This window comes from Dromiciops gliroides, chromosome 4 (assembly GCF_019393635.1).
Source record: "Dromiciops gliroides isolate mDroGli1 chromosome 4, mDroGli1.pri, whole genome shotgun sequence".
In the NCBI taxonomy this organism is placed as follows: domain Eukaryota; kingdom Metazoa; phylum Chordata; class Mammalia; order Microbiotheria; family Microbiotheriidae; genus Dromiciops; species Dromiciops gliroides.
This window is the reverse complement of record NC_057864.1, coordinates 67,726,824-68,251,895: the sequence shown is the minus strand read 5'-3', so window position 1 is coordinate 68,251,895 and position 525,072 is coordinate 67,726,824. Positions and strand designations below refer to the sequence as shown.

At 38.2% G+C, this 525,072-nt stretch overlaps 1 protein-coding gene, 2 non-coding genes and 1 pseudogene across 7 annotated transcripts; 3 read left to right on the top strand and 1 right to left on the bottom strand.

Moving 5' to 3' along the window:
- Positions 1-81,566: 81,566 nt before the first annotated feature.
- Positions 81,567-81,673, bottom strand: LOC122726854. Its single transcript, XR_006352848.1, has one exon. It is a non-coding gene; the product is annotated as a U6 spliceosomal RNA (small nuclear RNA).
- Positions 81,674-113,134: 31,461 nt separating this feature from the next.
- Positions 113,135-353,470, top strand: COP1 (COP1 E3 ubiquitin ligase). 5 transcript variants are annotated; one of them, XM_044004924.1, is made up of 21 exons: positions 113,136-113,851; positions 131,626-131,685; positions 142,075-142,172; positions 149,956-150,020; positions 152,514-152,633; positions 162,467-162,535; positions 176,328-176,387; positions 179,880-179,956; positions 196,721-196,778; positions 198,916-198,981; positions 206,673-206,787; positions 223,549-223,684; positions 250,384-250,527; positions 251,277-251,385; positions 251,961-252,042; positions 268,239-268,355; positions 288,448-288,565; positions 299,043-299,167; positions 305,399-305,559; positions 348,493-348,537; positions 351,688-353,470. In XM_044004924.1, the coding sequence occupies exons 1-21, from the start codon at positions 113,430-113,432 to the stop codon at positions 351,703-351,705; spliced, it is 2,265 nt and encodes a 754-aa protein (XP_043860859.1). In that variant the 5' UTR covers positions 113,136-113,429; the 3' UTR covers positions 351,706-353,470. The 5 variants fall into 5 exon arrangements, with proteins under 5 accessions (XP_043860861.1, XP_043860859.1, XP_043860858.1 ...); XM_044004923.1 differs by having other exon boundaries at positions 149,956-150,032; XM_044004926.1 differs by lacking the exon at positions 162,467-162,535 and having other exon boundaries at positions 113,135-113,851; positions 149,956-150,032.
- On the top strand, positions 281,966-283,255 carry LOC122755951 (annotated as a pseudogene).
- LOC122727137 lies at positions 336,083-336,220 on the top strand. The gene has a single exon (XR_006353088.1).
- Positions 353,471-525,072: the final 171,602 nt, after the last annotated feature.

Sequence of the window (525,072 nt, the reverse complement as noted above, 5' to 3'; positions counted from 1 at the left end):
GAGGACCTGAGTTCAAATCCAGCCTCAGACCCTTGACACTTACTAGCTGTGTGACTTTGGGCAAGTCACTTAACCCTCACTGCCCTGCAAAAAAACCAAAAACACAAACAAACCCCACCTAATCTTTCAGTAGTTAAATAGAACTGGGGTATGGGGACCACATTTATACTTGGGGCAATATCATCAGTGGAAGTTGGAGCCATTTGCAGAGAACCTGATTACTCCAAACTCCCTTAAGAGTATTGGAGAACCCTGAAAGAGGAATAAAAATATAACTTATCTGGCCTTCAGACATGGGAGCTAAGATCATCCATATTACATCCAGGGGCTGCCCTTTTTCATGTGGTAGGGATATAGTGGGATCCATGTTAGGAAAACTGGGCATGCCCAGGGAAGCCTGGGTCACATAGGGGGGAGGGGAAAGATGTTACTAAAATGGGAGGTGCTTTGGGGAAGAAACTTTATCTAGTCCAAGCTCATGCCTGCAAGAAAAAGGTTATCTAAAGAGAGTCCATAAGCCTGGGCGAATTGACTGAAGCACCATCATCATTCATAATCAGCTGATGTCATTTGCCTGGATTGGGATCTGGGCTTTGGGGTTCCCATTGGACAGGTCAGTCACATTGCTGAGATGTGGCAATCCAACATCCCATTTTTCCACCCAGGTCTCCCTTAGTCCTGTGCTCAAGTGTTTCTGTTGTCAGGAAATCAATGATTGCTCAAACTTCTAGAACACCTCAAGGTTTACGAAACACTTCCCTCAAAACAACCCCGTTAGTTAACAATGCATTTACTATGTGCCAGGAACTGGGCTAAGCACTGGGGATACAAGAAGGCAAAAAAGTTCCTGACCTCAAGTCTAATGGGGGAGACAACATGCAAAAAACCCTATTTGTATACAAGATACAGGGTAACTAGGTGGCACAGTGAATAGAGTGCAGGGCCTGGAATCAAGAAGACTCATCTTCCTGAGTTCAAATCCAGCCTCATACACTGACTACCTGTGTGACCCTTGGAAAGTCACTTCACCTTGTTTGCCTTAGTTTCCTCATCAGTAAAATGAGATGGAAAAGAAAATGGCAAATCACTCTAGTATATTTGCCAAGAAACCTCCAAAATGGGGTCATGAAGAATCAGACATGACTGAAACAGCTCAACAACATACAAGATATACCCATAATAAATTGGAAGGCATTAGCATTCAAGTGTTTTGGGGAAAGTGGCTTTAGAAGGTAAGAGTTAAGCGTGGACTTGAAGGAAGCCAAGGATTCCAGGAGATGATGATAAGGAAAGAGAGAATTCCAGGCATGGGAGATAGCAAGTGGAAATGCCCAGAGTCAGGAGATGGAGTGTCTAGTTCAAAAAAGAACAAGGAGACCAGAGTCAGTAGATTGTGAGGTATAAGGAGTAAGGAACCTAGAAAGGCAGGAAGGGATCAAATTAAGAAGGGCTTAAAAAGGGAGTTGTGAAAAATTTGGCAACAATAAAAGGTTATATACACCTATTTTATATACCTATAAATCTGGGGTCCTATAAAAATTTCTCCAGTGAAAAGGGGTCACAAATGGAAAAAACTTAAGAAGATTTACCTCAAACACTTACCAGCTGTGTGACCCTGGGCAAGTCATTTAACCTCTGTCTGCCTCAGTTTCCTCAACCATAAATTGGGGATAATAATACCACCTACATCCCATGATTATAATGATGATCAAATGAGATAATTCTTGTTAAGTGTTTTGTAAACCTTAAAGCATTATATAAATGCGATTATCAGACATAAGAAATTTTTTAAAATAGCAAATGAGTAATTTCTGTAATAATAGCATTTGGAGTAAACTGACAGATTGTTGGTAAAATGAAAGCTTCCTGACAGCATGGTTGTGTGTGTGTGTGTGTGTGTGTGTGTGTGTGTGTGTGTGTGTGTGTGTGTGTGTGTGTGTGTGGCAACTGGAGTTAAGTGACTTGCCCAGGGTCACACAGCTAGTAAGTGTTAAGTGTCTGAGGTCGAATTTGAACTCAGGTCCTCCTGACTCCAAGGCCAGTACTCTATCCACTGTGCCACCTAGCTGCCCTGACAGCATGGTCTTTGTAAATCCAGTGTCTTACTCATACAATCTAAAGAGTAGGGAGGGCAGCTAGGTAGTGCAGTGGATAAAGCACCAGTCCTAGATTCAAGAGGACCTGAGTTCAAATTGGCCTCAGACACTTGACACTTACTAGCTGTGTGACTCTGGGCAAGTCACTTAACCCTCATTGCCCTGCCCCCCCCCAAAAAAAAGAGTAACATAAATATTTGTTGTTGAGTTATCAGGGTTTTTTTTAAATAATTATTATTTTAATGAGTCTTGATTCCATTTCTATGTATTCCTAAAAATAAAAAAAATGAGGAGCACAAAAATAGAATAAATATTAAAACAAAAGCCTGATAAATGCTGAGTATGATTAGGGGAATTTGTACTTTCTAGCTCTTATATATCTTATGTCATTTGATATACTCAAAGATGTTAGATTTATATATGTGTGTACCATGTGTGTGCTCACAGTGATCCTGCCTGGAAAATTAGATTAAATTAGATTGTTTCTAAGTTCTTTTCTGGCTCTAAACCCCAGGGGCCTATGGTACACTATGACCATCAAGTCTTCCCATATCTATTCTGGTATTTCTCAACATTTTGTTTGTCATTACTATTTATATTACCTGATACTTCATCAGTTAGAGGTAGTTGAGTAATGAAGCAGACAGAATACTGCCCTGGAAGTCAGAAAACATTCACTTCTTGGCCTTTAACATCTTCTTCTGTGACTTTGGATGAATCACTTGATCTCTGAGTTTATCTCCTTATCCATAAAAAGGATATTAATATCTTGTATCACCTGCCTCACAAATTTATAATGAAAATTATTGGGAACCTTTAAATGCTACAAAAACACAAGCTGTTATTATATTATTAGTAATATTATCATTACACATTTGGGGAAAATTCTACCTTAAATGACACCCTTTTTTCAGCCATCTGCTTCAAATGGCTGCGATATTGAAGAACAGAAGTCTCATTCTGTCATATTCATTTTTAATATAGTTATATCAACATTGACACAGCGCTGGCCATTTGGAAAGGCTTTTGTACTCATCAGCAATTAATTAACACTGTACTAGAGAATGCCACTGAAGCATGTATGTATGTGTGTGTGTGTATGTGTGTGTGTGTGGGTGTCAGTAAGGATATAAGGCTTTCACTTCAGTTCAGGGGTAACCCATGGCCCCATGACACAGACGTGGAGTTTTGTTTTCATCTATTTCATTTGTCATTTTCCATCCTAGGGGCAGGAAGTAGTATCCCCACTATACCCAGAATTGAGCCCTGGCAACCTTGGGACCAAGATTTCAGTCCAGGTGTTGCATCCAGCTCAATCAGGGTACCTAGGACTACAGCCTAAGGAGGAGCTTTGAACTTGGAACCTGTTGGGACTGTTCTATATAGGAACTGAGCTTTGCTGTTAACTTATCCCCTTTCCCTCCCCAGAGGCTGAAAGGGATACAAAGGGAGATTGTACACCGTGTGTTTGAAGGATGATTGGATATTTATTCTGGCTATATCTTTGAAGTAAATATTCCTATTATAAAAAACAAATATGACAGATAAGTGATTAAATGGAACTAGGGTACAAGGAATCCCTAAAATTTGGGGAACTCCATTGGTAGAGGTCAGAGTCAAATGTAAAGAGACTGGATTATCTCCAAATCCTTTTAAGAGTAGCAGAGTACCCTGTGGGAGGAGTGAAATAAAACATACTTGGCCTTCAGGCCATGAGAGCCAGAGTAATCACTATTATATATATTTTTATTAATAATGCTCAAGGCAGCTAGGTGGCACAGTGAATAAAGCACTGGCCCTGGATTCAGGAGGACCTGAGTTCAAATCCAGCCTCAGACACTTGACACTTACTAGCTGTGTGACCCTGGACAAGTCACTTAACCCTCATTACCCTGCAAAAACAACAACAAAAACCAAAAAAACATCATATTAGAGAGAAAACTCAGAAAACTCATAAAGAAGAGTTCAGCTGTAGGGTACATTGAAGGTCCTTGGACAGGAATGGCAAGTCAAATAGTGACTGGGAAGATCACAAAGGCTCCATTCAGGAAGCAGTTTTTAAGGTGTTTGCATTTTTAAAAGGGTGTCAGTTAAATATTCCTGCTGTGGGTCAGTTCCTAATGGAAGAGAAATATGCACATTATCCAGAGACGTTTGTAGATGTCTCCTTTTCTTTGCTCTACAGTAGGTTTTGGGGGGATTTCTTTGATCAATTCAGTCTTGGCCATATCCTTTTATTAAGCAGGTTGGCTTATGCTGGGCAGATACAATTAAACTTTTTTTTTTTGGCAGGGCAATGGGGATTAAATGACTTGCCCAGGGTCACACAGCTAGTAAGTGTCAAGTGTCTGAGGCCAGATTTGAACTCAGGTACTCCTGAATCCAGGGCCAGTGCTTTATCCACTGCGCCACCTAGCTGCCCCACAATTAAACTTTTAACAGTACCATTGGATGTAGAAATCCTTTTCTACCTCTGGGCTAACGTACCATCCACGTACCCTTCAGGATACTTTGTATGCTTTCTAGACACCAGGTGCTCTAAACATCCTCTCTGGGTCATCACCAGTACAATCTGCTTCATGTCCCTGTGATACCCTATTGAACCAGGGCTGCACAGTTGTGCATTACTGGTCCCCAGTGTAAATATCCAGCACCATCTGGAACCAGACTCCAACTGGTCGAGTGACAAATAGCCAACAGCACCATCTGCTGGTATTTGAGAGAAATCACAACTACTATTGTGATCCCTGATTATCTAGATATTGCTAGGTTCTTAGATTCAGAACTGTAAATGATCATAGAAGTAATCTATTCTAATTCCTTGATTGTATAGATGAGAAAACAGAGGCCTGGAGAAATGAAGTGACTTATCATGTTAGGTCTAGTAACATTCATTATATTTTATTCAGAAGGGCTTGGTAATATAGGCCTAAAGTAGCAGGGCTTCTTTTTCTAGGTCTCTCCCATTCCTGGATCCAGATCAACAACATTGATTAATCTGATTGGATTTTCAGTGTACACAAGATCATCTCTCACATAATTTCAGGCCTGATTTGATCCTGGGTCTGGCATATAAATTCTATATACCTCAGACAACTTCCCAGGATTTATATACTAAGTCATAGACTACTTGAATAGAGAGAGGGGAGTTCTCTCATTATATGAAGTTCTTTACACTGAGGAAATCACAGATTCTACTTAATAGCTCAATTCAGACAATATGGTTTTTGTTTGCTAAGAAAAATGACTTGGGGACAGCTAGATGGCGCAGTGGATAGAGCACCGGCCCTGGAGTCAGGAGTACCTGAGTTCAAATCCGGCCTCAGACACTTAACACTTACTGGCTGTGTGACCCTGGGCAAGTCACTTAACCCCAATTGCCTCACAAAAAAAAGGAAAAAAAAAAAAAAAAAGAAAAATGACTTGGAGGAAATGAAATCCCCTGGGCAGAAATGAAGGGTATGGAAGGGGGTGTCAACACCTTTTCCATGGAAAGGAAGAAGGTTTAGAAAAGGAAGATGCTGAAGATCTACTACTTGAAGAACAGGAGGTATTTACTAATGGATATGGGGCAACTTTGTGGCCGAGGGCTATAGTCAAGAAAACCCAAGTTCAAATCTGGCCTTAGACTCTTACTAGCAGCATAACACTGAGAAAGTCACTTAATTCCATTTGCTTCAATTTCCTCATCTGCAAAATGAGCTGGAGAATGAAATGGCAAACCACCCCAATATCTTTGCCAAGAAAACCCCAAATAGAGTCATGAAGAATGAGACATGGCAGAAATGACTAAATAATAACAACACTAATCGCTTGAACCAGTGCCTTCCCTCTATTAATTATCTCAAATGTATCCTGTACATAACATATATCTATGTAGATATATAATCATATAGATATATAAAGAGATATAGATGTGGATATATAGCTTATTTGTATATACTTGTTCACATGTTCCACCTATTAAATGGTGAATTACAGAACAGAAGCTATCTTTTGCCTTCCTTTGTATCTTTAGTATTTGGCACAACTCTTGCCTCATGGTAGGTGCTTAATAACTGTTTCTTGACTGACTGACTGACTAACTTGGCTAAAAGCAATAGAAGCTATCCTCATGTTACTCTTCATTAGTGGGATACAAATTTGAGCTCCCTAAAGTGCTGAAATCCAATTTTCTATCCAACAGAAAACCACCTGAAAGTTGCTTGAAAAGAGTTTTCTTGGGGAAAATCTAAGCATAACATTTTTGTGGTTTATCCTCTGCCAGTAGAGCCTTTTCCAAAACCTGAAGACAGCAATAGCTGATGGTTGGGATAGGAGATGCATTCTCAAAACTGAGCAAGGAGTCAGAATAACTCCTTTGATAAGTGAAGTCCAATGCTTTGTCAAGGTGACCATGCTCTTGTGGTCTAACCTCTAACCTGGAAGCTTTCCTGAACCTGGAATAAGTTGAGACTTATCTCTATTCCTTCTCTTTCTTGTCCTGTTACTATCTCCTACATTAGTCAGGAACTGACCCTCAGCATTTGTGTATTTGTGTGTGTGTGTGTGTGTGTATTGTATTTCAGTTGTACTGACATTTATGATAGAAAATTGTTCAAGCAACTATCCAAGATTCTATCTTTTAGGGAAGAAATCAGTTAATAAGCAGACAGGTCCAATAATTATCTAAAGGGAAATTGATGAAAGGAGATGTTTGAAGTTTTATTTAACAATCATTTTTCATTTACAAATGAGTTTATCTATATTTATTTATGAAGCATATGCTGTAGAAACATGTTCTGGTCAAATCTGAAAAAATCTTGTATTTCTAATACTGGAATTCAACACATGATATTAATTTAGAAAAATAAAATATATATACAACAAAAACAGCTTTGTACTTCATTGCTGTGAGACATCAGAAAAAAGAAGGCATATAGCAAAACTTATTCACATTTTCATATAATGACATGATTAAATTATTTATCAAATATTATTGTTCAATATGTTTTTTCCTTTTAGCAGAGCCAAGATAGCAGAGGAAAGGCAGGGATTCACCTGACTCCTCCTAAATTCTCCTCCAAACAAATTTAAAATAATGCCTCAAAATGAATGATAAAGTGGCAAAACTAGCATAAAGACTAGGTGAAACAATATTCTAGCCCAAGACAACTTAGAAGGTCAGCAGGAAAGATCCATCTCAGTGAGGTAAGAAGGGAGCACAGTCCAATGCACACTGTGCCTGGCAAGCCAGCAGTGAGGCCCCAACCCCCAGTGCAAGCCAACAGCCCTGCACAATCCAGTATCAAGACACCAAGCCCCTCTGAAAGCCAAAAGTGAGGCTCCATGCACCAGGGCAAGCCAGCAGCAAGGTCCTGGGCCCCTGCACAAGGCAGCCAGCAGTGGGTCATGCCTACCTAGTACAAATCAACAGTAGGCCTTGGGGGCAACTGAATCTGTGACAGAGACTTCCAGAATTCACAGCCCACAGATTATAAGGGGGTCAGACAACTGGTCAGAAGAATACAGGGGACCCTTACATGATACTGGGTGCTAAATTCTGTTGCTTAGCCCTTATGGGGATCCTGGTTGCAAGCCCAGAGTGAGGATGAACACTAATACACTAGAGTTCTTGGCCACTGGGGAGCAAGGACCCTGGTCACAGTTCCAGAGAAGAAAAGAGTAGATGTGACTGCTTATAGATAAAAGCACAGGCCAGAAGAGTAGTAAACACACCTCTCCTTAGAATATACTACCTTGGAAGAACTGAAAATCTACAGACCTCCAGAAGTAACTCTGAAAACAACAGAACAAAAACACTGAAGCTTGGGACAGCGCTCCCTCAATGCCAGCAGCAAAGCCAAATTTATTAAAGTTCAAAGTAAAAAAAAAAAAATAGGCAAGCAACAAAAAATTATCCTGATCATAGAAACTTAATATGATGACAAAACACAAGCTCAGAAAAGAGTACAGAGCCTCAAAGAAAAAAGTGAATTGGTCTCAGGCCCCAAAAAATTTACTGTAAGAACTCAAAAAGAATTTTTAAAAATCAAATAAGAAAGGGAGAGGAAGAATTGGGGAAAGAAATGAGAGTGATACAAGAGAATCATGAAGAAAAGGTCAATAGCTTGGTAAAGGAAGCACAAAAAATGGAAAAAGATGTGCAAAAATTCACTGACGAAAACAAATTATTAAAAAGGAGAACTGGCCAAATGGAAGAGGTAAAAAAATTCACTGATAAAAATAACTGCTTAAAAAGTAGAATTGGACAAATGGAAAATTAGGTACAAGAGCTCATTGAAGAAATAATTTGTTAAAAAATAGAATTGAGCAGGTGAAAGCTTAAGAGTCCATGAGGAAAAAAATAAGAGAAGAAATAATAAAACAAAATCAAAATAATGGAAAAAATAGAAGAAAATGTGAAATATTTCATTGGAAAAACAACTGACCTGGAAAATAGATTGAGAAGAGACAATTTAAGAATACTAGGTCTACCTCAAGGGCACAATCAAAAGAAGAGCCTAGACATTTTGTCACAAGAAATTATTAAGGAAAACTGACATGATATCCTAGAACCAAAAATCATGTATGAGAGCATAAAAACTTCACAAACAAATGCAAAAAAGCAAACATATTAACTATCTCCTTTTCATATCATAATGCAATAAAAATGTTCAATAAAGGGCTGTGGAAACATAGATAAAAATTAATTGGAAACTAAATATTCTAATCCTAAAGAATGAATGGGTCAAAGAATGAATCATAAAAACAATAAAATATTTCATTAAAAATAATGACAATGAGACAGCATACCAAAATTTACGGGGTGCATACAAAGCAAAACTTAGGGGAAATATTATATTTCTAAATGTTTACATCAATAAAATAGAGAAAGAGCAGATCAATGAATTGAGCATGCAGTTTAAAAAAAACAACAGAAAAAGAACAGATTTTAAATCTTTCATTTAACATTAAATTGGAAATCCTGAAACTCAAAGGAGAGATTAATAAAATTGAAAGCAAGAAAACCATTGAACTAATTAATAAAACTAGGAGCTGGTTTTATGGGGGGAAATAGTAAAATAGATGAAACATTGGTTAATTTGATTTGATTTTTTTTTTTGCGGGGCAATGGGGGTTAAGTGACTTGCCCAGGGTCACACAGCTAGTAAGTGTCAAGTGTCTGAGGCTGGATTTGAACTCAGGTACTCCTGAATCCAGGGCCGGTGCTTTATCCACTGTGTTACCTAGCCGCCCCCTGCCACCTAGCCGCCCCCTGTTAATTTGATTTTAAAAAATAAAAAAAACAAATTTCCAGTATCAGAAATGAAAAGGATGAATCCACCTCTAAGGAAGAAGGAATTAAAGCAACTATTAGAATTATTTTGCCTAGTTATATGCCAATAAATTTGACAATCTAAGTGAAATGGGTGAATATTTACAAAAATATAAGTTGTCTAGATTGACAGAAAAAATAGCATACTTAAATAACCCTATTTTAGAAAAAAAAAATTAACAAGCCAGGGACAGCTAGGTGGCACAGTAGATAAAGAACCAGCCCTGGTTTCAGTAAGACTTGATTTCAAATCTGACCTCAGACACTTGACACTTACTAACTGTGTGACCCTGAGCAAGTCACTTAACCCTCATTGCCCCACAAAAAACAAACAAAAAACAAAAAATAAACAAGCCATCAATGAACACCTTAAGAAAAAACCCCTAGGAACAGATGGATGCATGAGTGAATTCTACCAAACATTTAATGAACAACTAACTAAAATACAATATAAATTATTTTTAAATATGTAAAGAAGAGTCTTACAAAATTCCTTTCATGACACAAATATGGTGCTGATACCTAAACAAGGAAGAGTGAAAATAGAGAAAGAAAATTATCACAATTTTCCTAAACAATATTGAGGCAAAAATTCTAAATAACATACTACCAAGGAGATTATAGAAATACATCACAAAGATCATGCACTATGCACAGATGGGAATTTTACCAGGAATGCAGGGCTGATTATCAACATAAACTGACCATATCAATAAAAAGTCAACAAAAATTATGATTGTCTCAATAGACGCACAAAAAGCTTTTGACAAAATATTCTCATTCCTATTTAAAACCCTAGAGAGCATAGAAATAAATGGAGCTTGCCTTAAAATGATACACAGTATCTATCTACCAATGAGTATTATCTGTAATGGGGGTAAGTTAGAAGCCTTCCCAATAAGATCACGGATGAAGCAAGGATGCCCATTATCAGCACTATTATTCAATATTATACTAAAAATGCTAACTATAGTAATAAGAAAAGGAAATTGGATAGAACTAGAATATGCAACATAGAAAAAAACTATCACTTTTTGCAGATGATATGATAATATACTTAGAGAATCCCAGAGAATCAATTAAAAAAAAAAACAAGTTGAAATAATGAACAACTTCAACAAAGTCACAGAATATAAAACAAACCCACACGAATCATAAACATTTCTATATATTACCAACAAAGTCCAGCAGGAAGAGGAAAAAGAGAAATTCCATTTAAAATAACTATAAGAAATATAAAAACTTGAGAGTTTACCTGTCAAGACAAACCCAGGAACTATAGGAACACAATTACAAAACACTTTTCACACAAATATAGTCATATCTAAATAATTGGGAAAATACTAATTACTCATGGGTAGGCCCAGCCAATATAATAAAAATGAAATTTTTACCTAAGTTAATATATTTATTCAGCACTGTAGCAATAAAACTATCAAAAAACATTTTCTACAGAGATAGAAAAAATAACAAAATTCATATGGAAGAACAAAAGGTCAAGAATATCAAGGAAATTAGTGGGGAAAAAATGTGAAGGGAGCTGGCCTAACTATAACAGATCTCAAACTATATTACAAAATGTTAATTATCAAAATAATCTGGTACTGGTTAAGAAATAGAATGGTGCATCAGTGGAATAGATTAAGTACACAATACACAGTAGGAAATGACCATAGTAATCTTGTATTTAATAAATACAAAGATCCAAACTTTTGGGAAAAGAACTCATTATTTATCAAAAGCTGCTGGGAAAATTGGAAAGCAGTTTGGCGGAAAGTGGGTATAGACCAACATCTCATACCACATCATAAATCAAGATAAAATCAAATGAGCACAAGGACAAGAAAACCATAAGTGTAATGTGTATGTTTTTGCTTTGGAAGAGTTTATTCACTGGTAAAATTTGGGTAAAATAGAAAAAATGATGATTTTCTCCTGTAACTGAATCATGTTTAAATCCTTATTAAAGGACCATCCAAAGAAGACCATCCTGTTATCAAAGAGTTATAAGGTAAATGAAAATGTAATTCATGGGAGAGGGTTCATCCAAATCTAAATTAGCAAAATGGTATATAGGGTACTGGATGTGGAAGCAAAAGGACCTAGGTTCAAATCCTACCTCTGCCACTTACTAGTTTTATAACTAGGGATGAATTGATTTCTCTGTCTCCATTTCCTCATCTGAAAAATGTGGATAATAATACTTCTGTTAAGTACATCTCCATAGGGTTTATGTGAAGTTCAAATGATATTCAACAATTCCATTCATCAAGTATTTGCTCTGTGTCCAGCACTGTGCTTAGTGCTAAATATAAAACATCAAAAATGAAACAATCCCTCAAAAGCTTACCTTCTACTGGGGGCAAACAATATGAACACAAAGTATAATATGATTGGATACAAAATAATTTGGGGGCAGAGTATTAATAACTGTATGTAACATTATATAAAGTTGATTATTATTACCACCCAAGCCATTTTCTGTGTACATAGACATCTTCAAGTAACTAAACTTTACATATTGATTAAATTTAACTATGCCCCACAAAAAATTTCAATAACTTTTGGAGAGGGATAGAAAATGGAAAATGTCAATGCAAAAGTACTTCTTTTTCCCCCCACAGAAAGTTGTGAGTAAATGAAAATATGATTTGGGAAGAACATTTCTTTGGTCTCTGATGTAGCATTTACCAGAACCTGTGTCACACTTGTTGATGAGGCATTTGGCATAAGGTATCTAAAGGAACCTAGTCATTGGCATTGCTCTTATTTTATTATTATTATTATTATTATTATTATTATTATTATTTATCCATGACATTATTTTGCCAGAGATTTCAGCCTGCCAAAATTATTTTCCAATAAAAAATCTTTCCCAAGAGGGTCATGGTTGCTTTTTGGAAACCTGTGAAGTCTTGGCAATCCCTGTCCTGTTTACCACAGAAACTTGAACTTGGATAGAATTAGAGTATGTGACCTGGTATAAACATGGACAGATATTTGATGCCTGATCTTTTTTTCCATGTTGATTCTGACACTGTAAATCAAAGAATTGGATGAAATGGCTTTGATCTTGCCAAGTCATCAGTGATGGCATTGGGCTGTACCTGCATAAGCTTGAAAATATATCAGCAAAGATTTATTGGTTTGCTTTTGATTAATTTGTATCTGATTACCCTGGTGAGGTTAGAAAAAAAGGAGAAGACTGTAAGCATGGATGATCTAATATCTGCTTATCTGTTGTGTGGGGATTTTTGTAAGTTCTCAAATTTCCTATGGCTCCAAAACAACACTGACATTTTATTAAAAGAAATGGGAGAAAAAATTCCTCTCTCTGTATGAAAACAAGGAGACATTATCCATTTGCCCCTCACTGACTGTTTAAAGCATCTGGTCCATAACTGAGTTATAGGTTAGTGTTTATGTTTTGGGGAAATGGCTAGTGGTCTAATGGAGTGCCTTGAATTTTATGTCACAATCATGCATGCTTCTGGTTAGTTTTAAGAATTGCATATTACATATATTTATCATCTTGAATGTGACTCCATGATGAGGAATAATTCTCTTATCCCTCTACTGAGGATTTTAATGATAATAGAATGGTAACCCACATAATGAGGCAGCTAGATTGGATAGAGTGCTGGGCCTGAAATGAGGAAGACCTGAATTGAAAACCAGCCTCAGATACCTAACAGCTGTGTGATCCTGAGAAAGATGCTTAGCTTCTGTCTGCCTCAACTTCCCTATGTATAAAAATTGAGACAATAATAGTATCTATGTCCCAGGTTTGTTGTGAAAATGAAATTAGATAGCACATGTAGAGCACTTTGCAAATCTTAAGGCAGTTTTCAAATTCTATTACTACTATTGGCTATTATAAGTTTACTTCAGAGAGTATTTAATGAGGAAAGATAAGGATGCTGATTTATTCATTCACCAATCACCATATAAAAGGCTTATGATCATCTGCTAGGTGCCAGAAAAAAAAATGAATTAGAGCAACACAGTCCATGTCCTCTTCTGACATTATTGTTAACTTTCTATTTTTCTAAGGTTTTGAGTTATCTCAATAAGTATTCTGGAAGTCTCAAATAATTAAATAGTAAATAACAAATTAATAATATAAATAACAAATAATAAAACAATAAAATTATGATAATAAAATTATTAAATTAACTAAATGTATTTTTTACTTTTCTATATAAAATCAGGGAGTCAGGAGATAGGGGTTGTCATAAATTCAAATGAATGGGGTATTGCAAATTCAAAAAAGTTAGTAATCTTCCATTTCAGAAGTTATTTATTCACTTGCTAGTTTACAGTCATACCTCTCCAGGGCTTAGCCCAGCCATTAAGTCTAGAAGTCCATTCCCAACTTTTATCCTGGCCTTCAACTTCCAAAAAGCCAATGTCAGTTCCCCTGGACATCAAAGGGTAAGAGTGCCCAGAACCCACTGCACACATGTACAAAGTAGGTAGGTGCTTATACAATACCAGGGAAAAATCCACCTGATTAAGAAAATACCTACTTCACATGATTGCCCCCTAATATCTTTGAAGTCTTTTTAACAGGGGAAAAATCCTTCATTCCACAATCAGAGGACTCCAAATGAAAATAGACCTTGGTGAAGGAAAACATTTATTTAAATTCACACTAAAGTGTAAAGGAGTGATAAAAGATTATTTCATCATCATAAAGTGTTAGAGCTGTAATAAATGGAGTCGATACTGAAAAAAGAGGATGCTAAAAGGGAAGGAAAAGATAATCATGAGAGAAGTTGGATAATAAAGAAGACTAAAATGGTAAAGAGTACAAAATGAATTGGCTGTGGGTACCACAAACACATTATACATTGATTTTGTTCAGGTTCAGCCCTAATGCTAATTCTACTCTTTCTGTTTCTCTGGTTGGCCACCCTCCTTCTTCCTTGTGACTGCTTTCCGGCTCTCTACTTTTCCTTTGCAGCAGCCAGATGTTGCAGCGGATAGATTGTTCTTGTTTTGTACTTCATTCTCAAAGAGTACCATGACATGGGGAAGTGATTTACAATGAATGGGATTTAAGTGATAGAGGGCTATGCAAAGTCACCAGCCTCACTCTCTCTTCTAGAGCCATCTGGGTCCAATGGCAAGATATACATCAGGATGACTAGAGATGGTCCCAGATGTTTGAGACAATTGGGGTTAAGTGACTTGCCCAGGGTCACACAGCTAGTAGAGTCAAGTGTCTGAGACTGAAATTGGGTACTCCTGACTCCAGGGCCAGTTCTCTATCCACTGCAACACCTAGCTTACCACAGTGGTTCGAGCAATGAGCCTGGAGCCAGATATCAAATTTGACACTTTCTAGGTATATGACCCTGGGTAAGTCACTTAACTGCTGCCTGAATAAAACTGGAAAAGAAAAAATGGCAAGCCACTACAATATCTTTGCCAAGAAAACCTCAAAGACAGTTGGTCCACAAGGTCACAAAGAGTTGGACACAACTGAATAATAGCGAACTTTTCCAATTGGGTATTTCCTGGCTGTACTCTGATGCCCCAGAAGCGGCAGCTTCCACATGTACTACCTTAGGCGCATCCTTGGCATATCTTGGTCAGATAGGATCACCAACATGGAAGTGCTCCAACACACGCAACTTCCGAGCATCTACATGTTACTGAAACAAAGACAGCTGAGCTGGCTCGGTCATGTGCACCGCATGCAAAACAGGTGCATTCCTAAAGACCTACTCTATGGTGAGTTATCCCCAGGCCAAAGACCTGCTGGATGCCCCCAGCTTCGCTACGGAGATGTGTGCAAGCCATACTTGAGGGCTTTGGGAATAGATACCAGCAGCTGGGAGGAGATGGCCAAGGACCGAACCTGATGGAGTTCAGTACTCAGGAACAGCTTGCGTGCACCTGAGATGGGCCTCCAAGCTCTGAAGGAACAAAAAACGAATGAGACGCAGGAACCAACGGGTAACAGAGAGCGCAGTTTTCCGATGTCCTCATTGTGGCAGGAGCTGCGGCTCCCGTATTGGACTGCACAGCCACACTGTGGCCTGTGGCTCTTCAAGGCACTGATCCATGGTCATCCTCGACTGGCAGAAGCTTACTACTACACTGATGTCCCTGCCTGATAAGGATCATGAGGGCCCAAATCACATTTTGGGGGGACAAACTAAAAGAGAGAAGGGAAACACCTAAACCAAAGAAATATTTTATACTGAGTTGTCCAGATAAATTACCCATACAAACTTCTGAATGATTGTACGTATTCTCACCATTCAGATGAGCTTTCTACAATCCTAGATCACCCACCACTCCATTCCGCTATGCCTTTTCAGCCCTGCGCTCTCTTGTCAACAAGAGCCCTTAAATCTTTGATCTTTTCAACTAGCATTTCCTTTCATGAAAAGTGGGCCTGTTCTGAGGATATAAACATGCTTTGTAGCATTGTACTCATAGCCTTTCGTTCTCCTCTATAACCCAGCTTACAAGACCAGAAGAAGGACTCAGTATCCTTCTTGACCCCAATTTCCACTCCCTGACCAGGTTTCCACTTCCATCCTACAATGGCATCTTCTTTCTGACTTCAATATAATCTGTTTCTTGCCACACATGTTGCTGTCATATATTGACCTCTAGGCCATTCTCCCAACTGATTCAGTGATTTGAGTGCCTACTTGGTTCACAGTCTTTCTTGGACTCCATCTCCTACCACCATCCTTGGATGATTTAATGCTTAATTTTGACAATCCCTTTGACAACTAAACCAAGCAAACCCATAAATTCCTTAATTCTGTAGAGCTTCACCACCTGATTTTAGACATAGTTACACCTTAAATCTCACCATTTCACAGAATTGCACTGTCTTCAAGTTACAAGACATTGAAAATCCACCATCTGACCCAAAATTAATACCTTTAAATCTCTCCTGCTCTCTCATTCACACTATACCTTGGTGCCCATTGATCCTTTGATTCATTCCTCTTCTTCCAGTCCATCTCACTCACTCTGGTTTCACTTATCATCATTACATGCCTTTCAGTGAGCACCATTTATTCTCCCCAGTCATCTAAATTGGAAAGGAAAATGGAAAAGAAAGGAGAAAAATTCCAAAACCCAGCATATTTGTTATTGGAATGTAGAGTAAGATTAGAAAATAATGTAAATGAAAATGACTTGGCAAAAAAAAAAAAAGCATGTCCTTATTCATTCCTTAAATAGCTTTAAAATGCCCTCGTTCCCTTATTTTTCATTTGTTTTTCTTTTTTCCTCATAAGTATCCATCCTCTTTGCCCCTGCCTCTTCCCTACACCATCCCTTTATTGTTAGCTAAATGTCTCATTCTTCTTTTTTCTTTAGGACTACCGGGATCATTTAGCTTAATTAGTAAGACTTGGTTTATTCTCCTATCATACATCCTATAAGATTCTACAGTCCCTATGTAGGTTGAGATCTTCTAAAGGAAATGCACATTTAGAAAGATTCTAAGGCTAATCTCACTGAATTAATAAATTCATAGCAAATAACTTCTATGGTTAAGGGCATAAAAGAGTTTCCACTGGAGCCCACACGCTTAAAACTTTCTGAAATGTTCTCCTTGTGGGCTGAAATGTTCCATATTTGATGTCAGATGAAAAATGATATTTCTGGAACACTTGATGTAAATCAATTTGGCTGGGCTTTTTGAGGTACATAAGTATGAAAAATGACACTAATCCCTTGAAAACTTTATTTGGTAATTTTTAAAAACCCATTTGAAAATGGCTGAATCTTATAGCTTTGTGTGGGTAGATTTCAATGAAAGAGGCAATTTTAGTTAACTGTAAAAAAAATAATAAGCTGAAGCTAAATGCTATTTGAAAAAACTTCATTGAGTAAATTGGATGAGATTTCCAAGGATTTCTAGGGTGAGTTTGGCAGATTTATTCTTTTGAGTATTTGGAAATTGGTTATGGTCTAACGACTCACAACTATAAGAGATCCCAAACATAAAGTGACTATGTTCACTAAGTTGGAAAGTAGGATGATCTGGGCCAGTTCTCCCAATTCTGGAAGTAGCCATTTATTAGTCAATAGTGTAAGTAGATCTGAAAATTCTATCATGTCAAATCTTCTATGACTAGTGAAACAAAACTATATTAATTAACCAGCAAGTATTTATTAAGCAATACCACATGCCAGGCACTGGGTTATCTTCTAGGGATATAAAGACAAGAGTGAAACAAGTGAAAAAGTTAAACAACAAGCTTACAATCTAATGAAGACAGAAAAATATATGTATTTGTGTGTGTGTGTGTGTGTGTGTGTGTGTGTGTGTGTGTGTGTGTGTGTAAAGAGAAACAGGCAGACAGACAAAAGAGATAAAGACTCAGTGTAGGTACATGGGAAATCAGGAAAGGTTTCACATAGAAAATGTCACATGAGCTGAGCCTTGAAAGATGAAGAAGTGTGTTACAGCCAGGACAAAGTCAAGGAGACAGGAAATAGAATGTTGTGTAGTAGTAGAAGTAGTAGTAGCAGCAGCAGCAACAGCAGTAGCAGTAATAGCAGTAGTAGTAGCATCAGCACCAGCAGTATCATGGAGCCACTTTGGCTGGACCAATGTGGGTATGGAGAAGATAAATTTATAATAGGACTGGAAAGGTAGGTTGGGGTCAAGTTGTGAGTAACTTTTAATGTCAAATTGAGGAATGTAAATTGAATCCTATAGAAAATTGAGAGCCACTAAAACTTATTGAACTGAATGGCAAACCTACATTTTAAAGTGAAAGTCATTTTGGCTTCTGTGTGGGAAATGGGTTGGAGTAGGGAGAAACTTGGGCCTTGGACACCAGTTACGAGGCCATTGCGTTAATTCAGATGCGAGGTGATAAGCACCTGATGTAGGACAGTGTCCTTGGGCATAGAAAGGTAGGGGAAGCTCCAAGAGATGATGTGCAGATAGAAATTATAAGATCTAGCAAATGACTGAATATACTAAGAGAAGGAGAGGGAGAAGGAGGAGTTAAGATGACAGCAAGCTTAGAAACCTGGGTGACTGAAAGAATGATGGGGGGCAGCTAGGTGGAGCAGTGCATAAAGCACTGGCCCTGGATTCAAGAGAATCTGAGTTCAAATCCAGTCTCAGATACTTGACACATACTAGCTGTGTAACCCTGGACAAGTCACTTAACCCTCATTGCCCCACAAAAAAAAAGTTAAATTTTTAAAAAGGATGGTACTCTTAATATTGATAGGGAAGTTTGGAAGAGAGTTGAGTTTAAAAGAGGAAGATAAAATAAAAAATAAAGTATTTTATCCTTCTCTGAATACAAGCCTATTGATATCAGATGAGTCCTTCTTGGTTTTTTGTCCTTCTTCTCCATATCTAGTTCCCTTAAGTTGGACTTTTTCCTTTCTAGCTCGAACTTTTCCAATCTATTCAGAGAAGAGGTGAAATGTTTTTCTAGACTCACAAGAAATTCTCATGATCTTTCCTCTAAAACTATAGAATGGAGATTCAGTCATCAAAGGCGAGTCCTTGTGGTAAGGTTCTTTACCTCAAGTCCCAGTTACGCTGGGGTTATGTAGATGGCGCTCAAAATCGACATGCAATTGTCAAACTACAAGCAGCATGGATTAGTCAAGACAAAATCTCTAAGTAAAAATTGGGGAAGTAAGGCAATTGGAGGTATTAAAGCTGACCAATCAGTTTGTAAATGTTATCTCTGGGCATTATTTGTTGGTCTTGTCTTGAGACTACTGCCCTAATATTGCAATAATTTCATCATTGGTCTTCTAGCATCCAGTCTCTCACCTCTCCAATCCATCCTTCACATAGTTGCACATTGACTAAAATTATTTTCCTAAATAACAGGCATGACTATGTTATTACCCAGGTTAGTCAATAGACTGTTATTAAGCACTTTCTATGTGCCAAGAACTGTGCTAAGTACTGGTGTTACAAAAAGAAACAAAAAAAATAGTCCTGAACTCAAGGAGCTCACAATCTAACAGGGGATAGGGGGAGAGGGAATATAAAAAGATAGATAGATATGAAGATATATATATATATATGCATACATACACACACATATATATATGATAAATAGGAAATAATTTACAGAGGGAAGGCACTAGAATTAAGTCACTGGAAAAGGATTCCCATAGAAGATGGAATTTTAGCTGGTATTTAAATGGAGTCAGGGAAACCTGAAGATGAAGATGAGGAGGAAGAGTATTCTAGGCATGGGAGACAACCAGAAAAAATCATGCAGAGTCAGAGATGGAATATCCTTGTTGTGGAACAAGGAAGCCATTATATCAAAGAGTATGTGGTGCATAGTAAGGTATAAGAATATTGGAAGGGTAGGAGGGGGTTTTGTTATAAAATTATTTGAGCACCAAACAGAACATTTTGTATTTGATCCTGGAGGCACTTGGGAAGCATGGGAGTTTATTGAATATAAGGGTGGCATGGTCAGACCCAAGTTTTAGGAAAGTCACTTTAGTGGCTGAATGGAAGACAGACTAGAGTAGGGAGAAAGGCAAGCAGACCCACCAGCAGGCTATTACAATAGGCCAAGCACTAAAGTGGTAACAGTGTCAGATGAGAGAAGGGGACATATAGGAGAGATATTGCAAAGGTGAAATTGATGGGTTTGGACAACTGTGATGTTTAAAATCTATATTGTGTGATCGCCTTAAATTAGAAGCTTCAGCACCCGTCTTTGGGCATTAAACATTTATTAAAGCATACAGATATTCACAAGGAGTTCAGAAAGTTAAGGAAAAGAAGTCCTACCTAGCCTAGAGTTCCAGCCTGGTTGGGTGCTTCCTCAAGTCCTCCTCCATGAGCCTTCTTTAATCAGGAACTCTCTAGCAAGCTGATTGTGGAAGGTTTTTATAGGTCTGAAACAGAGGTGGTCCTTACACACTGCTTCAAGCTGATTGGTTGGCATCATCCAAATCCATTGGTTTTGAAGGTGTTCTCAAGTTGAGTTCACAGTCTAGCTTCTGAGAACAATACTTTCTTAAGGGATAGCCAGGTGTGATTACAATCCGGTTAACTTGAAGTAGGCTAATTAGCAGTCAATCACTCTCACTTGATTCAATCAGTCTAGATTAATCTCCAGGTGGGTCTTTGAGTATCTGTGAAATCCCATTATTTCATCACACAACAGTTCAGATGGAGTTGATGGTGAGAGATCGTGAGGAGTACAGGATGACCTAGGCTGAGTCTAGAGAATAGGAAAAGGGTGTTGACCTTGAGATTAGTAGGGAAATTAGGAAGCAGGGGAAGAGTTTAAGGGGGAAGATGGGTTCAGGTGAACATGCTGAATTTAAGATGTCCAAGATGTTTCCAAGATGCTGGAAAGACAGAGGAAAATGTGAGATTGGAGGTCAGAATAGATTTTAGGACAGGACAGGAAGAATTATCAGGATAAGATATGGTAATTAAATCCATAGGAACTGATGAGATCATTAAATTAAATCATATAGAGAGGGAAGAAAAGTGGGCCCAGGACAGAACCTGGGTTAGAGGTGAGTAATCTAGAATACAATCCAATGAAAGAAACACAGAAAAAAGGTCAAAAAGGTAGGAGGAGAACCAGGAGAGAATGGTATCCTGAAAACCTAGAGAGAAGAGAGCATCAAGGCAGAGAGTAATCAATAGTGTCAAAGGCATCAGAGAGGTCAAGGAGTATGAGGATTGAGGAAAAGCCATTGGAGTTGGCCTCCAGAATCTTCAGTGGAGTACTTTCCTGCCTCCAGGATAACATATGAACTCCCCAACTTGGCATTTCACTATCTGGGTACTACTTACTTTCCCAGAACTATTTCCCATCACTCCCCTTCATGTACACCATGTACTTGCCAAACTATCATATTTCCTATTGCCCAAACTCAAAATTCCATCTCTTGACTGTCAACCCTCACATGGGCTACCTCCCTTCTCTGGGGCAGGCTCCCTCCTGACCTCTGCCCCTTGAAATTCTTCTGCTCCTTTCAGTGCTCATCTCTGGTTCCAAAGGCCTCACCACTTTGTATTTATTTTGCCTATATGTTATATTTATTTCTCTTACATATCTTTGAAAGTATCATTTTCTGCCCTAGTCAAATGTAAGTTCTTGAGGGCAGGACATATCTCACATACATATTTCTTCCTACTCAGGGTTTGGATAGTATTTGGCACACAATAAGTTCATAATAATTTTTGTTCATTGATTCAGTGCTTAATAAATACTTGTTGTTTTCTTGAATAATTTGAGTAAAAAGCCCCCACACAAATACATCTTTTTAATGAAAATAAATTGAAGTCATCTAACTCCATAATTTCACTGCAAGTGACAGTGAATGAGTGCATTATTCCATGTGGCTTGCACTCGCACACATGTGCACATACACACACTCTCACACACACACACACACACACACACACACACACTCTCTCTCTCTCTCTCTCTCACACACACACACACACACACACACACACACACACACACACACACACTGTCCTTAGGGTTTTGGGAACCCAAATCAATGTTATTATGGTGCTAAGATTTCCTTGTTGTAGGAGAGATACAGCAATAAATTCCAGTCCATTCCTTGGCAGCAAGATTTTGCAGTAGAAACTAGAACTAGAGTCAAGAAGGCCCTAGTTCAAATCTGACCTCAGACACTTAGTGGCTGTGTGACCCTAGGCAAGTCACTTAACCTTTCTTTGCCTCAATATCTTCATCTGTAAAATGGGGATACTAACAGCACCTATCCCATAGGCTTATTGTGAAGAAAAAAGAGATGATATTTGTAAAGTTCTGTGCAAACCTTATCATTATTGTTGTTATTTTTATTGTTATTATTATGATTATTATTAGTTACATACTGCCTTGGGACCCTGGGAAAAGGGACCAGGGTTCAACACATGGACAGGAAGCCAGAAGTCAGAGGACCATATATACTGTATCCCCCTCTGAAGAATATAAGCTTCCTGAAGGGGGCAGCAAGGTGGCAGAGTGGATAAAACACTGGCCTTGGATTCAGGAGGACCTGAGTTCAAATCCAGCCTTAGATACTTGACATTTACTAGCTGTGTGACCCTGGGCAAGTCACTTAATGCTCATTGCCCTGCCCTCCCCCCAAAAAATAAAATAAACTGCCTGAAGGCAAAGATTTATTCTTTTTCTTTTCTTTTCTTTTCTTTTTTTTTTTTGCAGGACAATGAGGGTCAAGTGACTTGCCCAGGGTCACACAGCTAGTAAGTGTCAAGTGTCTGAGACAGGATTTGAACTCAGGTCCTCCTGAATCCAGGACCGGTGCTTTATCCACTGTGCCACCTAGCTGCCCCCTAGGGCAGAGATTTTTTTTTAAATCTCTGTGTCTTCAGTGCCTAGCACACTTCCCAACACATATTCAATTCAACAGACATTTATCAAGCACTATCTGCCAAAGACTGTGTCAATCCTTGGGGATAAAAATAAAACATTGATAAAATGAAGCTATCCTTGACCTCAAGAAGATGACTTTTGGGGCAGCTAGATGGCGCAGTGGATAAGCATTGGCCCTGGATTCAGGAGTACCTGAGTTCAAATCCGGCCTCAGACACTTACTAGCTGTGTGACCCTGGGCAAGTCACTTAACCCCAATTGCCTCACCAAAATAATAAAATAAAATAACACATCAAGAAAATGACTTTTTTGGAGAGCAACAACTTGTACACATTTAAGCAAAATACAAAATGTATACAAAGCACTGGGGAAAAGGGGAAAATATAGGTCTGCTTATGAAAGGCAAATTAAGATGAGCACAGGGATTACAGAGGAATGGAAGGATAGAAAAACATCCTATAAGGAAACCTGGGGGGATGGTACTCACACATGGATAGGTATGAAGGAACAGAGAGTGCCAGTGAGAACAGGGAGCTTTAGCACAAAGAGCCTTGGGATTCCAAATACAGACATAAGATAGTATATTGTCATGCTGTTTATAGGAACAAGGGCAATGTTGATCCATGGGGAAAATGGACTGTTGAGTTGGAAGGAGCCATAGATCAATGTCCAGCCCCTGGTCCCACCAGATGGGCAAGGTTTTGGCTGGAGAAGGAGTCCAAAGGCCAGGCTGGGCCACTTTGGCTCAGATCTTATTCCAATAATGAGTAAATTATCCTGTCTTTCCCCTGACATGAGGAAGTTTAGCTCAGAAGGGATGTAATAAATGCTTGTAGATTGCTTGATTGGTTTTCAGTCCTTCTGGAAGACCTCTGCCACTTTCAAGTCAGTCGATGTACTCTCATGACACAAATGAGTTATGGTGGCTAGCTACATTTAAATGGCAATGTTAAACAATCTTTGTTAGGAAGTTAAAAGTGCCATAATATCTGTTTTAAGCTTCTTTTTGTAGTTGAATAAAAAGTATTAAGATGCAAAGTTCGTCCTCTGCAAGCTCACTGAAAATGTCTTCAAGTCAACTGCTGGAGCAGACAGGACGACAGGGATGATGTGCACATCCCCAGGTTCCCACATGACTTTGATCTCCTCTGCTATGGCTCTATATTTGTAAGACTTTTTGTTCTCTGGAATTTGGAAATTGTAACCATTTGGTATGAAGACATCTGTTAAAGTCATTACTCTTAAGTTTTGTTTTGTTTTGAGTTTTGGGGGTTTTTTGGTTTTTGTTTTTGCGGGACAATGAGGGTTAAGTGACTTGCCCAGGGTCACACAGCTAGTAAGTGTCAAGTATCTGAGGCTGGATTTGAACTCAGGTCCTCCTGAATCCAGGGCCAGTGCTTTATCCACTGTGCCACCTAGCTGCCCCCACTTTAAGTTTTTATGCATCAACATTATGCCCTGGCAATTATGGGCAACAGTTTGGTCTATGATAATGGTCTGGCTCCAGTCCAGTTCATTGGTTGAGTTCTCCAGGAAACTTTGAGGTCTATATTTATAGACCGAGGATTTACCATCTGTTAGTCTATGAAAGATGGCAAGCTTCTGCTACATCATCATTATTATCAATATTATCTTGTTGATATTGGCATGGGATACTTTTTTCAGGTATAGATTGAACTAAATGGCCCTTAGGTCTTCCCTTCCTAACCATTTGTAGTTCTGTGAGTGTAATTTCTACTTGAGAGTTATTCCTGTTGAATTGTATTTAGTAGAGTCATCCCAAAGTTCTGGCTCATCAACATCTCTTTGAATCCTTACTCTGCCACTCAGTATGCTCTCCCTCCCAGTTTTGAGTCATATGCAAATTTAATGATCATTCCATCTCTGCCTTCTTCCAAGTCATTTATAAAGGGTTAAGCAAAACAGGGCCAAGAATACCATCCTGGCGGGGGGGGGGGGGGGGCGGGATGGGATATGGGTTGCTTTATTTGGCCTCATAGTCTTGGTTAAAGCAAAGACCCAGGTTTGAGGATTCATATGAAAGTGGTCCACATGAAACTAGTACAAGCAGCAGATTTATTACTATGAGGTGCAACAATCAGGCAAACACAGAGTACACATGTGCACACATACACACACACACACACACACACACACACACACACACCCCATAGCAATTCAGACAGAGATTTGACCACACACAGGTCTAGGCTTACCTACGTGAGAGACAGAAACATGTACTGTGGCAAAGATCTCTGGGGGACAACATGCTTGGAATAGAATCTGAGCAAGAAAGTTTTATACCTTAAATATAGGCTGAGTTGAGAACAAGTAATTGATACCAGATATGACAGGAGTCATTCCTAATCAAATCCATAAGTGGTAGAGAAATTCCCCTGGGTGACATATCAATACAAGATTTGAGTGAGAGTTTCCCATTTGGAACCAGCAAGGGTTCAAATGGGTAATTAGGATCCCAGGAATGGGTGTTGGCTGCAGCCTCTGCAGTCAGACCAGTAGTCTTTTTTTTTTTTTGGTGAGGCAATTGGGGTTAAGTGACTTGCCCAAGGTCACACAGCTAGTATATATCAAGTGTCTGAGGCTGGATTTGAACTCAGGCCCTTCTGACTCCAGAGTCGGTGCTCTATCCACTGTGCCACCTAGCTGCCCCGCAGACCAGTAGTCTTGTCCAATTAAGAGGTATGATCATTTACATGTTTGACACAGGGTCAGAATGAGTCAGGGCAGTGGAAAAGTATAAGCTGTATGTCATTGCTTAAGTAATTCCATATAGGAGTCTTATCACTTGAAACTCCAACATGAAACTACACACATACACACACACACAGAGTTATATAGTTATAATTGTGGTTATAGTTACAGTGCTATAGTTTTAATTATAAATAATTAAATAACAAATAACATAAATGTTATTGTTCAGTCATTTCAGGTACGTCTGACTTTTTGTGACCCTATCTGAGGATCTTCTTGGCAAAGATATTAGAGTGGTTTGCCATCTCCTTGTCCAGGTCATTTTATAGATGAGGAAACTGAGACAAGCAGGGTTAAGTGATTTGCCCAGGACCACACAGCTACTAAATGTCTGAGGCCAGATTTGAACTCAAGAAGATAAGTCTTCCTGACTCTATCCACTCTGCACTACATAGCTGCCCTAAATATAATTATATTCATGGCAAGTAGGCAGTGCAGTGAATAGAGTGGTGGACCTGTAGTCAGGTATACAGTTGTATGACCCTGGACAAATCTTTTAACCTGTTTGCCTCAGTTTCCTCATCTACAAAATGGGGATAATAATAGTAACTACCTTACAGAATTGTTGTGAGAGTTAAATGAGATATTTGTAAAGTACTTAGCACATAGGAGGCACTACATAAATGTTAGGATACATACATATACACATACACATACATTTATATTTGTATATATACATATTATATATTATATGTAATCATAGTTATCACAATTATTCTACTAGAGACCTTGTTCTAAATATTCATAACTCCTTGTATCCAACCATTCAACCAATTCAGAACCCTCATAGCTATAGCTATACTATCATCTCATCCACTTGTTGATCTCTTCCATAAGATTAGCATGAAACATTCTGCCAAATTCATTGTTCAAATCAAGGTAAACTAGGCCTCCTCTGATCGAGAAGGCTAATGGTCTGGTCAAACAAGGAAATGAGGCTAACATAGAATGATCTTTTCATGATGAAGCCAAGATGGCTCCTTGTGATCAAGTTCTCTTGTCAGAAACTAAAAACTGCTTTTAGGAAATTCAACACAGGTCCATGTTATATTAAATTGTGTCTTAAAACTGTGGGGTTACAGTGAGGTTTTGAAGTATTTGCTGACAATTCTATGAAAGTGCATGAAATACCAAATTGGTTACTGTTTCTACTCTGATGAATTACATCAAAACTTTAAATAAATATTTTCAATAAAGACAGAAATGACAAAGATTTAGTTACTGTATAACTAAAAAATTCCCAGATGGATAAAAATAGAAAGCAATCTATTATATCTCCAAAATTAAAATTCCCCAAATTTCTTCCATAATATGTTTTGAATTATAATGGAAAACATCCTTCAAGAAGTTGTTGAAGAAGATTTTAATTCTAAAATATGGTCCCTTACTGGACCTATTTTAATAATAATTTAATCCCACAACCTGAAACAGCAAGGTTAGAAATATCTTTGATAGGCTCATAAAATATAAGGATATTAAGTAAGAATTCTTTATTTATCAAGATGGACACATGTGTAACTAATTTCTTCTAGGAAGACAACCTCTTTCAATGAGATATCTTTTTTCATCTCCCTTTCCACTTTTTGTGGAATAAGAAAAAAAATCAAAAAGTTTGCTGTGAGAGCACAAGTGTTCTCCAATTTACAAATGGGACATGTTCCAAAACTTCATTTGTGAGTTTGTCCTTTGGAACTTGAAGTGCATTTTCCCATAGAAACAATTCTAAGCATAGTAATCAGGTTGCCAAACCAATCCACAAAAGGTTATTTAACTCAAAATGTACTATATAATAGTCTAATAGAACCCACCTGCCATGTGTAAAAATGTTGGTAGTATACCTGTAGTGTATCTCAACTAGTGAATTATTTCTTCACAATGAAAAATCTCCTAGTGGTCCACACCTCTGGCCTAGAGGTTAACACCAGCAGAATTGCAGAAGTGGTAGAACTCTAAGATGGATAAAGAAGAAAAAAGGTAGAGTGAGATCAGGTCCAGAGGACTATGAACAGGGACAAATCTGGGAATGATAAGGCAGGAGCAGAGGTTGGAGGATTTAAAATGTGAGATGGGCTGGGAGGCTGGGCACCAAGAGGTAAGGTTGGATAGATGGGGAAAAGAGAATAAGGATGAGAATAGAATGATTGAGGAAGGGACTTGCCGGTTCCTATATTGATCAGGGCATCAGGGGCAGAGGGATTAGTGAAAAATGGTGACAGATTTTTTTTCTATCTCCTACTCCTTCCTCCTATTTTTCTTCCATTCATTCCATGTTTGAAATACACTCCCTACTCAATAAATCAAATATTTATTAAGCAGATACTGTGCTAAGCACTGAGGATATAAAGAAAGGTGAAAACAACCCCTGCCATCACATTCTAATGGGGGAAACATGTAAATAACTAGGCATAGACAAGCTATGTATACTCACCTCTCCTTTTCAAAATCATCTTCTTTTAAGGTTGACCTCAGGTGCCACCTCCTCTAAAAACCCTTTCTCATCCACCCAGCTAAAAGTATTCTTTTCTTCCTCAAATCTTCTCAGTAAAGAACTGAAAAATAAATTAGGGTTAAGCACAATACATTATTAGTATGATCTAATATAATAGAATCATTAATTTATAGATGAACAATACCAAGAAAATTACCATTGGGTTATTTTCTAGAATTATAAAAAATTCAATAATAAAAAGACCTAAAGTATTTTTATGGCTTTTTCTTTACCACTACTCTTGTGTTATACAAATCTGTATACATGCAGCATTCATCCAGCCCCTTGAGGGAAGGAACTTTTTTTGTCTTTGTATTTCCAGTATCTAGGATAGTGTGTTACACAAACTAAGTACTAAATATTTGTCAAGCTAAGTTCTCCTTCACCATTATTTCTCTTAGGGTTAGATTGTTATTGAAAGGGGATGGGACAACTGATCAAATAGTATGTGAAGTCCATAGCAATTCTGTCTCTGCTCCAAAGGAAGCCCATTGAAAATCCTTGATTTGTCATCTTTAAATCCACAATTATTGTTTTACTCCTCAAACTTGCTCCTCGTTCTACCATCACCTCCTCTCTCAGTGGCATCTACATTTAAGCCAGCTCCCAGTTTTGAAGCCTAGCTGTTGCTTATACAACACTTTGAGATCCGCTAAGTACTTCATATGGACAGCTAGGTGATACAGTGGGATAGTGCACTGGGCTTGGAATCAGGACGATTTGTCAACATGAATTCAAATCTGGCCTCAGACACTGGCTGTGTCATCTGGGCAAGTCACTTAACCTTGTTTTCCTCAGTTCCTCATCTGTAAAATGGGCTGAAGAAGGAAATAGCAAATCATACCAGTATCCCTGCCAAGAAACCCCCAAATGGGGTCACAAAGAATAAGAACTGTCTGAAAGACTTAACAAGAACAAAAAGTACCCAATATAAAATATCTCCTTTGATCTTCCAAATAACCCTGGGAGGTAGGTACTCAAAGGACTATTATTAAAGATAAAACTTCCCTAGAGAAGTAACGTGATTTGGCTAGAGTCACACAGCAAATGTATACATTTGAAACCAAAGGAAGTCCAGCACTCTTTTCAACGCATTCTGCTGTTCTCTGGTTACCTTTGTCTATTGCTTCTACCTCACTTCTCTTACCTACCCAGTTATCAATATCATATCTTTTCTACATTGGTGTTAAGGACGATTCATCTGTGGTCATGCATACTACAGGTTCAAACTCTACCCACTTCACTATGGGTGAACATTCCTCCCAAGAAGATAGTACACGATGTTCAATTCATGTCCATTCAGTCAATAATAATAATTAATAATAATAACTAGCATGTATGTAACACTTTGAGATTTGCAAAGCATTTTACATACCTCATTTGATCCTCAAAAATCCCTGGATAGTAGCTACTTTTATTATTTTAATTTTGCAGATGAGTAAACTGAAGTTTAGAGGTTATGTGACTTGCCTAGCCTCACAGCACAAGTTAGTGTCTAAGGCAGGATTTGAACTCAGGTTTTCTTGACTTTTAAGCCAAATTGGCCAAATGGAAAAGGAGGTACAAAAGCTCTCTGAAGGAAATAATTGTTTAATAATTAGGATTCAGCAAATGGAGGCTAATGACTATGAGAAATCAAGACACAATAAAGCAAAACCAAAAGAATGGAAAAAAAAATAGAAGGCAACGTGAAATATCTCATTGGAAAAACAACTGACCTGGAAAATAGATCCAGGAGAGATAACTTGAAAATTATTGGACTACCTGAAAGCCATGATCAAAAAAAGAGCTTAGACATTATCTTCCAAGAAATTGTCAGGGAAAACTGCCCTGATATTCTAGAAGCAGAAGGTAAAATAGAAATTGAAAGAATCCACTGATCACCTCCAGAAAGAGATCCCAAAATGAAAACTTCCACAAATATTATAGCCAAATTCCAGAGCTCCCAGGTCAAGGAGAAAATATTATAAGCAGCCAGAAAAAAACAATTCAAGTATTGTAAAGCCACTGTCAGGATAACACAAGATCTACCAAGCTTCTACATTAAGGGATCAAAGGGCTTGGAATGATATTCCAGAGGGCAAAGGAACTGGGATTACAACCAAGAATCACCTACCCAGCAAAACTGAGTATAATCTTTCTGGGGGAAAAAATGGGACTTCAACAAAAGAGAGTACTTTCAGGCACTACAGGTTGTGATGAAAAGACCTCAGCTGAACAGAATATTTGACTTTCAAATACAAGACCCTAGAGAAGCATAAAAAGGTAAACAGGAAAAAGAAATCATAAGGGATATTAAAAGGTTAAACTGTTTAGATTCCTACATGGGAAGAGGATACTTGTAACTCATAAGAACTTTCTCATTATTAGGGCAGCTGAATGGAGTACATTTAAACAGAGCACACAGGTGTGAGTTGAATATGAAAAGATGATATCTTGAAAAAAATAAAATTAAGGGGTGAGAGGAATGTACTGGGAGAAAGGGAAAGGGAGAGGTGGAATGGGGTAAAGTATCTCATATAAAAGAAACGGGAGGGGAGAGGAGGAGAGGAGAGGAGAGGGACTAGGACAACACATTAGGGAACACTTATGGTTAGAGAGCATGACTGGAAGAAAGATTTATCAAAGGAAACTGAAAAAGAATGGCCATGCAGGTAGGAGGAAAACCAGAAAAGAGAAGTGTCATGAAAAAAAATAGAGAGAAAATAACATCAAGGATAAGGGGATATCAACAGTGTCAAAGGCTGAAGAGGGGTTAAGAACAATGAGGTTGAGAGACTTAGATTTTTTTTGGCTCATTGGTAACTTTGGAAAGAGTAGTTTCAGTTGAATTATGAGGTCAGAAGTCAGACTACAGTGAGTTAAGAAGAGAGTGAAAGGAATGAAAATAGAGGTACCTACTGTAGATGAGCTTCTCAAGGAGTTTAGTCACAAAAAGAAGAAGAGATTAAAGAAAATACCAGGAATGAAAAGATCGAGCAAGGGTTTTCTGAGGATGGGGGCCATATGGGCATGTTTGTATGTATGTACAGTAGCCAGAGATTGAAGATTAATGAGAAGTAGGGATGATAGAAAAGACAGAGTAGAATGGGGTCACTTGTGCATGTAGAGGGAATTTTGCCTTTGCAAGAAGGACTACCTCTTCATGTGAAACTGGGGTGAAGGAAGAGATAATGGGATATGGCATCTTAGCAATGTGAGATGAGAAACAGGGGAGAAGAGGAAACTCTCAGCAAATAGTTTCAATTTTTCACTGAAATACAAGGCAAAGTTTGCCGCTAAAAGGGTCAGGGAGTGGAGCCATGGGAGGTTTAAGAAGGAATCAAAAGGTTTGGAAAAACTGCTGAGGCCAGTGGAATAGTAAATCAATTAAGGAAGTATAAAGATGGGAAGATATGGTTCAGACAATAATAAAACCAGTTGTATTTAGAAATGGTTGAATGACTGGACTCAAAGAGTAGTTGTAAATGATTTGATGTCAATGTAGCATTAGGTCTCAAATAGAGTACTCCAGGGATTGGTACTTGGCCTTATGCTGTTTAACATTTTTCTCAATGACTTGGATAAAAAACATAGATGTTATGTTCATCAGATTTACAGAAAACAAAAAGCTGGGAGGGATAGCTAGCACACAATGCTTAGCACAGTGCCTGGCACATAGTCGGTACTTAATGGATGTTTATTAACTATTGGTAAAGTCAGGATCCAATATTCTAGAGCACTAGGCTCAATCTAAGAAGATGAAACTGGGGCATTTAAAAATATATGGGGTGGAGATTTGGTACCTCTGAGCCATGTGCTTTATGCCAAATCTCCCCATGAAAAGTCCAAGGATTTCTTTCATGGTTTCCCTCACCCCACCCTTCCCTTCCCTTGCTCCTAAATAAACTATCACCTTGTTCTAACTACAAATATATATATATATATATATATATATATATATATATCGGGTGCCCTATCTATGTCCCAAGTGTTAGGGAATTTAGCTGGGATTTCTGGTACATTGTTACTTAGAAATTAGAGGCTATTGCACCAGTTTGGGGCATTACGTATTTATTAAAGGATATTACGTATTAGTAAAGATAGAGTACGTGGCTCTGAAAGATCAGAAGGCCTACCTAGGATAGAGGAGAGAGAGAAATGGGCTGCGCTGCTATTCCTTCCACGTCTCAGGGCCCAGAGAGAGGCTGCATGAGTGTAAGCTCACCAAGGTCAGAAAGAGAGCTGGCCCTTTCACACTGTTCAGGGCTAATCGATTAGTATCATTCAAATTTATTGGTTTAATGAACTTAAGGGTGGTTCCGCGCAGTACATGCTGATGTCAGAGTATGGAGGGCAGACTCTCTGAGGGGAAAAGCTTTCAGGTAGGTGTGTTTTTAGGTAAGGTAACTTACTGTAGGTAGTCAGCAAGATCATTCTACGTTTTCCCTTGAAATTCTCCTGACTCTGGGCTGGCCTTAAGAAATGTCAGGCAAGGCTCTCTGGGTTAGACCCTTGAGTGGGGGCCTCTGGGAGTCCCAGAACCCCATTATTTTCTCACAAAGCTTAAAAGTCTAAGTGTAAAGTCTTAAATATGGATACAATAAATTAGTTTCACAAGTGTAAGATGGGGGAGAGATGGATAGAAAATGAACTAGAGTTTTAGTGGACTTAAAGTTCAGTATGAGTGAGAAGTGTGATGTGGCAGAAAAAAAGAGTTAATGAAATTACAGGCTGCATTAAGAGGGGGTGTAGAGGGGCAGGTAGGTGGCACAGTGGATAGAGCACCGGCCCTGGATTCAGGACTACCTGAGTTCAAATCTGGCCTCAGACACTTAACACTTACTAGCTGTGTGACCCTTGGCAAGTCACTTAACCCCAATTGCCTGACTAAAAAAAAAAAAAAAGAGGGGGTGTAGCTTCCACATTTCCCCTATAATATGTTCATTTCTGGACACCATAGTTGAAGAAGGACACTAATGAGCTGAAAACTGTCCAGAGAAGAGCAATCAGACTGATGAAGGGATTATTAGCCCATGTCATGTGAGGACTCTGAAGAAATTGAATATGTTTAGTTGAAAGAACATAAGACTCAGGGAGGACACTATAATGTAGGATAAGCATCCTCCCTACCCTGGGAAATTGTAAAATTGAATCAACAATTTTTTCCTAGGGCTGTGAGTCCCCAACCAAATGTCATAGTTTTAAATCTGTATTTCTCCCCATAGGAGGCTGTCCTTCAGCTGCCTCCCAATATGAACAATCAAGTGCTTAAGAGCTTTTTGTACAATAGCTGGCTTAAGAGACAAATGCAACCGTCTAAATATAAAAATATATGTATATGTTTGTGTGTATATTAACAGAATAGGTTAAGCATCCTATTCTAGGGAAAGACATGGGGCTTAACGGCAAGGGAAAAGAAGAGAGGGAAGGGAAGGATCACTGGCTCCAATACCCCCAACTAGTTTCAAGAACTCAGAATCTTCCCTGTTTCTCATAAAATGCAATCATGAGTAAGGCAGCTGTCTTCTTACCTTCCATCCTCTCGATCTTTCACAGCTCCTTTGCATCTCTTCCTCCGGATCTCAGGATGGGCAGGGTTAGCTTGATAGTCAGAATCAGTCCCTATTAGTCACCAAGTTGGTTGAAATTTCCTTTGAGGATAAAGGAGAAGGCTGGGAGACCTCCAGGGACCAGCAAGCAGCTTTCTCTAGTATCTTGTGACCCTAGTCTTTAGGAGAGAAAATTGGATAAATATTATAGAATCCTAGATCCTCAGCATTGGAAGGGGACTCAGAGGACAACTGGTTCAACTCAGACTTCAACAGAAATGCCCTTTCCAACATCTCTGACTACTGGTTATCCAGTCTCCAGTTGCAAACGTCCAGTTAGTAGAGCACCCCCTACCTATCTGCATCTGGATAGTCACTAGTCAATAAATGTGAAGAGATAATGTTTATGGATACTTCCGATCGCCAGGAGGGTTTTCCTACAACAAACCTAAATCTTTCTTTTTGCTGTTTCCAGCTTTGCTTCTTGCTTGTTCTGCCCTCTGGGGCCAAGCAGGTCACGTTGAATCCCTCTTGCACACAGCAGCCATTCAAATACTTCAAAATAGCTACTGTATCTTCCCTCAGGCTTCTCGTCTCTTCTTTTCTCTTTTTCTTTTCTACACACCAACAGGCTAATGTGTATTCACATTCAGGTAGTAATTCAACTAATGTTTACCGAACATGTTTCTATTTCTTGTAGCTACATTGATAACAAAGATTTTTAGTTAGTAAATATCTTATAGTTGGAGCCCTGTCTAGACGGGGTATTAACACCAAAGGCAAACTGGTTTAAATAATTTCTCAAAGGGTTTTCTTCTTAATCCAAACCCAAATACTCAATGGGTGGTGAGGATTTTTATTGCTTTTCCTCTGAGGTCAAATGTCTCACTTTTAAACTGGCTCTTTTGACTTTGTCTGAACACAACCCAAATGCCCAGAAATCTGTCCTCATGACTTCACCAGTCCATTTTCTATACCTAACCATACCTACCCTGCCCTGTTCTCCCTCTTCCTTTCCCCAATGCACCACAGCCCCTGGGTGAACTAGTCTAACTTGGGCAAGTCAACTTAACCCCTAATATTATCTTTTTTATTTTTTTTAGGCAATGGGGGTTAAGTGACTTGCCCAGGGTCACACAGCTAGTAAGTGTCAAGTGTCTGAGGCCGGATTTGAACTTAGGTACTCCTGAATCTAAGGCCGGCACTTTAACCACTGCACCATATAGCTGCCCCTAATATTATCTTTATAGAGTAAATGAAAAGAGTTAAGTAAAAGCGGTTATTTTTAAAATTCAGGCACCATCCTCTCCAAACTGTTTCTGCCACCAACTCTCACTCTCTTTTCACCAAAATTGACCCCTCTTTTGATCTATTCATAATACCCCAAAAAGAGAATTTTAAAAGAAGTTGGTGATGGAAGGGAATTAGCATTAAAGTGAAAATTTTGGTCTTATATTCTCTATTTTGACAGAGATATTTCTGGCAACACAAAATACCCTCATCAGCCAGAAAATGAGCCATAAAGGCTAGGTCACAACCACAAAGCAAATAAATGAATCATTGGGATCTTTGATGATAGCACTTATTTGGAGAACAGCCATTCTGAAAAAAAGGTCAGCTAGATTATTTTTCTCCTCCCAGAAGACTATACTCCCTAAAATGTCTAGAAGTCAAAATGACACTTGGATCATCTTGTAGAACTTCAAAAGTTTCTAGATGTTGCTAAACTGGTACACAATAGGAACATGTCTAAGCTAAATGTTTTCTCCCCAAAACGGTTCTTCTCAAAGTGAGAGTAAAAGCATTTCTCTTGTCTCTTGTGGCACACATGATGGCCCTAGTGGGATAATGTCAATAACTATTTCTTGGCATGACAATCGTTTATTTAGAAATTCCCTCTTTGGGGGCAACTAGGTGGCACAGTGGATAAAGCACCGGCCCTGGATTCAGGAGGACTTGAATTCAAATGCAGCTTCAGACACTTGACACTTACTAGCTGTGTGACCCTGGGCTAGTCATTTAACTCTCATTGCCCTGCACACACAAAAAAAAATTCCCTCTTTGATAACTCATCAATCAGTGGGGGGTTTACCCCTTATTCTGAGGAATGCACAGAAGAAATGATATGAAGGATGTCATCAAAGAAATGCATGCTAGTGTAAAAGAAGAGAAATCCTCACCCTCATCTATTAATGAAAGCATGGAAGGTCCAAACTCTTCATCAACTGAAAATACAAACTAGAAACTTAGCATTACCTCTATCACCCTGAGAGGAAAAATGGCAGCCAAATACTAATTGAAACAGGAGTTAGGTATGTGATCCAGGAGAGGTCTGGAAAATGGGCTGGTCACTTGGAAAGACCAAGGTAAAATCAATAGTTAACCTGTGGGCTCCTGTAGGGAGCCATCCAATGTATTGTGGGTGTTCTTCAAGTTCTCTTGCCATCTTTTGACAGATAAGAGAACTTGAAGAACACCCACAATACATTGGATGGCTCCCTACACTCCCTGTGTTAAACTTACAGGGTGTTGATAAGAGCATGCATGAATAGTTTGTAAGCTGCATCCTTGGGGAATGGGGGGGGGGGAATCAATGAAATCATCAATTTGCTGGTGTATCAGAGTAATGGAGCATAAACAGGTGCATAAGTCATCTACAGAGATCTATGCCCTGAAAACACTTCAGACCTCTAGATCTAAAGTCACAGAGGAAACAAGATATCTGAACAAAGAGTTCCAAGCAAGAAACAGCCTTCTAGAGTCAGATTATGTATCACTTTCTTGGAGCCTTTATCTGAAACTTAGAAATTGATGCAGGACAAATGATTAGAATAAACCAGCTTTCCTGGGGCAGCTAGGTAGTGCAGTGGATAAAGCACTGGCTTTGGATTTAGGAGGACCTGGGTTCAAATTTTACCTCAGACACTTAACACTCACTAGCTGTGTGACCCTGGGCAAGTCACTTAAAGCTCATTGCCCTGAAAAAAATTTTTTTAAAATAAAATAATAGGGGGGCAGCTAGGTGGTGCAGTGGATAAAGCACTGGCCCTGGATTCAGGAGTACCTGAGTTCAAATCCAGCCTCAGTCACTTGACACTTACTAGCTATGTGACCCTGGGCAAGTCACTTAACCCCCCATTGCCCCACAAAAAACAAAAACTAAAACTAAAATTAAAATAATAAACAAACTTTCCTTAATCATCAAGAAGGGAAGAGGAGAAGAGAGGAGGAAATAAACATTTATATAGCACCAACTATACACCAGGCACTTTGAAAATTTTTATCACGTGTGGGCAACGAATTTAGAGATTCTCTTACTAAAATGTTAAAACTAAAATTGTGGGGTGTTATTATTCAATTGTGCACTGGTAAATGTTTCACAAAAAGTTTGCTGCAAAAAATAATTGTGCCAATAACACACTTTTCATTTTAATCTGTAATATGAACATCTTCTGCATCACTTTCTTAAGCCTGGACAAATAACAAAATGGCAAATCAAGCCCTGATTTACAACATTTAACAGCCTCCAAGGTATGAATTCTCACACATAAGCCTATAGGGCAGCCCTGGTTCCCATCAATATTGATGAGAATGACCATCAACAAACTTCAGGCTTTTTCTTGACGTCTCTCATATTTATAGGCTTGTTAATATATTGTTGAAAGAAGCTTCAGATGCCAGCTGGTCCAATCCCCTCATTTTACCAATGAGGAAACTGGGGCACAGAGAAATTAAGTGACATATACAAGGTCACACAGGCATTGCATGGCAGAACTAAAATTCAAATCCAATGATGTCAAATCTATCGCTCTTTTTAGTATATCACACTTTCAGAAGAAGAAGTCAAAAAGATGAATTGATAGAAAATGTCTAGGTTTAACTAGAACAAGGGAACAACACAACAATACTGCAGTGAATGTTGTGTGTGTATGTGCGCGCAGGTGTGCATGTTTTGTTTTGGGTTGGGGGGGCAAGCAGGGTTAAGTGACTTGCCCAGGGTGACATAGCCAGTAAGTATCTGAGTCTGAATTTGAACTCAGGTCCTCTTGACTCCAGGACCAGTGCTCTAACCACTGCTGCCCCTATTATTTTTTTTAATAGACCTCAGAACTAAAACAGGCTGAAAGAGGTCTCCTGCTTTCAGTTCACTAAAAGAACCCAAGGTCTGGGGTTTTGGTCAACAGGGGACCAGACAGGTAGAACAAAAACAACACAGGGTGCCCTGCTGCTGTGTGAGTTTCCCAAGTGTTCCCTGCTCCCTGTGCAGTATCAGGTGAGGCCCTTCCAAACTTCCCACCCCCAGCTGCATTTCTGCATAAAGTCTGTATAAAAATTTCATCCATGGTAAAATAAACAGAGCCAACCCCACCTGTGCAGGAGGGTGGCAAGGGGAGCCAAAATAGGGAACAAATGAGTCAAAGGTAGAATTAAGTGGTTGTTTTCAGATCAGCAAGCCCTGATAACAGGCATTTGGGGATATTTAAAGCATGGACTGGAATTATCACGCAGAAAATCTTTTTACAGTACAGGGTGGGCTCCTCAGAAATCTGGAAAGGGACATGGAGCCTATCTTTAAAGAGGAAAATAAAAAGATAAGTATAAAATTTACAGCCTGGTCACCTTAACTTCTGTACCTGCAAAGATTATAATCACCTGTCAATTCATTTGTAAACTACTAGAAAGAAGATCACAGGGTCTCGAAGAATAGTCAACATGACTTGGCAAAGTTTAAATCAGGTCAGACCAATCTAATACCTTTCTACAACAGTCTGCTAGGTCTTATTGATGTGAAGGGAAACAAGTGGTCTAATAGATCTTTTCTTCAGTGAGGTTTTGACTCTGCACTTAGAGGACATGCTCATAAATAAAACCAGGAAAACATAATTTTAAAAGTATATTATAAAGTAAATGCTAAACTGGCTTGAAGGTGGGACCTGAAAAGTTGGCTTCTCCTCTTTTTATCCCGTAGTGTTAGACTAGCTACGCATCAGTGGAAGGGGGGGAAAAAAAGCTTCTTTCTCTTAATGACCACCTCCATCATTATCAATGAGAAGGGGAACAAGACCAGCCTGGCTAGAGATAAAGGAACTGAGGGTAATTGGGGGGGGGGGGGTGTAGGTGTGTGTGTGTGTGTGTGTGTGTGTGTGTGTGTGTGTGTGTGTGTGTGACATAGGTCCTGGGGGTTCATTCATAAAGAGGTAGGAAAGAAGCATTGAAGAGACCCAGACAGAATTTAGAGTGCTGATAGTGGGTGAAGGATAGTGGGTGAAGCCACTCAGCAGCATAGAAGTTAGTTATTATAATTAGTTAAAACAGAAGCTAATACATGGCTGGCTTGGGTAGAGATACACACACACACACACACACACACACACACACACACACACACACACACACACACAAAACCTAGTCCCCTCCTGCTTCTCCTTCCACCATCACCCCCCTATACCACTAAGCTGCAACGACCCGCCTAGCACCATCATTTTAGTAGTGTCCCTAGGTTTCTATCTCACCCCATAGGATGGTGTCCTTTCTAAAGAATAGCATTTATATAGTGCCTACTATGTGCCAGGCACTGTGATAAGTGCTTTATAATTATCATCTCCCTTGATCCTCACAACTCTGGTGGGTAGGTGCTATTATTCCCATTTTACAGTTGAGGAAACTATAGACAGGCAGACAGTTTAAGTGACTTGTACAAGGTCATGTGACTAGAAAGTGTCTTCGGTGAGGATATGTTGTGTGCCACTTGCTTCTTATCAGGGTCCTTATGATTTGCCCACGTGGAAAAATTCCATTTATGGCTCTTTTGTCGTTGTTCTGTCATTTCAGTTATGTCCAATGTTTCATGAACTTCTTTGGGGTTTTCTTGGCAGAGATCTAGAATGGTTTGCCATTTCCTTCTCCAGCTCATTTTACAATGAGGAAACTGAGGCAAACAGGATTAAGTCACTTGCCTAGCATCACACAGCTAGTGCGTGTCTGAAGCCAGATTTGAACTCAGGTCTCCCTGATGCTATCCACTGCACCACCTAGCTGCCTCTAAGGGTTTAGGGTCTAAAAATGTTATAGAATGAGAGGCACAACTTAAGGGAATTGTGAATGATTTGGTGTATCTAAAAGGAAAATAGCTGAAGCATGCCTATGGACAGGGTCTAGGCAATGCCAGATACATAAGGACTTCAGAAAATGGTTTTAAGAATAGGTTAATCCTGGAGCCAAGAGGGTATACTTGGAACCCCGAAAGAATGCAAACTTGTTCTTCCAGGGGCTTAAAATGATATCAAAGAAATAGTCCAGCCTTGAACCACAGAAATGAAGTGAGATGAATTAGCAAGAAAGGAAAGCACACCAAGGATCAGATCTAATAATAATAGCTAACTTTTATATGGCACTTTAAGGCTTACAAAGTGCTTTAAAAATATTGTTTTGGGGCAGCTAGGTGGCGCAGTGGATAAAGCACCGGCCCTGGATTCAGGAGTACCTGAGTTCAAATCCAGCCTCAGACACTTAACACTTACTAGCTGTGTGACCCTGGGCAAGTCACTTAACCCCCATTGCCTCACTTAAAAAAACAAACAAAAAAAAATATTGTTTTATTGTTCTCCTCAGAACAACTCTGAGAAGCAGGTGCGATTATTATCATCTCCATTTGACAGATGAAATAACTGAGGCAGGCAGAAGTTAAGTATCTTGCCTACAATCATACAGCTAAGAATGTATCTGAAGCCAAATTTGAACTCAGGTTATCCCGACTTCATTTACAGGTTATGCCTGGCTTGCATAAAATTGGAACTATATATAACTTTTTTTTTTAATTGATAGATTTTGGTTTTCCTGTCACCTTCATTTTCAAATATGTTGTTCCTCCTCCCCTTTGCAGAGAACCATCCCTCCTAACAAAGAATTTTTTAAAAGGAGGAGGGGGCAGCTAGGTGGTGAAGCGGATAAAGCACCGGCCCTGGATTCAGGAGGACCTGAGTTCAAATCCGACCTCAGACACTTGACATGTACTAGCTGTGTGACCCTGGGTAAGTCACTTAACCCCCATTGCCCCTCAAAAAAAAAAAAAGGAGGAGGGAAGGAATTCAGGAAAATTAATCAACAAAATCTAACAGTATTTTTAAATGCTCTATATGTATAGTCCCTCACTCCTGCAAAAGAAAGGGGAGGTACATTTTCTTATATCTCCTTTAGGACCTGGACCCTGATATAGTCCCAGAAACATCATAGTCACTTAATACATGAATGCTGATTGATTGATAATTATACTTACACAATGATCAAATTTATTTTTTTTGGAATGATAATCAAAAGTTTAGAAAATAGGACCTATGAGAAAATATTTAAGGCACTAAGATTATTTAGCATGATAAAGGGAAAACTGATTTAGAAAGAAAAATCTTTCTTTTTAATTCTCATCCTGCACCAGTCTTGTTTCCAAATGCCTGTCAAAAATCTCCATGTCCCATAATTATCTCCACATCAATAGATCTAAAACTGAAATGATCATGGTCCCCCAAAATATGCCCCCTTTCCAACTTTCCCATTTCTGTTGTACATTTAAAAAGTTTAAGGGACATAGTTTCTGGGTAACATAATCATTTTATTAATAAAGCTAGCATGTTATTAATAAGAGTTCAGTGGCACTCTTGAATGCTGAAGACCCTCACAGTGTTGAGCTCACAATCTATACGCCCTTGGAAGATCAAGTGTTCCTGAGGGTGGCAATCAATTCTGATTGGTTAATAATTGAGAATGAATATTACAGTGAGAAGTGAGCTATACTACAATGAGGGTCTTGAGGTACATGACATTAAGTAAATCTTGGTCAAAGCGACATCAATTTCCTTATCACCTGTCAGACCAAAGGGAGAATTCACATTTTCCTAGACCTGTCTGAGTAAGCACAATGAGCAGGAATCCACACATTTGCCTAAATTTTTTTTACTGTCTTTGATTAGATCTTAGCCATCCTGGCTGGGTAAGTCTTTGAGAAAGATCTCCCACACTGGTTGACTTCTGGATGAGGAGATAGAAAAGGGAAAAACACCCAGTCCTTATTCAATAATAAGTTATGATTAAGCCTCAGACACTTGACATTTACTAGCTGTATGACCTTGGACAAGTCACTTAACCCTCATTGACCTGCAAAAAATAAAAATAAAAATTTATGAAATACAATAGAGAAATTATCATTTTTCTCACTGTCACTGACACCAACATGCATGCAGCAACCCAGGATTAAAACTTTTAAGTCATCTTTGTCTTATTTCCTTCCTTTCCCAAATCAAAACTCCGTATATTTTTCCTTCAAAGTATCTTTAGGAGTTGACATCTTTCTTTCTATTCCCTTATTAGTTCATCTCTTCTATCCTTCAATGACGTATAAAGAATTAATTGTTATTTGAGGTTTTTATGACCCCGTATTTTGGCTAGAATTTTTAAAACCCCAGCGCACACTGGCCTGGGGCTCAGACACAGTGTCTCTGCAAAGGCACACCACAGTGCGTAGCACAGCACTGGTTGTAGCCGTTGCCATGGCGCTGGCACCTCATGTTATCCACACTCTCCAACGCCTACATGTGCCTGGAAAATTATAATGACTGGAAGCCCAGTGAGGGTAGTCATGTGACTGTCAGAGCAGCCAGCCAATTGGCTTGGGGCTGTGTGTGGTCAGCCTGGGGTCTGCTGGGAAGAAGGGAGGTTTTTCCGCCATTCTAGCTTGAAGCTGGAAGGCGACAGGACACTGCTGTGTGTTCTCAGCTGATTCCTGGGCTGTGGTGTGATTCAGGTTGTATTATTTCCCTTTCCCCATTTTATTTCCTTTCCCTTAATCCTACTGATCCTGTTTGTGTTTTTTTAAGTTCATTCTTGTTAAATAAATCCTGTTCTGTCTTGAGGGAGGCTGTCAGTCTCCTTCCTTGCCCCAATATTGCGGCAAACTGCCTAGCTAACACTCCCCAATTAAATTTGGTCCCTACAGAGTTTCCTACCAGGTCTTCCTGGTTTTGTTCTCTCTGCCCTCTAATCCATTTCACGAAGATGGTGAATTCATTTTCTAAAACACTGCTCTCAAAGCATTACTTCTTTGGTTAGGAACCTATTATGGCTCATTACATAACACGTGTGAGCTAATAATGCCAATGCCTATTGCATCAAGTCTAAATTCCTCTACCTGGATCCAATGCCCTTTCTAATCTGTCCCTTTCCTACCCATGAAACTTTATTTCCCACTAATTCCCAATATCCATATCCAGTGCTTATTTTTGTTTTGTTTTGTTTCTTTGGGGGGGTGGTTATTTTGCAGGGCAATGAGGGTTAAGTGACTTGCCCAGGGTCACACACCTAGTAAGTGTCAAGTGCCTGAGGCCAGATTTGAACTCAGTTCCTCCTGAATCCAGGGCCAGTGCTTTATCCACTGTGCCACCTAGCTGCCCCCAGTACTTATTTTTAATACTAAAGAATTACAATGATTTTTATTTTTGCGAAGGCTATATTGGAATGCTGATGATCATGACTGCAAGTTGGAGCCACAATCATCACTCCCTAGGCTTTGCCTTAATCATATCCAATTCATAGAATGAATGCAGGGAACAAGTGCCTTTTTTGCTCCTTTAACTACATTCCAATCTAACCAGTCATTCTAACAGAGAAGTGAAATCCAAAGGGGATGAAAATTGATAGGCTATTATTTGCCATTGATACAGAATGTGCAGTCTCTGAAATGAGTTCCATTGATGACTTTAGTAAAACATTAAGTTATGAGATAACTCAGGGGAAATCTGAGACAAGTTCATTATTCCTGAACTCTGAGTGCCAACTGGAATTTCAAATGGGATGAAGAGGGGATAAAACATTTAGAACTCTGCATGTTTATTGGGCTTAGGCTGTGATTTGGCATGAATTTCTACTGTTCCCTGTGGCCATATAGCTCCACAGTTCTCCCAAAGTAAGGATGATCTAGTGTTTTTCTATGTGGAGAAGGTGGAATAACTATACAAGCTGAAAATATCTAACTCTGGAGAAAGAGTGAGTTTAATTCTCACCTTATGATACATTTTAAGGAAATAATTATTATTTCTTTAATTTTACTCAGGAGTTGAATGTAAATTCCTTGATGAGAAGAATCATAGGGTGTGGGTTTTTTTTTTTCATTTTCTATCCTCAATTATGCCTGACAGAGTTAAAGTGAACATAGTGGGTGCTCAATAAATATTTGTTAAATAGATGGAGAAAATTATAATAAAACACACTAATGAGATAGAAAGGTATAGACTTTCCACTGAAGGTTAATTTTGGTCTGCTTTGTATGTGTCACATACATGCCTGTTAATATACACAACTCTTCCCAAAGAATGGAAGTTACCAGAGAGTGATCAATCATTGAGAAACATTATTAAACAACTACTATGTGCCAAATGCTGGGACTACAAATAATAAAAAAGAAAGACAGTCCCTGCCCTCAAGGAGCTTACAATCCAATGGGGGTAGGGAGAGACAATACACATGAGGCAGAAAAGGAAGGGGAGGAGATTAGGGGGGTACCCAACCTATGACTTTTTACCTAGGTTTTAATCACTGAATGGGTATTGCCTCAGACAAACTGAGACCTGAGAAAGCCCTTAACTTTTTTAAGCCAGAGTCTCCCACTGCATCCTGGACCATGCCAGTCATCCTCACCTATGTCTTACCACTGGACATTGATGATTCTGGTGGAGAGTGAGGCTGATGACTTTGCAGAGCCCTGCCTTACTTAAATCCAATTCACTTTCAAGTCAAGACATCACCCTCTTGATGTCATTGGTCCTCTTCAAGAATTAAAGATGAACAACAACAAACCTAGTCTATTGGCTTATCATTCTAAGGAGTTAAAACCAGGCAGAGCAAGGGGGCAGCTAGGTGGAGCAGTGGATAAAGCACTGGCCCTGGATTCAGGAGTTCCTGAGTTCAAATCTGGCTTAAGACACTTGACACTTACTGGCTGTGTGACCCTGGGCAAGTCACTTAACCCCCATTGCCCTGCAAAAAACAAAAAAACCAAAAAAACAGGCAAAGCAGCAGATGACAATACAAATAAAAACAAAGCAGTGATTGTTTTATTTTTGTTTGTATAGTCATTTCCTACTTCAGTGTCTTAGAGATAGCAAGAGTTTGATCAACTGCTTGCCCATTTGTTTGAAAACAGATTCCTCCAAAAATGTAAAGTACCATAATTTTTTTTTGCATTGTGCCTTAGGAGATACAACTCTGTAGATCTTATATTCCTTCAGTCTGCTTTAATCTGAGATGAGATCTTCCCTTTCTATCCAAGGCATAGAAGATTTCCAGGGAGACCTTGAAGGCATTCATCCTTTGGGTGCTAGTAAGAAACAAGGATTGGATAGAAATTGACTGAATAATCTCCCTCAATGACTCAAGAGGGTAAATTTGGAAATAATGTGGGTGTCTTTTTAGCTCTTAGACTACTATGGTGTAATCCATGGAGGGAGCATAACACAAACTTAATTTTTGAAAAGTAGAAAGGAAATTAATGTTGGATCATCCTCCATGGAAGTAAAATGAGCACCTGGGGCTTTCATTTCGTTGGTTGGTTGGTTGGTTGGTTGGTTGGTTGGTTGGTTGGTTGGTTGGTAGAACAAAAGAAAAATCCAATAGAGCAAGAATATAACACCAAGGCTCACCTCACAGATGAGTGCCTATTTGGAAGGGACAAGCTTCAGCAAAGGGATAATATCTCATGATATGGAGAGAAAGACCTCTGCCCTAGGAGTCAATATAGGGGTTAGCAGGATATCAAGAGGAAGATCAGCTAACTATCCCCATGTGCCTCCACAGTATAAAAAACTCAGTGAGCTCCACCTCATAGGCACGACCTACATAGGCACTTGTACATCATTCTAATTAGACCCCTGAAGCTGATTTTGATGCCTTATACTTGATTCTCCACATGCATGATGGCTATCCACTTCCTACATTCTATACCTCTGATCCTTATGTAAAGGTGTGCTATTTAACAACACACTTCAAATGTTTAACAACCAGCTCTTTAAAAATGTAGAATGGACCTGTTTTTAACTTTAAGATGCATTATTAATATTTTCTTCATCACTTTCTTAAGTCTAGACAAACAACAAAACAATAAATCTCTGACCTGTAGCATGGGATGACTTTCAAGGTGTAAATGCTGACACTGAAAATTTAACAATTGACTCTGTGAGCCATTTTGAACTAGCTCTACTCCTCCTCCCCCCAGTTAGAATTTGGAAAGGTTATACACCAAAATGAAAAGCCCTTTTCCCTTTTATTTCTTCTTATATTCTCATCATATGCAGCTTAACTCTAGCCCTCCCCAATGTCTCCTATATTTGATTCCCTTTTCTACTATTTCTTGTGGAACCCACCTTGAGCTTTCACTTAACCACTGAGTGCCATTGGTAGCCACTATCCTTTAAACAGAAGGTTGTTGTTGTTGTTGTTGTTGTTTGTCCTTAATTCTTGTTTTTTGTTTTGTTTTTTGTCTTTTTGCAGGGCAATGAGGGTTAAGTGACTTGCCCAAGGTCACACAGCTAGTACATGTCAAGTGTCTGAGGCCGGATTTGAACTCAGGTCCTCCCGAATCCAGGGCCGGTGCTTTGTCCACTGAGTCACCTAGCTGCCCCCTAAACAGTAAGGTTTTTTTGTTTGTTTGTCCTTAATTCTTGAAGAGGACCATGGCATCATGGTGATGTCATGCCCTGCAGTGAATTAGATTTAAGTGAGGCAGAACTGTGCAAAATAGCCAACCTCACTCTTCCTCTAGAGCCATCTGGATCCAGTGGCAAGATAAATATCAGAACTGGAGATGGCCCTGAACGTTTAAGGCAATTGGGGTTAAGTGACTTGCCCAGAGTCACACAGCTAGTAAATATCTGAGTCACATTTGAACTCAGGTCCTCCCAACTTCAGGGCCACTGCTCTATCCACTGCACCACCTAGCTGCCCCAAACAGAAGATTCAGAAGTTAAATGATTCCCATACCTATTCATTTACTCTGTCAATGTGAGCTCCATTCCATCTGAATGGAAGTGTTGGAGAAATAGTAACCTCTCAAAGTTTCTCAGAATGGAAGAACTTCTATCCTCTAGCTTTGCCTCCGTTAAAGTGGTCACAGTGTCATGAAAGTCTAAGGGATATGATGTATTCATATACTCCTTCAAAGAAATGGCTCTTGAGCCCTCAACTACTGAACAACCCCCCACTTCCTCTCAGACCATGTGATATTTCTACTGAATCCTAGTCATGTGGCCTTGGTATAATGAAATCAGCTTCCCACAAGGAATACCTGAATACTACACACAGTGTTTTATCCTTGGTTTAGAATTATTAAAAGCATCTCACATGACTTCTACATACAACCTATCTCAGCTATTCATAGTGGTGGTCATACTTTACACCTTTCCTGATAAACTATATATTTCCCCCAATTGAGAAATTTCTAGGTATAATTCTGACAGTGGATCTGGCATCTCATTAGCAAAAGATCTGTAGAGATGTGCTATAACATGGAGACTTGGAACACCCAAACCTAAGAGAAGAACTCTGAGACATTCCTGGTCAGCCCCAAGATTCCCCAAGGGAGAAAGGCATTTTAGGAAAGACACAAACAAGCATCCTGAGAAGAATGATGAAGTCTGGAGGGATCAAAAGACACACTATACAGTGAAATATTGAAATAACCTGGGGTGTTTAACCTAGAGAAGGGAAGACTGAAGGGAAATGCAATATCTTTCTTAAGTAACCATGGAGGAGACATGGTTTAGTATAAAAAATACTGAATTTAGGGCCAGAGAAACTGAGTTTAAAACCCATTTTGTAGTTACTATCTATGTGACCATAAACAAGTCTTCAACTGTAAAATGAGGGATATTTTATTAGATGATCCCTAAAGTCATTCTCTACTGTATAGCTATGATTCTGTGATCTTAAATCTGTGCCCTTCCACAGCAAAAAACCATCATACCCTTGATTTTGCTGTTATCCACAAGTATTCCAGATCCATGAACTCTGAATTTTTTTTATCTGATTGTAGCCTATTGTCATTCTACCTATCCCTCTACCTTGGAACTCCAAACTCTATCTACAACCTCAAAACTATTTCTAATTCCTCTAGCTCTCAGTTGTGTCTCAAGAACACCTGCACTGGCCACACTATCTCCCCTTCCCCATCTTGACCCTTTGGGGAACCAATTTAACTCTATATTGTACTTTTCCTCTTCTCTCCAATCCCTTCCTTTTATATCCTACAAAAGATCTTACCCTGCTAAACCCCAGCCTTGGATTGATCCCATGATCTGCTGCCTTCACTCTTTCTCCTGTACTAGTGAACTAAACTGGAGAAAATCACAAAACCATGCTGACTGGGTCCACTACAATTTTGGACATTTAAATTTCATACTAAACTTACTATCTTTCCCCCTAAAACATCCCCCCTTCCTAACTTTCCGATTACTGTTGAAGGTACTACCATCTTCCTAGTCATCTATGTTCATAATCTAGTCATCCTTGTTCCTAGTCATCAGTGTTTACAACCTAGGTGACATCCTTCACTCCTCACTCTCTCTCTCACTCCTTTCTATATCCATTCAGTTATGTCTTGTTATTTCTACCTTTGTAATATTTCTTATATATGCCCCCTTCTGTACTCCGACATTGCATCCACCTGGATAAAGGCCCTTGTCACCTCACACCTGGAATATTTCAATAGCCTTCTGATTGGTCTCACTGCCTTCTCTTTCCCCACCTCAAGCATCCTTCACTTAGCTGTCAAATTGATCTTCCTAAAATGAACATCTAACCATATCACATACCAACACCACCACTGCCACCACCATTCAATAAACTCTAATGGTTCCCAGTGGCACAGTGGACAGAGTACTGGTCCTGAAGTTGGGAGGACTTGAGTTCAAATCTGACCTCACATACTTATGTGAGATTTAAAATTGGATATTAGATCATAAATCTCCCCTCTTTAACCTTTCCCTTAATTTATATCCCAGACTAGTAAATGGAAGAAGCTTCTGGTTTTCTAGTTAGAGCTTTTATTGTATGGTAGTCACAAGGTGATGTTGATTAGAAGGATAGGAAAGTAGAAATTTAAAAAGACATTTATAAGTCACAAAATAGTAAGACAACCATAGTGGTAAAAGACCATCAATCTAGGCCTTTTATTGTATGGTAGTCACAAGGTGATGTTGATTAGAAGGATAGGAAAGTAGAAATACAATACAAATCGTCTTAAGTCTAGGCTTAGTCTATATTCTGTATAAAACTCACCAAAACCCAAGGCCACCTTTGGGGAGAGAGAGAGAGACGGAGTCAAGCGCGTGCTGTTAACCAAGAGCCAGGCCGAGTCGAACTCCAGTCAGCGTCTGTCTGTGCAGCGCAGCCAGGAGACCAGCGGAGCAGGAAAAAAAAACCCACTTCCGTTCTCTCCTTGCCTTTTAAGCTAGCACCCCGGAAGTCGAGTGCTCAGCAGGCAATCTGGCGTGCCTCGCAGGCGGACTGGTGTGCATAGCTCATGCTGTTGGTCTCCTCCCCAAAAGGGTGGTCCTAAAAAAAACTGGCATCTCTCCATTATCTAACCGACTGTTAAAACTTTTTACCACACTTACTAGCTGTGTGACCCTGGGCAAGTTACCTAGCCCCAATTGCTTTAAACATCCAGGGTCATCTCTGGTCATCCCGATATCTATCTTGCCACTGGACCCAGATGGCTCTGGAGGAGAGAGTGAAGTTGGTGACCTCGAAAAGCCTTCCCTCACTTAAATCTATTTCAGTGTAAGTACTGACATCACCCTGATGTCATAGTACTCTTCAGGAATGAAGGACAAACAACAATGGCTCCCTATGATATCTAGCATCAACTATGAAATATTTTGTCTCATTTTTAAGGCACTTCATAACCTGCCCCCTTCCAGTATTCTTATACCTTAGAATTCCACCCAGCCCCTGCAATCCAGTGAAATTGATCTAATTGTTGTTCTTCCAATATGATACTCCACCTCCCAACTCCTACTATTTTCAGTGACAGTTCTCCATGCTTGGAAAGCTTTCCCTCCTTATCTCTAAGTCCTGGGACACCTGGCTTCCTTCAACTAAAGATCCATATTCTACATGAAGCAATCCCAGGGTTCCTTAATCTTAGCCTCTTCCCTGTGACTCTACCTCCAATTTATACCATATACATCTTTGCTATACATAGTTGTTTGCATGTCCTTGAGAGCAGGAATTATCTTTTACTTTTCTTCCTACTCCCAGCTTAACACATGTAGTAGGTGTTTAATAAAGGCTTATCACTGATTAATTAATAATATTCCTAAGTATTTGGCAGGACCTTGTGAGCTGTAGCTTTAAATAGAGAACATGGTATGTCTGTGTGGCAAATGGAATTTATAGGAAGAGAGAGTGTCTCTTTTTTGGCCCCATGTTGAGGGAGAGCCTAAGTTATACTGGACCATTTTAAGAAAGGCATACACCAGCCTCAGAAATATTTAAGCATAAGATATTATACATAGGGGGCAGCTAGTTGGCGCAGTGGATAGAGCACCGGCCCTGGAGTCAGGAGTACCTGAGTTCAAATCCAGCCTCAGACACTTAACACACACTTACTAGCTGTGTGACCCTGGGCAAGTCACTTAACCCCAATTGCCTCACTAAAAAAAGAAAAAACTAAAAAAAAAAAAAGATATTATACATAGGATTTAGGTTAGGGTTGGCTGAATTAGATGACCCTTAAGGTCACTTCCAACTCTCTCTTAAGAATATAATATCTTGTTGTTGCTCTTCAGCCATTTTTTCAGTCATGTTTGACTCTTCATGACCCCATCTGGGGTTTTTTTTGGCAAAGAAAGATACTGGAGTTTGCCTTTTCCTTCTCCAGCTCATTTTACAGAGTGGGGAATGGAGGCAAGCAGGGTAAAATAACTTATTCAGGGTCACACAGTTAGTAACTGTCTGAGGCTGCATTTAAAATCAGGAAGAGTCTTCTGGTTCCAGGCCTGACACTCAATCCATTGCACCACCTAGTCTTCCCAAATAGTATCTTACTTATCTATGATATAGATTAGGACAAGTGGAGATGGCCTGGAATAGGTGGGAGTCATTGGCCTTTTGAAGCTAAGGTCTATCCAAGAGCTTTGTTTGCCTGAGGCAAAGCCCACTCAGTGAGTAAGGGTAGGTAAGATATGAGGCAAAGAATATCCTTCTGTATCTAGTAAAAAATAAATGAATGGGGGCAGCTAGGTGGCCCAGTGAATAAAGCACTAGCCCTGGATTCAGGAGTACCTGAGTTCAAATGCGGCCTCAGACACTTGACACTAGGTGTGACCCTGGGCAAGTCACTTAACCCTCACTGCCCCACCCCCAAAAAAGAAGTGAATAAATGAATGAACAAACAAACAAACAAACAAATAAATTTGTTCTACATTCCTGAAGAGGACCTCGACATCAGGGTGCTGTCATGAATTTAAGTAAGGGAGGGCTGTGCATAATCACCAGCCTCACTTTTCTCTAGAACCATTTGGGTACAGGGGCTATCAGGACGACTGGAAATAGCCCTGGTGTTCAAGGCAATTGGAGTTAAGTGACTTGCCCAGGCTCACACAGCTAGTAAGTATCTGAAATCACATATGAACTCAGGTCCTCCCTACTTCAGGGCCAGGGATCTATCCACTTATGCCTAGCTACCCCTATATAAATAAATAGATAAAGGTAGGTGAGGAAGACCCTCAGGGTTTCTAACCAAAACAGAAACAATTGCTATTTACCCTCCCTCTGAGCCATTAAGAAGCCAAACAATGGCCAATGAGGCTTGGGCCTTTCCCGGGCTTACTCCCAGATCCTCTGAAGCTATGCTAAAGAGTTGAGATAAAACTGAAAACAAGAATAGTTCATGCTAGAGGAGAAAGACTAAGGACTGAACAACACAGGGCATCAGAAGTGAAGGGAATCATATCTCTTTGTGACAACATTATGCCCATGGTCCATAGACCAGAGCAGATAGAGATATAACAATATTACCCTCTGGCATAGAGAGGGATTATACACACTTTAAATGCAATCATCCATAAACATCTGGGGTAAGATTTTTGCCAGGAGTAGAAGTATTATGATTAAATTGGTCCATGTTAACAACCATACCATAGTTAAGAATTTTTTCATATTGATAGCACCCATCAGAGCTTGCAATTCACTGGCATAACCTTTGAGGAACCAAGGTCATCTCTGTTATCAAGATGAAGTATTAGATTAGGACTTTAGTCATTTCAACAAAATATTTATTGAATGCTTACTATGTGTAAGACACTGCTGAGTACCAAGGAGAATGAGTAAGATATTTGAAGACAAGTAAGATACTATTTATGTACTGAAGAGAACCCATAATGTATAACCACAAGATCTGATTTGGAAGTGACCTTAGGGGTCATTTAATTCAACCAACCAAATTTAGAGACTTGCCTGAAGAGGAAAATGGGGAGTCACTGAAGGTATATGGGAGGGGAGAGGTTCAGGTTGCTTATATACCCTTTTTCCTGGGTTTTTTGTCTAGATCCTTGGGACAAAGAAGGGATGCTGGACACCAGGGCAGACTGTTTCCAGTGATAACATGTGTGAAGTTATCTGAAAGTTCTTCCCTATGTAATTGGGCCTGGAGAGGATATAATCAGGAAATAAAAGGATCCGAGTAATCCTCCTTACATATTGCACACCCAGTCTGTGCTGGGGAATTGACATGCTATGTTTGGTCCTTATTTTGACATGCTGGATTTGGTTTTGACAGATCAAATGATATTAATGCACTTGCTTCTTAACCAAAAGTATTGCAAAGGACTTTGATTATGCGTAGTTCTGAAAAAGGCAGATAAATCAGATCCAGACTGCTACTATTCTGGATATTGCCAGAATCACCCCAAGACTTCTTTAAATATAGCAAGCATTATTTATCATGGGGTGTATGGATGGCAGATGGAGATCCCCAGATGTCACTAAGGGAATCAATACAAAACAGAAGCATAAAGATTTTGGCTCTTTATTTTATTCTGATAATAGTACCCTTCATTTGTATACAACTTTATGCCTTTCAAATCACTTACATACAAACAGACACACATTTGTATATGTAGGTGAGTATGTATAGATATGTGTGTGTATATATATCTATATATAGATATATATATACATTCATACATGTATTTCATATATGTATATGTATTATGTATTTTAGCTAATTGATTTCAGGCAGGTGGGGCTCGTTAGCCTTGGCCGGCAACCTGCCTAGGAGAAGGAAACCCTGATTTTAAACCTCCACTGCCTTGTGGCTATACCCATATATGGGAAAGGCTTCGGGAGTTAACCCCGAGGAAAAATCAGGAGTCGGAGTCCCTTAGGCAGTTGGATGTTGGACATCACATCCCTCTGGCAACTCCTGCGGCAGCACTGGTGCCAAACTGTATTGGCTCTGCCTCTCCTTCAGATCCACCAGTGTCTCGGAGGGGGAAAACCTGCTACATGGGCAACAGCTTCTTTTCCAATTGATCCACCCAGGCCAGCACCCTGGAGAGGACACTCCAGCTATTCCTCATGGGGTAGATACAACACAGGATGCGGCAGTTACCAGTTATAAGTCACTCAGGAGCTGTGGCTCCCATATCAGACTGCACAGCCACACTGTGGCCTGTGGCTCTTCAAGGCACTGATCCATGGTCGTCCGTGACTGGTGGAGGCCTACTACTACTACTACTACTACTACTACTACTACTACTACTACTACTACTACTGCTACTACTACTAGCTAATTGATGCCTCACCCCAATCTGGTGAAGTAGGAAGGGCAGGTAGCATTGTCTATCTTTTTTTTTTTAATTTATTATTTTTTTTTTTTTAGTGAAGCAATTGGGGTTAAGTGGCTTGCCCAGGGTCACACAGCTAGTAAGTGTTAAATGTCTGAGGGGGGATTTGAACTCGGGTACTCCTGACTCCAGGGCCGGTGCTCTATCCACTGCATCACCTAGCTGCCCCTAGCATTGTCTATCTTACAAAGAAAATTGAGACAAAAAGTTTAAGTGACTTCCCCTTAACTTTCTGATTAGTGAGGGAGCCAGGCCCAGAGTACCATGCCTTCTTTCCTAACATGATGTTCCCCTTCCCATCCCACCTCTCCTACCACCATCACACTCAACTTTCTTTTAAAGATCTCATTAGAGAATCACATTTTAAATTCATCCTTGTGCAATCCTCCATAATGAATGCCATTTTAAATATAGTGCTTTCCACACAAACAGACCCACACACATCCCTCTCCCTACCTTATTGTTGGCTATACTCACTCCCAACTGCCACCGGCTGCCCTATATCTTCTTATACTTTGCTGCCAAGAACCTGAGAGAGACATAGTCAGTTGTGTTACTGGAGACATCTCATCTAGGCTCATGAAAAATGTTTGTTAAATTTTCAGTATAAGCATCTACAACTCAGGAATCAGCAAATGCTACAAATTATGACTTGACTAATTGTTTTATTGATTATCTAGACTTAAGAAAGTGATGAATGGGGGCAGCTAGGTGGTGCAGTGGATAAAGCACCGGCCCTGGATTCAGGAGGACCTGAGTTCAAATCCGGCCTCAGACACTTGACACTTACTAGCTGTGTGACCCTGGGCAAGTCACTTAACCCCCATTGCCCTGCAAAAAAAAAAAAAAAGAAAAGAAAGTGATGAATAAAATGTTAATAATGCAGATTAAACTTAAAGGTATGCTCCATGTACATTTTTTGAGGGGGAAGTTAGTTGTTAAACATTTACCAGCACACCTTTAGCACATCACCCTTCACCCCCTAATGCAGACTACCATGCAGAGACTGCCATTCCTTCACATTTAATAGCTAGCAGTTATAGAAAACTTTAAGTTGTGCAAAGTGCTTTACTTATTTTACCTATTTGATCTTTACTATAACTGTTGAAGTATGTGATATTATAACCTTCATTTTACAGAAAAGGAAATTGAGGTTAAGAGAAGTTAGGTGACTTGTTCAAAGTAACACACCTAATACATGCCTGAAGAAGGATTTGAATTTAGGTCTTTCTGAGTTCACATATAGCAGTCTTATCTATTACATCACATAACCACCTTCTTGAAATCCAGGTTTGTCAAGAGTGACTATGGCACCAAAGAAATTCACCTCCTGCTAATAGGAAATACCAAAGTTTGAAATTACTTTTCTAAGGATGGAAAGTCAAGTTCTCTTCTTTAACTTATTGATGTTCCAGTGTAACTTTATTATGATTTCCATGTATTTGAGTCTGTATATATATATATATATATATATATATATATATATATATATATATATATATATATTCTCTCAATTCTCTCACATTTTTATTAAATCAATAAAATTATTAAGTATGGAGGCAAAAACAGGACATAAATTTAGTGGGTTCATTGACAGATATCTCTCATTTCTTGGATTGAGTCCTAGCATTAAATCTAAATCTGGGCTGAGGATATAATTCTGATCATATTAAGAGCATTATTAATGGAAGATAGTAACATCAGTGACACTATTAGCTTCTCATGCTAACTACTAATATTTCATATTCATTCTGCTACTATCCATCAGCATAGTGCTGAAAAGAAATGAAAAAAATTAATTATGAGCCAACATCACAGAGTAGAGAAGCAGTCAGCCAAGCTCTCCCAAATTCCCCACCAAACAGATCTGAAATAATGCCTCAAATTGAATTCTGGAGCAGCAGAATCAACAAAGATAAAGTGAAACAATTTCCTAGCTCAAGGCAATTTAGGATGTTATGGGTGGTGGTTTGCAGTCTTGGAACACAGGACAGATCATGCAACATAGGCCAGCCTTCAGCAAGTCAGCAGCATAACTGCAAGGAAGATGCATTGGCTGTCACAGAAGCTGCAGGAGCTCTCAGCCCACAAACAGTGGGCTATTTCAACAACTGGTTGAAAGGAGATTTCAGGGGACCCTTTGATGATTCTGGGTTCAGGACCCTGTTGTATTGCCCATACAAAATTCTAGGTTGTAGCCCCAGGAACAAAAGGAACAATAGCACTTTTGGAAAAAGGGAACAGGGCCTGTGGTCAAGGTTCTTTGGCAGAAAGGATCATTTGTGATTGCTTATGGGGGAAGAGGAACCATGGCCCCAATTTTAATACAGAAGGGAATCTAGAAACTGTCACTGTAGAAGATCAGGGGAGGGGCAGCTAGGTGGCACACTGGATAGAGCACCAGCCCTGGATTCAGGGGGACCTGAGTTCAAATCCAGCCTCAGACACTTAACACTTACTAGTTATGTGACCCTAGGCAAGTCACTTAACCCCAATTGCCTCACTAAAAAAAAAAGAAGATGAAGAAGATCAGGGGACCTGGTCACAGTCCCAGGGCCAAAAGATGTGCTAGCAATAGTGGCTGTAAGGGTAAAGACCAAAACACAGACCAAGAGAGTAGTAACCAAACCTCTCCCTAGATCATACCACCTCAGAAGCACCAAAAAACTACAAACACCCAGAGCTAGCTCTGAAAACAATAGCAAGAAAAACCTGAAGTTTAGGACAGTGCCCCCTCCACACTGGGAGCAGAGTCAAACTTTAACATAAAATTAAAAGGCAAGAAATAAGCTGGAAAAAATGACCAAAGAACATAAAATAAGAACCTGACCATGATAAATTACTAAGGTGATAAAGAAGATCAAAATGCAAACTCAAAAGAAGACAATGATATCAAAACAGATACAATCAAAGCATCAAAGAAAAATATGAATTGGACACAAGTGCAACAAAAACTCCTAGAAAAGTTCAAAAAGTATTTCAAAAATCATATAAGAGTGGGCAGCTAGGTGGTGCAGTGGATAAAGCACTGGCCCTGGATTCAGGAGGACCTGAGTTCAAATCTAGCCTCAGACACTTGACACTTACTAGCTGTGTGACCCTGGGCAAGTCACTTAACCCTCACTGTCCCACAAAAAAAAAAAGAATCAAATACAAAGTGATTGACAAATATTATCTCATTGAATCTTTATTCCAACCCTAGTATAAAAATCATATAAGAAAGTTAGAAGAAAAGTTAGGAAAAGAAATGAGAGTGATATTGATAGATAGATGATAGATAGATAGATGCAGATTATATATATACATGTATAGATAGATAGAAAAAGAGAGAGAGAGTCAAAAGCTTGGTAAAAGAGGCACACAAAAAACACTGGAGAAAATTATATCTTAAAAAATCAAAATTGGCCACATAGTAAAAGAGGCATAAAATCATTTGAAGAAAAGAATGCCATTAAAAAAAAACAGAATGGGCCAAATAGAAAAAGAGATACAAAAACAACTGAAGAAAATAATTACTTGAAAATTAGAATGGGACAAGTAAAAGCTAATGACTCCATGAAACACAAAGAAAAAATAAAAACGAAACCAAAAGAATGGGGAAAATAGGAGAAAATACAAAAAATGTCATAGGAAAAACAACTTGAAAATAGATCCAGGAGAGATAATTTAAGAATAATCGAGCAAAAAAAAAAAAAAAAAGAGCCTAGACAGCATATTCTAAAGAATTATAAAGAACCACTGACTTGATATCCTAAAGGCAGAGGGTAAAATATAGACTGAAAGAATCCACTCATTACCTCCTGAAAGAGATCCCAAAATGAAAACTCCCAGAAATACTAAGCCAAATTCCAGAGCTCTTGAATCAAGGAGAAAACATTGCAAGCAGCCAGGGGAAAAAAATAATAAAATATCATGGAGACACAGGATCACACAAGACCTAGCTGCTTCCTTACTAAAGGAATGGAGGACTTGGAATACAATATTCCAAAGGGCAAAGGAACTAGGATTATAACCAAGAATAATCTATCCAGCAAAATGGAGTATAATCCTGCAAGGGAAAATGGATATTTAGTAAAATAGAAAACTTTAGAGCATTCCTGATGAAAAGACCAGAGCAGAATAGAAATTTTGACTTTCAAATATAAGACTCCAGAGAATTATAAAAAGATAAACATGAAAGAAAAATGATAAGGGGATTAATAAGGTTAAATTATTTATATTTCTATATGGGAAGATTATAATTGTAACTCCTAAAAAATTTGTCATTATGAGGGGAAAATCCATCCTCTTCTCAATAATTCTCAGGAACTCAGCAGCGAAGTGACAAAGGCTTTATTTTCTTCTCATGAGAAGGAGGTACCCTAGTGTGCAACTAGTGGGTGCCCAGAAAGGGGGCTCACAGGCCCTGTTTTATACCCTAGTCCCTAACGCGAATGGACCCTCCCCATTTTCATCACTGGGGGGGTTACAATCTACACACAAAAACTAGCTAATCGGAATGCAGTATTCCCACCTCTCTACCTTGTATGGGTATAACTCAGGAGTGGACCTTATACTTCCTTATATGGATACAACTCCGGAGAGGACCTTATGGAGACCAGGGCTCCTTGAACCATGTGACCTTGCTAACCTGTGGGGGAGGAGGGGATCTGAGACCTTTGTCCTACAAACAGGTCAGGGGGAGTATGACTGACTGTTATATCCACATTGAGAGGAGACAACTACCCATTTCTCACAGTCATTATTAAGGCAGTTACAAGAAGCATACCCAAACAGTGGACATGGGTGTGAAATAACTATAAGGGGATGATTTCCAAAAATAAAATAAATAAAATAAAACAAGATAAGATAAAATAAAATAAAATAGTGAGAAAGACTAAAGCATTGGGAAAAGGGGGAGGAAGAGGAAGAATGGGGAACATTATCTCACATAAAAAGGCACAAAAGAAAGAGCCTTTACAATGGAAGAGAAGATGGGGGAGGAGTGATGGGCAATGCTTGAAACTTACTCTCATTAGAATTATCTCAAAGAGGGAATAACATACACACTCAGGTGGGTATAGAAATCTATTTTACCCTACAGTGAAATAAGATGGAAAGAGAATAAGAGAAGGGAGTGGTGGAGCTGATAGAAGGAAGGGCATATTAAAAGTGGTAGAGGTCAAAAGCAAAACAAACTTTAGAGGAGGGACAGGTTAAAAAGAGAGAGAAAAGGATAAGCAGGCAAAAATAGGATCAAGGGAAATGAACAGTTAATAATCATAACCGTGAATGAGAATGGAATGAACTTACCAATAAAATGGAAGTGGATAGCAGAATAGATTAAAATCAGAATCCAACAACATATTGCTTGTAAGAAACATACTAGAAACAGATAGACACACAAAGTAAAAATAAGGAGCTTGAGCAAAATCTATTATGCTTTAGATGAGGTTCAAAAAAAAAAAAGAATAGCAATCATAATTTCAAACAAAGCAAAAGCAAAAATAGATTTAATTAAAGAGATAAACAGGAAAACTTCATTTTGCTAAAGGTACCGTAGACAATGAAGTAATAACAATACTAAGCATATATGCACTAAATGGCATAGCATACAAATTCTTAAAGGAAAAATTAAATGAGTTAATAGGAATTAATAGATGGTAAAACTATACTAATGCTAGACCTTTCAACTTTTCTCTCTCAGAACTAGATAAATCTAACTATAAAACAAACCAGAAAGAAATTAAGAAGATGAATATAATTTTTAGAAATGTTATATATGATAGACCTCTGGAAAAAAATGAATGGGAATAGAAAAGAACTTTTTCTCAATTGTATATGGTATCTTCACAAAAATTGACCATATTGTAGGGCATAAAAACCTCACAGCCAAATGTAGAAAAGCAGAAATAGTATGTCCTTTCCAGATCATAATGCAATAAAAATTATATTAATGTAGGATGATCAAAACATAGCTTAAAAATTAATTGTAAACTAAATAATCCAATCCTAAAGAATGATTAGGTCAAAGAACAAATCATAGGAACAATAAATGGTTTCATTAAAGAGAATGACAACAATGAGACAACATACCAAAATGTATAGGATGTATCCTATAAAATTTATATCTCTAGATACTTAGATCAATAAAATAGAGAAAAAGCAGATCACTGAATGGGGCATTCAACTAAAAAAAAAACTAGAAAAAGAACAAATTAAAATTTCCAATTACACACCAACTTGGAAATCCTGAAAATCAAAGGAGAGATTAATCTAATTGAAAATTAAAAAAAAAAACACTATTGAATTAATAAATCAAACTAGTAGCTGGTTTTATGGGGAAAAGCAATAAAATAGATAAAGCATTGACTAATTTGACTTTTTACAAAGAACAGAAAAACAAATGACCAGTATCAAAAATAAAAAAGGTGAATTCACAACCAACAAAAAGGAAATTAAAGCAATTATTAAGACTTTTTTGCCCAATTACATGACAATAAATTGGATAATCTAAATGAAATATTTGAATATTTACAGAAATATAAATTTCCCAGATTAAGAAAAGAGGAAATAGAATATTTAAATAATCCTATCTCAGAAAAAAAAATGAACAAGCCATCAATGAACTCTCTAAGAAAAAATCCCTAGGACCAGATGGATTAACAAGTGAATTCTATCAAACAATTAAAGAACAATTGATTCGAATACTATGCAAACTACTGGGGAAAATGGGCAAAGGAGTCCTACCAAATTTTTTAATGACATAAATATGGTGCTGATATCTAAAACAGGAAGAGCAAAACCAAATAAAACTATTGACCAATTTCCCTAATGAATATTGATGCAAAAGTTTAAAATAAAACAATAGCGGGCAGATTATAGCAATATATCACAAAGATATGAGCAGAGAGATTTGGTTTTTTACCAGGAATTCAGGTCTTGTTCAATATTAGGTAAACTATCAGCATAACTGACCATATCAATAACAAAATGAACAAAAAATCACATGATTACCTCAATAGATGCAGAAAAAGCTTTTGATAAAATACAATAGTTATTCCTATTAAAAACACTAGAAACCATAGGAATAAATGAAGCTTTCCTTAAAATAGTAGTATCTATCTCAAATCATCAGAAAGCATTGTTTGAAATGGGGATAATTTAGAAGCCTTTCCAATAAGATCAGGGGTGAAAAATGATGCTCATTATCACTACTATTATTCAATATGGTCCTAGAAATACTAGCTATAGCAGTAAGACAAGAAAAAGAAATTGAAGGAATTAGAATAGGTAATGAGGAAACAAAACTATAACTCTTTGCAGAATACTAAAGAATCAACTAAAAGCTAGTTGAAATCATAACTTTAGCAAAGTTTCAGGTTATAAAGTAAAACCACAATAATCAGCATAGCTATATACTACAAAGTCCATCAGGAAGAGAAAAAGAGAAATTCCATTTAAAATAACTGTAGACAATATAAATATGTGGATATAAATAATTGGGGAAATATGAATTGCTCATGGGTAGACTGAGACAATATAATAAAAATGACAATCCTACCTAAGTTAATTTACTTATGCAGTGCCATAAAAATCAAATTACCAAAACAATGATGTATACAGCTAGAAAAAAAATCATAACAATTTTCCTGTGCCAGAACAAAAGGTCAAGAGTATCAAGGGAATCAATTTAAAAATGTGAAGGAAGGTGGCTCAGCAATGCCAGATCACAAATTGTATTATAAAGTGGTAATCATCAAAAAAAAGTCTGATAGTGACTAAGAGATGGAATAGTGGATCAATGAAGTAGATTCGTTACACCATTGTGGATGACGATGGTAATCTGGTATTTGATGGACCCAAGAATCCAAGATTTGGGGATAGGGACAGGATTGGAGGGGAAGCAGGAAACTGGGAGACTTTTACAGAGGATGTCTCTTATGAGGGCCTCATTTCTTGTGTGTGGAAAACTGAGTCAAATTTATAAGAATACATGTCAAATGACATGAACAGACAGTTTTCAGAAGAAGAAATCAAACCTAACTGTAGTTATATGAAAAAAAAATGTTCTAAATCACTATCAATTAGAGAAATGTAAATTAAAACAACTCTGAAGTATCACCTCACACTTATTCAATTGGCTAATATGACAGAAAAGGAAAATGACAAATGTTGAAAGGCATGTGGGCAAATTGGGACATCTTTGCACTGTTTGTGAACTTGTGAACTGATCAATCCACTCTGGAGACCAATTTGGAACTATGACCAAAGGGCTGTAAAACTATACATACCCTTTTGACCCAGCACTACCATTACCAGGTCTGTACCCCCAAAGAGATCAAAGTAAAGGGGAAAAGACCAATTTATGTAACAATATTTATAGCAGCTCTTTTTGTGTTGGCAAAGAATTAGAAATCGAGGGGATGCCCATCAATTGGGGAATGGCTAAACAAGTTGTGGTATATGATTGTTATTGAATACTATTGGACAATAAGAAATGATGAGCAAGACACTTTCAGTAAAACTTGGGAAAATTTACATAAATTGATGCAAAGTGAAATGAGCAGATTGAGAAGACCACTATATACAGTAATAACAATACTGTACGATGAACAATTATGAATGACTTAGCTATTTTAAGCAACGCAATGATCCAAAACAATTCCAAAGGACTTATAATGAAAAATGCTATCTACCTCCAGAGGAAGAGCCAATGGAGTCTGAATTGTGGATCAAAGCATACTTTTTTAAACTTTCTTTATTATCCTTATGGGTTTATGGATCCATGTTTTCTTTTGCAACATGGCTAATGTGGATATGTTTTGTTTGACTACACCTATATAATCTATCAAATTGCTTGCTTTCTCAAGGAGAAGGGAGGGAAAAGAAGGAGGGAGGGAATTTGGAACTCAAAATTTTAAAAAATGAATGTTTAAAAATTATGCATTTAATTTAGAAAAAATAAAAATAAACAACATTTTTTTAGAAATACATAGTCCCTCAGGGCAGCTAGGTGGCACAGTGGATAGATCACTGGCCCTGGATTCAGGAGTACCTGAGTTCAAATCCAGCCTCAGACATTTGATACTTACTAGCTGTGTGACCCTGGGCAAGTCACTTAACCCCAATTGCCTCACCAAAAAAAAAAAAATACACAATCCCTCACTAGCCCTGTACTTAAAGCCCATCCATTTCAATAGTACCTACCAAAGTTTGTCCTTGAGGGACTGAACCTTCAGGAACCCAGGTTTATTTCCATGGTATAATGAGGTATAATGGAGAACTACACACACACACACACACACACACACACACACACACACACGTGTATACATATGAAGTTTGTGTACGTATATATATATATACATATACATATGTATAGCTAGATAGCCTTATTTTAATTAAATAAAATTTAATTCATTTCCATTTGGAGAATTTCCCAAGAGTGTAAAAGAATTGGAGACATCTTGGGGGCTCATGAAAACAGTTGTGGAAATTGTTTTTGTCGATGGATTCTAGAATGTATAATTCTATTAAAGACCATTTATTTCTTTTTCTTTCTTTTCTTTTTTTTGCAGGGCAATGAGGGTTAAGTGAATTGCCCAGGATCACACAGCTAGTAAGTGTCAAGTGTCTGAGGTCGGATCCGAGCTCAAGTCCTCCTGAATCCAGGGCCGGTGCTCCATCCACTGCGCCACCCAGCTGCCCAAGACCATTTATTTCATTGCTATTAAGAAAAAATAAATTATGATCTCTCTGAAGTGTGTCTTAGGGATCTCTACTCCAATCCATTTGAACAAGCATTTATTAAGTGTCTTCTGTGTGTAAAGTACTGTGCTAGAGATTGGCCCTATAATAGACAAAAAGAAAGACAGTCCCTACTGTCAAGGAGTTTACATTCTTGTATACTTTCCCCCTGAGCATCCCAGTGCTTTCAAACAGAATGTCAATCAGATCACAAAGGCATGTTAGCTATTGATGCCAATAACATGATAGTTTGTATTACTTTAAGATGTCATCAATCTCAAGCATTTCTATTTAAAAGTAGATTGGTAGACTCACCAAAGAAAATCCTTAAGGAGAATAAGGAGAATTGGCATGGAGGGGATGGGGGAGTATTCTTTTGCTCTTCCACTAAAAAAATACTTATAATTTTATCATACCACATAGTGTGTTGTTGACTCTGATTTCCCATCTTTCATGACTCAGCTCAAATGCTATCACCTCCATGAAGCCTTCCCCGATCTCTCCAGTCAGAAGCAATTTCTCATTTGTTTGCCTATGGCCATCTTCCAGCCATGCCTACCTACTGGTGCAGCTGTAGCACCCTCTAAACCAGAACTCCAAAGACCAACCCCTGGAGGAGCTAAGCCACTAGCTATGGAATTCCGACTCTGGGGTTCTCCTGATAGATGAGAACTCATTATATCAAGGAAAAGATCTTTGATCATGCCTCTTTCCAGTCTTCTCCCTTACTACTCTACCTTGCTGCTGCTGCCACCTCTTTTTACCAGGACAGATAGGTGGCACCTTGGATAGAGCACTGGCCCTGAAGTTGGAAGGACCTGAGTTCAAATCTCACCTCAGACACTTACTAGCTCTGTGACTCCCGGCAAGTCACAACCCCCGTTGCCTTAAAACATCTTGGATAATCTCCAGTCATCCTGATATATGTCTTGTCACTGGACCCAGATGACTCTGGAGAAAAGAGTGATGTTGGCGACTTTGCACAGCCCTCCCTTACTTAAATCCAATTCAGTGTAAGTCCTCTTCAAGAATGAAGGATGAGGGGGCAGCTAGGTGGCGCAGTGGATAAAGCACCAGCCCTGGATTCAAGAGGATGTGAATTCAAATCCAGCCTGAAACATTTGACACTTACTAGTTGTGTGACCCTGGGCAAGTCATTTAACCCTCACCGCCCCCCCCCACACACACACACACAAAAGAATGAAGGGCAAACAAGTCTCTTTTACTATAGCTGTGTCTTCCCAACCAGGCCCTCACAGACAAAAAGCTAGAAGACCTAAGCCATTTGCTACTCTGCGATCATACTCTCCTGATTAGTAAATGCCCTCATGACTATATCTAGACAGGCTACAGATGCCTGACCATGCTTCTTTCTAGTCATCTTTCTGCCAGGCCACATATTCTACCATCACCATCCCTCCACCAGTCCCTCTGGAAACAATAATCAAATCAGCATAACATTGTTTCTAGAAAGAACATGTTTATTGATTATTCTGTAGTTCTATTTCTCATCACTGGGACTTTCCAGTCCCAAACACCGTTCTCTAGCTACCATTGCCTTCTATGAGTTGTCTCTAAGCTCTATGAGAAAGTAAACTCCATAAGATCAGGGACCATATTTCTTTTATATTTATATCCCCAATGTTTAGCATAAAGTTTGGAACATAGTAGGTATTTAAGAAATGCATTTTCATTCATTCATCTTAACTGCTATACCACTTTGTTTATACCTCTTAAGACAATTATAATATTTTATCACTTTGAGTTATCTTTATTTGCTTACCTATCTCCCTTTTGGGGCTAGTATTCCCCCCTAGCCCTTCCTATAGGTAAAGTCAGAGCCATGGGCTTAAGATCTCCTTGAGGTGGACACAATAAGATGTGCCATCCATTGCATGGTCAGGTAGGACAGTCTACAGCAATAACAGAAAGAGAGGGTCCAGAGACAAGTGGGGAGTTGTTTGAAGGGACAATGTCAGCATTCTCAAGGTAGCAGCAGGTAGAGTCCAGAGGCAGAAGGCATACATAAGATCACAGGATTTATAGTTGCAAGGGACAATAGCACTCATCTAATATAAGCCCATCATATTACATGAAAAAAGTAAAACCCACAAGGTTAAGTGGCTTTTCAAAGGTCACACAGATAATAAGTAGCAGAGCTGGATCCAGAAATCCAAGTGAAGAAGGAGGCAACATCTTGATCCAAAGGTTAAAGCAGGCAAAGGTTGTCTAAGCCAAAGCTAAGCCCCAAGAAACAAGCACCAAATTTTGTGTTTGACTCAATCAACTCAGCAACTATCCCAGTAGCCTTTTGAGTCCTACTAGTTAGGGTTAACTTCACCCACTTTGATCTTCCAAATGGACTTTAAGGAGGTAGAGTGATGGTAGAATCAGAAAACCTGGGTTTGAGTTCTTCCACTTGCTGGTTGCACAGCTTAGCAAATTGCTTTCACCCCTTCTGGGCCTTAGTTTTTCCCCATCTATAAAACTGGAGTAAAAATATTTGTACTACTTACCTCAAAGGACTATTCTGTACATGTATGAGCCTTAAAGTAAACCATAAATGAAAGCCATGGACAGCTGCCCACAACAATGAGCATTTCCCTGATGAGAAACCGTTGTCTTGGGTAGCAGTGCACGACTAGATTGCAAGCTCCTCGAGGGAAAGAAATGTGTCTCATCTCCACAGAGGCAGGCACTGACAATAACCCCAGGGTTGGGGTTGACAAGAGTTGTGTAGCAGTAGGATAAGGGAGCAAGGGCCTCAAGACCAAAGTATAATGTTTTATCTAAAACAGTTAGCCATGAGTCTGGATGGAAGAATAGTAAAGGCAGAGCAGATGTCATGAACTGAGAGGTGCAGGAGGACTGAAGACCATGGTGAAGATGTAGGACTGGCTTCAGAGAAGTGAGGTAGAGATAGTGATAGATGTTATGATAAGGGAGGTGTTTCAAATTTCTGTATTCTGTTGGTAGTGCAGTTATGGGTAATGGTATCATCACAAAATGTAAACTCCTTGGTAGGGGGCAGGGATTATTTAATTTTTGTCTTTATATTCACAGCAATTAGCATGGTGTCTGACATATAGCAAGTACTTAATAAATACTTGTTACTTGATTGCGTTTTGATCGAAATTTGAGGTGCAAAATTCTGAACATGATTTTCAGAGCACTTTACAGATTACCATTTTATCCTCACAACAACCCTGGGAGGTAGGTGTTAACATAACACAACAGAGATAGATTGAGGTTAAGTAATTTGCTCAAGGTCACACAGTTAGAAAGTGTATGAAAAAAAAAAAAGAAAGTGTTTGAGGCTGAATTTGAATTCAGGTCTTCCTGATTCCAGCTCCATTGGTCTGTCCACTTTTCTACCAACAAAAATACACGTACACAAAAGCACATGTGCGTGCACACACACACACACACACACACACACACACACACTGAATCATACCAATACCACTTCCGCCACTTCCCCTTCCCTCCCCATTTATTTTCTCCCTTCAGGACCTGAGTTCTTGCCCACTTTCTGCCTAGTGGGAAAGTACCTGACAGTCTCAAATTCCCATTCTGTCTCAGTCACTGAGAGTCTCTTACTTCCTACTTTTTATGTCCTCCCCCAAAATTTTCTACCCCAGGAACAGTCAAACTAGATTGGCTAAAAGCTGGTTTCATTCCAGGTGGCCTTTGGAGTCATGAAATTAAATCAATGCCTATGGGAGTGGCTGAAGTCAGCTACTCTGCCTAGTAGAGCAGAGTGAGTCTCCCCAAATACATTCCCCAGGTGGACAGAGAAAGTGCCCGGGTTTCTGACATAGCATAATGTGTTAATGGACCTGGGATCTCCCCTGGCCTCGATGGGGTCATTTTTTTGCACTTCATAGACCATGATAACTTCATCTTGCCAGGTTTTCTACTTGGAAAGTGCATCTCATGGATCTGCCCCAACATCACAAGGCACTCCATTAGACACCATTCTCTAAGCAACAGTTTACTTTGGCTCCTCTATGTTATCTATGTAGACTATCATACATAATTCACTATAGAGACCAATGCATCTAATGTCACAGTGAGGGCCATATCATAACCTTCCCCTGTGACATGGCCCTTCACATAGTTCTCCAGCAAAAAGCATTCTACTATAAGAGAAGCAGCTACTCACAGTAAAGTCTGCATTTAGTTCATTGAGACACAATCTTTTTTTTTGGTCAGGCAATTGGGGTTAAGTGACTTGCCCAGGGTCACACAGCTAGTGAGTGTTAGGTGTCTGAGGCTGGATTTGAACTCAGGTTCTCCTGACTCCAGGGCCAGTGCTCTATCCACTGTGCCACCTAGCTGCCCCAATAGAGACACAATCTTGAGGGAGTGTCACCCTACTGTTATCTACTTCAACCATAAGAATCCAGAATACTCCCAGCTATCCCATTGGCTCACAAAGTCAAAGAGATGGAAGGTTCCTCAGAGATCACCCACCCTAACCTGTACCTGACCAAGGATTCCTTCTACAAAATTGCTACAAAATCACATACAGTCATTTCATCTCTGCTCAAAGATATCCAGGGAGGAGAAACCCACCACCTGGAGAAGTGTTCCTGTTCAGTTTGTAAACTTTATTATTAATAATTTGAGATAGGCTCATTGGATCCAAGGAAAAGAAGGCTTCCATATAATAGCCTTTCAAATACTTAACATTACATATGAGTAGGAAAAAAAACTAGAGGGGAACTATTATTATTCTGGATGAACAGTATGCATCTGTCAATACACCTAAATTACATTACCTTTTTTTGGCACCCATATCATACCCTATTAACAAATCTTGAAGTTGCAATCCATCCACTAAGACCACAGGTTCAAATAACATCACTAGGTATGTTTAATGAGTCTGTTTAACTTCATAATCTATTTCCTGGAACACTGGTCTTCTATGACTCATTGTCACTTCTATGAAGCACATTCGCAGATCTGCACATTTAACCCAAACTTCAGTACCGCATCACCAACTGCCCATTAGACATTTCTAACTGATCGTTTCTGATAGATTTCCATTTCAATATAAACACACCAAAAGATTATTTTCTCCACAAAGCCAGTCCTCTTTAAAACTTCCCTCGTTCTGTCAATGGAACCACCTTTCATCCAGTCTCTCAGGTTTGTAAATTTGGTGTTATTCTCAATCACTCACTCTCCCTCACCCCTCATACCACATAGCTATTGCCATCATGTCTTTCCATTTCTGCCTCTAAATCTCTGGCATCCAGTCCCTTCTCTCTGTTCACCCGGGCACCACCAATTCAAGGCCAACATCACCTCCCACCTAAATTACTGTAACAGCCACCCAACTTTCAGTTCATCCTCCTCAGTGCTGCCAATGATTTTTTTTTTTGATGAGGCAATTGGGGTTAAGTGACTTACCCAGGGTCACACAGCTAGTAAGTTGGCAAGTGTCTGAGTATTATGTGAAAGAAAGGAAGGAAGGAAGGGAGGGAGGGAGGGAGGAAAGAAAGAAGGAAAGAAAGAGAGAAAGAGAGAAAAAGAAAGAGAAAGAAAGAAAGAAAAAAGAAAGAAAGAAAGAAAGAGAAAAAAGAAAAGGAAAAAGCAGGAAATCATGACCCTGCCATAGTTGTAGAGTCTAAAATGCCATTTCTCCACTGTTCCCTGCAGAATTCTGTTACAATAACATGGTTTATTCATCCACCCCAACCATACCTCTTTACACAAAGTATGATTATTTTTTAATTTTGCTGATGCCTCCTATATGTCACCACAGTCATTTTTGAATGTATTCCATTCCATTATACCCTCCCTTGAAATAAAAACACAGTTAAGGAAAACTCACCAACAAAATAAACTGATGTTTTCTCATCCATTCTCCCAGACTAAGGTTCAAGTACCTCTTAGCATTGTTTCCATTTACATTCTGTAGTCATTTTGTATGTTGTCTCCTAGCTCCACTTATTTCACTGTGTCTCAGTTCATAACGAAGCTAGGTGGCACGGTGCCAAGCCTGGAGTCAGGGAGACCCGAGTTCAAATTTGGCTTCAGGGGGCAGCTAGGTGGCGCAGTGGATAGAGCACCGGCCCTGGAGTCAGGAGTACCTGAGTTCAAATCCAGCCTCAGACACTTAACACACACTTAATAGCTGTGTGACCCTGGGCAAGTCACTTAACCCCAATTGCCTCACTAAAAAATAAAAAATAAATAAATAAATTAAAATTTGGCTTCAGATAATTTCTAGCTGTGTGACCCTGAGAAAGTCACTTAACAACCTTGTTTGCCTCAGTTTCCTCCTATAAAGTAAGTTGGAGAAGGAAATGGCAAAGAACTCCAATGTCTTTGACAAGAAAACCCAAAATGGGGTCACAAAGAGTTGGACACAACTGAAATGATTGAACAACAAATGTTTCTCTAAATTCCTATGTTAAAGATAAATTATAATTCACCATCACCGTGTGTTTTTCCCTTTGTGGGGCTTGCCTGATGTTTTTCTGTGAAAATCCTCTTAGAATTGGAGCTGCCAATCCTGACTACTCACGTGTTTTTGTTTTTTTTTTAATTTTCAGTTCCAAATTCTCTCCTTCCCTCCACCCCCTCCACTACCCATTAAGAAGGCAAGAAATATGATACCCATTATACATACATATGAAGTCATGCAAAACATATTTCCACATTAGTTTTGGTATGAAGAAAAAGCAAGAAAAATAAATAAAGAAAAAAATATGCTTCAATCTTCACTGAGACTTCAACAGTTCTCTCTCGAGGTGGATAGCATTTTTCATTATGAGTTCTTTGGAATCGTGGTGGATCATTGTATTTGATCCTATTTCAAAACTCTCTGCCTGGTTCTCTGGACTGGTTACCTCTGTGAACTCTTCCTAGCTTTGAGCTTGGCAAGACACATCTGTTTACTTGTTCCGAGTGAAGCTTAAACAATAATGCTTGTCCCCCTCATCTCTCCCCAGAAATGTTTCTTTCCTTTGGGTCTATGAATTGTTGCTAAACACTAGTCCCTGATGGTCCCCATATCTTTCCCTAATGCTGGCATCCTCTACTCCAACAAGTGATCAGCATACCTTTAGCTACTCCTTACCTGTGTTTTTGGCCATTAGCTCTCCTCTTATCTTATTGGTCTGTATCACAAACCAATCAATACTGTTGATGAATTCCTGGGCAATGAGCAGCATATCCTAAAAACCAATGCCTGTTTTCCTGAAGTTGCAACATGTTTTTATTAGTTCCTCTCCTTCCCAAAATGCCTCTAACCTTACCTCTTCTGAGGTGACTTCCTACATCCCACAGACCATTCATATCCAATTCTGTCCATTCCTCTATTTGGCTCACTGTCAGCTTTTAAGTATTCATGGTCAAGGTTGGAGACTATGTCTTGATGTCTTGACATATCTACATTGAAAGCAGCCTTACCCACAGGTAAGTATACCACCAAGTACCAGAGAATTAAAGAAAAACCCAAAATGTCATGTTGTGCAATAGAATCCTTGTTGAAAGGAACAGCCTGTTACCAGACCGGCATTACTATTTCAGATAAAGCCCTCGAGATGCCCCAAATGGGGAGCCTTTGGGAAAGTTTAGATCCTGAAAATGGTACACATACAGCACAGGTCAGAGGCCACCAAGGTGATGATTTGTTCTCTTGCTTTTGATTTTCCCCTTCTCCAATTCATTTTTAATATAGCTGTCAAAAGAAAGCACAGATTGAAAAATGTTGGTCCTCTGTTCAAAATTCTTTTGTCTCTATTCCCTCTAGGATAAAATGAAGAGTCCTTATCCTGGTGTTTACGGTCTACTAAGTCAACCCTTGCAGCCAGGCATTCTGTCTCCAGCACAAGCAATCCCCCATGTTTGGAATGTACCCCACTCTTTGTCAGGACTCCCAGGAGCCTTATCTTCCTTTAAGGCTCTGCCCATGGGCCACCTCCTTTAGGAAAACTACACTATTCTCATTGTTAGTGTTCCCTCCCACCTCTAATTACCTTGTATTTACTTCTCTGTGGACACATTGCATGTAAACTCCTTGACTTGAGGGGTTTTGCTTTTCTCTTTGTATCCACAGTGCCTAGCACATCCACATAATAGGGGCTTAATTAACATCTATTGTCAAATGGTTGATGATATCTGGCCTGGATAACCAATATAAGAGGGAACGACAGGAATATTTGCTGGTTTAGGGAAGGTCAGAACCCTGGAAGATGATTGATGGGGGTGAAGTCAGGAGGTCCAAGGAAGGTCTGGAAATAATTTAGACTGTCTTCAGGTCTGGAGAGCTTCAAAGCCAGGACAGCCTGGGGTCTATATGGGATCATTTCCAATTCTGTCAGATGTGAGTTCAGGGGATTTGATACTAGGAATGCAGAAAGTATAGAGTACAAGAGATATTGTGGGAGGGAAAGGAATGGTAAGATAGGAAGAAGCTTGATAAAACTGAAAGAGAGAAGGAAAGAGTAGGGACTGAGGCAGAAGAGAGAAGGAAGAGAAATTTAGGATGACAAATAGAAAAAGTTAGGAGAACAGAATCTGTTTTTTAACAAGGTTAGAGGGGGCAGCTAGGTGGCATAGTGGATAGAGCACTGGCCCTGGAGTCAGGAGGACCTGAGTTCAAATCTGACCTCAGACAATACTTACTAGCTGTGTGACCCTAGGCAAGTCACTTAACCCCTATTGCCTCACCAAAAAAAAAAACAAAAAAAAAAACCCAAGGTTAGAAACCTGAGTGGTTGTTGTTTGTTTGTTTGTTTGTTTGTTGTTGTTGTTTTAATTTAAAGGAGCAATGCAATGCCTACTGATACATAATCATTTGAGAGCCACCACATGTACTCACAGGTTCAACTTTCTTTTAGAGAAAGAGCAATATAATATTCTCAAAGTTCTCACCTTTTAAATCAGAATAGGGAAGATGAAGTATTATTGATGATAATTTAAAATATATCCTAGTTCCATTTCTAATTTAAAATTCAATTCAATTAAACCACCATTTATAAAGCTGGGCATCATACATGGTACTAGGTGAGACACAAAGTTAGAATAAGACATAGTCCCTGCTCTTATATAATTTAGAATTATGAGAGGGAATAATATGACATCTACACAAATATCCATAATACAGACAAGATGAGGAAATAGTGCTATAAGGAAATTAGTAAATCTAGGAAAGAAATTAAGACCTTAGGATCAGAGGTAATTTTTCCTCACTGTTTCTGAAGCAAAGGCTTCAAAACAAAAAGATGATTTGGTATACAAACAGATAATTAAACTTATTGCACTAGAGAATGAGATTTAGATCCCTGGAACAAGACTTAAAATATAGGAATTATAATCCAGGGAGAAGAATAGCAGTAGAGATGCCAAGAAGTTCACAGGAAACAAAATCCAAGAAAAGAGACAGTAATAGAACCCAAGGCCTCAAATGTCTACATACAAATGTATGAAGAAGGCTAGTGAGCAGAATGAACTAGAGATTCCAATTTGTATGGGGCATATTTTACCTCATAGAGCAGAATGACAGAATTTTAATTTGAAGGAATTCTATTGATCATCTAGTCTAATCCATATCTAGGAAAGAATCTCCATTCTGTTCAACACATTGGTGATCCAATTTCTGTTTGAAGATCTCCAATGAGAGGAAGCTTATTACCTCCTAAGACAGCCCGTTCTGCTTTGGGACACCTCTAATTGTTAGGAAGTTTTTCCCTGACCTTGAACCTAAATTTGGTTCTTTGCAACTTTTACTTATTACTCCAATATTTACTCATACTCTGACTCCTTTTGCCGTGACACATGTGATCTTGCTAAATATGGGAATAGTGGTTCCTGGATAGTCTTTTGGTCCCCATGGGAGAGGGAGGTGCTCTAAAGATTATATCAAGGAAGATTTATATCTGAACCAGAAAGGTGCCTATTTCAGTAGGATTTAAAAGGTGAGGACAGGTTCATAGTCTATCTATTGCCCCCTCTTTTGACTATGTCATTTGATACTCTGCCAGCTCTCTCTTGGACTTCCTGAAAGAAGATGGAGGGAAAGTTTCTCTCATCCCATCCCACCTCCTAGCAGCAGTTATATTAGCTACAAGGACATGGCACTAAGAATATGTGCTTGTCTAGCTGACCATAGTACAAAACTTCAAGTCCCCTGGATGCCTCTATTTAGCTTTGTGCTTCTTTCTCTGAGCACAGGTCACCAAACCACTATTCTATAAAATATACATGTCTAGGTTTGGCAGCTTTTTCATGAATTTAAGAGGTGGGGGGTTTCTGAATTAAGTACTTCCCTACCTAGTATACCATTGTAAGAATGTTCCTCAAATGGGTCATATTATTCAGAGGATGGCTTTCTGTTGTCACATTGATCGGGACCCTCTTGATCCAGAAATGCAATACTCAAAGGAATTGTATTGAGGCAGAGACTTTAAGATCAGATTTCTATCATTCCAAACTGATTCCTTCAAATTGCAGAGCTTACACAAATAGGCACTATCACACAAGGGTAGACCAAAACCATATCCTTCCATCCCAGAAGTAGGGCATGTGACTGGAAGCAAATAATCTGATCTGACCAGAAGTAGTAGACTTCTGGCTCTTAGCTTCTCTTTCTGTCGCTGTTTTCCCTTCAGCTGCTGACAACAGGAATAGCTGCATCCTGGTGCTAATCCTAAATTTATCTATTTTTCAAGGCTCTTTTCCAGGCTTGCTGCTTGCCCTGGAGTTGTGCTGAGGAGTTTTAGGGAAGTACAGGTATTTTCCCTAGATTGAGCATTTTGCAAGACTCAACAGCTGGGGGAAATTGAGTACTAGATTTAAGGTCAAAGGACCGGAATTCGTCACTTACCTGTATGACCTCAGGGCCTGTCTGATAGTATGATAGTAAAATGAGGAGATTGGATTATATGACCTCTAAGGTGCCTTTCAATAGTAAATCTATTATCCTATCATTCTGGCACACTAGTTAACCAGAGAATATACTACAAAACACCTAGACAGAAAGAGGAAACTGATCAGAAGCCTAGCACAGAGGCATAGAGTAGTAGTAGATGACGTCAATATCTAGACATCTTTCCAAGCTCTCTTTCTGACAAAAGTGGAGCAGCTGATAATTTAGTGTCTTGTCATCCTTCAAGTGGGAGAATCAACATGGGAAAATTTTATTCTGAATCTGATTCTCTATGACAATTGGGAAAATCTCTTTGCTGGAGTGAAAAGGATAGGAACCCCATGGGAAATAAACACTCCATCGTACAATTTGTAACAGAAAAGAGGGAATCCAGGCCTATTCTGTCATTCACCTTAGACTGAGGGGGAGCAGCTTTTAAAGCATTCTGAGGGAGGATTGGTAAGATTTCATGCATTAAACTTCTACAAAGGAAGATAGCCCAGAAGGGTTGGAAAACTTTCAGGAATGAAATTCTGAAGATACAAAGGGAAACAGTTTCTATGCAGAAGAAAAGGGGAAGTTGTCTAACGAAACCAAAGTGGGTATGCAGGGAACTTGTTGACCAGCTTAGCTTTTAAAAATATCTATATATCAAATGTGAGAAATATATATAAAATTAAAGTAAAAATGAGAGGCTGGAACAAAATTTATTTTGTATTAAGTGATTCTACAAAAGCAGGACTTTCAATCATACTATCAGACAAAGCTACAATTAAAACTCATGATATCATAAGTCATAAAGAATACATATTATGTTTAAAGAAACCATAAACAATAAACTAATACTAATAATAAATAGATATGTACCAAAAGGCAATCACAAATTCACAAAGGAAAAGTTAAGTGAGTTGGGAAAAGTACAAATATTAACACAATTGAATACAATTAGTGTTGGATAAATCTAAAGGAAGGATAAACAGAAAATAAAATATAGACCTGGACAAACTGTTGAAGAAGTTAGAGCTAAAAGACTTATGGCAGAGCTATAATATCAAAGGAAATAATGACAGGAGCAAGGACAAAAAGAGGGAATTGTACTTTGAAACCTCAAACTATATTATAAAGCAACAGTCATCAAAACCATCTGGTGTTGGTTAAAAAAGATATATCAATGGAACAGATTAGACAAGGGAGAATCAGAAGAAATAGAACTCAGTAACCCAATATTTAACAAACTGGAAAACATAAATTATTTAGCTAAGTACTCCTTATTTGATTTTTTTTAAAACTCCTGGAAAAACTGGAAAGCAATCTAACAGAAATTAAGCTTAGATCAATACCTTATACCATATTACAAATACATTGTAAATGTTTACATGACCTTAATATTACAGACCATAGCATAAAATTTAGAAGAAAAGCAAATTCTATACCATTCACAGCTATGGGTAGTAGATATATTCTTAATTTTTTTTTTTTTGGTGAGGCAATTGGGGCTAAGTGAGTTGACCAAGGTCACACAGCTAGTAAATGTCAAGTGTCTGAGGTCAGATTTGAACTCAGGTCCTCCTGACTCCAGGGCTGGTGCTCTATCCACTGTGCCACCTAGCTGTCCCTTATATTCTTAATTAAACAAGAGACAGAGGCACTTGCAGAACTGGGGCAATTTTTTATATCAAATTTCTCTGATAAGAGTGGTGTGTATGTATGTATGTATGTATGTATGTATGTATGTATGTATGTGTGTGTGTGTGTTTGTGTGTGTGCAAAAAGCCAGTCCCCAATAGATAGGTGCTCAAAATTCTCAACAATTCACAAAAGAATTGCAAATTATTAACAACCATATGAAATAATGCTCCAAATTATGAATAATAGGGTAAATACAAATCAAATATCTGAGTTTTTAACCTTGCATTTTACAAATTGGCAAAGATGACAGAAGATGAAAATAATGCAATGCCGGAGGAAGTATGGGAAGATAAACACATTAGTGCATTGTTGGTGGGGCTGTAAATCAGTACAACTATTTTAGAAAGAAATTTGAAATTATGTGCTAAAATGTCCATACCCTTTCACCTAAAGTTTCTGCTACTAGGTTTATTCCCCAAGAAAGTCATTGATAAAGAGAACACCTCCATGTTTACTAAAATATTTATAGTAGAACTTTTTGTCATAATAAAGAATTGGAAACACAGTAGAAGCTCAGAGAATTTAATTCCCCTACAATAGGAGAGAAGATTTCATATGGTATTCCATTTTAGCAAGACAATATACATAAATATGTGTATATACAAATGCAGGCATATATGTACATATGTGTGTGTTTGTGTGTGAGTATGTGGTTAAAGAAATATATACCCCCAAATATAACATTATTTGCAATGGGGAAACACTAGAAACTTTCCCAATAGAAAAAAATATATATTTAATATGCCCAATGTTATTTGAAATAGTCATAAAAATGCTAGATATCACAATAAGACAAGAGAAATAAATTGAAGCCATAAACACTGGCAAATAGGAGACAAAATTATCTGTACCTGCAGATAACACAATGGTTTACTTAGATGACTCCAGATAATTAGTAAATTAATTGAGACAATGAATACCTTCAGTAAAGTAAAAATAAATAAATAATTCCATGAAAATCAATAGCATTTCTATATAGCAATAACAAAATTCAACAGAAAAGAGAAAAGGAAATCACGTTAAAAAAACTACAAAAGGTTTAATATATGTCATAATCCTTCTATCAAGACACATTCATGACCTAGGTAATTATAGCTGGTTTTGGTGACACATGCCTATGATCTCCTGCTAGTAGGGAAGTGGGGGCTGGTAGATTGAGCTAGGAAGTTCTAAGCTTCATTAGGGCTAAAGCTAATCAGGCATCCATTCTAAGTCTAGCACCAGTGCAGTGAGCCTCTGAAGTAGTGTGGGCACCAGGCAGTTTGTAGGGAGGGTCAGCTTGGCCTTGGTCAGGAATTTGAATCTATTAAAAGTTCTGTGCCTATTAGCAATAGGATCAGGACCTTTAGGGGCTGGTATATTTCCAGCCTGAGCCTTGAAAATAAATGAATGAGGGGGCAACTAGGTGGCGCAGTTGATAAAGCACTGGCCCTGGATTCAGGAGTACCTGGGTTCAAATCTGGCCTCAGACACTTGACACTTACTAGTTGTGTGACCCTGGGCAAGTCACTTAACCCTCATTGCCCTGCAAAAAAAAAAAAAAAACCCAAACAAATACCCCTGCAGAGAAAATAAATGAATGAATGAATGAGCTGATTAAATAATTAATGCAATTGTAAACACACTTAAAAAAATAAATAACTTGTAAACATGTGCATTGCTCATGATTGGCTGTACCAATGAAAATGACAATAATTCCACAATTTATTTATAGATTTAGTGCTATAATAATCAAACTACCAAGGAAGCCAGGCAAAATAATGTCCAAATTAATTCACAGAAATAAAAGTTCTAAAAGCCCAAAGCAAATAATAGAGGAAAATGTAGGAATGAAGGGGAAACAGTGTTTCCAGACCTCAAATTATATTAGAAAGTTATAATCATCAAAATAATTTTGTGAAAAAAAGATAGAAGAGTAGGAAACTAGAATATACTTGATAAGGACAAATGAGAAAAAATCAATAACTCAATGTTGAATAAAGCTAAGAAAAAAAATTACTGGGGAAAGAACTCCTTATTTGTAAAGATCTTCTGGAAATGATCTATAGAGGCCCACAGAAGGGCCTTGTATTTCTTTTTCCTGACCCCATATTAAAATTAGCCTCTAGTTCTGGCACATTGGGCAGTGACATACACTTCTTGGAATCTGAGTTCACCCCACCCTATAACCTTGTTCCCTGCTCATTAGGCCAACTGCAGATAAAGAAGAAGTCCATGTTCCTGTTGTTCCTTTTCTTTCTGGTCCAGACTTGTTTGCTTATTTTCTTTCCTTTCAAGAAACAAGTTGTCTTTTCCAGAGGATAAAATCTCATTTAGTGGGATTTCTACATCTGGTCCTCCTATCACCACATATTTCAGAATAGAGATTTTTTGACCTGAATCTAGCAACCACTAAATTACAAGCTATGATTCTTGTCAGAAAAGATGCCAGTACCATGACTTTGAGTTGAGTGCACAGACCACAGAAGCAGTAGCTGTGCATTGCTCTCCTCCCTGCCCCATGGCACCACACTGATGAATCAGAATCTGACAAGTGTACATAACTACTACCCATTGTACCTGAAGTGGGGGGTTAGTTCACTTCTGACAGTAAGGATATTTCTTTTTTAAATCTCCATTAAGAGTACTGGACAGGGCAGCTAGGTGGCGCAGTGGATAGAGCACCAGCCCTGGAGTCAGGAGGACCTGAGTTCAAATGCAACCTCAGACACTTAACACTTACTAGCTGTGTGACCCTGGGCAAGTCACTTAACCCCAATTGCCTCACTAGAAAAGAGAGAGAGAGAGAGAGAGAGAGAGAGAGAGAGAGAGAGAGAGAGAGAGAGAGAGAGAGAGAGAGAGTATTGGACAAAGGCTAACTGCAGCTTCTATACTTATCCAAGGTATCTGAATTCCCTTTTTTATAAATGAATCAAAAAGACCTTTTCTCACCCTTCTATTTCTATGCCAACTGATTCCATGAGTAGAACTCTATTGAAAGATACCATGTAAACATACCCATTCAGCAAAAACCACAAGACTGAGGTTTAGGAAAAATGGGTTGTCTGAATTGGTTGTCCCTAAGATCATATTTAAGGGACTGTACAAGAAGTTTGGAAGCCTCTGCAGATTTCAAAACAGGGGCTCCCATCAGACACCCACCTGTCCATCACAAAATTCATCACAGCTGGTGACTGAAGGCTCAAGTAATATGTACATTATTGAATATTGATTGTTTCTGGTGCCTTTCTCTGTCACCACTCCTCTCCCTGAGTACACCTGTGATTATAAACCATTTATCTGTTAGAACTGTAGGATAATAATGGTATGAAATGCCCTGAATTAGTCTCTCCTTTTTCCCCATGCATTTTTTAATAGGACTAGGTCAGTCCAAGAAAGTTGTACATCTCGACCCCCAATGGAACTCCAGCATATTAATTATATGTATGTTCATTAATTTCAAAGATTTTCAAATTTCTGAACAAATGGAACTCACATACTAGGGGATGTCACACTAAGCAGTTCCCTAAGGAAGGAAGTTGGACTAGTTTGTAATAACAAAAAATAATAATAATAAATATACAGAATAGCAAAAAAGGAAAAAATACATATTGACTACGATTGAGTCTTTATTGTACATTTAATGTAGAGTTCCTAAAAGCTGAATAAGATCAAGCTTCAATTTGGGACTGAGTCTGAAAAATCAATCATTACAAAGTCTATTGCTACTGCTGTAATCATGTAAATTGTTCTCCTGGCCCTAGTCACTTCACTCTGCATCAAAGAAAGAAGGAAAGCACTTATATGCACAAAAATCTATTTTTTGGAGCATTCTCTATTATAGCCAAAAACAAAACAAAACAAAACAACTGAAAACAAAGTGGATATCATCCCTCTTCTTGCTTTCTTATATGAACAAAAACAGTAAACAGGAGATAGTACATGACATCATAAAACTATTACATGTAGCTTTTTTTTTCAATTTTTACATTTTTTTGGTGAGGCAATTGGGGTTAAGTGACTTGCCCAGGGTCACACAGCTAGTAAGTGTTAAGTGTCTGAGGTCAGATTTGAACTCAGGTCCTCCTGACTCCAGGGCCAGTGCTCTATCCACTGTGCCACCTAGCTGCCCCCTCCATGTAGCTTTTTAAAGAAAAAGAATATATCAAATTTTACATAGTTGTTAACATACTTGTCTGTCTCCTAAACTTCCTTCTGTTTTCTTCTCTGTATATTCTTTTTTTTTTTTTGCAGGGACAATGAGGGTTAAGTGACTTGCCCAGGGTCACACAGTTAGTAAGTGTCAAGTGTCTGAGGCCAGATTTGAACTCAGGTACTCCTGAATCCAGGGCCAGTGCTTTATCTACTGTGCCACCTAGCTGCCCTGTATATTCTTTTTAATATTTCATAAATGCTTTCTTCTTTTTTCTTTGTTTCTCTGTTGCTATTCCCCACACCCCCCCTTAATCCCATCCCCCAAATAAAAGCCCTTTCTTGTATCAAATAGAGCCAAATAAAAGAAATCCAATCATTGGACATATCTGAGAATGTGTGTCTTATTCTGTACTTCTAGTCCATTACAACTCTGCAAAGAACTGGGAAACATGATTGACCATGGGTCTTTAGAATCATGAGAGAGCATTGCATAGATCAGAGGTTGTTGATAGTTTGTATTTCTTCTATTGAGAATTGTCCATATTCTTTGACCATTTATCTAACTGAGAAATGTGTCATATTCTTTTATATTGGTATCCATTCTTTCTATATATAGCTGGGGTATCAGACCTAATTTAGTAGAAAAATTTATTACAAAGATTTTCTCCAATTAACTACTTCTCTTCTACCTTTAACTGTATTGCTTTCATTTGTGCAAGAATTTTTCAATTTTATATAATCAAAAATCTTCATTTTATTTGTTCATTTTATCTCCTGTGATGTTACCACCCCATTTATATACCTTCATATCTATTTATATGCCTTGTTTCTATACCTCAAACCTTTTTTAGTGCATATGTAAACTTGTGAGAGACACCTTCTTCCCTGCTCTTCCAAACTGTTTAATAGAGGCCCTTATAAAAAATCTAATCATGTATCCACTTTGAGATTGTGATGGTATGTAGTGTCAGATGTTGATCTATACTTAACATTTATTAGACTGTTTTCCAATTTTCCCAATAGTTTTTGTCCTACTCCCTGTAGCTAGAATTTTGGAGGTTTATCAAGTGTGAGTGAGAATTTTCCCAGTCCTAGGTTTCTTAGTGATTTTAGACTTTACTTTAGTAGCCGATAATTCTTTAAGTGATAAACTATTGGAAAAGTCTACTTCTGTTCTATGTATGTAATTTACAAACCATTTTTATAGCTTCATTATATTATATAGTATGCGTTAGAAGTTTCATTAGATGATGAGGAATTAAGCATAGGTCTAGTTTGCTTTAACTAGGGACAAGATGTATAATAACTAATAATGTTAGAAACATACTTATACAAGTTACATCTTATTAGTTAAAAATATGTAATCAAGCTAAAGGTTAACTTACTAAAAATAGATGGAATTAACCAATCAGAATTGTTAAAGGTAATACAGAAGTATATGAAAAGTGGTTATTGTAAATGATGATGTCATGTATGCTGTTGAGGGATGAAATATATGCTATTATGGGTGGAAATGCATGTGATTTCTTCATATTTGAGGTATATTTGAGGCATGTATAATGCAAATGTTTACCCCTTATGCTTTTTTTTTATGTATAAGGTATTTTATTTTTTCCGCTACATGTAAAGATAGTTCTCAACTTTTGTTCATACATGCTTTACAATTTCAGATTTAAAAATATGGAATGCTTCACGAATTTGCGTGTCATCCTTGCGCAGGGGCCATGCTAATCTTCTCTGTATCGTTCAAATTTTAGTATATGTGCTGCCGAAGCGAGCACCCCTTATGCTTTAAAAAAGAGTATGATGATGTAAGAATCTATATGTGGACAAATGCCATTATAGAAAGCATTGTACTTCTTGACTTAGAGTATAAATATTCATAGATCCTGAAGCTTGGGGGTCTTTGGGTCATAGACCTGAGACTGGCTTTATTGTGAGACAGGATGCCTATTTCAATAAACCTATTTTCTTTAGCTTGGAGACTTTTTTTTTCTTCGTCTAACACTGCGACTTAGAAATTTTTGAAACACAAGGCACTAGTCTACTATATTTGATTGTTTTGGGATCTCATCTACCTAATCTGACTCAATGAATGACCTATTTTTTAATCACTACTTTGAAATATATTTTGAGATCCAGTATTGCTAGTCTCCTTCCTTCCCACATATTTTTCATTATTTCCCTTGATAGTCTTAACCATTTGTTTCTCCAGATTAATTTTGTAATTATTTTTCCTAATTTTATAAAGCAATCCTTCATAATTTCACTGGTATAGCACTGAATCTATAAATTAGTTGTGATGTTTAAAAACAACTACCATATACATGTTTTGGATAAGCTTATATTAATTTATCAATATTATACCAGCAAGGGATTGACCACCTGTTTCTCTAATTTCTCATGGCCCCAGGTCACATGGTAGCAGAGGCAGAGAGAGTTTCAGCAAGCAAGTTAGTGCAAGCAAGAGAAAAGCCCCCCGAAAGACCCTGCATGGCGTTTCCCAAGGGTTTTTATCCTTTTTTTGATAGAGGGTTAGGCTTAGGGTAGGGTCAGCTACATTGATCAAAGCTAATTGGTTAGCATTATTCAAATCTAATTGGTTAACAAGACTTAAAGGTGGGCTATATTATAATGAAGTCCAGAGATGACATCACAGAAAGGAATGCAAGACACCCCCCACAGTTGGTCAGGGCAAAACCCATTCATCTAGGGGGCACCTAGGTGGCACAGTGGATAAAGCACTGGCCCTGGATTCAGGAGGACCTGAGTTCAAATCTGGCCTTAGACACTTGATACTTACTAGCTGTGTGACTCTGGGCAAGTCACTTAAGCCCCATTGCCCCCCCAAAAAAACAAAATCCATTCATCTAGGTGTGGTTTAATCTCATTAGTAAATCCTTGGGGTATCTAAAAAGAATGTATCTCTACTCAAAGCTCCTTTTATTCTCTTCCGTTTGTCCCAAATGAAATTTTTTGGAAATCTCTCAAGGATAACTGACTTTTTAGAGTTGGGAAGAAAAAGAACTGATCGCTGGATTCCCCAAGAAATTGATTATTAATAATTATTTTCTGACATAATTTAGGCTATATTGTCATTTTGTTATATTAGTGTGGCCTGTTTATGAACAAATTATATCTCTCTGGCTTCAATTCTATAAAGTGTGTTTGTAAAATTGCAACAAAGGCAGGCTGAAACCCTTTTCTCCAGGGCAAGATAACATTTTATTAATAGTAACATTTAAACTATTAGTTGTTGTTTGTCCTTTGATTTCGAAGAGGACCATGACATCAGGGTGATGTCATGACTTGCATCAAATTGGATTTAAGTGAGGGAGGGCTGTGCAAAGTCACTGACTTTGATTCTCCAGTCACTATCTCCAGATACCTCCAGAGCTATCTGGGTCCAGGGGCAAGATATATATCAGGATGACTGGAAATGGCCCTGGATGTTTTAGGCAATTGGGGTTAAGTGACTTGCCCAGGGTCACAATAGCTAGTAAGTGTCTGAAGTCAATTTGGATTCAGGTACTCACAACTCACTGCACCACCTAGCTGGATCACACTGGTTATCTCAGCCAAAAAGCCAGGGATGTGAAGATGATCAATGCATTAGTTAGACGAACAATAACCAAAATGTAGGGTCAATGACCTCCCTCCCACAAGATCTTTTAAATCCTGGTATGTCTTTTGTCCAAAAGTACATCATTTATTCCTCCCTGGCAAAGTTAAACAATAAAGATTAGAAGACATTTTAAGGAGGAGGTGAGTTAAGAGTTACCTCATCTCCTTATTACTTCCTTGTTGGGATACTGTAAAATCCTCAAGTGATAGGATTAGTCTGCAGCTGGGGAAAGTGGGCTGGCCTTCAGGTGTGCCTGATTAAGCTCCTCTCTGACACTTAAGGAATGCTAATTGCTTTATGAAACCCAGCTGTCTCTAGAAGTCTGTGCTTAGGAGAAAAAAAAATTTCAGATTCCCCCCTGGTTTGGCATCCCCTTGAGAGACCAAGTCACTCCTAACTTTGATGAGGAAAAGCAAGGGAGGGAGAGTTGTCCCCTCAGATGGGCTTAACCCAAGCTGGTTCTCTGTTTACAGCAAATAGAAAGGGGGAGTCCCACTTTAAATGGGTTGTCTCAGGGACTAGGAGTGATCTATTCCTCCACCACGACTTAATTCAGGCTTGGAGAGATCTCCTTTTGAGCTAGGCTAAGAGACAAGGTTAAGACCACATCGGAGAAAGGAAGGATTACAGAGTAATATTAAATTAATTATTATTAATATATGTTCCCCACATAGGGTCAAATCCTCCCAACTGCACCAGGGCAGTTAGTTAGCACAATGAATAGAGTGCTAGGCCTAGAGTCATGAAGACTTGTCTTCCAGATTTCAAATCTGGTCTCTGACACTTACTTACTAGCTAGGTGACCCTGGGCAAATCCCTCAGTTTCCTCATCTGTAAAATGAACTGGGGAAGGTAACAGAAAACCACTCCAGTATTTTTGCAAAGAAAACCCCAAATGGGGTCATGAGGTATTGAAAATGACTAAACAATAAAAACTAACAATCAGATGATATAGCATAATGTTGATTTTCCTCACACCTAAACCTCCTTGCTATATGCTTTCTAAATACTGAAGTGGAGGACTCCTAACAACTCACTGACCATTGGCAATACTGCCTTTTCACTTGGTATTCATAAACTTTGAAGGACTGGCATCAGTCTTTCCGAATCCCTAGGAAATGATATAGTGGGAAATGGGGTACAGTTTGGGTCAGGGGTTGGGGTTCTTAGGAATTCCTCTTTAAAGAATTACACCCTTGGGGGCAGCTAGATGGCGCAGTGGTTAAAGCAGTGGCCCTGGATTCAGGAGTACCTGAGTTCAAATGAGACCTCAGACACTTAACACTTACTAGCTGTGTGACCCTGGGCAAGTCACTTAACCCCCATTGCCTCACTAAAAAAACCCCCCAAAACAAACAAACAAACAAACAGAAAAGAATTACACCCTCTTGCACACAAAAGTAGTTAGAATAAGGTGGTAGTTTATTTAGGAGCAAGGGAAGGGAAGGGTGGGGGGAGGGAAACCATGAAAGAAGTCCTTGGACTTTTCATGGGGAGATTGGCATAAAGCACATGGTTCAGAGGTACCAAATCTCCTCGAACAGGAGACTGGAAGGTACTTTTATAGAGGACTGATGGGGGTGGACCCTGTGGAAAGTTCCTTTAGTGAGGGTGGACCATCCCCCACTCGTGGTAACTGGGTAAATTGGGTGAGGAGTGGAGGACCATCCCCCACTGGTAGTGACTAGAGGAATTGGGTGAGGGGTGGCTATGGATCCCTCTTCAGAACACAAAGGCCGCAGCCACACCCAAATTTATCTCCCCAGGGGAGGGGGAGACCAGAATGAAGGGTAGGAATCCAAAGCTAGCTCAGTCGGATTTGGTTCAGTTTATCTCTCTAGGTGTTATCTGTCCTCTGGTTTAGTTTCTCAAGGAAAAGTTTCCTTGATGTGTCCCAGAGAACTTCTGGGGTGCTCTGCACCCCATGACAAAATGATTGCTGTTGGCACTACCAGCCTTCAAAATTTTGTTGTTGTTGTTGTTGTTGTTGTTCTACCAATTCTCCTTAGATAAGAGTCAATTTAGTTTTCTCCTTCATTTCATTAGGTCTGTCTTAGCCAGCACCTCTTACTGCACCTATATTAACCATTACAAAATTAGAGACAGACTTCTAAACCCAATATTAGGGGTTCTTAACCATTATTGTGCCAAGAATTCACTCTGCAATCAGGTAAAACATATGGCCTGCTTTTCAGAATATTTTGAAATGAACACCCAAATTCAAATCCTGCATCAATTACTAGCTGTGTGACAGGGTAAGTCACTTAACTTCTCTCGGTTTCCTCATATGTAAAAAAGGGTGCTTACCTCATAAAATTGTTGTGTAAATGAAATGAGATGACTTGCAAAGTTATCCGCAGCTGGACACCAAAGGTGGATAAGAAACCCTGGAAAGGGATCAGCAAGCCCTCACACAACCAAAACTGCTAGTCCTTCCTGAACACCCCCATGTACCCCATGGAAGCTAAAGTAAGTCAAATCTTTAGAACATTGGTTCAGGGGGCAGCTAGGTGGCGCAGTGGATAGAGCACCAGCCCTGGAGTCAGGAGGACCTGAGTTCAAATCCAGCCTCAGACACTTAACACTTACTAGCTGTGTGACCCTGGGCAAGTCACTTAACCACAATTGCCTCATCAAAAAAAAAAACAAAAAACCAAAAAACCCCAGAACATTGGTTCATTAAGGCAGGCAGGATAGTGCCTTAGAAAAATGCTGGGTCTGGAACCAAAGAACCTAGTTCAGTCCTAACCCTGTCAGTACCTTTGTAACCTTGAACAAGTTACCTAACTAAGGGAATCAGTTGCTTCATCTGCAAATTGAGAATGTTCGACTCCATGACTCCTAAGGTTAGGATGACTACGAAGGTATCTTCCATCTCCAAATTTTTGATCCTATGACTTCTAGTTAAATAAATACCTTGTGACATAAGCAAAAAGGATATAGAGGTTCCTCTGCAAAGATCTTGTACAAATTCAGGGAAAAGTGAAGTGCTTACTAAATGACATTTAGAAATAGTCCAGAGACTGTCTGTTTTTCAGTAAATTACCTGAATAAGTAGATTATTATAAAACTCTCAGTGAAATATTTGCAGAGTACTTGCAAATCCTCATAAGGTGAGCACTTGCTTGGAGTATGAAACTTTATCGTACAGAAAATTGTGTCTATGTAAAACAAAACAAAACAAAAACAACAACAACAAAAAAACCCTGATTAATAAAAAAGGTATGCTTAGAAAAAGCTCTGTTCTCATTGATGGGGGTGAGTTTAGATATCTCCACAACAAGGGTATCACCAGGATAAAATAAAAACTATCTAAGGAACATATATATATATTCGACTGAAAAGCCTTATAAGATCAGTTTTTTAATTTTTGCAAATTCCAAAGGCTATAAATCCTGAAGTCACTTAAAAGGAATAGTTGCAAAAATTTGGAATTTTGCTATAGAAGTGTAAGGGGCTAAAATTCTAGCTATACTGTCTAAAATATCTAATGAGTGGTCACCAATAAATTATAAGCTTTAGCAAGAGTTAGACTTTTAAGCATTTATTAAGTAGAATAAGAATTTGGTGAAGAGAGAGAGAAAGAGGCCTAGATTGATCTATCTATCAAGGGAAAAGTGCATTTTTAGCTCTACTCTCCACAAGAATCCTGACAAAAGAGAACCACAACTTCTTCATCCCACAAGCCTCCTGTGAAACTTGGAACATCCTGTCCACTCACCCACACACAGCTCCAAGCTAATTGGCTGGTAGCCTTGATTGACAGTACCCACGAGCAAATGTCACTTCCTGATGCCAAGGAAAACCCGCATGGCTTGCCCTCAGATGCCTTCTCCTCATGGCGGAGCTTTCCTACAGTAACTCTCCAGCAGGTGGAGTCACTCCAATCATTACAGTAGATAATGAAGAGGTCCATGTCTGTTACCCCAGAGATTCCACTGCTAGGCATATGCCATAAGGCAGTCAAAGACAGAAAGAAAGGTCATTAAAATATTCATTGCAGCACTTCTTGTATAGCAGCAAAGAACTGAAACAAAGAAGATGGCCATAGATTGGAGGATGGCATAACAGATTGGTACATGAATTGTAACGATTGGAATGACGCCACCTGCTGGATACTTACTGTAGAAGAGTTCTGCCCATGAAGCAAAGGTCTTTGAGGGCAAGACCAGGCTTCAGGAAGTGACGCGGACTAGTGGGAGGAGGAAGGAAGAGACTGGCGCTCAGGCTCGCTCTTCTTTCCTCTGGACTCTGGCGGAGAAGGGAGCTAGAAATGCGCTCTCCCTTTAATAGATAGGAATCTAGGCCTTTCTCTCTCTCTTTACCAAATTCTTATTCTCCTTAATAAATGCTTAAAAGTCTAACTCTTGCTAAAGCTTATAATTTATTGGCGACCACTCATTAGATATTTTAGACAGTTTAGCTAGAATTTTAGCCCTTAACAGATGGCTGACCACGAAGAGGAAAGCTGAACCTCACTTCTGATCTTCCGGTTGGGTAAGAAATTTCTCCTACCCTTTAAACTGCTAAGTACTGGCGCACTGACTGTGTTTTCCCTTTAAATTTTTTCGAATGGACCTTTTAAACTCCCTAATTACCCTATTTTTGATTTTAGTCTGTTTAACCAGACAAATGGGAGATAAGTTCATGTTAATGCTTTGTTTTTGTGGATTTTCTATTTTTCTTTTTATTTTTGTTAAAAGAGCCAGCAACTTACTCACACAAGGAAATATCTCTCCCTCTCCCAAGCATGCTTTTTCAGAAAAACCTGAAGAGATTCCCACAGCTTTTCCCAGTTCTAACAGTAATTGTTGCTTTAATTTTGCATGCCTGGAGGCAATGACCCACCCTCTAGAAGCTTTTAATCCCCTAGCACCTGGAGGCAAAGTGGGGGAAGAGGAATACAGGCCTGAGTTCAAAATCAAGTCTGATTCAAATTGCTCTGGTCCCTCCCCTCCTCTCCAGACCCCACCCTCTACTCCTATGGCCAAGCCCATAGCTTCCCCTGCCTGGGAAGTCCAGAGATCTGATGCACATGCTCAACTTTCTCTAACTACATTTGCAGCTTCATTACGAATATGATGAATACAGAGAAGCTTGGGGAGATGTATATGAACTGATATGAAGTAAAGTAAGTGGAAACAAGGAAACAGTATACACAGTGACTACAACAATGTAAACAGATAGAATAACAAAATCATTGTATTTGAATACTATGAAGTTGTAATAACCAAATTTGGGCCTCAAGATGAAAATGTAACACCTTCCCTTTATTCAGAGTCAGAATACAATGTATATGGAGCTTTGCATGTACTGTTAGACTTGGTCTATGTGTTACTTAGCTCATCCATCTCTCCCTCTCTCTCTCTCTCTTTCCCTTCCTCCTTCCCTCCTTCTCTTTAAATTATTCTTTGTTACAAGTAATGGCTCCCTGAGTTGGGAATAAGATGGGGAGGTGAGAACTATATTTGGAAATAAAAGTGACATAAAAACAAAGGATATCAACAAAGATTCAATTTTTACAAAAATTTAAAAGAAAGGCTTACAAGAACCAGTGGGGCAATTAGGGAGTGGCAAGACACAATGACAAATTTATGCTGAGTTTCTCATCCTTACTTTCCAGCATAAAGGGGAGAAACCCTGTGGTTTTGTGATATACATGAACAAACTACTACAGAAGCTGATAGAAAGAGGAGCATTAAAATTCAAGGAAACAACCGAGGTCAAACAGCACAAGGGGAGGTGAGGAAATAATTGGGTTCTACGAGACCCAGAGAGCCTGGCTGACCTTTCTTAAGGTCAGCCCAGAGTCAAGATAATTTCAAGGGAAATGTAGAATGACCTTGCTGACTACCTACAGGAAGTTACTTCACTCAAAAGCACACCTACCTGAAAGCTTTTCCCCTTTCCATAATCGGACATCAGCACATACTGCACAAAACCACTCTCAAATCCAATAAACCAATAAAACTGAATGATGCCAGCCAATTAGCTTTGAGCAGTGTGGAAGGGACACCTCTCCTCCTGACCTCAGGGAGCTTACACTTGCTCATCTTCCCCTCAGTTTTGGAACTTGAAGGGAGCAGACGAAGTCCACTATCGCTCCCCATTATCTCTCCTTCTTAACTTTCTGAGCCATGTGCTCCATCTTTACTAATATTTAATATGCCTTAATAAATGATTAGTGCCCCAAAACTGGTACAGTAGCCTCTAATTTCTAAGTAGCAATATCTGAGAACCCCAGCTAATTTTCCCTAAAACTTGGGACAATTATAGGGAAAGCCCATATAATTTTAAACACCACAGGGATGAGGGTATAGAGTGCCACAAAGAAATGAAGGTGTGCCTAATTGGAAAGAAAGTAGAACAGAAGAAGCTGGACAGTTGCTTCAAAGTGAGATGCTTCTAGAAGACTGGATCTTCAAAAAGTGAGCTAACACAAGAAAATCCAAGTGAGTTCCGGAGCATCTCCTGAGTGAGTCACAAAATCAAGATGCAGGGGGAAGCTAGGTGGTACAGTGGATAAAGCACCAGCCCTGGATTCAGGAGGACCTGAATTCAAATCTGACCTCAGACACTTGACACTTACTAGCTGTGTGATCCTGGGCAAGTCACTTAACCCTCATTGCCCCACCAAAAAAAAAAAATATCAAGATACAAGGCCATCATCATCGGCCACCCAAACTCATAGGAAAGGCACAATAGACTTGTTACTCAGAGAAGCAAGAGTTAGTGCAGGGGACAAGGAATTACCATGATGTAAAGACACCACCAAAGAAGAGCAGCAGATGTGACAGATCACTATTCTATGAACGGATACACCAAACAGACTTTATTTCTAATTTTCTTAATATTCATTTTCATTAAATGTCATTGCTTTGAAACAATGGTGTTTTCTGTCTGACTAGGGAAAAAAATGCATACATTGGTTAGGGTATGTGAGCTATAGATTTGAATGGATACAGATCCACAAAGTACCTTGAATGTAGAGTAGGCTTGCCTGGGAAAAAAATCACAGTGGGGAATTGGGAGGTTGGGAGAAAACACAGGTGGTACATGGAGTGATCCAACTGTGCAATGTTTTGTCCCAGGTGACAATAGGTTCCCCCTTACTAGAGATTGTTGTGTAAATAACAGGATAGTCATTCATTTGTCATAGCATAGAGGGAATTTTTGTACACTGTGAAGGCCAAATTTAATATATGGAGAGTTAATTGAGTGGCTCACCATAATACTGGGGTGCTGGAAATAATGAGGAATAGGGAGGAATTCAGCAGAATTTAGGAAAGAGGGTGGGAGAGTGGAAGACACTGTGGCTATATGGAATAGTGTAAATAAAATCACACAGAAAGGAAAGTACACAGTATAAACAGTAGAGAACAAAAAGTTGAGCCCAGCTAGAATATAGAGTATGTGATGGGGAATAAGAGAAAATAAGACTGGATATCAGGGTAGGAATAGATTGTGGAAGCCTTTGAATACCATACTAGAGTCTGAACTTTATTTGCAAGGCAATATGAAGCCAGGGAAGTTTGTTGAGCCATGGAGTGACACAATCAGATCCATGTACTAGGAAGATTAATCTGGCAAGAGTGTAATATGGATTGGCAAGGAGATTGGGCAAACTTGTCAGACCTGTTAGGATAGGGCAACAGCAGGGTGGTAGCAGTGAGGATACAAAAGAAGGGAGGGGTATAAGAGGTTTGTAGAGGTGTACTTGGAAGATTATAGTAACTAACTATAGAAGGTAAGAGAGTAGAATGAGTCAGACACCAAAGATGATATCAAGAGAGCCTGAATGGATGATGATGCCAACTAAATGAAATAATCAGGAATAAGAGCAGGTTTGGGGAAAAGATAAAAAGCTTGGTTTGGGATAGAGCAAGTTAAGACTTTACTCTGGTTTTAGATTAGAGAAACATTTGTCAAACTGATAAAACCAATTTGTAAAGGCTTTGAGTATGGGCCCAGACCATAGTCTTGTTATTCAAGGACTAGCCTAGATGAGTATAGAGAAGGTTGTCACCACTCTATGATGAGTTTTGGTGGGGTCAATGAGAGTTAAGTGACTTGCCCAAGGTCACACAGCTAGTAAGTGTCAAGTGTCTGAGGCTGGATTTTAACTCAGATCCTCCTGAATCCAGGGCCAATACTTTATCCACTGTACCACCTAGCTGCCCCCTACAGTAATTCTTGAAGACATTTTCCTAAGCCATAGACACAAGGGTGGTGGATAGAATTAGGAAGCCCTGAGTTTAAATCCTACCTCTGACAAGTACTGACTGCATGGTCATCTGCAAATTATGGCATCTTCTTGAGCTCTGGTTTCCTCCTCTGGAAATTTAGGATAAGAGAGTATACTGAAATAATGGATATAGAACTTTCTTCAGAATGAGAAAGACCTGGGTTCGCATCTTGTCCCTGACACATACTGGTTAATTAACCTCAAACACCTTTCTAAGATTTAAATTGCAGAGAAGAAACCAAGATGAATTAGTAGGGTAAGTTCCTCACAGGAACTATCTCAGACTAATTAAATTATAAGTCTGAAATTATAAGTCATTTTTTTAATGTGCCCAGTTCAAAATTGCATGATTATGTTTAACTCTTGCTTTATTTTTATAGAGTTCAAATATTTTCATGGAGAGAATGATCCTCCAACAGGTTCTTTCATCTTGCCATGTGAGGAAGGAGGATACCATTGAGTATATACACCATTTTATGCTTCTCTTAGTCTTGTATTTTAAAGTCAAATTTTCTATTCAGCTCAGGTCTTTTCATCAATAATGCCTGAAAGTCCTCTCTTTCATTGAATGCCCACTTCTCCCCCCCCTTAAGAATTGATCAGTTTTGCTGCATAGATGATTCTTGGTTGTAATTCCAGTTCCTTTGCCCTCTTGAATATCATATTCCAAGCCCTCTGATCCATTAATATAGAAGCTGCTAAATCTTGTGTTATTCTGACTGTGGCACCACAATACTTGAATTGTTTCTTTCTGGCTGTAGTATTTTCTCCTTGACCTGGGAGCTCTGGAATTTAGCTATAATATTCCTGGGAGTTTCCATTTTGCAATTCTCTTTCAGGAGGTGATCAGTGGATTCTTTTGATTTCTATTTTACCCTCTGGTTCTAGAATATCAGGGCAGTTTTCCCTGACAGTTTCTTGGAAGATGATGTATTAGCTCTTTTTTTGTTCATAGCTTTCAGGTAGTCCTATAATTTTCAGATGATCTCTCCTGGATCCATTTTTCCAGGATTGTTTTTCCAATGAGATATTTCACATTGCCTTCTATTTTTTCATTCTTTTGGTTTTGTTTTATTTGTTTCTTGATTTCTCACAAAGTCATTAGCTTCCATTTGCTCAATCCTAATTTTTAAGGAGTTATTTTCTTCAGTGGGATTTTGTACCTCCTTTTCCATTTGGCCAATTCAGCTTTTAAAGGCATTCTTTTCCTCATTGGCTTTTTGTACCTCTTTTACCATTTGGCCTAGTTTGTTTTTTAAGGTATTATTTTTTTATGTGTGTCTCTGTTACCAAGCTGTTGACTTTTTTCATGATTTTCTTGCATTACTTTTGTTTCTCGTCCCATTTCCCCCCTCTATCTCTCTTACTTTATTTTCAAAGTCCTTTTTAAGAGCTTCTATAGAATGAGATCAATTCATATTTTTCTTGGAAGCTTTGGATGCAGGTACTTTGACTTTGTTATCTTCTTTTGAGAGTGTATTTTGAGTACCATAGTAACTTTCTAGGGTCAGCATTTTTTTCTGTTTGCTCATTTTCCCAGATATTTCTTGAGTCTCAACTCTTTGTTAAAGTGCAGCACTGCTTCAAAGGTGGAGGGTGCACTGTCCCAAGCTTCAGGGGTTTTGTGCAGGTGTTTTCAGAAATCCTTCTAGGGATTTGTAAGTTTTTAGTTCTTCCAAGGTAGTATGATTTAAGGTGTAAAAAAAAAATAATTATTCGCTAGCTAATCTAATCTTATGAAAAATTATAAGCTTAGAGAAATTATAATTGGGCTGTAAGTCCTACCGTGGTCGCCATTCAAATGTAGAACTATTTTAAATTGACTGGGCCTAATTTGGGGGCTAATCTGACTGGAGGACTAATTCCGGGACTTTTGACTAACTGGCTATCTGACTGCTATTAATTTAACATGGGCCATTTATAAAGTTCCACCACACTGCTCCAGTCCCAAAATTGATAAGCAAAGGATTAAGAAGCCTCTTAACTAAATAATCAAAGCAGAGTTTATTTATGAGATACTATTTAAAATTAAGAATACAGGGAAATAAAATGTACAACCTGACGGCCTCTCTTTTCTCTGTTCCTGTTCCTTCTCATCTGCCAGCCTCCCTGAGTCTTCTTGTCCACACCCCTTCTAATCTTGTCAGCCAGCCTCCAGTCCTCCTGTCAGCCCCCCTGAGTCTAACCTCCAGGTCTATATATATCTTTCTTTTCTCCACTCAAATCTCGGGGCTTTTTGCACCCACACACCAAGCTAATCTGCCAGCCAGGGCTGCGGCTGGGGCTGGGGGGATGCTCGAGCATCCCATGCCTCAGCACAGGCTATGCCAGAGCCCCAGCCTAGATGAGCATGGGATCTCTAGGATAGCTCCGCTCAGGGTGGAGGAAGTTGGGGATCCCTCCCCCCAGCTGTCTGACCTTGTGTTTTGTATAGCTTTTTGGCTCAGCTGAAGCAGAGGGGGAGGGGCACCAGCACCTCCCAGACAGAAGAGACCCTGAGGATCTAAGGCTTTCTAATCTCAGCCCCAAGGTAGGGTCCCCAAATCAAAATAAATTTCCACAAAGGAGAGATATGTTTACAACTCTCCTGGCCTGTGCTCTGGTCTATAAGCAGTCACAAGCCTGTTTTTCTGCCCTGGAACTATGAGGAGCATCCAGCTCCACTGTAGCTGCAAGCTCTGGTATGCTCATGCTCCTTCCTGGCCTGGGACCACCACCCAAGACTGCAACCTGGATCTGAGGATGGGCAAAACAGAAGTCCTGCCTCAGTGCTAGCAAAAAGACCCTGTAATCTTCTTCTGGACAATTGTTTGAGACATTTACCCTTTGTGGGCTGAGTTCCAGAAGCAGTTGCTGCTGCTGCTACTGCGGATGATGATTTTCTGGGACTTTTTCTGCATTGAACATCATTCTACTCTCACCCCAGTTCAACAGATCTTTCCTTCTGACCTTCTAAGTTGTCTTTGGCTGGAAAATTATTTCACTCTGTCCTTTTGTGGATTCTGCTGCTCCAGGAATTGTCTTGTGGAATTATTTGAAGGCATTTGGAGAGGGTCTTGGGGTGAGCTCAGGCAAGTCCTGAGGGCAGTGGCCTTTCCTTCACTGTCTTGGCTCCATCCCCCTCTTTATTTATTTATTTATTTATTTGGTTGAGGCAATTGGAGGTTAAGTGACTTGCCCAGGGTCACACCGCTAATAGGTGTTAAGTGTCTGAGGCTGGATTTGAACTCAGGTCCTCCTGAATCCAGGGCCAGTGCTCTATCCACTGTGCCACTTAGCTGCCCCCCCTCCCCCTTTATTTTTAAAGTGAATAGTGAAAGCTTGCTGAGGTTAATTGCTTAACTGATATCAGGGTAGTAATCACTGGCTACTGATATTGGAGAAACAATTCTGGAATGGAAGCTTAAGCCTGTACCATTAGAAAGACCATTTCTGGGATTCTTGGAGTCTGATCGATGAGCTTTTGCCTCATCTAGCCCAGAACCAGGCCTCCATGTCACTTCCTGGACATCTCTCCACCAAAGTGGATGGTTATGAAGACAGCTGAAGCAGGCACTGTGGGACAACTAGAATTTGGTCAGATATTAAAGATGACAAGGTCATTCACTGAAGCCCAGGCCACTGATTCTCCTCTTGGTATTACTACTGGACTTTATCGACTCTGGAAGACTGTGAGGTTGATGACTCTGTTTCACTTCAATTCAATTCATGGTTAAATCAAGACATCACCTGGTCCTCGTAGAAATCAAAGGATATACAACAACAATAACACCACCATACTGTGTGTACTTCTCTCCAGTTTCCAGCTCTTCTTTATCTATAGTTTTCTCTCATTATAATATCTGTTCTCTGAGAGCAGGGGCTGTCATGCTTTCTTATATGTATATCCCCTGCACAAGCACATAGTAAGCACTTACTCAATGTTCAATCTATCATCTATCCATCCATCCATGATCTTTTATCCGTCTACCCATGGATTGATTCATCTACCTATGTCTCCCTTAATTCTTCAATTTAGCAAATATGTATTAAGCTCATATTACTTGTAAGTCTGTGAAATGCTAGGTACATTTAATCTGGAGAACTCTCCAGATGAACCATCCTTAGGTCCTTTAAGCAATATTTGCATAGTATTGAATTAAGTCACCTCATTATTCTGGTTGTCCTGCTCTGGACCTATTTTCACTTGTCAATGTCCTTCCAAACATATATTATTCAGAGTTCAATTCTCCAGATGTGATAGGGTAGGACTATCATCTCTATAGCCTTTTTTTATGTGGTAAGTACTGTTCCTTTCTTTTGTAGCCATTTTGTTTCCTGAAAGAGACAGATAAAAGATATTTGTGTGGGACAATTCTGAAAACTTGAGAGAAAACAGACTCTCAGATAAATATGCTATGAGGAATTGTTGGAAAGCATTTCAGAGGCAATAGCATTGACTGCCAGCCAGTCAACAGGTAATTATTCAGCACATACTGTATGCTAGGTACTATGCTAAGCACTAGGGATACAAAGAAAGTTAAAATTGTCTTTGCCCACTGTGATAAAATGGGTAGTTGTCTCCTCTCAATGAGGATATAATAGTCAATCATACTCCTCTTGACCTGTTTGTAGGACAAAGGTCTCAGAACCCCTCCGCCCCCTCTGGCTAACAAAATCACATGGCTCAAGGAGTCCTGGTCTCAATAAAGTCCACTCTGGAGTTGTGTCCATTTAAGGAAGAATAAGGTCCACTCCTGAGTTATGCCCATATAAGGAAGAGGGATGGAAATACTGCATTCTGATTAGCTAGTTTTGTGTGTAAATTGTAACCCTTGAGTAACTGGACCAATGATGAAAAAGGGGAGGGTCTATTCACCTTAGGGACTAGTGCCTGCAAGTCCCCTTTCTTTGCACCTACTAGCTGCACACTAGGGTACCTCCTCAGGAGAAGGAAATAAAAGAGCCCTTGTCACATCACTGCTGAGTTCCAGAGAATTACTGAGAAGAGGATTGTTTTTCCCTCACACCCACTAGGAATTTACATTCTAATGGAAAATATAGCATGTAAATAATTAGGTACATACAGAAATACATACTGAATATGTTGTTGAAGTGCATTGCTTTCCAGAAGCTAATTTGAATATGACTTTTCAGGACTTTGGAATTAATCACTGAGTAACACTGAATCAAAGAACTATTTTGGGATTACTGTATAATAATTTTTGTATCATATTTGACAGAAATATGTATTGGGGCATTTTTAGCCTAAGGTAGAAATGAGTCACTTCAAATGAAGAGGCACTGCTTTGAAGGAAGAGAAATCAGAGAACAGAAGCCAATCAAGAAGAGAAATATAAGAGAAACCACAGACAGAAGGAAGAAGCACAGAAGTACTACATATGCTTTTATTATTAATGTATCCTAAGACTGAATTAGCTTTTCTGTCTTTTGTGGCACAAAGCAGATCCATGCTGAACTTGCATTCTACTAAAAATTCTAGGTATTTTCCACATTAACTACTATAGTCTAGCCACATTTCATTTCCTGTTTCTGCATCCTGTTCTTGTAAAGTTGATTTCTTAAATCCAAGTATAGAAGTTTAAATTGGTTACTATTGAATCAAATCTTATTAGGTTTAGCTCATCATTGCAATTTGTCAATATATGTGGGGATTCCAAATCTGTCTTCTAAAAATATTAGCTAACTCCTAACTTCCTGGGATTAGCAAATATGACGGGCAAGTGGCTTTTGTGCCTTTATCTGTGTCACTGATAAGAGGTTTGTTTTTTTTTTTTTTTTTTTTTGCAGGGCAGTGGGGGTTAAGTGACTTGCCCAGGGTCACACAGCTAGTAAGTGTCAAGTGTCTGAGGCCAGATTTGAACTCTGGTACTTCTGAATCCAGGGCTGGTGCTTTATCCACTGTACCACCTAGCCACTCCACACTGATAAGAGTTTAACAGAATAGGGAGAAGGGCTAACCCACTAGAATTTGTCCTTCAGGTTCATATCAATCTATTAATCACTATATTCTGATTATTCAGAATCTGTTCTGAATCTACCTAATTATACTATCATCTAGTCTGAATTGCACATCTTATTCCTAGGGATCTTATCAGGGGCTTTGTTAAATATCTTGCTGAAATCCACATATATTATCTCTTTAGCCTAGAGGGAATGTCATACCCCACCTCCCCCCAAACCCAACCTCCTTCTGCACTAAACAGGTCTTCAGAGTCCAGATCTACAATGGGCAATGCATCCAGACAGTTACTGAGAAGAGATGAACAAGACATGTTGAGAAAAGGCAGCTTCAGAGAGTGCTTCCTCTCAGGGCTGAGAAAAGTGCAGCTTTAAGATTCTCCAAGGGTTCAGTCTTCAGTGAGCCACACACCTCTCAGTGAAATTCCATGAGGCTTCCAGGAAAGGGGAAAAGTGTTTCTGTTCCATCAGATGCCATATGTGATTTCTAAGTTTGAACTCATTCTCCCCTGGAATCTCTACGTACTTGAGGGAGAATGTATGACATACTTTTGGTGGTGGGAGATATTTTTTGTACCAACTCATTAAAGGTCTTCTTTAAAAAACTAATTATCAGGGGCAGCTAGTTGGCACAGTGGATAAAGCACCAGCCCTGGAGTCAAGAGGACCTGAGTTCAAATCTGGCCTCAGACATTTAATACTTACTGGCTGTGTGACCCTGGGCAAGTCACTTAACCCCAAGTGCCTCACCAAAAAACCACCCCAAAACCTAATTATCTCTGGATGGCTAAATGATAATCAATTAAATGTATCACTGGTGAATGATAGTTACCTGTAGGTCCCAAGAGGAGGCCACACCCTCTGTTGTGGAATGGAAATTGAGAAAATGAGCCCAGAGCATCATAATGAATAGGAATAATAGCACCTGTAGTACTTAATTCACAGGGTTATTATAAGGAACAAAAGAAAATATATGCAAAACATTAGATGCCGGTATTATTCCTTTTCTCCATATTAGATTCAGTTGTTAACTGTTAGCAGAATTTCGTCCCTGAATCTCTTGAACTGGCTTCTCTTTTCAAGTTAGATATCATATCTGCTCATTCTAAACTTTTTGAACTGTTAACTAGTGCATAGTAAGGGTTTAATAAATGTATGTTGACTTAAATAATCGTCTAAAGTTTAGACTAGATGTCAAACTATGCTTGACCTTCAACTTTTTAATCTAACACTGATTCTAAGATGCCAAAGTTCTTGCTTCCTATTGCGCCTGTCATCTCTACCCCAGGTAAAAATTATTTGTGGTAAAAAATTATTGGAGTTTTAGCTGATTCATTTGGGAGGGGCCACACCTGGCCCACCCTGAAGTTATGTATGCTACTGAGGTCAGAAGGAGAACTCTCCATAGGCAATTTCTGAAGGACCTCCCCTTTTGGGGAAGGAAAGATTGAACGCTCCCTGAGGGGAGACGATGGTACTTCTGGAACACTAGCTCTCTCTCTCTCTCTGGCTTCTGCCCTTCCGGTGGCACGAGCAACTATAGACTTTCCAGGTTTTGGTAAGTGAACACAGAAAACCCTAAATTCCTTTGAATTAGCTTAATTGGAAATGATCTGGGGATTGCATAGGCTAAGTTTAGAGTTAATAGTATTTATCTGTATTTCTTTTTCCTATTTCCTTATCTTTGATTTTTATTAGTTTCACCTTTGTTAATTCCCAAGTAATAAAATCTGATCCTTCTGTGAATTAAAGCTGTAAACCTTCCTTCTTATTGGCCTGGGAGAAATATCTAAAAGGGCAGTTCAGAGGGGAGGGTGAACCTAAAGGTCCCTCATATTTCCGGGACCCCAATATTTTGGTGAGTCTCCCAATTAATGCTCCATATATCAAATTTTGGCCCTCACAAAAGCATTTCTCTCTATCTAAATCACAGTCAGAAAAGTAGCTTTCTTTACTGCCTCTGCTTTGTGAATAAGGAAATTTTGAACAAGGATAGTCAAAGATTTACTGAGTAGAATACTCAAAAGAGATTCTTGTTACATTATGTATTTCTTGAGAAAAGGAAGCATTTATCATATAAAGGGGGAAAAGACAATAATTATTGTTATCAATCAATACAAGTGATTCATGAATACCTTCTCTTTTAGGGACTTGTTTTGTGGCACTGAGCACTAGTGTATGAGGCAGGTAGGTACTCTTACTATATTTTACAATTCAGGAAATTGAGGCAAACAGAGCTTGTCAAGGATCACAAAGGTAGTAATTGTCTGAGGCAATTTGAACTCAGGTCTTCTTGACTCTAGGCCTAGTACTCAATCCACTGTTCTACCTAATTACCTCTAGAGATAAGGATCAGAGATAAAAGCAGGAAGCAAAGACTGACAAATAGGAAACAACTCCTCACTCCAGGGACATAAGTAATAGAAAGGGTCTCCCAGGTTATACTCTAGGCAAAGAGGTAAAAGCCCAGGAGGACAACAGACTAAACTCTAGTCAATTGACAAGCATTCATTAAGTACTTACCATGGTTAGGCATTGTGATAGGTGCTAGAGATACCAATACAAAAAAAGAAACATTTCCTATTCTAGTTCATATTCACTGTAACATACACAAACTCTATAGTCTCCTTGTTATCCCTTCCCCATTTTCACCTCACCTTCTTTTCTTATAATTATAATTATGAATTGTGAGAATTAATTATCCTTTGAAAGTCTGATAAAATTCACTTGCAAATCTATCTGGTTCTGCAACTTTTCATTTGGGAATTCATTTAATGAATTGGTACAAAAAAATATCTCCCACCACTAAAAGTGTTTGATACATTGATTTAAGGCTTGTTCAATTTCTTTTTCTGATAGTGAGTTATTTAATCTAGTTCTTCTTTTGTAAATCTCAGTATTTTATACTTATAAGTATTCATGTATTTCTTTTATAATTTTTAAGCATATAATTGGGCCAACATTGTTTCTAATAATATCCTTTATTTGCTTTTCAATTGTTAAGTTTTACTTTTTCATTTAGGTCTAAAATATTGTTTTCCTCTCTCTCTCTTTTTTTTTTTGGTGAGGCAACTGGGGTTAAGTGACTTGCTCAGGGTCACACAGCTAGTACGTGTCAAGTGTCTGAGGTCACATTTGAACTCAGGTACTCCTGACTCCAGAGCCAGTACTCTAACCACTGTACCACCTAGCTGCCCCCTCCTCTCTTTTTTAATCAAGTTAACTAATTGTATCTATTTTATTAGTCTTTTTAAAAAGTTTCTGTTTTTGTTAATTTAATGATCTTTTTGCTTTCAGTTTTACAAATTTCTTTTTTTCTTCTTCTTCAAAATTTCTACTTCATTCTTTAGCTTGGAATTTTCAATTTGTTGTAGTTCACATTTTTTAAACTACATGACCAATTCAACAATATTTCTCTTTTGTTGATTAAAAAACATTTAGAAATCTAAATTTCCCCTCAGAATTACTTTAACTAAAACGTAAGTTTTAGTATATCATTGTTGCCATTTTCTTTCATGAGTTTTCCATTATTTCTCTAATTTTTTTCTTTGACCTACCACTTTTTTAAAAAAGAATTATACTATATTTTTATTCTCCAATTACTTTTTAACTATTTTTCAAGGGTCCTTTTTTAACATATTTTTTATTGCATTGTAGTTAGTACATGATGTATTACTATTTCCACTTTTCTACATTTTTGTTTTGTTTTGGGTTTTTGTTTTTTCTTTTTGGTTGGGCAATGGGGGTTAAGTGACTTGCCCAGGGTCACACAGCTAGTAAGTGTTAAGTGTCTGAGGCAGGATTTGAACTCAGGTCCTCCTGAATCCAGGGCTGGTGCTCTATCCACTGAGCCACCTAGCTGCCCCACACTTTTCTACATTTTTGATGAGGTATCTATTTCCCAATACATCATCACCTTTTGTAAATGTATCATGTGCAGTTGAGAGGCTTGTAAATTTATTCTTTTTCCCATTCAGCAACTGCCAGCAATCTAGCAATTTTACTTTTTTCCTGAAATTGTATTCAGGTCTTCTTTCTTGTTTATCTTTCAGTTAGTTTTGTGGAGGTTTAGAAGGGGCCACAATATGGCCTTTAACTTTTAGATATATCAATTTACTATCTTTCCCTCTAATTCAATTAACCTTTCCTTTATGTATTTAAATGCTATGTTATTAGGTACATATATATTAAGTAATGATATTATTATCTATAATGTATTTGAACATGTAATTTCTCTCCTTATCTTTTTTATCCTATCTATATTTACTACAGCCTTATCCAAAATGATTGCTATTCCTGCTTTTTAAAAAAAAAGCTGATGCATAATAGATTTTGCTTCAGCCCTTCATTTTAACTCTGTGAATCTGTTTCAAGTGTGTTTCTTGTAAGTAGTATGTCAGATTCTACTTTCTAATCAATTTGGCTATCCTCTTCTGTTTTATAGGTGAGTTCATCCCATCCATATTCAGTATTATATAAGTGAAACAAACTGTTTCCTTTCTGTTGCAATGCTTTTTTTCTTCTTACCCCATCCCTGATCCCAGGTTTTTATTCTTTCTTTCTCTTCTTGCAGTCCTCCATTCACATTCCTCCCTCCAAAATATGAGGGCTTATTGTGGTTTTTTTTAAATTTTTTTTTAAACTTTTTTTTGGGGGGGGGTGAGGCAGTTGGAGTTAAGTGACTTGCCCAGAGTCACACAGCTAGTAAGTGTTAAGTGTCTGAGGCCGGATTTGAATTCAGGTCCTTCTGAATCCAGGGCTGGTGCTCTATCCACTGTGCCACCTAGCTGCCCCTAATTGTTTGTTTTTACTTGTTAATATTTCATTCCTTACCTGTTCTGTTTCCCTTCTTAGCATCCTTCCAATCCCTGTTCCCTCCTATTTTCATTTTGAGTTTGATATATTTCTGTAGAAAACTATTTTCTTGGAGTTTGGGTGTGTAATAAATTGTGTTCCCTCTTTATCCAGTTCAGATGAAATTGAGGTTCATGAGATGTCTTTTGTTGTGTGATAGTGATTTCTTCCACCTTTTTCTTCCTTAATTATAATTCCCCTTTCCTCCCATTTTTGCTTTTTCCTAAAACCATTAAAATAGAAAAAAACCCACCCACTTCGACCTCTCATTTTAAACCTTTTTTTTTTTTTTTGGTGGGGCAATAAGGGTTAAGTGACTTGCCCAAGGTCACATAGCTAGCAAATGTCCAGTTTCTGAGGCCAGATTTGAAGTCAGGTCCTCCTGAATCCAGGGCTGGTGCTTTATCCACTGTGTCACCTAGCCACCCCCTCATTTTAAACTTTTAAAAAACATTTAGAAAAATGAATATCCACATAGTCCCTATCATTTAGACAAATATGTATACCTTTATATGTTTCTCTTGATACCTGAATTTCCATTTCCAAATACCTGTTCAGATTTGGTATTTTTATCAGGAATGCTTGTCTTCCATTGAAGGTACTTTTAATCCTCCCTTCCTGCCCTGCCCCAATCACCACTGGTAGAATTATACTTTCTTTTTGCTGGGTAGGTTATCCTTGGTTGTAAATTTTTATCTTTTGCCTTTTGGAATTACACACCATGTCCTATTTTACTTATCTTTTTAGTGGCAGCCTTTGTGTCTTGGGTGATCTGTATTGGGGCTCCTTGGTAATTGAGCTCCTTTTTGGATGTCTGTAGTATTTTATCTTTGATGTGGAAATTCTGGATTTTGTCTATGATGTTCTTAGGAATTTTGTTTTGGGATTCTTTCCAGAGGTGACCCATAGATGCTTTCTATTTTCACTTTGTCCTCTGGTTCAAAGACTTTAAGGAAGTTTTCAATGATAATTTCTTGAAATATGGTAGCCATGCTTTTTTTTTTTTTCTGATGATGGTTTTTCAGATAGTCTGATAATACCTAGATTGTTTCTTCTTGACCTTTTTTCTAGGTCATTTAAAAATATATTTCTAATATTTTCTTCTGCTTTTTCCCAATATTTTGGTTTTGTTTTAATATTTTTTTTGTCTTACTGAATCATTGCTTTCTGTCTGACCCATTCTAGTTTTTCTGGACATTCAGTTCTTAGATAAGGTTTTTCACCATTTGTTCTGCAGTGTCTGACTCTAATCTCCCTTACTATTCATTTCTCCTTTACCTTTCCATTCTCTATCTCAGTTCAATTCTTCTAGATACTCCTGTAGTCCCTGTGGCCAGGGCATGGTGTTATTGATTTTTTTTCCTTGGCTTTTATTTGGATTCACTGTGGAGTTGCTATTCTCTTCATGTTTACTCCTGGGTATCCCTCAAACCAAGTTGTTTGGAAAAGAGTCTCTCTCCTTTTATAGACTTTAAGAGGGTCTAGAACCTAATGTCTTCTCTCAAGCTGGAAGTTAGAAAACTAGAATCTGTCTTCTCTCCCAAGTTCTTGCTATCCCTCATACTGGCATGGAGCACTGAATAATCATTTTCCATCAGTGAGGAGACTTTCATACAAATAGGCCTTTAAATACTTGTTACATGTATGTATATATGTATGTATACACACACACATATAATATATATATATATATATATATGTATCCTGTATTTAACTTGGTGTTGACATGTACCCTGGCAGTAGGATATAAGCAGGGACTCTCATTTTTAAAAATAATTGCAGTTGTAGTACCTAGCACAATGCCTGACACATCACTGTTTATTGATGGAGGAAGTGATTGAACTTCTAAAAAAAAATTGTGTATGTATAGGGATGCATATAAACACATACACACACATATGTATATATATACACACACACACAAGTGTAGACAGACAGATAGAGGAAGTGGTTTTTAGCCCCTTTGAGGTCAATAGAGGGACAGACCTATGTGTAGGCAGAGTCCAGTGGCCTGGTGCTACTATTCCTCTGTAAAATACCCCATTTAGAAAATTGTGAGTCATTTCAAATTCCTCCAGAAAAATGTCTTGTGAGAAGTCTAGTTTTGGTAACAAATACTTCGGTAGAAACATTGTATATTGCTATATGATCTTCAACAAATTATCAACCTTTCTGAGCCTACATTTTCTTGAAATGAAGCAGCAGGACTAGATCATCTCCAAGGACCCTTCTGGTTCCATATACTATAATCCTGTAGGATTGGTATTCGGCTTCAAGGAATTGGTTCCTCCGGTTCTTCCCCCCACCCCCATATTTTATTCTTTATTATAAAGAATAGCTTTCTGACAAAGGGAAGAGGTAGGATGTATTGGGAAGTATAAGTGATATAAAACCAAAATCCATACATGTTTACAAATTGGTTCCATTCTCAAATACAAACACCAAGTATAAATTGTTTTGAAGTCAAGTTCCACCCCCCCTTCAATTCACACATTTCCCTTTGTTTCACTTTAACAAACATTAGGTGCCTGCCTACTACATGCCAAATACTATTCTAGGTTCTGGGGAAATGGCATGAAGAGAGCTGCCTTTTTTGCATCCAGCCAACATTGTATGATAGCTTGGGTCTTGTGCATTTAGGGGATGGCACACTCCCTGGATGCTTTTTTGCCAGTTAACATGTGACTTAGCACTGTAAAAATATTTTTGCTAACTAGCTGGGACTAATCTGACTGGGGGCCTAATCTGTGGATGTTTGACTGGCTGGCTATCTGACTGCTATTAATTTTGTTTTGTTTTGTTTGTTTTTGCTTTTTTTGGTTGGGCAGTGAGGGTTAAGTGACTTGCCCAAGGTCACACAGCTAGTAAGTGTCAAGTGCCTGAGGCTGGATTTGAACTCAGGTACTCCTGAATCCAGGGCTGGTGCTCTATCCACTGTGCCACCTAGCTGCCCCCAGACTGCTATTAATTTAATATGGGCTATTTATAAAATTCCCCCACACTGCTCCTCCCAAAATCGATAAGCAAATTATTAAGAAGCTTCTTAATTGAATAATCAAAGCAGAATTTATTTATAAAAATAAATGTAAGAGATAAGGGTTAAGAAATGCAAATTATACGACCTGTCTGCTTTTAATATAATAAGGGCTGTTGCTGCCTCTGCTCCTCTCATCTCTTCTGACTCCAAGACCCCTTCATTTTGTCAACCCTAACTCCATCCTGTTGTAAATCCCCTTGCGTTTCTTCTCTCACCAACCTCCTTCCATTCTCCTAGTCCTCTAGCATCCCCTTTCTATCCATCCTCTTTCTTTCTGTCCTCCTTTACTGTCTAACTCCCAGGTATATATCTTCCTTCTCTCCCCTCAAACCTCGGGCTCCCTGAGCCCCCCCCCCCCCCACACCAAGCTAATCCACCAGACGCACTAGGGATACAGCCTGGGGGCTTGAGTCTGCTGTGCACACCACCCCCAGGGCTCTAGGGGACTGTGCCCCCTGCTGCATGTCTGGGACCTCCACATGGGCTGTGCTAAGGCCTGGCAGGACAAGCTCAGGATCTTTGGGACAGCTCCCCTCAGGGTAGAGGGAGCTGGGGCTTTTTCCCCAGCCAGCCTGGCATCCAGTAAGGCTCATGAGGCTTTTCAGCTTGGCTGAAGTGGAGGCGGAGGAGCCCCAGCCCCTCTTACACAGAAAAAACCCCTGAGGGCCCAAGGCTTTTTAATTTTAGCCCAAAAGCAGGGTCCCCAAATCACTATAAATTCCCACAGCACTGAAGGTTCTCTTGAGATGATGAAGTAATTCCTTTATTGGCTACTGAGGAGGAAGGGCCAATGACACAGTGGCTCTTTAAAAAGGGAGTGACTGCTCCTGTTTCTCTCTTCTATTAAACCATCTGGGTGACATTATGGAATTCTGAGCATAGATAGAGGAGGCAGCTATATGGCATGGTGGAAATAGTGCTAGACTTAAAGTTAGGAAGACCTCAATTCACATCTGGCCCTAAGCACTTATTCTCTGTGGGAACCTGGGCAAATTATTTAATGACTGTTAGCCTCAGTTTCCTCATCTGTAAAATGGGGATAATAATAACCCCTCCTTCTCAGGGTTGTTATGAGGTTTAAATGAGATCATATTTGTAAAGCTTTTTGTGAAGTGCTAGATAAATGTTTATTATTATTACTCTTGTGATTGAAGCTACAGCACTTGTCCTAAGTGAGCTTGAGATTGAATCTCAGAGCCCTAAATGCCTTTTCTGTCTTGTGTTTCTTTCCTGATATGAGTATAGGTGAATGAATATTGACATTGAATTGCAAGTGTCTAGGCTTGGAGATGACTTTGTGAATTTAAGAGATCACTTATGAGTTTGACAGATCCTGGATCCATTGTATGGAGCTGATGGTAGGAGAATTTTCTGTCAGTAAAGATGACCACTGACAAGAGGGTAAGCCTAAATCCTGTCTTTGTTGGCAAGTAGAGATAAACTTTGAAGAAACAGTGTGGAGCTGAAGGGAAATATAATGATACTTTTTAAAAAAAACAACACAACTTGCTTTATATGCTGATGAGGTTTAACTATAAATTTCCTAGGAGAATAATTTCAGTGAAATTACTGAATCTTGTTTTAAGTCTTTCTGTCTTTGTATGCTTTATATTTTAGGTTTTGCCTTTTTCCTGTTTGTAGAAAGTAAATACCTGTCCTATACCTGATTCATATATTACATTAATTATCTTTCTACTAATCTCTTTGGGAAAGCCCTAAACATGAGCCAACTATAAGCTTTAAGTAAATCTTCCCTGGGGCATTGATTTGGGAATTTAACTAGCTGAAGAGTATGAGAAAAGGAGCTTCACTCCCTTCATTAGAGGCCAGGGTCCCCCAGAACTGAACCTAGGCCAGACTGCACATGTGGGTCCAGAGAATATTGGGCCCTTTGGTGGAAGGGGTGTAGTAAAGTCCCTGGGGCTCAGCAATGATTTTAATTGTTACAGGAAGAAATAAACATGTGTCCCATACCTGATTTATGTTGAACATTGAATATTTCTCTATTCTCCCCTTTGGGGAGACCCTATAAATGAGTCAAACTTAAGCTTTAAGTAATTGATCCCAGAGAACCAGGGTTGAGATTTAATGAGCCAAAGATTTTGGGGACAGGGACTAACCCTTCTCATTGGTTTAGGATCCCTCAGGATTGAACCCAATCCAACTGAGTACTTGGGTCCAGAGGTGGTGAGGGAAAGGATGAAAGTACGGTTTTAATTGTTAAAACAAAACAAAACAAAAATAAGAAAACCAGCCCTTGTCCTCAAGCACTTACATTCTACTGGCAAGTGAAATGGACTTGAAGTTAGAATACCAGAACTCCCAGTTCAAGAGATTCTGTCACTTACTAGCTATAGGACCTTGAAAAAATTAATCTCCCTAAGCTGGTTTCTTCATCTATAAAATGGGAATGATGCTTATACTGCCCATCTCAGAGTCACTGTAAGAATCAAATGAAGTCATATGTAAAGAGTGCCCCATGTAAAGGGCCTATATATAGTAAGGGGGGTGTTGTGTGGCTTGACGGGAGGCAGAATAAACGTCTCTAGCCCCTTCTCTCCCAACCCTTCTCCAAGGGAGACTTTAATTTCTGACAGGAAAGGAAGGGGGAAGTTGGGGCTAGAGGCCACCATTCTGCTCTCTTCAGAGAGAGTGGGTACCAGAATAACATTTTGTCTGTCTGCTCTCTTAAATACTGCTAGTCTAGGGGATATGATCAGGTTTAATCTAACTTCTGGTTGCTGTTTTATTACTGAGGGGAAGCAGGAGTTCCAAAATGAACATCCATAGCCAATAGCAAAGAAATCTATTTATCTTAATCATAGCAAAACAGAAATCAGAGAAAGTATACAAAAGAGATTATGTTCCAGACTATATGGAGTGATAGTCCTCTCTCTTTGGGAGTGATATAACTCAGCCCAACTAAGAGAAAGAGTTCTGGATCTCACTCAAGGGGAAGTTCCCTGACGTTACTAGTGTAGCAAGCTAGGGATAGGGACATGATGGAGTCTGCAAGCTCTTCTCATGTCTTCCCAGAGTCTTCTTCAGAAACTTTTAGTGGGGGATGGTCCCTTCCATTTTCTCTCTCAAAGTTGGAAGACAAAGCACCCAAAGCAATGTGAAGTTTTGAGTCCCAAAGAAGATTGGATGAGAAAGAGGTCTTAACTTCACCAACTCTACCTTACTCCTCATGTAGAGCTGGGCATTCATCTCTACCAATAAGGAGAGAGTCCCATATTAATGGGCTTTGGGAAAGCATGTATTCATGCTTAGCACTTTGATAACCTTAAAGCACTGAATAGAAGAGGTCTGTTATTAAAAGACTTGTGATTTGTACATACACGGTAGAAGAAAGGGAAAACAGCAAGATTCATTATTGTGTACAATCTTTTGTTTTTGGAACATTTTTTTCATATATTCTTATATTTGTTCTTATCTCATATACCTCTTTTTTTTAACCTCCCCTCCCCCTTTTCTTCCTTTATACTTTTCTATTTAGTGACTCTTTGAGGTTTTCCCTTCTGCTTTCTCACATTTCAAAATCTGGTGTTATGCTGAAAAAACTTTTGTTAAAGGAAATAACAAGAATTACGTAATTCATTACCCACTAAATTCTTTGTACATTTCTCTAGCTAAAAAGGGAGATTGCCTTGTATCCCACTCATCCATTTCCCTTTGAGATTCTAACTAAGAATGAAGATTGCATTTAAACAAGCACTGATAAAAACACTGACAAATTTCCCTAAAGGTTTGCTTGGGTGGGTTCTAGTTGCTTTCTTTCACAATAACTTTACTCCCAAATTTCCAACTATGGGACAGAGAATTTGTTCAAATTTAATGTATCAAATTATGTCCTGTTAATCATGACTTCAAAAGGAGAAGCTTCAAAATTATCTTTAAGGTCTTCCCAGTCTTAAATCTATTACCTTATGAACCTTTCCTAACTCCCCAATCTTCATCTCCAGCACTAGTCTTTTTTTGTTTGTTTTGTTCTGGTTTTGTTTTTAATTTTATCCAATTTCTTTTCTGGACAGGATGACCTGCATCCCCACCCCCACCCCCATATACTGTCACTTTTAATGTCACTCAATATGTGTTTAAAGTTAAATTCATCATTTCCCTACTAACTAGTTCTCTCCTTAGGAACTTCATTTCTGCTTAAGGTACCAAGGTACCATTATTTTCCCAGTTACATGAACCTGAAACCTCAGGAGTCATTCTTTACTTTTCTTTATTTCTACCCTATTATCTAATCAGTCAATAGCTTTTCCTTGATTTTTCTTTTTTTCCATAAAGTCTGTTTAATAGGCCCCCCTTTAATTAGATATTGACTTTCAAGACCTGAGTCCAGGGCTTTAGCATTCAAGCCTGGTCTATTACTGCAGCTGTCTCTGTCTCTAATTCTCTCCAGCTTTCCCCTACCCTCATCTATTCTACATGTGGTTGCCAATTAATATATATTTTTGTTTGTTTGTTTGTTTTTTTTGCAGGGCAATGAGGGTTAAGTGACTTGCCCAGGGTCACACAGCTAGTAAGTGTCAAGGCCGGATTTGAACTCAGGTACTCCTGAATCCAGGGCCGGTGCTTTACCACTGCGCCATCTAGCATATATTTTTAACACATTGTTTTACTTTGCCCTTTTTTGACCCCTTCTCCCCACCCCTGTCGTTGTGCTTGGAAAAGAAATCAAAATTGCTTAGTCTGTCATTCAAGGACTTCCACATGATAACCCCTTTCTGTCTCTTCAGCTTTAAAATGAATCCTCTAGTCCTGTCAAAATTGTCTCACTATTGCTCTTTGAAACACCATGTACGATCTCAACTTTCTACATTTGTTTTTGCTGTTTCCCTCAGCCAGACTTCTCATTTTCCAATTTCTCATTTGTCTAAGTCTTATGCTTTCTTCAAGGTCCAAGTCAAATCTCATCTCTTACCAGTGGTGACTGCCCATATGGATGCCCTTTATGCTTTACACTTGCCTCCAGATACTATGTGATCCAGTGAAACCAGCTTCCCTGCTGTTCCTTGAAGAAGACACTCCATTTTCCTGCTTTTAGTGTTTTCACTCTGTCTCCCATGTCTAGAATTATCTCCTTCATCTCCTCCAGGCTCTCTTCAAGTTTCATCTGAAGTCCCATCTTCTGCAGGAAGCCTTTCCTAAGTCTACATAATGCTTGTGTTTTCAAACCTTGATTGTCTCTAATTTGTCCTTGATATATCTTGTTGCACATAGTTGTCTCCTGGTTAGACATGACATTATAGACTGTCTTTTACCTTTATTTGTATCCCCACTGCTTAGAACATAGAAGGCATTTAATAAATACTAGCTGAATTGACTGATCTATGTCTAATGTGTATGCAATGTTCCATGCATACAGTAGGTAATAAATGCTAGGTGACTGTTCCAGCTACTTGTTTGCAGTACTCATCTTGTGGTTCCTTCTCTTTCTTCTCATGTATCCTTACCTATACTGAATTCCTTGAAGGAATAAAATCCAGCATGTTGTCTTAGGTCTATAACAGCTCTTCCATTAATATTAGCTGAGGATACTTAAGAGTTGAATGGCTTTATATTCAGCTTAATTAGCATTAATTTATATTTGATTTATAAAGAGTCCAGTTTTCTATAAAAATAAAACTTTTTTTTCAAGAAACTATGTTTTTTAGTAATACTAAAGTATCATCTCAAAACTTAAGAATTTTATAAAATTAGATCCATTTGTAATGCTGGTGTCAAAAGACTGAATTAACCAAACCACTTTATAGGTTAGGGACTCTTAACTATGGACCTCCTTTAGCAGTATAGTGAAACCTAGGGGCCCCTTCTCAGAATTTTTTTTAAATGAATGAAATTACAAAGGAAGGCAATTATACTGAAAAAATTATCAGTGTATTAAGAAAACCGAGTATATGGACCTCCTGAAATCTATATATTCACTCCATGTTAAGAATGAATGTAGTTGGCAAAGGTTTCACTTTTTTGAAGTAGATGGGTATGATTGATGAGTGGCATATGTAAATTTGCTGATTATGATAAGTAGTTATATTTTAATTTTATTGTATTTTAAAATTGTATTGTATTATTATTATTCTTTTTTTTAGGAAAGGTGGTTTTTGACAGAATACAGCTGGTATCATTTTGTTGTTCTTCAATGCTGATGTTAATTCTTAATCCTTGGATTTGTTTCAATAAGTAGGTAGTGGGTAAGGCAGGTGTGCCTGAAGATGTTGGGTGTCACCTTTGTAACGATGTACTTTCCCTAAAGGCAGTCCAGGGGAGTGCCTGGATTGCTGGGTCTTCCTATCTAGGCCATACCCAAGTCCTTGCCTCTTCTGAAATTCGCTTCTCATAGGGCAAACACCTAGAGTACTCTTAAGGTCTTCCACTAACTTGGAGTGGGGTTGGTTAAAAACTGAAATCTCTATTTAGAGGATCAAAAAAAGTTGGCCCTGAAAGGGATCTAGTCCAATACCTTTGTCTTGTAGATAAGAAAAATGAAATCCAGAAAAAGGTGGTGAGTGGCTCGGTCTCTAAATATTTATTAAACACCTATCACGTGTCAGGCACTAGGTTAAACTCTGCGGATACAAAGAACGGCAACGGCAGAGCAGTCACTGCTCTCCACAAGTTCATACCGTAATGGGGAGACAACCTGCCAACAGATATATACAAACAAGCAATATAAAGGGCAAACTGGAGATAATCAACAGGAGGAAGGAACTAGAATTGAGGGGGAATCAGGAAAAGCTGGTTTTCAGCTGGGACTTGAAGAAGCCAGGGAAGCCTAGAGGGGCAGATGAGCTAGGAGCGCACTCCAGGTGTGGAAGATTACAGCCAGTGCAGAGTTTTGGCTTAGAATACGGGTCTCCTAATTGCCAGCTGCTCAGTGCATATTTGTGGAACTGAATTGCACCCTCTCCACCACTGCAGACATCGTCTCTGCACTGAAGAGCGCTTTACCCACTGGAACACAACACGCCTGCTGCTTTCAGCAGCTAACTTTCCTTTACTACTCCCGGTCCTTTCCCTCCTCCTCCTCTTCCCCCTCCTTCTTTAGGAATACTTGGGAATCCTGCGCACGCGCAGTGCCAGATATCACCCCAAGCCACCCACCTCCCTTTAGGTCTCCCCACTCTTAGGAATGAGGATATGCACGGTCCATAACGCGCACGCGCAGTCGTTTGAGGACCCGCTTGCCTCGGCTCCTCCACTCTGGACCACTCTCTTCTCTGGGCGCTTCTCCTCTCCCCCGCCCCTAGCTCATCGCCCTCTTTCTCCGCCCCACCTCCAGTTTCTGCTGTGCGTCGTGAATCAATAAAGCTTTCAACAAGGAATTCCTCCGTAGCTAGGCAGTGGTCGCCGTCGCCATGGGTGTGTGTTGTGTGTCTGAGTGCCGCCGCGGCTGCCAATAAAGTTGTGCCTCTCGGGCTTCCTCCGCCCTCTCCATTCTCTCCCGGCCTCCGTCTAGAGTGCGCGCGCGCAGGCGCTGCCCGAGGCTCGCTCGGGGTTGGCTGCCGCGGGAGACTCGGGGTGGTAGCTGCGGCCTCGAGAGCGCATTTTTTCCTCCCTCCCCCTCCCGGTGTTTTAGTTCCCCAGTTCCCTCCCGCCGGCCGCCGTTTGTGTGTTTGGCTTTTTTTTTTTAAAACAACTTTATTGTTCCCTCCCGGGTGGCAGCCCCCGCCCCCTGCGCTGTGCGCGTCCTCAGGATGCACTGAGGCTGCAGGGAGGCGGCGGCGGCGGCGGCGGCAGGTCCCGGTCCCCGGTCCCCGGTCCTCACCCTCTCCTCCGAGTGCCCAACCCGGGGAGGGGGGAGTTATGATGTCCGGCAGCCGCCAGGCTGGTCCCGGCGCTGCTGGGACAGGGCCCGGCTCCTCCACGGCCTCTTCAGTCACTTCCGCCTCGTCGTCGTCCTCGTCGTCGTCGCCGTCGCCCCCGTCCCTAACGGCGGTGGTGGCCGCGGCGGGGTCCAGCGGGGCCGGCGGCTCGGGGGGCCTCGGGGCCACCGTGCGGCCTCTGCTGGTGACCGCCCCCGTGTCGGGCTCTGGCGGCGGGGGCGGGGGCGGCGGGGCGCTGGCCGCGGGCCTCTCCCGGCTCGGGGGCTCGACCAGGCCCGGGAGCGCCGTCAACGGCGGCGGCGGAGCTAGCTCGGGCAGCGGCAGCAGGAAGCGGCCTCTGCTCACCCCGCTCTGCAATGGGCTCATCAACTCGTACGAGGACAAAAGCAACGACTTCGTCTGGTGGGTGGAGAAGCATCCCTTCTCCCTGTCCTCGGCTGGGTGGGATGCTTGGGGAGGGGGGAGGTCTCTGACGGTAGCAGGTGATGGAGGGCGATAGCAGGGTGTGCTAGAAGTTGCGGCTTTGGAGCAAATGGGCCGCGGGTGGGTGGGCGGGAGTCTGGGGGCGCTTTCCATGGGAGGCGTTCCTGGTGGATGGGGGGAGGGAGGGAGGGTTACACTGAGCAGGAGATTGAGGGGGGAGGAGTGCAGAATTGGGGCTGGTTAAAAGCTAGGACTTAGGAAGTTCGAGCTCTAAGTTCAGTGAGTACTATGCGCAGGGGCTCCAGTACTTGTTGAATGGAATTGAGGTGTGGGAGGGCATCTTTGGTGGAGTTATTGAAAGTGAGGATGGAGGCCTTTGGGATGTTGACGAGTGAATTCCTTAGGGATACTCAAGTTTATCTAGAGGATGGTAAATAGAGAGAATGCGTTGGGTTTACTAGAAGTGAAAGGAATATTGAGCACAATTAGACGGAACTTTTTGAAAGCAGACAGTTTTTTGTTTTTATTTCTACCCCCAATGCTTAACAAGTGTGCCTAGAACATACGCGATGCTTAATAAATGGTAGCTGGCTAATTACCTTCAGATGTGCTAAGCCTTGTTTTAAAATACACACAAACATCCACCATATATCACTACTCACTGTTAGCTCATATTCATAGCCTGTGTATAGTGAATCCGGCCAGTGAAACTATTAGGGTATTTGAAGTCAATGAGAAACTATCTTTTAATGTCTTAATCAGGTTTCAGTGTATTCCATATAGTGTACGTCGTGTTAAACATAATTTGTAGCACTCTAAGGTTTATGTGGTAGGGTCTTTGCTAGTCATTGGAGGTGCAGCATAATATAAAACTGAGAAACTCTTCCTGTCCTCATGGGACTTTTGTTCTAATGGGAGAGAGGTGCACTTGCCCATAGTCAAGTATGTATAAAACAAAATGAAAGTTTTTGTCGGGAGGGAACTAGTGGCTAGGGAAAATCAGGAAAGGCATATAGAAAATGGTAGTAAGGTGAGTTTTAAAGAATTCTAGATATTTCAAGAGATTGAAATAAGGAGGGAGTGCATTGAAGGCATTGGGGACAGCCATTGCAAAAGCACAGATAGAAGATGGAGCATTATCATGTGTGAAGAGCAGCAGATAGGCCAGCATGAGTTCTTGAAGAAGAGTGAATGTGTAAGAAGACTGGGAATGTAGGAAGGAACACACTGAAACTTTTGTGGTGGGTAGTGTAAGAAATAGTGTTATCATTTTGCACATGAGGGAACTGAAGCTCAGATGGGTGAAATGATTTACCCAATGTCAGTCAAACAGCCAGTAAACATGAGAATGGGCTCTGATTCTATTGCAGTGTGGCTTGAGGTAGCTGTTGGCACAGTGGGTAGAGGGCTGGCACTGAGTTCAAATCCAGACTCAGACACTAGCTGTGCGACACCCCAACAAATCATTTAACCTGTTTACCTTAGTTTCTTCAACTGTAAAATGGTGATAATAACTGCACCTACATCTCAGATACCTATCTCATTCCTGTCAGAATTGTTGTGAGGAGGATATGAAATAATATTTGTAAAAAGTACTTAGGAGAGGGGGCACCTAGGTTGTGCAGTGGATAAACCACTGGCCTTGGAAGTTCAAATCCGACTTCAGGCCCTTGACACTTACTAGCTGTGTGACCCTGGGCAAGTCACTTAACCCTCATTGCCCCGAAAAAAAAAAGTATTTAGGAGAGTGATCGACACAGAGTAGGTACTTTATAAATGCTTCTCTCTCTCTCCCTCTCCACTGTATATAGGTTACTAGAGCTTGGATGGGATTCAAATTGTCTATGGTCGTGGTTTTTTATCTTTGGTGTGGAGCACTTGGGCTAGGTGATTGTTACATTAAGAGCAGTTTGAAATTTGGGATTATCTTCAGTGGTTTTAGTTTTGATAGAATGATAACTAAAATTGTCAAGCTTAATGACCATAGTGGAATTTGGAAGTTGATATTAATGATTTACATTTGTGTAATAACATATACGAGTGATCCTTCAACTGATGCAGATTGCATTCATTTATATCTTTGTGATCACCTTCTTGAATTGCCTAGCTGACAAGATTCCTTACCTAATAACCAGCCTTCTGGGGATGAGCCTCCCAATTTAGACAGACTGGTCTTTTGTCACCAGACTGGTAGTTGAAGCATTTACAATTTAGTAGGATCTGTTAAAGCTTGTTCTTCATTACCCTAACCTTAAAAAACCCAGAGTCACCTCCATACCATGAAAAGGATAGAGGAGGAAATGAAAGAGGGGGCTGAAATTCAGATGGGTAAGGTGATTTGGTCAATGTCACATGATAAATTAGTTTTGGAGGTGAGTCTTGACTTCTTTCCCTCAACATTTATTAAGCACCTTTTTTGTGTGCTAGGTACTGTGTAGGCTTTTGGTAATACAAAGACAAAAATGAAACAACTTTCAAGAGGACTAAGGGCTTGGAGAAAGTGATACAAAGTTTTCAATAAGATACTGTTTCTCTCCTTATGGAATTTACAACCCAATCCTGCAAGCATTTATTTAGTATCTGTTCTGTGAAAGGAGCTGGGGATACAAAGATAAAATGAAAAATGAGATAAGCCAGAGACGCAGCAGCTTATGACACTCGATCACTCTCTCTTCCTTGATACTCTCTTCTCTCTAGGTTTTCAAGACTACCCCTCTCTCCTGGTCCTCCCTAACCACTCCTTAGTCTCCATTTGTTGGATCCTCCTCCAGATCATGCCCTCTAACTCTAGGTGTTCCTCAGGGTACTCTCTTGGGCCCTGTTCTCTTTTCCCTCTATACTACTTTTCTTGGTGATTTCCTTAGCTTCCACAGATTTAATTACCATCTCTGTGCTGATGATTCTCCCATCAACTTATCCTGCCCCAACCTTCTCTGCTGACCTCCAGTCTCATATCTTCAAATGCCTTTCAGACATCTTGAATTGGATGATTTGCAAACACCTTAAACTCGATATGCCTAAAACAGAACTCATTCTTTTTCTAACACCCTGCTCCCCCACCTCCACCTTCCCTAGAACTGTAGAGGGGAATATGATCTTCCTTCTTCCTAGTTCCTCAGACTCACAGCCTACGAGTCATCCTGGACTCCCCATTCGCTCTTATCCTACCTCCCCCTTTTCCTCCTGCAATATTCAATCCATTGCCAAAGCCTATTGATTTCACCTTTGCAACATCTCTTGAATACAACCCCTTCTCTCCTTTAACGCTGCTGCCATCATTCTAGTGCAGGCCCTAATCACCTTACTTGGATTATTGCAATAGTTTACTGGTGGGTCTGCCTACCTCAGGTCTCTCTCCAATACACTCCAATCCGTCTTCTATTCAGCCACAAAATTGGTTTTCCTAAAGCTTAAGTCAAACCATGTCACCCCACTGTTCAATAAATTCCCTTGGTTCCCTGTCACCTACCTTCAGGATCAAATACAAAATGCTCTGTTTGACATTCAAAGCCTTTCATAACCTAGCCTCCTCTTACCTTTCCAGTTTTATTACATTTTACTCCTTGATACATACTCTTTGATCTAGTGACACTAGCCTACTGCTGTTCAATGAACAAGATGTTCCATTTCTGGGCTCTGGAATTTCTCTGAATATTCCCCATGCCTGGAATGTTCCCCAATTCTGCTGTAATCACTAACCTCTCTGGTTTCCTTTAAGTTTTAAGTAAAATCTCATCTTTTATTGGAAGTCTTCCCCATCCTTTATTAATTCTGGTGCTTTCCAGTCTCTTAAGTATTTCTTATTTATCCTGTATATGGTTTACTTTGTATATATTTATTTGCATGTTGTCTCCATTATATTTTAAGCTCCTTGAGGACAGGGATTGTCTTTTGCTTCTTTTTGTATCCCCAGTGCTTAGCACAGAAATAGTAGGTGCTTAATAAATGTTTATTGATTAATTTGGAACTCTATGATGATCATTATGGATAAATCAAAGTCATGTCATGTCTGACATGACTAATAGAGTTTGGGAAAGGAGAGGGAATCAGGGAAAATTTGGGGCAGGTCTGTCTCTTAAGACATTGAATCATAGAATTAGAGCAAAAAAGGACCCTAGAGAGTATTACAGTAATGATAGCTGACATTTATTTAGTAAAGTTTGCCAATTGCTTTACATATGTTATCATTTGAACCTTATATTAATCTATGAAATAGGTATTGCAGGTAGTATTATTCCCATTTTACAAATGAGAATCATGGGTGTCAGAGAAAGTGATATGGCCATCGTCACATAGCTAATAATTGGAATATAGGTATTCTTTTTTGTTTTTTTTGTTTTGTTTTTTGCTTTTTTTTTGGTGAGGCAGAGAGGGTCAAGTGACTTGCCCAGGGTCACACAGCTAGTTAAGTGTCAAGTGTCTGAGGCTGGATTTGAACTCAGGTCCTCCTGAATCCAGGGCTGGTGCTTTATCCACTGCTCCACCTAGCTGCGCCCTAAAGAATCTAGGTATTCTTTATTCCAAATCCAGCACTTTTTTCCACTATGCCATTTCCATTTTTAAATCTTCTAATGTAATTCCTTCATTATACAGTTAGGAAAATTGTGGCCCAGTGAGACTTAATGATTTCTCCAAGAGGATACAGTTAATAGCAGGATCCAGATTTGAGCCTTGGTCTTTTGATTCCAAATTCATTGCTTTTCCCACTATAATGGGCTGTTTCTAAAATGAAGTCATTTTCCCCTGCCTGGGAATGGAACCCTGGTTGCCTGAGATCATACCATATGAGAGATTGCTTGAAAAAATTAATGGTTTTGCCTGGAGAAGAGAAGGCAATGGAGGCATGATTACTCTCTAGGTATTGGGAGAGATGTGGAAGTTGAGAAGTTGGTCTTAGGCATAAAACAACTCTTCATGTGAGGCAGGGATGAAGGAGGAGATAGTGGTAGAAGGCATGTGAGTGATTTAAGATGTGGAACAGTGGAGAAGAAGGAACTAACTCATGCTGAAAGGCCTCGATTTTTTCTATAAAATATGAGATAAATTTCTCAGCTGAGAGAATGGGGGAAAAGAGAGCCATGGGATATTTAAGGTGGGATGAAAAGGTTTGAAAGAGCCAGTTTAGAAAGTAGAGTAGGGAGTTCAAATTGCAGATGATACTTATGATGAGTCTGGGATGGATAGATGGATGGATGGATGGATGGACGGATGGACAGACGGACGGACCGATGGATGGACAGACAGACGGACTAAGCTTTTATTAAGTGCCTACTCTATGCCATATTGTGCTGAACATTGTAGAAATATCTCATTGGATCACCACAGCAATCCTTTGAGAGAGGTGCTGTTATTATCTCCATTTTACAGTTGAAGAAACTGAGGCAGATAGGGTTGACTTACCCAGGGTCACACAGCTGGTAAATGTGCGAAGCCAAATTTGAACTTAGGTTTTCCTGACTCCAGGGCCAGCACTCTATGCACTGTGTCATCTAACTGCCTCTAGGTGTCTAAGGATTGTAAACTCCTGAGGGCTCTCTATTCAGGAATTTTATGGATTGGAAAATATTGGTTTTGGCTGTGGGAATAAAGGTAGTTCCTGCTGATACTTTCATTCATTTCTGTTTTTATCAACTTTCCCTGATGTGTAAAACCACCTTGAGCCTTAAATTAATTTATATTTTCATTTTGATGTTTTCATTGTACCCTTTTTAAAGGGTACAGTGCTCTTGAATACTAGATTCGTTTTGTTTTAGGTTCTTTTTTTTGTGTGTGTGAGGCAATTAGGGTTAAGTGACTTGCCCAGGGTCACACAGCTAGTAAGTGTTAAGTGTTTGAGGCGGGATTTGAACTCAGGTCCTCCTGAATCCAGGGCCGGTGCTTTATCCACTGCGCCACCTAGCTGCCCTACTAGATTAGTTTTGAATGATGTTAAGTAGGATTTGATTAAGTGGCAGATCTGTTAGCAGCACTCATAGGAAAGAGAGAAAATGCTTCCTAAAGCTGAAGGGAATGTGTACAACACTACTGCATTCCAAAATTGAGACAAGCATTTAAAATAGTTTGTACTTTTCATTTTATTACTTATTTGCATTTTGATTGTGTGCTATAGTGAAAAGAATTCTGGATCTACAGTGAAAAGTTCCGTAGAATTCCTGGGTTTGTCAGTAGCTATGGGCAAATAAATCACTTCATATCTCAGAGCCTTAATTTCCTCTTCTGTAAAATAAGGATAATATTTGTAACCTCTGCCTTATAGAGTTATTGGGAGTCTGTAAATTTTGACTGGTTGTGTTACAATTATTTTCACATTTCATCTAAAGGTCTTAAAATAATGTCAGCAAGTAAATTACATTTTACAGTTATGGCGTGTAAGATACAGAAGAGAGACTTGGTTAATTCAGAATTGTGTTACAATTACTTAGCATAAAAGCAATAAAACAATAACTTACATTTAGAGAGAGGCATGTAGTATAGTGGTTAGAGGGCTGACCTCAGAATCAGGGCCACTTGGGTTCGAGTCCTGCTTTTGACATACTGGTTATGTGAACCTCGGCAAGTAACTTAACCATTCAGTGTCCCCAGGTAACTTTCTAAAACAAGGGCTCTTTACTTGAAGTCAGTAAACTTTATATCTATCTATCTATCTATCTATCTATCTATCTATCTATCTATCTATCTATCTGTCTGTCTGTCTCTCTGTTTATCTGTCTATCTAGCTATATATAGATATATAGATATAACTACTTCAGAATAATTGGTTTCTTTTGTAGTCCTATATATTTTACACATTAGGCCTTGAAAAAACATTATTCTGAGAAGAGTTCTGTCTATAGGATACACCATACTGCCAAAGGGGTCCATGACACAAAAGAGTTTAATAATTCAGACTCGAGGACTGTAAGTTGTGAATATGTGCTGATCTGCATTGTTAGAAGGATTTATCTCACTGGGAGTTTCCTATGCCATTAAAACCACAGGTTTGAGGGAAAAAATACAACTCCTTTCTATAGCACTTTAAAGTTTTTAAAGACTGCTTTCCTCACAATACCATGTATTCTTAGAAGTGGTACAGTTAATAGTATCTCCAGTTTACAGATGAGGAAATGGAGGCTATGAAAGTAGATACATTTCTTGTGATCACAGAGTCTGAAGTGTCTCAGATGGGATTGGAACTCAGACCTCTTAACTCTAAACCCAGTACTTTATCCACAATTCCAGAAATACAGTGTCCTTCGATTTTTCTCAAAATTTTCCCCAAGAGATTCCTTTAACATCTAGTTGAACTGTTTTATTTACATCTGCCATTTCCCTTCTGTTTAAGTTCTCTCCCTATGTTTAGGAGGTGGGATGATGTTATTTCTGATATTTCAAGAGTTCTAAGTTGTATAAGAAAATACTTTGAAGTCTTAGGCTTTTGCTTTAAAAACCATTCTATTTAGAGAGGAGTGGGAAGTAGAAAGGAACATTTTCACATGAAGTGGCTTAAAATTGTTGGGAGATACTGGTTAAATATTAATATTCAGTAACCAGTTTTTTCTGTGATACTATTACTATTTTCTTAGTGATCAAGACTCTTTGGAATTACCTTTGACTTTCTTCCTCACCCTTCCTTTCTTCCTTATGTACAGTCATCTAGTTTTGTTCATCATGTCTTGTGGTCTTTTTTTTGAGTTCCCATTGTAAACGCCCTCTTCCAACTTCCTTACCTTGTGTATGGGCTATTTATTGCAATAGTCTAGTGTTATGTTCAACAAAAACATAGGATAAATGTTTGTTAAATACTGATTGTATGTTCTGCTAACAGCTGAGGGAGTTATAAAATTTATATGAAATAGAGTAGTCCTGTCCTCAGGGAGGTGAGTATCTGTTGGGAAGATAATGTATCAACACAGGCAATACACAATATTAGGATCATAGGATCATAGAATTAGAGCTGGAATGGACCTTAGAGCACAGCTAGTCCAACCTCCTCATTTTATAGTTGAAGAGGCAGGCACAGAGAGGTTGTAACTTGCTCATGGTAGTAACATGGGTACTAGGTATCCAAGGTAGAGTTGGTCCTCAGATTCTGAATCTATTGCTTTTTTTCCTTTGTCCCATGCTGCCTCTGACATGATACCTTAAAAAGGGAATTGCTGTGTTAGCTGGGAGAGGAAGGAGGAGGTCTTTACCAACACTGGGGATTGGGGAACGATTCCTGGAAGAGGTAGCATTTGAGGTGAATTTAGAAAAATGGATAGTAGTGATTCCAGCAGGTGAAGAGGCGTGTGTGTGTGGTGAATAATTTGAGCAAAGACATGAGTGCTGCATATTAGCATGCCTCTATATATTGATACTCTTGGAAACACCCTAACCTCCATGTCCTTCAACTTCCCATGACCTACTTCTCCACCCCAACTCGGCTACATACAGAGGTAATCATCACCCACAAATGCACTACTTCCATATTCGTGAACTGAAATTCCTTTATCTGATCACAGTCTATTTCTGTCTGCCTTACAACCCCAAATGTTCTCATCATGTGCTCCAATTTTCAGTGCAGTTTAATGTTTCCCAGCCCATCACTCCTTCAAAGGCTACACTCTCTTCCTTTCCTCATCTTGACCCCTTATTGAACCAGTTCAACTCTGCACTGTCATTTTCTCTCAATTCCCTTGCTGCCCTTTCATACTGTTGATCTTTCCCTGCCAAACCCCAGCCTTGGACTTCTTCCACCATCTGCTATCTTTGCACCTATGCATATGCTGCTAAACGAAGCTGGAGAAAATCACCAAACTGTGCTGACTGGATCCACTACAAATTTATGTTACATAATCTCAATGGGCCCTCACTACAACAAAGCAATACTTTTACACCTCTTTAATTGACTTACTGTCTTAATCATGGTGGCTTTTCCAAACCTTTTAATTGCTCCTCAGACTTTACATGACTACCCTTCACCTTATTCTCTCAGCTGAGAATCTTGTTTTGTATTCCACTGAAAAAATTGAAGCCATTAATGGAGAACTCCTGCTTCTCCCTTTCTTGTCTCACACTGCTCAAATACTTTCTGGCACTATCTCTTCCCTCACTTCTGTCTCACATGAAGAGTGCCCTTTCTCCTTGCCAAAGCAAACCCCTCTATATACACAAGCTCCATCCCATCTTCTCCAACATATTGACTCCTTTATCATTTCAACTCACTAATTTTCTATCTCCTCCTGTCTCCTGGCGACTTCACTGTTGCCTACAAATATACCTATATATTTTCATTTATCTTTGATATATATATATATTTTAGTGAGGCAGTTGGGGTTAAGTGACTTGCCCATGGTCACACAGCTAGTAAGTGTTAAGTGTCTGAGGCCAGATTGAACTCAGGTCCTCCTGAATCCAGGGCTGGTACTTTATCCACTGCGCCACCTAGCTGCCCCCTTATCTTTGCTATAGTCTTAAATCTGACCTTCCTTTTGTGCCTAAACCTCACAAGAAGTTCATCTATAATTAATACTTCTACTTCCTTTATTCTCATTCTCTTTTTTAACTCTGCAGTGTGACTTTCAGCCTCATCATTCAATTAAACTGCTTTATCCAAAGGTGCCAGTTATCTTTTCATTGCCTAATCTAATCTTTTAGTCTCACATCACATGAACCATGATGTTAGTTATAGGATACTTGTTACTAAATGCCATTGTAAATGACTTTTGGACATCTGAAGTGTGAGATTAAAATTGGATATTAGATCATAAATCTCCCCTACTTAACTTTTCCCTAATTTATCTCCCAGACTAGTAAATGGAAGAAGCTTCTGGTTTTCTAGATAGAGCCTTTATTGTATGGTAGTCACAAGGTGATGTTGATTAGAAGGATAGGAAAATAGAAATACAATACAAATCGTCTTAAGTCTAGGCTTAGTCTATATTCCTTATAAAAACTCACCAAACCGAAAAGGCCACCTTTGGAGAGAGAGAGAGAGACCGTCTGTGCCGCGCCGTCAGGAGTCCCGCCAAGCAGGCAAAAAGGCCTACTCCCGTTCTCTCCACCCCGGAAGTCAAAAACCCGGCAGGCAGTCTGACATGCGCAGCAGGCGGACTGTTCATCTCCTCCCCAAAAGGGTGGTCCTTGAAAAACTGGCGTCTTTCAGTTATCCTAACCGACTGTTAAAAACTTTCATATTTTACCACATTTCCCCCCTTTGCTTCCTCAAGAAACGGAATGTTTCCTTGATGGAACAGTAAAAAGAATATAATAACTTTTGCTGACTAATAATATGCAAACAACAATACAGAAAAGGAAGAGAGGAAAGTTTTGTCCAGAGGGGCGATTTTTTTTTTTCCTCATGAACCGACGCTTTGACATTAGTCTTGCAAAGGGAGAGCCTCTGCAGAGAGTACATGTTACAGATAGTATATATTATAACAGAAAGGAGATAGTAAAAGCTAATAAAGCAAAACAGTTCATATAAAGTCTCTGAGTTCTCTTGTCTTCTTGAAGTGGTAAGATGTCATCAGGAGGAAACTGGATTCTGGTCTGGAAAACTGGATTCTGGACTCTGGTCTGGATTCTGGACTCTGGAATCTGGTCTAGAAGGGAGCTAGAAATGTGCTCTCCCTTTAATAGATAGGAATCTAGGCCTTTCTCTCTCTCTTTACCAAATTCTTATTCTCCTTAATAAATGCTTAAAAGTCTAACTCTTGCTAAAGCTTATAATTTATTGGCGACCACTCATTAGATATTTTAGACAGTTTAGCTAGAATTTTAGCCCTTAACAGAAGAGAATTGTTGTTGTTTTTTTTTCCTATTTGCCTCTAGGTCCTAAATACATTATTCACAAACATAAAGAATTTGAATTGTGTTGGCTTAATTTTTTTTTTTTTTAGTGAGGCAGTTGGGGTTAAGTGACTTGCCCAGGGTCACACAGCTAGTAAGTGTTAAGTGTCTGAGGACGGATTTGAACTCAGGTACTCTTGAATCCAGGGCCGGTGCTCTATCCACTGTGTCATCTAGCTGCCTGTTGGCTTATATTTTCAACATAGCATTATAGTATTTGGAGCTGGGAGAAACCTTAAAAATCAGCTAGACATAAGGATTATAAATTTAGAGCTGCAAGGAACCTTTAAAGTCCACTCCCTCTTTTTTACAGATGAAGAAACTGAGGACCAGAGAAGTCAAATGACTTGATTAGGGTTTATGCAAGTAGTAACAAGTCAGAATTCAAACCTAGATTCTCTGACTTCAGATCCAGGGCATTGTTTAATTGACCATTGCTCTGCTTTTAAAATCCATTACTTATCTCTTTGTCTTTTCTTAGGCTGTCTAATATGTCAGGAATGCTCTCACTTTTCACCTTCCCTTATAATCGGGTTCTTCCTCATATGAAAAGCCTTTCCTTGAGTTCTCCGGTTGTTAGCGCCCTCCCCTCCCCTCTTCACCTTCCTTTCTCCTCCACTTTTCCCCAAGCAAGATATTAAGTTCCTATAGAGTAGGGACTGTTTATTTTTTGTCTTTGTATTTTTCACTTGACATATGGTAGTAGATAATCATATGAATTGAATTAGGTGCATTATTGGTAACATAATACTTTAATTTTTTAAGGGTTATCACCCTAAATTCATGGTTTGACTTCAGATAAGATTTGTTCTCCTCTAAAACAACTTGAGAAAGACATTTTCGCTTAAAGAACAAGTAAGCTCTATCTGTTCAGGAATATTCATAATATTATTTCTAAATTTTCTAAAAAGCCTTTTCAAATATGCCAACTTGTTACTGAGAATTCAGTACATGGGAAACATTTTTATGGTGTACTGTGATTATATCTCTTTAGCTTTCATTTCAGTAATGCTTCCAGTGTCTTGCCTGGATATTTCCACCATGACATCCTACCATTGATTCATGTTCAATGTATGATTTTCTATTGCTGACTATAAATATTTACAGTCATAAAATTGACTCATAGGTACAGAATTACTTGAGAATCCTCACTTATTAGTTTATTTCAAAAAGACTTGCTGGCAGCAAGGTGTATCCTATTCTATCTTAAAGTCATATAAGATTCTTTGATAGATACAGCAAAAAAGTTTCATTGGATCTGGCTGACTTTGGTCATTTAAATTGCAGCCTGTCTCATGATATGACTGCTGGAGAAAAAACAATATGATTAGTATCAACCAGTATTGACAAATTGACAAAATCTATTTTTGGACAGAATCAAGATGGATACAAAACAAGCCTGTGTTCTCATTATGTGCTCAAAACTCAAGCTGTACAATTTTGAAATTGGTCTTTGAATTACTTGACCATAGCATTAAAAAAGAGAAGATGACAAGGCAGATTGGAAACAAAGTGTTATTTGATCATGTGTTAGTAAAATTTAGTTCAGCTGCACCTGTTGATCAAATGAGATTTTAGATTTCACAAAAAGAACTTGCAAGTAATGATCAGAGGAGCAGTTTAGAGTGTGTAGTCTAGTACAGTGGTTTTCAGCAGCTCTTTGTCTTTATATCTAATTAAATATTATTTTCTGTTCACATATCTAATAAAGCCAGAATGATGGTTATTTGGCATCTATTGAGAGCTTTAAAAACTTTTTAAAATTAATAAACATTTCTTTTCTTTCTCTCTCCCCACCTTGGGGGGAAAAAAGAGATACCAAACCCTTGTAACAAATCTGAATAGTCAAGCAAAACAGATTCCTGAATTGGCTATAAGCAAAAGTATACCTTCTACATTTTGAGTTTTCTTCTATCAGGTAAATAGCATGCTATCTCATTGGGCCTCTGAAATTCTGATTGGTCATTATATTGATTAGAGTTCTTAAGTCTTTCAAAATTGTCTTTACAGTGAAATTGCTCTTCTCATTCTGCTCTCTTTTCTCTGTTAGTTTATGAAGTTTATGAAAGTTATCCTAGGTTTATCTGAATCCATCTCTTTTGTCCTTTCTTTTTTTTTGAGGGGGGGGGCGGTGCAGTGAGGATTAAGTGACTTGCCCAGGGTCACACAGCTAGTGTCAAGTGTCTGAGGCTGGATTTGAACTCAGGTCTTCCTGAATCCAAGGTTGGTGCTTTATCCACTGCACCACCTAGCTGCCCCCTCTTCCATCCTTGTGTGTGTGTTTTGTGAGGCAATTGGGGTTAAGTGACTTGCCCAGGGTCACACAGCTAGTAAGTGTCAATGTTCTAAGGCCGGATTTGAACTCAGGTACTCCTGACTCCAGGGCCAGTGCTCTATCCACTGCGCCACCTAGATGCCCCCCCCCATCCTTTTTTAATGGTACAATTGTATTCCATTAATCCCATATACCATAATTTGCTTAGCACTTCTCCAATTGAGTACCCCCTTAGTTTCCAACCCTTTGCCCTTATAAAAAGAGTTGCTGTAAATATTTTTGTATTCATTAATTCTTTTCTTCTTTCTCTGATTATTGGAATACAGGCCTAGTTAGTGGTATCTTTGGATCAGAGGATATAGTCTTAATTTAGTGACTTTTGGGGTATAATTCCAAACTGCTTTCCATAATGGTTAGACCAGTTCATGGCTCCATCAATAATCCATTAGTCTTCCTATTTTCTTACAGTCCCTCCAACATTTACCTTTTTTTTGGGCCTATTTGATGGCTACGAGATCGAACCTCAGAATTGCTTTAAATTTGCATTTCTCTAGTTATTAGTGTTTTGGGGAATTTTTCTATGTGGATATTGATTGCTTAGATTTCTCCCCTTGAGAATTGCTGGTTCCTATCCTTTAGCCATCAATTGGTGAATGACTTTTATTTTCATAAATCTGAATCAGTTCATCCTATATATTAGAAATGAGACCTTTTTAAAATATATAAACATGCAGTTTTCAAAGGAAGAAATTTAAGCTATCCATAGCCATTGGAAAAAAATAACTCCAAATAACTTAGAAAATTTAAAATTGTTTATTTTATCTAATGTGATCTTTTGTACTGTTGTTTCATCATAAGCTATTCCCCTCTCCTAGATCTGAAAAGGAATTTCTTCTTTGCTCCTTTAGTTTTTGATGAGGTTACATTATGTTTCTATTTAGAGATTATCTTGGCTTTTTTTTTTTTTTTGGTAGGGCAGTGAGGGTTAAATGACTTGCCCAGGTTCACACAGCTAGCAAGTGTCAAGTGTCTGAGGTCAGATTTGAACTCAGGTCCTCTTGAATCCAAGGCAGTTGCTTTATCTACTGGGCTACCCACCCAGCTGCTGCCCCCTTGGCATTATTTTAAAATAGTGATATAAACCTAACTTCTGCCACACTACTTCCTAGTTTTCTGAGATTTTGTTGCATTGCATAAATTCTTTCCATAGTAGCTCAGATCTATTTGTCAAAAGCAATGGATGTCATCCTGTCCTAAATTTCCGGTTGCAAATAAACAAACAAACAAACAAACAAGCAAATGAATAAACATAGCATGAATGAGTCTCCATTGTTAAACATTCAACATTTTTATTAAATGCGAGCAGAAGAGGTTGTAGGAAGGTTTAGCATAAAACATCCATCACATATAAGCAAGCGAGCTAAAAACAAGTATTAACCCCTATATTAATATCCAGTTATATGCCAAGTACTGTCCTACATGCTGTGGATACAAAATGAGGCAAAAGACATTCCTTGCCCTAAAAGAGTTCACAATGTACTAGGGGAGACAACACACAAAGGTGTGTGTGTGTGTGTGTGTGTGTATATATACATATATATATATATATATATATATATATATATATATATATATATATATATATATATGGATACACACACATACACAAAGCAAGCTATATACTGAATAAGAAATAACTGAGGGAAGATACTGGAATTTAGAGGGGTTGAGAAAGGCTTCTTGTAGAATATAGGATTATAGTCGGGACTTAAAGGATGTATGGGGTATTCAGGGAGGACTAGCTCATCCACTTTTGGTGCTCACCGAAGAAGATGTTGCATGTGTGGCAGATACAGAGAAGCTAAACTAAGTTAAGGGTGATTGACAGACCTCAAACATGTTGGTGAGAAAGGGGAATGTTTAGCCCATGCATGTGAAAACTTTGTGAAGTTTAAAATCTAACTGTGATGTCTAAAAAATCTATTGTGTGGTCGCCTTAAATTAGAAGCTTTAGCACCAGTCTTTGGGCATTAAGCATGTATTAAAGCATACTAGGTATTAGAAAAAAACCCAAAAAACATTTGGAGTTAAGAAAAGGCCTATCTAGCTTAGAGTTCCAGACTGATCTGGTTTTTCTCAAGTCCTCCACCACGAGCCTGCTTCAACCATAAACTCTCATTCTGAGTGTGGAAGCTTTTTATAAGTCTGGAGCAGAGGCGGTCCTTACACACTGCTTCAGGTTGATTGGTTAGTGTCATCCAAATCCATTGGTTCACTGAACTTGAAGGTGGTCTCATGTTGAGTTCAAAGTTCTTAGCTTCTGAGAACAATACCTTCTTAAGGGCTAGCCAGATGTGGTTACAATCTAATTAACTTGAAGTAGACTAATCAGCAAAGTCAATCAGTCTCACTTAATTCAATCAGTTTAGATTAATCTCCAGGTGGGCCTTTGAGTATCTGCCAAATCCCATTATTTTCTCACAACTTCGATGTTGTAATAAGTGCATGCCTGCAGTTTGTTCCAGTAGCCATGAAGGCAACTGAAAGAAGGAGCTTAGAACTTGGTCATACATCAACGATTCCAAGGTTATTCACACTATCTCAGGCCATCTCTAGTTGTCTTGACTTTTGTCTTGCCATTAAACATTGATAACTCTGGAAGAGAGAGTGAGCCTAATGACTTTGTCCAACTATGCTTCACTTAAATCCAATTCACTTGCAAGTCAAGTCATCATCCTGTGATGTTATTGATCCCCTTCCAAAATGAAGGACCAACAACAGCAACATTAAAGGAAACCAGGGAGTCAGTAGTTGGGATGGAAGAGAGAGAGCATTCTAGGCATAGAGGACAGGCAGACTAAATACTGAATGATGGGGCATCTTGATCATGGAACAGCCAGGAGGCCAGTGTTACTGGATTGAAGAATATTTGTCTGAGGAAGCTTATAAAAAAGACTGGAAAGGTAGGAGGCAGTTAGGTTGTGAAAGACTTTGAATGACAAACAGAATTTTGTATTTGATCTTAGGAGCAATAGGGAAAAAGAAGAAGCAACAGGGAGCCACTGAAGTTTATTGAGTGGTGGGGTGACATGGTTGGACCTGCACTTTAGGTAAATGACTTTAGTAGCTCAGTGAAGGATGGATTGGAGTGAGAAGAGACTTTGAGGCAGGTAAGATCCACCAGTAGTCAGTTACAGTAAACCAAGTGTAAGGTGATTAGGGACTGCACTAAAGTGATCGTAGTGTCAGAGGAGAGTAAGAGGTATATTGGAGAGATGATGTCAAGGTAAAATCATTAGGGCTTAGCAAGATATTGGTTATGGGGGGGGTGTAAAAGATAGTAGGGTATTCAGTATGATCTCTAGGTTGTGATCCTGAGGGAATGGGGCGATGGTGTTGTCCTCTACCATAAAAGGGAAAGTGGAAAGTATGTGTGTGTGGGGGGGGGGTGGGGGGGAGAGTTTTTTGGGAAAAGATAGTTTCACCGTACATCTTCACCTCTAAACCTGTCTCCAGAATTTTCTCCCTAATCTCTTCCGAGATTCCTTGAAGTTCCAGCTGAAATCTTACCTTTTATAAGAAGCCTGTCCCAATTCCCTTTTAAATCTAATTCTTCCCCACTATTGCTTATTTCCAATTTATAGTTAGTTGTTTGGAGTTTTTTTCCCCCCAGTGAACTGTGACCTCCTTGAGAGAAGGGCCTGGTTTTTGTCCTTCCTTATATCCCCAGTAGGTAGCATTTTGCCTGACACCTAGTAGGAACTTTGACCAGCTGACTGACAATAACTTTATAAAGATGTACAGATATTATTTTCCTCATTTTACAGGGGAGGAACCAGGCTTAGGGAGGTCAAGATATAAGTAGTGGAAGTAGGATGGGAACCTAGATTTTCTGACTTCAAATCCAGTTCTTTTCTTATCCACTATTCACACTGCTTCTCAAAAAAATAGTTAAAGGAAGGATAGCATATATATTATGGGTGGCATAAGGGTCAAAGAAATAGAATTCAACTAAAATATAATGCTTTTAAAGATTCATAAAGCACTTAATATATCATTTAATCCTAAGGCAACCCTTTGAGGTAGGTATTATTTTTATCTCCATCTTATAGAGGAGGAAACTGATGTTCTATGAGGTTGAGGTTAAGCGATTGCTCATGGGCAGACAGCAAATATTATCCAGCAGAATTGGAACCCAGGTGTCTCTTGATTACCTTTTTATTGCTTTGCCATTAGACCTCACTGGTTTTTTTATTGTCATAATTTTTCATATGGGAAAGGAGAGAGACACACACACATACGCACACAGATACCTGTTTAAGTATGTGAGGTGGGATTTGAGCCCTTCTTTTCTCATTCCTATTTGCAGTACTGCTTCTGGAATACCACACTGCCTCTCAAAACATATACAAAATATTATTTATTTTATTATAACACAGAAAGGATTTCAAGGTTTTATTCTGCTTTGGGGTCAGCATCATGAACATCAGTTATAATTATAGTGGTGAACTTTGGAAGTTGAAGTTAATTAAAATTGGTAAGAATCCTGAAAATTGTGCTTTTTGTTATTTTTCTGGTATTGTCACTGATTCCTCTTTAAAATTGTGCTGTTTTGTGCTTGCTTTAAAAAAAAACACTTTGTAATGTTAATTTTTTTGCTTTCTTTTAGCCCCATTTGTTTTGATATGATTGAAGAAGCATATATGACGAAGTGTGGCCACAGTTTCTGGTAAGATACTTTTGTTTGAGATAGTTTTAGGGAATTCTAACTAAATTCATTCATTTTTCTCAACTTACGCATTGTTTACATTTCAGCAATTTCAAAGAAAGGTAGAAGTCTAATTAAGTGAGTAGTCTCTCTGAAATAACTAGATTTACCATAACCCTGTAGATTGATTTTAAAAAGTTCCTGTTATATCTTTCTCCTCAATGTAGTGAGTATAGATATCTTGAATATAAGTGCTGGTATTTAATTTTTATTGACATTTAGTGCTTTCAGAATACCTTTTTTATTTTTGGCTGAGTTATTTCTATCAACCTGAACTTTTTACTTTGGAGTTTTTAACCTTTTGTTTCTGTTTTGGATTATTTAAATGAATTTTAATTTTATGCAGATTTAACTTAATTTTGAAAATAGCACTTCCAAATTATTTGTTTCCATAGCAGTATAGGTTGGGATTGTAAATTTCAAGTTGGTAGGATGATAAACTGAAAACTTAAAAGTATTCAAGATGGGAGGTAGGGGAAAGGGAAGAAGCATTTATTTAGTGTCTTCTGTGTACCAGACTCTGTGCTGTGTGCTTTACAAATATTATCTTATTTGATCTTGACCACAACCTTGGGAAGTAGGTGCTGTTATCTCCAAGGCAAACATTAACCTGAGACCAAATTTGAACTCATTTTCCTGATTCAGTGCTTTATCTGCTGTGCCACCTTTTAAACTATAATCAATAAGCAATTAGTAAGCCCTAACTGTGTCAAACACTTGTAGTAGGTACTGGTTATTCTGAAACAAAAAATGACAATCTCTACTTGCCAGGGGCTTAAATTCTAATTTGGGAGGCAACAAGTATATACTAATATATACAGGATTGATATACAGAAAATAATACAAATAAATACAAAGTAGTTATTCAAGGCATTTTGGGAGATAAGGAAAGGCTTATTGTAGAAATTTCCTCTGGATGGGAGGGACTGATTGAAGTGGAAATGAAGAGGGAGTGTATTCCAGGAACTGAATTGTGGATGCAAATACCCAGAGTTTGGCAATTGAGGACCCCACCAAAGGCTGGTTTGCTATATATGGAGTGGGGGAGGTGGGGAATTTAGCCTTTTGTGGCTGAGAAGATGGGTTAAGTACAGGTTAAAGGGTTATAAAAGTGAAACAAGAATTTCTAGTTTATCCTAAAGGTAATTAGAATCTACTGGAGTTTATCAAATAATAGAGTGATAAAATTGGTTCTGTATTTAAGGAAAGTCATTTTGGCATTAATGTATAGGTTGATCTGAAATGGGGAAACATGAGATAGGTAGATCAATTAGGAGATTGTTGCAATTATATGGATGAGTGGTGCTGAGGACTGTGATAGCTGTGTGAGCAGAGTTCAGATACAGGAAATATTATAGAGGAAGAAATGGCAAGATTTGGCAAGTGCTTGATTATGGGAAGTGAGTGAGTGAGTTAGGAGTTAATGTCAAGATTACAGCCCTGGTGGCAAAGAATTAGAGATTGAGGGCATGCCCAACAATTGGGAAATGGCTAAACAAGTTGTGGTATATGAAATGGAATATTATTGTGTTGTAGGAAACGATAAGCAGGCAGATTTCAGAAAAACCTGGAAAGACTTATCATCCTCTTCTCAATAATTCTCAGGAACTTAGCAGTGAGGTGACAAAGGCTTTATTTTCTTCTCATGAGAAGGAGGCACCCTAGTGTGCAGCTATTGGGTGCCCTGAAACGGGGCCCGCAGGCCCTGTTTTATACCCTAGTCCCTAACAAGAATGGACCGTCCCCTTTTTCATCACTGGTCAGGGTTACAATCTACGCGCAAAAACTAGCTAATCAGAACACAGTATTCCCACCCCTCTTCCTTGTATGGGCATAACTCAGGAGTGGACCTTATACTTCCTTATATGGACAGAACTCTGGAGAGGACCTAATTGAGACCAGGGCTCCTTGAACCATGTGACCTTGCTAACCTGAGGGGGAGGAGGGGATCTGAGACCTTTGTCCTACAAACAGGTCAGGGGGAGTATGACTGACTGTTATATCCACATTGAGAGGAGACAACTACCCATTTCTCACACTCTCCACATACTGAAAAAAGAACTGTGAAGTCTGAATGTGATGTGGGATGGGTTTAATTGATCAGATTGAGTGTGAGTTGTCCCAAAGAATTACAGTGACTCAGTTTCCCAAGTTTTATTGCAATACTGTGAGTGACCATGGGAAGAGAACCAAGGAGGTGTCTCTTGAATTGGGAAAGGAAAGACAGTTATATTTATAGTATGGATAAACTGATTATCAGTCTCATTATAATAATCTCCACCTTAGGGAGGTACAGGGGACAGCCCATCCGAATTTGGAGTTCCTAGGGTCCTAAGCCAACCCCCAGGCGGATACCTTTTTTCATGGAGGTGTTTTTGGGGTTTACATGTCATAAGATGAATCTGGGGACAAACTTGGCCTTTTCTGCACATTACCTCAACTTTGCCAAGGTCAGAGTGTCCTTATGTTTTTCATTCCCAGGCCTAGTTTCTGGGTATTAATATTTATCAATTAGGATTTCTATAATCTGTCTGTTTTTGTTGTAGTTAGGGTCTCTGTGTCCTGCCTCTTTATGTTCTTATTATGAGTGGTGATTAATGTGGGTAACAAGAACCTAGGCCCTGACTTGTATTAATGAAGGCCCAAGTCTTAAGTTATCCATTAATCCCTTTCAAAGCTGGGGGTCTGTAAATTATAGCCTCTCTTGGAACTCAGGTCCAAATTAGAGCTCGGGTCTTAGGTTTTTTTGTTAACCCCCTTTTTTACCTCCTACATCAAATGCAGATTGAAGCTGTTAACCTGGAAATTAAGGAAACAATAAATATAGGAGAAATACGTTCTTTAATTGGGTCAGAGGAACTATTAGACCTTTTTCTTTTTCTTTCTTTTTTTTTTTTTTTGTGGGGCAATGGGGGTTAAGTGACTTGCCCAGGGTCACACAGCTAGTAAGTGTCTGAGGCCGGATTTGAACTCAGGCCCTCCTGAATCCAGGGCTGGTGCTTTATCTACTGCACCACCTATTAGACCTTTTTCTGAGGGACAAAATGTCCTATCAGAAATCCTATTTTCCTCCTTAGGGAGGAGGGTTCAGATTCAGATTCTTGCTTATTCAAAATGCCATTGAAAAAGGAGAAAGATAAAAGCAAAGTCCTACTCAGGGCCTTTAGCTTTTGGACTGGCAGAATCAAGACTAAACTCAAAAAGGAGTGACCCCACTGAGGCCATCAGTGTTGTGGGTCAGACTTGAATTCTTCTAGCACTTGTAATCATGTGGTACATGATTTAAAAACAAAACCTGGCAGCCGTCCTTTCCAGGACCTGTTGGAGTGGCCACACATGGTCCTGCAGCCATCCCCTTTTGGGGGGACCTGTCAGAACAGACCTATTACAAAGTCATCCATGGACATAACCAGACCCCCGACCAAAGAGCTTTTTAGAAACTCAAGTGAAAAGGATGCGAGTTCTGAATTTGAGAGACCCTTACCCAGGCCAGGCCTCTGAATTTGAGTCCAGATTGGAACACAAAAGATTCCTGCAGGCACCGAGCATCCAGAGGTCAAAAAACGGTGGCTGGCTGGACAAAGAGTCTTCAAATCCCAGATGAGCCCCCATATGTTAACCTGGAAATTAAGGAAAACACTCAATATAGGAGAAATAAGTTCTTTAATGGTGGGGGGTGGGGGTGGGCAGAGGAACTATAGCTCGCGTATTGCAAAGCTCAGAAGCTAGGAATACCCAAAGATGGGAACCCAGGACAGGGTTTTTATGAGGTAACAGAACAGAGGGAGCTATGAAACTGTCCTTGGGAAAATTAAGTTTCTCACAGACAGAAACTATTTAATGTAAATGAACCTTTTTATATAATAACCTAAAATCCAGGAAGTAAGCTTGGGAATCTTTGGGAGGGGATAGTTTGGAGGAGATCCATAAGCAATCAAGAGTCTGGAAATGACAAAGATTGGTCAGCCCCAGGCAATTCATATGTCTGAGAAAAGGGGACTGGGTGGGGAATCAGTTCTCAGTAAATTTTGTAGTTCTCAAAGCATACTATTTTCACTTTTGTTGTGTGTGTTTTCCTCTTCTGACTCTTACAACTTGACTAATGTGGAAATGTTTAACATGATAATAGTATATAACCTATATATCAGATTGCTAGCTGGCCTTGGGAGGGGGGGAGGGAAGGGAAGGTGGGAGAAAAAATTAGAAGGCAATTTTACAAAAGTGAATGTTGAAAACTATCTTTACATGCAATTTGAAAAAAAATAAAGGTCTGGTAAAATGAAAAAAAAAATTACAGCCCTGGAAGCCTAGAATAAGTATGGTTCCTTTGACAGAAATAGGGAAGTTTGGAACAGGAGTAGATTTGGGAGTGGGAGAAAGATGAGTTCTATTTTGGACATGCTGAGTTTTAGATGATTTCATACTAGCACATCCAGTGTGAAATCTTCAATAGGCAATTCAGTAGCTTAGGGATATTGCTGAGATGAGAATTTAATCATGGTTATTAATGAAATTTCCAAGATAAAGTATATAGAGAGAAGAAAGTAGGGCCTTGGGGAACACCTACATTTGATGACGAGGGGCACAAGATGTCATCCAGAAAAGAAGACTGAGGAGTAGTCAGGCAGGTGAGATGAGAATCTCCCCCAAGTCTACCCCCCCACCTCTACCCTGCCCCTTTCTGCAGATGGTACTGTTGGGAAAACCCAGAAACAAGAAAGTGTCTAGGAGCAGAGTCAAATGAAACATGTAGAAATTAAGTAAGATCAAGACTAAGTAAAGACCATCAAATTTACCATTTTAGAGATTATTTATAACTTTGGAGGAAGCCAGATATGAAAGGGTTGAGTGAATAAGAGAGAGGAAATGGAGGCAGCAGCTCTTTCTAAGAATTTGAGAAGAGGACTGATATTGGGTAATATCTTGAGAATATGCTAGGGTCTAGTGGAGAGTTTTTTCCCCCCTCTAAGGTTAAAGGAGATGAGTATGTTTAAAGTACTGTGCAAGGAAACAGTACATATGAAGAGGTAGAAGATATAAGTGGGGAAAGAGGAGGAGGATAGGAAGAAAACTGGTAGAGAGATGGAGAGGTAGAACGAGAGGGAGAGGGGAAAGAAACAGAAATTGTGATTGTAATCAATCTTGTAGGCAGAAATGGGATCAGAGGCACAGGTAGTAGAATTGAGGTACCTCCTTTTCAGAGACAATGGAAAGGAGAGAGTAATGAAGACAGGGTGCTTAAGTTGAATGGCTTCAACTTTCTCTATTAGAAAACAGTCTTTGGCGTAAGATATATTGCAAAATAGAAGTACATAATTATTTTTAGTTTATATGATAATCTGGTTTACTAATTTGTTGCAATGTTGTATTTGTTTACCTTGCTTCTGCCACTTTTTAGATTATATTTCTTAAAGAACATATGAAATGTGTAAAATACTTTCCAAACTTTAAAGCATTTAAAATTGTAGCCATTATTATTAATATCAATATTACTATTACAATTGTTAAAAGGCAATTGATGCCATATGTTTTAACTTTTTTTTTTTTTTTTTTGTGAGGCAATTGGGGTTAACTGACTTGCCCAGGGTCACACAGCTAGTAAGTGTCAAGTGTCTGAAGCTGTATTTGAACTTAGGTACTCCTGAATCCAGGGCCGGTCCTCTATCCACTGCACCATCTAGCTGCCCCTGTTTTAACTTAATTTAACAAATATTTATTCTGTTTCTTTTTGGTGTAAGGTGCTATGATAGGTTCTGGATTATACAAAGATGCAAAATAATATGAATTCCTCCCTTAAGGAGTTTGAATGAATGAATGAATGAATGATCACTTATTTTATGTACTTATGTCAGAAACTGTGCTAAGCACTAATGATACAGATATAAAAATGAGACAATCCTTGTTTTCAGGGAGCTTATATTCAAATAGGAGCAGGTAATATTGTAAAGTGATTAGCACAGTGCTTGACAAATAGTAAGTCCCATATAAATGTTAGTTGTTGTTGCTGTTATATTACTCCTGTTACATATAGGGTAGTATGATAGTCAGAGAAAGTGTTATGGTCAGATTAAACAATGGGGATTGTGAATGAAAAAATGGAACAGTTGATATGGCATTTGTAGAAAGTTGTAATGTTGAATTACTACTAATACTAATACCAGAGGAAGAAGTAGAAAGTGTGGGGTTGGAGGAGAGCCATAAGATGGCTGAGGTGAAATATAGTAAGGTCTGGGGCTGATTAGTAGGTAAGGTGGGTTCTTGCCAATCAGGATGGTGTAGCCCCAGGGTAGAAGTGCCATTCCTAGTGACTTAGCTCTCCCAGACCATTGATATGGTGGGAAATGGGGTACGGGTTGGGGTTGGGGTTCTTGGGAATTCCTCTTTAAAGAATTACACCCTCTTGCACACAAAACGTAGTTAGAATAAGGTGATAGTTTATTTAGGAGCAAGGGAAGGTAAGGGTGGGGGGAGGGAAACCATGAAAGAAATCCTTAGACATTTCATGGGGAGATTTGGCATAAAGCACATGGCTCAGAGGTACCAAATCTCCTCGAACAGGAGACTGGAAGGTACTTTTATAGAGGCCTGATGGGGGTGGACCATCTGCCTGTGGAAAGTTCCTTTAGTGAAGGTGGACCATCCCCCACTGATGGTAGCTGGGGGAATTGGGTGAGGAGTGGAGGACCATCCCCCACTGGTAGTGACTAGAGGAATTGGGTGAAGGGTGGCTACGGATCCCTCTTCAGGACACAAAGGCCGCAGCCACACCCAAATTTATCTCCCCAGGGTAAGGGAGACCAGAATGAAGGGTAGGATTCCGAAGCTAGCTCAGTCCGATTTGGTTCAGCTTATCTCTCTAGGCGTTATCTGTCCTCTGGTTTAGTTTCTCAAGGAGAAGATTCCTTGGTGTGCCCCAGAGAACTTCTGGGGTGCTCTGCGCCCCATGACACCATGATAGCCTAAGGGAGAAACAAAAATCTGAAATGTATCTGTAGAGATTTCTAGTAAGAATAAAGAGATCTGGATACTAGAATCCATATCTCTAATAATAATTTAGAATCATAGATGTAAAGTTGCAAGGACCTCAGAGGCTACCTAGTTCCATCCCCTCAATATACAAGTGAGTAAACTGAGAGCCAGGAATGGTAAGCATCTTATCCATGCTCATACAGATACTAAGCATCACAGTTAGTTTTTGGAACCTAATTCCTTTGATTTCAGAATTAGTGCTACTTCCCCTAGACACTTTACTTCCTGCAACCTTAGGGGCTAAAAAAGGGGAACTTTTAAAGCTCAGTGCCTGGCACATTGACAGCAGAAGTTGGAGAAGAAAGGCATAGTAGGGCACTTCAACATACATATTCATACTCCCTCAAATATTTGACTTCCCAGCCCTTGAATTTACTCATTTCTCACTACCTACTTCTCCATGTTACCACAACTATACACAATCATATCCTTGATCTTTTCATAACCCATCAATACACCACTTCCATGTTTCCTGAACTTTGAAATTCCCTTATTTGATTACAGTCTATTGTCATTGTACCTCACTCTCAGCTTTACACCCCCATACCCTATTCTTTGTCCTCATTATGCCCTCCAGTCTCTCACCCCCTCAGTTCTTTGCCAGACTTTCACTCCTTTTCTCCTCCTTTCCTCATCTTGACCCCTTGGTGAACCAGCTCCACTTTACACTGTTATTTTCTCTGGAGACCTTTGTTGCTGATCTCTTCCTGTCAAACCCCAACCTTGGATTTTTCCCACCATCTGCTGCCTTTGCTCCTTTGCACGTTCTGTTGAACAAAGCTTGAGAAAATCACCAAATGGCTGATTATCCACTACAGATTTGTTACGTAATCTCAACTGTGAGCCCTCACTATAGCAAGGCAATCTTTTTACATCTTAATTGAATTATTCTCCCACTCATGGTGACTTTTCCAGACTTTTTTGTTGTTCTTCAGACTTTGCATTGACTCCCCCTACATTCATTATCTCAACTGCTTGACTTAACATTTCACTGAAAAAATTGAGTCCATTAACAGAGTTCTCCTTCCTTCCTCATCTCACTTTACTCAAATACTGTTTGCCACTATCTTCTCCTTCACATATCTCACATAGAGACTACTCTTCTTAGGTCTTACTTTCTTCATTTGTCAAATTAGAAGGCTGTGACCAAGTAATTGCAGTGATTTCTTCTAGTTCTTAGATTTGTAATATACCTATAATTAAAAAACAATAAAATAACTTTGGAATGGTGGGTGAGTGGCATGAATATTATTTGAGAATAAGAAAAAATGTAGAATTTCAAAGTGACCTTGTAACAGTTGCTAACAACTTTTGATCTTTTTGCCATAAAGTTTAAAGCTGATCAAAGAGCTGATAGCCATGGGTCTTTGACATTATTTGGGGGGAAGAATATTTTGAAAATTGATGAAGATGCTATATCTGAGCAGTAGATGGGGACTGGAGAGATTTTGTACTAGATGATTCTATTCTATTTTCATCCGAGGAGATTTTTATACCAATTCTTGGTTTCTTCTGTACGTAAATTTGATTAGGGTTTTTGTTGTTGTTTGTTTGTTTGTTTGTTTCATTCTTTCCTCCTTTCCTTTCCAGAAGGAAGTGAAAAGATTGAATCTAGTAGGTTTTGAGGGAAATGCATGTTTTTTGTTTGGAGTTCTTTTTTTTTTTTGTGAGGCAATGAGGGTTAAGTGAATTGCCCAGGGTCACACAGCCAATGTCAAGTGTCTGAGGTCGAATTTGAACTCAGGTCCTCCTGAATCCAGGGCCTTTATCCACTGCGCCACTTAGCTGCCCTGTTTGGGGGTTTTTTTTTAGGGGAGAGAGGTGGAAGACATTATAAAATATAAATATCCGTTATTTGGGTATAGAATAAAATAAGTGTCTCTTTAAGCTTCATTGCTTTATAACATTGCTTCTTTACCTTCTGTCTTCAAGCCAGTTTGTTGCCAAGTCTTACTAATTGTACTTCCCCAGCATTTTAGGCTTCTGTCATTTTTTTTTTTTTGCTCGAATAACTGCCATCCTAATTCAAGTCCTCATCTCCTCTCAGCTGTTAACTTTATAATACAATGGCTTTCTCATTGGTCTCCCTGCTTCTGGTTCCCCTGTCCAATCTATTCTTCACCCAGCTACCAAAATAATTTTCCTAAGGTACAGGTCTGACCATGACACATTCTTGCTCAAGAATGTTCAGTGTTTCTCTTATGTGTTGGTTGACATACAAACTCATCAGCATGACATTAAGGCCTTTTTCATATTCTGATTCCAGCCCCTTTCCTCTGTCTAGATTGACTTCATATTAATTCTTTTATATTTTTTATGTTTTAGCTTAGGTGGGCTGTTTTATGTTATGGATTTGTCAATTGCTCTCCTATCTCTTAGCCTTTGCATCTCTTATTATCCACACCTGGGTACCTGGAATGCATTCCTTCCTTGGCTCTACCTCGGAATTCTTAGCTTAGGATTATTGATTTAGAGAAGATCTTCACATGTCTTATCTGGTTCAACCCCCACCTTTTGCCTCCTGCTTAAAAGTTTTCCATTACTCTGTGGTTCTTAGTGTGCTTATCTTTTAAAAATTATGGTTATTTACTTATCTGCTTCTATGTCATAATCCCCATTAGGATGTAAGGTAAGGTCTTTGAGGGCAGGACTGTTTTTCAATTTTGTCTTTGGACCCTGATATCCTAGCAGTTTGCCTGGCACATGGCAGGTTCTTAACAATATCTGGTGTGAATTAGACTTCATTTTTGTTTATGAGAAAACTTTTTAAAAGTTTGGTTAGTCATAATTCTAATTTAATAACCTTAGAGCTACATGAAAGTGTGCTTTATTTTTTTTTTAGAACTGGAAGGGTCCTTAGAGATCCCTAGACCAACCTCCTAGGATCATAGATCTAGAGCTGGAAGGAACCTTGGAGGCCATCTAGTACAAGCCTCTTAGTTTAAAATGGAGGAAACTGAGCCCCAGGGAAGTTCAGTGAGTTGCCAAAGGTTACACATATGAAATGGCAGAGCTGGGATTTAAACCTGGGCCTTCTACCTTGAAATTCATCACTTTTTTACTGTACATACACCGTTTCCTATACATCTTTTTCCTTTGGGATAACTTATAACCACCTTACTCAATACATAATAGTAATTTTCCAGATTTTTGATTTTAAATGTATTCTTTGTGAGTGAGCATTAAAAATTAGTTATACAAAAACTCATATTGGCTTCTTAAGGATAAAATCATATGACTCATCTAACTGATTATAACTTATTTGAGTGTATAACATCTCATTGATGTAACTTTTTTCTTTTTTTCTATTCTTACTAATAGCTATAAATGTATCCATCAGAGCCTGGAAGACAATAATAGGTGTCCCAAGTGTAACTATGTTGTGGACAATATTGACCATCTTTACCCTAACTTCTTAGGTGAGTATTTGGAAATGAATTTTTTTAGATGCCACTTATTGTGTAGACCTGATAACTAAGATTTTGACTTTCTTAAAGATCCCAGTTTAGAGACAAATCACTCTAGTTTTTCTTTGCTAGACTTAGTCATACCTGTTAGAAAAGCAATACTTTAACTTAAACCTAAAACTATTTTGTGCAATTTCCTGGTTTCTTTTGCTTTTGTGACATATACTTCTGATTAGTGGTTGTTGCTTTTGTAGTAGTTGTTTTCTTTTTGAGGAAAACTAGATGGCATAGCGAATAAAGTACTGGACTTGGTATCAGGAAAACTCAGCAACTTATTAATTCTGTGATCCTGGGCAAGCTATATCCTCTCTTAACCCTCAGTTTCTTTATCTGTAAAATGGGGATAATAATACCTTCATATGTTGTGGGGATCAGTTGAGATAAAATGCAAAACACTTTACAAACCTCAAGGTGTTTTGTTAGGTGAATAATATTATTTTAACCTCATAAGGACACAATTATAAGATCACATAAGTAAATATTCTCAACTTTCATTCTTTTTACTAAACTTTAAAAAGATCTAAAATTAAATTCAGTTCTAGCTTTGATCAGTGAAAGCTGGAAGAAACCTGCTGAGTCTGATGATGTTTAGTCAATTTAGAATCTAGAATCCTTAGCATAATAGCATATTTTAGGGTAAGGTAGAAAATAGAGTGAGCAGTAAAAGCAAATATATACATGTATAGGATGTTAGGTCATGGTTTGGGAAAATTTGTGTAGGACTGATAATCTGTGAATGCAATTGTGAATTTTTGGAAATGAGTCATTTATGTAAGATGTAGTTATGTTTTTTTTAAAGTTTAAATTCCACAGTAAAGATTACTATGTCAGAGTGGATTTGTATCACTAGGAATGCAGTTTAGACAACCTAATTTGTTAAAAGAGTGTTATATCATATATGAATTATAGCTAAAGATTTCCTAGGAATTATAATAAATTCAATATTCCTGCCTTGTTTGGAATCTTGCTCTTGACATTTTTTTCTTTTTTTGCATTTTTATGCTTTTCCTCTCCCCTGAACTCTTTCATATGTATACATACATTTTTTTTATACATCTATATTTTTGAACAAAAGACTTTCCTTAGTAGATAAATGGTCAAAAGATAACATACATAAGTTCCTTAAACATCTTAGATATCAAGCTTTTATTGGAGAAATTTACTGCAAAGATTTTTATCTTGTTAATTATTTCTCTTCTAATTCTAACTGCATTACTTTTGTTTGTGAAAACAATTTTCAATTTTATGATCAGAATTGTCCATTTAGTCTCTTGTAAACTTTCTGTTCCTTGTATAGTCAAGAACTCTTCCTTCATGCATAGTTGTGAAAGGTATGCTCTATCATATCTAAGTGATAGATTTAGATTTCTTAATTTCTATTTAGGTTCCAAAAAGAAATTGAGATTTCTATTCTAGGAATAGATTTATAAGAATCTATTCTAGATTTCTAGAATAAAGAATCTAGAATTCTACATTTCTTTTCAGAGCCTTGACTTCTTGTTTATCATTTTATTAGATTTTTCTAGGTATGAAACGGGGCATGTTTAGGTCCCCAACTATTGTCCTTTTTCTGTCTATTTCTTTCTGTAATTTGATTAACTTTTTCTTTAAGAACTTAAATGCTTTGGGGCACCTAGGTGGCACAGTGGATAAAGCACCAGCCCTGGATTCCGGAGTACCTGAGTTCAAATCTGGCCTCAGACGCTTGACACTTACTAGCTGTGTGACCCTGGGCAAGTCACTTAACCCCCATAGCCCTGCAAAAAACAAAAATGAACTTAGATGCTTTTCCATTCAGTGCATATATGCCAAATATTGATATTATTTAATTATCCATGATACCTTTAGAGGCAGTTAGGTGGTATAGTGGATAGAGTACTGGACTTAGACTCTAGAAGACTTGAGTTCAGATGTGATCTCAAAACAATTGTTGGATTTGTGTCCTTGGGCAAGTCACTTTAACTTCTGTGTGACTCATCCCTCAACTATAAAATGGGAATAATAATAGCACCACTTTCCCAAGGTTTTTATGAGAATCAAATGATATAATATTTGTAAAGCACTTAGTATAGTGCCTGGCACATAGTAGGTTCCTTTTTTGGGGGCAGGGCAATGAGGGTTAAGTGACTTACCCAGGGTCACACAGCTAGTTATCCCTGAGCCACCTACCTGCTCCCCACATAGTAGGTTCTTAATAGATAGTTGTTTCCTTCCTTCTTTCCTTTTGTTAAGCGTAATGGAGTTTTTTCCTCTTCTCTTTTAGTTGTATCTTTTTTTTTTTTTTTTGGCGGGACAATGAGGGTTAAGTGAATTGCCCAGGGTCACACAGCTAGAGTCAAGTGTCTGAGGTCGGATTTGAACTCAGGTTCTCCTGAATCCAGGACCAGTGCTTTATCCACTGCGCCACCTAGTTTCAGATCATGATTACTAGCTCATATTTTTTGAGTTTCCTTGAAGCATAATATATTCTGCTCCAACTTCTTATTTTAATTCTATGTAAATTTTTGTGAGTATGGGTGTGTATTTACTGTAAGCAACATAGTGTTTTCTAATCCATTCTGCTGCCCTTCTCTTTTTTTCTAGGTGAGGTCATCTAATTTACATTTATTGTTATTGCAATTTGTATATTTTCCTTCATCATATCTTTTCTACTTTTCCTTTTTTTTTCTCCTTTGATAGAAAAAGAGAAAGAAGTTGATCAGTAATAGTCTGTAATTTAAATGGTGTGTTCCTACTTCTCTTTCCTTCCTTCTTTTTACCAAGCCAAGACCTCAGTTTCTTTCCTAGCCTCTCTCTTTTTTTAATCCCTTCTTTAGGATAAACTCTCAGAAATGAAAATTACCCATGTGATTATTCCTCTCCTGACTCTATCCCTTTTCCACTCCATTTTCCTTACTCTTTTCCATGCCTATTTGTTGAGTTACACATCAAACCTTATAGTTCTCTGTGTTTGTGTGTGTCTTGTTCAGATAAGAATGGGGTCATGTGATACTGCTTCCCAGGCCCCTTTCTTTATGTTTGTAGACTCTTCTTATGTGCCCCATTTATCTGAAATAGTAAGCTCTTGTCTTCTTCCTCCTTTATTCTATAGTATGTTCTTTCTCTGTCCATTTTTTTCCCCATTAAAACCAGCAAAACCAAAAAGACCTTCACTCACGCCCTATTTTTGTTTTATTTCCTTCTCTCTGTAATCCTTGAAGACATAAGTTTCTGAAAGGATACTTCTTCATTGTCTGGCCCCTTCAATTACTCTATGTATTTGCCTTAATGTTTCTTTAGCCTATTATCTTTTCATTTCATTTTGATATTTTCATCAAGAATGCTTGAAACTTCTTTATTCTATTAAAAGTCCATTTTCCCTCCTGTAGGATTATACACTTTTACAGGATGTTATTCTTGAAGTTAAGTGTTTATATATATCTTATGCCTTTTTGTATATCCCATGATTTTCTCTCCCTTATGTAAGTTGTGGCCAAGATTTGTTTGATCTATTATTGCCTTTTGACAATATTAATATCCTTGCTATGACATTCCTGGGGCTTTTCTGTTTGTGGTTTCTTTCAATAGGTGATTGATAGATTCTCTTTTCACTTTTTATCCCCCTTGGTTTTAGTAGTCTGGGAAATTTTATGATTTCTCAAAAGAGCATTCAAATTTTTTGTTTGGTCTTTGTTTTCAAGGATTTTGATGATTCTTAAATTTTCTTCTCTACCTGTTTTCTAAGTTTCTGATGGTACTTTAAGTTTTCTAATTTTCTTTTAGTTTTAAGAATTTGTTCAGATATTTCTTATTGACACATTGAATAGCATTTTATCCATATTCGTTTTCAGGGAGTCTAGTACCTGAGTGAAGTTTTCTACCTTCTGTAAAAAGCTGCTTATTCTCTTTTCCATTTTTCCCCCTCCAGAGCTCTCTTTTCATTTCTGTTTCATATAGTTTATTTTTTCCCCCAGAAACTCTTGTAGTCCTTGTGGCCAAGGCTTCCCCCATCCCCAAGCCAGGTAATGATTATAGTTTTGAGATTATTCTTTTCCTCCATGATATTCCTTCATTTATGTTTTGGGTATCTTCTTCTCTTTACATATTTATCCTCAGTACCGAGATTGGGGTTTTTCATTTTTACTTGTAGCCTTTAACATTCTTGAATGAAATGGGTGAGTTTTGTTCGGTTCTATCCCTTCTGTAGTCTGGATGCTATTGTTAATCTCTGTGGGGGTGACTGGTATTAAGAACCCCAAGGACTGCCTCAGTCTCTAGCTTCTATTTCACTTATCTGTGAGGTCTCGACTGGTCTCTTTCTTCTTCTCTGCCCAGTCCTCAACTGGGACTTTGTTCCATCCCCTGCTTGTAACTCTGATAGGCTCCTGTGGGATGTTGGATATAATGCTGGTAATGCATCTTTAGAGTACATTCTCTCTCTCCCCTTCCACCGCCCCCCTCTGCCCCCACCCCCAAATGGTTTTATTGCTGTTCTCTGCAGTGACTCCCAGAGCTCAGAAGAGTACGTAGTTAGACCTAGCCTCCCTGCCCCTCCTCCCAGCGGGAAGCAGCCTGTGCAGGGACCTGTAGGGGCTGGCTCTATTTCTTGTAGTTTCCCTTTTCAGAGTGTAATGGGGGAAATGGGGTACGGGTTGTGTTAGGGATTGGGGTTCTTAGGAATTCCTCTTTAAAGAATTACACCCTCTTGCACACAAAACGTAGTTAGAATAAAGTGGTAGTTTATTTAGGGCCAAGGGAAGGGAAGGGTGGGGGGAGGGAAACCATGAAAGAAATCCTTGGATTTCTCATGGGGAGATAGGCACGAAGCACATGGCTCCGAGGTACCAAATCTCCTCGAACAGGAGACTGGAAGGTACTTTTATAGAGGACTGATGAGGGTGGACCATCTGCCCGTGAAAAGTTCCTTTAGTGAGAGAGGACCATCCCCCACTGGTAGTGACTAGAGGAATTCTGTGAGGGGTGGCTCTCTCTTAAGGACCCAAAGGCCGGAGCCACACCCAAGGGAGACCAGAATGAAGGGTAGGAATCCGAAGCTAGTTCAGTCTGATTTGGTTCAGCTTATCTCTCTAGGCATTATCTGTCCTCTGGTTTAGTTTCTCAAGGAGAAGGTTCCTTGATGTGCCCCAGAGAACTTCTGGGGTGCTCTGCACCCCATGACAAGAGGAATAGCATTAAGACCATTTTAAAGGAATTTGTGCTGCTCCTCCTTCCTCTCCTCTTCTGCTTACAGCTAGTGCTGGCTTCTCCTCTAGCAGACTGCCTTGTTATGTTTTTCTTTTTATGCAGTTTTGAACTGGATGGAGAAACTTTACTTTGAATCTTTTCAGATTTCTTAATCATTGGTTTTTGGGGGAAGGGTGCTTTTTAGGATAGTTATTTAGGTTTCTTTGGTAACATCTGGGCTTCTTTATGACTTTTCAAACTGCCATCTCAACTGAAAATGAATTGTAATCTTGTAATTGTTAAGGATCTCTCAACCCGCCCCCCCCCCTTTCCTTGTTCTTCATTTCTTTGTTTTTGACATAGTTATTTACTCCTTCCTTTTCGAGGCCCCACTCCTTTACTTTCAGCCACACTACAGTCTCTGGGTTATCTTCCTACCTTTCTACTTTTCCCCCTTCCCCCTCCCTTTTGTCATGTCTCCCATGACAATCATACTCACTATCCCCAAGCTTCAACTAAAATATGTATTTAAATACTTAAATTAAAAATTAAATTAAATTAAACTTAAATTAAAGCATCTTCTGCCTACATGTATCATAGTATCCAGAATTTAACATGTCCCAAACTGAACTTCTTTCCAAAATTAAGTTTTCCTTCTGTTTGTCACTTCTTACTTGTGTCATTTTCTATTCATTTAGTCTTTTGCATTTGAAATCTAGTCTTTTCCTTTGACTCTCTTATCAATTATTTTCTAAGTTCTCAAGAAAAAATTTATTATTTTGAACTTGCTAAACATGGAAATTTCCATATACAAAGAGCAGAAAAAACTGATTATAAAATCATGGATCTCAAATATTATGTAAAACTTGCTCTTAAAGTATATTTATACATACATATAATAAATTCATTGCATTACTTTCTAAACTGTCTTGCTTGTTGCCTTCTGAATTTCCTTCTCTTCCTAGTCATTTAATGTTGATGAGCCATGATTTCCTTATCTTTAAAATGGGAATGACAACATCTATAATGACATATGCCTCATCATGTTCCAAGTGCAATCTAGGGCTTGCCTGGCAAAAGACAGAAATGAAATAATCCTTGCCTTTCAAAGAGCTTTCATTCCCTAGAAGGGGACACACAAAAGTATATGCAAAATAAACATTTACAAAATAAATACAAGATACTTTTTTGGGGGAAGATATAGCATTTGGGAAGAATCAGAAAAAAACTCATAGGACATAGTGATTGAACTGACCTTTGAAGTGAACTAGGGATCTTACAGTGTAAGTTGAAAGGGGGTACATTCCAGGTATGGAGGACCACCTGTGCAGAGGCAGGAGACAGGAGGAGAGGGAATGTTGTCTGTAAGGAACAGTAAGAAGTCCATTTTAGTTGAAACAGAATGTTGAAAGAGAAATAACATGAAATTCTGGAAAGGCGTGTTAGAGCAAGTTTGAGAGATGGGCTTTAAAATTGAGTAGAGGATTTTGCATTGAAATGTATTGAGTATGTGAGATGGTCAGAATTGTGCCTTTGGAATATCACTTGGACAATTGTGTGGAGGTTGAATTGGAAAGGGATATACTGAAAGCATGGAGACCATTTAGGAGACTATATCTGTCTAGTGAAGAGGTAATGAGGTGTTCTTTGCATGGAGAGGAGGAGATGGGTGTGAATGACATTGTGAAGATAGAATAGACACAGCTTGTACTTGATTGTGTATGTGGGGTGAGGGAGAGTGAGAAATAACACTAAGGTTGTAAACTTGGGAGACTGCAAGGCTAATAGTGCCTTTGACTGAAATAAGCAAGTATAGAGGAGCACTGGGTTTTAGGGGAAAGGTAATGGTTCTGTTTGGGAAATGTTGAATTTGAGAGGCCTATGAACATCCAATTCAAAATGTCCAACATGTAATTGGAGCTAAAGAAAGCGAGACTAAGTCTGGATTAAAAACAAAAACAAAAAAACAAAACAACTAGTTGAATTAATGAGAGCCAATTAGATCAAAAAGAGAGAAGTGCGATCAGGACAAGCCCCATAATTAGGGGGTGAGAAATGGCTGATGATTCTGTAGAGGAGACTGAGTAGTGAATAGTTAGAAGGGTAAGAAGAGAACCAAGAGAAAGCAGTGTCACTAAGACTCAAGAGGAGAGAGAAATGGAAGGGAAAATGGCCAACAATGTCAAGGCACAGAAATAAAGAAGTTATTAGGAATGAGGAAAGGCTATCAGAATTCACTATCAGTATGCTGCTTATTGGATCAAATGACAGTGTATAAAAAGTGTTTTATAAATCTTAAAACCGTGTGTGTGTGTGTGTGTGTGTGTGTGTGTGTGTGTGTGTGTGTGTGTGTGTGTGTGAGAGAGAGAGAGAGAGATATTATGTTTATTTGAGTAGGTTTGTCCATTCTTTAAATTGGTTAATAGCGAGAGAAAAAGTCCATGTTTTCTGCTTTTTACATATTGTTATAAGTTTTTACATATTATAAGTTTTGTGCTTATGAAACTAAAATGATTCAGCTAAAATAGCCAAATCTGATATATAAAAAAATAATAAATTATTTTCTTCCCAGTGAATGAACTTATTCTCAAACAGAAGCAAAGATTTGAGGAAAAGAGGTTCAAGTTGGACCATTCAGTGAGTAGCACCGTATGTTTCAACTCTTTTTACTACATTTTATAACTCACTTTGTTTTTACCTAACAGTTTATCTTAAGGAAAATTAAAATAATTTATTGTTGATCCACCTAAAAAAATGGTCTCTGTAGGATTTTCCAAATAAAATTTTGAGAATTACTTATTTATAGTATTTGTTTTGTTTGTAATTGTCTTGAACAATGAGAGGGTAAAGTTGGGCTCCCTAGACTTTAAAAATCTGTGAAGACAGTGACCATATTTTTAGTTAACCTTTTTTATCTACCTTAGTGCCTAATCAATTGTGCTTTCAGTAGTAGGGACCTAATAAGTATTGAATTTAATTTAAATAAGTCTTTATGGGAATGAAGTGGGGTTTTGAAGAAAAGAATTGGGAAATGAGGAAAAGAAGATGAAATTACTGTGTGAAAGGATTTTTGAAAATTTCTTAAATCTTGTATTTAGGGTTCTTATTTGTATTTTTGTTAAGGAATCTTACCAAATAGGCCCTTGTAAGAATTACTTGAACTCCCATTATCATTAGCAATATTAATAATTGTAATAATAACTCACCCTTTAAACATTCTTTTAAAAGATACAAATATTTCCATTGTGCTGAGTTACCATCTTAGAGTGCTTTTTACTCTTCAGAGTCCTTTCACATATTTTATTCAGATAATCTTGTCTGAAATTAAACTAAAATTAAACCTGTTTAATTCAATACTGTGTAGCCTATAAAACTAAAATATGCTCCTAAAACACTCTTAGATGAGTAAGAATGGAATCAGGGGCATGGAATGTGGTAGCAATGTGTTTTTGAAGGCAGCATAACAAACATAGTGGGATCTTTTAATTCAAAAATGTATTATAGAAGCATCTAGAATGCCCTTTATATGAGTTGGGGTTTTGTATTTCCTCTCTCTTTTCATTTCTTCTATTTCAGAATGGCCACAGGTGGCAAATATTTCAAGATCATCAGTCAATTTGATCAGAAAGTGAAAATGAATTACTATTCCCCTTACTGTAGATTTTTGGCAGTATAAGCAATGGGACTGCTTATATTTAACGTGGCTAATAATTCAAGAGAACAGTATCAGATTTTAAAATAGTAACATTAAAATTTCCAAAAAATTCTTAGCTGTAAGAAAATATTTTCTTTTTCTACAACATAGACTTTGTTCAGATTAGTGCCTAGTCATGCAAAAAACTTCATGATTTTTTTTATTCTTCTATATTCCATTTCACTAGTCTTGCATTAATCACTCTTTAGTTGTGAATTTTATAAATTTGTGGAAATTGTTCCACATTTCTATTGAACAGAAACTTTACAACAAATCTTGTATATATAAATGTATAATTCTTTATGAAATACAATAATTAATACTTAAAACAATCCTCTGGGTCTAGGTCTATGCCTATTTCTTGGGTGAGGATTGGGATCAAGTTTTTGTTTCTTTGCTGCTAGCATCGGTGGTGGTAGTGCCTTAGTACAGGCTTCTTTCTTCAGAGCCTTAAACTCTAGCTGATTGATGTAAGATTTACATTCCATCACTTGCCATAGAGATAGACATACTCAAACTATTACAATGGGCCGTGTCAAGCTTTTACTTAAGCGAATGGGAGACTCTTGGAAAAGAGGTAGAAGGGCATTTTGTTGTTTGGATCAGAACCACAGCCCTCCTTGTCTGGATGGAGGAGAGATGTTCCTCCTAGATGTAGTAGATGAAAGAACCCACATTTTGGAATGTATTTTGAACTTAGGATATTATTTCTACTTTTGCTAATAACATTTCTGATAGTGAAGTGTGCATGTACAAATTAGGAATTTTTTTCTATTAACTCTTTGTAGGTTCTAATGCTGTTAATTATATGTTGATGACATTGGAATGAAGGCAATTTGTGGTTTCTAGCCTATTTAAAACTTAATTCTATTTGTCTAATTCTGACAATCTTTTTTTATTTGAAAACTGAATTATCCCAAATGGAACATGCTTCTTATAGAAAATGCTTAAGTTTAGTTATTGGCTTCAAAGTTTTCTTGTTGACTATAATAGAATACTAAAGGCATTTTATTAAAATATAGAAATCTTAAAATAGCTTAATTTAGAAATTTAATTAATGTGGTTTTCATATGTATATGTTACAGAATAATAATAATTAGCAGTTTATTACTTTATTTAAGAATGAATGACTAGTCTGATTATTTTTGACAGGAAGATGCCAGTGAAAAAGAGTCAGAAAGATTTTTGCTATGAAAGGTAAAAGGACATATTCATGAGAGTGAGGATAGAAAATTTAAATTTCATCCAGAAGGCAGTGTTGAGCAATTGGCATGGAATCAGGGGCATGGAATGTGGTAGTAATGTGCTTTTGAAGGCAGCATAACAAACATAGTGGGATCTTTTAATTTAAAAATGCATTATAGAAGCATCTAGAATGCCCTTTATATGAGTTGGGGTTTTGTATTTCCTCTCTCTTTTCATTTCTTCTATTTCAGAATGGCCACAGGTGGCAAATATTTCAAGATTTATTAGGAACTGATCAAGATAACCTCGATTTACCCAATGTCAACCTGATGCTGGAACTACTTGTACAAAAGAAAAAACAGCTGGAGGCAGTAAGTGGAAGGGGTTTTTGTTTTTTCTTTAATTTTGCTCTGTGTCAGGCAAGTATTTAAACAGGTATGGGAGTGTTTTTAGAAGTAGTAAGATGGTATAAGTCAAATCTACCTTTTTTTTCCCAGTTCAGGCAGGCAAGATCATTTCTCATTTACATCAGTTTCCCCTTCTGCATCAAAGGGCAACTGTTAAAATTTTCTCTCGACAGGCTATGATTTGTAATAGTAGTGGGCTTGAATGCCTGAAGAGTAGTTAACAGCTGTGAACTTTGTTTAGTTAAGTTCTTTTTGATGAAAATAAATGGAATAAGTACACAAGGCAATTGTACTCTGCATCAATTAAACACATCTGAATTATTGGGTCTGCTGCTGATGGCTATCACATTTCAGAAGGGATGTTGACAATCTGCACTTATCCAGAGGTGGTTAACCTTAGTGGTGAAAGGGTTTCAAAACACTGCTAGATGAAGAATTGGTTAAAGGACCTACAGATAGATGTTTACCTTGTAGAAGAGGGGATATGAATTCAGTCTTAAAAAGGTTGATAGGTGAAAGCAGGTTTAAAATGTTTTTTCCATGATCCTAGTGCACAGAACTCAGCTCAGTGGGTAGAAGTTAATAGAGAAACCTCAACCTAAGGAAAAACTTTCTAACATTTGTAACTGTCAAAAAGTTGAATAGGTGGCCTTTGGAGCTAGTGGATTTCTCCTCACTAGAGGTCTTCAAGCCAAGGGTGGATGGCCACCTGCTGGATATATGGTAGTAGGGATTTTTTTTTTTTGAATATGGGTCAGACTAGATGTCCACTGAAGTACCTTTCTACTAGGAAATGTGATTATGTGTCTTAGGAACAAAGTAGTTTTTGGTGGTAACGTCTCAATTGCTTATATCCCATATTAGCCTCTCCCTCCCCGTGCCTAAAATTTGGCCTATATAAAAAATTATATATATATTCCTATATAAAAATTTTATATAGAACTTGAGTGCTACATGTATTCAGTATTATTTTTCAGTATATACATATGTATATATTTTCCTATTCAGTATTTTCATTTTAGTGCCTGCAACAGTATATTTTGAATAATGCAGCAGTTGATATTACTGGGAAAATTAAGATAAAGTTAAATTTGATTTAGAGATAGCTTTTGAGAACTGTATTTTTGTATATATGCTTAATCGTACCCTGGCCATTAGCTGTCCTTCTAGTAGAAAAGCTACCTTTATTGTTAGGTTCAGAATATAAGCAGTCAACAAACATTCATTTTTTTTTATTCATTCTTTTTTTCATCTTTGTACTTTTTAGACTTCACCTTCCTTTGGCTTCTATGACACTTCTGTCTTCTCATTCTCCTTTTAAACCTGTCTGACTATTCCTTTCTAATCTATTTTCCTGGAACATTCTCATCTGCTGCCTCTTATACATGACTGCTCACAAGGCTCTGACATCTCTCCTCTTTTCTCTCCATGTTTTCAAGATTGTTTCCAAATCTATATATTCAGTCTAGATTTCTTTCTGCAATTTCAGTCTTTATTTCTGTGAGCTAATGGAGGCTTGGCAAACCTCCAGATCACGTCTCTTTTATTTCTTTTTTCTACTTGCGTCACTACTACCCTCGATTAGGCCCTTTTCTTGTCTAGACTATTGTAAAAACCTTCTAGTTGGTAACCTTTCCTCGTCTTCTCTCTCCATTCTATCCTCCACTCTGTTTTCAAAATGGACTTTCTTTCTTTTTTTTTTTTGTTTTGTTTTTTTGCAGGGCAATGAGGGTTAAGTGACTTGCCCAGGGTCACGCAGCTAATAAGTGTCAAGTGTCTGAGGCCTGATTTGAAATCAAGTCCTTCTGAATCCAGGGCTGGTGTTTTATCCACTGTGCCACCTAGCTGGCCCCAAATGGACTTTCTAAAGCATAGATAGGAGTGACTGCTTGTCAGTGCCAACTCGAAGCTTTAGTGAATTCCTGTTATCTCTGATTGAGGTGGGTGGGAGAAATATTTTAATAAACTTTAAAAAATGATTTTGATAACTTGATTTCAATATAATTGATTTCCTTTACTTTATGCTTTTGAAAATTTTAAATTATGCTTTTGAAAAATTATTCTGAGATTCATAGGCTTCAACAGACTTCCAAAGGGATCCATCGTACAAAAAAGATTCAAAACCCCTGCTCTACACCAGTGTTTCTTAAACTTTTTCCACTTGTGACCAGTTTTCACCTGACCCCAGGTATATGAGCATATAAAGTAGGCATATATAACATTTTACTCTTGCCAAATTCTTCATGACCCCCACATTCAGTTATGTAACTCCATATGGGGTCTCAATCCACAATTTAAGCTTTGCTCTAGATCAAATACAAACTTGTCTGATATTTAAAGCCCTTTATCCCCCAACATTTGTTTTCAAATGGATTACACTCTCACTCAGGCACTTTGCATTCCATTCAAACTGACTTACTCTTTCCTATTTAAGACATTCTAAACCCCTGCTAGGAATGCCTCCTCTCCTTATCTTCATCCCTTGGAGTTTCTAGCTTTATTGAGAACCCAGTTTGTGTCACTAATTCTATGGTATTTCTGTCTGCCTGTGGTATATATTGTATTGGATGTTCTGAAGCATCCGAAACTCAATATGTCCAAAACTGTACTTATCTCTCCCCTCCCATATTTCCTTATACATGGTTTTCCTAGTCAACCAGGCCTACAACCTAGGTATCAGCCAGGAGGCAGCTAGGTGGCACATTGAATATTACTTTGGGCCTGCAGTCAGGAAAGCCTGACTTCAGATCTATGCCAGCTACTTAGTAGCAGCATGACCTTGGGCAAGTCAGTTGATCTCTGTCTCAGTTTCCTCAAATGTAAAATGGGGATTGCTATCCCACCTCACAGGGTAGTTTTTATTTCCATGAAGTGCTTGGCACAATGCCTAGCACATGTTATTGTTTAGTCATTTCAATCATGTCTTACCCTTTGTGACCCCATTTGGGGTTTTCTTGGCAAAGGTATTGGAGTGGTTTGCTATTTCCTTCTTCAGCTCATTTTATAGATGAACAAACTGAGACAAACAGGGTTAAATGACTTGCCCAGGGTCACAAAGCTAGTGCATGATGCCAGATTTGAACTCAGGAAGAGTCTTCTTGACTTCTGGCCCAGCACTCTCTCCCCTTTGTCATCTAGCTGCCCATACTATGCCATGCAAATAATAGGCACTTACCTTCTTGTTTCTTCCCTTTATTCATTGCCTCCTTACTGTCACCCTGTATATCCAGTCTGTTGCCAAGTACTATTGATTTTGCTTTCATTACGTCTCTTGTATATACCTACTTTTATCCTCTGACATTGTCACCACCCTGGTACAGGCCCTCATCTTTTTACAGTATCTTTCTGGTTGGTCTCCCTAACTTGAATCTCTCTTTCTCTTCCATTCAATCCTCCAATCTGCTATTAAAATTGATTTTCCTAAAATGAAAGTCTGATCATGTCACCCCCTTAACATTAAACTCTGTGGCTCCCTAAGATCTAATAAAAATATAAAATCCTCTGTTTGCCATTTGAAGTCTTTCAAATCTGATAGCCCTTTCTTATCTTTCCAGTCTTTTATATCTTACTCCACCTTTTCTTCCCAGCAAATACTTTGTGATCCAGTGATAACTGATTTCCTTCCAATTCCTTGTGGAAAACTCTGGATCTCCCAATTCCATGAATTTTCACTAGCTGTCCACCTATGCCTGAAAATCTCTCCCTCATTTTCATCTTATGACTTTCCTGTCTTTCTTCAAGTCCCAGCTAAAATCTCACCTTGTGTACAAGGTCTTCCTGTAGGAAGCTTTTTCTGATTGTCCTTAATGTTGGTGCCTTTCCTCTGTTGATTATTTCCAGTTTATCCTGTATTTTTGTTGTTGTTGTTTGTAAATAATTGTTTGTATGCTGTCTCTCCCATTAGGCTTTTAGATCCTTGAGATCTGGGACTACCTTTTGCTTTTGTTTCTATTCCTAGTGCTCCAAATTGTGCCTGGTATATAGTAGGCACTTAAGTACTAGTTAATTGATGAAACCAGTACCTAGATTAAATCTATAAAGTTAAAAAAATTGAACTATTTGATATTGTTATTGAATGAAAAAAATAATTTTTAACAGATATGTGGGAATGAATGAAAAGAGTAGTTTTGGATTATCCAGTAACCCAGATTCTCAAAGCTCCACATAGCCAATCAGTTTGCCAGATTTGGCATACATGAATGAATGAATGAGCACTTATTAAGTCCTTACTATGTACCTGCAACTGTGCTAACTACAGAGTATACAGATACAAGCAATCAAGATTTTTCTTGCTTTCAAGAAATTTGCATTCCTTATAGGGCACTAGAGGCTAGGGAGGAGCATTGACTTATGAAAACGTCTTGATTCTGCATATGTAGTAGCTTTTTCTTTTTCTTGTCATGCAGCCATTACCTTGAATTACCTTGTATTATTTATAGACACACATATACTTTTTTTTGTATAAACTTAAATGAGCATGGTGTGTCCCTCCCCCCCCAAACCCCCGCAAGAATGTGAGCTCTTTGAAGGCAAGGATTTTCATTTTTCTCAGTTTCTCTGGCACCTAGTACATATCGGCTATTTAAAAAAAAATCTATTTTGATTGATCTTTCTTCATCTGTATCAGCTATAAATATTTGATATTTTACATTTTTCTGTGAATAAAAAAGTACATTTTATTTATTATTGCCCACTTCACAGGGTTCTTGTGAGAAATGTGCTTTGTAAACTTTAAAGCACTATATCAGTATAATCTATTATCCTAAAATATTTTGGCTTACAGCTGGCATTATACCAAATCTAGTTCAAAGTGTTTGAGTCTGCAAGTTAAAATTGTCAATGCAATTTTTAGATTCTTAATGTTGTCATGCAATATTGCATAGTCATGTTTGTATTATTGTTACTGAATAAAACTATTAGGTTTTATTTTCTTCCCATGAATCATCCCTTGGTGGTTGTCTCATTGAGTAATGAATTAACTAAATGGTAGTCATTAGCAAAGTGAAAGAGAAGATGTAAAATGCTTAGAAAATACTTAAAGCAAGTTATTCTTTCCTCTGTAATTGAAATTAGATTGTCTCATTTCTTTTGAGACATTTATGCTAATGTCTTTAGGAAATATGTTAGCATAAAGAAAATTTAAAACTAGATATTAACTTATTTCATTAGAAGAAAAAATATCTAGATCTTGTGTTTTATAAGTAGGAACTTTGTATTCATTATTAGCATTAATTGAATATTATTTTTAAATGGGAAGAATTTTATAAATCTGTGGCTTTATAGAGATTTAAATTGTAATTCATTTTAAGTAATATTAATGCTGTCTCTTTGTATAAAGCCATGAACTTTGTGACTATAGAAGTATGTCCATGCATCAGGGTTTAGTAGAAACATAGACTTGCTCATAATTAGGGAACCTGGGTTTTGTCTTCCTCTTCACCTAGCTAGTTGGCATTCTGGAACAAGTTACTTACCCTCTTTTATTTTTCTCATTTATAAAAAAGCAGGTTGTACTAGATGTTCTTTATGACTTCTTCCATCCACAAAATTCTGTAATTATAATAAATATTTGTTAATTGGTTGGTTCCTACCTTTAATGAGGCCAAAAGACCTCACTGGTCTCCATTCTTAAATCTGAAGAATATTATGAAACATAATGTATTACCTCGTATTATTTCCTCAGTATTTTAATATGATTTGCTTTACCCTTAATCAAATTTTTGAAAATCTTTTTCTCTTTATATTTCATACTTGTTTCTTGTGTATCTGCATTTTGTTATGCTAGCCCATACTTTGTCATAGGAACTAATCAATATGAACTGACTTAGATTACTAACCTACAGAAGTAGCTGCATTTTGTGGGGGCTTCCTAGACAAAAGGACAGATGTGTTGGATTCTCTGTAGTCTCTTTATGTCCAGTTTTCCTCTCTCCTTGAATTGGCTCACAGTATTCGCTTTTTTTTTGTAGTCATATTCAAGTCCTGTTTCTGATGAATGGAAATTTAAGTATATAAATGGACCCTTTTGAAGATAACATGATCAGTACTTTGTCAGAGGGCTATCTGATCTTATTGTTCAAGTGAATATTTGTTACCCACATTGTTACAATGGAAGGGTTCTAAATCTTTTTTGTGTCATGGACCTTTTGAGCAGGCTACTGAAGCCTATGAATCCTTTCTCAGAATCATGTTTTTAAATACATAAGTAAAATACACAGAATTACAAAGGATGTCACTCATACACACGCATGTGCGTGCGCACACACACACACACACACACACAGAATCAAAATATAAGAAAACAATTTCTGGAGCCCTATGTTAAGAAATCCTGCTCTGCAGTATGTAATGGAGATAAAGCCTGTGACTGGTGAACATAGCATCTTTAGACATGCAAACAAATCAAAGTACATCTTATGAGAATGGAAATATATTTTAAGTGCCAAGAAAGTTGCAGTGTGTCTGGGTATTTTCTTTTCTTTTATATTTTGTCATCTTTTCTAACTTTCACCCTTTTGGAGAATAATGTTTGTAAACATGCAGTGGTAATTTTAATTACAACTGAGAACATTCATTGGCAAGGCAAATGGATAGTGGAGGGGGAAAAAACCTTTGAAGCATACAAATGGAGACGACTTACAATTTAAACTGGTTGGTTTTAATTTACTTTTAAAAGCACAATACTTTCAACAAAGAAGAAAATCCACTTTGTTTACTCATTTAACTTCAAGGTACCTTGGTTTTTGTTTTTAGTTTTTTAACAGAGTTTATTGTGTTGTATTAATTATTGTAAATATTTTAATGTGATCAGCAGGGTATCACCATCCAGTTGTTGGTGGGTATTGTAGTTTTGTGCATTTAGAAACTTTTATTTATTTTATTTTATTCTTTTTCTGTCACCAAAGAATAAGACTTACTGGATTTCTTTACTTTATCTTTTTTCTTTTTTTTTCTTTTTTGTGGGGCAATAGGGGGTTAAGTGACTTGCCCAGGGTCACACAGCTAGTAAATGTCAAGTGTCTGAGGCCGGATTTGAACTCAGGTACTCCTGAATCCAGGGCCAGTGCTTTATCCATTGTGCCACCTAGCTGCCCCTCTTTACTTTATCTTGATTCAGATTTGCTTATTCTTTTCATTGTCATTTAAGAGAGATTGCTATCTTTTTTTTAAAAATTGTGACACCTGTGCTACTGTGCCTCAGTAAACACCTTAAAAATTTTTATCTTCTCTCTAATGAATTAGTTCATCTATAATGATTTTGTTCCTAGTTCAAATTTAAATAGTTGATTTGTCTGAACTGAGAGGCAATTAATGATAGTTTTTCTTTTTCTGAGTAATATATGCCTATGGTTTATTCTTGTCACTAATTTGTATTGTTTGTGTTTTCTCCTTTGCATTCCTTAAAGTTAATCATGAGAAAAAAACACTTTTTTTCCACTTCTTAAATTTTCCCACAATCATACATTTATTAATTTTTGCAATATTTGTATGGGGATGTAGATTTTAATAGAATTTTCTTGTTGGCTTTATAAAAACAACCCATTTATTATCTTTAATTTTTATTCTTGTGTGATCAAATAAGATCTGTGGAACATGATCATTTTAAGTATTAATACTCCTTCCAGAATATCAGTTATTTTTCTTGAAACTGCATTGATTCAATACTAGTTTTATTCTCTGTAAGAGTAATTGGTTAGCTTGGAGTTGGAAAGGAGAAACAAGTCAGAAAGGATTTGCTATTTTTCATTATGTGTTTCTTATGTAGTAGCATAGTATAGATCAGAGTAGCCGTGTATGGTAGGTAGGTTAGTGGATATTGAGCCAGAAGGACTTGGGTTTGAATCCTTTCTGTGACCCTTACTAGTATATTAATTATATGGCAAAGGGGTAAGCCACTTAATTATGAAATCTAAAGGATTTCATAGAACATCACATCACAATGGATTTAGAGCTGAAAGGAGAGGATATTCAGTTCATCTTCTTTATTTTCTAAATGAGGAAGCTGAGGCAAAGAGATGTTAAGGAACTTAAGATAATTGTCTGATTTTAATCTAAAACTTCCTGACACCAAGCCCAGTACTATATCAACTATATCTTGGTGCCTCCCAAGTCATAGAAAGATTGTCTTCTATCTTGGTATAGGGAAATTTCTAAACTCTACGTTCCCATGTATTTCTTCTACTGATGAAATCATGGATCATTCACTATTTCCTGGATCATTCACTATTTCCTATGATAAAGCTATGCTGTAGTTGTGGTATAATGAAAGTGTAGTGGAGACATGGGAAAAATTTAAATGATACAGAATTAGGAAGGGAATCAATTGATTTGATTTGATTTATATCAAATATTTAAGATAGAGGTTTGCTTTCTCCCTGTGGAAAGCAGTCAAAAGATATGGGCAAACAATTCTCTAAAGAAGAATTGCAAATTCTTGTCCATAAAAAAGATTGTTCCAAATCACTAATAATAAGATAAAGGCAAATAAGAACAACTCTGGGGTCTGTAGCAAATTGTTATGATAACAAAGGATGTCGATGTTGGAGGGGTTGTGAAAAAATAGATATATTAGTATATTTTTAATGGAGCCAAGAATTGGTCTAACATACTAGAAAGTAATTTGAAATTATATTAAGAAATTTACCAAAGTGTCCATATGTACCCTTTGACTCAGAGAGCTCACTGCTAGTCACATACTTCAAAGTGGTCAAAGTCAGAAAGGAAAGTACTATTTCTACTGACTTGTATAGCAAAATGTATATATTCTGTAGTAGCAAAGAACTAGGAACAAAAGTAGATAACCATTGATTAGAGAGTAACTAAACAAACTTTAACACATGCATGTAATAGAATATTAATATGATGTAAGAAATTTAAGAAATGAAAACTATATAAAGCAAAGTGAAGTAAACCAGAAAACAGTTTATACAATGGCTATAATAATGTAAATGGAAAGAACAACTACTAGACAAAAATAGAATATTGTATAATTATTAACCAGTCTTGGTTCTGAAGAGTAGATGAGAAATGCACTTGCATTTTTTACAGAGGTTGGAGATGCCGCACATATTCAGTTGGTGTATTTGTTGATATGGCTGAACTGATTATTTTCTCTCCTTTTATTCATTGTTACAGAAGATGGTTCTCTGGGTAGGGGAAGGATATATTTGGAAGTGAAAGTGATATAAAATAATAGATGTCAAGAAAGTTTTTTTTAAAAGAGAGTACTGAACTTGTAGTACAAAAGATCTGTCTTTGAATTTAATATGACCTTATTCCATTCAAATCTGTTGCAGTAGAGATTTTAATGAATTTAGAGTCTGAGGACCTTGATTCATCTGCTGGCTTAATCTGTGCAATCGTGGGCACTTCAGTTCTTTGGTTCTAGGTTTCTTCATCTTGGGGACTGAACAGATTTAAGCAGATGATATATGAGTTCCCTTTTATCTCTAATTCTTTGATCCTCTGTAGCCACTTTACCATTTCTTAATCTGTTTCTTAATCTAAAATATGAAGGGGTTGGACTCTTTGGGCCCTTTTTGACACTAAATCCTCTGCTTTTGATGATAGACCACTACTCTTTTGTAATCTTAAATAATTTTTTGAAAACAATTTTTAAAACCTTTTGCCAAAAGAAAACCTTTAAATGAGTGCATAAAATTATGAATAGCTTAATATGTAGTAAATAGACTTGAGAATTTATATAAAGCTCTTTTATCCCATTCATACTGAGCTTTTTAAAAACATTAGATTCCTGATAAAAAGTTTTTCTTTTAAAATGTAATTTTCTATTATAGGAGTCACATGCTGCCCAACTACAGATCCTTATGGAATTCCTCAAGGTTGCAAGGAGAAATAAAAGAGAGGTATATCATTTTGTGTTTGATTGACTGAGTGTTTTTTTCTTTTATTATTGCTGCCTTTCTTTTTTGTAATAAAATTTCCATAGTGTTAATATTTAAGCTGGAAAAATTTGAAAAATAAGATCATAAGGTGAGCTTCTTGATAACTTAATTTTTTAATTTCTCAGTTGATACAGTTGATTGATTCGTTGTTGGGGGATGGGGGAGGTTGGAAAATTTGTCAAGGAATGATTCTTAAAACCTGCACTAGAAGTTTGAAGAAAAGATGAGAGTGTAAGGATGGGGTAAATATCTTTTTTCAACTAAGTTTGAAGTGATTGGAATGCTGCAATGAATAGTTTGGGATTTGTTTTGTGATCATATCTGTTATGGATGAAAAGAGAGACAGAGCAGAACATTCAAATTTGTAGTCACTCTGAAGGAGGGTGGAGGGTTAGGAAAGAAACCAGTTAAAGCCTAGGCAAGTTAGGAGGCAAAATGCAAAATAGTATAGGGATTATTCTGTGGGTAAGAATACAGAGTCAGGGGCAGCTAGGTGGCGCAGTGGATAGAGCACCGGCCTTGGAGTCAGGAGGACCCGAGTTCAAATCCGGCCTCAGGCACTTGACACTTACTAGCTGTGTGACCCTGGGCAAGTCACTTAACCCCCCATTGCCCCACAAAAAAGGAAAAAAAAAAGAATAGAGAGTCAGACAACACAGAGTACAGTGAAATGAAATCATAGAAATTCGTTGGAATTTTAACCTTTGGAAGGTTGTGATGTTAATGGTGTTATGGGAAATGATTTTAAAACCCAGAATACTAAATATTTTCCTGTTTAAAGTTTGAAACATTCAGTAAGCTTTTTACGTGTTTAAAAATGTGGTCATATACATTATAATGATGGTGATGATGATGTAACTGATTTAGAAAAAAATTAAATGGAGACCTGCCATTTGAAAATCTTTTTTATTGAAACCCTTAACTTTTTTCAAAACTCAGCCTTTCATACTTTACAATTAGTTTAAGAGGGTTATTTGTTCACTGTCTCTACATTTTGAGTAGGCTATAAAGGTAAGGAATTATTTCTTCTAAAATTATTATTATTAAATTTTATTAAATCTTTACAATTCTTTATTATTATTATTTTTAGACAAGTATGTTATGGCAGAACTTTTAGTGTTCCTTTGTGTAATGGCTTTTCTAGCTGAGATGTTGAATATGTACCTTTTTATTTGTGTTCTGATTTTTTAATATCTGGATTATATGCTACTTTTGCTATCATTTGAGTGGTTTCTTGCCAACGTTGTTTAGTGAATATGCTATGATGATTATGTTTATGTCTCCATATATGGTATGAGTCTTTACTATTCCAACCATAGAACTTTAGTAGCTGGTGGCTTAGTTTTTTGTTTGTTTGTTTGTTTTGTTTTTTGCAAGGCAATTGGAGTTAGGTGACTTGCCCGGGGCCACACAGGTAGTAAGTATCAAGTGTCTGAAGTCACATTTGAACTCATATCCTCCTGACTCCAGGGCCAGTGTTTTATCTACTGCATTACCTCACTACTCTTTTTTTTTTTTTAAAGGATTGGAAAATTTATGAGAGAAAAAGCTGGAGTCCCTTTCGCCTAGTGGGAAGGATTTGTTTTCAAAAGGGACAGGGTGGAGAGGCAGGATCTGTCACTACCTTGGCACAGCCCTTCACTACTCATTAACTTTAGTTAGGTGAAGATTTGTGGGTTTTAAAAAATTATATTTTAGCCCAGCAAGCAAAGGACCAAAGTCTCATTTTTTTCCCCCCAAGTAGTCAGGGAAGAAAGCACTGAATTTTATAGAATGTTTTCTAGACAGTGAAACAAAAAGTTATTAGAGAAAGTAAGTAATCAGCAGTCAAGACTTTGTCATTTTCAGTGAGGATTTCCTTTAGGAAAGACAAAAAACCAAAAACTGCCTATTGCCCCTGCCTTCCCCGCCTTCCCCTGCAAATTACACAGTATATTTTGTATGTACTTATGCAGTATATATGTTATTTTCCATAGTAGACTGAAAGCTCTTTGAGGGTAGGGACTTTTTTTCTTTTTCTTTTTTCTTTTCCTTTTTTTCCTTGGTGTCTAGTATAGTGACTACCATATGTAGTACGTGCTTAATAAATGTTTGTGAATTGATCAGATAGGTGTGCTTTAAGATATTTGTCAGGACTGAGATTTATCAAGTCATCTCATACTTGAGGTAATGGAATGATTGTCACAATGAAACACTTTTTCTTGATGACTCTGATTAGCCCCTTTATTCCCAGATATAGCTACTAATGCTCAACAATGCTCTGCTGGGCTTAGTATCATATATTAAGTAGATATTATGATTATGATTATTATTAGTTGCATATATCTAACATATATGGTACAATATAATAATAAACTTTACTAATATAACCCTACCATGCAGTGTGCCACACAGCTTGAAAGGTCTTTAATCTTTCTATTGATTGACTCATCACTAATCACGTTTTCTTTCGGTAGCCATGCAAATTCTAAGTGTTTCTAGATATTTTTTACCCCTATGAATGTAGAAGTGTAGTAATCTGCGCTTTTGGGGTTGATAGTGATTTTGGGGACTTTATTGTAAATTGCACAAAACACTAGGCAGCCAGATTTAACAAATTTAAAAACTGAAACATTTATTGGTACTTTTATTAACTTTCACACTTTTAACTCTGAATGACAGATGGGACCTAACTAAATATCTCTCAACTTTAGCTCATGAGAGCAGTGGATAAAGCACCAGCCCTGGAGTCAGGAGAACCTAAGTTTAAATTTGTCCTCAGACACTTGGCACTTACTAGCTGTGTGACCCTGGCCAAATTACTTAACCCTCATTGCTCCAGAAAAAAAAAGAAAAAATAATAAACTTTAGCTCATGAGCAATAGATGAATATTCTAGACATTTTTGGGGAAACGTAGATTTCTTTCTTCTTTGGAAGGTACGACATAAAGTATGCTGGTGGATATAATAAAAATTTAATATTGGTTAATTCGTCTCTAATATTGGTGCTGTAACTTCCTAAATTTAACTGTTTTTTCACTTCCTTCAGTTATTATTGTCACATGTAATTCAGTTAATTGTGATATAAATTATATAATTTAGATATTTAAATAAAGAGAAACAGAATGTTCTGAGCCTGAAAAGTCATTTTGAGGTTTACTATGATGAGTTATGAGTTGTTTTCAGTAGTCTGAAAATTTAGTGACCCAAATAGGTTTGATGACCAGCATTTAGACTATTGTAAACAATGTCAATTCTGTCAAATTAGAATTACTTAAATAGTATCTTTACATCATATTTCAAATTTATCCTTTTCAACTGGCTTTCTTACTCTTATGAGAATGAAAAATCCTAATTACTTTTCTTAGTGTTCTTTTTTCAAATGAATAAATGGGGCATTGGATTCTATATGGAAAACTTAAACAGTCCATCAGTATTCAAATATCTACCTTTACATGGGGTTGTCAGTTGAATTTTTATTAATTCATAAAGAATTCTGATGTTATTGTTGGTAAGCCTGTTTTTCTATGCATTTTTATCAAGTTTGTGTTTTAATGTATGACTTGAATTTTAAAGCTTCTATGAATATGTTCCTTCTATGAAATAGGACATGGTTGAAATCTATTAATAACAACGTAAAAGACTTGCTTGAGTTCATTTCTCATGAGGAAATTCATTTTGATGGTGGTTATTCCTCTGAATTAAATTTATTCATTTGAGTGACTTGCTTACCAGTTTTCTTTGAAGAGTTTACAAATAGGATTCTTTTTTTTAGTTTCACATATATCTTTGTGAAATAAGATTTGTAGTCTGGTTTCATAGACTTATTTCACCTAATATACTAAATAGCTGTTAGAAATTTTAAGTTATTTAGAAAAAATATATTCACACAGATAATGCATTCAGAATCTCTGAAATCATACCATTGTTTAAAAATCTGAAAGGTCAAAGAAAAATCTATCAGGAGCATTTAGGTCAAAACTTGTGAACATAGAGGAGGATTTCTTTCCTTTTTATATTCTACCAAGGGGTTTAAATGAGACATTTCAATATTTCAAACTTCAGCAATTTAATTGGTTTGTTGCCTTTACCAGGGCTTATTGCAAGACCACTTACCCTCTGTTCCTTAGACATGAATTCATGAATTACTAGAATAAAAAAAAATCCATAAATTGGAGATTGACCTTTTGGTGATGACCTTCAAACTTAGCTATTTTAGGTCTTGGATGAAAGTCCCTTGCTGGACTCACACTGAAGCCTTTTCAGATTAATAGGGCCTAACAGAATTTATACTCTACTTATACCCCCACATTCACCTCTGTTCTGTGTGAAGCTATTGTAATAAAACTGTCTTTAAACACTAATATTTTAAATTTAGGTTTTTATTTAATTTAGTTTTTTTTCCATTCAGTGGAATCATTTGATGTCTTGATGTGTCATTTGATATGAGTGTAATAGGGTTACCCTCTCTCCAAGATATCTATAATAGATATTGGTTGTTATACACTGTTATTCTTTCTTAGATTCAGAACTCTGATCTTTTGAAGGCAAATTTGATCCAGTGGCTTGTCTGTTGCCTTTGCCAGTTTGTGATTGATTCCTATCCAGGAAATTGGCAATAGAGTTGTATAGTTGTATAGTTCTCGTCTTTTCATTGGGATTGCTTGAAAGTCCTTTATTCCATTAAAGGTCTATTTTCCCCCGTAGGATTATAGTCAGCTTTGCAGGGTAAGTTTTTCTTGTCTCTTTTACCTTTGTAATTATCTTCCAAGATTTTCTCTCATTTATAGTAGAAATGGCATGATTTTGACATGTCTTTTATTACTACTTCTTTTTGAATGCTTATATTTTTCTTTGATATCGGGCCTCTAGATTTTGATTGATATTCCTGGGACTTTTCCTTTTGGGTTTTCTTTCAGGAGGTGTCTGGTGAATGTTTTCTATTTTCATTTTACTTCCTGGTTCTAATAAATCTGGGCAATTTTCATTTATGATCTTGCCCCACCTTTCACTCCCTTTTTTGAGTCATAGTTTTCTAGTAAATCCAGTGTTTTTTAAGTTATCTCTACTTAACCTCTTTTCCAGGTCAGTTGCTTCTTAACACATCTTCTATTTTCTTTGATTTTTCATTCTTTTGATTTTGTTTTAATATTTCTTGCTTTCCTATGCATTCATTGATTTCTGTTTACTGTTTTCTAATTTTTAGCAAGTGTATTACGTGGGTAAAGTTTGTATCTTTTCTTTTCTTTTTTTTTTTGTTTTTTTCGTTTGTCTGTTTGTCTGTTTGTTTTGTGGGGCAATGAGGGTTAAGTGACTTGCCCAGGGTCACACAGCTAGTATGTGTCAAGTGTCTGAGGCCGGATTTGAACTCAGGTCTTCCTGAATCCATGGCCAATGCTTTATTCACTGCACCACCTAGCTGCCCCCTGTATCTTTTCTAAATTGTTTATTCTTCTTCTAGTTCTTTCCTCAAGAGCTTTTATTTCTTTTTCTTTTTCTTTATATTTTTGGTAGGAAAACACCTATTTCCTTTCAAGTCTGCTTGCAGTTATTTTTTGTTTTGTTTTGCGTTTTGTTTTGTGTTTTTTTGGCTTTTTTTTTTTGGGTGGGGCAGTGAGGGTTACGTCACTTGCCCAGAATCACACAGCTAGTAAGTGTCAAGTGTCTGAGGCCAGATTTGAACTCAGGTCCTCCAGAATACAGGGCTGGTGCTTTATCCAGTGTGCCACCTAGCTACCCCCTCTGCTTGCAGTTATTATGGTGTTATTCTCACCTTTCTAGGTATTTCTAGATTTGCAATAAGTTTTTATTTCTCCAGCTTTAAATTCCTCAATTGGAATTTGGCTCCAGAGCTACATTGAGCTCCCTGCTGTATTTGTAGGTAGTGTGGTGAGGCCTTCTTGATCTTTCTCTGGCTCTTCTTCTTTTTTTTTTTTTTTTTTAGTGAGGCAATTGGGGTGAAGTGACTTGCCCCGGGTCACACAGCTAGTTAAGTGTTAAGTGTCTGAGGCCAGATTTGAACTCAGGTACTCCTGAATCCAGGGCCAATGCTTTATCCACTGCGCCACCTAGCCGCCCCAAAGGTTTGTTTTTTTTTTTGTTTTGTTTTTTTTGGTGAGGCATTTGGGGTTAAGTGACTTGCCCAGGGTCACACAGCTAGTAATTTAGTAATTGTTAAGTGTCTGAGGCTGGATTTGAACTCAGGTCCTCCTGAATCCAGGGCCAGTGCTCTATCCACTGCGCCACCTAGCTGCCCCCTCTGGCCCTTCTTCTTAATACCTCCTGGGGTTAAATCTCCCTTTATCTCTGAGGTTCAGAGGGCTGGATATTTAGGGCCCTTTGTGGCATGCCCAGGACTAGGTGCTAGGACCCTTGGGCTCAAGATTTTCCAGTGTGTTTCCAGGCTGCATATTTGTTGGCACTGCCCGTTGCTGTTTCTCTGTACATTGGAGATCCCTACTGTGGCTTGCTTGAGGGAGACTTTTATTATTCCTCTGGACACAGCCTTTTAGTGTGTAGACACGCCCTGCAGTCCCTGCTCATGGAGACTACTTTTCCTTTTCCCCTTGTACTCCCGGCTTACATCTTGTACACTTTGGGAGTGGAAAAAGCCGCTAACTCTGCTTTCTCATTGGGTTTTTGATCAGTGTTCAGACAGTTGCAAATTTTAGGTCTTTATTGGAGGAGGCACTTGAGAGCTGGGCAACCTGCCTTCCATTCGGGCAGACATTTTGTCCAGAAACACATTAAATTGAGTTTTCTTAAATTGTTCAGGGGGTTTTGCTTTGGCAATACTGAGGAGGTATGCAATGGGGTGAGGGGACCAATTAGGAGATCATTGTAATAGGAAGACTTGAAGTGAGGTAGTGGGTTTGGGAATAGAGAGAAGGGCTCATATATGAGAGAGGCATTCAAGGTAAAAATGGCAAGATTTGGCAGATGATTAGATGTATATGGTGAGTAGATGAAGATGACCACAAGGTGACAAACCTGGAACACTGAACCTGGGTTGTGCCCTTAACAAAAAACAAAACAACAATGTTAGATGAGAGGGTGGGGAGGGAGGGAGGAAGGGAAGGAATAATGAGTTCTGTTTTGAACATGGAGAACTTGAGATTGGTTCACCCAATTTTAAATGTATGTTTTAGTGGCTTTTTTCCCCCAGATAGTTTTGCTTTTTGTAATGTTTTAATGAATGTGTGATATCAAGGAATGTTAAGGGGTCCTCCTAATTTGTCTTTTTAAGTTGTCATTTTCTAGAAACACTGGACCCAGAGGATGCAGGAGGCCCTGAGTTTGTTAAGAACACCCCCCCCCCCCCACACACACAATGTGTTATTTTTATCCCAAGCTGGACTATCTGTATGTCTATGGGAGTCAAGACAGATATCATCAGTATATCAGTCAGCACTAGGTTGAAAAACTGTAGGTGTAACCCTGTAAACAAGCCAACCATCATATCTTCATGGTCTAGTAGTTCCCAAGGGAAAACAATGCCACTTTTGCCACACCTTGCCCCCTTCCCTTCAAAAGATTTTTTCCCCCCTCTCCAAACTTTACTGCACCTTTTCCCTTTCCTATGTCACTCCCCTTTAGGAGGATATTTCTGGTTTCTTCTCCTTCCTTTGTTGTACTAACATAAATATGCAAACTTATGTATGGATTGTGAAATATTTGTTCTGACTTTGGGTTTCACTTGCATGTTCATTTCTCTTGTAATAAACCCAATTTCATGAAAGTTTGTGAAGTTGTGATTGCCTGTTAACAGTGAAGACAACTTTTGTTAGCTTTTAACTTCAGTGAATTCTATAGATATTTTTGCCTATTTGTCCAGGTCTGCAAAAGAAGAAGCATTTTAATTTGTGTGAATTAATTTGAGGAGTGGTTTAAAAAATAAAACTGGCCCATTCATAAATATTTAATGTCTCTGCAATTATTTAGGTTGTTTCTCATTTTGATCATTATGATATTAGAGTCAGGTTTATATAGGTTTGTTCCCAAATATTTTAAGATTGAGTTGTTGTTTTTTAATAAATTTCTTTTTTTATTATGTTACTTGATCTTTGTTACTAGTAATAAAATCATTTTTTCCCCTGTTAAACTCATTCTGAAACTTTGTTCAAATTCATTTATTGTCTCCATTAATTTTTTTGGCTGAAACTTTTGGATGTTCTTGTTACATTAATATGTTGTTTGAAAGTAAAATTTTTGATCTCCATTTCTAAAGTAAATCTCCCTTTAATATATTTTCCTTATCTTACTGCAATTAGTAGAATTCATAATACTATTTCAAATAAAAGTAGTTAGTATAGGCATTTTATTTTTAGTGGGAATACTTTAAATGTTTCTCTGTTATTTGTTGGCACTTGGTTTAAGGTAGTATTGATTGTGCTGAAAAAAATTATTCGTTAGCCTTTATTTTAAGTGCTTTTAAAAATCATGAATGATTATTGTATTCTATGAAAAGCTATTTTTTTTATTTACTCATGTAATTGTATGGTTTTTATCCTATGTTGATACTTTTTCTGATGTTCAACCTGTATTGTGTGCCTGGCATAAGCCCAGCTTTGTTGTGATGAATTCTTAATGTGCTGGTATTTTTTAAAATTTTCTATTATTTTTGTGTTTATATACTTTAGTAAAACTGTACAAAAATGTGTTTTAGTATGTATGTGATCATTTGCTGTCTTAAAAGTACACTATATTTACTTCACAAAGGTACATAATGAGCTTATATTTATATTAATGAATGTAACGGTGATTATTTGACTTTAGAAAGATGAAGAAATTCTGCTGCAAGTGGGATTTGTTCCCATCCCTGTTTGATGCTTTGCCTTTTTTGTTGTTGTTGAAGATTTGTCTTCTTATATTACTAATTTCTGCCTTATAATTTAATAATTTATATTTTTATAGGTAATTTTCCACTTCCTTTGGTTTTCTAGTTTCTTAGAAATATGGTATGGCATTTCCCTAATGATATTCTTAATTACAAGTTTTAAATCTGTAATTTTACTGGTTCATGTTTTCTCTTTTTCTCTTATAAAGCTAATATTTTGTGCTTTGTATTTGGTCTTTGTTAAAAAAATTTGAGTTTTATTTATCAATTATTCTTTGATTTTCTATTCTGTTCTTATAATCTCTTTTTAATTTGTTTTAATGCTTTCTTGTGTCTTTTTTAGTGCCATCTTCATTTATTTTCTACTTTTCTTAGACATTTAATATAAATTTGCCTCTAAAAATGGCTTTTTATGCATTATGTAAATTTTATTATTTGGTTTTGTTATTTTATTTTAAATAATTTTTCCAGTTTCTTCTTTTAACCTAGTCCTTGTTTAATAAATTTTCTCAGTTTCCATGTAATTTAGAACTTTTGCACATGTTGTTTAGCATTTTATTCTAATTTATGATATGAAGGTGATGGTGCTGGAGCTGTGTTTTGAAGGAAGAGGGAGATTGTAGGAGGTGGAGGTGAGGAGGGAAAGCATTCCAGGCAAAGGGGACTCTGTTTTTAGCACCACAGTATGTGACTCCTGTTGACATTTTCAGTCTCTTCTTATTATCTTTGCTTGTGATGTCTTCCAGACAAACTGAACAATTGCTTATCCCATGACATTTTGTCTCTTATTTGTCCAGGCTGTCTGGACATGCCTAGAATACTCTCCTTTTCCTGGCCTCCAAGAATTCTTAGTCTTCTTTCCTCAAGACCCAACTCAAGTGCCACTTCCGCCTATTTGAAGCCTTTCCAGTTTTGTTTTTGTTTTTTTACTTATCTGGCTACATGTTATATCATTTTCCTGTCCCTGTCCCTCTCTCACTCCCTAAGTGGAATGTAACAGCCTTGAGGGCAGTCTTTTGTTGTTCTTGTGTATCTAGCCACTCACAGTGCTTTATATATAGTTTTTATTAAATTGTTATTAAGCTCATAGGAGTGTTGCTCCTTTGAAAGTAACTCCAGTAATGTTGCTTTGTCTAAGATCACATTTTTTATGAAAAAAGTTAGAGTATACTGATATTGTCATGGTTAGGACCCTTGTTTAGATAGTTTGTTTTAGGTGAAGTAAATTAATTTAATTCTTTTTCTCATTACAGTACTTTGTTTAATTGACATTGATCTCCAACCTCAAATTATTATCCATATTAGGATTTTCTATGGTCTGCAGAAGGATTGTAAATGATCCTTTTTAAAAATGGTTTTTCAACATGAAGAAAACAATTCATGTAAGGAGAAAAGGTATGAAGACTAATTGGCATCTAGTTGAAGGTCACGTTGTTGGGCGAGGAGTCAAGGGAACCCGTGTTCTAGCTTCATTCTTGCCATTGACTTTATGTGACCTTAGGCAAGTTAATGAACCTTTCTGGAGACTTGGTTTCTTTGATAAGATAAGGTGGTTGGACTAGATGATTTTCTTTAGCTTTAAAATGTTGGTTCATTGAGTGCAACTACTACACACTTAAGATAATTGCCTTTTGTCTTCCTCATACATATTTACATATATGTGTGTGTATTTATGTAGAAATATATTCTTATATCCTGACTCCCTCCCCCCTCCCCACAGTAGCACCCCAGAAGAAATGTGGGAAGGTATTATCACTTCTTTTTCATTGTAAGGCTTTTCAAGATGTACCAGCTGATCAACAAACAGTTCTGCAGAGGTGGAGTTTGTTATGACCATTTTTTTGGTAACAAACTCCTGAAAGCTCTGGGCTGGGAGGTTTGGGACTGAACAGTTTGTAGAATCTAATGGTGAAAGTAATTTTTTGTATTTTAATGATTGTAATATATAAATATAACTGATTTTAAAATAATTGCTATTTCCTAGCTTGGTTTCATTTTAGGCAAAGTATAATTAGTGTCAAATTTAGGTTACAGCAAGAAAAGACTGGGTACCACTGTCTTAGTCCCTATCCCTTGGAATTAGGATTCTTCTGGTTAGTTTATCTGACTTCTCTCTAGTCCACTCTCATATTATTACAATAAAAATCACTCTTTGGGTTTCTAGAAGAATTAAAATTATGTTGACTTTTGGTCATATTAGAGCTTCACAGCCATCCCTCCTCAGCTCAGCTGTTACAACTATGGCTCTGTTCTTGGAAGTTTTTGTTTCTTCTCTCCTTTCTTTGGTCTTTAACATAGCTTCTGCTTTGGGAGCCTTTTTCTGTCTGTGTCAGTACATCCAGAATTGTATTTTTTTCTTTTAACTTTTCTTCGTAACTTTTCTCTAAAAGCACCCTATACCTTTCCATACCTCCTTGCGTCTACTGGCTAGTCATTCTACCCCTATAAAATGCATCTTGTTCTATTATTGATAAGCATTGTGTTTATTTAACTTATATGCACAGCATGTGAAATGCCAGGCTGGATGAATCAAAAACCAGAATTGAGGTTACTGGGAGACATAATCAACAATCTCAGATATACAGATGATACCACTCTAATAGCAGAAGATAAAGTGGAATTAAGGTGAAAGAGGAGAGTGTAAAAGCTGGCTTGAAGCTGAAAAACTATTAGAAAATATATGACTTGGCAACTGGTCCCATCACTTCCTGGAAAATAAGAGGGAAAAGAAATGTAAGGGGCCAGCTAGGTGGCGCAGTGGATAAAGCACCAGCCCTGGATTCAGTAGGACCTGAGTTCAAATCTGGATTCAGACACTTGACACTTACTAGCTGTGTGACCTTGGGCAAGTCACTTAACTCTCATTGCGGGGGGGGGGGGGACGGGGGACGGGGGACGGGGGACGTAAGCAGTCAGGTTTTATATTCTTGTGCTCAAAGATCACTGCAGTGACTACAGCCTTGATATTAAAAGACACTTACAGAGATAGCAATATTGTTTGATGAAGAACTGTGAATGACTTGACTACTTGACTATTCTCAATAGTATAATGATCCAAGGCAATTCCAAAGGACTATTGATGAAACATACTATCTACTTCCAAAGAAAGAACTGATGTTGATGGAACAGACTGAATCATGCTATTTTTCACTTTCATTTTTTCTTTTAATCGTTTTCTTGTACAAAATGACAAATATGGTCATGTTTTACCTTTTATGTTTTACCATATATGATTGCCACCTCAGGGAGGGGGAAGGGGAGTGAGGGAAAGAGGGATAAAAATTGGAACCCAAAACTAGAAATAAAAATGTTTATTATTTAAAAAAAAAGAAATTAAAAGATATTTGCTCCTTGCAAGAAAAGTTGTGGGAAATCTGGTCAGCATACTAAAAAGCAGAGACGTCACCTTGTTGACAAAGGTCCATATAGTCGAAGCTGTGGTTTTTCCAGTAGCAAAATATATCTGTGAGAGCTGGACTATAACAAAATGATGCTTTAGAATTGTGGTACTAGGGGGCAGCTAGGTGGCACAGTGGATAGAGCACCAGCCCTGGAATCAGGAATACCTGAGTTCAAATCCAGCCTCAGACACTTAACACTTACTAGCTCTGTGACCCTAGGCAAGTCACTTAACCCCAATTGCCTCACTGAAAAAAAAAAAGAATTGTGGTACTAGAGAAGACTGGAGAGTTCCTTGGACAGCAAGGAGATTAAATCACTAAATACTTAAAATTAATTTAGGCATTAATTTATTAATTAATTTAAAATGACTTTGACTGGATCGTCAGATGGTGAAGCTGAAGCTTAAATACTTTGACCACATGATGAGAAGACAGGACTCATTGGAAAAGACCCTGATATTGGGAAAGCTTGAATGCAAAAGGAAAAAGGGCATGGCAGAGGATGAGGTGGATAGAAAGTGTCATGGAAACAATGAACAAGAACTTGGACAGACTTCAAGAGATAGTGGAGGGTAGTAGGGCCTGGCTGTGGTCCGTGGGGTAATGAAGTCAGACACAACTGAACAACAAGAAGTAGTCAATAGAGTGTTGGACTCGGAGTCAGGAAGAACTCAATTCAGATGTTGCCCTGGCCTTTTTTTTTTAGCTATATGATCACAAATACAGGACAATCTATTTCCCTTTATAGAAATGCCTAACAGATTATTTTACAAAGAACTCACCCAGGACAAGCAATCACACGGAGGTCAGAAGAAGTGATACAATGATACTCTCAAGTGATACAAGTGATACACTCAAGGTTTCTATGAAGAACTCTGGAATCAGTTGTAAGAAAAGAGAGACTGGCACAGAATGATCCAGCGTAGCATGCCTGCATCAAAGAAGGTTCTGTGCTCCAAGAACAAAGCAGAATTACAGGAGCTCAAAAGAAGTGATATACACAGATTTAGATATCTCTACTCCAAATGTTCATATGGACTATTTGAGCTGGACCTGTGATGGAGCCTTCTGAGATTGTAATGGTCTGATCAGCCACAGTTAGACACACTGTTCCTTGACTCCGACATAGTGATGTATTTAGGTTCTTTTCTAGCTTGAAGGACAACAACTGACTAACTAGAACATTAACCAGTCACCTAACTTATCTGATTTTCCCAAGAAAAAGGAGTTCCTATTCCTTGATACATCTCTATAATTTCTCTGCTGTGATTTTCACAATCCATATTTACATACTAAAATAACTTCTTTCCTTCCTGTGGAAATCTCCCCTTTTAACCTTTTAAAATAACATTTAAAAAAACATAGAAATAACTGAGACCCCCTACCTCACCAGCTCTTTTGAGGAGGGGATTATTTTATAATTTATTACTTTGGTTACCTGAATTGGGCCAGTGTGTAAGAGAGAAGAGTTAATTTGTGGCTGTGGTGATGCCAATTCAAGTTACTTTAGATTTTTCTTTTCTCCTTTTCTCCACAGCAACTGGAACAGATCCAAAAGGAGCTAAGTGTACTGGAGGAAGATATTAAACGAGTGGAGGTGAGGATCTAGACATTGTTAAAACTTTGGAAAGTTTTCACATCCATCAAATTTCCATCTTTATTGAATATGTTACATTTATAGAATTCGTCTCTGTAAAGAAGAAAGTAACAGATGTCACTCTCACTTTAATCAGTACATTTACTGACCAGGATTAATTTTTGTGGGGAAAAAAGGTTGGAACATGTTTTTAGGCTACAGTCTATGTTTGTATTCATGCTACCACATTTTTTGCAGCTGGATAGAGAAAATATAAAATATTAGCCATACAAAACATATGCTTCTAAGGTAGGATGATAGAATCATAGAGCTGTAAGAGCTCTTTGAGGCCTCTGATACCAACCCCCCATTTTACAGAGGAGGCAACTGAGAAGAGAGCTTTATTGATTTACTTAGTCACCCAGCTTTAAGTGCATGGTGAGGCAGGATTTGAGCTTAGGTCTTCCTGTCCATTATGCCTCTACAAATTACCTGTCAAGACTAAAACTCTTGTTACTGTGTAATTAAATGTATTTAGACAGTCTTTTAAATCATATTGCTCCACATATGACAATATAATATATGCAAATCTGATATCAAAATGAATTGCCTAGCAGATGAAGTCCAGGGCTGTCTACCAGAACCACTATTTTCCAATGTATCTTTCTTTTGAATTTGTACAACAGTCTAACTATGAAGGATCCTAATATCAATAACTGTGCACAGGTCCTAGTCTTTGACCCAGGCTCCCATTGCCACTTTAGCACACTCTACCTTTAGCATCACACAGCAATTTCTCTTCCATTGAAGTTCATTCATACTTATTCTAGATTATCATTAACTTCCAATTCCCAGATCATTTTCTCTCCTTTCTCAGAGAGTTCAGCACCTAGCTCACTCTTCTCTTTCTTAGCTCTTGCTCTTGTCCTAGAGCACTTCATGATTCACATTGCTCCTTCAGACTTCTTAATTTACTAATTCTTCACTCTCTTTAAATCCCATGACCAATTTCTTTATTATATTTTAGCCACACACTTAAGGATATTCATGTCCTAGATCTCACCATTATATTCATATATGGTCCACTTTAATGAAAAAATTCTGATATTCCATCTCTTTGTATTCCCCACCCTTCCTAAACCGATTATTTGGAGACCTCTAATCCTTTAGTATTTTAGCATTTTCTTAGTTAGCCCTCCTTGTGACTTTACTTTATTCTCTTTTCAGTCTTGACTTACCAATTCAACTTCATGCTGTCCTCAGCTGTTGAATCCTGTGCCTCCTTTACCCATGTCCACTTACCTCTTTGCAAACCTTAGCCCTGGATTACTCTGAGCATCTACCTCCTCCTCTCATACATGGAAGTCATACAACTGTGCTGATAGGGTATATTACAAATCCATATAATTTTATCTCAGCTGGGCCCTCACTGTAGCAAGACAGTCTTTTTAGTCTTCCTTAATTGAATCCCTATCTCAGCCTCCATAGAATCTATTCTCTCTCCCCCCCACCCCTGGGACAATGAGGGTTAAGTGACTTTCCCAGGGTCACACAGCTAGTAAGTATCAAGTTTCTGAGGCCGGATTTGAACTCAGGTCCTCCTGAATCCAGGGCTGGTGTTTTATCCACTGTGCCACCTAGCTGTCCCAGAATCTGTTCTGAGGTTGGAAGAGACTATTCAAACTTCCACAAATTCCACTCTCCACCACTACTTAGCTTGAGGCCCATACATTTTTGTTGGGGGGAAAAAAAAAAAGATGAGTTCCCTCTTTTCTCATTTTCTTCATCTTAAAACAATTTGACATCATACCTCACTCTTTTTCTTTTTCCTAGTGATAATGAAGTGGCCCATCTCCTTGCCTTGGTCAACTCCTTGATCCCATCTTTATTTTCTAGCATTTGAAACATCAGTCATCCCTTCTCTTTCTAATCTTCTACCTTTCCCTATGTACTGATTCCTTCCTACTGTATTCAAATATGCCTTTGTCCACTTTATCCTTAAATAAACTTCCCTAGTCACTGTCTCCTCAAGATATTGGCTGATAACTCTTTTTCTTTTGCTCAGCCAAACCAATAGGACAAAAAAACCCAAACAACCCCAACTATTTACGATTACTGCTTCTGTATCCTCTTTACTCACTCCCCAGCTCTGTGCAATATGGCTTCTGATTTTATCACTCAGTTGAATAATGTTTAGTTGCTAGATCTGATGGTCCTTTCTTAGTCTATGTCCTGCTCAACCTAAGTTAGAAACTGTTTATCACCCTCTCTGGGTTTTGTGACACGTCTTTGTTCTTGATTTACTTGTCTGACTGTTCTTTTCATTTTTCTTTTGCTGGATCTTCTTTATAGTTTGCTCCATAAATACTGGACATTTCCAAAAACTCTATCTCTGTGCCCCTCTGCTCTTCTCTCTGTTCTCTTTTGGTAACCTTGTGAGCTCACATAGACTGAATAATCTTCTCTATACTGATTTCTATATCCAGGTTTAGTCTTTTCCTTGAGCTATAGTCCTGTATCATTAAGAACCTATTGGATATTTCAAATTGCAATGTCCCAGAGTGTCCCAAAACTGGACACATTACCTCTTCCTACAAATCCATCCAATTTCCATATATCCCAATTTATATTCTTCCTGTCTCCCTGCTTCATAACTTTTACATTATCTTCACCTTCTCTGTTTTCCTTGTGTTCATTATTCATTTACTTGCCATTGTACATCCTACTCTTCTCTTTCAGAGTAATTTCAATGCTACTAATATTAAAAATGTCATTGAGTAATATTAATACTCTACAAGAAGCAAATAATTTTTTAGCTGAAACTGAGAATTTTATTTTTTACAAACAAACAAAAAAACCCATAACTTCAATGGACTGCTTATGCTTTTTTCCCCACTTGGCCCCCCTCTTGTTTACCTCTCAGTTTCTGCCCATTCTTCATGGACAAATTCAAGTACTCTTTTCCCTGACAGAGTTTTCCCTCATATTTCTGGCCAGAAGTAATAATATTCTCTGGTGGAACTATCACAATGCTTTGTACCTCTTGGTTGTGCTTTCATATTAATCATACCTTGATTCCATTTACCTATATACATGTATTACACCCCTTAAGAGACTAAATTCTCTGACAGCAGAGTCTGTATCTTGTTATTCTTGGTATTCCCTCATAATACCTCACACATAGTAAGTAAGCACTCAAATCAACAATATTTTTTATATTAACGCTAATTTTAAAACAACTGTATAAAATTTAATGACAAGCAGAAAATGTTTTTTTAACCAAGTATGTAGTTGCTTTTTTGTTATCAAATTTGTATTACAGTGGGGCTGTGATCTTATTAATATGAGTACTTCTTTGAGTGATACAAATCATAACCACCTATGTCCATATTGCTTGGCTTTTGTCCTACTTCAGGTCTATATCTGGACATTCATCTGACATTTTTAGGGGTCTTACTTGCATTTTCTTGACAGTTTATATTTTATCTGATTTTTTTTTTTTTGTCTTTTTAGGAAATGAGTGGTTTGTATTCCCCTGTCAGTGAGGATAGTACTGTGCCTCAGTTTGAAGCTCCCTCTCCATCACACAGGTAAAGCTTCAAGTTCTCAATGATCTGAGATTTGTATTAGAATACACATATGGTACTAGTGTTTGGAAGCCTTACCATATAGTATATCAAACTTTATAGAAATTACTTTTCAATAAGGTTTAAAAATTAGATTCAAGTAATCCATTCATTTTCTTAAAGTTCTGTATTTCCATGTCAGGAATAATTGGTGAAGAGACTGCTATAATACTGTGTATGTTTTTTTGTATTTTTTTTTGGTGAGGCAGTTGGGGTTAAGTGACTTGCCTAGGGTCACACAGCTAGTAATTGTTAAATGTCTGAGGCTAGATTTGAACTCAGGTCCTCCTGAATCCAGGGCCGGTGCTCTATCCACTGTGCCACCTAGCTGCCCCATTGTGTATGTTTTTACTGAGTATCTTGCAATACTGGTTTCTTCAGCTATTTAGTGAATTAGAATCAGCAAATAAAAACTTAAGTTGCAGCATATTAAATACACACCACCTATATTATCCTTATTATTGATTTCACTTTTATTCTTGGCATGAGTAACAGAGTATACAATCTGTCATGAATTGAATGAATGACTATCTTTTGACAATACTAATCAATTAAAGACCGTGGTGGTTTATTGAAAGACATTTATGGAAGGACCACATTCAGCTGTTAGTATCAGCCTGATAAGTTATCAGGAAAACTGGTGTGAAGCCAAAAGATGCCTATAAGCATTTATGTAAGTTTAAAGGGGAACATCACTTAAGTCCTTGAGCTTTGATTTCCTCATCAACAAAATGGGGACAGTAATATTTGCAATACCTGTCTCAAAAGGTTGTTAGGAAAAATCACTTTGGAGACCTTAAATAAGACACTATTTTAAATAGATAGAGAAGAATGTGAGTTGGTCATGTAGTGAGAAAGAGGGATACATGATGGATAACCTGTATGCTCCATTTGTTTTCACCCACTGTAAAGAAAATAGCCCTAGTTACATTGGTTTGCTAGGTTGCACAGTGTAGAATGCTGGGACTGAAGTCAGGAAGACTCGTTTTCCTGTGTTCAAATCTGGCATCAGACATTTACTAGCTGTGTGACCCTGGGCAAGTCACTTAATCTTTTTTGCCCAGTTCCTCATCTGTAAAATGATGGGGCATGAAGAGTTGGACATGAGTAAAATGACTGAACAACACATTGGGTTAACCTCTTGTGGAAGAATAAGGAGAGGATATAACACAAGAGTCACACAGGTTAAGAAATGGATGGATTGTAATGTTCATTGTTGGATGGAGTTAGACACATCAGATCATAGATCCATCACTGTATACTTTAGAGATTGGGAGATTAAGTTTAATCTTTCATGTACTGTACTCAATTAGCAGATGTTTTCTTCATCTTAGATCTCATTACATTAACATTATATACATAAGGGCAGCTAGGTGGCACAGTGGATAGAGCACTGGCCCTGGATTCAGGAGGACCTGAGTTCAAATCCGGCCTCAGACACTTGAGACTTACTAGCTGTGTGACTCTGGGCAAGTCACTTAACCCCAATCGCCTCACCAAAAACAAAACAAAACAAACAGAAAGAAAACATTATATATATATAAGCTATTATATTAGACAGGCCTTCTCTCATTTCTTTACCATACTATAAATGTACCAGCATATTTGTGATTGAATTATTCACTAATGTTTTAAAGTTTTCAAGCCTACTTCTGATGATTCTAAATCCTAATTTTCCAGCCTTTCATCTTTCCCAAATCCTCATCATAATGATGTTTAGGATGAGATTTCTGAAAGGACATTTGATTTTCTTTTAGATGCTGTAGAAGCAATGCAGTACTTAGATGCTGTGTTAAGTGAATGGGCTGAAGGGTGTAGAAAACTAACTTTTTTGACATAATTGTTAAATGAAATCTATGCTTATAGCTTTTAGGTAAATTTTTAATTAAAGCCATAGACATCCTACTCCCCTCTTCCAGAGTAATATCAGTAGTATTAATATTCATGTTACAGAGTAATATTAATATTCTTTAATAAGTAATTTAACTGGGGGCAGTTAGGTGGTGCAGTGGATAAAGCACTGGCCCTGGATTCAGGAGGACCTGACTTCAAATTCGGCCTCAGATACTTCACACTAGCAGTGTGACCTTGGGCAAGTCACTTAACCCTCATTGCCCTGGCGCCCCCCCCCCCCCCCATTAACTAATAGTTGGGTTTTGTTTTTTTTTTCTGAAACTGGGGAGTTTTATTTTTTAAAAACAAAATTGAAATTACTTTTAGTGGGTTTTCTTTCCTGAAAGTTTGACATGAGCCTGTTTTTTTGTTTGTTTGGTTTTTGGTCTTAATAGAATAAAAAAACCCAATTCTTAGAACTAAACTATACTTGGAAAATGATGTTTTGAGTAAATTAATATATTGCAAGTGGGTGGGACTGTTATACTGGATTGAATTTAATCTATTGAGGTTAACAAAGTTTATTTAGGTTCTTATAATTGTAACTGAATACAGATGCAAATGAATAGCTCTTTGGAAAGTAAAAATTGACAAATTATCATTGGACTAAGAAGTTATTAACTTAGTGTAAACCTGCTTTTGTAGTTCTTTTGATTTAGCATATTATATATGCTTACTTTTTAGATTTGTTACAATAAAAGTACCTTGGTATGTACTTTCTCTTATTTTAGAATCTTTTCCACAATTCTTATTTGTGGCCTTTGTTATCCCTGTGTTCTTGCACTTCTTTCTATTGTTATTTCTAAATGAGATATGATTATCCTATATTTCTTTCTCTTTCATCTTTGTAAGTCAGAAAAATATTCTAGAGTAATCTCAATTATTTCATTAAATCTGTCTTCAGAATTTAAAAGACAATTTGTCTAATTCTTAGTAGAATACCAACCTGGTTGAGAGTTCTGAAGCTTTTCCTATTTATGACAGGGCTATGTTTGGTTTGACATAAATAGGTTTTTTTAAATTACTTGGGTTTTTAATTTTCTTAATACCTTTGTTTCATAAACTGAAATTGGATTTGAATAGGAAGGATAGGTTCTGGTAACTTGTTTTAAATCTGTTAAGACTAGTCTCTCCCTACAGCACACAAAACTGTCTTCTATTTCATTACAAAAATATTTCTAAAATTCATGTAGGCTATAAATGATTTATGTAATATTTTTGTTTTTTTCCTCATTTTCTAAGTTTCTCATTGGAATATAATATGGAAAATTAAATTCTTTTAATTTTTGCTGTATACTTTTAGGAGATACCAATGAGTAGTGGGAGGGGAACATGGTCAAAGGGAAAAGAAGGGGAGAATCCATCTCTGGGTGCTAGAAAACATCAAATACTTAATTTAAAGCCATATTTATTGTATTTAACATATAGTGAATTTAAAAGTTTTATCATTTGTCTTGGTGTTTGGGCGTTTGAACAAGGTATGTTCATATAAGTGTAGTTTAAAAAAGCATATGGGGGCAGCTAGATGGCTCAGTGAATAAGCACCGGCCCTGGATTCAGGAGTACCTGAGTTCAAATCCGGCCTCAGACACTTACTAGCTGTGTGACCCTGGGCAAGTCACTTAACGCCAATTGCCTCATCTCCCCCCCCCCCCAAAGCATATGAAATTGCATCTATATAGTTCAGTCATCTATTGCTAATTCTCCCAGTATCTTTTCTTTGATTTATAGTGTCATTACTATGACCATTAGTTTTCATGATTGTAGTACTTTAGGTAGCAGAGAGATAGTGAGTGGAAATAAACATAGGTGTTAAATAGTATTTATATTTACAGCCTTTATCACCTCTCATCCCACAATAATAAGTTTTAAAAGTTAAACTTATATTCTTTTTTTGCTCTTAGGACAACTCCTTTGAATTAAAAAGTTCTTAAGTCTTTGTGTTACAGGATTTGTTGAATGAATTCTTGTTCAGCCCGTGCAGAATCTTTACTGACAAGGCTTTTCTATTTTTTTTTTGGGGGGGGGGGTGTCTTTCTTAGTTATCTCTTTTTCTATTGTCCCTTCCTTGCCCAAATCCTATTTTTTTGTTGTCGTTGTTTTTTGGGCGGGGTAATGAGGGTTAAGTGACTTACCCAGGGTCACACAGCTAGTAAGTGTCAAGTGTCTGAGGCCAGATTTGAACTGAGGTCCTCCTGAATCCAAAGCTGGTGCTTTATCCACTGCACCACCTAGCTGCCTGCAAATCCTATTTTTTAAATTATTCTTAAAACTTCATTTGAAAGTTAACTCTAACTTTTTCATTCCAGGTTTTAGCTGAGCATATTCAAAATAAATCCTTGAAACAAATCCCATCATACCTAACTTTATGCACATTCTGCATTACTCTTTCACAATATACAAATAACCTATAATGTTAATATTCTATTATAATGGAGTGACAAATAGTAAATGAAGTAGACAAAACATTAAAATTATATACTTCTACATAATGTTCTAGGAATTTCTCAGCTCTGTAATAGTGTTAAAGGCAGCTCAGACTTGCTGTGCTTAATCCTTTGAGATTATTCCCTCTGTGAAAATCTTGCCAATATTGGTCTTTCCAAATGTAGTGGACTAGTAGATTCAAACATCTTTCATTTTCCAGAAATTAGCATATGTTTCTTTTATCGATATATAAAATATCTCATAAATTTTTGTAGAGCCCTTGATATTTTCTGGTTGCCTCCTTTTGGTAATATAAGATCCTTGATTTTTTTTTATTCCTGAATATATGGTATCTGCTTTTTTCATATATCTTGAGTATCCCACAAAATTTTCCTATTGGTATACTCAGTCTACCCATCAGTCTAAATATTTTGTTGTTGTTTTAGTGTCATTTCTACTCCATCATAAAGCACATTTGGGGACCAGTATTAAAATATGCTGGCTCCACTGTCATTGGAAGAGAAAAGAGTAAGAATATTTTTAGACCTTTTCCATGTTTCATTTTCTTGTTACTTCAGTTTTATCCTTTAATGTTCTGGTGATAATCTGAATTAATTGGGTGCCTCGCTAATAAACTTTTTGTAAACTTTTTTTTGCCCTCTGCTATGTCTCATCGTAGAAGTTGATTTTGCCCATAATATTTTGCCATTATCCTCCTTAAAATAATACAACAATTTATTTTCTAAACCTGTTTTGCCCTTGGATTTGAAATCTCTCTGCTTGGCCAAGAGATCAAATACTTGTTGCTTGAGGCAATTTTTCTTTAAATAATATTTAATTTTCCCCCAATTACATGTAAAGAGAATTTTTAACATAAAAAAAAAGTTTTCTTTTTCAATTTCTATCCCTCTTTCCGTCCCCTATTCCCTCCTTGAGACAGTGAGCAAACTGATACAGGTTATATATGTGCAATCATGGAAAAACATTTCCATGTTAGTCATGTTGTGTAAGAAAACTTGAACAATGACTAAAAAAGAAAGTGAAAAATAGTATGCTTCAGTCCATATTCAGACAACATCAGTTCTTTCTCTGGAAGTGGAGAACATTTTTCGTTATGAATCCTTTGGGATTGTCTTGGATCATTGTATTGCTGAGAACAGCTAATTCATCCACAGTTGTTCATCTTACAATATTGTTGTTACTGTGTACAACATTCTCTGGTTCTAGTTACTTCACTTTTTTTTTTTGTTGGGAGGGGGCAATGAGGGTTAAGTGATTTGCCCAGGGTCACATGGCTAGTGTCAAGTGTCTGAGGCTGGATTTGAACTCAGGTCCTCCTGAATCCAGGGCCAGTGCTTTATCCACCATGCCACCTAGCTCCCCTGCCCAATTAATTTTTATTCTACCTTTCCACTGGTCTTTTTTTATTGCATTATGATCTGAAAAGAATGCATTTAATATTTCTACTTTTCTTTGTTTCGTTCTGAAGTTTTTATGTTCTAATGCATGCTCCATTTTTGTATAGTTGCCATATATTGCTGAGAAAAAGGTGCGTTCCTTTTTATTTCCGTTCATTTTACTCCAGAGATTTATTATATTTAACTTTTCCAGAATTCTGTTCATCTCTTTAACTTCTTTCTTGTTTCTGTTTTGAGATTTATCTAGTTCTGAGATGGGAAAGTTGAGGTCCCCCACTACTAGTATATGGGTTTTTTTGGTTTATTTTCTTCTGTAACTCATTTAACTATTTAAAAAATTTAGATGCTATACCATTTGGTGCATATACATTTAATATTGATATTATTTAATTGTTGTTTCCTTCCTTATCTCTTTATTTAGATCTGTCTTTTGTTTTGTCTGAGGTCATGATTACTACCCTGGCTTTTTTTTTTTTTTAAACTTCAGCTGAAGCATAATAGATCCTGTTCCAGGCTCTTACCCCTATTCTTTGTGTTTTTCTGTGCTTAAAATATGTTTCTTCTAAACAACATATTATAGGATTCTAGTTTTTAAATCTATTTTGCTGCCTGCTTCCATTTTTTGAGTGAATTTATCCCATTCACATTTATAGTTATAACTAAGTGTATGTTTCTCTCCATCCTATTTCCTCTTGTTTTCCTTCTATCTTACTTACCTTTCACCCTGTCTTTTCTTTTTGTTTTACTTCTAATCACCACTTCCCCTCATCTGCACTCCCTTCTTTCAGTCATCCCCTTTCACCCTTTCTTTTATCCCCATCCTTTTTTAAACTTTCCTAATGGATAGTAAGATAGGTTTTCTATATCCAACTGAGTGTGTATGTCATTTCCTTTTTGAGCCAATTCTAATGAGAGTAAGGCTCAAATTTTGCCTTCCCCCTTAACTTTACCTCTACTGTTAGAACTTTCTCGTGCCTCTTTTAAGGAAGACAGTGTGACCCATTGTATTTCCCCCTTTCCTTTTCTCCCAGTGCAGTCTTCTTTCTCACCTCTTAATTTTATTTTTTTGGGATATCATCTCATCAGTTTTTTCACACCTGTACCCTCTATGTATACTCATTCTAATTGCACTTATAGTGATAAAGTTCTTGAGAGTTAAAAATACTTGCCATAGGAAAAAAGTTTAACCTTATTGAATCTCTAATATTTGATCTCTCTCTCTCTTTTTTAACTTTTTCATGTTTGTCTTGTGTCTTATATTTGAAAATCACTTGAAATTAAAAAAAAAAATTTTTATTCAGCGCTGGTCTTTTTTATTAGGAATGCTTGAAAGGCCTCTTTCATTAAATGCCCATTTTTTCACCCTGAAGGATTATACTTAGTTTTGCCGGTTAGGTAATTCTTGGTTGTAATACTAACTCCTCCTTTGCCTTCCAGAATATCATGTTTCAAGCCCACTGGTTCTTTAATGTAGAAGCTGCTAAATTCCTTGTAATTCTGGCTGTGGCTCCATATTTAAGTTGTGTCTTTTTGGGTATTTGCAGTTTTTTCTCATTGACTTGGGAGCTCTGGAATTTGGCTATGACACTCTTGGAAGTTTTTATTTTGGGATCTCTCTCAGGTGGTGATGTGTGGAGTCTTTCAGTTTCTATTTTGTCCTCTTGTTCGATATCAGGGCAGTTTTTCTAGATAATTTCTTGACATATGCTGCCCAGCCTTTTGTTTTGATAATGGCTTTCAGATATTCCAATAATCCTTAATTTATTGCTTTTTGATCTATTTTCCACATCAGTTGTTTTTCCAATGAAAAATTTCACATTTTTTCCATTTTTTTCTTCTTTTGCTTTTGTTTTATTGTTTCTTAATGTCTCATGGAGTCATTAGTTTCCACTTGCCCAATTCTAATTTTTAAGGAATTATTTTCATCAGTGAACTTTTGTATCTCTTTTTTCATTTGGCCAATTCTATTTTTTAAGGAGTTTCTTTTTCCCCTTTGGTGAATTTTGGTATATATTTTTCCTTTTTTTTTTCCATTTCTTTTACCAAGTTGTTGATTCTTTTCTTAATGATTCTCTTACATTAATCTCTTTTCTTTTTTTAGTTTTCTTCTTCTCTGATTTGCTTTTTCAAATCTCTTTTAAATTTTTCTTGGAGTTCTTTTTGGGCCTGAGTGAAATTTACCTTTATCTTTGAGGCTTTACATGTAGTCATTTTGATACTGTTATCTTCTTCTAAGTTTGTGCCTTGCTCTTCCCTGTCACCATAGTACCTTTTTTTAGTCAAGTTTTTTTTTTTTTTTGTAGTTGTTGTTCTTTGCTCATTTTTTTCTGACCCCTTGGAGTGAAGTCTGCCACTGTTTATTTACGGGGCTTCCCTCCCACCCCACTGGGACAGGTGTTTCCTGCTGTGTTGCTAATTTGCTTCTGTGTACTTAAATTAGTTCTGAAGTATTTTTCAAGGTTTTTTGGAGCAGAATTTTGGAGGGCTACAGGGAGTTCCTTCCTCACTCTGCCATTCTGGCAATGGAGGTTTTGAGGCATTTTCTATCCTTTTTTCAAGATTTGCTATAGTCTCCACATTGTGGAGAATGATTTACATCACTTTAATTTCCTTGAAAATATTGAAGATTTGTATTTTTGTCTGTTATTTATTTCTCTTCTGTTGTTGTGTTAATAACTTAAGTATTCAGGATTTGCCCTCAATGTGTGCTGTATCTTCTCATTTTTATTGTTATTGATTTTGATTTTTGTTGTAAAAAGTAGTTGGATTGAGTAGATGCTAGAAACAAAATATAAATGACTTCCATGTTGGTCACCATTTGTATATGAAATCCTTTTCCTTTTTTTGTGATATAATTTAGCACTTTCCATATTCATTACCTCCTAACTGTTTTCTTAGCATCACTGTCTTATAGAATTTGAGTTATCAGCCATATAGTCCAACCTACAGATGAGAACAATTCCCTACTAGGACATATTTGACCAGTGGCCATGATTTCTCTTCTTGGAGACATCTATGGAGGGGAGCCCATCACATCTCACAGAGGCTTAGTCTACTTTTATATATCTCTGATTGTTAGGAAGTTTTTCCTGTTCTCATATGACTTAATATGTTTTGTCCAGAACCGCATATGGTATTTTAGGTAAGGTCTTGTCACTATTGATATTTAGCAAAGGTAAAGTGAAGCACATTCTCCCTTAGCAAGATAACTATTTATTACTAGGGTGCTGAACTTGTTAATAAAGGGGTCAGTGGCTTGCTTGGAATTTTTCCAAAGACCCTGAGCTGAAGACTTAATTCTTTTTTATAAGGTTAGAACAAAGAACAGAACAGGATAGGTGACACAATGAGGTTGAGGACAACATGATTGGTTACATAGCTGAGGTGAGGGGAATAATATGATTGGTTAGAAGTTTGAAATTCAAAAGGCTAGCATAACACCCTTCTTTTCTGCTTGTGACTAAGAAGTGTTCATTGTTTGAGTCTACTTGCAAGGTTAAAAGATAGTGGGCCAGACTTTGGATGGCAAACCAGACATCTCTGAAGGACAGCTTGGTAAGGTAAAGGTACTAGATCAGACTTCCTGGTGTCCACTCACATCCCTCAAGGATAGATTTCTTTGAGGCAAGAATAGAACAGTGATTAGCGGTAAAGCTGTATTTCTGAACTTATTACGTGCCAGTTGAATTTCTGTACTAAATTCAGAAACAAAGAACCATGAGTTAGACAGTCACAGGACAAAAATCAATTAATTGAAAAAGGATCAGTAGAAAATGGTACAAAATCAGTTTAATCTTCTCTGTCTGAAGGCATAGAGTGCTGATAGCAACATGACCTCCCTATTCCTGGATGTTATACTTTTCTTAATGTAGCTCAATATTAAGTTATATTCTTTATTGCCATTTTATACTGTTGGCTCACACTGAGTTTGCATTATACTAAGATCCCCAGATCTTTTTTAAAACAGCTTCAATGTCTTGCTTTTATTATACTTGTGGAGTTGACTTTTTTGTACCCAAATATAAGACTTTACATTTATCTCACTTTATTATTATTATGATCAATATTATTAATGATAATTATAGAGAGCATTTACATAGAACTTTATAAGGAAGGCTTACAAAGTTCTTTACATATGGTATTTCATTTGATTTTCATAACAACCCTTTGAGGTAGGTGCTGTTATCCCATTTGACAAATGAAATTGAGCCTGAGAGAAGATAAATTACTTGTCTAAGGTTACACAGCTAGTAAATGTCTGAGACAGGACTTGAATTCATGTCTTCCTGATTTCGAGTCACATAATAAGAAGTATTCACTGTGCTACCTTGTTGCCTTAGCTCACTTAGCTGAATTTCATCTTATTAAATTTAGCCCAGTGCTCTAACCTTTTAGAATCATTTTGGATCCTAATGCTGTCATCCACTGTGTTAGCTATCCCTTCCAGCTTTATGTCACCTGTCAATTTGATGTTTTTATTCAAATCTTTGGTTGAAATGTGAAACACCATAGGGCCAAGAATAGATCCCAAGCACAAATAGATCCAGGAAACCTCCTACCATGTTGACATTGAACCATTAACAACCAGACAACTCAGTGATGTAGTAGGTAGAATGATGGATTTGATGGATTTCAGAGTCAGGAAAACCTGAGTTCAAATATGGCCTTAGACACTTAGTAACTGTGTGACCCTGGACAAGTCACTTAACCCCTGTTTGACTTAGGTTCCTCATCTATCAAATGGGGATCATAATAACACTTACTTCCCAGGGTTGTTGTAAAGATCAGAAAAGATAATAGTCATAAAAGGCTTTGCATTTATAAATGCTTGCTATTTTTGCTAACAGTTACTCTTTTGAATCTAGCCTTCTAAGCCATTCTGAATCCATCTTTTTGCATTATTAGCAACCCATATTTCACCATCTTCTCCATAAGAATGACATAAGATATTTTATCAAATGCTACATGAAGGATGAGGAATGGAATAAACATTTATATAGTGCTTGTTATGTGCTAAGCACTGTACTAAGCACTTACTTTAAAACAAATATTGTTTGATCCTTACAATAATCCTCTGAAGTAGGTGCTATTATCATCCCCTTTTCATGTTTGAGGAAACTGAAGCAGACAGAGGTTGAGTGACTTGCCCAGGGTTACTGAGCTAATAAGTGTCCCAGGCTGGATTTGAATTCAGGTTTTCCTTATTCCAAATCCACTCTCTCTACTAGTTCATCAACTACACCTCAGTGAACTATATCCACAATATTCCCTGCATGTTACTGAAGTAATACTGTTACCAAAAAAAAGAAAAGAAAAGAAAAAAGGAAATGAGGCTATTCTGGAATGATTTGGTACTTACCCTTGTCATTCTAGACATACATCAATCAATTTTCTCCTTAAGATCCATTCTAGAATTTTCCCAGAAATTGAACTTAAGCTCTTTGTCCTGTAATTTACGTCCTCTGTTATCTTCTCTTTTTTGAATATCAGAACAGTATTTTCTCTTTTTTTGTTTTGTTTTGTTTTTGAGGGGCAATGAGGGTTAAGTGACTTGCCCAAGGTCATACAGCTAGTGTCAGGTGTCTGAGGTTGGATTTGAACTCAGGTCCTCCTGAATCCAGAGCCGGTACTTTATCCACTGTGTCACCTAGCTGCCCCCAGTATCTTTTCTAATCTTGTGGTAACACTCCAGTTTTTCTTGCTCTTTTACTTATCACCTACAGTGGCTCAACAATCACATCTGCTAGTTATTTCAGGACTTGTTATACAGTGGTGTGCAATTTAATATGATTTGTTTACTTTAACTTTCCTCATCAGCCTTACTTCATTCTGAGCTATAGCATTTGGGGGGGGGGGCAATGAGGGTCAAGTGACTTGCCCAGGGTCACACAGCTAGTGTCGGATTTGAACTCAGATTCTCCAGAGTCCAGGGCTGGTACTTTATCTTCTGTGCCACCTAGCTATCTAGCTATCACCGTAGCATTTTTGACGTTTTTGTTTGTTTGTTTGTTTGGTTTTTTTGCGGGGCAATGAGGGTTAAGTGACTTGCCCAAGCTCACACAGCTAGTAAGTGTCAAGTGTCTGAGGCTAGATTTGAACTCAGGTCCTCCTGAATCCAGGGCTGGTTTTTTATCCACTGTGCCATCTCTCTCTCTCTTTTTTTCATCTCATTATTTTTTATAGGAACATTCTACACTCTTATTTTGTCATCTGGTCTTACATACTCCATCTTCTGCAATTTCTTTTTTAACCTTAAGTTGGTTAGGTTTCTTCAGGCAAATCTTATTTTACCTCCTCTTTGGAATTGTTTCCCTTTTTGTCTTCAGAATTTTAGTCTTGATAATCTTCAATCCCTGCTGGGATAATTTCCCCATAAGCAGGTATGTTTCAGACTATTTGGATTTCCTTTCCTATTTCACAAAATTTAAGAAGGACTATTCATTTCCAAGTATTCTCATTATTTTTGCTTCAGTAAACAGTTTCTCCCTGTTTAGCTAGAATTTGATCAGGAAACATATTACCCCTTGTTATTTTTTCTACTTTTTGAAGGATGAAATTATCACTAAGGCAAAGCAAGTTGTTAGCAACTTTGCTTTTGGCAAAGAGTGCTCCAGTGGTTTTATGGATATTTGAAGTACACATTCACTGATGTATCATAACTCTGTGCCTAACTCATGACCTTTTTCCTTTAGTAATTTTTCCTCTTTCTGACCTGGTAGTTTATAATGCACTCCCTCCTTTGGAGTAAGTACTATGTCATGTTTCCTCTCCCGTTCCTGGATTTGATCAACGGATATTACGTCTTCATATTCAATGCTACTTCCTTCCTACTTCCTGTTTCTTTCACATAACTTTATAACCCTCCAAAGCCATGACCTAATCATACATTTCATCCCATCAATTCTTGGTCAGTTGGGATTAAGTGACTTGCCCAAGGTCACACAGTTAGTAAGTGTCAAGTGTCTGAGGCCGAATTTGAACTCGGGTCCTCCTGAATCCAGGGCTGATGCTTTATCCACTGTGCCACCTAGCTGCTCCAATTCTCAATGATTTTTGAAGTTAAATTCGTTTCCTTGAATTAGGACTTGTAATACCCCATGTTTTGCTTTTTATTAAAATTCTTGTTATTATTTTGCCTAAACTTTGAGCTTTTGTAAAAAGACATTTTGAGGTCAGTGTTTTGACCTTCAACAAGCACTTATGTGCTATGCACTATACTTTTATTGGGCGTACAACTATAAACAATTCATACTTGTAAGCAGTTTACATTCTAATGGGGAAAAACAAGGGTACATACAGGGATAGGGGCCAGCCCAGTGATTTTGTTGGTATAGAGAACTCCCTGAATGAGGTGAATCACTTTAATTATTAGACAATTACCTAAGTTAACTTATCTGGGGTCACACAAATAATGTGTGTCAGATATGGGACTGGAACCTAAGTCTTCCTGGTTCCAAGGCCAGCTCTGTCAACCATACTATATTCAGTTTATAACTACATATGGAATAAAGGTTAAGATAAATACAAAATAATTAAATAGAATGTCATTTGGGAAGGAGGGTACTAACATCAGGAGATCAGGAAAGGCTTCATGTTGAAGGTGAAGATGCTGATGTAGAACAAAGGATTCATGTTTGCTTCAAGATGATTGAGCTGTATCTTGTAGAGAGAAATTATTATAGGTAGAGGTGATGAGGGAGGGCATTCCAGGCATGGGGTATGGCCAGTAACAAGGCACAGAGATGGGAGATGGAATGTTATGAGGACCAGAGAGAGGAAAAGCCAGTCTTGTTACATTGCAGAGTGCAGGAAGTGATTTCTATTCAGTGAAGTTTAAAGGAGAGGTTGAGGTCAAATTATGAAGGGCTACTATGTACTCTTTCCTTGGATTTTGTCTTTGGAATTTCTGAATGTCTCAACTACTATTCTTGTTGCTTTTTTTGTGGTGGTTTCTTATAATATAACTTGGGATATGGATATAGTATTTTTTTGAGTCTGTGAGAACATGGAGCTATCAGTACTTTAAAATGCAACTTCTTTTTAGATTCTACTTTCATTGACAGAGAAAATGCCAAGATTAATATGACTCGGTATAGTATGTACATGATTATGTCCACTTGGTCACTGTACATGGTCTTAAGTTTTTTTTTGTTTTTGTTTTTGTTTTTTTGGTGAGGCAATTGGGGTTAAGTGACTTGCCCAAGGTCACACAGCTAGTTAAGTGTCAAGGGTCTGAGGCTGGATTTGAACTCAGGTCCTCCTGAATCCAAGGCCAGTGCTCTATCCACTGCGCCACCTAGCTGCCCCCCATGGTCTCAATTTTAGAGTGCCAACAGTGAAGTTTGCATTCAAAGATAGTCCAAAATCTTTGTGAGCAGACTATTCTCTGCCTCCTTCCCCATAAATTTGTGATGATCACTGTAGAAGTAGAGGGTATTACACAGGAATATGGGCCATTTGGTATTTTTCTTTGTTTCATGCCCAAATAATTCATCTCCAAGTGGTCAGCACAATGAAGTGGAAAGAATGCTGGATTTAATGGTTACTTACTTGAAGATTAATAAAGAAGCTTTTCTGTTTGTTTTTCCTATTTCTTAAAGATACTGGCTTAAAACAAAAGTTTCCAAAAATTCAGACCTATGATTTGATTAGTATAGGGAATCCCCTCTTCTGATATAGTCCAGCCTCTCCTCTGCAATTTCTGGTTGTAGTTGCTTGGGGAAACTGAGGTTCAGGTGCTACTTGCTCAGAGTTACAGAGCCAATCTTTTTCTAACTAGCTGTACTGCTGGACTTAATAATGACCTCCAGAAACTCATCATCTTGAAAGATAATAAATGTTCATTGACTGACTGACTCAGTACCCTTTGCCCCTGTGGGCGCTCCCACTCTCTGATTGAAGAAGATAGAGGGTGAACATTTGAGAGCTTCTCCCAGATTCTCCATATAAGGAAGGTATCCAGGGCAGCCATCTCATCTTTTCTCACTCAGCTGCACTCTAGGACTTTATTATATCCTTAACCTCCCTCCCCACCCCCTACCTCCCCAGCTTCTTTTCCTGTGTTGTCTTCTCCCATTATTAGCTTTTGAGCTCTCTGAGAGCAGGGACTTTTGGATTCTTTGGATTTTGAGGGTTTTTTTGGTATGCCTAGTATTTAGCATAGTGCCCGTCACATAGTAGATGCTTGATAAATATTGATAGATTTACTGACCAGTCAGGAATTAAATTAAGTTAGTTCTCCAAGTCTAACTCTATGTCTTCCATGTGACACCATTCATATATATGAGTTAGGAATTAGGGAAACTGTAGGTATAGAGGATGCAGGCTTTTTTATTAACTTCAACTATTCTAAAAGAATTTTCATATAGATTTTCCTAGCCCACATCCATAAAGCAATAAGCATGTCATCTCAATAGATGGCTCCTTTCATTTATCAATCTTTGATCACATATTGGGAAATTTCTTCTATATTTGACTCTTTGACTGAGTAGGAACATATGATGCAGCATTCTTATTTCATGACTGAGTCTGAAAATCGGCTCAGAGAAACATCTTTTTGTCTCCATACATCTTACTGCTCATGTGTACAATTAAGGAAAACTTGTTATCTTGCTAACAGTTAACCTTGTAAGATGCAGATGGACGCCAGAAAGTCTCTTATCTCTGATGCTGTCTGTCCTTAAAGTCTAGACTGTTATTCCTGTAGGTGGATACCACCGATGAGCTTTCCCTAGCAACAAGATGGAAGGAGGGGTTGTTGCTACTCCTGCATTCCAAATTTCCATCCAGTCATACTGTTCTCCTTCATCTATGGCAGAGCTTCTTTCACTCTTTTCACTTATAATCCTCTTTTGCCTGAAAAATGTTTACAGGATCCCAGGTACACAGGGATATAAAATAGGTATACTTAACTTTTTACTGTTGCCAAATTTTTGTGACACCCACATTCAGTTACGTGACCCTACATGGGGTCACCACCCACAGATTAAGAAGCTAAGGTTTATGGTACTTCAGACTGTGTAACCAATCATATTGTTTTTTGCTTCCTGTTCTTTGTTCTCTTGTACTTCCCAAAACTATATTAAGGCTGGCAAACCCTAAATCTTTGGTCATTGAGCGACACCATTGACCAAATTTATTGGTTACTGCAAACCTAACTAATAAATTCATTATGCTTAAATATATTGTCTTTCAGTGTACATTAATTTTCAAATCTAACACTGCCCTAGAGAAGCTTAAGAGTGTCAACTTTTGTTGAGTAGTGTTATACAAAGCATAATATAACAGGAGGTAAGAGCTAGGCAAAAATGCTATGAGAAATTTGGACAGGTTTTTACCTCCTATCTAGAGTGCAGGGAGAAGTCAATGGCAGCTTCATGGAGGAGGTCGCTTTGAGGAGGGGCTCTTTGTGAGAATAATAGCCCTGACTCATAGATTTCTAGAAGCATATGACAGAACAAAATCTTGTCCCCTTTGGGTTTCCTTTTAGTTTTCTTGGAGGATGGTCAGGAGTGAATGCCCCTGGTTTGTTTTGTTTTGTTTGCAGGCAATGACTTGCCCAGGGTCACACAGCTATTAAGTGTCAAGTATCTGAGGCCGGATTTGAACTCAAATCCTTCTGAATCCAGAGCTGGTGCTTTATCCAGTGCACCACCTAGCTGCCCCACCTTGGTTTGTTTTATAAATTAGTGACATCAGTTAGATACTTTTAAATTATTGATATTTGATATTGTTTACTTTTTAATTATTGATATTGGATATTTTAGAACAATGATTTTGATTTTTTAGGACAATGTTCATTATATTTGGGATGGTAGGAAATAAGAGGTTGTAGCATCTTATTACTGTATTTTAGGTAGTGAATTTTTTTTGTAATATAAAATTCAAGTTGTTATGAGATTTTTTTGCTATCTGGATTTCTATTGATAATAACAAGAAAATAATATTAGCATTATTGATGAAGCCAAATTTCTTTCTCTTCATTTTGCAGTAGTATTATTGATTCCACGGAATACAGTCAGCCTCCAGGTTTCAGTGGCAGCTCTCAGGTAAGCAGCTACAGTAATTGTTCCCTTTTTAATAAAGAAAAGACAGAAAGCAATTACTTGAATCTAAAAACTTTGAAATACTGCTTCCAAAGTCTAATTATATTAATGAACCTCCCTTTAAAATGGTAATATTGTTCCTACAACAAATGTCAACGAATCTTTATAAATTACTTACTATGTTGCAGGACATTCTTAGGCATTAGGAATACAAAGTAGTCCTTGCCTTCAGGGCATTTATAGTTGTAGTAAGGGAAATAAGACTTTTACAACAAAATATAATATATAAGGTAGAATGTGACAGGGTCAAAAGACACAGATTAAGACCAAATATTCTAGGATAAGCTGAAAATTTGAACCTTTGTATCCTGAGCAATCGTTATGGATTTTATTTTTCTTTTTTGGGTCAATGAGGGTTAAGTGACTTGCCCAGAGTTATACCGCTAGTAAGTGTCAAGTGTCTGAGGCCAGATTTGAACTCAGGTTCCCCTTAATCCAGGGCTGATGCTTTATCCACTGCACCACCTAGCTGCCCCCACTGTTACGGAATATTGAGGAAAAACGATGAAATTATACTTCTGGTTCCTACCAGTTATATCATTAAACTTTAAAAGTAAAAGCACCTTTTATATCTGTACAGTCTTTACCTTGTTATGTTTAGTTTACATTGACTCTCTAAGAGTGAAAAAGGAATTTTGAACTTGCACAAATGAGAATTGTGTAACCCATCAGGTTGTGTTTTTCTCCATTGAAAGTGAAATTTTAAAGATAGTTATAAAAACTGCTTTTAAAACTGTTGGGATAATCACTCCACTATTTAGATAGTATTTTTCTTTTCCTTTGTCATCTTAAATGGTGAGTTTAAATATGGAAAACATTATGGAAAGTCTTGGGCTGGTGTTTAAAGATCCCTTCGTACTTCTTTATACCACGCTCTCCTCATCTATTTATTATATGGGGATGACAGGACACATATATCTGATTGGATTGTTGTGAAAGTAAATCAGTAGTGAATGTTGAAAAGACTTGAAAGTAATAAATACTTAATATAAGATGTATTGTCTTAGTGATGGTTGCAATTGTTTGCTTTGATCATTTTCTATCTGTCATTCTTATGATTGTTTTGATATGATTTTTACATGTTGATTGGACTGACCATTTTGTTTAGAACATATATAGTTAATTGAATACCACACTGAATCATTTTTATTTCTTTAGGAGTTTGTTTTTCTCTCCTCTTCATTTTAACGTTAATTGACTTAACCATAGATTGTATATTTGAAAAAAAAATTAAATTGGTTGGTGAGTTCCATGTACATACCCATCTTTAGAAAATTCATATTTTATTCTTTAGAATAATAAACTTTTGCATTTTCAAAATATCATTCTTGAGAACTTTTTATTTCTTCTGAACTGATTCCATTTATAATTTTAATCCATGGAATCCTATCTCTCTTTCCTCTGAATCCTTTGGATTCTGCTTTCCCAAAAGGTAAGATGTATATCAGACTATGCGTTTTACCTCTATTACATCTTCTATGGAAAAAATAGTCACATTATTTTCCATCATTTCAATCCCAGCATCTAGTTCCTTCCTAATGCAGCAAATTAGATTCAAAAGAGAATTTGTCATTCATTCCTCCCCCCTCCCACTTTCTTGACTATTTGAATAGGAAACTATCTTGAAGACAAATTAAGAAATTGTTATATATTCTGTTTTTGGCAGAGTTCTGGTAGATATCTTGATAATTGACCTTCTACCCCTTTTATGTAATTTAGTTCATGATAATTAAAAAAATATTTCAGACCTGTATCCATTTAGTGGAACCACTAAATTTATAAAACTAGCCTACTAGGTTGGTTTCTTTTCTTGTTGTGTACCTAATTGACCTCTCTACTTTTTAATAGCCACAAATTTTTTTTTTAAGGCAATCAGGGTTAAATAATTTGCACAGGGGTCACACAGCTAGTAAGGCAGAATTTGAACTCAGGTCTTTCCTGGCTCGAGGCATTGTGCCACCTAGCTGCCCTACCAAATCTTTTTTGATGACTATTGTATTTTGATGATTTGTAGTATAATTTGATATAGGCTACTTCTATATCACTTTCCTTCCTGCTTTTTTCCCTTTATTTCCCTTAGATTTTTGATGTTTTGTCCCTCCAGATGAATTGTCTAACTCTGCAAAAGAAATTCTTTGGAAGTTTGGTATGGCTTGCAAGTTCTTTCAATATCTTGGAATGTAGTTTGTGGGATCTGGTGATTTGTGTTCACTGAAGATAGTGTGGTATTCTCCTGCAATTTGTTTTCAGTTGCTTATTGATTCTTTTTTCCTGTTGGAAGATTGTTTTCTGTGCTACAGAAACCAGGAAGAAAATAAGAATAAAATAGCAGTAATTTGTGAAGAAAACATATTAAATAAACTTGTGTTAACATTGTTTATAAAAACACACAAAAAAACAACCCCATCTCTTTCCTTAAAAAAACTTATATTCTACTAGGTGACCTACATAAGAAGCAAGGTAGTACAGTAGAGAGAGTGCTCACTCTAAAGTCAGTGAACCTAGGTTCAAACCCTTCTTGAAGATTGTTTGTGTGATAACTATGGGCAAATCACTTTACCTCCTTGGCCTTCTCTCTAAATTGAGGGAAATGAAGTAGTTGACCTGAAGCCCTTCCAGCTTGAAATCTTTGCTCCTAAATAAATACACTGTTTATCCACTGTAATCTATAAATTAATTTTAAGAAGTAGGCATTACTAATAACTATGAAAATCAAGCACGTCCTCAAGTATGAGGTGACCTGAGCTTTGCTCACTTATTATTTACAATCATTGCAGAAAACCTTTGGACAAAATACAATATTTGTGTTTAAAAATAATAGAACTCATCATTAATATTACTTAACAAATGTGCCAGTTACTGTGCCAAGCAGTAGAGATACAACTATAAAGAGGGGGGGGAAATCCCTTCTCTCAAGGAATGATCAAAAGTATTTATGTAAAACCAGGAACTAGGGTTATTTTTTATGCAAAAACACTGAAACCTTTTCCCAAAAAGATCAGTGGTAAATCAAAAATGTCCCATTTCTGTATTATTATTCTATATTGTATGAATATGCTGGTTAATAGTATGAACACAGGAAATATACATTGTGGGAATAGAGACAAAATGGAAATCGTTATCTTTATTTGCACATGTTAGGATTTTTCCCTCCTTAGAACGGTTATCTCCACAGTCAAACTTGAATCCTTTTGGGGGACAAGACTTGACCCAGAGTCATGGTAACCAGTAATAGAATTGTCTTCAATACAACCATATCTATTATCCCCCTAACATTTTCTCACTCCTTTCCACTCCCTTTACTGTGAAAATTTCTAGCCTTCTCCTCCTTGTACCGCTCTACTTTTGAACTAAGCCCATATCCTGAGTACCCACAGAAATTGGTGTGCCTCACCACCATTGGGAAAAATTCTCCTTTCCCCTAGCCACAGCATACTGATCCCAAGGTCCTCAGATCATACCATGGTTGTGTCAGGTGCCCTTTAGAGGGCATCTCTGTACCCTGGGGGCAGTAAACTGTAAGAAATGCTTTTCTCCTCACTGTCTCTCACTCCTCCTTCAACCTTCATATCTAGTCAACTGTGGGGCATAAGACTAGTACCTCTGATGTGAGAGCTGCATTCCCCTTTTGCTGATCCACCTGATCCACCTAATTCTCACCTATGGTTCCAGGAAGCTGTAACATGCACAGTGGCCACATCCTGGTAAATCATTTTGGCAGATGGGTTAAACATGTAAAGACAGCCCCTCGTGGAATGGGCAGATGAGAACAATTTGTTCTAAAGGCCATGAAGTCCCCTGAAGCTGGCATTCTGGAGCACTTAGAGCATAGTTAAACATCAAAGATACTAAGGTCATCTGCTGCATCTCAAGCTATCAATCACCAGTTGTTTTGACTCTGTCCTGCCACTGAAGTGTAATGACTCTGGAAGAGAGAGGCCAACAACTTCATGCAACCCTGCCTCACTTAAATCCAATTTATGTACAAATCAAAAGGCATCACCTATACCATTTTACCATTTTTACCTATCTCAAAGTCCTATGGCATCAGGCAAGTGATGAAGCAGCAGGTGTGGATACACTAGGAGCAGTAGTCACAACCCTGCACGCAGGTGGCCCAGGCTATAAGGTTGTCTTATCACTGGAAGCAGCAGCTCGATTTGCTAGTCCCCTGGGTGTTCTGAGCAGTCTTTTAAGGAACACACTGCTCACTTCCTGTTGTGAGGAAGGGGCTAGAAAAGGTGCCCTAAAATTGTCTGTTTATCCAACCAAAACAAAACAAAACAAAAAAACCATAACCAAACAACAGCTCTTGTTGTAAGAGAATTCAGCAGGTATTACATTCAAATAGCAACCCTGCCTGAAACATGGTTGGCAAATGAAGGCCAGTTTACCAAAGTTGGAGCTGGATACTCATTTTTCTGGAGTGGCCACAGTGAAGGGGGGAGCAACATGAAGCTGCTGTAGGTTTTACAATCAAAACTAATCTAGTCAACAAGCTTGTATGCCTATCAAAAGGAGTGAACCACAGGATTATGACAATGTGATTGCCACTTGCAGGAAATTGCTGTGCCACCATCATCAGCGCTTATGCTTCCACCATAGTAAACCAAGATGAAGCCAAAGAAAAAGTTTATGAACACCTAGAGACTATATTAAGTGCTGTCCTCAAAGAGTTTTCATTTTAACAAGGACAACACATAAAAGGAAACTAAGAAGCATTGAATTGAAGGGGAAGAAGGTGCCTGGTGTGGGATCATGACAAACATTGAGAAGATGCAGATGGGTGGGGAATAAAGAGATGGATTGCCTGGGCTCCCTTCTCAAGTGTAGGCTCTAACTAACATCATGCTTTTATATCAATAATCATTTGCTTTTTCCTGACAATTTATAAATGTATCCTCCTTTCCCATGATGGATTCATAGCTGGATTTTTGATTATTCAGTAGACATATTTTTGTTTAGATGTTTCACATTTCCTGACATTAAACAGACAAAAACAAAAGTTTTGCTAATTAGGTATACCAATCAGTGCACCAATATTCATCTGTTTATACAGGGCGTATTGCTTTCATACTTATTATGCATTCTGGATCTTTTTGAAATTAATTCAGGTTGTACCCAGCAACCTTAGCCAGTAACCTTGTATGTTGTTTGTGATGTTTGTCTGACATTATTTGACTTACATCTTGGATTCATTAATCAGATCGTTTGTAATTTTTAGTTTTTTAAAAAAGATTTAAGACATTTTAAAATAAACTAGGCATGATAGCCATTTGAGTTTGTAATGTCAACTTACACTGAATTTTTAGTTGATTTACTTTGTACTTTCCAAGGTTGGCTCCCTGTTTTTCATTATTCTTATGTTACACTGAAAAGAGAAGAAAAAAAAACATGTTTATTCCTTAGCTAGAGGATTTATTTTAAGATTTTTATATTATACTTAAACTTTTTAAATTCATGGCCTCCTTTGTTTGTTTTTGTTTTTTAGTGAGGCAATTGGGGTTAAGTGACTTGCCCAGGGTCACACAGCTAGTAAGTGTTAAGTGTCTGAGGCCGGATTTGAATTCAGGTACTCTTGACTCCAGGGCCAGTGCTCTATCCACTGTGCCACCTAGCTGCCCTCCTTATATATTTTTAAAATTTGTTTGTTTGTTTTTCCTTTCCACCTCCTTTCCACACATGATAGAGATCTTTTGGGAAATCTTTTGAATGTTCTGTTTATGTCTTGATAACACTTTTAAAGTCTTTAATTTTAAGCCTTAAAGGTAGCCTTTAAAATTCATATATTCCTAACTGTTGTTTTATTTTGTATGGAGCTCTGGAATTTTTAAAGGGTACACTTTAAAGTAATAAATTTATTAGATTTTCATTTCAATTTTACTTAGAAAATAAGTTTGGTGTGGGATTCATTCATATCTTGAATACTTCCCAAATGTCAGCAGTATAATTAACTATTGTCATCCTACTGTAAGATTTAATTCATTAATTATTGGACTTGAGAATTAAGGGGCTTAGCTATGATGTCACATTATATCTTATTTTTAATTTTACCAACAATTAGAAGCATTCATCTTTAAATGATTTCACTGTTTTTACATTCTTGGCAAATTTCTCAGACAGAATATGTAATGGAATATTCTCCATTGTGTTTCACCTCTGTTTTTAATTTAATCCTGTTGAGAATCAGTTTTTGTTGTCATAAGAGTTTTGAGAGTTTTTGGGTTTTTTTTCCAAATCATGTACAAAATTGCCTCCTTATTATTGACTTGTTCTATGATCGTTTTAGCTTGTTGCAGTTAATTTCATAGCACTATATACCTTTTATGTACTTTTTGCTTCAAGGTTTGAAGAATGCATGCACACATATATGTCTTATCTGAGGTGGAGTTATGTTGCAGTTCCTTTAAAGTAGTTAGCAATTGTAAATCTAACATAATTGATATATTAAATTTCTTTAACAGTAAGTTTAAAAGATGGAATTATAGTTAATGTGCAGTTTATGCTTATTAGTTTTATTATTCAAGTGCTGATCATGCATTGTGGACTAACCTCTAAACTTCTTGTGGTGCTTTAAAGGGAAAAACTGCTAGACTACTCACTGAGCATCTCTTCTAACATCGCTGTGTCCAAAACAGACCTCCTTCTTCCCCCAAACCTAACCATCTTCCAAGCCTCCCATTTCTTTATAGGGTATTGTTCACCCAGGTTTGCAACTTTGCAGTCATCCTTGGCTTTCCCATCTTCCTTATTTACCCATTCTTACCTATTGTCAAAGTTAAACAACTCCACTCATCCTTTCCTTACTCACACAGCTGCCTTCATTGTTCAGCAAATCATTGCCCATTGCCAGGACTCTTGTAATTAAGTTCCTTGCTTCTAGCCTCTCCTTACTCCTCTCTATCCTCTATACCAGAGGAGTTATACTTCCTATTTGCAGCTTCCATTATTCCCCTTGTACTCCACAGTAGCTGCCAGCTTCTTCTAGGATAAAATAAAAACTTTGCCTGGCATTTAAATCATGCCACAGAATGGCTTTTACCTATATTTTCAATCTTATTCCTATAACTCCCTTTAAGTGCTGTATATTCTAGTCTGAGCTGGCCTGACAGCTCATCTCTATGTATGGTATTCCATCTCCTGCCTTCATACTTTTGGGGATGCATTCTGTCTTCGCCTTCCCTCCGAGATTCTTTCCAGCCTGTAGCAGACAGCTCAGGTGCTGCCTCTTACATTACATTTATCCTAATCTCTCCCTTTGCTCCCTCCCATCTTCATGCTTTCTTCCCTCCTGAAATCCCTTTATATCCTTTTGTATGTGCATTGTGTTTTCATATCAGTTTTACCTTCACAGCATCTCTTACTAACCTTCTCTCCTCTTGACACTGCTACTATCAAGGTGCAGGCCCTTGTCACCTCCCACCTAGACTATTGCAACAGCTTGCTGGATGGTCTCCCTGTCTCAAGACAGCTATTACCTTGATCTTCCTAAAGCCCAAATATGACCATGTTGCTCCCCCTACCCCTTGCCTCCTTTCAGCTTCTCCAGTGGCTCCCTATTGCCTTCAGAATCAAATATAAAATACTATTTTGCTTTGAAAACTGGTTGTAATATGGTTTCTTCCTACCTTTCTCATATGCCTATGCCATACTCCCCTCTAGATACTCTGTGATCCAATTTGATTGACCTCTTTGTTGTTCTTGAACATATCATTCCATCTCCTGTGTATTTTCAGTGGCCATTCTCCATGTCTGGAACACTGTCTCTTCTTCTCTGATATGTAGCTTTTCTGGCTTTCTTCAAGTCTTGGCTAAAGTCCCACCTTCTGTATGAAGCTTTTCCCCATCCTCCTTAATCCCTCTTAGGCTACATCCATCTTAATCTGCATGTATCTTTTTTTTTTTAAATATATATAGAATAGTTTCTATGTTGTCTCCTGCATTAGACTTTGAGTTCTTTGCACTTCATAACTGCTAGTTGACTTGACTAGACTTTTTCCTGGTTGGAATAGAAGTTTCTTGAGTATAAGTCTTTGTATCCCCATCATTTAGCAGAGTCCTTTGCACACTGAAGGCACTTAATATAAGTTTGTCAAACTTGAATTAGAATTCAAATTGTTATCCTCTGCCACCAAATATTTTCTTGGGTTGTAGAGCCACTTGCCTCAGAGCATCACATATGAATATGATCACTGTACAGTTTAGCTGGAAAAAAGTATACACATGTGAAAAGTTAAATAATAAGACAGTTTTGAAATGCCAAATGAGTGTGGGCCAAAAAAAAAAAAAGCTTACAGTTTCTAAGAAGCAAGAGATCACTGTGAATTGAAGTGATCTGGAGGCAACAGAATGCAAATGGATACCAATAGCTTGAATAAAACATGAATTGAAAAGTAAATTTGCCACTTAAATCAGGAGCAAAAGCAAAGCAAAATAAAAGCATTTATAATTAATTACTGTTTTCTAGTACTATTTGTGCTATTCGCTATAAGTACATATAATGTAGGATTAATTGCATGTATTATTTGTGGAATATCCTAACAACATTCCTTATATCCCCAAATAATTTTATTTGTCCTAATCTCATAGATAAATTAAAATGTAGCCACTTTGAAACAAAAATGATAAACTAGGATAGCAAGTTTTCTCTAAAATACTCATTTTTGTCATGTGATTTAAAAAATATATTGTTCATTATATACCAAAATCTCATCATACAAATCATAATATTGTTTGGTGAACATTGCTTTTAGCAGAATTCATGTGCCCTATCATTTTATTTTAGGTGATATGCCATTCCAATTATTTAATAATGGTCCTTTAGTGATTGTTGAACTATTTGAGGTAGTTCTCCTAATAAAAATGTTAAACTATTAAAACTAGTTCTAATAAAGATAGGGACTAGACTTATGGTTTCATTATGTGGGAGGCTCTTAGTGAGGAACCTTTTTTTATCAATGTATTTTATAGCCTAGAAGATTTACTTTGGGTCACACTACTAATATTTGACAAACCTTGAACTCTGGTCTTCCTGATACTGAGGCCAACTTTCTCTCCTCTGTGTTGTGTTGCCACATGGAATTAATCATTTTTGAAAGTTTTAGGTGATCAGTGTATTTAAGTGTATACGTCTGCTCATGTGCTTGCCTGAAGGCCTGGACCTTCTTTGCCGGTCACTAAATCAAAAAGTGGATCTCAAATTATAAGCTTACTTTATTCTAAAAGTTTGCTGATTCTTTCTTGCATTCAACTTTGGGTAAGGCAGACTTCAGATATTCTTTCTATAGATTGTGAATCAGAGATGGAAATTTCATTCCCTTTAATCATTACTACTAGTCTGTCTTTCACACACAAGTTAAGAAAAATCTATTCAGTCCCTGCTATTTCCAGATACTGCTAGACACTGGCAATACAAATTCAAAGAATTTAAACAATCTTTACTTTCAGAGAGCTCATATGCTTACAGAGGATTTCATTTTATTTATTTATTTTTTTGTGGGACAATGGGGGTTAAGTGACTTGCCCAGGGTCACACAGCTAGTGAGTGTCAAGTGTCTGAGACAGGATTTGAACTCAGGTACTCCTGAATCCAGGGCCGGTGCTTTATCCACTGTGCCACCTAGCCGCCCTGGATTTTATATTTTTAATGGATAAAGTATCATATTTGGTCAATGTAGTGTAAAAACCACTAATAAATCTGAAGTAGTTATTTTAATTGTTTACTTTAACACCCAGATATAAGAATGAATTTACAAGAAGTAGTGCATAGGCAAGTACTGGTTTATGTAGTTTGCTTCTTACTCTAAATAAATCCCTCTTTTGTCATCCCCTTCTCAGACAAAGAAACAGCCTTGGTACAACAGTACATTAGCATCACGACGGAAACGCCTCACTGCTCACTTTGAGGATTTAGAACAGTGCTACTTTTCTACAAGGATGTCTCGAGTCTCAGGTATATTCTCCATTTGTGCCCTAAAATGTTAATATTAATAGTACTTAAGGGTTAGATGAACTTTGCAGTTTTGTTAAGTTTTGTGGAAAGAATGCTCCCTATGGTTAGGGATGGAAAACACTAGTTTAAACCACATTCTTGGTGCAAAACCAGATAGTAACTTCAAATAGCTAGTGTATTCAGAAAGATTTATTCAGTAAAAAGGAACCACCTACGTTCTGTTTTCTAGGAAGAGAATGATTTCAACAGGCATAGATCATTAATTAGCAAGCATATATTATGTTCTTATTAAATGCTAGGTTATCCTGTCAAGCTCTGGGGATAGATGAAGAATAAGTGTATTTCAAGCATAGGGGCTGGCTTATACAATAACACAGAGACTATGGAAGACTGTAAGGGGAAAGTAATTTGAAATAAGATTTGAAAGGTAGGCAAAATTTCTTTTGTAGGGGAGATTTCTAGTCTTTAGAAGCAAACAACTGAATATAAAAGAAAAACCAGTAATGAGTATATAAGTGCACAGCAAAAGTAGAATTCCTTTATTGTCATTAAAGGCTTGGATTAAAATCTTGTCTTCTGACACTAAACTGTGGGACTCTGTGTAAGTCACTTAACTGTACTGCGGCCCACTGTCCTCATCAATAAAAAATGAAGGGGCATGATCTTCAGCTCTAAATATACTTCATATGTTCAGGATACTGAAATCCTCATTCATAATAAATATTGTCATGGATTGGCTTTTCTGGACAATTCTGCCCAACATTTTGTCAGTTGTTGAAATGGGACCTAAATTTTCTTTTGAATAGTCCTGTTTAAAATACTTAAAACATCCTAACTTATGGGTATTATGCATGTAGATAGAGGCAGAATGGTAGAGTGCAGTGATATCAATGCCTACTATAACAAATCAAAGGATTCTGGTGGTCTGATTTGACTTGAAAATGACATGTGAACATTATCTGTAGTTTATTTTATTTTGTTAACTATTTACCAATTACTTTTTTGTTTTTGGTAAGGCAATTGGGTTAAGTGACTTGCCCAGGGTCACACAGCTAGGAAGTGTTAAGTGTCTGAGGCTGGATTTGAGCTGGTCCTCCTTACTCCAGGGCCAGTGCTCTATCCACTGCATCAAAAGCTGCCTCTCCCAATTACATTTTAATCTGGTTTAGGTAACACTTGGGAGTGAGCCCTGTGCTTGACACCTCCAGTGGAGTGAATAAAGATCCAGCCCCAGAGTCTGGAGAGCCTGTGTTTAGATTCCATCTCTTACACATACTTGTGTGAAACCCAGGGCAAGTGACTGAATTTCTCATCTTCTATCTATACTGTACATGATGCTATGGTATTGTAAATTAAAAACTTTTGGCCCACCCTGTAGAAACTGCCTCCACCCATGCAAATTGACAATTTATCTGTAATTCCTAGTTAGTCAATTGCTTAGGGGACAGAGTAGTGGCACTTAGAAGCTAAATGATTTTCTTATTATAAGATGATGGGATGCAGGTTTTTCTGACTTCAAGGCTGACCCCTCCATATATTATAACAACTACTTATCCCCATAGGCTAGTCTAATTTATTTTATTCCAGTTTAATTTATTTTACTAGGATATACCTTCTTTAAGGGTAGACAACAATTTTTTAAAGAGAAGAAAATTGGGACTGAGTTACCTTGTTGTTGAATGAGCAAAACTGATTAAAGAGAAAAATGTTAATTTCTTAAGTTTTAGGAGTCACATAGGTATTTTACAACATGCACCAAAAAACTATTAGAAGATCTGTTGAGGAATTTGAATAATCCTTTTAGCTCTTTGTAATGTTTATACCAGTTTGATTATCACCTGACAAAACTCCAAGTAAGATTACATCCTCCTTATATTTATTTTCACCTTAAGTTGCTTTTCAACCACGAATCATAAAAAATAAGTTAATGATAAATGCTTCTAAGACATCTGGTTAAGGCAAAAACATTTGGAAGGAAAGGAGAGAGAAAAGAAATCACATTGAGGTTAAGTTGAAATAAAAGACAAAACATGCTGATATAGAGTAATAGAGAATTACTGAAGTTTAGAACAGTTCTATTATAGTAAACTAAAATGAAAGGAAAGAATTGTAATTGATGTTTAATGTTGTTTTAAAGGGTTATAAGATTCAGAGGTATTGGACTTGAAAGATGATTTTGGCCAACCTCTTCATGGGGAAACTGAGATGCAGGGAGCAGAGGTAACTTGATTAAAGTTACATGGATAGTAAATGGCTTTGTCTTTTAAGTCCTTTTTTTCTTTCCCCATTGGCTGCATTAACTTTTCAAATTAAAAAAAACTTTTTTTTTTGCATTAACTTTTTTTTAGCTTTACTCTTTTTTAAATTATAAAAGTATTTTATTATTTTCCAGTTACATGTAGAGATAGTTTTCAGCATTTGTTTTTATAAGATTTCTAGTTTCAAATTTTTCTCCCTACCTCCCCCCCCCCCAAGACAGCAAGTAATCAGATATAGGTTATCTATGTACAATCACACTAAACATATTTCTGCATTAGTCATGTTATCAGAGAAGAAGCAGAGCAAAAAGGAAAAACTTCAAAAAAAGAAAAACAGCACCAAAAACAAAAGAAATAGTATGGTTCGATCTGCATCCAGATTGAACAGTTCTTTTTTTTTTTTTTCTGGATTTGGAGAGCCTTTTCCATCATGAGTCCTTTGGAAGTATCTTGGACCATTGTATTGCTGAGAAGAACCAAGTCTATCACAGTAGATCAACACATAATGTTGATGATACTGTGTACAATGTTCTCCTGGTTCTGCTCATCTCACTCATCATCAGTTCATGCAAGTCCTTCCAGGTTTCTCTGATACCCACCTGCTCATCATTTCTTACAGCACAATAGAATTCCATTACATTCATATAGCACAACTTGTTCAACCATTCCCCAATTGATGGGCAACCCCTCAATTTCCAATACCTTGCCACCACAAAAAGAGCAGCTATAAATATTTTTGGACTTGTGGGTCCTTTTCCCTTTTTTATGATCTCTTTGGGGAAAAGACCCAAGAATGGTATTGCTGGGTCAAAGGGTTTACATTAACTTCTTATAAACAAATGAAAAATTCAGACATTTTTACAGCTTCCTATCTAAATGGGAAAAAGCCTCATAAGCTAGGAAAATTTTCATATCAGATATTTGATAATGAAACTTTTTGAATAAACACAAATTATTTTGTTTTAACTAATTTTATCGACCAACAATTATTGGAACCAGGGTGGGAAGAGGCAGTAGGGGTATGGTATTTGCTTTTTAGTAGTAGAGTGATAATTAGAAATCCTGAGTTGAAATCCCAGTTCTGTTACTTCTCTGTGCCTCATTTTCCTAATCTGTAAAAATGAAGGATTTCAAATTGGCAAGCATATGATATGGTGGAAAGTACATTAGATTTGTCAGAAAAACTTCATTTGAATCCCAGCTCTGCCCTTAGTGCCTGTGTGACTCCAGAAAAGTCATTTTACCTGCTTGATTCTGTGGATTTTCACTTCTAAAATAATGAAGTTAGTTAAAATGACCCCCATCTATGAGTGGTCTCCTTTTGCATGAACATTTTTTTGCTCTTATAAATGTCAATTGTGTGCTGAGGTCAGTAAATCACCCAGGATAAGCAAGAGATTCTTGTGCTTGAGAAGTTAAGACACAGGAGATACTTGATTACTGAAAAACAGGAATGTCACAGTATTTGGTGGTAGAGAAGTTTCAAAGAGAAGTTCATAAGTACTGGTATGATTAAAGAACAGCTTTTTGGAAGAAGTAGGTCTCAAAGATTGCTAGAATGTTGAAGGAGAGGTAAATATGTATCAGGAAGGCCACTGACTAGGATGGTTGATGAAGCCATCTAGAAGATAGGTGGTGAGTAGGTAGGGACTTCCATGAATTAGTGGACCAGGAAAGGCAATTCCCAATAAGTAGATGACCATCACCATAGATGTTTCTGAGATGAAAGGTTTAAAACTCCCCAGAGCTTGGTTTCTGGTTGAAGACATAAAGTGATTTTAGTCAAAGATGTATTTAAAATGCCTTTCTGTGGAAGGAATACTTTTAGAAAATATGCATTTTGCTAAAAGGAAGATTAATTTTTCTATTACAGTAACTTTAATTACTTATGATAGATACAATATAGGTATGTTTCATAATATAATTGCAATGTAAAAAATGGATTTAAATATTGGTTATAGCTTCCCTTTAATTTTTTCCAAGATTATTTAATAGGTAGTAAGCTCCACTGGTTTCTTTTTCATCTCCCTCTACACTCCTTATGTTGTTTGGAACTCTCAGTAAATGAAGATCGTTGAAAAGTATAGGGTTTCTTAAGGAGGAAGAGGTATATTAACTAACCAGTTGACAAGCATTTTAAAATATTTTCTGTATATCAAGCATCATGCTATGCATTGTGTCTACAAAAACAAAAATGACATTCCTTCAAGTTTACATTTTATGGGGGCTGGCGTGGGGATGTGTTAATATAAGGCAGAACCTATGCAAAGGCATGGAGACAGGAAAAGAAATGTTCTGTGTGATGGATTGACTTAGAAATGCAGGCTTGAAAACAGGTTTCAGAGAGTTTTAAAAGCCAAGGAGAGTACTTTTATTTCATCATAACGGCAATAGGAGCCATTGAAGTTTATTGAGGAGGGAAAGGGACATGTTCAGAAGTATGTTTTAAGAATATTCATCACATTGGTAGCAGTGTGGAGGATGGATTGGAAAGAAGAGATACTTGGAGTCAGGAAGCTCAGTTAAGGAAACTTGAAATAATAGTCCAAGCTAGAGGTGAGAGGACTGTTTTGGGATATTTTTGAATTTGAAATGCCTATGGGAGATCCAGTTTGAAATGACCATTTAGCAGTTGGTGGTATGAGATTTATATGATTTATATTTAGCTCGTGAGATCAAGGCTAAATGTAAAGATCTGGGAGTCATAGTGCTAGCTTAAGATCCTGAATGATAATGAATTCCATCTCTTAGAATTTAAATTTTAAATTGGGGCAAATGGTTAAAACAGTTTTTCTTGTTCCTTTAAAAAAATTGAGCTTCTGAGCAAGTTACAGATCTAGAGAATCAAAGGGAGAAGAAAGGGAAGCTGGAATCATTTGCACTCTTAAATATATCCTTTCTCCACCATTAGACTATAAGCTCTTTGAGAGCTGGGATTCTTTTATTCTTTGTACCCTTAGCCTAAATGTCTCATACTTTGTAGGTAAGTAACACCTGCTTATTGATTAATTGATTGATTAATTCTTTTGGTGGTTGATTCACCTTTAAACTTGAACTTTTGTGGGCATGACTGCTGTCTGCACCTCCAGACTCTGGAGCATCTGCCCAAAAACCATCGTAAGTTCTTGACTCTTCTTATTCTTTCCCTGTCCTCAGTGTCTAGCATAGGGCTTTGACATTACAGGTACTCAGTATATGTTTATTGAATTGTCGTTGAATTAAGTATAATCATGGGTACAACATTTTAAATATTAGAAGAAAAATAGTTTAAAAACCACCTGTAGACTACTAATCCTAGTTTTTTGCAATTATTCAAATTTTATAAATGCAGCTTGCTTATTTCCCTTTCTTGTATTTTATACAATTATTCTTCATTAAAAATTTTTTCATTCTGGAATTTTTTTTTTAAAAGAGAGGGACCATTACTGAAATGTTTCATTGTATTCAGGCTTTCAGTTGAATTTAATCACAACCACTTAAGTCTTTAGAATGTAAAATGTAAAACGTTAAACTGCAATATATTTGAAAATTGGAAAAGTTAGCAATATCATTTGAATTCTTTATTTATTATTGTTACTTGAATAAGAGAAAAGGCCACATTTTTTCCTCCACCTCTTGCTAATATTAAACCTGTACCTAGCTTATAGGCAGTATTGTTATTTTCCAGTGCACCACTTGATATATATTTTTTCTTTTCAAAGTAATGTCATTTTCCTACATAGCATTACAATGATGATGATGACCTCTAGTAATAAAACTAATAACAATAGCTGGCTTTATATAATAATTTATGGATTCTTACCATTGTTTCACTTGATTCTGATAATCATCTTGTTAGGGTTTTTTTGTTTTATTTTGTTTTGACCAACAACATAGTTAAAGAAGCGGAGGCTCATAAAGTTGACTAGTCTCTGTTCAGGATATGTCTCTCTCTGTCTCTCTGTCTCTGTCTCTTTCTCTCTCTCTCTCTCTGTCTCTCTGACTTTCTGTCACTTAGTCACTCACTCACTCAATTTAATCTGAGCCCAGCACTGTCTCTACTACACAAAGCTGTTTGACTTTATTGGGGTTTATTCAGTGAGATATATTATTTACCCTCTCATGCTTATCTAATTACTATGTGTAAGATTCTTGTTTTTCTTTTTTTTTTCCCTGCCCAAGCTTGTGCTTTTATTAGTATAGAGAACTTCAGATTTATAACTCTGGACTTGCCTAGGGTGATGAAATCAGACTATCTCTGACAGACTTGAACCAGATTTTGTTGATTATGAGACAAAGATCAAATTTCTTAATTTCTGAATCTAGTGACTTTTTTTCAATTATCATCCTTTTTGACATCAGTGCAATTTTTGACGCTTTTCACCACCTAACTTTTCTTTGGTGTTTTCTCACAGTGTTGTCTCCTGTTTCTCTCACTGATCTTTTTCATTCTGTCCTTTGAGAACATTTCAGTCTCCTGCTATCTGTTTGCCTGCCTAGCAAGGCTCTGATGTTTGTCTTTTTTCCTCCACGTGATTTCTCTTATTTTCTTATGTTCTTCCTTGGTTTTAGTTAATATCTTTATAAAGATGGCTCCCAAATCTATATATTCAGATCAGTATTTGTTTTTATTTTTATTTATTTTTTTCAATCTTAATAGTATTTTTTCCCAGTTACATGTAAAGACAGTTTTTGACAATTGCTTTTATAAGATTTTGAGTTCCAAATTTTTCTCCTTCCCTCCTTCCCCCTCCCCAAGACAACAGCCAATCTGATTTAGGTTATATAGATACAATCATGTTAAATATATTTCCATAGTAGTCATGTTGTAGAAGAAGAATCAGAACAAAAAGGAAAAATCTTAAGAAAGAAGAAAAACAAAAAGTGAAAATAGTATTCTTCAATCTGCATTCAGATACCATAGTTCTTTTTCTGGATGTGTATAGCGTTTTCCATCATAAGTCTTTTGGAATTGTCTTGGATCATTATATTTCTTCAAAGAGCTAAGTCTGTCACAGCTGATTATCAAACAGAGTTGCTGTTACTGTGTACAATGTTCTGATTCTGCTCACTTCACACAGCATCAGTTCAAATAAGTCTTTCCAGGTTTTTCTGAAATCTGCCTGGTCATCATTTCTTATAGCACAACAGTATTCCATTACATTCATATACCACAACTTGTTCAGCCATTCCCCGATTGATGGGCATCCCCTCAAATTCCAGTTCTTTGATACCACAAAGAGAGCTTCTAGAAATATTTTTTGTACATGTGGGTCCTTTTCCCTTTTTTATGATCTAGTAGGGTATTGCTGGGTAAAAGGGTATAGCCTTTTACAGTTTTATAGCCCTTTGAGCATTGTTCCAAATTGCTCTCCAGAATGGTTGGATCAGTTCACAATTTCACCAACGATGCATTAGCATCCCAATTTTCCCACATCTTCTCTCCAACATTTATCTTTTTCATTTTTTGTCATATTAGCCAGTCTGATTGGTGTGTGATAGTACTTCACAGTTGTTTTAATTTGCATTTCTCTAATCAATGGTGATTGAGAAAATTTTTTCATATGGCAATAGATAGCATTAATTTCTTCTTCTGAAAATTGTTCATAGCCTTTGACCATTTCTCAATTGGGGAATGACTTATATTCTTATAAATTTGATTCTGTTCTCTAGATATTTTAGAAAGAGGCCTTTATCAGAAACACTGGCTGTAAAAACTGTTTACCAGCTTGCTGTTTTCCTTCTAATCTTGGTTGCATTTTTTTTGGTGGAAAACCTTTTTAATTTAATGTAATCAAAATGATCTGTTGTATATTTCATAATATTCTCTATTTCTTGTTTGGTTATAAATTCTTTTCCTCTCTCTAGATTTGAGAGGTAAACTATTTTTTCCTCTCCTAATTTGCCTATGGTATCACCCTTCATGTCTAAATCATGTACCCATTTTGACCTTATTTTGGTATATGGTATTAGATGTTGGTCTATGCCAAGTTTCTTCCATACTATTTTCTAGTTTTCCCAGGAGTTTTTGTCAAATATTGATTTCTTATCCCAGAAGCTGGAGTCTTTGGGTTTATCAAATAGCAGATTACTATAGTCATTTATTAACATGTCTCCTGTGCTCAATTTATTCCACTGATCCACCACTCTATTTCTTAGCCAGTAGCAAATAGTTTTGATGACTTCCTCTTTATAATATGGTTTTAGATATGGTATGGCTTGGCCACCTTGCTGTGCATTTTTTCCATTAATTCCTTTGATGTTCTTGACCTTTTGTTTTTCCAGATGAATTTTGTTATTATTTTTCCTAGCTCTATAAAATATTTTTTGGGTAGTTTGATTGGTATGTTTCTGAATAAGTAAATTAATTTAAATAGAATTCAGAACAATATTTCTGAATTCCAGTCTCTTATCTCTAATGAGCTAATATGTGTAATGGCATTGCAAACCTTCAAAATGTGCTTTGCATCCATTCCTTTCTCTTCCTTTATATTACCATCATCTAATTTCAGGTCCTTAGTATGTTTTACTGAGATAATTACAATAATACTGTTTAAATGGTGTCTGGAACATAATAGATATTTACTAATTGATTGATTTAGCTTCTTCCCTCTCTAATCCATTCTATTTAGTTTTGTGTTCTTTAAAAAAAAATAGGTTTTTATTAAAAAAGAATTTCAATTAACAAATATCTTTTCAAAATTAATTTGTCCTTCTTAGTTAACTTCACTCACAATTAAGCAAATTTCTTTTTTCCTAGAATGGGTTATTTATGTAATTTATATTTTGTAAGTATTCATCTCTTTCCTCTTAAGTTATCATATTTGTTGGTATATAATTAGGCAAAATAGTTTCAAATTATTTCTTTGATTTTTCATTTGGTGGTTATAAGTTCTCCTTTCTCATTTTTAAACAATTTAATTTTCATCTCTTTTAAAAATCAGGTTAGCTAATTTTTTAGCTATCAGTGTTTTTTTTTGAAAGAACTCTAGTTAGTCAGTTTAATAGTTCTTTTGTTTTCAGTTTTCTTAGTCTCTTCCTTAATGTTCATAATTCCTATTTTATTACTTAGTTGAGCATTTTTGATGATTGTTTTTTTAATTGCATGCCCAGTACAGTAAATTATTCTTTTTCTTTTTTTGTAGTTGAAAGCATTTAGAGATATTAAGTTTTCCCTCAGAATTGTTTTAGCTGTGTCTCATAGGCTTTGATATATTATCACATCATTGTTTTTTTTAAAAATATTTAAATAAAACTTAATTTTTTCCAATTACATGTAAAAAGCAATTTTTTTCCATTTGCTTTTTAAAATTTTGAATTCTAAATTCTCTCTATCCCTTACCCTACTCCCTACTCATTGAGAAGGTTAAAAATTTTACATAGGCTATATATGTGCAGTCATGCAAAATGTATTTCCTTATTAGTCATGTTGTGAAAGAAAACACAGACTAAAAAAAAAAGTCAAGAAAATTAAAAAAAAAAAAAGCATGTTGGGGCAGCTAGGTGGCGCAGTGGATAGAGCACCAGCTCTGGAGTCAGGAGAACCTGAGTTCAAATCTGGCCTCAGACACTTAACACTTACTAGCTGTGTGACCCTGGGCAAGTCACTTAACCCCAATTGCCTCACTTTAAAAAAAAAAAAAAAGCATGTTTCAATCTTGCATTCAGACTCCATCAGTTCTTTCTCTGGAGGTGTATAGCATTTTTTACCTTAAGTTCTTTGGAATTATTTTTGGTCATTGTATTGCTGAGAATAACTATGTCATTCATAGTTCATTGTATGTTATTGCTATTACTGTATACAGTGTTCTCTTGGTTCTGCTCACTTCATTTGCATCAGTCCATGTAAGTCTTTCCAGATTTTTTGAAGACATCTCTTAATAGTACAGTAGTATTCCATCATAATCACATGCCACAACTTGTTCAGCCATTTCCCATTTTATGGACATCTCTCCCATTTTAGAGACATCTTCTCAATTTCCACTTGTTTGCCACCACAAAAACAAAAAACGTACATTTAGGTCCCTCCCCCTCTTTAAAAAATTTCTTTAGGATACAGATCTAGTAGTGTTATTGTTGGGTCAAAGGATATATGCACTTTTATAGCCTTTTGGCATATTTCCATATTGCTCTCTGGAACGGTTGGATCAGGTTCACAGCTTCACCATCAGAACTTTTTTAGTGTACCAAATCTCCCACATTTTCTCCAACATTTTCCTTTTCTGTTATATTAGCCAATTGGAGAGATGTTGAGGTGTTAATACAGAGTAGGGTTTTTTTTTTTGTTTGTTTGTTTGTTTTTTTTGTTGTTGTTGTTGTTGGGTTTTTTTTGGTGAGGCAATTGGGGTTAAGTGACTTGCCCAGGGTCACACAGCTAGTAAGTGTCAAGTGTCTGAGGCCGGATTTGAACTCAGGTACTCCTGACTCCAGGGCCAGTGCTCTATCTGCTGCGCCACCTAGCTGCCCCTTACAGAGTAGTTTTAATTTGCATTTCTAACCAATACTGATTTAGAGTATTTTTTACGTGACTATAGATGGCTTTGATTTCTTCTTAAAACTGCCTGTTCAGGGGCAGCTAGGTGGCACAGCGGATAGAGCATCAGCTCAGGATTCAGGAGGACCTGAGTCCTCCCCAAATAACAACAACAACCCCCCCCCCCCCTGAAAAAACAAAAACAAAAAAACCCTGCCTGTTCACATCATTTGACATTTTATGAACTGGGGAATGGCTCTTAATTTTCTATAAATTTGGCTTAGTTCTCTATGTATTTGAGAAATGAAGCTTTTTTCCCCATATAAATATTTTATTATTTTCCAGTTACATGTAGAGATAATTTTCAACATTTGTTTTTATAAGATTCCTAGTTTCAAATTTTTCTCCCTCCCTCCCCAAGACAGCAAGTAATCAGATATAGGTCATCTATGTACAATCACATTAAACATATTTCTGCATTAGTCATGTTATCAGAGAAGAATCAGAGCAAAAAGGAAAAACCTCAAAAAAGAAAAACAACAGCACCAAAAACAAAAGAAATACTATGCTTTGATCTGCATCTAGATTCCATAGTTCTTTTTTGCTGGATTTGGAGAGCCTTTTCCATCATGAGTCCTTTGGAACTATCTTGGACCATTGTATTGCTGAGAAGAATCAAGTCTATCACAGTTGATCAACACCCAATGTTGTTGATACTGTGTACAATGTTCTTTCTCCTGTTTCTGCTCATATCACTCATCATCAATTCATGCAAGTCCTTCCAGGTTTCTCTGAAACCCACCCACTCATCATTTCTTACAGCACAATAGAATTCCATTACATTCATATATCACAACTTGTTCAGCCATTCCCCAATTGATGGACAACCCCTCAATATCCAATTCCTTGCCACCACAGAAAGAGCAGCTATAAATATTTTTGTACATGTGGATCCTTTTCCCTTTTTTATTGGCTTTCTCCTTCTCTCTCTCTCTCTCTCTCTCTCTCTTTTTTTTTTTTTTTTTTTTGGGGGCAACGGGGGTTAAGTGACTTGCCCAGGGTCACACAGCTAGTAAGTGTCAAGTGTCTGAGGCCAGATTTGAACTCAGGTACTCCTGAATCCAAGGCCGGTGCTTTATCCACTGCGCCACGTAGCTACCCCCTCTTTTTTATGATCTCTTTGGGGGAAAAGACCTAATAGTGGTATTGCTTGGTCAAAGGGTATGCACAGCTTTATAGCCCTTTGGTCATAATTCCAAATTGCTCTACAGAATGGTTGGATCAGTTCACAGCTCCACCGGTAATGCATTAGTGTTCCAATTTTCCCTCAGCTTCTGCAACATTTATTATTTTCCTTTTTTGTCATATTAAACAATCTGATAGGTGTCAGGTGGTACCTCAGAGTTGTTTTAATTTATATCTCTCTAATCAGTAGTGATTTAGAGCATTTTTTCATATGGCAATAGATAACTTTGATTTCTTAATCAGAAAACTGCCTGTTCATATCCTTTGACCATTTCTCAATTGGGGAATGACTTGGATTCTTATAAATTTGATTTAGTTCTTGATATATTTTAGAAATGAGGCCTTTATCAGAAGTACTGGCTATACAAATTGTTTCCCAGTTTTCTTTCTCCCTTCTGATTTTGGATGCATTGAGAGAAATGAAGCTTTTATCAGAGAGATTTGCAATAATTTTTCACAGTTAGGATTACTGTGTATTTCCCTTTATTCTATTTTTTTCTGTTTATCCTTCTCTCTCCCTCCGTTCACTGTGTCCCTCCTCAAAAATGGTTTGCTTCTGACCACTGCCTCCCCTAATCTGTCTTCCTATCACCCCCACCCCTCTTATATTGTCCCCTTGCCCTTTTACTTCCTTGTAGAGTAACAAATTTCTATACCCAGCTGAGTATCTTATTCCCTCTTTGAGCCAATTTTGATTAAAGTAACATTCAAGTGCTGTCTTCTACCTCCCCCTCCATCTTTCTCATCACTGTAAAAACTTTTTTCTGCATTTAATGTGAGATAATTTATCCCATTCTATCTACCACTTGACTTTTATCCCAGTGCATCCTTCTTTCTCACCCCTTAATTTTATCTTTTCAAATATCATCGCAGCATATTCAACTCATACCTGTGTACTCCATGTATATTCCCTTCTATCTGCCCTAATAATAATAATAAAGTTCTTAGGAATTACAAGTATCTTCTCATATCAGAATATAAAAAATTTAACCTTATTAAATTACTTATGATTTCTCTTTCTTTTACCTTTTTTGCTTCTCTTGAATCTTGTATTTGAAAAACAAATCAGAAATACTTAACAATCCTCTATTTCGTCTATTTTTCCCCTTTTGCTGGTAAGTGATTCTTGGTTGTAATTCCAACTCTTTTGTCTTCTAGAATATCTAAGCCATCTGATCCCTTAATGTAGAAGCTGCCACGTCTTGTGTTATACTGACTGTGACTTCATGATATTTGAATTGTTTCTTTTTTGGCTGCTTGTAGTATTTTCTTCTTGATCTAGGAACTCTGAAATTTGGCTATAATATTCCTGGAAGTTTTCATTTTGGAATCTCTTTTAGGAGGTGATCAGTGGATTCTTTGAATTTCTATATTACCCTCTAGTTCTAGGATTACAGGGCAGTTTTCCTTGATCATTTCTGGAAGGATTCTGTCCAGGCTCTTTTTTGTTTGTTTGTTTTCATCATGGGTTTCAGGTAATTCAACCATTCTTTTAAAAATTTTTTAAAAAAATTATTCTTTAATATTTTGTTTTTCCCCCAATTGCATGTAAAAATAATTTTTTTTTAAATTAAAAAAATTTTTTTTTTAAGTGAGGCAATTGGGGTTAAGTGACTTGCCCAGGGTCACACAGCTAGTAAGTGTTAAGTGTCTGAGGCCAGATTTGAACTCAGGTACTCCTGAATCCAGGGCTGGTGCTTTATCCACTGCACCACCTAGCCGCCCCCAAAATAATTTTTAACATTCACTTTAAAACTTTGAGTTTGGAATTCTCTCCCTTCCTCCCTCCCCCACCATTGAGAAGGCAAGCAAGTTTACATAGGTTATGCATCTGTAGTCATGTGAAATATTTCCTCAAGAAAAATAAAATGAAAAAAAAAAGTTTCGGTCTGTATTCAGGATACCATCAATTGTTTTTTTTTTTTCATTCTTAAGTCCTTCAGAGGTATCTTGGATCTGTTTTTTTCTATTTATCTGATCAACCAAGTCTCTTTTATTTGTAAAATTTAAATCCAGGGTAGAAGTACCTCCATCTTTTGGAGGATAAAATTATCATTAAAGGAAATTCCATTATTTGCTTTTCTGCTTATTGCAAGGAGAGAACTCCGGCAGAAGTCAAAAATAATTGAAATTCCTCATTGTTAATAAAAATATATTGAGTTTATATGAGAGGAGGTATAGCATAGTAGATTAGAATGTGAACCTGGAACAACAAATATCTGGATTATAATCTTGCCTTTGACACTAGTTTATCCTTGTCTGTTTGCTTAAACCTTTGACCCCCCCCCCCCCAGTTTCCTCATATGTTAAATAGTGATGATAATGATTGCAGTACTTGCTTCATAGGATTTTTTTGGCCTTAAATAAGATGTCTGTTGTTGTTCAGTTGTTTACAACTTTTCATTACCCCATGGACCATTAGCTTGCAAGTGATATCTGTGGAATTTGCTAGAGTGGTTTGGCATTTTCTTTTCCAGGGGATTAAGGGAATCAGGTTAAGTGACTTGCACAGGTTCACACAGTTAGTAAGTGTCTTGTAAATATTAAGGGAGTTAAGTAAATGTTATGTGCTATCATTATTGTCATTTTCATTGTTACAGGGTTGAATTGAAAATTATCTCTAAATTTGAAATTTTTCTTAAGTTGGTAACTTATAGCTTAAAGGGTGACAAGTTAATGAGTATTCTGTCTCTTTGATTGTCTTGCTTTTGTATTTATATCTTCACTACCTAGCATATAATAATAGAAGCTGAATAAAAGCTTGCTGGTTGATTGATTAGTGCATTACTTTAGTGTAACTGGTTTTTGTGGAAGAAAATTATATACCTCTAACCTAGAATAAGATACATGATATTAGAAATATGGTATTGCCCATAACTGTTTCCTAGGAAGTTAAAGAAAACTTCTCATTCCTTGCTTGGAAATCCAAATATAATTCTATGCATTGCGTCATCTTGAAAAACAACAAATAGCTCTTCAATAATAGCTTATATGTATTCTTCCACTGTACAGGAGAATGGACTAATATCTCAAGGTTGCTGCTAAAACTGTCATTTTATAATTTAATTCCCTATGTGATTAAACTATTGAGAGTTCATTGAAGAAAAGTATCACTTAGGATCTTTGCAGTATGTTAGTCCATCTTCATGCACATTTGTTTTAATTTTTTTCTTTTATATTTATCATTAATTTTCCTTTAAGCAGTAATGGTAATTAAGTAAACACTTAGGACTAATTAAAGTAGAAGAGAAAACTTTCAACATATTTATATTTATAACTTATCACTTCCTTCCACTGTATTTCTTTTCATTATTTTTTTGTTCCATTTATGCTCTACTTGTGTATAAATATTTTCAATTGACAAATGTTTTCAGATAGATAAAACGTTTATTAGTGCTTCTTCTGTGCCAAGCACTATGCTTCATGGCTTAGTTTTTAGTGGTGTAAGTCAGCACTTATTATACATGCCGGACACTGTGCTACAAAGAAAGGAAAAACAGCTCATTCCCATGAAGAGTTTATATTCTAATGACAGATAAAGTCAACATGTATATAAATAGGTGCATACAAGTTACATGTAGAGTAGGGGAACCATACCTAGGAGAGGAATGCTCTAATATTTCGGAGGTAAGGACCAGAAAAGATTTCTTATAGAAGATGACATTTGAGTCTTGAAAGGATGCCAGGGATTGTAAAAGAAATAAGTAGAGGGGAAAAAATTCAAAGTCTGGGGGCACCTGGGCCAAAGGTATAGTGGCATTCAGGAAACATTAAGTGCCTGTTACTTGCCAGGCATTGTGTTAAGTGCCATGGAGAAAAGTTAAAGACTTCTTAAGGAGTTCACAGTCTGCTGGTGGAAATAACATGTAAACAACCATGTACAAACTATATAAAAGATTAGTTAGAAATAATAACTAAGGAAGGGCACTAGAATTAATAGATCCTTGAAGGAAGCTAGGTACAACAGAAGGTGAAGATCGAGAGAGAGAGAGAGAGAGAGAGAGAGAGAGAGAGAGAGAATTCCAGGCATCAAGGGGGACTGTCAGAGAAAATGCCACTTGAGAAATCGTTGTGTCTTGTTTGAGGAATAGCAAAGAAGTCAGTGTCACTGGATTTCAAAATACATGCCAAGGTGTCAAGTTGGATAATGTGCTGCATTCTTTGTAATTTTTCATCAAGACTTTGTGTGTATATGTGTATGTTATTCTATTCCTTGAAAGATATTTAAATATTGACTTTTAAAAATCATTGTTCTGCTGAAATTTTGCATACTATCTCCCATTAAGTTGGCCATTCAAAAAAGTATAATGTGAAAGGAAGCTTCTTTTTATTTAAAATAAAATTTATTGTGAAACATGGTTTGAAAATAAAAATAGAAATAATCTTATAAGTATACATCTTTGTAAAATGTTCTTTGAAACTAATCAGTGTTTGTTCTGATACTTATTTTGTTGTTGTAAATTTTGTTTAGTTTAATAAAGCTATTTAACTTGATCTCGGCCAAGAGAGCTTTCCATTTTCAAGAAGTTATTGGTTGGTACGTAAAAGAAGTTATTCCTCAATAAAAAAGGGAAAGTGAAATAGTTTCACACAAAGGCTTAATTTTCATTACATAGAATTGTGTTTAAGAGGTGCTGAGTGAGAGATCAGAAAATTAACTTTGGAGAGTAGTTGTTATCAAATGGTGTGCTCAGAAAATAGTTTATGAACTTTAAAGTCAATCTTTTTAAAAAATGGATGTTATTTTGTTGTTTATTTTCAGATAATTTCTAATTTTTTCATTAAGTCTTTGTTATCTCAATTTAGATGACAGTAGGACTGCAAGCCAGTTGGATGAGTTTCAAGAGTGCCTTTCCAAATTCACTCGATACAATTCAGTCCGACCCTTGGCTACTTTGTCTTACGCTAGTGACCTCTATAATGGCTCAAGCATAGTCTCCAGGTAAGCATTGTGAATTAATGGGGAGGTATGTGAAGCATAAATTGGTCTCTGTTCTTTGTTGTGAGAACATGTGAAAGATTCTTGTGTTTATGTTTTTAGTGTGGGATAATGGCCTGTCAAAACGTTTTTGTAAAACCTCATGTTATGGTTATAGTTATATGGTTATAGTAGCCTTTTCCAAAGCCACTTATTTGGATTCTTCTTATTAGTAATGTCTCATTGATAACTGGATATAATTATTCTGGCAATTATCACTTATACATATTGGGGAACTGTGAACTTTTTTTCATGAAATGATCAATATACAGTTCTGCTTCAGTGACTGACATTTAAATTTAAGCCACACAAAGTCATGGTTCTAATTCCATCATCAACTCTAGATGTACCTTAAACTTTGAAAGTCAGTTACAGACTTATCATTCACATAGTTGTATCTTTAATCTTGTGCTAAAAGTGCTTTGGCTATCATATAAATGGCTTCTAAAAGTATGTCACTAATAAAATAAGAATAGTTTTCATAAAAGTGTAACAAGTCCAAGAAATTTCACATAATAGCATTTTCATAGAATCAAAAGAATTTTCTTATAACAGTAAAAAAATTAAGCCATGTATTTCTAAGCAAAAATTTATAATTACTAAATTACCCAGGAAAGTCAGACTATAGTACACATCAGGCATGTCCCAAATTTAACCTATACTGATTGACTTCATCCCAGCATAAATTAAATGCAGATGTAAGCCCTCCTACAGTGGACATGAATTTCAGTAACTGATGTGGGTTTAGCCTGAATTGGTTTTGATCTTGTAAAAAAAATTCTTTACTTTCTTGATCTATTACAAGAACAGCACTTCTGTAGTATTTGGTTAGAAAATGCTAAAACAACAATAAATTTTTCAATATTTTCTTTTTTCTTTTCTTTTCTTTTTTTTTTTAGTGAGGCAATTGGGGTTAAGTGACTTGCCCAGGGTCACACAGCTAGTAAGTGTTAAGTGTCTGAGGCCGGATTTGAACTCAGGTACTCCTGACTCCAGGGCCGGTGCTCTATCCACTGCGCCACCTAGCTGCCCCTAATTTTTCAATATTTTCAAAGAGAAGAGTTCTTTGTATGGTAAATTTGCTGTTTTGCTATTACTGAAAATTTAAATGATCTAGGGATCGTTGTAACCTAATGTAACAATATGGTCTTTTGTTACTGTTTAAATTTGATCTTGTTGAGGAATTTACATTAGTGGACTATATCATATTAATAAGGAAATATGGTCCCCTGATTGGAACCTAGTTGACTTGGCCAAACTATTAAAGCAGATACTGGCAATCAAGAGGGGTAACCTAAATAACTTTGAAAAAATTATTGCTTGGTTGGCCTCATATTCCAGGACCCCATTTTCTTTTCATGTTGGATTGAATTAGGTCTTTTAGAAGATCATATCCACTTTGAGAAGCTCTTATTTCTCTGTATTAACAGAAGAGGACACAGTCATTAGCGTTGTGACAATAAAAAAAGTTCTGCTTCCTTTGGGAACTAAAAGCCATGGACTTGAACAAGATATATGTAAAATAAAAGTCAAAGCTTTAAAGTACAGTCTCAGCATGCCTTCTTTCTCACTCCCCAAATCCCAATCACCTAACTTTTTGATAAAACTTAGAATTGCTTACTTTCTGCTCTTTTTAAAAATGAGGAAAACAGTGAAAACTTTCTTTAGTTAGGAGAAATAAGTTATCACTGGAATACTTTGATGTTCTCTTTAATGGTATAGTTATTTTTAAAAAAATATTTGTTTTAATCACCCATAATCTTCCTCACTCCCCCACCTCAACCTTAGTTCCTTATCCCTGGTTGAGAATGCAAAAAGAAGCAAAACCCTTTACAGATATGTATAGTCAATCAAAACAAATTCTGCCTCATCTATGTCCAAAATAATATCTGTCTCATTCTGCACTATGGGTTTTTCACTTCCCTATCAAGATTTCAATAGCATGTTTCATCGTTAAGCCTCTAGAGTCCTTGTTGTGTTATTACCCTGACATGGGTAATAACAGTTTACCACAGTAGTATTCCATCAAATTCATTTAAGTTATTTATCCATTCCTCAACTGATGGGCATCCCCTTGTGAGAATATTATTAGGGGTTGATAGCAATTCTCAAGTACCTGACCTCGCCGCCTCATGCTTTCCTGTAATGGAGCTAAAATGCTCTGCCTGTTCCTTTCTTCCCTCTCATTTCCTTCATAAGTATATGTTGCTATTTCTTTAATTCTGTCAGTACCCAGGGCATTCCAACCTGGACACTGCCTTTCAAAATATTTCCGTATTTCTGGCGATGATTCATGCGCAAAATGGTTAGAGATAAAGTGGGCATCTCTGGAATCCAATGGGTCCAATCTAGTATATTGTTTGGCACTCTTACACAATCTATCATAGAATCTATTAGGTCTTTCATTATGTTCCTGAACTGTACCTATAAGTTTTTGGCAGTTGTCAGTCTTGCTAGCACAGGATACCATTGCTTTCAACAATGTTTCCCTTGCTTCCTGCAACTCATCAAAATGCTCAGGGATATTGGGGTCTTAGTTAGGGTCTTCTAGAGGCCATTGAATATTAACTTTTCCTGATGTTTCTAAGAAGTTAGCTGCTGCTAATATATAAGCCCTTTCCCCTGGGGATAATATTGTTTACATGATATCAGTAACATCACCCCAAGTGGGCTGATCTGAAAATTCCTCTAAACTGGCTGATAACTGTTGTGGGATCCTCATCAAATTTAGGAATATTTTGTTTCCATGAACTCAAATCTTTGGGCCCAAAAGGTGTATATTGTCTGAGCTTTACTACAGTACCTTTAAGGTCATGAGTGAACATCTCTTGAAGGGGTAGAATTTGGGGCTTTTCTTTCTCCTCCAAAGGTGAATTTTCTTTAGAGGAAATAGAAGTTAAGCTATTTGGCATTCTACCTTTTCTTACCACAAAACAAAACAAAACAAAAGATAAAAATAAGAATAGAATATTCAAATTCAAATGGACCAAGTGTAAACATGATCTTAACTTCCACTTGTCTGATTAACCATACTAAAGTACTTAGGAGGTTGAACAAATCCATTTGAAAACTTAAAGTGACAGACATATGGAAATAGAAAATTTCTTACCCAATGTGAAGATCAGAAGATTGAGGGGTTCAGCTCTCCTGGCTGGCTCTCTAAAACTGTGACAGGTAAAACTAAATGTGTAGTCACCTTACCATCACACCCTCCTATTCCCATTCTTTGCCACCTCAAAAAGAGCTATCAATATTTTTGTACATCTTTAGAGTTTAAAATGTAGAACCAATCCCTCTCTTGATCTATCCTTCCTATGATTCCTCCTTCCCCATCTCCCCTTTTCTTCCCCCATATCCCCTTTTCTTCCTATCCATGTTGATTTAAATGTATTTCTGAACTTAACTCTGTATGCCCTTCTTTCTTTTGACTAGTCATGAGAGTGAGGTTTAAGTGTCAACTCTTCCCACCTCCTTCTTGATTGCATGGAAGTCTACTTGTATACCCTGATTATGTGAGATAATTTCTTCTCCCCTCTCCCCCAAAAGGGATTCCTCTTCCCCTTTCTTTCCATTCTTAAGATCTTCTAGACATGAGAGGCATTCCCAGGTCTTGTCTAATTATACTCCCTTTCTAATGACGGTAGGGTTCAAAAGAAGACTCATATCATCTTTGATCATATTCAAATATAAACAGTATATCTTTGTTTAGTCCATTATTCTTCATTCATATTTGCCTTTTATGTTTCTCTTCACTCCTGTGTTTGAATTTCAGTCTCTTTGTTTAGAAGGCCTGTATTTTATTAAAGGTCCATTTTTTCATGTGTGTGGGGGGGAGGGAGGGAGGGATTAATTGATTGATTGATTGATTTTAGTTTTGTTACGTAGGTCATTCTGGGCTGTAAGCCATATCCTTAGTTTTCTTTAATAGGTTATTCCAAGTTCTCTACTCCTTTATAATAGTGGCTGCTGAATCATAGGTGAGCTTGACTGGGGTTCCTTGATACTTGAATTCTTTTTTCTGGATGCTTGGTATGTTTTTTCTTTTATCATAAAGCTCTGGATTTTTCCTATAATTTTCTGGGAGTTTTCATTTTGCTTTTTTGTTCCTTTTTTTTTTTTTCCTTCAGGATTCTATTTCCTATGGATTCTATTTCCATTTTATCTTCTGGTTCTATGAAATTTAGGCAGTTAAAAAAAATTCTTGAAATATGTTTAAGCTCTTACTTTTGGTCATAGTGTACAGTGATTATTAATTTTTTTTCTTTTTGATTTGATTTCCAGGTCATTTTTTTTTTTAATTTTTGGATGAGGCAATTGGGGTTAAGTGAGTTGCCTATGGTCACACAGTAATTGTTAAGTGTCTGAGGTCGGATTTGAACTCAGGGTCCTCCTGAATCCAGGGACGGTGCTCTATCCACTGTGCCACCTAGCTGCCCCCAGGTCATTTGTTTGTGCTATGAGATACTTCTTTTATTTTTTTCAGCCTTTTGACTTTATTTTCAGATTTCTTGTTGCCTCATGGAGTCATTGACTTCTATTTAGTTCATTCTAATTTCGAGGGAGTTTTTTGCATGGGCAAAGTTTTGTACCTTGTGCCATGCTGTTTATTCACTTTTAAATTCTTTCCTTTTAAATTTTTTTCTTTAGCAAGCTTACTCCATTTATGAAACATTTTTAAACTTCTTAAAAACTTCATCTCTTTCAGGAATTCTAGTTGAGTTTTTGTCCAAGGTATGTTTTTCTCTGATGCTTTGCTTGTAGATGTTTATAGTCATTCTCTTCTATATTTGTGCCTTGAGCATCTCTTCCACCATAATAGATCATTATGGTTGTGTTCCTTTTTTGTTTGCCCATTTTTCCAGCCTACTTCCTGACTTTAGACTGGGTGTTAGAGCTAGGCTCTGCCACAGTTCTGGAGCAAAGGTCTAGTCTGGTCCTGTTGTTGCTTTCTTGGGCTGTTGAGTGTTGTGTTATTCTAATATGTCAGCAATAGGCTGGGGACCTGCAAGCTTTCAGTGCTTCCATAGTTATCTGATCTATGACAGAATCCGATTGCTATTTTCTTGGTCTGAGCTCTAAAAGTTCATGACCTAGATTTGTATCTGTGTAAGAGGAGACTGCTGCTGGACTCTATTCCATCAGCCAGCTGGAAAGTTCTGTTGGTTCATAGTGGCAGAATCATAGACTTCTCTTTGGTATGAGTTTCCTGCCTTTGTTATTTTTCTGTAGACTAGTTTAGACGCTGGAAATGAGACTGTACAGAGCTTAAGTTTAATTTGTGCTGCTTCTGGTTTGTGAACTTCCTCCTTTCTCAGTACATACCCAGAACCTCCCCACCTAGAGAATGCCACTCCCCTGTGCAGGTCACCTTCCCAGTCTGCTCTGGATCTGTGACCTGGACCTGGGTAGTGGACAACAAGACTGCCTATTTGCACTTGTCACTGGTACAGTTGACCCTGTATGGGTCTGGTAGTGCCCCATATAGATTTGGTACTTCCTCTTGCCCTGATATATAGCCTCTCCCTGAGCACTGGAGTGCTCTGTGGGTGGCATTGCACTGACCCAACCCTGGCTCCAGTGTCTAGAGGGCTTCCTATCTCTCTTCCCTCTACAGAGCTGAGTCGGATAAACAACTGATCTTTTCTGGATTTCCCCATCGTTATTTGATATATTTGTCTATGGGAGATTAGCACAGTTCTTCCATCACTTGGCTATTTTGGCTTTGTCTTCTCTGTTATTGCTGTTTTTAAAAAATGTGTTAAATACTTTAAAATGGCTTTGTTTTGTTAGGGAAAGATTCATTCTCAGAATTCTGATTGTACAATTAATACAAAGTATACAGAATTAGATGGGAATTATTCATTGTTTTCCTGGAAAGCCTTGCAAAGCCCACCGAGAGGGAGCAGTCTTCAAAAATACTAGTTATTAAATTTGCCCCTCATCTCCTCTCCTCTCCCCTCTCTTCTCTTTCTCCTTTCTCTCCCCTTTCCCTTCCCTTTTTTCTATCCCTCTATCCCCCCTTCTCCCTATCTCTCCCCTTCCCCCTTCTCTCTCCCCCTCTCACTCCTCTTCTCTGTTCTCCTCTGTTTCCCTCAGTCCACAAGGTGGCAGCCTTTGTTTAGTTTGGAAGTAGTTAAAGAATAAGGCTGACAATATATAAAACTTGGTATCTTATGTTAATAGACATTGATTAATGATGTATAGGTTAAATAAAGGCTCCTAATGGAATAAGATAAAGGTTATATAGAATTTACACACACACACACACATACACACACACAAAAACCCCTACTAGTCCAGGCTATTTTTCTCATTTCTATTTTTTTATTGTCAGTGCCTTCCCAGCACAGTCCATATCACATAAGTGATAAGTACCTACACTTAGTAAATATTGATGGATTGATTGTTCCTTAATGTTATTGTTTTTTGTAATATGGGATATTCCTTGGTGAAATTAATAACATTAAGTATTTAATGTATATGCTTATGTTTGGAAGTGGGAATATTTATTGAATTCATAGAACCTTTTTTTTTTTTTTTTGGTGGGGCAGTGAGGTTTAAGTGACTTGCCCAGGGTCACACAGCTAGTAAGTGTCAAGTGTTTTTGAACTCAGGTTCTCCTGGGTCCAGGCCTGGTGCTTTATCCATTTCATCACCCAGCTATCCCCAATTCATAGAATCTTATAGCAAGAAAGGGATATTTTAGAAACAATCTTGTCTAAATTTCAAAATTGGAAGGGGCCTCAGTGGATAACCATTTCAATCTATACCTAAAAAAAAAATCCCTTTAGTCACACTTCATTTATAAAATAAAAAAACTGAGGTCCACAGAGAAGAGAGGAATGACTTGCACATTATCATATCTCTTATTACAATGTTACCCACCCTTCCATTCAATTTCTCTATGCCCAGTAATTGTATTTATCCTTTAAGCATTACTGTTCATCTGTGCTTAGATATTAGATAAATAATTGTGAGAATTAAAATTTTACCTCTTGTTTCACACACCTTTGACTGGGTTTAAATCATAATGCTTCCACTTGTTATACCTACATGGGGTTGACAAGTCACCTAATTTCTTTAGACTAGTCATTGGGACTTAAATATAGACTTTGAACTCAATTTACTGTGCCACCTAGTTGCCCCAAGATTATCATAACCTTTATGTTGTCATTACTCATAAGCATTCCACTTCTATCATGAACTCTGAAATTCCTTTATCCGATCACTATCTCTTGTCTTTCTACCCCTCCCTCTACCTTGCAAGCCCCCAAACAGTAAGAAGGCCAGTGTCACTGAATTTCAGAGTAAATGGAGTGTAGGAAGGTATTAACAATACTGGTGAGGTAGATAATAAGTTTATAAAGACTTAAATAGTCAAATAGAATTTTCCATTTGATTCTGGGGGTAATAGGAAGTCACTAGCGTTTGCTAATTAGAGACTGGCAAGTATAATACTGTCAGATTTTTGCTTTAGGAAGATCAATTTGGCAGCTGAGTGGAGTGTAGATTGATGTAAAGAGAGAACTGAGTCAGGGCGACCAACTTTCAGACTATTGCAATAGTCCAAAAAGATTAAGAACCCTTAATCTAAACTGTCAAGATCTCTTTTGATCCTGACTCTCATTCAGTATTTTAGATATCTTTCCCAGCATTATATCATCTGCCAATTTGATAAGCATGACATTATTAAGGGTTAAAAGTCTAGCTAGTCTGTCTAAAATATCCAATGAGTGGTTGCCAATAAATTATAAGCTTTAGCAAGAGTTAGACTTTTAAGCATTTATTAAGGAGAATAAGAATTTGGTAAAGAGAGAAGAAAAGGCCTAGATTCCTATCTAGTAGAAGTGAGATGGGTGGGATCAAAACTTCCAGCCATCTGTGCAGTATTGTGGGGAAAAATAAAATAAAATATTAAACCAAGAGAATCCAACCTCAACATTTGTCAAAAGCTGTTCCCTCGGCCATACCTTGACTTCATGCATGTCTCCCCTCATGTGACAGTTCAGTGTCTGCTGTTGCATGTATTCCTCTTGTGATTGGATGGCATCTCGGTCCACTGTCATCTGATAACTCAGAATAAAGGCAATTAATGTCTTAAATGATAAGTTCCCATAATCCAAGTCTCATGGATTTCAAAATTGAGGATAACTCCACCAGCGTCCTCAGGAAAGAAAGTGAGACCTAGCACCAGTCTCTTCTTTCCTCCTCCCACTAGCCTGTGTCACTTCCTGACGCCAGAGAAAAGACTCCTGGTCTTGCCCTCAAAGACCTTCGCTTCATGGGCGGAACTCTTCTACAGTAAGTCTCCAGCAGGTGGTGTCATTCCAATCGTTACAGTTCCCCGCTTTGTTTCCTCAAGAAATGGGATGTTTCCTTGATGAAACAGTCAAAAATAACAGAATATAATAACCTATGCTAACTAACAATATGTTAATAACAATATAGAAAATGGAGAGAGGAAAGTTTTGTACAGAGGGGTGATTTTTTTGTCCTCAAACAAAAAAAAAAAAACCCCAAAACCCAAGGCCACCTTTTTCCTGCTCCGCTGGTCTCCTGGCTGCGCTGCACAGACAGACACTGACTGGAGTTCGACTCGGCCTGGCTCTCAGCAGCACGCACTTGACTCGGTCTCTTTCTCTCTCTCTCTCTCTCTCCCCAAAGGTGGCCTTGGGTTTTTGGTGAGTTTTATATGGAATATAGACCAAGCTTAGACTTAAGATGATTTGCTTTGTTTTTCTATTTTCCTATCCCTCTAATCAACATCACCTTGTAACTACCATACAATAAAAGCTCTAACTAGAAAACCAGAAGCTTCTTCCATTTATCAGTCTGGGAGATAAATTAAGGGAAAAGTTAAGTAGGGGAGATTTATGATCAAATATCCAATTTTAAATCTCACAACATTTTACCATTTTCCTAAGTTACTGATCAAAACATTGAACAGCTTAGGATGAGGCACATTTTTAGATTTGAACCTAGAACCTTTATACGTAATGCAACATTCATTTCACTGTCCAACCATTCTTCCTGTTAAAAAAAATTATCTAATTACCATGAAGATCATGTTCTTCTTTCTCTTCCACAAGAAATATTATGGGATATTTTAAGTCTGTAGTCTTCCAGTTTAGTCTGTTAGGAATAGGGACTTGACCTGTGATTTCATTGGTGTAGGGAGCTCCTTCATGGGGGAACTCCCATTGCTTATATATATTGCCATCTTCTCTGAAACATAAACTTTTTTGGGTTAATAATATTTTGTTTTTTCCCCAATTACATGTTAAAACAATTTTTCAACATTTTAAAAAAAGTTTTGAGTTACAAATTCTATCCCTCCCTCCCTTTAACAGTGTATGTGTCCCAGTTTCCCCACATTCCCTACAACATTTATTATTTTCCTTTTCTGTCATATTAGCAAATGTGATAGATGTGAGGTGGTATCTTAAAGTTGTTTTAATTTGTATTTCTCTAATCAATAGTGATTTAGAGCATTTTTTCATATGACTAAAGATAGCTTTGATTTCTTCTGAAAACCACCTATTCATTGGTGAATTTGATCTGTATTCATATAAATTTGACTGTGTTCTCTACATATTTGAGAAATGCAGCTTTTATCAGAAATACTTCCTGCAAAACCTTTTTTCCCCAATTTTCCTGCTTTCATTCTGATTTTGGTTGCATTGGTTTTGTTTATGTGAAAACTTTTAAAAATTTTATATAATGAAAATTATCTCTTTTATATTTTATAATGCTCTGTGCATCTTTTTTGGTCCCAGTTTCTTCCCTTATCCACAGATCTAACAGGTAAACTATTCCATGCTTTCTTAATTTGCTCAATAAAACATACACTCTTCAAAAATTTCCTTAGAACACTGACAGATTAAGTGACTTGTCCAGTGTTGTACAGCCAGTGTGTGTCAGAGGCAGGACTTGAATCCAGGTGGTCTTGGCTAAATCTAGCTTTCTACCTACCCTGTCACTATGTCTTTTTACTGCCCGTTTAGTAACCTTTCAACAAAAGAAATAAGGTTATTCTTGATGCAGTCATACTGACTCTATAATCTCTGCTTCCTTTTCTAGATGTTTAGGAATCATTCCCATGATCCATTCTATAAATTTCCCAGAAATCAAAGTCAAACTTATTTGGCCTAGAATGAATTTTGAGACTTTTTCCCCCTCTTCTTGGAATGCTTGCACTATTCTTGTCAGGCAGTCAGTCATTAAACATTTATTAAGCATCTACTATATGCCAGACCATGTGCTAATTGTTGAGATTTTAAAAAAAAAAAAGGAAAAGATGGTCCCTCCCTTCAAGGAGCTTCAATCTAATGTAGTGCTGTAGTACTCCCATTCAGTAACACTGTTCAGATATTACTGATTATGGCTTACAAATCACATTTTCCAGTTCTCTTAGTACTTGATCCTGTTCAAGTCATCTGACTGAGCAAGAGAAACTAGATATCTTTTTATTGGATGAGGGATTAGACTTTTGTTTGCTCTCCTTTCAAAGAAACAGAGGCAAATGGCATAAATTACAAAGGAAAAAAAATTTTGGCTCAAAGTAGGGGGAAGAACCAGCATAACAATTAAAATTATTCAGAAGTTTAAAGGACTGCTGCCTCAAGATGTAGTGTTTTTTCTCTCAGACTGGGGGACTTCTTGTTGTCTGTACTGTTGAGACAATTCTTTATGTCAGCTATAGATTGATATTGAAAGGACTGTACTATGGAAAGAATTCTATGTGGTTCTTAGCAATTCTCAGATTCTGAATTTTTTTTTTCCTAAATTTACCTTTTGAGAGTTTATCCTCCCCCACCCCTAAACAGTTTAGCCTATACATTGGCAGCCAGGAATATATTTTTTGTTTTAATATTTCCTTTCCTTTACTCTTTTTCTGAAAGCAAATGGCAGTGAAGTAATCCATGGATTCACATTTATAATTTATAGCCTGGGTTACTTAACAAGATCAATGTTTTAATATCATGGTTTTAGATCTGACTGAAATTGATCTTATGACATTATACATCCTCTGTCCAGTCTGACTTGAGGCATTGGAAATACTTTCAGATAGAGGAGAAGCAACAAAAAATACTAAGTCTTAATTAAAAAGTTCTTAATATTTATTCACATTCTTAGTTTTTTGCAATCTTAGAAATTTAACTTATTTCTCTTGAAATTGATGTTGGTAGGAAATTATAGGAAATGTTTTAGTATATAAAATATACTATTTGAGATTATTTTCCTTTTTTTGGTTTTTTTTTTTGGTAATAACTAACATTACGTTTAGGTAAGGATACAGTTTGGCCAGATTTAACTCCTATTTATTTTGAAGGATAGCTCTTTCTGCACAATTGTTCTTATATTTTGATGGAGAATATATATATATATATATATGAATGCTAGAAAATATATTCACACACATAGGTATGTGTATGTACATATATGCACACACATACACAAAATATAGATATGTAGACAGTATGTAGACAGCTTACGATGAAATGGAAGAAGACAGCTCATAGAAAGAAGCTGAAAAGAGGGGTGGTGGTGGGGGATTAGAGAAGGTACCCAAGATGATGAAAAAGTCACAAAAGACTATGTGAGAAATGAGTTCTGACCTGGATTCCTTCCTTAAATAGAGGTTTTGGAGTTCATAGCTTCACACTCTAATCAAAGGGATGGAAGGTGGTGATGAGATGGAGTCCTTTATTTGTACAATGTGACATTAAAAGGTCAATAAAGGTTATAGAGTCACTATACTAGAATTCTATTTTATCTTTGTAATTTTTAAATAACTAGATGTACTAGAATATTATTCCCATTAAATACTGTTAATATTTAAAAGCTGTCTCACTTGCTCATAATTAGGTGAGCTTCTAATTCAAGTCTAATTTACATTTTTTAAGAAAAAATTCAACTGGTTGATTAGATTTTCAAATTTTAGTTAATTGCTTTGACAACTAATTTTACTTTATATCACCTCATAACAACTTCAGGTATCTTAATAAGCCCATACCAAAATATGTCTTGAATTATGAAAACAGTTTTGTCCTTATGTCCTTAAGTAATATCTCTCAGCTCTATGGAAATAAATATTCTAGCTTGCTCTCATTTTACCCTCAAGTATATTTGGTTCTCTTTAGAATAGATTTGGGAAGGTTTTTCCCTCCCAAGGCTTGAGGAAAGCATTAAATGTATAGCAATGACGGGATTGCATAGGGTGCTCCCAAAAGCCATACGTAGTCCAGCTTTAAGCTAAAGATTTAAAGTAAACCTGAATACTGTGCTAAGACTTAGGGATGTCTTATACATGCCTTCAGTTCTTTTGTCATATTCCTAATCTCTTTGTTATACAGCAACACAGGTAAAATTTATTGACATTTTTAAAAGATTCCATTGTTTCCATTGGAAACTTATGGTCCTTCAGAGTTTTGCATTTTCCCCTAGGAAGTCCAGATCTAGCCTCCTTTCTTTCTTCTGTTCATCTGTGGGCCCAGCCCATTATCTTTTTTTTTAAATCATTTGTCTGAGGTACATAGAGGTTTTCTATCCAGAGAGTCTTTGAACACTTATTTCTGATGTTAGATCTTTCATGGAATCTTGAAGGATTTTGATGTATAGCTGAGAAATTCCTAATTGAAAAGGAATCATTCAGACAGTGTTTTGCTCTACTGAACCAAATACTTTTTCATAATCAACAAGAAATAAGCACAATGGGATCTTATGTACTCTATGTCTTTCATTCAGTTGCAAAATTGTAATGATGTCGTTTTCTGTGGAATGTTACTTGTTTGAATAAAACCTGCTAATTCCTGCTAACGCCATATTTGATGATGCCCTAGATTCATGTATAGGTGATTCATAAAATAGGTGACAGAGTAGGTAGATAAGTTAGAAGTAGCTGATATTTTGTTGAGATTGCTTTATGCTAAGATAATAATAACTAGCATTTATATAGCTCTTACTTAGCACCAAACATTGTACTGAGCACTTTACAATATTATCTCTGTTGATTCTCACAACAACCCTGAAAGATAGGTGCTATTATATTCCCATTTTAAAGATGAGGAGACTGAAGCAAACATAGATGAAGTGACTTGCTCAGGGTCAGACAGTAAGTGTTTGAAGCCAAATTTGAACTCAGGTCTTCCTCACTCTAGGCCCAGTGCTTTATTTACTATGTCTCCAAGTTGCCCCTAGACATGGAATACTACAGTTTCTAATGAATTAAGAGTTAATACTACACAGAGGGCAATGGAGAGGCACATGGTGTGAGCAGACTGTAGTATATAAACACTGAGAACCATCAAAGAAGTAAAATTTTCCTCAAGGATTTGTATGATAGTGAAGATGACTTGGTCATATGGTGAAAGCAAGGGATGAGAAGTTGATAACCAACACTTGCACTCTTGCAATGTCTGGCGGACCTCTGTTGCAAATTTGTGGGTGATCATGGGCAAAAGCCACATGGGATAGGTAGTAATGGATTGGTTGAGAGTGAGAGAAAATCTCTTTTAAAGAGCTTTTCCAAATAACAACTTTTTAAAAAAAAAATAAAAGAATAAAGAAGAGGAAAAAATCAACATAACTGATCAATACATAGAAAATGTCTGAAAATATGTATAGTCGGCCATAACTCGTGTACCTCTGATCACTGAAGTGGAATAGGGTGAGGTTATATCTTATAATATCTCTTCTTTGGAACCATAGCTGTTCTTTGTAATTTTGCAACATTACCTTTGGATTTCTTTTTTTGTGTTGTCTCTGTTTACATTGTTGTAGTCTTTGTGTATGATATTTTCTTGGCTTTGCATATTTACTCTGCATCATTTCATGTAACTCTTTTCATGTATTTCTGTATTCATCGTATTCATCATTTCTTGCAGCTCAGTAATATTCCATTACCTTAGTCTACCATGATTTGGTTAGTATTTCCCTACTAGATGGGCACCTACTTTGTTTCTAATTCTTGGCTGTCACAAAAAGTGCTGCTATAAGTAATTTGGTGTATATGGACAATTTCTTCTCACAAATGACATCCTGGTAGTATAAACCTAGCAGTGGAATGTCTGGGTCAAAGCATATGTACATTTTAGACACTTTATTCATGTAATTCCAAATTGTTTTCCAAGATGATTATACTGATTCACAGCTCTGTCAAAAATGTACTAGTATGCCTGTTTTCTGACAAGAGATCCATCATTGGCATATAGACAATGTGCAGGGTATGAAGTGAAACGTCCAGGTAGTTTTGATTTGATTTCTTTTACTAATAGCAGTTTGTAACATTTTTTCTTATGATTGTTAATAGCTTGTAATTCTTCCTTTGAAAAGTATTTGTTCATATCCTTTGACTACTATTTATTGGGCTGTAGCTTTTAGTTGGACCTAATTTTTATATAGCAATGAAGAACCAGTTGCCAAATTGGAAACAACAAGAAATTAGAGAAATTATTACTTTAGTGAGGCAATTGGGGTTAAGTGACTTGCCCAGGGTCACACAACTAGTAAGTGTTAAGTGTCTGAGGTCAGATTTGAACTCAGGTACTCCTGACTCCAGGGCCAGTGCTCTATCCACTGCGCCACCTAGCTGCCCTGGAAATTATTACTTTAGCATAAATTTCAGTATGGTATGAGGATTTTTGAATACTGTGCCCTAGGTTTTGAGAGAATACATTTTAAAGTGGTCATAAAAAGGCCATGTAGGAAGTTGCTCCAAGAGAAATAAGAAGCTCTCAAGAATAAAAAGCTGATGACAAAAGCAGACATGATTCCAGTGAGGAAGAAGGAATTCCTCCACTGAAAGAACCAGATACATAGGGAGCTCACTGGAATACTCAGTATTTTTAAAAGTATATGTAGAAGATAGAAACAAGAATTGGTATCTCAGGATGAATATAAAACATGAGCACCATTATATAAAAATTCTAAGAGATGCTAAAATCCAGAATGAGTCAAAGGCTGACAGTGATTATAAAGGACAATAAGAAGAGGGAGGTTGTGGCTTGTTTTTATTTTTGTTTTGTTTTGATCTATGCTCAAGGTCCACTGTTTAAAGTAAATGGGATGTTAATAAGAGGGTAGTTTAAAAAATAATCTGAATTAATCTTTATTTGGTTTTGTTTTCCTTTTCAAGGAGAATGATCTTTAAACAAGGAAGAGTAGTTAAAAAAAATAGTTAACAAGTAATGTAAAGAACAAAAAAATGAGTAAAGGGGCCCAGTATGGCTGTCCTTCATAAGTTTGAATGTGTAGGCTCAACCAACTTTATCCTAGAATGTACCAAGAATAGGCAGATATGATTGCTAAAACACTCTTGGTAAACTCTGAAAGACTTTTGAGAACAAGCGGTGCAATGGGACTGGAGAAGGATAAATGTTTTTCAAATTTTCAAAAAGGAATGTTGTTTTGTAGCTGTAGATCAAATGAGCTTGACTTCTGTTTCTGGCAAAATTGTTGAACACAGTAAGGGAATTTTTAATGTCCTGGAAAAGTAATTCATTTTTCACTAAAAAGTAGAATATTCCAGACTAGGACTCTGATCTGAAATGAATAGAATTAAATTCATTAAGGTTAAATGTAAAGTTCTATACTGCAGTTTCAAAAACAAGTGCCACAAATAAAATTTGGAGTAGGCATGGCTAGAAAACAGATGTTTTGAAAAAAAATTGGAGAAACTTTGTCTAGCAATAACTAAGTTCCAATTATTGAATATGTTTTTGGTTCAAACTTACATCATGATTTCTTTCTCTAATCAGTTGAAGGGCTGTTATGTGGAAGAGACATGAGGGTTGTTATGCAGCAACAAGTAGAAGTAAGCTTCATTTAAGGAAAATGGTTGGAACTAGATGAAAGTGTGGTGTAAGATGCAGGAGATGTTGAGGTCCTTTCTCAGTGGAAGTCTCTAAGTAAAGGACCACTTGTCATATGATTGGCACATAGTAAGTCCTTAATAAATGTTTATTGATAGAAGGGATTTAGGCCAGGAATATTCATCTTTGAGATCCCTTTCAACTCTTAAATTATGCTTTGATTGCCAGTGTAGACTTTGTCAGTGCCTACTTTATGTTCTAGTTCCTTGTCTTCAGTGTTGTAAAAACTTTTTTGGTGCTTATCTTTGTTCTGAATAGTCTTAACAGTTTTAAATTTCTTACCCCTGACAACCCTGAGGGAGTTTCTGGATTTTTTATGTCATGAAATGAAGAATGTTTGGTTTTAGGGAATACCTTAACTTAACTAATATATAAAGGTAGACCTTAAAAAAAGAAAAAAAAAGGGTGGGGCAGCTAGGTGGTACAGTGGATAAAGCACTGGCCTTGGATTCAGGAGGACCTGAGTTCAAATCCAGCCTCAGACACTTGACGTGTAACTAGCTGTGTGACTTTGGGCAAGTCACTTAACCCTCATTGCCCTGCAAAAAAAAAAAAAAAAAAAGGAACCTACAGAGGACTAATGAAGTTTAGCTTTTCAGTGTTGAAAAGCAATTTATTGTATAGTTTGTAACAGTTTTGACATTTAACATAAGAGTTGGAGCTTATTGGAATGAATGCATTTTTATTTGGGGTTTAAATAGAATCAATTGCTATGTTACTATTTTTCTGAAAGGGATTGATATGTTTATGCTTTTGGTATTTAGCTTACATGCTTAACATATGGAACATTATGCAACTCATTGCTCTTACGTTAAGTCTTCATGTGATAATAACAGTGTAGAAGCTTAACAAGCATTTTGTCATAGACTAGAGATTTTTAAGATGGGTTTTTATTCATTTTTAGCTGTCCACATTAATATCTATTATAGAAAACATTTTTCCTCTTACCATCTACCTACTTTGCAATTGACATAAAAATGTTTTCTTGGAACTTTTTATTTAGAAGGATAATGAGAATTTAAGTTTATTGTTCCTTTTATGTAAATAATAAGAATCGTAGTGAACTCAGTTTTTACTTTGGGCATATCTCCTCAGTGATCTTTTCTCATTCAGTCTTCTGTTTCTTTTTTTTTTAAATTCCTAGATGCTATTTTTAGTAGTCAGTGTTAAGAATTTTGGTAAAAGGGAAGAAAGCTATTAAAAGAGGATTCAGGAGGGCAGCTAGGTGGCGCAGTGGATAAAGCACCAGCCCTGGATTCAGGAGTACCTGAGTTTAAATCTGGCCTCAGACAATTGACACTTACTAGCTGTGTAACCCTGGGCAAGTCACTTAACCCCCATTGCCTTACAAAAAAAAAAAAAAGAGGATTCAGTTCAATCAATAACATTTATTTGGAAATTTTGTGAAAGTTCATGTAGCTTTATTATTTTTTCTTGTCAAATGGTTTACATGGTAAAAATGACATATTAATACTTTTATTTTAGCATTGTTAGTATTTGTACAGAGTACACAAGGACAACAGACTTACATGTGAAAATGCCAATAAGGAAAGCAAAAGTTTATTTTGGAAATGTTAAAATAGGTAAGGAACAGGAACCAAATTATTCCAGCTTTTGCTGCTGCTACCGTGATTCAGGGGTGGTACTACTTGTAGTAACTGAAAAGACTATTGCATTATTTGGGGGGTGGGATTGAGGCAGTCAGGGTTAAATGACTTGCCCAGGGTCACACAACTAGTGTCAAATATTTTGATACTTGCCTGAGGTTGTATTTGAACTCAGATCCTCCTGACTCCTGGGCTGGTACACTATCCATTGCACCATGTAGCTGCCCCCAACTATTGCATTCTAAGAATAGAATTGAGATGAGAGTTGGCATGTAGACATACCCATTAGTTAGGAGGCTGTTAACAAGAGTTTGAACAAAAGATGATGAAGGCCTAATTAGGGTGCTTTGTCAGTGGTTGGAGAGAAAGAGATGTTGAAGAAGTCAAATCAACAAGACTTGGCAACGGATTAGAAGTGAGGCTGAAAAGTTAAATGTGATTTCCAGATTATAAACCTAAGGTACTATAAAAGTAGTGGTGCCATTCCTAAAAATTGGCAGGGTAGAAGGAAGGAATAGTTTTGAGGGAATGATTTTTCTGTTTGAGCTATGTTGAATTTATTATGCTTAAGAGAAATGTAGGTGGTTATGTCTAGTATGCAGTTGGTGATGAGGTAGATGCACAGAAGAGAGATGAGGTCTGAACATATGTGTGTGTGTGTGTGTGTGTGTGTGTGTGTGTGTGTGTGTGTGTGTATTTCAGTTATCCATTGGCATAAGGATAACTTTGAATCCAAAAAGACAGAGAGGAAAGAGGGAGATCATGGACATGGAATGTGGAAGATAAATCTGTAGAAGAGCCAGAATGAAAGTCAAACAGGGACGCCGAGGACCACAAGAGCAGAGGCCTCTCTCTCTTCTTCAAACACCCAAAGCAGAGTATCCAGAAGAAAGCAGAGCTTGATTTCGCGTTTCCTAAATGCCTCCCAGACACTGTGCCTGACTCTTTGTCCACAGAAACAATTAGGAAACATTTCCTACGCTACAGAGCTGGCAGTTTAAGTAGGGGAGACAATCTGTACATCTACGAAGCAGGGCCATTGATAGAGCCCTGAATCTGGCATCACAGGGACTTGACTCCAGATACAGATCCTTAAAAGCTGTGGACAAGGCATAGAGATGGGGGGTGGCATGCTGGGTATGAGGAATGTCAAGAAGGACATTTTGGCTGGACTACAGTGGGTATAAGGGGGGATACATATTCAAAACTCAACTCGTCCCCCCTTTCCTCTTTGGTTCCTCACACGTGACATTTTGTCTCCCAACTTTGTGCATTGTCATTGGCTTTCCTCCATGCCTGGAACTTTCCTTTAATCTCTACCTCCTTACTTTTCCAGTTTTCCTCACTTCTCACCTAAAATCTCATTTTCTGTAAAGAAGCCTTTCCCAATTTCCAGAGTTAAAGCTTTAATGATTAAATTCCCTTTGATGATTAACTTCGATTTATCTTTGTATATATCTTATTTGTATATTTTGTTTGCATATTGTCTCCCCCGTTAGACTGTGAACTCTTTGAGGACAGGGAAAGTCTTTTGCTTTTCATTGTATTTCCAGCTTTTAGCACTGTGCTTACCACATAATAGTTGCATAATAAATGCTTGTTGATCCATTATTGCCTGAAAGAGCTCACAATTTAATGAATGTGAAAGCTATATGTAAACAAGATGTCTGAGGGATAGCACTAAGATTAATGAGGCCTGGGAATGCCTTCTTGCTGAAGATGGGACATTAGCTGAAGCTTGGAGGAAGCCGGGAAAGTTAGGAAGGATCAATATTCCAGGCATGGAGGTTCCAGTGAAAATGCTCACCTATTGGGAGATGAAGTGTCATGCTTGAGGAACAGCAATGAAACTAGTGTCATTCAATTAAAGAGTAAGTGGAGACGTCTTTCTTTCTCCTTTTCTTTTCCTCGGCACTTCCTGAGGAGGGGCAGCTCTCTCTTCACTGACACCATGCCTGCCCTCAGACCGCTCATGAAGCCCAAAATTGTCAAAAAGAGGACCAAGAAGTTCATCTGCCACCAGTCAGACTGATATGTCAAGATCAAGAGAAACTGGCGTAAACCAAGAGGCATTGACAGCAGAGTGCAAAGACAATTCAAGGGCCAGATCTTGATGCCCAATATTGGTTATGGAATCAATAAGAAGACAAAATACGTTACCTAGTGGATTCAGGAAGTTTCTGATGCACAGCATCAAAGAGCTAGAAGTGCTGCTGATGTGCAACAAATCTTAATGTGTTGAAATTGCTCACAATGTTTCCTTGAAGAATTGGAAAGTCATAGTTGAGAGAGCAGCTCAGCTAGCCATCAAGATTACCAGACTGAGGAGTGAAGAAAATGAGTAAAACTTTGCACATTTTTATTTGTGTTAAATAAACTACCAATGACAAAAACAAAAACAAAACAAAAAAAAGAGTAAGTGGAAGAGAGTACGATGTAAGAAGATTGGAAAGGTTGGAAGAGAGCAGGTTATGAGTGGCTCTATAATCCAAACAGGATTTGATAATTGAAACTGGAAGTAACGGGGAGTTTTTTGAATTGGAAAGGGGGAAGAACTGGTCACACCTGCAAGACAATGGAATCTTTTGAATTGTACATTAAAGAACATACATATTGTTCTTTACTACATGGTACTTTTACAAAAATATACATAGAGAATGAGAAACATGATGCTAAACCCATCCTTTAGAGAATAAAAATTGTAAAATGAACTCAGGCAAAAGGAAAGATGTAAATAGGGACTTAATATGGCATTTTTTTGACTGATGGATTTATATTTTGGAAACTTGAGTGAACTAATAGAAGTAATTAAAGAGGGTGTTGCAACAGTTCAGGTGCTAGGTAATGAGAACTAGAATGGTTCATGTCTATGTGAGTGGAGAAAGGGGGACAGATATATTGTGGAGAAAGAAATTACTTCCTTGGCAAGTCTTGGCAACTGATACATGATAAGCTTGGAGGATGATTGAATTTTTTATGAAATTTTTTTTCCATTTTCCATTTGTTGAGTTTGAGATTCATAAAGAAGATACCCATTAGGTAGTTGATAATTTTGATCTGTAGTTAGTAGATAAGAGGGGGCTATATAGATTTGGGCAGCCTCTTCATGGTGCTGATATTTGAATTTATGAGAGTTGTGATGGGGGTGGTCATTAAGGGAGGTCATATAATGAGAGGAGGGAATAGGGCCTAAGAAAGAGCCTTAGAAGAGTTAAGGTGAATCTGAGGTTGCATTGAGGAAGCATAGTCTCCAGACTGAAGATAGTAATACATGCTAATTATATTGTATCAAGGTTCGACCATACCTGTAGTATTGTATTCAGTTCTTGATGCCAAATGTTTGGGGGTTTTTTTGGCGGGGCAGTGAGGATTAAGTGACTTGCCCAGAGTCACACAGCTAGTAAGTGTCAAGTGTCTGAGGCCAGATTTGAACTCAGGTTCTCCTGAATCCAGGGCGGGTGCTCTATCTACTGCGCCACCTAGCTGCCCCTGATGCCAAATTAAAAAAAAAAAAAGCACAGAGACAAACTAGTATGTGCCCAGGAAGGTTACTATGATGGTGAGACTGTAGAGGATATCATATCATACTTTGCTAAGAATGGGATGTTTAACCTGATAGCAAGAAGCCATGAAAACTGCCTTCAGATATTTGAAGGGTTATTATATAAGACAGGTTAAATTTGCTCTGTTTGTCTCCAGAAGGCAGAATTATTTGTAGTGGACAGAAACTGCAGAAAAACAGATTTTTATTTTTTATAAGAAAGAAGTTTCTAAAAACTTAGTGTAGTTCAAAAAAAATGGGCTAACTAAAGATAGCAGAAGTTTCCTTTTATTTAGGGGGTCTTCAAGGAGAGACTATATGACCCCTTGATAGGGATGTTTTTGATGAGATTCCTGTTTGCTGATTGAGATTACATCTCTGAGCTTTCTTCCAGGTCTGAGCATAGTGATTTTTCTTACGTGAGATCACTTTACAAAGTGAATATATTCATGTAGTGACAAGAATTACTCTCTTTGGAATCAAGTGACCTAGGGTAGAACTTATTACCTTGGATAAACTTGGGCAAGCTACTAACCCTTTGTTGCCCTCAATTTCACCATCTGTAAAATGAGCATTATACTATGTGATCTTTAAGGTACCTTCAGCTTTAAAATACTTTGAGCCCATGATCATTTATATATGAATTGTTTCTTGTAAAAGTATTATTATTTATTGTTATTAGAAGAAACATCTCTAATAACATTCACAGAATTGAAAAAAGTATGAGTGAATTTTCTGTTCCTGCCTTGAGGTGATTTTAATTGGTTTTAGTAAAGATACACCATTATAGTATTGGATGAGACCTTTAACCATTATTGCTACTGTGTCTTTTTCCCCCTCAGATAAATAAGACTATTTTTTCAGGATTGTTATTCTCTTTTATTAACATTCACATTATAGTTATAATAAGCTATGATAGTGGGAGTATTGACAAATTCTCTCTTTGATCATGTTGAAATCTGTTTCCTTTTTTATTAAATTTTGTATCCAAAATGTACATTAATTATGTTCCTGAGTATTTTGCCTCCTTACTGTTTAATCACTTGACTGATGACCCTTTTGACAAAGTGTATAGCCAGTTTCCTAATATTGAATTATATTTTCCATTTATGAAATAAATGATCTGTTTCTTTAGTGGAAATATTCATTGCAAGTGTGAAAGAAAAGCATGATTTCTTTCCATCTCAAAAATAACACCATGGTGATAATATTTTAAGAGAAACTATGTATGTGTACTATGAAATGGTTACTGTGATGTTTCTTTTGGAAAAACTGTGGAAGCGTGAACTTATTGTTGAAATACATTTTCTTAAACTAGTTGTTTGAAAGACCACTGATAGATTTTCAGGAAGAAATGAACCTTGGTTAACTATTAAAAAAAACTTTGGAAAAACTGGAGTCTAGTAGCATGACTGTAGTAAAAGTCGTACTTTGAATTTTGTTTGTTTGTTTAACCCATTTAGGCCATACCTTCATTATTAAAAATGAACAATGAATCATTTACTTTTTAAGTATATACCATTTGGGTTTGCGTTAGTAATTTCCATAGAGTAAACAAAAATATTTTCTAGTATGAGAAATGGTTCAATGTTTGGGTTTAATCCTGAAGTTTATTGTAGGTATAAGAAAATTAATAAAAATTTTAGAGAAATAATGAATTAGAATTCAGCAAAATAGTTCTTTTAGGTAAGCATCTTAAGCCCAGTCAACAGGATTTATTGTGATTCTAATGTTTCTATCTTTAGAAGTAAAGTGTATTCAAGTATCATTCCATGTTCTCTTTTTTCTGTAGAGCTTGGTATTTAGGCATTGATATGAATGAATCTGGCAAGACTAGTGTGGAAATTATTCCCTCTTTGAAACTACATGAGTATTTTTGTACTTCAGTGTCCTGAAAGTTCATACACTTTTTAAAAAATGAAGTCTTATTCCTTTTTCCAGTGGAGTATCAGTCCTATTGAATCCTTCTGTCACTATTTCTCTTATGAATCAAATGCTCTCAATATTTCTCTGATTTAAGTGAGGATTAAGAGCATTTTATTGTAGCATCAAGACAAAAATATTTTTGTTATAGTTATATGTTATGATATATAATTTTATGTATACACACTCATGCATACATGTATGTATATATGTATGTATATCTACACGTGTGTATATATATTATTATTCAACAAAGGTTTATTAACTGCTCTGTATAATATTGGTGCTTGGTAGTGAGTAGATTTTTTTTTTTTGGTAGGTAAAGGTGTCTGGACCTATGATTCCATTGGTTTAAGGAACTCCCATTGTAGAAGCTCCCACTACTAATACAGCTCTCTAACATAGAGTCTTAGAGTTTCCAGGGGCAAAGAGAAATTAAAAGATTTGCCTCTGGTTACTGAGGTAACATCTGAGACTAGACTTAGAACTTAGGTCTACTTGACCCAAGATTGATCCCCATACCTCATGCCATTTTGTATCTCATGGTGCAAATATGGGAATAAAATAGTTATTTTTTAAAAAGGGTTGTTGTTACACAGAAAGACTTTATATTTTAATAGGGAAAATAAGATGTAAAGAGATAATTGTAGTAAAAATTAGAATATGTTCAGTGGATTACAAAATACTGTTAGACCAGATGAATAATTGCTCTAGAAAAAAAAAATAAATTGCTCTGGTTAATAGCATGGGTATAGGAAATGGATAATGCTTATCTTATTTGACTCTTGACAGCATTTTGTTGCTACATCTGTTTTCCCGCTGTTTTGCTTTTTGCCCTCTGTTATGCCTTTAATGTTTATTGAAAGTCATGGTTTGGGTAATAATTTTCATTGTTTAGCTATCAGATTTTCTTTTTATATATTAAATGCCTTTTTAGTAACTATACACTGACATTTACTGACTTACATACATATTTACTGACATATAATGCTTTTGAGTTATTATTTAGTAGGTATATTTTTAGATAGACAAAACATTTTTAGCCTGGGAGGTTACTAGTCAAGAATTTCAGATCTCATTACCAGGCCCAGTAATATTTCTCAGTGGCAGAAGGCTGAAGTTATAATTTTTATTCAGGTAAGTGAATAGCTGCCGTCAGTTTAGTTATGCTGTACTTGAATCCATAAAGCAGCAAATAGTAAATGACACATCAATCAGTTAGATTAAAAATTCAGTCTCATTTTATGGGGTGGGGGGAGACAGATTGAGTCAACAAGATAGCACTTACTGAAGTTATTTTGAAAAGGAGATGGCTCAGTTTTTTATACAAGGAAGTCCCAGGAACCAAGCTGGTAGTTGGTGTTACTTTAAGTCCTCTTATGCAAAATAATACCAATTCATTTTCACTTATTTTCCTTTCCTTAGTCACCATTGCAAATATATCCAATCCAATCAGGACTTATTGTCAACATTTTAACTCCTTTTTGAAAGTAATTTAAAAAAGAATGCTTTTCATTATAAATCTGTGAATGGATGAATATATCTTATCAAATATTTTACAAAAATCTTCAATGTGAACATTGTTTTGCTAGGCTTTAGAGGGGTTTTATATTAATAAATATAATTCCTACAAAATGAAAAAATGGGAAGTTAAACTCACTACGTTGTGTATATATTAACACTAATAAATTATAGTATTTAACCTTCTAAATTGAAGAAATTTAACATTCAGGATATGGAAAAAATGATTCAAGATTTGGAATCTTTGGTAGTTGTCTTCTTACAGAAGAACTTTCATTGATTATTTGTCAGTTGCCTTGTAATTATTTTTAAAACTGTGGGCTGTGTCTCCCTAATACTCTCTAAAGGGAAGGGAAAGAGAGCAAAACACTGGCTAAAATTATTGAATATTTTAAATACAAATCCCACAGTAATACATTTGCTTTTTTTCCAATAAAAATACAGTTCAAATAAAAAACAGCAAGTGAGACAATGCAACTTACAGTGGATTTGGATTAAGAGGACCCAGGTGCAATCCCATTTCTCATATTTATTATCTATGTGATCTAGGGCAAATCTCACTTGACCTCATCTATGAAATAAGGGAGGGACTAGGTGGCCTTGAAGGTTCTTTTTGCAGCTTTCAGTCTCTTATTCCTATTATCTCATAAGACTACAAGTACGAATCCCATTCAGCTGGTGGGAGGTAGAGCAAAGTTCTAAGGCTCTCCACCTTTCTTACACTGGGCCCACCTTCTCTTCTTGGCAAAGGATGGGGCTTCAAGGGGGAAAGTACGAGGACCCTTCCCTAGAGGAAGAAAGTGAACACGTAGGGCTGCATACCATGATATTTGAATGCTGTCACCAGTCCCCTCCTACAGCCATGCTTCCTCTTGTAAAACACTGTTCAGCTCTTTTGGAGACGGGCAGGCTGTTCCATGATGCTGGCCTCCTGTCCTCCTGTGAGACAATACAGAGGTTCCTTCAAGCTGGGGAGGATACCAGATGAGATGTTGTAGTCTCTCCCTGGGGGTGCAGTGACCACTCCCCTTGTGCCCCTTACCCCTCGACCCAGGTATGGGTGTGGGATAGGGAGAGTTTCCACCTCTGTCTGTGTTGGGAGTCAAAAGGTCTGCCTTCAAATCCTCTCTTGGCCATTTGTCTTTATAAAATCACTTAACCGCCCTGGACCTCGGTTTACTGAGGTGCAAAAGAAGGGAAGATATATTTGAATGTCCCTAAATGTAGAAACCTAAGACAATGAATACAATGCGAAGCAATTGTTATATTATATGGTAGTTTTATGATATGTTTAAATTTTGTTTATGCTATTGAAAATAATTCTAAATTTTTGAAACAAAATACAAACTTAGAAAATTACCAGCATCATAGATTATTTGTGAAAATTGTGCACTAAATTTTTTAAGCAAAAAAAAAAAAAAAAAAGGAATTTCTTAATAAAATTTGGAAATTACTGCCTTATCTGTAGCTTTAAAAAATCAGTAGCCTTGTATTTTAGCCTTGTCAAAGTTTCATAACAGGACTCTTAATCCCAAATATTATATGACATGTCTCCACTTAATCTTTAAATTTTTATTAGGCCCTTCAAATTTTTATATGATGATTGTAATCCATTGTAATCCCCAAGCCTCATTTGATTACATATTTTTAAAGATTATCACTAGGATTAATTTTTTAGGTATTTAATATTAAGATCTGGGAATTTTCAAACCCTGCCCCCCCCCAAATAAAATAAAATAAAAATGTAAGTATAGAAGAGCCTGAAACCTCTTGAGAAATCATTTGGTAATCAACTTCTGACTTCTTTATTCATAGACCAGCTTCAAATTTTTTTTTACTTTTCTCATAGTGTTAGATATTAACTTTATTATTTGATTCTGTTGTCATGTAGTTAGTAGAGTTGAAGTAAAAAACATTTTAGTTGACTTATAAGCAAAAATACAACCTACTGGAAGGATAATGTGCAGTTATGCATAATCCCCTCCCCCTCCCCTGCCCTGTAATTTGTTAGAACTTCATAATGATGTAACACGGACTTAGGAATCCAGCACAGTTTGAAACTGTTTAAAGAAGCCATTTTATGCTGGTATGAAAACCACTTTAGAACTAGAAAATCACAAATCCTAAAATATTGTCTTGGTGAATGTCGTAGAGTTTTGTGTGTCCTTTGTTACTAGCCCATGCACTTTTTCTCTTTAGTATTGAATTTGACCGAGATTGTGACTATTTTGCCATTGCTGGGGTAACAAAGAAGATCAAAGTATATGAATATGGGACAGTCATCCAGGATGCAGTAGATATTCATTACCCTGAAAATGAAATGACCTGCAATTCCAAAATCAGGTATGTATGTTGCTTTGTGTTGAAAAATTTTTATGGAACTATTTGTTACAGTGCATAGAATGTTGCTGCTATATAAAATAAAGGTTGGGTAACATTGCTTTAAAGATTTAGACTGGTGGTAATAATTTTAATAAAAGCATAACTTTTTTTTTTTTTTTAGTGAGGCAATTGGGGTTAAGTGACTTGCCCAGGGTCACACAGCTAGTAAGTGTTAAGTGTTTGAGGCCGGATTTGAACTCAGGTACTCCTGACTCCAGGGCCGGTGCTCTATCCACTGCGCCACCTAGCTGCCCCCAATAAAAGCATAACTTTAATAAAAGTATAACTCATAGCTTTAGTATTTTGTTGTTCAGTTGTTTTTCATTTGTGTCTGATTCTGTGACCCAGTTTGGGGTTGTCTTAGCAAAGATACTGGAATGGTTTGTGACTTCCTTCTCCACTTCATTTTACAAATAAGGAAACTGAGGCAAACATACACAGTTACAAAATGTCTGAGACCAGATTTGAACTTAGGAAGATGAATCTTCCTGACTTCAGGCTTGGCACTGTATCCACTGTATGACCTAACTGCCCATTAGTATCTTAGCTTCTTGATACTAATTGATCCCTGTAATCTTCATAATTTTGAGACACCCTGATGAAATTTCCTATGCTGCCTAAGCATTTTTGATAACACAAATTTTTATATAATGGATTTTCCTGGTTTTTACAAATTGTCACTGAAAAGTAACGTTTTAATTCTCTTTTAGCTGTATCAGCTGGAGTAGTTACCATAAAAATCTGTTAGCCAGCAGTGATTATGAAGGCACAGTTATCCTATGGGATGGATTCACAGGACAGAGGTCAAAGGTCTACCAGGTAAAGAAGGGTTCTAGTTGGTTTTTGTTATATGTATACAAATAAATAAGAGATGATTAAAGAATCACATTTTTAGTTTGATTTTTGCCATTCAGTTGTAGTTTTTTATGTACTATTTAGTTTAGTAGTACCATTATTTGGGATGATGAAAAAGCTATTTAACTTCTCAATGTACCAGTAAACTATTTAATACTGTAAGTTACAACAAAGCTGTCCTTTGGAAATGGGAGAAAGAGCAACATCCTATAATTTCTTAATAAATTTCTTGATAATTGCTTTAAGTTACTTCAAATTGGAACAGTGTTGAAAATCATCTCTTCGGAATTGCATTTCCATAAAGTATATTAGATGAATGTCTCCCAAAAGAAAGTTTTGTGGAGTTTTTATAAAGTTTCAGAGCAGCATTATAATTGCAAAAAAGTTCCTGTCTTTCATCTCTACTTAGTTTAACATTTCCCTTTTTCATGTAACAACATATTGGTACCAAAAATATACTTAATTTAAATTTTCTTATTTTTTACATTTGAAGATAATTTGTTTTGTCTGAGATTGCTTTCTTTTCTTTTTGGAACTAGGAACATGAGAAAAGATGCTGGAGTGTTGACTTTAATTTGATGGACCCCAAACTTTTGGCTTCAGGTTCTGATGATGCAAAAGGTACTCCTCTAATCTTTCCTCTCTTACTCCTTCTTTGCAGGGATGCAAACTTATTTTTAGACATTATATCAGGATTTTAGGATTACTGAATTCTAAATTCAGACACTGGCACAAATTCTGTTTCTTGTCAATTTTAGCAAAAATAGAATTCAGTACTTTTGGGCTTCACACTATGATATCATTATGCGCGAGAACTAAATTCATAATTATGTTCTTGTAGCAGTTCAAAATCATTAAATCTTGAGTGGTGTGGGGTTTAGTCTACTTTATTTATATTGAAATTTCTAAGTCCTGGCTATTATACCATGTTTCACTGAGATTTTACATGGAATTCACTTTATTTTAAGACGAAGAATATTATCTTTACCTTTTCCTACACCTTCTAACAGCTTTTTCTTTTCCTTTTTTAACTCCACATTTTATATTGTTGTTTATTTTTTCTCCTAAGTCATACCTCTATTCTCTCATTATTTGAGATTCTCATAGTTCCATATTTACACACTATTTTTTACCAGGCATTTTATATTTGCTTCATTCTGGGGCTGTAAGAAAAAAAAAAGTATAGCTCTTACACCAATAGAGTTCTTTTCTTTAGCACCATGAGAGTTTCTGCTGGCTTTTATCTCTTATTTGACTACATGAAATGGAACCATGACAGGAAGAGGCACATCAAGTTGTTGTTCTACATATTACATTTTGCAAAAGGAGATTAGGAAGATAAGGGAAGGAGAATATGCATTTATATCAGACTTACTATATGTTAGGCACTGTGCTAAGTACATTACAAATATTATTTCTTTTGATCTGTATAACAACTCTGGGAGGAGGATGCTACTATTATTCCCAGTTTTATAGTTCAAGAAACTGAGGATAGCAGAGATTAAGTGACTTACCCAAGGTCACACAGCTGGTGAATGTTTGAGGCCATACTTGAACTCTGGTCTTCCTGATTCCTAGCCCCAGCACTCTATCCATGCTATATTAAACTTATGATTACATAATGTCTTCTACACATTTACTGGAGTGGGGGCAGGTAGAGGAAACAGATATATGATTTAATTCATATTAAGAAATTTTAGGATGCTACTCTTTCTCCCATTTCCAACTGTCAGCTCTGTTGTAACTTACCGTATTAAATAGTTTACTGGTACATTGAGAAGTTAACTGGCTTTCTAATGGTCCCAAAGCTAGTTTATATTGGAGTTAGGACTCAAACTCAAGTCATTCTACTCCTAAGCTCAGTTTCTTTCAATATGTCATAGTGCCTCTCTGTACTCAATAGACTATATTAAAATAAAGCTGTAGGCTGGCCTTGGAATCATTCTTGCCTAAAAGTGGGAGATTTTCTACGATCACCACAGTAGTAAGTAGTGAAATTATGATTAGATCCTAGACTAAATATTCTGAACTCTAGAGAAGGGATCTTCCCATTGTATCATGTTGCTCTGACCTTGAAAGGACAGAAACTGCTGAGATTGAGAAAGTAGATGAAAGCTAAATTAGAAAAACAGCATTCAAGGACTAATGAAAAACAAAAAGAAATAAAATGTACCCAACACATCAGTTTTTCCCTTTTTATTTAAAAGAACATGGTGGGGTACAGAATCATGATGGCAGAGTAAGAGATAGCAACTTTGCCCTATCACCTGCAAAACCTCCTCTACAATAACCCAGAAAACACGGTCATTTTTCCAACCCAGGGCAGTTTAGGAGCATAGATATAGGAGTATGTGTACAATGGGGTTGGGATGGCTAGGGTCACAGCATAAAAGTGGAATCTGCAGTAGGCTTTGGTGATTGCAGCAGTAGCAGCAACAGAGAACAGCCAAAAGCAGGTATGGTAAGAGCAATAAACACCTAAACAGAGATTCCATGGGAACTGTGTACTAGCACTGGAAGCAAAAACAGGTGTCATCTAGGAACTGTTACTTATTAGAACAGTTCCAAGGCAAAGAGCAATGATTGTGGCCATAAGGCAGCAGGGGACTTATCTGTATAAGGAGCAGGTAGCAATGCACAGTCAAGTCCAAAGGTAGGAAGGAGGCTGGAAAAATGAACAAACAAAGAAAGAACTTAACCATAAAAAGCTACTATGTTGGGGTAGCTAGGTGGCACAGAGGATAGAGCACCAGCCCTGAATTCAGGAGGACCTGAGTTCAAATCTGGCCTCAGACACTTAAGACTTACTAGCTGTGTGACCCTGGGCAAGTCACTTAACCCCACTTGCCCCGCAAAAAAAAAAAAAAAAAGGCTATTATGTTGACAGAGAAACTCAAAGCACAAATTCAGACAAATAAAAGCCACAACAAGCAGAGCCTCAAAAGAAAGATACAGATTGGACACAGACACAACAAGAATTCCTAGAAGAACTAAATAAAGTGATTAAAAAAATGTTTAAAAAAACCCCCAAAACCCAATTATTTTAACAATCAAATATGAGCGGTAGAGGAAAAAAATGGGTAAGGAAATGAGAGCAATACAAGAAAATAATGAAAAGAGAATTAGTTTGGTAAAAAGCACTAAAAATATTGAACAAAATAACTCCTTAAAAACAAGAATTGGCTAAATGTTCAAAGTGTTACACTATCTCACTGAAAAAAGAATGCCTTAATAATTAGAATTGGTCAAATGGAATCTAATAACTCCATGATATATTAACAAACAATAAAACAAAAGACTGGGGATAAAGAGAAGAAAATGTGAAATATCTCATAAGAAAAACAACTGACCTGGAAAATAGATAAGGGAAAGATAATTTAAGAATGATTGGATAACCTGAAAGCTATGAACAAAAAATAAGAGCCTAGAATCATATTTCAATAAATTATAAAGGAAAACTGCCCAGATATCTTAGAGTCAGAGTACAAACTAGAAATGGAAAGAATCCACCTCACCTCCTAAAAGAGATCCCAAAACCAAAACTCCCAGGAGTATTATAGCCAAAATCCAGAGTTCCAAGGTCAAGGAGAAAATGCTTCAGTCAGCTGAAAGAATTCTAATGGCATGCTGCCATAGTCAGGATGGCACAAGATTTAGTACCTACCACCTAAAGGAAAAGAGGATTTGGAATATGATATTCTGGAAGTCAATGAAACTAAGATTACAATCAAGAATAACCTACCTTGGGGGCAGCTAGGTGGTGCAGCGGATAAAGCACTGGCCCTGGATTCAGGACTCCCTGAGTTCAAATCTGGCCTCAGACACTTGACACTTAACTAGCTGTGTGACCCTGGGCAAGTCACTTAACTCTCATTGCCCTGCCCTCTCCCCCCCCCCCAAAAAAAAAAAAAGAATAACCTACCTAACAAAATTGAGTATATCCTCTTGGGGGGGAGGGGGTCGGTTAGATATTTAATGAAATAGAGTATTCTAAGAAAATTTGACATTCAAATACAAAACTCAAGAGAAGCATAAAAAGGTAAACAGGAGTGAGAAATTATTAGGGACTAAATAAGGATTCACTGTTTACATTGCTATATAGGAAGATGATACAGGTAACCCCCAAGAATTTTATCATCACTATGGCATGTAGAGATACTTAGAGGGTATAGGTGTGAGTTGTATTATATTGGAATAATCTCAAAAGAAGAATAAGAATAGTGAGAGGGTAATGTAGTGGGAGAAGAGAGAATAGAGGAAATCATTTTACATAAATGAAGCACACAAAGGAAGAGTTTATACAATGGAGGGAATATTGTTAGGGGGGTGGGGGAAGAGTGGGCAGTGATTCTACCTTACTCTCATCTGAACTGCTTCAAGGAGACAAGAATATACATATACACAGTTGGATATAGATATTCCACCTTAATCAATTGGGAAACAAGAGAAGAAGGGGCTGGGGTTGATTTAATAAATAAAAATAGCAGTTGGTTTTATGAAAAAAAAAAAAACACCACACCAATAAATAGATTAATTAAATATATTAATTAAAATTAGCTAATGTGGTTAAATAAAAAGAAAACCAAATCACTAGTACTAAAAATAAAAAAGGGTAAATGAATGCACAACCGATGAACATGGGGGAGAAAATCAATTATTAGGACTTATTTTGCCCCACTCTTTGCCTAAAAAATTGACAATCTAAATGAAATGGATGAATGAATGTTTACAAAAATATAAATTATCCCAGATTAAGAGAAAAGGAAACAGAATATTTAAATAAGCTTTATAAATAATAAAAATTACTTTCCTCTTCTCTCCTCACATATATCTGTATACGTGGACATACATATGTGTATACACATACATATAAATGTGTGTGTGTGTGTGTGTGTGTGTGAGAGAGAGAGAGAGAGAGAGAGACTTACAAGATTATCTATGCTAAGGATACAACAGCCATCTACTCCAAACTCCTATCTGAATATGAATTTTCTCGTACGATATATCTGACAAATAGTCATCAGCAATGAATGTTACCCCCAGAGCTCAGTAAATAATGATAATAATCCATTAATAATCATACCTTCAAATAACATATCCCTACAAAATCCAACATATCTATACAGCAAACAGGATATTAATATTGAAGGGTAATGGCAGGGTGCCAATACAGTTATATATTTTTGTACCCTGAGACTACTATGATCGCAATGAAGACCTAGCAGGAACTTAAAATCTTGATAAATTAGATTCTTGTGACATCAGTGATTGAGTTGGCATACTGATTAATGTGATACAATTTTTCCTGTGAATAAAAGCAATAGATTGGGATAGTATTATATTGGAGGAGGGTCCTACTTGAAACCTTTGTGGTTATTAATTAGCTTAACATGTAGGACAATGAAGCAAATGGTACTTCTCCTTCTTAATGAAATACAAAGAAACATATATGGATAGCTAACAAAGTACTTCACCTGTTTCCTCTGAAGACTGAACTTGTCTTTTTGAGCTTGATTAGCAGTACCAATTTCTCACCTACTATAAATGCTTCATTTTGAATAGTATTGACACAGTAAAGTAGGCAGTTTACAAGTACACGTGGAATGGACTGAAAATCTCACTGTTTTTCTTATGTGATTATACTATATCATAACAAAATTGGGACTGAATCTTAACAGTAATAGAAGTTAGACATAAACATATTTGAGACCCAATCAGAAGGAATAGAAACTCAAATCTCAAATGAAATAAAAGCAGAAATTGAGAAGCTGTACTAGGTCATTGAAAATCTTTAATTTAGCCAATTCAAGAAATCTCATCTAATAACTGAACAAAAGACATGAACAATACTGTTGTCTCAAATAACTTTGAAGGTAAGATGTGTGGACTGGAATTTCAGAAACCTTATTTTGAGTACAAAGGCATAAATCCATCTATCAGGTCAATAATCTGAGAAGATCATGTTACCCTAACCTGCCAGGAACCAAATGCCTTCTCCTAAAATATTTGATAATGTGAAAATATTTCCAGACTTAAAACTTAGTAGTATTGGTGGCAGCTATTGTGCTGCTAAGAACCAAAGGAGGAGAGGTGGATCTATCAAAAAATAATGTTCCTAAAGACAGGTGTCAAACACCATCATTACTGAAGCTATTTAAGAAAACTGTCTTCCAAGAAAGAAATATGTAGCCTAGTATTCAGTTGTTCCACATTGCAGAGGTTAGGGGCACACCACCCCCATGATTAGAAAATCTGTATAAATGTTTTTGGCCCTTATATACCAGAGAAGAAGTCTGAATTTTTTTCTTTTGTTTTTATGAGGTGATTACAGTACCTTATTGTAAAATTTGGGTTAAATATTTGGTCGTAGGCTCTGTGTCATCTGCTGCCTTTTACATGTTGTTTGCAAATTCTACAAAACTCTCCCCCAAAATCCCATTTAATTTTCTTCTGATGACTTGTGATATTTCAAACTGGAGATGGAAGAAGTTGTGATGTGGAAGTGCTAACTGTATTCAGTTGAACACTTAAATGTTATATTTCCCAATCGAAGACAGTAAGAAAGAAACATGGAACAAAATCTGGAAAAATTAATGTATGAAGAAATTATAGATTCCCTTTTACTACTGTTGAAATCAGAAGTCAAAACATTAATGTGATACCAGGAATCATAGTAGTGCAAAGAAAAGAAACAATTCAGTATCAGTAAAAAGCCATACTTCTGAGGCATGGAGAAGCAGACATTAGAGGAGAGAGAAAGGAAAAAAAAAACTTCCTTTGAGGAAGGATAATTTGAAAAATTTCTGATCTTCTGTATAATTACAAGAAATCCAACATAGTGAAAATGAACATTGGAGCAAACATGAAAGAGACTTTCAGTAGTGTTAACATAATGAAGAACAGAATAGTTTCCTCAAGAATGAGATGGCCAAAACTTGGCTTCTTTATAAGACTAGAAAGCTATGGGGCCAGCTAAGATCCATAATTATTAGTTTAAACATTTTACAACATTTAAACTAAAACATTTTAGTTTAAAATGCACGAATTAGTAACAAAGCATTTTTCCAACCTTTTCTGATCACTGATCTCACTTTTCTTAGCAGGAGGCATAACATATTACCAAAAGATGAGAACACCAGTGACCTATTTAAATACAGACCAATTACGTATTACTATACTTTATACAAAACAATTATAACTTGTATCACCAAGGAAAAAATTAGAAAGGAATGAAAGGGGGAAAGGAAGAAAATGACTTAAAGTGTTTTCTTTAAGTAATATGTTAACTATGAAACAAAATGTGTTCTAGAAAGTTTTGAGGATAAAAAGAACAACTTATCAGTTATTTTTTTGAGCAAGTAGACCCAAAGTACCATAATATAATGTCTTTATGTTATGTGTTATCATAATGCAAGTCTTTGTTTAAGTTTCTCATTTGTGGCTTATTCATGTACCACAAATATGTAAAATAAAATAAAGCATCTATTTTTTTTAGGCTTTTAAAGATTTATTAAAATATATATTATAAGTTAGTGAGGAGAGAGAGATTGAGAACAGATTCCTTATAGCATGAGTTCTTCTATCGCATCTATTTATTTTGAAGCCCTTAACATCCCTTTTGTATACAGCTGTTTATGTCTTCTAAATTAAATAGGGGAATCTTATCAAAACATCATTTTAATAATTTTGTTATGTTGATGGAACCATCATATATAGGCAGTTAACATGTGGGCCTGGAGTCAGAAAGACCTGAGTTCAAATGTGGCCTCATTCATTTGTTTAAACTCTTTCTGCTTCAGTTTCCCCACAAAGGGGGTTAATAAATAGCACCTATATGCAATCATTGGAGTAAGATGAAAGTGACTTTATCTGGTTTATATGACTAGTAAGGGGATAAATGTACTAACAAACTCATGTCTTTTGCCACTCAATCAAGTTATCTTTCTGCTTATTCAAATTATGTCTCTCTTCCAACCAGTTATCCATGTTATTTTAATCAGTATTCAGTAAAAGTAACAGTTTACCAAAGTAATTTGGACAGTCATTTTTAAACTTTAAAGCCTTTTCTAATCATAGAATCTTTGTTTACACTGGTTATAAACCTTCATATTATGAGCAGCTGCACTTGAGAGAAGTTGATATTTCAGATTAATAAAAATATACTCATCTTACATTTTATTTGACTGGTCTTATAGTTTTAGAAGTCAGCAATGCCATATTTATTTCATAGGTGACTTAATCATAACTTTATACTTTTATTTTCCCTATGTACTGCTAGATTTTAAGTAAATTTGTTCTGCCATTGTTCCAGATGAACAACATAAATCCAGCAATATTGCTTTCTAAGAAATGACAGTCCCTTAATGCCAATATATTTTGATTTCATATAACTGTACCTTTAAAAGCAGAATGGAATCTATGTGTACACAGTTGTAAGTTAAAAGTTAGCTGTTTAAGTAGCTGTGAGAATTGAAAATTATTTCTATACCTTCCCATATGCACAAATAGCTTAGCAGTCAAAGCTATTAATGATTGCTCTAAATGACAAATTAAATTTTCATGAAATATTTAAACTCTACAATCTGCTGTCCCCGAAAATGTTTTTAAAACTTAATTCAAATGAAAGTCATTTAATTTTATTTAAATGTGTTTGACATTCATAGGATAATTGGTAATTTTCCTTAGAAAATGCTGCCTTTGTGAAAATTTTATATTATGGGGATATTGTAAATTGCTTTTAATAGATTCTATTTTATTTTTTAATTCTTATTAAGTTCATGACTATTTCTTATGCAATTAAGTGTTGTCTCTATATAAACAATTAACCTTTTCATCTTCTAGTTCTCCATTCATGCTGTGCATTAACTTTCAAGTATTATATGCATGTATTTGCATGTTAAGAAGTTGACAGCCCGTGCTTGATTAAAAAGAACAGAATTTTATAATAATAAATTTAAATAAAAATAAATAATAAATAATAAAAATAAATAATAAAAAATAAAAAATAAATAATAAAAAATTTGGCTAGTGATTCTGACATATCCAGTGCCTGATGAATGTTAGTTCTTTTGGCACTGGCCACTAGAGTACCAGGCATAGTGATGATGCCTACTAAATTATCACCCATTTTTTTTTCTTAAGAAAGGCATATTTAATGGATACTATCAAGCACATAGATTATAGGGGGAAATTCCTAGCCTGATATAAAGAAATACATCAAAAGTTACCGTTATGTAGTGAAAGTTCTATTTTGAAGGACCAGCTGATTGCCACCAGTGGTTCCATTGACAGTTCAAACAACTAGAAAAAAAAAGTCCAGGACAAAATGAAAAGAGGACTCATAAGAGTGAAAGGTACCAAAAAATGAAACAGTTTTATCATGTGTTGGAAATGGGTCTTCCCATAGTTTTAAATACAAATTTAGATATCATCTTTTTCAAAAGTACAGGTCAATTACACATTTTAAACAGAAGTGTAAAGAGACTTTAGGAAAAAGAATGGATGACACTTGAGTACATGTAGGCTGTTAATCACAGATATTGCAGTATGACTGCAAACATTAATTGCTCACTAGATAGTAAGGTTTTGAAAGAAATTGCCTTAACAGTATCAATATAGTCAGATATAAGGTGTGTTTAAAACATTAAAAAATCAGCTGTTTTATAATTAATGATTTCTTAGATATCAGTATTGTTGAAGTTTGATGTAATTAAATGAATACTATAGATAACTATGTTCTCATTAATTATTTTCACTTATCTTAGATACTCTATAGCCTAGTGGATGGGAACAGCACTCTCTTTGACTTTTGGCATCCCATCTCTTTCTGTTCCTGTTCTTTGAGTTTAGAGAAATGACACCCTCCACTCACTGATAAACATACTTACATCTGATCATATCCTTCAGACCAGTGACTCTGAACTCTTATGTATTATTATCCAAAACCTAGTCTACACTCTACACCTGATTTCTCATTCCTGTCCCCCTCAGCATAATTTGTAAGGGTCAAAGGAGATAATCTTTGTAAAGCTCTTAGCACAGTGCCTGGCACATAGTAAGCACTGTATAAATGTGAGTTGTCATCATCATCATCATCCTTCTCTAAATTCCTTACAGAATTCCCCCCACCCCCATTCATTGTACTATAACATTTCTTTCCCTGTTTCTCTGAATCTTTTTCTTCCTAAAACAATTCTTTCTTTCTCTTTTAAAATTTATTTTAGTTTTCAACATTTGTTTAGATATGATTTCCAATTTCCAATTTTTCTCCCTCCCCCCTCCCCTAGACAGCAGGTAATCTGATATAGGTGTTTTTATTTATTTATATATATATATATACACACACACACATATATATATACACACACACATATATATACACACACACACATATATATATATATATATATATATATATATATATATATATATATATATAAAACATTAAACATATTTCTGCATTAGTCATGTTATATGAGAAAAATCAGAGCAAAAGAAAAACAATAGCACCAAAAACAAACAAAAAATAGTATGGTCCAATCAGCGTCCATATTCCACAGTTCCTTTTTTTGTTTGTTTGTTTTTTCTGGATTTGGAGAGCCTTTTCCATCATGAGTCCTTTGGAACTTTCTTGTACTGTTGGCTTAGTGAGAAGAATCTAGTGTATCACAGTTGATCAACACATAATGTTGATAATACTGTGTACAATGTTCTCCTGGTTCTGCTCATCTCACATCAGTTCATGCAAGTCCTTCCAGGTTTCTCTGAACTCCTGCTCATCATTTCTTACACAACAATAGTATTCCATTACATTCATATACCACAACTTGTTCAGCCATTCCCCAATTGATGGGCATCCCCTCAATTTCCAATTCCTTGCCATCACAAAAAGAGCAGCTATAAATATTTTTGTACATGTGGGTCCTTTTCCCTTTTCCATGATCTTTTTGGGAAAAAGTCCTAATAGTGGTATTGCTGGGTCAAAGCATATGCACAGCTTTATAGCCCTTTGGGCATCATTCCAAATTGCTCTCCAGAATATTTGGATCCACAGCTCCACCAACAATGCATTAGCCTAACACAATTCTTTAGCTAATTTAATATTTCTTATTTTGTTTCTCTCACATATTACTCTTGAACCTCAGGTAGTTTCCTATATGTCTATCAGATTTTTTCAAACTTGGGAATTTATTTTTGAAACATTCCCCCCCCCACACACACACACACACAATGAGGGTTAAGTGACTTGCCCAGGGTCACATAGCTAGCAAGTGTCAAGTATCTGAGACCAGATTTGAACTCAGGTCCTCCTGAATCCACAGCTGGTGCTTTATCCACTGTGACACCTAGCTGCCCCTGAAACATTGTTTTGAGGCAACTAGGTGGTGTAGTGAATAGAGCACTGGCTCTGGAGTCAGGAGTACTTTGGTTCAAATAGAGCCTCAGATACTTACTAGCTTGTGAACTTGGGCAAGTCACTTAACCCCAAATGCCTCCAATTTTTTTTTTTAAAGAAACATTGTTTTTAAATGATCATCTAGTACTTAAAAATGAAACTGTAATTTTTTTAAAGACCCACAGATTTTTTGTAGCTTTTTGTTGTTAGGCTTAGTTCTTGAAAAAAAGAGGGAAACATTTTATTTAACATTGTGATCATAAAAGGAACTGTAGCCATCATTTACTGTAAAACTCTCATTTTACAGATGAGAAAACCTCAATTATTTCTCCCTTAATGCTAGCATCTTCCATTTGATATTACTTCATATGGATCCTTTGCATGTCTTGTAATTTAGTTATTTGCATATTGATCGCTTCATTAGATTGTAAACTTTTTGTGGGCAGGGACTACTTTTTCCTTTGTATCCCTAGAACTTTGGGCAACTTTGCCTGACAAATAGCAATTGATTAACAAATGCTAATTGACTATTGTGAATCTCTTTTATGTACTATGAGGCTTAAAGAATTGGATGTACTTGTCCAAGGCCAAATAGTGAGTCAGTGATAGAGACCAGAACTAAAACCCAAATCATCTACATCTCAGTTAAATGCTCATTTTACTATATACTTTGTTGGCATTTCCTGTAGCATGAATAGTAGAATACAATAATGATTAGATTCAGAGTTTCTCAGACAATTTATTCCTTTCTATAATTTAGAGTACTCAGCACTTAGCCCTATATCTATAGCTTTGGTTTCACCATGAACACCATTCCCATTAACCATCTGTCTCTCAGATAATTTCTATTTAAGTGCCTCATCAGCATTTTATTTTAACCTGTCTCGGTCTTGGTTTTTTGTCTTCCAAAATCTGTTCCTCTAATTCCCATTAAAACCTTAAGGGAGGGAGCTCTTTGTTGGTTCCTTCTTCCTGTCTTCTGTCTCTATTCAGTATTATTCTCTCAGTCATATGTAACTTCTTTTCTTGTACTCTATATTTAGATGGCCAAAGTAAACTATTTCACCATCTTTTGTGTATGTTCTAGGATTTCCTACCTCCCTGTCGTTGCTTACACTATTTTTTATGCTTGATTTATGATTTTGAATCTCTTATGTTTTTAGGCAGTTATTTTATAATATAGCCATTAGTGTAAGTCATTCCCCTCAATTAGATTATAAAGCCTGTGAAGATAAGGACAAGTGTCTTATCTGAACTTTGTATCTGTTATGTGCATAAAGTACTTCATAAACACCTATTGTATACTATTGAATATTAGATATTATTGAAGCTGTGGTTTGTTGACTCCTTTGTTTAGAGCAGAGTTCTTAAAAACATTTTTTGGGTGGCTATGACACTTCAAGTTAATCTTTTAAAATGCATAAGATTATAAAGGAAATTATAATGCAGTTATCTGTCTCTATTGCTATCGAAGGTCACAGGTTCTAACTCAAGAGCCTTTGGGTTAGAGCAGGATGTTCAAAAGAATAGTTATGGGCTTGATATTTATGTGGGCTAGTTTGCTTTGTTTTTGTTCAATGATTATAGATAATATCCCAACCTTAGACACCAATCATAGCTATCTTATTAAGTATGGATGTTATTACTTACTGACAAAGAACCTTAATTCAGAACCTTATCACCTTTTGCCTAGATTTCTGCAAGAGCCTCCTAAGTGGTTGCCTTTTTTCACTTCTCTCCCTGTGACTTTCTATCATCCACAAGTTGCTCTTAAAGTTATTTTTCATAAAGCACAGATCTAATCACGTCACCTTCCCTACTAGCTAAAATCTAGCAATTCCTTTTTGCCACTGGAATAAAATAAAACTTTTCTTTTTACCTTTTAAAGCCTTTTACATTTTTTTTCCTCCAGTCTGTCTTTCCTGCATTCTGAGGTCCAACCAAACTGGCCTTTTCTGTTTCTCATGCATACACTCCATACATTTGTACTGGCTTATCCATGTACTTGGAATACACTCCCTTCTCACTTCTGCCTCAAAGAATGCTTCTCTTCCTTTTAGGCTGACTTTAAACACTACCTTCTGTACCATTGTCTTTCCATATTCCTCTCCCTCTCCAACAACTGATGCTATACCTCCCCAAATACTTGTATTTATTTTCTTTGTTCTCTATAAATTCATTGGAATTAGGGGTTGTTTCATTCTTTGTACTTGTATCTCAAGAACCTAACAGGTAGTGCTTGATGTTTAATAAATGTTTATAATTGATTGATCACTGTATCCATTTATCAATTTGTTATGGGGAAATTGGGTGGGGGTTTGGGGTAGAAAACTTGAGGTACCCAGGGGCCCATAACAAATTCACTACTACAAAAACAATCTGGTTGGTCCTTGATGATGCTGCTGGTGGTGACAGTATAGTCGTAATGGTGGTAATGGTATTAGTACTAGTATTAGTGAAAGTAGCAGCAGCAGCAGTAGTAGTAGTGGTGGTAATAATAGTAAGAATAGTAGTAGCAGTATCAACTGATACTTCCTTTCCAGGAATACTATTGAATGTTTTCAGTTTTTAAAGAGCAGTCATGTATATGCTTTTACTCTACTGTGAAGCTTCATATAGCAGTACAGTAACACAGCTCTTAACTTTTTTCTTAATTAGTGATTGCCCCTTTTATTGTATTGTCTGAGTTGAATGAAAACCCCAAGAGTCTGAATTTCTGGGTAATTAAGAATCATTTTATTAAATAGGCTAACTGGCAAACAGTAAATTTGATGTGGGCTGGAATTTGAGGTCAAATTGATCATAAGTCATCCCAAAAGAATTATAAGACTCAGTGACTCAGTTTCCCAATATTTATTGCATACTGTGGGTGACCACAGGGAGAGAACATGGGAACCAGAAAGAGACATGCACAGAAAAGGCCAAATTTGTCCCCAGTTTCACTTTATGACATGTAAACCCCCAAAACACATATCCACAGAAAAAGGTACCCACCTTGGGGGTTGGCTTAAGACCCCAGGAACTCCAAATTAGGACAGGCCCTCCCCTGTACCTCCCTAAGGTAGAGATTATTATAATGAGACTGATAATCAATTTATCCATACTATAAATAAAACTGTCTTTCCTTTCCTTATTCGAGAGATACCTTTCCACTTTTCTGTTCTCTCCCTGTGGTCACCCACAGTATGCAATAAATATTGGGAAACTTCATGGCCTAGCTCCCTCTGTTTCCATTATTGGTATTGATTACTGTGGGTAAGAGAACTTAGTATCCTGACTTGTAAGTTATCCATTAACTGGGGTCTGAATCCCTCTTAGAACTCATATCTGAATTAGAGCTTGGGCCTTAGGTTTTTCTATTAACCCCCTTTTGCCTCCTACATCAAATTGATGGTCATTGGTTTCTTTCAGTAACCAAAGATGCCAAGGGAGACCCTGAAATGTCTTAAATCCCTTATGAAAAAGAATTCCCTTGACAGGTGAAAATCACCCTTGTTTGGTAGCCATTTAATGAGGAGGTGGGCTAAAAGTCTTCGGCTCCTCCCACTGAGAATGAAGCTTGATCATGAGACTCAGCAGCCTTCAGCAATCTAGGAAGGAGACCTCTGGCTGTTTTTCTCCTACACAGGGTGGATCACCATAAATTGTAATGGAGGAGATCAAGGACAGGGGTTCTTTTTCTCAGGGTAAGATCTCTCCCAGATTGGATTCTGTTTATACTCTAAACAGAAATTAGATCTCCTAGTTGGATAGGGTTCCATTTAAAATTTACTACCATGTTCCTTGAGGGCTAGGAACAGTCTCATGTTCTTCCCATGCCCTACAGAGACTGACTGACCTTAATAGTAATTGGACCCTCACAGAAAAGAGAAGGAAAAACAGTAATTATAATACTAATTTCAGTATCTAAGTATTGGTTTTCCTTTTTTTAAAAAATGACATTGTGTTAGTCATTGATACCTAACTTTAAGGCATTATATAATTACTAGTTTTTTTTTAATTAGAATAACGATAGTATTTAAAGTTGTAAGAGACCTTAGGAATCATATAGAATGTCATCCCTTTTTGCTATTTTAAAGATATGGATACTGAAATCCAAAGAACTTAAACCAAAGTCTCATGGAAAGTAGAAAAGCCAAAATACAGACCCTGATTCTCTCACTCCAAATTTAGTGATTTTTGTATCATCATTTTTTAGGAGTAGATTTACCTAGAAAAAAATTAATAATTGATATCTTAGAGGATATTTTTGTTTTTTAAATTTTATTATAGAATTTCCTTACTAGTGTGTCCTATTTATGTCTGATGCACACAGCATAATTATCTTATTTTTGTTATCTTTTTGCTTGTGTTTTTACCCCACACTATTACAATAAAAGGAATTATTTATACAGTATATTTCCCATTCATCAGGAAATATTACTTTTAAGTTTCCCTTGATAATTTTACTTTACTCTGTCCAGTACCTTTCTTGCTTACTTTAATATTATAAAGTTTTAGCAGAGAAAATAACTATGTAGTGTGGAAGTGACCATTAAAAGCAGGCAAGATAGGGGGAAGCTAGGTGTCACAGTGGATAAAGTATCGGCCCTGGATTCAGGAGGGTCTGAGTTCAAATCCAGCCTCAGACACTTGACACTTACTAGCTGTGTGACCCTGGGCAAGTTATTTAACCCTCATTGCCCCACAAAAATAAAACAAAACAAAAGCAGGCAAGATAAACTCTTCAGAATATCCTACTAGGTGACTATAACTATAACTATCAAAGAAAGGGGAAAGGAGGTGTTTCTGGATATGAGCACTAACTATTTTGTCCGACTTAGTTGAATTCAATACTATATTTTTCTCATACATTCCCTTTCTCCACTCTTTGACCCTATCTATATCAGTTCAACTTGAATTGACTAGCCATCTTGTACTTTAATATTTGTGGTTGTTCTGGGCCTTAGAATTTCAGGATTCATGCTGCAAAGAATAGATCACCTTATTTTTTTTTTTAATCTTGGATAAATAAATCCCAGCCATCTAGATTTAAGCATGCTGAAATTACTTACCCAGCTTTCTGTAGTAAAGTCTAAAATCTATGGGATTCTAAATGAAGTGATATAATAAGAAATGTTTCTAGCATCTTATTCAGTTCATTCTCATCTACAGTGAGATAACAGATGCTGCCTTTTAATAGCCACTGATTGTTCAGCACTTTTGATTCTGACAATAAAAATAAAGTGTGCTTTTGTTCAAACATGCTATTTTTTGCATTCATTCATTCATTTTAAACACATCTGTTCTATAATTATAAACAGTTTTTCATTCCCATAAGGATCTATTGGTAGCAGTAATCAGATTTTCCAGGTTGTAAAAACATTTCTGAATGTATTTATCAACCTTTTTTTTTTCCTTTTTGTATTCTCTCTGCCCTTAGTGAAACTGTGGTCTACCAACCTGGACAATTCAGTGGCGAGTATTGAGGCCAAAGCAAATGTGTGTTGTGTCAAATTCAGCCCATCTTCTAGGTACCATTTGGCTTTTGGCTGTGCGGGTAAGTAGTCATGGGTAACTGCATGGGTTTTTTGTACTGTTTTGTGTGGTTTGTGTGTTATGAGGACTGGTAAATAGTAGGACAAACAAAAAAAAGTGTGCCTCGTTAATTTTGAGTCCTATTAAAATACTGTTAAATGCTATACTAGAGATACCTTATCCTTTTTTTTTACTAGTTAAAAAGTATGTATCAAGATGTCTTACCACTATTATTTAATAATTATATAGTAATATTTATGTATAATAATTGTGGTTATAATATTTAAATGTTGTCCTCTTTAATTGCTTTAAAAAATCCTGCCCCTGTATTCATGAGAATGTGCATATTAATTATTTAATATCCCTTAGATAATTATCAGCCAAATAAATGACTGATAAAGAAATTGAGAATATTTGAATTTGAATTTGGAACATTAGATTATAGAATTTATGATCTTCAGAAGAAGATTTAGAGATACAAGAAACCTAAATATTCTAATGTCAGCATTTTGTTGATGACAAAATCGAAGCTCAGAGAAGGTACTTTTCTCAGATAACTCAGGTAATCAAGATGGTATGTGATAGAATCAAGTTTCAAACTCGGAAATGGAATAGTGGAAAAGAAAGATCACAGGATGAAATGTGTAGTTTTAGTTTTGGGGATTTTTTTTTGTTTGTTTGTTTTTTTTAGCAAAAAATTAGGTGAGATCTCTGAAAAAGGGGGTTGTGTAGAGACTTGTGAAGACAAGAGATAATTTCGAATAGCCATTTTATCAAATATGAAAGAGTAAATCAAGGGTTAAAATACAGAGATTTTTCACATACCATCAAGGATCCAGTTTAGATGAAGTAATATCTTTTTTTTCAGCTTTTTGTACCATTGTACCTGGTCTTGCCCTCTGGGGACAAATGGAATGATTTTAGTTCCACCTTCATATGACAGCCCTTTAAGTTTTTGAAGATTGGTCTCATTTTCCCCTGAGTCTTCTCCATATTAAACATTCCCATTTCCTTCAGTGATCCTTATGTGATATGGATGAAAGCCTCTTCACTATCCTCATTGCTTTTCTCTGGACACTCTCTAGTTTATCAATGCCCTTATTCAATTTTGTTGTCCAGACCCCAATAGGGTACTCAACATACTAGCAAGTTGCAGCTTTGCAGGGGACCTGGTCATAGTCCTAGGGCCAGAAGAAGTGCTAGCACTGGTGCCTACAGGTGAGCAAGGTCTCTTCCTGGGTAAAGACAAGAGTAAAGGCCAGAAGAACAGTGATTACATCTCTTCTTAGAGCATACCACAATTCAAAAATCCCTAGAGCTAGCTTTGAAAACAGCAGGAAGAAAGGCCTAAAATTTGGGATAATGCTTCCTCCACTGAAAAAGGAGATCCCAACATTAAAGTTACATAAAGTTAACGTAAAGTTAGATGTCAAGAAATACGCTTGGAAAATGAATAAACAACAACAATAACACTGAAAGAACCTGGCCAGAATAAGTTACTATTGTGACAAGGAATATTGAGACAGAATATCAGAAGACAATGAAGTCAAAACATCTATATGCGAGCCTTCAAAGAAAAAAATATGAATTGCTCCAAGGCCCAAGAAGAATTCTAGGAAGAGGGCCACTAGGTGGCATAGTAGATAAAACATCAACCCTGGATTCAGGAGGCCCTGAGTTCAAATCTGGTTTCAGACACTTGACATTTACTAGCTGTGTGACCTTGGGAAAGTCACTTAACCCTCATTGCCCCGCCTCTACCCCTCCAAAGAAAAGTTAGACATAGAATGCAGATCTGAAAATAAATGTTTAATTTTTAAAACACTAGCAAAAAATAAAAATGGAGGCTAATTTTTTTTTTACTCTAATGCATTAGGTGAATCCCCCCAAAAGCAGGAGTTGTGATCATGTGCTCATTCATTCAAAGCAAAAACCAACATAAACAGGGATAAACAAGAAAACCTTATGCTCAATAATTGTAGAAAACAAATATCAATATTAAACATATTTCACATGCTTTAGCACCTAAATTCATAAAGGAAAAATTAACTGGATTACAGGACATAAATAGTAACACAGTAGCTGTAGTTTTCAGTGTCCCTCTGATTTTAATAATTCTAACAAATACAAAGTGGAAACTATAGAGCTGAATATATTGTTGGAGAAATAGAGCCAATAGACTTATGGTGTCTTATAAGTGGAACTGCTAAAACAAATGTATTTCTTAGCACTTTGTGGAATCTTTATAAAAATTTACCATGTATTAGCTGTAGAGATAATACAGTGAATGAGAAAAAACAGAAATAAGGCAGATATAGTAAACACATACTTTATAAACTATATAACACAATAAAAAATAATAATCAGTTCAGGGAGCACAAGTAAAAAATAAAGATCCAAATTAAGACTTAACAGAGAAATCCTAAATAGTGTGTGGGTCAAAGAAAAAAAATCATAGAAACAGTAAATATGTGAAAATAATGAAACAACCTACTAAATTTTTTGAGATGTAGCTAACGAAGTCCTCAAGGGAAAAGTCATATCTTCACAAGCAAGTAATGACAGGAGTAAAAAGACAGGATTAATCTTCTTAATATGTATTTTAAAAATTTTAATGCCAATTTCTTTTTTAGCCAAAGACTACATCAAGTGCAAAGGAATAGAGAAATGGCCTAACTTTATCTTTTCGGCACTAAAGGGAAAACCATCAAACCAGCTGTCTGAGATGTTAATAAAATATTCTATTTGCATGCTTACTGAGTTGAAACATAATGTAAACTATAATCATTTTTGGATAAATGCAGATAATCTAGATTTTTTTTTTTAAGGCTATAACATTTTTCCCCCCTTAAAGTTAGTGATATAAGTTATGGTTGAAATGATCATCATTATGCCTTAGCAACAACACTTAGGCCTTTCACATTTATTTTCCAGCAGCCCTAATCTATGTTCAGGATTCTGAATGGATATTCTGAATTGTATACTGTTTTCATCCAGGTTATGCATAAACACAGTTTCAGTAATAGTCTTCATGTTACCTCAGCATCCTAAGCATAGTTGATAGTACTTCTCTTATTTCTTTCTCCGATTTTGACCCCAAATTTCTACTTGTCCTTCACAGGACTCCTTGACCAGAATAATTATCATAAGCAACAATTATCAGAAAAGTATCTTTATATTTATTATCATCCTTGACCAATAAGCGTTTATTAAGTATTTCCTATGTGCCATATACTTTTGAAGCACTGTGAATACAAATGCAAACCAAAAGGTTGGCAATCTCTGTCCTCAAGGAACTTTTTTTTTTTTACATTCTTTGCAGGGCTGTGAAGGTTAAGTGACTTGCCCAGGTCCCACAGCTAGTAAGTGGCTGTCTGAGGCTGGATTTGAACTTGGGTCATCCTGAATCCAGGGCCAGTGCTTTATCCACTGCATCACCTAGCTGCCTTGGAACTTGAATTCTAATGGGGGAAGACAACACACAAAAAGGAAGTAGAAGGGTAGAGGCTAGTGGGAGATGTATGGTGGAGTCAGACTGAGCCAGATGAGAGTGAATACTGTACATATAATTTGCCAAATGGAGGTTCTGGGTAGGAAATCAGTAATCAGAGAGAATCAAGCCATAAGCATGGAGACCATTACCAGAATGAGAAGCCTGCTGAGGCAGAGGTTGGGAAGTCATATTGTGAGTTATAGGGTCAGCCAGGTTTGAAGTATATATTCAATCTTTCAAGTCAGTCATCATTTATTAAATGCCTACTATGTGCCAGGTACTGTGCTAAGTGCTTGGGATGCAACAAAAGGCAAAAAACAATAATAAAATACAGATGATTCTCTCAAGGAATTTACAGTTCTAATGAGGGAGAAGACACAAACAACTGTGTAAAAACAACATATGCACAAATCAAATTGGAGGTTACCACAGAGAGAAAACATACTTTTATAGGGGTATTGGAAAAAGTTTCATGTCATAGGGATTCAGTAAGTTGAGCCAGTACCTTTTAGTTTAGGTACAATAGAAAAATAGATGAAAGGATACTAATGACAATTTGTGGAAATGTTTGCTATTGACTAAATGTTTTTTTAAACAAAACTACATACTTTGAAAACATGTATTTCATATGCTTTTTCCTATCAAATTTTGCTATAAAAATGCCAAAAAGACTTATTAATAGAATGGCCATGAAAGCATATGAACATTATTTAAAAATGTATTAGTGTGAAATTATATTTACCTATCATTGTTTCTTAAGAGGTGCATTCCAGATTTACAAATTTCAAAGTTTAATTTTAAAAGATGAAAAATAATTAACTTGTAATATTTTAGCAGAAAGACCAGAAATATTTAAAACACTTTAAAATGACTTATTCCTGCAATTTAGTTTCTCTTTATATTTTGTCTTGGGCAGATTAACAAAATATATAATATGTATATATCTATAAATATACTTTTTTTTTTTTGGTGAGGCAATTGGGGTTAAGTGACTTGCCCAAGGTCACACAGCTAGTAAGTGTTAAGTGTCTGAGGTCAGATTTGAACTCAGGTCCTCCTGAATCCAGGGCCAGTGCTCTATCCGCTGCGCTATACATATGCTTTTAATATTTATTTTTTTTAATATTTTGAGTTCAAAATTATCTCCCTCCCTCCTACCCTTCCATTCCTCCTTGAAAAGGTAACAATTTGATATTGGTTATGTATTTGAAGTCATGTAAAACCTGTTTCCATATTGCAAAAAAAACCTATTTCCATGGTGGAAAAGAAAACACAAAATAAAATAATTGAAGTAAAGTTTAAAAGTATATTTCAATTTGCATTTATAATTCAATCATTCTCTCTCCAGGTGGATAGTATTTTTCATCATATATCCTTTGGAATTGTCTTGGACCTTGATCAGAGTACTTTGATCAGAGTAACTAACTCTTTCATAGTTGGTCATCCTTACATCCTTGTTGTTACTGTGAGCAATGTTCTCCTGGTTCTGATCACTTCATTTTTCAAGAGTTCATATGAGTCTTCCAAGATGTTTGGAAGCATCATGCTCACCATTTGTTATAGCATGATAGTATTCCATCACAATCACATACCACAATTTGTTCAGTCATTCCCCAGTTCATGGGCATCCCCTCAATTTCCAATCCTTTGCTATCATAAAAAGAGCTATTGTAAATAGTTTTGTACAGTTAAATCCCCCCCCCCCCCGCCCCTCTGCTTTTTAAAAATCTCTTTTGGATATAAACCTAGTATTTGTATTACTGGGTCAAAGGGTATGAACAGTTCTATAGCCCTTTGATATTAGTTCACACCTCTACCAACGGTGTGCCAGGGTCCCAGTTTTCCCACATCCCATCCCAACATTTATCATTTTCCTTTTCTATCATGTTAGCCAATCTAATAGGTGTGAGGTGGTACCTCAGAGTTCTTTTAATTTTCATTTCCCTAATCAATAGTGATTTAGAACATTTTTCTTTGATTACTGATAGCCTTCATTTCTTCTAAAAACTGCCTTTTCATATCCTTTGACCCTTTATCAACTGGGTAATGACTTCTGTTTTTATAAATTTGGCTCAGTTTACTATATATATTTGAGAAATGAGGACTTTATCAGGAAAACCTACTGTAAATTTTTTCTTAGTTTCCTGTTTCCCTTTTACTTTCATATAATCAAAATTATTGATTTTACTTTTTGTGATCCTATCTCCTGTTTGGCTATATATTGGAAAGGTAAACTTTTCCATGTTCCCCCAATTTTCTTATGATATCACTCTTTATATTTGAATCATTTGTCCATTTTGACCATATCTTGGTATATGATGTGGGATATTAGTCTATGCCTAGTTTCTTCCAAAGTAGTCTAGGCTTTTCCCAGAAATTTTTGTCAAATGTTGAGTTCTTGTTAAGCTTAGGTCTTTGGATTTATCAAACACCAGATTACTATAGCCATTACTACTATGTATTGTGTACCTAATCCATTCCAGTGATTCATCAGTCTATTTCTTCACCAGTACCAGATTATTTTGATGATTCTTTCTTTGTAACATAGTTTGTTTATTGTTGTTGGTTTTTTTAATTTTGGTGGGACAATGGGGGTTAAGTGACTTCCCCAGGGTCACACAGTAAGTGTCAAGTGTCTGAGGCTGGATTTGAACTCAGATACTTCTGAATCCAGGGCCGGTGCTTTATCCACTGCGCCACCTAGCTGCCATGTAACGTAGCTTGAAATCTGGTATTACTAGACCCCCTTTCCATTCTGAAAACTATGACTCCATTTTAAAAGTTGTGCAAGTGTATCAATACTAATGATTATTCCTTTATAATACTTGTAGAAAATAATGTTAAAATGTTTTTTGTAAAACTTCCATTTTTCTTCCTTTTCTTTTTAATCCTTCTATTATTGCTTTTAAATGCTCTAGGAGTGACTTTGCTTACTTGGATAACTTGCTACACTTTTCAAACTAGTTTAACTCTCCATTCCTTTTCTCTAATGAGATGTTACTGCTTATCATTGTACATCGTAATTTATGGATAAATTTTTATTATAACTCAGTTTTCCTTTGGCATTCCTCTCTTTCTATTTAGTCCTGTGTCAGATATTTGCTGAAAAATTTACTTTTTGGATACTTTTTTTTCCTGGCAGTGGTAATTTATATTAGTTAAGGTTCTGAATGAAATTATTATTATCTGTTTTAATGTTATTTTTATTGTCCATTTCCCTTTTTAATTCTTTTAATAAATTGTTTAAATAACTCAGAATTAAGAACATTTTGTCATGTCTTCTTATTCTTAAAAAATTCCTGATCTTAGTGATAACTTTTACATCTGTAACAATTTTTTTTTCTTCATTTCAAAATTCAGTTGTGTGTGTTTGAGTGTGTAACTTGTTGATGACCATGTCCAGGATACACCAGTGAATTTTAAAAAAAATATATATTCATTTGGCCATTCTCATTTCTTTTCTTTCTTTCTTTTTTGTTTTTTTTTGTCATTTCTTTTCTTGAACCATACTTTCCCATGTATATTTCCTTGTCCTTATCTTGTTTACACCTTCTTCTATGACCTATTGGTTGTAAAAATCAGGCAAGGTAGAAAAAAGAATATATTTACCCAAGGATAAGCTTCTATTTACCTAAAGATATGAAGTAGATCAAATATAGGATATATATGTGTACATATATAGGTACACATATAGGTACACATATATGTACACACACACACACATATATATATATGATCTATATAGGATATATCTGTATGTATGTATTAAAGGGAAATTCTTTGTGAATAGTGACATCTCCCAGATCCTCTGATCTAAGAATGATGATGATGTGCTGATTGCATTGAGCCTCAGAAAATTGCAGAACATTTGGAAGATATTTTTAATCTGAGAGTTTGGCTTATCCACACAAGTATGACCCAGGGATAAAACATTTCTGTTGTCGAGATCCCCTTTAAAGGTTGTCAAAAGCCATGTATATATTTGGGACAGATATTGATATATATTGATAGTTAGTTTGATCTAGAGTTGAAAAGGAGAGTGAACTGGATTATTTTGGGGAAATGGTAAAGCTCTTAAGTAAATTCCAAGCTTCCCTTTATGTAATAATAATATTGGTTCGAAGTGGAGCACGTCTAGCTCAGAACCAAATATGTGGCATACGAAAAGAGTCTGGCACAGGGCATTTATAAGCACATAATCATGAAGGGATTCCTTAGAACAAGAGTAAAGGACATCATAAATTAATTCTATCTCTGCAAGAGCATGTAATTATAGGTGGTAGACATGCTGCTACATTGCTCCAATAATACTAAAGAGAAAGTAAAGATGGCCTCCAGGACATGGAGTGGAATCCCTAGTGATGGACTTTTCTGCAGAGATGGATTTGGAAAATGATAGTCATACAGCATGGGCAGTTCTAGATGGGTCACAGGCTTTATCATTGGCTAGAAGTTTTGAATCAATGAGATCAAAGATTCATTTCAGTAGTATGTCAGATATAGATAAATTATTAAGGGATCATGATCACGTTTGAAGTATCTTTCATTTAACAGATATTAAACAAATAATTTGTGGAAAAGGTCATACATTTTTGGGAAAATGTTTCTCAATTTTGCAAAATTTTAGGTTATCCATGTCAATTTAGCCCAGGCCTTTATTTCCCTGAGTAGTATGGTATAGTGGCAACTAGTTTTTAGATAGTAAGTTAAAAGTTGAAAGTGAAGGGGCAGCTAGGTGGCGCAGTGGATAGAGCACTGGCCTTGGAGTCAGGAGTACCTGAGTTCAAATCCAGCCTCAGACACTTAACACTTACTAGCTGTATGACCCTGGGCAAGTCACTTAACCCCAATTGCCTTACTTAAAAAAAAAAAATAAAGTTGAAAGTGAGGTTCTAGACTTCCAGAGGATCTGAGCCTATCCACACTTGATTTCCCTTTTTCCATAACCAACATATTAATATTCCTTATAAAACCATTAAAGTTGTTAATTGTATTGCAAGTAATGAGATATTTCAAGTGGTCTTTGGAAAAATATTTTAATTAACCATCTCCCTTCATTGACTTTCTTGTGTTTTGCCTTCCCATATCAACTAAAGGGTCTCCCACTGAAGATTGAGTGTTGAAACAGCAATTGCTTAATTTTTCCTCAATAAAAGTTTTTCCTGATTACTGTTACTATTACCCTTCCTTCCCCTTCAACGAAAGGGCTTAACCTTGGTGACATGGCCAGCAGAGACTTTTTTTTTACTCCATTATCCATAATAGAATGTTAGTACCAATTTTGTCTCCAAGCTTATTCACATTTTGTATTTTGCCTTCAATATAACTATCAAATTCTTACCACCTCCTCTCCTAAACCCAAGTTTCAGTCACATTTTATTAAAGGAAAAAAAAAATTCTCTCCACTGTATCCTGTCTCTTCATTTACTGTATTCTGCCATCTACTGTGCCCTCATTCTCTTGTTACCAAACTCCTCACCTTCATTGTTGATATCTCTTTATATTTTTGTTATTCTACACTTGATAAATAGGAATATTACATCTTCAAAAGAAAGGATTCTATTTGAAATTGTAAGTCTGTTGTGTAAGTTCAACTTGGTTTTTGTTTTTTTTTTAAGTATGTAATACATTTAGCATACCAGTTCTAATTCGGTCCTTATTTTTGTCTTCCTCTTAACTTTCCTTTTCTTCTGTGTACTTTCAAAGATATTTTTTAAAACTTACTAACTGGATTATGATGTCTTCCTTATTAGAATGTGATCTCCTTAAAAGAAGACTGTCTTACTTTTCTGTTTGTATCCCCAGTATTGTATTTTAGTACTTTGCACATGGTAAGCTCTTGATAAATGACTCATTTGTTCATTATGTACAAACAAAAGATACCAGTCCAAAGCTAAAAGGTGTTGCCTGACGTATAGTTTCTGGACTAATTGGAACAACTACTTCTTCTCAATTAAATTTCTTTAAGAGCTGATGACAGTCAATGTCCAGTTTCCATTTTTCAGAGTCAACCTGTTTAAAAAATTGTATTGGTTAGAACTCTTATAATTATTATTTTTAAATAGATTTTGCTACTATCTTTTAATATCCCCCCCCCTTTTGCATCATTACTCATTGGCCTTTTTCCCGTAATTTCCAAGCCCCAATTTAAAAAAAATTCTCTTGTAAAAATAAACATAGCCTTACAAAACAAATGTGCACACATTTAACAATGTCTGAAAAAAGTATGTCTTGTTTCCCCCATCTAGTCCATTTTCTCTGTCAACCTGGCCTTGATGTATAATCTTCATGATATGTTACATTAATTTCTTTGCTAATATTTTATGTTTTTGTATTGATGTTCATTAGACATTATAGCTTTGTTGCTCTTGAAGTAAGCTTTTGAAGTAAGATTCATTGGATAATACTGATGATAAAAATACAGGATATGATGGGGGGAAAGGTTTTCAGATAGATAATGAAGTTATTCAAGCTTTCCTGTTTGCTCATTCCATTATACTGATATCATCAGCCTCTAATTTGCTGTAGAGCTTCCTAAATGAGATACATTATATAACTTTTGTCCAGGCCGTCTATCCATAGAGGGATTACAAAGTGGATTGAGAATGCCTTTTGCCTAGATTGTGATATGTAGTTGTGTGGACAACTCAATAGAGTTTGCCTCTCATTCATAGGCACTGCAGATAACCAGTGAATTGAACCAAACTGAGTAGAAATCAAATAGGCTGGTTTGCATTTAGGAAATCATATGATGGGTTTTCATAACTAATAGCTTCATTCATACTTAATAGTGATTGTTATTACTTTTAACAATCTTTTTCCTCCAAATAAAATATAATTACTGTTGTGATAGAAATAAATGGAGGCATAATGGAGAAGAATCAGTTCCTTAATAAGCACCTGCCATGTGCTTCACACAATTGATACAAAAGCAAAAATGTCCTCAAGGAATTTAGATCCTATCAGAGGAAACAATATAATAAAGCCAAATAGGTGATGTTTAAGCTGACTTTTGAGAGAAGTTTGCATTTTGTAATACTTCTTTGGAAACTTTAGTAATGGTCAATATATGGCTACTTAGGCAGGTATTAAAGTACATTGGGAGCATTTACTTAAAGTAAATTGTAACTTGATAAGCACAAGGCCACAATAAAGCAAAACTATCAAATGTTTATGTAGCTAACTAAATCCATTTAGTATGAGGAGAAAAGGTTAGGCTTTGCATCTTTATAATAGACACTTTACTGAAAGGATTCAGACAAAAGCGTTCTTTGAGTCTTTTAAAAACACATGTTCCATAGGAAATCATTGTACATTATGAACTACTTATGAAATTCCCATGTTCTTAGAAAGTGGAGACCACTTTTCTGTTTTTATGCCTTTATTTCATTGTTTCACTTTCTTTTTTTTAAAGTTGGGCTTTTTAAATACTAAATATGATAGGGTAATAAACCATCTAAGAATAGAACATTATTGTATTGAGAGAATAAGGGCGTGGAAAGGAAGGGAGGATAAATTATAAAAGTCTTCTTTAGTGAACAAAACACATTCAAAGGCTTATTTATGGGTAAACAAATTCATGACAAACCTAGGCATTAGTGAAAACATAACCATAAATGGCTTAATTAAAAAATCAGGTATGGTATTACTTTTTTTCTCCTAATGCTAAATTTGGACTGTATAGATGACTATGTGAATCATATATAGATATCCTTAAAATTTGCTTTATATCACTGTTGTTGACTGTAATCTGTTTAACTCCTTGCTTTATGAATTAAATGCTTAATAAAAACAACATCATAGTCTTTCTTCTGTCCCTGTTAGTATTCTGGTATGTATGCCCACTATTTTAGGACTTATACATAGAATATCATCTTATGAAGCATTTGCCAATAGAGTATTGATTTCATTCTAATAATTAGCAATTGTTTTCTAGCAGTATTTATCCTATAGATCTAGTTTTTCATATTTTTCTAAATTTTGTGTTTTGGACATCAGCTGAAATGTTTTTTTTTTCCCTATGAAATTCGGTGATTTTAAACATCTGTGGAATAAATGATCAAAATATCATCCCACACATATTCATTTCTTATGCATATGAAATTTGGTAAAGTGCCCATAAACTGGGGAATACATAAATTATAGCAAGTTAGAGGCAGCTGATGGCATAGGGGATAGAGCACTTGGCCAGGAGTCAAGAAGACCTGAATTCAAGCCTAACCTTATATACTTACTAACTATATGACCCTTTACAAGTCACTTAATCTCTATTTCCTATATTGTAAAATGGGGACATTAATAGCACCTACCTTGAAAAGTTGTTGTGATGACCAAATGTGATTATATTTGTTTTTAAAAAAATACTTATCTCAGTGCCTGGCACACTATCCCCTGTTCCACCTAGCATGAAGTAAATGAATGAGTACTATTCATTATACCATAACCTCAAATGCTTTTATGAACAGCAATCATCTGATTTTCTTTGAAGCTAAATTAAATAATAATTTTTTTATTTAAGGTTTTGATGTCTAAATTCTATCCTTCCCTTCCTCCCCTATCCCCTCCCTGAGGCAGTAAACAATCAGATATAGGTTATACATGTGCAGTTATATAAAATATTACCATATTAGTCATTGTGTATATGAAAACTTGGATAAAGGGAAAAAATGAGTTCTTTCTTTAGAGGTGGGTAGTATGCTTTATCATTAGTCCTTTGGGTTTGTGTTGGATCATTGTATTGCTGATAATAGTTGTCATTCACAGTTCTTCATTGAACAATATTGCTATCACTGTGCACAATGTTCTCCTTCTTCTGGTTCTGCTCATTTCACTATACATCAGTTCATATAAGTCTTTCCAGGCCATTCTGAAGTTGTCTTGTTTGTTATTTCTTATAGCACAATAATATTCCATCACAATCATATACCACAACTTCTTTAGCCATTCCCCAATTGATGGACATTCCTTTGATTGTGAGTTCTTTCAATTGGTATTTCATTTTCTGTGTTCAGAAGTTCTGGGGAATTCTTTTCTATTATCTCCTGCATTTTGAGGGTTTTTTGTTTGTTTGTTTGTTTGCTTGCTTGTTTGCTTTGGTTTTTGGTTTTTGGATTTTTTGTCCTATCTTTTTTTCTGGGAGACTAATGATCCTTAGGTTGTCTCCACACATCCTGTCTTCAAGGTCTGTATGTTTTGCTTACAGGATAAGCATATTTTCTTTTAATGCTATTGTTTTTTGCTTCTCCTAGGTTGTCCTTTATTTTGTGTATTTGCATTCCCAATCTTTGTTTTTTGTCTTTAATGGGGTTTACTATTGCAGATCCAAGTTATTCTTTGCTTCTCATCCATTCTGCATAGGGTATAAATTCTATCCTCTTAATTCTCATTTCTCTTTTGAATCACTCAGGAGCAGCGTATGTTTTTCTATGTTTTTCATAAATCCAAAGGGACCTCTGTCTCATTAAATATTCAATAGTTTTCCCTTGCTTTGTAGTATTTCTTCATGGATGTCTGAATTTATTTACTAAATTGGAAGCCGTATTTCCTGTTGATTATCTGCTTATGTTCAACATCATGGGATTTCCTTCTTCCTGAAATCATTGATTATTCTAGACTTTTCCCCCCATTTTATTTTTCCCCATTGCTCAGTTTCTGACTACTTGCCCTCTGATTGTGGTTTCCTTGAAGCATTTCAAAGCATTTCAGCCTCCTAATGTGCTGGGAATTCATGGTTCACCAGATTAAGTCTCTGCCTCCAGTGAGTTTTTGGTGATCAGAACTGGCCTCAGCTGTAATGCTATATTCCTTCTCATAAGCTCAATTCTTGAACATAAAGAAATTGATTCTTAATTTTTTTGTAGATAGTTTTAATTTCATCATCTGAAAACTGCCTGTTCATATCCTTTGACCATTTCTCAATTGGGGAATGACTCGTATTCTTGTATATTTGATTCAGTAATCTACATATTTTAGATACAAGGCCATTATCAGAAATATTGTCTGTAAAAATTGTTTCCGCCAGACCAGCAGAGGCAGCACCCGGAGCAGCCGCAGCCCGCGCCCTCTCCCGCCCGCCCACCCACCCTCCACCCGCCCCGGGGTTGCTCTCCCCCCTTCCTCCTCTACCCCCCCCTTCCTCCTCCGCCCGCCCGTGGGTGCCCCCTCGTCTTCCCGCCTGCCCCTATTGTTCCGCCCCCGGCCTCCTGCCCTTCCCTTTCCCGCCCGCTCCCCCTTTTCCCTTCACTCACCTCGCGCCCGAAGTTTTTGGCTTCCACTCCCACCAGTGACCAAAGACTTGACCACTTTACAAAGTCCAAATCCCCAGAACACTGCTCGACATGGACACCGGTGTGATTGAAGGTGGATTAAATGTCACTCTCACCATCCGGCTACTTATGCATGGAAAGGAAGTTGGAAGCATTATTGGAAAGAAAGGAGAATCAGTCAAGAAGATGCGTGAAGAGATTGGTGCGCGTATCAACATTTCAGAAGGGAATTGTCCTGAGAGAATAATTACTCTGGCTGGACCCACCAATGCCATCTTTAAAGCCTTTGCTATGATCATTGACAAACTGGAAGAGGACATCAGCAGCTCTATGACCAATAGTACAGGTGCCAGTAGACCCCCAGTCACCCTGAGGCTTGTGGTCCCTACTAGCCAGTGTGGCTCTCTCATTGGAAAAGGAGGATGCAAGATCAAGGAAATAAGAGAGAGTACAGGGGCTCAGGTCCAGGTGGCAGGGGATATGCTACCAAACTCAACTGAGCGGGCCATCACTATTGCTGGCATCCCGCAATCTATCATTGAGTGTGTCAAACAGATCTGCGTGGTCATGTTGGAGACTCTCTCCCAGTCTCCCCCGAAGGGCATGACCATCCTGTACCGGCCCAAGCCGTCCAGCTCTCCAGTCATCTTTGCAGGTGGTCAGGCCTATACCATTCAAGGACAGTATGCCATTCCACAGCCAGATTTGACCAAGCTGCACCAGTTGGCAATGCAACAGTCTCACTTTCCCATGACGCATGGCAACACCAGATTCAGTGCAGGTTTGGATGCATCTGCTCAGACTACTTCTCATAAACTCACCATTCCAAATGACTTAGTTGGCTGCATAATCGGGCGTCAAGGCGCCAAAATCAATGAGATTCGTTAGATGTCTGGGGCTCAGATCAAAATTGCCAATCCAGTGGAAGGATCTACTGATAGGCAGGTTACCATCACTGGATCTGCTGCCAGCATTAGCCTGGCCCAGTAGCTAATCAATGTCAGGCTTTCCTCGGAGACGGGTGGCATGGGGAGCAGCTAGAACAATGCAGACTCACCCATAACCCCCTTCTGCTGTTCACCACCCATGATCCATCTGTGTAGTTTCTGAACAGTCAGCGATTCCAGGTTTTAAATAGTTTGTAAATTTTCAGTTTCTACACAACTTTATCATCCACTCGTGATTTTTTTAATTACAGCATTTTAATTCCTTTCTCTGTTCAGCCATTAACGCTGAGAACCATATTTAGTTTTATAAGCTTCTCCCTGTTTTTTTTGTTTTTGTTTTTTTGTTTTGTTTTGTTTTGGGTTTTTTGGGGGGGGCTCATGAATTTTTTTTTCTGTTTTTGTCATTGAAATGTAAGAGTGGAATATTAATACATTTCAGTTTAGTTCTGTAATGTCAGGAATTTTTCAAAAAAAAAATTAAAAGATGGACTGGAAAAAAAAATTGTTTCCCAGCTTTCTGCTTTCCTTCTAATCTTGTTTGCATTGGTTTTATACAAAACCTTTTTGATTTAGTGTAGTCAAAATGACCCACTCTGCATTTCATAATGTTTTCTATCTCATCTTTGGTCATAGATTCTTCCCCCCACCACAGTTCTGACAAGTAAACCATTCCTTCCTTTTCTAATTTCCTATGGCATCACTCTTTATGTCTAGGTTTTCTACCATTTTGACTTTACTTTGGTGTATGGTGTAAGATGTTGGTCAGTGCCTTGTTTCTGCCATACTATTTTCCAGTTTTCCTGGCAGATTTTCTCAAATAATGAGTTCTTGTCCTGGAGGCTAGAATCTTTGGGTTTATCAAGCAGAAGATTGCTATATTCATTTACTGCTGTGTTTTGTGGGCCTGACCTATTCCACTGATCCTCCTCTCTATTTCTTAGCCAGTGCCAAATAGTTTTGATGATTGCTGCTTTATAATATAATATAGTTTTAGATCTGGTACATCTAGGCTGCCTTCCTGTGCATTTTTTCCCCATTAATTCCCTTAATATTCTTGACCTTTTATTCTTCCATATGAATTTTGTTACTGTTTTTTCTAGCTCTATGAAATATTTTTTTGGTAATTTGATTGGTATGGCACTTAATAAGTAAATTAATTTGAGTAGGATTGTAATTTTTATTATATTAGCGCTTCTTTAACTATTAATTTCTCTAGTTATATAGACTCATATTTATCCCAAATTATCTTCATCATATTTATAAATTTAACATTTTCAGCAGGGATGTTTGATGAAAATTATTGGTATCTCTCTTGGTCAGTTGATTTGGTGAACATATATTGGTGAGTGCTTTTGATAACTTTAACAAGACAAAATACTGCACTAATGTAAATTGTTCTAAAGTATTTAGAGAAATAAATGGTAGTAAGCAGAAACCTAGAGATCTTTGTGTTTTTATCAGGGGCAAGTGTGTGTGTGTGTGTGTGTGTGTGTGTGTGTGTGTGTGTGTGTGTGTGTGTTTTGAATAAAAGAATTATAAAATAAGTCAGATGACAATAAGTGAGAAAAGGTAAGTCATCTAGCCCTACAAACCTCAAGTTACAGTTTTAATGGAGTCATGCTAACACAGGTGGTAAATAGATATGTATGCCCAGCTTTGATTTAATACAGTTTCAGATACATAAATATATTCTACTCTATGGTTGCCTAAATCACAAGTAACTATAAGTGACTAACTTGAGATGAGTATAGAAGTGTTTTTCACTGCCTACGGTTGTAATTTGTCAGTGTCAAATAGAATATAAAGCCCAATACGGATTTGCGTGTCACAGTTACTGCTATGTAGAAGGGCAGAATTGCTTCTTTGATTGATTGGTCAGGAGAAGTTTCTGTAAGGTACTTGGAATTTAATTTTCTGATTTACTTTGGCTTTTAAGGCTGTTTTTTTAGCAGTTGGTATTTTAATCTTGTTTTGAGAAAGTCCGTACAGCCTAAAAGAAATGGTATCTTTCAATTGTAAAATTTTTTGTTGTTGTTTTTTTGGTTTTTTGGGTTTTTTTTTGCGGGGCAATGGGGGTTAAGTGACTTGCCCAGGGTCACACAGCTAGTAAGTGTTAAGTGTTTGAGGCTGGATTTGAACTCAGGTACTCCTGAATCCAGGGCCAATGCTTTAACCACTGCGCCATCTAGCTGCCCCTTCAAATGTAAAATTAAACCCACCTACCACAATTTTGATGACTTGTAACAAGCATTATATGTATATACACATATACATATGTATATGTGTGTGTATGTTTATGTATATGTATGAACATCAGTTTAATAGGGGAAAAAAGCCAATCAGGCAGTAGCACTTTAGTGGCTAAAGTACTTAATTGATAAGTAATGTTGCTAAATTTATCATTTAGCAAGCTTTGTCCTGGATTTGTAGTTATCAGGACAGACATTGAATGAGCTAGTGTGTTCTAAAGACTTGGACTTCCGATGAAGTTTTTCAAAGGTGAATGCAACTTTTAATATCTTGTCTCAGTCATCTGATGCAGATTGACTTAAAATAATAGAATTTCACAGCTCCTAGATTTATTTCTAAGAATCCAGAGTTGTGACTGGGGAGAAAATGGTTTCTGTGTAAGTACTTTTGTCTTCATAGCCTGAGCCCAGCACAGACACACATACTTCTCTCTTGCACCACTCAATTGGCTTAACCTCAGTGAACTTGTATTTATGAAATACTGACAATGTGCCCAGTACTGTGCAGGGTACTGGTGTCTTGAAAATTATAAAGTGAGTAGCACTTCCTCTCTATCAAACATTGTATGCATGCTTCTTTACCTTCTTTTTCACTGTTCAAAGCAATAAATGAAGTACTGTGTAATTTACTAGATCCAAAGGAAAAAAATAAGTTAAAAAATTAATCACAAGTTTGTGTAAATTTAAAGAACAAAAGTCCCAAGTGAGATTTAAATGAAGTATTTTTGAGACTTATTTAGCTTTTCTAACATTTATGAATCAAGTAGCTTATTATAGCTACTATAAGATACTCATGTCTGGGTATTATCAGGGAATTTCATAGGTTTTATAGTATTCTAGCTAGATTTGGCTACAGTATCTTATCTTTAAAAATTTTTTTGTATCTTTTTAAATTTATTTTTTAAAATTAAGCATTGTTCTTTTCCCCACTCAATTGTACAAATAAAATACCTAATTTGCTTGTTTATAAAAATATCCAATGTGCAGTCCAGCAAAACAGATTGCCTCTTTAGCCATGACCAAAAAAGAGTCTCATGTATTTTGAGTCCATCACTTTTCAGTCAAGATGTGTCATATGCTTCATCTTCCATCCATGAGCATCATGCCTTGTTATGGCATTGATCAAAATTCCTAAGTTTTTCAAAGTTATTTTCATTTTACTTGTTATTTTATAACTTGTTCTCCTGGTCTTACTCAGTTCACTCTAGAAAAGTTCATATAACCTTTCTAGTTTTCTTTGAAACTGGCTAATAGTTTCCTCCTGTGGTGTTGTATTCCATTGCATTCATAATATCTTAATTTGTTTTACCATTTCCTTATGATGGACAGTCCCTTAGTTTCTAGTTTTTTGCTCAGCACAGTGCTTAGTACATAGTAGACACTTAAAAATACATGCTGACTAACTGCTACCATAAAAATGCTGCTTTATATCTTTTCATAAATAGTGATTTTGGTAGATTAAAGATAAGGCCCCATACCATTTTAGTGACTTTGGTGCATAGTTCCAAAATGCTCTCCAGGATCTTAACCAGGGTATCATGTAGACATCTTTAACTCAGTTCAAAACAGAACTTCTCTTTCACCCTAAACCCTTACTTTTCCCAAACATGCCTATTGCTATCACAGGCACCACCATCGTTTCAGTCATCCAGGTTCACAATCTAGTTATCACTCTCAGCTCCTCATTTGTACCCACCCCACATATCTGATCTGTTGCCAAATTAAAATTCTTCCTTTTGTCTCTTGCATATACCCTCTTCTCTCCTCTGAACCCTTGTGTAGGGCTTCATCACCTTATTCCTGGACTAATGCAGTAGCTTGCTGGTTGATCTCCATGCCTCAAGTCTCCCCCTACTTCACTTCATTCTCCACTCAGCTACCAAAGGGGTCTTCTTTAAAGCACAGATCAGTCCAGTGGCTCCCTGTGACCTCCAGGATCAAATATAAAATTATCTTGTTTGGCTTTCAAAACCTTTCGTAATCTGGCCCCTTCCTAACTTTCCAGTCTTCTTACACCTTACTCCCTTCCGTGCACTGTATGAATAAGTGCATCTAGCCTCTTTCCTATTCCTTAAATGATAAACTCCATTTCCTTATTTCATGTGTTTTCACTGGCTGCCCCCCTCATCTGAAATTCTCTTCTCAGCCTCCTAGATTTCCTTACTTAGCTCAGTTGCCATCTTTTACAGAAGGATCTTTTCCCAGTTCCCCAACCACTTTTTGTTTGTTGTGCCCTCTGCTAGTATCTTCCATTTGAAATTATCTTTAATTAAAATGAATAGGTACACAGTTGTTTGCAATGTTGCCTCCCCATTAGTTTGTGAGCTCCATGAAAGTAGGTACTAGTTTTGGCTTTCTTTTTATCCCCTGCTATGAGCACAGTACCTGGCACTTGGTACATAATAAATATGTTTTGGGGGCAGCTAGGTGGCACAGTGGATAAAGCACCGGCCCTGGATTCAAATCTGGCCTCAGACACTTAACACTTACTATCTATGTGACCCTGGGCAAGTCACTTAACCCTCATTGCCCCACCAAATAACAAAAATTGTTGACTGAGAATGCTGGACAATTCACAGCCTCAACAACAGTAGTACCCTAGTTTTCTCTATCTCACATTTGTTGTTTTCTTTTTCTATCATTTTGTTTGTTTATTTTTGGTGGGCAGTGGGGGTTAAATGACTTGCCCAGGGTCACACAACTAGTGTCAAGTGTCTGAGGCTGGATTTGAACTCAGGTCCTCCCGAATCCAGGGCCAGTGCTTTATCCACTGCGCCACCTAGCTGCCCTTTTCTATCACTTTTAATAATCACATTAGTAGAAGGTGGAGTTTAGGAGTCATGTATGTGTATTGTAGCATTTTTCCCCCTTTTGTTTGTTGATAGCTTGGATTTGTTCCTTTGAAACCTGTCATTGACAAATTGTTGGGGAATGGTTCTTTCCCCCACCTTATTTAAAAATTAAATATTCTTTGTAATATACATTTTTTTATTTTTACCTCACCAAAATTCTTCCCAATATCTATCTCTCTCCCTTCCCCCTCCAAGAGAGTCATTTCATATGAAACTTTTTTTTTAAAACCTAGTAAGAATGATCAGTACATGACAAAAGTCTGAAAACATATGATATGCAGTGTTCCACCTTTTTTTTTTTTCTGTAGATCACTGTGTCCATTACTATGATCTTCGCAACACTAAACAGCCCATCATGGTGTTCAAAGGACATCGAAAGGCAGTTTCCTATGCAAAGTTTGTGAGTGGGGAAGAAATTGTTTCTGCGTAAGTATTTCTGCCTTCTTGGGTTGAGCATAACATGAGTGAATCTCCCATCATTTACTAGATATTTCATTGTGTGTGAGTCTGAAGTATAACATTGGTGTATTTGCCTTTTCTTTTGAATAGCAGATATAGGATTTCTAGAATTGGAAAAGAAAATGTATTCTAGTTTGTTGAATCTGTTTCTTTCCTTATGGCACAGAAAAAATTAAGGAAAAAATAGAAGAAACATTGCTAATTTTGGCACCAAGTGCTCTAATTTTCTAAGTCAGCAGTCATTTATCTAGTGCCTACTATGTGACAGGCACTGTCCTAAGGTACAGGAATATAAAGAAAGGGAAAAACAGTCTTTATTTTCAAGGGGCTCATAATCTAATGGGAAGGACAAAATGGAAATAATTATGCACAAGTAAGATATATAAGTGAGTATTTATCTCACAGGGAAGACATTAGCATTAAGGAGGAATAGAAAAGTTGCTTTGCAGAAGTGTGACTTAAGCTTGAAGTAAGCCAGCAAAGTGGGGCAGGGGTAGGGGTGTGGGGGTTCGGAAGAATTCCAGGCCTGCAGGAACAGCTAATGTAAATGTATTACATCAAATGGAGGATGTTCTTCAATGAACAGCAAGGAGGCCAGAGTCCAAACTCCTACAAGCAGTAAAGAGAAGATCTAGGAATAAAACCCAGCTCTTCTGACCCAAATCCAGTATTCCTTCTACTACTGCCTTACCAAGTTGTGAATTTGTTGAGCTGCAACCACTTCTTGGACTCAGTTTTTTCATCCTTGGCATTAGGTAGCAATCAACCACAAGCAAACCATCCATTCTCTTCAGAGTCCACAAACTTCCAAATCACCTGCCAAAAGAAAACATATTCAGTGATCCAGGATCTAGGTGGAGAGAAGGAAAGGTGCTGCTTGCTTGGGTTCCTTCTTCTACTGGCTGTTGTTGGTGGTCCTTTGTTTACATAGAGGACCATGGCATTGGGGTGATGTCACTTGTACTGAATTGGATTTAAGTGAAGAAATGCTATGCAAGGTCACCAACCTCACTCCTCCAGAGCCATCTGAGTCCAATGGCAAGATATACATCAGAACAGCTAGAGATGGCCCAGGCTTGCTTGCTTTCTTTGGCTGGGGTCACACAGCTAGTTAGTGTTTGAGGTGAGATTTGAACTCGGGTCCTCTCAACTTCAGGGTCAGTGCTCTATCTACTGTACCACCTAGCTTCCCCTCTCCTGACTAGAAGATACTTATCACACTTGTTTTATTTTCACTTTTTGATTGTTCTTAGAAATATAATTAATGTCTCATTCGTTTGAAAGTAAAATGAGGTCATTGGATTAGATGATCTCTAAGAATTCTTTAGCTCTAAATCTGTCATTCTAGCAACAATTGACATTTAAATTACCTTAAAAACATGACACATCATAACCCTTTTCCTGTCTCTTCACATCCACATTAGGATTCTCTGTACTTGCATCCTCACTCACTTTACCTCACTGGATCACTGCAATCATTGTGTATATCCCATTCTGGTTCTATGTTGTCCTTCACAAAGGTCTTTCCAGAGTTCTTAATATTCCTTAGACCAGTCCAGGTTAATTTCATTACTGTATGCCCTCACATTACTTACAGGGTAGAAGATTTAGTTCCAGAAAGGGAACTTAGAATCATTAAGTCCATCTCCCTCATTTTCACATGATGAAACTGACACTCAGAGAAGTTAAGTTACTTAAGGTCACATTGGCAGTAAGTGTTGAAGCCAGGTTTCAAGCACTGTTCTTATTACAAATTCAGATAAGATATTTAAGATCGGTTTTTTGCAGCTACATAAAATTCTACTATGAAAATCTTTTTTTTTTTGTCTCTGAAACAAAGTGCTTTGAGAGCTTTATTTATTCATCCATTCATTTATTTAATTATTTAATTATTTTGTGGGGCAGTGGAGATTAAGTGACTTGCCCAGGGTCACACAACTAGTAAGTGTCAAGTGTCTGAGGCAGGATTTGAACTCAGGTACTCCTGAATCCAAGGTCAGTGCTCTGGCCCCTATCCAGCTGTCCCCCTTTTAAAAAAAATTTAATATTCATTCTTTTTAAAATTTTGAGTTCCAAATTCTCTCCCTCCCTCGCACCTCTCTCCCACACATCAGCAAAGTGAGCTATATGATAACAGTTAAACGTGTGAAGTAATGTAAGACATATTTTCATATTAGCCATGTTGCCCCCCAATGTCCCCCCAAATCAATAAAAAGCCCCCCCAAAAAGCAAAACAAGTATTCTTCAGTCTGCACTATGAAACTCTTTCAACAGATAGCTAATATATGTAGCTATGTATTTTTGTGTGTATGGATACACATTTTCAAGATATGGTCCCACCTTTTATGACAGCTGCGTGGCACAGTGGATAGAAAGGCAGGAAAACCAGAGCACAAATCTTGCTTCAGATATTAGGTATGTGACTCTGGGCAAGTCACTTAAGTGCTTTCAGCCTCAGGTTCTTCTAATAATAATAAGGAGAAGTTAGCATTTTAATAGCACCTACTATGTGCCAAGCACTGTAATAAATACTTTTACAAATTTTATCTTATTTTATCCTCACAACAACTCTGGGAGGTAAGTACTCTTATCCCCGTTTTACAGTTGAGGAAACTGAGGCAGGCAGGTGTTAAGTAACTTGCCCTGGGTTACCCAACTAGTAAGTATATGAGGCTGGATTTGAACTCAGGTCTTCCTGACCCCAGTCCTGGTGCTGTAGCCACTGTGCTACCTCACTGTTTCATGCCTCTCTAAAATAAAAGTAACAATAACAACCTACCTCCAAGAGCTGATTGTGAAGATTAAACGAGAAAACATATGCAAAGTGCTTTGGACACTTCGAATAAAACCTTGTGTCTCTATAAAAGGCTTGAATCCATTTTGGTGGGCAGGGAAGGAGGCAAGAAAGATGATCTCAGTAATAAATTTCATGTGAGGAAACTCCCTCTAGTAAAGCAGATCATCAGCTGCTTTGTAATTTCTTACACTGGAGAGATTTCCTGGGGTACTGAGAAGTTATATGACTTGGCCAAGGTCATACAACCAAAATGTGTCAGAGGCCAGACTTGAAAAGGATCTTAAGCATTTATTCAGTACCTTATATGGACTAGGCACAAAGGATACAAAGATGGTATAAAAACATTCTTGACCTTAAATTGCCTACATTGTCATGGAGATGGATGGGTATTCTACATAGAAAACAATAATACAGACAGATGCAAAGTAAGACAACATAGTTTGGGAGAGAAGTTGCTAGCAGTAGTGGGAACTAGTAAGCACCTCATGTAATAGGTCATTTTAGAACCAAGCCATAAATTGAGACAGGGGTTTCACAAAGTGGAATAAGCCTATACAGAGACACAGAGGTAGCAGGCAGAATATCACATATGCACGTGTGTTTTCTTGCACAGCAAAGTAGACCAGTTTGGTTGTAATATAGACTGTACAATGAAAAGTAACATGAAATCAGTCTGGAAAGATTTATTTGAGCTAGGGTGTGAATGCTGAAGAGAGTAGTTGTATTTCATCCTAGAGGCAATTAGGAGGCACTGAAAATATGAGTGAAGAAGTACTATCATTAGACCCATGCTATGATAACTAAAATATTGTTAGAGTTTCTTTTCACTTTATTAGATTTTTGTATATTCCAAAGGTGAAAATTACCAAGAAAATAAAAACATGATAGGATAATTCTATATGTTACTATTCCTTTGGTACTTGATTTAATATATATAGAAACCTAGTGAAAAATGATGACTCACTATATTTTATTGTCGAGAGGAGCCAAGATGCCAAGTAAATTAAAAAAATTCATGTAGGAATTTAATAATCCATGTCTTGTTGAATCGGATATGGATAGCACCTGCTTTTTTGCTACTTTGTTAAATGTCTGTCCACATTTAATGGTACCTAAAAAAACATTATTTTCCATCTCCTTTTCTTTACCTGTTCCTTCAATAGTTTTCCCAGTGGCACTGTATTACAACAAATTAATACAGCATCAAACACTTGTTTTCACATCAGTTTATGATGGGCTACTATCTAGAATGTTTTCCAGAAATACAGCTTATTAGCAACCATCCATATTTCTGATTTTCCTCGAATCTTAGCATGGTGATAATTGTTTTGTGGATTATGGCCAGGAGTTGAAAAGTAGGGATTAGAGTAACTCAGAAGGATAGCTAAATCTCTCTTTTTTTTTTTTGGTGAGGCATTTGGGGTTAAGTGACTTCCCCAGGGTCACACAGCTAGTAAGTGTTAAGTGTCTGAGGCCAGATTTGAACTCAGGTCCTCTTGAATCCAGGGCCGGTGCTCTATCCACTGCACCACCCAGCTGCCCCTTAAGTATTTATAGTGTAGATTGTTTGGTTATGAAAAATGCCAGTACCTACTAAGGTATAAAGTAGTAAAACTGATAGTTCTTTTCCTCAATAAGTTTGCATTTATTTTTTTTAAATGGAGTATGGCTTTAGTTTATCCTCTTTATTTGCCAACTTCAGCATACCTAACAATATAGAATCTCAGTCCTGGAAAAGATATTGCAGGTTATTTGCCTCACACCACTAAATGAAGCATGAACCCAGTCTCTAAAAACTGTAACAAAAGGCAACTTAATCATGGGTACTTCTAATGATGAAAAATTCACTATGTTATAAGACACTTTTTTTCTATTTTCAAAGAGGTATAATTATCAAGAAATGTTTCCTTAATTAAGTTGCATTCTACTTTTTTGTAATTTTTGTAATTTCTTCCTACTAGTCCTAATTATCTTCTCTGGTCCTATGTAGAATAAATCCCTTTTTTCATTTGATAGACATTCAGATACTTGAAATTATATGTCATGATTTCCTGATCAATCAACAAGAATTTATTAAGCACCTATTATGTCATACTTTTTAGTCAGTCAGTCAATGAGCATTTACTGATCACCTCTTATGTACCAAGCAGTGTAGTAGATGCTGAGGAGACAAAACCAAGTTCATATCTTCAAGGGCTTTACATTCTACCAGAGAGGACCTGTTCAGAAATAAGTAAATATGGTATATCTCTATCTCTATCTAAATCTAAATCTATATATTTAGTAATTGGAAGGAGCCACTAACAACTGAGGGAACCATGGATTTGTCTTGAAAGAAAGTAGCATTTGAGTTGACCCTTGAAGGGCTCTAGGTATTCCAAGAGGCCCAAGTGAGCTAGAAGAGCATTTCAGGCATAGGTAACAGCTTGTGTAAAGTCACAGAAGCAGAAGACAGAATGTTGAGTATGAGGGAATAGCAAGTAACCCAGAGTAGACAGAGCATGAAGTACATGTTAGAGAGTAACATTTAGTCAGACTGGAAAAGTAGGCTTGAGCAAGATTGTGAAAAGTTTTGAATGCTAAAGAAGTTTGTACTTATCTGAAAGGGAATGAGGAGTCACCAAAGCTTTTGTGAAACTTCTTGATCAGTGAACTGATATGGTTGGACCTGTTTTAGAAATATTACTTTTTGCAGCTTTGTGAAGGATGGATTGGAGTGGGAAGAGAAAAGATATAGGGAAACCAGTTAGGCTGTTGAAGTAGTCCATGTTTGAGAGGATAATGGTCTGACATACGGTAGTTTGAGTGTGGCTAGAGTTAAAAGGTTAGTTGGAAGACAACATAAGATAGCATCAGTAGGATACAGCTACTAATTAGATGTTAGGAATGAATGAGAATGAGAATGAGAATGAAGTTAATGATGCTTCCTAGGTTGCAAATGTGAATGATCACAAAAATTGTGGTGCTTGAGAGAAATAGCAAAGTTAAAGAGGTGTTTGGATGACTTTAGCAAGTTGTTTTGAACATATTAAGTTTAATATCAAATTGGAAAAGGAATTTAGCAGGGAAGTGGGTGTGCAGGACTGGAGCCCAGGAGAGAGATGAGGACTAGATGTAGATTTGAGAGCAATCAGTACAGAGATGTTTGTTGAGTCCATTGGTTCTGTTGTAGTTCATATGGGATAGTGCAGAGAGATGAGAACAAATACATATAGAAGGACAGGATATGAATGATGAGCCTAAAAAGGAGACCAAGAGAAGTTTTGAAATAGCTTCCATGGGCAGGGAGATGGTTATCAGTCAGCAATGAGGAAGAGAATAGACATGTAGCAGTGATGGCCAAATTGAGATTAGAGATAGCATAGATTTTTAACAGACCTTTTGTTAGCATAATTGCGTGGCTTTCAGCAGTAGAATTTATCAGTAAACAGCAGTGGAGAAGGTGGACAGTGGGAGTAAGCCTAGATTGGGTTTGGAAGCATGTGAGTTGTTGCTAGACAATAAAGAATTCAAGGGTTTGGTCAACCAGTTAACCCATTTCATTCAGCTAATCTGTTTTTGTATGGTTTCTAGTTACTCATCATCTTGGCTCTCTTCTTTTGGACATACTGTGATTTCTCAGTGTACTTTCTAAAATATGAAATATAAAACTGATACTAGAGAAGTCTGAGCAGTATATTATGCAAGGGAATCTCCTATGTTCCTTTTTTGGACACTATTTCTATTAACAAAACCTAAGGTTATATTAATGTTTCTTTAAAAGCTCTTGTCTGTGTTTTTGCTTGTGACACTTCAGGAAAAACCTTCCTCTTGTCCATCTACCTCTCTAAATCTTGGGCACTGTTGACCACATTTTTCTTCTGGACACCCGTGTCTCTAGGTTTTTGTGAAACTGCTTTCGTCCATTTTTACTGTTTGTGACTACTCCTTTTTAGTCTCCTTTGCTAAATCTTCCAGCCATGGATATTGCCTAAAGCTCTCCTCAGCAGTCTTCTCTTATCCCTCTGTGCCAAGAAAAAGTTTCAGATACAGCATGAATGCACCAGAAGCTATATAAGGAGCAGGAATAGGAACCAGCTTGAAGCTCTACGGCTCCAATTCCAGAGCTAGGTATTAGACCAAGGGAAGCCTGAAAAGAGGACCTACACCTAGTGGTGAACCTAAGCTAGTGTGCTAGACAATGAGCAAGAACAGAAGTCAGAACAATTATAACTCTAACTGTAATTAGGGTCTCACTTTCAACTCCCAACATGATCTAAAGCCTAATGTTGAATAACCAAGGTAACTTCCTGTTCTGTCTCTGAACCATTAGAAACTATCAGCTACCTTTAACTGGTTTATGGCTAGCAGCTATCTACTGGAACTCTAACCAGGGACCAATACTCAGTTGTATTGCAACACTCATATATAGGTTAGGAGCTCATACCAGAAGAACAAAGATCAGACTTCATCCTTAATCAGGCAGCATTGGGCACAATGAAACTTTGCAGGTCCACAACCTGAGCCACTCCTGAGAGCCTTCAACAGCACAGCACTCAGTGCCCAGGGGAAAAAAATCACAGCAAAAGATAATACAAACAAGACCAAGCAAGGTCAAGATCTGTTATCCTAGCCCTAACCACAAACTCCCAATTTAGGAAGTAAGACAGGAAGAATGACTAAGCAAAAGAAGAATCCCACCCTAAAGAGCTCTCATGGAGGGACATCCATGTCATAAAATCAGAAAAAGAGAATGATTCTGAAACATCTACAAGTGAAGCATCCAAAAAAAAAAAAAAAGCAAACAAAATTTTAAAAGCTTAACTTGAACTCCTGGAACAAATTAAGCAAAAATTTGAAAACTACTAGAGTAAAGAATGGGGAAAGCATTAGTGATAGAGGAAATACCTGGAAGGAGAATTAACAGTTTAGCCCAAGAGGTGCAGAAATGTTCCCAAACAAAATATTCCTTGAACATTAGAATGGACCAAATGAAGTTTAATGTCTATAGGAGAAAACAAAAAATATTAAAATAAATCAAAACTGAAAAAAAAATCAAATGGATTGGTAAAAGTGGGATAGAAAACACAACAATGTTGGGTAAAGTTAAATATTACACCTAACAGAGGAACATAGTGGAATGTTTTAGGGGATGGGGTAAGAGGGTAGATTCAGGTAGGTATTAATAAGTGCAACAAACATCCGGAAGGGTGGATCACAAATAAGGAAAGAAAAGGTAAAAACCTCCAACTGGGATCTGGGTGAAGGAAAGAGACAGAGCAGAAATCCTTTGCATCAGCATCTCTGTACTAGTGTTGAGCAAACTTTTCGTTCAGTATCCCCTTTGTAAACAGGTGGGAAGCAAAGAAAGTCACAAATCAGTGTAAAATGTAAAAGAAAACAGGTAACTTGGAAAAGTATTTCTATCAAACTACTCTAATCAGTTTCATTTGCAATATATGTAAAAATAAATTAAAATTTATAAGATTTAGAGCCATACCCTAATTGATAAATTGTCAAAGAACATGAATAGATAGTTTTTTCCAGGAAGAAATCCAAGCTAACAATAATATGAAAAAAAAATTTAGATCACTGATAATTAGAGAAATAAAGCAACTCTGAGGTTCCACCTCACACCCATATGATTGGCAGAACTTACAAAAAAGGAAAATGACAGATGTTGAAGGGGCTGTTGCAAAACAGTCATATCAATGCATTCTTGGTGAAGTTGTCAATTTGTCCATTCTGGAAAATAGTTTGGAATTATGCCCCCAAAGTTCCTCTTTTACCTAGCAATACTAGTACTAAACTTATATACTCAAGAGATTAAGGAAATGAAGGTATCACAGTACTGAAATTTGAGGGAGTGCCCATCAATTGGTGAATGACTGAACAAATTATTATATATTATTGTGCTGTTAGAAATAATGAAGGGGAGAATTTCAGAGAAAACTAAGGAATACTTGCCAGAATTAATGCAGTTAAGAGAGCAGTGTCCAGAGAACAAATTTGTACAATAATTACAACATTGTAAATACAAAAACCTCTGATCCATACAATGATGAACGTGATTCATGAGGATTCATGATGAAGAATGCTACCTACCTCCTAACAGAGGTGAGAGACTTACATGTCCAGTGCAGGAATATATTTTGCTTCATTCTGCTTATTTAGCATAACAGTTTTGTTTTATGTTTTCTTTTGTCCTTCGAGGGAAGGGGGTAGGAAAAAGAGAAAACATTTTTGTTAACAAAAAATAATTTAATTTTTAAAAAGACAGCAGTTCTCAAAATTATCTTGTTTTGGTTGCCAATGATGAATAATTATTTCATAGTTTTTTGAGGCATTGTCTCTAGTTATTTAGTCTTATGACAGGCGATGAGGAGATAGGATTGTGCAGAAAGTGATCAGCTTTCTATGTATATAAAAATAACTTGCCTAAAACACTTGACCCTCTTTCATTTTAACTATCTTAACTTAAAATAGCAACTTGATGGGTTTTTTGCATTTCTTTTTTTCAATTCAACACATTTATTAATTCACAGTATCCTAGGCGGTGGAGAAGCAAAGTGTTTTTGTTTTTTTTTTTAAATCTTTACCTTGAAAGAAAATGGTTTTTATACTTTTTAAAGCTAATTTCAGAAATTACATTTTGATAGAATATTTTAATTGTTAGGATTTAATTGGAATGAAGAAATTAGGTTTATTACTTTTTTTAAAAAATGTGAGTATGTCTATATATATATATATATTTTTTTTTTGGCATGGCATTGAGGGTTAAGTGACTTGCCCAGGGTCATACAGCTAGTAAGTGTCAAGTGTCTGAGGCCAGATTTGAATGCAGGTCCTCCTGAATCCAGGGCTGATGCTCTATCCACTGTGCCACCTAGCTGCCCCAACAATTCATTTTTATATGTGTTTTTCTAATTTTCTTTCTGTGACTTTAAAGATTATATTAATTTATCATATTTTGTTAGATTTTAACCTCCACAAGCATATGAATACATAAAATTCCAAGTTTATGTGGAAGAAGGAAAAGCTGCTCTTGGAAGATAGTCAAGTGATGGTTCTGTCATTTTTTTTTGTCTGTGATCTTGGGCAGATACATAGAACCTGGCTGGGCCTTGGTTTGCACTTATAAAAATGAAAGGATGAGACCAAATATTTTAAGTTTCCATCTACCTCTAGATCTATGATCCTAACAAACATAAAAAATAAATCTGTCATAGTATTGACTTTACAATAAAAAAGGGGAAAAAATGAAAGACAACCATGTTGACTATTTGCATTTTCTTTTTTTGTTGTTAGGATCCTCTAAAGGAATAAAGGCCTATATTCAAGATAAACATACCATTCAATAGGGTTTTTTTTTTTTTTTTTTTTGGCGGGGCAATGGGGGTCAAGTGACTTGCCCAGGGTCACACAGCTAGTAAGTGTCTGAGGCCGGATCCGAACCCAGGCACTCCTGAATCCAAGGCCGATGCTTTATCCACTGCGCCACCTAGCTGCCCCAATAGGGTTTTAAAGTAATGTGAAAATAAACTTTAAATAAGACAAAGGGATCACCAAAATAAAGCAAAACCTTTGTTGCAGTGAAGCTGGCAGATCAATTTAGTTGTTTGTGCTAGGAAATCTTAAATATATTTTAACTCTTGTGCTTAACCTCAGGTCAACTGATAGTCAACTGAAGTTGTGGAATGTAGGGAAACCACACTGTTTGCGTTCCTTCAAGGGCCATATCAATGAAAAGAATTTTGTTGGATTGGCTTCCAATGGAGACTACATAGCCTGTGGTAAGTTAATGTGAAAGCATTGTGGTGAAATAGAATGAGGAACAGATTTGGAATAAACGTTCCTGGGCTTGAGTCTTGACTCATATGTTACTTGTAGAGCTCACTTTGCCTTTGGTTTCAGGTTTTATCATCTTTAAAATGAGGAGGTTAAACTAGACCATGCTTGTGTTTCCTTTTTAATGTAAATCTATGATCCTGTGATAACCTTTTCCTTGGTACTGTTCAACATCTGTTTCTGTCTTACAAATTGGCTGCTAATGATACTATCTTCTGTCTGTTTGTCTGTCGTCTATTTTTATCCTTTATATCTATCTCGGTTATCTGTCTCTAATCTCCACAATACATATATAGCTATATGCATGCATGCATACATATATGCACACATTACATGCACACATACACAGTCATATAAGTATATATGTTCAGGAGGTAGCATAATGGACCAGATTTTATTTCTTTGGTATTTTCCTACCCCACCTAATATAATTCTTTATAATTATCTTTAGGAATATTCTTAAGTACATCTTGTGAATATATTCGTTGTTATATGTGTATTACCATCATATATAGTCTAACTGCTCCTCTATTAAATAGAAAAATTCTGAGAAATTATTAACTTACCTTACTGAGTTGTTTTATATATATCTATATTAGAAATCTAAATATGATTATTTTCTCTGAATGAGATGATCCACCAAAGGGCACATTCCAGGTAACTAAAGCACCTTTTTAAGGATAAACTTTAAAAAAACTACTTTAACAGAAATTTTCCAAAATACATTATTCTCCTGTCTTTTTTTCTTTTTAATTTTTTCCCCACTTTTATTGATGGCTTTTTTTCCCACATCATTTTCATTTCCAATATTTTTACTCTTCTTCCTACCCATTAGGCTGTTTCTTGTAATAGAATTTTTAAAAAATAGACAAAAAGCACGTCAGCAAAATTAACTACTGCCTACATGTGACAATATATGCAATATTATACACCTGTAGTCCTCTACCTTTACAAAAAGCAGAAGGTACATTTTCTCAGCTTTTCTTTGGATCTAGTCTTGGCTATTACAATTGTACATTTTACTGTCTCATTTTATTATTCATTTACATTGTTGTAGTTACTATGTATATTGTTTATTGTTTGCTTATTTGAATCTGCATCAATTCATGTAAATCTTTCCGTGATTCTCTATTTTCTAAATTATTTATATTCATTGTTTCTTATAGTACATTGCTATCCATTCCAATGATGTACCACATTTTGTTTAGCCATTCCCCAGTCAATATGTTTCACTCTTAGAAATTCATGAAGAAAGTAATCTCATGTGATGGGGAGTCACTCTGTGTTTAGATTCAGGAGTTCCCATACTACCTTTTGCCTGACTATGACAACTTTCCTTACCTAAGGGCAGTTTATCCCGTTTCTAGTTCTTTGTCTCCCCCCTTACTATTCTGGGTCCTGATGCCCTCAGACACTTAATCATGCCCTCTGCTAGAGCTGGATGTAGTTACAGAATTTGAAAGATGAAAGGGATCTGATCAACTATCTACCCTAATTCATACAGAAAAGAGATCCCCTGCAACATACCCAAAGAGAGTAACCAAACAGCCTCTGCTTCAAGACCTCCAGAGAGGAACCCACCTGCTCTGGATGCCTGCCATTCCACTTTTGATTAGTTTTGTTAGTATTTTTTTTAATGTCAATTCTAAATTTCCCTCTTTGCAACTTTCACCTGTTGTTTATGATTCTCTCTATGGGCACAAACAGGACAAATCTAATCTTTCCTTCACTTGACAGGTTTTTAAACAAGACAGTGATCTTATCTCTCCCCACGTCTTCTTTTCTCCAGGCTCTTCATGCCCAGTCCCTTTAAGAAATCATATATAATGGTCTCAAAGCTCTTTACCATCATGGTTGCTCTCCTTTAGATGCTGTCCAATATATCAATGTCCTTCTACAACTCTGGCTTCCAGAGCTAAATACATATTCCAAATGATATCTAACAAGGGCAGAAGTATAATGGGATCATTATCTCATATCTGGAATATATTTCATGATGTACCTCATTAATCACATTAACTTTTTTTGGTCACCACATTATACTACTGATTCATTGAGCTTACAGTTTACAAAGCTGGTAGTTCTTTTTCAGAAAAATTGACACCCACCCTTCCCTATTTTATACTTGTGAGCTTGAATTTGTAACCAAATACAAGACTTTGTGCTTATACCTTTTTAATTTCATCTCATTAGAGTCATTCTAATGCTCCAGCTTGTCATCATCCTTTTGGAGCTTAACTCTATCACTCACTGTGTTAGCTGTCCCTCAGAATTTTGTGCAAATTAGAATAGACCATCTATGTCTTTATCTATCATCAGTACATATGTTAAGCATCATAGATCCATGGGGTACTCCACTGTAAAGCTCTTGCCATGTTGACATTTAACCATTTACTAGTAATCTTTAAGGACATCCATTCAACTAGTGCTGAATCTGTATGGTTAAGTTATTTTCTAATTTTCACATCTCTGTACCTTTTCTACAAAAATAATGTTAAATATTTCACTGAGAATTTTGTAAAAATCCAGGTGAACCATATCTACAGCATTTCCAACATCTACTAAGTTTAGTAACCCTGTAAAAAAAAAAAAAGGGAAGGAAGGAAGTTAGGTCAGCATGACTTTTTCTTGATCAGATTGTGCTTACTCTTTACCATTATCGTTTCCCTTTCTAGATGTTTGATGACTATGTCCCTAATGATTCAGTCTAGAATTTTCCCAAGAATTGACATCAAACTCTGGCAGAATTTACAGATTCTCTTCTCTTGCTTATGTTTGCCCTTCTCTAGTCTTGTGATTCTCTCTGATTTTCTATGATTTTTCAGATGATCACTGACAGTGGCTCAGCATTCACATCTCGGATCTCTCAGGGTCTGAGGATATAATTCATCTGGGTCAGATCTTCTCTCACTTTACTCTCTCCTTACTGATCTTAGATATTCATTCTCTGTTAGTCATCTTTTGTCATATTATTTCTAATATACAGGTCATTCTACTTTGCAGAGAAAATGGAAACATTTTTTGTTGATTATCGTAATCCATTTTATTCTTTCTTTGATCCTTCTTTTTCTCTCAGTTCCGCTCACAAAAACAAAGCCAAACAAACAAACAAAAGAAACTTGTGCCTTGTCCTTATTTCCCTTTCCAGCCTCATTCCTTCTAGTGTTTTTATAGTATCCTTCCGCAGCCTTATGTTCATTCTGGCTGTTCCTTGAGCAGAACACTCCATCTCTCAGCTCCAGGCATTCCCTCTGGCAGTCAGTCCCCCATGCCTAGAATGCTCTCTCATCTACTATTGGCCCCCTTGGCTTCTCTTTAGTCCCAACTACAATCCCACCATCTACAGAAAGTTTTCCCTTTTGTTGTTCAGTTGGTTCAGTTTCAGTTGTGTCCAACTCTTACAATTCCTACTTGCCTCAGTTTCTTCATCTGTAAAATGAACTGGAGAAGGAAATGGCAAATCACTCCAGTATCTTTGTCAAGAAAACCCCCAGTGGGGTCACAAAGAGTTGAACACAACTGCAATAACTGAACAACAGCAACAACCAGTAAATTCTTTTCAGGAAAACCCATTCGAATGCCTCCCTGTCTTTTAAAAATCTAACCTTCTGTTTTAGGTTTATGTAGGTAATTCCAAGAAATAGAGAGGTGAAGAAGCCTTTCCTTTCCATTCCCCAACATTTGACAAGTCAGTGTTCTATAAATGGTTAAATGATAAAACTTTTCAGACCACTTAAAATGTAAATTTAAAATTCAATGTAAAAATCAAATATTTTCTGGTGTGTTTTATTGAAGGATATGAATTGTTACTGTGATGAATTACATCACTAACTCAAATGGACATTGAGCTGTAAGAGTAGGAATGCTGCTGCTAGTCCCTTTAGAGTCAGATGAAATGCCTACTCTTCCTGGGTTTAGACTTTTGTAGTTGTGTGCTGGCTTCCTCCATGCTGATACAGGCACTGGAATCCATGTGAGAGTTTTAGACTGAGTTTTAGGCAGCATTGCAATTTGATGCAAGATTGGTCATACTAATATAGTAAAAAAGCTTTACTTCTGACATTGTCCACTCTTCAAGTGTTCTTAAAGATTAAAAGAGTGCTAATTGGTCATCTGGCTCATCTGTACTGGGAGGACAGCCTTTTTGGAGAGCTAATTGCCCAGGGCACACAAAACTAAGCCTTTTACACACTCACCATTTACCATCAGCCTCAGGAAATATTCAAGACTCAGCAGTCTTAGATGTAGGTACCTCTGAATGGGGGGACCCTCTAATGGACTGGTTCTCATAATTAACCTTGAAATGATATACAATTAATGATAATGGGAAGTGTTGGTTTTCTTAGGATGAGAAGTCTTCTCAGCTAGAATAATAATGAGTACCCTGAAAATGACTTTGATAGAAGCTGCTTTTATCTTTGGAGTAAGAGTGGTGGGTGTCAACACTTTTTTCAGAAATTAAAAGAAACTGGTGCATTTTTGCCAAATTTATGAGGTTACAAGAGGCTATGCTTCAAAGAAACTGTCAGCATCATATGCAGCAAAACAAATTACAGTAAACTATACTTAACATAAATGTTTCTTCTGCCTAGCAATGGAATCTTTCCAAACAGCTATGGAACTTGTAGTCTCAGCCTCCCTTCTACAAGTAGAAGTGCGCCTCCCCAATCCCCCCCCCCCATTAGTAGCATGAAGCTATGGTGGATTAATATTCTTCATGAGCACTTTCCCCTTTTCTCTTTCCTTGAAAGATTCCCCCTTCTAACAGCTATAAACACACACACACACACACCCTCCCCATTCTCCCAGAAAAGATGTTGATTTATTTACTCACGTTCAGGGGACTTAATGCATGGAGTATTTATTCTGCTCTACCTCTCCTTATTCTTTAAATTTCTCTTAAGACTTTAACCCTAAGATCTTTTTTGTCCTTTGATGATCCCTTTTTTCCTTTTATTCCTCACTCTAATCTTTTTTTTAAGGAAAAAAACAATTGATTTCATTGCTTAGTTTTTCTTTGATAATGATACTTAATTATTTTTCATGTGTTTCTATTGTTGTTGATGTTTCTAGGACTAATATTCTGCTCTCAAACCTTGTTATGATGTTTTGCAGTTTTTGTTGTCGTTTTGTTTTGTTTTTGCTGTTATTTTTATAGAAATGTCATTCTTGTTAAAGGTCCAACTTTTAAAATTGCTGATTGGGTGTAGTTTTTCAGGATATTATTATGAGTTAAAACTTGCTCCCTTGCCTTTTCATTCTTCTTTCATTCTTTTTTTCCTAGTTTTTTATAGCCACAGAGTATTTGAACTTGTCACTACAGATTGGTTCTAGGTGTTTGCATTAGTTGTTCCTTCATAGTTGAAGGTTCTTATGGCTACTTTAAAAAATTCTGGGGGAAAAAAGTTCTGGTTATTATAATTTTAATATTACCTGCCATAACGGTTTATCTGTATGTATCATATTTTGGTTTTTTTTCTGGAAGACATGATCATTAAGTTATTTCCTCATGATATTGTGGAGGTATGTTTGTTTACTTTCTGTAACATTCATCTTAACATTGTTTCCTTTTGTTTCTCTTCTGCTTCTGCTAGGTTTTCTTCCATTTCTACATTTCTATATTCTAATCTGAATGACTCTTTCAGAACCAATTTTAAGTAAAATGAGAAGAATGGATTTGAATAATCTCTTGAAGTGATTTCATTTTCCCTCTCCCATTCCCTATAGCCAAAATCGCTAAGTATCAATTGTCTCCACAGCATCTCCTGCATTCAGCTTCTTTTTTTCCTCTCATATTGCTACTGTTCTATTTCAGGCTCGCATCCCATCTTGCCTGGACTATTGTAGCAGGCTTCCTAATTGGTCTTCTTTGCCTTAAGTCTTTCTCCTCTCCAGCTTGTACTGCACAGAGCTTCTAAAGTAATATACCTAAAACATAGGTCAGACCATGTCATTCCTATGCTCAGAAATCTCTTCTAGTAGCTCATTATTGCCTTTGAAATGAAATGTACACTCCTAGTTAGCATTTAAAGCCCTTCACAGACTAGCTTCTTCCTGCCCTCCCAGACCTGTTATGTTACTCCTTTTCATATACTTTCTAGTCAGAGTTTATGTAGGTAATGACTATTTATCAAGAGTTCTTCCTTTCTAAAAATAATTTGTCCTTTTATTTTTAGGGAGTGAAAATAATTCCCTCTACTTATACTACAAGGGCCTTTCAAAGACGTTGCTGACTTTTAAATTCGATACAGTCAAAAGTGTCTTAGACAAGGACCGGAAAGAAGATGACACAAATGAATTTGTTAGTGCTGTTTGTTGGAGGGCACTGCCAGATGGGGTAAGTGTCAGGTCATGTTTTAGTTGAACCATTCCAAATGACTATTTTGAATATTAAATTAAAGATAAATTTCTTGGATTAACACGGTTTTCTTCATTGTTTAATATACACAGTGTTACATTGATATAAAAACATGACATTTTTAATGGTAATTTATTTAGTACTTTGAGAAAATTGATGCTTATTTTGATTTTGTAATGTAAGAAACAAAAAAAAATGTCTAAATCATGAAGTTCAGTATTCTGTTAATGCAGAAATATTCCCTACAAAATGCATGTTTACTAGATTAAATATCTTCATATTTAATTTAATTTCTGAGGCAGTAAACTATATATATTTTTCCAGGCCAGCGTTAAAGAACTTAAAGTAACCCCAAGAGGTGATTTAGTTTGTTGTCCAGCCTTTTTGACAGTTAAGGTTAAACAAACAGATTTTTGCCCTTTTCTTGAAGCTATGTTTGTGAAGGAGTGCTCTTATCTCTTATAGTTAATCCATTTTGCAATCTAGGCTCTTTCTTCAGCATTATTAGTTTTGTCTTTCTTTCTTGATGTATTTAGCCACTTTTCATCATTCTTATTTCTCTTTGACATAATCTTAGAGGAAAATGGTCCATGCACAATTTTATATTGAGAATGATGTTTTGTTGTTGTTATTGTTGTTGATTTGTTTCAGTCATGTCTGACTCTTGACCCCCTTTGGGGTTTTCTTGGCAAGATACTATAGTAGTTTGCCATTTCCTTCTTTAGCTCATTTCACAGATGAGAAACTGACAGGGTTAAGTGACTTTCCCAGGGTCACATAGCTAGTAAGTGTCTGAGCCCAGATAGGAACTCAGGTCCTCCTGACTTCAGAGCTGTTGCTCTATCCACTGCTACCTAGCTGCCTCAATAATTATGTTATGTAGCTTAAAATTTATTGGTTCATTTCACTAGCTTTACCAATGTATGTGTCTACATTTTTTTCTGTCATCTTGCTGTTTGCTACACGTTATAAACTTTTATTTCTTGCCCTCAAATTGTCTTGATTTTTGTTTTTATTCAATTGGGAAGCTGATAGGATAGTATTTCAACCTGTCTTACATTATTTTGTCAAAATTGAAAATACTATGTATAAAATGTTTCTCCAACATCAACAGCTCCTCTTGGAACAGGAGCATTTTTATCAAGAGCTCAACAAAATCAATCAAGGGACTTACTAATAAAATGCACCTTAACTTAGTGAGGTTTTTGGTTTGGATTTTACATTTTAGAGAGAAATATAAAATAGCCTATTTAAAAATTAGGAATAAGAAACCTAAAGCTTTGCAACAACAACAACAATCTTTCTGTGCTTCTGAGATCCATGATTCCCTTGGTGTGGTTAGTTCTTGAAATCAGGGCAGATCTCCACCCTCCTGAAACTTGATAGAAAATCTTCAAGATTTCCTGTGGTTGAAAAATTCTTGCCACTGTAGCCAATGTGATAGAACCTTTTCTTCATCTCTCCTGCTCCTTCAACAACAGTAGACCTATATATAGTCTGTTGCTGGGCCCATGTCTTTCTTCTTAACAAGTCAGAGTTAGCGTTCTGCTATGTGTGGTGCAATGGATAGAGTGCTGGGCATGTAGTCAAGAAGACTCACCTTCCTGAGTTCAAATTTGACCTCAGACGCTTACGAGCTGACCTACTAGTTAGAGTGACCTGAGCAGGTCACTTAACCCTATTTGCCACAGTAAAGCTGAGTTTTGAAGGATCATGAAGAGTTGGGCATGACTGAAAAACAACTCAACAACAATACAATGGTTTGAAATTCCAGTGTCTGTCCCAGACCATGATAGAACACTAGGACTAGACTTTGGTAGAAGGGTTTTACCTCCAGTGGAGCATATGAAATAACTAAGATCTAACAATAGAATCAGAAGTTCTTCTCTGGTCAATATCGAGAGAGCCCTGGTTTTATAATCTGGGTTCAGATACTGTCTCTACCAATCCATGTAACCTGGAGTGCTAGGAGTACCCAAAGAGTGGGGTTAGGAACAGGGTTTATATGGGGTACTAAGAGAAAGAGACTGAAGAAACTGCCTTTGGTAGGGTTATTTACTTCATAGTTTCACAAGGTAAGTTGTTTCATATAACAAGCAAAAGTACATAAAGAAACCTTTTGGAATCTCTGGAGGGGAGAGTTTGGGAGGTCTACAAAAAAATCAGAGTCTGAAGTTGACAGTCTGATCAGCCCTGGGTAATTCATTGGCTTAAGATCAGTCCTCAATCAATTGTTTGCCATTTTTTTTAATATTCATTTTCATGTTAAAATATAAATAAACTGAGAAAATGCAATGACATCCAAGATTTTGAATTCTTTAATATTTTTATATTTTAAAATCTTAGCTGTAACATTGCATTAGTTTCTATGAATTAAATTTCTTCGTTGCTTATTTTTAAAGAAAAGAAATGAAGACTTGCTCACATACTCAACTAAACAGAGCAAGTTTATTTAAGTATTTACTTCTATATTCTAAAAGTGTTTATTTGAATGTTATTACTTCCATATGGCATAATACATTGAAAGAAGCTCAATTCATTTGAGAATGAATTGTGGTATTTGAAATAAGCATAAGTTGGTTTATTTCAATATCCAGTGCCCCAGATATATATATTTTGGAGTACAGAGAATTTGAAGTTAGTTGCTGTGGATTCAGTTTTTGACTCCATCACTTGTATTGTTACTTGACCATTGTTTATGTAGCTATATACATAGTTCATTTATATGGAAATGTTACTAATTCAGAACAGCCATCCAAGCAAATGAAATCTACAAAACAAAAACCTCATTATAGAGTGTTTATCACTCCACAACCAAAGTTTGTAAATCTAAATGTTAATAATTAATAAACTGGAGTGGTGTGAATTTTTCCTTTTTTCTAGACAGCCTTATCTTTTGGATGGAGGGAATAGTAAAATATATAATGATAGGCATAGGAAAGGATGGAGGAGACATAGGAATCCCTCCTTTGCCAGGCAGTCAACCTCAGAACAATTTAAAATTGGTCACAAAACATTCAGCATTTTTCATCATAGGCTCAATGTGAGCAAGAGTGAATTGCATACCAAGTATTTCTGATGGTTCTACATAAAAAGAATATTGCCATTTTATCAGTATCTAAGTAGCCATATCTATCAATTTCTGATTCATTTCAAGAACAAAACATAGCATGCCATTTGACTTAATATAAAGTTCTTTAAACTCTAGTTTTGTTGATAGACTTTTCTTTCAAATTTAATGTATTTCACTCTAAATTAAGCCTTTTAAGCAGATTTTTTAAAACTAAGTTTTTAAAACCTAGGAAACTAGGTTTTCCTGATCATACCATTTCCTGATTCTCCTACTATCTAACCACTCCTTTTCAGTCTTCTTTGCTGGATATTCATCCAGTCACACCCATTAAACTTGGGATTCTTCTGAGGCTCTGTCCTGAGCCCTTTTCTTTTCTCTCTGTCCTATTTCTCTTGGCAATCTCATCAGCTCTTATGGATTCAGTTATTTCTTTGCAGATAATTCTCAGACCTATTTATTTAGACCTACCTAACCTCTGCCCTGACTTCTGCTTTCCCATCTACAGCTGCCTATTAGACATCTCAAACTGGATGTCCTGTAAACATCTCAAACACAATATTCCCCAAACTGAACTTATGTCCCCTTCCCTCTCCCCCACCCCCCAAAAGCCAAACCAAAAACCTTTCCCTCCTCCTTGTTTGCCATTTACCATTGAGGACACTGCCATCCTCCTAGTCAGAACCAAATTCACAAAGTAGGTAGTAACATCCTCAACTCCTCACTCTCGTCCCACAAGTCTAATCTGTTAACAAGGCTTATTGATTCTACCCTTGCAGCATTTCATATATGACCCCCTTTCTACTCTGATACTGCTACTTTGGCAGCTGCATGGAGGATGGATTGTTGTGGGAAGAAACAAGATGAGGAATCAAATTAAAAAGTTGTTTCAATAAGATAATATGTAAAGACCTTAATGTGCTATATAAATGTTATTAATGTCATAGTTATCATCCATATGAGGGGTAATGAGGGTCTGGACTAACATAGTAGCTGTATAAGTGCAAAGAAATATCTGAGAAAGGTTACAGAGAAAAAATTATAGGACTTAGCTGATAAGATGTATGGGGTGAGTGAGAATGAGAATTTAAGTATGGAATCAAGGTTTCAGATAGGTGACTTGAAGAATGGTATGGACCTCTCGAATAATAGGGAAGTTCCAGTTAGTATTAGGTATAGGGGGAGAGAGAGTGAAGAAGATAATAAGTTCTGTTTTGGACATGCTCACTTGGAAATATCTGTGAGATGTCCAGTAGTAGTTGCTGATGCAGGACTGAAGCTTTGGAAGGATACTAGGACTGGATATATAGATCTGAAAATTATCTTCATGGAGTTGATAGTGGAAAACTATATGAGCTGATAAGATCACCAGACCAAGAGAGAAGAGAGGCCTCAAGGAAAGAGCTTTAAGGGACACTCAAAATGAGAATGTGTCACATGGATGAAGATCTTCAGAGGAGACTGAAAAGGAGCTGCCAGATATGTAGAAGAACCAAGAGATAGAAATGCCACAAAACCACGAAGACAAGAGAGTATTTAAGAGAGCAATGTCAGATGCAGAGAAGGATGCCAGTTGAAAAAATGCCAATAATAAATGTGGCAATTTTGAGATTGTTAACTTTGAAGGGGGAAGTTTTAATTGAAAGATAAGGTTAGAAAAGAGTTTAGGACAGAACTGAGAGACAAGAAAATGGAAACCCCAGGGGTAGAAGACTTTTTCAAGTTGGAATGAAAAACGATATTTCCCAACTGATAAAAGGTCAAAGTGTAACAGTTAAAATTAAGGTAGACTAAAGGCATAAAGTTATGAGCATGATCCATTTATTACTAAAGTATGAATTTACTAATATGATATCAGCTTCCTCAGCAAAGCTGAGACTCTGAATGAGGGAACAGCTCTCTTTTTATAATTTTGGAGAGTACAAAACAACGACCAGGACTTTGTAGGTGGGGAACAAATTATGATTGGTTAAAAGAGCTTGATATCATGAATAGCAAAATCAATATCATTGGTTACAGAACTGAGATGTGGGGGACAATATGATTGGGTGGAAATTGAGAATGAAGAGCTAGCAACCACCCCCTCCTTCCCTCCTGACTAAAAAATGTTCCTTGTTTGACTCCACCTACAAGGTTAGAGATAGTGGGTCAGACTTCTTTGCATAACAGACATACTTGAAGGATAGTTTGATGCTAGAAAGATACTAGACTAGACTTCCTGGTGTCCCTCTGCATCCCTCAAGGATAACCGATTTCCTGGTTAGCAAGAGAACTGGATTTCTAAACTTAATTTATCATAGGCCAGCTGACTTTCTGAGTTAAGTTCAGACAAAGAACCATGACCTAGCCAGTTATAGGACAAAACAACAGGATCAATTAAAAGATGATAGAGAATCTGATTATTCCCCCCCTCCCCCGCAATATGAATAGACAGTTTTCTGAGGAAGAAATCAGACATATGAAAAAATGCTAACAAATTGCTAATAATTAGCAAAAAAAAAAAAAACCCAACTAAATCTGAAGTCCTGCCTTACACCCATTAGATTGGCAAAATTAACAAAAAGGGAAAATTACATGTGGTCAGGTGGCTGCCAACAAATAGACAAAAGGAGATCTCCAAAAGGATCAAAGAAAAAAGAAAAGGACTCATGTACAAGAATATTTATAACAACTCTGTATGTGATGGGAAAGAATTAGTACCAAGAGGGTACCCATGAGTTGGGAACTGGATGAACCAATTCATGAAAAATAAATGTACTAGAATATTATTATGCTATTAGAAGAAATAACAAAATGGACAGTTTCAGAGAAACCTGAAGTGATCAAAACCAGAAAAATTTGATAGCAAACAACTTTGAAAAATTTAAGAGCTCTGAGCAATTCATTGACCAACCATGATTCCAGAGGACAAAGGATGAAGCATACTACTCACCTCCTGATAGAGAGCATTGCACTGAGAATGTAGAATGAGGCAGACATTTTTGGGGCATGACCAAGGAATTTTTTTTTCCCTGACTATGCAACTTACTATATGAGTTGTGTTTTCCTTTTCCTTTTATTCCCCCAATGAAGAAAAGAGGTAGAAAGAAAAGGAAAAAAATTTTTGTTCATTGAAAAAAATATAAAATTAACTTTAAAAAGAAAATGAATAGAACAGGATTAGCCTTCTTGGGCACAGGTTATGAAGCACAAACAACCCAAGGAATAGATTCTAGATTATTATCCCAGAAGGGTCAAAGAGAAGGAAAAGGAAGAGAATAAAAGCATCATTTTTTGAGAGAAGGGACATTACATATTGTTACCGAAATTACAGAATAGATTAGATGTTGGGCATGAAGTTTCTGGCAGGATTCCTTAGAACATGCTTAATTAAATTGCAGAAAGGAAGATTAAAACAGATTAAAAAGTTACAAAGAAAAATCTAGGAATTTAGCGTCAGACAATGCAATGGGATGCAAAAGAGGAATCCATGGGAAGAGACTTTGATATTCTTAAATGTGGATGGATTAAATTCCGTAATAAAATTGCTGTTTGTGCCTTGTTCTTGAAGTGGACTGTGACATGGAGTGATGTCCTGACTTGTAATAAATTGGATTTAAATGAAGGAGGGCTGTTCAAGGTCACCAAACTCACTGTCTCCTCCAGGATCATCTGGGTCCAGTGGAAAGATAGACATCAGGATGACTGGAGATGGGCACAGATGTTTTCAGGCAGTTGGAGTGAAGTAACTTGCTCAGGGTCATTCAGCTAGTAAGTGTCAGAGGTGAGATTTGAACTCAAATCCTCCTGACTCCAGTGCCAGGGTTTTATCAACTGTACCCTGGCTGCCACCCCACCCCCCACAATAAAATAAGAATAGGGAAATGGATAAAAACACCTGCAACAGTTTGCTTCATTTAAGAAACATTTAAAACTGATAGCCACAAATAAATTCCAAATGAGGGGATGGAACAAAATTTCTGATGAATCAGGTAACTCTAAAAAAGCAACAGTTGTCATCATGATTTCAGCCAAGGCTACCATAAGAGCTATTAATATTTTGTCAAAAGAGACAAACAAGGAAATTATTGGAGGATTATGCAAGGATGCAGGTGTGAAGGACAATTAAAGAAAGTCTGTTAAAAACTAGGGTAAACAGTTGAGGGTGGTAGAATTGATTAAGATAGTCTCTTTAAAAGTAAAATTAAGAATAATGAAAAGAAGTTTACTTCATATTTTTTAAATGTAGAATTAATTATAATTGCATTAATTCATAAAATGACCAAGGGAAAAAATCTAGTATTAATGTTTTGTATGTAATTTTTCCAACAAAACTTATGATAGCACAATGTAACATCATTTGACGTTTATTTTGCACCCTGGAAAGATGCTGTTTGAAAAAAATTCAAGGATTTAATCAATTTTCCAAGTAGCCATATAATTCTTTGATATACAAATAATTAATCAGGGGGAGACTGACTGACAAATACAGGCCGTGCCAAAAGTCTCAATGCATTTTAAAGGTATTAAATCTATTCTTGTATGACTAATAATTTTTTTACCTTCTGCACTGAGACCTTTACATTGATATGATAGGCAGGGATAAATGCTAGAATTAATTGGGGAAGCATGTTTTATTTGGTTAGAACTTTTATATATTTTTAGTGTATTTTTTTATTATGATGATTTCTGCTTACATGTGCAACCTCATAGGGAGACAGTATAGCACCCTGGATAAAGAGTCAGCAGGAGAATCAGAAAGACCATGGGAGGTCACTTAAGCTCTGTTGTCCAAAGCAATATTCCAAGACTAGAATTATAGAGTACTTGCTAATTTGTATTGATGAAGGGAGTTTTCTCTTTGGAATGTCCCTGTACAAATGAAATCATAGTAATTGACCTAAAAAAAAATACAATCTTCTAACTGCAGAGATTTAAATAATAAATACACAGCTAATGAGTTACCATATACATTTTGCTTAAAGACACCACATAAAAATATATTATTTTTTTGTTGTTGTTGTTTTTGTTTTTGCAGGGCAATGAGGGTTAAGTGACTTGCCCAGGGTCACACAGCTAGTTAAGTGTCAAGTGTCTGAGGTTGGATTTGAACTCAGGTCCTCCTGAATCCAAGGCCAGTGCTTTATCCACTGTGCCACCTAGCTGCCCCCATAAAAATATATTATTAAATGTATGATGTGTCAAATGGCATAACATCTTAATTTAAAAAAAAAAAGCTTTGTGAATTACAAAAATATACTCATAATAACAATAATCATAGTTGGCTTTAGTAACCCTTTTTGAGATCTGAATAAATGTAACAAAGATAAACAAAACGGGAATTATAGAGCTGAACAGCTTGTTGGAAAAATATGGCTTCTGAAAGAGAATTATTTTTCATATAAATATTTTGTTATTTTTCAGTTACATGTAGAGATAGTTTGCAACATTTATTTTTTATAAGATTTCTAGTTTCAAATTTTTTTTCTTCCCTCCCCAAGATAGCAAGTAATCTGATATAGGTTATATATGTACAATCACTAACATTTCTGCATTAGTCATGCTGTGAAAGAAGAATCGGAGCAAAAAAGGAAAAACCTCAAAAAAGAAAAACAACAATAAAAAACAATAGAAATAGTATGGTTTGATCTGCATCTAGATTCCCGTTTTTTTGTTTGTTTGTTTGTTTGGGTTTTTTTGCATTTGGAGAGCATTTTCCATCATGAGTCCTTTGGAACTATCTTGGACCATTGCATTCATTGCTGGAAAGAATCAAGTCTATCACATTTGATCAATACATAATGTTGTTGATACTGTGTACAATGTTCTCCTGGTTCTGCTCATCTCACTCATCATCAGTTCATGCAAGTCCTTCCAAGTTTCTCTGAAATCCGCCTGCTTATCATTTCTTACAGGACAATAGTATTCCATTACATTCATATACCACAACTTGTTCAGCCATTCCCCAATTGATGGGCAACCTCTCAATTTCCAATACCTTGCCACCACAAAAAGAGCAGCTATAAATACTTTTGTACATGTGGGTCCTTTTCCCTTTTTTATGATCTCTTTGGGAAAAAGACCTAATAGTGGTATCGCTGGGTCAAAGGGTATGAACAGCTTTTATAGCCCTTTGGGCATCATTCCAAATTGCTCTCCAGAATGGTTGGATCAGTTCACAGCTCCACCAACAATGCATTAGTATTCCAGTTTTTCCACAGCTTCTCCAACATTGATTATTTTTCTTTTTTGTCATATCAGCCAATCTGATAGGTGTCAGGTGGTACCTCAGAGTTGTTTTAATCTCTAATCAGTAGTGATTTAGAGCATTTTTTCATATGGCAATAGATAGCTTTGATTTCTTCATCAGAAATTTATGTAATTTAATGTAATCAAAATCATCCATTTTGTATTTCATAATATTCTCTATCTCTTGTTTGGTCATAAACTATTCTCCTTTCCAGAGATCTGAGAGGTAAACTATTACTTCTAATTTACCTATGGTATCACCTTTTATGTCTAAATCATGGACCCATTTTGACCTTATTTTAGTATAAGGTATAAGATGTAGGTCTATGCCTAGTTTCTGCTATGCTCTCTTCCAGTTTTCCCAGCAGTTTTTGTCAAATACTGAGTTCCTATACCAGAAGCTGGAGTCTTTGGGTTTATCAAACAGTACATTACTAAAGTCATTTACTACTGTTTCTCCTGTGCCTAACCTATTCCATTGATCCTCTTAGCAAGTACCAAATAGTTTTGATGACTGCCGCTTTATAGTAGAGCTTCAGATTTGGTACAGCTAGCCCACTTTCCTGTGCATTTTTTTCATTAGTTCCCTTGATATTCTTGACCTCTTGTTTTCCCAGATGAATTTTGTTATTATTTTTTCTAGTTATGTAAAATAATTTCTGAAAGAGAATATTAAAGAATGTGTTTATCTCTCAGTATCCTTTGGTACCTTTACAAAAGTCAATCAGATGATAGGGTATAAAGGAATCAAGCAGATTTTAAAAGCAGAAGTAATAAACATATATAGAACCATATTGCAATAAAATGGTAATTAAAGTTATAGACATGTACTTTATTAAAACCCCTGGCACCTGTGTGGAAATAAATTGGAGAAAGGAGAGTTTTAAGGAAGTGAGAGCAATTAGGCTATTTCACTAGTCCATATAAAAGGTGGCAATAACAATATAAAGTTGGTGGCCATGTGAGTAGTGAAAGTAGGAAAGATGCTAGATATATGGTGGAGGAAATTTTATTATTACTACTGTGGAGGGAAAAATGAGTCTTAGTGACTGAACAAATATTAAGTGTCAGGGAGAATAAGCAGGCAAGGATGATTCTGAGGTTGTAAACTTGGAAGGATGGTCTTTCCCTAGAGAGAAAGAGAAGAGCACAGGACAGAACCTTAAGGGTCCAGTCATTGGTTGTGATTTGGATGAAGAACCTGAAAAAAAAAAAAAAGAGTGGTCAGACTTATCATGTCAGCCTATAATTCTGAGGGACATTTTCCTGTTCTTTTGACATTAAGGGGAAAGTCTTATGGCTTTCCCTGGAATAGTCTGGCAGTTTCATCTGTCACCCCTCACTTTTGCTTTGTACCTCACCCATGTTCTTTTTCAATTATACATTTCTTTGATAGTATCCTTTTCACCACTTCTCTGTAATTCCTTATTTGTAATGTGTTAAATCCTATTCATACCCACCATGTATCTCCTTATTGTATTTTGGCTGAGAGGGGACTGAGAACCCAGAGAAGAGAGAGGATAGTTTGCTGCTATGTGCAGGCACTATGTGAGGTGCTGACAGTATAGAAATAGAAACAAGTAAGAGGGAAAATGTGATCATGCCTGAATGGAGAGGGAAGATGTAGAATCAGGAAAGGCCTTGTAACAGACACACAAGGTAGCCCCCGTGATGTGCTTTGAAGGAAACTAAGGGAAGGGTAGCTGTTGCGGTGGCATTTTTCTCTTCTGAACTAAATAAATGTCTTTTTATGATTAATAATGAGCAGAGTGGACTCTTGTACTTGATTATGCCAGTGAGATTATCACTGTTGTAGAACTAATGGAAATGTATATGAAGTGAGTTTGTCTGGATTATATTTTCTATATCAGAACCTTCACTTCCTGAAGAGAATATCACAGGGGCCACTTCCTTCATAAGGCTTTCCACATCACCACATCCCCCTCCTCCCAGGCATTAACACATTCTTCCTCTTGAAGTTACTTTGCATATGTGTAATATTTAATTACTGGAGTATATGTATATCCCCAGTAGAATGTAAATCTCTTGAGGGGGTTTTGTACACCCAGCAGCTAATATAATGTCTTGCACAAAACAGGCATTTAATAATTGTCGAACTGAATAGACTTTCAAATAGAAATGGCCATAATACCACTACATAGTTTTGAAAAGATGTCTTCCTGTGTTATCCTGGCCCTCTTATATTAAATAAATCAACAAGCATTCATTAATAAAGATGATGATGATAGATAGATAGATAGATAGATAGCGTTTATAAAGTTTTCAAAACTCTGTACAGTTTATCTCATTAAACCCCTGCCTGCTATATGCCAGACACTGTACTAGGGAGTACAATGAATGAAACTATTCTTCCAATGAGCTTGAATACAACAACAACAATTAAAAACAAACAAACAACAACAAATACTATGTTGTAATCTACAGATTTCATAATGGAGCTGTCAGAATAGCGGTTGGCATTAGCAATTCCATGATTGGCATTTCTGCTGAACACAGAAGCAATTTGATTATGTAGATTAGGCAAGACTCAATTTATCATAAGCCTAGTCAAGAAACCATTTAATTTTGTTCCCCTTCATTACTGTTGATAGCAAGATTACCATTGGAGAGAAACACTGGAACCATAAAACCAATAAAGAAAGATAAAGACAAAAACAAAAATACTTAGTAAATAAAGGAACTTTAAAGAAAAAACATAGAAAAGGATATAGAACATTCCAAAAAAGGTGTAGTGGTCATGCTTTTACATTTTCTTTCAAGGAATTCTTTAATTCCTGAATGAAATTATCTGGCACGGGAAATAGATTATAAAAAGAAAATCCAACTTCAAGATGTCATTCTTATTGTTGTTGTTTTGTTGGGTGTTTTGTTTTTCTTTTTGTTTTTGGTAATTTCCAGTATCTAGTGACCGACTCATTTAAGAATTCTTTTGAATTGGCTCATAGAGACTGGAAAAGAAAAATCTCAATCAGCTTTGCTTTTTCATATTTCACAACAGTTCATAAATCAATAGTCTCAATGACATCAAGGCTTACCTTTTTTTAACAATAGTGATAGCTATTATTTATAGAATATTTTAAGATTTTTCAACTGCTTTACAAATATTGTCTCACTTGATCGTTACAGTAACTTTGCATGGTAAGAGTCATCATTACCATTTTACAGATTCAGGAACAGGCTGTGAGAGATTAAATGGTTACTCTAGAGTCTCACAGCTAGTAAAAGACTAAGGCAGGATTTCAACTCAAGTCCTACTCCAAGTTCACCATTCTCTCCACTATACTATACTGATTCCCAATAATAATGATATTACTAGGAAAACTATTCATTTCGCACCTTTCCCAAGCAAAATTCTGTGTTGTACTTCCTGTGTTTGAAATCTCAAAATTAGGCTGGATGTAATGAGAAGAGCTCTGAATCTGGATTCAGAATATCCAGGTTTGAGTTGTAACTTTACTACTGTACTTAGTAGTTTGTACTTAGTAGTTGGTTAGTGGTTCCAGGTTCTCAAAGACAGTGTCAGCAGAGCACAAGTCCACCAAGCCACAAATTCTTCATTTTCACCTGATGACTGACATCATGTTTGTCATCCCAGGGCCAGCCTAGCAAAGGATAAAGAAGGGCAACATAGACATATTGACTATCAGCTGATGAATCAGGGTGAGGAAATCATGGGAAAGTGTATTGCCTATTAAGATTTTTATGATAAAATGAATCTGTTAAAAGCAGGGGCCAAAACCAGGAAGATTCCGGATCTTTTGTAAAATCAAAATTTTGGCCCCATCTATCTGGAGTGAAATGCCAGAGCAGTCTGACAGAGTTATTTTTAAGATTTGACCCTTAATAATTCAGAGCCAAAGCAAACACAGGGTCACCTCCTTCAGACTTAGTGTGCCCCAGCTGCCCAAGTACAGGGTTGCATACAGCCATTATCATCATTTTGTCTTCTTATTTTTTATTTATTTATTTTGCGGGACAATGAGGGTTAAGTGACTTGCCCAGGATCACACAGCTAGTAAGTGTTAAGTATCTGAGGCCAGATTTGAACTCAGGTCCTTCTGAATCCAGGGCCAGTGCTTTATCCACTGCGCCACCTAGCTGCCCCCCTCCCCCAGTCTTATTGTTTTAAGACAGAGAGACTCCAAAAGTACTTGAAATTAACAGTGGAGGGAGGAGGTGAAGCTAAAGGGAGGGACTCACCTCAGTTCTCCAAAATTCCCCTCCAAACAACTTTGAAGTAACACCTCAAATTGAATTCTGGAGAGGCAGAACCAACCAAAGGTGAGAGTGAAACAATTTTCCACCCCAGGACAACTATGGGGAGGTCAACAGAAAAGATCTGTCTCATGGGGTAGTTGTCTAGCTTGGAGCCCAGCATAGACCATGTGCACAAGAGTGCCAGCAGCAGGCCTTGGAAGCAGTTCATCAGTGGAAGCAACTACAGCTTCAGTTTTCACCCCATATACAGTAACTGATTTGGACAACTGTTAAGAAGCACTACCCATACCAATACTTGCAGCAGCAGGGGTACAGGACCCTTTTCACAATAGTTCCAGAACAGAGAAGAGTGTTTCTTGTTGTTCACTGGTCAGGCAAGCAGTGACTAGACCTCTCCTTAGATCATACCACCTGGGAAGAACTGGAAACCTACAAAGCCCCAGAACTAGCTCTAAAAACAGCAGCACAGAAAGCCTGAAGCTTTGGACAGTGTTCCCTCTACTCCAGAAGCAGAGCCCAACTTTAACATAAATTTATAAGTCAAGAATTCAACTGAAAAAATGAACATACAATAACAACAAAAAGAACCTGACTATAGAGAGTTACTATGATAAGAGGGAAGTCCAAGACACAAACCCAGAAGAAGACAAAGAAGTCAAAGAAACATTAGGCAAAGCTTTAACAATAAAAGTGAATTGGTCACAGCCTCCTAAAAAATTCCTAGAAGAGGTCTAAAAGGATTTTTAAAATCAAGTAAGAGAGAGCGAAGAAAAATTAGAGAAAGAAATGAGAGTGATAAAAGAAAATCATGAAAGGAGAGTAAAAGATGCACAAAAAATATTGAAGAAAATAATACCTTAAAAACCAATATTGGTCAAATGGAAAAGGAAGTACAAAAGCTCACTGTAAAAAATAATTCCTTAAAAATTGGTGTTGGGCAAGCAGAAGCTAATGGTTGTATGATACATCAAGAAATGATAGAGCAAAATAAAAAAAAATGACAAAATAAGAGAAAATGTGAGGTATTTCATTGAATAAACAACTGACCAGAAAAATAGATGCAGGAGAGATAATTTAAGAATTATTAAAGTACCTGAAAGCCATGATGGAAAAAAAGGGAGCCTAGACATAATATTCCAAAAAAATATCAAAGAATACTGTCCCAATATTCTAGAACCAAAAGATAAAATAAAAATTGGAAGAATCCACTAATCACTTCCTGAACAAGATCCCAAATTGAATACTTCCAGAATATTATAGTCAAATTCCAAAGCTCCCAGGTCAAGGATAAAATATTACAAGCAACCAGAAGGGAGCAATTCAAATATTGCAGAGCCACAGTCAGGATAACACAAGACTTGCCAGGTTTTACATTATAAGATCAGAGGTCTTGGAAGGAGATATTTTAGAAGGCAAAAGGAGCTAGGACATTCATTCCTGTTAAAAACACTAAGGGGGGGGGGGGGCGCAGCTAGGTGGTGCAGTGGATAGAGCACCAGCCCCGGAGTCAGGAATACCTGAGTTCAAATCCAGCCTCAGACACTTAACACTTACTAGCTGTGTGACCCTGGGCAAGTCATTTAACCCCAATTGCCTCACTAAAACAAAACAAAACACTAGAGGGCAGCTAGGTGGCACAGTGGATAGAGCACGGACCTTGGATTCAGGAGAACCTGAGTTCAAATCCGGCCTCAGACACTTGACCCTAACTAGCTGTGCGACCCTGGGCAAGTCACTTAACCCCAATTGCCTCACCAAACACACACACACACACACACACACACACACACACACACACACACACACACACACACACACACAAAACTAAAAAACAAAACACTAGAAAGCATAGGAATAGAGTTATCCTTAAAATAAGTAGTATTTATCTAAAACCATAAGATCAAGGGTAAAGAAAGTCTGCACATTATCACTATTACTATTTAAATATTTTCCTAGAAATGCTAGCTACAGCAATAAGAGACAAAAAAGAAATCAAAAGAATTAGAATAAGCAATGAGGAAACAAAACTATCACTCTGCGGATATGATGGTATACTTAGAGAATTCTAGAGAATCAACCAAAATAATAGTTTAAATAATTAACAACTTTAGTAAAGTTGCAGGTTATAAAATAAGCTCATGGAAATCATCCTCATTTCTATATGTTGCCAACAAAGTCCACCAGGAACAAACGGAAAGAGAAATTTCATTTAAAATAGCTGCAAACAATATAAGATACTTCGGAGTAAGAACTACATGAATCACACAGTACTTTTCGCAGAAAAGTCAGAGTTAGCAATTGCGGATAATTTCATAGCAAATTGATAAAGGCTTCATTTCTCAAATATATAGAGAACTAAATTAAATATATAAGAATGAGTCATTCTCTGACAAATGGTCAAAGGATATGACTAAGTAGTTTTTAGAAGAAGAAATCAAAGCTATTTATAGTCATATAAAAAAGCATTCTAAATCACTACTTCTTAGGGAAATGCAAATTAAAACAACTCTGAAGGTGGTAACCTCACAGCTATCAGATTAGCAAATATAACAGAAAAGATAAATGACAAATGTTGGGGGGATGTGAAAAAAATTGGTATACTATTGCATTGTAGATAGAGTTATGGACTAATCCAACCATTCTGGAGAGCAATACAGAACTATTCCCCAAAAGCTATTAAATTGTGCATACCTTTTGACCCAATATTACCAATACTAGGTCTCTATCCCAAATAATTTTTTTTTAAATGAGAAAGGACCTATACGTAGGTCTTTTATAATAGCTCTTTTTGTGATGTCAGAGAATTGGAAATTGAGGGGATGCCTGTCAATTGAGGAATAGTTGAACATGTTGTGGTCTGTATTGTGATGGAATACAATTGTGCTATAAGAAATGAACAGAATAGTTTCAGAAAAATGTGGGAAGACATATAAACTCATGTAAAATAAAGTGAGCATAACCAGAACTTTGTACACAACAACAGCAATATGCTATAATGATCAACTGTGAATGTCCTCACTATTATTCTCTTTTCTTTTTTTTTCTTTTTTCTTCTTTTGGTGAGGCAATTGGGGTTAAGTGACTTGCCCAGGGTCACATAGCTAATTAAGTGGCTGAGGCTAGATTTGAACTCAGATCCTCCTGAATCCAGGACTGGTGCTCTATCCACTGCGCCATCTAGCTGCCCCCTTAGCTTTTCTCAACAATGTAATGATCCAAGATACTTCTAAAGGACCCATGATGAAAAATGTTCTCCAGCTCCAGAGAAAGAACTGATAGTTTGTATGTAGATTGAGGCCTGCTTTTTTTTTTTCCTTTCCCCTTTTTTTTGTTTTGTGGGGGGGTGCTCTTTTTCTTTTGGTACACAGCTAATATTAAAATATGATTTGCATAACTGCACATATATAGTCTATCAAATTGCTTGCCATCTCTGGGAGAGGGGGAAGTGTAAGGAGGAAAGGAGAGAGAAGTTGGAACTCAAATTTTTTTTAAAAATATTGATAAAATTTTTTTTACTTTTAATTGGAAAAATATTTTTTAAAAACTTCCTTAGTAGTTTATGTTACTACTTTGGAGAATTCTTCATCAGGAAGATTACTAGAACTCTAACATGTTACAGCAGTGATGACTCTGGCCAACAGAAAATGGCTAAAAGAGGGCAGTGATGGACAATAAGAAGCACTTGTAAAGACATTTCTCTCCTATAAAAAGACTGCATTTTAAGGCCTCTGTGCCTTTTATGAATTCTTTCATATGCAGTTTCTGCTCTTGCAGTGACAGCACTATTTCCAGACTTAACTTCTGTACCTTTACAAAGTCAGCACATGTTCAGAAAGACTATTGCTACCTGACACAAGTAACACAAAGCAATAGACACGTGAGTCAGTATTATGCATTAGTAACATCTGCTTCTGTCATGTCCCTCCAATTAAGTGCCTCTGTTCTAATCACTTAACACTTCATAGTGTTTAAATGAGATGGAAGAAAATGGTTGCTTTTTTCCCCTTTCCAACACTGAAGTGAGGCTTTGAATAGATAATTTCACCTACAGGTGAATTGAAAGTATTGTTGCAGATGCACCCGCATTCAGTCTGTAATAACAATTGGAGTTTTCACAAGAGCTTCCATTTTATATTCATCCCTACTTTTCCCTGTTAATAAAGTATTAGTAAAAGAATCAAATGGACAGTAAGCCGAAACATCAAATTGTGCACCTAGACAGATTACCAAATCAAATATTTTTGGTCTTCATACATTTTAAGGAAGGAAAATATTCTTTTTGTTTAAAGTCTTGTCTTCTTAAAAGCATATCATGTCACCAACAAATAAGGATTCTTTTGTGTCCCTTTTACCTATCTTATTCTTTAATTTCTTTCTCATTTTATTGGTACTTTTTAAGAATTATATCAATAGTGGGAAAGGGAGCATCCTTGCTTCACACATTTATTGAACAGTTTTCAAGTTTCTTAATTGCATGTGGTGCTTGACTTTTGATACAATTATAAATGTATTAACATTGAACTAAAACTTTGAGTGGGTTTTTAGTAAATGAATAAATAATAAAAGTCATGTCCAGTACTTTGCAGCTAATATAAAGGAAATGAATAAATCTGTAAACCACAGCACATTTCAAAGGGTTGAAACCATGTTTTATAATCAATACTATAACATTTCAACTTTCATAAATATCAAATCCCCCGCTTCTTTTTGCTGTTGCTGCTTACACCTTGCCAAAATTCAACCTTGATGTTCTCCCATCATCCATCTCCTTTACTCCTACTCCTAGGTGACCGAACAGAACTGGGTACATTACAAATCTAGTATCTAATCTTGATAGAGTACTTCCCATGGAATGTGATTCATTATACACTTTCTTCATTCCCTGTCCTACTTATACACAGACTTTTATAAACTTTCTCTTTTTTCCTCAAATTTTCCATCTCAATCCATTCCCTACCCTCTTTTTTGAGGAAGTCAGTCACCTCATGTTTCACACACAAAAAATCGAATTTATTTTCCTCAAGATCTCCCTTTTTCCACTAGTTATATTTCTCTGGCATCATTCCCCACAATCTCCTCCTTTTCTTCAGTCTCTAAAGAAATGATGACCTTTCTCTTTACCGGGGCCAACAATTCTTTGTGTACCCTTGATCACATTCCCACCTATCTTCAACAAATTAGTCCTCTCTATTTCCCCTGTCTAATCTTTAATCTCTCTCTCTTTTTCTCAGTATCTTTCCTGATACCTACAAACATTACTGTGTCTCCCATCCTTTAAAAAAAAATCCTCTCACTAGTGTCTCCACTTCCTTTCCTCTCACTTGATTCTAAACCTGTAATCCAAGGACTACATGACCATTCAACTGAAATTACTCTTTCCAAAGTTATCAGTGATGATCTCTCACTTGCCAAATCTAATGGCCTTTTTTTTTTTTTCAGTTCTCATACTTTTTGGGGGGGGGGCAGGGCAATGGGGGTTAAATGACTTGCCCAGGGTCACACAGCGAGTAAGTTAAGTGTCTGAAGCTGGATTTGAACTCAGGTACTCCTGACTCCAGGGCCCGTGCTCTATCCACTGTGCCACCTAGCTGCCCCGGTTCTCATACTTCTTGATCTTTCTGCGGCCTCTGACACTATCATTTACCCTGTTCTCCTAGATACTCTGTTTTATGGAGTTCTTTGGTTGGTTTATTACACTACACTCTTCTTTTCATACATATCTTAACTTTTTTCTCAGGTTAAATGGCTTCCACCCATTTATATCTATGGAGGTATTCCAGGGCTTTGCCCTGCACCTTCTCTTTTCTTTTTAGTCTCTCACTTAGTGATTTCACTAGTTCCCATGGATTCAAATACCTGTACAGATATATCTAATTCTTGTCTCTCTCCTAAACTCCCCTATCAAGCCATCAGCTATCTTTTAGACATTTTATACTGGATACCTGGCAAGTATCCCAAACATAAAATGTCCAGAACAGAAGTTACCCTTTCCCCAAAGCTCACCTCTCTTCTGAACTTTCCTATTATTGTTAAGGATACCATCCTCCATGTGGCCTCAGGGTCATCCTCAGATCCTCTAACACTTCCCTCAAATATCTAGTCACCTGCCAAAACTGTCTCTACATCTCTTGCTTACAACCCCTTTCCTTTGTCCTTCATGAAGCAGCCATCTTTGTTCTCACTGTCATGGATTTTTGCACTAGATTTCTGGTTGCTCTCTCTCTCTCTTCCTTATGTCTCTCCCCAGTCCAATCCATTCTCCACTCAGCTGCCAAAATGATTTTTTTTTAGAACTCATGTCTGACTATACCAACACCACCATTTCCCATTCCCTGTGGAAACATACAAACACACACATACACACACACACACACACACACACACTGTAGACTGTAGTAACACTGTATTACCTCTAGGATAAAATAGAAGCTTCTCCATTTGGATTTATTTATTTATGTATTCATTTATTCATTCATTCATTCATTTATTTATTTGTTTATTTATGTGAGGCAATTGGGGTTAAGTGACTTGCCCAGGGTCACACAGCTAGTAGGTGTTAAGTGTCTGAGGCCTTCCATTTGGATTTTAAAGCTCTTTCCAATCTAGCTCCTTTTTTACTTCCCAATCTCCTTATACATTACTGCCCTCCATGGCACCTGTGGGTCATTCATACTGACCTATTTGCTTTTCCTTACACATGATGCTCTCTCTTCATGCCTTTGTATTGGCTGCCCACATGCCTTGAATTATTTCCCTTATCGCCTCAACTTCTTAGAGAACATGACCTTAGTGCCAGTCAATCAGCTAACTAGCATTTATTAAGTTTTTAGTATGGGCTAAGAACTTTGCTAAAAATTGAAAGCCCCTCAAGGAGCTTGTTGGGAAGATGACAGGCAAATAACAGTATCTAGAAGATGCAGATAGATAGATATATAGGCAGACAGAAAAAAAACGATCTCAGATAAAAGCCTTGAGGTTGGGAGTGGGGCAAGGGTGGAGAGAAATACCAAGAAAGACTCTTCTGCAGAGGATGGGAGTTAGCCTGAGCCTTCATGGAATCCAGGAGGTCAAGGTGACGAGAGCCTTCTAGGCATAGGGGACAACCTGTGCAAAATCACAGTCACAAAATGGGTTGCCATGTGCAAGAAAGCCAGTATTGCTGTAACATGGAGTACATAGATAGGAATTAAAGTGCAAGAAAAGGGGAGGATGAGGCTAGTTTATGAAAAGCTTTAAATACCAAACACAGGATTTTAAGTTTGATCCTAAACATGATGGGGAGCCATTGGAGTTTATTGAGTGTATAGCAAAGGGGTGAGAAGGGACAGATGGACAGACGTGGTCAGGTCTGTACTTTAGGAAAATCAATTCAGCCGCTTTAGAGAGAGACTTGAGGCTGGATCAACCAGCTGGCTATCGCAGTAGGCCAAGAATGTGATGGTCAGAGTGGTGGCTAAGTGGAGAGAAGTAGATGTAGACAGCAAATATTGTGAAGGGAAGAACAATAAGACTTAGCAATAGATTGGATATTTGTACTGCGTGTGAGAGAGGTATCAAGGAAGAACCCCAAGTCTCAAGAATGGATGACTAGGAGATGGTAGTGTCCTTGACAACTTAAGAGAAATTTAGAAAAAGGGAGTATTTGGGAAATGGCTTCATTTGTGCACATGTTAAGCATGAGATGTCTATGAAACATCCAGTTCCAGATTTCTGAAAGGCCTTTGATGATGTGGTGCAGTAAAGAAAGAGGAAAGAGGTTAAGGCCGGATATCCGAGTCTAGAAATCATCTTTACAGAAATGATAATTGAACCCATAGCCAATCATGATATCACTGAGTGATATAGTATAGATAGAGAAAAGAAAAAACAACCCAGGATTAGAACTTTCAGGGACACCCACATGCTGGGCTGGGCAAAGCAAACCCCAGCGTCCCTTCAGTTTTTCCTGCACCTGTCTGCTGTGCGCAAGGGCCGTTATGTCCCTTGCCCAGGGCTTTTCATCTGCACAGCTTAGCCTGGCTCAGAGCCTTGCGCGCCCCCCCCCCCCCAGCTGAAACAGAGGGGGAGGGGCAGCTCTGCTCGGAGAGCCTGAGGCCAATTTTAACACCTACAAAATCCAGGGAGAAGAAAGAAATTGGAGGGGAAGAGAGGTATAGAATTATAGCTATTGGGAATGGTAGAATTAAGTGCCAGTGTTTTATGAATAGGAGAGATTATCTGGCACCTAGAAAACACTTAAAAGTTTATTGATGCAGGAATACCCAGGGTAATGTTTTTGGGTATGTTTGTTGGTTTGTTTTCTTTTACATATATTTTAGTGTGTATTTCCAAAAGTTGATAAATGATAGATCTGATTTACCACACTTTGTGCGATTATAGGGTTGAAAGGGACCTTAGAGGCTTTTTAGTCTAATACTTTAATTTTACAGTTGAGGAAGCCCAGTGAGTTTGTGATGTGCCCAAAATCACATATATCATAAGTAGAACTAGGGTTTAAACCTAGATCTGTTGGCTCAACTTCCAGAGCTCATTCCTCTGCATCCTTTAAAATTAATGCAGCGAAAGAGGGATTCTTGCTATAGATCTATTTTTCAAGGATTCTTTTGTTTAAGAAATAATGGTTGTTAATAATAATAGCAGGGGTAGAGATCTTCTAGGGAGTTGGCCAGGGAAACAAAAAGTCAGTTAATTCTTTATGCATTTATTAGATACATATCCAGTGAGTCAAAGCAGGGAAGCTTGGGCAGTCAAAATGAAGAGAGTAGGAACACTTTCTGTCCACGAGAATTCTTTAAATTTTCTATTTACTGGTATCTACAGATAATCTTTCAAAGAAAGGTAGAACCTTCTTATCCCCATAAGCAGTGATTTTGCATTGTTATCTGAACTTTGACATTTTAATTCAGTTTAGTTTTCTAACCTGTAAGTGGTTTCCTGTTCATGATACAGAAATGGTCTGATGCCAACTTGCTTGCTGCTATCTGTGACAAGAGGTTTTCTGGATGGCACTGTGCCTTGAGCTTGTGAAGTTCATTCCCAAACTAAATGATAATGAATGAAATTAAGCAAATGAAAAAGTATTTAAGTGCTGACCACATGCCAAGCACTATGCTAAGCTCTGAGTGATACCAAAAGAAAACCAAGATATTCTCAGGGTTTTGTGACTCTGCCTTCTCTTGGTTCTCATACCACTTTCTCACTGAACTCTGCTGGTTTTTTTATCCAGGTCATTTCCATTATATGGTTTGACCAAACTGATAGGCATATACTGCCTTCTTTCTTTCCCCCATGATACATCTAACATTTCCATGATCTGTGTGCAAAGAGCTGAAATGATCTCTTGCCAGAATGTTGTCTGATTGGAGGTAGTAGTGGTGAGTTTATTTTTCACATTGTTTGCATCTGTCTTGATTTAAGCATAATCTATTATTAGGTTTATCTGCACAAGAATTAATGAAAGCAGGGAATACTAAGAAGAAAGTGAAGTAAAATCTTCACATTAAGTATAAAGAAGGTGGAAGCTTTATCACAATATGGTTTCTATTTTAATAAATGCTTCTTGATTGAGGGAAAATTATTCACTGTTGCATAAAATTATTTTATTTACATTATGTGATGAGTATTCTGATGAGAAATCTTGTTGACAGAAGGACCTATCTTAGAAACTTTGGTATAAAGGCATAGTTTATCACACAGCCAAATCTGATGAAAATATACAAGACATTTAACATAAACAACAATGCACTTTGAAATTTTTATTTAAACCAGATCTCCTTACATTTTGAATTGACTTAAGATTTGTTTCTCATCTCTTAGAAAACCAGAAATTTTATTTTATTTTATTTTTTACTACAATAGTTCTCATTTGGTATTCTTGGCATGCCTTTTGGAAGAGGGAATGCAGAGGAGAGGTTGAAGAGGTATAAAATTACAAGATTGTTAAACACATAGATTCATATGTAAATTTATAATTTATATACATGTATAAAATTAAGGTATTTGTTTATTAAATTTGTAACATTTTATACATTGACATTTTTGGGGGTTTTGTGTTTGGGACAAACTGCCTCAGTTTACTCAAATAACTCAAGGAGACCACCAAGTCAAGCAGAGACAGATTTATTACATCCTCATGAGGACAGGCAAAGCCCAATTACACATTGAAGTCTTGCAAAGATAGGCCCAATCCTCTAGGTTTTTATAGTAATCTTGAAAAGGACTGTCCCCACATACACCTCGGGTGGATGAGCTCACAATCTAACATTCAATCCTTCTTATCCAATCCTTCTTACCCAAGGTGTGTTCCCAGCTTGTGATCCATGTATGGAGACATGTCCAAGAACAAAAGGGAGAAGGGGAAGGGGTAGGGAGGCAGAAATCACTCCCTTATCTGACTGCAATTAATCCATGACAGGGACTGGGGTTTTGACACCTGAGAGGGGAGTTTCTTTATCACAGGCCATAAACTAAGGTGTAAAGTAGTGCTAATTGGTAGAACTGTGACAAGTAATAAAACTTACTGGGGAACTGGATATCTCCCAGACCCCATCCCCAAAGTTTACAGAACTGTCCCAAGTCCATTATCTCAACAATAAAACTTAAAGGTGACAGTGAGAATTTGACAAGCAATTAACTTTTAGGCAAAGCAAGAGGCTAGCTATTCTAGGTATCTTTCAGACTCCATCCTCAGAGTTTAATCTAACTCAAATCCATAATTGTCCCACACATTTTGTTTGTTTTTTGTGGGGCAATGAGGGTTAAGTGACTTTCCCAGGGTCACACAGCTAATAAGTGTCAAGTGTCTGAGGCCAAATTTGAACTCATATCCTCCTGAATCCAAGGCCGATGCTTTATCCACAGCGCCACCTAGCTGCCCCTATACATTGACATTTAAATGTTTAAATATGTTAGTCCTACATAAAGTCTGACTGGTGCCATATCATGATATTGAAGTGGCCTTCATTTCTCAAAGACTATTGAAGTATAAGCTCTAGCAGGTTTGGATTGCAGATAGACTTGTGTCAAGAGGGACCAGTTAGAAGCATTTGGAGCCATCTAGTTGAGAGGTAATGAGGGCTTAAGCTAGTTTTACATAAAATAGTGTTATTTACTCTAGTTTCAGTTACCATTCTGTAGTGTTGTAGGCAAATCAATAACTGTTCAGAAAGAATTCTTAAAGGATGCCAGCCTGGGGCAGCTCAGTGGCACAGTGGATAGAGCACCGGCCCTGGATTCAGGAGGACCTGAGTTCAAATCCAGCCTCAGACACTTAACACTTACTAGCTGTGTGACCCTGGGCAAGTCACTTAACCCCAATTGCCTCACCAAAAAAAAAAAAAAGGATGCCAGCCCCCCAAATTAGAAATAATTTGAGGGGGGGCAGCTAGGTGGCGCAGTGGATAGAGCACCGGCCCTGGAGTCAGGAGTACCTGAGTTCAAATCCGGCCTCAGACACTTAACACACACTTACTAGCTGTGTGACCCTGGGCAAGTCACTTAACCCCAATTGCCTCACTAAAAAAAAAAAAAGAAAAGAAATAATTTGAGGAAACTACAAAAAGCAAGATTTTTTTCTTCCTTTGCTCCCAATATTTCTTTCACTTGTGTCGGTCAGCTACCACCCCACTTTCTGTCAAACACATCCTAAAGAACTGAATGCCTAAAATGAAAAATTGTATAAAGACACTGGGACTAAGAATTTTGATACTTCTGTGTAGTTATGTTAATATTCCTGCATAAACATGAAATCATTTTCTTGGTAATCATTTTAATCATCTTAGACTTGCATTTTCCTCTTTAAGTTTCTATTTTGCTTCATATATCTTAAATGTTTTAGCCATAAATATCCATTTTATACTTTTAACTTCTACTTTGGGAATGCTGATTAGTGTATTCGAGCTGTATTGTGGGTCACAGAAAAATTAAAAACATCTTCAAGCACTTTGGGTGTTTTTCTTTGTGCTCATTCTACTCCCAAAACCTTGGCCCTCTCTCATACCTCTCCCTGTACCTTGCCTCCCTCTATGCAATAGATGTAAGGATGTGGTGGCAAAAATAATCACTGTTATAAGAGGCAATTTAGCCTTTGAATTGTTTTAACAATGAATTAATCTACTTGAGATTTGATTTCTAATAAAACCTCCTTTAAGAAATTTAGCCAACAGCAAGTATTTAAACTGTATAGAGTTTGGGGGGGGGGGACAAGGATTATATTATCCATAAGACATGTGGCACCATTGGCTCAGTGGATAAAGCACTGGCCCTCAATTCAGGAAGACCTGAGTTCAAATCTGGCCTCAGATGCTTGGCACTTACTGGCTTGTGACCTTGGGCAAGTCACTTAACCCTCATTGCCCTGCAAAAAAACAACAAAAAACCAAAAACCTCATTGTCCCACCAAAAAAACAAAACTCGTCACTCTGCCTCAGATGAAATTTAAAGTAGTACAGGTACTTTTGAACTTTGTGTCCATCCTAAAAAAAAAAATGATGTGGCATTATCTTAGGACATGTTTCTATCATTTTGGCAATCTACTACAAAACTCAAGAATTCTCTATAGAAATTCGAACAAAAGGGAACACTGTTGAGGACATGCTGTGGAAAAGGTTTAAACTAATATATGTCTTTTACTAAGTGCAATTCAGACAATTTGGCCTTGTATATAATTGTATTTCAATTATATTTTACTTAAAAAGTTGTTTAGTGTCTTAAAGATTACTTAAAATAAAATATAGACTTTAAGAATTAGACGCATCTATAAATCATCTAACTCAACCTGTCCTGATGAAGGAAAATTCTGTAAAACCTCTTTGACAAATAGTCATCTAGCCTTTTCTTGAACATCACTTCCATTGACAAGAAGCTCAGTGCTTCACATGGCATTTGGCATATTTGAAAAACATCCCATTCTATTTTAGTAGCTTTAATTATTAGAAAATTCAGGGGCAGCTAGGTGGCACAGTGGATAATGCACCAGCCCTGGATTCAGGAGGACCTGAGTTCATATCTGGCCTCAGATACTTGACAAGTCACTTAACCCTCCATTGTTCCACCCAAAAAGAAAGAAAGAAGAAAAGAAAAGAAAATTCTTCCTTAAAAACAATTTTGTCAAAATGTTGCACTTTCTCAAAACTCAGAAATTAAGAGATGGTTCAGAAGTAAATTAAGAAGCTTGTACAGAAATTTTTAGTAGCAAAATTTAAAACTAATGTACAAGTAAATTCTGTTAACAAATTATCTGTTACTAGCTGGGTAAAGCTCAGGATAATTTCTTTCCTGCTCCTTCAGTTCTGGACATTTTCTGTCTCAGTTCATACTTTTTCTACCCTCGTTTTTGCTGAATCCAGTAAGGTCTAGGATCACTTGCAAAGATGAGGAGCCTGTAAGTTTTTCTGGTATGTGACTGCATGCTACTAAATGATGCTATATCTGTAGATTTGATTTCCTGGTTGACTGTTTCAAAGTGAGATGAGAGGAAGGAAAAAAGGCAGATAAATGATGAAGGAGAGAGATGTCCTAGCAGGCCAGAGCCTTCTTTTCACATGACTTGCTCCACTCGGGTCCCCAGAACTCCTTCCTAGATATTTTGATTATATATACCAGTTCTAAAGGCTGTTTAATTCCATTGTCAAGAATCTTCTGGCTATGCTTAAATTTAATAATCGATCTAAATATAATTTTATAAACAAACTAATTATGCATAGTATTTTTATATCAATAAACTAAAAGTGACTGGATTTTGTAAAAAGGCACTAAACACATTGTGAAAATTTCCATCCCTTCTCTCTGTACCTAGATTTATATCTCTGTACCCTCCTATCAAATCCAATTGAGAAATCATTCATCCCTGTAAAATAGCAGTTTTTAAGGTTTGGGGTTGTTTGGTTGGTTTTGCCAGCAGGCCTTTGTCATCTCAATGGAACTACAAAGACTATTAAAGAAGTATGAAAATCTTCTACTTCAAAGTCCAATTCATTAAAGAATTTCAACAAATTGGATTGTAAGACCCATGGAAATTTACCCATACATCAAAAATAAATGTAATAGAGTTTATTTTTACTTTTTATTTTTTCATAGACTTGTGCTTCACGTAGCTTTCTTTATCAACCTATTGTTTTGTTTTGTTTTATTTAAACAACTATGTATTAAATATCTACTATGTGCCAGGCACTCCATTGAGCACCAGGACAATTACTTCACTGTGTGTGTGTGAGCACATGTATCTTTGATATTTCCCTCATTTCCAAATATCTAATAATTATAGCTAACTCTACATAGTTACCTCCTCTGTGCCAAATACTGGGCTGAGTTATAAATATTATCTCATTTGATTTGATCATTATAATGTCCTTGGGAAGTAAGTACTATTATTATCATCCTTATTTTACAGATGAAGAAACTGAAGCAAACAAAGGTTAAGTGACTTTCCCAGGGTCCGACAGCTTAGTAGGTGTCTGAGACCAGATTTTAATTCAGGTCTTCTTAACTCCAAGCCCAGTGTTCCATTCACTGTGCCACCTAGCTACTTATTATTTAATAGCCACCTATTATTTAATATTCCTCCCCATGCCTAACCAGTGAGCTATCTCTTGTAACAAAATTTAAAAAGAGCACAAAAACAATTCACCAAACCTAACTAGCATATCACCTGAGTCTTACAGTATGCAGTGTTTTAAACCTAAAATTATCTACATTTACAAAGAGGAGGAGAGATAATTTTCTCATTTCTTTTCTGGTCTAAACCCTAGTCTTTAAAATGATTTAATTCTTGATTTTGTTCTTTCTATTAATATTGTTGTACACTCATCATTTGTGTCTCTTCTTGGTTCTACTTCACTTTGCATCAGTTCATAGAAATCTATCCATGTTTCTCAGGATTCTTTGTAGTCATTGTTTCTTAATATAGAAATATTCTATTACATTCGGGCATCACATTTTTTTTTTAGTGGTTCACCAGTTGATGGACATGTACTTTGTTAGCAGTTCTTTGCTGCCACAAAAAGGGCCACCACTGAATATTTTTATGTACAGTCTGTTCTGCTATAACATGTGTTTCAAAAACACAAATTTGTTCGAGCATGATTAACATATGTTAAGGAATATTTTGATCATAGTGAGAATTTCAAGTTTTCTTCTGCATGATTTTTTCCACAAAAAAAGAGCACGAATGCAGAAAACTGCAGCATTTTACAGTTTACTCACAAACTGCAAGCCTTTTGATGCCCACTACCACAAACAAATTTTAGGCCTTTTTCAAGGTAAAGTGCCACATTTATTTTAAATCTGATGCAGTAGGAGATATGAGTGGAGAAGGGTTGATCCACACTGCCCTCACGCCCACCTCCTTCTGCTGTGAGAGTTGTGGTCTGCCCAACTTGCTCATGCAGCCCCAGGCCAGGGACCTAGTTGCTATTTATTTTAGTATTTATGTATTTATTAACCATTTAGCTTGTATAAACATACATATACACAACATGTATAAAAACTATGCTACCATTTTTTATTAGGTTCCTTTTTTATTTATTTTTTATGTGCTACTGACAAATGTTTTTGAGCATTACTCCTCAGACCTAATTTACCTCATAAGCTCTGTGGTTTTTATTGAGTGATTTTGCATAGCATGGTGCTTTGGGGGAACACCTGTGTCACTGGATAGCAGAAATTGCAGTATATGAGAACTTTCTGTCTTCAGCTACTTTAGGATATATGCCTAGGTTCTCTAAGTCAAAGAACATGAATATTGTATTCACTTTTTTTTAGCATAATTCCAAAGTTCTTTCCAAACTGGTAGAACTAATTTACAAAAGGAAACTTACATTCTTATTGAGGGAGTTAACTACATGTAAAAAATACATATAACTCAAGTGAAATAATGGAAAAAGTAGAAATATCATCTCCAGACCTCAAATTATTTTTTAAAACAATAACTATCAAAACTCTTTGGTACTAGTTTAAAAGTAGAAAAGCAGATCAATGGAACAGACCAAATAACAGTTCCCTTATGAGAAATATTTCATGCAAAGATTCTTTTACCAAATGACCACCTTTGTGTTGATTTTGTTAATGGAAAAGCATTTCGTTTTTGTATAATTGAAATTACCACTTTTATCTTTTGATTTTTTTTCTATCCTATATTTGGTTAAAAATACTCCCATAACTAAAGATATGAAAAGTACCATGTGTCATTCTCTGCTAATTATTTCATAGCATAACAATATTCAGACTATGAATCCATTTTTGACCTATACTGCTATATGGTGTAAAAATTTGGTTTAAACCTAATTTCTGCCCAGTTGCCTTTCAGTTATCCCAAAGGTTTGTTAAACTGGGAATGTTTCTCTAAAGTAATTCATATCTGTATTTAGGACAACTACTGACCTTTAATAGAAAATAATGATTCATGGTACTCTAGTGGTATAAAAGTGTGGTAACAGATAATATTGCCTGAAGATTCAGAAGGTTTTTGACCTAAAATACTATCATATAATCATTGCCCCCAGCTTACTGTAACATTGCAGCACTATTGCTGCTTTCCAATTTTATTCAGAGGAACACTCCAAATCCAGAGGCATTGGGGCTGAATGTGTTAGGGAAATGTTGAATGCCTCCTGTCACATAGAGGAAAGTGTTTCTCCTTTTTTTTTATTTTTCCTTTTGAATTTCAAAAAAAACACTGGATTGAACAACTGGATTGAATAGAACTTGAGGTTTTTGTTTCATGTTTGTACGTGTCTAACTTTTCCTTTCATAGACATTCTTTATAACCTTTCCTCTCTGACTAAAAACAGTTTTGCTTTTGTATGCTGAGTGCCATTTTAATGATTTTTTTCTATTATCTGAATTTCTTTTTTCTTCACCTTATTTGAATGCATTAAAAATAAGTTTAAATGAGAATTTGATGTACTTAAAATTCTAGAATAGAAAAGGCAGTATGACAAAAGGCCTTTTATAATGAAGCACATGAGAAATGGAAGCTGCAGGGATCATCCTTGTGGACAAATGAAATACTTTTTGTCTACAATATGCAGCCTTCCTATAAAAAAGTGGAGGTCTCTGTCTGGTTTAGGACAGCTGGCTGAACTTGATCGTTCCCCTCCATACAATGAATGTCATCATCTTTCAGAAACTACTTTATTACCTTCTTGGGTTACTCTGGGCTTTATCTATCCAATTGTACTAGACTATGAAGAAACAAAAGAAGTCACTGGAGATTGTTTGTGCCCATATCAGTTGATTTGATGGCCATCTGACTGTGTGTTTTAAAATGAACCTACAAGAATGTTGGTACCAAATAATTAAAGTATATATCCTTTCTTTCTGCCAATAATCACTAAACTAAGTATGTAGAAAGTGACACAACCCTTCACAATCACTGTTACATGGTTTTGCTTAACTTTCCAAGTAATACATTTGTTTGGGGAAGGTTGTTGGGAACAGGTGAAGAGTCTGTTTTGTACAAATGGAAAGCATCAATAAACATATTTTTAAGTAAAATAAATCTACATCCAGAAAGATTTTGTATGGAAATTAAGTTCTTTTACTTTATTCCCTCACTGATTTAACAACTTGCTATAGTAAACATTTATTTACAAAAAAAGAAAATTCTGGTTTACAAATAATGGTTCTTGATTCTTAATGGTTTTCTTGGTTAAGAATTTTTCTTTTCCTAAAGTAGTTTAAGGTTGCCTTGTTGCCACAAAAATACTAAGTATTGTGGTGAGTGTTTTTGTTTTGTTTTGTTTTTGTAAATTAGAAAACCAGTTGTCTCCAGGACATTGTTTAAGGATGGAAATAAAGCTGTGATGAGACCTCCTTGCCACAAGGGAGCATTATTGTCTACAGGAAGTAGGCTAGGTTCATTTATGGCTTATGCTATGAATTCTCTTGCTGCTTTTACCACATTGTTCACTCTTTGCAATAATGATCTCATACTAGTTCCTCTAATTTTCAGAATAGATCTAGTTAGGGAATAGGTTGTAACCCAAAAAGTATGCTATATATCATATATTTGTCTTGCAGGTGGAAGGTATAGGCATCACAGTCTTAGATTCAGAAAAACCATCTCAGATGGGAAGAAAATCAGTTTAATTTTTAAAAATTATTTATGTATAGATTATTCTCTTTAGAGGGTTTCATTTTTAAAACTAATACATCTATCAAATAATATTGCACATGATTTCTAACTATTTTGAGTGAATCTTATTTGCAATATTGATGGCTTGAGTTTTCTTTCCAAATGCTGAAAAGATTTACATAAACTGTACTTGGAGATTTTATCTACTAGGTTGATCATGAATTAACTAACTCACTTGTCCAAGAGAAGAAGCAGCTTAAACTAGGAAAATAGAAAATAATGCAGATTTTTAATTAATTAATTTATTTTGGTGAGGCAATGGGGGTTAAGTGACTTGCCCAGGGTCACACAACTGGTAAGTGTTAAGTGTCTGAGGCCAGATTTGAACTCGGGTCCTCCTGACTCCAGGGACGGTGCTCTATCCACTGCGCCACCTAGCTTCCCCCAATAATGCAGATTTAATGTCCCCCCCCCCATTTTTATTTTCTTTAGTCAAAGATAGTATTTACAAGGCTTAAGTAGACCTAGCTTTAAATTTTAGTAAAGATTTGGATGTATGCTACAGTTTGTTTTTCATGTCCAGTAAGAATTGTCATTTTTATAAAATTGCCCTGTGGTATGAAGGAACCATCTAGTCTCTCTAGTGGTTGCCACTATCTCCATTTTCTAACATTTCCCCCAGCACTTAGCACAGCCTCTGGGCGCATGGTGTTTAATACATGCTTATTGATTGATCCCATGGCAGAATGGTTCTCAGAAATGTTATTGAATTAGGAAACTTCCTATCATTTCCTTCTGAGAAGATTCTTTGATCTGAGGGAGGCAGTGTAGTTTAGGTGTGAAGAAGCACTGGGCTTTGAAGTCAGAAGACCTCAGTTTGAATATTCAGTTTGCTACTTACTAGTTGTGTGAGCTAAATAGAACTATTCTGTGACATGCTAGACTATAGTCAGAGAAAATCTCAGACATTTGCTGCCTTCATATGTCTTATTTTGCATTAGTCCTAGGTTTAGACCTAATTTTAAAGGAAATGATATGGTTCACAGATGCCTACTAAAGATCCAGTACTCTTAAAAGGTATGTGTTGATGCGTATTTCTTGGGAATTGGAGGAGAATTCCTGCTTGTATTTGTCTCAAGGTTGTTTCTTTGAAATGTGTTGTTAACGGAATCATTCTTTAAAAACCTGGTTTGGGAATGTCAGTAGACTAAGAAAGGAAAAGGTTTATCTCACAGGCCTTAAACTATTTTACTCAGATACGTTTAAATAGTTAATATGCCACCACATCTCTTCTACAAGAAAAGTTAGAAGGGCTGCCACAAAAGTTATTTCATTTCCTTGAAGATGTTGTTCTGCTGTCAATTTGACTCTAAATAGGAATTTAACTTTTCTTTACATGTTGGTTTTCAAAAGCAGAATACATAATTTCTTATAGTTCATTTTATGAATATATGCCATGTTCATTTGATTACAATGCAAAGGACATCCATTTTACACTTCAAATCATTTGTCACTTACCATAATTTGTCTTACTGATTTAGTCAGCGTATCTGTTGGAGGAATCTAAAGCTTTGTAGTTGTCACAGTGGCGTTCGGTTCTTAGGTTTCGGTGGTTGATTTCATGGCCAGGTAAAAGAGGGCTTACCTTAGTGATGATACAGAGGGATTCTGAGTCAGTCTTTAAGATTGCTAAATTCTCATTCCTAGAATTAGGAGATCTGGAGAGAACCCACATTTCATCTCAAGAAAATGTAATGTCACTAGTTTTTAACAGCTTTATCCAGAGTTGTATAATAGCTGCATTTGTTTCAGTGAAGTAAACATCATTAGGTGGTAGAAGCTAGGGATATAAAGACAGAAACTGACTTCAAGGAGATTATATTCAATTGGAGATAGTAAAGCAGTATTCATACAAGTAAATAAATCTATAAGTAAGTCATTTTAAAAGGGAAGAAATGCAAACCACTGTTGAAATCAGGAAAGGCCTTGTGTGCTTGGAAGAAAGGTAAGGGTTTTGAGTAGAATTGCATTACAGATGTAGATAATTTGAAGAGGCACAATAAGACATGGATCGTGTCAACCCAAATCTACTATCTGCCTGCCCACATGTATAGTCTGGTGTGTGTTAGGCACTCCAATATATAAGTGCAAAAAACTGAAACAGTCCCGTCTCATAAAGAGTTTACATCAGCTAGTCAGGAAAACAACAAGGACATATTAAAATACAGAGAGCATAAATACAAATTTAATAAATACAAATATGCACAAAGTATTTATATACATGGTATTTTTCAGAAGGAGGACACCGGTATTTGACATGATCAGGAAAGGCTTCATGCAGAACTTGGTGCTTGAGATGTATGGTAAGGGGAGACAGAGATTTTATGTAAGGCAGAGAGAGAACAATTTCAGTTAAGTAGTAGAGTCTGAAGCCAGGTTGCAAGCATTTGGTAACTGAGTAATAAGCAAAGTAGTGGAGGCAGTGAGTATAAACAGCCTTTACTAAGAGTTTTATTTGTGAAAGGGAAAAAAATAGAATAATTTGAAGAGATAGCAAAATCAATTGAAAGATTATTTTCTTTTTTAAGGATGAGAAGATTAGGGTATGATTGTAAAAGGCAAAATTGAAGATGAGAGAGAGGGAAAATGAGAGGAAATAAGGGAGGAAAAGATAGTGTAGGAAGGCTGTGGAGAAATGAGGTTTGGAATACCTACTGTGGAGAGAAAGATAAGAGTTCATCAAAAAGGAATAAAGGGATTAACACCCAGTAGTGAAGACTCAATTGAGATTAAATTACAGATTTTTAGTGTTTAGTACCTGGGTAGGAGCAAGAAATATGCTAATGAGGATAACCCAGGGTTTGAATTTAGCAAGATGGTGAACAGTTATAGGAAAAAGGGGCTAAGAAAGTCAAGGGTAAAGAATACCATATGGTTGAACAGGGTCCATCATGGTTAAAACTTTGAAGAAAGGAATGTGAGACCAAAGCAGGAACAACGGGAAGGAAAGACTGGAGATTGCAGTCAGGATGAAGAAGAGATTTGGGAGGATTTGGTCAGAGGGTGGTAGATAATTTTTTGTTTCTTTGAGTGCAAATACTAATACTAAATTGTGTCTGTTGGTAAAGTTCCCTACTATCTCCCCCCCCCCGCCCCCCCAAAGAAGAGGTAGGTCAATCAATCAGCAAATATGTATTAAGCACCATTGTATACCAGGCTCTATGCTAGGCACTGGGGAAATGAAGACTAAACTGAAACACCCCCTACCACTCAGGGAGCTTATATTACTTGAGCTAGACATACATAAACAAGGATAAGTACAAGGTAATTTGTGTAGAAGGGGCACCAGCATCAGGGAGATCAAGTATGGCCTATAGAGAGGTAATGGTTAAACTGAGTTTTGAAGCAAACTGGGATTTTCGGAGGTGACAGTGAAGTGGAAAAGTGAGCAAAAGCAAGGAGATGGGAGATGGAGTGGCCCGTCTAAGGAACAGCAAAAAAGCCACGTGGGCTGGACTGCAAAGGTTCATGAAGGGGGGAATAATGTATAAGAAGACAGTAATGGTAGGTAGGATGAATGCAGGTTGTGACCAACTTTTTATGTCAGAATCTTACAACTTCTACTACTATAGGAGGCTGCTTTTTTTGATTTTTCAGTTAACAAAAAGTAATTTTCTGCTTCCCACCTTTCCCACATTTCAGAGGAGGTGCTTATAATGTATATACATAGATAGCAAGCAAAACTAAGGTCACACAGTGGCCATTTCCAAAAACCATGTCTCAGTCTATACCTTGAGTTCATTTCCTCTCTGTCAGGAGGGGAAGATACTATTCCATTTCTTACTTGGAGCTAATGGAAAATCACAATGCTTCCATTTGGACAGCAGGGGCACCTATAGAAAGAGACTACTTTGGAAATATGATCACATAACCTTTCTGGACAACCCAGTAAAGCTGTGAGATTAGGGAACAGAGATTAACATTGGGCCAGTCGTTCAGTTCTTCCCCCTGGGCCTCATCTGTCAAGATTAGACAATCTCTAAGGTTCTTCCCACCTCTAAATCCTAACATCCTAAATAACCTTTCCAAAGTTCAGAAGTAAACCCTGATGTGGAACTCTGGATTTATATGTAACCTACAGAGATAATTACCCTGGGAGGGAGGCACTCTTATCATTCCCATTCTACAGACGAGGAAACTGAGGTAGATAGAGATGAAGTGACTTGCCCAGGGTGACACAGCTAGTGAGTATCTGGGGTCAAATTTGGATTCAGGTCTTCCAGTCTCCCAAGTCCAATGCTGTAGCCACGATACCCTGCAGCTGCCTAACATCCTTATTGCCCTGACTGCCTGTCCGCTCACCACAACTTTATCCTGCTACTTTTTAGTGAAAGCCAATAGGGAATCAAAGAGCTTCCTGTGAAACTTCAGAGCCAGTTATCAAAAGAGTTTGTGGTTTGCCAATTTGGCCGTCCCTCTTCTTAAATATTTACAGAGGCTCCTCCAAGGCGATTCTGAAGAGCCGCACGTGGAAATAAAAAGTTACGCACTCAAAGGGGGGAAACCTACTTTAATTGGGCTGGAAACCTTTTCTTTAGTACATTTTCATTCCCTCTTGAAGTGTGTGGTTTCATTTGTGTGTGCTTCCACAAACCTTCTGTATACTTATAGGCTAGGGTGAAAAAATTTCTAGCCAAATAGTGGAGGCCGCTTCTGAATCTGACCTAAAGAAAAATGAAATGTGGAAATCCACAAACAATAGAAACTTGATAAAGAGGAGGCCGTCCATATAATGGACTTAATAATAGAAGGATACTGTACGAGAAGAGAACCACTTGTGGTTCCACAGTATGAGGCAATAAAATGCTAGAAAGCACATTTCAGTGAATATTTCCTATATTTCTTTTATGCTTAAACCCAAAGATTCCATTGAGAGAGGACATAGAATGGTCTAGGTTAGTTTGAAGAATTGTGAAGGGAAAGGAACAGGATGGCTGAAATTGGTTTTGAGTGGTATCCTTTAATTCAGCATTGATCTAAAGGTCAGCTGAAATGCTCTGCATAGTGTCACCACCTCTCAGAGGAAGGGTGGGAACTACAGGTCATATTGTACCCGAGAAGCTGAAAGGGCCAAAGAATTGGAAAGCTTCCTACTACTTGAGCATCCAGAAGCAAAACTCAGATTTGACTTAACTACCTAGAGTATGTCCATGAAATCTTTCCTGAGAAATACAGTTGTTTTTCATTTTAGAAAGTGTTTGGATAGCAGTCTTCATACTAGAAAAAGAATCAATCTCTCTGTCTCTGTAGTCTCTGTCCTACCCCCCCTCCCCCTCCTCCCGTTCTCGTGTTCTCTCTCTCTCTCTCTCTCTCTCTCTCTCTCTCTCTGTTTCCTTCCCCTCTCCCTCTTTCTCCTCCCTCTCCTCTCTCCCTCACACACACGCACACGCACACGCACACACACACTGCCATAGAACATAATAGTCCAAAGTGACCATAGTCTTTTACTATAGGAGCACATAACTCTCATTAGACACAGAGGCTAGGAGACATCAGGATTCCTAAATACAAGAGAATTCTTCAGTCTGAAAAAGTGAAGAATCATGTGGAGAAAAACTTGAAGTATTGATTGTTCCATTTGGAGAACATCAAGTGGTGTTACTTCTTTGTCCCATGTAGGAGAAAAACCCAGTCACTTTACCTCCCTGGGCCTTATTTTCTTCTGTTTTAAAAAAAAAAAAATGGACGTCCCCAGAGTCCCTTAAAATTCTGAATTCCTGTGAGAATAGTAATATCAAGTATGTTCCTTAGCAGTGAACACAGAGTAAGCTTTGCCCTCTAGGAACCTGATTTAATACTTGTAGAAACTATATGTATCTTAATTTACCAGTTTCCGTGTAGTAGATACTAGTTCAAAGGCCTAAAATAGATGCACAATTTAAACTCAGTGGACACATTCAGGAGAAAATTCAATGCTATTAAGGGAGCTATTGAAGGCAGAAACACTTTGATTAATTTTCCCAGGACATCTCAGCTGGAGCTATTGCTTCTGGAGGACAGATGTGAACAGTTCTACAGTCAGTGCATTTTGCATTTGCCATGTCACCTGTAGTGTTTCATAGCTTGAAAGGTGAAAGCAAGCATAAAAACACATCAGGACTTTTCTCAACAAAGTTTTCAAGGCTCATTCCTATTTATGCAGCAGAGAGACCTTAAAAGAAAAATGTTGTGACAGTTTTGTTTCAGGAGAAAGTATAGCACATCCACTAGGAATCTTTAATAAAATTCAGCTTGGAAAATTTGAGCTTCTATATGGAACTTATGTTACTCTTTCTTTTCTATTCTATACAATGATCCACATACCTGGGGAAAAAAATTCCTTCAGCTATTCACAGAATCACCAAGGCAGAAAATCTTCAAGTTTGGAAGGATCATAGTCCAACCTTCCTATTTTGCAATTGAGTAATAGACCCCCCCCCCAAACAAAAAGTATAACTTGTTTACATAAATAGTGAGTTACAGAGCCAGGATTTGAACTCAGATTCTTTGACTCTAAATCTTTTACCTCTTTTACCAGTACACAATATTGACTCTCTTGAAGCCATCTAGATCAACCCAGTCCAACCCAAGTGTGACCAAAAATCCCCTCTACCATACCCTCCAAGAAATCTCACTGAAGTGAGATCTCAATTTAGTTTGGGGGAGCAGGAAGGACAAATTTCTATGCCACTGAACCTTTTCATCTAAACTGCTATCTAGTAATGCCTTCCTCCATCTTATGCTTGTGAAGTTGATTTATTCATCTTTTTTAAAAAAAGATCCCTATCAAATATACTTCATTAGTTTTAGCCCATCCTTTCAGCCTGTCAGTCTTTCTGAATCTTAGTCATTTATCATTTATGCTATATCCAACATGATAAGCATGCCATGTATGCCTTCATCCAAGTCACTAATAAAAGCATTAAAAGGCCCAGAGCAAAGAACAATCCCTGAGGCCCTCCCCTGGAGACTTGCTGTCAGCTTGACATCCACTTATTAATGACTGTCCTTGAGGTTAAGTAGTCAGCAGGTTCAGTCCTTCTAATTTCTTACCTAATACAAATCTCATCGTTTTATCAACCAGGATTTTATGAGACAATGTCATACTTTGCTGAAACTGAATCAAACTCTATCTCCAGCTACCCCTCAATCTGCTGGTTGAGTAAACATGTCCAAAAAAGAAATTTAGTCTGGCATGTTCTGTTCTTGATAAAATCATGCTGGTTCTTAGTAATCACTTCCTTTTCTAGATGGTCACAAACCCTCCTTTTAGTAATGTGTCCTAAAATATTTCCAGAGATCAAAGTCAGTCTTATTGGCCAATTGTTTTTTTTTTTGGTTTCTTTTTTTTTTTTTTTTTTTAGTGAGGCAATTGGGGTTAAGTGACTTGCCCAGGGTCACACAGCTAGTAAGTGTCAAGTGTCTGAGGCCGGATCTGAACTCAGGTACTCCTGACTCCAGGGCCGGTGCCCTATCCACTGCGCCACCTAGCTGCCCCCAATTGTTTTTTGATACCAACTCAGTTTTTTTTTTTAATTGTAATTTTTATGTCTTCAGTATTGTAAAACCTCTCCTGTCATCCATGATCTTTTGACGATCATTCATAATATCTGGGCAGTCACGTTCATCAGTTTGTCCAGGCCTGTTTACTTGAACTCTGTGAGGGCAGCAGGATTGTCCAACTGTCTCTTCCCTTACCTCAGTCTAATGAGGAGATAACAAGCAAGCAAATACAAACAAACTACATCCAGAATAAATAAGAAACAGTTAAGAGAAGGAAGGCATCAGAATTCAGAGGGATGCAAAGAAATCTCAAGGGAGGGGGGAGAATGCCAGCAACCAGGAGAAGCAGGAAAGAATTGATCAGGAGGTAGCACCAGAGCTGTGCTATGAAACCAGGTAAGGATTCTCTGGGGGCAGAAGTGAGGAGTACATTCCAAATGTGGGGGGGGGGGGTGTTCGGTCTGGGCAAAGAAACAAAAGAAGGAAAGGGAAAGTTGTTCTTAGGGAGTTGTTACCAGACAGGACTAGAGTGGTTAAGGAGAATCATATGAAACAAAACTAGAAAGGTGAGTAGGAGTCAGATTGTGGAGGGCTTTAAATGCCCAACTTGAGATTACTGTATACTATCCTGGAAGTAATAGGGAGTTACTGAGGGTTTTTTGAGCAGCGTAGTGACCAGGTATCTAGGAAAGTAGGTAGGTGATAGGGTAGATATAGTGATGCTTAGTTATATAGATAGTGATGGTGATAGTTATAATAATAATAGCATTTATTAAGTCCTTATTGTGTGTCAGACACTCTGCTAAGCACTAGAGATAATACAAATTAGCATGTTTTAAGGCACGTTGACGTGTATGTTGACATCCTCAAATATAAGGGAAGAGTTTGAGACTGAGAAAAGAAACTGCATATTATAAAATCATACACTAGAGAGCAAATCTTCACTGACCACTGAGAGTATCATAACATAATACAATGTTTGATCTTCATAGTTATGACCCAGAACTGTCAAGAGCAGATTAAATCATGTATAGGATTCTGTTAAAGAAATCAAGAAAATATGTATTACATTTAACAAGATTTTATTGAAAATATTTAATGTAAAAACAAGAGCTCACTGTAGTTATTTGGAAAAATAAAATGGAACACCTTATTGCACAGCAAGGAGGTAAATGGGAGCAGCCCTTCACAACCTGTCCTCTTCCCTCCTTCCTTTCCAGTGTTCTTACACTTTGCTCGCTTCCACATGCACTACCATCTCCTGATTAGGAGCCTTTTCATTGACTACTTTCTCTACCAGCCCCCCCACCAGCGCCTTCTCCTTCTTCCCCTTCCCACAATGATCTCCCTTCTTCACCTCCACCACCTGCCTTCCTTCAGCTCAAATCCTGCCCGACACCTTTCCTGGAATCGCCTCACTACTAGTGTCTTTCCTCTGAGATTCCCTACTGTATCTGTCTTGTCAGTATAGCTATCTCCCCAATTAAAAAGAGATCCTGAGGGCAGAAACTGTGCTTTTACCTTTCTTTGCATCCCTATCACTTCCATGTCTTACACATAGTAAGCACTTAATAAATGCTTGTTAACTGACTTCTATCAATTTCTCTCACTTCTTGAATATTATACTTAACACATACTCACTGATTTAAAGGGACTTATGTTAAAGCCTACCAAGAAGAAATGTTTATTACCTTTTTGAAATGAAACATGTCACTTTTAGAAAATCTTTCTAGCGATTTAATATAATTCCTGTGTTTAGATCCATTTATTCAATGGCAAAAGAGAACTTCCCCACCATCTTCTTTTGCATTCTTAATATTCCTGTAGTTTATAAATGTTTCTTCTTAAACTGGCATACTTGAATACAATTACAAATGGTTTTGAAAGAATCCCCTAGGATCAAAGTGACACAACAACAATCTATATTTTGTTAATCAATTATAAATGTGAAGAAACAGTGAGTCTGATGGTAGCAGCACACTTTTGGAATGTATTTTTCCCATTTAATAACAGAGGCTATTCATTAAATTCCTTTTTTCCAATATACTGAATATTATTGGTGGTAGCCCAAAGGCTAGGTGCCCTTGTGGATAGCAAGCAGTTTTGCCTAATCCCATTAGCAAGAAGAGATTTTTTTTTTTTATAAGAACTACCTGTTGAAAGGTTAACATTTAGGGAAATCAATAAAAATGGTAAAGAAGCAATATTTTAACATAACTGAATAATAATTTATATATTGCTCCCAACAAAAATGATAAATAACCATTTTGTTAATTTAACTTTCATTTGAAAGGAATGATAGAAATATTTATTCTTTCCCTTTGGTAAATGTGTAACTCTATTCTAGTTTTTTAAGTTATATGTAAATCATAGAATATTTAAATCATTCTTTTGATAAGCAGTGAAATCCAACCTGGAACTTGAATGACACATGAGTACTTTTGTGCGTGTGTGTGCGCGCTCTTATTTTGTAGGCTTTGCTATCGGCATTAAAATTAGATCAATTTTAGGAACAATTGCGCATATATATATATATATATATATCACTGGAAATATATAATAGCTCATATTATGAGAATGATTTTTATTTCATAGTATCCTTTGGATTTTAATGTCTGAGAATTAATAGTTGTTTCATGGATTATCCAAAATATACTTATGTTCATATTCTTCCAGGGATCACATAAGTTTTATTACAATATTAGCAAATATGTTATCAACTTTTAAGACAAGTTATCCTGTTTGTGTACATGTACACATTCTCTTTGTGTTCTCATTCTTCTTTAGTAACAAACTTTATGACAATTTTCAAATTTTCTTTTCCGGTTCTCTATGTTGAAGATAAAAGCAACTAATCCTTTAGTTTAGCACCCCTAAGAGCATTGCTGGAAAAAGGCAGGTTCCCCAGAAAGGAAAGTGACAGGCAAGAATTACCTACTGGCATTTTTGTATTATTTAGCAGTTAAAGTAACCTACTGAGAACGGGCTTATTGAAAATGGTGCCCTGTCAGACTACACCAGCATCTAAGATTACCAGGCATGCAAAATGCAAGCAGACCCATTCAAATCCAACAATGATAACCTTGTACTCATCATCTCCATCTAACAGAAATTTGTTGTTTTTTTTTTTTAATCCAGTTTTACTTTTGCATTAGATCTAAGGAGATATGCACACTTCTATATCTCCTTTTAGCTAGGATAGAGATACAAATATTTCTGGAAAGTAGGTTATTCCTGTTCTTTAAGTGGTTGAGAGAAGACTTTTAAAAAAATTGTTTTTATACCATTCTTTGTCAACTTCCAATTCAATAAATGTTTATTAAGCGCCTACTATATGTCAAGCACTGTGCTAATAAGTTCAGGGTATGCAAAAAAGAAAAAGGCAGTCCCTGCCCTCAGGGAGCTTACAATCTAACATAAGAAGACCACACACAAAAGGAAGCTAGAAAGCTGGTTGCAGAAGGAACCAAGGGTATCTTGTTCCTTAGAGTTGAAACCAGACAGAACTGCAGATACAAAATGGAGATGCAAAGATGGAGATATCCTACCATCTGTTTGTGAACTCCCAAGCGATCAAGAACCTATGAATCCAGCAATTACTTTGTTTTTCTGAAGTATATGCCTGCCTTTCTTTGAAGCATTTATAATTTTAGCTTACTGGATCTTGTCCCGCTTCAGCTTCATGCAGATATCCTGAAAGTTTTAGTACCTATTAATAAAGTGGTCCAGTCAGACACTAAAAGTTCCTTTTCTTTTCTAGGAGTCCAATGTGCTGATTGCTGCTAACAGTCAGGGGACAATTAAGGTAAGTTTTGATTTTTTTTTTTCCCCCCTTGCATTACCATTTTAAACATGGATCCCTTTTTAGAATGTAAAAAGGTCAAGGAAATTTTTACACTATGAATAAGCCATTAGGGGAGATCAACCAAGACACTTGTATGCTTGTAATTTTCATGATGGCTATGCCCCAAGCACTAACTTGGAGGGGGGCAGTGGAGGAGCAAGAGGGAACCAACTGATTTTCAGTGTTGGAGATGACACTGGCACTGTCCAACAGCTACTATATCAAAACTCCTTTTGCAGTATTGGACAGGGACCGAACTATATTAGGAAATAGATGTTTCATCAAGACTAATCATGCTGTACTATGTTGTCTTAACTCTTTTGTTCCTTTGTGAATTTCCCTTCTTTTCCCATTCCTAACCAATAGGCCCTGTACCTCTGTTGCCACAGAAGCCATTTAAGTCATCAAAGTGGCTATTATTGGAATCAAAAACTTAAATGCCCCAGAGCATCCCTTAGTGCCCCTCCCCCCCACACACATACCATTGCTTTAATTTTTAATTTTATCACACACTTAATTTTGTGATTGTGAGCCTATATTTTTTTGTTTATTCATTACATTGGTTAACTGTAGCACTTCCTCTAATGCAGTTCACCATATTGATTGTAGTTAGAAATCCAGATTTAAACAGTGAGATTTCTACAGAATATGATTTCTAAACTTTTTTTATAACAAATGGATGTGCCCAACACTTCAACTTTCCTTATTTCTGAGTTATTCTTTCATGTAATCTCTGCTTATTTGGAAGAAGACAGAGATGGTTGTTTGTTTTTTTTAATATGCCTAGTGATTTTTCCATCACTTGGCATTAAGCATTCGTGGTTTTTGTGGATGTCCTTCCCAAAGACCAACAAATATATTGCTTGTTAATGAGGAGAGAATGTTGACCTAACAATCTCCAGACCAAATCCAAACCAAACTCATCCATACAACAGGAAACCAATGAGTAAATTCTTAGGAAGCAGGGGAGTCAGAGAACTAGCTACCCAAATTAATTTATCTTAAGTGGTATCCTTGTGTACTCAGCTAACTACTGCTCCACTGATTTGAAAATCTAATTAGAGAACAGGCAAGTAGCTTAAACAAAAGCCAGGTTTCTTAAATGGTCAACATTTGTTACACTCCAACAGGTAGAGGAGGTTCTTGGCATCTCATATTTCAGTTCTCCCTTGTCTTCCTCTGAATACAAAACCACATACACTACTGAGGAAGCTGCATCCTATTCTTCTTTTGCAGATTATGTCTTTGAAGCTGTTAGAATTGTTGACCTTGAAATCTGCTACACCTGCTTGCTCTCAGAACTACATAATGTTTGAACAAAATCCCATTGACGATACCTAGAATCTATTTGGCAGCCTCAGCCTTTTATGTTAAGTAGTTTGCTTAGCCAAATATAAAGTAATACCAAAAAAGTATTATGTAGGCTCTTCAGAAAGTCAGACTCCAGAAAAACTACAGGGAAAAAAAAAAAGAATAGTTAAATCTTTGGTACCTGGAATTGGGGTGTCCAGTTAACTTTTTAAAAATCACAATTTTGCCAGTCTCTCGTGCTCTGTATTTCCATTCCAAACCAGGTCTACTGTTTTTGTCTGATGGTTCCTGCCTGTTGATCTTGATTGATTTCACATTATAGCAATGTCACAACTTCTTCATTATAAATCACATCTTTGATGCTAAAAAGAAGTTATTAATGCAAAATTGTGGTAACAGTAATTGAATGGAAAGTGAATCTTTCATCAAGAGAGGGCTAAATATAATGAGGTAGATTTAACTCAAATAATTTTGATATTTGATCATTTCACTAAGTAAACAGTGAAAGAAATAATCCACAGAATCCCAGCTAATAAAACCTATAGTCCTTATTTTTATTGAGCAAGCACAAGTAACAAATAATTACTAATAATGCATACTTAGATAGTCTGATGAATCTGTGATCTTCTATTATATGAACTCCATTCTGTGCATCTCAAAAACTAATGCACATTTAATGAGAAAGAGCGTGGTATAGTAGAAGGAGCTCTGACCTTGGAGTCAGAACTGGCCTCATCTCCCTGGGCTTCCACCTACTAATGAGCCATTGCCTCCTTCTGAGCCTATTTCCTAGCAGAAAGGTTGGGTGATGGATACTGAAGACTTCATCTTTGGCTGCACCAAATAAGAAAACCATGTAAATTTGCTTTCTAATCCTTAAAAAACCATACTCATACTAGTTGTTATTATTTTTACTACTACTACTACTAGTACTACTACTTGTATATAAATGTGTAATTCTAATCCATTGCTTCCTGTAAAACCTTCAGATAGTATCCATCCTACCTGCTGAATACCTGAAAATGTTTTCATAATTCCTAAGCATCAATAGGCTGTTTGTACATACTTGTTTACATCTTGGTTCACCCATTAGACTCTGAACTCCTCAAGGACAGGGTCTATGTTTTGCCTGTTTTTGTATTTCCAATGCCCAGCACTCAGCAGGCACTTAATAAATGCTTACTGACTGACTGCCTGGTACTTGTAGTTTACTTTCTGGGCTCCTTAACTATGGCAATAAACTAATTAGAAAAAAAAAGTTACTGTATTTAAAACAAGAAATTAACCTACCATCCAGAAATAATCAGCCTACACTCACCAGTTTTTCTAGGATATCATGAAATAGGCATATAGTTTCTGATTAATGACTTTAGCCATTTAGAATGGCTAAAGTTTTAGAATCCATAGCCCCCAACATAACACACTCTGTCTTAACCAAGGCAAGTGATAAATTCCTTCAAAGTCTGTGGTATTTTCAACATAGATAATCATAATGAAGAACATTTTTATAATGCTTTAAGCCTTTCAAAACACTTTGTATTCATTATTTCATTCAATACTCACAACCACCCTGTGGGCAGGTACTATAATTAAGTGACTTGCCCTTATATAGCATCTCTGTATGTGGCAGGATCCAAACTCAAGTCTTCCTGACTCCATATCCATGATTGTGCCCTTTGGGTGTTACAGAAATGGACCAAAGGATTAATGGTTCTTGTTTGGGTATTCTTATTTACAGTTTTATGCAGACTATACCTTTAAACTGCATTTGTATCTTCTGGTTTTTCTTTTTAAAATTAGGTGCTTGAGCTGGTATGAAGGATCATCCCTGAAGAAAAGATTGACTGGGTCCTGCTGAAAAATATCTGCAGTTCACAATGAGAGAAGAAAGGAAACCTTGAGATGATGTCCCTCCCTGAAGCCATCATGGGTTTTTTGTTTTGTTTTGTTTTCAACTTTTTCACCCTTTTTTTTTTCCATCCCTTTCCCCCATCTACGGACTCTTTAGGACCTCTGCGATGCTGGGAGCACCCAGTGAACTCTCCACCATCAACATAACTCCACAGACTTTGCTGCTGCTGGTGGTGGTGTGGTTGTCTAATTTTTATGATAGGGAAACAAATTCTTTTAAATAAAAACAAATCACCAAAAAAGCATAAATGTTTATTGAGCCACAGCTAAGGTAGGGAACTTTCTGTCATTACATGTAAAGACAGATATGCTTTTTAAGGGAGAAAAATCCATTAAGAACAGCTGAACTGAGATCTAGTGAGTCTTTAGCTCCAGTCATGGACAAGAGGGTTACACAGAATGAGCAGTTAAAGATGAGATTTGAAATTATTTAATAGAAAAGTGTGAGAAGAAAGGACAATGAGCCTTTTTTCCATAATTTGAATGCTCACAAGAGATTGGAGTTCATACCATAATGCTATTAACACTATCTAAATTCTCTGAACAGATGTGATGTCAGCAATCTGAGCCCAGTTTTCTCCCTGCGCCTGGTCAGGTTTTCCAAATGCTGATCTACCAAGAACATGGACTGAGGGAGAGCACATGCTCCCAGACAGCACAATGCCTAGACTCCTCTCAAGTCTACTTAATGTCACGTGCATATCTGTCCAACTCCATTTATGTGAAACACAGCTATCAGATTGTCACGGTTTTCAGTTCCAGCCCAGGCTAGATTTGTGCCATGGCTAAAGGAGAAAGGTTTGAAATCCTATTACCCAAACCTCTGAGCCATGAGTCTCTTGGGCAGTGTAGTTAATTTTTAAAATAGTTTTCAAGTTGTTTAAAAAAAAAAAAAAGGAATCTCATAGCCAAGAAACGCAAAAGAAAAAGAAGGGACAAAGACTAAAGCTAAAAACCATGAAGTCTGTTTCACCTTACACATAAGAATGGTCCAAGATTTGATTTAGGTCATGGCCTGATACATATAAAGTGATAGGTTGATATATTTATCACATGGCTTCTCCCTTCCCCCAAATCATTGAAACCATTAATCATCATAACAAGATAATTCCATGCCGAAGGTCTCTGTGGGTTATGAGAACATTACAATTACTGCTGTGGCCACTCTGCTTGAGGAGAGTCCAAGATCAGTCTAAACTGACACCTGTCAGATGCCAAAGGTGGCCCTGAAGAGATGCTCCCCCTACACCCCCCTGCCCCCGTAATTAATGACCAGGGTGTGATACCTCAAAGTAGAGGCTTAAAGACTCTAGAATCTCTCCCTAAGTAATTAGTAGGCAGACATGCATGTCCAGGTCATTATGAAGACAGAAAGTGGTAGTTCATGACTTTTAGCCAAACTGAGTAATTGCAAGAATAGTTTTCTTCATATGGACTTATACTGTAAGGCTTCTCTATATAATGAGAGATTCTTAGGGGTTTGAACAAGTAAAAATCATTTTAAGGAGAGAAATTTAGCTTAAAGTTCAGCTGCTCTGTTTTTCTTTGGGGACATATGTGCATATGTGGGGAAGTATATACATACATATATATGCATGCACATATATTTACATATATGCAAATCACATATTTTTGTGTGTATGTATATATAAATACAAATATATGGAAAATAGTATATATTTATACATATAATCCATTCATCGTGAGTTGGTACACAATGGTAAGATAATAGAGAGGCAGCTAGATGGCTCAGTGGATAGAGTGCCCTGCTTGGAATCAGAAAGACCTGAGTTCCAATCTGCTCTAAGACATTTAATAGCTATGTGACCCTAGGCAAGTTACATAATCTCTGCCTTGGAGGCTGCTAGGTGGTTCAGTGTGGACAGAGTTCTGAGCCTGGAGTCAGGAATTTCAGTTGTTTTTAGTTGTGTCTGACTCAGTGATCCTATTTGGTGTTTTTTTGTTTGTTTTTTGGCAAAGATACTGGTTTGGCTTGCCATTTCCATCACTAGTTCATTTTATAGATGAGGAAACTGGGGCAAACAGGAGTCAGGAAGGGTTGAGTTCAAATTCAGGCTCAGACATGTATTAGCTGTGAGATTCTGAGCAAGTCATTTAACCTCTCCTTGTCTTCATCCCCTGGAAAAGGAAATGGAAAACCACTCCAGTATCTTTGCCAAAAACAAACAAACAAACAAAAAAACCCACCATGGTCCACAGCATCACAAAGAGTTGGACATGACTGAACAACTGAACCACAATGAAGATAATTTGAATCTTAACAGCATTTTAAAAAAAAAATCAAGCATTCAGATACCTAATTTTTCCAGATGAGGAAATTGTCTTAAGGAGACAAAATAACTTCCTCAAGGTCACCCAGCAGGTTAGAAGCAGGACCAGGACTGGAACCTAGGGATCCCAATTCCTGGATCATGGTTCTTTCCACACCATGTGAGGCCTTCTTGGATCCAGCATTTGTCACTCCCTATTTAAATGGGAAAATAGGTAGGTCATTTATGGGTAGAGATAGTGCCTCAGAGTCAGGGTACTCTGACAGATACTCACTGGCTGTGTCTCTGGGCAAGTCATTGAACCTCCTTGACTCTTATAATTATGAGCTTTCAGCAAGTTGCTGCTCTACATTGGTACAGGGAGGTTCCTCACCAAAGATGAAGTCACAGGTCTAGATTTGGGGTGGGGAGAGAACAAAAGCATTATATTGTGCGGCATCTGTATGACACAAACTACTAGACTGCATTGTTCAGGGAATTTCTATGCTCAGGAAGGTTCAGATTTCAATTTAGTCTTATTTTTAAGGAAAACTTTCATGGGCATTCTGTCTAAGGAACCTTTATAGCTAATTCAAGAACAAGGAACCTTACAAAAGGATTAATCTCACAGAGACCTGGAAATTTAAGGAATGTTCTCTGTTGCCTTGGAAGTTTTCAAGGTCATTACCAAAAATTCATTATGTGCTAATTGATACATGGCACCATACTTACCATACTTTTTATCCCATCTTCCCCCCCCACCCCCACCCCCCGGCAGTGGGGGTTAAGTGACTTGCCCAGGGTCACACAACTAGTAAGTGTCAAGTGCCTGAGACCAGATTTGAACTCAGGTCCTTTTGAATCCAGGGCTGGTGCTTTATCCACTGTGCCACCTAGCTGCCCCTGGCACCATACCTCTAATAAGTCAATTTCATGTGAAGCTGGACAATTCCTTGTGAGGGATACCTTAGAAAAAAAACCTGTTCAGGTCAGAGTTGGACTTAAAAACTTATAGAAGTTCCTTCTAACTTCCATTTAAGATTTACAAAGTGCTTCCTCATAAGGACCCTATAAGGTAGGTGCGTGTATGCATACATACACACACACACACACACATATATACATATATGGCACACACAGATGGGGAAACAGACTCCAAAACATCTATTTTAAGTCCATGTCAACTGATTCAGTTCATGTGAATAAAGGTCATCTGGAAACTATTTTAGAGATCATCCAATCCAACCTGCTCATTTCATAGAAGAGGAAACAGTCCCAGCAAAAAGAAATTACATTCTAGGCCCTCTGATTCTGAAGCACTGCTTTTTCTAATAACCACTTTTCTAAATTGCCCAGTGTTACACATAGTGTACACCATGAAGATAATTTCACCACTAGAGCCCCCTTTTTTTCTAGGTCCTGTGGGCAAGCTATAGCCTGAGGACCAAAGCCAACCTGCCTTCTGTATTTGTGTAGCCCTCCAGCTAAGAAAGAATTTTTTAAAATTCTTAGACCTGGGGCAGCTAGGTTGTGCAGTGGATAAAGCACCAGCCCTGAATTCAGGAGGACCTGAGTCCAAATCCAGCCTTAGACAGTTAACACTAGCTGTGTGACCCTGGACAAGTTACTTAACCCCAATTGCCTCACCAAAGTGGGGGGAAAATTCTTAGGTCTAAGTCTATCACTATTAAGAAACATGAAAAAAAAAAAACAAAAAAAGAAACATGGAAAAGTCATAGACAACAGTACTCGGAACACTGAAACAATTTTGGAACAGTAAAACATAGTGCAGGGGCAGCTAGGTGGCGCAGTGGATGGAGCACCAGCCCTGGATTCAGGGGTACCTGAGTTCAAATCCGGCCTCAGAAACTTGACACTTACTAGCTGTGTGACCCTGGGCAAGTCACTTAACCCTAACTGCCTCATTAAAAAACAAAACAAACAAACAAAAAAAAAAAAACCATAGTGCAATGGCAGGTATACCTTAGGGATGGAGAACAGCAAGGAATAACCATACTTCCATATATAAGGAGCCAGGGCAACTAGGTGGCACAGTGGATAAAGCACCAGCCCTGGATTCAGGAGGACCTGAGTTCAAATCCAGCCTCAGACACTTGACACTAGCTGTGTGACCCTGGGCAAGTCACTTAACCCCAATTGCCCCCCCCCCAAAAAAAAAGGAGCAAATGAAAAACATTAAACTGGAAAAGTTTCTGAGAAGAGCTGGGATTTTAGGAGTTCTTTGAATGATGGTTTGTGGGGGTTGGAGACCTTTGATACTCATTTCAATGTGTACTTTCCCATCATGCTTCACAGTGCTCAAATGTATTTCAGCTAGTGACTTATACTTAACCACATGCATGGTTTCCATCCCACCAATGCTGTAGCCCATGAGAATCTACCTCACAATAAGTGATGGCTTCAAAGAATGTAATTGAGCAAATTAGGCTCTTCAACAATGACAGCAGGAGCAGGTTTTTGCTTGTGGATAGTTTCTTATTGCTCTTGGGAAAGCAGACCTGAAGAGCTTCCAAAGCTGTTCAAAAGAACACGCTAATTTATAGTGACTAGATCATTTTGAGGTAGCACAAGTGAGACGTTAGATTTCTTGTGGGGGAAGGAAGATGAAAGATGGAAAGTTCTACCTGCTAATGGTGATAGCCCCTGGGACGGCTGTCTCAGTACTTTCCATTTCTTCCCAGGCAGTCCTAAGAGGATTTTCAATTTGCTCTATGTGGTCAATAGCTTATGTATTCAATGACTTTGCGCCAAAGAAGAGAAGTATAAAGGTGGCCCAGTATAACTCCCTTTATAAAAGAAACAGGAGTTGCGTATAAAAATCTAGCATCTCTGCCACTAAGCAGCTATGTGACTTCACACAAGTCACTCAGGATAAAAATGCCAGCCCTGCCTACTTCATAGAAGCATTGTTGTTTGGTTGTATCCAATTTTCTGTGACCCCATTGGGGGTTTTCTAGGCAAAGATATTAGAATGGTTTCATTTCCTTCTCTAGGTCATTGGACAGATGAAGAAACAGGAAAGTAAGGTTAAGTGACTTGCAGAGTCATACAGCTACTGTTTGAAGCCAAATTTGAACTCAGAAAGATGAGTCTTCCTGACTCCAGGCTACAGAGGTATTAGGAGGATACAATAACAGATTTGGAAACATGAAAATTAAAAGTTGATTATTGAAGAGGAGATATGCTAAAAAGATCATTGCGTTAAGAGTCCACAGTTTTGGATTTTAATCTGGCCTCTGCATCTTAGTAGGACCTTGGACAAGTTACAAGAAAAGAAATAGTAGAACTGAGAGTAAATGTATAGATCATCTGACCCAGACACCTCATTGGTGATAAAAGGAAGGCCTAAGAATTCTGATATTCCAAGCCAGATCCTCCCAAGTTGCTCTCCTGCTCACCATGAAATAGAGAATAGGATAAAAACTTACAGGACAATTATTAATACATTAGTATTGCAGTTCACTAGATGGACAAGAATATAGAGGTTCAAGGAATATTAACTTTCAGAATTTAGACCCTGAGCAACCTAGTCACTTCTTACTTATAGATTTAAACTAACACCTTATTGGATCCCTGATGTTCCAAGAAGTCAAATCAACAACGATTTATTATAAAGTTCCTACTCTGTGACAGGCACTATACTAAGTGTTGGGTATACAAAGAAAGGTAAAAGACTGTCCTTATGACAGTCTTCCTCTAATGAGGAAGATGAATATGCAAACAACTATGCACAAACTAAATACATGCAGAGTAAATTGGAGATAATCTTGTAGGAAAGGCACTAAAATGAAGGAGGAATTGGAAAGGTTTCTTGCAGAAAGTGTGACCTGAGCTAAAATGTGAAGGAAACCAGTGATACCAGAAGGCCTAGATGAGGAAGAAGATAATTCCAGGAATGGAAGACAGCCAGTGAAAATGCTCAGTCATGCAGAGTGTCATGTTCAAAGAATAGCAAGGAGGCCAGTGTCACTGCATCACAGTACCCTGGTGGGGAGGAAAGTCTACAAAGAGTGGAAGGTAGGAAGGAGCCAGAATATGAAGGGTTTTAAATGTCAAACATGATTTTACTTTTAATCCTGGAAGTCAACTGGAATTGATTGATACAAGCGTGACATAGACTTGCATTTTGGGAAGATTAATTTGACAATTAATTTGTAAAGGTTTCTTGGACTTTAATAGACTGGAAAAGCATTGCACCAGCCTCAATAAGTATTTGTATTCTGTAGCTTCTGACCTAAGGGTTAGGGGCTGGCTACAGGTAATGGCTCATTTTTGTTATTTGGTTGACTTAGAAAGATTTTTGCCATTAGAAAATCCAATTTGGTGGGTTTTATTCTTTCAATAAAATGCTTTCATAAAACAATATCTCTGGCATAGGGTACTGGAAATTCAGCTCAGGTGTGTTTCCAAATAATTAACTAAAATAAGCCTTAAAATTGAATAATAATTCCCACCATAGAACATGTGCCCCAAATAGTGATCAGATGAAGCTTTTGCACCAAGAAAAGAGAGAGAGGGCGGGAGAATGGGATTGAAATTCTAAATCACAAAAGGGAATGAACAGAAATCAGGGGTATTGGAGCATTTATTATAACTGATTGTGTATATAGAGCAAGGGAGTCTGTTTGAAATGTCACATTGTGAATCTAATAGGACCAGTTTAGAATGCTGCTCTCCTAGGGAGCTGAGATCCCTGGACAGGGAAAGAGAAGATGTTTAATGTTGAGCTGATTTTTTCTCAGAAAACTCAGAAATATTTATTCAAGGTAAATTGGTAAGTGTGAGGATTACAGAAGGAGGTTGACCAGCAGACTTTTCTCCCTCTCTGATGCTTTCTTCCCATTTCTGTCCTTTACCATGCTACTAAAATGATCTTTCAAAATGTAAACAATACCTTGTAGCTTGGAAACACTCAGGACAGTTGGAACTGAACTGATGGTCTGTTTAATGATCTTGTTGATTCTAAGTATAAATATGGGTTCGTGTCTGTGTCATGGCTAATGTTCAAATCATAGCTAATTTTGACATTATGTGGCCAATTTTTAGCCATTTCTCAGGGACTAGATAAAAGGTCATTTTTATCAGACTAAAAAAATTGTATGATATAACTCAACACATAGCATTTAGCAACTAGCATTTTTTTTAAAGTAACTATCTTTTTTTTTCCTGTCACCTAAATTTTCTATTGTATCCCAACACCCTCCTATCTCATTCCAGATAGCCTTCCATTATAACAAACATTCTAAAGAAAAAGGAAATAGGAAGAGGAGAAAAACAAATAGCAAAACTGATCAAGGAAAAAATTTGGAAACATGATGGTTTACATCCGTGGACCTCCCAACACTCTAAAGGAGTTGGGAGAGGTGAAACTAACAATTGTTTCATCCAGAGTTCAAGGCTAGCTACTATCTAAACCCAAGTAATAGGCAAAATTTGTATTTTCTTTGCAGGAGCTAAGAATTAGAAAATGGAGCCATTTATGCATTAACTAGAGCTTGGACTTCAGCTGTGACACATTCAGGAATCAAGCAGTGACCTGCAATTCCCAAATTTTAGCTTAGTTCTTGAGCATTTTACCTCTTCAAGTCACCCAATTGAATCCCCATGAAAGTGTGTCTTTTATTCTGGAAACTTGGATAGTACCAGCCAGAGTGTACCTTGTACATACAATGTCAGTGATATATCTTGTTGGGAGAGTTCTTCAGCACTCTACGAAATTAAAAGGTACATTATGAATGCAAGGAAGCATTAACATGCCCATGTGGAAAATGTAGTCACTCCTGTTCAAATTTTTTCCCCATTATGTATGGAAAGGTATAAATGTTAAAAATATAAAGTTGGGCTGAAGGTCAGTTGTCGTGGATGTTTTAAAAGAGGCCACAGAGGGGGCAGCTAGGTGGTGCAGTGGATAAAGCACTGGCCCTGGATTCAGGAGGACCTGAGTTCAAATCCTGGCTCAGACACTTGACACTTACTAGCTGTATGACCTTGGGCAAGTCAGTTAACCCTCATTGCCCCGCAAAAAAAAAAATAATAAAAAAGGCCACAGAATGGCTTTACTTTATGTGTTCTTTTGGGCACAGGTGACAGTTTCTATATGACCCCACCTTCTAAATGGTCAACAATCCAACTGCTTTGAAAAACTGTCTTGGAAAAATACTTAAAGCTAAACCTCTACAAGGTCTCCTTCAGGCCAGATATCCATTTTTTCTGTAGGATGGTAAAACCTTCATCTCTCCCATCAGGGACTTGGTTGTGTCTCTTCCGCCTCATAGGCAGCAGCAGCTTCAGAGAAGGGAGGAGGGATGGCAAGGAGAAACAGAAGATTTGTTATCAGGAAAAACCATCACATCCACGGAACAGCAAGAAGAGACACAAGATGTTTTCCCAGTGTCTCAAACCCCAAGGGGTGTGCTTATCTTCTGGTAGCCACCCACCCTGGAGTTGTCTGATTGTTGTTGTAACAAATCTTTGTGACAGGAGAGGAATAGATTTCCCTCTCCACCCTCCTCCTGTTGTGTAAGGACAGGCTATTTGGTGATTCAGACTGTCCACTCAGCTGAACAGGCTTGCTTGTCAAATGCCCATTGTAAGGCCTGAGCCAGGTAAATATCCAGCTAGCCTTAGGGCATCTGATTAGCTCCTGCTGGCTGTATTGAGAAGTGCTGAAGCACCAAAGTGAGGGGCCAGGAACATAGGAGTGCTCCTCTTAAGCAGTGCTCTAGGAAGATAGGGCTGGAAGTTTTGAGAATCGATGGACTGGCACTGTGCTAGGTACATCAGTGAGTCAGAGGATACAAAAATATGTAAACTACAGTCCCTGGCCTCAATATCCTAGAAGTCTAGTTTGGGAAATGCATAAGAAAATAACTCAGATGTCAAGACGGCAAGTGATAAATATAATGAATGGACACAAATTAGAGGAGGGGGGAAAGGTATCACTTTCAGCCTGGGGTTGTCAGGAAAGTAGTTTGAAATTGGCCTTGGGGGCAACTAGGTAGTGCAGTGGATAAAGCACTGGCCCTAGATTCAGGAGGACCTGAGTTCAAATACAGCCTCAGACACTTGACACTTACTAGCTGTGTGACCCTGGGCAAGTCACTTAACCCTCATTGCCCTGTGCAAAAATATCACTTGTAAAATCTTTTGTGCGCAGTGTGGCTTCTACTGAAATGGTCACAAAGTTGCTGAATGTAAAGTATCAAACAACTAACCCCACTGGGTTTGGATCAGTTTGGAGTGGGGAAGATAACAAACAAAGGATACGTGGATCTCCAAAGATTTAGGTCATTCACAAGAGTCTAGAGTGGTCCAAATGAGACCCAATTATGTGGTCAAGAAACCTCAACCTTGGATTTCAACTTGGGAACTGTTCTTGGCTTTGCCACTTAGATCCTGCTGGATCTTGATCACTTGAATTCTTGCTGCCAAATTTTCCTCATGGATCTCGATTCAGAAATTATTTGTTAAATGTTTACTATGAGCCAAATACTGTGTTCTTTACAAGTGATATGAAGAAAGGCAAAAACAGCCCCTGCCCTCAAGGGGCTTACATTCTTACCAAGGGGGCAATAAATATATAGATAGGTACATACAGGAAACATAGAGTAGATGAAAGGGAACCTCATAGGGGAAGGCACTAGCAGCTAGAGGCAACTGTGAAAGGCTTCTTAAGGGAGTTTTAAGGGAAGCCAGGGATGCTAAGAGACTCCAGACATGGGGAATAGCCACTGCAAATCTATAGAGATGGGACATAGATTGTCACATGTGAGAGGCAACAAGTGGGCCAGTAGCGCTGGATCATAGAGGGTGTGGAGGGGAGTAAAGTATAAGAAGACTAGGCTGGGAAGAAGGTTCAAGTTTATGAAGAGCTTTTAAATAAAGGACTGTAGAGATGATCATTGAACTCCCAGAAGTAATAGGGAGCCACTGAAATTTATTGTGTGTGGGAGGAAAGGGAAAAACATATGTGCTTGAGTAAAAATCATTTTGGCAACTGTGGGGAGGATGGATTGCAGTAGGGATGGTTCTGAGATAGGGAGACCAACTAGAAGACTGTTGAAACAATCTGGGTGAGAGGTGATAAGTGCCTGAACTTGGGTGATATCCAGCTGAATGGAGGTGAAGGTGAAAATGTCAAGATTAGATAACTGAAGAAATATACAGAGTGAATGAGAGCAAAGCATATAAGGATGACACTGAGATTGTGAACCCAAGTAACTGGGAAGATGATGGTGCCCTGAACAATAGTAGGAAAGTCCAGAAGTGAAGTATTTGTTGGGAAAAATAATGATTAATCTTTTGGACATGTTAAGTTTAAGTTACCTATGGAACATCTAATCTGAAATGTCCAAAAGGCCATAGGTGATGCAGAACTAGAGCTCAGGAGAGACTAGGGATAAATGGATAGATCTGTGGATCACCTGGTAGAGATGATCATTGAACTCTTGGGAACTGTTGCAATCATCAATGCATGAATGAATGAAAAAGCATTTATTAAGCACTTACTATGTGCCAGGCAATGTGCTAAGTGTTGGGATACAAATCCAAGTAAACATGACAGTCCTTGCCATACATTCTAGGGGGAAGAGATAACATATAAAAGGGAGCTTGAAAGGTGAGTGGGAGATAATCTGCTTGGTTTGGAAGAAAATAAGAAAATATAGGGGGAAAAGGGGGGAAAAAGGCCCAGGACTGAGTACTGGGAACATTCACAATTAGTGGGCCAAATATAGATGAAGATCCATCAAAGGAGACTAAGGAAAGGTAGAGGGGCCAGACAGATAGGAGTCGAATGGCTGGAAACAAACAGACATAAAGAGAGATGGAGAGGAGAGAGAAAAAGAGAGGGGGGGGGTGCGGGTAAGAGAGAAAGAGACAGGCAGACAGACAGACAGAGACAGAATATCCAGGAAGAAAGGGTGATCAATGTTAAATACCACAAAAAGGTTAAGAAGGATAAGGATTGAAAAAAGACCACCAGATTTGACAATGAAGAAATCACTGGTAACTTTATAGACAGCAGTTTCAGCTGAATGCTCAGGTCAAAAGCTAGATTAAAGAGGGTTTAGAAGAGAATGATAGGAGAAGAAGTAGTGACACTGAGTGTGAATGGAATTTTTCAAGGAGATTACCTACAAAGGTAGAAGTGATATATAGCACAATAGTTAGTGGGGATTGTAGGCTATAGAGAGAGGTTTTTTTGTTTTGTTTTAGTATAGAAGCATCATGGATATGTTTGTAGGCAGCAAGGAAGGAACCATTAGATAGGGAGAGATTAAAGATTAAACATAAGAAAGGACATTAATGGGTATGATTTGCTGGAGAAGACAAAGGTTGGAATCAAGGGTGCATGTAGAAGGGGTGGCCTTGGGAAGGAAGCTTCATCTATTCATCAGAGACTGGAGAGAAGGATGAAATAGTGGCAGAGAATATCAGAGAGATGGGAGACGGGGAGCAGAGGAAGCTTGTGAAATATAAACTTAGGCTGTCACCTACAAAGGTTGTTACAGTAGATACTATGGGAGGCTTGAGAAGAGAAGAAAGGTTTGAAGAACTGCTATGGTGAGTGAGATAGATAATCAATTGGGGGGAGTGTAAGAATTGCATAATGGGAATTAGGGCCCAGTTTAGAAGACACCATAAATTTGTAGTAGATTTAATCATTGAATTTTCATAATTTCCTCTAGCCCCATTGAGAAGCATGTGTACAGGAGCAAAGGAGGTGCATTATGGGAGTAACCCAGGGTTGGGGTTTGGTAAAGTATGATTGGTTGATAGGACAAGAGAGCCGGCTATTTGAAAGTACAGTGTTGAATTTAACTGGTTCAGCAAGGGGTCCTGATTAGCAAGGGAAGAGAGCATAGCCAAATGCAAGGATAATGACCTGGGAAAGTATTGACCAGTAGAGTCAATGGAAGTCATGGTGAGGATTAGGTGATATAAAGTTTAGAGAGAGATAGATTGATAATGGATCATGGTCAGATAAAAGAATTTGGGGGGGCAGCTAGGTGGCACAGTGGATAAAGCACCAGCCCTGGATTCAGGAGGACCTGAGTTCAAATCCAGTCTCTGACACTTGCTAGCTGTGTGACCTTGGGAAAATCACTTAACCCTCATTGCCCTGCAAAAAAGAAAAAAAAAGATAAAAGAATTTTGGAGTGCATGAACATGAAAGTGGAACACTTGGAAGTTATAACAAGATCAAATAAATGAATCCCTATATGTAGCTGATTTGTAATCAAAGAATAGGTCACAGGAGATGAGTAAATTAAGGACCTGGGAAGTTAAAGTATTTGAGGGAATGTCAATATGCATATTAAAAGCCTCTAGTCTCTGGGCAGGACTTAGGAAAGAGAGAAAGACAGTAAGCCAGGTACTGAACTCACTAAGAAAAGAGGGAGAATGTCCTGAGGGGGAGTAGATATTGGCTACCATAGTCTGGATAAGGTAATATATTTGCATAGTGCGAACCTTAAAAGAAGGAGAGGCTTGTGAGTCTTTAGTCTGGAAGTAGCAATGGAGGAGCAAGGAGTATTCTGACTCCCAACTGTGATCAATGTGTCAGAGGTATGAGAAAAAGTGTAGCCAATCTGAGGAAGGGTTGCCAGGGGAGAAGGGTTCTCAGGAGAGAGCTGGGTCTCAGAAGATGGAAAGAAGAAATGAGGAAGATGTTTCAGATGAGATGAATTCTATTGATTGTGAAGCAGAGCTTCCTGATATCACACTGGAAGGAGTGGGAAATTGGGAGGAGTAGAATCTGATTGGATGAGAATAAAGGAATCAGACAGCTGAGGTTGGAGAAAAGGGTTGGCTCTTTCAATAGCCAGGGCTTCCGCATCACTAGAAAACTAGGGACATAAGGGATGAGTGCCAGCAGTCTTAGAGGATGCTTGGAAGTCCACTGAGGTAGGCGGGTGATTAAAACAGTTCAAGGTCCACCTTCAAGGTCTGACTTCATTATAGGCATGCATGAACAGGACTGGTATGGTCAGGGGAGTCTGGCTGTGGGATCTGGCATTGGACTTTTAAAGGTGCCTTCTAAATCTGTGTTTCCATGAATCCCTGAGAATGATCTAGAACAGATCTCCCCTTGGGAGATAGACTCCTGCTTATGAATCAAGCCCTAATTCAGGGCTTGATTGATCTTGCCTTAGAGGACAAATTCCATTTAAGTTGTGGCACATCAAGCAGACGTGCAGCCAGTGACAGACTTCCCTTATTCACTGATAAAATGGATGTTTTGCAGGAAGGGCACCTGTTATCCTTGCTTCCTACAATGGATGCATAAATTACCAGGCACAGCCAGCTAAGTAGACACTTATGGACAGTGTGTAGCTAAAAGCCTGAGTTCCTATTTACCTTTTGTCTTTTTTCTACTGACCCAGTCCTTCACTCAGCTCTCCTCAAAAATCCAGCAGCCAGAAAGATGTCCTTGTAAATGAGACCACTCAGAGACTTGAAACCCTGAGGATTCCAAACAGGGGTCTTTTCATCCCTGTGGGCCACTCCTGCTGAAAGAATGATGACCCAGTGACCTGAGGGAACAAGAAAGAACTTCTCCTTCAGAAGCTACTGACAGGTCTGTGTACTGTATTCAGCAGACCAATAAAGCAGAAGACTCCAGATCAGTGGGGGAGATGATGATGTGGAGGTGGGGGAGGGGGGGGAAGCGGAAAGAAATACAGAAGAGAGACAGAGACAGACACAGAGACAGAGACAGATCAAGACGTACAGAGAGATAGAGACAGAGAAACAGAGACAGGCAGAAAGACAGAGAGAGAGAGAGAAACAGAGATATGAGAGGGGGAGGGAGGGAACTGGGGGCTTTGGCCTTTTTACGTTGAGTCCTTCACTAACCTTTTCAATTCTTCACATGCTGCTTTCTGATCTGTTCTGATCTTTACATTATCTAAATGTAAAGGAGAAGCTTGATTCCTCCCCATAACCCTAGGGCACACTCTCCCACTAGCACACACTGCATCCATAAGACAAGTAGGGGCAAATTCAGAACTCAATGGTAGCGTGGCACTTGTGTGGGGAATACGGAGCCAGGGCAACTTCTGGTTCTGGAATTGTAGGGCCCGATGTTTTTTTTTTTTTCTCTCAGAATATCTGCTTGGCGGGTGGGTTCCCAGGACTTGTCCCTTTGTGCAACCGTACTCTCAATCGCCAACAGGAGCGGGAGCTCTTTTGAGTTCAGAGCCAGCCATCTATCTGGAGGGCATCTCTCGGCTTCCTCAATTATGCCTTGAACTGACTCTCCAACTGCAGAATAGGATAGGTCCTTTCTGCTTTCCACCCCAGACTGCCCCAAGCTGATAAACTGAAAGGTCTCTCAGAAGCTGATTCCTATTCACTTACACAAAGGTGTTCAGACTTGTTAAAAGATCATCAGGTGTCAACTATATTCAGACTTTATGTCTGTGATTACATTAAGCTGGGGGGAGGGAATCAAATGTCTCATTACATAAGATATTCGTATTCTTGAGAATAAAACAATGAATAAGCATTTATTAAGCACCCATGGTGTACCAGGTACCATGCAAGCTTTGGGGGATTTCAGAGACAAAAATGAAAACTCTGCCTTCAAAGAGCTTCCATTCTATGGAAGGAAGAGACTTGTACTGTGTGTGGCCTTGGACTCTATCAGAGAGGAGGCTTCAGAGCTCCTTGCTGATGTCCTGACCCCAATTTACAACTAGTGTCTCGGTTCTTTTTCCTTCCCTCACCTCAGCCCTGCTTTACCACTTAGACATGCAGATGCTGTTAAGGGACACTATAAGAAATTTGTCCAAGCTCTTCCAGCCTGTTGTGAGCCACTTTATCTTCTCTGTGGCAGGGCTGGGTTCCCTCAAAGACCCTGGACTCCAAAAGCTTTCTGGATTACCTGTTTCCTCAGGCTTTCCTACTGAGCTGCCAAGAATCCCCAAGTAACCTTTCAAAGTTTGCCATTTTCAAAAGTGTTTCTGAAGAGTGGAAATGACCCCTCTAGGGAAGTATGGCCCTCCCCCTCCCAACACCACCCCCAACTCTGAGGACCATTTTCTAAAGCACTGGACTGGGGCTTTAAGCAACAAGGCCCACTCATTTTCAAAAAGAAACATTCACATTTGGAGGAGAGCCGCCCCAGGGGCCCTCTAAGGCAGGCTGCCTGAACTCACCTTTCTCATTCTGTGGCAGGTAGGCATTGGCCCCAACCTTCCTAATTTGGCCTAAAGTGTGTGCTTTAACAAGGGAGACTAAACCCTGAGTGAAACTTCTTTCCTCTTCCCCATCCCTATCTCTTCCTCACCTTGGACCCTCCCCCCACACCCAAGAAACAAAACAAAACAAACAAACCAACAAAACCCTTTGCCCCCAGCCTCTCTGCCCGTGAGATTGCTAGGAGTTCACCTCTGAGGGAGAGAAAACGAAGCAGGCATCATACCCGCTGAACACCAGGCTCACCCACATCACATAAATATTTACTGACTGGGTTTATTTATAGGCTGGGGAGCTGGATAATTCCATCACATTAGTACAGGGCAACATGAACAGTTTTTGCTTTCCTGCATGCTGGGAATCGCTCAGGAGGCCAGAGGAGCCCCAAGGGAGGCTGACCCCCAGAACTGCCCTGTGGCAGGCCAGGGTATCCTGGGGCTACAGGGAAGGACTGATTGGCATCCCGGCATTGCATCAGCCACCAGAGTCTGACATGGGGGTGGGAGTGGGGGGAGGAAGGAGGAGGCTTGAGGAAAGGGAGCAAGAGAGGACAGCTCTGACATCATCTCCTACCAATCACCATGTTCTCTCTGTGCTCACAGTTTAAAAGGCATTCAGCAGGGTTGGGAATGAACTGTGCTGCCCAGAATTTCTTGGATTCAGCCCCTTAATAGAGTGGGATTTCACTGTAGACAGGAACAGCCTTAAGAAACTTTTAGTTCGATTCCAACAAATAGATTTGATTTACTCAAGCCTATTATGGGATACAGATTGATAGGAGACCAGAGTCAGAATGCAGACAGGCTCCAGGGAACAATGACAACTCATTTTTAAAATTAGTTTTTAATATTTAAAAGGTGTTTTTCTCATCGTGACCTCATGAAGCAGAAAATGTATTGCCCCATTTTACAAATCAAAAAACTGAGGCTGAGAAAGACAAAGTGAGAAAAATGAGGATCAAAAACAGAGGGACTCGGGGCAGCTAGGTGGCGCAGTGGATAGAGCACCGGTCCTGGAGTCAGGAGGACCTGAGTTCAAATCCGGCCTCAGACACTTAACACTTTCTAGCTGTGTGACCCTGGGCAAGTCACTTAACCCCAATTGCCTCACTAAAAAAAAGAAAGAAAGAAAGAAAGAAAAACAGAGGGACTTATCCATAGTCATACAGCTAGTAAGTATCAGAGCCAGAATTTAAATTAAGGTTCCCCAACAGGAGGTCTTACAACCACATCAACACACCAACTAGGCAGCTGGTGAGCAGAGGAGCCTCTTGCTTCTAGGCTATTCTGTTTCTGCACCTGTTGTGCAGAGCTTGGCTGGCAGCCAGCCGCTGCAGCATCTTGGTCAAGATGCCCAACATTCTCATAATCCTGATCTTACCAGTTTGTACCCTGGGGTGCCAGAGACATACACCATGCCCTCCCTTTAGAATTTGGTTTCAGTCATGCCTTTGTCCACTCCATAAGCCTCTAGAAATTCCATTTTCTTAACTTTAGCCTACTGGATTCAGCATGACTAGAGCTATCATTTCCGCTGTTTAGTGGAAGTGGGGCTGGGTTTGGTTTGGTTTGAAATTTCTCCTTCTGATTTCTGTATGTCCTGAATCCCACTCTGCCTTGACTCTCCATTTTCTTACTAATTCCCTTGGATGCACTTTCATTCTTTTTTTACAAAATTAATAATATTTTATTTTTTCCAATTATATATAAAGACAATTTTTACATTTATTTTCTCTTCCCAAATCGCTTTGTATTTACTATGCATATATTTTTATATTTTATTTTCCCCAATTACTTAACATTCATTTTTTAAAAACTGAGTTCGAATTTTTTTCTCCTAAATTTTTCTCTTCTTTTCCTCCTTCCCTCCTTTCCCCATTCTTTTCCCCCTCCCCCATTGCTAACACAATGAACAATTTGATATTGGTTATATATAGATGTACTCTCCTTCTAACATGTACACACATATACCCTTTAAAAATCATTTTCTCAGACTAATTATGGTGAGGGATGGAGCTGAAAGCCTAGGAAATATTGTTAATATACAGCAAAGCATATGAAGAATATTAAGCTTCTTGAGGGCAAGGATTTTTTTTTCTATCTTTGTATCCCCAGTACAGTGCTACACACATAGAAGGTACTTACCAAATGATTAAACTGGACAAATGAATACTAAGAGGACTTCATCAACCAGCCAGTATACTAATAAGAAACTGGAGTTCAGGGACTGTGCTTCCATTGGTGTAGAAAGAGGCCTCCACCAATGCAGCAAGCTGTCTTCTCTGCAACTTGTCATCTTACAGAGCTGCTGCCTAGAACACTGAGGAGGGGGAGGGAATTGTGTGGGGTCACACAACCAACGTGCAGCAGAGGTTGAAATTGAACTCAGGCCTTTGGGGCTTCAAGGCAGACTCTCGGGCCATTAGGCCACACTGCCTCTTGCTGAGAGCCAAAAAAGTGGCATTTTTTTTCCCACCCAGTAAAGTGATACTTTAGGCCCTTCCTTGTTCCAGCTTAAAGTCCAGGGAAGCCTTTGTGAACAGTGGGGATTGGGGTGGGGGGAAGATGTTTCTTATTTACCCTGCTTATATCCCATCCCAGGCAACTGAAAGGCTCCCTTTTCCTTATTCCAGTGCTTTCCTCAGTGTTAGTTTTGGACATCAGTTCGGGAAGATGCAAAAATAGGTAGACTGGGAAGGGATGTGTGTGAGGAGGGGGCTATCGATGGAAATAGCCTGAATCCCTGAGGAATCCATAAGTGCACTTACAGACATCAAAGGATTCTACCAAGCCCTGTGTTTATAATTCCCTGGTCTGCTTGTACTTGTTGTGTTCAAGGGTGGCTGGGGTCTGCGTCCCCTAGAGTGGTGTGTTTGCAAAAAGCTTCAGTCTCCCTTTGTTCTCCAGATCTGCTGGCTCATCCAGAGCCCCTCAGATCACTGCCAGTCAGTGTGCAGTTCTGGGCAGAACCGATTTACTGCATAGTAAATTATGTTTGCTGCCTTACTTCTCAGAATCAGAATAAAATTGAGACTGAAGGTGGCAGTGAAGCAAAATACATAACTCTTTGTAGCTTCTTTAAATGTGAGTGTGCCACCAGTGATTTGGATGCCATCCATATGCCTTGCCCTTAGAGCCGAGGAGGGTTGAGCTGTGTTTCTCTTTTGTGAGGTCTTGAACTGAACTAGCACAGGAATTAAGCACAGAATAGATGGTGGGATCATCTTTGTTTACTTTCCACAGGGAGCTACATATTATTTTTGAGGTAAATGTACATAATGGTTCTTCCTATCCCTTTGTTTTGGGGAGAAGTAAAGGAAGATCTAATGAGCTAAGTAATTACAGGAGAATATAGTTTATTTGTTTTTAATAGGTCAAGTTTGGCATAAGCATCTACCTGAGGTGGGGTTGTGGGACCAAGTCAATAACATACAGCTGGATGCAAAGCCTACAAAACTTGTCCATCTTGGACAGTCGATACAAATGGATGAGTTGGGCTTAGATTTAAACAGAAGAGCAGGTATTTGTAGGGCTCCTTTAATGACCCAAAACTAAGGTGAATTGAATAGTACCAATACATTTTTATGTGGGTGTGAATCACAACACTATAATCACCAAGGTTTGGCATTAGAGGCACTTGATTCAAATCTTGGCTCTGCCACCCTGCCTGTGTGACAATGGGCAAATCACTTAACCTCTCTGGGCTTCAGTGATGTCATCAGTAAAATAAAGGAATTGAATTGGATGGACTCCAAAATGCCTTCCAGCTTTAAATTTATTAACCTGTAATCCTATAAAGGTGTCTTAAAAACATGGGTAGGCATGAATCTACCCATACATAACACATTATACATACATATGTATCATATAGTGTATATATAAAACATGTAGTGTGTGTATATATACATACATACATGCATACCTATACACACACACACCATATAAAAATGAGAAACTCCAAAGAAGAACCAGCCTAAGAGATGTCATCAGAGAAACATGATTAGAAAAGATGGGGCAGACGTGTGGTGAATGTGGTTTAGAGGAAGGAATCCCCCTTCAACCAGATGGAAATGCCATGAAGCAGATCCCCGATTTCTCTGCCCTCATTTATGGTTGTGATTCTCTGTCCCAGGGAACTGAGGATGAAACTTGCACCCATACCAGATGGGATATGCCATCTGATATGGGGCATACTGTTTGATTTTGCTTCAATGTTGGTCCTCATTACAAGGAAGGGTTCAAAATGATGGAGGGGCACTAGGCCTAGATCCCGAAGAGACCAAAGAAAGAGGAAAAGGACCCATGGGTACAAAAGTCTTCATAGCAGCTTTTACTGTGGTGGCAAAGAATTGGAAACCAAGACTGGGGAATAGCTGAACAAATTCTAGTACTTGAATGTAATGGAATATCATTGTGTTGTGAGATACAATGAGGTAAATGGTTTGAAAGAAAGCTGGGAAGATTTATATGAACTGATACAGAGTGAAGTGAGCAGACCCTAAAGATCGGTTATAAAATAACAATAACATTGTAAAGACAAACAATTTGGAAAGACTTAAGAGCTCTGTAATGAGTCAATGGGATTCCAGAGGTTCAAATATGAACCCATCTCCTTAAAGAACAGTGACAGGCTCAGGGTGAAGATTGAGAAATATACTTTTTGGCCAAGCTTAACTCGGAAATTTGTTCTGTTTGAGTATACATATTTGTTGCAGTTTTTTTTTTCTTTTTCAATGTTGGGGGAGGAGAGAAGTAAAGTTTTTGTTTATTGAAAAAATAAAAATAAAAAATTTAAATGGTAGTGGAGGTAGAATAATCTTAAGAGGAAATGATTGCAGTGTAAAAACAAGTGGCAACTCCACAATTTAAATACATTCTTTAAAAAAGCTTGGTTCCCCCAACTGAGTGATCTAGCAGCCTCTTTGATTCCTTCCGTTTCCTACTAGGACTCAGGCACTATACAGTTTCACCTTGCTCCTCACCTTTGCCAAGCCTAATAAAAATGGTGGCTCTGGACAGGGCTGGCCACTGCAGGGAACTTTGTCATTGTCTGCAGAACAGTAGGAGAGCAGCACAGGCCATTTTTTTCTTGACGATTCCTCTGCTACCTTCTCCTTGTGTTATTCTGGAAATGGGCTACTGCAGAAGCCAACTCAGAGTGTCCCAGTGTGGGAATCCCCAGGGTTCCTGGTGGGGAGACTCCCTGCACCTGTTAAGTGCCCCATCCTCCACAGTAGGCCTGGAGTATCTTTACAGCTTGTAATCACAGATTAGCAGTCTCCTCCCTTGGCTTCAGTCCCTAGTGGTAAAAGCACTCCAGCCAACTCCATTACATTTAGATCCAAATTCTCTACAGGACTTTCCAAACATCAGGTTGACTGAACACTGCCAGAAATAGCTGAGAGAGCCAGTGTTTATCTCTGCCCCCAGAAGTTTCTGAGTCTAGAAGCTGTCTGGGGGGATTTGATGGTTCAGATGGCCCACATTTTTTCTGGTAGTTTGACAAATGGATTTTCCAGACGAAAAAATGACCGCCATCACAAGTTGTGTTATTCTTAATGCTTTACAAAACACTTTCTGCACAACAACTCTTGAGGCAGATAGCACAAATATGATTATGCCCATCTTACAGATGCAAAAACTGAGGCTTCTATAGTTTTTCTGACTTGCCCAAGGTCACATAAATTTGCTTTGAATAGAATTTTATTTTCCAAAATATATGTAAAAACAAATTTTAACATCAATTTTTTAAAACTTCATGTTCCAACTTCTCTTTCTCCCTCCATTCCCATCCCCCACCCACAAGAAATCAAGCAATTCAAAATAAGTTATACATGAGTAAATGGTAAAATTCCCATATCAACTAGTTGTGAGAGAAAACAATAAAAAAAAAAAACTCCAAGCTTCAGATTAAGGAATTGTGAAAGAGGAAAAGAAAAAAAATTTAAATGTGTTTCCATCTGTTTTCAGACACTATCAGTTCTTTCTCTGCAGATGGGCTGCAATCTTCATAAGTCCTTCATGGTTATGTTGGATCATTGCCTTGCTGAAAATAACCACATGCTTCCCAGAAGATCATCCCCCACTATTGCTGTTATTTTGTATACAGTACATTTCACTCTGCTTCAGTTCACGTAGGTCTTTCCAGGTTTTTCTGATAGTATCCTGTTCAGCATAGCCTGTATATAGTACCTTAAGCTTGACAGAGAATTTTCTTCATAAAAGCCCGGCAAAGGAGGTACCATACATTTTGCCATTATAATCAATCATCATAACTATTTCCCTCCATCCCACTCCCTTCCCATGACATTTACTCTATCTTCTTTTTACCTATTCCTCCTCAAAAGTGTTTTACTTTTGACTATCCTCTCCCTCGCTCTGCACTCCCTTTTTTCACCCTTCCTTCCTTATCCTCTTCCCCTCATACTTTCCTGCAGGGTTAAATAGATTACCCCTCCCAATTGGGTATGAAATCTATTCCCTCCATGAGCCCACTCTGATGAGATGAAGGTCCCTGAGCTAATTCTGTGTTCTAAATTTTTCTTCCACCCTCCCTCCTCAACCCTCTCTATGAGATCAAGCAATTCAATATGTCATACTGGTGCAGTCATGCAGAACATCTTCATCTTCCTTGAAAGTGTTTTGCTTTTTACTGCTCTCTCCCCGAATCTGCCCTTCCCTCCTTCCCTTCTTTCCCCACCCCCTTTATCTCCCTCCCCTCCCTCAGGGCAAAAATATATTACTATGCCTACTTGAGTATGTATGTTAGTCCTTCTTTGAGCCAATTCTGATGATATTAAGGTTCACTCACTCCCCAACTCCTTCCACCTCTTCTCCTCCCCTCCATAAGCTTTTTTCTTGTTTCCTTCAAGTGAACTACCTCTCCCCAGACCATATCTCCCCTTCTCCCTCCCCCAGTCTATTCCTCCTACACCTCAACCCTATTTTAATGATGTCATCATGGATTAGTTAGGTGGCACAGTGGACAAAGCACCAGCCCTGGACCCAGGAGGCCCGAAGCCCCCAATCTGGCCTCAGACATGGGCATTTGTGATGAAAAGACCTGAACTGAATAGAAAATTTGACTTTCAAATACAAGACCCTGGAGAAGCATTAAAAGGTAAACAGGAAAAAGACTTCATGAGGGATATTAAAAGATCAAACTGTTTATATTCCTACATGGGAAGATAATACTTCAAATTAATAAGAACTATCTCAGTAAAGAATTCACAGAAGACACAGGTCTGAACTGAATATGAAGGGATGATATCTGTAAAGCATTTATGTTTTGATCACATAAATCTTGTTTTGTTTTTGTTTTTTCTTTGCAGGGCAACAAGGGTTAAGTGACTTGCCCAGGGTCACACAGCTAGTAAGTGTTTGAGACTGGCTGGATTTGAACTTAGGTCCTCCTGAATCCAGGGTGGGTGCTTTATCCACTGCGCCACCTAGCTGCCCCCTCACATAAATTTGCAAGCCATCCAAGGCTCACAAAAGAAGCCCCCATGTCCTGAACATCTATTGCAGTTCTGGAAAGGGTAGCTTTTCTCCCAGCCATGATCCTGGCCACCTCTGAATACACTCAATTGATTGATTTGTGAGGTGCCTTGTAACAAAAGTACTTTTACTAAACTCTCATTGGCATATTCTAGGGATGGGCCACACTTAAAAAACACAACAGATTCAAAAAACTTATGCCAAAAGGAAATGAAAGTTGAGGAATTCACATTTAAAATGTATTGCCCTTTTGAAAAGATGATTTACCACAGGTTACTTTAAGTGGTTTGGCATTTGAAGCTCTTCAGGTTGGGCCCTTTCTATCTTTGCAGTCTTCTTGCACACTAATGCTCTCCATACAGCCAAGACTTACCTGGTGTTACTGGTACATGATGCTTCATCTCCATCTCTGGGCCCCTGCACTGGCATGTGCGTGACACCTGGAATTCTCTCTCTCTCTCTCTCTCTCTCTCTCTGTTTCTGTCTCTCTCTGTGTCTGTCTCTCTGTCTCTTTGTCTCTGTGTGTGTCTGTCTCTCTGTTTCTTTGTCTTTCTCTGTCTCTATGTCTGTCTGTCTGTCTCTGTCTCTTTCTCTCTGTGTCTGTGTGTGTGTGTCTTTCTGTCTCTCTGTGTGTGTCTCTCTGACTCTCTGTCTCTATGTCTTTCTGTCTCTGTGTTTCTATCTCTCTCTGACTATCTGTCTCTGTCTGTCTGTCTGTCTGTTTCTCTATTCTATCTCTACTATTTAGAATCCCAATCTTCCTTCAAGATTCAGCTCAAAGTCCACCTTCTTCAGGAGGACTCTTCTATTGGGGTACCCTCCCAACCTGACCCCTCTGCTAGTACATTCCTTTCTGAGGTGCCCTTCTACCTACTCTGTATGTATCTTGCACAGACCTACTTATGGAGATGTTGCTTTCTCCATTTGAATAGAAGATCCTTGAGAGCAGAGACAGTTTTTTCTCTTTATACAATACACCCAGCATTTAGTATGGTGTCGAACACATAGTAGGTGCTTAAGAAATGCTTATTGATTGATAGCACAAAAAGAAAATGACAGTTTTAAAATGGACTACAATGAAGCATTCCTTTATGTGGAATTGTGTTATTCCATTTGCTTTATAAGTAGCAAAACTGAGTGGGACAGGAGTGGCAACATTTTAGGCTAGGATAGAAGGGTAGAGTTGAAGGGGATTGGAGGTCCACTGTTACTGGGTACCACCTGAAAGGCAGGTCAGAAGGCTGCTGTTATTTACAAGTCTGGCTGATGTTCAGGTTTTGCCCATGTATGTTATATGTGTCCACAAGAGTCTGTCTAAATGAGGTTTTCAGGGAGGCCAAACATCTCTACTGCCTCCTCCCCTGATGCTTGTCAAAGAGAAACTTTCATTTCTACCAAGAGAGGAAGCAAGAGTTTGGGGCCAGAGACTGGCTACTCTGCTCTCCACAAAGAAGGCTAGACTTCTATCTGCCTGCTTCTTTAAATATTGGTAGTCTAGGGGAAGTAATTTTTAGGTTCAAGCTATATCTCTGATTGCTATTCTTTAATGGAGAAGTAAGATCCAAGCTAGATATCAAAGGCTTGACTCTTCTCACAAAATGTCAATTCCAAAATGAACACAAATAACAAATAAACCCATTCGTCCAAGTCAATAGCAGAACAGAAATCAGAGAAAGTATATATAAAAGAATATATGCCAGACAATACAGAGTGAATGAGTTCTCCCATTGGAAGTGAGAAATGTCAGCTTAACTGAGAGTCTCAGATCTCATCCAAGGGAAAATTCCCTAAAGTCACCACTGTGAGATCACTAACTCCTCTCCATGTCAGCTTCCTCCCAGAGTCCTTCTCTCTAAAGGATGATTGGTCCTGTATGCATTGAGCTACATGGACCTTGCGATCCCTACCATCTCTAAGATTCTGTGATTCCTTTGGGAATGGAGGCTGGGGGAGGAGCAAGGAAAAGATAAGGCTACAACGGAAGGGGGATTAACATACTGGTCACCAGCTCAATGAGCAAAATTTAGCTTCCCCAATCTGAGGAAATGTCTCCATCTAAGAAAGATTTCCTTATCTCCCGAGGACCTGAAATATGTTATATCAGTATGTCTCACATTCCCTTCAGTCCAATCATTTTCTTGCCATCTGTCCTGCCTGCAATTTCACCCTCTTGATCACCCCCTCCACTCTGTACCCCACTGAAATCAATTCAGCGATGCCATTGCTACTAAAAAGTGCATATCAATAAACTCTTCTCTGGCTCACTCATCATCCCTATGACTTCTCAAGCCCAAAGATCCTTCCCTGGTCACTACTACCCTATGTGGATTTCTTTCCCTATTAGAATGTAAGCTTCTTAAGGGCAGGGATAATTTAGTTTTTACATTTGCACAAACTGGCCAAATTTGTACCCTATGCTGTACTCAGTTGAATGTTGAGTACATAGTAGTTCCTTAATTCTTTGTCATTCGTTAATTCAAAAAGAAAACTACACATGTGTCAGGTTGTTGAGTCGTTTCAGTCATGTACAACTCTCTGGGACCCTATTTTGGGATATTCTTGGCAAATATACTGGAGTGGTTTGCCATTTCCTTGTCCAGTTCATTTGACAGATGAGGAAACTGAGGCAAACAGGGTTAAGTGATTTGTCCAGGGTCACACATCTAGAAAGTATCTGAGGCCAGATTTGAACTCAAAAAGATGAGTCTTCCTGATTGTTCCATCCACTGTGCCACCTAGCTAACCCTATATGTGTTAGGACCTACCTCATATTTCATTGGTTTGAGGAACTTTGGGAATTGAAACCCCTTAGTATAGATCAGCAGCTCAAAGTTGTAGAGTTGTTTAGGGGCATTGAGAGATTCAATGACTTGCCCAATGTCACATTGCCAGGACTTTGTCAGAGGCAGAACCTGAATCCAAGGCTTCCTGACTCTGAGACTAGATCTATACCCACTTAGCAAAAGTGCCTCTAAATATGATATGTGAATAGCACATAGCACTCACTTGATAGATGTTCAGAAGAGACACAGATCACCCAGGGCTGGACAGAGATAGATACCTATGTCTAGGTAGATTGGACCTGGGCTTTGGATGAGTATGATTTGGAGAGATAGGAGAATAGCTATCCCAGGCAAGGGAAGCTGTCCAAGTGAAGGTAGGGAGAATAAGTAGGAACCCCTGGAGTTCTGAATTTGTGCATGCCCAAACTGAGGACTTCCCCAAGGGTCTCAGGGTTGGGACTATTTTAGGGACTTCAACCTGTGGAACAAACACATCTAAAAATGAAACCAAACAAAACCCTGAACATTGCCAAAACTCTTGGCTCTACATATTAATATTCATATAAATCTGCATAAATTTGAAACTCCCAAAGTGTTAAATAAACAGCACAGTTTACTGCCATTGTATTCCAACCCATCATTAGGGCCATTACACACGTGAAATGCATAACCACCTTTGAGACCAATCAATGTCACCACATCCTGGGGTAGCAGAGACAGAAGTCACACTGGGGAAGAAAGGCTTCATTCCCAGTCCTGGATATAGGAAAAGAAACATGAAAACATTGTAGCTTGAAGGAGGCCTCCCAGGATGCCAAGATAGGGCTCCCTGTTCTAAGTGCACCTGGCTTCAAATGCTGGTCCTCAGGAAAGCTTATCGGGTTTTTCACTTCCCCAGACTGTAAGTGGGTCTTTTGGTCCCCATCCTCTACAGGCTACCAGCAAACCCTACACTGAGTGCCACATTGTTCAAGTCACTTTGCCCCAGCCCTCCCCCCAGGGCTGAGAGTTTACAATTTGGGCTACCACCTTTCAATAATTCATGCCTTTCCCATTGTTCTAAAAATAGAGTCTGGCAGAGGCTACTAGAGCAGATTGCTAATGAGAGTTGGACAGATACCTACTTGTCACCATTAGCTGCAGCATCAGGAGACCTCCTTTCTCTCCTTGGTTTGAGAAGTGGGGCTACTGGAGGTGGGAGGTTCAAGGGGCACTGAGCTGGAAATCTTTTCCCCCATCATCTGCTAATCATCTTACCTATATCTACCTCCTTCTACTTCTTTATCACCTAAATGGGGTTCCTTTGAACTACAGTTGATCTACTACTCCTACAAATATCCCCAAAAAGAGATTCTTAGTCTGTTACTTGAACTTATTTCAATTACTTGATAGCAGAGCTATAAATAAATAGGGTAGAAGAACCGGGATTTTATTCAGGATACATATCCTCAGTCAGTCTGTCATTCCTATGTCTTGTGGTACTCTCCCAAGCCCAATTCATCTGTAGCTAGGGAGTTCAATGGCTAGATAGCTGCTTGTGGAGTTAGGAAAACCTGAGTTCAAATCCAGCCTCAGACACTTTCTAGCTATATGGTCCTGATTTGAAAAATGGGGATAATAATAGTACCTACCTCCCAGGATTGTTGTGAGAATCAAATGAGACAATAAAGTGCTTTGCACAGGGCTAGGCACATAGTGTTATTTGTTAGTTATTATTCTATTAATAGCTGTCTGACCCTGGGCAAGCCAGTTAACCCCGTTTGCCTCAGTTTCCTCATCTATAAAATTACCTAGATAAGGAAATGGCAAACTACTCCAGTATCTTTGCAAAGAAAACCCCAAATGGGGTCATGAAGAGTCAGACATGGCTGAAAAATGACTCAGTGGGATATAACTGCCATGGCTAACTTTTTTAGTACCATTATCACTCCATTGCTTTGAGTCCTAGTGGTTTTTTGTTCATTTGTTTTCATTAAAATATGTATATTAAGATTAAAATAGGGGCGGCTAGGTGGCTCAGTGGATAAGCACTGGCCCTGGATTCAGGAGTACCTGAGTTCAAATCCGGCCTCAGACACTTGACACTTACTAGCTGTGTGACCCTGGGCAAGTCACTTAACCCCAATTGCCTCACTAAAATTAAAAAAAAAAGATTAAAATATATGTGTGTTGGGGTGCGGGGAAGAGTGGACAGTTGTGATAGAATCTATAAATTAGCACCATAATAGGACTCAGTGTATCCAGGAGATGCAGCAACATATCACACATGTAGAGATAGAAGGGTCTACGGGGACCTTGTAGCCCAACCCCCTCATTTTAAAGATGAGGAAACTGAGGAAATGAGGTTAAGTGACTTGTGTAAGATCACAAAAGTAGGGATCAGAAGCATAGTTTGAATTTATGATCCCTGACTCAAGAATTGGTGTCTTGCTCACTGTGCCAGCCATACTTCCTCCCTAAAGGTAGGAAAGGGGACTTCCAAAGACCCAATTGACAGTTTCATAGCTTTGCCTGAGGCCTGACTGAGCTGCCTGAGTGGATGCAGGCTCAACATCAGCTGGACTCAGGTACTAGTTGGGGGCCACTCAGTCTTGGGTTGGCTGTCCAGATGGATGAAAAGGGGTTAACCCTGAAAAAATCAGAAGCAGAGTAGGATAAGGTGGGCTAAGCTGGAAGAGTCAGGAGCCAAGCAGCGCTTCATCTAGATAGTAAGGAAATATTTAGAAATTCATAAAGCCAACTTAGGGTCTGCTGCAGAGCAAACAACATTGGATTTGGAGTCTGTCAATCTGAGGGTAATCCTAGGTCTGCTACTTGTTATTTGTGTGAATTTGGACAACTCATTTAGCTTCTTTGAGCCTCAGTTTGCTCATCTGGAAAATGTGGGAGTTCAACTAAATGACCTCTAAGACCCCCTTCTGGTTCTAAATCTATGATCCTATATATTGACAATGTTACTTTGAGAGCTTGAGTAAAAGGTTCAGTTCTATAGGACGCTTTGGAGCTTGGAGAACCAAGATTTTTGCAAACTTTACTCTGGTAGGGGCATCTGTTAGGGGGCAGAAGCTAAGGAAAGCAGAAGGGCAGGGGGATATAACGGCTCTCAGAGCTTGGCCTTTCAAGCCTCTCCTTATCACTTGCTGTCATTCGGAGAAGCTGGAGCAGAGGTTCTGGCCACAATGAACTCAATCTTGATTCAGGATCCTTTCTAGACTCTAGCTAAACTAAGGAGCTTAGGTGACATAGCAGATAGAATGATGGACCTGGAATCAGGAAGATGAAAGTTCAAATATTTACTAGCTGTGCGACCTTGGGCAAGTCACTTAACCCTCATTGCCCCCCCCCCCACTCCAAAAGCATTTTGGGTTTCCCTGAGCATAGTCTGTTTGTAAAATGAGCTGGAGAAAGAAATGGCAAACTGCTTCAGTATTTCTGCCAAGAAAACCCCAAATGGGGGCCATGAATAGTTGGATACAACTGAAATGACTAAACAACAATGACAGTAAAAATAGTCAATGATAAACATTTGCTAAATGAGTAAAGGAAGAATGTTGAAGAGGAGAACCAAGAAAAGGCATTTTCTAAGTTTTTGTTTTTGTTTTTGTTTTTTGCGGGGCAATGGGGTTAAGTGATTTGCCCAGGGTCACACAGCTAGTAAGTGTCAAGTGTCCGATGCTGGATTCGAACTCGTGTCCTCCTGAATCCAGGGCTGGTGCTTTTATCCACTGCGCCACCTAGCCACCCCCCATTTTCTAAGTTTTACCCTGTTCTTCTCCTTGTGTACCCCAATTGACATCTTCCCTCTATGTCCCAAACCATCTGCATTTAAGTTTTCAGGGATTTCCCTAAACCATAGTTCATTGAAAACATTTGGTTAAGAATGTATCCTGGGGAGAGTATGGGGAGGAAGAGGGGAATAATGCAGGAAACTTTTTCTTCTGATTCCTTATTGGTCATTGTCCAAGGTGTTGTATGACTTTAAGGAGCTACTTCCATCTTTGGGCTTATTTCCTCGGCTGCTAAATAGTGATTTAAAAAAAACAGTCATATCAAGTCTTCTAGAATGGAACATAGTTGGAGGATTAACAAGGATTAACATTTACAAAGTCCATAGAGATCAGAAGATGAAAGCTAAATGTATCAATCTCCAATAGGGCATATCCCTCCTGATTTGAGGGGCCCTGCTCTTCTGCCTCTCTGATCCTTACAGACATCATTGTTTTACCTACCACAGCAGTCTGTGGCATTCTGCATCAGCAGAAGAGATGGGCAACAGACATGGTGAAGAAGGAAAAGATGTCATGAGTTGAGTGAGAGAGAATGATCCAGATGTGGGTATGACAGAAGACAGAATAGGATAGAGCACAAGCACTGGCTAAGAGAGCTGGTATAGATGCAGAAGAGAAGGGGCTCAAGCATGGATGGGAGGCAGTGGGGAAAAGGGTCAATTAAGGCAATATTGAAAGTAGACTGAGCATGAAGTGACATGGATGCTATTCCTGCCAATTACCAGGTATGTGACTTCGAGCAAGTCATGTAGCCCTCTAGTCTTACTTTATAAAAGGAGGGGTTTGGGGCAGCTCGGTGGCACAGTGCATAGAGCATCGGCCCTGGAGTCAGGAGGACCTGAGTTCAACTCCGGCCTCAGACACTTAACACTCACCAGCTGTGTGACCCTGGGCAAGTCACTTAACGCCAATTGCCTCACTAAGAAAACAAAAAAACAAAAAAAAGAAAGAATGGGGCAGCTAGGTGGCACAGTGGATAGAATACTGGCCCTGGAGTCAGGAGTACCTGAGTTCAAAACCGGCCTCAGACACTTAACACTTACTTGCTGTGTGACCCTGGGCAAGTCACTTAACCCCAATTGCCTCACAAAAAAAAAAAAGGAGGGGTTTGGATTAGACAGATAGCTCTCAATTTAGAGACAAAGGACATGGGTTTGAATGCCAGCTCTGCTATTTCCTACTTAACCTCTCTAGACCTCAGTTTCCTCAATTGTAAAGTAGGGGAATTAGACTACATAATAATAATGATAGTTAACATTTATATAGCACTTTATCCCAGGTAATATGCTAAGCACTTTTATACATATTATCCCATTTATCTTCACAAGAACTCTATGAGGTAGTCGCTATTATTACCCCCATTTTACAGATGAAGAAACTGAGAAAAACAAGTTAAGAGTCAGACACAAATGAAATGACTGAATAACAACAATGTTCTAGTGTATTTTTATTTATTTTGTTAAATATTTCCCTATTCCATTTTAATCTCGCTTGGGCTGCTTATTTAACACCTCTGACTTAGAGGCTTTGTCTGAAGAGAAAGTCTCCTTACTGAATTAGCTGAGCCTTTGGATGCATAGTGGCTTCCCTGTGACTTCAAGATTGAGGTCCCTAACTCTTGCATGTGTTCCATAGCTGCTTGGGAAAAAATATTCCTAAGCTAAATTTTAAATGAAAACACTAGGTATCAAGAGAATTAGACAGAATCAAAACTAGCTATTGACTTGACCAGGTCACAAGAACCTCTGTGATCTCCCATTGGTTAGTCCACCTGGTTCAACTCATTTATTCAATGGCTGACGATCTCATCAAGCTTCTCTTCTTTCTGCCCACCTTCTGTTAAAGTCCAGCATAATCCCAAGGCATGATCTGGAGGACCTTGGAAATTTTCTGACTCTGATTAAGCAAAGTGCTGTTCTGACCTCATGAATACAAGAGATCTTTAAGACTGAGAGATATAGCATAGAGTAGGAGGGACACACCTTTATGGATAGAACTGATGACAAGCCATTATTTTCCTATTTATTTTTTTAATCGATGGATTTTATTTTTATGTCAATCATCTGAGGATATATTGTTCCTACCTTCTCCTCTTCAGAAAGCCAATCAGTGTGAAAAGATCTTTATTTTTAATTTTTTCTCAACAGTATTTTTTTTTCCAATTACATGTAAAGATAGTTTTCAACATTCATTTTTTGTAAGATTTTGGGTTCCAAATTTTTCTCTCTCCCTTCCCTCTCCCCTCCCCAAGACAGCAAGTAATCTGATAGAGGTTATATATGTACAATCGTGTTAAACATAGTGAAAATATTTTTAAAAGAGAAAAGAAAAAGTTCAGCAATAGCAATTGACATATTGACCATGTCTGAAAGTATTTGCAATGTTCTATACTGCATGGCAGAATGTTAGTTCTGTTACCTGTGTAATGAAAAGAGGGAGGTGTTTTTTCTCAACCCTCTTCGGGGCCAAACTTGGTGATCAAACTCACATAGCAATTAGCTTGGATTTATTCTTATTTCCATTTCAACTGTTGTAATTGTGGTCTAGAATATTTTCTTGGTTCACCTCATTCTGTATCAGCTCAGAAATCTTCCATGCTTCTCGGAATTCTTCACATTTCTCATGCCTTCCTCTGCAGTAATATTCCTTTCTATTCATGCACCACAATTTGTTTAGCCACTCAGCATTAGGAATGCCTTTTTGGTGCAGCTTGTTAACATAATTCTGCCTGTCTGTTGTTTCTGTTCTCTGGCTCCTTGACTTGCCCCTTCTTATGTAGGCTTGGGACTACTGTTACTGACTTTGGTAATTTTCTTTGCCTTGAGATTGTCTCCTCTCTGTTCTCTTTTCTCTCATCAGAATGTAAGCTCCTTGGTGGCAGGCTCTGCGTATCACCTTTCTTTGTATTCCCTGTGCTTAGCATGGGCCTGGAACAAAGTACACATATAACTGACTGATTGATTATCCTTATTTTGCAAATAAGGCTGTATGAATTAGCCCAGGCCACAACGTACAGCTAGTATATTTCAGAGCTAAGATACACACCCAATTTTCATGATCCCCACATCAGAATGCTTCCTATTCTAGCACTCTGCCTGCTAATTATAACCCTCTGATTCTTATCCTCCAATCTGCCTGTATTCCCTTCCTGGGAACCTTAGCCCAGTGGGACAAGACAGCTCTCTTTCTTTGGAGGCAGCTAGGTGGCACAGTGGATAGTGTTGGCTGGGGACTCAGGAAGACCTGAGTTTTAAATCCCACTTCACTTACTAGCTGTGTGACTCTGGACAAATCATTTAACCTTTGTCTACTTCAATTTGCTCATCTATAAAATGGGCATAATAATAGCACCCACTTCCCATGGCAGTTGTGAAGATCAAATGGGATAAAACATGGTAAGTATTATATAAATGCTAGGTATTATTATTCTTATTATTTCTCCCCCTCCCCTGCTAGCCCATAACTCTATCTCTGTCCTACTAGAAAGAGCACAAATTAAACAAATCTCTGCTCATTAGCCCCAGGGGTGATAAGGAAAGGACAGAGAAGATGAAATATTTGTTAGAGACTTCCATGTCATTAGCTGTCACAACAACAACCAAAAAAGAAAAAAAAACTTAGATAAAGAGCCAAAATTTCCATTCTGGAAGGAGACTTGTGGGTCATCTAGTCAAACCTATTTTTTTTTTTTAACAAATGATAAAACTGATATCCAGAGAGGTGAGGTGACTTACCCAAAAAGACACCCACAACAACTTAGACCGAGATTGAACATTGGTTAAAATCAAGTTTGTAGATTCTTTGAGGATTGCAATTAGTCATAATCTCCCTCAGTTCACATAATTATGATGGGAAGCAGTGTAGAATGCACCTAGGAGCTGTTTGACCTCGGGCTAGTCACTTAATCTTGCTGGGCCTCAGTTTCCTTTTCTGAAAAATCATAGGGTTGCACTTAATGACTTCTTATATCCTTTTCAGTTCTAAATCCATGATCCATGTGGGAGTTGGCTCTCATTTTCCTCCACCCCCCATCCCTGGTGACTGGCCTCCTCCTTTGGGGTCCTTTTCTACATCAAGACAGAGAGCTTCTCCTCTAGTGAAGGAAATGAATGTTGTTGCCTTTTCTGAAAGTCTCAGGAGACTGCAGAGGTGGGAAGTGGTATATTAAAAATGGATGAAGCAGCTCTGCGGTTGACAGGCCAGAGATAAGAAGCCTGGTTTTAAAAACAAAATAGGCTCGATGTTAACAAATACCCAGACCACACCCTTACCGTGCCTGGAAGAGAAAATGCCAATACCCAAACATTTAGAATCACTGATTTGTCCTCAGGGGCCCTGTTTCAATAACTAGTTTATCTTGATTACACCATCTAATCTAAACTGTCAAAATTCCCATAAAATAAGTTAGGCATTTAAAGCAGAGGATTGGCTAGACTGGAGTGGGGAGAAGCAGCAGCAGCCAATTCATTCTGTTCTCTGCAGCTTTGTACCCTTGGGAAGGGGTATGGTTGGAAAACTGCCTACTCTCCCTCCCCACCCCCACCCTGACCCAAAGCAGTTCTTGCTGCTCTTGGGCACCCATGTACCCTTGGATTCATCAAGACTGGCATTGGAATGGGAAGAGGTGGTGGAACACTGGGAAAAGAGCAACGGTCTGGGAGTCAAAGGGTAAGGGGGCTGGAGCTGGAAGGGATCTTTGAGGCCATCTAGTCTACCTCCTAGATTTTATAGATGATCAAACTGAGGTACATTTTATTCATTCATTCAAGTAGCATTTATATAAACTGCTACTATGTGGTAGACACCATGCCAGAGTGGAACATAATTGTGGGAAAGTTTTCAATTAAATGAACATTTTGGAACCTGTAATACATTAGGCACTGTGATAGAAAGACAAAAATGAGAGTTGTAGGGTGGAACCAACAGGATATGAATTTTGGAGAGAAAAGGAAATGAAAGGTAGGAAGTCAAAGATCATCTTTACTGACTTTCTAATTTTGCTTTGTGTTGACTACGATAGGTACATGCATTTGTAATGATAATTAGAATTTTGATAATTAGAATTTAGTTAGCAAGCTAACATGGGGACCAGATAGATCTGGGTTAAAATCAGATCTCTGACATTTATTGGCTCTAGTGCAAATCACCAAACCTTTTGTGTTTTCTTATCTAGAAGAGAGAATATCAGTTGTGCTAGCCTCACTGGGTGGTTGTAAGGCTTGCATGTGTGAAAAGTCTTTTGTAGACTTTAGGGGCACCTAGGTGGCACAGTGGATAGAGTACAAGGCTTGGAGTCAGGAAGACTCATCTTCCTGAGTTCAAATCTGGCCTCAGATACCTACTAGCTGTGTGACCCTGGGCAAGTCAGTTAATCCTATTTGTCTCAGTTTCCTCATCTGTCAAATGAGCTGGAGAAGGAAATGACAGACCACTCCAAGATCTTTCCCAAGAAAACCCCAAATGCGGTCACAAAGAGTCAGACAGGACTGAAGAAATGACAAAATGTAAACTTTATACATGTCAGGCATCATTATAATTAGATATCCTACCACTCTTTTGCTTAAAACTCTTTTGTGGCTCCACCTTGCTTTCAAGTCCATAGCATGGCATTCAGAGACCTCCATAATCTCTAAACACCCTACTTTTCTGGCTTTGCTTTACATTATTCTTCTATATGTACTCTATACTCTGGGCAAACTGGATGACTCAACAGTGCCTATATGTGTCCTGAATGTTCTGCCACCATGCCCTGTATCTGGAAGATTCCCTTCCCAGTATTCTATCGAAAGCCTACCTTTCTCAGATTAGATATCACTTCCTCTGTGAAGCATTCCTTGATCTCCTCCAAATATTAACAATGAGTCTTTGTCTATTTTTTTTTGGTGAGGCAATTGGGGTTAAGTGACTTGCCCAGGGTCACACAGCTAGTAAGTGTCAAGTGCCTGAGGCCAGATTTGAACTCAGGTCCTTCTGAATCAAGGGCTGGTGCTTTATCCACTGTGCTACCTAGCTGCCCCTGTCTTTATTTTAAAATATATTTTTATGACTATCTTTTGTTTCTTCTCATTTTCATTGCTGACTATAACTTTCCCCTCCCCCATCCAGGGAGCTAGCCTCATAAAAAGAATTAAAAAACATTTTTTAAAGTAGCTGAGAAATATCAACTAATACAGCAACAGTACCTGAGAGTATATGCAATATTCCATGCCCATAGTCCTTTGCATCTACATGGAAGGGAGGAAGGTTGCATCATCTTTATGTGCTGATCATGTATTATATTTATTTATGTGTGTTGTACCTCTCTGCTAGGTTGTGAGCACTGTGAGGGAAGATACTATGTCTTATTTAATTTTCACATCTTTACCCCCAGCATGAAGTATGGTGCTTTTCACATAGTAGGCACTTAATAAATCTTCATTGTTGAGTCAAGGGGCAGTTAGCCTCTGGGTACTACATAAGGGGACAGAGAGGACAGGAACTTAGGAGTGTGACACACTAAACTTATTCCAAAAGTCTATTTCTTCAGTGCCATGTGAGAGGGCTTTTCAAAGTTGTTTTTAAAAAGCCTTGTTTGAGGGGATGTGGGAAAACTGGGATGCTAATCCATTGTTCGTGGAGTTGTGAAAAGATCCAACCATTCTGGAGAGCAATTTTGAACTATGTCCAAAGGGCTATAGAACTATGCAGCAGTTCCAGCAGATCCAGCAGTACCACTGCTAGGTGTATAGCCCAAAAACATCACCCAAAAGAGAAAAAGACCTATTTGTACAAAATAATCCTAGCAGCTCTTTTTGTGGTGGCTAAGAAAGGAATGCCCATCCACTGGGGAATGGCTACATAAGCTATAGTATATGATGGAGATGGAATATTATTGTGCTATAAGAAATGACAAGCAGGATGATTTTAAAAAGACCTGGAAAGACTTGTATGAACTGATGTATAGTGAAGTGAGCAGAACCAGGAGAATGTTGTGCATAGTGACAGGAATATTGTTTGATGAAGAGCTGTGAATGACTTAACTATTCTCAGCAATACAATGATCCAAGACAATCTCATTTGACTAATGATGAAGTATACTATCCACCTCCAAAGAAAGAACTGATACTGATTGAACACAGACTAGTTTTCACTTTCATTTTTTCTTTTATTCAAGTTTTCTTGTGCAATATGACTAATATGGTAATGTTTTACATAATTGCACATATATAACCCACATCTGATTGCTTACTACCTTAGGAGGGGGAAGGGGAAGGAGGGATAAAATTTGGAACTCAAAACTATAAGTAAAAATGTTTATTTTAAAAAATATTTTTAAAAGCCATGTCATGGGGGGCAGCTAGGTAGTGCAGTAGATAAAGCACTGGCCCTGGATTCAGGAGGACCTGAGTTCAAGTCGACCTCAGACACTTGACAGTTACTAGCTGTGTGACCTTGGGCAAGTCACTTAACCCTCATTGCTCCGAAAAAAAAAGAAAGAAAAGAAAAGCCATGTCATGCTTTAAAAGAGCTGCATTGTGCCATGGTAGCAAAAGGGCATGGCATTCAAGAAGTTGAGTAGGGACCTAGCATCTATGAACCTTTCTATGGAGGCAGTGCACCATTTATCGGGGAGCTGTCCAATTCCTGAGAGGCTAAGGGAAAGTTGTGAGGAAACCCAGGACTTTGAAGGAGCTTCTGAGGCCAGAGTAGCTGCTGAGTCCCTTTGACATTGAGAATTGCTGCTTTTCCCATCTACTTCCTGACAGAGAAATGATGGATTTAGGGTACAAAATGTGTGTGTGTGTGTGTGTGTGTGTGTGTTTGAATATGGTGAATGAGGAAATTTCTTTTGTTTGGCTATGTATATTTGTTATAAGGACTTTTTTCTTTTTTCTTTTCAAAGGAGTGGAGGGAGGAAAAGAAAATGATTTTGTGTTAATTAAAAATCATATTTAAAAAACAAAACCCCATTCCAAGAACTAGAGCAGTAATGGGCCATCAAGAGTAACTGACAAAGAGAGTTGTTATTGGGAGCCACAAAGAGAGGAGCATGTTGAGGAGGCCTTGCTAGGTATTAATCCTGAATCTTCTTTCCCAATTTGGCTCTTAAAACTTTTCTTTTTTTAATATATTTTTAAACTTTTCAAACACATCCCCTTCCTATATTTTCAGTCTTCTTACATTTTGCTTCCCTCCACATTTTCTTTGATCCAGTGATTCTAACCTCTTGACTGTTTCTTGAAGAAGATACTCCATCTCCCAACTCTAAGCTTTTTCACTGGCTGTCTTCTATGCCAGGAATTCTCTCCATCCTCATCTATGCCTCCTGGTTTCCTTCATGTCTTAGCTAAAATTCTCCCTCTTGCAAGGAGCCTTTTCCTGGCCTCCTTAATGGTAATACTTTCTGTGATTATCTACAATTTATCCTGTATATAACTTGTTTACACATGGTTGTTTACATACTGTCTCCCAGTAAAATGTGAGATCCTTGAAGGCAGAGACTATTGTTTTTCTCTTTATTTGGATTCCCAATTGATTAGCACAGTGCTTGGCACATAAATAGGTGCTTAATAAGTGCTAGTTGACTGACATAAAGAAGGGATTGGTGGCTCTCCACTATTTACTTAATTTCCCATTACAAATATAACTTTATGCTTTTAACTAAGGAGACAGAATAATCATTTACTGGCAATAAACTTGGTTAATTTGAAGGTCCAGAAATTCTAGTTGGAATCTTGACAGCCTTCAGATTCCTTATGAAGTGTAGGGGCCAGGAAGAGGACTACACAAAACAAGCAACCTGGTCCTAAGTGCACAGAAAAGGAATGAGTTTGATATCTGCTATTATCTCAGGTGCTAAACAGGAAATAAATCTGTTTTTGAGGAGGCTTCCAAGGCTGCTCAAAGATCTCAGAATATATTTGCATATCATATAATCTCAGGATAGGGTGGGGGGAGGGGAGAATCTTAGAGGACCATTGCATTTGAACATTTGAACAAAATTGTTAATTTTTCCAGTTGCAATCTTATAGTATAATTTGTTTTTCTCCTGGTTTTTACTCACTTCACTCTTCCTCAGTCCATACACATCTTTTGAAGTTTCTCTGAAACAATTTCTTTCTTCATTTCTTAAAGCACAATAGTATTCTATTTCTTTTATTTACACAATAATTTGTTCAGCCATTCCCTGATTTGTGGGCACTACATTAGTTTCTAGTTCTGTGTCACCATACAAAGAACTATTATAAATATTTTTATTCTTGCAGGTATCCCCCCCACCCCCGGCTTTCTTTTATCTTCTTGAGGTATAGACCTGGTAGTAATATTGCTGAATCAGAGGGTATGCACAGTTTACTACCTTTTGGTGTATTATTCCAAGCCATTCCAGAATGGTTATACCAATTCACATCTCTACCAACAGTGCATCAAAATGCCTGTTTTTTTCCTTATCCCCTCCAACATTTGTCATTTTCCTTTTTTGTTAACTTTGAAAATCTGGCTTCTTTGGGAGTAAGCTCTTCATACCCTGTACTGATGCCCTGGCTAGGGGCCTGAGTACATGATCTGGTGAGGAATCTGAACAGTGAGCTCATGCTCCCAGATTCTCTGGGAGACTCTGTGCTGTTGGCTTGGGCTTTGGGCTACATCTATGATGAGATCTGGCTACCCTATTACTGCTGGCCAAGCTCACAAGTCTGGATGCTGTGTCCATGATCCCAGAGAACCATTGTTCTACAGTTCCTTGTCATTTGCTTCTGGGTCAAACATGTGATCTTGGGTTAGAAAGATTACTCACTGTAGTTCCTCTAATTTACCAATCACTGTTCAGTCTGGCATTCTTCTTACATCACTATTGGAGCACTTGTAGGGGAAGCAAAGTTCTACTTCTTCTGCTTACTCTACTATATTTTCCAGACCATTTTTCACATGAATATCTGGCAAAGCAGGTCTTCTACATCCCATATTTGTTACTGCATATATTTAAAAAAAAAACCTAAGTGCTTTGCTTACATTTGTTCCAGTTCAATTTCACCTGGCTTATTTCTTCCCATTGTTCCATCCTGGACTTCATCAGCACTTCTCACAGAACTCATGCATGAACCTAATAGAAATTTATATTTGGGAGGTTCTTAGAGATTATCTCATCAAATACCTTCATTTTAAAGTTGAGAAAACAGAAACCAATATTGGTTTACCTAAGGTAAAAGGCCTGGTTAGTGGTAGAGCTAGTATGAGAATCCAGGTCTCCTAATTTCCCATTATCATTATGTGACTCTAAAAGAAAAAAGTCAAGAACACTGATCTCTCAAAGGGATTATTCCTTTTAGATGGGAGAAATTGAGGCATCATAAGATCAACTTCAGTGTCATTTACTAGAACTAGGAAGATAACTGAGACTCCTTCATCTTCTATTATACCACCCTGAAGGAATCAGAATAATGCAGTAGTGAGAACATTGAACTGAACATCTGAGGTCCTGGCTTCATCATTAGCTTGGTAGTTGTCTATGAGCATTAGAACTCTGAAGATTCCTCTAGAGAACTAGACTTTTTCCAATATGCCAATTACCAGGTACAAATCCCTGGGGAATCCTGCTTCTTTCTGGGGAAACCCATATAGCCATCAACCCTTATTCTTCCATAGTAAGAATAGAGCAGACAAAGGTTCAAGACCACAGTTTCAGTTTTGTGTGGTTTTACTTGATTTTATAGGACCTTAAAATGCAATTCAAAGTTTATCTTCTTGGATGTTGTTCTCTGCCTATTCTCTCAGCATGGTGTGGTGATAGAGAGCTAGCCTTGAAGCCTGGGTTCAAAGCCTCTGTCTGGAACATACTGGTTATATGACTCTGAGCAAGTCACTTACCAGCAACTCTAATATTCTAAGTTACTGGAATTGAAAATTATGGGGAAAATTATGGCTGAACAAGTGTGGTATATGAATATAATGGTATACTATTGTGCTTTAAGAAATAATGATCAGGATGCTTTCAGAAAAACCTAGGAAGACTTACGTGAACTGATGCTGAGTGAAGTGAGCAGAACCAGGAGAACATTGAACACAGTAATAACAATATTGTGCAATGATCAACTATGATATATTTATATCATCACATCAAAGACAATTTATATTTATACCCTCTGTGTATATTTCTTTTGTCTGCCTAAATAGATATACAGTTCTCAAGAGTTATAAGTATTATCTTCCTGTGTAGGGATGTAAACAGTTTAACATTATTGAATAACTTTTTCCCCCTGTTTACCTTTTTAAACTTCTTTTGAGTCTTGTATGTTAAGATCAAATTTTCTATTCAGTTCTGGTCTTTTCATCAGGAAACCTTGAAAGTCCCCTATTTCATTGTTTTCCATCTTTTCCCCCCGAAAGAGAATGCTCAGTTTTGCTGGGTACTTGATTATTGGTTATAATCCAAGTGCCTTTGCCTTCCGGAACATCATATTCCAAGCCTTGCAATCCTTTAATGTTGAAGTTGCCAGGTCCTGTGCAATACTGAATGTGGCTCCATGATATTTAAATTGCTTCTTTCTGGCTGCTTGGAGTATTTTCTCCTTCACCTGATAATTCTGGAATTTGGCTACAATATTCCTTGGAGTTTCCTTTTGGGGTCTTTTTCAGGAGGTGATCAGTGGATTCTTTCAATGATGATTTTATCCTCTGATTCTATAATATCAAAGCAGTTCTCCTTGATAATTTCCTAGAATATGGTATCTAGACTCTTTTTCTGATCATGGCTTTCAGGCAGTCCAATAATTCTCAAATTGTCTCTCCTGGATCTATTTTCCAGGTCAGTTGTCTTTCCAATGAGGTATTTCACATTTTCTTCTATTTTTTTCATTATTCTGATTCTGTTTGACTGATTCCTGGTGTCTCATGGAGTCATTAGCTTCCAACTGTCCAATTCGAATTTTTAAGGGATTGTTTTCTTCAGTAAGCTTTTGTACTTCCTTTTCCATTTGGCCTAATGAATTTTTTAAGGAATTGTTTTTTCAGTCAATCTTTGTGCTTCCTTTTCCAAGCTTTTGATTCATTGTGCTTCCTTTTCCAAGCTGCTGATTCTTTGTGCTTCTTTTTCCAAGATGCTGATTCTTTTTTCATAATTTTCTTGTGTTGCTTTCATTTCTCTCCCCATTTTTCTTCTACCTCTCTCAATTGATTTTTTTTTTTTAGTGAGGCAATTGGGGTTAAGTGACTTGCCCAGGGTCACACAGCTAGTAAGTGTTAGGCGTCTGAGGCTGGATTTGAACTCAGGTACTCTTGAATCTGGGGTCAGTGCTTTATCCACTGTGCCACCTAGCTGCCCCCTCTCAATTGATTTTTAAGATCCTTTTTGAGCTCTTGCAAGAAGGCTTTTTGGTCTTGAGACCAATTCACCTTCCCTCATGAGGCTTCACATGTAGGCAATTTGAGGGTATTGTCCTTATCTGAGTTTGCGTTTAGCTCTTCCCTGTTGATACAGAAACTCTCAATGTTAAGAGCTCTTTTTTGGGGGCAGCTAGGTGGCACAGTGGATAGAGCACAGCCCTCGTGTCAGGAGTACCTGAGTTCAAATCTGGCCTCAGACACTTAACACTTACTAGCTGTGTGACCCTAGGCAAGTCACTTAACCCCAATTGCCCCACCAAAAAAAAAAAAGAGCTCTTTTTTGTTTCTTACTCATGTTGCCACTTATTTATTTTTTTTTTTAAGTTGAGGTCTGCTCCTGGGGAACAAGGGTCACTTTTTCAAGCTTCTTGTGCTGGGAGATATGGGCTGTGTCACTGGCTTTCTACTCTGAAGTCTCTATGGCTTGTGGATTTCTCACCACCCTGGGCTTGCTCCCTGCGCTTGCTCCAGGCACTGGGATGGTCAGGTCCAGTTACGCCTGTCCCGTGGGCGGCCCTCCAGCTGGCAGTCTGCCCTTGCAGCCGGTGCTGGTAGATCTCACAACTGGCCTGCTGTACCACCAGCTTGCTGAGCTAGGATCACAGAGCCTCTGCTGTGGTCAAGAGCTACCTGCTGACTTGCCCAGAACCCCTCCACACTGTGCTGTCCTGAGGTACACTGTACTCCCCTTTTGCCTGAGTGAGACTGACCTTTCCTGAAGTCTTCTAAATTATCTCAGGTTGGAAGATTATGCCTCTCTGTTATTTCAAAATTCATTTAGAGGCCTGATTTAATGTTGTTTTTGAGGGATACTTGGGAGAGGTCAGGCAACTTCCTGGCTTCTCTCTGCCATCTTGACTCCGCCCCTCAACTATGATAGCTTTAGATCTTTTCAGCAATATAATGATCCAAAACAATTCCAAAAGACTCATGATGGAAAATGCTATTCACATCCAGAGAAAGAACCGATGGAGTCCATATGCAGATCAAAGCATACTATTTTCACCTTTTTTGGGGGTAATTTTTCCCTTTTGTTCTAATTCTTAAATATGAAAATATGTTTTACATGATTGCACATATATAACCTATATTAAATTGCTTACTGTCTTAGAGAGGAGGGAAGAGAAGGAGGGGGGAGAAATAGTTGGAACTCAAAATGTTAGAAAAAAATCAATGTTAAAATTGACTTTATATGTAACTGGGAAAATAAAATACTATTTTAAAAATACTCTATGACTAAAAAGGGTGTGTGTGTGTGTGTGTGTGTGTGTGTGTGTGTGCTGATCTACATTGATGGAGGGAGTTGCATTATTTGGAAGTCCTCTATACTAATCACAGGTCCAATCCCTATCCCAATCCCTATTTATTTCTACGCAGGTTTTTTTTTTTTTGTGGGGCAATGGGAGTTAAGTGACTTGCCCAGGGTCACACAGCTAGTAAGTGTCAAGTGTCCGAGGCTGGATTTGAACTCAGGTCCTCCTGAATCCAGGGCTAGTGCTTTATCCACTGTGCTATCTAGCCGCCCCCTATTTCTACCCATTTTGATCCCTGGACCATGACCCCCGCCTGTTTTCTTCTCCATTGCCAAATCTTATAACTTTTTCTCAAGCCTCATTCTTGAAACCATTCTGCAGCCTTTGACAGTGTTGGTTACTCTCTTCTCCTTGACACTGTCTTCTCTCCTGGTTCTCCTCTTACCTATTTGACTGTTCCTAGTTCTGGTCTCTCCTGACTTCTCTTTATCCATTCCCATGTGTGATTTTGATTCACTTTCTTGGTCTGGGTTTTTTTTTTAATTTAATGGAGACAAAGAGATCTTGCTCTAACCCACCTGAAGTGGATGCTGTATGGGAAAAATAAGATAAGGCATATAAAATTATCTTGGGCCTGAGGAGGAAAAGGGCCTAGCCCAGGACAGTGTGACTGTATTGCCTCTCCTGAAGGTCTCTAGCAATAACATTCATCTTATAAAGAATTCTATGCCTGGGGAAAAATGAGCACAAAGGGGCAAGACCTCCCTTCAGGTCTCATCTGAGAATTGACACTTTGAGTGGAACAGAACATCCGAAATGATGACTCTGTGGATAAGACAAAATCTGATCACCATGATTATGTTGTTAGAGGAGCTCTACCATGGAGTGGGTGAAGGACAAGTTTGCAGGCACCTTGAAGAATGCTGGGTACTCTAATTTTTAGAGTTTGATGTCCCTTTCATACTACAGAAGTGAATACTTAGTTCAGTCTATGCCATTCTAGACTCCTCTTTCTCTATTTGGCTTACCATACTAGGGACTCTTAACAGGACAAAAGCTTTAGTTCTGCCAACTAGCAGGTTCTCTTCAGTTTTGTTGTTGTTCAGTCATTTTTCAGTCATGTCCAACTCATCCTGACCCCATTTGGGATTTTCTTGGCAGAGATACTTGAGTGGCTTGCTATTTCCTTCTCTAGCTCATTTTACAGATGAGGAAACTGAGGCAAACAGGGTTAATTGACTTGCCACGGGTCAGACAGCAAATAAGTATCTGAAGCAAGATTTGAACTCATGAAGATGAGTTTTTCTGATTCCAGTCCCAATTCTCTATCTATTGTTTCCCCTAGTATTCAGAGAGCAGTATTAATGGAAAAGTAGGAGGCAAGGAAAAATTTATCTCCGTTTACCTCCCTCTCGTTAGAAATATTTAAGCAGAGGAAGGGTAGTCACCTGTTAGGGATAGGGTATATGACATTTCTACTATATATTGGATGGGAGGCAGGGCTACATCACTTAATCTCAGTGTCATTTTCCTCATCTATTAAATGGTAATAATAATACCACCTTCCTTGAAGGGCTGTCGTGAAGATCAAATGAGATTGCACATGAGCGGCACTTTATAAATGTTAAAATGTTATATAAATGCTATTATGATTATTATATGACTTCCATTAGCTCTTCTAACTCTGAGGTTCTATGATATAGAGACAACCTGAACAGAAGTGAGGATGGCAATAATGATAAGAGATATTTATATAAAGCTACAAGATTTGCAAAGTGCTTTCTATACCTTGTCTCATTTCAGCTTCCTAACAGCCCTGTGAGGTGGGTGATAGTGATATTCTGCTTAACAGATGAAGAAACTGAGGCTTAGGGAAGCTAAAGTAATTGGCCTAAGATCACAGCAAATAAACATCCAAGGCAGTATTTAAACAGGTCTTCCTGACCCAGAACATAGCACATCATACACTTTGGCATTCTAAATGTCAATGATAGGTCCAGAATCAGTTTCCTCTTTCTGGCCCGAGTGTTGAGGTCCAAAGAAAGGATGGGCCAATGGATTTGACAATGCCTTCTTCAGTTCTGTCATAGCTAATTAACTCTGCCGGAAAATCACAAGAATAATAATATTGTAGCCCTCCTTTTTGATGCTATTATTGCAGGACAAGAACATCTACTTTAGAGAGATGCTGTTATGTAAGGCTTTTTATATAATTGCCTTAGGGAACATGATTTGGCCCACTCTGTCTATGAGTCGATGTGAAGCCTGTTATGTAAGGCTAAGCCCACTGCTGAGGTAGATCCCGAATGTCCTAATTTTCAAAAAAGGGATAGACTACAGGCTGGGCAGCTTGACTTTGTTATCATAAAATTATGGAATCTGTTGTTAAAGGGATAATTAGTGAAATCCTAGAAAAAGAAGCAATGAATCCAAAGAACAAACGCAACTCAAGTTACATCAAGGATTCCTAGATTTAGAGCTAAAAGAGACCTTAGAGGTCATCTAGCCCAACCCCATTATTTTATTTTTGGTGAGGCAATTGGGGTTAAGTGACTTGCCCAGGGTCACACAGCTAGTAAGTGTCAAGTGTCTGAGGCTGGATTTGAACTCAGGTCCTCCTGAATCCAGGGACGGTACTCTATCCATTGCGCCACCTAGCTGCCCCCATCTGTGTCTTTTTTCCAACAATTGTCCCCATTATTTTATAGAAGAAAAAACTGAAGTCCCGAAAAATGAACTGCCTTGCCCACTGTCATACAGGAAATGATATAGACAGAATTTGAACTCGGATCCTCTGACCTGGACACAGAGGATAGCTAATAGCATTTGAAAGGGGGTGTGCCATCTTATTATTCTGGATATTTTTAGGTCTATTTGTTTATGGCTGCACTGCAGAAGGTACTATGAGCCTATCCTGTCATTGGATATGACTTCAAGCTTGATGCTTTATTCATTGCACCTTCTTAGTGTTTAGGAAAGAGTGTATCCTATGATTTATATATGTATTAGCATGGGTTGAATTTGTATGCAAGGAATGAATGGACTGATGTTTTGCTTCAAGGTGGGGAATAAAAGGAGTGGATAGGCTATTCAGCAAGATAACAAGTCTCAGGCACATGGAACTTCAAGAGAAGTTGGATCTCAAACCAGAACTGAGGGGAACTAAGAGGGGAAAGGATAATTTAAAGACTCAAATACTTTTGGGATCAACATACAGATCAGAATTCAAAAGTCCCAGATGGACAACATAGGGACATCTGCCCTCTACAAACTATGCCCTGAGGAACTTAATCCATTTAGTTTTTGGATCCTCTAGAGTGTATGAAGGGGAATGATATGAGATTAGAGGAACATGAGCTTGGGCTAGAAAGGTAGAATGGTAAAAGCCCATGGAGTGGCTTCCATGACATGCAGGGAAATTTGAAGTCAGAAATACTGAGGGAGGAGTGTGCCAGAACCAGCTGGAAACCTGCTCAGAAGAACTGATTGTTCAATTTTCAGTATGAGCATTTATATCTCAGAAATCAGCAAATCAGAGCTTGAGTTACTGCTTTGTTGATTGTCTAGACTTAAGAAAGTGTTCATAATGCACATTAAACTTAAAAGTGTATTGTGGGAATACTCTTCCCACTCCCTATGGTTGTTAAATATTTACCAACATATGCCTGGAAATTCTCATCCTAAGTATAACAGGACCTTAATCAGCTAAGAGAATTTGGGGTACTGGCAAGTGTCAAGAATCTCTAGCTTTAAGATATGGCTGCATGTATGTGAGGGAATATTTAAATGTGTCACCTATTTTTAACCTAAATCTGCCTTAAATGCTTGATGTGTGTGTGTGTCTGTGTGTGTGTATGTGTGCATGTGCATGCGTGCAGTAAAGTTCATCTGAGGAAGAAACCCTTCTGAGCTTTTATGCTGGTAAGGCTCAACCCCACTTCCTTATGTAGTTCAATGCTTTACATACAACAGATATATAATACATTGTTATTGAATGAATTCATGAAAGAAGGAAGGGGAAGGGAAGGGAAGGAGAAAAAGAGGTAGGGAGGAAAGGAAAAAGGAAGGGAAGGAGGGAGATAGGCATTAGTAGCAACCTTAGACAACATTTTAAGTTTATCTCATTTTGCCTCTACTAGAAAAACACTTTTTCAGTTAAATCCAACAAGTTTTTTATTAATTAGGTGCTATATAACAGGTGCTATGCTAGGAGCTAAGGATACAGAGTCATTAATTAAAGCAATTCTTGCCTTTGTGAAGCTCATATTCTAATGGGAAAAGCTGATATGCACACAGATAAGTCAATACAAATTCCATATATTGTACAGACAAAGTAATTTATGGGGATAGGAGGTAGAGCTGTAATCACTGGTCAGGACAATCATGATAGGGCACATCCCTTGAGTAGAGCCTTGAATGGAGCTGGGGGTTCCAAGGTTGTTCCCCCCTCACCCCCACTTGATTAATTGTTTTATTGATTTCTAGACTACAGAAAGTGATGGAGTAGAAGTTAATGAATCCAAGTTTTAGAGGGAAGCTTTTTGATTATTGCTAAACTTTATTTTAGCAAATTCTTTGTATGTCCCTAACTCATGTTTTCTGGGATGATTGCAGCAGAGGCAGCTAGGTGGTTGAAGAGGGTGTTGGACTTGTAGTCAGAAAGACCTGAGTTAAAATCCTGTCTCAGTCTCTAGCTATGGGACCCTGGGCAAATCACAACTTCTCTCAGCTTTGATCTGAATTTGTAAAATGGTAATAATAATAGAACTTATTTCATAGGGTTGTTGCGAGGATCACATACAAAGTCCTTTGCAAATCTTAATGTACTATGCAAACTTTAGCTTTCATTACTAGTGGATCAAATCCATAAGTTGCTTTCATGTCCCCCTTAAGACAGAACCAATTCCTCTAGTAGACACCCACTCGAGTAATTTCATTCGAACAACTTGTTTTATTTTCAATTACATCTCAAATTCACACACGTTTCAGAAGACAAAGTCTAATCATGGGAACTCATGTCTTAGAGAAGATACTCCATTGTTGAAGGGTTCCTTCTACAAATGAGATTAAGGGGACAGGGATGGAGAAGAGGGGTCCTTGATTGTTAAAATAGATACTTTGATTGGAAGTACCTAATGTGGATCCATTTAAATGCTAGTAATTTTAAATTTCACAACTATGTTCCCTTGTATTGTGTAGGGAGGCATACCCTACTAGCATATCTTGTAGTGAGGGAATGGGCACTAACAATAAATTGGTCCCCACAAAATGTATGCTCCCTGAAATCCATGCTGTCTCTAGACAGGTCTTGCTGGATTTCATCAACCCCAGAGCCTGCAAACCTTATGGTAACCTCCTCTGTAACCCTATCTATCCCTCTTTTCTCCCTTATTCAACACTTCGTCTCTTTCTAGGACCTTAGTGATCTCAGCCTGACTGATCCTTCCCAGAATTAGAAACATCCAATTTGCACTTAGGCGTTAGTATTCAGGTTTTTTGTCCTATACAGAAAAGACACCAGGTAGACAGGAGTTCAACTTGCTAGCCCAGCCCAGCCCAGCCCATCTGAGATTTTTCTTCCTTTTCTATTTAATCTCTTTTGTATCTGCAAATCAAAGATGTTTGTGTAGAAGCTTGGCTGGTGCTTGCCAGAGCATAGAGTAGCTAGTCTTGCTTGTATCTTTGAGACATGGCTCCCAGAGTGGGGATAGTAATAGTAAAAATTCACATCACTCTAGTGCTTTGAGATTTACAATGTCCTCTTCTCACAAAAATTCTGTGAGGTAGGTAGTGAATGTATCACCTCATTTTACAGATCAGGAAATTGAGGCTTAGAGACACTGAGAGACCTTCCCATGTTCACACAGCCAGAAAGTGTCAGAGTCAAGATCCAGAATTAAACTCAGTTCTACCTGACTCCAGGCCCAGGACTCTATTCACTGAGACACCTAGCTGCTCCATAATCTACCTCAATTGATTGTATTACTGATCTTTACACAAATTGCTGGTATGACCCTCATATTCCCTTACTCAAGAAATAGCAATAGCTTTTTATTTCTTTTTGGATAAAATATGAACTCCTCTGTTTGGCATGTAAAGGTCTTCACTGTCTGCTCCCTGTGGATTTCATGAACTCAATCAAATTGTCCTTCTTGCTGTACAGGACATTTTGTCTCTTGCCTCCATGCTTTTCTCCATGTCTGAACTGCTCTTCCTCCTCCCCTAGGAATCTTGGAACCTCAAATTCACTCCAAAGCTGAGCTTCAGGGTTACCTCCTTTAAGAGGCCTCTTCTGATTCTTTCAGGTGTTCAGTATTATCTCACTGTTCCCCCACCCCCACCCAGAAATCACATCGAATAAAATTCTATATTTACATAAATAATGCAATCATTTAAAATAAATAATAATCAAATCATCATAACAAAAATCATTGAATAAAATCCTATGTTTACATAAATAATAAAATCATCTTAAATATTATCAAACTATAACAGTAATCATCATAATAAAAATCATTGAATAAAATCCTATATTTACATATCTGTGAACATGTTGTAGTTTACTATGTCTGACCAATAGTAAATGCTTAACACATTTTTGTTGATTCATTTATTTTATTATTAAATAATAGGAAGAAAACAAGTATTTATTAAATGACTACTTTGTGTCAGACACTACTAAGAACTTTAGAAATGTTTTCTCATTTCATCCTCAAAACAACCTTGGATGGTAAGTGCTATTTTTATCCTTTTTTTTTTAACAGATGAGGAAACTAAGGCACACAAAGGTTAAATGATTTGCTCAGGGTGACACAGCTAATGAATGTCTTTTGTCAGATTTGGATTCAGTTCTTTCTGATTTCAGGTCGAGGACTCTATCTACTGCACAACCTGTTGATACCTAGAGCATTTATTAAGCATTTCCCATATGCTGGGCATCATGCTAATGTACTAGACATATAAAAATAAGAAAAAAAGAAGCTGACATTCTAATTAGGGAAGATAAAACATAAAGGAGATGTGGAGGAGGCCCCCTAATTAGGATTCAGCATCCAGTGAAGAATAAGCCAGAAGTGGTAAATGTGTAGAGTGAATGGGCCATCTCATATGGCCATTCACCAGTCATTGAGTTGGCATCAATGTGCCAGGCATTCCATGGGGGCCAGGAGCCTGCTGGTGTGGGGCAATAAGGACAGTTTCCTACTTCACCCTGTGGAAGAATTTAATTGTATTGGAGGAGAATAGCAAATCTAGAGGACTTGCTGACAATGTAAGAATATCTGGCTTGCCTCTTTTCTTGGCTGCAATTGTATAGATGATTTTGAAAACTTAACCACATTTGGAGACAGAGCAGGGACATAGGATCTACATTCAAATCCAAATGCTGATGTTTACTTTCTATGTGACCTTGGGCAAATAATTTCATTTCCCTGGGCCTCAGTTTCCATACTTTAAAAATGAAGGGTTTGGATTCGATGGCTATGGATGGATGTGGTTCTGGGGTATTGGAGCTGCCAGCCATCTTTGAGGAGTCTGACAAGGCAGTTTAGGCGAGGAAGTCATGGTGAACTGGAAGAAAGTTCTGTAGATGCTTTTTCTATAGATGTGGCTTTATGAGAGAGCTGGAAGATAGTATAGAAGAACAAAGAAAGAGGGGGGAGAGGTTCTCTGTGGGAGAGGTAGGGGGCTTCTTATTAAAGTGAGGCTCAGACAAAAGGAGACTGTTTAGTATTGCTGTACATTGTACACAGACCAGAGCTCTCTGGACAGAGAATGGCCCTTCAGAGGGTGAAGAGGCTTTACTAGATAGTAGCTTCTGTCAGCCTCTGAATGAGTGTGTGAGCACACACACACACACACACACACACACACACCATCTAACCATGAAAAATATATTCTAAACAAGTTTCAGAGTCTCTCTTTGGATGTCTGAATGGGAAGAAAGGAAAAACAAAACTTAGCTGCCAGATCTCATAGGGAATAGTTCTCACTGAACAAATCTTCTGTGGGCAAAGACCCTTTATAGCCAAACTGTTAAAACAAAATTGTAATAAGATGAAACAAAACTAGTTGGCTTCTGGTGCTCCCATTCTATCTTCTGTGGAGTCTTCCTTATTCCCTATAGGCCAGTAATGCCTTTATTGAAAATATAAGATGAAGCCTCTTGAGAATGTGGGGACAATATAGGAAGGAAGAGTAGCCACAGGGCTAATAGCTTGAAAGGGAAAGAGTTCATAGGCTGTATCATTCTGGGACTGAGAGACAGTTCCTTAGGTCACTGAGTCTAACCCCTTTCCCTGTCCCCTGTATCTATGTCATACTCTTCTAAATCATCATCTTCATCATCTTGAAAATACTGATTTCTATCAGACTTTTTGAGATGGAGGATGAAGAAATGAGAAAGAAGTAGAAATGAGTGGAGGAAAGAAAGGGAGGAAAAGAAAAGAAGAGTGAGTAGAAGGAGGAGGAATAAAGACGAGAAAGGAGCAAGCACCAGACAAAATAGTAGAGAGTGAAAAGGAACAAGAAGAGGAAGAAAAAGAACAAGGGAAGAGGGACCCAACTCACAACTGAGAATGTACCTGAAGCATTACCACCTGTCTCTCTTTCTCCAAGGCTCTTTCTTTACCCGGAAAGATAGTAGGTGAAATGGCTAGGTGCAAGGGGCAGAGTCTGCCCCCCAAAGTCATGCACCACTAGCCTCCCTGCTCTTCTTAGCACATGATACTGTCCAACTTCTTCCCTTCCCCGGCTGCTGCTAGTGCCTTCTCTCTGAGATGGCCTACCATTTACCCTGTTTATACATTGAGCATGTATTTGTTTGTTAGCATGATGTCGCTCCAATAAGAATGTAAGTTCATTGAGGGTAAGGACCATATTTTTGTCTTTGTATCCTGGGCACTTAGTGTGGCTCCTGGCACATAGTAAGCACTTAGTAAATGCTTGTTGATGCTGCTGCTACAGATCTCAATCGCTTCAAAGCTGGCTCTGCCTGGGCCAGCTTGCCTCCATAATCACTTCTGCCTGTGGGTGGGAGTGTCTCCACCCAGGAGCCCTGGGAGCTGGCACTGTCCAAGCAATGAATCAGAGTTTCCAGCGTGTTCTCTTTTGGCTGTGCTGAAACATCTGTATAGATTACTGCAGCTCCTGAAAGCACCTGCCAGAGGAAAAGTCTCAGCCAACAAATCCATTACTGTAGGAGCCAGTTTGGGGATGGGAAGGCGGAGGGGTTGGCGAGTAGAAGGAAGGCTGGTTTATAGCTCACTTTTCAGAATTCTCTCTGTCTGTACTCCAGCTTGACAGAACCTGGCTTTGGCCTGAAAGCCAATTTGTGGTTGTGCATTTCTCGCACAACAAACAAACAATAATTGTCTTCTGTCCAAATGGAAGGCAGCCTCAGCTCTCCCAGCAGGAGAGTAACAATAATGTCTTATCGACAGATCATGAGCATTTAATAAACCGCAGACTAATGAGAATCAGAGATGAATGAGAAGTATATGATTATTCAGTCTATTCCCTGGTGCCCTCATGCCATCAATCTCATACCCTGGACTTCTGAATGGGACTTCAAAAAGAAACCAAGTAGCCAGACCCCGCCAAGTGACCACTCATCTTTTTCTGTATGACCAACTCCCTATAGTCATAGCATAAAGAACACTGGATTTCCCATTAAATGACAGGAATTTGAATTGATCAGCCAGTGGACATTTATTGGACCCCTACTATGTATACAGAAGATAAGGGACTGTGTTGAGCCCTGGGGATACCTAGACAATGCTTGACTTTGACACCATCTTTGTGACTTTGGACAATATTACTTCACGTGCCAGTCACAGAACTAAGTACTGGGTATACAGATATAAGAAAAAAGGCAGTCTCTACTGATAAGGAGCTTACATCCTAATAGAAGACAAAACATAAAGGGGAGATAGAAAAACGGAAGCAGGACAGCTAGCGGTGAGGGCGAGCCATCAGGATACTGAATTTGAACTCACCCTTCTTGGTAACATTGGAGAGAAGTGAAGGAGGTGATTAAGGTACCTATCATATGCTAGGCACTGAAATGACAAAGACAAATATTGCTGCTGGCCTCAAGGAGTTTACACTCTCCTGGGGAAACAATATTAATACATATGCATCTGTATTTATAAAATGTGAAAAAGAAAATATAAGACAATTTTTCTTTTCAATGAGGCATCAGTAGTTGAGGGGATAAAGACCAGAGGATGATTATAGATGATAATTTGGAAAAGGAGGCTAAGAAGGAGCTGAACAGGTAGGGAAACAGGAAAGAGTCGGTCACAAAAACACTGGAGAAAAGAAAGTATCTAAGAGAAGAGGGTGGTCAGCAATGTCAAACAATGTAGAAATGGTTTTAAAAGGATGAGGATTGAGAAAAAAACAAGAGATTTGGCCCTTTGATTTGGTCATTGTAACTAGAGAGAGAAGTTTCAGTTGAATGATGTGTCATGAATGTTTGACTCATGCCTAGACTGGTTAAAATGGCACCACTCATGTGGAAGATACTGGGTGGGCATGGGGGTGGGGGAACCTGCTTTTGGAAGATAAGAGAGACAAAACATCTATGGACATTGTTGTTGGAGTTGTCATAATGTGGTTGGGAGTAGCTTTTTATCTATTGCTTGCATAGCCCAAACTGTGTCTTTATAACTTTCTGACTGGTCTTAGTCTGGGTTATTTCCTGCATGTATGTCTAAGGGTGAAGGATTCCTTCAGTCATAGCAAATGATACCATGCAATTTGGGAGCAGGGCCTGAGGGCTAACCTCTTCTCTCTCTCTTTAGTCTACGTGCATCAAAGAAATGGGTGTGGGGTTAAGGTCTTTTGCTTTTGTCTTTTTCAGTTCTTGGTTGTGATAAAGTGAGTCCCAGTCAGTTCCCCTGGAAGCCCCCTGTCCAACAGGAAGAGGGGTGGTCCCCACACAAGCTAATTGGCTGATAGCATTCAAGTCCATTGATTGACGTGACTTAAAGGGGGTCCATGAATTTCCGGGTCACCAGGATGACCTTAGAAAGGTTGAATTCTTTCTCAGCTAGGGGGCAGGGCCCCCTGGTTCTCACACAGTTCAGGGATTGGAGTCTCTGACCTGGGAATACCTAGAAGTCTAAGAATCCGGGTCAGGTGGTACAGCCAGACCAGCAGCAAAACCCTGGACAGCAAAAGTTGAAGGCATTTATTCACTGGGACATTGGATTTGAATTTGGTGGAATTACTGTTATATAGGAACTGGGCTGAAATATGAACCTAATCTCTTTCCCTGAATCTGAGGGGATTCAAAGTGTTGGGAAAATTTTTGCTAGTTTTATTCTTGCTATATCTTTGAAGTAAATATCCCTTTGTAAAAGCAAGTTTGATGTTAAGTGGTTAAATGAACTGGGGTCCTAATCACTATGCCCCTTGTTAAGGGTTAAAATTCTAGCTAAACTGTCTAAAATATCTAATGAGTGGTCGCCAATAAATTATAAGCTTTAGCAAGAGTTAGACTTTTAAGCATTTATTAAGGAGAATAAGAATTTTGGTAAAGAGAGAGAAAGGCCTAGATTCCTATCTATTAAAGGGAGAGCACATCTCTAGCTCCGCTCTCCACCAGAGTCCAAAGGAAAAAGCCCCAGACTGAGCGCCAGTCTCTTCCTTCCTCCTCCCACTAGCCCGCATCACTTCCTGATGCTAAAGAAAAGACTCCTGGTCCTGCCCTCAAAGACCTTCCCTTCATGGGCAGAATTCCTCCACAGCAAGTCTCCAGCAGGTGGCGTCATTCCAATCGTTACACCCTTAAGTAGGGGTAATACAAGTAGAGGGGGTTAGAGACAGTGACAGAGAAGAGAGACCCCCCAACCCTCTCAGTATACTGGAGAACCCTAAGGAAGGAGTATAATATAACAGATCTAGCTCTCAAACTGGGGGAGGGAACAGACATCTCATCCTCCCTGCCACCATTTCCCATATTGGAAAGAAGAACCTAATACTAGATCAGGGAGAGATGAGATGTACTCATATCCCAAAGGTTAATCATAATAGATGGTGGAATATATTCCCAGAGCATAGCATAGTGTCTGACACATTGTAGTCACTTAATAAATGCTCTTGATTGATTTGTGTACATTTATGAATTTTTCTATCATTATCATTACCTGTTCAGACCAGGATGATGGCAGTGAAAGATGACTGGTTAGAAATTCTAGTAGGTTGGTGAATTTGTTTGTACTTTTGTTCATGTCTATGTTAATAGCTTCTTCTCCCTCTTGTTTAGCCCTTATGTTCTCTACATACAGTGTCTTTCTTAAACAACAAAAACAACAAATAAACAAACAAAAAAACACCCCTAGCTCTTGTTAGAAACAGTGTAGAGTCATAAGTTTGGAGTCAGGAGAGAACCGAGTTCAAACCCTGCTTCTAACATGAATAAAAATGGGCAAAAATGGGCAGGTCTATTTCTCTGAGCTTCTGTTGTCTAATCCATAAAACAGGGGTAATAATACTTATTTCACGGGGTCATTGTGATGTTCAAATGAAACCATGTACATATATTACTTTGCAGACCATAAGTCATTATGTAATACAATGATTACAGCAGGCATCTATATATTTTATGGTTTGCAAAGCACTTTACAAATATCATCTCATTTTATCCTCATAACCACCCAGGAAGATAGGTGCTATTATCATCCCCATTATGCAGATGATAAATATTAATTATCATTATGTAATGTGGCTTGAAGTAGCGCTTCAACAATCCCTACTTAATGTGTCAAATTCAGATGCCGGAGCACAAATCAAAGAAATCTCTGGGGTTTTTTTTTTTTCCTTGCCTGACCCCGGCTTTTTAAATCAGCTTTTATAATTTAATAATATTATAATTCATTCCAGATGCTGGGACTTCACCAGGGTACAAATTTTGAGGCATAGCACCCCCATATTTTGCCACTTCTTCTTTAGCAGAGAGAGCAAAAAAAAAAAACCCACAGCCAAATGGATGTTGTAGACAAGTTTATTTGTTATCTTCACATGACCACCAGCAATTGTCAAATGCAACATCTTCATCATCTCTAAGTTGATGGTAGATTTAATCCGATCTATTTTGGACACCATATTCTCATTGTGGATGAGCCGAGATGAACACTTGCCAGTTTTATACAGATGAGAGCCCAGTATTGGAAGAATTTGCTTGATTGAGGATTCAGAGGCTCAAAAGGCATCCTACATTTTGGCCAGCTTCTTGACCACCATTTTGTTCTAGTTCGACTTCTTCGATGCTTTCAAATTTATGTAGAATATCTCTATAGCTCTGCCCTCACTACAGTGACTCCCAGGAGTCACACAAAAAATTTAGTCTGAGGTGTGGATTTGAGTCTGATGATTCTGGAGAAATGTTGGTCTATCTAGAGATCATGGTTCTTTAGAATTATCCAGTCTCCAAAAACTTCCTGCATTTGTACTGGGTTCCATGCAGGACTTCTCACACAGTTTCATATAGGTAATATTTCTGTTCCTGAGTTCCTGGAGGTGTCAAGCTGGGAAATGTGACCCAGGTCTTTCATCCCTTTTTTTTTTTTCACAGAAAAGATCAAAATCATTGATGATCCTTAGTTTATATTATAAAATGATTGGCCACTGGAAAACTAGGTTCCTTAGTTCAATGAGTGATTTGTACTTAAAACACTTCAATGCTAAGGAAATATAATCAGAGAAGAGGCTGTCCTTTCTTGTCACCACACCATTTAGACCATTTAGAAAAAAAAACGAGGTGGCCACAGACCATCACTAGTTCCTCTATTTTGGCTCTTGCTTATGTCCCTGTACTGCTCTTGTCACTTGCCCTCTCCTAGAGTGCCTCATCAAGATGGCACATGCCCTGATTGAGTGTGCTTCAGAAAGAGGGGGTTCTCTACAACTCTGATGAAGATGATGAGTTATTAACCTCCTGGGCTTCTCACTGAAGGGATTATGAGATGATCGTAATTGAGGTCCTTAGTGCTCTTCAGAGATATGATTAAAGGGTATGAAAAGAGGTCTGATGGGGCAAAGTTAAAGGAATGAGAATAAGACAGTGAAGAATAAAAGGCCTGAGGGGTAAGTTGATAAGGGTCTTCAAGTATATGAAGAATTAGTATTTGATTTGGACAGTAGATAGCTAATGAGTGGCCATGAATTTAAGTGACAGGTTGGGAAACAAAGATTTACTGTCTGGAAGGAGGGTGAGGGTGGTTTTAAACCCTAGAATAGATTACTGAAGGAAATTGCAGAATCTCTTTATGGGAGACTTTTAAACTGGATAGAGAACCATCTGCCTGGTATATAGTCCTAGCCAGAGATAGGAGAATCAATCAACAAAGATTTATTTAGCATCTACTATGTGTCAGGTGCTTTGCTAAATGCTGAGGGTAAAAAGATAAAAGTTAAATGGTCCCTGTCCTTGAGGAGCTTAGATCCAATGGGTAAGAGAACACGTACCACACATATAGGGTACTTTTAGGGTACTCCTCCTCTTTATACTTGTACTTAACAGTTGAGTAATGACATGGAAGTGGCTACTTTCTTGAGAACAGGGACTATTTCACCTTTGTCTTTGTATCATCAGTGTCTAGAACAGTGCCTAGAACACAGTAGTTGCTTAATAAATGCTTATTGATTGATTTATATGGTAGCCCCTAAAGCTACTATACCATTATGTGACATATATATGCTGCAATTAGAGAGGCGGGATTTTGAGGACTGGGGAGAGGAGAGTCCCTCTGTACTCTGGCCTAGTCAGACCATATCTGCAGTATTGCATTCAGTTCTAGTTATCACATTTTAGAAAGGAAATATACCAATGTCCTGGAGAAGTGAAGAATTAAGAGGGATATGATAATGCTCTTCTTTGAAGGATTAATGTTTTGCATGCCCCCCCAAGTGGGTAGAACCTGAAACAAAATGTGGAAGGGACAGAGAATCCAATTTAGGTTTGATGTAAGAAAAATCTTCCTAACCAGTGGTATTGGATGCCAAACTTGGAATGGAGGTGGGGAAGAGGGGTCCTCTCTCACTAGAAGTTTTTAAGTAAAGACTTTATGTTTGCTTATTGGCTCTATTATAGAGAGGATTTGTATTCAAATACAGGTTCACAAGGAGGTCCCTAAAATCTCAGAAAAACAGAACCACTAAATTTCAGAGATGAAAGGGATGCTCATGGCCACCTAGTCCAATCTATACCTGGAAAACAACTCCTCGGAATAGACTTGCAAGTCTTCATCTAGTCTTTGATTAGATCCCAACCCTTAGATTCCCTAATCTTGAAAGTCCATACCTCCTTCTACCCTCCCTGTTTCTATCAATGGCACCACCACTATTTTCCCAGGTACATATGCTTGAAATTTCATAGTCATCCTTTAAATGAAAAAAAATTATAATTTATTTTAATATTAATGTTTAAAAACTTTGAGTTCCAAATTTTCTTCCTCCCTCCCATATCTCCCTTACTAATTGAGAAGGTAAGCAATGTGATCTCAATTATACACATGAAGGCATGCCAGACATATTATCCATATTGCAAAAAAGCAAGAAAAACAAAGTAAGTGAAAAAATATTCTTCACTTTGCTCTCAGAGGTCATCAGTTCTTTCTCCAGATGTGGACAACATTTTCCATCATTGAGTCCTTTGGAATGGTCTTGGATCCTTGTATTGATCAGAGTGGCTAAGTCCTTCACAACTGTTCATTTTTACAATATTGCTATTATTGTGTGCAATGTTCTCCTGATTCTGCTCACTTCACTTTGCATCAGTTCGTATAAATGTTCCCAGATTTTTCTGAAACCATCCCTGTCATCATTATGGTGCAATAGTATTCGATCACAATCATGTACCACAACTTGTTCAGCCATTACCAAACTGATAGGCATCCCCTTAATTGCCAAGTCTTTGCCATCACATAAAGAATCACTGTGAATATTCTTGTACATGTAAATCATTTTCCTTTTTTAAATTCTCTTTGGGATACAGACCTAGTAGTGGTATTTCTGGATCAAAAGGTATGCACAGATTTTTAGCCCTTTGGGCATAGTTTCAATTTTTCTCCAGACTGATTAGATCAGTTGACAACTTGATCAATAGTATATTCATTTAGTGTACCTAATTTTTCATAGCCCATCCAGCATTTGTCATTTTCCTTTTCTATTATATTAGTTAGCCAATCTCATAGGTGTGAAGTTTTACTTCAGTTCTTTCATTTTGTATTTCTCTAGTAAATAATGATTTATAACATTTGTCATATGCCTATTGATAGCTTTGACTTTCCTCTTTTCCTATGATTGTACATCCATCAAATCAGTTGAGCAGTCCCATAGATTTTGTGTATGATCTCTCTCAATCTGCTTCTTCCTTTCAATTCCTACTGCAAACTGCTTTTCCCTGAGTATGAATCCTGAATTATTGTAATAGCCTTCTAGCTATTGCCTTTAATTACTCTCCTCTCCAGAGGGCAGCTAGATGATACAGTAGATAGATACTGGCCCTGAAGTTGGGAGGACCTAAGTTCAAATCTCACCTCAGACACTTAATAGCTGTGTGACCCTGGGCAAGTCACTTAACTACATTTCCTTAAATATCTGGGACCATCTCCAGTCATCCTGATATCTATCTTGTCACTGTACCCAGATGGCTCTGGAGGAGAGAGTAGGTTGATGACTTTGCACAGCTTTCCCTCACTTAATCCAATTCACTTCAAGTCATGACATCATCCTGATGTCATGGTCCTCTTCAAGAATAAAGGACAAAAGAACTCCCTTCTCCAATTCACCTTTTACTTTCTGATAATCTTCCATTAAATGTATAGGTCCCTGTGTATGTACTGCCAAACTGTCTCTACATTACTTACCAAAGAAAATACTCCTCCTCCTCCTTGTTTTCAATGCTCTCTACAATTTGGTTCAACTTCCAGAATCTTACTTTCCCTTTACTTACTCTATGTTTCTATCTTACTAGAATACTCAATGTTCCTCACACAAATCCTCCTACCTCCATGCCTTTATTTATGCTGTACTCCAAACCTTTATGAGAGGGGTTGATGAAGGAAGTCTTTCTTTACCCTGATAGATCTGACCAGGTTACCAATAGATTTGAGACACGTCCATTGGCAGCGTAAGAGGACAAAGACACGTTCTGATTAGGTGAATGTGAATGTGAACAAGACTTCCTCGGACTCTCCTAGCGCACAGATTTCAGTGAGTGGACTAAATAATTTAATTGACGAAGATTCTGGGAAGACCAGAATAGTTGGAGGAGTTATCCCACTATCATGTCTTATAAAAGCAAGCCAATATACTTGCTTACTTCCTTTGTTTCCTGTTTCCTTTTTAGCAGATATATCAGAGCTCAATGACCACAAGACTAGTAGAGACAGCTAGCAAGGAAACTACAACAGAAAGGGGACATGGAATGCCCTGAAGAAACAATGAAATGCTCAGTCCAGAACAACAGAATAACATGATGATACCACCAGAGGGAGCTGGCAGTATGAGTAGACTTGTAGACAAGTCTTGCTTCTCACAGTTGTCTTGCTCACAAGTGTATGCTGTGGCCACACCAGTTTCTAGCCTGTGCCTCTTCACAAGTGTTCCTCAGTCACATGGATTCCTTACATGTGTGCCCGTCATCTTCTTCTCCTCGTGTGTTCTGTGCATGTGGACCTACATGTGGTATGGTAACCTTTAAGAGTATGTGTCACGTGAACATGGTGGGCTATTAGCTTTTTTCCTTTTTACCTCATTTCCTAACATATACCCTCATTGGTTTGGTAAAAACATAGATGTTAGTGAGGGGTTAATGAGCTATGATTTTGAGTGGTTGCCTCAAAACTGGGGCTTTTATGTGATGGAAGGGTCCAGTAGCCACAGAAAATACATGCATAAGGGAATTATAAACACAGAGCTATGTTAGTGCAGTGGATAAAGTACTTGCCCTGGATTCAGGAGTATCTAAGTTCAAATCTGGCCTCAGACCCTTGACACTTAATTACTAGCTGTGTGACCCTGGGCAAGTCACTTAATCCCCATTGCCTTGCAAAAAAAGAAAAAAAAAAGTAGCTTCTGATCTCAAGGAGCTTACATTCTTTTTTTTTTTTAATTGTGTTTTTTGTTTGTTTGTTTTTGTTGTTGTTTTGCAGGGCAATGAGGGTTAAGTGACTTGCCCAGGGTCACACAGCTAGTAAGTGTCAAGTGTCTGAGGCCAGATTTGAACTCAAGTCCTCCTGAATCCAGGGCTGGTGCTTTATCCACTTCACCACCTAGCTGCCCCAAGGAGCTTTCATTCTAATAAGGAAAGATAATGCAAAGGGAGATAAAAGCAGGGGGTCAGGGGATGAACATACCCAAAGTGGGGGTCATGATTTTAAAGTCCAGAGAAAGTCTGGAACAGAGTGGGAGGGGAATAGGCATCTTATAGGTTGTCAAGGAAGTCAGATACAAATGTGGGCTCATATTGGGAAAAAGCATCAATGTGACTTTAAAAACTTATCTAGTGGGGCAGCTAGGTGGCACAGTGGGTAGAAGCACTGGCCTGGATTCAGGAGTACCTGAGTTCAAATCCCGGCCGCAGACACTTGACACTTACTAGCTGTGTGACCCTGGACAAGTCACTTAACCCCATTTTGCCATGCAAAAAAACAAAAAACAAAAAAAACAAAAAACTTATATGGTGTCTTTGGAAGTAAAAATAAAACTGAAAGGATAATTAATAATCTTTCTAGTTGCTGTGATTAATAAAAGGCACGGTGAATCAAAACCTGGCCCGAGAGATGGGGGAGACCTGAGTTCAAATCTTGCCTCTGAAAACATACTGACTGTGTGATCCTGGGCAGTCACTTAACCTCTTGATATACTCTAGATGGAGTTTGAAGATTATAATTTGTAAAGAAAGTGTGAGAGAGGGAGGAGAATTTCCTCATCTGAGAGTTTTCAGTACCAGTGAAATCACAGGCAGTTGTTTTTTTTAATTTTTTCGTGGGGCAATGAGGGTTAAGTGACTTGCCCAGGGTCACACAGCTAGTAAGTGTCTGACATCGGATTTGAACTCAGGTCCTCCTGAATCCAGGGCCGGTGCTTTATCCACTGTGCCATCTAGCTGCCCCCACAGGCAGAGTTTTTATCCCTTTCCTTAGTGATGACTAATTTTCTATCCCTGCTCTAAATATTAGCTGCAATATATTGGTGTGTGTATGTGTGTGTACAAACACACCACCCACACACACACACACATATATAGCACTGGCTCTAAGAAAAAAGTCTATTATTTCCAAAGCCTCCATCTGTTCTCTTCTCAGGGGAGAAGAGGGCACAAAGGTGTTTACAAGTCAGGTCAGGGAAAAAATGAGCACAATGAGCAAATCTTGACTAATATAACATTTCGAGACATGTCTTCTTACTCTGTGGTTATTGTCTTATCAAAGATTTATATCCATCTCATGAGGATCTTTAAATCTTTGGTCTCTTGAGTAGCTTAGAGCAAAGGATTGACATTTCTTCAATGTAAATAGAAAATATTGCAGAAGGAGTCTAGGTTGGTTTTTTTTTAAATTGCCTTCTTGACTCGTGAACCTGTAGCCCTCCTCAACTGTTTAATTCTGGTTTCAATTGCCCAGGAACATGCCTGTGACTGCTGGTATCACATGGATAGCATCAATATGTCATAATTGTAAAAACAAAGAGACCACTGCCCCCACCCCCATCCCTAAACACTTCCTTTTTCATTGTTGCTCTGTCTGGCAGTAGGAGACAGATGTTGGAATGGGGCCATCTAGTGGGATGCCTCACTTACTGAGTGTCAGTTTCAGCATATAGATGTGTGCTCATGCAAGTCATCTCTAACTTGCAAAATAGATTCTGTGTCCAGTCTGTCAACTACTGGGACACGAGGCATTTTTTTCTCCAGAGATTCAATTATATATCATGGCTAGGTTCTCAGGACAGACCACAAAGGGTTTTTTAGCCCATATATTTCTTTTTTATGGGGCAATGAGGGTTAGGTGACTTGCCCAGGTTCACACAGCTACTAAGTGTCAAGCATCTGAGGCCGGATTTGAACTCAAGTCCTCCTGAATCCAGGGCTGGTGCTCTATCCACTGCTCCACCTAGCTGCCCCAAAGTCCTTTTATTTCATCTCTAGACTGGAAGGTAGAGGAGTGACTAGGTGTTCAATCTCACTTCTTTCACCTTCCACCTTCTCCCTTCCCCTCCCTTTCAGAGTAGCTTCTCCCCCTCTATAGATCCTCTCCAGGTCCTGCACTGGACAGGGGAGGAAGGCGAGAAGCAAGATTAAGTAAGACTGGGTGATGTGTTCCAAGCTGGCAGCAGGCTCTGGGATGGTAACAAAGAATGGGCAAAGCTGCAGCAATGTGGGAAGAGTGTTCTCTTAGCTGATCATGTATAAGTACTTATGTATATAATAGTCAGCTATACGAGTTTTGGGCAGCCTACCTAGGAAGTGGCATCTTTTGCCAAAAGCACTCTATTTTCCTATCCTCCAAAGGGCGCAAAAAGATATTCCTTTGAAATATTGTAACAGTTTGTGTGTGTCTATGTGTGTATGTGTGTGTGTGTGTGTGTGTGTGTGTGTGTGTGTGTTGCTGGGGGGGATGTGTTGCCTGTGTCTTGTTTTCCTTATTTGTACATGGTGAGGCATCTGAGTACAAGAACTGGAATCCTGAAGATCTGAGTTCAAATCCTGACTCAGACACTAGCTGTGTAACCATGGACAAGTCACCATATCTGTCAGCCTCAGTTTTCTCATTTGCAAAATGGGGATAATAATATTATCTACCTCCCAGGATGTTATGAGAATCAAATGAGATGATATTTACATAGTGCTTTATAAGTCTTAATGTTCTATACAAATGTCATTGTTATTGTTGTTGTTATTATTATTATTATTATCTCCTCTATTGTTAGCTTGCTTACCACCCTTCTAAGCAATGTCCTTTGGGAACAGAAACCTGGAGGTAAGTTCAGCTGGGTTGATCCTCTATACAGTGGCTAATCTAATATCTTCAACATGGCTCAGCCTACAATGACATGCATTCTACTTGGAGTTCTGGCAACCAAGTCACAAGTCTTACCTCCTGGCACTCACTCCTGCCCTAGGGCTATTCAAAAGAAGGGCTCCGTGGCCCTCTCTGCTCTTATGATGAACACACTTTACAATTGTTTCCTTCTCTTCAAATTAGCCTCTGCTCTTGTGATGAATGCATGTCCCAACAACATGCTCATTGTGAGCCAACTCTCCTTCTGTGCTGTCACACTCAGACAGCTTTCAACTACCCCCACTTTCTTTCTTTCTTTTTCTTTTTTTTTGCGGGGCAATGAAGGTTAAGTGACTTGCCCAGGGTTCACACAGCTAGTAGTGTCCAAGTGTCTGAGGTCGTATTTTGAACTCAGGTCTCCTGAATCCAGGACCAGTGTTTTATTCACTACACACCTAGCTACCCCCTGCCACTTTCAGTTACATCAAATCTTTGACACATTTTATGAAATCCCTAACTATTTCCTGAAGAATGACAATCATTTCCCTTTTCAACTGTAATGGTGACAGATGGGGTAGGAATATTTCTGTACAGACATTTGGCCTCTGTCTTCTATCATGAAAAAAGATCCATGATCACAAAGTAGAGCCTTACCCATGTACATAGGAAATACTAAGTGGATGAATAACATATATCATCCAGGCCCTCATATAGAGTTGGATGGATAACCCATAAATATATACTGATATCTATCAGTATATATTCTTGGGGACTGCCGATGGTAATGAAAACACGGTTCTGAAATTGAATAGGAAGAGGAGAGTAAATGGATTGCCTTTAAGAAATCATACAGTGCCTTTTATAATCCCAGCAGGGCTTGACTCAAGCTGGTCCACTAGTAGTTTAGGCTTAATAATGAAATGAATTAAGAAAAAGAAGGGTTTATTTAGTCACAGCACAGGCAATATATCTAACACTGGATACTGCACTATAAAGAAATCCATGAGGTCAGGAAAGCAAGATGTGCTGACTCCTTGAGTTTTGTGACATCCACCATGTCTAAAGGTTCCCAGGCTCCAGGTAGATGGGGCTTTTTTTTGTCCTTAGGTGACAGGAATCTGCATCAACATAGAAACTGGGCCACCAAGAAGCTGGATCATTGTTTAGCCTTAACCCAGAAAGCTAAGGCTTAACAATGGGCTAATCACGGGACAGCTTTCATGATTTACATGAGGTGGGGATAGGGAGGGTTATCCTAGCTGTTATTGATTCTGTCCATACATGCTCCTCTCTGAAACAAAGGCCCATCTTTTCAACACTAATGATCTCCTGTTGATACTATATGGCTAAAATAATGGAATATTGAGTTCTCTAAAGAATTAAAGTTGTGGTTCACAGAGAGGTACATGATAGGTGTGTGTTGGCTGCAAAGTAATACCAATGAGGCAGCTAAGTGGCATGGCTATACTAGAATTAGGAAGGGCTAAGTTTAAATCTAGCCTTAGATACTAGCTTTGTGACCCTGGGCAAGTCACTTAATCTCTGTATGTTTCAGTTTTCCCCATTTTTTTTTAGATGGGAACAATAATGACACCTATCTCCTAGAGTTGTTTGTCAGGGATCAAATGAGATACTATTTGTAAGCACTTTGTAAATATCAAAACAATTTTATAAATGCTGCTTATTATTTTTATTATAAAGAATTACAGGATAAAACACTGGCCCTGGATTCAGGAGGCCTGAGTTCAAATCTGGCCTCAGACACTTGATGCTTACTAGCTGTGTGACCCTGGGCAAGGTCACTTAATCCTCATTGCCCTGCAAAAAAATCAAACAAATGAATGAATGAATGAATAAACAAATAAATAAAAATTTAAAAAAACAAAAGGATTACATAGGAGTCTTGTAAATGATATCACAAGAGATATATGATCTAAAAAAAGAGGTCTTATGAACAAAAGATAACCACTGGGTAGCCCACTTCCCTTGAGTATTCAGAGATTCTGCATTCTAAGTTCTTCACTTCTATATTAGGAAAATGGATAGCTTGTTTTATCTTTTCAATCCTGGATGGTTATTACTCTCACAAGAATTTAGCACAACAGTATTCCATCACATTTACATACTATATAACGTGTTCCCATTTTTTGGTCACCCCCTCAGACTCCCATTCTTTGCCACCTCAAAAAGAGCTAGAATAATTTGTAAAACCCTTAGAATTTGTTTTGCTCAAAACTAATTTCTCCTTAAGCTTTTGTGGTTGAATCATTTCAGTTTTGTCTGATGCTTCATGACCCCATATAGAGATTTTCTTGGCAAAGATAATAATGTGATTTGCATTTACTTCTCCAGCTCATTTTACAGATGAGGAAATTGAGGTAAATAAGGTAAAGTTACTTGCTCAGGGTCACACAGCTAGTAAGTGTCTGAGGCTAGATCTGAATTCATAAAGATGAGTCTTCTGACTCTATGCCTGGCACTCTATCCATTGTGCCCTTAATCTATCCTCCCACTAATTCTCCTCCCTCTACCCTTTTTGCTCCTATTTCCCAGTTGAATGAAATGCCTTTCTGTGCCTCAAACTGTGTGTATATGTATGATACTACTTAAGATGAGAACGGTTTTCAAGTGTCAGTTCCTCCTTCCAAACTACTTTTTGTTTGTATAGATGTCTATTTGTGCACTGTGATTATGTGACATACTTTTCCTTAAACCCCCCTTTCCCTCCCACCCCCAGTACATTCCACTTCCCTTCTCCATCCTTTTCTTACAATTATCAAAACATAACAGAATGACTTCCCGGCCTTATTTAATTAGATTCCCTCCTACTACCCCTGGTGATGTTAGGATTAAGAGGGACACCATATATCATTTCTCCTATTTCTGTTGATCAGTGGACATATATTAAGCACCTACTATATTCCAGGTATTGTGCTAAGTGCTGGGGATAGAAAAAGAAGCAAAGAACAGTCCCTACCCTCAAGGAACTCATAATGTAATAGGGGAGACAATAAGCAACGAAATATACAAACTACACGCAAGATAAATAGGAAATAATTAGGAGAGGGAAGGCACTAGGATCAAGAGAGGCTGGAAAAGGCTTCCTGAAGAAGATGGTAGTTTAGCTGGAACTTAAAGGAAGTCAGGGAAGCCATTAAGTGAAGATGAGGAGGGAGCACATTTTAAGCATGAGGGGACAGATATAGAAAATTCCCAGAGCTGACAGTTGGAGTATCTTGTTCATGGAACAGCAAGAAGGCTGGTGTCACTATATTAAAGAGTATGTGGTGGGGAGTAAGTTGTAAAAAGACTAAAGAGGTAGGAAGAGGCTAGGTTCTTATGGGCCTTGTATGCAAACAGAGGATTTTGTATTTGATTCTGGAGACAATAGGAACCAGGAGAAGTTGTTGAGTAGGGGAGCAACCTGGTTGGACCTAGACTTTAGGCTATTGTGGTAGTCTAGGTATGACATAATAAGGGTCTGCACCAGAGTGGTGGCAGTTCAGAGGAGAGGTGTATTGGAGAGATGCTGCAAAGACGTTGTACAGATGAAGTCACCCAGGCCTTGGCAACAGATTGGATAAATGATGCAAGAGATAGTTAGGAGTAGTGGATTGTAACCTAGGTTTTGAGCCTGAGGGAATGGTAAGATGATGTTGCCTTTGACAGTAATAGGCAGGGGTAGAAGGTAGGGAAGGTTTAAAGGGGAAAGATAATGAGTTTAGTTTTAGATATGTTGAGTTTAGATGTCTACTACATATCCAGCATGAGATGTCTGAAAGACAGTTGGATATGTGAGATTGAAGCTCAGCAGAGAGTCTGGAACAGTATTAGAAAGGGTTAGGGAAGGGAGGTAGAATTAATTTGTTTGGGATAGGTAGAACCATATTGGAATGTGAGCAGTTTATCCATGTTTAGGCCCTTTATATCATTTGTTCATATTTAAGTTTTTAAGTTATTCTTCATTCCTGTGTTTGTACTCCAAAATTGTACTCAGCTCTGGTCTTCTTATGAGGAATGCTTGGAAGTCTCTATTTAGTTAAATATTTCATTTCTGCCCTGTAGCATTTATATATTCAGTTTTTCTTGGTAAATTATTCTTGATTGTAAGCCCATATTCTTTGCCTACTGAAATATCTTATTCCAAGTTCTCTGCTTCTTTACGTTAGTGCCTGCTAAATCATGTGTGATCCTGACTATGGAACCTCAGTATTTGAAATCTTTCTTTCTGACTTTCTTGCTGTATTTTTTTTTTCAACCTGAACTGAATTTTTGCTGCTCTGAGAATTTGCATTTTGTGCGTTTCTTTCAAGAAGTGACTGATGGATTGTTTCTATTCCTACTTTGCCCTGTGATTCTAAGTGATCTGGGCACTTAGATGTATCTATCATCGATGATTCTAAGTGATCTGGGCACTTAGATATATTTATCATTGATCTATCTATTTTTAACTTAATTTAAAAAAAAATGAGTTCCAAATTCTCCCCCTCCTTCCTACATCTCTCCACAACTTGAGAAAGCTAGAAATATGATAACAATTATACATGTGAAGTCATGCAAAACTAATTTCCTGCTTTTGGAGGAGAGGTTCTTGGTAAAGATACTAAAGTGGTTTGTCATTTCATTCTCCAGCTCTTTCTACAGATGAGAAAAATGGAGGCAAATAGGTGTTAAGTGACTTGCCCAAGGTCAAATAGCTAGTAAGCGTCTGAGGCCCGATTTGAACTCAGGAATATCGAGTCTCCTGACTCCAAGCCTGGCACTTTGTACACTGTGCCATTTAGCTGTCCCCAAGTTTTCTATGCTCCCCCAATGCGTATGATATCACCTTTTATGTCTAAATCATATAACCATTTTGAACCTTACTGTTGCATATGGTATGAAGATTATTGGTCTATGCCTAATTTCTACCAAACTTGCTATAACAGGTTTTTTGTCTGTTTGTTTTTAGCAACTTTTTCTAAAAATGATGAGGTTCTTGTCCCCACATCTTGGATCTTTGGGTTTATCAAAAACATATATTAATTATGATTGTTTGCTACTGTTTATTGTGTACTTAATCTATTCACTGATCCATCACTCTATTTCTTAGCCAGAATCATATTGGTTTTGAGGATAACTGTTTTGTAATATAGTTTGGGGGGCAGCTAGGTGGTGCAGTGCATAGACTGCTGGTCTAAAATTGGTAAGATCCACCTTTATGAGTTCAAATATGGCCTCAGACACATAATTGTGTCACCCTGAACAAGTTACCCAACCCTGTTTGCCTCAATTTCCTCATCTATAAACTGAGTTAGAGAAGGAAATGGCAAACCCACTCTAGTATCTTTGCCAAGAAAAACTTCAAATGAAGTTACAAAGAGTCAGACATGACTAAAATGACTCACAACAACAATATAGTTTGAAATCTGATACTACTAAGCACTTCATATGTTATCCCCATTGATTCCCTTGATATTCTTGACCTTTTGTTCTTCCAGATGAATCTTGTTATTTTTTTCTAACTCTATAAACAATTCTTTGGTATTTCAATTGGTATGGCATGAATAAGTAAATTAATTTAGGTAAAATTGTCTTTTTTATTATATTGACTCAGCCAACCCATGAGCAATGAATTTTCTTCAATATTTTATAACTTTCTTTATATGAAAAGTGTTTTGTAATTGTGTTCAGATTTTTCTAATATAGGACTAAGTATTCTATTTACTTTTCTATTAATGTGGATAATTTATTTATTTATTTTTGTAAATCTTTATCCATTCACTTAGATTGTCAGTAAATACTGGTTATAATCAAACAAAATAACTCCTAGAATTGCTTTAATTTCAGCTTCATTAGTGATAAACTTACCCCTTTTCATTTTTGATACATGTAATTTGATACTCTTCTTAAAAATAAAATTAACCAATGATTTATCTATTTTAAAAAATAAAACCAACTTTTACTTATTTTCATTTCGATGCTTAATTGGGGATTTTAAATTTGTTCTTTTTCTAATTTTTTTTAGTCACATACTTAATTCGCTGATCTCTCTCTCTCTCTCTCTCTCTCTCTCTCTCTCTCTTTCTCCTTCCCTCCCTCCCTTATTGATATAAGTGTTTTAGAGATATAAAATTTCCCCTCAGTACTGCTTTGGCTGCATCCCATAAATTTTGATATGTTATCTCATTGTTATCATTCACTTTAATGAAATTATTCATTGTTTCTATAATTTGGCTTTTAACCCTCTCATTCTTTAGGATTAGATTATTCATTTCCCAAGTACTTTTTAATAGAGGCAGTTAGGTGGTACAGTAGATAGAGCACTGGTCTTGAATTTGGGAGGACCTGAGTTTAAATCTCATCTCAGACAGTTACTAGCTATGTGACCTTGGGCAAGTCACTTAACCTCAATTGTCTTAAACTTCCAAGGCTATCTCCAGTCATTCTGATATATATCTTGCCACTGGACCCAGATTGTTCTGGAGGAGAGAGTGATGTTGGTGACTGCACAGCCCTCCCTCATTTAAATCCAATTCATTTCAAGTCATACAATCACCCTGATGTCATGAACCTCTTTGAGAATGAAGGACAAACAAGAACAAAATTTAAAATTTATGCTTTCCTGGACCTTTATTAAATGTAATGTTTATTGCATTATGGTCTGAAAATGGCACATTTAATATTCTTGCTTTACTGTATTTGTTTATGAGGGGTTTATGACCTAAAACATGGTCAATTTTTGTGAAGGTCCTATGCATAACTGAGAAAAGGATATACTCCTTTCTATTCTCATTCAGTTTTCTTCAGAGGTCTATCAAATCTAACTTTTCTGAAATTCTTTTCATCTACTTAACTTTTCCTTATTTATTTTATGGTCAGTTTTATCTAGCTCTGAGGGGGAAAAACTTGAGGTCTCTGCTAGTATAATTTTACAGTCTATTTCCTCCAATAACTCATTTAACTTTTCAGAATTTGGATGTTATACTGTCTAGTGCATACATGCACACATATATGTTTGTGCTTGCATGCATGCACTGTGCATTTATGTATATGTACACATACATATATAAATATATATAAGCATATGTAATTGATATTATTTCATTGTCTATGGTACCTTTTACCAAGATGTAGTTACCCTACATATCTCTTTTAATTAGATCTATTTTTGGTTTTGCTTCATCTGAGATCGTGATTGCTACTCTTACCTTTTTTACTTCAGCTGAAGCATAATAGATTCTACTCCAGTCCTTTATTTTTGCATGTCTTTGTTTCAAGAGTTCTTCTTGTAAACAACATATTGTTGGATTCTGGTTTCTAATCTGTTAGTCTATCTGCTTCCATTTTATGGGTGAATTCATCCCATTCATAGTCACAGTCATCATTACTAATTGTACATTTCCCTCTATCCTGTTTTATTCTGTTTTGTCCTTCTTTCTCTTCTCGGTAGTATGTTTTGCTTCTAACCACTGCCTCCTTTAATCTGCTCTCCCTTTTATCACCCCTTCTCCTTTCTTTTATCTCCTTCCCCTCTTACTTTCCTGTTGGATAAGAAAGAATTCTATACCCAATTTATTATACACACATATGTTTGTATGTATGTAATGTATATACACAAGTACATATATTCTTCCCTCTTTTGAACCAGTTCAGATGACAGTGAGGTTCAAAGGCTGCCACATGCACATACATACACTATTTCCCCCTCCACTGTAAAAGCTTCTCCATTCATACCTGTCTTCTGTGAAATAATTTCCCCTATTCTTCCTTTCCCTTCCCACTTCTCCCAGTCCATTCCTCATTCTCACCCATTCACTTTTTGAGATCATCCCAACAAAACTGATTCACTACTGTGCCCTCTCTCTATTTAGTATCTTTTAAAATTTGCTAATAATGAAAAAGTTCTTACGATTTATTTCTATCATATTTCCATATAGGAATATAAATAGTTTAACCTTATTAAATCCCTTGTGATTTCTCTTTCATGTTTACCTTTTTATGCTTTTCTTAAGTCTTGTATTTGAAAGTCAAATTTTCCATTCATCTCTGGCCTTTTAAATATCTATTTTCCCTCTGAAGGTTTATACTCTGTTTTTATGGGTAGATTAGCTTCGGTTGTAATCCTAGCTCCTCTGCCTTCCAGAACAGCATATTCCAAATCCTCTGTTCCTTTCATGTGGCAGCTGCTAAATCTCGTGTGATCGTGATTGTGGCTTCATAAATTTGAATGGTTTCTTTGTGGTTGCATACAATATTTTATTTTCAACCTGAGGGCTCTAAAATTTGGTTATATTCATGGGAGTTTTCTTTTTTTGAGATTTCTTCCAGGAGGTGATGGGAGGATTCATTCAATTTTTATTTTACCCTCTGGTTCTAGGACATCAGGTCAGTTTTCCTTGATAATTTCTGGAAAGATTCTATAAGGGCTATTTCTTTGATCATGGCTTTCTGATAGCCAATAATTCTTAAATTATTTCTCTTTGTTCCCCAATTGAGAAATGGTCAAAGGATATGAACAGGCAGTTTTCAGATGAAGAAATCAAAGCTAACTATTGCCATATAAAAAAAATGCTCTAAATCACTATTGATTAGAAAAATGCAAATTAAAACAACTCTGAGGTACCACCTCACACCTATCAGATTGGTTAATATGACAAAAAGGAAAATAATAAATATTGGAGAAGCTGTGGAAAAATTGGAACACTGATGCATTGTTGGTGGAGCTGTGAACTGATCCAACCATTCAGGAGAGCAATTTGGAACTCTGCCCAAAGGCCTATGGGACTGCGCATACCCTTTGATGCAGTGGTACCACTGTTAGGTCTGTATGCCAAAGAGATCATAGAGGAGGGAAAAGGACTCACATGTATAAAAATATTTATAGCAGCTCTCATTGTGGTGGCAAAGAATTAGAAATTGAGCAAATGCCAATCAATTGGGGAATGGCTAAACAAGGTGTGGTATATGAATGTAATGGAATACTATTGTGCTGTAAGAAATGATGAGCAGAAGGATTTCAGAGAAACTTGGAAGGACTTACATGAACTGATGCTGAGTGAAATGAGAACATTGTACACAGTAACAGCAACATTATGTGATGATCACCTGTGATAAATTTGGCTCTTCTCAGCAGTGCAATGATCCAAAACAGTTTCAAAGAACTCATGATAGAAAATGCTCTCCACATCCAGAAAAAAAGAACTGTGAATTATGAATGCAGATTGACCCATACTGTTTCTACTTTTTTTTGCTGTTTTTTCCTTTTTTTGAGGTTTTTCCCTGGTGTTCTGATTCTTCTTTCACAACATGATTAATGTACAAATATGTTAATTGTGATTGTACATATATAACCTATACCAGATTGCTTTCTGTCTTGGGGAGGGGGAGGGAAGGGAAGGTGGGAGAAAAATTTGGAACTAAAAATCCTATGAAAACAAATGTTGAAAACTATCTTTACATGTAATTGGAAAATAATAATCCATTGATCCATTTTCCAGATTTTTTCTGATGAGGTATTTCACATTTTTCTTCTTTTTTTCATTTTTTTGACTTTGCTACATATTTCTTGATTTCTCATGTAGTCATTATCTTCTACTTGCCTAGTTCTTCTTTTTAATTCATTCTCTTCAATGGATTTTTTACCTCCTTCACTATTTGGCCAATTCTGTTTTTTTAAGGTATTATTTTCCTAATTTTTGTGCCTCTTTTACCAAGCTATTATTTTTCTTTTCATAATTTTCTTATGTTGCTCTCATTTTTTAAAATACAATTTCTCCTCTACCATTTTAATTTTATTTTGGAGAACAATTTTTTTAGATTTTCTGGCATTTCTTATTGTGTTGAATTAACATTTTTCTTTAAGGCTTTTTTGCTTTTTTGACATTGTTTTCTTCTGAGGTTGTATTGATCCTCTGTGTCACCATGGTAAGTTTTTTGATTAGGTTTTTTTTTTTTGCTATTTGCTCATTTTTTTAAAGCCTATTTCTTGACTTTGAACTTTCTGTCAAAGTAGAGATCTGTTCCTAGGGTGACTCTTTTCCAAGCTCTAGACCTTTTCACACTGCTGTTTTCAGAACTAATCCTGGGAGTTTGGAAGTTTTGGTGTGATCAAAGGAGAATTGTGGTCACTGCTCTCTTGGGACTGGAAGTGATACTACTCCTCCAAGCCCTTGCTCCCTTGTGATTAAAAGTGATGTTGCTTCTTATAACTCCTGCTCTTTTGGAAAGTGAGTACTCTTTTCTGCATTGGAACTATAACATGAAAGTGGATATATTTAATGGAATTACCAAATAGTAACCTGTCCTATACCCAATGCTAGCACAGGGTTCTCTGAACCCCTTATTTTCTCTGGTTTGAGAGCCTCCAAAGTTACTGTTGCTGCTGCTGCTATCTCCAAGGCCCACTACTGGTATTGTTGCCAAATAGGTTATGGGCCAGCCCCATCCCCAGTATCATAGACCTCTCCTTATGATTTCCTAAGTTGTCCAGTGTTGGGAAAATGTCTTACTTTGATCTTTTATTGGTTTTTCTGTTTCAGAATTCAATTTCAAGTGTCATTTTAAACTTGTTTTGAGTCAAATATTCAGAGAGCTCATCTGCTTCCTTTACTCACCCATCTTGGATCCACCCCTAGAAATCCTTCCAAAATTTGGGCAGTTTCCTTTTAAGACTTTTTTGAAATATATCTAGGCCATTTTATTTTGTTATGGTGTGAGATAATCTAATAAATCTTAATTTTTTTCCTTGATCTGTTTTCTAGATCATTTTTGCTATGAGAAACCTTTGGTTTTCTTCTACGTTCTTCTACTTTTTTTTTGCTTTGTTTTAAAATTTCTTGTTGCTTCATGTAGTCATTGACTTTCATTTAGTCCACCCTAATTTTAAGGGAGATTTTGCTTGTGTCATGCCTTTAATTCTCTTTCAAATATTTTTCCATATCTCTCATTTCTTTTCCATTTTTTCTCCTCAAGTTCTCTCATTCCATTTATTTGTTTTGTTTTTGTGAGGCAATTGAGTTTAAGTGACTTGCCCAGGGTCACACAACTAGTAAGTGTGTAAAGTTTCTGAGGCAGGATATGAACTCAGGTCCTCCTGAATCCAGGGCTGGTGCTCTATCCACTGAGCCACCTAGCTGCCCCTCTCATTCCATTTATAAAAAAAATATTTTGAATGTTTTGCTTCATTCCTTTTAAACATTCCACTTGAGTTTGTGCTCAAGTTGTCTTTTACTCTGAGGCTTTTTTAATAAATGTTTTAGAGACATGCTTTTTGAGGTTTTTTTCCTTGAGTGTCCCTCTCATGATAATATCTCTTTATGGTAGAATTCTTCTTTGGTTTGTTTTGTCCTGCTTCCAATTTACTTCTTGACTTGAGATTTGATATTAAGCTGGTCCTGTTGCTACTTTATTGGGGTATTGAGTGTTATACTATTCTAGAACCTTTTTTTTTTAAAGGGCTATGAACCTATAAGTGTTCAGTGCTCCCCAAGTGGTCTGACCCAATTCAAAGTCTGATTTTTGCCCCTTCATTTGAGTTCTGTAAGTTTTAACCTGGGTTTAGGTTTGAGCAAAAGTAGACTGCTGCTGGATTCCACATATTGGTTAGATGAAAAGCTCCATTGATTGAGAGTGTCAGAATTGTGTGCTCCCCTTTGAGGTGGAATTACTCTGGTTATTCCTTTGGGGGTTGGTTTAGATGCTAGAAAAGAGACCTTCTCTGTGACTCAGGTCTCAGTCAAATTACTGCTGGTCACTTCTGAACTTCTTCCTTTTTTGGGAAGCACCTAGGACTTCTTTACCTGTGATGGTCCCCTTCTGCGTTCATTTGGGACCTGTAATCTGGAACTAGGTAGTGGACAACAAAGCTTCCAGTTCTCAGCTGTCCCCATCCCAGCACCCTGTAGGGAACTTGGATCCCCTTTTGCCCTGATCAACAGTCTCTCCTTGGGCACTGAACTGCTCATTAGAAGTCTCTTGCTGGCCCATCTCCATCTCCAGTGTTCTTAGACCTCCCTGTCTGTCTCCCTATGCTGATCTGGGCTGGACAAATGACTCAGTGTGACCTTTTATGGAACTGATTTAATCAAGATTTGGTCTGGCACATTTTATGGAACTATTTGGGAGAGCTTTGTGGAAGGGAGATTTCTATCACTCTACCATCTTAGGTATATCTTCCACATAGTAGGTACTTAACAAATGTCTCATGAATGATTTGAATAAACAGTTGATTAAAATAGGTGCAACTTGCTTTAAGCAAGTTCAATATTAGTATACTTCACTTAAAGCAAAAAGGAATAGAAAATTCAACCATACAAAGTAGATAAATTAAGTGGTGATTTTTTTTAATTCACCAGAGGGTTTCTTTAAATAGGAAGTGCTTCTATTTACATAGAAACTTTTCAGGAATAGTGATAGTAGAGAAAGTGAGACATACATATGGAGAAGCAGTGTGCTATAGGGGAGAGTACTGGATTTTGAGTCAGTAGGCTTGGATTTGAATCCTAGGTCTACTACTTAATATCTGTCTGACCTTGGACAAGTAGCTTCACTACTTTTTGGTATCAGTTTCCTCACCTGTAAAATGGGGGGTTGCAGAAGTCACTAAATGAGCTCTGAAGTCCCTGCTAACTGCCTAGAGATTATAATGTAAAGAACTCAGAACTTCATTTGCTTTTCCAGATACTTCTTTTCAATTTCTTTCTGTTCCTACTCCTTTTTCTTTTATCCCTCAGTTTCCCCCTAAATCTCCTGGGTATACTTATTATCTCTATGACTTATTCATTTCTACTTGCTTTTCTTAAACACACTGAGGCTGGTAGTAGGTTGGGGGTCAGTGTTTGTAGATTATTGTTTTCTCCTTGCCTCCCTCTTTCATTTGCATCCTTCATTCTCCTCCCTCCTTCATCTCTCTCTCTCTCTCTCTCTCTCTCTCTCTCTCTCTCTCTCTCTCTAATAATTTTCTCCCACATCTCATGAATCTCTCCAATTCATCCTAAACTCAGAAATAAAACCAAACAGCACATGGGCCACTGGAAAAATAGCAGAAAAGGAGAGAAACAAAAAGGGGATGCCACTTGCCTTTGCTCCTTTCTGACCAAAACAGTTTAGGGAGGTGGGGGAGTAGATGGTTGTGGTTTTTGCAGAGCTCTTAGAGGGGTTACAAAATAGGAGGTGTTATTTACTGAATAAAAGGCAGATCACTGGCTCACTGGGGAGGGTATTTATAGAGCCAACCTTGGAGAGCTGGGATGCTCACATCCCTGGCACCTCCCCCCACTCTGACATTTCTAAAGATAGATCATTGCAGCATTGGGTATGAGACAAAATACATGAATTCTTTTATTCACAGAGCATTTTTCTTCCAATGAACACAAAGTAAAGCTCTAATGTTCTCATTCACTCTCACCTACCCTCATCCTTAGTGTGTGGTAGATCTGGGGGTGGCATTATCACAATAAGCTCAACTATATATGATATTTCAAGGTTTACAAAGCATTTTCCTCACAACAATACTATGAGGTGGTTAGGGAAGTATTATAAACTCCATTTTACAGGTAAGGAAACTGAAGTTTCAAGGTGATTTGTCCAAGATCACATATCTAGGAATTTAACCCAGACTCCAAGTCTAAGCTACTATCTATTATGTCACAATTCCTTCTAATGGTTATCTTAAACCCCTTGGGCAAATGTGTGAACAAATAATAGAATTGGAACAATTATTCCTCAGCATCTTGATGGAAACACTGGAATAAGAAGGAAGATCACATAATTGCAGCTTGATAACCATTCTGTAGCCATAAAAATGGCTCCCAGTAACTTACTTCAGAATCTTAGGGGTGGGGCAGCTAGGTGGCACAGTGGACAGAGCACTGGCCCTGGATTCAGGAGGACCTGAGTTCAAATTCGGTCTCAGACACTTAACACTTACTAGCTGTGTGACCCTGGGCAAGTTACTTAACCCCAATTGCCTCACAAAAAAAAATCTTAGGGGCTCTCTCTCCCCTTTGCCAATCTGGACACCCAGATTAAAAAATAGGAATCAAGGACATTTATCCCCAAATATCAGCCATACTGTTGGGATGATAATGTACCTTAGACAATGCAATAATCCATAACACTGCCTCTTGTACCAGTTCTATTGCCCAGCTTTTTAAACTGTGGGTGGCAACTCCATATGGGGTCACATAACTGAATGTGGGGGTCATGGAAAATTTGGCAACAGGAAAAGGTCATTTTATATCTATTTTATATATCTATATATCCAGGGTTGCATAAAAATTTCTCTGGTGAAAAGGGGTTGTGGGTGGAAAAAATTTAAGAAGTCCTATTCTATTGGATGTTCTTGGACTTTGAATGAGGAAGACCTGGGTTCAAATCCCACTTCTGTCACTTACTAGTTCTGTGACTATGAACAAGTTGCTTAATCTTTCTGAGCCTCAATTTCTTCTCTATAAAATGGGAATGAATTCTATATCATCCACCTCTTAGGGTTATTCTGAGGCTCAAATGAAAGGTTTAGAAAGAAGCTTGAAAACTGAAAAGTACTTTAGAAATGTCTAATTAACCCTGAGAGCAGGGATAATGAGCCACTGCTCTCACCCCCTTCCTTTATGCCTACAGTGGAAAGATCATTGACCTTGGAGGCAGAATGCCTAGGTTTAAATTTCTTCCTATATTCATGACTATATGTATCATCTTGATGAAATGACTTGACCTCCCTGGGCCTTAGTTTCCTCATATATAAAATGAAGGGGTTGGACTAGATGACCTTTGAGGTTTCTTCCAGCTTGAAATCTATGGACCTATGATCCAAAAGAGCCAAGGATAAGGGATAGAAAGAATATGGAACTTAGAATTTTTTAAAAAAAGATAGGATTTTAATATTGGCTCTGTTGCTGCATAGTTCTGTGAGGCGGACTAGTCATTTGCTCTCTTCTGAGCCTCAATTTCTTCATGTAGGAAAGGAGATTAAAAAAAAAATTAGGTTTTGTCTCAAGACACTTGTGGGTCTAACATTCTAACACTCTATCATTCTATCCTTCACAGGCCATTGGGGGAATGCCCAATTGCCCTCCGTTGGAAAGTCCATCTTCTCACCCTTGGGATCTTTCTGACCTGAGACAATCATTTTATATGTCAATCATTTATACTGTCAATCATTTTATATGGCTCTGTCTGGATGTAGCATTGAAATCCGGTACAGTCTATTTGGTCTGGCATTTTTAGCCTTATCACAATCGATTGTGCATCATCGGATCAGATCAACTACATGGTGATGTGGTTTAAATTTGATTGGATCATTAGGACAACCCAAATGACAAGTTTAGCCTTGGCATGGCCCAATTATCCTGGTTGTGTAACTATACCATGTCATTCACCTCAGGTTCTTAGGTTACTTCAAAGCTCTTATGGTGTTTGAATATTGAAACAAGTTGTGGGGGAAAAAACCCAACAAAACAAGTTATGGGACAGCTAGAATGGGCAGGAGACCTGGTTTCTTTCTGGGTTTGATAACTGGCATCCCAGCTCAATTTCCTCTCCTTCAGAAAAAGAGTATAGCCTGCTGGGATAAATATTGCTTGATTTATAATGATGGAACAATAATGCTACTGAAATGGAAAAAAAAAATGGAAAAAAAAAACCCGATTCAACAAGCATTTATTAAGTGATTTGCATGTGCAAGGCAACTGTGGTAAAGTGGAGGGAGAGACTTTATAGGAGTCACGAAGACCTCTATTCAGACATATATTGACTGTATGACAGGAAAACTAGATGGGTGATATAGTGGCTAGAGAGTTGACTTTGGAGTCAGAAATTCAGCCTTAGATACTATCTGTGTGATCCTGGGCAAGTCATTAAGTCTCTGTTAGCTTCAATTCCTTCATCTATAAAATGGGATAATAACACCTACCTCTGAGGATTGTTGCAAGGATCAAATGAGATAATATTTGTAAAGCATTTTGAAGAGCTACATAAATGCTGGTGAAAGAGGGGGGAGGGGTGCAGCAAATGGCTCAGTGGATACAGTGCTAGGCCTAGAGTCAGGATGACCTGAATTAAAATCTGGCTTTAGACACTTACTTGCTGTGTAATCTCAGGCAAGTCACTTAACCTGTGACTAGAAAGCAGCTAGGTGGTTCAGTGGATAGAGTGCTCAGCCTAGAGTCAGGAAGACCTATGTTTCAATTTGGCCTCAGATATTTACTAGATATGTGACCCTGGGCAAGTCACTTAACCTCTGTTTGTCTTAATCTTCTGGAGAAGGAAATAGCAAGCCACTCCGGTATTTTTGCCAAGAAATCCCCATGAACAGTAGGGTTCATGGGGTCCCAAAGAGTTGGACATGACTGAATAACCACAACATAAATGCTTTGTAAAGTTACTAATGCTTTGAAGAGCTATATGAATGCTAACTCTTATTGTTGTTGTCGTTGTTATACCTCAAAGTGCCCCCATGCAACTCTATAAGTTACAGAGCAAATATGATTCTGCATGACAGAGGAAATTTCTTTCCTTATTAAAATCATAGACTTTATTCTTTCAAAACTTCAAAAAATGTTCTAGGCACTGTGGGGATATCAAAATAAGATGCAAACCATAACTTGCCCTCAAAGAACTTATATTCAATTGGGTATGGTGGCACAACATTTACATAGATAAGTAATCTGAAGGTGATTTGAAGAGGAAAAGCATTTTAACAATTAGGTAGATTGGAAAAGATTTCCATCAGAGGTAGTTACTGAGCTGGACTTAGAAGCAAGCAAAGGATTCTAAGAGACCTGATAGGAAAAGGGTGAATTTCATGACTGCAGGGAAGCTTGTATAAAGGCATGGAGAAATCATTGGCATTTCTGTATAATATCAACAAAATCCACCACCTGGAGATAGAAAGAGAAATTCCTTTTAAAATCACTGTAGACAATATAAAATACCTGGGAGTTTGCCTGCCAGGACAAATGACTATATGAGCACAATTGCAAAACATTTTTCACACAAATGAAGTCAGATCTAAACAATTGGAAAATATTAATTGCTGAGGGGTAGGCTGAGCCAATATAATAAAGGTGACATTCTCTCTTTAAAAAAGCATGAAGGGAGGAGACTGAATAACAACACAGGTTTTCAAAAATTATTTGTTGAGCTAAATTGGTTTAGAAAGCATCCTGATTGCTAAAATCTTTGAGGCAGAGCTGGAATCTTGTCTTTCTTTTCTTCATTGGATTCATGTTGTGGCATACATCCATATCAAGATCTTCCTACAGACTCAAGACAGTCTGTCAATAAATATGATTAATTATGCCCTTATCTGTTCTAGGTATGATAAGTAGTGGAGACACAAAGAAAGACAAAAACAAAGTTCCTGCCCTCAAGAAGCTCATATTCTAATGGGAGACAATAGATGAACATTGATGTGCATGTAAGATATAGACAGGTTAACAAAAAAAAAGATATAGACAAGTTAAATGGCAGGTAATCTCAAAGGGAAGTCACTGGGCATGAGATGAGCTAGAGGATGGAGTATGGTTGGAAAGGCTTTCAGCAGAAGGTGGGATTTGAGCTGAATCACAAAGGAAGCGGGGGGAGCCAGGAGTGGAGGTGATGAGGAAGAATATTCTACACAGAGACGGTGCAAAATCACTGAGTTAGGGCATGGAGTATTTTATTATGTATGTGAAACATCAAATGCGCCTGTGTAACTAACTTGATGACAGAGGGCAGAGACATCACCTTGCCAACAAAGGACCATATAGTCAAAGCTATGGCTTTTCCAGTAGCAATGTATGGCTGTGAGAGTTGGATTGGAGGAAAGCTGCAAAATTGATGCTTTTGAATTGTGGTGCTGAAGAAGGTTTTTGAGAGTCCCTTGGACAGCAAGGAGGTCAAATCAGTCAATACTTAGAGAAATTAATTCAGGCTATTTACTGGAAGGTCCAATATGAAGCTGAAGCTTAAATACTTTGGTCACGTAATGAGAAGACGGGACTCACTTTCCAGTGATATTGGGAAAGATTGAAAGCAAAAGGCAAAATGGGCTGGCAGAGGATGAGATAGATGTATTGTATCATGGAAACAATGAACTTGGACAGATTTTGAGAGATAGTGGAGGCTAGAAGGGCCTGGTGTGCTATAGTCCACAAGGTCATGAAGAGTTGGACACAACTGAACAACAACAAATGAAGTGGGGGGGGGCAGCTAGGTGGCACAGTGGATAAAGCACCGGTCCTGGATTCAGGAGGACCTGAGTTCAAATCTGGCCTTAGACACTTGATACTTACTAGCTGTGTGACCCTAGGCAAGTCACTTAACCCTCATTGCCCCACAAAAAACAAAACAAAACAAAAAACAAATGAAAGGAAAGAAAGTATAGGAAGATTGGCAAAGTAGGAAGTGGTCAGGTTGCAAAGGGATTTAAATGCCACACAGAAGATTTTATATTTGATCATGGAAGTAATAAGGAACCACTGGAATTTATTGAGTGAGAGCAGGGATGGGGTGTGATATAGTCAGATTAGAAGAGACCCTACCTGGTACAGTAGAAAGCTTCCTGGGATTTGGAGGACCTGGGCTAGAATTCAGGCTTTGCTATTTACTACTACCTGTGTGATCCTAGGAAAATCACTTAACCTCTCTGAATTTCAATTTCCCACATGTCAAAAGAAAGGTTTGGACTAGATAGCCTCTAAAGACTTAGACCTTTTGTGGTCTACATCTATGATCTGATGATTCTACAAACTTAAAGGGTGGGGGGAGGGAGAAGGGCAGTTACATAGGGAGTTGATCAGGAGAGTCAATTTGAGTCTCTCCCACCTCCTCCCACTCCCAATCCATTTGATAAGATTACAAGGCATGGACCTTTGTAAGAAGCAGGCACTTCCCATTGAGCTACCCATTTATTCTGGTACCTTGCTGGGATGATACAAGGAACTTCGATTAGTCCCCAATGAATGGGGCTACCTCAAAGATGACTGGCAGCCGAGCCTCAGAAAGACTCTTTTTATTTTTTTATTTGCAGGGCAATGAGGGATAAGTGACTTGCCCAGAGTCACACAGCTATTGTGTCAAGTGTCTGAGGCCAGATTTGAACTCAGGTCCTCCTGAATCCACTGCAGTGCTTTATTCACTGTGCCACCCAGCTGCCCCAAGACTCACTTTTCAAGAAGAGATGCTCCTAGGGGAACAATAAATGATGCATCTCTTGCAACCTTTTTCTGAGTGATTTCTCTCCCTTGGACTTCTAAACTGGTATTTTACTTTGGTGGAGGTGAGGAAGGAACCCATTAAATTGAGTGGGACTTCTCCCAATCACCCCTACTAATGAGATAATGAATTTAAAGAGCTTTGCAAAGTTTAAAGCACCATTTCCATGCCAATTATTATGATTATTGTTAGTGGTGGCTAGTTTTTTCTGGCACTGTTATCACTCAGGAGGAGTCTCTCTGCCTCATCCTGGCTCTGGGAATTCTTCTCACTTTACGCTTTCTTCTGCTCTTTGCTTGTGAAAATTAGTTGAATTGTTCAGAAACCCTCTAGAGCTTCTGTAAAGCACGCTCTGGCTTCACTGAGGAAGCTGACTTCATTGTAGGCTCAGTTTTCCTTTTGTGTGGAGGCTCTCACTGTTCTCTTCTCTGCCCTATAATGTCACTTCTGGGCCCATCTCTGTCATGGAGTTGATGTGGGGAGACAAAGAGTAGTAAGTCACACAAAAGCCAGTGGTAGAATTCTTCATGGAGCCCAAAGAGCTTGCCGCAGCCCCCCACAGACCTAGCAGGAGATGCCTATCACTATGCAGATGCAGTCAAGGCAAGAGGAAATAAAGATAGATGGCCACAAGGGGTCCTCTCTGAAGCAGATGAGAATGGAAGGAGATGAATGAAAGGGAGTGAGACTAGAAGGAGAAACAGAATTGATAGCAAACGCCATTGGTAGTTTAGATGCTCCGTGGTTGTGAGGGCTAATATCACAATCTGGCCACTTCTCAAGTGGGACCCGAGTGTGCATATTCAACTCCTTTGCAAAATAGCACTGATGCTACCAATCTGCAGCAGAGGGGCCATAATTAATAAGCATAGTGGTAAAGCTCACAGCCACCTGAATACAAAATGCTGTAGTGGGAACTGAGAAAAAAACAGGACTGATTTGATTAGGCTGGAAGAGTGATCCCCAGCCTTTTCTTTATGAACCACCTGGAGGACAGCAATTATCTTTATCATTATCAACAATCATTAGGGCTGGACCTCATTCAGATGCAGGGAATAACAAAGAGGAATAAGGCATGGTCCTGTCTGCTCTCAAAGAGCTTGCAGTCTAGTTGAGGTGTCAAAACACATTAAAAAACATTCCCCAAACAAATGAATTTTAATTCATTTTATGGGATCCCCCATCCTCCAGCATCTCATACAGGATGTCAGAGAGAAGAGCAAACATATCATGAAATAAAACAAAGTGATATGGTATTATAGCTCCACAAAGGTAAGATATCTATAAATGTCCTATTTCTTTTACTAGATTGTAAACTTCTTGTGGGCAGGGGCTGTATCTTGTACAGCTTTAAATCCTAAATGATGCCTTTATGCCATAAAGAGTAGAGAAGCTTTCAGAAATGCACGTTACTGACATTGTCTCTGACCTGGTGCTCTATCCACCTAGTTGCCCTGACCTTGTGACACAGTGTCCTTATAACCCACAGTGCCCTCATTACCCAAACCCCTAAGACCATAAGTAACTTGCAGTACAGTTTGCTGAATGAGGTCCTTTTCATAGACAGACATGACGCAGGAGAATATAAACACAGAGGGAAAGAGATTCAGGCAATCCAAATTCCCAAATCTGTATTGTTCTGCCAAATTAAGGTCTGACCTATTTTCCCTCTTGGAAACAAATAATCAACTCTGCAATCTGAAGGCCAGGTTAATAGCACCTGCCCAGATGTCTGGGCTGGTTCAGCCCTTCCAGGTTGGCAACAGGCAATATCAGAAGACAGAGGCTGGTGTTATCATCACGGTTATCGGCAATAGATGCTGCCTTTCTGCTGTATAGATCAGTTGTTCAATCTTCTTCACTGTGGTAACAGTCCAACACATAGAATTACTCAATAAAGATTTGTGGGTTTTAGGCATGTTATCACCAGCAGTGATTGTTGTCAGCCTACACTAATGATTCTACTATACTGATTCTTGTAGCCTAAGTGAATTTTTTCTTCATTGCTCTATGCATTTTCATTAATGACCTCTCTGGGCCAACAGAGGAAGTCTCAGAGTAAATTAAGTCTTTATTCAGAATGGAAAGGACACCACTCATAGGCACTTAACAAATGCTTATCAAATGGAATTGGACCCTATCTGATTTAGGATTTGAGCAAATGGCATAGGCAAAAATCCCATCATTTATTGATAGAAAGAGGAATTCCTGTGTTAATTAATCAATAAACATTTATTAAGAATCTACAGTGTTCTAAGCACTGTAATCAAAGAGATGTTGATTTTTATTTGTTATTAGAATCATTGGAACACAGATTTAGAGATGGGAAGAGACCTTGAATATCATCTAGTACAGAATTTTAAGCAAAACATAAGTTGTGATCAAGAATGTTATCACAATCAGGCACACAGGACAGTTAATTTCAGACAAGAAGATGGCAGTTGCTATCATTTGTCATAAAGAAAGCACCAGCCTCTCTCCCACTCTGAAGTTGCCTCCAGTCAGCATTTTAAAGCAGGGAGAATGCACTATAATGCAATGAGGGTATGAATGACTTTCCTTTTGCATCTGTACTTACCATACACTCCCACCCCTCAATCCCTATGTTCCCTGTTGAGAGAAGTATTGTACCTTGGGCTATGCTTCAAGTTACCTGACATCAGAGGCAATGACAACATTGAATCCCTGGCTGACCTCAGTGCTAAACGGTCAGAAATATCTGAATCCTTGGCAATAACTAAGCCCTTTACTGTTATTTTGTGTATACTCATGCCAGAACTCTTGTAATCAGATATCATGGGACCCTGGCACTAAGACTAACTTTTAGGTAAGATTCTTAAGTCATTACATAAAATTACTTTGATGTTATTTGTCATGTCTTGAACTGTCCAATCACTCCTTAGTTTAAGAGGGACCTATTAGAAGAAAGTGACCCTGCACTATTTTGGGAAGGTTTATCATAGACTTAAATTGTATCATGAGAAATAATGGATTCCCCTCACTAGACATCTTTAAATAAAACCTGGGCAATCACTTATTGGGTATGTCATAGAAGGGATCTCACGAAGGTATAGATTTGACTAGATGTTCTCTGAGATCCTTCTTATCTCTGAATTTTTGTGATTCTCTTATTCTATGATTGTTCTCCTACCTCTGCTCCCCACCTCCTGACAATGTCATAGTATGAAACACAGCTGTAGTACACAAGATTCTGGTGGAGGGGGAGACATTAACATATACACAGTTCTTCTGATTACCTTTCCAGAGGTCAACATCCTTAGAAAGACTCACAGTTACACATTCACATCAGAAAAACTTCTTGGAAATCTTGAGAGCATAGCCATGCCCCTTTCCATTAAATCCTTAATTAGATTCTGCCTGGCAAGCCCAAACCCATAGTGGCCCCTGCCCCCCTCCCCCCTCACTTTGTACAAGGAAGCTCAGCTTCAAGTTTCTCAGTGCTGTCTCTTGCAAAGGGCTGTTGCCCCTGGCCAGGGTGCTGATCCACACTGTCTTTGTGTTGAAAGCTAAACAGGCCCATGGAATATAAATGGCCACACTCCTCTGTTGGGCAATGCACAAATGGCCAAGGTTCACAGCCCCCACTCTTCCAGTAAAGCCCCATGGATTCAATATATCAGTTAAAAACTCAAAGTCTTGCCAATTATTTCATCACTAGCTACTCTACTCCCTTAGAACATATTCTCAGAATGTGACTGACAGCATCTGAAGGCCCCAAAGAACTGACCAAAACTTGTCAAATGTTATGTTGTGAGTGTGTTTATCTGCTCCTTACAAGGGCTTCATGTGTCTTTTGTGCTCTTTGGAAGAGTGAACTTGCCTTGTGGATGCTGGTGAAAGCGTCCTGGAAGAAGGGAAGTCTGTGCATCTCTGCCTAGGAAGAGAGAACCCAGAAGTCATTTCTGAGCTGTCACATTTCTATAGGGCGGGTCTTGTTTTGTTAATTAGATAAACCAATTTTCAGGTTCATGCATGAGTCTGGCCCTTCCAAAGTTTCACCTGCATATCCCATTAGAGAAAACGGCCCAGGGAGAAGCAGACTGTATCATAACCACTGTGCTCAAAAATTTCATTAAGTGTTTTCCCCAGCTGGAGGTTAAATGATATAGAGCCTGGGATATGGGACAGAGCGAGTAAGACTAAGAGACTGCTAATGAGAGAAAGGTGAAAAAAAAGGAGAAAGGAACATAGTAGGTAGAGGGTAGGAAGGAATTCTAGGCATGCAAAAAACATGAGCAAGCAAAGGCTCAGCTCATAAAAAGTGCAAGGTTTACATGAAGGATCTTGAGTACCCCAGTTTGTTTGTGAGATAGGGAATCATACAAGATGGGTAGAATGGTTCCAGATTGTGCAAGTAACTTGAATGTCAGCCCAAGGAATTTGAACTTTATTTGGTTGGCAATAGAAAGCCATTGAAGGGTTCTGAACAGAGGAATAACATGCCCAAATCTATGCACCAGGAAATTACATGAAGGATGATTTTGAGGGAGGAGAGTGACAGCAGGAAGTTAAATTAGTTGGAGGTGGTAATAATCCAGGTCAGAGGGGCTATTAGGGAAATGACTATATATCTAAGAGAGGGATAGTAATACTTGGTTACTAACTGAATATGGCAGGTGAGAGAAAGGTAAGAGTCAAAGAAACCACAAAGGTTTAAAGACTGGGCAAAAAGTGATGCATAGCAGAAAGAGGAAAAGGAAGAACAGTTTTGGAAAGAAATATAAAAAGCTTATTTTTAGGGACAGCTAGGTGACACAGTGGATAAAGCACTGGCCTGGATTCAGGAGGACCTGAGTTCAAATCCAGCCTCAGACAGTTGACACTTACTAGTCACTTAACCCTCATTGCCCCCCTCCCCCCAAAAAAACTTATTTTTAGACATGTTGAATTTGAGGTAAATTAGACATTCAAGTAAAGACATCCTTTAGGTACCTGAAGTTGTGGGTCTGGGCAAGGCCTCTCCCTGGGCCTTAGTGTTCTCCTTTGTAAAATGAAGATTGGTACTGGGCCTCTTTCAGTCTAAGACTCCATTACAAGGGGACCCAAGATAGGACTAGATCAAGGAAGACAGCCCCTCACCCTCCTCCTCTAATTGAATGACATAATTTAATTCAATCCAACATTCATTAAGCACCTACTGTTTCCAAGGCACAAAATCCAGGTGCCAGTGACAGTGTCCACAGCCTTATGGAATGCCAATCCTAAAACTGCAAAGGGTCTTTAAAGATGTTCTGGTCAAGCCTTGAACCTTCAGGTTCAGGCAGGTGACTCTGGCATAGCTGTGAGCCTGATTGAGCTTCTCCCCTCAGAGCCCCAATCTTGACATCAGGCTTTGGAAATTATTCAGGAATAACAAACAAGCCAGAATCATTTGCATAAGCAAGCAGGGAGAACAATACAAGTTATTTACACGATCTCTGGTTGGCAACAGAAGCAAGAAGCAACTGAGATAAATCTGCAATGCAAATCAGGCTTATTTGGAGCAAAACTGCAGCTTGTTTATGAACGGGTGGGGGCCTAAGAGACTGGGAGGAGGAAGAGAGGGGTAGCACTGACTATGTCTCCTCAACCCCTCCTTATTTTTCTTCTTCTGTCTTTCTCTTTTGCTAGTACGCATCCCCCACCCCTCCCCTCCTTCAGAGATTAATGGTAACAATTTATCTTTTAATGTGACTTCAGCTTATGAATTCTTTGTCTCACTCTAATCCCTTAAATTATCCACATAATGAAATATGTATCCAGTGATTTCAGGTCATAATTTGATCTTCTCAGTGGTAGTGAGGATGGGGGGCGGGGGGGGGGGTGGAGAGGAGGAGGGAAGCAAGAGAATGAGAGAGAGATGGCGCCTTGACTTAGCTTGTTGCTTCCATTTGTTTTTTATTTGTCATCTTTCTTTCTTCCTAATGATTTTTCCACTGGTTTCCTCCCCATTTCTGTGCCAACCAAGTTTCTTTTTTTAACTTTAATTTTTTTAAATTTTTTGTGGGGCAATGAGGGTTAAGTGACTTGTCCAGGGTCATGCAGCTAGTAAGTGTCAAGTGTCTGAGGTTGGATTAGAATTCAGGTCCTCCCCAAGGCTGGTGCTTTATCCACTTTGACACCTAGCTGCCCCCGCCCACCAAGTTTCTTAACCAAGTCCAGGGGGCTAAGAGAAGCTATCAGTGAGTTTGAAGGTTTCAAAAGAGATGGGACCACTGCCCCCCAGAGCCACCTCTGGCTGACATTCTGTCTCTGTCTCAGTCTCTCTACCAATGTCTTTGCCTTTTCATAGGTGTCTCTTGCCCTACGTCTTTCTTTCCTTCTCTTCTTCCTCTTTCTCCTCTCTCACCCCAAGCTTCCCATCCTCAAAGCTAAAGAGAATGTATCGAGTGAAAGCAGTGCTAAAGTCCTGCAGAATGAGGAGGTTCTTTGGAGGACTTCCTTTAATGCTGGAAGAGAAGAAACATATCTTTTCCATTCACTTTATTATTTCCATGAGCTGCAAGGAGTTGGTAGAAAAGCCATTAGCTGGCACTTTGGGGCAGCCTTTTCCCTATTTCATACCTTCTGTGAAAATGGATACCTTGGTTTATTTGAGCCCCACAATTATCCAGATAACCAGAAGAACAGTATGAGGATTGGCTGCATTGGTTGAAATACCAATAATCCTTTGCGGTGACTGAGAGTAAACCTTGCTGAAAGTGCAGAAAATCAGTGACTCTGAAGCCAATGAAGCTCACATCAGCTTTGAAGAAGACCCTGAGCCATTTGGTGGTTTATGGAACTTCAAGGGAGGTCCCTATTTTCGAAGACTTTCCTGACTGCAGGTTATGAGACTATGGATATATTCTGTTTATGTCTTTTTCGAGACAACCTTATCTTCAGTAACTCCCCTAACTTTGGTTATGGGGCTCTCAGAATTATCCTGGTTTTGGAGACATCTCCTTATCAAGCCTTGGAGTATGAACTCCTTATCACCAAGGATGCCTTCTGACTTGTGTATCAAAGGCCACATCCTTGGCGCCTGGAATTCCTCACTCCCCTGCCCCTTGGAAATGGGGCCCACTGACACATTTCTAAGACTACCTCCCCACCCTTCCATTCCATACAGTCCTTTGGTTGTTAGGTATATAAAGTCTCCCCATCCATTATGCGACATCCTATTCAGCATAGGCTGGATAGTACCCACGTGCATGTTAAACATTTTTTTCTTCCCTGCTTAATATAATCTTTCTTTAATTTCATGGGCATCAAATCCCTTTGGTTTCCTTCCCTTTAGGGAAAAAGGGATTTAGATCTCTATCATTGTCCTTTGCATTCTTTGGTAGTCTTCCCCTTTTGAGGAAAGAGAGAGCTAAACTTCCTTAAGAAAGCATTTGCCTCAGTTTACATTTCTCACTCTCACTGGACAATGGATCAAGTCATTGGTTCAGAAATTAGGGTCTTGGCTCAGTCCCTGGCAAAGGAGCAGAGGGGTCCAGTGGAGGACCTGGGTTCACAAGTTGGCTCTACCATTTACTGCTACCCGTGTGACTGACCTCAGGCAAGTCAATTGGCCTCTGTGGATTTCAGTTTCCTTCTCTGTAAAATGCGGGAGTTGGATGTGATAATCTCTGAGGTCCCTTATAGCCTTAAATCTATGATCCAGTGATCCTCTCACCTTTCTCTAAGGATTGGGCAAGGAGAGCAAAGAAGACTATGGCTTTTAGTCTAACTTCAAATACACCAAATCTGTGAGGAAGAAATACCGATTCACCACCAGCCAGCTCTCTGTTGGCATTCTCATTTTTTACTGTCAAACTGGTCATGTTGTCATTCATTCATTCATTCAAAAAGTATTAATTGAACATCTGCTGTGTGCTCCTAGTTGTGCTAGGCTCAGAGCAGAATCAGGCATCAGCTGTCAACAAGATCATAAAAACCTCTGTTGCATAGTGAATAGAGGTCTAGACTCAGAGTGAGAAGGACCTGAGTTTAAACCTGGCCTCAGATACTCACTAGCTGTGGGACCCTGGGAAAGTCACTTAACCTCTGTTTGCCTTAATCCACCGGAGAAGGAAACGGCAAACCACTCCAGTATCTTTGCCAAGAAAACCCCATATGAGGTCAGGAAGAGTCAGACACTACAGAACAACAAATTGGAAAGGTTCTCTTGTGGAAATGGAATTAGACTTGTTTTGTTTGGCCCCACAAGGCAGAGCTAGATACAATGGGTGGAAACTTCCCATGGGACAATTTTTAGCTCCCAATAAAGAAAAGCTTCTTAACAATTAGTGTTATCCAAAAGTGAAATGGACTGCCATAGAGGATAGTGAGTTCCTTCTCAAAGTAGGTCTTCAAGAGGGAGCTATGTGGAGGAAATTCCCATTTATCATCTCTGCTTTATCTGAGAGAATACTTTGAATTCTAAGATTCTGCTCTCAGACTTTATTATGTAGTCAATAAGAAGCCATGGAATGTTTTTGACCAGGTGAGCAACATGCTTAAATTTATGTTTTAGCTGGTTTGAATAAAAGAATTTATGCACCTAAGAAGAGGCCCCCCCCAACTACAACATATATATACATATACATATATATATATATACATACACACACACACACACACACACACACACACACATATATATACACATACATACATATGTCCTTCTGAAATTCTCATTCTGGCCTTTCTCTCTTCTTGTCTAGGTTATTATACTATTTCCTGATGGATCTTGTGGTCTCCAGTCTATCTCTTCTTTAATCCATTTATTACACCATAGCCAAAGTAATTTCCTTAATGCACTATTATGATAATTCTGCTCCTCTACTCAAAGTAGCTCTTCATTACCTACAGTGTAAACTCCAGACACTGACACTCTAAGCCTTGATTCTGATATTGAAAGCCCACCATGCTCTAGCTCTGTGCTACCTGCCCAAACTTAGACTTCCCTTCCTTGCCTTTGGACAGGGCATCCCCTATTCCTGGATAGCATTCTCTCCTCCTTTCTGCCTCCTAGAATCTCTAGTTTCTTCCATGCTTTGCTCATGCCTTTTGGGGGGGGGCGGGGGACAAGGCAATGAGGGTGAGGTGACTTACCCAAGATCACACAGCTAGTAAATTTCAAGTGTCTGAGGTTGGATTTGAACTCAAGTCCTCCTGAATTCAGGGCCAGTGCTTTATCCACTGAGCCACCTAGTTGCCACCTAGCTGCCCCCTGCTCATGTCTTCTTACAGAAGCCTTTCCTGACCTCTGTAGTAGTTAGGACTTCTTCTTCCTTCTCCATATTATCATGCATAGACTTATCTGTGAATATATTGTATCTTCCAGCAGAATGTTCATTCCCTGAATGCAGAGATTGGTTTTCATTTTGTTTTTGTATCCCCTTGGGGCAAAATTACTGCATTCAGCCTTGTTAAAAACCTAGTTTTATATATCCAGCCATAGTGTCTCATACATAGTAGGTACTTAAAAATGTTCATTGGATTGTATGAATTTATCCTATGTTCTTACCAAATTGGTCTATTCTCTATTCTCCATCTTTATCCTATCATCTCCCTTCTCTTTGGATTTACAAGTGTTTCCCTCCCTCTCCCACCCCCATAAATTTCATCTGTTGAAATCCTTTTCTTTTGAGTCCCAAACGATGCCACTGCTTCTATGAAGCCTTTATTCTCACCTTCTCAAGTCCCACTAGGTGCATCCTATTTCTTCCCTCAGAGGCTTGACCTAAGGGATGTGCTGGGAAATGCTTTAAGAACTGGCTGTCATGGGGGGGGGGTAAATGTACCCACCACTACCCTTTTAAATTTAATCTACATTATTAAAAAAATTCTCCACTCCTTTCTTAAGTCTAGTCAATCAACAAAACAATAAATCAAGGCTTGCTTTGTCTATTTGCTCATTTCAAAGGTATAAATGCTCACAATAAAAATTAAACAGTTGGCTCTTGGCAGCTAGTTCTAGCCAACTCCAAGCAAGGAGTCTTTTTTTTTTTTATTCAGAAGTTTTTAATGGTTAAAATGTAGAAGTCTTCTCCCTAAACAAATCACAGCCCCCCCCCCACCCCCTACTCTCCAGCACTGCTTTACTTGGATGGGTTGGGCTGATGTTCCTTCCACCTCTTAAATTCTGGGACTCTTTGATTCTTCCCTTTTCTCATAGTCCTTTGCCAGGACCTGTTTTATATCTAGCTCACTCTGCCTTTTGTGTGCTTATCACCCAGTGATTCATAGGGTCTAACGCAGGGCTTCTTAAACTTTTTCTCTATTTTTTTTTTTTTTAGTGAGGCAATTGGGGTTAAGTGACTTGCCCAGGGTCACACAGCTAGTAAGTGTTAAGTGTCTGAGGCCAGATTTGAATTCAGGTACTCCTGACTCCAGGGCCAGTGCTCTATCCACTGTGCCACCTAGCTGCCCCTTTCTCTCTCTCTCTCTCTCTTTTTTTTTTCTTAAACTTTTTCCTTTCACTTGAGAAATTTTTATGTGACCCGGGTATATAGGTATATAAAAGAGGTATACAGATCCTTTTACTGTTGCCAAATTTTTCAAGACCCCCACATTCAGTTACATGACCCCATGTGGGGTCACAACCCACAGTTTAAGAACCCTCCAGGATAACTGGGCATTTCCATTGGGGCCTGTAGGGGAGCTTCTTCCATTGCTTTTTCTGAGGATGGATTCAGGAAGTTGGTAATCAGGAGAAAATTCCTTCCATGGAAACCCATTCTAGTAACATCACCCTGTCTCTCATTCCCACAATTAAACAGTGTCCTTGGGGGATATTGACAAGTCACTGTAAGACAAGGGAAAGGGAGAGGAAAAAACAGAGAGAGACAGAGAGAGAGAGAGATGGAGACAGAGAAGGAAGTGCTTATCTATTGTGAGGAAAGGGTAGTAATGACTTTTGGGGATCTATCTCTGTATTAGATGTTCACTGAAGGCTAAGTTTCTTCTCCCTACCTATCATGGTGAAACCTCTCCCTACAAAGTCATTAAATGGTGTAATTTTTCTGAAGGTGGCTTACATATTTGTATTGGGGGCAGGGGGTGGTGTGATGACCTCTCATAGAACCCTACACCTGAAAGGAACCTTAGAGATCATCTAGGGGTTCTTATGGCATTTTTTGGAGTTTTTTGGAGTCAATCTAGGGGTTCTTAACCTTTTTTTTGTCTACTGGACAGTCTGATGTAGCCTTTGCACCCCTTCTCAAACTCATATTGTTAAATGACAAAGGAAGTGCATTCTATTGAAATAAAGATGTAGCTTTTTCCTATCAAAATTCAAAGACCCTGGGAAATATAAGGGGGTCTATGAACCTAAGGTTAAGAATTCATCATTTAGTCCAATCCCCTGGTTTTACTGATGTAGGGATTAAAATCATATGTGGTTGTCCTGTAATTGTCCAAAGTTTTAGGGAACGTAGCTGGGGTTTATCATGTATTTGTTACTTAGAAATTAGAGGCTACTGCACCAGTTTGGGGCCATTAAGCATTTGTTAAAGCATATTAAATATTAGTAAAGAGAGCACATGGCTAAGAAAGTTAAGGAGAGATAGTGGGGAACCATAGTGGGTTGTGCCTACTCCCTCCAAGTTCCAGGGCCAAGAGAGAGCATGACTCTGTAAGTTTCCTGACAGCTGGAGGAGAGCCCGCCCTTACACATTACTCAAAGCTAATTGGCTAGCACCATTCAAATCTATTGGTTTACTGGATTTGAGGGTGGTTCGGCACACTGATGTCAGAGTCTGGAGGCAAAAAGCCTTCAGGTAGGTGTGGTTTTAATCCCTATTCACAGTCCAAGGTCCAACCACATTTCCTTTGAAATTCTCCTGACTCTGCGCTAGCCTTCAGAAAGGTCTGGCCAGGCTCTCTGGGTCTCATAGAACCCCATTATTTTCTCACACCGATGAGGAAAAAAAGGACAAGAGAAATTAAATGCCTGGTCCCAGGACGCACAACCAATTGATGGGGGTTTCAGTACTGTAACTGAATTTATTTCATAGAGGGACCTCCAGGGTCCAAATTGGCTGAGAGGCAGGGGGATACTATGCCAATAGCCCAAGATTCCAGAGAAGGAAGGTACATGCTAATCGCCAGCCTTCCTTCACCCATTCTTATAAGATGGTCAATGGTACAGGCTGTGGGCCACGAGCCATGGGTCATTATAATGTAAGCCCTCTGAGGTCAGGGATAGTTTTTCTTTTCTTTATATCCTTAGAACTTAGTACATTTTCTGGTCCATAGAAAGTGCTTAATAAATGATTGTTAACTGACTGATTCTCTGAGGTCTCTAAAGGGTCTGAGTACCAAGTGATAATACTTCATCTGTTTCTCTGGGAAGGGAGGTCCTTACTTGATAGCTTCACATACTGAGGAAGGATTTCTTCTTTGCTTTCTGAATGCTACATATCATTTCCTAATCACCCCCGCGTCCCTGCTCTACCCCCCTTTGCCTCCCCTCTCCACATACCATGCTAAAAAATTCTTCCTGAGGACTCACACATTTAAATATTTGTAGACTGTTATCATTTCACCCTTTAGTTGTTACTTAGCCCAGCAATGTATATTTAGAGCCTTTAATTTTGCCTCAGTGCCAGTTCTTTCTTCCTTCTCTCTCTTTTCTTCCTTCCTCTAAGTTGTGATTGCTTCCCTTTCCTCCCTGCCCCTTTCCACCACTTAATTCCCTGGTTCTAGGAACCTAGATAGGAAAGGAGGATTTCTAGGGATGGCTGTATTCCCGAGGCATTTGGAGATATTCCTGTGACCATCTAAATAGGTATGTACAGGGATTGCTGGACTATTGGGTACCTCTGTATTATGTTTCTGGCATATAGTTTGGTCTAAATGGGCTGGTCTATCTCCTTGGAGAGTCTCTGGTACATGATCCAGGATCTGAATCACAGGATTGTAGAATCTAAGAGATGGAAGGGAATTCAGCAACCGTCTAGTCCAACCTGGCAAGGTAAGATGCCATATAACATGGTGGGTATTCTCTGCTAAAGCTTTGCATTCTAGAATTGGTCAAAACAAGATATTTCCTGGCTGACTATGACATGTTAAAGGCCTTAAAATAACTTCATTCCCAGGGGGCAGCTAGGTGGTGCAGTGGATAAAGTACCAGCCCTGGATTCAGGAGGACTTGAGTTCAAATCTGGATTTAGACACTTGACACTTACTAGTTGTGTGACCCTGGCCAAGTCACTTAACCCTCATTGCCCTGCCCCCTCCCCCCAAAATGAAATAACTTCATTCCCAAAGGAAAAGTTCCAGTGTCATGGAAATGGGGATCTTTGGTTCTATGAGGTTGCCAATCAGATTGGTGTAGGTGGGGGGTCCATGAAGCCTGTACTTCTTAGCCATATTCATTCATTCAGCATTATTCTCTACCTAGGGAATGTTGTGAAGACTGAGATATTGTTTAATTTTGTTTTAAATCCACAAATCACATTGGATTTCTCAGAGTTTGGCACATCATATTCCTAAGCAGATGGTTTGGGAGTCAGTGGTGCTCCCAGAAGAACATTGCCTACAGAGTCAGAGAATTTCTGTTCAGACCCTTCCTCTGATGTTTATTGCTTGTATGGCCTTGGGAAAGTCATTTCACTTCCCTAGGAAGTGTTTTCCTCAAATGTAAAATGAATGGTTTAGAGTAGAGAGCCTCTAAGGTCTCTTCTAGCCCTAAATCTGCAATCCTATGATTTCTGAAATAACAATATTTATATTGTGATTTATATTTCAAAATCTTTTCATAGATATTATATAATTTTGCCATGATAGCCCCTTGAAATGATCATTACGATTTCCCATTTACAGATGGGGATACTGAGACACACAGACTTAACTGAGACCACATAGCTACTTTAGTGGTTGGTTGTATCATTTTGCCTGATGGCCTCTTGAGATGGTGCTATGATTCACATTTTACAGATGGGATAATAAGGCACACAGGCTGAGGACCTCTTAACCAAGACCACACAACTACTTAATGCCTGATTGGATTCTAGAACCCAGGACTCCTGGCTCCTAGTCTAGTGCTTTATCATGCCACAATTCATGGAAACATTTCTTCCAGTTTCTCTTTCCCATGGAATCTTTCAGCTCATGATCACCTTGTGTCTTCTGGAGATGGGCCACACTTCCCTTTTCAAAGATGGAGCACCACCCCTCCGCCCCCCCCTCCCCCAGTGTAACCTACCCTCCAACAGATTTTTAGGGAAATCTGGAGACCCATCCATCTCTTTAGCTACAGCAGGGGGTTAATTCTCAAAGCTCCCAGGTCTTCGCAAAGGTATAGTGATGAGAAAACCAGACAGAGAAAAGTTAAAGAGGAGAGTCAGTAGCTTGCCTAGGTTGGGATTGCTAGCAATCAGTGAGGGCCGGTCTAAACAAAGCCCAGGGCACACAATGGAGTGCTTTTCAAGTGTTTCTTGGCCAAAGTGCTGAGATTGGAGCAGCTGGCTCTGTTTAGAAATGGTGAGACTTTGGTGTTCCTTGATGATTATAAATGCATCTGAGACTTAGCTGGCCCTAAGAGAGATAGATGCTGGCCCTGCACGCTGGCCCTGCCTAGTGGGATCACAGTCTAAATGACTTGGGGATTTAAACTAAACCACAACAAGGCCCCGAGGGCAGCAGAATCTCTTGCTAAAGCTTTCCCCAGTGTGAAGAAGACCATAGTTATATTGTCACTGCTCCTACAGGATCCCTGAGGTATTGGCAAAGGATTACTCTTTCAAAGCCATGCCAGGCATGCCTGGTGGCAGTGATCTGGCCTGTCAGAAGCAGTTGCCTCCCAAGCCTCCCAATTCTGAGTCTTTTGTAGCCCTTTGGAATCAACGCTGCCTTCAAATGAACATGAGGTAGTGTGGGATAGTGGATTTACTTCCTGACATTCAGTTTCCTCATTTCTGAAATGGGAAGGAACAACAACAGTACCTACTTCACAGGATTGTCGTGGGAACCAACTGAGATGGGGAAAGAGAGGGCTGTGCAGACCTTCTAGTGTTCTGTAAATGTTAGCTATTATTTAAATGAATGAAAAAGCTTTGATTATGCATTAACCATGTGTTAGGAGCTGTGCTAAGGGCTGGGAATAAAAGAAAAAGGAGATAGTTCCTGTTCTCAGGAAACTGTCACTGGAAATAGGAGAGACATCAGATCTCTGAGGGTCTGATGCCAGGGTGGATGGAAAGGCCCAGAAGTCATTAGGGGATTTATACAGAACTTGCTGGAGGGCAGATTGTTCCAGTCTACACCCCCCTCCTCCATCTCCCCACTTTGTCCTTGTTAGTACCCAAGGCTAGTCCCATTCTCCCATTTATTTGCTGTTTGGAAGTTTGAGAGGTTGGCACATAGTGTAGTTACAGAATTTGGCCTGAAGCAACAGATCATGAGTCTGGCTCATTGAGGGAGCACAGTGGATAGAAAGCTGGGCCCAGAACTGGGAAGATCTGAGTTCAAATCTGCCCTCAGATACTTACTAGCTGGGTAAATATCAAGTACCTGGACAAGTCATTTAATCTGCCTGCCTTAATTTCCTCTACTGTAAAATGATGATAATAATAGCACCTGCCTCTCTGGGTTATTGTGAGGATTCGATGAGATAATATTTGAAAAGCACTTAGCACAATATTGGTACACAGTGGATACTTAATAAATGCTTGTTTTCTTTCTTTTTTTGGTGTAGCAATAGGGTTAAGTGACTTGACCAGGGTCACACAGCTGGATTTGAACTCAGGTTCTTCTGAATCCAGGCCAGTGCTTTATCCACTGTGTCACCTAGCTGCCCCCAATGCTTGTTTTCTTCCCTCCCTCCCTCCCTTCCTCCTTCCTTCCTTCCTTCTTTTCCTTCCTTTCTTCCTGACCTTAGAGGTCATCTAATCTGACTTCCTCATTTTACAAATGAGGAAACTGAGGCCCATAGAAGTTATATGACTTACCTAAGGTGACACAGGCAGATTCTACATTTGAAACTGTGTTCTCTGACTCCAATTCTGCTCTTCTGCTGTACCCTGCTGGTTCTTAATCTAAGGTCCGTGGTCCTTCAAATGGGTCAGTGGATAGATTTCAGGGATTTTTGTGAAGTTGGATGGGAAACAAATTATAGCTTCCTTTTCACTAATCTCTAACTGAAACTTAGCATTTCCTCAAATTAAGAATTTTTTTTTTTAAATCATAATTCTGAGAAGGGGGTGGGGCTTCACCAGACTGCCAAAGGGGTCTCTTGCACAAGAAAAGGTTAAAGACTCCTATCCTAGGACTTTAGGGTTGGAACGCACCTTATAGTGATCTATAAGAGTCTGTAAGATCTATAGAATCCAACCTCCTTATTTTACAAATGAGAAAACAGTCCCCCCCCACCAAATGTGATTTACTTGCCCAAGGTCACACAGCTAGTTAGTGGTAGAGCTGGGTCTAAACCCCTCATTTCGGGACTTCCAACTGAGGGCTCTATTATACCACATTAGCTCAGAGCTCCTCCCTCGACACAGATTTCTGGGAAAAGCCACCAAGGAGGGAGAATAGAAAGAAATGGAGATCCTGTTACTTTTGTAAGGAGACTGGTCACCACTTTGCCTAGATCTCAGTGCAAGCCAGAGCATTGTCACCCACCAGATGGTGAGGAAAAAGCCAGGGACATGGGGTAGGGTGACAGTTGTCAGAGATGGCCTGGTTCACAGAGGGAGAGCACTTTTCTAATCAAGTGAATCCACTCACACTTTCCCAATTGGAGTGGCTGTAGGGGGAGGGGAACGATTGAATAGATGAGGAAGAAGCCTGATTACATTGGGGGGCACACAGGGCACTCTCTCTGCCTTCCCTCTCCCCACTCCTGCTCTCACAGGCTGTTTAAACAAATGTTCTAAATTCCAGTAAACATTCACTGCCAATGTCATTGCTAACACTGTCTAGTGACCAAATCCTGATACCTGTCCCAGTAGGAAGCATCCTAAGTTATGACCTCAAGACTGCATGTTGATAAAATGTAATAAATCTCATGTTTTGCACGTTTTTAGAAAGAAGTCAAAACAATCTTTTATCATGTCAGCCATGTACATCAGAGGAACAGTGAGATAGCAAATATTAAAAACAAGTCTATTTATTATTTGCAAAAGAACATGGTGGTCCTGTGAATCCTGCAGAATCTATGTTGCTGTTTTTATTCTTAGTAAGGATGGGCCTATGGGAAGATAGGTCAGTCCCTACCTCTGTGATCATTCCCTGCCCTGGCATCTGTCTTCCTCACTGTTCTCCCATAGCCCTTGAAATCTCTGTCACTGGTTACTCCTGTGGGTTAAGGGATTGCTCTCTCCTGGTCCCTGTTAAGAAATACATAAGATACCTGGGAGAGAGAATGCTTTGGCAAATATTCTAGCGCAGCTCCTGATGGTAGATAAATACAGGTTATCACTGGCAGCTATGCCCAAGGAGTATAGAATAGGGAGGAGGGAACCAGGAGTCAGGCAACTCTGGGGGAGGTTATATCAAAACCAGAGGCGAGTAATATGGGTCTCAAGTCTAGCAGAGGTCAGAAAACACCATGAGATTATGGTGAGGATGACATACCAAGCCAAGGTAGAGCTGGATCTTAGAGAAGTAGTTTGGGCAAGGAAAACTCCCATTGGGTAAAAGGAGTGGTGGTTTGCCTATCGTGTATTTCAGGGGTGACCTCTGACCTTAAAGGACATCGAAGATTATAATAGACGGATTGCTTTGTGTCACTGGGTGAGGCTCTGAGGGAAACCAACCCTGAATTGCAGCTAACATTCAAATGTCAGAGCCCAGGGACCTGAGGGCAGAGTTGAGGTGGTTCTAGGTAGGGGGTCGCACAGGGCAACTAAAGTGGAGGCATTTGGAGACTCATCATTTGGGGGGAAGGGCAGCCCCTCTCAGGCTATCTTTATCCTTCTCATCCATCTAGAAGAGAGAAGGAAGCATGATGTCTTGTCTTCAGCCAGCACCTTTCTTCCAAAGGACTCAGAACACATTTACATCTATTATCACCGGTATTACCCTTGTGACTTAGGCTGGGGAGGAAGGGGAGCAAGTATTAACATCTCCATTTAAAAGCTCTTCTTGGCCCGGCATTAGCCAGTTATTTGTTTCTGGGATAACACAGTAATTAATATTGAAATAAGATGCAATTTATAGGCACTCATGCTTGAAGGCCTCTGGTCCCAAGGCCCTCCATAAAAGGTAATATTAAAAGCATCTATAATCACAAAGAGGACAACAGGAACAGAGCAAGGCAGGATCCCAGTGCCCTTAGACTCAAAGTCGGCTTGTGGGCTGATTCCCCATAGGGACCCAGTCCCCAGATACCACAGGGAAAAGTGGGATGTTTGCATGGGTCCACATAGCCTCAGATTTACTCAGGAAAGGCACAGAACCATAGATTTAGTGCTAGAAGGGACCTTCTATTTCACCTTCATTTAAAGATAGAGGCAGATAGTAGACTGGATAGAGTTCTGGACTTAGAGTCAGGGAGACCTGAGGTTGAATCTTGCCTCAGATACTTAGCAGCTGGGAGAGTTAGGCCATGGGTGCTTCCCAAGCTCAGCATTCCCTTCAGCTTTAGTGATACCTCAGGGGATTTCTGGTCTACTTTGATCATGCAAGGAGCAGAGAAATAAATACAAGGTGATCTGAGGAGGAAGAAAACATTCTCTGCTGAGAGGTGGGGAGGGGGACAGGGAGGACTTAGAGCAACACGTGGCTGGGGCCTGAGCTGAGCCTTGAATGAAGAGAATTCTAGGAGGTGGAGATAAGGAAGCAGTGAATTGATTGACTGATGGCTTGTGCAAATGCCCAGAGCTGGGAAATGGAATGTGGAGTAGTCTACTCTGACCGGTAGTTAGGTGACACAGTTAGAGTTAGGTGGCACAGTAGAAAGAACAATGGGCCTAGAGTCAAAAGACCTGAGTTCAAATCTGACCTCAGACGCTTACTGGTTGGGTGACCCTGCACAACTGACTTAACCTCTGCCTCAGTTTCCTCATCTGTTAAATGGGAATCATAATGGCACCTACCTCCCTGGGTTGTTGTGAGGATCCAATGAGATAATATTTGTAAGCTGCTTAGCACACTGCTTGACATACACTAGGCACTTAATAAATGCTTTTCTCCTGCCATGTATTGCAGAGTATGTGAAGGGGAGTATTACAAAATAAAAAAGTATGTTAGAGACATTGTGAAGACCCTTAAATGCTGAGGGATTTATATTTGATTCTAGTGGTAATAGGGGACCAATGAAGACTTTTGGGCAGGGGAATGAAATGATCTCCACTCTGGAAGATGGAGTATGTATAAGTGACCTATGATATTTCCCCCACCTCCATCTCTTCCCGCATGAGAAGGGGTCTTTTTTTTTTTTTTTAGTGAGGCAATTGGGGTTAAGTGACTTGCCCAGGGTCACACAGCTAGTTAAGTGTTAAGTGTCTGAGGCTGGATTTGAACTCAGGTACTCCCGACTCCAAGGCCAGTGCTCTATCCACTGCACCACCTAGCTGCCCCGAGAAGGGGTCTTTTAAGAAGGTTACACACATAAATTTGGAGCTGCAAGGAACCTTTGAGGTTATCTTATCATACACCTTCATTTGACAGATGACATACTGTCATTTGTAAGTGGCTTGCCCTTGGTAGCACAGCTAGCAAGGGGGCAGGGCCAGAATTTGAACCCAGATCACAAGATTATAGAATTAGAATCAGAAGGGATGTCAGAGTCATCTAAATCCAACCCCTCAGGTCACAGATGGGGAAACTGAGGCCCATGGGGGTAATAAGCAGAGTGCTGGCTTTAGAACTCAGGTCTTGTGGTTCTTAATACAGCCTTTCAAGATTTGTACCACACTTCCCTCCCAATAGCCCTGTGAGATAGACACAGTAAACATTATCTCCATTGTACAGGTGAGGAGACCAAAGCTATGGAAAGTGAAATAATACTCTCCTAGGGTCACACAGCTAGGGGACATCTAGGGGCCACAGTGGATAGAACACTGAGCCTGGAGTCTGGAAGACCTGAGTTCAAATTTGCCCTCAGATATTTATTAGCTGTGTGATCCCAGGCAAGTCACTTTACCCTGCTTGCCTCAGTGTCTTCATCTGTAAAATGAGCAGGAGAAGGAAATGACAAACCACTCCCAGTATCTTTGCCAAGAAAACCCCAAATGGGATCGTGAAGATTTGGAAACGACTGAAAATGACTCAACAACAAGGTCACACGGCTAGTTCTGTGCTCTTCCCACTTATACTGTCCAGACAGAGCAGACTTTGCATGTGGACGGGGTACTAAAGATAACTTACTCTGTATACATTTAAAAAGTGAGGGATGGAGCATGAGGATGTTTTTACTCAGCCTAAAATGACTATTTACTTTTTCTGGTTAAAAAGAGGCGTGTAAAGAATCAGTTGGGCCTGTTATTCACTAAGCTGTTGTCCCTAAGCGTTTCTCCTCCTTTCTGTCCTGCTGTCACCAGTCTATCCCTAAATCCAAAGGGAAGCCAACTGGTCTCTGGTTACTTCCTGCCTCCTTCTGTTTTTTTGGTGGAGACAAGGTTGTTTTTTTTTTTTAAACTTTACTAAATGATTAAGAAAAAAAGGCAGGGCGGCTAGGTGGTGCAGTGGATAAAGCCCTGGATTCAGGAGTACCTGAGTTCAAATCCGGCCTCAGACACTTGATACATACTAGCTGTGTGACCCTGGGCAAGTCACTTAACCCCCATTGCCCCACAAAAAAAAAAGAAAGAAAAAATGCAAAATACAACAAAATAACCCATAACACTTAAAACCAGGGGCATCCTAGTGTGGTAGAAATACTGCCTCTGAGGAGCGGGGGCAACTAGTGAGATTGGAGGGGATAGACTAGATGATGCTAAGAGGGCATCATGGTATAATAAAATGAACACTGCCTCTGAAATCAAAGGACCTGGGTTCAAATCCTGCCCCTGGAGTTTACAACCTGTGTGACCTTAGGCAAGTCCGTTTTCTCATCTGTGAACTGAGAAGGTTGAGCCAGAAGACTCCTGAAATACCTTCTAATCTAGTCTTATAATTCTATCATTTGGGTTCCAAACCTGGCTGTCTCCTTGTTATCTGTATGACCCTAGAATAAATCATGTTTTCCCCTTCTCTGGGCCTTCATTTCCTCATCAGTAAAATGCAGGATGGTTAAGTTATCTTTTAAGTTTCCTTTCAGCTCAAAATTCCATCATACCACATGTGTTGAACCCCACAGAAGCAGAGAGCTCTTCTCCTCTTTAATCTGAACCCCCAAGACTCATCCCCATTTAACTTCTTGTCCCTTGCCCTTCTCTCATTCCTCCTAGCCTTTCATGTGTGTATGGTGTGTGGGGCATGGCTGTGAGGGACTGAGGCAGGCCACGGAATGTTTCAACCACCTCATTATCAGAACAAGGTTGATCTTAGAAGGGATTCTCCTGGGGGCAGGGGTCATGAAGGGGAAGGAAAGTCGATTAAAAAAAAATATTTACTGCGGATTATATTTGTCAGTCATCTCTGTTAGGGTTTTTACCTGAAAGGAGAAAAGAAGGGAAGAACACTGGAGAAAAGGTATTTTCTCACCAGGGGACATCGATTTTGAGCTTGGCTGTCTTGGTAGTGGCTCCATTAAACATAAATCCCCAGAAGATGCTAAAATATGTCTCTCCATTGTGTTTGCTCTACTCTTTGTAGAGAGAATCATCCCCTTTCACCGACTTCCTTCCACAGCTGGCCTGCAGTTTGGAGCCTCATCCAAGCTGTTTACCCAGGGGTTGCCTGTGGCTAAAGTTCTTTGGGTCTGCAGGAATTCCACATAGCAGAAGGAAAGGTGTTTCTTACAGCTGCACAATGGAGAACTGTGCTATAATTTGACAATTAAAAATTCCCAGTCCAGAAAGAGTGAAGAAGGCAATAAAAACCATCAGCAATTCACATTCCACAAAGCAATCCTCTCATGACGATCCTGCAAGGTACTATAGGTGATAGAGGTATTAATTAAAATGTCTGTTTTGCAGATATAGACACTGAGGCACAGTTAACAGAGCTAACAAATGGTGGAACCAGGTGAGGTCTTTCTGAATCCTTATTCGGAACACTCCCCACCCAGATAGAAGGTGTATCTGAGAAAGGATTTCCGTTTTCCTCTGGATTCAAACGTAGCACCACCATCAGTGAGATGAGGGATTGATTGCCTTAGATTCTAGAAAGATTTCCTATTTTAAAATTGTGTTTTATGTTTTTAAAAGCACTTTTTTCATTTGCTGCCTCGTTTCATCTCCACAATGGCCTGGTATTGTTGATACAGCATGTCTATTAATAACATTTAATAGATGTGGAAACAGAAATGTTTCCTGACTCCTGCTCTAGTCTCACTGTTTCTGTAGGGCAACTAGATGGTTCAGGGGATAGAAAATTGGCCCTGAAGCTAGGAGGACCTGAGTGAGTTCAAATTTCACCTGGGGCAATTACTAGCTGTGTGACTCTGGGCAAGTCACTTAATTTCAATTGCCTTAAACATTGGGGCCATCTCCAGTCGTTCTGATGTATATCTTGCCACTAGACCCAAATGACTCTGGAGGAGAGAATGAGGTTGGTGACCTTGCATAGCCCTCCCTCACTTAAATCCAATCCAGTGCAAGTCATGGCATTACTCCGATGTCACAGACCTCTTTCGAATGAAGGATGAACAACAACAACCAGCTCTGTGGAGCAATATCATAAGCTCTCTGGTCCTCAGTTTTCTTACTTACAAAATGAGGGGCTTGAAGGTTTTTCTAGCTCCAAATCTCTGAGGTTCCTGTGAGCTCTAAACTGCTACACTTATAAACCAGAATTGACCCTTTTTGTGTGTGTATGGAGCAAACTGCCTCAGTTTACCCAAATAACTCGAGGAGACCACCAAGTCAAGCAGAGACAGATTTATTACATCCTCATGAGGACGGGCAAAACCCAATTACACATTGAAGTCTTGCAAAGATATGCCCAATCCTCTAGGCTTTTATAGTAATCTTGAAAAGGACTGTCCCCACGTACACCCAGGGTGGATGAGCTCACAATCTAACATCCAATCCTGTCTCACCCAGGGTGCGTATGGAGACATGCATACGTGTTCCAGGGACAAGGGGGAAAAGGGGAGGGGGAACAAGGTCAAACCAAAGGATAAGGAAACAGGGGAGTGAGAGTCAGATGTTTCACATCTCACAGTTCCCACTGACTCCCCTCTCCAGGCCCCTGTCTCTAAAGATAAGGATGACAGGGTTAAAATTTATCTTCGGCTATGTTGGGAAGAAAAGAATAATCCATTGTTGGGACCCCAGGGCCAAGGGGATTCTGCTCTGAGAAAAAGAGACAATGTTACTTAACATCTGGTCTCAACTCAATGGCTGTATCCTGTGCCGAGTCCCGTCCTTTCTTCTTGAGTCCCGAGTATTGAACTGGTGGGCTAACTCCCTGACCCACTGACTGGGGTTCTGACACATGATAGATTGCAGACAAAACTAATATGTAGCTGACAAGTGGGGAGACTGAGCAGAAGTAAAAATACTGTTAATTGGCAATAAAACTTAAAGGAGACAGTGAGAATTTTGACAAGCAATAAACTTCTAAACAAACTATACTGGGGCAGGGCTGGGTACCTTCCAGACCCCATGGTCAGAGTTTAATCTGACTCAAATCCATAATCATATCATACATGTGTGTCATGAACCCCTTGGGTAGTCTGGTGAAGTCTTACAGACACTTTTCTCAGAATAATTTGTTTTAAAGTAAAAGTTTAAGGAAATGCTAAGTTTCAATTAGAGGTCAGTGAAAATAAAGATAAAATTTTTCCTGAATTTAAGTTCATGGACCCCCTGTAATCTATACATGGTGGTTCTAAACCATTTTGGTGAGGAATATTCTTTGGCAATCCAAATCAAGATATTGTGTTCTGGCTTAGGATTTATGTAAAAATGATTACTGAGTATGACAAGCATTGTGGTACAGTAGATAAAGTGTCGGACTTAGAATCAGGAACACCTTGCTTCAAATCTGCCGATGGACCTGGAGTTAGAAAGACTAGCTATGTGACCCTGGGCAAATCACTTAATTTTTGTCTCAGTTTCTTCAATTGTAAAAATGGGGACAGTAACAGCACCTACCTCCCAGAGTTGTGAGGATCCGATGAGATAATATTTGTAAAAGTACTTAGCACAGTGCCTGGCACATAGTAGGCACTATATAAATGCTTATTCCTTCCTTCCTTCTCTAGCTGTGTGCCTGTGGGCAAATTGCTCAGACTTTCTGAGCATCTGACAATTTGCCAAGTTGCTCTGGATTCTTTTCAGGAGAACTGGGTTCTAGTTCTGCCTTTGTTACTAGTAAGTTCAGTCATTTGGGCAAGTTGTCTAATGACTATCCTGGGCCTAGAGTTCAATTTCCTGTCAGTGAAATGAGGCAGCTGTACTAAATGATTTCTAGAGTCCCACTTAACTCTAGAATTCCAGATATATCTGGCTTGAAAAATCAATCAATAAGCATTTATTAAGCACCTACTATATGCCAGGCACCGTGCTAAGTATTGGGGATACAAAAAGAAGCAAAAGACAGTCTCTGCCCTCAAGGATTTTACATTCTAATGGGGGAAACAAATTTAAACAAATATATACAAAGCAAAGGATATACAGGATAAACAGGAAATAATTAACAAAGGGAAGGCACTTGGATTAAGAGGGGTTGGGGAAAGCTTCCTGTAGAAGCTGGCAATTTAGTTGATACTTACAGGAAGCTAGGGTGCTTTCAAAGCTGGCAACCACTGCAGTAATCAGAAGAATTAGCCTTGGACAAAGCAACTAGCTGAACAAGAAATGTCCTTCTTGTGGACCACGTGCACTGAAGCAGCTACAGGGTGCATTGGACAGAGTACTGGGCTTGGAGTCAGGAAGATCTGAATTCAAATCCCTGTCTCAGATACTTACTAGATGTAGGACTTTGGATGACTCATTTGATCTCTTTCAGCCTTAGATCCCTCATCTGTAAAATGGGGGATAAGAATAGCACGTATTTCAGAGGATCAAGGTGAAAATCAAATGATTTAACATATGTAAAATGCTTTGTAAATCAAGTGATATATCAATGTTTTTATTCTTACCAGTATTACCATATTTGCTAATATTACCATATTAACAGTTGCTAGGCTCCACTTAATTCTTCTACACAGAGCCACTAGTCACACCCCAGACTTCATCATCTTCACTGAGGGAGAGGGAGAGGGAGAGGGTTGGAGAACTCTAAGATCTTCTGGGATATGGATACATTCTCTATCAGGGCAACTAGGTAACACAGTGAATAAAGCACAAGCCCTGGAGTAAGGAGGACCTGAGTTAAAATCTCACCTCAGACACTTATTAGCTGTGTGACCCTGGGCAAGTCACTTAACCCTAATTGCCTTAAACATCCAGGGCCACCTCCAGTCGTCCTGATGTATATCTTGTCACTGGACCCAGATGGCTCTGGAGGAGAGAGTGAGGTTGTTGACTCTGCACAGTTCTCCCTTACTTCAATTCATTTCACTGCAAATCATGACATCACTGCCTGATGTTACGGTCTTCTTCAAGAAGGAAGAACAAACAACAGAATGAGGATAATTATAGCGGGTATTTATATAATGCTTTAAAGTTTGCAAAGCACTTGAGATGCAGTTTCTTGAGTGAGCCTCACAATGACCTGAGGCAAAGGAAGCTCAGAAAAAATGAAATGATTGTCTCATTGCTACCCTGCTAGAAAGTGTTAAAGGCAGAATGAGAATTTAGGTCTTCAAATTTCTATGAATATTTCTTCCTCTGGTCTTTTCAGCGGCTGGAAAGAAAACTCACTGGGCTCGCTTTCTTCTTCCTCTCCAAATGCTCATATACTTTTAGCTCAAACTCACAAACTCAGTTGTTAAGTTTCCTAGCTTGCCTCCAGACTCCATTAACTGTTCTCTGGCTCACTGCTCACAGTAATCCCCACATAAGCATTTCGATTTTCCAGTAGCAACATAAACCCAAGATTTACATGGCACTTCTAGGTGGCGGTGGCCACAGCCCCAAGAATATCAAAATAACCAGAAGTTCTAGGACCCCAAAGTGTGGCAAAGAAGGGAGAAGAAGGTGGGCTAGAACCCGAGATGTCACAAAGCTCTGGTTGATGGTATATGCCACCATAAACTTTATTGCCCCGTATTTGAGAAGACAGGAATAAGTCACTTGCAGCTCTGCCACTAGGAAAAAGAACAAGCATCCCAAATGCTGGCATATAAAAGTTTATAGCACACAGCTCTCTCAATGCATAATAAGTTGTTTTCTAAGGGAATACATCAAAGGTGACAATCCTTCATTTCATATCAGCTCTTGATACAGTCATTCAGATCAGTAGGCCCAGGGCATGAAAGAAATCAGACAGGGGCCAAGAGAAGTCAGGCTGTGGGCAAAAGCAGTCTAATAAAAATGCAAATTATCCCATGTCAGACTTCTGTTTTCAGGCAATAACTTGATGACTGTTCTTGGACACATGCATGTTAGTTATGACACAGGGAAAGGAGAGAGAAGGAACTGCTGTATGAGAGATGTTTTAACTAAGGCTTATCTATCTAACACCTTTCATTCCAAGGTCTCAATAGGCCAGTCAAAGATGGCTTGATTTGAAGTCTTCTGTTTCTTGATGGTAACTAGCAAAACATCAGCCCCTCCAAGAAGTCTGTACCAATTAGCTCTGCTCCTTTCATCTGTCCCTTCCACACCTATCACTCTTTTAATTGGCAGGCTGCTCAGTAAATGTTGTTTAGTCATTTTCTTCTATAAGTAGATAGACTGGGCACTTATTAAGTACTTTCTTTGTGTTAAGTACTATGCTAAACCATGAGTATAGATAGGAACTAGAAAGACAATCCCTGCCCTCAAGGGGCTAATGTTCTAGATAGGGAAAGATGATACAGAAAAGGGTTGTTTGAAAATGGAGGTGTGCTTGGACCTATGTTGAAAAGGCAGCCAGGAAATGATCTAGAAAGTAGTGAGACCTGGGAAGATAAGGTGAAAACTCATGATCACAGCCAGAGACACAGTTCCAGTAAGAGGGATGGATATAAGAATGATGGTGGAAGAGCAGACAGTATGGTGCGGTGACAGCTGGATAAATTCTAGTCTCCCATCTGCCACTAACTAGCAATGTGACCTTAAGCTAGTCATTTCTTTCTCTGAGTCTTAGTTTCCTCACATTAAAAAAAAAATGAGGGGATGGGCAGAGATCACTAAGGTCCCTTCCAATGCTATCATTGTATAAACCTATTCTCTGTTATAAATCCTTTGACCGGGGCAGCAAGGAGGCACAGTGGATAGAGCACCAGCCCTGGATTCAGGAGGACCTGAGTTCAAATCTGGCCTCAGACACTTGACACTTACTAGCTGTGTGACCCTGGGCAAGTCTCTCACGTAACCCCCATTGCCCCCCACCCCATACACACACACACACACACACACACACAAAATCCCTTGACCATAAAAACTTTATCATCTCATTTCTATGAATTGCCCAGCATCGGGAATTCTCAGGAAAAGATGACAGAATAATTATCTTACAATATGAGGCAATGTTTCTGACGACATACAGAACCAAGTCAAAGACATCAGCCCTTTTGTCTATCTCTGGGTAGGGGCTAAAATTTGGCATTAGTCCTAGCCATGAGCTGAGTGATCTGGCCTAGGACATTGAGGCATTTATTCAAGAGTCTGGTGTCAAAACGGCTTTTGATTTCTGGGATTTGCCACAAGAGACATAACTGGGTGGAACAATATTGATTGAGTGCTTACTGACATTTTTGCAGCTCTGGTTTCACTCAGATTACCTCTTCAAGACAACCCTGTGAGGCAGACGGTACAAATATGCCCATTTTAGAGATTAGAAAACTGAGACTAAGAGAGGGGGAGTCATTGACTCCTGGTTATACTGCCTGGATTCAAGCCCATTCTCTTCTTGACTCCAGGCCTGGTGCTCATTCCACCCATACCACACTTACTCTGGATGTTATAAATATAAAGGAAGGAGAAATAGAAAGTCACTTAATCTCTTAGGGCCCCAGGAAGCTCTCTTTACAACCTCTTCAACTACAGAACCCAGTCTGAAACAACAGATGAAACTACAGGTCTACAATCCAGCGTCAGACACTTACTAGCTCAGTCACATTTAATGTTTGCCTGCCTCAGTTTCCTCAACTGTAAAATGGGGATAAGCATAGCACTTAACTTTTTAGGTTGTTGTGAGGATAAAAATGAGATAATATTTACAAAGCACTTTGCAAACTTCCAAGTGCTATATAAATGCCAGCTATTATTAGGTGTTTAACAAATGTTTGTTGAATTGAGGAGGTTGGACCAACTGCTTTCTCCAGCCCCATTCCAGCTCTAAATACTCTATTTCTATGTCCTAAATGGATTGTTAGCACCTGCCACTTTGATTTTAAAACTTCATAAAGGCTGAGGTTGTATATTATATAAACTTTGCCCCCCAGTGCCTAGCACTGGGTACTAGAGTACTGCATGTAGGAGGTGATGCCTAAGTGTTTGTCAAATGAATAGATAAGGGGTCTGTTCTAAATCTCCTCCCAACAGGCTGGCTAGATCACAACCAGGATTCCTAGCCTCTTTGCATTCATAGCACACTAAGAATGACCAAATAAGCAACACCATCATCCCTCTCCCCTGCTTCCCAGCCTCCTCTTGTCTTGTGAGAGGAGGTGCTGAGAGGCTTTACTTGAACCTTAAGGGAGGGCTCTTAGCTCTCAAATGTCCCTGAAGCAATGGGAAGACAGGGATGAAAAAATATGAAGTTTAATCCAAAATAGAAGCTTACGATTCAACCTGAAGAGTTTAATGATGATGATAGTAAGGGTGGGAGCAGCAACAACAGTAGTAGTAGTTGAGTGAGATTTAGTGGAAATCAACTGGACTTGGATTCAGGAATTGGGTTGGTTCCCTGATCTGACATTGACTATGGGACCAGAGTAGGTCATTTCTTCCCTGAGCTATTTCCTCAATTTCCCATCTGTAAGACAAGAATAGCAAAACTAGCACTGCCTACCACCCTCACAGGGTTGTTAGGAGGGGAGTTCTTAGTAAACTCTGAAAGATTATAAATGTGAGTTATTAGGTACTATTCAGCACTGTACACCTTACAAAGCACTATGGAAGTTAAAAGAATCAACAGCCCTATGTTTAAGAGGAAGAGATGAGAAAACTGACCCTCAGCGAGTTGAAGTGACTTTTCCAGGGTCATACATCCTATAAATGACCAACAAGGTTCTCAGACTCAGGTCTTCTGATTTCAGACTCAGGACTCATCCCACTGTATCATATATTTGAATCAGAAGCCCTTCCAACAATGCCTTCTGGGTTAGGAGCATAACCTTCAAGCTAGAAGGAACCTTAGAGGCTATTTGGTCTAACCTCCTCATTTTATAGATAAAGAAACTGAGGCTTAGCAATGATAGGTGGCTTGTCCAGTGTCACACAAGCTTCAGCTTACAAAGGGAGAATTCAAACTGATTTTATCTGGCTCCAAATATACACCCTTTCTTTTAGATCATGTAAGGAGCTTATTATCTAATTAGGGAGATATTCCAAGAATGTAAGACATACCAATGATCCCTAAATAAGTGCTAACTACATAGCTGTTTGGCAGTGCATACACAAGGGCTTAGGGCATGCTGGATGGAGGAGAGATGCCATATGTAGCTCATGGCACTAAAAAGACTGTGGAAAACATAAGTTGTCATTCAAGTTTTGGAGAATGGAAAGAAAAAAGGATAAAGTTAATAATACCCATCATTTATATAGTTTAGTGCTTTAAGGTTCACAGGGTAGTTTAGATATGTTATCTCATTTGTTCCTCACAGAAACCCTGGGAGACAGGCATACATAATTAAACCCATTTTACAGATGAAGAAACTGAGGCAAATCAAGGTTAAGTGACTTGCCCAGGGTCACATAGCTAGTAAGTGTCTGAGGCAGGATTAAAACTCATGCTTTCTTCAGTTCAAGTCTAGCTCTCTCCTCACTGTGGTTCCTATTCACCATGCTTCTCACCTTGCGAGGAGGACCTTTGAGGGAGATGATTGTTATTCTCACATAAGGGTGAATGGAACATCTTTCCTTCAGGGGAGCAGCCAAAGGTAATGCTTGGCTCATGGTGTGTGGGCACACCTGGACCAAATTCTAACCACTCCTACGGGTAGAAGTGAGAAAGTTGCCTTTGGAGACGATGGGAACCTCGTAAAGTAGGTGATGGCTATAATTTGTGAATCAATGTCTTGGAAGCACAGCTAAGGGGTTGAGATTTTATAGGAGGAAGGAGCTGGAAGACTATAGCAAATATATAAAAAGCTGTCACTGAATCTTTGACCCAGGCATCTGAAATCCCATAACAGGGAGGTAGATTAGGCAACTCCATAAATGTATGTCATGCCTCACCTCTGAACACTGATGTTCAGGTCATCCATCTGCCATACCCACCCACACTCCTAGCTCCATTTCCCGGGATCCTTCTGTTCCTCCAAGATTCAGGCTACCTCCTTGTGAAGCCTTCCATGATTTTCTTACCTGAGAGTATTTTCTCCCTCCTTGAATTTTCCTACATCACTTTGCCTGCCTCTCTCTTTTGTTCTGCTCATTCCTTGCCTTGTGTTATATTTAATTGTGTACTTGTTTTGCCCCAGTAGAATATGGATTCTTTAAAGGTAGGAATGTTGTCTTAAAAAAATAACAACCCCAAACAAGTATCTCTGTGGCTTAGCACAGTGTCTTGCATGTAGAAAACCATGAATGTTTGTTGAATGATTGTCAAGGCACAAATTAAGGAGAAGGGAATAAGCATTTCTATACCAAACAGTATGTGCTTGATATTTTCTAAGCGCTAAAGGGAGGATGAGGATAAGGATAAGAGCAACTAGGTGGTATAGTGGATAGAACATCTGTCCTGGAGTTAGGAAGATCTGAGTTATTTTTTTTTCTCCTCACAGTAATTTGTTTTATTTTTTATTTCGGGACCTGAGTTCAAATCTAGACTCAGAAGCTTACTAGCTATGTGACCTGGGACAAATCACTTAAACATATTTGCCTCAGTTTTTTCACCTGTAAAGTGAGCTGGAGAAGGAAATGAAAAACCACTCTTTGCCAAGAAAACCCCAAATGGAGTCATGGAGAGATGGACAAGACTGGAAATGACTCAACAACAACTTGCTAAGCACTCCTTAAACATATTACCTCAATAGATCCTCACAAGAACTCTTGGAGATAGGTAGGTAAGGGGGTAAGTATTATCATTCATAGATTATTATCTGTATTATTAAACAGATGACAAACTGAGGCAGAAAGAGAACTCTAGAGTCACACAGCTAGTAAATTTCTAAGCTTGGATTTGAACCCAGGTCTACCTAACTCCAGGCCCAGTTCTCTAGCCACTGCACCATCCCATACTATTCAATTTTGTTCAACGAGGATGCTTTAAGCACCTGCTATATGCCTGGCACTGTGTGGTAGGGTGGTAAGACAAAAATGAAGCAGTCTCTGACCTCAGGGAGCTTACATTCTAGTAGAAAGGGCAAGGAGGACAAGAAGACTGGGAAACACAGAATCTATACAAAATGAAGGAAAACTATTTTGGTGGCACAGTTGGGAGAAGCCTTTAGAAGGAGACAATCAGGGGCAGCTAGATGGTGCAGTGGATAAAGCACCAGCCCTGGATTCAGGAGGACCTGAGTTCAAATCTGGCCTGAGACACTTGACACTTACTAGCTGTGTGACCCTGGGCAAGTCACTTAACCCTCATTGCCCTGCAAAAACCAAACCAAACAAAAAAACAAAACAGTAAAATAAAATAAAATAGAAGGAGACAATCTTTGGGTTCAGTCGAACAAAACTGGGCCCAAGAAGTGGAAGGAAGGAGAAGATACAAAGCACAAGGAAGAGGGGTGAGGCAATGCAAAAGCAGGAAAATGGGAGATAAGAGGGCTGTGAATGAGGAGCAACATCTTTTTAATTCAGGAGCCTCAGTGTAATTACTTTACCTCAGGCATTGCCCTCTGTGGAATCCTCTTTAAAAAATGCTAATAATTCTTGGAAGGCTAATGTATTAAATCACTGGGGCCTTAGTGCAAGTCAGATGGCAGGCACCTTAGGGTGCCGCAGAGACCCTAGGTGTGTGGAGGGAGGGAAGAAGAGGGAGAGGCCAGGAAGCATCTAAAGGAATTTCCTCCTCTTCACCATTTTGTCCAGGGCCAGTCTTTCAGGGAATATTGAAGAGAAATATCATCACGAAAAAGCCTCTTGATCAGAGCTTGTTCTTCCATGCCTCAAAAATGGAACTGATTGGTGGGGCGGGGTGGGGGGGGATGACGGTGGAGGGAAGGGGATGATGGCTGGCTGACAGGTTTGAAACTTTAAGCAATTGAAGAAAAAAATGGTCCTACAGCTAATGCTGGGGACTTCTGGTTGTGCTTCCTTTCCCTCCCCACCCCCAAAGTGGCATGGATGACTTTGTCCAAGTTCAATGGATCCTGCAGGGGGAAGAGATTGCTTCCTGGTCTAATTATTAACTGGGGAGAGGGGAAGGGGAGGAATGTTGTGTGCTGTGTTTTGATCTGTTTCTATCTTTTCCCAGTCAAACCCCATGTTTATTGACAGGGCTGTGCCAGCCCCCCGGCTCTCCCACCCAGCCAACCATAGTGTGCAGCCAAATAATTAGTTGCTGAGGTGTCAGGAGCAGATGTTGAACTGACATCTTCCGTTTACGGGTGTCAGATCCAGCACTTTCCTGCCTCCGGATGAATTATCAGCGCTTTGCCTGCCTGCCTGCCTGCCTGCCTGCTTGCTGGTGGGGCCTAACTATGTTACTAATTAGAGAAAATCTCCCTTGGCAGGATGAGGGGGTGAGGGGGACCATGCTGCCCACTGTCCCTGCTCTTTGTGGTCTAGGGGCCTCTCACTTTTCTATCTATTTCTTCTTCCTCACCGGACTTGCCCTGTGGAGTTTGTTGTAACTGGGGGGAAGAGTGTGGCTCCTTCTGATACAAATCTGGGTGCTTTAGGAACCTCCAACAGTGAGGGCCCACACTTCATTTTCTAAGTGTCCAGCTTCCTGAGAAGGAAGTGGGGAGATGTCCTGTGGAGACTGGGAGGGTCTCAAGAATAAGGTCTATGCTATGTGTATTTATGTTCCCCATGAACCTTGAACGCAGTAATTGCTAACTAAATGTTCAATTGCATTGAATCTCAGCAGCAAAAGCCTTATAATTCATCCACTAAGATAAGTTCAAACCAAGCAAGCCTAGAAAGGCAAATCTACATCTTAAACGGTCTCTTGACTCATTACCACAAGGCCAGACAGGAAGCAGGATATAGACTATTAGAACCCCAAAGATGTTGTTTGATACATTATTCGTGTCCTACTCTTTATGACCTCATTTGGGGTTTTCTTGGCAGAGATACTGGAGTGGTTTGCATTTCCTTCTCTAGCTCATTTTACAAATGAGGAAACTGAGGCAAAAGAGGGTGAAGTGATTTTCCCAGGGTCATGCAGCTAGTATCTGAGACCATTTTTTGAATTCAAGTCTTCCTGACTCCAGGTTGGTACTCCACCTCTGTGAGACCTAGCTGCCTAGAACCAGGAAGACCTGGATTCTTATCCTGCCTAAGTACACAATTTAGTAGTTTTGTGACACTGGGCAAATCGCTTAATCTTTCTGAGCCTTAGTTTCCTTGGTTTTCCTTAGTAAAATGTGATAACTCAGAATCAATAACACCTAAGGTTCCTTTCAGCTCTAAATCAATGATCCCATGATCTGAGTTCTTTATATCTTGAACATGTAAACAAGAGCCTATTTTGATGGAGACAGTAGTCAGGAGATGAACTTCCCCCATGATTACTGGAAGTCAATAGACAGCCAGATAGGTATGGGAGGTTAAATGTTTCTAGCTAATGTTTATACAATGTTTTAAGGTTTTCAAAGCACTTTACACATATTATCTGAGCCTTAAAACATGCCTGTGCTGCAGGTCACAGGGTCGGTAGCTATAGATACTCTTTTTTTTTTGCAGGGCAATGAGGGTTAAGTGACTTGCTCAGGGTCACATGGCTAGTAAGTGTCAAGTGTCTGAGTCTGGATACTCTATTTTTAATCCTCATTTTACAGAAGAGAAAACCAAGACTAAAGTAATTTGTCCATAGTTGAACAGCTATTGAGTACTGGAGGTGGAATTCCAATCCAGGTCTCTCCTGAACTTGGGTTTCCTTTATGCAGTACTGCCTAAGACAAGGTCAAAGACCTAGAGAACAGGAACTCTTTCAGGATTTCCCTTTTAGGGAGTTCCCCAGCCAAAGCCTCCAGCTAATTGTCTTCACTATCCTCTCCCCTTCTTAGTTCATCAATTTCCTTTCTCTCCATATAGAGATGAGGATATTTGATACGCATTTTTGTGGGGTAGATTAGTGAGAATTAATGAGGATTAATGTTGAGAAAGCAGGTGAAGAAGGATAAAGGTATGCGGGATTGATATTATTTTTACCAGGGTTTATAAAACCCTAAATTAATGCTGGAAACAAGAGGGTATGACACAGAAGACAAAAGATAAGTAGGAGAAATGAAAGGTAAACATGAGCATCCTGGATCAGTATCACAGAGAAACCAAACAGGATTGTTAAGGATGATCACTGTGGAGCCAATTTGTACAGGAGAAAGCTGGGTCTGCGACCTTCTTTTGACATAGTTTGCTATCATAGCTGCATCTCAGTGGCCAAGAACTCTAACAATAAGAAATGCGTAAAAGATAAGATGTATCACAGAGCAATGTTTAAAGAAATATAAATACCGTGGAGCATGCTTAGCTATTATCAATTACCACTTAACTGAACGTTAGGGAGAAGCTCCAAACTTACTCTAAATCTTTGCTAAGGTTCAGAAGGCTCCCAGGTGACACCCACTCTAGTATTCTGATCTAGGGGCCTTTGAGTCCATGGTGTAGCTCATTATAAATATTTGCTCTTGCCAATTACTTCCCTCTATGTTGGGCATGAAAGAACTCTTAGAAAACCACTTCTCCTTATTACATTGAAGCCATCATTTTTGTTTCACGTTTCTTAATGATATCTAGATCTACCTCCCAATAATAGCTCTTTTCTTTTGACAATATGAACAGAAAACATCTTGTCTCCATGGTCCTAATGGATCAAACCTGAACTCCACCCCATGAAAACTGACAACATTTATTCTCTTGTCCCTCTCATGGCTCTCTTATGATAATGAGAGTTTCTCAGAACTCTGGTTCACATCACCCTCCACTCTCCAGACTAACTCTCATGAGGCAGATAAGTGGGGTGATGGATAGAATTGGACCCTGCCTCACATACTTCCTGGCTCTGTGACACTGAGCAAGTTACTTAACTTCTTTCAGAGTCAGCTTTCCCATCTATCAAATGGGGATAATAATAAAGCACCTACCTCCTGGGATTGTTTTTAGTTTCTAGCGAGATAATACTTATAAATATTCTGCAGACTTTAAAGTGTTGTACAAATGTTAGCTATTATTAGCTACCCTCTCTAATTTTTTGAGATGACTGCCTAGTATTCAGTCTGCAATCTGTAACTATGCAACATTGTGAAGGTAATTATTTTGCATGAAATTTGTGGGTTTGGCTTCATTAGTGTCCAACTCAAACCAACTAAGTTAGCTAGTAATGTCTACCACAGAAGAAACCAGAAGTGGCCAAGAGACATTTATATACTGTCATATCAAAAACCAAGGGAGGAAGTTCAGATTGGAGAGGGAAATTCAACCTGGTCCTGGAGGATGGATGGATATCATCTGGTGGTGGAAATGAAGTGACTGTGTTCTGGATCCATCCATCAATCAACATTTATTAAACATTTACTACATGCCAGGCACTACGCTAAGTGTCAAGGAAACAAAGAAAAATAAAAAAATAATCCTCACCTTCAAGGAGTTCATATTCTAATGGGGGCAGACGACATGTAAAGGCATAGGCAGTCAAGATGTATACAAATCAGATACAAGGCAACATTAGAAGAGGGGACACTTAGCTGCTTGGATGATCAGGGAAAGCTGCCTGTAAGAGGTAGCATTTGAACTGAGTCTTGAGGGAGCTGGGGATTCTAAGGTATGGAAGTGAGGATGGGGGCAGCTAGGTGACAGACTGGATAGTATACTGGCCCTGGAGTCAAGAGGATCTGAATTCAAATCTGACCTTAGACACTTACTAGCTGTGTGACCCTGGGCAAGTCACTTAACTCCAATTGCCTCCCCCCAAAAATCCAGACATAAGGGACAACTGTTGGAAAAAAGACACAGATAGGGGGCAGCTAGGTGGCACAGTGGATAAAGCACCGGTCCTGGATTCAGGAGGACCTGAGTTCAAATCCGGCCTCAGACACTTGACACTTACTAGCTGTGTGACCCTGGGCAAGTCACTTAACCCCCATTGCCTGGCCAAAAAAGAGTAAAAAAAAAAAAGACACAGAGATAGAATATGGAAGATACAGTGTGAGAAATAGCAAAGCAGGCCTGTGTGGATGTACTCTGCTCCAGAGATATGTAAATGATTGACTAGGAACTGAATCATCTCTAGACAAATTTCCATTTCCATCACCAGGCAAGTTTCTCAGTCCACCCTTCATAGTCTGACTTCACTGGAAGGATCTTTTACCTCCCACTCTTTGCATCAGAATTATCACAGTGGGGTTTCATTAAAAAGTAAGCTCTTAATCTTGGCCCAGAGAGTTTATTTTATAAAGATGTTTTACCTGAAGAACAAGAAAAGACCATGACTCACTGTAATAAGGTAGATATTGTGACAAGATAAATGTGAAAATGTTAATGAAAGCCACTTGGGGGACATTTGCATAAAACAGGCACTTTGTTACTTAAAAAACCACTGGTGTCACCTTTAAGAAAAAAGCATTGCAGAACAGTCCATTTGGGAATTATTTGGTCAATAATTCTTTTTTCTCTTTGCTGGCATCAGCTCTGTGTGCAGGAAAGGTTTGAGTTCATCTGGGTCTGAGTTCATCAGCTCCTGATGGTGGTTTTTCTGGTTGAAAATTAGAATCCTCTGCCTGGAACATGACAATCATATGATCCAGCAGCTCCCCAGAATGCCACAACCCCAGGCTGCTTCATCTCAGCCAAGGTGAAAAAAATTGAGGAGGTGACAGGATCTTAACCACCCTTGGAAGCCCAGATAAGCTGTCCTCTGCTTCATGAAGCCTTCCCAAAACAATGTACTGCTTCACTTCTTTGTGCCCAGCTTATTGCACTGGTCACATGCTACCTTGTACTTATTATCTGTCTCCCAGAATTGTAGTTCTGGATTGACATGGACTCAAGTTCATATCTTGGGGGTAGTTCATGAAATAATACTCTATTCCCTATACCCCTACTCAGATTCCCACTCTGGCAAAAATTATAAGCTGGATTGTTTTAACTCACCTTCAGGGTTATGAAGTTCTACTCCCTAGGTGATACAGTGGATAAAGCTCTGGACCAGGAGTCAGAAAGACTAATCTTCCTGAATTCAAATCTGCCCCAAGATACTTACTAGCTGTGTGATCCTGGGCAAGTCATTTAACCTTTGCCTCAATTTGCTCATCTGCAAGATGGGGGTAATAATAAGACCTACTTTCTTGGGTTGTTGTGAGGATCAAATGAAATATCTGCCAAGTGCTTAGTATAGTGTGTGGCTTAATAAATGCTTATTCTCTTCCCTTTAATAATAATGTTGATGATGGTGGTGATGCTAATAATAAATAGGGTTTACATAGGCAGCCAAGTGGCTCAGTAAATAGAGCACTGGGCCTGGAGTAAGGAAGGCTTGAGTACAAATCCAGCCTCACACACTTACTAGTTGTGTGACCCTGGGCAAGTCACTTAACCTCTGATTGCTTTAATCCTCTGAAGAAGGAAATGGCAAACCATGCCAGTATCTTTTCCAAGAAAACCCAATGGACAGTACTGGTGTGCTATGGTCTATGGGGTCACAAAGAGTCAGAAATGACTGAACAACAACCATGACAAGTATTTACATATTACTTTATGTATTGTCAAGTTTAATTACCATTGGATTATAAACTCCTTAAGATCAAGGAAGGCCTTTGGCCTCTTTTTGTAATTTGTGTGTGTGTGTGTGTGTGTGTGTGTGTGTGGCAATTGGGGTTAAGTGACTTGCCCAGAGTCAGACAGCTAGTAAGCGTCAAGTGTCTGAGGCTGGATTTGAACTCAGGTCCTCCTGAATCCAAGGCCAGTGCTCTACCCACTGCACCACTTAGCCGCCCCATTTAAAAAAATTTTTTTTGGCCTCTTTTTGTATCCCTGGGTCTTGACACAGTGCCTGACATTTAACAGATGTTTAATAAATGTTTATTTATTGGCTGATTATCAAGGCATAGACTTTCAGGGCTTCTTGGCTCCAAGTCCAACTCTACCCATTGATGTGCTGCATGCCTCCTCTCGCTTTCATCCCCCACTTAGAGGTGGTGGGGAGCATAAAGGAGTAGTAGGGAGGAGGAAGAAGAAAAGTAAGAGGAAGAGGAGGAGGAAGAGAAAGAAGAAATCTTTACTATTTACCATCTTTCATGCAAACTTACTGCATATTAGAGTTATCTCTGTAATTGAGTTATTTTCCCCATCTTGGCTTTATATTCCTTGAGTACAGAGGCCATTCATTTCTCTTCATGAATTACCACTTTGAGAGACTACAGTGTGATGGATAAAGAGTCCACCATAGAGGCAAGATGCCCCTGTTTCAAAGTCTGCTTCTGACTATGACTATGCAACCCTAGGCAAGTGATTTAACCTTAGGCAACTGCCTAAAACTTGACATTGCTGTAAAGGTGCTAATCTACATGGGTAAAGGAAATGTCCACACTGGGAGTTCCACACACCAGTAAATCACAGGTCTAGACTTAAAAAAAACCCAAACACAACAAATTACTGCCTTAACCTCAGGTGGAAATGGTCTTTTCCTCCCCAAGTTCAAAATGACCCTTTGTCTTTTATCTATACTGAGGTTAGAATCCTAAGACTCAGAGCTGGAAGAGACTTTAGATACAGTCTACTCTATTTTATGAATGAGGAAATTGAGGCCTACAGAAATGAAATTGATTTCCTAAAGGCATAAGCAGAAGAACTGGGATTTGAACTCAGTCCATCTGTCTCTAAACCCAGCCTTGTTTCCCCAATGCCACATTCACTCATACTGACTGTAGTTTCTCTTGTAGCAATAGGTCTGTCTTTCACCCCATCAGATTCCCACATAAGCTCATTGAGAGCAGGGTCCCGGGTCCACTCTGTCTTTGTATCTCCAGAGTTTAAGACAAGGCCTGGTGCTTGCAGGTACTTCCTAAATGTTTATTAAATGGAATGACTAATTTTTATATCCTTCTACTCTAGTAGGTGCTCAGTCGATATTTATTGAATTGAGGCCATAGTTTTGGAGCTGGGAGAGATCTATGGGTGATTTAGTCTGCTCTCTTCATTTTATAGATGAAGAAACTGTCCAAAGTCATAAAGACCATAAAATACCAGGCAGGAATTTGAGCTTAGCTGTTTCCCCTCCAAATCCAGCTCTCTTCCCACTAACCAAACTGCCTCCTTTCAAAACAATAATTGCAAAAAGCTTCAATCATAGAAAGGAAAGAGATATAGAAGCATAAGGTGGAAAATCAAGCAAAAGAAGAAGAAAACAGCCACCATGTCTGCGGCCTCTTCACCTCTGAGAAGCCAAACATTAAAATGTGGGTTTTTTTGGGGGGGGGGCAGTGAGGGTTAAGTGACTTGCCCAGAGTAGACTTGACTTGGTTAGCCAAGTTCTATTCCTCAAATCCTCAGCAGTGTCCAGGAAGTAGGCAGTATGTCCCCATGAGCATCAGGGATTCTGATCTGCCCATAGATGGTGAGGAAAGGGCTGTGACCTTAGCCATTGGGACAGTTCCCACAATCACTGTGAGGATTCTTCCATGGCCCTAGTGAGAAGGCTGAGAGGGGCCTGGGCTCAGGAAGAAGCTGAACCTTTGCTATTGGGTTGAGTTGGCTGGGAAGTCTTTCCACTGTCTCCATTACATCTTTTGGTGGTAGGGAAAAAGAATTCACCCTTTTTTTCTCTTTAAAGACTAAATAGGGGCAGGTAAGTGGCACAGTGAATAAAGCACTTGCCCTGGATTCAGGAGAACCTGAGTTCAAATCCAGCCTCAGACACTTGACACTTACTAGCTCTGTGACCCTGGCCAAGTCACTTAACTCCAATTGCCTCACTAAAAAAATAAAATAAAAAAAGTATTAAAAAAAAAAAGACTAAATGGGGGTAGCTAAGTGGCACCGTGGATAAAGCACTTGCCCTGGATTCAGGAGGGCCTGAGTTCAAATCCAGCCTCAGACACTTGACACTTACTAGCTGTGTGACCCTGGGCAAGTCACTTAACCCTCATTGCCCTGGAAAAAAAAAGACTAAAGGTTTTTCAAGTATCTTGCCCATTCTGTCTTTGGAGTTCCAAGTATGGTATTTTCTTACAAAGACAGGACAGGATGGAATGGGATGGGAGCCTCTTAGTCTGGGTTATGGTGGAATGGTCTTGGACTGAGTTTGGGTCTCTCAGAAGAGGCAGAGTGCTTGATTTTTGTTGTTTGTTTTGTTTTGATTTTATTAGTGAGGCATTCTGCTGTAGTAGAAAGAACACTACATTTGGAGGCGGAGGGTCTGACTTTCATTCTAACTCAAGCCACTTAGTAACTGTGTAACATTAAGCAAATCGATTCAATCCCTGGATCCTCGAAAGTCCTCATCTTTAAAAGGAAGTATCTCCCTAAATATTCGGATCCTCCTATCCAGATAGAATGCATTAATCATCATAGAAGATGGGGCCCTTGAGAAGATATGCCTCCTCTTCCTCAAAAAGTATTCAGAGGCTGGAGATTGCTTGCCTGAGGAACAAGAATTGGGGTTTGGGCAGGAAGGAGAGAAATAATAATAACTTAAATAGCAGTTTGAAGTTTGCACGAGACTGTATTTTCTCATTTGAACCTCACAGCAACTCTATGAGATAAGCACTTTAAGGATATAGAATCCCCATTTTACAGATGAGGAAACTGAGGTGCATAGAAACAAAATTAAGTCGCTTGTCCATAGCCACAGAGTAAAGGTCAGAGACAGATTTGACACACAGTTTTCTTAAGTCTAGGTCCATCACTTTATCTGTTACACTATGACATGGCCAGGGAGGGGGACTATATGACCTTAGAAATCTTGAGATTTCTTTTTTGACCAAACCTGTATTTCCCTGGTCTAATGCAGCAGTTCCTAAGCTTTTTGGTCTAAAGACCCCTTTACAATTTTTAAAATTACTAAGGATTCTAAAGAGCTTTTGTTTATATGGGCTCTTACCAGAGATGGGATGGAAGCAGCTTAAACCAATTGTTAAGTTTTGGGGGTGAGCATTTAAGCCTTAGAAATTAAAAAGGACTACAGATCAGAGCTTGATTTATTGTTTTATTCATTATCTAGACTTAAGAAAGTGAATGGAAAAATATTCATAATACAGATTTATCTTAAAAGTGTGTTATATACATTTCCCTCCTTTCCTCCCTCCCCCAACCAAAGAGCCAGTTGTTAAGCATACCAACACATCCCTGGTTATATGTATTTGTAGTTACCATGTTATAAATTAAAACCAGTTACATTTTATACATTTATTAATTCACTTAAAATAACAATAAGAAACCCACTTCATGTTAACATAAGTGAATTTCAAAAGGAAAAATAACTGTAATTTCTATATTTCTATAGGAAAAATTTATGAGAAGAATACATATTTTTGCAGCTCTCTTTAAGGTCTGGCTTCCTAGAAGATAGCTGGATTCTTATATCTGCTTCTGCATTCAATCTATTGTGATATGCCATTTTGATTGAAGTCTTTGAAGAAAGTCTGCCCTCACACAGATATATAGCTGGAAAAGGGAGAAGAATCTTGACAGTGAAATTATGCCTTAGAGGGCAGCTAGGTAGTACAGTGGATAGCACACCGCCCCTGGATTCAGGAGGACCTGAATTCAAATCTGGCCTCAGACACTTGACACTTACTAGCTACGTGACCCTGGGCAAGTCACTTAACCCCAATTGCCTCACTAAATATATATATATATATATATATATATATATATATATATATACATATATGCCTTAGTATTATTATGAAAATAATCTTGATCTCTTGGACCTCCTAAAAGACTCTCTGGGACATGTAGAGTCCACACACCTCACTTTGAGAATTACTAGTTTAGGGAATGTCTTTTATTAAAACAAGACACCATGTTTTTTGCAACTTTATACTGGCTTTCCTGGCTTCCTCTATGTCTCAGATAAAAGCCCATCTTCCCCAGGAAACCTTTCCCAGATCCTCTTAATTCTAATAGGGGCAGGTAGGTCATGCAGTAGATAGAGTGTGGGGCTTGCAGTCAGGAAAACTCATCTTCCTGAGCTCAAATTTGGCTTCAGATATTTGCTAGCTATGTGACCCTGGGCTAGTCACTTAACCCTGTTTGCCTTAGTTTCTTCATCTGTAAAATGAGCTGGAGAAGGAAATGGAAAACCACTCCAGTATCTTTGCCAAGAAAACACCAGATGGTGTCACAAAGACACTGAAATGACTGAACAACAACAAATTGGGAATAATGATATTAATCCTATACATTTCTCAGAGCTGTGAGAGCATCAGAGAACCTGTGCATATAAGACACTTTTTTTGTTTTTCAGGTGTGTCTGACTCTTTATGACTCCATTTAGGGTTTTCTTGGGAAAGATACTGGAGTGGTTTGCATTTCCTTTTCCAGATCATTTTGCAGGGGAGGAACTAAGGAAAACAGGGTGAAATGACTTGCCCATGGTCACACAGCTAGGAAGTGTCTGAGGCCAAATTTGAACTCAGGAAGAGGAGTCTTCCTGACTGTAGGCCCCATACTCTAACCACTGCACCACCTAGCTGCCATACTAGAATTAAGATGAGTTGGGAAAGACTTCCTGTAGCCAACTATATAAAGGGTACTATGTAGATGGCTGCTGTTATTTTATTTATGACTCTCCTACTTTTTGACCTTCACCAAGGCACAAAATTGAGTCCTTTGCCTGAGATCTTTAGCCAGTGAGAAGGGGTTGCTGGACCAGGGGAGCCAGCGCCATTTTCTCCCCATCACCCCCTTCCTGAGCCTTCTCATTTCTAAGCTCGTATTCTGCCTCACAGCATCCAAGCTTCTCCCTGCAACCTCCCAGGCCCCTGGGAAGGACAAACCAGCCTCACCTGATTCTACCCATCAGCCAAGTTGCTTTTCCTGTGGGTGTCACGTGTTAGGCAGAATACAGATGTGCCTCCCCAAATGCCCTCCCCGGCCTGATGGAACAGACCCCGTGGAGCAGCTGGTCGCCTTCTGGGACCTAGCGTTTCCCTTCCTAAGCAACTCCCTAAGGGGCACGCTCTGTAAATGAGGCTGTTCTTTTCCAGAGCATTCTATTCTGGGCTCCTTCCTCTACCCCAGTGGGGTTAGGTTTCATCTGGCCCTTGGTTCCCCACTGATCTTCTTTTCATCCTCATCAGAAGGGGTATTTGCATGAGAAGAGAACCTAAACGGCAATGCAAGACTCCCACAGCTCTTTCCCCAGAAGGAAGCCTCCTCTTCCACCCCTCCCCTCCACATGCATCTCTTTTCTGACAGTCCACTCTCACATCACAATGACTAGAAAGACATTTTTTAAAAACAGCCTTGTATAAAACTTGAGGAAAATGTATCCTGTCTTAGATCTATGTCAGAGATGAAAGAGAATTAGTGTACCAGGAGAACTAGCCAGTTCTAGTCTTGGCTTTGCTTATGATTCACTGTGTGGCCTTTGGTAAGTCATTTCCCCTTCCCTGGGCCTCAGTTTCTTTCTGTGTAAAAATGAGGAGGCTGGAATAGATGATCACTATAGTCCCTTTTTTGTTTTTGAGTGAGGCAATTGGGGTTAAGTGACTTGCCCAGGGTCACACAGCTAGTAAGTGTTAAGTGTCTGAGGCTGGATTTGAACTCAGGTACTCCTGACTCCAGGGCCAGTGCTCTATCCACTGCACCACCTAGCTGCCCCTTCTAACCTATAGTTCTAATAGTCCCTTCTAACCTATAGTTCACTGAAATGAGCAATGGCTGGTTCTGGAGTGAGAAGACTTGGGTTCAAATCCCACCTCTGATGCTTACTACTTGTGTGACCTTGGGCAAGACACTCAATTTTGGGGCCTCAGTTTCCCAATGTGTAAAATGAAGATATTGAATTTGATGGTCTTTGAGGTCTCTCAGATTTGAGGTCTCAAAGTTTGAGGATCTTAGAATCATATAATCTCTGAATTGGAAGAGATCTCAGAGATCCTCTATGGTCTAAATAAGGGGAGATATATAAAGTTGAGTTATTTGAGTTAAAGTACACAGGCCTGGACTGCTATAGGACCACTGAGCACAAATTATGAGGAAAATTTAATGGATTGTTACAAGAAGATCTGAGCTTAAAAAAAAGAAAAAGAAAAAGAAGTCCTGAGCTTCCTGTCCCTTGACCAGTGACCATCTAAAAGGATTTTTATTTTGGATTAGCAAATGCTAGAGATGATATGGCTTATCTCAAAGATTTCAATGAATTTGGTTGTATAGTGTTTTTTTGTTTTTTTGTTTTTGCTTGTTTGTTTTTGTGGGGCAATGGGGGTTAAGTGACTTGCCCACCGTCAGACAGCTAGTAACTGTAAGGTGTCTGAGGTTGGGTTGTAACTCAGGTCCTCCTGAATCCAGGGTTGGTGCTTTATCCACTGCACCACCTAGCTGCCCCCTTTAAGAATAATCAGTTATATTTTTCTTTACTTTTGTGTGTGTGTGTGAGTGTGCACGCGCACGCAGTAATGAGGGTTAAATGACTTGCCCAAGGTCACACAGCTAGTAAGTATCAAGTGTTTGGGGCTAGATTTGAACTCAGGTCCTCCTGAATCCAGGGCCAGTGCTTTATCCACTGTGCTACCTAGCTGCCCCCGATTTCAATGAATTTGGAACAAGGATTTCTAATTCCAGATCACTAGTGACCAGCTGTGATCTTGAATAAGTGTATTCACTTTTTTTCTCATTTTTAATAGAATTTTATTTTTTTCCAATTACATGTAAAGATAGTTTTCAATTCATGTTTTATAAGGTTTTTAGTTCCAAATTTTTCTTCCTCCCTTCCCCTCCTTTAAGACACAAACAATCTGATATAGGTTATACATGTGCAATCACGTTAAACATATTTCTACATTGGTCATATTGTGAAGTCAATTCACTTCTGGAATTTTGCTTCCCTCTCTAAAAAATGAGGGGGCAGAAGAGAAATTGACAAAATGACATCTAAGCACAGGAGAAACGCTAATCCCTACATTAACTGTTGCCTGAGACATCTTTTTCTCTCTGTTTTTCATTCTTGTTGATTCAATAAAATAAAATAGAATAGGAAGTATTAAGCCATTTTGCTGTTTAATCTGACTTCAGTCAGGAGATTTTTTTTGTTATTACTATAACTGTGATAATGAAGAAGTCACTTAGTAATAATAGCTGATTTTCTACTCATTCATTACTTCAGTCTGGACCTTGAATTTCATCAATGCAGGGAACTCTTGGGGTACAGATTGACAACTCATCTGTAACCTATTTCCATAGAGTATCTGGGACACTGAGAAGGAGAGTGATTTATCTTGAGTTATGAAGCTAGGATATGTTAGAGAGAACCCAGGTCTTTTTAACTCCAAGGACATTGCACTATCCACTATTACATTCTCCAAGTCTTAGTTTTCTCACAGGCAAATTGGGGCTATTGATACTTAGAGCTTTTGGGAGGGGGAAGATGCTGCTTTGTGAAATATTAAGTTTTATATAAATGTGAATTATTTATATATGCATGCCACCCTTGTATTCAAAAATCTTCAGTGGCTCCCTAATGCCCAATGAATAAAATTCCAATTTCTTGCCAAATATTCAAAATCCCCTATGAACATTGTCTTTCCAGTTTTATCTCATATTACTCATCCTTCGTGTGCTCTGTGTTTGAACCAGAGTGGACAACTCTGCCTCTGAATGCAGCCTATACTCTTGTCCCACCTTGTCTTCCCCATGCCTAGAATTCCTCCCTTTCCCCTTCCTTGCTGAATTCTTGCACATCTTTTAAAGTTTACCTCAAACACCAGCTCTTCCAGGAAGTCTTCCTGGATGCTCCTGTCAGTAAAAGTCATCCCCTTGAACTTCACTAAGTTCTTTATTACACCATTCCACTGCAGTTATCTTGTAATGGACATTATAGATATTTGCATCTATGTCTTATTTCATTATTATATTTCACAAAGGCAGGGATTGAATGTTATATAAACTTTGCCTCTCCCCTAGCATCTAGTATAGTCCACTGCACTCAGCAGGTGCATAATACATGCTTTGTGAAGTGAATTGAATTTTTGTATGAGGATGAGGCTTTCCCCCACACTGGCATTAAGTTTTAGACAGCCCAAAGGAAACTTCTTCACTGAGATAACTATGGGGTCACTCTGATGAGGAGAAAGCACAGTTGAGAGCAGAGCCCAAGGGACATGATACCTATACTTGGTATCCGTCATGGATCTTGGGGAATTCTCTTAATGCAGGGCCCGTATAGCTTCCACTCTTGTGGAATTTCTTCCCATTTCCTTAAGTTTTGGTGTCCCTGCAGGAATGGGAGGCAGGTAGCAAAGCTTCCCTCCCCACTGGGGATCTCTATGCCTCTTGAACAGATGAGGAAGTTTCAAAATAATACCTTGCACTTAAATTGCTTATCCAATGAAGGACATAGGGGAAGAGAGAGGCAGAACCTCTAGAAATGTCAAGCAATTTTAATGGAAATGAAGTCAAGGCTACTAGAAGGAATAATTTCCATCCCTCTCCATGGGAAGAGGTTCTGGAAACTTAGGATCTCTGTTCAGATTTCACCCCTGACATTTACCACCTGTGTCACCTTGGGCAAATGACTTATCCTCTCTGGGTTTCAACTTCCTTGTGTGCAAAATGAGGGGGTTAGACTAGGTGGTGTCTGGGCTAGATAGTGTTCTGGATTTGTGATCTTATAATGACTCAGTCTTCTCTCTGCATCTCAGTTTTCCAACTTGTAAAATTGCGGGTCATTTAAACATTAGTGGGTAACTTTGGGTTTTCTAGGGAAGGGCACTGAATAAGCACAAGTGACTTTGTCATCTTACCTTTAAATATTAAAACTCTGCTTTCATTTACCAGCTCCATGTATCCCTGCTCAGAATCCCTCTTATCAGCAGAATGCCAGAGGTGCCCAATTCTCAGGGCCTAGGAATAATGTTGTATAACATCTCCGCCTCCTCCTCTCCCACACCCCCCTGGTCCCTGAAGCAGCAAAGCAGCATCTCCAGGCATGACCAAGGTTACTTTCTTTTGCACAGATTCTGTCTACTGAAGAATTTTCTTTGGAGAGGAGGAGAAACCTGTAGCCCTTCCATACTCCATTTTCCAAGGTGCAACAATGAAAGAGAGCTTTCCTGGAGCTCAGGTTGGCACTGGAGGACCCCAGGGCACTGTTATTGGAGCTCAAAGTGTCTCTGGAGAGTGAAGAGGCAAGAGAGGGCAAATGGAACTCAATTGAATCTCAAGCCAGTGAACAGATATTATTATAGGGCCTGAGCTGTCTAGCTTTGTGGAGCTTTAGGGTTAAAGAGGGGAGAGAAAAGGCATGTTCAAAAGCATTTCCAGGGCTTCCCTGGCTTGGTTTCTGAGGTACATATGATGTCTTGCTGTGATGGTACCAGTATTTACATCTTTTGACATACTGTCTGTTGCTTCTTCTTCTTCATCTTCATCATCATCTTCTTCTTCATCATCATCAAACATTTATATGGCACCTACTATGTCCCAGGCATTGTGCCAAATGCTTAACAAATATTATCTCGTTATCAAGCTGGGAGGTAGGTGCTATTATTGCCATCTCCATTTTCTAGAGGAGGAAACAAGGCAAGGAGAGGTTAAGTGACTTGCCCAGAGTCACACAGCTAGTAAGAGTCTGAGGCCAGATTTGAACTCAGATCTTGACTTCAGTCAAGATGCTTTATTCACTGTGTCACCAAGATGCCCCTCTCACCCTTTCCTTCTGCTTATTTTGCTAATGGGAGAGGGGCTGGGTGATACCAGTGTAGAATTCTCTCCTCCTTTTATCTTTTTTCTCCATTTCTTTCTTATCTCCTTTCCTTTCTCTTCCTCCCCTTTGTCTTATTCTTCTTTCCCTCCTCTTTATCTCTCTCATTTTCCACATTTTTCCATCTTCCTCCTCCTCTTCCTTTCCTCCTTCCTCCTTCTTTCCTTCTCCTAGGCCTATTAGGTAGGTTTGTAGTCAGAAAGGTCTAAGTTGGAATCTTGCTTCAGCTACTGATTGGCGATGTGACTGGCAAATTGCTTGAGCTCTCTCAGAGTTTCCTCATTCTGTAAAATGGAAATACAAGCACCTACTTTATAGGATTGTTGTAAGGATCAAGGCTACATAAATGCTAGTTATTACTTTCTCTCCCTACTCTTTTGGCTTTTTTCCTCCCTTATTCCTTGTGTCCTATTTCCTTTTCCTATTTTTGTCACCTCATTCCTCCTTTTCCCACTTCATCCTGAAAATGGAAGTATTATAAAATCAGTCCCTCTCTTCCCTCCTCCTCTACTTTTCAGGAAACTGAGGCCCAGAGAAGTTCATTGATTTATTTAAGGTCATACCACTGACAATAATGATTATATAGTGCTTTGAAGTTTATAAGATACTTTACAAATATCTCATTTGATAATGAGACAATTCTAGGAGGTAGGTGCTATCCCCATTTTATAGATGAAGTAACTGAGACAGAGGGAAGTGAAGCGACTTGCCTAGAGCTAGTAAATGTCCTGGGATAGATTTGTACTCGAGCCTTCCTGTCTCCAAGAATGGCATTCTATGCATGGTGCCAATTAACTATCTGGTGATGGCCAGGACCATTCCACAAACACACTACTAAAGGAAGGTTTTTGAGGAGGTCCTGGCCAAAGGGACATGAACTAATGCTTATATGCTCATACATACACACATATGCATACATATATACATATATACAATTGCACACATGTCTACATATAACTAACTGGGCATGGAGTAGAAAACGGTTAGTAATGCTTGACTTTTGGTCAATCAGCCACTTGAGGAATCTCTGAAAGACCAGGTCTTCAATGGTCCCTAAGCATACCCTAGTCCTGCCTGAAAGGGCTCAATATTTCCAATAGCCCCGAGGCATTTTTGTCAGTCATTTCATTCTGAAGTGCTATAAAATGGATTAAAGCACTGATCCCTCCACCCTCTAGCTGCTGGTAAGCTGGCGCTATCCCATGGGGAAGAAAGGAAAAAGGAGCAAACAGTAACAGTGATTAGAAGCTAAATCATGGTGAGCAAGCAGATGACGAGCAATTTGGAGCTAAGGTGGCAAGCACCTAAGGGAAAGATCCAAACAGTGATGATTCTTACCATGAGATTTGTTGACAATGGCAGCAGGGAGATATTGAAACAGAACATGCTATCAAACAGAATGATCAAACAGTGATGGGAGGTGAGGCTGACCAAGGAATAATGAAATCTTAGTGCTCCAACATGGGGAGCAACAAACCTGGATTTTCCTCCTTCCTGAAGCCCCACCCAGAGTAGTATTGTAAATCATAGATTTTGTACTTCCTTCTACATAGATTATGTAGAAGAGCTTTGAGCCACTGGAAAGACTTAAAGGTATATCAACTCATTCTGAGCCTTGAGCCCTCTGCCTCTGTCTCTGTCTCTCTGTTCTCTCTCTCCTTCCTTCCTTCCTTCTTTCTTTCTTTCTTTCTTTCTTTCTTTCTTTCTTTCTTTCTTTCTTTCTTTCTTTCTTTCTTTCTTTCTTTCTTTCTTTCTTTCTTTCTTTCTTTCTCTTTCTCTCTCAGAGAGGGGGAAAATACTTTGAGTAATATTTGAGTCAAGAGGATTTTATTGATCCTTGGAAAGAACCTCTCAAGGCCATGTGCTATCTTGTATCCTATTCTCCAAGGACCTCTTTACCTTCCGCTAACTGTCAACTAGATACTAACTAAGGTCTTAACTGAATATTATTATACCTCCCAAGGTTATGCACCCAGAAATAAGAGACTTCTTGATTCAAAACCTTTCAAAACCCAAAGCAGTGTACTCCTTATGCTAAAAGCTAGCTTCTGATTTGTCATACCTGGGGACACTTTGGTGGTGGTTGGGGAGTAGGTTTTCACATTTTCTTTGACTTATCAGCCCCCACCCAGTTGAAACCTGGGAATAGCAGTATCTAGAATTCCTCATGAGAATGTATGGAGAATCCTCACAGATGATCTACCCACATCCACATAGCAGCAGGGGATGTCAATATCTGGAATTTCCTCAAAGCATCATCAGGTCTCAAGTTCTCAGGTATCGAACATAAAACAGATTTTATTAAATGCAGTAAAGCTTTAAAGAACTTGTATTTGAATTTATAGGCATTTAAGAAAATACAATTTCTTTTCTGGAAGGCTGTTTTCCCCAAAGATTTATGTAGTTCCCCAGACAGAGATTTCTACCCAGAGTGAGATCTCCTAGAAAATAGAAATCACTTGGGGTTGTAGAGAGGCCAATGATGATGGCAGACTGGGTTGGGACTGGAGCAGTCAGGCTATATATAACCTCTAAAAGGTACTATTTGTATATGTTCTTTATCTTCTCACTTACCAGCCTCTTATAGTCTTCTACCTCACAGCTCCACCAAAACCATTCTCTTTAAGGCACCCCTGATCTCTCAATTGATTAAAAAAAAACCCTCATCCTACTTGACCTTGACCTCTCCCAATTTTTGACTGTGTCAGCCACTGACACTTTTTATTTTGGTGAAGCAATTGGAGTTAAGTGACTTGCCCAGGGTCCCATTGCTAGTAATTGTTAAATGTCTGAGGCTGGATTTGAACTTAGGTCCCTCTGAATCCAAGGCTGGTGCTCTATCCACAATGCCACATAGCTGCCCCAGCCATTGACTCTTCCTGAATATGCTCTCTTCCCTTGGATTCTGTGATTTTGCACTTTTTTGATTTTCCTCCTACCTGTATAACTGCTCCTTTTCTTGGATCATTATCCCCCAGGGCTCAGTCCTGAGGGTTGGTCTTTTTTCTCTATATATTCTTTCTTCAATGCAACAAACATTTATTTTATTTTTTCCAGTTCCATGTAAGGGTAGTTTTCAACATTCATTTTCATAAGATTTAGAGTTCCAAATTTTTCTCCCTCCCTCCCCTTCCTCCCCCCTCTACAAGATAGCAACCAATCTGATATAGGTTATATATGAACAATACACAAGTGCTGTTCTTATCAGTTCTTTCTATGGGGGTGGATAGTATGCTTCATCATCAGTGCCTTGGGATTGTCTTGGGTCATTGTATTGCTGAGAGTAGTTAAGTCATTCACAATTGCTCATCAAACAATACTGCTGTCACTATGCATAATGTCCTCCCAGTTCTCTCACTTCACAATACATCAGTTCATATGAGTCTTTCCAGGTTTTTCTGGTATCATCCTGTTTGTCATTTCCTATAGGACAATACCATTGCACTACAGTAATATACCACAGCTTCTTCAGTCATTTCTCAATTGATGGACATTCCCTTGATTCCCAATTCTTAGCCACCACAAACAGTTGCTATAAATATTTTCTGTACAATTTTCCCCCTTTTCTCTTTTTCACCATTACTATTGTTTACTGTTTCCCTTCATCCTATTCCCTTCCCCATGATATTTACTCTATTATCTATCTTCTTTCACCCTATCCCTCTTCAAAAAGGATTTGCTTCTGTCTGTCCCCTCCCCCTATCTGCGCTCCCTTCCTTTGCTCCCCTCTCTTTATCCCCTTCCCCATCTATTTTCCTTCAGGGTTAGATAGATTCCTCCACCCATTTGTGTATGATATTCCCTCCTTGAGCCAATTCTGATGAGATTAAGGTCTTTGAGCCAATTCTGATGAGTGTTAGGATCATTTACTGCCCAGATTAAATAGATTACTCCACCCAATTGGGTGTGTATGTTCTTTGAGCCTATTCTGATGAGTGTAAACTTCATTTGCTGCCCTGCCCCATCTCTTCCCCACTCCATCAACCCTTTCCTGTTTCTTTCATGTGGGAGTTGACCCCATGATACCTCTGCCCTCCCCCCTCCCCCAATGCATTGCCTTCACCCCTCCATTTAACCCTAAAGATATCAGCATGGGGCAGCTAGGTGACTCAGTGGACAAAGCATCCACCCCAGACCCAGGGGGACCCCAGCCAAAACCTGGCCTCAGACACAAAACAGTCACCCACTGCACAACCCCAGGTATGTCCCCTAACTTCAAATTTTTATGGTTCTCTAGGGTCTTATATTTGAAAGTCAAATTTCCATTCAGTTCAGGTCTTTTCATCACGAATACCTGAAAGTCCTCTTTTTCACTGAAGTCCCATTTTTCTTCTGAAAGATTATAATCAGTTTTTCAGTTTTGCTGGATATATGATTCTTGGTTGTAATCCCAATTCCTTTGCCCTCTGGAGTATGATATTCCATGCCCTCCAGTCCTTTAATGTAGAAGCTGCTAGATCTTGTGCTATCCTGACTGGGGTTCCACAGTACTTTAATTCTTTCTTTTTTGGTAGCTTGCAATATTTTCTCCTTGACCTGGGAGCTCTGGAATTTGGATATAATATTCCTGGGAGTTTGCCTTCTGGGATCTCTTTTAGGAGGTGATCAGTAGATTCTTTCAATTTCTACTTTACCTTCTGCTTCTAGAATATCAGGGCAATTTTTCCTGACAGTTTCTTAGAAGATAATGTCTAAGCTCTTTCTTTGATCATGGCTTTCAGGTAGACCAATCATTTTTTTTTCCCCGCAGGGCAATTGGGGTTAAGTGACTTGCCCAAGCTCACACAACTAGTAAGTGTTAAGTGTCTGAGGCCAGATTTGAACTCAGCTACTCCTGAATCCAGGGCGGGTGCTCTATCCACTGTACCACCTAGCTGCCCCTAGACCAATCATTTTAAAATTATCTCTCCTGGATCTATTTTCCTGGTCAGCAGTTTTTCCAAAAAGATAATTCACATTGCCCTCTATTTTTTTATTCATTTGGATATGCTTTATTGTGTCTTGATGTCTCATAAAGTCACTAGCTTCCATTTTTTCAATCCCAACTCTTAGGCAATTATTTTCATCAGAGAGCTTTTCCATTTGACTTTTCAAGCTGTTGACTTATTTCTCATGTCTTTCCTGCATCACCCTCATTTCTCTTTCCATTTTTTCCTCTACCTCTCTAACTTTATCTTCAAAATCCTTTTTGAGCACCTCTATGGCCTGAGACCAATTCATATTTTTCTTGAAAGCTTTAGATATAGGGACCCTGATGTTGACATCTTCCTCTGAAAGTGCACCTTGATCTTCCTTGTCATTAAAGAAACTTTCTATGGTTCTCACCTTTCTCTGTCTGATCATCTTGCCTTTCTTTTACTTGACTTTTAGCTCCTTAATGTGGGGCACTGTTTCCAGGCTGCACTATCCCAAGCTTCAGGAGGTCCCAGGTGGTATGATTTAAGGAGGAGCAGGTTTTTCACTCACCTGGTCTGTTCCCTGGCCTGTAGATGACCCCAGTCCAACTTGCTAATCAACCAACTTTGTATGCTGTGGTTGTTACCTCCAATGAGCCTGTGCCCCTCCCACCTGGGCCACTGGTACTCAAGCCTACCTTCTGGTTCCCAGCAGGAGTGAAAAACCCAAATTCATCCTCAGCACCAGCAGAGGCCCCTACAATTTCTCCCCTTTCAAGGGCCCAGCCCTCTCACCAGACTGAGCTTAGTTCCAGATGACACTGGCACTGCAGCTGATTCAGTGACTCTGGGGGTCTCTCTCTGGTGTAGCCTTCCTGGGCCTGGATCTGTGTCAGCATGACTGTGGGGTTGGAATTCATTCCTGTCTCAGCAAAATAGCTACCTCCTTCTGATCTTCCAAGCCATCCTTGGTTGGAAAAAATGATCTCAGCACATTCTTCTGTGGATGTTGCTGCTCCAGGAATTGTCCTATGGCATTATTTGGATATTTTTTTGGAGCTATCATTCTTTCTATTCTTTCTTGATCACATTGGTTCAATTCTTGTATTCATGAAGATGACTCCCAGGAATATTATAGCCAAATTCCAGAGCTGAAAGTGTCTGACCTCAGTCACTTACTAGCTGTGTGACCATGGGCAAGTCACTTAAGGTCTGTTTGCTTTAATCCATTGGAGAAAGAAATGGAAAATCACTCCAGTAACTATGCCAAGAAAACTTCATGGATTGTATTGGTGTGCTATGGTCCATGGGGTCATGAAGAGTCAGCTACAACTGAACATCAACATGGAGGTTACAACCAAATATTTTGGCAACTCATTGGCAAGCCTTTCTAGTTTCACAGAAAATGTCAAAGCTTGAGCTCTGTTGCTATCACTTTTGAGAACCCAGGGGTCACCTCCTCTCTGTGATGTGGTATCAAAGGAGACTCTCACAGGAGGAGTTATCCATAGCATCTTTAAAATCTCAGGCTGACTTCCCCATGTTAAACTCACTTGACCACTGAATAGCTTAAGGAATGAAAACTAATTTAAATATCAATGTAATCAATAATTAAGTTAATAATTAGGCTGATAATTAAAAGGATGATTGCTGGGTCATATAGAATGTGTTCCAAAACCAAATATAAATTTTAGGTTTATTATCCTCTATTTGTGGTTTTCTATGCCATTAATCTCTCCTTTAGCACAAATGATAAAGAATCAAAGGCAACAGCCACTGAAAGATCCCCCCCCCCCATTCCATTCATGTTTGATAGGGAATGGTTCAGTTATTGTGCAAAAGCACTTGGACCAATGGTCTTCAATTGTCAGAAGTCTGTTTGATGCCTGGGAATAATCCAAACTGGAAGATGATATGCTGAAATCTGTTGGTTGTCAGGATTTCATTTCCTAATGATAAGCAGTTTCTAAGTATTGAAATCAAACTAGGCATTTAAAACCCAGCTGGGCCCTTTGTTTCTTTCCATCCCTGCAGCTTCTCTCTGCACTGATGCATCTGACCTACAGTGACATGTAAGATGAGCTCAACACGAATGGCTACTTAATTTGATTTCCAGGAAAATGTATTCTCCAAATCGGGCAGCATCCATCAAGTAGATAAGATTGATTTATTATTCAGTTGTTGGATTTATCTAGATGGCCCTGAGAAAAGTTGGAGAGAAAACTATCCCCTTATATACATTCATTACTCCTCTTCTAAGAATGGTTCATGGCATTGATTATTATCCTAGAACACAATACTGAATCATTGAATGTTAGATTTAGAAGAGAGCTTGGAGATCATTTAGTGTTACCCCCTTCATCTTCATCCTCTGACTCTTAATGGTTTATCTCACACCTGATGGTACCTGTGAATCAACATCATCATTTCTTGGAAGATAAGCAGCTATCTCCTGCTCAGATAGGTTAGGTCACTCCTCTGTGAAAAGCCTCCAAGTGGGAAGTTCTTCCATTTCTCTTCTGTTACCACATTTTTCCCACCCTCCAATCCTAACACAGGTCAAGTTTCCCCTCTGCCTTTTTGGGTCATTTATCTTTCTTCTAGAAAGAAAAAGGGAGTATTTCTTATTGAGGGGGTTTCCTGGAGCCTTGGTGGGTGAGGGGCTCTCATTGGAATATGTTTCTGGAAGGGGATACTTTATTTAAAAGGAACAGAAGAGTTAAAGGTTGGGACAGGTAGAGTGGTGCCATGCTATCCTTTTTGTATGTAAGAATTTGGGTTGTTGAAAAGAGCAAAACATGAACTTTGGGGGCAGCAAATTAATTTTGCATAAAGGAAAAGGAATTAAATCAACTTCTGGAGGCTATAAGTATTTTTCATATGTTTACAATTTGTTTGTGAAAGGCCTAAGAACAAGAGCTTTTCTTTATTAAAACTGATGAAATCCAAGTGTAAAGAAATAGTTTTTTTTCTGTTCAATATGAGAACAGGCATAGGAGGACCAAGCAGAGAACTGAGAGGACCTGTTTGAGGAAGAGAAATAGGCTATAGGGCATTGTGGTCCATCAGTTCATTTGCACATAACTTTTTTAGAATTTGAAAAAAGTCATGATGTGACAAATCAAACTCTTTGGAGACCATGGGGGGCAATTAATTAAGAACTGTTGGTTTCATAATAAATGGAAAAATGGATTCTGTGAGTTTTACTTCACAAGAAACAGATGAGCCACAACACCAGGAGGATCTGGTCTGAGCCACTGAGAGGGTTGAAGAAACCAGCTGGAGAAGAGTTAAGAAATCAGGAGCTATGTGAGTATGGCAGCAGCATAGTTAGCTGGAAGGCTTAATTGCTGTGCTAATTGGCTAGAGAAAAGCAGAAACTTATTGGGAGACAGTTGAATTGCCTTCTAGCACCATGTTCAGGTTGAAAGAGGAGAAACCTATCAGAAGTTCATGGATGGCCTCTGATGCCCCCTTTGATCTGAGAGGGGAAAAAGTAGATGGGAAAAGACAACTTATGCAGCACCTGTGCTATAAGCATAGGCCATTAAATGCTGGTTAGATGATGCAGCATCTTACTGAGTGAGTATTAGGCTAGGCTTGTCAGCATTACCTAGAAAGCCAGTCTGAGGAGTTTTGTAGTTGGCTCCATCTTTTATTAGATGAAGTTAATTGGATGATGCAGCATCCTGTTGAGTAAAAAGATAACTGGACTTGTCTGTATTACACAGAAAGCCAGTCTGGGTCTTTATAATCCTCTGGCTTAATGCAACTGCTTATCAATATAGTATTATAGCACAACCTTCATACCCTTTTAAGGGTGATTGTGACTAAAAGAGCTTGTCACTGCTTCATCAGTTCTAAAGCAGAAGAGGAGTAAATTTACCTTGGTGAGGACCAGAAAGAAAGCACTTAGAAGAGCAACATCTTTCTGTGGGACAAATTGTTCATGAAGGGACCAAAGACATCGAAGCCTTTAGTCTGGAGTCCTGAGTTGAGTCTTCATCACTTATGCATCTCCCTATTGTGTTTCTATAACTCTTCCCCATAGATATTTTGTGCATTGGTAGGAAAATGTGATCCAGGTTTAGGTATGGCCTGATGAACTATTTATTTATTATTATGTTATTATTTATCTTAGATTATATCAATTCAATATATTGATCTTTATTATTTATTAGTTAACATTTATTGTTAATTAAATGTTTTGTGTTTAAGAGCTAATGGTGTCATCATTAAGAATGATTTTTTTATATATGAAGAATATGCTGGTGGAGGTTCAGGAGCTAAAGAGGCTGCTGGCAAGATGGGCCAGTATATTCCTTTATAACAGAATTTCCTCTAGGACTGTGAAAACATATGAGTTACAATTGTATAATGGTAGTCCTTTACTGGGAACCCAAACTTTCCAGGTGAGGGAAGTTGCAGTGATTGAGCCAACATAGAGAGAGTAGGTGAGAATACCTCATTAGACTGTGAGGTTGGTCATGTCAGGCATACCACACAAGGGTTAGACATGCATAAAGTATAATACCTTTCTAGTTCCTCTAAGTTCCAATCCTATAAATAATTATTATGCAAGTTCATTTGCTTGTATTATTAAATATCAGGTTTACTGTGACTTCATGATGATACTGAACACTGGATGAGGAAACTCTCTTCCAGTGCAGAATGGTACCTTCTCTACAACTCATAGTTTTAGAGAGTAGGCTAGGGCACTGAGAGGCTATGTGATTTTCCCAGGGTCACAAAGACAGAGGTGGGGGCCCGAAACCATATTCTGATTCCAAGATCCTCTAACCATTACAACCTGCTGCCTCTCAGGTTTAGCACTATGTGAGCTTTCTACTAGAAGCCTCTATTAGGTTTTTAATAAAATAGTATTTTTTTAAAAAAAGAAACAAAATTAGAATCCCATGAGGAAATATAGAAATCAGGAAAGAAAAGCATGGCAAAAATCATTTTGGCAAAAAACAATAAAAGGAGGAAGAGAGACATATTGTCTTTGGCTTATTCTATAGATCATCTAGAAACACATGTGTGTGTGTGTGTGTGTGTGTGTGTGTGTGTATACACACACACACATAATTGTATATACATGGAAACTTTATATACATAACATGTATATATTACAGATGGATGTGAGTTTGTGTGTTTACACATATAGTTTATCCAGATTTCAGTGACATACTTGCTCAAGGATTTCATGTTATTCTTGGGGACAAGTTGGAGAGATGTGAGGACAATGGTATAATAGGATAAATTTCTAATTAATTGAATGGCTGGAGCCAAAGGAGTAAGTTCTTACTGGTTCAATGTCACCTTAGGAGAAGGTCTCTCCCATTATGTTCCAGAAATCTGTCATTGGCTTTGTACTATTTACCATTTTAATCAATGACCAGGACAAAGGCCCAGATGGCCTGCTTATCAGATGACACAAAGCCAAGAGGGATAGCTAACATTTTGAATAATAGAATCTCCCCTTCTCTTCCTTCCCAGAAAAAAAAATCATGACAAGACTAGAACTTTGACCTAAATTGAATAAGATGAAATTTAATAGGGACAAAAGTAAGATTGTACATTTGTATTAAAAACAAATCAACTTAGTTTGAGAGACATGGCTAGATTGCAATGCATTTGTTGGATGTAAAGACAAACTTCTTAACAATTAGAGCTATGTCAAAGTGGTAAAGGCTGCCTTAGGAGGTAGTGGGTCTCTCCTCCCTAGGGGTCTACAAGAAAAGACTGGATGGCCACTCGTTGGGTGTGTTGTGCAGAGGATTATTACTCAAGCATAAATTGGACTACATAGCCTCTGAACTCCCTTCCACTTCTGAAATTATCTGACTGTGCTTTGAAACACAAAATAATTTCATTTAAACGGAAAAGAACAGAAAACACTCACTTTCCAGCCCATTGGCTGTCAGTAGAAATTTATTTCTCCACCTGTTACACTACTTTGCCCACCTAGGGACCAATGAATTCCCCATGATTAAGAACACTGATGAGGATCTAGCCCCAAAGAAGAGGGAAAGTCTTCACATAGGTGTCTTCTGCCTTGTTTCTCCAAAAAGGAGCTCCTAAAAATGGTCCCTAGTGTAGGTGACTGTGATTCAGTAGGAACAGGACCCTATGACTCGGAGGTTGTTCCTAAGTAATTCCCCAGATTAAAAAGAATCTCTGAAAATTGATTGTAGACACAAGTGAAGACGTAGGGTAGAGATTTTGCTGGACTCTGGACTCATTGTGTACTGAGCTCATCTATACAAATCTGGCCTTCAGTGAAAGCCCTGGGCAATCATTCTGGTGGAGGATGGTGAGGTGTTATAGAATAGAAGTTTTGAACCTTCTCCTCATCCCCTGCCCCACCTCTGCCTCCATGAACTCTTTTTTTTTTTTTTTTTTAGGCAATTGGGGTTAAGTGACTTGCCCAGGGTCAAACAGTTAGTGTTAAGTGTCTGAGTCCGGATTGAACTCAGGTCCTCCTGAATCCAGGGCCGGTGCACTATCCACTGTGCCACCTAGCTGTCCCTCCTCCATCAACTCTTTTTGGCCATACCATTATTGAGCATGACATCTTTCCCCCAGGGAGTTCCAGGTACACCTAAGCAACACAAGTTGCTGAAGGAATCACAATTCATCAAAATGAATAAGGTTCTAATTCTTCCCCCCCTCCTCCCATGTAATAATAAGCTGGATGGGTTCAAAGTCTATTGTTATATCCCCAATGCTTAACACAGTGTCTTTAACATGGTTCACATTTAATACAAAGGTGCTGAATTATGGAATGATTTCTGTTCCTTGTTTTAAAAAGATATGAAATAGATGAATAATCCTCATTTTCAACCATCAGCTTTCACATGTTTCCTGAATTTATCTCTAGACCAGTATTTCTAATTACCAGGAGCTAAAGTCCCATTGGAAAGCCTAGCAGAGCTCCAAATTCACCATACCCAAAGCATGCTTTAACATATTTTTCTCTAAACAGGTATGTTTCTGACTCCCTTGTTTCTGTAAATGGTATCACCCAAGCAATCTGTCCCAAAACTCTGCCATTAACTCTTTTTTTTTTTCAGGGCAATGAGGGTTAAATGACTTGCCCACAGTCATACAGCTAGTAAGGGTCACATGTCTGAGGCTGGATTTGAACTTGTCCTCCTGAATCCAGGGCAGGTGCTTTATCCACTGCACCACCTAGCTGCCCCCCCCCCCATTAACTCTTCCTCACACAATTCAATTCAACAAGCATTGTCAAATACCTACTATGTTCCAGGGATTATGATAAGCATGGGGATTCAAATCAAAAGCAAAAACCAGTTCTTGCCCCCCAGTAGCTTACATTTTCTAAGAACATAAAAGATGATTTGGGGAGGTAAAGAACACTTTCAATGAATGAGATCAGAAAAAGGCTTCCCATAGGTATTAACAGCTGAGCAGACCCTTCAAGAATTGTAAGGATTTGGGGCAGCTAGGTGGCACAGTGGATAAAGCGCAGGCCCTGGATTCAGGAGTACCTGAGTTCAAATCTGGCCTCAGCCATTTGACACTTACTAGCTGTGTGACCCTGAGCAAGTCACTTAAACCCTCATTACCCCGCATAAAACAAACAAAAAAAACAAGCAAAAAAGAATTGTAAGGATTCTAAGAGAAGAGGAAGTATTTTCTAGGGAGGGGACACAAGCCTCTGCAAAGATATAGTGACAGCAAATAGAATACTGAGTTTTTATAACAGCAAGTAGGACAGTTTAGCTTGAATAGAGTGAGTAAAGGAGACTAGGGGAAGCTAGGTGGCAGTTGATAGTGTGCCAGGTCTGGAGTCAGGAAGACTCATCTTCCTGAGCTCAAATCTGCCCTCAAGACACTTCCTAGCTGTGCGATCCTGGACAAGTCACTTAACCCTCTTTGTTTCAGTTTCCTCATCTGGAAAATGAACTAGAAAAGGACATGGCAAATTACTCTAGTAGTAGGGGTTTCTTTGCCAAGAAAACCCTAGATGGGGTCATGAAGAGTTGGACATGACTGAAAATGACTGAACAAAGGGGCGTAGTGCAAAATGGCTAGAAAGTCAGGTCAGAGAGAGATTGTGCAGGGCTTTAAATCCTGCACTGAGGAATTTTCTATTTTATATTAAGGCAATAGGGAGTACTAAAAATTCTTGAGCAAGTGGGTGATATGATCAAACCTCTGCTTTATAAAGATGATTTTCATGGCTGAGTGGAGAATGAATTGGAAAGAAGAGATAATGGAAGCAGAATGATCAATTAGATGGCTTTTGTAATAGCCTAAGTGTGAGGTGATGAAGACCTGAACTAGAGCAGTGGACATTTGAGTGGTAAGAAGAGGATGGGTGCAAGATCCAAGAAAGTATCAAGTCCTACTAATTGTACCTCTACCATATGTCTGATATCCATCACTTCTCTCATTTTTCTTGCCTCTTTCCTAATACAGGCCCTCACTATCATCCACCTGGACTCTAGTTCTAACTTCCTAATTAGTACTAAATTTGCATATGTGCAGCTGTCAAGCATTGCTTCTATCTAGTGATTTCTTTGAGGGTTGAGCAGACCAAGTCTAATGCTTTTTTCTTATCATGACAATCTTTCAGATACTTGAAGACCACTATCATGTCTCCCTAAGACCTCTCTTCTATAGGCAGGAACCTTCAGTTCCTTCAACTGATCTTAGTCAAAATGCTTGCAGAACCTAGAATCTATAGCTCACTCTTCTCTCTGCCATGTCTATTGTTGAGCAGTCAAATTGGCATACTGGCCATCTTAAAAAAATTTTTTTTTGTTGATATCCTGTGAATATGAGAGGTTGGAGCAAGCATACCATTTCTAGGAAAAGTGTGTTCTGGTATACTTCTGAGTAACAAAGGGAGGGCTGAGCTGTGACAGAGAAGAGAGACTGTTGCCTCTGCAGGTACCAAGACTATATTTGTATCATAGAGGGAATTTGCCTTCTTTCCTAGGAAGATGATTTTGTCCCCATATCCCAGAAGCCTTCTCTCCCTGGATGATGCTTCTGTCCCTGTAGTTTTCTTGCCTTGGAAAATCCCTCTGTCTCTGGGGCCCCATCTTATTGGGAAGTTCTGCTTGGAAGCTCCATTTTAAGGAAGTTCCCAGGCTACTCATACTTACTCCTCTACTCCCTTACAAGTTCTGTTCCTGATTCCCCATACTTATTTCTCCACCATGCCTTTCCATGGATACGTTCTCCCCTCCCCCAACTTTTTTTTAATGTGTGTCTTCTCTTATTAGAATGTAAGCTCCTTGAAGGCAAGGACTATAATTTTGTTTGAATTTATATTTCCAACACTTAATACAGTGCCTGGCACTTAATACAGTGCCTAGAATCATTTTTATATCTTCTACATTTCTCACTCTATCTCTGGGGAACCATCCCTACTTCCACCCCCACTAAAAGCCATCATTTATAATAAAGATCCCTTTTTGAAGGGAAGAAAACAGTTTAGTAACTCTAACCAATACACTGAAAAATCTTGATGTTAAATATAATCTTCCACACCCACACTTCTGCAAAGATGTGGGAGTATCTTCTCACATTTCTACTTTGGGGCCAACTTTGGACATTATAATTTCAGAGAATTAAGTTTTAATTGTTTTGTTGTTATTTCCACTTTTCAGCTTTTGGATATATCCAGTACCTTCTTGCTTCCATGCCATTGCTTACCAGAATCCTCTGTTTAAACTGTTTCTCTTTTCTGTCTCTGGCTTTTGCAAATCTACTTGTTTAACTTTCAGTTCAAGTGGTACTTCCTCCAGAAAGACTTGTCTGATGTACCCTTTCATCTGTCTGGGAACTCAAATCAATTGGTCTGGATGAACTCAATATTATGATATTCAAATGAATTCGGATATGATTATTTTGCTATAGCCATTGATCTTGGCTGAATCATGGAGAACCATTGAGGAATGGCAGGACTAAAAATTAGTCAATGTTTCCCCCATTTTCCAAAAGAAGTAGCCATTGGATTCTTTGAATACAGGCCTGTGAGTTTCATACTGATTCCTTTTTTTTTTTTTTTAATGAGGCAATTGGGGTCAAGTGACTTGCCCAGGGTCACACAGCTAGTAAGTGTCAAGTGTCTGAGGCCGGATTTGAACTCAGGTACTCCTGACTCCAGGGCTGGTGCTCTATCCACTGTGCCACCTAGATGCCCCCATACTGATTCCTAACAACTTTCTAGAAAGCATTAGTTTTATTTTACTTTATTTCATTTTTTCCTTTCCCTCCATAAAAGTATTTTATTATTTCCCAGTTACATGTAGAGATAGTTTGCAACATTTGTTTTTATAAGATTTCTAGTTGCAATTTTTTCCTCCTTCCCTCCTCTCCCTCCCCCCTTCCCAAGACAGCTAGCAATCTGATATAGGCTATACATGTACAGTCACAACAAACACATTTCTGCATTAGTAATGCCGTGCAAGAAGCAAAAAAAGAAAAGAAAAACCCAAACCCAAACCAAAAACCTCAAAAAAGAAAAACAAAAAAAATAATAGATAGTATGGTTCAATCTGCATCTAGATTCCATAGTTCTTTTTTTGTTTGTTTGTTTTATGGATTTGGAGAGCATTTTCCATCATGAGTCCTTTGGAACTATCTTGGACCATCGTATTGCTGAGAAGAGTCAAGTCCATCACAGTTGATCAACACACAATGTTGTTGATACTGTGTACAGTGTTCTCCTGGTTCTGCTCACTTCACTCAGCATCAGTTCCTGTAAGTCCTTCCAGGTTTCTCTGAAATCTGCCTGTTCATCGGTTCTTACAGCACAATAGTATTCCATTACATTCCTATACCACAACTTGTTCGGTCATTCCCCAATTTATGGGCATCCCCTCAATTTCCAATTCCTTGACACTACAAAAAGAGCAGCTACAAATATTTTTGTACATGTAGGTCCTTTTCCCCTTTTTATGATCTCTTTGGGATAAAGATCTAACAGCAGTACTGCTGGGTCAAACGGTATGCACAGCTTCTAGAATTGGAAGTAGTGATCACCATAAGCCAACATAGTTTCGTTAAGAACAAAGTCTTGACAGCCCAACCCCATTTCCTTTTTGTGTTTTGTTTAGAATTTTTATTTTTATTTATTTTCCAAATCACATGTAAAAGCACATTTTGACATCAATTTGTTTTATGGGGCAATGGGGAAAGTGACTTTCCCAGGGTCACACAGCTAGTAAGTATCAAGTGTCTGAGGGCAGATTTGAATTCAGGTACTTCTGAATCCAGGGCCGGTGCTTTATCCACTGTGCCACCTAGCTGCCCCTTGACATCAATTTTTAAAAAACTTTGTGTTCCAACTCCTCTTCCTCCCACCCCAAGAACTCAAGCAATTCAATGTCAGTTATACATGAGTAATCATGGAAAACATCTCTACATTAGCTAGGTTGTGAGAGAAAACAGATAAAAACAAGACTTCAGATTAAAGAGTTGTCCAAAAAAAATGTGTTTCAGTCTGTTTTCAGATACCATCAGTTCTTTCTCTGTAGGTGTTTTGTGGGCTGGAATTTGGGGTCAAATTGATCATGAGTCATCCCAAAAGAATTACAAGACTCAATGACTCAGTTTCCCAAGTTTTATTGCAATACTGTGGGTGACCACAGGGAGAGAACCAGAATAGGGGAAAGAGATCTCTTGAATAAGGAAAGGAAAGACAGTTATATTTATAGTATGGATAAATTGATTATCAGTCTCATTATAATAATCTCTACCTTGGGGAGGTACAGGGGTGGGCCTGTCCTCATTATAATATTCTCTACCTAGGGGTGTTACAGGGGAGGGCTTATCCTAATTTGGAGTTCCTGGGGTCCTAAGCCAACCCCTGAGGTGGGTACCTTTTTCTGTGGAGGTGTGTTTTTGGGGTTTATACTTCATAAGGTGAATCTGGGGACAAATTGGCCTTTTCTGCACATGTCTCTTTCTAATTCTCATGGCTAGTTTCAAAATATCTTCATTTTTCATTAGAATTTCTATACTGTTGTCATTTAGTCTAAGGTCATCATGGCCTCTCTCCCTCTTTTCCCATTATGGGCACTGATTTCTGTGGGTACAAGAACCTAATGTGCTGACTTGTAAGTTATCCATTAACTGGGGTCTAACTCCCTTTTGGAGCTAATATCTGAATTAAAGCATGGGTCTTAGGTTTTTCTATTAGCCCCTGTTTGCCTCCTACATCAGGCGTATTGCAATTTTCATAAGTCCTTCAGAGTTATATTGAATCATTGCCTTGTTAAAAATAACCACATGCTTCCCAGCAGATCATCTTACTCTATTGTTGTTATTTTGTGTACAGTACATTTCTCTCTGCCTCAGTTCATGTGGGTCTTTCCAGGTTTTTCTGATAGCATCCTGTTCATCATAACTTTTATATAGTACCTTAAACTTGATAAAGAATTTTCTTCAAAATAGCTCAGCAGAATAGGTACCATATGTTTTACCATTGTCGTCAATCATCATAACTATTTCCCTCCATCCTATTCCCTTCCAATGATATTTACTCTATATTCTATCTTATTTTGCCCTATTCCTCCTCAAAAATGTTTTGTGACTGACTGCCCCCTCCCCCACTCTACCCTCCCTTCATTCACCCTTCCCTCCTTATCCTCTTCCCCTCCTACTTTTCTGTAGGGTTAAATAGAATACTCCTCCCATTTGGGTGTGTATGTTATTCCCTCCTTGAGCCCACTCTGATGAGGTTAAGGTCTTTGAGCTAATTCTATTTTCTTCGATTTTTTTTCCTCCCTCCCTCCCTCCTCTTTTTCTTTTTCTTTTTTTTGATGGAGTCGCTCAACTGGTAGATCAGGGGAATGTCATAGACATAGAACACTTGGACAAAAAATTTAAGTCTGTCAGTAATCTTTGTAGATATCTACAAAGACAGAGGAGAGAGGTGGACTGAGATGGCAACAATGATAGTGGCTGACATTTAAGGTCCACAATGCTTGCTACGTATGTTTGATCCTCTCAATAACCCTGTGAATTAAATATTATTATCTCCATTTTACATAAGGAAAATGAGGCTCTGAGGACTGAAGAGCTTGCCTGCGATTGAGGGAGGATTCAAACCTAGGTCTCATTTAACTCTAGGTCCAGCAGTCTTTCCATTACAGTTTATAATAGATAGCCTTTCAAGTATGGTCAAATGGATTCAGGAGCTAGTTATGAATCATTTTGACTACATAAAATTTTTAAAAAGTTTTTGCACAAGTAAATCTAATAAAGTTAGATTTTTGTTTGTTTTTTTGTTTTGCAGGGCAATGAGGGTTAAATGACTTGCCCAGGGTCACACAGCTAGTAAGTGTGTCAGGTGTCTGAGGCCGGATCTGAACTAAGGTCCTCCTGAACCCAGGGCCGGTGTTTTATCCACTGTGCCACCTAACTGCCCCAGATAAAGTTAGATTAAAAGAGAAACAAGTAACTGGTAGAAAATCTTGGCAGCAAATTTCTGATAAAATTCTCACTTCCAAGATAGATAAGAAAATGATTCAGATTTTTAAGAAAAAGAGCCATTCTCTAATTTATAAATAATCTAAAGATGTGAATAGTTCTCAAGGTAGGAAATCCAGGCTCTCTATAACCATATGAAAAAATGCTTCAAATTACTACTAATTAGAGAGTCCAATTAAAGCAATTCTGAGATTCTACCTTTTACACATAAGACTGGCAAGGATGACAAAAAGGAAAATTATAAGTGTTTGAGGACCTGTGGGACATTGATGCATTGTTACCTGTGAATGGGTACAGCTATTCTGGAAAGAAATTTGGAATCATAGTAACACAAAAGAGTTACTAACATTTCATGCCTTTTTTTTTCAGTGAGGCAATTGGGGTTAAGCGACTTGCCCAGGGTCACACAGCTGGTAAGTGTTAAGTGTCTGAGGCCAGATTTGAACTCAGGTACTCCTGACTCCAGGGCTGGTGCTCTATCCACTGCGCCACCTAGCTGCCCTCATTGCATGCCTTTTGACCTAGCTATGCCATTGCTAGACCTATACCCAAAAGAGATTAAAAAAAAGAGGAAAAGGTCCTTTTATGTATCAAAAGATTTATAACAGCTCTTTTAGTGGTTGCAAAAGACCCTGTAAACTAAAAGGATGTCCAACAATTGAGGAATATTGCTCATTGGTTTGCTCCCCCTTATCACTTCCAGGTTGTCTTCCTACCTCTGTCATTTGGTAACTTTTCCTCCTAAGGCTAATACAATTCATATATACCACCCAATCAAAATCCTAGTAGCTATTCTCTGCACACCTTTAGGTCACTCTCCTTTCTTCAATGAGTTTGGTGCATGACTCAAATTTTTTCTCTCTTTCCCAACTCCTACCCTCATACTAGGGGACTTCCATATCCAATCAAGCCTCCCTCAAACACTCCAACCACTCACTTCCTCAATCACTTCCCATGACCTACTCCCCCACCCACTTCAGGAGCACACAAAGATGTTCATACTGTTGATATTTCCATCACTTATAAATGTACCACTTCCATTTTCGTGAATTCCTAAATCCCCTTATTTGATCAGGATCTATTGGGTTTCTACCTCTCCCTCTGCCTTCTCTTACCAAACTCTACTTTTCATCCAGAAAATGATTTGGAGACCCCCTAGGATCTTCTGTTCGCTTACAGGTTTCACAGCAGTTGTCTGTAAGGTAGTTGTACCAGGGAGATGAATTCTCTATGCTCACAACTTCAGGCCTGAAGAGCAGATGGATATTTGACTTGAAGAGGCAGTTTGAGAGGCATCTGAACTTTATTATATTTCTTTTCTTAATTACAATTTTTCTTAACTGAGTTGCAAGTGGTGCTTCTGTTCTGTCACCCCAGGAGGCCCTAATTAACTTGCACTCAGCAGTACGTATTCTAGAGTGACATCTCTGTTTACAGTTTGCCATGTTTATACTAACTTCAGCAAAGTGGCTAACACCTGAGCACAACCTGAGCAACTCTGCACCTGCTTCAAGAATGGGGAGTGGCCTGTCAGGGGAAGATGGGATGTTCCTGGACAAAATCATGTAGAAGACTTTGACACCTTTGCCCTTCCCTTTGTTCTCTCCTTAACTCCCCCCTCCCCCATTCTTTTCAAGCTTATCAACTGGTGGCCTCATCCTTGGCCCTGTCTACCAAGAATCCGACACAGCTCTGTCCTGTCCCTTGGCCTTGAGTCTATCTTTGCCTGCTGCCTTTCTATGCAAGAGTACCTCTTATAGCATATAGGTTGATGGACCTATACTCAAGTAACCTGAGTTTAAATTTTCTTTCTGACACTTAATAGCTACATGACTGTGGGCAAGTTAAAGTCCCTGAGCCTCAGTTTCCTCATTTGTAAAACAAACATAATGATCGTCTCACAGAGTTGGTTGAAGGATTAAATAGTGTTTTTAAAGGGGGAGGGGAAGATAAATCTGTGATTTCATTCATTCCTCCTATTGTAGGACCTGCCTCCACTGATATGGAATCCATCAACTGTCTTTGAGAGTTGCCTGGGGCATGAACACATTATATGAATTGTCCAGTGCCGCACACTTAAATGAGTCAGAGCAAGGCCTTGAACCCAGGTCTTCCTTATTCCAAGGCTAGCCCTCCACCTCTGCATCTTGCTGACTTTCATGTTATTTTCATATTTTCGCTATTTTCTTTCAGAACTTCTGATCTGTGCCCCAGACATTTCCATGAGGGGCTGAGTGCAAGGTTACCAGTTCACCTAGCCTGCTATCTAGCTGGGCCTAGACCCCAGAGCAAACTGAGTTTTCCAATTTTGCAGTCACTTCCCCATATAAAACTGTTCTGTTCATTGGATGTGTTGGCTTTCTGTTTCTTGTTTGATCCAACTTGGGTCTTCATTGTGTTGAATTTCTTGCTGCCATAGTGACGCCCACACATATTCAATATCCTGCTTCTTCGGGGATTCTTTGTTGCCTATGATTTCTTCATTTTCCAAACCTGTTTTGTTCTTTGTGCTGCTTTGACTTCTTGTATTGCTTTAAGCTTTTGACCTTTACTTTAGGTTGCTGATTATGGAATCTGGAATTTCTAGTGGGGCATGTATGATCTAGCTCTCTCTTCCAGGGCCAGGCAGCTCCATCTGACCCTCAGGGATGCAGGAGGTAACACTGAGAGTCTAGGGCATTTCTCTCTCTTCTCTGGTATTGACTTGAGTCCCCATTGCTATGCATGCTTCCCATTTTGAGGGTAATAGTGACTAGCATCTTTTGTTCTATTTAGCATCAATTGAATTTTTATAAGGGAACATTTATTTTACAGATATTGCAAGAAAAATCATACAAATATTTCCCCCACGGAGGGTGTGGGTGGGAAACACATAAAGCTACTACATTGTCAGAAAACACATGGAGAAAAGACCCTAACTGAATAACCACAAAGGTTTCAAGGATGCTCTTGCTCTCACTCTCGCTCGCTCTCGCTCGCTCGCTCTCGCTCTCTCTCGCTCACTTTCTCTCTCTCTAGCTCTCTCTCTCTCTCTCTCTCTCTCTCTCTTTCTCTTTCTCTCTCTCTCTCTCTCTCTCTCTCTCACACACACACACACACACACACGCAAACAAATACCACCCCCCCCCAAAGTATTTAAGAAAACACAATCTCATTGTATTGGAGGGATCAAGAACAGCTGACTATCTCTCCAATAAAATTCCTTCTCTTTCCACTCTCTCTATATTACTTGTATATCCAGGGACTCCTCCATTGGAATGTGATCTCCTTGAGGACAGAGACTGTTGTTGTTTTTAACCTTTCTTTATGTCCTTAGCAGTTAGCACCATGCCTGGCACATGGTAGGCTCTGAATATATGCTGGTTGACTTGTTGATCCAGCCTCACCCGGGGTGCATTCTATTTATTTGAGGAAAGGAGAGTGACTGATCTCTTGAGCCGAGCTCCAGTCCAGTCTGTGCCAGGAAAAGGCTGGAGAGCTTTTGTGAGCTGCTGCAACAAAGCCCCATGTGGATCCTGCTAAAATGCTCACAACTCAATTGAGGGCCTGGAGGGTTCCCACAAATGCTTATTAAAAATGGGAGATTCTTTAAACAAGATAAATTACACTAAATACTCTACTGGGGACCATGGTAGTGTCTTTGTTATGAAGTGTTTTTTAACTCTCCTACTCTTAATAACCTCCATTTAAAACCTTGGAGAACTGTGTGCTGTTTGTCCTCTATTGTCATCTATAGATTTTTCTGGGAAAAATCCCAAAGGCACATACCTTTTTTCCCATTCACAAATCAGAAAAATGTCCTCTATCAGATCATACTTTCCAACACAGGTACCTCAGAGTTGGTGTCTCCTATTGGGACTAAAAGGGCTTTGCAGAAGAATCAGAGGTACTGGTCAAAGCCAAACTATTAGGAAAGGTCTTTGAAGGTTTGTTAGCACCCAAGGGGTCAGCTAGGTGGCGCAGTGGATAGAGCACTGGCTCTGGAGTCAGGAGGACATAAGTTCAAATCTGGCCTCAGACACTTGACACTTACTAGCTGTGTGATCCTGGGCAAGTCACTTAACCCTAATTGCCTCAATTATCCGGGGCTATATCCAATCATCCTGATATGTATCGTGCCACTGGACCCATATGGCTCTGGAGGAGAGAGTGAGGTTGGTGACCTTGCACAGCCTTCCCTCACTTAACTCCAATTAACTGAATGTCATGGTATCACTTCCCAATCTCATGGTCCTCTTTGAGAACAAAGGAGGACAATAAACAACAACAACAACAACAAGTACCCAAGGAAACATGGAGGAGGAATGAGTCAGTGAATGATCATTTATTTACTAAATGCTTACTACATGCTAGGCATGGTGCTAAGGAACAAAACTGCATGTTGGTACAACAAGGGAAAGATACTAGTACAGTGTTGGGTACCCAATCCAACCTCCCCTTTCACAGATGAGAAAACTGAGGTCCAGCTAGGGTAATCTGACTTTCCCTATACCACACAGATAGAAAGTAAGAGAATCAGGATTTGAACATGGGTCCTTTGACTCCAAATCCAGGAGTCTTTCCACTATACCATGTTGTCCATATCAATCTATCTGAATGATTCTATCAAAAGAACATTGGATTTGGAGTCAGAGAACCTGGGTTCAAATCCTGACTCTGTGATTTACTGCTTGTGTGACTTTAGCCAAGTTCCTGCATTTCCCTGAGACTCAGTTTTCTCATCTGTAAAATGGATTAAATGGCCTTTAAATTCCTTTCTAGCTCGCAATCCGTGGTTCTCTGACAGTACACTCATTGGTTTTCTATATATTTTACCCCATAGAGTTGCATGTTGGACTTTTTCATATATTAGGAAGATTCTTTTGGGAAAATGGCAGGTGGAAAAATGTCACTTTTTTAGAACATGATGTGATCAGGGACAATGGGGTCCCAGGTTCCATCTCCAGGTACGACACAATTAACTTCATCTGTTCTATGACTCCAAATTTCTTCCCTAATTTGGGTCAAGTGTCTTGCAAATACTTGTAATGGGTAATAAGGTGGATGAGATGAGAGAATGTGGATGGTTCAGTGCAAACCAATCCTCACTACAAAAAAGCAACTCATATTGTTAGTGGGATTAGGAAATCTATCTTTGTATATAATTAATATGACATGATTATTAGCAGTGTATCAACTCATTGCCATAGCTAGGGTAGGTCGAATAAGGCTATATTGTCATACTGCTGACATCTTTTGCTCAATTTTAATAATGCAGAAATAACTGAGCATCAAGTTAACAATAATTAATAATTAAAACTAAAACTTCCAAGTGATAAGCAGTTCCTCCCCATGGATACTATTTTCCAGGTGAGCTTCTCCTCCACCTTATGGAAGACTCTGTGGGTTTCTGTCTACCACTTTCAATTGAAGTTATCTTAATTGACTTGAAGGTCCCCATTTTTTTTTTTTTTTGCTGCTTGTCTCAGTGTATCTTGTGATACTTTTCCCTGACCTGAAAAAATGTAGGAAGGGAGGAGGGAAGGAGAGAAAAAAAGGAAGGAGGGAAAGAAAGAAGGGGGAAAGGAAGGAAAGAGGGAAGGGAAGAAAAAAGGAAGGAAAGAGGGAAATAAGGAAGGAAGAAGGAAGGAAGCAAAGAAGCACTTTACAAATATTATGCTATTTGATCCTCATACCAATCCTCACAAGTAGGTGCTATTATTATCCCCATTTTACAGTTGAGGAAAATGGGGCAGAGATTAAATGACTTGTCCTGGGGTCCCAGGTGAGTATCTCAGGTCATATTTGAACTCAGTATTTCCTGATTCCAGGACCAGTGCCACCAGGATTGAGAAAAGACTATACTGCACCTAAAACTAATATGAAAGATTTCTGTGTCATTAGGAATTGTTATTGTTTTTATATGACTTAGAGTGCTGAAGGACCTTAGAGCAAATCTAGTGTAATGCCCTAATTTTCTTGTCAGTTTTTTTTTTTTTTCGGTAAGGCAATTGGGGTTAAGTGACTTGCCCAGGGTCACACAGCTAGTAAGTGTTAAGTGTCTGAGGTCGGATTTGAACTCAGGTACTCCTGAATCCAGGGCCGGTGCTTTATCCACTGCGCCACCTAGCCGCCCATAATGCCCTAATTTTACAGATGAGAAAATGGAGGCCCAAGATGGGGAAGAGAATTGTTCAAGTTCACACAAGTAGTCAGGACTCAGATCCAAGGTTGCTAAGTCTAAATTCCATTCTTTTCATTATACCATACACTCTACTTGGTCAAAAACAATATCCACACCTCTTTGATTCTCCCAAGCACTTTTCTTTATTTACATAGTAAAAAGAATGTTTTATCTCCTTTTTAAATTGGCATTTTTTTTTAAAGTAAAGAATAGAGTGAAATGATAAGTCAAGTGTGATCAGAGTAAGATAAATGACGGGATCAGCACAGTAGATTGGGCTCTATATCTGAACGCTGTCTCCAAGAAAGTGACCCAACAGTTTGGGAAGATAGTGTGATTCAACAGACTTGAAGTCAGAGAACATGAGTTCCAATCTCAGTTGTGCTACACATTTCCTGTGTGTCCTTGGGTAAATCACTTCCTCTTTCCTTGATCTCAGTTTTTTCCTCTGTAAAATCAGGTGATTGGATTGGGGAAACTTCAGAGTAACATCCAGCTCGAAACTCTTTGAGAAGACATTATTGCGAGGCATCATGGTGTGGTGGATAGAGCATTGTATTTGCAGGTGGGAAGACCTGACCTCAAATACTGTCTCAGATACTTACAAGCTGGGTGACCCTGGTCAACTCATTTCACTTCTCTGGGCTTTTGTTTCTTCATAAAATAAGGGAGATGTTGGATTTGATGACCTCTGGGGTCCCTTCCACTTCGAAATCTAAAATCTTACGGATTTCAAGGACTTTATGTCAATAGAGGTCTAGAGGGGAAACAGAGGCACACTTGTTTGTTTTTTTCCCCAAGAAAACACCTTGTTCAACTGGTGATTTTGGTGGTGATTGGGTTGGAAATTGGCAAGATGTTATCAAGATGTTTGGGCATTGTGGCAGCTAGGTGGCGCAGTGGATAGAGCACCGGCCCTGGAGTCAGGAGTACCTGAGTTCAAATATGGCCTCAGACACTTAACACTTACTAGCTGTGTGACCCTGGGCAAGTCACTTAAACCCAATTGCCTCACTAAAAAAAAAAAAAAAGATGTTTGGGCATCTTGTGGATGTTTGTACCTGGTTTCTCTCTATTTCAGGAAATTGTCCTTTAGACTCATCTTGTGGAGGTTAGAAACAGTGGCAGGGAGGTCAGTGCTATGGTGACAGGAGCCATCTATGAACAGGTGTGTGTGTGTTTGTGTGTGTGAGAATTATGAAAAGTGCTATGGGACTTCATGCCCAAGCCATCAGTACAGTACTGGAAAGTTAAAATAATCTAATCTGATCTAATCAAATGATCCTCCAATTGGTTTGTAAAAACCTTCAATCACAATACTACCCTCCTAGGTTTTAGTTAGCCATTATTGGTGTGTAGCTAGAATTTTAAAACTTGTGGGTATCTTTAATAGGGCTTTAATGATACATATTGTTATTGGCAGCTATTCTGAGTACTAAAAAGTGAATTTGTGAGTGGGACTTTAATAAAAACCCATTTTTGTGCAATGGATCAGGACCAAGGTCATTTTGCAAAAGTATCCTTTCTTTAAACAAATAGGAATTGGTAATATCCTATGAAATTTATTGAAAAATCCATCTATTCTCCTTGAATAGTAATTACACTTGCCACTATCTCCTTCTTCATTCCCTTTATTAGTGATTTGCAATATATGGAAGCTCATTTAAGGATCACAGCCAAAGCATCACAGAATCCCAAAGTTGGAAGACTTCAAAATGGTTATCAGGTCCAATGTCATTGCTGTCCTCTTTCCAACATCTCTAATAAGTGAGGAAGTCATCTGGTTTGCCTGAATACATCCCAGTTTTAGGAAATTCACCACCTCCTAAGACAAACTCTTCTATTTTTGTACAGATGTAATTTTTAGGAAGTGATTCATAGGATAATGGGATCATAGATTCAGAGCTGGATGGTACCCCCAGAAGCCACTTAGTTCCACCCACCCCCATTTTACAGTTGAGGAAGCAGTGGGCCATGGAAGTTAAATAACTGGTTTAAGGTAACAAAGGGAGTAAATGGAGCTGGGATTTAAACTAGGGTCCTATGACTCCAAGGTCAACACTCTATCCACATGCGATCCTGCTTCCCAGAATAAGCCAAAAATATGCAGCCACCTAATTTTTAACTAGTCATTTTAATTTCTCAGATCTAGCACTCTGTACAAACACCAGGTTTTAAAAAGATAAACCTAACAAGTATGTATTAGCCACTACACATAAAATAGATTGTCAATAAATATCTTTGGGATGTAATTTTATACATCATGGATGAGAAATAGAATGGTTTGGTCTTCATGTTCAGCAAGACCCAGGTTTCAGTCCTGCCTCTGACACATTCTGGCTTAATGACCATGGAAAGTCACATTTCATGTCATTTATCATCTTGCTGTCTCAAATAACTTTTTTCTTTTTCTTTGTTTATGACATATATAATGTATATTTTCTACATTATTACATTTAGATATACCTAGATATATTCTAGTACATATAACTTCATATTTAAAATCCTTTCTCTTCCTTCAAATAACTTTCTCACACTGTAAGTTATGCAAAAGTTGCCATTATGAATAGATGGAAGATGTTTCTATGAGATCCCAAATGTAGGATAAAGCTCTATCCCCTTCTCCTCTGCCCACAATCTCCAAGGAATAAAACATTGTACTAATTTCTGCTTCATTCACTACAAATGCTTACCACAGATGACTTCAATATGTATAGACACTCTTTTATATCTTTAACATCCATGAAAGACCATTCCAAAAATTTTATCCAAATTCCAATGAAGACCACAGTGACAATGCATATGGGTCAGATATGGTTCGAATGATAAAATTTCAAGGTTCACTGATTGTCATATAGTAATATGTTTTTACACTAACATGTGTAATCAATCATGCCTATACATGTTAATCTAATAATGCATCCATATATGCAAATGTATTATATGAACAGATATATTAGCATGATTAATTTTACTAACATAATTATCACAGATAATCAATCATGCAAACCCATGCTAATATAATAATGCATCTACACATATGCAAATGTATTGTATGAACAGATATTTTAATGTGTTAGCATGCTTAATTAATATATTAACACATGCTTATCATATATAATTCATCTTGCCAATGTATGTTTATATAATAAAAACATCTACATATATGCAAACATTATCTGGGCAGGCTTGTTCATTTATTGGCATAATTAATTAATATATTAACATACTTATTACATATATAACCCAAGGAAAATAGGAGTAAGTAGCAACATGATGAGATTTGGGAACCTAGAGACCTCAAAGAAAGGTAGCTGGTGGTAGAGTCGATAGAATGCAGAGCCTTGAGTCAGGAAGTCTTGAGATCAACTCTAGCCTTAGATGCTTATTAGCTATGTGACCCTCAAGTTAATTTACTTCTCTCAGTCTCACTTTCCTCAACTACAAAATGGGGATAATAACATCTACCTCACAGGGTTTTTGTGAGGATCTAATGAAATAAGATTTGTTAAAAGAGTGCCTGGCACATAGTAGGTACTATAGAAATGAGTTTTTCCCTCCTCCTTCCCCACTTCCACTAGCCTGTCAATGTCTAGAATTACCATTGTTAGAGGCAATCTTTTAACTAAAGACATTGTCTCTAGGGGATTACTATTAGACAGCTGTATCTACCCTTAGGAGCAGTAACACCTTATCCTATAGTAGAAGTAATACTGGACCCTAGAGGAATGTAATAGGCTTTTCATACAGAGGGTGGACAAGGGCTCTCTGAAGCCATAAGTAGAAGCTTCCTATGCTCCATGAAATGCTGATTAATCTCCACAGGCATGGCCAAAAGAGAGGATAAGCAGTACTGGACAAAGGAGGAAAATAGAATTTCTGTTGGTTGCCCGTGGCTCCCTTCATATGTCACAGGGTGGCTTTTGTCAGGCTGACATGAACGCTTGGAAGATCTGCTGTCTTCCTGGGACACATATGGGGGGACATAATGGAGAATCTCCTGAGTCTTGTGAAAGCTGATGAGTGCTACCCACTTCTGGTCATGATTCATATGGCAACAAATGATCAATAATGTCATAATGAACCTGGACATCATCTCTAGGGTCTATGAAGTCCTGGGCAGGAAAACAGAGATGTTAGGGGCACAGGTGGTGTTTTCATTACCATCACCATTTCCTTAATTAAGATTAAGAAGGGGGAGGAGAAGATGAAAAGTAAACAATTAGTTAAGAGAGTCTGATATGGGATTAGGATTTTTGAACCAGGTTTTTGGACTATAAATTTCATGATAGTGCTTGGTCTTAGATGTAATTTATCATTGACCTGTGGGCATTTCTAAACAATCTGAACAATCTGATTCTAAGAAGACTTGTTTCTAAATTCATAATATCTCCTCGTTCTTTTTTTTTTTTTTTTAGTGAGGCAATTGGGGTTAAGTGACCTTCCCAGGGTCACACAGCTAGTAAGTGTTAAGTGTCGGAGGCTGGATTTGAACTCAGGTACACCCAACTCCAAGGCCGGTGCTCTATCCACTGCGCCACCTAGCTGCCCCCTAAATTCATAATATCATACAAGTGTAACTAACACCATGTATCAAGTATTCCTGGATAGGACATATCTACTAATGGGGAGGAAAACGTTTCCTTGGAAACTTTTAGATGGGATGAAAAGGGGCATAACAAGGTGGCCACAAATTTTAGCGCCAGCAAGAAACATAGAGGTCATGTAGTCCATCTCCTTCGTTTTATAGATAGGGAAACTGAAGCCAAGTCAACAAGCATTTATTAAGTGCCTACTATATGCAAGGCACTATGCTAAGCTCTAGGGATACAAAGAAAGGCAAAAAAGCAGTCCCTGCACTCAGGGAGATCACATTCTGATGGTGCAGACAACTTGCAAACAAATGTATAGACAGGATAAACTGGAGAGAATCTTAAAGGCCCAGAATGGTGGTTTTACAGCTTGCAAAGCAAGTATATACTATCTGTGTGTGTCTCTGTGTGTGTGTGTTTATATCATATATATATAACAGATTATATGGTACAATATATGTTGTATATATTAGCTGGAATTGCTCCCTGAGAAGTGGAGGGCTGGGGGAGTGAGCCTTTCACTGTTGTGGAAAGAATCCTGTCTGAGCTGTCTTTCTTCTCAGTGCTGTCCACCATCAGCCTGCCTTTGCTCATTTTATCTGACTAGCTGGATGGAGTGCTTCAGGGGACATGTCTGCATAGTCATTAAGGTTCCACTGTCTTCTGACTATTCTACACATCCTGACTCAGAATCCATCTCATCAGCACAATTCCACAGGCTCTGTCTAGCTCAGGGCCATCCCATGGTTGGGTGCTTCAAATGGTGATGTGGCAAAAACTTTATCCATGATCCAAGATCCAGAGATCTTGACCACAGACAGATTTGGAGAAGCTTAAGGAGAAGAGGGAGGAGGGTCCTACAGGTGGAAGTAGTGGGAATGATGGGTTTTCTGACTCCAAATTATCTTTTTTTTCCTTTTTTCCTGGACAATGAGGGTTAAGTGACTTGCCCAAGGTCACACAGCTAGTAAGTATCAAGTGTCTGAGGATGAATTTGAACTCAGGTCCTCCTGAATCCAGAGCCAGTGCTTTATCCACTATACCACCTAGCTGCCCCCCTGACTCCAAATTCTCAAATTAGGCCTGAAAACTGAAAGTCCCTGGGAAAAGAATGGATAGCATTCCATGGGTCTGAAATATCCCTATTCTTCACCATGTGCACTGGGCCAAGAGACAGTCTGGGAGAGGAAACCTGTAATTCCTTCTAAGGGTCTTAGGAAAAGGAAGGAGGAAAGAAAAGAGGATGATTAGTTGAAATTACAGAGACTTCCCATATTTGTACAATTATAAGTTCATAGATTTAGAGTCAGAACGGACCTTAGAGGTCATTGAATCTACCCCTCCATCATTTAACCAATGAGGAAACTGAAGCAGAGAGAGGCTAAGTGACTTATCCAGGATGATACAATACACTAGCCTATCTGAAAGGACTGTCCAGCTCTTGAGGGAGAAACCAAGGCAGAAGAAAAAGGGATGGAAATTTGTTCTTGGTAGTCTCCCGGCAGCTCCTCCTGAAAAAGAAAATGGTCATTATCCTTCGGGAGAATGGGATCCTTTAAGACCTTCCACCACTGAAGCATCCTCATGTGTATCTTCCTTAACCTGAGGGACTGGGTGACTGTCCTGGACCTTTAGGTGGCAGATTGTGGGACGTGAGCATCTGTGCTATTTCAGAAATGTTCCAGGGAGGGACTGCTGATGGTGCAGTCCCTATGCCACAGCTGCCTTGGGGCTGCTCTTCCCCCTAGCCTCCTCTCAGATCTCTCTCTCTCTCTCTCTCTCTCTCTCTCTCTCTCTCTCTCTCTCTCTCTCTCTCTCTCTCTCTCTCTCTCTCTGTCTCTTTCTGTCTGTCTCTGTCTGTCTCTGTCTGTCTCTGTCTGTCTCTGTCTGTCTCTGTCTCTCTGTCTCTTTGTCTCTCTTTCTCTCTCTCTCTCTCCCTCCCTCCCTCCTTCCACACCCCCATCCCAGCTTCTAGGACAAATAAACCTGAAAGGCGAGAGACAGAAATGGATTCCACACAACCAAGGGGCTGTAATGTTCCATGTCCTAAGGAATGTTGCCTGTCAAGGCTGAGAGAACCGAGGTGATATTATCAGACCCATCAATTACTGGTCTTTCAGGAGCCTCTCTTTTTCTCTCAAGTGCAACTTCTCTCCTCTCTTCCACCCCCCTCCTTTCTCTTGACTGCCCTCCCCCTTTCCTACTGCTGATGTTTCTACTTTCAGAACTGTGCCCCACAGGTTCTGACTCAGAGATGCAGAAAAGTGAGTTGTTCCTTATGAGTCAGAATAAAGGCAAAGAACCCATAATAACCAGAAGCCCGCATCCCCCATCAAACATCCTTCCCCTCCCTCCCCTCCTTCCCCCATATGCACAGATTTCAAATATTCTGAATGATACCCCTGTCTCTGGCAGATTGAATCTTGGGAGGAGTGAATGGTAAGGAGGAACTCCAGCAGTGACAAGTCTTCTCATTTCCAAATAAGAAAAAGCTTTGCTGGAGGGCATCAATGGCTCATCCAGCAGCTTTGTTGAATTTTAGAAATGAACTAGACAATACATCAGAGGGTCACTTTGTCCCCTTCCCCTTTATCCTGTAGTTTCTAAGCTTGGTAAAGTGGAGGAGCAGGGAGATAGAACTAGAATGTTCCTAATGAGGCTGTAACATTGAAGACATATCAGTCAATAGTTGTCTGTCACTAGGGCACCCACATTCCTCAATCCTGCCATCCTTTTACCCACAAACCACTTTGCTGATGTTCTTGGTATCTAGAGAGTGTGTGGGAAGTAAGTGGTGACCTGAAGTGTCACCTAAATTAGAGGATTCTATTTAGGTATTTGTAAAGAAAAGGGAGGGGAGGGGAAGAGTTTACTTGAGACCTCCATTTTTCTTCATTTGGCTCTTCCACAGAGATCCCTCAGTATCTTGGATTTCTTGCCTCTTGAAATGTTATTTAGTGAGAAGTACCATGTGCTGGTTACAATATATCATTTTAGTGACTGCATCCTAATGTGTATCAGGGAAGGTTATGTAGGAGAAAGATATAATGAAAGAATCTTCATTTTTGCTTTCTTGTTATTTGTGGATAGAAAGTTCGACTTGGAGTCAGGACACCCTGAGTTCACATTCTGGTGCAGAAACTTACTGGCAGTGTCACCCTGGGCAAATCACTTCACTGCTATGTACCTCAATTTCCTTACACATAAGATGAGGGAATTGATGACCTCAAAGAACCTTTCTACCTCTAAATCTGTGATCCTAGAATTTTATCAGAGCAGGGGGTTCTAGGTGAGGAAACTAATAGTACCTGCTATTCTTAGGCTTATTTGTGTGTGTGTCATGGATGCCTTTGGTAGTCTGGTGAAACCTAGCGATTCTTTCATAGAATAAAAATTGAAATGCATAAAATGAAGTACACAGGATTAAAAAAGAAACCTGAGATTAGTAAAAATAAAGATGGGAGTATTTTTTTCCCTATCCAAGTTGGTGGACCCTTTGATCCCTTCTATATAGGGTATCCCCAGGTTATGAACCCCTCAGAGAGTTTTCCAAGGCATTTCGATGTTGAGGACCTCTACCAAGGTCACACAGCCACTAGTGTTAGTCAGGACTTCAACTTGGTCATTTTGCTTCTGAGAATGCTGCTTTATCAATTATATCACCTTGTCTCTCAGAGCATCATGGTAACACCATTTTATTGTAATTATTTAGACTAATCCCTCTAATGATAATATAATACTAGCTATCATTTATACAGTACTTTAAAGTTTGCAGAGTACTTTAATATATATTATCTCATTTGATCCTCACAATAACCTGGAGAGGTAGGCGCCATTATTATTACCTCCTTTTAAAAGTTGAGGAAATTGGGGGCAGCTAGGTGGCACAGTGGATAGAGTACCAGCTCTGGATTCAGGAGGACCTGAGTTCAAATCCAGCCTCAGACACTTAACACTTACTAGCTTTGTGACCCTGGGCAAATCACTTAACCCCAATTGCCTAAAAAAAAGAAAGAAAAAGAAAAAAAGTTGAGGAAATTAAGGCAGAGAATAGTTAAGTGACTTACTCAGGTTCACACAGCTAGTTAGTGTCTGTGGATGAATTTGAACTCAGATTTTCCTGACTCTGGGTCCAGTGCTCTCTCCAGTGTGTCACCTAGTTGCCTTTAATAGGAAAGAAAGCTATAGAGAAAAGAAATGGGCTACCCAAAGATGGCCACAGCTAGAAACTCATTAGCTCATCAAAATTCAAGTTAAAAAGGTCATTGAGAACTTGTTCTCTGGTATAGTGGCAAATAGCCATATTTTGTGTCTCATTGTATGGGAGGCAGTGCCCTAGTACAGTAGCAAGAACAATGAACTTAGCATAAGAAGAATTGAATTTGGTCCCTAGCTCTGCCACTTACTATATATGGGACCTTGGGAAAATCACATCACTTATCTCAGCCTTAATTTCCTCATCTGTGTAATGGAGATAGTAATAACTAGGCCTACTTTATAGGGTTGTTGTAAATGACACACTTTATAAACTGTAAAAGGCATTATGAACATACACTATTACTATTGCTGCCAGATTTCTGCTCTGGCAGTATCACCAATAACTCTTCCTCCTGCCATTTACATTCATTACCCTCTACCCTTATGTGTTGTTATCATCTCCTGACTCCTAGGAGGGTAGCCCACTTCTGTCCATGACTTCAACTGCTGGTACATCCACCTCTCTTCTTCATTCCAGCCCCAGCCATCATGGGTTACCTCAGAAGCATAGATTTTCTCACACTTCCAACAGCCTGGCTTTTTACTTCCCACCCATATTCTACTTGAATGACCTTAATTTCTACCCCATGTCCATCCCCTTGGATCCCAAGGTCTTCCCTTGGACCTCATCTTCTCTTAGAATTATCTCTTTTGACCACATCTGCTAATTTTATCATCTCTCTTATTCTTTCCCTTCCTTCCACCATGTCATTCAGCCTCACAAATTTCTATTACTTCCTCCTCTTTCTCTTCTTTCAATCTATCAACCCCCTTTCAGCTTCCCTTCTCTCCATCCCTTATTCGAACCCCTAGGTCTGCTATTTCAACAATGTTTGTACTAGCACTATGGGATCCCTCATCTCTCTGATCTTCTATCTCACTTGTCTTTAAATTAAAAAAAAAGAGACAATCTGAAGTAACACATCCAAACCATTCGTTTTATCTCCTCCTGTTCCCAGACTGCTGAGCATTGCTGGAGGACCTATACTGATTAGGTTCACTGTAAATGCTAGCTATCTAACCTCAGCAGGGATGTCACTCTTTCTTAGCAATCTTTTTATTCATCTCTTGTTGAATTCTTATCAAATTCCCCATAACAGTTGTTCTAAATCTTTTCCATTCACTGTAAGTCATCAGCTCCCACTCCTTCCTTGTCATTTGGCAGATGGCCTTACTTCTTTCTTTACTATGAAAATTGAGGTCATTCATTATGAGCTCCGAGTCTCCCATAGACTTGTCAACATGTTCAATGGCCTTGGTTATATCAAGATAGTGCCAGAGGTTCCTTCCCCACCAACCCCAGGGATAGCTCTGATTATGTATACAAAGTATAAGACTTGGGTCCTACACAAAGGGAGTGTACAGTCTACATTTTGGGAAGACAAACTTTAAATAGGTAAAAACAATTAGATAAGTATGAAGGGCTCAATAGATTGTAAGTGGAAGTTCAGAAAAAGGAGAGATGTGACTTAGAGCAGGTGGCACCAAAAATGAGCCTTGAAGAATAGGGTGGGACATACACAAATGTGTAAGGGCCTGGAGTAAGTCCCTTAAAGAAGAAAAAAAAGTGTTCAGGTAACTAGTGTATGGAACAGACCTTCTTGATAGATGATGTGGCAGGGTTGAATATGATGATGTACTATATGATGAAGACACCATGCACTCAGAGAGACATGAATGATAAAGTGCTACGCTTGAAACTAGGAGACATGAGTTCAAATTCTATCTCAGACAATGTTTGTTTTTTAATATATATAATCCTGATCAAATCACTTAGCCTCTCATGACCACAATCTTATTACCTGAAAATGGGAATGGAAATGGAGGTAATGGATGTCCTATCTGTCTCACAGAATTGCTGGGTATAAAGTGCTAAGCAAACTGTAAAGCAAACTATACACGTGAGTTACTATTATCTGTAATCCCAGCTGAATAAGAGCTGCTGGCTCCTTTCCCAAGGAGCATCAGCTAACTGTGCAAGGATTTACTGCTATGGTTCCATATCATTCTTGGTACCACTGGGACTGATGTAGACCATGTTAATGCATTTTGTGTCTGGAAACCCCTCCCCCCGCCCCATGGACAATTCTTGGGGTTTGCTCATAGATAGGCTAACTTGTAATAGAAGTCATACTGGGATTCTATTGTCTTAACTGCAAGGTCAAGATTGGCTAGTATGGAAAGAAATTGAGGGCACATTCCACCCCAACAAAGGTTTGGGGGCTTCATGGCCCAAAGTACGCCTAAGTGTTCACCTCTGCTAGTATTGAAATCAGCACATTAGAGTTGTGTACATATTATGAAATAACTACCTATTTGCCAGTGGGTCATTGCAACCCCCACTGCTTTATTTATTTATTTTTTCCTGGAACAGACAATGATATAAGAGGCTTTGCTTTTTATTTAGTGGCTACTTAAAATTCCATTGCTGTCCCAGCACTTACGTAGCTATTTCTGCTGAGTGCTTAATCAGTTGGGCCAAGATTTGAGCTGGAAGACTGTGAATAAATAACAAAACTCTGCAGCAGGCCTGCTTTTCCCACAGAAAGCTGACTTCATGGACATCCCCAGTGGTTCTCTTGCTCCCCTCTCTCTTCTTACTCTTTCCTATGAGAAGCTTGGATTAGGGAAGACTGGCAGCTTGTCTTGCCTGGTATAATTTGAGAAGCGCCCTGAGGTCTTGCTTATCCCCAGATATCTTCTCTACTGGCTTGTCACAAGGACTGAAATTGCCATCCTTAGTGATGCCTATTTAAGTTAAGCTATAGGTCAATTAATATATAGATTTATAGAACACTTTGGGGTTTGCAAAGTACTTTGCATATGCTCTCTCATTTGATCCATACAATTTATCTCAATCCTGTGAAGTAGGTGCTATTATGTGATGATGATTGAATGACAAAATATTTATGAAGCACTTAGCAGAGTTCCTGGCACATAGTAGGCAGCTGAAGAAATGCTAATTATTATTACTCCCATTTTACAGATAAAAAAAATGAGGCTGAGAAAGGTTAATTGATTTGCTCATGGTCATCCTGCTGATAAATGTCTGGGTCAGGATTAAAACTCAGGTCTTCCTGACCTGAAGTCCAGCACTCTATCCACTATACCACCCAGCTGCCTCCCCAGCTGGAAGGAGGTGGGAGAGATGGGTGGTAGAAACCACTGATGCAGATCTACACATGTTAATATTATCAGATTAGCTGACTGTTGCCTTGGTAAAACATTGATGTCAATGAGACACAAGACAGGTAAGATTCTGATTATGCATAGAAAGCACACAAGGCTGCTGAGAGTGGGCATGCCCAGGTAGGCAGCCATAGGGCACTGGGCACCACTGAATGTATTTTTGTGCATGGGACTGAGATGGGGGTACACATGGTGTGGAGATGGGATGGCACTAGGGACAAATCTCTCCACTGTTGCAGTTTTATTCACTTTAGAACTGTGTTAGATGATATCAGTATGACATCTTTATTGTGGTGGTACTATCAGGACAAATCATTCCATTTTTGCCCTCACCCTTTTCTTCTAGTTTGCTGAAGCCTTTTAATTCCAAGGAGAGATCCTTTTTTTGTGAGGCAATTGGGGTTAAGTGACTTGCCCAGGGTCACACAGCTAGTAAGTGTCAAGTGTCTGAGGTGGGATTTGAACTCAGGTCCTCCTGACTCCAGGGCCGGTGCTCTATCCACTGCGCCACCTAGCTGCCCCAAGAGATCCTTTATTAAGTGTTTACTGGGTATAGTTTGTCTGAGCACTGTGCTGTACACAAAGAAATACAAAAGAATACACAAACAATACAAAAGAATTTTAGGACTGAGTGCCTTCCCTCGAAGACCTTGCGATCTTGTCTGGGAAACATCCATGGAGAATGAAAGAAAACTGTGAGAATGAATGTCCAATTATCCCTTCTACATCGTGGAGGTTAGGGGCACAGTGACCCTGTGATCTAGAAAATCTGTGTACCAGAGAAAAAGTCTGATTTTTCCTTTTACTTTTATGGAGTGTTTACAGTACCATAATGTGAAATTTGGGTTATATATTTGGTCAGAAGCTCTTTGTCTTCATGTGTCATCTGCAGCTTCCACAAAACTCTGCCCCCCAATCCCATTTAATTTCTTATGCAGACCTGTGATTGATCAAAACAGAGATGGGGAAATTCAGGCTGTGGAAGGGATAACTGTAATCCAATGGTAAATAACCACTGTGAAAGTTCCAGGACACCCCCAAACTCATGCCCCTGAGATGCCTTTCCTTTTTTTTTAATCAAAAAAGTATTTTATTATTTTCTAGTTATGTGTAGAAATAGTTTTCAACATTTGTTTTTATAAGATTTCTAGTTCCAAATTTTTCTCCCTCCCTCCCCTCCTTTGCCCTCCCCAAGACAGCAAGCAATCTGATATGTTATATGTGTACAATCACATTAAACGTATTTCTGCATTAGTCATGCTGTGAAAGAAAAATCAGAACAAAAGGGAAAAACCTTAAAAAAGAAAAAACAAAAGATGTAGAAATAGTATGGTTCAATCTGCATCTAGATTCCTCAGTTCTTTTTTTTTTGGATTTGGAGAGCATTTTCCATCATGGGTCGTTTGGAATTATCTTGGACCATTGTATTGCTGAGAAGAGTCAAGTCTATCATAGTTGATCATCACACAATGTTGTTGATACTGTTTACAGTGTTCTCCTGGTTCTGCTCATGTCACATGCACATCCTTCCAGTTTTTTCTGAAATCTGCCTGCTCATTGTTTCTTACAACACAATAGTATTCCATTACATTTATATACCACAACTTGTTCAGCCATTCCCCAATTGATGGGCATCCCCTCAATTTCCAATTCCCTGACACCACAAAAAGAGCAGCTATAAAAATTTTTGTATATGTGGGTCCTTTTCCCTAAAGATCTAAGAATAGTACTGCTGGGTCAAGAGTATGCAGTTTTATAGCCCTTTGGGCATAGTTCCAACATGCTTTCCAGAATGGTTGGATCAGTTGTGACAGCTTTTCTTGTGACTCCTTACTTCTCCCCATTTCTCTACCCAGAGTATGCCAGGAGATCAGGAGCAAACAATGCTCCTCCCACCTCGGAACCTGATGGAGTCCCAGTGCTATTTTTTCCAAACTCTTCTTTTTCACCTCATCATAGAAATTCCCCTAAAAAAGAGTCTGCATTTGACAATGTGGAGTCAGGAGATGTGGGTTCAAATACTGTACTCAACTGGTCACCTTGTATAAGTTTGTACATCTTTGAATCTCAGTTCTGCAAAATATAGATAATCACATATGTTCTAGTTACCTGGAGAGATGTCATCAGGAAAGTGCTTCATTAACCCGAAAATGACATCTACCTGTGAGTTGTTATTCTCAGGTTAGGATGGACAGGTGTTGCAGAGTTCCTTGACTTCCCTTCCCCAGAAGGTTTTAGAAAAACAATTTATTTTGATCCACTTTGGGAGAGGGGGTTATGTGTACATTTCCATAGAAATCAGGGGGATTTAATATTTGTTTGGAGGTTATGACACTTTAAAATTTTATCATATATCATATATCAATTATGCTATGCTATAACATAACAATGTAGCATAGCATATATTATAATATATTATATTATTATACTACTATTATATACTATATTATTATATTAGTACTCTCTAAACCATTGTTTTTTCTTTACAAAGAAAAATAATCCAATTTAGTCCAATAAACATTTATTAAACACTTATTGTGGGTCAGTTAGGTGGCACAGTGCATAGAGTTCCAGGCCTGCAGTCAGGAAAATTCATCTCCCTGAGTTCAAATCTGGCCTCAAACACTTAATAGCTATGTGACCCTGGGTAAGTAACTCAACCCTCAGTTTCCTCATCTCTAAAATGAGCTGAAGAAGGAAATGGAAAACCACTCTAGTACTTCTGCCAAGAAAACCCCAAATGGGGTTACAAAGAGTCGGACACAACTGAAAATGACTGAACAACAAAAATACTAACTGTGCTAGGTTTGAGGAATACTAAGAGAAAATGAAAAGTAATCTTTGTCCCCAAGGAAGGACAATTCTACCAGAGGAATACAACATGTAAACAAAGAAGTGCATACCTGATTTTTTGAGGAGGGAGACAATACTAATTAGGAGATTAAGAATTGTTGTAGCAGGTAGCACATGAGTTGAACCTTGAAGGCAGTTAAAGATTTTTAAGTACTAGAGGTGAGGAGAAAGTGCTTTTCAAATACAGACAACATCTGTGCAAAGGCATGGTGATGGGAAATGAATGTAATAAATGGATAACTTTTTTTTAAATATAGGAGCTCTATTTTTACTATTTGGAGGTTTATTGATTTAAGTTAGATATTACCCTATCTGGCATCTTCTTAAAAATGCAAATAGCCTGAGAAAGGCTTAACTTGAGCATGAAGTCACATCTGCTATAGCACAAAAGGGGCCACTTTCTGCTTATTTATGGGGCACCTTGAGCAATTCTTGTTTGGGGAACAGTAAATAGACTAGTTAGGCTGAAATACAAATTGTGTAAAAGAGCATAATAGGAAAGGTCTGCTAGCTTTCCTGGAGCCACATTGTTCAGGGCTTTAAATATCATGTGAGGAATTTATATTGATTCAAGAGGAAATAGGTAGCCACTGAAGGTTCTAAGTAGGAGGAGTTACATAGTTCATTTTTTTTAATGAAAATTATTGCTGGCAGCTGTCTTCATCTTAACTTGAGTCCCTGCAAGTGAGGACCTATTGTGAACTATTGCTTTGCTCCCTTTGGATGTTATATCAAGATGTTTTCCAATATTTTTATTAATATTTTAAAATATTTTCCCCTCAGTGCTTATCAAAGCCCCTGGAACATAATGGGCACTTAATAAATACTTGTTGATTGGTTATAAAGAAAGGAAAGACATAGCATGCATACATACTGGGTCAGCACTGAGGGAATTATGGGAATTGAGTGAACCACACTGATTTCATCTTGTGACTCAATTCAGGAACTAGCTCATTTCCCTTTCTATTCAATTTTGGGTCTAGTTCAATTTCTGTTTTATTTTATTGCATCATTTGAACACCTTGAGTGGTTAGGAAGCTGGCCTATCTCTACCTGTTGCTTAGAGACCCTTAACTAAAGACCTAGGTTATGCTGACCAGAAACTCAGTCAGGTCCAAAGACTGATGCAAGGAGTTTTCTCACAATTATACATCTCAAGCAACTTATATTCCATATCTGAAAACTGACCGTGTACTGGTCAATCAATTACTGTTTCCTTGTTCCTTTAATTGAATAGAGACATTTGGGTTAGGGTGGAATTGGACAACACTTTTTTCTGATTTCAGGTAATTGCACCGGTTCTTCTTTCAGCTTGGAAAGTCCCTAATCTTTCCTCCAATTAGAAATCAGATCACCTAGTTATATATCCTGTTTTCTATCCTGCTTATTGTTGTCTTTTATTTTTTTAATTTTTTAACTTTTAATTTTTTTTAAAGTGAGGCAATTGGGGTTAAGTGACTTGCCCAGGGTCACACAGCTACTAAGTGTTAAGTGTCTGAGGCCAGATTTGAACTCAGGTACTCCTGACTCCAGGGCCAGTGCTCTATCCACTGAGCCACATAGCTGCCCCTATTGTGGTCTTTTAATACATAAAAATATGCCTCCCCTTGTATTTGGGGTCTAGTGCCAAGCTGTGGAGGCCTGCTCCCAATTTGCTGTGCAACTGATGAGCATTGGTTAATAAGACGATATGCTTGTGAGCTTGAACCTTTATTTCCTCAGTCATTTCCAATTTCACCTGTCACAGCACCAAGTCTGGTGAGCACATGAGCCCATGCACATATAGTCCCATGGGTAGCATGGCCCCCCACACTCTCTGTTTCCCTCCCTCCCTCCCCACTGTGTCTCTCCATCTCCATCTCTCTTTGTCTATTTCTGTGTATCTGGTTGTGTGTCTATGCGCCTCCCCCTCCCCCCCCCCTTTTTGTCTCTCTGGCTGTCTCTGTCTCTGTCTCATTTTATGGGAACCATAACTCAGAGCTACATGGAGTTCCAAAGAGAGATAGACTGTGGTTTGTAACTCAGTTTTAATCAGACAGGGATGCAGCCAATATTGGAGAAAAGGAACAAGAGAGAGGCTTTAGATTCTTAGATGCCCTGCTCACTTAAAAGAAAGAAAGTCCACTCAGATCCTAGCTCTAGACCTCAGGGGCCAACTGATCCAATCCCCTTATTTTACAGATGAGGAAACTGAGGCTCAGAAAGGTTAAGTGACTTGCCCCAG

Bases quoted from the DNA above. Each gene is read 5' to 3' on its own strand.
- COP1 (XM_044004923.1), top strand. From the start codon at position 113,430: ATGATGTCCGGCAGCCGCCAGGCTGGTCCCGGCGCTGCTGGGACAGGG. The intron at 150,033-152,513 runs GTATGTTTCAAC...CTTCTATTTCAG, and splicing joins ACCATTCAGTGAGTAGCACC to AATGGCCACAGGTGGCAAAT. The intron at 196,779-198,915 runs GTAAGCAGCTAC...TATTTCCCTTAG, and splicing joins GTTTCAGTGGCAGCTCTCAG to ATTTTTGATGTTTTGTCCCT.